Here is a 576,716-nt window from a genome sequence, read left to right as displayed (position 1 = left end):
CCCTGCGGGCATGGCTCGGGTACGCTGGCGGCGGTGGACGATGACGCGGCGCCTACAATGACACCAGTGAGCTCTCTCGGCGTGAACTGCCTCTCCATACCGTGCCGTGTGTCTCACGTGCAATTCCCTGCACGATTTGAAGCAGGTTAAGCAGGTCAACTGATGTTCCTGCGTGTTGTATTCTCTAGATGGATGTGGTCCTCACTTTATTGTAGGTCTTCTCGTGTTCACAAATGTTGGTCGTCCTCACTGGGTGCATTGAGTTATTCCAGCAACCGGTCCGGCCATCTGGTCGCTGGACGCCAGTGGAGTTGGTTTCCCAGTCCACTGACCAGCGGGTTCCTGGACGTCCTCGCCGACTCGTAGAAGTTCCGTGCGAGCGCGCGGAAGCGGCGCTTCAGCATCGGAACTCCCGCGATGTCGTGAAGCATACGGGTGTCGTAGTCCCTTGGCAGGTGGAGCGCCAGCCGAAGGGCTTTGTTCTGCACCCGTTGCAGCGTCTGGACGTGTGTGTCGGCGGCATTTCCCCACACCACGGCCGTGTACTCCAGCACTGGCCTGATTAGTGCTAGGTAGAGCGTGAGGCCGCAGTGGGGGGGCAGTGTCGTCGTGGGGTTGAGGAGGGGGTAGAGCGAGCGCATCCGTCCAAGCGCCCGGCCCCTCAGCTCCCTGATGTGTGGACCCCAGGTCAGGCGTCGGTCCACAGTGACGCCGAGGTACTTTCCAGTGCGCGACCACGGGATGGGGCCTCCCATGATCCGCACTTGCGGCAGCGCGTCGGGTATGCGGCGGCGAGTAAACACCACCGCCTGGCTCTTCCCGGCATTGAACTTGAGCCGCCATTTGGTGGCCCAGGCTCCAATCTCGTTGCAGGCGAGCTGCAGGCGGCGGCGCATCAGCTGCGCGCTCATGCTGCGCGTGTACAGCGCGGTGTCATCGGCGTAGAGCGCCAGATGAACCCTCGGCGTCGTCTTCGGGACGTCGGCGGTGAAGAGAGAGTACAGCAGGGGGCCAAGGACGGACCCCTGCGGCACTCCAGCACGTATGTGGCGCGCCGTGGACACGCCACCGTCTGCACGCACATGGAATGTGCGCCCTCGCAGGTAGGACTGGAGAAGGCGGACGTGCGACACGGGTACCCCCTGTACCAGCAGCTTATACAGGAGGCCGTCGTGCCACACGCTATCAAAGGCCTTGGAGACGTCGAGGAGTACCGCCCCAAGGTACTCGCGACGCTCCAGGGCCCCCATCGCCTGCTCCACCAGTCGCAGTAGTTGGTGCTGTGTCGAATGCCCACTGCGAAAGCCAAACTGCTCGTCAGGAAGCAGGCCTTCTTCTCTGACGTGGCGCTGTAGCCCTTTGGCGAGTATCCTCTCGAAGGTCTTCGAGAGGGAGGGCAGTAGGCTTATTGGGCGATAGTTCTGCGCCAGACTGGGGTCCTTGCCAGCCTTCGGAATGGCGACCACCTCTGCGTGTTTCCATGCATCGGGGTAGGCGCCTGTGTGGAGGATGGCGTTGAAGATCTCTGTGACAATACGCACTGCTTCCGGTGGCAGCTTCTTCAGCAGTGCGTTGTCGATCTTGTCGCAACCCCCGCCTTCCTGGGCTGTAGGAAGTCGAGGTGGTGTTGCACTTCCTCTGCAGTTGTTGGTTCGATGACGTCGTCCGCCTCCTGATGGGTCAGGTACAGCGGAAGACGCTCTTGCACCTCCTGGATGGTCTCTTCGTCGACAACATCGTCCACAGTGGAGAAGTTCTCGGCGAAGGTGTCCGCGAGCACGCTGGCCTTCATGTCCGGCTCTGCGGCGACATCACGGCCAACTTGAAGCGGCAGGATGCGCTGCCCCTTGCGCAGAAAGCTCCTGGTCATGGCCCAGGCGCTTCCGTCATCGATCCTGAGCGTGGCTATTTTGCCAGCCCAGTCCCGATTACGGTGGTGTCCGACGGCCGTCGAAATCTCCCGGCGCAAGCGGTTTAGCAGCCGCTTGGTGGCGGGGTTTCTCGTGATCTGCCACTCACGAAAAACCCGGTTCTTCTGTCTGATCAACGCCAGGATGTCCGGCGGAAGCTGTTTGGAGTTGTCCTTCGGCTTCCGCGGTCCTCGCGGCGCTGCTGCATCTGCCGCCGCAAGTGTGTAGTGGGTGAATGCTGCTAGTGCTGCATCCACCCCCTCCTCGTTAGGATCAGGTGTGGCTGCGACCGTCTCCGCCAGGTGCTGCTGGAAGTGCGCCCAGTCGGTGTTGAGGCGGGCGCTGCGGTGCTCAGGAGGCGCCGTACAGTTTGTGTCCAGATCGAAGATCACTGGCAGGTGATCGGAAGACAGGGCACAGCGAGTGCTCGCGATCGCGTTGTGTGCTGCCCCTTTCACAATCGCGATGTCGAGCACGTCGGGACGGCCGCGCGTCGGGTAGTGCGTCGGGTCGAAGGGACCCAGCACCACGGCGTCATGGTCGTTAACGACCCGGAGAAGCCGTCTGCCGCTGATGGTGGTGACCCTGGAGTTCCACTCCGGGTGTTTTGCATTGAGATCGCCGCCGATGAACAGGTTCCCGCGCATCGGCAGCAGCGTCTCAATGTCCCCGGAGTGGAGGTGTCCTGACGGCTTCCGGTAGGCCGCCACGAATGTTACGTGGCCCACGGAGGTGTTGACCACGACGCCGGTCGTCTCCAGGGTTGGCGTCACCGGGAGCTGCACCTGGTGGTGGCGCTACGACGTCTTCACGTACACCGCCAGGCGCTTAGTCTGGACACAGTACATATGTTTGCAACGGAACAAACATAAGAATTCGGTCCACCCACAAAAATCTAGTCGCAAGACCCATGTCATTAATGTAGAATATACAAAATCTGCAGTTGGCATTAGCAAAACTAGCAAGCGTGTGGTTTCTACAGTGATACGCCAGTCAAACAAACTTTTAGTTCAGTAACATATTTGTGGGAAACGTGTGAAATTTCAGTTGGACACAGATGCCTCTGTCACATTCCTCAGTCATCACACATATGAACTGTAGAGGGCAAGGGGCTATTTTTAGGAAATATGGTGCAAAATTGTGATTTAGTGTGTTTCAGTGCGTGATGTGCCAGCCTCACGGCAGATGGCGGACGAAGGCTGGCTGGCGCGTTATGCAGGTGACACAGTTTTGCAACGAGCGTCGGTATGTGTGTGGGTGCGCGGCAGCCATCAACAGCCAGAACGCAGCATTATCAGAATTACGCAGCCGCGGGCAGCCTGTGGCGCGGTTGCATTAGCCAACTCATCGAGAACGTTCTAATAAATACGGCGCTGCGTAACCGGCGGATTCAGCAGTGGTCTGCACTATTTAAGGGCACCAGAAGTGGGCGTCAGCATCGGTTCGACCGATTGGGCGTTCAGTCGCTGTTACGTCGTCGTCATCAGTGAGGCTGTCCCCGAGGACCGGTCGGCGGAGGGCGTTGCCCGCTGCTGCACCGGCGAATCCTGGCGTCGTCACGAGCCGCCGCATCTGCAGGAGGCGAGCTGGGCCGGGCCTCGTGCTGCTAACCTCCTACCGCCTGCGTAGCCGCCGACCGAGCACGGCGTCGCGTTCCCCGGGCTGCGTGCATCAGCACGTCTCCATCACGACATGAGCGGTGGGGCTGAGCTACCGGAAAATATATTGGAAGAACCAACAATAAAGAGGAAGATTGCTAAAAACAGCCACCTTCTTCTACCCAGCCACACCCTACAACCCCGACCACATCATCCGCTCCAGTCGTCCTATTACAGAATTGTTAGGTCCCCACACCTGCCTAAAACTAGCACGCAACTGGCGGCTTATAATGGACAAGACATTCTCGTTCTCGGAACATGTACTTTGCCTGTCATGCAACGCTCACATACTCTAACAGTGACATTTACAGTGCAACAATCACTCGATTGTGAGAGTATATTTGGTCTTGATTCTTTTGATTTGTTTGGCTTCAACATTCAGGACAATGTGTTGCCAGTGTCTGCATTCCATGCAAAAGACAGTGTAGTGTAAACAATTTACATGAATTCTTTTCTGAAGTTTTAGGCAAAGCTAATAATTATGTTGCATATATTACCCTGATGTGCGCAGCTCGTGGTCGTGCGGTAGCGTTCTCGCTTCCCGCGCCCGGATTACCAGGTTCGATTCCCAGCTGGGTCAGGGATTTTCTCTGCCTCGTGATGACTGGGTGTTGTGTGATGTCCTTAGGTTAGTTAGGTTTAAGTAGTTCTAAGTTCTAGGGGACTGATGACCATAGATGTTAAGTCCCATAGTGCTCAGAGCCATTTGAACCATTACCGTGAAAGACAATGCTCAGCCGAAATTTTGCCGGGCCAGAACTGTTCACACAGCATTACGGGACGAAGTCGCTGCTGAACTTGTAAGATATCTGAGTTATTGCGCCCATATCATCTGGTCAATGGGCAAGTCCACTGGTTTTTCTCTCAAAACCGTCAGGTCGCATTTGCCTCTGTGTGGACTTGCCTAAGTCTACAATCAACCCACATAGTGTCATTGATACTTATCCATTGCCTTGCCTAGAGGACCTCATGGACAAATTAGGCGCGGGACGCTACTTTTCAAAAACTGATTTGCGCGATGCAGGCCACTTTATACTTGTGGCAATATCTTTGCCCTCATCTGCCAAATCATTACATGCTGAAATGAAATCAAAAGGCTTTTTGTCCCCGATTCGTGATGGAGGATGGAGCAATCGTAGTATCTCAGGAATTGGATGCTGTGAGCTTGATAATTTCTTCACTGTTTATTGTTCCCATGAGATTATACCTTTTTATACGGAGAGGCATCTCTTGCACTGTATCTGTTGGTGTGGATTTCATCCTTCCTAAGGAAGTGCATGTCTGGCGGTACTGCGATCTATCCAGCTTGTCCAACAGTTTGCAAGTCGTATGTTTGTCATATATACAACCATAATCCAATCTGGATCCAATGAGGGAGCAATAGAGGAGCAGCAGTACTGAAGGATGCGCTCTTCCTTCATGTTGCAGTTAGTGATTGAATAATACACTCCTGGAAATGGAAAAAAGAACACATTGACACCGGTGTGTCAGACCCACCATACTTGCTCCGGACACTGCGAGAGGGCTGTACAAGCAATGATCACACGCACGGCACAGCGGACACACCAGGAACCGCGGTGTTGGCCGTCGAATGGCGCTAGCTGCGCAGCATTTGTGCACCGCCGCCGTCAGTGTCAGCCAGTTTGCCGTGGCATACGGAGCTCCATCGCAGTCTTTAACACTGGTAGCATGCCGCGACAGCGTGGACGTGAACCGTATGTGCAGTTGACGGACTTTGAGCGAGGGCGTATAGTGGGCATGCGGGAGGCCGGGTGGACGTACCACCGAATTGCTCAACACGTGGGGCGTGAGGTCTCCACAGTACATCGATGTTGTCGCCAGTGGTCGGCGGAAGGTGCACGTGCCCGTCGACCTGGGACCGGACCGCAGCGACGCACGGATGCACGCCAAGACCGTAGGATCCTACGCAGTGCCGTAGGGGACCGCACCGCCACTTCCCAGCAAATTAGGGACACTGTTGCTCCTGGGGTATCGGCGAGGACCATTCGCAACCGTCTCCATGAAGCTGGGCTACGGTCCCGCACACCGTTAGGCCGTCTTCCGCTCACGCCCCAACATCGTGCAGCCCGCCTCCAGTGGTGTCGCGACAGGCGTGAATGGAGGGACGAATGGAGACGTGTCGTCTTCAGCGATGAGAGTCGCTTCTGCCTTGGTGCCAATGATGGTCGTATGCGTGTTTGGCGCCGTGCAGGTGAGCGCCACAATCAGGACTGCATACGACCGAGGCACACAGGGCCAACACCCGGCATCATGGTGTGGGGAGCGATCTCCTACACTGGCCGTACACCACTGGTGATCGTCGAGGGGACACTGAATAGTGCACGGTACATCCAAACCGTCATCGAACCCATCGCTCTACCATTCCTAGACCGGCAAGGGAACTTGCTGTTCCAACAGGACAATGCAAGTCCGCATGTATCCCGTGCCACCCAACGTGCTCTAGAAGGTGTAAGTCAACTACCCTGGCCAGCAAGATCTCCGGATCTGTCCCCCATTGAGCATGTTTGGGACTGGATGAAGCGTCATCTCACGCGGTCTGCACGTCCAGCACGAACGCTGGTCCAACTGAGGCGCCAGGTGGAAATGGCATGGCAAGCCGTTCCACACGACTACATCCAGCATCTCTACGATCGTCTCCATGGGAGAATAGCAGCCTGCATTGCTGCGAAAGGTGGATATACACTGTACTAGTGCCGACATTGTGCATGCTCTGTTGCCTGTGTCTATGTGCCTGTGGTTCTGTCAGTGTGATCATGTGATGTATCTGACCCCAGGAATGTGTCAATAAAGTTTCCCCTTCCTGGGACAATGAATTCACGGTGTTCTTATTTCAATTTCCAGGAGTGTATTAAGCATTTGGTTACTGGTTTCAATTAAGGTATTAATAGGTACTGTCCAAGTTAGCTTGCTGTCCATTGTCATTCCTAAGAACCAAACTGGTTCTTTAACTTGATTATTTTATCTCTCACATGTATTAAAAATTTCTTGTTTCATAACCATTTCTAGTGAATATGACTGCCAAGTATTTCTGTGGTGCCATCATCAGGCCATTTCCACTAATACACCGACTTAGGTTCTTTATCGATGACAAAGTAGTCCATCGCCTCCTGTAACACTATATAGGAAGTAAAGACACATATATTTTGATCAGCAGACTGTATAGTCCGAACTGGTTGAGTTATTGTTCTTTCCATGTCATAAGTATGCACTGCATGAAGTAATGGGCTGAGAACTGGTTCTTGTGGTAGGCCATTGGCCACCATGGGTGGGCACTTGAATCCAGTATTCATTTTAAGATATACAATTCTGCTCCTGATTAATGATGTCATTCCTTCTAAAAACTGAGGTGGAGCTCTTAAAAGTAGTAATTTACCTAGTAATATTTTTGTCTCAATATTATCATATGCTTTTTCAGTATTCGAAAATAGTGCTGCTGTGTGTTTGCTCTCACCAAAGCAAGCTAACATTGAGGAGACTAATACTGAAATGTTGTCAATGCTACTTCTACTCGCACTTATGTTGTTGTTGTTGTTGTGGTCTTCAGTCCTGAGACTGGTTTGATGCAGCTCTCCATGCTACTCTATCCTGTGCAAGCTTCTTCAACTCCCAGTACCTACTGCAACCTACATCCTTCTGAATCTGCTTAGTGTATTCATCTCTTGGGCTCCCTCTACGATTTTTACCCTCCACGCTGCCCTCCAATGCTAAATTTGTGATCCCTTGATGCCTCAAAACATGTCCTACCAACCGATCCCTTCTTCTAGTCAAGTTGTGCCACAAACTTCTCTTCTCCCCAATCCTATTCAATACCTCCTCATTAGTTACGTGATCTACTCACCTTATCTTCAGCATTCTTCTGTAGCACCACATTTCGAAAGCTTCTATTCCCTTCTTGTCCAAACTAGTTATCGTCCATGTTTCACTTCCATACATGGCTACACCCCATACAAATACTTTCAGAAACGACTTCCTGACACTTAAATCTATACTCTATGTTAACAAATTTCTCTTCTTCAGAACCGATTTCCTTGCCATTGCCAGTCTACATTTTATATCCTCTCTACTTCGAACATCATCAGTTATTTTACTCCCTAAATATCAGAACTCCTTTACTACCTTAAGTGTCTCATTTCCTAATCTAATTCCCTCAGCATCACCCGATTTAATTTGACTACATTCCATTATCCTCGTTTTGCTTTTGTTGATGTTCATTTTATATCCTCCTTTCAAGACACTGTCCATTCCGTTCAACTGCTCTTCCAAGTCCTTTGCTGTCTCTGGCAGAATTACAATGTCATCGGCGAACCTCAAAGTTTTTACTTCTTCTCCATGAATTTTAATACCTACTCCGAATTTTTCTTTTGTTTCCTTTACTGCTTGCTCAATATACAGATTGAATAACATCGGGGAGAGGCTACAACCCTGTCTCACTCCTTTCCCAACCACTGCTTCCCTTTCATGCCCCTCGAGTCTTATAACTGCCATCTGGTTTCTGTACAAATTGTAAATAGCCTTTCGCTCCCTGTATTTTACGGCTGCCACCTTCAGAATTTGAAAGAGAGTATTCCAGTTAACATTGTCAAAAGCTTTCTCTAAGTCTACAAATGCTAGAAACGTAGGTTTGCCTTTCCTTAATCTTTCTTCTAAGATACGTCGTAAGGTTAGCATTGCCTCATGTGTTCCAACATTTCTACGGAATCCAAACTGATCTTCCCCGAGGTCCGCTTCTACCAGTATTTCCATTTGTCTGTAAAGAATTCGCGTTAGTATTTTGCAGCTGTGACTTATTAAACTGATAGTTCGATAATTTTCACATCTGTCAACACCTGCTTTCTTTGGGATTGGAATTATTATATTCTTCTTGAAGTCTGAGGGTATTTCGCCTGTCTCATACATCTTGCTCACCAGATGGTAGAGTTTTGTCATGACTGGCTCTCCCAAGGCCATCAGTAGTTCTAATGGAATGTTGTCTACTCCCGGGGCCTTGTTTCGACTCAGGTCTTTCAGTGCTCTGTCAAACTCTTCACACAGTATCTTATCTCCCATTTCGTCTTCATCTACATCCTCTTCCATTTCCAGAATATTCTCCTCAAGTACATCATCCTTGTATAAACCCTCTTTCCAATCGCCTTTTTATTAGTTTTTCCTATGTTTTAGTAATACATGACGATAGTTCAATCAGTCTGTAAGAAACTGTTAATATGTAAGAAACTGTTTATATGTGGGGACAATGAACTGTGTCTTCCAATCTGGGACTAATTATTGATGCATCCAAATTCCTTTATAATTTTGTAGAAGTAATTGTACAGCATTGTCAGACGCATTTTGTGTCATGGAAAACATGATCCGATCCATTCGTCGGGCAATTTTGGGGCTTCCTTTGATGACTAATGTCATCAATTCTGAACTGTGTAGTTAACACATGTTGAGTTGCAGGAGTTTTTTTGTCTCCTGAATGACTTACAGTGAACAATTGGTGGGGCAATAAGATTACAGAATTCTATCCACTGATGCGATTGTATGTTAATGACTGAAGGGGCAATATTCCTAAATCTGTTAACCTTCTGCCATATCACTGATGATTTAGTGTTCTTAGTCAGACTATTACAATATTTTACACAACCACTCTTCTGGATGGGTTTCAGTATTTTCTTGGTTCCAGCTCCTATTTGTGTATAGAGTAAGAAATTGTTCAGATTAAATTGTTTGACATAGTCATATAATGCTGCCCTTCCGTCTTGTATTGCTTTAGTGCACTCTTCATTCCACTGTGGATTACCCAATAATCTTCCTTTTGTTGATAAATATCGTTTTGGGATGGATTCATTTGTGGCGTGATACATGCTGTTCTGTAGCTGTGCATGCGCTCTGTGTGAGTCTTGTTTTTTCTGGTTGATTTTATCTCTAATCCAAGGATTTGATGTATTTATACCAATCTGCATTGTTTGTGTTCCAAGCGAAATTGTTGCTAAAATGTTTGCAGTTATTTTCCTTGCATTGTATATTCATAGTTATAGGGAAAGTATCTGCTCCTATGGCATCCTGCAGAACCGCCTACTCTGTGATTTGGTTCATGCAGGGAGAAGGTAATGTTATATCCACTGCAGTTGGTTTAGCGTTACATTATACACACGTCAAAAAAAAAGTTTTGCATCACCACAGTTCCGGAACCTGTATAGAAAATTGGAATAGAGATAAACATAAACATCATTTCCGCCCATTTTATTGCTCATGAAAACCATACATTGCATGTTGTATCACCATACAGAGAAACCTTCAGAGGTGGTGGTCCAGATTTCTGTACACACTGGTACCTGTAATACCCAGTAGCACGTCCTCTTGCATTGATGCATGCCTGTATTCGTTGTGGCATACTATCCACAAGTTCATCATGGCACCCCCCCCAGGGGCTCAGCATTCATTTGCTGAGTACGGGTTTGGCGACCCCGGGGTCCTGAGCTGGGGACTGGTCAGCGCCGCCAGTCTCCTGTCACCGTAACCCCCGGACATGCTTCAGCGACCACCGTATGGCGCGGCGGTGGAATGTTGTGTGCTGCGGGGAATGGTAATCTTGGCTTGACCGCCTGGATTGCGAGGAAGGTAAACCTCTATAAAAACCCCTCAATCTTACGGTGTGCTGCGCGCCTATAAGATGCATGGCTGTTGGGGTGGAACAGTCGCAAGCGGGCTCCCTCTGGGGCACCTGCCTCACCCCAGTTGTATAAGGCTTACCTAGGCACGCGGGGCTCTGTCTAAGTGGACTTCTAGTTCCCTAGCTGCTCGTGGGACCGAGATGGAACCCTCGAACTTTTATTCTTCTCCTGCCAGCGGAAAGGGTGGACCGCTGGTGGGTTCTAACACCCAATCCAACAAGAGGGCTCGTGTAGCCAGTCCTCCTGATTCAGGTAGCAGTAACAGAACGCATGCTGCTTCGCAGAATGTTTTACATAATTAAAAGAAAAGATGGGAGTTTTGAAAAAGTTTCGCCATTTTATATACAGAAGGGCTTAGAAGGTATTGCTGGCACATTAAAATCTGTAAAGCGCTTGCGAAATGGCACCTTGTTGGTTGAAACATCTAGTTTTCAGCAAGTCCAGAACCTTCAGAAGGCACAATTTCTTGGGGAGTTTGCGATAGAGACTGAATTTCACAACACCTTGAACTACAGCAAGGGTGTTGTGACTTGCAGAGATCTCGTTGACATTCCCCAAGACGAACTGAAGGCTGAATGGTCCCGGGAAGGAATTGTCGACGTGCAACACATTATGAAACGGGTGGATGGTGCTCTCATAAAGACTGACTCATTTATCCTTACATTTAACAGCACCAAATTGCCAAAGCATGTGAAGGCAGGTTTCCTACGTCTCAGTGTACGGCCCTATTACCCCGACCCCATGTGGTGTTTTAAATGCCAACACTTTGGACACACTACTCTCGGCTGTAGAGGGGAAGCCACCTGCGGGAATTGTGGTAAAGCTGCCCATGAGGGAGTTGGTTGCTCCTCTCCTCCCAAGTGTGTCAACTGCTCTGGGGATCACCCTGTGTGGAGTAGGGAATGCAGAGTTTTCCTTGAGGAACGGAAGATCCAGGAACTAAAAACTACAAAACGCATCCCGTATGGTGAGGCGAAGAAAATCTACAAGTCCATGCAGCCGCCCATGTTCGCTGCTTCCTTTTCTTCTGTTCTCAAACAACCAGTCTTGAAAACCGATGCCACTACACAAACGGAGGTTGCTACTGTCAGCACTAGCACTTGCGCTTGTCAATGTACGTGTGCTGCTGCCGTTCCTGTGAAGCCTGCTGCTCCCCCCCCCCCCCCCCGGCCTTCTGACCAGGCCGTGATAGCTGACATCATGGAACTTCCTGCCCCTTCCCGGGTCCAGTCTTGTGCACTGCCCAGCGCTGCTACACCCCCTACTGCTTCTGAGGTTTTGGCTCCAATGCCACCTCAGGCCAGAACATCGAAGCCAAAGACAAAGGTGAAGACTCGCCCACTAAAGGATACTGCAGTTATACAGTCTCCTGATGTGGATGTCATTCTCTCTGACGTCTCTCTCGACTCCTCTTCTGAGGCGATGGAGGTTGATGTCACACTGGGGCAATCATCTCGCCCCAAAACTGAGCCTCCACCTGTTGTGGGCTCTCCTCCCCGACAGAAAGTGAGAATGAAGGTACTCCCACCCTGATAGATGGCTCCCATTATACAGTGGAACATGAATGGATTCCGGGCACATGTGGAGGAACTGAACCTCCTAGCACGGCAACGACCCCTGTGCTTGTGTTTACAGGAAACGCATTTAAAACCATCTGATGCTCCTATACTAAGGGGCTATATGTCATATCGAAAAGATGACCTGACTGGAGAAAGGACCAAAGGCGGAGTCGCTGTGTTTGTCAATAATGACCACCACTCCTCTGCTCTCCCCCTGGATACTGACCTGCAAGCAGTTACAGTTGAAATTCATTCACCTCGGAGGCTTACCGTTTGCTCCCTTTATTTACCCCTTCTGGATGCAATGACCTTAGACGCTCTCACAGATCTTATCGACCAACTCCCCCGCCCATTTCTCCTCCTGGGAGACTTCAATGCCCATCATGTCCTGTGGGGCTCCACTTCTCTTTGCGCTCGATATCGAATTTTGGAGAGCCTCCTAACATCTCAAGTGTTGTGCATCCTCAACACAGGTACTCCGACTCATTTCTCTACTGCTACAGGGTCATTCTCAGCCATTGACCTATCTTTCTGCTCTCCAACCCTCACCGACTCTGTTCACTGGGAGGTCATTGACGACCTTCATTCCAGCGATCACTTCCCTATCCGCATTCATCTCCTGGATGGTGTATTGCTGGAGCAGCGGCCACCATCGTGGATGATTGGCAGGGCTAACTGGCCACTGTTCACTCGGTTGGCTGTCTTTGACCGCCACAATAACGTACAGGAATGGGTGGATCACATCACGCTTGTGGTCCATCATGCTGCTGACCTGTCCATACCACAGTCTTCTGGCACTCTTAAGCGGCGCCTTGTGCCTTGGTGGACAGAAGAGTGCCGTTCAGCCATCCGGGACAGGCGTGCGGCTCTTCGCCGATTTAAATGCCGCCCAACAGCGGTCAATCTTACCGCCTTTCAAATCGCGAGAGCCAGGGCACGCCGTGTCATTAAAGAGAGCAAGAAAAGGTCATGGCAGGAGTTCCTAGACTCCATCAACCGTTCCACTTGTTCCACAAGAGTATGGGAAGCCATCCGGATGATTTCCGGTAAACATAGCCGTTTACCAATAGCTGCTGTCCTGAACCAGGAATGCCTGCCTCCAAACGACACCCAGAGCCATTGCTCAGACGCTGGCAGAGCAATTTGCACAAAGTACTGCCACTGCAAATCAGGATCCAGCGTTTCGTCGCTACCGTGCGACTGTCGAAAGAGCGACCTTGGACTTTCGGTCGAACAGTTCTGAGGCCTACAATTCCCCTTTCTCCATGTGGGAACTTGAATCGGCACTTACTGAGACTTCTGACACTGCAACAGGTTACGACCGCATCCGGTACTCCATGCTTCGACATCTGCCAGCGGCGTCAAAGGAAATCCTCCTCGAATGTTTTAATCTCATATGGCATACAGGAGTGTTCCCCACCTCGTGGAGGGAGGCAATTCTCATCCCTCTCCTCAAACCAGGAAAGGATCGCACATGTCCCGGTAGTTATCGTAGTATCGCCTTGACAAGCTGTGTCGGAAAGACCCTGGAACGCATGGTTAACCGGCGTCTGGTCTGGCTGTTAGAGACCAGACAGCTCCTTAGCCGCTTTCAGTGTGGATTCCGAAAATTTCGGTCCACGGTCGACAACCTGACCCTCCTAGAGGCGGCTATTCAGCAGGCTTTTCTCCGTCAGCATCACTGTATCGGTATCTTCTTTGATATCAGTAAGGCATATGATACTACTTGGAGACACTGTATTCTTGCACAAATGCATCAATGGGGCTTTCGTGGCCGCCTCCCGATTTTCATTCGGTCTTTCCTGTCTCAGCGGTTTTTTCGGACCCGCGTTGGTAACACACTGTCTGATCGCTTTGAGCAAGAGAACGGTGTCCCCCAGGGCAGTGTTTTAAGCGTTACCCTCTTTGCCATAGCCATCAACAGTATAACGTCTACAGTGCTGAGTCCAGTACAGTGCTCCTTATTTGTGGACGACTTTGCTGTTTTCTGTTCCTCCTCCAGTGTTGCAACCGTGAGCCGTCAGTTGCAGCTAACAGTGCGGCGGTTAGAGGAGTGGGCTGCAAAGACGGGTTTTCGGTTTGCTGCCGATAAGTGTGTTTGTGTTCATTTTAATCGTTCTCGTCATCTTTTTACTTTGCCTGCCTTGCATATGGGGGATACTGTCCTACATTTTAGAGACACAGTGCGGTTTCTGGGCCTAATTTTTGACTCCAGGTTGTCATGGTTCCACACCTACGTGACTTGAAAGCCAGAACGCTGAAGGCACTGAACATCCTCAAGTGCCTCAGCCACAGGTCTTGGGGCGCGGACAGGGCGCGTCTCCTACAGTTTTATGAAGCTTTTGTGCGTTCACGGCTGGACTATGGGCGCACAGTATATGGGTCAGCGAGGCCATCTTATTTGCGGATCCTTGACGCTGTTCACGATGCTGGGATCCGACTGGCCACGGACCAGTCCCGTACCGAGCCTCTGTGCTGAGTCTGGCGAACTGCCACTTACCATCCGGCGGCAGCTCCTGCTGGTGCGCCAGGCTTGTAAGTTTCTTACAGCTCCCAGATCGCCTGCTCACCATCTTGTTGCCCATCCACCTCTGGACCGCCTTTTTTCCCGCCGTCCCCGAGCTACGTTGCCGTTTGGGATCCGTGTGCAACGTGTACTAGAGTCCCTCGGTGTGGAGTCTGTACAACCCCAAAATAAGGTTTTAACCGCCTGCCACCCTGGTTACTGAAGAGGCCCGGAGTGATTTTAGATTTATTGCAGTACAAGAGAGATTGCACTCCTGCCACCGTTTTTAATGCAGCATTTTCTGCCATTTTATCTGAGCACCACGACTATGTAGCTGTTTTTACAGATGGGTCGAAACAAGGGGATTCTGTTGGTTGCTCAGTTGTTTTTCCATATCGTGTCCTCAAGGTCCGACTGCCTCAGACTTTTACTGTCTTTGATGCAGAATTGTTTGCAATCTTGCGGGCACTGGGGCACATGAGACATTCTTCCTCTCCTAAATTTCTTGTCTGTTCCGATTCACTCAGTGCCCTTCACTCTTTGCAACGTTTGTATCCGGCAGACAAAATTGTCCAGACCATCCAGGATGCCCTCTTCCGACTACAGCGACTGGGGAAGGTTGTAGCTTTCTGCTGGGTTCCGGGGCATGTTGGCATTGCTGGGAATGAAAGGGCAGATCTCGCAGCCAAGGAGGCGTGTCTCGCCCCACAAGTATCTCAGTGTGCTATCCCCTTGCACGCACTCACCTCGCTGTTGAGCTCACGGGTCATGCGTCGGTGGGAGGATGAGTGGCTGGAAGTGACTGACAATAAGTTCCGTATAGTCAAGCCCACAACGCGTGTGTGGTGTACTTCCTTTCATCCCCATCGACGGGACGAGGTTCTCCTCACTCGGCTTCGAATAGGCCACAGCCCTATGACACACGGCTTCCTGCTCCGGCGAGAGGACCCTCCAATTTGTGGTGCTTGCGGCGTCCAGGTCACTGTGCGCCACGTTTTATTGGATTGCCTTTTATTTTCTGACCAGCGGGTCGCGGCTGACTTGCCAGCGGACCTGCCATCTCTTTTAGGCAACACTCGGACGAATGTGGTTAAAGTTTTAAAGTTCTGTGCCCTGTCAAATGTTTTTACAAAGATTTTAGGGAGAGGATTTTAATTTGCTCACTGTGTGACAAGCTCGCCCATATTTTATGTAAGTGGCCAGCCAATAACAATTTCCTGTGACATTCTTGTTGCTATGTTTCTCCTTTCCTTATGTTTTACTTTCTTATGTAGCATTTTCCTTCTTTTCCTACTTTCTTTGAGTGTGTGCTTTAGTTTTCTTAGGTCTGTCCACATTCGTTCCTTTTAATGTGTGTCAGGTCGCTGATGACCTCGATGTTGAGCGCCCATAAGCCCCAACACACCACACCACATCATCATGGCACTGTTGGTCCAGATTGTCTCACTCCTCAACAGCTATTCGACGTAGATCCCTCATAGTGGTTGGTGGTCACGTCGTCCATAAACAGCCCTTTTCAATCGATTCTAGGCATGTTCGATAGGTTCACGTCTGGGGAACATGCTGGCCACTCTAGTCGAGTGATGTCGCTATCCTGAAGGAAGTCATTCAGAATATGTGCACGATGAGGTCGAAAATTGCCGTCCATGAAGACGAATGCCTCGCCAATATGCTGCCTATATTGTTGCATTGTCGGTTGGAGGATGGCATTCACATTTCGTACAGCCATTATGGCGCTTTTCCATGACCACCAGCAGCATATGTTGGCCCCACATAATGCCACCCCAAAACAGTAGAGAACCTCCACCTTGCTGCACTCGCTGGAGAGTGTGTCTAAGGCTTTCAGCGTGACTGGGTGCCTCCAAACACGTCTCCGACGATTGTCTGCTTGAAGGCACATGTGAACTTATCGCTGAAGAGAACGTGATGCCAATCCTGAGCGATCCATTCGGCATGTTGTTGGGCCCATCTGTACCACATTGCATGGTGTCGTTGTTGCAGAGATGGACCTCATCATGGATGTCGGCTGTGAAGTTGCGCATCATGCAGCCTTTGCACACCGTTTGAGTCATAACACGACGTCATGTGGCTGCACGAAAAGCATTATTCAACATAGTGGCGTTGCTGTCAGGGTTCCTCCGAGCCATAATCCGTAGGTAGCGGTCATCCACTGCCGTAGTAGCCCTTGGGTGGCCTGAGCGAGGCATGTCATGGACAGTTCCTGTCTCTCTGTATCTCCTCCATCTCCGAACAACATCGCTTTGGTTCACTCCGAGACACCTGGACACTTCCCTTGTTGAGAGTCCTTCCTGGCACAAAGTAACAACGCGGACGCGATCGAACTGCGGTATGGACTGTGTAGGCATGATTGAACTACAGACAACACGAGCTGTGTACCTCCTTCCTGGTGGAATGACTGGAACTGAGCGGCTGTCAGACCCCTTCCGTCTAATAGGCGCTGCTCATGAATGGTTGGTTACATCTTTGGGCGGGTTTAGTGACATTTCTGAACAGTCAAAGGGACTGTGTCTGTGATACAATATCCGGTCAATGTCTATCTTCAGGAGTTCTGGGAACCGGGGCGGTGCAAACCTTTTTTTCATGTGTGTATTTGATAATGTTATAATGATTAGTGCAAGATATTATGTACTGCCCTGCCTTATCGTTTATATGACATCCTCATGTTGTCTGGTGGTGACCGAAGTCCACCATAGATTAGGGAGGGTTTTGGTATGTTTGAAACATTGTGTGCATGTGTTATGTAAAATTCCTACAAGAAGGGGAACGATATACAGATGCAATGGAGGATGGGCGTTTGTTAATATTTACTTTTACTGCTATTGTTTGAAATTCAAGGTAGTGGCATGTTAATTGGTTCACAGGTGAGTTTTTTACTAATTAGTACACCTACGGTACCTTGCCTATCCTCTTGATCTGATCTTATTACTCGGTACCCTAATCTAGCAGACATGTTTGGTTTAATCCAGGTTTCAATTATAGCGCCAGTAAAGTAGTATAAAGTTTGTGTGTGAATGACTGTCTATTAGCATATAATGATCTGGCATTCTACTGGAGAACTGTAATATCTGTTATTCTGTTTATGTGAGTAGAGCACAAGTATGACCTTTTTCTGTCCTGATCCATAGTTATTTTTTAATGCTATTGAAGCAACCATAGTCTATATATTGGCTTGATCCAAACATCTTTGCTTAATGAGGTAAGCTGTGTTATTAGGTTTGTTATTCCAGCCACCAACTCTTCTACTGTTGCCATATTCTTGTCCTCTGCTCCTGTCATAATTGCCTGTTGTGGGTCAGGAGCATGTGGTCACGGTGCATATGGATTCTCTTTAACAGGAGATATTGGTAAATTTATATTTTCAAAAAGAGGACTAGGAGTCGGTGTAGGCTTTATTTGTTTTAGTCCACTGTAGTGAACCATTGTTGTAAAGCTGTGCTGAATGGAGGAAACTCCTTCTCCCATTCTGATTTACTCCTACCAAGATTCTGTGCCACAGAAGCATAAGGTATTTGGTTTAGATATTCTTCAGCTTCCTTGATGGATATAGTGTACATAGCTGACGCTTTCCTATTCTCTTGTTGTTTGAGATACATTGGGCGAAACGTATCCCTGAACGTATGGTGCCTTTTACAGTGGACACAGCACGTTATTTTACTTGTGCACTGAGCTGTTTCATGATTCCCGCCACATTGATTGCATTGATTTTCTGGTTGACATTGGTTACTAAGATAACCACACTGAACTCATCTAAAACACTGCCGCACTAAGGATACGTAACACTACACTTCATGCCATATATTGTCACATATTCTGGTAGAAACTGCGGTGCAAGTGTGACCACACACATTCTCCAGGGTGTTTAACTCGTCGTTTCTGAATCACTTATTCTTTTGATCACTCTGTGTACAGGATGACTGTAAATGTAGACTGAACAGTGCCTTTCAACTCTAACTTTTTTACTTCAAGACCTACATTTCTAATAACTCTCTGCCGATGTGTTCTGTGCTTCAGTATGTATGCCATCATCTGTTTATTACGTAGTTGGTCGTCCTCCACAAACTTGTTTGCAGTCTCCCTTGTTGTTTTCCCCATTATCTTGAGATATGTAATTTTCTGCTTTACTCAGAAACTGTGGTAAATAGTATCTCCCTCAAGGCCATGGGATGGTATTTATCTGCGTTACCATTAAGGTGCCCAATAAAAACATAAAACGGGCCCACTGCATCACTATGATATATATTAACTTTGTTTTGATCATATATTAGGTGTACATTCGTTTGTGGAGCATTTTCCCTTGGTATATTTCTCGTTTTTTTTTTTTTTTTGCATAAATTGTGTTTTAAATGAGTTATCTCCCAGTGCCGTCCTCAACGTCCCCCTGAGGGGAGGGGAACTTACTGCTTCATTTAAAGTAAAGGTGTCAGACACATCTGTCTTGAGTGTTGTCCAGTTCGTTACCTCCTTTGTTATTTGTTTCTGGTGTTTTTGAACGGTGAATGCTCGCATCTCCCCTTTCATTCTCCCTTCCCGTTTAGCAGCAGGGCTCGTCTTGTACACGATATCCATATTCGTGTTCGACTCATAGCTCCAGAGACTTTTATCCTTCATCAGTGATGGCAAAGATTGTGTTTACATGAAAAGTGCTATGGTTGTTTGACAGATGCGTAGTAACAAGGTATGTTGTCTTCGATTGTTTAACGGTGTAACTGTTGATTTTCATTGTTGTTACTATTGTTATTTGTTGTCGCTAGGTGAGTTCCTTACACTAGTTTGTTTTTTCACATATCTATGTGTGTGTGTGTGTGGCTATAATATTCATTGCTGTTCAGTAATTTGGGAACTATTTCGACAATCTGTTAAATGTTCATTTTTTTTTTACAGATCAGAAATGGATACACTAGGAATTATATTTGAGCTCCAGTGGAAGAAGAAACAAGGTGTCGCAGGCAGCGGAGAAGATATCGCAAGTATTGGAATATGGGATATGCCAGATGCATCACTCGACTGGATGAGTTTCAAATCTTATTTGGTAATTTTCCGTAATCGCCTTTATTGACTGCGGAATAGCGTCGATTTCATTTTTGCTATTTTATTTTCATTGGTTTTAATTAATAAAATACGTTGAAAGCCGTGTTTAATAATTTTGTAATTTATGTTTGTGATATTACCCTTTTTCGAATGTTCTGCTGTCACATATGAGCGCTTTTACACGAAAACGGTCCGAAGTGAAGTTGAAATACAGAAAGCATTATAAAAATGCGAACAGTTATTTATTGGATAGTAAATTTTGAATGTCTTATTACTGAATTGAAGAATAAAAGTAGTCCACTCAAGAACGGTAATGAGAAGTGGATGACATTGGGAAGGAAAAGTCAAAAAAAGTGGTGTTTAATATGCATCTGTTAATTGATTTATTGATTTGCACATTATGTTTGTATTTACAGTTAGATTGTAGAGCATATGAAATGCATGACTACAGATATGAAATATAAGTAAATGAACTTGTACCATACACAACATGCCATTATTCGCTCATTATACCTTATTGATCATTCTAAGAGGGACATGAAAAAGTAAAGTATTCTTTGATACAGAGGTATAGACTCTATCCATTGCATTTCAAATATTTTTGATTTATGGTAGATTGCTTACATTGTGTATCAAGGGCATTTACTATATGCTGTTTATGCTTTTGAAGGTTTTGAGAGTTATACTGTGAATGAATATGCTTTAATTTTGAAGTGTTTAGGCAAGTCAAATGGTAGTCGTTTTGTAGGAATTGCTTCACCTTCTCCCTGTACCCCAAGCTCCCCACCCAAATTGTATCTGTGGCATGATGGAGGGCTATTATGCACCCCCCCCCCCCAAAAAAAAAAATAGAACTCTTCAGAAAGAGTGGTCATGTATATTTCAAATTTCTCAGCTATCTTTCAAGAATAAAGTAGCATGGAGAACAAGAGTGTCAAAAATGCTAAGGGCATCTAGAAATCACAAGCTGCTTGCATGATGGCCTGCTGAGGTAGATGAGCTGGACCACTAACATTCCAGTCAGGAAGAGATGCCCATTCACAAGCTTACCGGACCTACTGTTAACGAATAAGACATAGTTAATGAGCCCAGGTGTGGAGCTGGGAAACCACAAACTTGATTAAAGTTAAAAGACAGAAATGGGATGACCCTCCGCAAAGGGGTGGAGAGGGAAGGGAAGGCTTCATGAACTTAGTCAGAAATGCTGAAAGCAATTGTACACTGCTACCTTACAAGTCAGATAGCCATAAAGTGCAGATATGTTCACAGTCACAGTGTTCAATGAAATACTAGTAATGGTAGTGCACACTTTAGTTTTATGTTGTGTAAATTATGATGGAGTTTTGAGGGTTTGTTGCCATTATACTTCTTCTTCTTCTTCTTTTTTTTTTTAAAAAAAACAAAAAAAAACACTTGCCAAATAATTTATAGGATGTGGAAGTCTGAAGCACAAGGTTTTTGCTACTAATGTTTGTGGGTAATACAGGCCATCGGATACCATCTATCAGCTTCCACCAGTGCCATCTTACCACGCCCCAAAATGCAGCATACATGTCATTTTAAAATGGTGGTCAATACCCTAAACATTTCCATGACACTCAAATATAAGTATGAAGCATAGAATTGTGCAAATTGTTAATACGAAATATTAAGCTAACATGAAATTGTGGGAAAATAGGGGATATTGAGTGGAGGGGAAACAAATATCTAAAATAACAATGGCAAAATCACAATAATAGCAAAAAAAAAAAAAAAAGTAAGCCTATAAGAGCAAAAACCAAGTAACTGATATTGCAAACATGAGTTGTACTGTATAGCAGAACTGGAAAGACCAATAGCAATAAAGTAATCCTGAAATAAATTGCACCTTGCACACAGAGAAAACTAACAAAATGTGTTATGGACAGTATCAGTAAACCTGTTCATGGTATCACAAAACCAAAACTCATTCATATATCTACCTCACCACTGTGGATAAAACAAACTTCACAATACCTGTCACTCAATTCAAGATGATGACCAACAATTAACAACACAGCCAAGAAAATTTTTAAAATATTGTACTAACATCAATATTTAAATGCAATAAACACACAATCATGCACATAAACATACATACCATGCACACTACTGTGATAAAACAAAACCATAAAAACGAACTTGCCAGCCAATGTCACCTTACAGAAATCTAGTGATAACAATAATGCCATCAGCACTATCTACCGAGTAGAAAAACTGGAAACTTCTCAAACCAGAATCCTTCTGGACAGAACACCATACATTGTCCCACCAACAATGCCACATATACTGGTCGCTGGTCCAAGATGCAGCAACTTTGGTCAATCTCGTGCTTACTCATCAACCGTAATGTCTCACATTCTCGTCAATCATAGCAAATAACTACAGGAATTTAAATGTGCTCAACATGTCATCCCTCATTGCGACATGCAAGGACCTACTCGTGCACTCTGGTGGCTCTTCCATTACCAAAACATAAAATTAGATCTCCAACAATAAGCAAGACACCTCACTAATAATTCCAAATCTGAAAACGTCTGTTGCCTATAGCTGCCAGTATCAAAATAACACACTAACAACCACCACAGTGTCTTCCAATATTACTATCACAAACAGCGCTCAAAGAGTCCAACATGAGTAGCAAGATTCACAAACAATTTATAGACAAACATGCTGCACTAAAGTGTGCCACCAAACACTCCAACATGCCCGCTGCAAACCTGATACATTTCAAATATTCTGCGCCATCGTGATGTTATGCAACACGACACACTTATGTCACAGGTGAATGCTCAAGTTTACCTATTGTGCTAATGAAACTTTATTTAGGAAATGTTTACATGATATTAAGCGCACAGTTACCGTGATTTCATAAAGTTCATTATTGATCTATCATGGGAGCCACTTTAATTTTAGCCACATCTGAGACAGTCAGCCCCTGTTTAAGGGGAGTTAGAATGGAAACTTTTCTTTCTTTCTTTTTTTTCGGGTTTTTATCTCATTACCAAATTTGCGATTTTCCGTGTGTGTGTGACTTATAAACTCACATTGGAAGTATTTTATTTTTTTCTTCCCCGGTTGAAAATGTTAAAATTTTTACATGCATTACTTCAAGATGTAATAAAATTGGTAAATTTTTATATAGAAGGCTGTGGATTGCTGTGTTATAAAGGTCATATCCAGAAGAGGATGGGTGCCAGGTTGAGGAAGTTGAAACAAGGGACAAGAAACTTTCTGATGGTAAAACCATAAGAGGCGGGCTGACAGACAAAATGATTGATGAACTACAGCAGTATTATATGATAGCCATTATAAATAATACTGAGGATTTGTTGAAAGTGGAGCAGGTAGTATGGGCTACCTTCTTCCACAGACTGTCAACTGATGAAAAACCAGTACACCACCTTTGCCCTCCTGGACCTGATTCATAGTGCAATTATCACTATACCCAGTACTCAAACAGTTCATACAGCCATAAACATTCCATCCCAGTCACAGTCATGGATATCATAAAACCTATTTACAGAGACCTGGCAAATCCTGAATTACTGAAGAAATAAAAAAATGGCCAGACTCAAAATCCCATTGATTTGGGTGCAGGGTGCTCCTGAGTGACTAAAAACAAAAAATTAAGCATATATTAAGTGAGTTACAGTCTTTTTGAAACTTTAGAAGCCGTTCCTGAAAATTTACATTTTCTGTTGCATTTTTCCCGAAATCTCAAAAACCACTTCGAGTGGAGTATTCAAATTTTCAGGGAGTAATAACATACATATCCTTATTCTACTGAACTAAAAGAAGACATAATGTTATGTATGATTAAAATTATTTAGTGTAATGTACAAAAAAAAAAATACACAAAATTTCAACTGTGTAATTAAAAAATTGTATTTCCAAAAGCAGTGGCTGAAATGCAATTATTATAGTTCAGTAGACTCAGAACATAAAGTTTAAGTCCTGTAAAAGTTTCATTTCAGAGGCTACAGTGGTTCCTGAAATACACGGAAGCCAAGTCACCAAATTTAACATTGTTGGGATTGGGTGTTCCAGCTCCTGTTAAATAAAGGTTGGCAGTCTCATATTGTAATCTCGAAAGAAGTTTGGGCTTTTTCCGTTGCTTGTCATTTCTGCCCATTATTTATGTAATAACAGATGAGTGGCACTACTGAAAATGCTGGAGTGCTGATACTACACATCTGCTTTTACCCATGACATCATTAAAATAGTTGACATAAACCATTAAAGTATTGTACAATATGTGTAAAATTCAGGCTATGACAAGAATTATAGGATTTCTCATGACACGACATCAATTCATTTTGTCACTTATATCCGGTATCAATAGATTCAACCCACCTCTGCTGCTTTCAGATGGTCATTGACAACACCTATTCCTTTCGCCAATTTAATATTTGGTTCATTGCACAACAGGTAGATCAGTTTGTAATTTTGCCCACGTGGTGAGGAATCTGCAGCGTACATTGCCGCAGATTCGTTTGAGCCTCTGATTTAGTACTCTCCATTCAACTCCATATCAGAGGTCCTGTTGATGAAGCTACAGATGGGAGGTCTGCCTTCATCTCACAAGCAAGACTGGCAGTCTTTACCAATTCAGATAACCCCTGGGAACCAGAGAGAATCTATTCCAGTTCAAAGCAACACACATCTTCAGTACCAGTGTGAGCCGCCACCTGCACTTTGGCGCTTTCTGTGCTCTTCATAGCATCCAGAAGGACCTGTGCCACATCTGGGGTGATCCTCCCTGGTACACACACAGACTGCAAACTGAACTTCTTACCCTCATTGGTACCCAAATTCCTAAGGGCCTTTATTACATGCCTAAGATGAGAGCTCCCAACTACCAGTAATCCCTTCTTCTGTGAGTGCTCATATCTTGCAGGCTGAGAGCCTTCTTCTAAAACAGGACTAGTGACTATGTAAGGCTCAGGATGTTTATTAGCTACAGATGGTGCCTGAAACCTGTTTGTCAGATGAATGAAGTAGTTAGTGTCCATGATAAGATGAAATGTGGGAGGTTACAGACTGTGTGTTGTCAGTGTTTGCAGTCAATCTGAGATTCATGCAGTGGAGTGTACATGGTAAGTGTACAAGCTTCTGAAGGGTAGAGCGTGTAGTTGTTTTGTAAGTAATAATGTCTAGTATTTCAGTGAACTGATAGACATACAAAAAACTGTTCTTGTCCTTTTCCTACATTTAACTCTATACTCTGCAAACCAACCTGAAGTGCATGGCAGAGGGTATGTTCCGTTGTACCAGTTATTAGGGTTTCTCGTTCCATTCACATATGGATCGTGGGGAAAATGATTGTTTGAATACCTCCATGCAATGCTGTAATTATTCATAGAGTTATAATTTGAAGTTGGTTTTTGAAACTTTTTCTGTCGTCCATTGTCAATTTATTGTCTTGAACACAAGTATCGAATGCTAGAACTGAGAAAACTGAATGTAGTCTACACACTTTCAGTTCAAATAACTGCACAGTTTTTGTTTCAGAGAGATAACTGCGCTGTTAAACTGATAGCACATACACTTCTTTAGACAACCCAGGTATCTCAAGAAAGGCAAGAAAAAGCTGACAGCTGTATTGAAATTATGGACATGTGGCTTACTTAAGAGTGACACTTAACATTGTGTCCAAATAATCAGTAACAGGCTTGAATTATAAGCCCCACATCTTCCAGTAGTTTGTTTAAATTCTTTCCAGGATTACATCATGTCATTGTTCCACTCGAGATAGTGCTACATCTCTGCTGTGTCCTCTGCAAACATACTGTATGAAAACCCAGCCTAAGAAAATTTAACCGCCACCATTGTCTTGACAACTCAGCATAACCTAAATGGATCTGAAATGAGGCTGTCTTAGCCTCACTGACCACTTTTCAAGTATTATTTTCACAGTATCCTACCAGGTACTGCTTGCTGGCTTTACAAGTTAAAGCAGATATTGTTTCCCTGGTCCCAATTGACAGTTTAATTGCTAGGTAACAGGTTTTCAGTTCGTTTAAAATTGCACTTTTAACGTTAATTTCCTTTGTGTTTACTGGCTTTGATGGATGAGGTGGCTGGGATGGTCTTAATGAATTGAGTGCTGGAAGCAGTGTTTTGCTTAAATTGAAATCTTAATCACGAAGGGTTGCCAGAAAAATTATGAACCTTCTAAGTACGAGTATTAGTGATGAGCCTTGTAAATTAGATTGAACCATATAGTGCCAGGAGATGATGCAATTTATTTCTGCCAGCTTGGTATGTCATCCTTTACATTAAGAAAGCATTGATATCATGTGATGCTCGCTGATTACAAATCGGATGCAAAATTTGACACAGTCACCCACCATCTCTAAGCATACAGGCCAGAATGCAGTGTATAGAGATCATCATTCGACCAACTGAGCAAAGTTAAGCTGGAACAGCCTGACGTACAGCAAGCAATCTGGGATGGCTGTTCAGGTGTGTAGTGTCAGTCCTATTCTTAAAGCCTGTGCTGTGTTGGTTAGCCTCATCTTTTCAGTAATTCCCTTGGTGTAATAGGCCTATAAATGTAGAGTTCTCCAGAATTAGTTAGTAGTACACCTGACCATCTCTTTCCCTGTTTGGGTGTAAAGATGTGCTTTTGAATTTGTACAAAGAACTCATTTTCCTAGTTATTTAATTTTCATGGGTTAGCATTTATTTATTGTTGTTCTAGATTAAAAAGTCCTGCTTCACTTGCTTTTTTTCTCTTTTTTTTCTTTTTTTAAGATCTTTCCAGATCACTCGAGAACATTGTAAAAATGAACATTCCAAAAATTCATAAGAATATTAGTATTTCACACTCAAAAATACTCTTCAGTGCTCAAAAATACTCTTAAGGACTCTTATATCCACAGTATTCAACAGTACTCTAATTTGAAGGCATAGTCCATATCAATTCAAGTAGGCTAGGAAAAAGTCTGACCTTCATGGTCTCGGATGTTATTGAATTTAGCGTATGTTAAAATGAAGGACTAAGTAAGGAATACGTATGTTTTTGTTTTCTCCAAAAAAATTCCTGCTCCAAGATACAGCCCTCCAAAGATGACACTGCGCATACCATTTTGAAGATGTGAATTTTGGAAAAAATTTTAAAATACTGTATCTCTGGAACAGTTCTAGATATTTTGTTGGTTTTTTTATTTGAAAAATAATTGCTTTATGATTACAAAGAAATCCACCATTTGGATTTATCTGTCAAAGTTCTTTCACTATAACATTCTGAACTCTTTTGTAATTTATGGAAAAAAAGATTTTCAAAAATACCAATCCATAAATTTTGATTTTTTTCTGTTAATTAGTACCATACAGTTCTACAGTCCCTGAAAAGGAGAGCTTTCACTTTTAGGTTGAACAGGTTTTATAAACAACAGAAAGTTTTGCCATACAAAACTTCCGGTTTTATTACCACATTAAAGGCTCATAAAAATCAAAACCTAGCCATATTTAACATAATTTTAGTTGTGAAAGATGAGTAACAGACTCATTTTTCAAGCCATTTTAAATGGTTCCAAAATTATGTAGAAGGTCCAAAGACTTAAATGTTTCAATTTATACAACTTCTGTGCACTCTGTTTTGTACTGAAATTAGCCAGTCAATGAACTAAAAATGTGTTCCACTGCTTCAGTATCTTCCTTTATATAGAGTGATGCCTTCCTGTTCAACCAATAGGAACTGGAGCACTTACAATCTTCAAAATATTGTGAACAGGAAGTGAGCACTGATGGTATTGTTGCATCCTTCAGCTGGAAACCTATATCCAGCAGCTGGTCCGCGTAGTAGCATAAAGTTCACTACAGTTTCGTTTAACTCATAACTGGTGTCTATAATCTCTGCGATCCACCAGTCACAGTCATACACACATGCCACAAACTTCCCCCTTCTCAGGTTGTGAATCTGAATATTATCCTGCTGTTTCTGAGGTGTTGGCCGAACAAACGAAATTTCTTCTTTCTTGCTCTTTAAAGTGGGTGCCGTATGAGTTCGCCCATCACTTTGAGTCCAAAAATGTGTCTTCTGAATTCCTTTCACAGGAGTAGTTTGTTTGGACCATTCTTCTTTTTTCTGCTCACGGAATTCTTTGATTTCCTCTTTCGACAAAAGAATGAGGGCTGTGGATGTGTAACGTTTCATGACTCATAAAATCCTCAGCATTCTGAATCACAGTTGTATTTGGTCTGGAAAGATTATGTTTTGTAAATGGTGCTTCAGCAGGCCTCCTACACCATCACAAGCCCCCTTCCCTTGACCAGTCGCACTGTATACCCAGTCAGTTGGCTCAAGTGACATACTCAATTCAAACAGCTGGTAACAATTTTTAAAATGGCTAGGGGCACCATCAGAAATAATGATGATCTTCTCCGCCCCTGTTTGCAGTTGAAGAATTTTGCTTATTGCTAGCAAAGCATGTGCTGAGTCGCGTCACGTGTCATCACTTATAAGTGCAACTCTTGTGGCCTTGTTTTGAAAATATATCACTCGTGTAAAAATTGAAACCTGGTCATTATTCCAATGATACCCTTGTATTTCTTGTGTGAGAATTACAAACCAGTTCTCAGTTAAATCGCAGTGAAGCACTAAACATAGTTCTTTAGCCTGTACACACCCTTTCACTTCTGCCATGTGTTGTTGTTGTAATTTCTTCATATGCTGGTGTGTTACCGCTTCCACTGACCATTCGCCAAGTTCATCAATGAAATTGTAAAAGGCAACAGTTTTCTTAATTACTTTATTTTCCTCCCATGTCGCATATGTAATTTCTGCTGTCGCATATGTAATTTCTGCACAGTTATCTGTTACGTCTTCCAGGCCAAGTGTCTGTAAAGACAATCTTCCCTTTCCAGGGCAGTCACCACATTCTTCAAACAAACAAGTCCCTTGCTTTACGTCACAGGCTGCTGATGACTCCACACGCCCAACCAAGGGCGTGCTCCAGTAAGTTCTTCAAAGCTACTGCACAGAGTTCAAAATTCACGCAGTACACACATAAACAGGCATCTCTGGATGGGTGTGTAGTGCATAAAATTTTGATCGTCCAATATGTGAAGTTGTATAGTTGCTCTTATAAATCGTAAAAGTTCATTTAATACTGCAAGTCATGTACCTTCTCACTTTCACATTTTTTTGACTTTCCAATTGTTACAGTTATAGTGTCTTTTTTGTTGGCACTTTGGCAAGAACAGTTCCATTTATCTTCCAGATAAAATGACTGCACTGTTTGACTTGATCTGCATCTACAGGATGACCATAATAGGGATTTGGTCTTCCAAATACTCCTTTTACAGACCTCACATTTCTTGATTTGTCTGTTGGAATATAGTTCAAAATTGTTTTCTTTGAAAATGTCTCTGGAATTATAGTTAAAACTTGCACCTTTTCACTGTAGGATGCACAATATTTAACAGCTGAATTGATATTTGTGAAAAATTCGTGGCAAGAGGTGCAAGACTGCTTTGATTCATTTTCTTCTGAAGATGGAATTTTCGCTTTGAAGATTGTGGTCAGTTTTTCTGTAGTGTATTCATCCATAGCTTTAGTAATTCCTCTGTGCTTTCTTGATGCATAGAGCTTATGACTCGACTTCTCTGACCATGGTTTCTTAACAGGACTAACACCTACCTCTGTAATTTACTGATTCCGGGTATTTAATTCTTCCTCTATTGATGCAAAGTCTGCATCATCTGCACCATGGGAGGCTTCACCTGGTTCAGATACTATCATTGTTGTTATTCTGTCAAAACATTCAGAACACTCACTGGAAACATATTCACTTTGAAACAGTCTTCAAATGAGAACACTTATTCTCAACCTGAACAAAGTCTGTTTTTTTTTATTTTTGTTTCTCCTACGTATCAATCTCATATGGATATACAAATAGTCTGCACGTTTCACTCTCCTATGACTCCAGCCAGAAGATATTTCAAACAGTCCTTTTCACAAAGCACACTGCAGCTGTGTCAACTGGCAAATTCCGCACGAAAACAAAGAACTCACTGGATGGTCTCAGATTTCTTAGAAGCCTCTTCAGCAAACAAATTAACACTGAACAATTACAATAGAGAAACCTGCAGTGAACAACCATGACAAAGAAACTACAACAAAGTGTAAGAAATATCTGCAACAATGAAATTGAAAAGAAATAACTGCAACAATGAAAGTAAGAAATAACTGCAACAAAGAGAATAGAAATAAATATTGTAACAAAGAAATTAGTAACTAACAACTTCATTGAAGACATGAAGATTTTTTAAAAATAAAACATGTCTAACTTAAAAGTGGAAGCTCTCCTTTATAGAGAATATAGTACTACATGGTACTAATTAACAGAAAAAAATCTAACTTTTCTGGATTGGCATTTTTGGAAAAAAAAAAAAAAAAAAAAAAAAAAAAAAAAAAAAAAAAAGTTTTTTTCTGTAAATTATAAAAAAAATTCAAAAGTCGACAGCAAAAGATATATCCAAGTGGAGGATACCATTATAATCATAAAGCATTTATCTTTCAAATTAAAAGCTCTAACAAAATATCTAGAACTGTTACAGAGGTACAGCATTTTAAAAAAATTTCTGAAATTCGCATCTTCAAAATTGTGTTCGTGGTGTCATCTTTGGAGGCCTGTAGCTCGGGCAGGAATTTTTTTTGGAGAGAACAAAAAAATATGTGTTTCTTACTTACTCCTGAATTTTAACATATGCTAAATTCAATAACATCTGAGACTATGAAGGTAACCTCCATGCCTGAAGTGATATGGATTATCCCTGAAATAAAGTAGTCTGACACACGCTTATTCATTTCTTTGTAGTACACTGAGACACTCCAAATCATTTGAGAAGACTCTAAAACATTCATAAATTTTCACGAACATTAAAGAAAACTGAAACTTTCTAAAACATTCGTGAGAATTCTGAATTGAACATTCTGGCCAGTCTTGGCCACTTCAGCACTTGAGTTCCAGGTTGTTCACTGACTTCCCATAAGAAGTATGTTACTGTGATGTCGTCTTTTGACACTCACGTCTTCAAACTCAGCCCCTGCAGTTTCAAACCTTCTTCATGGATGAGGAATGGAGGGCTACCATACCATATAACCTCTATGCAGTTGTGGGTGTTGGATGAGGAGTTATAGCGGCGTACACGGACATACTGTGCTTACATTTATTATATATATGTATTACCGGACTTTCACGAACGTTGTTGATCTATGTAATTTTTTGTTTCAGTCTCAAAACTTAGGAACAGCAGAGGACATCAATTTCTCTTATGTAGACAGTGAAGGAGATGAGGTAAGATAATCATTGCAGGAGTGATTTTTTAGAGTTTGGCTTCACATTATTCACTATTAATTGGGTGCATAATTTTTATTTATTTTTGCAGATTCCAATACAAAGTGAATGTGAATTCCAAGAGGCATTAAAGGTAAGACTAATATGAACAAGATCACACATTATTTCATGTATTATGTGAGTGGCTGTTGCTCCTCTTTTGTGTAAGCACTTGTGCATTCTAAATAATTAGAATGGAAATCCTATCCTGCTTGTTCCAGTTCAAGCATCAAACATTTTTGGTATTTGACAAGACCAGAAAATGGGCCATGGCTATAAATTGCTGTAGGTAACAGCTACAGTTTGTGTACTAGATTTGCAAGTTATAAGGAGAAGACCCTATTTTTACTTTCTTTTTTTGAATAGATTCACGATCTCTTGTGATACACTTTTAATTTACAGGATGCTAGTTATACAGATACATTTTTCTTTATGTTCTTTTGTGTAAATGGTCCCTATTTATTTATTTTGCACAACACTGTATTCACCACGGAAGTGAACATCTTTTTTCCACGTTTGGGAAAGAAAGAGAGAGAGCGTACACTATTATGTCATTTGAAATATATAGCCAAGTAAGTTAGTGCTTCTTGTGTTCACAGTTGAATAATCTTTTATTATATGGACTTATTGATTTACTGACTTCACCACTGACTCAACTTAATGTTATCATCTACATGTGCTATCTTTTGGACAAGATTCTTACTCTTATGAGGAACTCCTGCCTGTGTTACAAACAGTATCGGCAGAGTAGGTTGTTTTTGTAATTTATGTTGTGGTTCTGTTTCTATCACAAGAGTGATCATGTGTGCTGTAGCACTGATAACTATCGACAGGATGGAAACATTAGTATTAGTGATGGCAGTGACTTAGACTCTGGATAGTGAGCTGTGGTAATGTTGAAAGATGTAGGTATGCTTGCCATGTGTTTAGAGCTAGTCATAGGAGTCCTAAGTAAACATAATCTGTCAGTTGCTGACATTCACCTTATTTAAATTAGTGAAGTTTGTAATGGATGTGCCATAACTACCTCAGTGGTGCAGGGACTGTGATAATAGTTGAATAAAGGGTAGACTAATGTTCCCAAAGAGGAATACAGTAGATTACTTTCTCCCACGATAGTCAAATAATTCAGGCAGTGAGTAGAAGACGGGAAACTGATGATTCACCATAACACTTTTGTAGGCAATTTCCAGTCAGCAGTTGGTGGGTGAAATTGCTCCCAAGATCCCACATTTCAAAACAGAATGTGACACAAAGTGCAAAATTATGATTGGATTACTGTTTTTGACACAATACTTTGATAAGGGTGATAACATTTTAAATGTCATAAAGATGGGGGGATGTGTATGAGTTTGCTATGAGAGGTTATGACATCCCTTGGAGTCCAGGCACATACCACAGAACACCAAAATTAAACTAGTTCTAATGGGTTAACAGCTTATATGTACAGTGTTTCAGGACAAACGAAGTTTATTGCTGATAGAAACTTTGGAATGCAGTGCAGCTTTGTATGGAAATAGGTGTTTGCCGCATGCCAAAAATTATACTATAAAGTCTATAATAAGCATGATGATCAGTTCGATGCGAATTTGTTCTCATACATAAACATGCTTATCCCTTTATGACGGATGCAACACACAATCCATAATTGATTTCTGCTGGTAAATACACTCCTGGAAATTGAAATAAGAACACCGTGAATTCATTGTCCCAGGAAGGGGAAACTTTATTGACACATTCCTGGGGTCAGATACATCACATGATCACACTGACAGAACCACAGGCACATAGACACAGGCAACAGAGCATGCACAATGTCGGCACTAGTACAGTGTATATCCACTTTTCGAAGCAATGCAGGCTGCTATTCTCCCATGGAGACGATCGTAGAGATGCTGGATGTAGTCCTGTGGAACGGCTTGCCATGCCATTTCCACCTGGCGCCTCAGTTGGACCAGCGTTCGTGCTGGACGTGCAGACCGCGTGAGACGACGCTTCATCCAGTCCCAAACATGCTCAATGGGGGACAGATCCGGAGATCTTGCTGGCCAGGGTAGTTGACTTACACCTTCTAGAGCACGTTGGGTGGCACGGGATACATGCGGACGTGCATTGTCCTGTTGGAACAGCAAGTTCCCTTGCCGGTCTAGGAATGGTAGAACGATGGGTTCGATGACGGTTTGGATGTACCGTGCACTATTCAGTGTCCCCTCGACGATCACCAGTGGTGTACGGCCAGTGTAGGAGATCGCTCCCCACACCATGATGCCGGGTGTTGGCCCTGTGTGCCTCGGTCGTATGCAGTCCTGATTGTGACGCTCACCTGCACGGCGCCAAACACGCATACGACCATCATTGGCACCAAAGCAGAAGCGACTCTCATCGCTGAAGACGACACGTCTCCATTCGTCCCTCCATTCACGCCTGTCGCGACACCACTGGAGGCGGGCTGCACGATGTTGGGGCGTGAGCGGAAGACGGCCTAACGGTGTGCGGGACCGTAGCCCAGCTTCATGGAGACGGTTGCGAATGGTCCTCGCCGATACCCCAGGAGCAACAGTGTCCCTAATTTGCTGGGAAGTGGCGGAGCGGTCCCGTACGGCACTGCGTAGGATCCTACGGTCTTGGCGTGCATCCGTGCGTCACTGCGGTCCGGTCCCAGGTCGACGGGCACGTGCACCTTCCGCCGACCACTGGCGACAACATCGATGTACTGTGGAGACCTCACGCCCCACGTGTTGAGCAATTCGGCGGTACGTCCACCCGGCCTCCCGCATGCCCACTATACGCCCTCGCTCAAAGTCCGTCAACTGCACATACGGTTCACGTCCACGCTGTCGCGGCATGCTACCAGTGTTAAAGACTGCGATGGAGCTCCGTATGCCACGGCAAACTGGCTGACACTGACGGCGGCGGTGCACAAATGCTGCGCAGCTAGCGCCATTCGACGGCCAACACCGCGGTTCCTGGTGTGTCCGCTGTGCCGTGCGTGTGATCATTGCTTGTACAGCCCTCTCGCAGTGTCCGGAGCAAGTATGGTGGGTCTGACACACCGGTGTCAATGTGTTCTTTTTTCCATTTCCAGGAGTGTAATTAGTTGCCGTCTTCACAGCACTGAGATGGCTGTATTTGATTTTTGTCTACTTGTGCACCCATTACCTTTTGTACCTTCTGAAATTCCAGGAAGATGACACTGTCAAACAAGTTTATTCCTCATGGTTAACGTGAGCGGCAGCATCATTCTTTGATGTTGTTGTTCAAATATATCACAGCTGCGGAACAGGCACCATACATTCATATAACAAAATATATTATATTGATATACAGTCAGATGCCCTTACTTCAATTCTGAATAAAGTATTTGTGCTCTTTTAAGTGGTCAGTTAAACACACTTTCTGGGTACACCTTGTACGCATTACATGAAATATACAGGGTACCATTGCTAGTTTGTCATTCTGCTTATAAATGTTATCATTAAATGAATAGTACTTGTGACTGAAGACTAGCTGGCAGAATTCTGTGAATCTGTGGAGTGGTAATCTTGGCGCATATGAGTCGATAGTAGATGTTCAGAACCTCATCACACACACACACACACACACAGGACTAGCAAATGTGATACATGAACTCAACACCGAGGATGCATTTGAAAATATTTGCTATAGTGTAAAATATCACTTTGTTAAAATGATGTTTTGCACAGGGTATGTAGGACAGACGAATGACAATAGTCGAGTACTTAAGCACATTTGTGTAACGTAGTTTGGAAAATGAGACATTCATGTTGAGTTGAGGGGGGTTTTCTGTATGCACTTGTTGGTTGAATTGTAGGGGAGGTGGCATTGCTACTGGACGGGGTGATACTAGTGGTGACTCCTGTTTGGCTGCAGTTGCTGCTCTTAATGTTTTCTCTGTGCAGCAGATCCTTGCCTATCTAGCATGTGTCTTGATGTTTTTTGATTCCCCCTTTGCCTAGCAAATGTCTCGATATATTGTTGATTGGGCTGCAGAAGATATAGAGAGAGGGGATTTGCAGATCTCCTGCCAATTGTGAGTGCCCACTTCTGAAAATAGCTTAAAAGTCTACATCAAGTCATATAGTGATAAAGTTCCGAAAGTGACAGCATGTGAGCACATGAAATGAAGCAATGCAAACAGGAACAGCAGTGTGTTGCCATTCAGTAAATGGCTAACAGTGGCTCTTTGCCAACAGTGACACAAGTCAAGCTTGTATATGGGCAGTGTAGTCACAAATTGAGGCTTGAACATATTCATTTCCCCTCTTTAAATGAGTAGTAATATATAAGCAGTCTCTGATTTCATCGTTTTTATTTTCCAGTTTGCTCGTCAGAGGGCTCGCCGAGGGAGAGGAATTGTCTTGAAGCTAGACAGACCGAATGTAACAGATAATAGCATTCAAAACACCCAGACAGAATCTTCAGTGCAGGGTGTCACAGCAAAATTTTCAAAACTTGGTGTTGTATGTCGACATGAAAAACCAAAATCTGCTAAGTCAGCCAGCACACGACCAGCTGCTAAAATACTTGCACCCGTAGAAAAAGCAAAGCGCATAGTTGCAGCTGTGGGGTCAACACAGCCTCCAAAGAGCAACAAAATTAACTCAGAGGAGATCAGGGATGATATTCCACCCTTGTGGTTCAAAAGGTACATGCACAAGGTAAGTAGCTTACAAAGCAATATATTTTTATTATGTTATCTTTTCAGTTTGTGGTATTCCAGTTCGATAGTTCACCAAATAAAGTAATTTCGTATCTATGACAAGTCATAGTATTTAACACTGTGTGGGGGTTATTTTATGTTTTGTGACAAACTAGTGAGGCTGTGAATACCTCGTGCATGAGGTCTGTGGTGCAAGTCAGTGGATTTGTTAGTATGGTGCAAGACATTCTTGATCCCAAGTGCCCACTGAGAAGACCAAAACGAATGTGATGTGTCCACCACAATCTCCGTGAGCCTGCGTTTCTGTGATTATATTCCATTTTATTCCATCTGCCAATAGCATCTCTCAAGGTACTGTGTGCTCAGTGACAGCACATGTCTTCAGAAAGTTTTTGCAGACTATAATGAGCCTTTTTATCATTTTCATTGGGCGCCAAGATCACCAAATTCATATGCTTATAAGAACTTGCGAAATTTCACCAAATGGTACACACAATTATTCAACAGGTTTGCAGCTCCTCACTAACAGTTAGGGCCACATTTATTGCTTGCAGGGTAGCTATTACTGAACTCCTTTGTAGTTCAGTGTTAGAAACTAATATTTCATCCATGTTCATTTTTAAATTATATCTTTTGTGGTAACTTTTAAATTTGAATCAGTTGAACAATTGAAAGGGTCAGCAGAAGAAAGTACTAACTCACAGTTTACAAGGGGATCACAGATTCACTTCAAACTGTGTTCACCTTTAGTAGGCCATTAAAACAACATAATGTGCAAGCAGTAAGGTGCAATACTCTGGTAATAACAAGAAAATCGCAAGAGAAGTTTTACGCGTTTGTTAAATGAGAGTTTATTGTGGTCAAGTGAATAACATTCAAGCTCCGTAAGACAAATGTGTGTGAGGCAACAGTTTGACTCTCACTCAGACTTAATTATTAATCTATTTTTTCATCACTGGTCATATTATTTAATTTTCAAAATGTCAAAGAGGTGTGTTTTCCCTTAGAAACTCTGAACATTCTCTGAAAATGCAGGGACACTGCATGCATTTGATGTAGTAGATGCCGTTTCAATTTACGTGTTTCATGTCTGTATGACAAATACCATCCTGCAATGTGTGATGTCGAGAGCACATTCGACGAGTAAATGTACATTACTCTTGTCGTGTGGAACACTGTGACTTACTATATTACTGACTGTGAATAATGTCATTCGCATCATTATTTATCGAGGCTTGACTTGGGCTTTCCAAGCCTGTCCCTCGTCCTTGAAAATTTAATTAAAAATAGTAAATAGTCAAATAACTTCAAATTCTCTGCAGCTTCATGAAAATGCATGTGGTTTTTTAAAATTATATTATCTCTCAAATGTCAAGTAAATTAAATAATGTGACAAGTGATGAAAAAATAGATTAATAATTAAGTCTGAGTGAGAGTCAAACTGTTGTTCGTGTCATGTAAGAAGGTGGCCCAATATTCAGCCGTTCTGCGCATCCCCTTCCACTAGCCACTGGTGGCCAATAATATTCATTCTCTTTCCGAGCGGCTAGCAGAGTGTTACAGCTAGAGAGCGAGAATCTATATGCTATGCACTATTGCCACACTTCGTGAAACCGAATTATTCATTCAGCTATCAATTTTTTTGTTTCCTTTTTTTTTCTTGCAGCCGTATAACTGTGAATGTATATCTTGTAAATGTTTAAAGTGTGATTAAAAAAAAGTTCAGGTGATGGAAATAAACGTGACGTGCTTCACAAGCAGGCATGGTAGATTATTTACCACATTTATAACTTTTTCAAATGTGAATTTAAAAGCAGGTCTCGTGCTGTTGACAGTGGATAACACAAGAACGGACTCCAGAACCATGTGGTGTCAGCCAAGAGAACTCTAAAGAGAATTGTAAAGGAAAGTGTCAGAGCTGTAGAAACAGTTGGTTTCGTGTCACCTGGAAAGCATCGAAATCGCAAGGAACCTGTAACGCAAGTCGGTAGTTTTAACAATGATATTTTAAAGTGCTCCATGTGAATGATGAATGCCCGACATAACAAAAATGTGTTACAATTATGCAGGCTTCAATGGTAAGCGCTTCGCCAAGGTAAAGAATTTTAAAAGACGTTGGTTCCAGATATGTTAAGAAGAGAGTTTATAATTCAAAGAAGTGACCTAGGTGCAGCATGAACTACATCCCACATAAAGATTCACGATACAAGAGAAGGAGGTAGCTCAACAGTGTATTACTTTGATGAAACATGGGTCAGTAAGAATCATTCCAAGATGATCTGCTGGAAAATGAGTGATGGTACTGGCAGTTTTAAAGTTTTCATAGGGATAGGTTCTCGGATACTTATTCTGCATGCTGACTCTTCTTCTGGTTTTATTTCTGAGAATAAACTTATATTTACGTGCAAGAAAAACAGCAGTGAATACCATTCAGCAATGAACACTGTCAGTTTCGTGACATGATTCACAATTCTTGTCATACCTTGCTTCGAAGTCGGTCATTGCCAGTTATAATTCACATCTTATAGAGAAAAAAAATCAAGTACAAACACTAGAAAAGTGGATATATTTCCCTGGCTTAAAAATAGAAATATTAAGCATCATATAAATCAGACTCATGCCAATCTTCTGCAGCTCATTAATTTATACTGTACAATTCACGTGACATAAAATACAAACTTGACTTCCTTGCAGGTGAACGGGATCACTAAGTTTTGCGTTTACCCACATGTCACTGTCATTGTAGCACCATGGAATTAATTTGGGCAAAGGGTTTTGAGGCTATGTGGGAGAAAAAAAACAAAACATTCAAGATAACATGAAATGAATCGTTTGTGCATGAGGCAATAGACAATGAGGCAACAGACAACATCCCACCTGTAGCATGGGCACAAGCTGTGTGGAATGCTGAAAAGCTTCAGAAAGAATAATTTGGCAGGGAAGTGATGATGGATATAGGCCTTGAACCTATCATCATACATTTAAAATCAGATTGTTCGGAAACAGACTCAAATAGAAGTGATGATGGTATTATGATGTAGACTTCGGAACAAAGTAATAATATTTCTTAGTTTTAAAGACTCGTGGTTTAAAAAGTGTTTGTCAACATATTGGTTGCGTGCATAATAATGAGAACTTCCTAGCCTTCTGATTAGAGCATTGAATCCTTTTAATTATGCAGACTATTATGTTCAGCATATTGCCCAAGGAGAAGTTAAGCTTCTCCCATTATGTTGTAAACCTCTGTCATTTTCAAGGCACGAACTGGATAAGGCTCTAAAATGACAGTAACTGTTACTTGTCAAGATATCGGTGGTTTTCAATATTATTGGTCAGATTCCCTGAAGTTAGTCGCAGATGATGGTTAATTGTTTGCTTGTTCAGTGGATTATAAATGTGGCCTCTCACTGTGATAGGAACATGTTAGTTTACATGCATAATGCCCATTAACAATGAAAAATGTAACAACTTACTAGCCATTTTTACAATAGTCTTTTGCATCAGTCTTTTCTACCACTAATTCTTTTTTACACTCAGTGATTACACTTAACTATCATCAAACACACACACACACACACACACACACACACACACACACACACACACACCTTATACATTTTTAAATTTTTAAAAATTCTATTGAGCAGAAGCAGTTGTCAAGCAAATATAATGATTTTAGTTTGTGCTTGAAGTTAATTTTGTTGTGTATTAAATTTTTAATTATAATGCAGTTCAAATCACAATAAATGGTAATTATTGCAAGCAATTTCAGTGTCGTTTAGAGAAAAATTGTACTTCACGTCTTCATAAAGCTGTGTCAGCTGTTCTCGCCTCCCGGCGTCATGCAGAGTAAATCTGTGGAGCATTGGACATGAATTAATATTTCTCTCATGACGATTGATCGAAATTGGTTTTAATATTTGTTATCCCCTCATAGATTTGTACGTATAATATAATCTATCACATGCAAATGAGCCTGACTGTTATCCGCAGCAATGCAGTTTAGCAACACGGACTTTGTTTGCCCTCTCTCTGCTGGTGCGCGTGCGCAGTTCTCTTCCCCCCACGCTTCCTTTCCGCTCTGCCTCTATGTGCGGAAGTGCCGTCCTACGTGACGCAGGCTTTGGTAACAGGTAGTTCCATTTGTACTGCAAAAAATTCTGTCTAGTAAATAAATTGTTTTGTGTTATGGTATTTATGTTCTTGTCCTTGAATTTAATCAAGATGTCACATGCAGTAACTCAAAGTGATGTTTTCACCGGTCATTTCTCCAGTCTCTTCAATTATTCCAGTTCGATTTTTTTTTTTTTTTTTTTTTTTTGTGATTTTTGCAGTGGGTACAACATATGACTTGTGCAGATTAAATACCTAAGGCACACTATTGTAGCTGTTTGTAATACATCTGAAGGGAAGTTGTTATTAACAATGAAAAATTTATTGTTCCGTGGCTCCTCTTGGTCTAACTATCTATAAATTAATTGTTTGAAATTCTCTTCCATACACAGTAGAACTTCTGGAAGCCTATATTTGGGTTGTATTGCTTTTGTGACGTAGGTGACCTGTTGCATGCAGGTAATAACCACACAGTCTTCATTAATGAAACTAAAATACATGATAAAAATCATGCATATCACACTAGACACAATATTAACTTTTGTCCCGCAAGTACTTTGCCTTGTATAGTGTCTGGCTACTTAAAACTACATAATGCGTTTAATTCCAAATTAGGCTCTTATGCATCCAACTTCATTGCACAAACTTCCACTGTAAATGTATAATTGCCTCTAGTCTCAGTACCAAGCCACAACATATACGAAAAAGGAAATCTTTAATTTTAATGTCACTCTTTATAACAATTTGCCTAACCGAAGGGCAATCATGTGTAGTTAACAGTAGGGCAATTGTGTACAGAGGTGACCATAGTCATGGGATAGTGATGTGCACGTGTACAGGTGGCAGTAGTATTGTATACAAAAGGTATAAAAGAGCAGTGCATTGGCGGAGCTGCGATTTGTCAGATGTTTCATGTGAAAAGATTTCCGACATGATTGTGGCTGTATGATGTGAATAAACAGACTTTTAACTTGGAATGATAGTTGGAGCTAGATGCATTTAACGTTACACTTCGGACATCATTAGGGAATTCAGTATTCTGAGCAGTGTGTGCCAAGAATACCAAATCTCAGGCATCAGCTTTTACCATGGCAATGCCAATGGCCTTCACTTATGACTGAGAACAGTGGCATTTGTATAGAGTTGTCACTGCTAAAAGAGAAGCAGCACTTCCTGAAGTAACTGCAGGAATCAATGTGGGATGTACAACAAATGTATCTGCTAGAACAGTGCAGCAAAATTCGGCATTAATGGGATACGGCAGCAAACAATTGATGTGAGAGCCACTGCTAACATCATGACATTGCCTGCAGCAACTTTTGTGGACTCGTGACCATATTGGTTGGCCTCTGGAACACTGGAAATCTGTGGCCTGGTCAAATAAGTGCCAATTTCAGTTGGTAAGAATGGATGGTACGATTCCAGCGTGGTGAAGATCCCAAGAAACAATGGACCTAGGTTGTCAGTGAGGCACTGCGGTGGCCCCATAATGGTGTGGGCTATGTTTACATGGAATGGACTGGATCCTCTAGTCCAACTGAACCAATTATTGACTGAAAGTAGTTATGTTTATCTACTTGGAAATCATTTGCAGCCATTCATGGACTCCATGTTCCCAAACGGTTATGGATTTTTTATGGATGTGAATGCACAATGGCACCTGGCCACAATTGTTCGTGATTGGCTTGAAGAATATTCTGAACAATTTGATCGAATGACCCAGATCGCCGGATATGAATCCCATCGATCATTTATGAGACATAAGCGAAAGGTCAGTTCGTGCACAAAATCCTGCACCAGCAACACTTTCGCAGTTATGGCTGGCTATAGAGGCAAAGTGTCTCAATTTCTGCAGGAGACTTCCAATGCATTGTTGAGTCCATACTACATCGAGTTGCTGCACTACACCACAATATTGGTAGGAATCCCATGACTTTTGTCACATCAGTGTAAATATGAGCTGCTTGATACGGCTCTTGAGTCTGCTGCCAGAGCATGTTTTATGCCTACCCCAATATTCCATTGAGGAAACTACTCAAAATCGCCAGGTGGTGGCTGTTTGGTACTACTGGCAATTAGAACTACCTGTGTTGCTATTGTGGCAGTCTGTATGGAGTCCTTATCTGAGCATGTGCATTTGGAGTCCCCTACCTGAAGCCAAGCTGTGGGTTTCTGTGCTGTAGTGTAACAGGTTGGAATTTTTGCTGTGGTGTGCTCCACTCCATGCACAATCTGTCCTCTGATTGATATGTTTGTTAGCTTCTGCCTTTCAAATATCTTGCAGTCACCGTTCTTGAAGTTACTTGCTTTAGTGGCCCTGCTTATGCAGTGCCTCTAGACATTGATGAGTGACATCTTCACCTTTTGCAGTGACAAGTGCTGGAAGAGAGTTCCAGTATATTCAAGCTACTAAAATGAAGTGATCAGTCTTGCGATAACTCTTCTGCATTATAATTGCAACATTTCCACTGAGCAACTTCATTTACAATTGTGAACTGAACAGATTGTTCTTAACTTATAGCTCACAATAGCTCACATTGAGTATTCCAGTAGTGATATAATGTTGCAGAATGGCAGTTTTCATAAATTCTGAAGTTGTTCTGGTGTTGACATCATTGCTTGAGTCTATTCCACTGCGACTTCCAAGGCACCGCCAAGCGACAATGCCAAAGCATAAGCAACATTCCACAGTAGTCAGAAATGCTCACTTGCTGCCGTGCCTTGTAAATGTTCTGAGCTGTTGCCTCTTACACCCCATCTGTACTTGTTCGTGGTTTGCCACAGACATGTTTCGCTGGCCTGAGTGGTGAGAAGCAACATGTCGTTGTTCCGTAGAATTGGCATGTTACATCATAGCGCATGCGCCAGTTTCAAAATGTTGCTGTAAGTGGGTGATAAATTAGAATTGTTGGTAGACAGAACTTTCTCTGTGTTGCTGCATAACTGTCGTAGGATGTTCTTGTTTCCCTCTGTATCTGATGGTGGCAAGTGCAGGGTTCCAGGATGTAATTAATTGGGAACCTGAGTCATATTGTGGAGGGTGGTGACAACTTGTAGCCTCCAAATATAATGTCATGAGCATACTTGCAGTCCTCACTATGACCCAGCTTTCTGTTGGCTTTTGTTTGTACCAAAATGTCTTGGACGGGTAATGTGCCTCCTTCTCCACCTCCATCATAAACTGAGTATTTTGATGATAGAGAAATGAGGCAACACCCCAAACATGTCATCCACATACTGCCAAAAGCAAGATTGTTTTAAAGTGGCTGACTGTTGTGCATTCTCTTCAAAATCTTCTGTAAAATATTTGGCCACATTGAGAGACAGGAGGTTTATATGGTGACTCTATTGGCTTGTTCAAAGCACTTGTTATTGATTAAACTTTCAAATGAGAACAACATACAGATTTTCCCTGTGTGAGCACTGGTAGTTTAGCAGAAACAAAAGCCACCACCTGAGGATGTTTAGCATTTGCTTCAGGGGAATATTGTGGGAAATTCAAAACATGACTGGACCGAGAGCCAAAAAGGCATACACGATCTAATGCTCTTGCAGCAGTGATTCTGATAGGTACTCAATGTAGCAGAATAGATAACACAAATATAATTTGATGTTTTAGGTGTCTGTGAATACGAGGTCCGTTCAAAAAATTCTTGAACATCCGTAATTTCGTGCCAATAGTGTGTTGGAATGAAATGTGTTTGGCATCCCTGCACATGACTGTGTTTAACATGGAACTACCAGAAGTTTCATTGTTGTATGTCTGGCAGTTATTGTTCAGCGCTGTATTGAGTACAAAGTTGTGTCGCACAGTTTGCGACTTTCAAGATGGCAGAGTTAGAGGAGCAATGAGCCTGCATTAAATTTTGTGTGAAACTCACAAAAACCTTTACAAAGACACACCAAATGATGCAGAAAGCCTACGGTGATGAGTGCTTAAACTTTGCTCGGTGTTATAAGTAGTTCAAATGGCTTAAAACTAACCAGATGGAAGTTAAAAATGACCCTTGTTCAGAACACATTTTGACGTCTACCGACAATGCTCATGTCAGGAACGTCAATGAAATTGTGCATGTTAGTCTTTGCATGCCAATTGATGACTGACTGTCCAAGAGATTACATAATAATGTAATATTTCAGTTGGATCATGCCATGAAATCATGACCCAGCATCTTGGAATGCGCTGTGGTGCCACCAAGTTCGTCCCATAGCTCATGAGTCAAAACCGGAAAGACCTTTACCTCGTAGCTTTTGGATCATGCAAATGAGAACGAGATATTCCTTAGGAGAATCGTAGCTGCTAGTGAAACGTGGGTACAGTTATGATATTGAGACCAAGGTTCAATCTTCACAGTGGGTTGGGATTGTTTTTTCAACACCAAAAAAGCCCGTCAGGCGAGGTCAAATGTCAAAACCGTGCTGATAGTTTTCTTTGACTTTGAAGGATTGTTTCATTGTGAATTCGTGCCATAGGGACAACCTGTTAATCGATGATACTATCAGGACATGTCTTGTGCCTGTCTGCAACTTTTGACGTTTCTTCTTTACGGTAAGTAACAATTTGTCTTTTCCTGTTTATATTCCTATCGGGAATTTCCATTGTTTGAAAACTGTAAGTTGATGCATATGAGTAGGAAAAACAGTCCTATAATGTTCAAACACAACATCAGAAGTGTACAGCTTGACAAAATCATGTCGATTAAATATCAAGGCGTAATGTTGCAAAGTAATATGAAATGGAACGAGCACATAAGGATGGTAGTAGTGGAGGCTAATTGTTAACTGTGGTTTATTGGGAGAAGTTCATTAAATTGTAGTTCATATACAAAGGAAACCATGTATAGAACACTGTTCGAGCATTTGGGGTCCCTACAGGTCAGATTAATGGAAGACATCAAAGCAATTCAGATGCGTGCCGCTAAAGTTGTTAGTGGTACATTCAGTCAGTATGTGAGTGCTACAGTGGTACTTTATAAACTGAAATAGGAAGCCATGGAAGAAAGACGATGTCCTTTGCATGAAGCGCTATTGAGAAAATTAAGAGAACAGGTATTTGCTGCTGACTCCAGAACAGTTGTACTACTGCCAACATACATGTGACGTAAGGACCATGAAGGCAAAGTAAGAGAAGTCAGGGCTTGTACAGAAGCATACAGTTGTTTTTCCCTCACTCCTTTTGCAAGTGAAATAGGAAATGAAGTAATTAATAGTGGTATGTGGTACCCTTTGCCACATACCATACAGAGGCTTGTGGAATATGTAAGTAAATGTAGATGCCTGTGGCACATGTTAATTCAAAACTGAATAAATATTATGCCCTAAGGATCCTGAAAAGCAGAACGAACAAGCAATTGACAGTGCACATTAAGCATATATGAGGTCTATTCAAAATACACTCCTGGAAATGGAAAAAAGAACACATTGACACCGGTTGTCAGACCCACCATACTTGCTCCGGACACTGCGAGAGGGCTGTACAAGCAATGATCACACGCACGGCACAGCGGACACACCAGGAACCGCGGTGTTGGCCGTCGAATGGCGCTAGCTGCGCAGCATTTGTGCACCGCCGCCGTCAGTGTCAGCCAGTTTGCCGTGGCATACGGAGCTCCATCGCAGTCTTTAACACTGGTAGCATGCCGCGACAGCGTGGACGTGAACCGTATGTGCAGTTGACGGACTTTGAGCGAGGGCGTATAGTGGGCATGTGGGAGGCCGGGTGGACGTACCACCGAATTGCTCAACACGTGGGGCGTGAGGTCTCCACAGTACATCGATGTTGTCGCCAGTGGTCGGCGGAAGGTGCACGTGCCCGTCGACCTGGGACCGGACCGCAGCGACGCACGGATGCACACCAAGACCGTAGGATCCTACGCAGTGCCGTAGGGGACCGCACCGCCACTTCCCAGCAAATTAGGGACACTGTTGCTCCTGGGGTATCGGCGAGGACCATTCGCAACCGTCTCCATGAAGCTGGGCTACGGTCCCGCACACCGTTAGGCCGTCTTCCGCTCACGCCCCAACATCGTGCAGCCCGCCTCCAGTGGTGTCGCGACAGGCGTGAATGGAGGGACGAATGGAGACATGTCGTCTTCAGCGAGGAGAGTCGCTTCTGCCTTGGTGCCAATGATGGTCGTATGCGTGTTTGGCGCCGTGCAGGTGAGCGCCACAATCAGGACTGCATACGACCGAGGCACACAGGGCCAACACCCGGCATCGTGGTGTGGGGAGCGATCTCCTACACTGGCCGTACACCACTGGTGATCGTCGAGGGGACACTGAATAGTGCACGGTACATCCAAACTGTCATCGAACCCATCGTTCTACCATTCCTAGACCGGCAAGGGAACTTGCTGTTCCAACAGGACAATGCAAGTCCGCATGTATCCCGTGCCACCCAACGTGCTCTAGAAGGTGTAAGTCAACTACCCTGGCCAGCAAGATCTCCGGATCTGTCCCCCATTGAGCATGTTTGGGACTGGATGAAGCGTTGTCTCACGCGGTCTGCACGTCCAGCGCGAACGCTGGTCCAACTGAGGCGCCAGGTGGAAATGGCATGGCAAGCCGTTCCACAGGACTACATCCAGCATCTCTACGATCGTCTCCATGGGAGAATAGCAGCCTGCATTGCTGCGAAAGGTGGATATACACTGTACTAGTGCTGACATTGTGCATGCTCTGTTGCCTGTGTCTATGTGCCTGTGGTTCTGTCAGTGTGATCATGTGATGTATCTGACCCCAGGAATGTGTCAATAAAGTTTCCCCTTCCTGGGACAATGAATTCACGGTGTTCTTATTTCAATTTCCAGGAGTGTATTCCGGAACCTGTGTCCACAGAATTTTTCTGCACTTACCTTTTACTAATTGTGCATGATCTTCTTTGAAATACTCTCCTCCACAATTGATACACCACACCCAATGCAGTTTCCACTTCCAGAAGCAGTCTTGGTACACTTTTTTCTGGATCGCGCGAAGCGCTGTCTTCTTTTATCTTGCCTATCATTGCAAGTCTCCTTTCTCTCAACAGGGTTTTCAACTTTGGGGGGGGGGGGGGGGGGGAAACATTCACAGGGGCCAGTTCTGGAGAGTACAGAGGATGAGGCAGCACAAGGATTTTATTTTTTGTGCTCTAGTCACGAGCTAACAGGGATGAATGTGCAGGTGTGTTATCGTGATGAAAGAGCCATGAATTGTGTCGTCACATTTCGGGGCATTTGCTTCTCACATTCTCTCTCAGGCATCGCAACATGTGCGGATAGTACCATCAGTTAACAGTTTGTCCCTGTAACATGAATTTGTGTTGAACTAATCCTTCAAAATGTCTTTTAATTGTTCCTGTCTGCAACTTGATGTATCTTTTTTTATGGTAAGTAGCAATCTGTATTTTCCTACATTGTTGAACTTAGATTTTTCTACATGTGGAGCAAGCTTCTATTCACCAGACCACAGAAATTCTGTCTGAAGTCATTCTGTATATACTACAGGGTCAGCAGTCTCAGTTTGGTGCTCAGCTTATCTGACACATAATTTTAAGTATGTGGAGAACAAAAGTGGTCATGTCACACCTCTTTTGGGCCCTCCTGATGATACCCTTGTCTGTGATGCACACTCGCCATTGAGGACAACATTTTGGGTTCTATTATTTAAGAAGTCTTCTAGCCACTGGCATATCTGGGAAGCAATTCTGTGTGCTCGGTCCTTCATTAGCAGTCTGCTGTGTGTACCATGTCAAACACTTTCTGAAAATCTAGGAACATGGAATCTGCCTGTTGCTATTCACTTGTGGTTTGCAGGCCAAGCTGAGTTTTGCATGAGCAATGCTTTCTTTCTAAGCCAGTGCTCATTTGTGCTTTTCTGTCTCAAGGATATTTATTATGTTCGAACATCTTTTCAGTCGCCTGGGTTGCACTGCGTGGGAGATTTGTGATAAATGCAGGCTAAGTAAAGAGCCAATGCCATAGAGTATATCAGGTGCACAGCTAGCTGCACTGCACTGTTGATGCATCATGGGTGGGCTAAGTGACATAGTGATGAGCCATTGTGCAGTTGTTGCATAGCATAAAATAGAGTTGGGATACCATCCAGACCTGGTGATTTACTTGGTTGGAACTCTTTCTGTTGCTGTTCTATGTCTGGGATGCCCATTACTATGTCCTCCATATGGTGGTTGTTTGATCCTCCTGCGTGAATGATTTATTGAATGCGAAATTTAAATCTTCATCTTTCCTTTTGCTGTCTTCTATTGCCACCCCAGACTGCTCAATAAATGGACAGAAACCTTTGACCCACTTAGCGATTTTATATAGGACCAGAATTTTCTTGCGTTCTCGGCACTTTTGCTGAGGCATGATGGTGGAAGTTGGTTGGGTGATGTGGAGGAGGAACAGTTGTACTACTGCCAACATACATGTGACGTAAGGATCAAGAAGGCAAAGTAAGAGAAGTTAGGGCTTGTACAGAAGCATACAATTGTTTTTCCCTCACTCCTTTTGCAAGTGGAATAGGAAATGAAGTAATTAATAGTGGTAAATGGTTCCCAAACAGCGAGGTCATTGGACCCATTGGATGAGGGGAGGATGGGGAAGGGAGTTAGCTGTGCTCTTTCAAAGGACGCATCCTGGCATTTGCCTCAAGTGATTGAGGGAAATCACCTAAACCTAAATCAGGGTGCTGGGCATGGATTTGAACCATCGTCCTCCCAGTGTGCTAGCAACTGCACCACCTCACTTTGTAACAGTGGAGTTATTGTATGTTTTGTGCATTGATTTTTTTACAGGTGCATGAATTTCTAGTAACTTTTGCCTGTCATTTGCGCGCCCATTTCTGAATCAAAAGTGCAACGGTCTCTGTTTCCTCAGAATTTTCTGAATTTTGTTAGTGAACCACAATGGGCCTTTTCTGTCCCAAATCCACTTGGCAAATTCTTCTCCGGAGCGTGATTTACAATTGTTGAAACTTTGCCCATAATTCCTCTATATCCATAATATTGGAACTTTTCGTGTTCATTCACTGTCTAAGTAAGATGCTAACAACTGCTTCTCTTCTCTTTCCAGTATAAATACTCTCCTAGTCTTCTCGATGGATTTGTTAACTTTAGTGGCCATCAGTGCTGTGATATCATAAACACTAACTCTGTCTTTGTGCTGACACTGTCAGTAAAGTCAGGTCTGTTTGCATGCCCCACTCCCAATTACTTTTGAAACAGATCGATAATAAACATGTACATGAATGAATCCCTCTCACATATAAAATTATAGAGTCCTCAAACGTCTTAAAAGAAACATTATAGAATAGTCAATCCCGTACTATAAAATTTTAATTGGGCTGTACCTAATACTTCATACCCACATTGATGACTGCACAAGCACCAGAAAATGTATGTTCTGTGTATACTACATCATGTGACAGTAGGTTGAAGTAACATCCTACATCTCCCTTAAACATGCCCTATGATGTTCTATACACTATATTTCCACCTTGCCCTGTCTTGTTTAGAATCTTTTCACACACTATCACTCCAATTCCTATATTGAATTTGCTTTGTTGGAGCCACATGCTTACTATTACTCATTCCTGCAAAGCACTAGCTATCAATTCTGAAAAAAAAGGAAGAAGACCGCATATACTTGATGTACAGCATGTCTCCACTGTACAACTGCAGTGTGATTCCTTTCCACTATAACCACTGTTGTCTGCTCACCAGTTATAGATTGTTGTTAGAGTTTCCATGTCCTCACTTACATTACTTTTTAAAAAACTCCGTTTTAGTTTTTCAATTAGTTGTTGAGTTCCCACCAGATTGCATCTCTAGTTGTTACTAGATAGCCATAACCCAACTTCCACTACCCATGATTTAGAAAAAGAAAATAGTTTAACTGAATTTCAAGTCATTGCATCCCTGCTCTCAAAATACTTATGATCGTGTGCCCACATGCATTCCACGTTGTTGATGAGACATTACATTTGATAACTTTAATAACTATTTTCCATTAAAAAATGTGCAGGCACCCAAGCAGTGCTAATAATCAACTGATTTAGATAGTATTAGAATACCATGTAGGAAGAAACGGGAGCTGTATCATAATATGATCAGTTAAAGCCTGAAAGCAGAATTTTACTACATACAATATTGCTAAGTGCTGAGGGATGTCATCAGACAGGTTAAAACAGTGGATCACGCCAAGAGGATAGAACGCACTCAGAAAAAAATTTAAATTATGTGTTCAAATGTGAAAGTGGTATAGGGCAAAGTATGTGTGTTCAACACATATTACACCTCTCTTGTGTGAGAATGAAACTATTTTTGATCCACCCAAGTTCTGCAAAATATTTAATAATCACTACTTGTCAGTGGCTGGTAAGTTGAATGAAAATTTTATTGGCACAGGTGGATATGTAGAACTCTTGAATGCTGGTATTCTGAGACAACTACATCACATGCTCCTACAGGAAACAAGCAAAGATGAAATTGAATCAATTATTACACCATTGAAGAGTAAAGAATCTTGTGACTGTGATCAATTTTAAGTAGCGTTGCAATGAATCTTCCAGCTTGTGACAAAGCAGGTTTGGCCCCCACCGTCCTACTTTGTCTTTTATACTGGTTACTACAGTAGCTAGGATCTGTACTAGTTCGTCTTATTTTCATGCTGTTTTCCTTCTCAACGTGGGATGATTTCAGTCAGCCCAAACTTTCAGCTCTTATTGTGACCAAACCACTATAAATTTCTGGAACATTTTAACATACTATTGATAGACTAAATTGTCTGAACTCAACAACACTGGTAACAAAGATGTAATTGGCATAATGAAGAATTTCATAATTTTTAATATCCAAATTTTAATAAATCAATATGGATGCCATACCTAAAAGTCAAACAATGGAAACTCCAAGTAATAACATCAACAGTGTAGGAAAAGACTAAAGAAGACACATCAGGTTGCAGACAGGCACAGTTAAAATACTCTCACATATAGCTTTCAGTCACAGCCTTCATCAGCAATATACACACACACACACACACACACACACACACACACACACACATATATATATATATATATATATATATATATATATATATATATATATATATATACCAAACGAAAGTGCTCGCAGGTCGATAGAGACACAAACAAACACAAACATACACACAAAATTCTAGCTTTCGCAACCAACGGTTGCTTCGTCAGGAAAGAGGGAAGGAGAGGGAAAGATGAAAGGATGTGGGTTTTAAGGGAGAGGGTAAGGAGGCATTCCAATCCCGGGAGTGGAAAGACTTACCTTAGGGGGAAAAAAGGACGGGTATACACTCGCGCGCACACACACATATCCATCCACACATATACAGACACAAGCAGACATATATATGTCAGACAAGCGCCTAATGCACACACGACTGCCAGCTCCAGCATCTTGGGCCAGAATGCAGCATCACAAGGGGATGCAAGCAGCGATCTGAAGGGGGTGGGGAGTGGGGAAAGGGGAAGGGATAGTAATGTACGGGTGGGGAGAGAGAAACACAGTCTGTTGGAGTGTGCAGAGACTAGACTGCCTACAGGCACAGCATCAGGAGGTTGTGGGGCAGGGAGGTGGTGAAAAAAGGAGAGGAGCAGGGAAAGATGGGCGGAAGTGTTGGCAGAGGGCTGCAAATAAACATAGTGAGAGATGATAATGGGGAGGAGATGATAGGACAGAGTGGAGGGCATGGGGCCATATGTTACCATAGGTTGAGTTCAGGATAATTATGGGAGCGGAGAAAGTGTTGTAAGAATAACTCCCATTTACACAGTTCAGAAATGATGATGGTGGAGGGAGGGATCCAGATGGAGTGGATATTGAAGCAGCCATTGAAATCAAGTTTGTTATGTTCGGCTACATGCTGTGCCACTTGGTGGTCTGCTTTGCTCTTGACCACTGTTTGGTGGTGTCCTGTTCATCTTGGTGTACGGCTCATTGGTAGTCATACCAGTATAGAAAGCTGTGCAATGATTGTAGTGGAGCTGATAAATGACATGGCTGCTTTCACATGTGGCCCGGCCCCTGATGGGGTAGGATGATGTGACAGGAGTGGAATAGGAAGTGCTGGGTGAGTGGATTGGGCAAGTTTTGCACCTGAGTCTTCCACAGTGATTTGATCCTTGTGGCAAGGGGTTGGGATTGGGAGTGGCATAGGGATTGAGTAGAATGTTGTGGCAGCTGGGTGGGTGACAGAACTTCACTTTAGAATGGGTGGGAAGTGGCTCGGGTAGGATGTCCCTCATTTCGTGGTGCGATGATAGGTAATCAAAGCCCTGGCGAAGGATGTGGTTCAGTTGTTCCAACCCAGGATGGTACTCGGTGATGAAGAGGACACTCCTTTGTGGCTGGTTCTTGGGGGTGGAGGGGGAATTGGGGGTGTTAGGGGATATGGCATGGGAGATCTGTTTGCGGGCTAGGTCTGGGGGATAGTGTCTGCCTGTGATGGCCTTGATGAAACCCTCAGCATACTGAACAAGGGAGTTTTTGTCACTGCAGATACGTTGTCCCCGGGTAGCCAGGCTATATGGCAGAGATTTTTTTGGTGTGAATGGGATGATAGCTGTCAAAATGCAGGTATGTTGGTGGTTGGTGGGTTTAACATGGACTGAAGTGCGGATTGAGCCATCAGAGAGGAGGAGGTCGATACTAGGAAGGTGGCATGCTTCGTTGAGGAGGACCACATGAAGCGGATTGGAGAGAATGTGTTGAGATTGTGAAGAAGTAAAGACCCCCTACCCACACCTCTGTCCACATTAAACCCACCAACCACCAACAGTACCTGCATTTTGACAGCCGTTATCCCTTTCAGACCAAAGAAATCTCTGCCATATAGCCTGGCTACCCGGGGACGACGTATCTGCAGTGACAAAAAGTCCCTTGTTCAGAATGCTGAGGGTCTCACCAGGGCCTTGACAGACTGGCACTATCCCCCATAACTAGTCCGCAAGCAGATCTCCCATGCCATTTCTTCTCACACCCCTAATCCCTCCACCCTCAAGAACCAGACACAAAAGTGTGTCCCCTTCATCACCCAGTACCATCTCAGACTGGAACAACTGAACCACATCCTTCGCAAGGCTTTCATTACTTATCATTGTGCCCTGAAATCAGGGACATCCTCCTCGAGATACTTCAACCCCTCCTAAAGTGGTATTCCATCACCCACCCAACCTCCACAACATCGTAGTCCATTCCTATGCCTCTCTCAATCCCAACCCCTTGCCACAAGGATCATATCCCTGTGGAAGACTCAGGTGCAAAACTGCATAATCCACCCACCCAACACTTCCTATTCTTGTACTGTCACAAGTTTATCCTACCCCATCAGGGTTTGGGCCACTGAAACCAACCATGTCATTCACCAGGTCAGCTGTAGTCATTGCACAGCATTTTATATTGGTATGACTACTACCAACCAACTGTCGTTCAGGATGAACGGTCACCGACAAACTGTTGCCAAGAGCAAAGCAGACCACCCTGTGACACAACACACAGGTGAACATAAAGCACTTGATTTCAATGGCTGCTTCACTACCTGAGTCCTGTGGAGTCTTCCCTTCACCACCAGCTTTTCTAAACTGCGCAGATGGGAGTTATCCTTACAACACTTTATCTGCTCCCGTAATTATCCTGGCCTCAACCCGTGCTAACATATTGTCCCCACACCCTCCACCCAACAGTTTCCACTCTCTCTGTCCATTATCTTCTCCCCATTCTCATCTCCCACCCTTATCATTTGCAGCCCTCTGCTAATGCATCCTTCAGTCTCTCCCCACGTGTCTCCTTTTTTTCCATACCTCCTTGCTCCACAATCTTCTGACACTGCGCCTGTTGGCAGTAGTCCCTGCACAGTCCACCAGACAGTGTTCATCTCTCTCCCCACCGTCCCCTTCCCCATCCCCTCCAGATTGCTGCTTGCATCCCAAGTGATGTTGCAGTCTGGCCCAAGATGTTCGAGTTGGCTTTCGTGTGTGCATGAGGTGTGCTTGCTTGTATGTGTTTGTGAATGGTATCTCTCTCTCTCACTGATGAAGGCTGTAGCCAAAAGCTATATGTGAGTGTCTTTTAATTGTGCCCGTCTGCAACTTGATGTGTCTTCTTTACAGTAAGTAGCAATCTGTATTTGCCTACATTGTTGATAACCTAAAAGTCTGGAATTCCCGTAGTATAAGCATAGCTTGGTTCTTTATATTTTAATAGCTACTGTTCATATTGGTAATTTGATAAAGTCTGACAGTCATTGTCACATCTATTTAAAAAGGAATAATTTGACCAAGGGGAATATCAAATACACTGAAGTGCCAAAGAAACTGCTATAGGCATGTGTATTCAAATACAGATATAGGTAAACAAGCAGAATACGGTGCTGCTGTCGGCAACGCCTATATAAAACAGTAAGAGTCTGATGGTATTGTTATGAGGGTAATCCCAAAAGTAAGGTCTCCTATTTTTTTATAAATATATAGACCGGTTTATTTCTACAATGGTTTACATCATTTACAGCTTGAACATTTAGCTATTTTTTGACATAATCACCATTTCTGTCGATACATTTTTGTAGACACTGTGGCAGTTTTTGTATGCCCATGTCATATCAGCTCGCCACCATGCTGTTTAGAAATTTATGAACCTCTTCTTTCACCTCGTCATCAGAGCTGAATTGCTTGGACCACAATTAACGCTGACAGGTACTGTGAGACTGAAAAAACTCAAACGTGCAATTCCGAACCGGAGAAGAGCAATGTTGAGCAAGGATGTACACATTCTCCATGACAACGCTCACCCACACATCACTCGGCAAACTGTTGCTCTCCTGCATCAGTTTCAGTGGGACATAATCACCCACTCACCCTATAGTCCTGACTTGGTGCCCAGTGACTATCACCTGTTGCCTAGGTTAAAAGAAGCGATATATATTTTCCATCATGGATTATGTTGTTAACAATAGTGCTGATTTCAGAAGTAACTGCAACATTCATTCAGTGAATGCTAGATGGAAAAATGATTTACACTTGGATAACACTTACTTAAGCATTTTACAGAATAAAAACCAAAGGCACTTGGAAAAATACTTTCTGAAACTTTTTATAGAAAAGTGTGTAGGTCTCCAGCAGAAGTAAAATAATTGAGTTCTAAATCCTACATATTCTACTACAGGTTGAAAGTTTCCGTATGGCACATGCCATCTGTTCTGTACAAAAGTTCATCACAATAGTTGAAACTTTTCTCTGTAATGTACTTATTCCTACTCTCTCTTTTTTCGTGTCTTGTTAATTATTTAATTCTTTATTTATGGGATTTTATGAACAGCATTCTGTGAACTATGTACTGATTTGTTCCATGACAAAATAGCTGTGGCTTGCAAGGTTGTGCATGACATCGTAAGTAAAAACTGTGCTTCTTGTAGATCTTATTACAAAAATTGGGATTGTTACACAGTTATTCACTTTCTTGCTAGCTGTTCTGTAAATCTACAGAAACTTGATATGCTGTATGGCACATGAGTAAGCGAGCTTATAACTTTTAATGAAGTTTTGATAAGCACTAAAACTGTATTTCATAATCTGTTCTGTTGTAGTTGTTTCTCATAATTTTTGGTGGTTTATCTGTGATTGATCACCTTAATTATTTCTCTGCTCTTGTTGTAAGATTTATGTGATGGACAACAACTTTACTTTTCTTTATGACATTACATTTTCTTTTGCAGTTTTTCTTCCGGGCCATAGATACAATACCGGGCCATAGATACAATAAGTAATTCTGTTAATTTGGTTTTTATCATGAAGATCTTTTTTTTCAGATGAAAGGTGAAATAGTAGCAGAAGTTACTTCACAGGTAACATATGAACTTCATCAAGCTATAGTTGACCTGAAGAAAACCTGGCACAGTTCAGAAAAAACATCAACTTCTATAGATGCATCGTGCACAAAGAAGAAGAAAAAGAAGATATCTGATGAAGAATCATCAGATGCAAATGTTGTTGAGCAGAGGTATAAGTGTAAAATAATTCTACTTGGCTATATGTCTACATAATTGGAATTATTAAGCGATATACTGTTGTAACACATCTGATGCTGTGCCATATGACACTTACCGTGATTTTTTATTTCTCCTTTGAGCATGGTAGGCTACAGTGTTAATTAAAAAGACCCACTTGTAATGTTTCTGTTACCCTTTTGTAGCCATATTAATTTTAACTGTGAATCGTAACAGTTGTGGTGGTGCCGAAGTCAACAAAATTATGTCAGCCGACTCTGAGAGAATATGGAAAAAAAAACCCTGCTCCGTGCTGTACAGTTGTACAAAACACACTGTTACTGTAGGCGGCAGTTTCCAAGGGTGGGAGACACGATCTTGGTATTGAAGTATCTGCTGGTACTGCATCTTTGAAAGCTATAAGTGGACTCTAGCTTTCCCAACACTTGTGCTAATTCAGCTTTCATTTTGCCATCAACTTGAGAGACATTTTTACTTAATGTCCACTCAAATCACTCATCTATTTTCTGACTCTTATCGTCTATATATCTTCTAAATCTGCTTCTAATATGTGACTTTAGGATAGTGTCATTGCACTTTGCTGTGTATATGCGTTGCTCAGCTGCCACACTTTGCACACTCTATTTCCTACTGTCGTCTCTATCCACTTTGCCACATGCTTGTCACACTTTATATGGTGGACATAATTGGGAAGGGAGTCTATTCTTCACTTTGAAGTGTACCATATGGGATGACAATGGCAGTCAAAACCTGCACATCCAAAAATGTTGTAATATTTTCGTATACATAATTTGTATTATTTGTGCCGAGAACTTCACATATTGTGTTACCACAAACATCATTACTTAAGGTTTGATATGATTGTACTTCTAATCGCACCATTTTATGACTGCAACTCTGGTTATAATCCAGATAAAGCAATGAAACTTGTATTATTGAAAAGCTAATAATTAGAATCTTACATTGATATGTAACATGGCAGATTTTTAAGAATTTTCGCATTCATGGTCATTGACCTCAGCCTTTGACCTTGAATATCTCAAAATTAAAGACATTAATGGTCATTGACCTCAACCTTTGACCTTGAATATCTCAAAATTAAAGAAATATATTATATTGCTCCAAAGTGTTGCTAAAAGCATGTTAAATATCAAGGTGGCATGGTAACGACATCACGGCCAAAAATTTTATCTTGTGAGCAGCAGTACACTACCAAAATGCAGAAGAAAAGTGCAGTTCACAAGTAATGTTGTACAAAAATATGATTTATATTACTATAGGGGTATTATGCCACGAACCTACTATGCTGTCATAGTAGGAGGAGAGGTGATACTCCTACGTGGCGCGTCCCAGGTGGCGGATAGGGAAGTCCTCACCGGTTTACTGGCGGACTTGAGTGAAATAAAATAGCTATCGCGGACCAAACACACCCTCTTCGGTTAACAACCGGAGTTGTAAATCGGAGCTTGCTCCAACTAAGGTTGACAACCTTCGACAGTCAAAAATGGAAAGGTCTTTTAGGAAAAAAATTCCACCGTCCTGCTCAGAAAGGCAGGAAAAGGCTACATCGGATTCGGTGGGTAGTCAACTAGAAGACAGCAACGAATTGGAGCGTTTGCAACCATCCAAATGCACACTAAAACACAAAAAGAAGATTAAACATGAGCAGATAAATTATATAGCAACACACAACATAAACTCACTACTTCAGACCGGAAAACTCAAGGAGCTCACAGACGAACTAAATAAACAAAAAATTTTAATAACAGGGATCCAAGAAATGAAAAACACCACAGAGGACCCATTCGAATCACAAGGATACAGAATTTATTATGGGAAATCAGGACCGAGGGCAATGAAACAATGTCCCCAGTTTGGAACAGGGTTTTTAGTAAACATAAAAATAATAGATTCAGTAACGGATTTCCAAGCAGTATCACCAAGAATTGCGACTCTAAGCTTTAAAACAATGAATAAAACCTATACAATAATAAATGCTCATGCCCCAACAAATGAAGAAAAATTGTCTAACAAAAACAAAGGAAGAGGTAGTTACATTTTGGGACCTTCTAGAACAAACTGTGAACAGAGTAAATAAAAAGAATATAAAATCTTATTGGGAGATTTCAATGCTCAGTTGGGAAAAGAAAGGAAATATAAAGATATAATTGTAAAATGGAGTCCACATAAATTTACAAACAAAAACGGTCAAAGACTTGTAGAACTCTGCAGAGAACACAACCTAATATCTAAATCAACATACTTTAAGAGGAAGCCAAGTAAACTTAAAACATGGAAACATCCAGACTGGAGGAAGGGCGAATGGCAGCTAGACCATGTCTGTATGGACAAAAATTTTCATAAGGAGATCCACAATGTTAAAGTACTGAGAGGAGTAGACACAGGCTCAGACCATTATATGGTTAAAATTAAAATCAAATTCACACCGTTAAAGAAGAGGACCAGAAAAACTAATAAAATAAAAAGGAGGTTTGACCCACATCAGCTAATTAAAAATAATAAGTACCAACAAATAACACAAACCATCAAATTAACAGATGATCTAGAACAACTAGTGCCTAATCTTAAAAAAGAAGCAGAGAATCTAGCTCCCTTGAACCCACGAAGGAAACATGCATGGTGGACATCAGAATGTGACAAATTCCATGCAGATAGACACCAAGCATGGTTAAAGTTTCAAACACATAAAACTGAAGAAAATGCCATCAACCTAAAAAATGAAAGATAAAAATTCACTCAAAATATTAGAAGAATCAAGAGAGGATTTCATAAAGATATTATAAAGTCTATATAAGGTAATTATCATAAAACCAACTCCAGGAACTACTACAAAATCTTTGGGAAACAACTACAACAATATGAGGCCCCTACACTAATACTGAAAGATGAAGATGGAAGAATGACACACAGTAACAAGGAAAATGCAGAAATCATGGCAAAAGCATTTTACAAACTTCTGAATTGCGAGGAACCCAAAGAACCCTTACAAATCAACATAAATACCCCAATAAAAACCAAACCTAACAAACTAGACCCTCCAACTTTCCAAGAAGTGGAAGAAATTCTTAAAGAACAAAAAAATTATAAGGCATGTGGAGAAAATCAGGTTTTTGTTGAAATGTGGAAATATGCAAGTGACACAGTCAAGACCTCCTTACACATGGCTCTAACAAAAATTTGGGTAACAGAACAATTTCCCGAACATTGGACCACAGCTATCATCCACCCACTACACAAAAAGGGAGATAAGAGCAACCCAGACAACTACAGAGGAATCTCTCTCCTAGATTGCACATATAAAATTCTATCCAAGATCCTATATGAAAGAATCAAGGAGCAATTAGAACAGGAGTTAGGGGAATATCAGGGAGGTTTCAGACCAAAATTGATTATGGCATACTACAAGAAACGGAACAAACCTCTGGCAATAACATTTGTAGATTTTAAGAAGGCATATGACTGTCTCCACAGACCTTCAGTATTAAAAATTTTAAGAAATGTAGGACTCCATCCAAAACTAATTAAAATAATACAACTCACTCTAACCAACACCAAATCAAAAGTGAAGTTTAGAGGAGAAATTTCGGAACCATTCCTCATAAAAACAGGCTTAAGACAAGGTGACTGCCTATCACAATTACTTTTCAACTGTGCACTGAAATACATAATGAGAGAATGGTACAAGGGCAATCCAAAGCAGATAAGAATTGGAAGTGCAAAAGATGATATTAGCTTAAACTGCTTGGGATTCGCTGATGATCTTGCTCTCCTAGCCAACACCGTTCAAGAAGCCAGGCAACAAGTGAAATCACTACAAGAAATAGCAGAGAAAGTAGGCCTTAGAATATCATTTGAAAAAACGGAGATTATGCTAACTGATCCACCACTTGCAAACAAAATTACAATAGGAGAACAGGAAATCAAAATTGTTGATAAATTTAAATATTTAGGCGAAATAATAACATACAATCTAAATGAGAAGCCATCATGGCAAAATAGAATAAAAAAAACTGAACTATGCAAATTACATTACCAAAACTACATACAACAAAAAAAGCCTATCTATAGATGCAAAATTAAAACACTATAAAACAGTTACACAACCAGAAATAACGTATGCAGCTGAAACTATCTTCAAAACAACTAATACAGCAGAAATTGACAGAATACTAAAAATAGAAAGAAGAATAATTAGGACATGTATAAATAAACAGTATAAAATAAATGGACACTGGAGAATAGCATCAAATGAAACAGTATATAAGAAAATAGAACCTGTCATGAGCACAATCAGGAAGAAACGCATCTCATTCTTTGGACATCTGATGAGAACTCCAGAAAACAGAATTAGTAAAAAAATAATACAAAAATTGTGGAATAGCAAGAGCGACATTAAATGGATCACAGAAATTAAGGAAGATATAAAAGAACTTCAAATTACAGTAGATGACCTAAAAAACAAGACAGAGAAACCCAGAATACTGCAAGACCCGCAAACCAGACTACAAATGAAAATCAATAAAAGGAGTACAGGAAGAGTTGTCTCAGATGAAGAAAGAAAGAAAATATCTGAGAGAATGAAGAAATATTGGGCAGACAGAAGAGCAAAACACCTTTCATATAAGAATAGCCTCTAATAATTATATTACCTAAATATATTAAGTTATTGTTGAACCAAATTATATCCCTGTGTAACAACTTGTTTACAGCTTTGTATTTTTGACTACAGTGGTCCAATGAAGGCCATAAAATAAATAATAATAATAAATAATAATAGGGATATTATGAACCATTTACAGTGTAACTTGAATGAAAAGGTAATAAAACATGGTAAAATCTTATCTCACAAGTCTCTAGTTAAATTGTTAAATGTTCACCGGATCTGATGCAGGGAGACTATATTTCGTCACAGGATCCAGCCTTGTGAGAACTTCATATCTTACACTTGCAAAGACACTTAAAAGACAATTGCATCTTCTGATAACACAAGTGTCAGGTATGGCAGAAAACACAGATAATGGTGATGGTCCGTGTGGATGTAAGAAGCTGACCTGTACTTCATCTGTTTCTTCTTACGTTTGCAACACATTTTTGTGTTTCAGTGGGTGAATAGTAACCTGTGAATTTTTCCATTGAAATCCCTGTACTTCATCCTGCATGGTAAAAGAATAATTATTTGCAGGATCCCCAGAAAAAGACATTCACTTTGAGTTCTTTTTTAGTGGCTTAAAAGGGCTGTTACTACTGCTGAGTGTTGAAGGAGCTGTTGTAAACTTGATGCAAATACCTCAGTGAAATCATCTGTTGTTTTTGTTACAGTCTCTAGAACTATCCTGCCTTTTGTTAACAAACACTTGTATGGAATTTTGTCAGCACAGTTCATACCAAACAATTCAAACAAATGATCATTCAGTATTGTCATACTTGGACAGTAGGGACTTGAACCTAAGAATAATGCTGCAAGCCCTGCAGGATTGAATGTAACAAATGCTACACAGTGCATGTATACTGGCAATGTGTGTTCTTCACACTTCATTAGTGCTTTCAGTTTACATTCTTCAACCATTAACTTCAATTTCTGATGTGACACACACAGACATGCAGACAAACAGCAAGGGTCCCACTGGCATTGGCAAGAACACAGTGCTTTGGTTGCAACTCTCAAAATTTTGAGAATCCAGTATTTATGTCCAACAAATATCTTTGAAACAAGCATATAATTCCTTAAGATTGTGCAAGACTAGCTGCTTCTGCTTATGTTCTCATAATTCCATTTTCTTTCACTGACATGTAGTCTTTTTCTAAAGTTTCTAACTTAAAGTGTGAGTGTTAATCTGGATTGTTTCGGTTTATTCTCCCAAACCACCTTCCACTTCTTTACGAAGTGACTTACTTGTAATTTGCAGGCACTCTTCTTTACTGTATAGTCGGCTGCTCGAAATCCTCTTGACTTCTTCTCCATCGTATAATGCTAGGTACAGGAATTTTTAGACTCTTTCTACTTATGAAATAAGTAGACATTACAAACTTTGCCTTACGTCAGTTAATGATGTATTTGACTTTCATACACAATAATACTCTCACTTTCAACATAAATAAATAACTTCCAGTAAGTCCCTTGTCCAGTCAAACATCAGAAACAAATTAAATTACAGTTAAAAGAAAGTTGGCTTAGATACCATAACTTTTCTTAACATAAATCATAAAATAAGTCTTGCCTATAGCAACGTTATGTCAAGAGTTCTTTTTCAACTGCCTTTGTTTTAATAACAATAGTCAGTTACCCAATAAGCACAGAGCTGCATATTAACTCCATGGTTCTTCGTTACACACTCACTTAAACGTCTATGGATTACTCTACAGGTACTTGTCGGTGCCATTCGTCCGCCACATCTACTTTCATCCCACGACTGATTTTAAACCTGCACACACAAACATGTGACGTGCAGTAGGTAGGATTCTACCATCCCACACTCGTATCCAGAATATCGTGTGTTTGAGATGGTAGAAGGCTGAGTGGTTCTAGAATTTACACAGATATTCCTGAATCACTACATTTTCTTCATGGCATTGCACTGCTCACATTATGAGCACAGTAAAAATAATGTACACATTGTACTGTTCTTGCACACAGTGTCTTAACCTGGCTTAGGATTCGGTGTCACTAGTATACCATGTTCTTCTACCAGCTGGTTTGCTATTCGAACCATGTAATCTGTAGTGGAAAATTCTTTCATTGTTTTCCTTATACTCCAGCCCTTTGAAAATACTGTCTAAATTTATATTTTGTCGCGTACAATCTGAATTGTGAAACTTACATTTCAACTGGGCTATCATTTCTTTTTCTCCCATTCTTTCACACTGTGCCTCCTAAATGTCCTTCATGCCATTAAATGGATTGCAACGATGCAGGTTTGACTTGAAATGCATTTTTGCAAACCACTCCTAAATGCTACAGCAATTATACACTGTAAGGTGAGTATACCATGAAACAAGCTAATGATGATTGGTTGAAATAAATCTCTCTGATTGGCTGTTTACAACAAGAAATGCTCAGCAACTGGTCAGAATAATAATGACTGCTATTGGCTGCTGTTCTGGGACGTGGGCAGGGGGGGGGGGGGGGTAGAAGGAGAACAGAAAAGAAAAAAAGAAATGGATATTACCTGCTTACTGCATTTTGTTATCGTAATGGTGCATGTGAAATAAATTTCGGGCAAGGTGACTTTGGCGTGCCTTCTTGATATTTACCAAGTCTATATTAAAATGTTGGAGATATATCTAAAATAACTGAAAGTGGGGTGTTTTGAAATGTACCAGGTAAAAGGTTAAGGTCAATGACCTTGAATATGAAGATTAAACAATAGAAAATCCAGGATGGAATGTAACAGTATTATGGAAAGGATAATTGCTACTCACCATATGTAGGCACAACACTAAAGACTCTAAGAAAGTGAGCTTTTGACCAACAAGACCTTCATCAAAAATAGACAACACGCACACCACGCAAACACACACACACACACACACACACACACACACACACACACACACACACACACGCAACACCACAGTCCCTGGTAGCTGAATCTGGAGTGAGCAGCAGCACATGATGGGAGAGGCAGCCGGGTGGTGAGGGTAAGGTGGAGGCTGGGGCAGGGAGGTGGAGGGATAGCAGGATAGGGGTGGGGTCAGTAAAGTGCTGCTTGTGGGAACATAAAGGACGAGGTGGAGAGAGGGTAGGGTAGCAAGGTGCAGATGGGAGGCTAGATGTAGGGGGGTGCGGAGAAGAAAGACTGAGGGTGCATTGGTGGAGTAAAGGGCTGTGCAGTGTTGGAATGGAAATAGGGAATATGGGTAAGGACAATGACTGACGAAGGTTGAGGCCAGGAGAGTTACGGAAACGTAGGATGTATTGCAGGGAAAGCTCCCACCTGCACAATTCAGGAAAGCTGGTGTTGATGGGAAGAATCCCAATGGCAAAGGCTGTGAAGCAGTCATTTCAATAAAGAACGTTGTGTTGAGCAGCGTGCTCAGCAATAGGGTGGTTCAGCTATTTCTCGGCCACAGTTTGTCGGTGGTCATTCTTTCAGAAAGACAGCTTGTTCATTGTCATGCCCACATAGAATGCAGCCAGTGGTAGACCACAGCTTGTAGACCACATGACTGGTTTTTCAAGTAGCGCTGCCTTTGATGGGATTGGTGAGATGCTTGTGACTGGATTGGAGTAGATGGTGGTGGTGAGAGGGTGTATGGGGACAGGTTTTGAGCCTAGGTTTATTACAGGGATATGAGCCAAGAGGCAAGGGGTTGGGAGCAGGATTTGGATAGGAATGGATGAAGATATTGTGTAGGTTCGGTGGGTGGTGGAATACCACTGTGGGAGGGGTGGGAAGAATAGTAGGTAGGATATTCCTCATTTCAGGGCATGCCGAGAGGTAGTCGAAACCCCGCAGGAGAATGTAATTCAGCTCCCCAGTCAAGGGTGGTACTGAGTCAGAAGGGGAATGCTCCTCTGTGGCCAGACGGTGGGACTTTGGAAGGTTGTGTGTGACTGGAGAGAGAAGACAGGGGAGATCTCTTTTTGTATTTCGTTGGGAGGGTAATTATGGTGTGTGAAGGCCTCAGTGGGATCCTTGGTATATTTCAAGAGGGACTGCTTGTCACTACAGATGCGACGGCCACAGGTGGATAGGCTTTATGGAAGGGACTTCTTGGTATGGAATGGGTGGCAGCTGTAGAAGTGGAGGTATTGCTGGTGGTTAGTAGGTTTGATACGGTCAGAGGTACTGATGTAGCCATCTTTGAGGTGGAGGTTGGCATCAAGGGAGGTTGTTTGTTTGGAATCCATTGGGCATGGGGAACGTTAGTGTTCAATAGTTGTAAGGCCATGGGCATTAAGGCGTGTTAGTGTAAAGGGAGGTTGCATCAGTAGTAACGAGCAGGGCACTGTGTGGGAAAGGGACAGGAACTGTGGAGAGTCACTGGCGGAAGTGATTGGTATCTTTTATATAGGAGGGTATAGGCTGAAGGTGTTGGTCTGTGAGAGCAGAAATTCTCTCAATGGGGACATAGTAACCAGCCACAATGGGGTATCCTGGGTGTTTGGACTTTAGGAAGCATATAGAAGGTAGGAGTGCAGGGAGTGGTAGGAGTGAGGGCAGAGATGGACTCCAGGGAGAGGGTCTGAGTTGGGGCTAAGGATTTGAGGTGAGATTGGAGACCCTGCTGGATTTCTGGTATGGCGCCGCTGTGGCAGGATTTGTAGGTGGATGAATCTGACAGCTGGTGGAGTCGTTCTACCAGATAATCCTCGCAGTTCAAAACAACAATGGTGGAGCCTTTGTCAACAGGTAGGATTACAAGAATAGGATCAGATTGTTGGTGTGAAGTGTGGTGTTTTCTGCGGTGTAATGTTAGTTTCAACGTGGATTCAGAGAATGACAGTGAGGCAAGGTTTGAGGCTGGTGATTTGAGGGCAGCGAACTGAGCCAGGCACGGTTCAAAACCCTAGCTGCTCTACCCTCTTTCTACCTCATCCCTATGCTCTCACAAGCAGCAGGGTCCCGGGTTCGATTCCCGGCTAGGTTGGGGATTTTCTCTGCCCGGGGACTGGATGTTTGTGTCATATTAATCATTTCATCATCATCATCATTATCATCATTATTCGTGACAGTGGCTAGATTTGACTGTGTAAAAAATTAGACGGTGAAAAAATTGGGACTTTGTAGGGGCACTGATGAACGCGTAGTTGAACGCCCCACAAACCAAACATCATCATCCCACGAGCAGCACTTTACCATTTCCCACCCCTACCCTGTTATCCCTCCCGTTTCCTGCCCCAGACCCTTCCTTACATCAACCAAGAGATTGCCTCTCCCACCATATGCTACTGCCTGCAGTCTGGCTGCAGAGACTTTGTGTGAGTTGCGTTTGTGTGTGTGTGTGTGTGTATTTTGTCTATTTTCGATGAAGGCCGTGTAGGGCAAAAGCTCACTTTTTGACAGTGTTTTTGTTGTGCATATATGTCTGTATAATACTCTTTATGTATTATCTGTAGCTGGGCTAGAACCAGAGTTATAGTTGTTTATGATGAGACAGACACGAATAAATTTCAAACAATTCCCAAACTTTGCAGACGTATAACTTTCTTCATAATTGTCCTATACCTCGGAAAACTGGTAGTTTTCCATGTCTTTTCTAGATCATTGAATACGCCAAATTTGAAAGAAATGAGAGTGTGTCATGTTAAGTGTTGTATTGAATTGACATGGAATTACCCTTATAGTGTGTACATCGTAACAACGCCTCAAGTCCTACTTCTGCATTTGCACATTTTTCATCTTGTTAAAACACCTTCAACCATTTAATTTTGAACCATATTCCCAGACTTTTTCATATATTCTCTCCTTCATTTATGGTGGGCATATATTGACTTAGTTATATTCATCCTTTGGTACTTCAGCATTTGAAACAACCATACATTCATTACAACTTACTTCTTAAACTTACTTGTCGTATTTGAACATCGTCATTCGGGCCACCAGCTTGACTCAAATCTCCTTTGTCTTACTTTGGCCTCAAGTCAAAATTGATTACAAAGTGAGAAACTGCTTCCATTTCTAAAATCAAAAAATGTAAGACAGATCACAGAAGTGAGAACCAGAAAGGGAGAATGGCTCTAGACAGCTGAGGTATGCACAGTTGCCATACTGTGAAGTCTCTTACAGAGTGTGAGGCTCCCTACGCTTCTCCATCACAATCTTAATTGTATGTATGCCTTTAAATTTAGGACATTCCTTAACCCAAAAACTGTTTTTTACTTTGGGTACACCAAGCGTAAGTATTTGTGTTCGGGGAACTCTCCATGAGAAACGGGCCACAATATACTAGTAAGAACCTCTTAACTCCTTGCAACACTTTCTTAGATCTCTCTTTTGCCTTTACTAAGTCACTTGGTTGAAACACTGTTGGCTTAGCCTTCTCGTTGTGACAGTTTTCTCTCTCTTTGCCCTCTTTAACATTCGTTCCTTAGCCAATTTCTCACTCTCATCTTGCGGTAGAATACTTCTCACCAGAAAGACCACTTCTTCCTCAATTATGTTTCTAGATTTATGACCGGATGTGAGTTCACATGGAGCGAAACCTTAAGCTTAATAAAGTCATAATAAAATTGATCCAGGTAGTGTTGCACCTGTGACAGAATTTCCTGCACAGACGATTCAACTCTTTTATCACTTGCTCACTTACGTTCCCTTGAGGAAATTTTCTCATGTCTAACCCTGTTCCTCTCTGATGTTTCTTCAAAGCCATGAGTAGTTTACTGGGGACCATTGTCTGGCAGCAACACATCTGATTACCTATTTGTACTAAAGTATCTTTCTGCAGCTTCTCTATTGAAATTTTATCCTGTGTCCTTCTGATAGGGGGAGAATGCATCCAATGCTACAAAAATATATGTACACCTCCTCTGGATGTCAGCAGAAATCCAAATATATCCACCGCCATTAATTATCTAGAGGATTGACTTGGAGATTTCTGACACAGGCTCTGAATAGGAACAGCAGCTACCCTCACGTTCTTACGCTGCTAACAAACATTGAGCCTCTCTCTGCACCCACCTCCACATTTTCTTGAAAATTAGTCGCCTGTAATTTCGTTGTACATTTGCGGCTCCATAAGGTCCACAACTGTCATGAATTAAGTCAATCAATTCACTTACATTTTGATTCAGAAAACACAATGTCCACTCCTCCTGGTTTTTCTTCCTCCTTCAGAAAAGTACTCCTTGGTGTGTTTTATAAAACACCCTCACCTTTGGATTACTATTTGAACTCAAAATCTGTTTAACATGCTTTAGATGTTCTGTTCTGTTTGCATTTCCTTACATACTCACCAAATTGCAGCCTCATTCATGGTTGCTTTTATAAATAATACTTTCACACCTTCCAAATTTACCAGTTGCTCCACTATTTCTCCTTCTGCTGGCAAGCTGAACGAGGCATCCGCTATGACATTTTCCCTGCTGTTTTATGTAGCTCACCTCCATATCAAATTGCTGAAGATATATTCCCCAATGTGCTAACTGAGGATGTCTGAGATGACTCCTCTTCATAAAACTCACTCTTTATGATAAGTTAGCACTATTGTGCAGCGGCCTAACAGATAACCCTCAAATTTCTGGAAACCATAAATCACAATATCACAGTGACCCCTGCTTGGCCACACTATAATTACGTTCTACCAGTAGCAGCATCTTGCTCGCGACAATATGTATACTATTGAGACTCAGCCTGCAGTTCCTCTGTTTGGCAGATCTCTACACCAATTCCTTACCCATGTGGATCCACAGACAAATAAACAGGTTTCGTAAAATTGGGGTGATATAAAATTTGATTTCACTGCAATTGTGCCTTCAGTTCCCTAAATGCGGCTTCCACGGTACGTTCTTCTTGAGTATTTGTTTCACTGCTGGACAGTTAAAGGTCTAAGGAAAAAAACAAACGGATGATAAAACCTGAAAAGTCTATATATGAACCTAATTTCCTTTTTGTTTCTTGGATGGGCATGTTCTGTGACCTTGAGCTTTCTATTTTCAGGGCAATGCCCTCTGCATCTTTTATTTGCCCTAAAAATTTGCTTCTGCCCTTCAGCAATTCTGTCTAAATGATTTTTAACTTCATGCTCCCTTGTTGCATAGTGACTAAAACCCTGTCCACTCTTTCCTATGTCATTGATGTAAACACCAAGCTGTTACATCAATTACAAACTCAGCAGTTCATGCGTGGCCTTGCCAAATACACACACTGAAAAATGTTCAGCAAAAATGGCAGAACATAAAAAATGGTAACGCAGAATTGTGTGAAGAAATGCCCTATATATCCACATCTAATTTGCTAATCGAGTATTCAAGTAACTACACAGCACATCCATGGACAATAGAAACTTTGCACTCTGAAATTGGAGTAACTCATCGGTCAACACTGGTTTATTGGTTTCCCTCAGAAGTTTTTTGTTTGAGTTGCACACATCCAAAACCAAGCATACGTTACAGTCCTTAGTCAGAACAACAAATGAAGGGTGTGGTTTCAGTTGCCTGAGACTGCAGTCATGTGTGTGAGTTGCGTTTGCTTGAGTGTGTGTGCATATGTGTCCATTGTTGACAAAGGCCATTGGCCCAAAGGTTTAAGTGTGAAAATCTTTTTGTTGTGCCTATCGGCAACTCAGCATCTCTGCTATATGGTGAGTAGCTACTTTTCTTCTCATAATATTGTTACATTCCATCCTGGATTTTCGTTTGTTTGAAATAAAGGGCATATATATTGAGTCTATCAATCACACCCTAAGATATCAATATAATAGATGGAAACATTCCACGTGGGAAAAATATATCTAAAAACAAAGATGTGTGACTTACCAAACGAAAGCGCTGGCAGGTTGATAGACACACAAAAAAACACACACACAAAATTCAAGCTTTCGCAACAAACTGTTGCCTCATCAGGAAAGAGGGAAGGAGAGGGAAAGACGAAAGGATGTGGGTTTTAAGGGAGAGGGTAAGGAGTCATTCCAATCCCGGGAGCAGAAAGACTTACCTTAGGGGGAAAAAAGGACAGGTATACACACACACACACACACACACACACACACACACACATATCCATCCACACATATACAGACACAAGCAGACATATTTAGAGACCTAAATATGTCTGCTTGTGTCTGTATATGTGTGGATGGATATGTGTGTGTGTGCGCGAGTGTATACCTGTCCTTTTTTCCCCCCTAAGGACAGGTATACACTCGCACACACACACATATCCATCCACACATATACAGACATAAGCAGACATATTTAGAGACCTAAATACACTCCTGGAAATGGAAAAAAGAACACATTGACACCGGTGTGTCAGACCCACCATACTTGCTCCGGACACTGCGAGAGGGCTGTACAAGCAATGATCACACGCACGGCACAGCGGACACACCAGGAACCGCGGTGTTGGCCGTCGAATGGCGCTAGCTGCGCAGCATTTGTGCACCGCCGCCGTCAGTGTCAGCCAGTTTGCCATGGCATACGGAGCACCATCGCAGTCTTTAACACTGGTAGCATGCCGCGACAGCGTGGACGTGAACCGTATGTGCAGTTGACGGACTTTGAGCGAGGGCGTATAGTGGGCATGCGGGAGGCCGGGTGGACGTACCGCCGAATTGCTCAACACGTGGGGTGTGAGGTCTCCACAGTACATCGATGTTGTCGCCAGTGGTCGGCGGAAGGTGCACGTGCCCGTCGACCTGGGACCGGACCGCAGTGACGCACGGATGCACGCCAAGACCGTAGGATCCTACGCAGTGCCGTAGGGGACCGCACCGCCACTTCCCAGCAAATTAGGGACACTGTTGCTCCTGGGGTATCGGCGAGGACCATTCGCAACCGTCTCCATGAAGCTGGGCTACGGTCCCGCACACCGTTAGGCCGTCTTCCGCTCACGCCCCAACATCGTGCAGCCCGCCTCCAGTGGTGTCGCGACAGGCGTGAATGGAGGGACGAATGGAGACGTTTCGTCTTCAGCGATGAGAGTCGCTTCTGCCTTGGTGCCAATGATGGTCGTATGCGTGTTTGGCGCCGTGCAGGTGAGCGCCACAATCAGGACTGCATACGACCGAGGCACACAGGGCCAACACCCGGCATCATGGTGTGGGGAGCGATCTCCTACACTGGCCGTACACCACTGGTGATCGTTGAGGGGACACTGAATAGTGCACGGTACATCCAAACCGTCATCGAACCCATCGTTCTACCATTCCTAGACCGGCAAGGGAACTTGCTGTTCCAACAGGACAATGCACGTCCGCATGTATCCCGTGCCACCCAACGTGCTCTAGAAGGTGTAAGTCAACTACCCTGGCCAGCAAGATCTCCGAATCTGTCCCCCATTGAGCATGTTTGGGACTGGATGAAGCGTCGTCTCACGCGGTCTGCACGTCCAGCACGAACGCTGGTCCAACTGAGGCGCCAGGTGGAAATGGCATGGCAAGCCGTTCCACAGGACTACATCCAGCATCTCTACGATCGTCTCCATGGGAGAATAGCAGCCTGCATTGCTGCGAAAGGTGGATATACACTGTACTAGTGCCGACATTGTGCATGCTCTGTTGCCTGTGTCTGTGTGCCTGTGGTTCTGTGAGTGTGATCATGTGATGTATCTGACCCCAGGAATGTGTCAATAAAGTTTCCCCTTCCTGGGACAATGAATTCACGGTGTTCTTATTTCAATTTCCAGGAGTGTATGTCTGCTTGTGTCTGTATATGTGTGGATGGATATGTATGTGTGTGTGAGTGTATACCTGTCCTTTTTTCCCCCTAAGGTAAGTCTTTCCGCTCCCGGGATTGGAATGACTCCTTACCCTCTCCCTTTTCTTCTGTCCTCTTATGCTTATGTCCTGATGTTTATATTCTTGACTGATTATCTGTATCAGAATTACTATATCCTGTGACTCATTATCTTCAGCATCTGGATTGAGCTACCTATGCCTCCCTCGCCGAGCCTTTTTTATTTGTAAATGGTACCCATACCAACATACCATTGACATGCTACTTTATGACAAAATTTATTTTACAATTGTCAAGGTGCATATGCCATGGGACAACTGGGAAGAACCTAGGATTTTTTTCATCCAGGAGAAAACTGGGGAAAACCCGGGAATTTTTCAGTGTTCTAGTTTTCAGTTAAATTTTAATAATTTTGACTGTTAACACTTTGGGTCCTGAGCCATTGCGTGCGGGTGTCTACCATAAAGCCTGGCTGATTTTAGCGTATTTTAAACTACTACAACTCATGAAAGATTTCAGTTATAGCAATAAAATTACTCTTATTGAAAGACCTAGACTTTCTTATTTGAAAACATATATAATACCTTTCTCTTGAATTAACACATACTTTTGACAAGCGTTATTATTATAACATTGTTTTTGAAAAAAGGAAAAATTGGTCAAAGGTATATTCACTGTATTTTCTAGTAGGAATTTTTTTTTTATTTTACGCAAAAATTGTAATTATGATGGATACAGTATGTCTTATCTACAGTAACTTCCTGTAACTATTTTAGGATGCAATTTTGCTCTTTGTGTGGTAAATTTTGAAGCACGGCATTTTGCACAATGCTACTTTACATTCACTACACTGGTAGCTTGTGTCTTTTCGCCACACTTTTCCATTCAGTTTTTTTCCCCTCAGAGAACACACTACACACTGTTTTGTTTCTGTTTCTTACCTACTTCTGTCTCAATCTTTTCCAGGAAATGATTTCTAGTTGATAGTCTTGAGAGTCCAGACGGACCAGGTTGGGGTTCAAGATCTTTGCTTTGTGTAAGATCTGCACAGATAACTGTCATGAAGTGAGATGTTGTGAGGTGTTTTCCAGTAACCTTATTACATAATATGCAGGAATTTACAATCACCATTAGTATAACATGGAATGCCAACTTTCTCCACCACTTCACAGTTCGATGTTCAAATGCGTCGTATGACAATCGCTGATCTGATAAGTCAACACCAAACTTGTTTTTATTGTAGTCCATTACACAGGCTGGCTTTGGCTTCTCTCTTCCTCTCTGATCGGTGAAAGTGACCATCTCAGCAGTGTGCCTTGTACTTATCATATGCACATTTCTTTTGTCCTTCCAACACAGTGCTAACATATTTCCTTTACGCCTGAAAATAAGTTCCCCTCGCTGAAGGTTCGGATCTTTTATAGCACGAGGCAATCCCTGCCGAGATTTTCTTGTTGTTCCCACAAGAGCAGTTTTTGCAGCTTCCAGTTCTGAAGCAAGTATTGGACTTGTGTAGAATCTGTCCGTAAACAAAGTGTAGCCTTTTCCTGACAAATTTGCAAGCAATGTCTTTACCAGAGTCACTGTGTCAGACCTTTCACCCGTGTAAATAGAGAAATTCCAGATGTAACCTGTGTCAGATTCGGATAACATGTACAGTTTGATACTGTATTTATTTGGTTTTTGTGGCATGTACTGTTTGAAATTCACATGGCCTCGAAATTTACACATGCCTTCATCTATTGTAATTTTTTGAGATGATGTATACGCACGCTGTAAATTAGCAAACACATTATCTAGGAGGGGTCTCACCTTGTGCAGTGGGTCATAGCCAGTTTCTCCTTTCCTCTTAGTTAAGGAATTATCACTAATGTGGAAGTTTCTCAAAATAGAAAGAAATCTGTCACGGCTCAAGATATTTGGACAGAAATTACACGACACAACAGGGTTCTTGGACCAGTGCTCTCGTATACGTGGCCTCACACTTACACACAAATGGACTACAATTGCCAGAAACTTCCTTATTTCCATAAGTGTAACTCCTTTCCACTTTGATAATGAGTAGGTGGGTGAAAGGGAATTTGTGCTTCGTAATTTCCTGATGCATTGTTGAGCATACAGATTAGTTTGTTCCTTTATATGTTTCATCATACTGTCTGTCAGGAAATATGAGAAAAATTCTAGAGGTGCACTGTTCTGGTCTAAACTGACAACATTGCATATTCCGCATTGTCCTGAGAATAGATCGATATCTGGTGCACGATCAGTAGATGTCCAACCTTCCTCAGAATCAGTGCAGCGCGCAGGTCTCGGCTTCCCCATCACCGTCAGTCTCGTTCGTTCTTCAGGCACAATATCGACGGGATTACTTGCTGCTGAAGTGCTTGGACACCTGGTCTCCTCTTCTGAATCTATCAGAAGAGTAGTATTTGCAAATAAAATCATAATTACCTACTGAGAGTTTTTTCAGTGAAAATCTGAACAAAAATTATACATGTTTTACTGTCAGAATTCTTTACCTGAACTGCCAGAAACTTCGTCTTGAACATAGTCCACATCATCATCAGAGTCATCTACAATATCTTCCTCTGACAAATCAACGTCACTTTCTTCTAAAATCACGATGTAACTCGCAAACAATTTCTTCGTCCGTCAACCCACGCTTCGCCATGTCGACACTACTGAGACTGCGCGGGAAAAAATCACCGCTCACAAAACACGACAAATGAAAAGGGAAGCACAACCTTTCACAGCATGCCTGCACAATCTAGTGACCAATACTCGAACTGCAGTCCATGCAACGCCTCCCAGACAAGCGGGAGCCGTAAGAACACACAAAGGAAGGAAGGGGAAGAACGAGAACCCGCACCCATAAAATTACGGGTGCCGGACTTTCGGGCAGGCCGTGCACGCCCATATTTTTACGAGCGTCGGTGCCTATGTGTTTAGAACTGATACTCTAACAAAGAATTTTACTGTTTCCTGCTACTGCAGAATAATATTGCAACAATAATACCAAAGCGAGAGAGAGAGACGTAAGTTGTAAAGGAAATGTGCCATTTACAGCAACAAAACACAGTGCACACACTAGCATCTATCAACGGCAAAATGTGTCAAAGGATTTAGGACAAAGATTATGCAATACTTCATAACAAACTACTTGCGATGTGTGTGACATCACAATTGTTTACCTTGGTTTGTTTGAGCAGTTGCCAGTGGGCTCATGCGCATCTGCAGTTGAGTCGCGTATGAGCGTTCTGGCTACTTAAAGTGTGGCTGTTAGTGATATTGTTGTTTTCTCTTCATTTCAGGCTCTCATGCCAAATCAAAACAAAATTGATTTCTGTGGTTAAGAGCTATCAAGTGAATTAAAGTATATTCTCATAGTTACAGAATTCTAAAATATGTTATTAGTTTCAGTTTTCTGATTTTGTTTTATTTCCACGTTTTGGGTTGGTTGGCCAACTTGTGGGAGGGGACCAAACAGCGATGTCATCAGTCCCATCATATTACGTTAGGATGGGGAAGGAAGTCGGCTGTGTCATTTCAAATGACCATCCCGGGATCTGCATGAAACAATTTAGGGAAATCGCAGAGAACCTGAATCGGGACAACTGCATGCGGATTTGAACTGTCGTCCTCCTGAATGCAAGTACAGTGGGCTAATTACTGTGCCACCTCGCTGCTTGGTTCCCCCTTTGTGGTTGTCAAGCATTAAGCACCGTGCAGGACAATGAAGTTACTTTTGTCAATTTGCTGAAGAAATTTTGCGTTTATTATTCTTCTCCACTGAGGCAGTCAATTTATTTGAAACGAAGTGTTTCATTCCACACAAGTGGCTAGTTTCAACTCTTTGCTGAATTTCAAGTGCATGTTTTCATCTTTTGGCACTTATAACATTGTGCTGTAATAAAGAACGTAGCATGAGATAATACATTACTGGTACTCCAAGAAAATCTACATCCCAAAAACCACAATGAAAGCTTAATGTCAGGTTGGGGCCTACTTCATTGTGAATCTGGACATATGAATGTGCAATTTGAGCCAAATTAAGCATTTTAGTATGCTCTTGGAGTAGCCTCTGATGTCCTATTTCTTTTATTACGTAATGTAAGTTAATGCTTTAATGCTTTTACGTACCAATGTATGGACTTCCTACGTCATTGTAGCTGATGCATAGAAATGCCTGTTTTCTGCAGCTCTATGGCAACTGGTGAAACGAACCTATTTCTAATAGGTCGTGGGAAAATATTGCGAATAGTAATTTGAAAAGCATTACTTTCAAAGTAATTTTCCTTTTACACAATGAATTATGTTATGTGTGAGAATGTTGAATGAATTTTTTACATCACAGATCGTTTGACTCTCATTTAAAACTTTACACTTTGAGGTCCAGCCACTTAGAAAAATTTTGAGCCCAGAAGACCAGCCACTTATGTCATTATTTTAAAATATTACTGGCTCATTTGCGTGATGTATTTTAAAGTGTAACAAATGCAAAAAACCACCAATAATATATGTGAAATCTTAGCTTTTCTTGTGTGTACACTTCGTATATTATTTTCAACCGTATTAACTTTTCCTATTTTTGTGTTTGTGGTACTTAATGGTGATTTTGGTATTGGCTGAATACATCACGTGTCCTGAACTCTAAATATTTGCTGTCATTGGCTGGTGGGATAACATGACATAGGCTATAATTGGCTTACCAAGCTCATTACAATCAGCCTTAGAGTCTAAAAAATTTCCTCATTATCTAATCTTAAGGGTCATTCGTATGTGGAATTTTCCTCGAACACAAACTTAAAAGATAATGTCACTTTCTGCACTTGACACTTCTGCACTTCCTGTTTTTGCTGCTGGTACCAGTCCATTTGTTTCTTCTTTGTAATTTTGTTCCTGGCAGTTTGAATTTCTTGATTTTGAATGCCGTAAATCTCATGCTTGCTGACTCAGTGAATCTTTATCATTTCTGTTTCCAGTGCCATGGGTGTTTGCTCTTCAAACAGTCTCATGGTTCCGAACACAATCCCACCTCCAGAACTTCATATTACTTCCTCATGTCAGCTGTATTGGCCGTGCTGCCTATGTTTTACCTGCTCTCTTCTCTTGTTTCATGACAACTTATGTCTAGGCTGTCTTTCCCCACTTTTGCTCCCAGACTGGTTGCATATCCTGGTAACTGCTGCAGCATGCTGTCAGCTGGGACTACTACCTCACCAATGTCTGCACCTCGCCTCCAAGGTTGCATGCAGCTGCTGCTAGCTAATCTGTGAACACTCACCTTCTGTACTGAGTCCTTGCCAAACTTCCATTACCTTATGGGGCCTAGGAATCTTCTACCTCTGCCTGGTCCCAGACCAAGACATTGCTTAGTTTAACTAGTATTCAGGAACAGGCTGATTACAATATTCTGATATTTTCTCATGTGATACTGTATTCTGTCAAGCGATATTTGTGTTACAGCACCTGCTGTCACGTGTCCTCTTGTGGCTACATTTTTTCTGAGTCACTGTCTCTGACATGCAAGTGTTCCAGGAACATCACATACCTCCCATAATTGTTTCTTGGCACTGCTATCAATTCACAGCAGACATAGAATGCTGATATTCGATCTATGCCTGCTGCGAACAATTCAATAGCCATACCAGAGTCAAGATGTTTTATTTTCTTCCACCAAAATTCACAAAATTCATTCATGGTGTTGTGGTCTACTTGATATTTGCTACCACTCCAGAAATCCACTAGCAACTTCTGTTGCATTTCTGATGGTCATTATTCTTTTAAAAAGTTGTCCTTAAATTCTGATAGGTCATTACAAATACTAGACATCACATTAGCCTATCTAACAGGTTCCCTCTTAAAGGTCCTATACCACAAAGGATATTTGTTTGTGTTCTGACCAGAATACAGGCAACATATCCAGGAATTCATATGTGAACAACTTTGGGTACACATTTCCGTGTGGATGGAAGTAATTAAGTTTACTTCACCAAATGAAAGCTGCATCTGCTGAAGCGACGGACGAAGCGTGCACACCCCTTTTTGACAATTTAGCGATTGACTTTTCATTTTTGATCAGTTGCACATCCAGTGTCTGATGATGCACAATCCGTTTTCTTTGTAACAGTTCATGCTGTTCACTCTGCAACCAGTGCCTGAGTTATATCTGTCACATGACTTACTTCACTTAATTCCTTTGGCCCCTATGGGGGCATAGGGCATCCAGGAGAACTCGCCATCTCTCTCTGTCTTTGGCAATTTGCCTCAATTCTGCTCAGGTCTTGCCAACTCTTTTTTTGCTTTTCTCTGTCACATGCCCTTTAAAATTGTTACATTGTTCCAGACTGTTTCAAACTTACATTATTGCTTATGCTAGTAAACTTATTATCAGTCTTACTTTCATATTCAGTTTGTCTTACTCCATCGCTTAGGTGAAAGTGCGATTACCATTCTCATTCTATTCCAATGTTTTCGAGATATTTGATATTGATTGTTTGTATCATTCGTCACAATTACTGCATGCTGCATCAGTTTCATTATCTACCTTAGTAACAATATTTTTCTATTGTCTCTCCACCTGGAGTTTCAGCTGCGACTTATATTTTGTAAACTGTTCATCAACATCACACTTTACTTCAGTTTTTAATCTCGTCATTTCTGAGGACATATGAGAAGTTACCACTTGCACATCGTCATTTATTTTCTTGATTTAAATTTGCACTGCTTTGCTGAATTAGTCAGTCAGTTCTGTCTTGTGATTCCCTTACATTGCAGTTATTGAAATCAGCAAGACATTTTGCCTATCAGACTTTACTTTTGGGGCTATTTGCTTCGTCACATCATCTGTCATTACTTCAGTGTCATCATTGCCTGCTTGCACTGAATTGCGCAAATTAATTTCCAGTGGATATACTTTCACTTGCGCAAACTCTACAATCACGGGAGATTCTGGTAACTGGGTATCATCTGGATCTCTAATTTTATCTTGAATCTTGCATTCAGGCATATTGTGTTGGTGCCAAACACAACAGAGTTACAGCAGCCAACTCTAAGAGGATATGGAATGACAATACCCTACTTGACAACTTAGTGTTGGACACAAGTCTTTGTTACGAGAGGCAGTAGTTTCCAGTGGTGTGTGGCACTTTCTTGGTACTGACCTACCTGCTTCAACCTGTGAAGCTAACCTGACCTTACATTTGGTGCAATTACGAGGTCTCTGTGCTCCAGCGTGTGAATTCTGTTTAATTAACTACAATAACACTTGATGAAATTGCTTACAACTACCAATAAAGGGAAAGTAATTCTGATAGGAGTGAACTATATTATATAGATCCCATTTCCTCAAATTAAGTGGTTGTACGTTCATCATTACATCGAAACAATTTCAAAGGTTTTACGTTTTATAGATATCACAAGATAGCTAGTTCTGTGTTGGGAAGATGCAGTTAATGCTCTTTGCCACACTGGTCTTCTCACATTCCCTTAGGATCTTTGGGAAGGCTGCAATTTAATAATCCAAGTTAACAAATCTTGCATATTTTAAGTCATGACCAAAGGATCATCAGTGGAAATAATACCACAATTTGTGAGTAACTAAGAGCTTGCCAGGGTGCTACACTCACCTACCTTCACACATTGGGGTGCTGTGTCGCACACGTCATAAGCTTTGTTTGTGAACTATTTCCGTCTAAGCCTCAGCAGTTTTTCACCATCGGAAATATACTTCAAACACATTATTAAAGGCCACCTCCTGTGCAACTGTACTTGGACAGTGTTACATAGCACAGTAAGTGCCCAGTCAAAACTTATTGTGCCATCAAGACGTAGTGACCCTCACTGCATGTCCGTCCTGTTCAACCACTTAACCACGTCTCTCCTAACAGTGTCATGTCCCCCCATTGCTTACGATTCTTAGTGGCAGTGATTTCAGACATTACTGTTCGCCAAATATTACCTCTGCTTGCAATTACATCATTCACTCCGATTGACATACTTGGGGACAAACTCCAAATAATGGTTTTATAAATAGAGCGATTTCTCTGTGGTCCACCACAATAAAATGTATCATCAACTATTTTTCCTTCTGCGCTGGGTCCTCTGGTGGACTCTTCCACAGGGATTGAAGGATGTCTGCCTCTGAGAACTGCACCTTAACTTTTACATTTGGACCCTTTCCTGTATTCCTGCATGTGCTCCTACCCTTCCCAGGCCCTGCTGGTTGCACCCACCATATGACTGAAAATATAGGGGTTGCTGCCTGTGCCTATCTCTGAACATGCCATCCGGCATACTTGCGCTCCAGCCACCTCTGGGTCGATTCTGATAGGTTCTCATAATTAAAACATAAACATCTCCACTCTACTTATTCAGATTGCTTTATTAGTTTTACCCTTCTTATCGCAATAAAATCCTGTATCATTTCTTAGGTTTTCCAATTAGTTACATTTCTGAATTGCTGATCTTAATTGTTTAAATTGTTAATTATCACCTTGGGTTGCAGAGTGTTATGACAGCACACTGCCACATCGCATGCTGCTTCAGACTGTTCCGTACTGGGTTAGTGGGCAGGGCCCTATAATGTTTGCCAGAGGAGCAGCAGCCTGGAGAGCGGGCACTGGGTCAGACGGAACATTCGCTGTGGTTTGTGTGGTGGGCCATGAATGGGTTGTTATCTTTGAGAGTTGCTATGAGTGATCTTTCTGTTTTTTCATTTTTCTTTTTCCAGATGATTAATTGCGTAGATTACCCTTCAGCTGTTGGTGTTTGCAAGTTGTGTGATGTGTTTTTCTTTTGGTGTTAGTGATTGTTTAGGGAATGCGAGCAGGGAATAAGAATTTATCACTCTTGATGTCATGTTGTTGTGCTAGTATACTTTTTCTTGAGAGAAATTCGTTTGACATTTGTTAACTTGTGGTTAGCTTTGCTCTAGTTGTTTATGTAGTTCTGAGTGCTGTGCCGATTAGCCTGGCATCTACTAAATCTGGTGTGCTGATGATCTGTCGTTGTCATTTAGTAATATTCATGAAGAACGGGTTCCATCCCACACAAGCGTATCCATTGGAGGGGCTTGTCTTTTGTTCCAAATATTTCCTTAAATTGAGTTTTAGTGAATAAATAATAGGGTAATGTTGCTCGCGGTTATATTGCAGCCACTCGAGTTTGAATGGGCTTAGGTTACCAAATTTTTCTAATACGTCACAAGGTGTTGGTTCTCATATTTATTGTTTTATCGCTAAGTTTGAGTAATTGTTTGTGCCTCTGTTGGTTCCCAGATTAGCTTTATGTGGGAGCCACTGGTTTTTGGAATTTTTAAATAGGGCAGTCACTGTGGTATCCAGCTGAAGATGAATTCTGTTGTATTATTAATATAGTTGTGGTTGTTTTTCTCTTTTTAACCTGTCAGTTGTTGTTGTTTGCAGTTAATGTTTGAAATTCTGAATTGTAGTGGAGCTAATGCCCAGTATATATGTTAAGTTGCCTAAAGCAGCTCACTTGCTGTATTTAGTTGTTGATCTCCATGTGAGGTTACACTTCAGCCTCTATGAAGCTGATCAGGATCACATTTCTAAATATGTTATGAAACATGTTCAACCTTAAGCCTTGGACAGTGGTAATTGGTGTGTGTCTTAATTGCCCTAGTTGGTTGTTGGTTCTAGTCTTTGACTTGTATGTTGTAATTGGAGACTGTTTCAGTATCATGAAAGGGATAAATCCCAGCTCTCCACTTGGGTATTGCTCTTTGACTGAGCAGGGGTTTCAGTGCTCAGTTTCAGTAAACTTATGGGATAGTGATTACTTATCAGTGGATCACTTGATTAGTCAACAGCAAAAGCTGCATTTGCATTATAAGCATCTTTTTAAAATGTCAGCTCTTCACAATTTAACATATTTAGTACTCCATATTTAGTGCAAATATTTCTTTTTGTACCACCCAATGTTCATTGACCAGTTAAGCATTTACAATACAATTTAAATCATCTAAGCCGGCCGAAGTGGCCGCGCGGTTAAAGGCGCTGCAGTCTGGAACCGCAAGACCGCTACGGTCGCAGGTTCGAATCCTGCCTCGGGCATGGATGTTTGTGATGTCCTTAGGTTAGTTAGGTTTAACTAGTTCTAAGTTCTAGGGGACTAATAACCTCAGCAGTTGAGTCCCATAGTGCTCAGAGCCATTTGAACCATTTTTTTTTAAATCATCTAAATTTAAATTTTTAGTTGTTATTCTATTAATGTGTGCCATTTGTTTTATCACCTGCACATTGCCTTTTCATAAAGTAAGGTTTTTGGAAAATCAGATCTCCCATTTTTATCTTTGATGTCATTGTTTCCTTTAGCTTCTAAAGAGAGTAAATCTGATTTTCGAGTGCAGTTTCATTTTTTTTAAGCAATGGAAAGTTCTGGATAGGCTAACTCCAATCTTGCTATTCACCACTGCTCTTTCTTTAACATCCCCCTTTTTTTTAATGATAGTTGTTACCAAACCCTTACTAATATTGTGTGTTTTGACAGTTAATGCTTTTCATTTAGTTAAGTTGCTAGTAGTAAAATCTTTTCAGTAATTGCGACATAAGATCTTCATGTACCCTGCGTAATGTGATACAAAAGGAATACCTTTGCAGTGATCTAAAAGAAGAATAAAACATTGTTTTCAGAGAGTACAAGCTTCTGAGAAAAATTGAAAAACTCCAAAAAAGAGAGAAAAGGCTTGAGAAGAAATTGGATGCAAAATTAGAAAAGCTGGAAAATAGAACAAAACGAATGCTTGAAAAAAAGTCGCATTCAAAATCACGCAGCGAAACTTTACCTGAGAAGAAATCATTAAATAGGAAACGAGTGGATGTTCCAGTTGGTACATACTTAATGGATGCTGTTCTGTTAAATGTTGGATCAAAACCAGATTTACACATCAAGCTTGGAGAATCTTTTACAAAAGTCTGGGAGATTATGAACACCGGCACACTGCCATGGACAGATAAGGTAAATAATAGTGTGTTGTCATGTTTCAGAACTGTTCTTGTGTGTGAATTTGTAATATGATGCATTACTGCATTGCTGTAATGAAAGAAAATTTAGCCTTTTAGTTTGGAAAGGAGAATGATTTTTGTGGACATTAATTATGTGTGCTTTTATTTAATTTTTTCTTGTTTATTCGGAATTAAGGGAGAAGAGAGAGAGTTAAAGTGACAGAAATGTGGTGATGTTGAGGAACTGATCAAAAAATGCTCACTTATCTTACAATTTTTAATTTGGGTTTAGAATTTTGCAAAACTGAAGAGAAAGAGGTGCCACAGATGAGATAAATAATAAATAGATCAGTTACATAGAGAGAAGTTATTCAACACTGTGCAGACTGCAAATTAAAGTAGAAAAAAAAGTTTTATTTCTGTAATACTTTTTCTTTACATTCCTTTCATTCCTGCCTGTATTAGGTTTCTTTTGATCTTGATTGTGGATAATTGGCATCCTCTTTTCCACATATTGTGGCAGCTCGTGTCCATTTGTTACTGCTGAAGAACAGTGCCAAGTTCTGGTAGCAAAAAATAATGAACCTTATTTTATATCATTCCTATATTTTTATGTCCAGTCTTCTACTAGTGAATTCGTACAGTGTGACTTGGATTTTACATATGCTTTAATGTTGTAGCTACTAAGAATATTTATGTTGTATTATATGAAATGTACATTTATTTATGTAGTCAGTCATTCATTCATCCAGGAATCACCTTACAATGATATAGGATTTGCCATCCAAATTTACTGCAAATTAATAGCTCAGAACATATACATACACACTGCTTTAAGAGGATAGGACAGGTGATCACCTGTGGGCTTGATGAGGGGAACCATCTTGGCATTTGCCTGAAGTGACTTAGAGAAACCAAGGAAAACCTAAATCAAGATGGCCAAATGCAGTAGGCTCCATCCTACTGAAAATAAGGTCAGTATCTGTTGCAACTGCACTGCCTCATTTGGTTGATCCCTATTGTGCAGTGATTCTTGATATATACACACTCTTTATCACTGCATACATCAAGGACCCCCCACTGATGACTCCAGAACCATTAACTTGCTGCTATACTCCTTTGCACTAACTCCAGTCCATTTGGAACACTGATTCCAGTCCATTCTGAAAACTGTCTACATTCCCCCCCCCCATCAGTCCACCTGAAAAATTAAATCAGCATCCCACTTCGCATGATGAGTGAGTCGTTGAACTCAGGAGAATGACAAGATGTTGCTCTCATATGCTTTAGATCTTGGCACATGATTTTCTTATAAAAGTACAGTACTGCTGCTCTGATTCCTCTAAGTAATATTTGATTTTGAAGTATTCAACATTTCAGCTGCCTTTTAAACAGGTGTATTTTAGTAACTTTTTTCACCTCCCTTGGGATTTTATGCAAATTTCTTCTAGGCTAGAAATGCTGTATTGAGTCTTGTGTGTGTGTTCCCTTGGTAAATAATAAGTCCAAACTGACTCTTGTTCCTTGATTATATATAGAACTATTAGTGAAATAATTTTTAATGTCTTCCCTGATATACACAACTGATTGGTAGACATGCTTACTTGCTGGAGTAAAACAACTCAGTTTTTTTTTAAACAGTGTTATGAAAGGGTAGTTGCTGCTCACTATATAGCAGAGATGTGGAGTGTGTGTGGCCTCAGCAGTCAGAGACTGCAGTCATGCGTGTGAGGCGCGTTTGTGTGCATGCGCGCTCGTGTATGCGGGCGCACGAGTGCATGTCCTATCTCTGATGAAGGCCTTGTTGGCCAAAAGCTCATTTTCTGGTAGTCTTTTTGTTGTGCCTGACTGCAGCTCAGCATATCCACTACATGGTGAGCAGTGACTACCCTTTTCATAATATTGTTACATTTCATCCTGGATTTTCCAATTTTCAGTTTTTTAAAACAGTTCTTTACAGTGTGCCTGATAACTGCTTCTAGTTATTATTCTGATGCCCCTTTTCCACATTTTAAAAATTATATCCATATTTTCCACATTCGATTCCCAGAAAAAATGTCATTGATAAGAATTGAGTGTAAGACTAGTATGTCACCACAAGACATTGACTGTTACAATCACATGATAGAATCCTAAGAGCAAAAAATGCAGATACCATTCTTTTTGCCAGAATCTTTTTGTGTTTTTCCATATTAATTAACAATCAATATTCATCCATAAAACCTTGTGCTAGTTGCACAATCTACAAATTTATCAGCTATGCCTAATGCAACAGAATTGTGTTCCTCTTTATGCTGAAGTGCATACTGTTTTCTTTATGTTCTGCATTATAATTACTCATTGCTCAATCATAAACATCCTTCAGAATTTCATTTGATTTCTCTAATAGGAGTTCTGGTGTTTTCTCAGTGACTATGATGTTGTCATCACCAGCAAAGAGAACTTTTTCTCCGTGTCTTATACTGCCTGGAAAGTCATTTGTAAATGTGTCCAGGAAAAAAAAAGAAAAAGGAAAAAAAAAAAAAAGTTTAGTAGCTTGGCCGCCTGAGTAAAATTTTCTATTTACTGGGTGAAGTCCCTGATGTTTAGTGGACTAAAAATATTTTTAAAAATTTTATATTGTTTATCATTTAGAAATGGTGGCTATTTTTGTTTCAGGCTGCAAGCTGTGTTTTGATTTTGCAAGCATCTGCATTTTTTAAATTATTAAGTAATTAATTGCCCTAGGCCTTTCACAAAAAAAAAGTGTTTAGTTAAGTGTGTTCTAGCCTACAAAATATAACTGTTATCGCCTAGCTGAATCTATTCCTTAATATATTTGTAATAGCTAAAAGTTATTGTCCGCAAATTAAAAGATCTCAATTTTTGAACAGTGGTTTCTCACAGGAGAAGTAATTTCTCAGCCTTAATAATTTTTTGTGCTAATACATCATGTAGTATGGTTACTTCTTGTAGAGTATCAATGGTGAGAAGATTACTGATAAAAAATAACTAGTAAATAAAACATATTTTTTGAATTTTTAAATTTTTTATCCTGAAATGTCTTTGTTGGGGGACCAAATAAAAGTCTGAAAATTACAAACTTAACAGACATTTATGATATCAAACTTCAGTATAAATTTCAGCTTTAAGATCCAATTGGAAGTTATGAAAAAAATTGCAAATATGAGCCGAAAATACATTTTTTAACATTTCCAATATCTAGATAAAGCAATAAAATACATCAGTTGCATAATTTAAATTTGCCAACTAATTACATTATCTTGTTTTCATCTTATTTCTTTTTACTACAACATTCATTGAACATCTGAGAAATTTCTTCACTCAGTTTGGGCATTGGGTTAAAGGTTAGCCCAGTCACAGTTGTGAATTCCAGGGGGGAGAGCTTTTTTAGTACATTTTTAACTGGTATCAAAACCTCATCCTTACTTAGCTTTTTTGAATGAGGTCCTTGGTCCTGGCGGATGGTAAAATATAACATGCACATCCTAGTATTGACAATCAAAACTATGAACTTCAACAATCCACCATTATAAATCAGGGGATGTTGATGTAAACTTACGCTTAAGCAAATTGTGTGACTGGGGTATAAAACAATGAAAAGATCAAGTGCCTTTAGCCTTCTGACAGTCACTGAATCTTTCCTCCAACACTTTGGTATAGAGTTCATGTATTTCCTCATATTTCACAAAAACATAGGTAATCCCTATTACCTGTTCATTACATAATTTAAACATTCCTTGAGGTGTAAAGATATGGTTCTCATAGGTCCTCTGCAGTCTAGCTTTCCTGACAACTTGCTTAGTTGTACCTCCAACATCATCATATGCGTTCTCCTCATGGCATGATGGAAAAAAGTGCCATTCTGCATCAAGTGCACAGTCTTCTTTGTCAAAGGAGATGTTAATAATTTGTTTTTTAAATTTTTATATTGGCTTGCATCGTCATCAGGGAAGTAGATCAGTTTGTTTATGGCAGTGTATTGCTGTTGTGTGTGGTTTGTTAATTGCAGTTGAAAAGCGAGCACATTGTGTTCACTTATGACACAAAAACTGTGACTCTTTATTTTGTCTTGAACTTTATAATAGAACACAAATGGATGAACTCTGACGTGTTTGTTTACCTAGTGGTGCCATTGTACTTAATTTTGAACAACAAAGGAATAAAGTTTGTAAGAGTCAGCAAGAACTAAGCATTCCTCTACTACAGAGGTTTGCATTTTGTCTTTCAGAAATTTACCCTGGCAATAAAATGATGCATGTTGGGTTTTCAAGGTTAGCTACAAACACATGAAAAAAGTGATTGTTTGTATTCTATATTGACAGGCATCGAATCATCTTGTTCCAGTTCTTCAAAAATGGCAATTGCAGATTGTTTGCCTGGACAATCTTGACATTTTCACATGATCATACAACTATAACTGTCCATATTGCACGCCACACCTTGCCAAAAGGTCTTTATAGTCAACTCTGAGATTGGTCCCATCTATCATCAACTTTTACGTTCTGCTGATACAAACAAATGCAAACATTATGCTGCCAGATGCCCCTGCAACAATACGCCATTTCAATCTCAACTTGCAAAATTTCGATCTTCCAGTTTCAGTGTCAGGTTTTTCTTTTTTGAATTCAGTGAATAGTTTATTTAAATGACTCAGTATTAACCTTTTTTGTCTTTGAATGTTAGTAGCGTCTACCCCCCCTCCACTTCCTCCACAGTAACACAGTCTTTTTTGCCAGGATCTTGTTGTCATCTTTATAAAAGGTAATAAGCTTTTTGGTAGTGTTTGCATCTATCAAAGTAGGTGAATCTTTGATTTGTAATGCAAGTAAAATTCCCTGTTCTTCCAATAAATGCCTTGTTAATTTAACCAAACATTGTGACACATTAAATTCATCACTAACTTTTACTCAAACAAGAATTTGGCAGTAATCCGATAGTTTAATTTTATCCCCTTTGTTTGAAATATGCATGAAGTTTTTAGCTTTTCCATCAGATCATCATATTCGGTTGGTGAGATTTTAGAACTTCCATCTGGTCTAGTACAAATTTTCTTTTGAAATGAAACTTCCAAATTATTTTTACAGCAAGTTGAATCTATTTTTTAATTTTCTGAACTACAAAAATCCTCAGAATTTTGTGACCCAGAACTTCTAAGCTGTCTCTTTCCCTTTATTTGTTAATTACAAATATCTCAGGATAACATGTTGGACACAATGGTTTTGCTGGTGGTATTGATAAAAGGGCTTTTATTTTTAGTATAATGATCTACCATTATTTCTCTCAGACCTTTTGTTGTTGTTTCTGAAAAGGGCCGAAGCAAGACTGACCATAAAGGTGATAGATTTTTTTTAAAGTATTTCATTTCATGGTATTTCCAAATTAATTTAACCTCTGAGCCAACTCTTAAGAAAAACATGTTTACATCTTTATTGTAATCTTCCATTAAAGTAATGGCTTTGGGAAACACTATATATGCACTTTTGTGATAACCTTCATTAACAAGAACACAGATAGAACACTTAGACTCAATTTTTTTAACTGCACACTTCAAGACTTCGTAGTTAACTGAGTATGAGTGGATGGATGTTGGTGGAAGGAAGCAGACAACACATCAACTTGTCCAGACTTTTCTGGAGCCTGTACATAATTGCAGACGCTGGCTCCTAGCCTGCTGAAACTTTGAGCAGAGGGTTGGCTCAACAAATAATCATTAGTTTCTTTAAACTGATGTATTTAAATTGTATAATTGATTTACTGCATGTTCTTTGTAAAAACATCCAGTTTTTACTTTCAGTGAATCAGTGTAAAACCAGTTGTAGCTAAATACTGTCTACATTTGTGTACATAGCTTAATAATGTACGTTTTGGGAAGAGATCTGATACGGATACCACAAGGCAGTGCACTCACCAGCACTGCATGTAGCAGCATTTGGTCCACAACATAGTGTTCTTGAAACACCACCATCTGATAATGAGTCTGCGGCGACCCGAAAACATGTTCAGTTGATTAAATCATAAATAAGTGACTGGTTGCATATTTATTATCAGATAAATTGCCAATTTAAATTGCAGTCGCAGTTCGTCATCCACGCTGGATATACTGAAATTATTTAATTGAAGATTGCAGATAAGAATATAAAGTGTTGTCTTAACTCATGAGTTGGCTCATAGGTTAACTCAACTAGCATGTACCAAAAAATTAAATACGTACAGAAGCTTCATCATCTTTTTATCCAGTCTTGCTTGGACCTTTTTAAAAAAAATGAGAAGCCTATAACGAAACATCTGAGAGAAGTAACATTTGATCATTATTCTAAAAATAAAAGGCTTTTTATCAATACAATACCAGGAAAGTCATTGTGTTCAACATGTTATTCTAAGATATTTGTCATAAACAATGAAATGGATAGTGATATTTCAGATAAAGAATTTTGTGACTCTTCAGAAACTATAAAAAAGTGGATTTAGCTTGTGAAATCCAAGGTGTATCACCTGCTACTAAAATTAGAAAACAAAGTGAAGAAAAAGTACCTTTTGGATTGTGTGCAAAAATTGAGAAAGTGACAATACTGTCAAAAGAATTTGGAAGTTTCGTTTCAAAAGAAAAGTTGCACTAAACCAGATGAAAGTTCTAAAAATTCTCCAACCAAATATGATGATTTGACATAAAAGCTAAAAACTAAATGTTTTATTTCAAACAGGGAGGATAAAGTCAAGATTATCAGTTTACTACCAATTCTTGGAGTTTAGCGAAGATTGGTGATGAATGTAATGTGCCAGAATGTTTGATTAAATGAACAAGGCATTTAGTAAAAGAGGAGGGAATTTTATATGCATTACAAGAGAAAAATGCACCTAGTTTCATGAACGGAAACACGTACAAAAAGGTTATTAGGTTTCATGAAGATTACAGTAACCACCAGAATATAAATTTGATGATACATGGGGTTAATCTTAGAGTTGACTGTTAAGACCTTTTGAGAGTTCTGATTTGCAATAGTGATAGTTACAATTGTATGACCATGGGAAAATATCAAGACTGTCCCGGCAGACATGCTTTACTTGACATGTTTGAAGAATCAGAACAAGATGGTTTGATGCCTGACAATATAGAATACAAACAAAGGGTTACACAAGACAAAGTGGAAATAGTGACAATTAGAAAACCATGGGAAGAGATGTTTGAAGTGTTGGCAGCTAATCTTGAAAACCTGAAAATGCATCAGTTTATTGCAAAATCTCGGGGTAAATTTCTGAAAGACAATAAGCAAGCCTTGGCAATTGATGAATGCTTGGTTCTTGGTGACTTTTATGAATTCTATTCCGTTGTTGTTCAAGATGAAGTACAAGGGCGCCACTGCGTAAACAAACAGGCCAGAGTTCATCCATTTGTGTTCAATTATAAAAATCAAAATAAACTGAAGAGTCACAGTGTTTGTGTCATAAGTGAATAACTTGAACACAATGCTACAACAGTGCACACTTTTAAACTGCAATAAACAATACACACAAAAAAGCACCACCCTTACTTAAACAAACTGATCTACTTCACTGATAAAAATTAAAAAAAAAATATTAACATTACCTTTCACAAAGAAGACCATGCACTTGATGCAGAATATCACTTTCTTTGTATCAAGCCATGGGAAGAATGTGATGGCATCGAAGGTACAACTAAGCAAGCTGCATAAAACCTAGTCTGCAGCGGACCTATGAGAACCAGATATTTACACCTCAAGAAATGTTTGAATTGTGTAAAGAACAGTAATAGAGATTACCAATGTTTTTCTCAAATATGAGGAAATACAAGAACCCTATACCAAAGTCTTGGAGTAAAGATTCTGTGGTTGTCAGAAGGTTAAGGGCCCTTGATCTTTTCATTGTTTTATACCCTAGTCACATTACTTGCTGAAGTGTAAGTTTACATCAACATCCCCTGTTAGTGAACTTCATCAGTGTGGAAAACTTGTACTGCCGACACTTCAGAATAAGGACATAGTGGCTTGTGTTTATGGCAAACAGTGGTGGACTGCTGACGTTGATAATATTGATTGCCAAAAACCAAGATTTGCATGTTACGTTTTACCACCCACCGGGACCAATGACCTCGTTTAAAAAAGTTCAAAAGGATCAAGGCTGGATGACTGTTAAAAATGTACTGTAGAACCCATCTTCTGGAATTTAAAACTGCAACTGGGCGAACTTTCAACCTAACGCCTGGACTGAGTGAAGAAATTTCTCTGTTGATCAATGAACAACACGGTAAAAACATATAACGTGAGAGCAAGGTAATGTAATTAGTTGGCTCATTAAAAAAAGGATCATAGATTTGTTTAATGTATGCAGCTGATACACTTTATTTATTATTCCAGATATTGCTGAATTAAGAATCATATTTTTGACTCATACTGGTAATTTTTTTCGTAACTTTCCATTGAATCTCAAAGTTGAAATTTATACTGAAGTTTGATATTATAATGGCCTAGTAAGTGCGTAATTTTCAGATTTTTATCTGGTCCCCTAACTTAGATATTGCAGGCCGAAGAATAAAAAAAATTCAAAAAATCTCTTTTTTAACATAATTTTTAAGTGTGAGCTTCTTACTATTGATACTCTACAAAGAGTAACTACACTGTGTAGTGTAATAGCATAAAACATATTAAGGCTGAGAAATTACTCCTTCTTTGGAAAAATACTCGACAGAAATTAAGTTTTTTTTTTTTTTTAAATTTATGAACAATAGTTTCGAACCATTAAAACTATATTAAGGAATATATTCTGCTTGGTGGTCATGATTTTAATTTATAGTCCAGTGTGTGATGAACTAAATGCTTCTTATTTGAAAGGTCTAGGGCAACCTGTTACTGAATAATTGTGAGGGAATTCACTCAGCAAATACCATTTTTTTTCTGAATGCTGGACCACTTGGTACGGATTGACCCAGATGTTCAAAAACATATTTTTTACTAATATTTCTACAGGGTGTATACGACCCGGGAGATCCGGGAAAAACCCAGGAATTTTTTAGAATTCTGGGAATTTTTCATTGTTTTAGTTTTCTGTTAAATTTTTGTAATTTTGACTGGTAAGAAATGATACTCTAACAAAGGATGTTACTGTATCCCGCTTCTGCAGAATAACACGTCAAAAATAAAACATAAACGAGAGGAAAAAAGGAAAATAAAAATTGCAAAGGAAATGCGCCATATACGACGACGACACACAGTGCTCATGCAAGCGTGTGCCAAAGCGAAATGTGTCAAAGGCTTTAGGAAGACTATGCCTTGCTTCATATATAATTAAAAAAAAAAAAACCTCCAATGAGCGTGTAGACACAACTGTTTACATTAGATTCGTTCTAGCAGCTACGAGTGGGCTCATGCGCATGTGCAGTTGAGTCATGTTTAAGTAGTAGATTCTCCCGCTTCTGGCTACAGGAATGTGGCTGTTGGCTGTGCAAGCAGTCGCAGCAAGCAGCTAGATGCTACCGGGAAAAGGGGGTGCCAAATTGACATACTTGAGGGAAAAAAATCTTGTTTCACAAAACGCCTAGCATCCAGCCCACGTTTGTCTATCAATTATTCGTATGATTTTGAAACACTTCCCTGTTGGTTTTTGAACACATTTTAAGTTGATTTCTGAATGAATCGTAAGTTGAGTTTTGAATGCATGCATAGTGTATGTGATGTGTCTGTCAGGAGAATCCTCGTCGCATCCAGAAATAAACTTTCCACAGACAAAAGGGAACGGGACTATACGAGCTGAGCGGAGTAAAGCCGAACAGATGAATGCTAATCACTGTCTGATTATGTGGTTGATTGGGTTTGCGAATGATCAACGTTGTTATAATTACTAGCGAAATCCATAGATTCAGACTTCCAAAATGGAAATAAATGACTAGCAGGAATAACAGGTGAGAAAGATTACGTATTATCTTCTTGATGTATCCGAGAAAATGAAATTTCGACAGAAAATTTTTGGCCAGAGCACTACACTAATGAGGATCAGTTGTCAGCCGCTTAAGATATATTGTGAAAGTAAAGCTGAAAACGTGTTGTACGAACATGTAACAAGGCCTAACCGGAGAATAATCATGGGATAACTAAACCTGTGATTCTGCCAGGTTTAGTGAAGTTAATCAGCGAACAAATTTTTACAATGGCAGGAATAGCTACAGAATTGGTGATGACAAGATTGTGTGTTAGAATGAGGAAGGAGAAGAAATGTGGACATCACACAAATTATGGAAGAATAAGACAATTCCAAATTTATATAAAAATTTAGTAATACTACTTTTCGATCTCATCCTCGAGACACTGGTGCGTGTGAATGAAATGTGATACTATTTCCTAACATAAAGCTTTTTTAAAATGAAGAACCAACGGCCTTCAGTCACAAGTTGCAGTTTATTTACTGCACTATGCATTTCAAGCCCAGGAGGCTCATCTTCAGGCGCTTTTTAGTGATTTACATCAGGTTTTTTAGTTGTTTGCCTGTTGATATTACATTTTTGTGTTAAAACATGGTATATTGTAGATATAAGTTTAACAGTGTTAATAATATGAAAATAACTTACAGTATAACATTATATGATGTCTGCTTCTGTTGTGCAGTTGGTATACACAATATACATCTTTAATTTTGCAGTACATACCAACTACACAACAGAAGGAGACATAATACAATGTTAAACTGTAAGTTATTTTCATATTATTAACACTGTTAAACTTGTATCTACAATATACCATGTTTTAACACAAAAATGTAATATCAACAGGCAAACAACTAAAAAACCTGATGTAAATCACTAAAAAGCACCTGAAGGTGAGCCTCCAGGGCTCGAAATGCATAGTGCAGTAAATAAACACAGCTTGTGACTGAAGACGGTTTGTTCTTCATTTTACGAAAGTAAAACAGTCCTGGATGAAACACTGAAAAACAATGGATAAAATTAAGATAAAGCTTTTTGCTTGTAGTAGGCCTCATAGGCATTTGATATTGGTACTTCGTGAATTACACTCCTGGAAATTGAAATAAGAACACCGTGAATTCATTGTCCCAGGAAGGGGAAACTTTATTGACACATTCCTGGGGTCAGATACATCACATGATCACACTGACAGAACCACAGGCACATAGACACAGGCAACAGAGCATGCACAATGTCGGCACTAGTACAGTGTATATCCATCTTTCGCAGCAATGCAGGCTGCTATTCTCCCATGGAGACGATCGTAGAGATGCTGGATGTAGTCCTGTGGAACGGCTTGCCATGCCATTTCCACCTGGCGCCTCAGTTGGACCAGCGTTCGTGCTGGACGTGCAGACCGCGTGAGACGACGCTTCATCCAGTCCCAAACATGCTCAATGGGGGACAGATCCGGAGATCTTGCTGGCCAGGGTAGTTGACTTACACCTTCTAGAGCACGTTGGGTGGCACGGGATACATGCGGACTTGCATTGTCCTGTTGGAACAGCAAGTTCCCTTGCCGGTCTAGGAATGGTAGAACGATGGGTTAGATGACGGTTTGGATGTACCGTGCACTATTCAGTGTCCCCTCGACGATCACCAGTGGTGTACGGCCAGTGTAGGAGATCGCTCCCCACACCATGATGCCGGGTGTTGGCCCTGTGTGCCTCGGTCGTATGCAGTCCTGATTGTGGCGCTCACCTGCACGGTGCCAAACACGCATACGACCATCATTGGCACCAAGGCAGAAGCGACTCTCCTCGCTGAAGACGACACGTCTCCATTTGTCCCTCCATTCACGCCTGTCGCGACACCACTGGAGGCGGGCTGCACGATGTTGGGGCGTGAGCGGAAGACGGCCTAACGGTGTGCGGGACCGTAGCCCAGCTTCATGGAGACGGTTGCGAATGGTCCTCGCCGATACCCCAGGAGCAACAGTGTCCCTAATTTGCTGGGAAGTGGTGGTGCGGTCCCCTACGGCACTGCGTAGGATCCTACGGTCTTGGCGTGCATCCGTGCGTCGCTGCGGTCCGGTCCCAGGTCGACGGGCACGTGCACCTTCCGCCGACCACTGGCGACAACATCGATGTACTGTGGAGACCTCACGCCCCATGTGTTGAGCAATTCGGCGGTACGTCCACCCGGCCTCCCGCATGCCCACTATACGCCCTCGCTCAAAGTCCGTCAACTGCACATACGGTTCACGTCCACGCTGTCGCGGCATGCTACCAGTGTTAAAGACTGCGATGGAGCTCCGTATGCCACGGCAAACTGGCTGACACTGACGGCGGCGGTGCACAAATGCTGCGCAGCTAGCGCCATTCGACGGCCAACACCGCGGTTCCTGGTGTGTCCGCTGTGCCGTGCGTGTGATCATTGCTTGTACAGCCCTCTCGCAGTGTCCGGAGCAAGTATGGTGGGTCTGACACACCGGTGTCAATGTGTTCTTTTTTCCATTTCCAGGAGTGTATATTCTGTCGTGTTATAAAAATGACCATTTGTTCCAAAACTGTCTCGTTTATTAGATGTGTCTTACAAAATTGCTCCAATATTAGAAAGGCCTATTTTGTTTTATCTAGCCAACAGTGACAAAATAGATGTAATCCGATCGAGAAACCACACCAGACTTGGGTATTATTTGTATTAACAGCATTTTCAGTATTAGATTACGACATTTCGATTTTTCATGTAGCAAAATGTTTGATGAACTTTGATGAGGTAATAGATTCTTTTGCAGAAAGGAAAGCACACCATGTAAAGCCGTAGCAAGATTAGAGAAAAAAAGAAAAATGCTAGGAGCTAATTGAAGAAATGTTTACTTCCTTGCTTGGCTCTTGTCTTTATTGGTTTTATGTATCCTATATTTAATTTTATGTCACACAAAACAGCAAGTTGTTAGCTAATAGGCAATAAAGAGTGCAAATTTTCTGAAGAGTTCTTGTTATCCCGATTACAAATAATCCCATTCACTATTAATTGCTAGATTTTTTTTCTTTTTAAAGGGGCAGGCTGTCAAACTGGCTGACGGGGAGCAGGAGAGGCACCGCAGGACATTTCAATTGCCACTGTCTTGAATGTAGTTTGATGGCATCCATTACAAAATATACACATTTCAATACCACAGAGCGAGAAATACAGTGACGTGCGATAGAAGAATGCTATCTGAAGAGACGTGGCACTGCACTTTGGCACACTTACGACCAAACAACATGTCTTACATTTCCTCGAAACATATGTTTTATGTTTCAGACTTTTCAGAAAGATGTGCACTGCAAGATGAACATATTTTTGAAAATTAGATTTTTTTAGTATTGACCTGGTTAGCAAATATTGTAGATCCGGGGTTGATGCGCAGAGCAGTCTTGAGTTATAGTGGGTAGTCTCCACGTGACCCATGTTTACATTTAGTAATTTTGCTGTTTCTCCTTCGTTTACTCTCACATCAAATGAAAACAAAATGGATATTTGTGGCCGGGAGATATCAAGTGAATTAAAATACATTCACATATTAAGGAAGGCTAAAATACGTTATTAGTTTCAGATTTTATTTTATCCCCACCTTTCTGACAGTGAAGTTATTTTTGTCTGTTTGCTAAAGAAATTTGAGTATTATTAACCTTTTCCGCAGAGGCAGTCAATGTATTTGAAACGAAATGTTTAATTCCACAGTACTGGCTAGTTTCAACTGTTCGCTGCATTTCAAGTGCACGTTTTCATCTTCTAGCACGTATAGTATTATGCCATAAAAAGAACCAAACATGATGTAATACAGTACTGGTGCTCCAAGAAATTTTAAATCCTGAAAACCACACTGAAAAACTTAATATCAGGTCGAGGTCTACTTCATCTGGACATACGAATGTGCACTTTAAATGTGCACATTTCAGCATGGTTAACGAAATACTGATGCTCTTGGTGTATCCTCTGATGTCTTGTTTCTTTTATGACATAATGTATTATCTTTCAATGTTTTACACGTACGTACATATGGGCTTCCTACGTCATGATAGCTGCGCAAGCACGGTGTTGCCTGTTATCTGCGCTCTCTGGCAACTGCTGAAACAAACCTATTTTTAACAGTTCGCGGGAAAATATTGTGAATGGGTGCGAGAATGTACCATGAATTTCTTAAATCACAGAGCATTTGACTCTTTGATAACGAGCCATTTAGAAGAATTTCAAACCCCGAAGATCAGACACTTCTGTCACTATTAAAAATTTTACTGGCACATATGTGTGACATATCTTAAAGTGTAATGCTCGCAAAAACCATTCAACACCTGTGTATAAAATCATAACCATATCAAAGGACTGATAAGTTTCGCAGGGGAAATATAATGTTATTTAACATGGAAAAAGTGTGTTTTTACGCAGGACAAAGTGTATTTTCAACCGGGAATACCGGGAAAAATCCGGGAATTTTTTTTCCTTGTCCACGTATACGCCCTGTTCTAATTTTTTCCCCATAACTTCCAATTGAGTCTCAGATTTGACATTTATGCTGAAGTTTGATCATAAAGGTCTAGTAAGAGCGTAATTTTCAGATCCCCCACCAAAAACATTACAAAAAAAAATTGAAAAAAAAAATTAAAAACCTGTTTTTTAAAATAGTTTATTTTTTATGTGTAACCTTCTCGCCATTGAAACTACACTCCTGGAAATTGAAATAAGAACACCGTGAATTCATTGTCCCAGGAAGGGGAAACTTTATTGACACATTCCTGGGGTCAGATACATCACATGATCACACTGACAGAACCACAGGCACATAGACACAGGCAACAGAGCATGCACAATGTCGGCACTAGTACAGTGTATATCCACCTTTCGCAGCAATGCAGGCTGCTATTCTCCCATGGAGACGATCGTAGAGATGCTGGATGTAGTCCTGTGGAACGGCTTGCCATGCCATTTCCACCTGGCGCCTCAGTTGGACCAGCGTTCGTGCTGGACGTGCAGACCGCGTGAGACGACGCTTCATCCAGTCCCAAACATGCTCAATGGGGGACAGATCCGGAGATCTTGCTGGCCAGGGTAGTTGACTTACACCTTCTAGAGCACGTTGGGTGGCACGGGATACATGCGGACGTGCATTGTCCTGTTGGAACAGCAAGTTCCCTTGCCGGTCTAGGAATGGTAGAACGATGGGTTCGATGACGGTTTGGATGTACCGTGCACTATTCAGTGTCCCCTCGACGATCACCAGTGGTGTACGGCCAGTGTAGGAGATCGCTCCCCACACCATGATGCCGGGTGTGGCCCTGTGTCCCTCGGTCGTATGCAGTCCTGATTGTGGCGCTCACCTGCACGGCGCCAAACACGCATACAACCATAATTGGCACCAAGGCAGAAGCGACTCTCATCGCTGAAGACGACACGTCTCCATTCGTCCCTCCATTCACGCCTGTCGCGACACCACTGGAGGCGGGCTGCACGATGTTGGGGCGTGAGCGGAAGACGGCCTAACGGTGTGCGGGACCGTAGCCCAGCTTCATGGAGACGGTTGCGAATGGTCCTCGCTGATACCCCAGGAGCAACAGTGTCCCTAATTTGCTGGGAAGTGGCGGTGCGGTCCCCTACGGCACTGCGTAGGATCCTACGGTCTTGGCGTGCATCCGTGCGTCGCTGCGGTCCGGTCCCAGGTCGACGGGCACGTGCACCTTCCGCCGACCACTGGCGACAACATCGATGTACTGTGGAGACCTCACGCCCCATGTGTTGAGCAATTCGGCGGTACGTCCACCCGGCCTCCTGCATGGCCACTATACGCCCTCGCTCAAAGTCCGTCAACTGCACATACGGTTCACGTCCACGCTGTCGCGGCATGCTACTGGTGTTAAAGACTGCGATGGAGCTCCGTATGCCACGGCAAACTGGCTGACACTGACGGCGGCGGTGCACAAATGCTGCGCAGCTAGCGCCATTCGACGGCCAACACCGCGGTTCCTGGTGTGTCCGCTGTGCCGTGCGTGTGATCATTGCTTGTACAGCCCTCTCGCAGTGTCCGGAGCAAGTATGGTGGGTCTGACACACTGGTGTCAATGTGTTCTTTTTTCCATTTCCAGGAGTGTATATAAAAAGTAACTGTACTATATAGTGGACTACATAGTGTAATAGTGCAAAAGATATTTATGCCAAGAAATTACTCCTGCAGAAAACTGTTCAGAAATAGAGTTTTTTTTTGTTTTTTTTTTTTTTTTTTTGTTTAAATTAGAGGTTGAAAGACAATAAAGGGCAATACTGTGTAACTTAAATGAGCTATTTACAAATTCATCTGACATTGAAGTTGGAATCAAAATTTTGTGAGTTGAGACCGAAATGATTTATTGTTGCAGGGACACCTGGTACCATAACATTTGCTTTTGTTTGTATGAGCAGAATGTAAAAGTTGATGATAGATGTGGCCAATCTTAGAGTTGACTGTTAAGACCGTTTGGAAGGTCTGGCACACAATATTGACAGTTACAGGTGTATGGTTGTGGGAACAGTCAAGATTATCTAGGCAGCCAAGCTTTACTTGACATGTTTGAAGAAACAGAACAAGACGGTTTTATGCCTGAGAGTATGGAATACAAACAGAGGATGACACAGGACAGGACAGGAATGGTGACAATCATAAAACCACGAGAAGAGTTCTTTAAAGTGTTTGTAGCTAACCTTGAAAATAACTTTGACTTTTAAAAATATATTAATGAATACATTGAGCTAGGTGATAAAAAGCAAATGCAAAAAATTGCTTGCGGCCTCAAACAAAAATGGCCGTCATTTTCAAATGATAAAACAACAAAATTTTTTAAAAATGTTTTTGAGTCCACGGAACGTTAGGGTATTCACCCAGTAAAAATGAGTTCCCCCCCCCCCCCCCCCCCCCTCGAGATGGTCAAGCGACCTGTGCTGGACCATAGGGTATGGATTGACCCATATATTCAGAACAGAATTGGACCCAGTACACTACTCTGAAAACACCTATGTTTACATGTTTCTTGTCTGACAGTTGTTTTACTAAAATTTTATCATTAGCAGGTGAGTGAACAATCTCTACTTTCTGCTCTCTGTTTTTCAGATAAGACTAAACTACTCATTTGCTATTCCTCTTACACCTAGTGTTTCTGGCTTGTTTAGTAATATTTTATAGTCAGCCGTGTCAAAAGCCTTGAACGAGTCTAAGAATATAAAAGTCTTGGACAGTTCTCAGAATATGCCTGTGTCACAATCGTCCTTAACAAGTGCTTCAAGTAACACTTCTATGAACTTCATAGTGGCCGATGTTGTACTTGTCCCACTCTGGAAACCAAAGTGTGCGTCGTTATTAATATTTTATTTATTCATCTAACTCATTAGTCTATCCTGTAAGAGTAATTCGATAATCTTTGAGAACGCAGACAGTAGTGGAAGTTTTCAGTACTTTGCACGTTAGCGTTCTTATTAGTAAGGGCACAATTTGTGCATGCTTTAGGTACTTTGGAAAAATATATGAATGAAAGGACTGCATTATGTTTGTTAATGGGTCTTGTATGCTCTCTACGCATACCTTCAGAACAGGGAATGATAACTCATCTCTACCTGTTGGCTTCTTATTTTTTAATTTCTGTGTAGTCTTTATGATTTCAAGCTCTTTTGTAGGGGGCATTATTATTGTGCTTGCTGTGTAACTCATTGTGAGAGCTAAGTGCTAAATTTGCTTTAGCAAGATTTTGTTGCAACTTCTTCACAGTACCAGAGAAATAGTCACTTACAAAATTTGTGTTCCTGAGAATTTTCTATTATTCTGCTTCTATCTTTGATTTGTGTGTTATTACACTTGTCTGCCTTTTACAGTGTCTTGTTTTACATCATCTCAAACTACTTTGCTTTTATTTCCTGCATTGTATATTATTTTGTCATCAAATGATTTTTTTTCAGCATGTAATACCCTCCTGTATATTTTCTAATACCTGTCATAGTAAACTAGGAACTGTGGATTAGTGTAGCACTTTTGCAAATAACTTAGAAATTTAAGTATTTGGGAGGACTATCTAATACATGATGTTATCCATCTATTTTCCTTAGCTGCTGCTCTAGAAATGGCTATTTTTTAAAATGCCTCCTCAAAAATTAATTTAAACAATGTGAAGAATTTAGAAAACAGCATATACATTGTTTTCCATATGCCAGATGTTGACTAATTTAAGAGATTAATTAATGACGTAAATAACTCACTATTCGTGATTTTTAATGTTTCTTTTCCTTGTACCGAGTGTGCAAATTTTCCCTGTTTGTTTGTCCTTTCATGATTATAAGGGGAAAAGGAGAGAACAGAGCCACAGAAAGGGGAAGTGGCATAGTACCCGCAAATAACTTGTTTACACAGCAGCCTTCTCTCAGGTGAAATTGCACCTTGTTTAAGGCTCTGGTCCAATATTGAAGAAGAACAGAATTGAAACTCCATCTTATCAAATAAATTTAGGTTTTTCCATAAATCAGTTTTATGTATTTCGCCAGTGTCAGTTTATTTACATTCCTTGTGGCTGAACTAGCACTCAGCTGCTAATTAGAAGTTAAATTCTACCCGTGTATTTATCATTTAAATTTGTTCATGCTTATACACTAGTTCCACCACTTTCAAATTGGGATGTATACTTTCTGTAATCCAGTTATCTAGTCCTGGTATGGACAATGGTGCAGTGTTGTCCATTGTGAGAGCCACTATGATTGCTACTAACTACTAAAATTATTGCTCACCACTAAGAAGTCGGATTTAAGAAAGATCTAGTAAGACATTGAAGCTTACCTAAGACAGAAATGTATGACAGATAGAAGGGAAACATGGAACAGAGCAGAAGAAATAACTCAGGAGAAAATTTAACAAAGGAAGTTGCAGCTTACAAATGTGAAGAAGTAAGTAAATCTAAACTTGGATGACTACAGCAGAACGAATGGCAGTGAAAAGGATAAAGACTTCAGATACAGAGGTTAATACAAACTCAGGCAAAGTGTGTGATAAAAACAAAAATTTCCTGTAAAATGGTTGCCCATTTATGAGCCTGTGAGTTGCTGTTAATGGGATGAAGATTTCAAGTAGTCTATGTGATGATACCAATGTTGTGTCCTTCGTATGATAGTGTGTGCTTTGTAGCAGACCTTTGCCATTAGTATAGACACGCTTTGGTCATATTCCCAGTAAAGAATTGAGTGTTGTACCTGTGTGTTGTACATTACTTTAGAAGCTATAGTCATGTTGGAGAAATAATTTGAAACACAAAAGAACAAAGTAATGCTGTGTAATGGAAGATAGACATCTTTGTTTTTTTCTGATGAGTGTCAGTGGTTCTGGGGCTGGCTAAGATGGCTCAGGAAATCTATTTGTGAACCAAATTGATGGAGCAAATAGAAAAGTGGAGGTCAATCTGAACTGTGTAACAAATCATAATCCACATCTATTGCTACTTCGAGATTGAAACGGTCTGGATGTGTCAATATAAAAATGTTGCTGATTGGCTGCAAATGTTGTGATTTGACTGTAGTCTTCAAATATGGGGCATTACCAGTGTTGGCACACGACACACTCTGGCTGTTCTCTCAACTGGTATTACAGGGATACACTTCATATGAGGAAACACTTTTTCCCTTCTGACACTATCTCAAAAGGTTTTTATGCTCTGAAAACTGTAGTCATTTTCTTGTAATAATTGTTTTGTTTTCTGATCACTGTAAAGATGACACATTGACCTGTAGACAGATGCAACAAAAAGATATTACACATTTACCTTTTGGCCAAAGCTTTCTTCAGAAAAAGGGGAAAAAAGATAAAACCTACATTACACAAGCAAACATTCCTCACACTCATATGACTGCAATCTCTGGCAGCTCGAACCAGAATGCAACTGTCACGTTGCACAAAAGGAACTGTCAGGTTGAGTGAAAGCAGCAGTGTGAAGTGGGGCAGGGAAAGGGGAGGGACAGCTGGGCACGACTGGGAGGAGAGAACAGCAATGTGTGATGTGTGACGGAGCATGCAGGGACTACATGGAGGCACGACAAGACTGTCAGCCACAGTCTGGCGGTTGTGGGGAAAGGGGGGTGGGGGGGGGGGACAGGGAACAGAAAAAGAGATGAGGAGGAATGGGGAAAAAATGGGCAGGTGCATTGGCAGAGGGGGGCACACAGTAAGGGTGAGGGAAGGAGGTGATAGGACATTGGGGGGGGGGGGGGGACTGTTGGATGGAGAGAGTGGGGATAGTAGGTTACTGTAGGTTGAGGCTGGGATAATTTCAGGAGTGGAGAGTGTGTTGTATAACTCCCATCTGGGCAGTTCAGAAAATGTGGTTGTGGTGGAGTGGAGGATACAGATAGCCTGGGTTGTGAAGCAGCCATTGAAATCAAGCATGTTATGTTTAGGTGCATGTTATGTTACAGGGTGGTCAACCACACTCTTGGCCACAGTTTGGCTGCTTTCCCATGTGGCCCAGCCTCTGATGTGGTAGGATGAATCTGTGACAGGACTGGAACAAAAAATGCTGGTAGGGTGGATTGAGCAGGTCTTACAACTGGATCTTCCATCGGGATGTGATCGTTGTGGCAGGGGGTTGGGACTGGAAATGGCATAGGGATGGACTAGGATGCTGTGAAGGTTAGGTGGGTAACAGAACACCACTGTAGGAGGAGTGCCAAGTATCTTGGGTAGGATACCCTCACTCCAGGTCATGATGATAGGTAATAAAAGCCCTGATGAATGACATGGTTCAGTTGTCGGGGTAGTATTGGATGACAAAGTGGGGGCACTTCTTTGTAGCTGATTCTCAAGGTTGATGGGAGGATTTGGGGGGTATGAGGAAATGGCACAGGAGATCTGTTTGGGGACTAGTGGGGGCGGGGGGCAGAATTGCCTGTATGTTAAGGCCTTGGTGGTGAGACCTGCAGCTTATTGGGCATGGGAGCTCTTGTCATTGCAGATACGCCATCCCCAGATGACCAGGCTGTATAGGAGCAATTTTTTGGCATGGAAAGGATTACAGCTGTCGAAATGCAGGCACTGTTGGTGGTTGTTAGGTTGAATGTGACCTGAACTGTGGATGGAGCAATAAAGAGGAGGAGGTCAATCTCCAGGAAGGTTGGATGCTGTATTGGGGAGGACCAGGTGAAGCGAATGAGAGAGAAGGTTTTGAGGTTATGAAAGAATGAGAATAGTATGTGTTGGCCTTGAGAAAAGTATCCCTTTCCCTGGTTAAAGTCGTGTCCCACATCCAGTTCTTTAAAAGCTGCCTAAACTGAGGAATCCCTCCCCCCACCACCATCATAACAGTGTTGTTGTCATTGTGATCTTCAGTCCGGAGACTGGTTTGATGCAGCTCTCCATGCTACTCTGTCCTGTCCAAGCTCCTTCATCTCATCTCCAAGTACCTACTGCAACCTACATCCTTCTGAATCTGCTTAGTGTATTCATCTCTTGGTCTCCCTCTACGATTTTTACCCTCCACGCTGGCATATGGAAAACAATGTATATGCTGTTTTCATCTCTTGGTCTCCCTCTACGATTTTTACCCTCCACACTGCCCTCCAATGCTAAATTTGTGATCCCTTGATGCCTCAAAACATGTCTCCTACCAACCGATCCCTTCTTCTAGTCAAGTTGTGCCACAAACTTCTCCCCAATCCTATTCAACACCTCCTCATTAGTTATGTGATCTACCCATCTAATCTTCAGCATTCTTCTGTAGCACCACATTTCGAAAGCTTCTATTTTCTTCTTGTCCAAACTAGTTATCGTCCATGTTTCACTTCCATACATGGCTACACTCCATACAAAATACTTTAAGAAACGACTTCCTGACACTTAAGTCTTTACTCGACGTTAACAAATTTCTCTTCTTCAGAAACGCTTTCCTTGCCATTGCCAGTCTACTTCGACCATCATCAGTTATTCTGCTCCCCAAATAGCAAAACTCATTTACTACTGTAAGCGTCTCATTTCCTAATCTAATTCCTGCAGCATCACCCGACTTAATTCGACCACATTCCATTGTCCTCGTTTTGCTTTTGTTGATGTTCGTCTTATATCCTCCTTTCAAGACACTGTCCATTCCGTTCAACTGCTCTTCCAAGTCCTTTGCTGTCTCTGACAGAATTACAATGTCATCGGCGAACCACAAAGTTTTTACTTCTTCTCCATGAATTTTAATACCTACTCCGAATTTTTCTTTTGCTTCCTTTACTGCTTGCTCAATATACAGATTGAATAACATCGGGGAGAGGCTACAACCCTGTCTCACTCCTTTCCCAACCACTGCTTCCCTTTCATGCCCCTCGACTCTTATAACTGCCATCTGGTTTTTAACCATAAAAATTCCTTTCTCTGGATCCAGTGCCTCATTTCGCAGTGATTTCTACCTTTTCAGATACCACCAATCCGTGGCCTTCACAAACCAGGTACTGTAAAAGCACATGGCTCAGGCACCTCAGAACCACCACTACTCCCTCCACAAGGTACTGCTAACGTGCAATCCCTACTATATTCAACACTCATCTGAAATTGAATCCCTTGCTCTGTAGCACCTGGAAGAGCATTCCAGATGCCATTTCCATAGATTATCCAACCTGCTGACATCTTACTGCCACCGTAGGGCACCAATATCCAATCCCTGTCTTACACACGGTGTTCCTCTCTGTCAATCCCTAATAGTGCCCAGACCCTGCCTAGCTGGCCTTTCCATTTTGCTGCAACCCCCAGACCTGCCTACCAACACTTCACTAAATCCAGAGCTGAAACCTTCCCAGAACACTTTTGTTAACCTTTCCACCAAAATCCTCAGCCACACAGAAGTTTGTTCTATCTAAGGGCCTTACCTTTAGTTGTACACTCAACCCAAATTTAACCATGTTAGATGTACCTAAGACTCTCCTTCTGCTAATCCCAGCAATGAAAACACTTCCTTGCCATCAGTTGTTCCAACCAAAGCCAACCTAATCCCATCATTGGACTCTGCCTCTCCCATTTCATACCACCATCCAGTTGTGACCCCCCCCCCCCCCCCCTCCCCACCTAACCACTCCCCGATCATCTTCCAGGAATTCCATATCACCAACATGGCCTCACCATCCTTCAGCAGATCTCTTCCGAGAACACCAACCTTTCAGCAGAAAAAGGACAGTCATACACAACCTCAAAACAGATCCTAATCTTACCATCCTACTTGCAGACAAAGGTTCCGTCACTGTTGTTATGAATAGCAGTGTCTACTTCTGCTGATTATCTGACTCCATCACCTTAAACTCTGCCAGAGTGATTCCATACCAGAAATTCAACATAACCTCCAATCCCTGCCTAAAGGCTTAGGCTCTTCCCTTGAACCCATTTGCCTCCTCATCCCTATCACATCCCACACACCCACCTTATACATGCTAACCAAAATATACAAACCCTACAATCCCGATTACTCCATTGCAGCTGATTATTGTGCTCCAACTGAAAGAATTTCAGCACTCATTGAAGATCATCTCTAGCCAATTGCCCAAAATCTAGCCTTGCACATGAAAGGTACCAACCACTTTCTTCACCGACTTTCCACCATCTCCACCTCTTTACCTGGAGGATCTCTACTGATAACTGTTGATGCTACTTGCCTATACACCAACACCCTTCATGCCCTTGGTCCTACCGCTATTGAACACTACCTTTTCCGACATCCTTGAGATTACAAACACACTACATTGTTCCTCATGCACCTTACTAAGTTTATCCTAACACACAACTACTCCTTTGAAGGAAGGTACACAAACAGATCCATGGCACATCCATGGGCACTTACGTGGTACACTCCTGTGCTATGTTTATGGGCTTCCTAGAGGAAACTTTCCTCGTATCCCAAAAAACTAAACTCCTAGTCTGGTTTAGGTTCATTGATGAATTTTCATGATCTGGACTCAGGGCCAAGACACCTTATCCTAATTCCTTCACAACCTCAATACCTTCTCTCGCATCCGCTTCACCCAGGAATCCTCTACCCAGCGTGCAACCGTCCTGGAGATTGACTTCTTTCTCTCTGACAGCTCCATTCACATCTGTCCACATTCAACCAACCAATCATCAACACTATCTGCATTTCGACAGCTGTCATCAGTCCCTGCCATACTTCCTGGCATATCTACAGTGACAAGAACTCTCTTGCCCACTATGCTGAAGGTGGTCTCACCAAGGTGTTCCCAGACAGGCACTATCACTCAGACCTGGTCACGTACAGATCTCTTGTGCCATTTCCCCAGCCCCAAGAACCAGCTACAAAGAAGTGACCCGTTCCTCACCCAATACTACCCCGGACTGGAATAACTGAACCGTGTCCTTTGTCAGGGCTTTATTACCTACTATCATGCCCTGAAATGAGGGACATCCTACCCAAGATCCTGCCCGCCCCTCCTGTTACCCACCCAATCTCCACAACATCCTAGTCAATCCCTATGCCACTCTCAGTTCCAACCCCTTGCCACATGGATCATATCCCTGTGGAAGACCCAGGTGCAATTTACTCGTGCAGCACTTCATATTGCATTCCTGTCACAAGCCTATCCTACACCATTGAAGGCCAGGCCACATCGGGAAGTGGCCAAACTGTGGCCAAGATCGTGGTTGACCATCCTGTGGCACAACATGCACCGGAACATAACATGCTTGATTTCAGTGGCTGCTTCACAACCTGGGCCATCTGGGTCCTCCACTCCACCAGCACCGCCAGCTTTTCTGAACTGGGATGGGAGTTATCCTTACAAGACATTTTCCGCTTTCAAAAGTACCCCAGCCTCAAACCAATGGTAACCAAATGTCTCTGCACTTTCCACCCAACATTTCCTGCCCCTCTGTCCTATCACCTCCTCTCATCTTTATTGCATGCTGTCCTCTGCTTATACACTTCCCCATTTTTCCCCTTCCCTGTTCCTCTCTTTTGCCAGCCCACCTTCCCACCCACTCCACATGCGCCCCACAACCTGGCTGTGACCCGTGTTTACGTTTAGTGCTTTTGCTGTTTCCTCTTCATTTATTGCTCTTACATCAAAGGAAAACAAGACGGATTTCTGTGGTCAGGACCTATAAAGTGAATAAAAAACATTCACGTAATTACAGAAGGCTAAAATATGTTATTAGTTTCAGTTTTATGTCCACTTTTCTGACAGTGAAGCATTAATCGCCTTGCTGAACAATCAAGTTATTTTTGACGATTTACTAAAGAAATTTGGCTTATGTTATCTTTCTGCTGAGGCTGTCAATTTATTTGAAACAAAGTGTTTAATCCCACACTATTGGCTAGTTTCAACTGTTCACTGCATTTCAAGTGGACCTGTTCGTCTTCTAGCACATATGGCATTATGCCATAATAAAAAGCCAAACATTAGATAATGCAGTACTAGTACTCCAAGAAAATTTACATCTGAATCTGGACATACAAATGTGCACTTTAAGCCGAATTATGCATTTTAATATGGTTCACGAAATTCCAATGCTCTGGAGTATCCTCTAATGTCTTGTTTCTTTTAAGACATATTGTAAGATCTTTTAATGTTTTACACATACGATCATGCAGGCTTCCTGTGTCACTGTAGCTGCACAACCGTGGTGGTGCCTGCTATTTGGTGCTCTCTGCCAGCTGCTGAAACGAACCTATTTCTAACGGTTCGCGGGAAAATATTGTGAATGTTTGATTGAAAAGCATTACTATCAAAGTAAGTTTTCTTTTTCGCAAGATGAACTATGTATGAGAATGAACGATGAATTTGTTAAATCACAGACCGTTTGACTCTCATTTAAAATCAACTCTTTCAGGACGACCATTTAGAAGAATTTTGAGCCCAGAACATCAGACATTTATGCCATTGTTAAAAATTTTACTGGCACATTTGTGTGATGTATCTTAAACTGTAACAAATGCAAAAAAGATCAACTTTATATGAGAAAGCTTAGCTTCTCTTGCAGCTTATTAATCTTTGAGACCAATATTATATGTGAAAGTTTCTCTTTTCTCGTAACAATACTATGTATATTAATTCAAACCATTAACTTTTCCTATTTGTGTGTTTGTGCTGGCTGACTACATCACGTGTCCTATGCTCAGAATATCTGCGCTCATCAGCTGGTGAGATCACATGACATGAGCTATGACCGACTTACAAAAGTGCTTCGCAATCTTGATTTCAATGCTTCGGAAAGTAACATGCGGTGTTTGGTGGAATTCAAATTTATGCTTTTATAATACGAAAATATGCAGTGTACATGTTGCTGCACATCAGACATCTTTTCAAAATGTGTTTTTTCTCCCCGAGTTTCATTTTCTAAAGTTTTGGAAAATTCTACGCTGATGTATAAAATCATAACCAGTCAAAGGATTGATAAGTTTTACAGTTCTGAGGAAAAGTGTACTGTCACTAAACATGGAAAAAGTGTATTTTCACCTGGGAGAAAGTGTATTTTTAACCAGGAAAAGCAGGGAAAAATTGGGGAATTTTTTTTTCCTTGTCCGTGTATAAACCTTGTTTCAATTCTGCGCCTGGCAGCCCTATCCTGTTGCCACCACATCTCTGTATACTCTCACATGCAGCACACATCTTGCCTCACTCCGACCCTGCTATCCCTGCCCCTCCTCACCTCATGCTCCCCCCCCCCCTCCAGATTGCTGCTCACATTAGACTCAGTCTGTAGTCAGGCTACAGAGGCCAGAGGCAGTGGCCGTGTGTGTGTGTGTGTGTGTTTGTTTTTCATTCATTTTTGAAGGTCTTTTTGTTTGAAAGCTTAAATGTGGAGCAGTCTTTTCATCATGCATGTGTGTGACTCAAACACCACGCCTGTGTAATGAGCAGCAATCTGCCCTTTTTCATAATACAGTCAAACCTTGATATAACAAATTTAATGGCACTATGAAAATTAAATTGTTGAACCAGGGTTATTGTTATAATGAGGTTTTGTCCATGTTTTCGTGGCTGAAAACTACATTACTGTAGTACTTTTCTGATGAAAAATTAACATTAAAAAACAAATAATGAAACACATTTTGTTCACTCATTTATTAATATTTTATTAGTATTTTATTAATACTGTACATGTAGAATATCTTACTTTTGTGTACAGAAAAATTCACTTATTTTCCTTTGTTTCTTTTTTCTTAAAGATTCTCTTGTGAATATTGTCTTTATCTCCCCAAACGCAATCAATTGGTGTGCTGAAACACTGGGAATTGAAGATGCTACTTGCTGAATGGTTTCCAACTGACCTATTAGCTTCATCAGAGGAGGGGAATTCGCACTTGTCACATCACTGTCATTGTCTGAATCTTCAATAGGCAAATTATCCTTTAATCCTTGATGATAGATTCATTGGTATACACTTCAAACACCAACGCATCATCCACTGACAAGTATTCATTACTGAAGCATCTATGGTTTTACCAGTAACCGCTGAATAAATCCCCAGATCACTTTGAATATCATTCTGTGTTATTTCATCCACCACAACATTCTCACAAACATCTTCACTGTCAGAAATTCTTGCATTTTCCAGCAGTTCACAATCACATTCGACTGTACGCTGTTCCAGGAACTAGCAGTCATGTCAAAAGCCTGTTTCACATTGAAACTGTAAGGATTGCTCACCTTTCTTCCAATATTTGCAATCATGTGATGAACTAAACGTTGTTTGCGATCATGTGTTGAACTAAACGTGAACGGAATTTTGTCTTAATTATCCCCATATCTAGTGGCTGAAGAATCAAAGTACAATTCGGGGTGGGGGGAGTTGTATAGTTCAACGTTCCTTATTGCTGCCACGTTGTTATGCACATTACAATTATCCATCAACAATGCAATTTTCTTATTCGTCATTGACATCTGCTTATCAAGCGAAAACAGCCACTCACTAAAAGGAGTAGAAGTCATCCATGCTTTTTGATTTGCCTTGTAATTGACTGCAATAAAAGAAATCACATTTACAATACGACTGTAGCAAAACATTACAGCTGAAGCTGTACTGTACTGAATTAACTGACAAATTAAAGGAAGGTAAAATAAAATATACGTATCCTCTTACCTGGTAAGTTTCTCACATTTTTGAAGCACCATGGGTTTGCAGATCGTGCGATCACCAGTGGTGTCAATTTGTGTGTCCCTGATGTGTTGCTGCAGAGAAGAACTGTTAGGCATACTTTAGACTGCTTCCATCCTTTACATTTTTCTCCTCTGATGGTCATTGTCTTCTCTGGCATCAGTTGATAAAACAATCCTGTCTCATTTGCGTTGTACAAGTTTTCAGGATTGTATTTTTCTAAAAGTTTACACATGGTGTTTTTTCTCCAAAATTCTGCATCACCTAAAGCTGCTGATTTTTCTTCTCCTGAAATCACTTTAAAGTTAATCCCATGCCTGACCTTAAATCTTTGCAACCATCTGTTACTTACCTTAAAATTAGAATCGTCAGGCAACTTAGCGGAATCTAAAGCTTTTTGACGTATCAATGGATCATTAATTGGTACGTTATGAGCACGCATCTCGTTAAACAGCCGCAGTGTAGCACTGTCCACATTGTCAGTGGCAGCTGTCTTCATTCTCTCTCTCTCTCTCTCTCTCTCTCTCTCTCTCTCTCTCTCTCTCTCTCTACGGGTTAAATTTTCCACCTACAAAACTTTCTTCAATTTCTGTTTGTTTTTTAAGGAATGTAGCTAACATTGATTGTGCAAGTCCATCCTTCCTTGCCACATTTACTTGTTTTATTCCATTATCAGTGCCTTTGAAAGCCTCCATTTTTTCTCCAACCTTATTTGTTTCCGAGTTCCACCCATTGTCCAAATCTTAGTGAAGTCCAAAACGTTTCCACCGACTAAAAACATTCACAGGTTGCAAAAATCACGGAGATAAGCCTGCGTATGAGCCCAACAAAACACTTCTGGCTGCTACTGAAGCTCAACAATGGACAAACTAAACACTTGTTCAAACAAAGGAGCTGTTTTGTCTCATTTGCTACTCAGCACAGCTCACCTGCAGCTGTATGCTACTCTCGTTACCTAGAATAAATACAGTACTGTAGTATGTAGCGAAGCTTCTGGAAATAAAGTGCCAAAAGTCTAGTAGGTAAATAAACAATACCTACCCCTATAGTGAGCTTCTTAGAAGTAGGAAATAATAAATTTCTTGAAATTTTGTCTTCGTTATAACAGGGTGTTCCTAAATTTACTTCATTGTTCTAATGAGGGGGTACTTAACATAGTACATGTAGGAAATCAGCTGGGGCCATATAAAATTATCGCTGTACCCAGGTTTATTGTTGTGTTGATAATCATTATTCAGAGGTTTGACTATACTGCATATATTTTTTTATGTATTTAATCAGCCTTAATATGATCCTCCTAATTGACTTCCCTTTTTGTATATTGACGAAGGCCTTCAACACATTATTTGCACCACCCTGTAGCAATTCCAACTACTAACATAATTTTGTTTAGTTTTCACTGAACACCCATTGATTGTTCATTTATGAATTTGTATTTTAAAATATGTGGTATTGACATAATTATGTGTCTCGTTGTTCTCTATTATTTTACTTTTACTGACTTGTAATTGTATCTGTCTTGTGGTAGACGGAGTTGAGATTGGCTTGGGGAACAACTGGCTTGGAACCACAAGTAACTACTGTTAAATGTCCTGCTCTTGAGCCTGGGGAACGTGGACAGATATGTGTTACATTTAAAGCACCAGGTATATTTATAACTCATGTTAATGTTCGTTGGTGTACTGTCACAGTACTCCTTGAACTTAAGTCTAGAAATTTTAATAATATGGTTTTATAACCTTCTTAAGCTGATTTATAAGAATACATTTTTGAGATGATTTCCTAATGCACTTAAAGTTTATATTCAATAACACGCCCTTGTGCAGCTAAGCTCAGTTTTGTATATTTCATTTTGGCATGTTCATATTTTCCTGGATTGTTTAAACTTGTAAAATCATATAGCAGGTTCTAATATTTCCTCATTGTGCTCAACATTAACTTCAGCTTACTTTCAGTGTTGCTACTCAGTATGTTTACCATAGTTTTAGATGAACTAAACTACAGACACTGTAGAAGAATTACTTTCTCAAAAGTTCCCAGTACTTTCACATTTAATCTAAAAATTATGTAGCAGTTTTCTTTTATTCTTTGGAATTTTGTTTCATTGTGACTGGCTCCAGGGAGTTACCTGTTATACACTTTCCTCCAGAGGTATTTGTTTCACAGGACTGTAGAAAAACTCTGCAGAGTTTGGAAGGAAAGGTAAGGAGCCTGTGACAAGCTGAAGCTTCGACTCAGCCTGTAAGGAGTGCTTTGATGGTATTATTGGTAGGGCACTGCCTGTGCAGTCTGGTCCAGAGTACTGTTTCAGTTTGTCACATATAATTAAAGTTAAGATTTATTCTCAATTAATTAGATTTATCTTCAGTGTATTTATTACATTAAATGATAAAATGAGAGATACCAATATTGCAGATACACATTCCAAGTAAGCGTTTGTTTCCATGATTGTGTCACACTAGTACATGCAGTGGATCACATGTACATGTCATTGGACGACTTAGCAGATTCCCTGAAATTTTATCATTACACACCAATTGCTTTATTGTTTTCTGAAACTCCATTGAGGACACTGAAATGATATACTGTACATTTATGCAATATTAGTTGATGTGACCATGATAAATGTCTTGTGGTTTAAAAGTATAAGTCTAAAAAATGTTATTGTACTTCTTAAATACATGCCTGTGTCAGTTTATTTTGCCTTACACACAGTTGCATTGACTGCAGATAAATATGTGTTACGAGCTACACTATGTGATCAAAAGTATCTGGACACCCCGAAAATATACGTTTTTCGTGTTAGGTGCATTGTGCTGCCACCTTCTGCCAGGTACTCCATATAAGCGACCTCAGTAGTCATTAACCATTGTATGAGAGCAAGATGGGGTGCTCTGCAGAACTCACGGACTTCGAATGTGATCAGGTGATTGGGTGTCACCTGTGTCATACAACTGTATGCAAGATTTCCAAACTCCTAAATATCCCAAGGTCCACTGTTTCCAATGTGATAGTGAAGTGGAAATGTGAAGGGACATGTGCAGCACAAAAGTGTACAGGCTGACCTCATCTGTTGACCGACAGAGACCGCCAACAGTTGACGAGAGTCGTAATGTGTAATAGGCAGACATCTATTCCGACCATCACACAGGAATTCCAAACTGCATCAGGATCCACTGCAAGTACTATGACAGTTAGGCAGGAGGTGAGAAAACTTGGATTTCATGGTCGCGTGGCTGCACATCACGCCAGTAAGTGCCAAACGACGCCTCGCTTGGTGTAAGGAGCATAAACATTGGACGATTGAACAGTGGAAAAATATTTTGTGGAGTGACGAATCACGGTACACAATATGGCGATCCAATGACTGGGTGTGTGTATCCGTATGCTGAATGCCCAGAAAACGTCATCTGCCAGTGTGTGTAGTACCAACAGTGAAATTCGGAGGCAACGGTGTTACGGTGTGGCCGTGTTTTTCATGGAGAGGGCTTGCACCCCTTTTTGTTTTGCGTCGCACTATCACAGCACATGCCTACATTGATGTTTTAAGCACCTTCTTGCTTTCCACTTTTGAAGAGCAATTCGGGGATGGCGATTGCTTCTTTCAACACGATCGAGCACTTGGACCTGAATCCTACAGAACACCTTAGGGATGTTTTGGAATGCTGACTTCATGCCAGGCCTCGCCGACTGACATTGATACCTCTCCGAAGAATGGGCTGCCATTCCCCAAGAAACCTTCCAGCACGTGATTGAAAGTATGTTTGCGAGAGTGGAAGCTGTCATCAAGGCTAAGGGTGGGCCAACACCATACTGAATTCCAGCATTACCTATGGAGGGTGCCACGAACTTGTAAGTCAGATTCAGCCAGGTGTCCCGATACTTTTGATCACATAGTGTACATACTTATGGTACTTACATTCATTTTTGCCAGTATTTTATTTCCCAGTGAAATCACTCATTTGCAAAGATAATTTTTGTTGCTCAAAAGAAAGAAATTTGAATTATGATTGGGGTCCAGCCAAACCATATGTGCAGGCTTATTATCCCACATTGTCTGATACTCACACTCATGCCAGGGGACTAAGTTTTCCTTGGCTGTGTACAGGTTACTCACACTCATGCCAGGGGACTAAGCTTTCATTGGCCATGTACAGGTTTGGTGAATCCAGTGTTTCTGAGGTGGGGACTATAGATTGCTGCCAATCGTCTTTAACTAAAAACTCGTAGATGCGCTTCAGAGAGCACTATACAGCTTGCTGGGGGTGATTAAAGAAGAGAAAGAAACGACAAGAGCGCATTCTTATATAGAACAAAATGCAGATGATAATGATAGGCCGCTCTCATTACTCTGGGCGTACATATTCGCTGACTTGCAGTGCAGTTCATTGACTCTGTGGTTAAATTATATCTTTAAACCTTAATATTACAATAGAAAAAGAAAGTAGTATGTTATTATGTCGCGGGCAGGGCACAATATTATACACTTGATCAATGGTGCCCATATACCTGGTGATCAGAAAGTCAGTATAAATTTGAAAACTGAATAAATCACAGAATAATGTAGATAGAGAGGTACAAATTGACACACATGCTTGGAATGACATGGGGTTTTATTAGAACCAAAAAAATACAAAAGTTCAAAAAATGTCCGACAGATGGTGCTTCATCTTATCAGAATAGAAATAATTAGCATAACAAAGTAAGACAAAGCAAAGATGATGTTCTTTACAGGAAAATCTCAAGATGTCAACTATCATTCCTCAACAATAGCTGTAGTAGAGGAATAATGTTGTGAACAGCACTGTAAAGCATCTCCGGAGTAAATGGTGAGGCATTGACATCGGATGTTGTCTGTCAGCATCCCTAGAGATGTTGGTCGATCACGATCACTTGCGACATCAGGTAACCCCAAAGCCAATAATCGTATGGACTGAGGTCTGGAGACCTGGGAGGCCAAGCATGACGAAAGTCACGGCTGAGTACACGATCATCACCAAACGACGCGCGCAAGAGATCTTTCACGCGTCTAGCAATATGAGGTGGAGCGCCATCCTGCATAAACATCATATATTACAGCAGTTGTTTATCAGCCAGGCTGGGGATGATGCGATTCTGTAACATATCGGCGTACCTCTCACCCGTCACAGTAGCAGTTACAAAACCAGAATCGCGCATTTCCTCGAAGAAAAAAGACCCGATAACGGTAGACGTGGTAAATCCAACCCATACCGTGACTTTCTCATCATGCAACGGAGTTTCCATGACAGTTCTAGGATTTTCGGTAGCCCAAATTCTGCAGTTGTGGGCGTTGACAGACCCTTGGAGCGTGAAATGAGCTTCTTCGGTCCACAACACGTTACTCAACCAATCGCCATCTTCCGCCATATTTTGAAACACCCACACCGCAAATGCCCTCTGCTTCACTAAATCATCAGGTAACAGTTGACGATGCCGATGGATTTTGTACGGATAGCATCGGAGGGTACGCCTATGTGCGTGTATGGAATGCCGGTGCGACGTGCGACTGCACGAGCGCTGACTTCCCCGTGCATAGACGAACCCGCTGCAGTCTCCATTTCTTCGTGAATTGTCTCAGCCTGTGCTCGGTCGGCCACTACGTGGTCTATCGTCTAAACAACCTGTGGCTTTGAACTTCGAAATCATTCTCCCCACAGCTGCATTTGTCAATGGGCCTTTACCGTTCGAATCCCCTTCCTGTGGCAATAGGATCGTAACGCTGAACTAGCACATTCCCCATTCTGATAATACAGCTTCACTAAAAGCGCCTTTTCAGGTAACGTCAACATGCTGCGACTGCTGGCTCATCTGATTCTCTCTCTCATTACAGCTCCTTTTATACACGAGTGTCATGCGCAGTCACTGACGTTTTGCTGTCCAGCGCCATCTGTCGGACATTTTGTGAACTTTTTGTTTTAATAAAACCCCATGTCATTCCAAGCATGTGTGTCAATTTTTACCTCTCTATCTACATTATTCCGTGGTTTATTAAGTTTTCAAATTTATACTGACTTTTTGATCACCCGGTACATAGCATCAGACTTTATCCATCTTAAATTTAGGACCTACTTACCTAACCCTATGTGCTGCTTTAAATGCCAATAATTTGTTTATGCCACTATGGTTTGGAAAGGTCAGCTGAAGTGTGGAAGTTGTTCAGCTGACCACCAACCAAGTATACGCATATTATATGCTGCTGCAACTGATGGAAGAAATATGTTACTTACATTGTCAAATATGCTCTCTTCTTGAATGAAAATATAAAATAATTGAACAAGTCAATAATGAATGTACTCCACACGTTGATAGGTCAACACTCATCATTTTTATTATATGAAAACTATTACAAAAACATGAGCTAGTCTCTGCGTTCGCTCAGTTCAGCATCCACCAGGAGAATACAAATTACATATGCTTCTCACCTTTCTTCCATTTACTTGAAGACTACTCAAAATGAGCTGGAGACAAGTAAGTGCCTAATCAATAATAAAGGACGCGTGAGGAAAGAAAAAGCTGAAACTGTTATATAAACCACAAAACTAAACAGAAAAAGTTATGTTGCTGGCAGGGCAGGTGTGATAGAATATAGCACTCAGTGAACTGCTCTACCAAGGTGTGTCAGTCCCAAAACCTTTCAGTTTGGATCCCGCGATGTCAAGTATTTGCAAAAGAGAAAAACATCCAGAGGATAAAAGTTACTTCAAAGTATCTGTTTACTGTGAGACAAAGAAGGCATTTAAGGTTACACACCCCCCTGCTTCAGTGAAGTCATTTGTCTTGGGATTGATGCAACCTGTACCAAAGATACGTGTTGGCACTTAAGAAGACATCACCAACTTTTTTGAGAAGTAAAAAGTACGCTTGCAAGATATCAAGCCCAGCAGTAGATTACGTGTGAAAATCTGGGCCATAATTCCGGCAGTCATGATCTGAAAGTGCAGATTTTAAACTTTCATGTGCACTGGCCTGTTTTCTCTCACTCCACTCCACTACAGCACCTAATGCTGAAGCATGGAGCACTGTACAGTTGCATGACAACCGGATTCATCCTTTTTTTTTTTTGCAGGATGTTGAAAGCAAGGTATGAGAGGTTGGAGGTGGACATATCAGCTCAATGTGTTTTGAAATCTTGTTCTAACAACCCAGTGAGCTAGGGACTTAAAACTTTCAATGTAGCTCACAACTGCAACATTAACTCACTTCCTTTTATGTTGTGTGGCAGAGGGTACTTTTTTTTACCTCTATTCTTTCCCTATTATGGCCCAAATTATCATGCGGGATCGATGCCTGAGGCTGGTACCTTGCAAGTGTGCTTTTCTCTACTTAAAATATGTGGTAAAGTTGGTGCTGTTTCCTTGTTAGTGGTGGTGGAGGAGGAGGAGGAGGAGAATAAGAGTACACTCTTGAGATCAAAATATTAGGAATATGTTTCTGTTAAAATGCCCATGACACTGTCACCAAAATCCAAACTACAGAATAAATCAAGAGGCCAGCATATGGCCATGGTCTTACCTGATGATCAGTGGCCATACTTATGATGTTTCGGATGTCTTATGTCAGTTTGAGAGAAACAGCAAGTCCCTCAAGTAAACTCCCCACCTTCAACTTGTGCTGAAAATTGTTGAACAGGGAAGCAGGACAGAGGGAAAAACAGAGGAAACCTCACTGCTAAGATAGCTCTCACAGTGCAGTGGAACATCCGTTGATTTAGGATGCATATGGAGGATCTGAGGAACTTAATCTTTCAGTTCAGGAATGACCAATGTCTACAGCTCTCTCATTTTGAACTATCGGATACCCATGAGAGATGTGGGTACAGGCTCCACAAATAGCATGACTCTAATGGAGAGCGAGCTAAGTGGTGAATGGTTATTGGTCAGATGTTTGACTAGAGCAGAAACAAGACTCCCTATAAACCAAACAATGGTTTTGTGTCTGAATTGTCATAGCCGAACAAAGAGTGAGAAATTGATATATGAGTTATAAAACGGACAAATGTGGGGTCTAGTTCTACAAAAAATGTTTAATTGATAAAAAGTAATCAGGAGAACCATGGGAATTTTTTCATATGGGAAAAACCCAGGAATTTTTTAGAATTCCAGGAATTCTTCATTGTTTTAGTTTTCAGATAAATTTAAAAAAATGTAAGGACAAGATAGATTGCTACTTATCATAAAGATGACACTTAAGTAGCAGACAGGCATAACTAAAAGACACTTACTCCTAACCTTTTGGCCACTGTCTTTGTCAGAAAAAGTTACACGTACACAAATTCATTTACACAAGAAAGCACACCACGCGCACACTTGCCCACCCTCTCTGGCAGCTCGGACCAGAATGCAACTGTCACGTGGAATGGAAAAAGCAATCTTAGGGGCTGCGGAAGGGGAAGGGCCTAGCACTGTATGGGAGGAGGAGAGATGAGCACTGTGTGGCAGTGTGTATGTAGGGACTAGAATGCGAACATGCGCAACCTCAGAAAGCTGTGGGGCAGGAAGGGCCCTGGGGCAGGAGAGTGGCAGGGAAAGATGGGCTGCTGCGTTGACAGAGGTCGGCACTAGTGATGTAAAATGCCTGAGAATTTATAAATTGGGGCAAATGCCTGGGAAAATGCCCAAAATTTGTAAATACCTAGGCATTTATGCATTTTAAAGATTAATTGACAAGCGGCGCTTGTGGAATAATTTTAAAATTATGTTTTCTATTGGAAAACGTGTTTCGCATGACTGCTTCTGTAGTAGTTGGGTAACAAAGTTGAAAAAGCTGTTTGAGAGCCAGGGAAGAATTATTAAGGAAAATAAATTCTGCTGTAAACATAACTGTACATTTTAATGAGGTCAGTTCTTAGGGTAGCACATAATAAAAAAAAGAAAACAAAACCGAAGTTTAAAAGTAATCCTCAAAAATAATAAAAAAAGAAAACAAAACTCAAGTTTAGAAGTAATCCTTGAAATGAAGTGTAGTTTATAATAAGTAGGTAGCCTGTAGGTAGTATTTTTACTTGTACTATACCACTGAAAAAAATTAGAGTAAAAAAAGTTTATCCATAATGATTTTAATTAGGGATGAGTAACATGCTGATTCCCATTCTGCAAGTCCAGTAATTGCCGATTCTCTAGGCATCCATGGTTCAAGCATCACGGGCATCAATTCTTTGTTATTAAATCTTTTTTATGTTAGTATTCTCATTTTATCTGTACAGCAGTGGATTAAATCTTTTTTATGTTAGTATTCTCATTTTATCTGTACAGCAGTGGAGCCACATGAAAATAGATTAAGTAATGAGCAGAAAACTGTAGTCTGTCTCAAATGTTGCTATATCTGACGATAAAACTTTTTATTGTTTTTTTTCACAGAAAATAGTTTCACATTTAAGAATGCATTTATTTTCAAGGAACACATGCCAGCTGTTTATTACTACATTCAGTAATAATTTTGCTCTCAATAACCATAATTCAGTAATATTCAGAGATTTGACTTGGATTATAAAGCATGTCACATTACATTACAAAGTGATGACCTATGGACTGCAGAGAACCTCGCAGTCTTTCAGGTAATTAGATCGAAATATTGCCATATTATTAGGGAGACTGAGAAGACAGTTTGACAACAGTTCCTGAACACCGTAAGCAATTGCACTAAAAGAATATTTTTATGGGAGTTCATCAGGAAGATTATTGGGAGAGCTGGACATAGTCCAGTGGTTGCTGTAATGTGGAACAGAAGTCTCCAGACCAGTGCATAAAACATTGTTCAGACTATGGTTGAATATTTTGTGTAAGGTACCACCTCTATAAGAGTCCGGCTTTCCTAAAGAGCCACTGAAAGTGGCAGTTGGGACCTCAGTTCCTCGTTTGATAAAGACTACAACTGCCCCTTTCCCATGTGGGTGCTGGATTCTGCATTATCTGTACCTTGTAACACACATCCTAGCTACATTAGAGTCCATTACAGCATGTTCCACTGCCTCACAGTGTGAAGCAAAGATAGCCTCCTTGTCTTTTGTAACTTTATTTGGAAGTCAGATCACTTCTACAATTCACAGAGAGAAACCATTTTAATTCACTCATAAAACACTGGAAGAACTTAATGTGCTCGATTACTTATTGTACATTTGTAAAATGAAGAAACCGCACAACAGCTGCTTAATCCACAATCGTTTATTGTTTGTACTCACCTGGTTTTTGAACGTTTAACAGTCCCATCGTCAGGTGAAAATATTGTGTTATATGAGAATAGGAGGGGATCCTCAAGTCTTAAATATCAGATAAGGAACTATGCGGCTAAAATTTGTAAATTAAAAGAGAGAACAGGATGTTACTAACAGATAAGATCACTTAATCAATGGACGTCATGCCCACCCTAATGTTATTATGGAAACAAAGATTCTGTGTCCAAAGGATAAAAGGAACTTAATGAAAAAATGGATATCATGACCAGACACCAAAGGTTACAAGAATATCGAAATGTAAAATTCAGTAAAAAAGAGTGGGGATGAGAAATCACATATTGCATGGAATTACTTATAAAATATTTAAATATGACTAATGCAGTGTCAGCTGTTCAAGGCAAATGAATCACTTCACTTCTCACCTTTCACTTAGCTAACCCTGATCAGTGTTAGAGAGGTTCATTAATGAACTGTTATTTAAAAAGATTGTTATTACTAATTACAGAGAATCTAAAGATCCATTAATCATGTGAATGCGTCATTATTAACAAAAGACTTGCAGCAGAGACTGTTTTCTGTTTTTGGAACATGGAAACATTGTTGCTGTATCAGGCCAAAGTGGGTGGAGCAATGTGACTAAATCTGATTTGTGTGTGTGTGTGTGTGTGTGTGTGTGTGTGTGTGCGCGCGCGTGTGTGTGCTTATAACATTATAATTCTTGTTGTCCGCCCCTGGTAGCTGAGTGGTCAGCGCGATGGAATGTCATACCTAACGGCCCGGGCTCGATTCTTGGCTGTGTCGGAGATTTTCTCCGCTCATGGACTGGGTGTTATGTTGTCCTTATTATCATCATTTCATCCCCATCCACATGTAAGTCGCCAAAGTGGCGTCAACTCCAAAGACTTGCACCAGGCAAACGGTCTAACTGACGGGAGGTCCTAGCCACATGTCATTTCCATTTTATTATAATTCTTGTTGAAATTTTACTGTTCTGTAAGTTTTATCTGCACTCAGCTGATAAAGATATCAGTACTAGAGCTAAAGATCTTGTTCTCACACACCCAAACCAACCTATCATCATCATCACCATCATCATCCTCATCATCATCATCATCATCTTCTTCTTCTTCTTCTTCTTCTTCATCACCAACACTGATACTCATAATGATTTCAGTGTCTCTAGTCCATTATGTGCCTCACTGATAATAGCCACTTATTTGCAATACATATATTCACTGTCATGATCCCAATATGAAGCCAAAACATATCCTACATAACAGTAGAAGGAGTTGTGTGTGTAGAAGTACATTGCTAAACCGCAAAAGGTTTCAGTGTTTTCCTAGTGACCAAAACCTTGCTGGTAAAACTCTGCAATTTAAGAGTCAACTAAAGGAATATCTTCTTGCAAGATCGTTTTTCTCAGTTGATGAATTTGTTGACATGAATAATGAGATGTAGATTGCCAGTTTTATTCAGGAATGTCTTGTTAGCACAGTGCCACTAGTTTTGGTATTTATTTCTAAGATATAATTTAATTTTAAAAAGCTTCCAAAATAATGGTTTTGTTGCCCAGATCACAGTTGGTACATATCCTGATTACTAGTTTCAGCAAACTTACATTGCCATCTTCAGATAATTGGGTATGCAAATTTAAAGTCCCTATGTGTGGCACATTGCCATCTGGCCATTGACAAAATTGGAGGTAAACTCATAGAAAAGACACTACAGTGCAACACTAAGTACACTAAAATAAAAGCCATAACTGTGAACCAAATATGACTTTATTCATAACCATCTGAAAAATGATGGAAAGAAGTATCTCGTGACTCCACACAGAACAACTGATGTGAGCGGTAAAAACTAGAACAACACAACGAGAATTAATTAGCGCTGCTCCACGCGTTTATAGGTGGCAGGCCAAAGGGAAATGGCACGACAGAACAGCATGCTGTATGCACGCTTCCTGACGGCGGGTTCTAGTGGCTGGCCTGCTCTGATGCAGTTGGCGATTGAGTTGAATACACACAAGCGGCGACACTATACTCGGTGCACTCACACTCACATGCACTAGTAACAGGATACAGCATACCTCGGTGTGCCCAGGTTATGGAGGAGATGCTGGCATCCCAACAAGAGACACATCCACTGGATCCAGAATGGCAGCAGCTGATGCTGATGGTGGAGGCGGGACTATGTACTGGGAGTGCACTAGAGCATAGGGCTGGAATGCACAGGGGCACAGGCTGACCCTAGAGCGGAGGGCCCACGTGGCACCTGATGACAGTGCTGGGTAAGAGGGTGCCTTCGCCTCTCTGCATTGTCATTGGCAGGCAGGTCTCAGTACGGAGAAGACTGGGTTGGACCCACCAGCAATAATGTCTCAGGCGATGGTGACGAGGGATCCAGTGGAGGTGGCCCAATTGGAACAGCAGGGTGCAGCAGTGGACTCGAGGCCGGAGACAGACCGGCGCCTTGTGCAGGAAAGCTGGAACCCCAGGCAACATACATGTAGGAGACAGCCAATGGGATGGTGGTGGTGCACAGCAGGTGATGACAGGCTCCAGGCAGTGGGTGGCAGGGCAGGGCAGGCTGTGGTGACATGGGCTGCACCCATGAAACGGTAGCTTCTGGCGGCAAGTGGGGACGCAACTGATCAAAATGGCACACCGTCGGCCTGTCGGCCTTATGGACATCACAAAGATGGTGCCCTTGGTAGTGGACAACAGTGGCCAGTATCTGCTAGAGCTGTTGACCAAACCCTTATGCCCACACCAGCGATTCCAGCTTGAAGTGGTGGGACGAACCCGACTGCTGGAGGTGTAGTGCTGGTCACAGAAAGTGGAGGAGTGTATGTGACGGTCGGCCATGAAGCAACTCAGTTGGAATCCGCTTCCCCATAGGTGTGAAGCGATAGGTGCTCATAAAACGGAGAAGGGCATTGTCCTTCAAAGAATCCACAACAAAATTTTCATTTGGAGCTTGAACGTACACATTAGTTGCTGTACTTTGCCATTTGATTGAGGGTGGGATGTTACAGCCATAACATGATGAATGCTATGATGGGAACAAAAGAGTTGAAAGGTACGAGAGATAAACTGGGGCTCATTATCAGAAACTAAGGTACAAAGGAACCCTTCAATAGGAAAAATCCCCAAAAGTGTATGAATTGTGACCTCAGCCGATGTCGAAGCTCACCTGAGAATGTAAGGAAACTGGGAAGATGCATCCACAACCAAGAGCCAATAGGAATTCAGGAAGGGACCCGCTAAGTCTGTGTGATTGCAATCCCATGGCTGGTGCGGAGGAGGCTAGGGAGACAGAGATGCCCAGGGAGCTTCCTGTTCTGAAGCACATTGCCCAGAAGCCATGGAAAAACAGACAATTTCTCTATAAATTTGTGGCCAAAAAACATGTCTCCTAGCTAACAGTTTAGTATACAAAACTCCCCAATGGCTGTGGTGGAGAAGGTGTAGAACCTCACGTCATAATGTGTCAGGAATGACCACTCTGGGAGGGAGGTCTTCTTTGGACAACAGCAAAACACCATCTAAAATATAGGCAATACTGTAAGGAAAAATAGTTGTGCAGTGGGTCCAAAGCCTGACCTGGAAATTTATCAGGCAGTCCTGTTAAACAAAATGAATCACCTGGCGAAGAACTGGGTCAGCAGCAATGGCAGCTGTTATGCGCCAGAGTGATTCTTCATGATCAAAGTCAGGAACAGAACACACAGGAAGGCGGGATGAGGTGTCTGCATTGGCATGTTTAGACATAGGTTGAAAATGGATTTCGTAATTGTAACGAGACAAGAACAGCGCCCTTTGTTGTAGACAGTGTGCTGCCTGACAACACAAGGAAGTGTGAGGGTTAAACAAGGAAACCATGGGTTTATGGTCAGTAATAAGGTTAAACTTGGAAACATAAAAAAAAATCAAGAAATCTCTTTTTCCACCTGACAGTAATGCCGTAGAGTGAGAGATTTAATGGTGGGTTGGCAAAACTATTTGCTGTTCTGGAGAGAACATAGTTAAACAGTGGGCCAAGAGTAGTCTGTATTTCAACAGTTGAAAAGCTTTCAACATCTGAAAACCACGTTTGCAATCCAGACTCCAGCAGAATTGTACAGTCTTGCATAACAAGGCATTGCAGTTGCCCCCAGCAGTAATTTATGGTAGTTGGCCATCTTCCCTAGGAAGGCCTGAAGCTCCTTTGTAGACGAGGTGCGACGCATAGACATAACAGTGGAGATGTGGTCTGGCAGAGGATGAACCCCATACTGCGTGACCTTGAACCCCAGATAAACAATATAAGGTTGAAAAAACAGATTTAGTGAGGCTTCACTGTAAGTCTGCAGACTGCAAGACAGAAAACAAAGTGCGCAAATTTCTCAAGTGATGGGCAGCACTGCAGCCGGTGACATCGGTATCATCAAGAGAATTGATGCAACCTGGGGAGGCATAGTCCATTACTCTAAAAATCGTAGGAAAATAGCAGTAGCACTAGTCACACTAAAATGAAGGTGCAAATATTGAAGAGACCAAAAGGAGTATTAAAAACCAGAACTCTCAGAGACCCTTCGTCCACAGGAACCTGCAGGTACACTTCAGACAAATTAATTTTAGAAAATTATTGGCCACCCAGTATTTTTGCCAACAGTTCTTCCTGGCATGGGAGAGGGTACGGATCCACAGTTGACTGCATTTTGATAGTATTGCTGAAGTCACCACAAAAACGAATTTTCCCCAACAGCTTCCGAACTACAACCAGCAGAGATGACCATTCCCTAGCCATAACAGGTTGCATTACCTCTTAGAGACAGAAGTCTGTCTAATTCTGCTTTCACTTGAACTTTCAGGGTTACAGGAATAGGATGTCCATGACAAAAGTGAGGTTGAGCTGTGGATTTCAAAAAAATATGAGAAGAAAAATTCGTAGCACACCCTATACCTTCCGAAAACAAGTCCAAAAACTCCTCACACAATGTGTCCAGTTGATAATGTGGTACCTGATCGGACACAAGCTGAATTGCGTCGGTGATAGAAAATCCAAATCCCGAAATTTGCCCATCCTGAAAAAGTTCTCAGCACTAGAATCAGCACCCAACAAAAATGTAATGGAAGAAACCACTGACATACAAGAGGCAGTTGATGTATTTTGTCCCAGTAACACAGCATTCTTGTTGTTATAACTGACCAGCTTTTGCATGACCGGCATTAATGGCGGCGAGCGTAAACTCACACAGGTTTGAGAATTCAATAACATCACCACAGCACCTGTGTCAACCTGTAGCCAGAGCACGTGGCAAAAAGCACTTAACTCGGTAAATAACTTGGAAGAAGTCACAAGCATTGGAGTCATGTGATTTACGTCCATGTCCATATGTTGAGCAATCTTCAAAGAACGACACACAGAGACGATGTGGCCTTTCATCTGCTAAGCATTACAAGTAGCCCAGCACTTAAGGCATGCTGAACGTTTGTGCTGGACAAAACAGAAAGGACAAGACAGAAACAGAGAACGCTGATGCCGGCACTGTGGCTGTTATAGCTGTTTGGGCCGACCTTGGTCAGCTCAGAAGTGGGCCTGGATGTTTACTGCTGCTACTGCTGCTTCCTCGTGCAAGCTATCTCTTCAAAAGATGGTGCTGTTTGCAAAACTTCTGCCCTGCCAACTTCATAGAGTAAAGAGTTCTGGCAAGCTTCCTTGTCCGTAGCTAAACAGATAGTTGCGTCACACACCGTAGAGTCTGCATAATGGGCATCAGCCACAAATTGACACATACGGCTAAGGCCATGAAGTTTGTCTGCCCAAACCCAGTGTGACTGATGACTGGTTAGGTTTCTTATGGCATCGGTACAGTTCAGTTCATTCCATTGTGACGTGTTTGTTTGCTATGGTAGTTGGACAATAAACTGCACATTTGATCAAAAGTAAGAGGTGCCAGTTCTTGTAAAGGGGCAAGCTGACACAGTAATTGATATACCTAAGGTGGAATCCAAGGGAGGAAGAAGAAGAAGAAGACTTTGCACAAATTCGAATCTGTCACACTTAAAGCCAAAAAATGCTGTGTATGTCTTTTTTCGTAAGCTTCCCAGTCCTCGGCTGAATCATCATATAGAGGAAAAGTGCAATGGACCGGTGCAACAGTACCCAGTCTATTAATGGAAACCAGCAAAGTGGTCACAGCTGAAGTAAGCTGTTCAGTCAGGGCTGGTAGCACAGCAACCATAATGATCAACCTCATGAAACCTCACTGGAAAATTGCACACAAAGAAACCTTTTCAAACTTGTCGCCAGTCATGTAGTAACCAAGCAATACATGAAACCGATCCAAGTAACACAAATATGGCTTTATTCATAAGCCTCTGAAGTCTCTTGTGACTCCACACGGGACAACTGATGTGAGGCTTACAAACTAGAACATACGGAGAGTCAGTCATTGCTTCTCCACTCTTGTATACATACAGTCCGCCAGTAGACGGTGTGGTGGAGACGGTGCAGTGTGCACGCTCCTACCTGTGGCCTTTAGTGGCCGGCCCTCACTTACACAGTTGGTGGTTGATTTTGGTACACACACATGCGGTGACACTGCACTTGGCGCTCTCAGACTCACACACACACACTGGTAGCAGGATACTGAAGTTTCAAATGCATCAGACAGAGCACATCCACTGCAGTCAGTGGATGTGCTGTATCTGTCAGTGGATGACCTCCAACTGATGTTTCTGACACCTCTGCGCCTAGCTGGTACAATTATGTCTTTTATTTAATGTACTTATTGTTACATGGGAGTGTCTTTTCTGTGAGTTTACCAACATGTTTTCATTGGACAGATGGCAATGTGCCACACATAGGGGCTTTATTATTCATGTATCCAATGATCTGAAGATGGCAATCTTAACTTCATTGAAACTAGTAATCAGGATATATACCAACTGCGATCTTGGCAATAAATCTTGTGTTTGGAATCTTTGTTACATAGGTATAGAGACCACTCTTCTTCTGACAGTGACAGGAAATTGCAATAGTGTAATAATTTAATTTGTGGCCTACAATAGAGGAAACACAGTATTCCTTTTTAAATATATTAGTAATATGTGACTATTCAGAAGTTTTTGTTGTATGTCTTTCTGAACTCATCAGTGTAATTTCATCTTTTAATAACCCGTCATTCCACATCTGTGCATTTCAGTTTCATATGAAATACAAAATAAAAATAAAGAAATTAAAGTGATCAAATTAAAGTGATTGTGGCTTGTATTTCACTGTGCTGATTTTACAAAATCTGGTTGATGTGAATTTGATCTCTTGTTACTGTGATAATAGCTGACCTATACTGTTGCCTTATTTTAGCTTTTGTAAAGTTGTGAATGCAACTAAGAGTAAAGAAATTGCTAAATGTATTATACTCAAGGAAAGTAGCAATAAAAATGGATAAGGCTCTCCACTACACACAAGTTATCACTGTAACTTGAATCAAATTCAGGACACTGTATTAAAATTGAACGTAACCAATTTTGCTTGCAGAATTTGCTGGAACTTTTGAATCTTACTGGCACTTCTACCATATGGGTGTTCGATTTGGGCACTGGATAAGCTGTGCTATTATTGTTGACCCAATTGATGAACCTCAGAATATTTACAGTGGATGTGATAGCGGTAAGCTGACTGTTCTGATGATCTGTAGTACTGTATATTACTTTTGTTAATAACTCCTAATATTTTTTGTTATAGGCCCTGCAACAGACAATTTTCTTGAAAACTTTGATAATAAATCCAGGAATGATCATGCAGTTGACCTTACAGTTCGATCAAAATGTGATGAAATATTTGAGTCTGCTTCATTGCCAAAGTGTGAAACTGTATCTTCTAATATCATGAACAGTAATGAGAATAAGAAAAATCCTGAATATGAGAGTGATTCTGAATCCGATAATATGAGTATTGTTTCACACACCATATCAGTTACTTCAGAATCAGGAGATGAAGATAAATTTGTTGTTGTTTCCATGCCAGCTTCATCAACAACTAAAGGCAAGTTCACAACTACTAATTTTAACTTCCGTTATTATGAGAGTCAGGTAGTCTCAAACGTGCATGGCTAAGCATTAAAATAAATTAAATAGTTTGTTTTATAAATAATACTGTGGTCATATTTTTTATTTATGTTTGTGACACCATATTTTTTCAAGAAGTAGTGGCATATTTTTGTATGTTCTTTCAGGATGGGTAGAATATCCAACTGGTACTGATGCATATTTTTGTTTCCATTGTCTAATAATACTGCTTTGAAACTTATTTTATATGAGTCGAACAATCGCCATGCTTCAGTAGTGTGTTCCAACTTGAGGTTGACATGAGAAAATGTTGAACACTCTTGCAGTAGTAAATAGTGCCACTCACTGAATAGAATTTCACAAGTTCTTTGTGTTTGTGGCGAAAATGTGGAGTTATTGTACCTGATGCAAGCAAATTAAATCATTTGCAGCATGAACCGAGCAGTTCAACTTAACCTTTTGTTAATGCCAAGGCCAAAGATCACCATTATTCATTAAATGAATACCTTCTCCAGATTGGTAGTCATGTGATGATATGTTGCTGGAAGATGAGAGAGAACTTTCTTCTTCTGTCTCTTCATCAACTTTATGTCCTATAGATGCTTTTGGTATTAGACAACTGATGGGGTCATGTGGAATTGGTTTAGAAACTGAGATGCACTAGTTTTGTAGGAACTCCAAATGCCGGATGTTTGTTGTTCTTCACATTTGCTTTGAGATATGAAATAGTGAAGGCAGCAGAGGATCAAGTAGGTAAAAAGGTAAGGGCTAGAAGAAATCATTGGGTAACAGAAGAGATATTGAATTGAATTGATGAAAGGAGAAAATATAAAAATGCAGTGAATGAAGCAGGCAAAAAGGAATACAAACTTCTCAAAAATGGTATTGACAGGAAGCATGTAGAGGCATATATCACTAGGGGTTAGGTAGACATAACCTACAGGAAAATTTTAGAGACCTTTGGAGAAAAGAGAACCACCTGTGTGAATATCAAGAGCTCAGATGAAAAACCAGTTCTAAGCAAAGAAGGGAAGGCAGAATGGTGGAAGGAGTATTTAGAGGGTCTATATAAGGGCAATGTACTTGAGGGCAATAATATTGAAATGGAACAGGACATAGATGAAGATGAGATGGGGAGATATGACACTGAGTGAAAAATTTGAACACTGAAAGACCTAAGTCGAAACAAGGCCCCGGGAGTAGACAACATTTCATTAGAACTACTGATAGCCTTGGGATAGTCATCCCCGACAAAACTCTACCATCTGGTGAGCAAGATGTATGAGACAGACAAAAATACCCTCAGACTTCAAGAAGAATATAGTAATTCCAATCCCAAAGAATTCAAGTGCTGACAGGTGTGAAAGTTACAGAACTATCAGTTTAGTAAGTCATGGATGCAAAATACTAACACGAATTCTTTACAGATGAATGGAAAAACTGGTAAAAGCCAACCAAGGGGAACATCAGTTTGGATTCTGTAGAAATGTTGGAAGATGTGAGGCAATACTAACCTTACGACTTATCTTAGAAGAAAGATTAAGAAAAGGCAAACCTACGTTTCTAGCATTTGCAGACTTAGAGAAAGCTTTTGACAACGTTAACTGGAATACTCTCTTTCAAATTCTGAAGGTGGCAGAGGTAAAATACAGGGAGCGAAAGGCTATTTACAATTTGTACAGAAACCAGATGGCAGTTATAAGAGTCAAGGGGCATGAAAGGGAAGCAGTGGTTGGGAAAGGAGTGAGACAGGGTTGTAGCCTCTCCCCGATGTTATTCAATCTGTATATTGAGCAAGCAGTAAAGGAAACAAAAGAAAAATTTGGAGTAGGTATTAAAATTCATGGAGAAGAAGTAAAAACTTTGAGGTTCGCCGATGACATTGTAATTCTGTCAGAGACAGCAAAGGACTTGGAAGAGCAGTTGAACGGAATGGACAGTGTCTTGAAAGGAGGATATAAGATGAACACAAACAAAAGCAAAATGAGGATAATGGAATTTAGTTAAATTCAATCAGGTGATGCTGAGGGAATTAGATTAGGAAATGAGACTCTTAATGTACTAAAGGAGTTTTGCTATTTGGGGAGCAAAATAACTGATGATGGTCGAAGTAGAGAGGGTATGAAATGTAGACTGGCAATGACAAGGAAAGCTTTTCTGAAGACAAGAAATTTGTTAACATTGAGTATAGATTTAAGTATCAGGAAGTCTTTTCTGAAAGTATTTGTACAGAGTGTAGCCATGTATGGAAGTGAAACATGGATGATAAATAGTTTAGAGAAGAAGAGAATAGAAGCTTTGGAAATGTGGTGCTACAGAAGAATGCTGCAGATTAGATGGGTAGATCACATAGCTAATGAGGAGGTACTGAATGGAATTGGGGTGAAGAGGAATTTGTGGCACAACTTGACTAGAAGAAGTGATTGGTTGGTAGAACACATTCTGAAGCATCAAGATATCATCAATTTAGTATTGGAAATTTAGTGTTAGGGGGAAGTGCGGAGGGTAAAAACCATAGAAGGAGACCAAGGCATGAATACACTAAACAGATTCAGAAGGATTTAGGTTGCAGTATTTACTTGGAGATGAAGAAGCTTGCATAAGGTAGAGTAGCATAGAGAGCTTCATCAAACCAGTCTCTTGACTGAAGACCACACCACCACCACCACCACCACCACCACCAACAACAACAACAACAACACATTTTGTATACAGTCACCCAAATTGCATGCACTTGTCAGACAGGTGAACTGTGGTGCCCACAATTTACCACTCTCCGCCTTTGAACTGAAGTCTTGTTCTCATGCATTCTTCAGAAATTGTGTAAAATTTTTCCAGTGGGGTTTTTCTGTTAGACACACACACACACACACACACACACACACACACACACACACACACACCAAAACAGATCTTGTGAATTTGAGCAACCTCTGAAAGCCAAAATACAATGGAAAATCCAGTGTGGAATGCAACAATATTATGAAAAGGAAAATTGCTACTCACCATATAGCGGAGATGCTTACTTGCAGATAGGCACAACAAAAAGACTGTCATAAACAAGCTTTCGGCCAACAAGGCCTTTATCAATAATAGACAAAACACACACAACAGGCAACTGAGGCCATACAGCAGTGTGGCATCAATTGCCAGAGACTGCAGTCATGCTTGTATTCACCAGTCACACAGCATATGGGACCAATAATTATAACTCATGGTTAGTTCAAAGCACATAAGGAATGACATTCTTGCTCAAAGTAACACTATTTATGCAAGCTTCTTCCACCTTTAATATTTCAGTGTGTCCAGTGCCAACTGGATGCAAATTTCTCGACACTAATTCAACAGTGAGTCATCAGCTGCATGAAGGAAACTTATTGTTAATGGAATACCAGACCTTATCCAGAAAACCTTCTCCATGCAATGTGTACTGTTTATCCATCAATTGCAAAGACATAGCTTAGGATAACTGCGAGTTTAGTCTCCAGATACTACATAATTTGAGAAGATGGGATTTGAGGGGGAGGGTGGCACATCATATTCATTCATGAAACTGTATCATTCCAGTAAGTAACCATATTGTGTGTGGTACATTACTTACAGTCTGAGGTTTTTCTTTGTGCTACCCCAATAGTTGGGTTCTGTTGCACAAGAAAATGATTTGTGTGCAATTTGAGCTCAGTAACAAACGGCCTGTACATAAGAAAAATAAGCAACAAAAAATTTTTGTAAAGATCGCATTAATTTTATATCTCAGAAAACATTGTTCAGAAGTAGCTGATTTGCCAGTAACTTAATTGTTTTCAGTTGAAACATTAATACTGCTGTATAAAGGTACTAAGTCCATTGGTTGTGAGACCAATGTGACAAAAAAATCATATTTTCTGTTAAAAATTCTTATTTTTTGAGAAAGTCCCTTCTTATTTGCTGGAAACTTAGATTCTCAGACACAGCTTGAAACATGTTTTGCCCCCCCCCCCCCCCCCTTCCTCTGTTCAGCTTGACATCTCTCACAGCCAGATCATTTATAACTTTCAGTTTCATTACTATTTGTAGAATGTTGATGAAATCTTCATTTCATACCATTGTGAAGGACCTGCCATAAGGGCCTTCTAATGCATAGCAAATTTGGTAGAAAATACTCTTCTTTTTATTAGAAACAATTTACACAGTCACATTATTGATAATTTATGGAATATGATAGACTCCTATTTGAATTTTTCAACTGATGATTCTGCTCATTATTTAATACATTAACTATTTCTGGTTTTGATTAAGTTGATTAATTAGGATCAAAGATGGTTAAAGTGACAGCTATCATAAATGATTTTCAGTTTTCATAAAGACACGTGTGAGATATCAAAAGTGACAGCTTTATATTTGTAAAGGTTTGAAACAATTCTGAAGTCCAAATATGATGCTTTGGCCTCAGAAGGGGCACAAGGGCTTCAGAAGTGATTTGATGTACACAGTGAAAAAGCAAGACAAATGTAGCAAATCACATTCTCTTTGTGGTCATAATGCATATATATCACAAATATAAACATTTTCAATAGTAAACAGTTTTTACCATCTACATTTCATGGTGGGTATCCGCAGAGTAGAAAAGAGATACTGCAGGAGAATGTCCTTGAACGAGAGAGATCACATTTAATTTGAAAATTTCCCTTTCACCACCCACTCCCTCCCCCCCTTTTCCTGAAGACTGTACAGCCAAACCATAGTAAGTTACATAACCAACATATGTTTAAAATTACCAGTGTTGAATGCTAGTAGATTTTTCTTTTATTATATTTTCAAATGCATTTACATACCATAAGTACATGATTTATCAACCTCTTGAATTTAATTTTGTGCTCACTCAGATACTAGTGATTGATTCCAAGCATAAACAATGGAAATCAACTACTTAGTGTCTTCTTTAGTAGTAATGATTTTCAAGGTTCGAGCGTGTAATATGTCCTAAAGATTGTGGAGGGGGATGGGGGGTGTAAAAATCTCCCTTACTTTTTAAGTTCAGACTATCTTTCAGCCTATTTTTGTGGTCATCTCTGTTGTTGATACGAAGCTTCTAATTTTGGTATTCAGTTTCTCAGCTCCTGTATCAGAATCTGTTTTTCCCTGTAAAAAAGAAAATAATTGACATTTGTCAGGTGGCAATTTACTTACAGTTATTTAATGTGAATAATATCCAAGCAAATATATTATCTGACATAAATAAACTGAACACTTTGTACTTGCTATGACTGCTATCTTCCCTGAAAAGTGAAAGACTACTAGGGTGGTTTGTGTTGGGTTGGGCTAAAAACTAGATTTTTATTTTATTTTTTATTTTTATTTATTTATTTATTTATTTATTTTTTTTGGGGAGGGGGGCATTAATTCTGCACCCTTGCTACTTGTCTCTGGATCATTGTAGTATAATTTTCAATGCGATAGGGGCCACAGCTGTGATGAATTTTAGGAAGATTTCTTAAAGCCTTCAGCTGCCTTCCTCTTTATTTCATGGACAATGGTACAATTTTGGCCTCAGGCCATTTCCAAGTGGGCTTTGCAACAACTGCTCGAAAGTAACGAGCTCCTAAAATAGCTTGAACATCTCAGATTAATTTTATGAGCATAACGTGCTGTCATATGAGCAGTGACGTACACAACATAATCTACTACTAAAAAAATCATTCATAAAATACTCGGAAATACAATCATACATGAAAGAAAGAGAACGGTCGCTGAAGATTTGCGAAATAAGAACACATTCAGTTACAGAAATTTAAGTAAATATATACATTAGGTAATGAATTAATTTATCACACGTATCTAATATTTGGCCAAGTTGATGATTATTTTATTTTTTCTGGATTTTCTGATTTTGGAGGTCCAGGGGAATCTTTCACCCCTTCCCTTTGTCCTGGTAAGCCCAAATTTCACAAAGATTAGGTATAATGGAAGTAGATTCGTTGGATTGGTGTGGGTGTGTGGGGCGGGGGGGGGGGGGGTTGACAAAAGAATTATTATGATTATTATTATTATTATTCTTTTTTTAATGCCATCCAAGTGCTATTCTAGTGGTGCAGCCACCAATCTAGTTCAAAGTAGCAAGCATAAAATTACTAGGGGCTCGTTTACAATTTTGTCACCTTAAAGTTCAGTCATGTGAAATGATATGTGACAGAACATTTATTAATGCTCATGCTACAATGTGGGCTTGCCAGACAATGGACAGAAATGGTACAGCATTCTTTCACTAATAGAAGACTAAATTATTGTCTTCCGTTTTGGTAGTTTGAGTTTATCATATAAACTCAGCTGTTAACTGCTCCATCTAGAAAAGAAAATTAGGTCAGGGTAAATTTTATGTCATGCACTCTGTTCAGAATCCATTTACAAAACTGCAACCTTCTTGCAGGGTCACACAATTTAAGTTTGCACTGCTGTTATTTTGTAGGTCTGTGACTTGAGTAACTTTGTAGATGTTTGAACAGAACCATAGGAAGTTCCCAATTGCTGAGAGATGTCGAACTGATTTTTTAAGAGTCCTTTTCAGAGTGTGCCCAGTGTTATCCAGAGTTTCTTCTGCCACTATTGTTCATAGTTGTCTGTGTTTCCTTTCAAGAATACTCTCAGTTTTAAGGAAGTTATTTATCAGTCATTGAATTGTGCTCCAATTAGGAACTTGACTGTCAGGAAATTCATGTTGAAATAATCTCTTTAAGGCACACGCTGATCCCGTACACACATACAAATCATACACGAATACTCCTTGGCGAATAGAATATTTGTATTTCGCTATTTCACTTTAAACACTTCCACTCACTACACTGTATTGTATCGCATAGCAAACATGTCCTATCTGCATGACAATTCTGCACAAGCAAAGGTCTCACAGCGGAGGGGAAATATACTCCTCGCCAGTGCCACTGCCGGCTGGCTGGTGGTGGGGTAAAATAATCCCTGCCAGCTGGTTGCGTTAAAGATTGATCATCCTGTATTATGTCATGAACACCTTGACTGAACACTACCAAACAAGTATTCCAGTATTTTCATTCCTGTGGGATGTGCTGTTTAAAATTTCATCCTCGTATGAGCTTAGTAGAGAAAGACGTAATTCTTATAGATGAAGGATTGTGTGAGTAATTGATGGCTATTGAATGTGTATAATGTTACAGAACTTCTCAGATGGAACAGTAACCAAGTAATCCAAGATGATGTCCATAAACAGTTTCTCGCCATCTTCCAGACTTGGAGAAAGGTTTAATCATTGGCATGAGGGCCATGGGAGCATCACACAAGCAGACCACTAGGACAGAAGGCTGTAGTGCAGTGACTGCAGAGTTAGTGGTAATGGTATGAACACAGAACAGCAGTGTGGCAAGTAGAGTAGCGTGACTCTCTGCAGAAGGACTACTCCAGGGGAAGATAGTGGGCAATGTTCTGTTGGCTCCTACAAATTACAACAGCTGAAATCTGGGCAGACGTGAACAGGCAGTGTGTCACCAAGAAATGCTGGGAGCAGTGTAATGGAAGCCGGACTTAGATATCAAGTTGCCACGTCTCCTTAACTGCTGTACAACACAGTAGACAACAGAGAATTGCACACTGTCATTCCAGAGTTAACTGGGATGTCGAATACGTCGGTGACAAGACTTACTTCTGTTTAAGACTTACTTCTGTTTGTGGCAGCCAGCTTGGCACCGATGTGTCAGTAGATAACCTAGAGAAAGGTTGGTGAAAGCAATAGTTCTGTGGATGTGCACTTCTCCAACTCCCGGAAATGATGTGATGAGCTGTTGGGTATGACAACAGGACTGATTTGTGTTATAACGTCAAGTTTAACAAATATATTTCATAACGACACAACACACATAAGTCACAGAGTAAGTTGACAAGCAAGACATGTGTACACGTTAGCATTCGAATGAGCACTGAGTCCCAGTCTAGCGGCCGCTTAGGTGGCGCAGCTGCTGCATGGCTGGCAGACAGCGCCGCACGTAGAGGACGCTCGTAATTGCGCGGTGGCGCTTTGAATGATCGGCGAGTCACAACACTTTTCCCCCCTTTGAAATTGTTGCACTGGTCTTGATGGAGATGTCCCGGAGATGTCCCGGAGATGGCTAATGTCCATAGGCCGTAAAGTCTCGATGAGGAGGCTTCCCGTACGGACGGAAGTGTCCCCGATGATAACGGGTCGAGATGACAGGAGACGAGGGGGTCGAATCTGCTGGGGACCCCTGCACCAATCTGCCCGTTGCGGCAAGTCCAGTTGATATGACAGGAGACATGGGCGATGTGTCGGCGTCCGTTGGAGGAGGAGGCGAGTAGATTTGCTCTGACAGAGGATGGTCATCCGGTTCCTGCATGGGCACGTCTCTTGGTGGCGTCCGTTCTTGTACTGGCATCGCGATGACGGTGAGAGGGCTGCGTTGTGAGTATTAAGAGATGCCAAGATCCCGAGTGTCAGGTAGGGCCAAAAGTGGTGTAGCGGCATTCCGAACAGGCGTTGCTGGCACACAAGGCCGAAGCTGGTCCGAATGAAGCACTGAAACACCCGTGTCCGTCTGGATTTCATACAGGTGTCGGCCACGGTGTCTTAAGATGCGGCCCGGGCTCCATTTTGGCCGCCTGCCATATCCCCGTACCCAGACGAGGTCGTCGGCGGTGAACCGGCCAAAGGAAGGCACCCGCGGCCGTGAGGTGGGAGGCCGCAGAAGATGAAGTAGCGTGCGGGGCTGTCGGCCATGTAAGAGCTCAGCCGGGCTGTGGTCGCCCATGGGGGTGAAACGGTGAGACGCCAGAAACTGGAGAAGCGCATCATCAGCAACAGAAGAAGTTAGAAGTTTCCGAATCTGAACCTTAAATGTGCGGACCAGTCGTTCAGCCTCACCGTTTGATTGTGGATGGAACGGCGGGGCCGCGACATGCATAACGCCATGAAGAGCACAAAAATCCGATAAATTCGGAAGAGGCAAATTGCGGACCATTATCAGTAACAAGAGTAGAGGGGAGGCCTTCCAAAGATAAAATGCGGGCGAGAGCACTGGTGGTTGCCGCGGTGGTAGGCGACGTGCAACGGACAATGAAAGGAAAGTTAGAGTAGGCGTCAATTACGAGGAGCCAATAAGTACCTAAAAAGGGTCCCGCAAAGTCAGCATGAATGCGCTCCCAGGGCTTCTCAGGTGAAGGCCACGGTGACAAAGATGACTTCGGGGCAGCGGCCTGTGACGCACAAGGGCCACAGGCAGCGACCATGTGTGCTATTTCAGAGTCGATACCAGGCCAGTACACATGACGGCGCGCCAGAGATTTTGTGCGAGACACACCCCAGTGCCCTTGGTGAAGGAGGCGCAAGACCGAAGCACGCAAAGACGCAGGTACCACGACACGCGGCGAAGCATTGTCAGTGGAGAGAAGGATAACACCATCCCTAGCCGTGAGGCGGTAGCACAAAGCGTAGTAGTTCCGCAACGGATCGGAAGTCTTAGCGGACGGGCGATCTGGCGAACCCTTCTGAATACAGCGTAAAACCCGAGAGAGGGTAGGGTCAGAACTCGTAGCAGCCGCCAGCCTGTCCCCAGTGATGGGGAACCCGTCCACAACCTGCTGCTCGGCAGCATCCAAGTGGAAACACAAAAGTTCGTCCCTATCGAATGCCTGATCAGGACCCATGGGAAGGCGAGACAGAGCATCAGCATTTGCATGTTGAGCCGTTGGCCGGAAATGAATCTCATAATTGAAACGAGACAAGTAAAGAGCCCAACACTGGAGGCGGTGTGCAGCCTTGTCGGGAAGTGACGTTGATGGATGAAACAAGGAAACAGGTGGTTTGTGATCTGTAACAAGATGAAATTTTGAGCCATAGAGAAAAAAACCAAACTTATGAAGAGCATAAATAATGGCCAAAGCTTCTTTTTCAATTTAAGAATACTTTTGGTGGGCATCCGTGAGGGTTTTGGAGACATAAGCAATGGGTTGTTCCGAGCCGGTGCGCAAGGACTGCACCGACCCCGTATTGAGAGGCGTCTGTGGCAAGAACAAGATGTTGGCCATGTCGATAAGTAGCCAGGCACGGGGCCTGTTTCAGCATAGTCTTCAATTTCTGGAAAGCCGCATTGCATGACGCGGACCAGTGAAAAGTCACGTTTTTATGCAACAGGAGATGCAACGGCTGAACCACCGAAGCCGCAGACGGGAAAAACTTGTGATAGTATGCTATTTTGCGCAAGAAGGCCTGCAGTTCCTTAACAGATGTAGGGCAAGGAAGGGCATCGATCACAGCGACAGTTTGCTGAAGCGGACGAATACCATCCCGAGAGAGTTGAAACCCCAAGTACGTGATATGTGCCTGAAAAAATTGTGATTTCTGAAGATTACACTTAAGACATGAAAAAGTGTGTGGAGATTTTGAAGATGTTCTTCAGTGGTGGAGCCAGTGACAACAATGTCGTCTATGTAATTGATACACCCAGGGACAGGGAGCAATAATTGTTCCAAGAATCGCTGAAAGAGAGCAGAGGCGCTAGCAACCCCGAATGGCAAGCGTTGGTACTGATAGAGGCCGAAAGGCTTGTTAAGGACCAGAAACTGCCGGGAAGCAGCGTCGAGAGGAAGTTGATGATAAGCTTCTGACAGGTCAATTTTAGAAAAATACTGGCCTCCAGCAAGTTTAGTGAACAGTTCTTCAGGACGGGGCATAGGGTAAGTGTCGATGAGGCATTGAGCATTTACAGTGGCTTTGAAATCGCCACAGAGACGAATATCACCATTTGGCTTAGCAACGATGACAGGAGAGGACCACTCACTGGAAGTGACAGGAAGCAAGACCCCTGAAGTAGTGAGACGATCCAACTTCCGTTTTACCCAATCATGAAGGGCCACAGGAATGGGCCGAGCCCGAAAAAACTTAGGCCGAGCAGTGGGTTTTAGCGTGATATGAGCTTCAAAGTCGTTTGCACGGACTAACCCAGGAGAAAAAAGGGACGAAAATGTCGTCGACAAGGAATCCAGTTGAGCATAAGGAATAGCATCAGAGACAATATTGACAGAGTCATCTATGGAGAACCCAAAAACGTGAAAGGCATCGAAACCAAAAAGATTTTCTGCGTTGCTCTGGTCGACCACAAATATGGGAACAGAGCGAACAACGGATTTGTAAGATACCTCAGCATTAAACTGTCCCAAGAGAGAAATCTTCTGTTTATTGTACGTCCGTAATTGCCGAGTGACAGGTGACAGGAGTGGAGAACCCAACTGAAGATACGTCTGAGAATTAACTATAGTGGCAGCAGAACCGGTATCCACGTGCATGCGAACATCTCGACCAAGGATTTGGACACTGAGGAATAACTTCCCTGAAAGGGAAGAAGTGCAATTGACAGACAACACAGAAGCAGAATCAGCGTCATGTTCATGAACATCATATATGTGGTCGGATTTGCAAACGGAAGACACATGACCTTTCTTTTTGCAATTGTGACACACAGCCCAACGATGGGGACAATGTTTCATAAAACACCGCGGACATGAAGGAAGTTGCCGGGGGTTTTCTGCAGTTTCTTAGCGGGTTGTTTACGGCTAGGCCGAGGCTGCGCGTGGGAGTGCACTGTGGCCACGTCGGCCGGCGGGGACGCGCCGCACGCGTCGTCAACGGCGCACAGAGGTTGAACTTCCGCGACATCACCCCACGCCTCTATTTGCGCCCCAGTGGCGCGAGAAATTTCAAAAGACTGCACAATGGAGAGAACTTCATCTAGAGTTGGATTCGCCAACTGAAGGGCACATTGCCGAACTTCTTTGTCGGGCGCCGACCGGATAATAGCATCCCGTACCATGGAATCGGCATAGGATTCTTTGTGAACGTCATTAACAAATTGACACTTTTGATTGACGCCGTGAAGTTCAGCAGCCCAAGCGCGATAGGATTGATGTGGCTGTTTTTGACAACGATAAAAGGCAACACGAGAGGCTACCACATGCGTTTGCTTTTGAAAATAGACAGACAGAAGTGAGCACACTTCAGCAAAGGACAAAGATGCAGGATCCTTCAAAGGAGCCAATTGCGACAACAACCGATACATTTGAGGTGAAATCCAGGAAAGGAACAGAGACTTACATGGTTGTTCATCCGTGACATGAAATGCCAAAAAGTGCTGTCGAAGACGTTTTTCATAATCAGACCAGTCTTCCGCCATCTCGTCGTAAGGAGGAAAAGGAGATATAGCCAATGACGAGAAACGCCCCGCATTTGACGCCGCGACAAAATCGCGAATCGCCGCTGTTAGAAGCGTTTGCTGTTCAAGGAAATTTTGCAATAGTTGCTCGACAGTAGCCATGGAACCCTGTGGGTCAATGGTGAAAAGGAAAAATCCACTACCTCGTCGCCAATTGTTATAACGTCAAGTTTAACAAATATATTTCAGAGCGACACAACACATATAAGTCACAGAGTAAGTTGACAAGCAAGACATGTGTACACGTTAGCATTCGAATGAGCACTGAGTCCCAGTCTAGCGGCCGCTGCTCGGCTGGCCGCTTAGGTGGCGTAGCTGCTGCATGGCTGGCAGACAGCGCCGCACGTAGAGGAACGCGCGTAATTGCGCGGCGGCACCTTGAATGATTGGTGAGTCACAACAATCTGGTAATTGTTGAAAGGAGGCTGACTTTTTGCCAGTATGTGGTAAGAATGATAAATGCTGTTGTTAAATCTCTTATGACCAGAGTACTGATTGGCATATTCAAGCAGGTAATGCAAGATACCCACACTGCAGTACCCACCACAAACAAAAAATGTACAGAATCTAGACTGGCCCTCTTGGCCCCCTGATTTGTCGCTCACAAAGCATGTAGGGGTGTGGAGTGAAGACACTTGCGGTTTGATAAAATGACACTGTGTGTTTCAGCCACAGTAAAAATTCCTCAAGGTGACATTTGGAGGCTGTTTGCTTCCATGCCACAATGAATACAAGAGGTTTTTTTGAATGAGAAAAATTTTCATCATTATGAAGTTCCAACTTAATGTAGGAACGAGGACTAGCAAAATGCATAACTAAATTTTATTTATGGAGCTTCTGTCACAGTTGCTTTCAAAAATGGAATACATGGTCCATTCTTATACTGTAGTCTTAGTTGCAAATGTTCACATATGTGTATTGGTGGAAATGTATTTAAATATTTACAACAGAGGCTATGGTTTGAGAATGGACAGTATAGTCCAAAACTAGTCATCACAAATAAAAAATTTTAAATGCAACTGTGACAGAAACTGGAAAAAGTAAAGTTTTTATCACTGGCTGCATACAGTTATTTTATACCCCACAGCTGCAATTTCAACTTCATTGTTAATTATCAAAAGGTTTCAATGATTAAACTATCAAGGCTAGCAAAACAAAACAAAATGTATATGAGCATTATGGGGTTTGTTAGTGATTAAGAATGGTATGGAAAGGATAGGTTGCTGAGTCACAGACAGGTGCAATGAAAAACACTGCTAAAATATTAAGTTTTCAGACAAGGCCCTTCACACACACACACACACACACATCTCACACTCTGTCTCCAGGCACTAGAGCCCAACTCGTTAATGTTTGTTATTCACACTGTCAGTATATAACAGATGGAAAGCGTTCTCTAGGAACTCGCTTAGTGGTGTCTGCACATGTTGTTATTGTACACCGTACTATGATATGTTGTATATTGCCTGTTTTGTAATATGACAGTGTGATACATATATGTATATCAGCAAGCAAGGAGAAATGAGTGTTAGGAATTACTAGCAAAGAAAAAGGAAAACAAACAAATGGATCTGGTAGAAGATTGGAAGACATAATTGTGACTATAATGAAAATGAAATGTAGGTGGGTAGGACATGTAACTTGGCAAATGGATGGTAGATGAGGCAAGTAGGGTCATTGATAGATAACAAGAAGCAAGAAAAGAGTGATTTGTCAACCTAATGGAAGATACGTAGATGACATTAGAAAATGTGAAAGAGCAGCATGGATGTGCATACAGCTTCACCTATGAGACAGGTGATAATTTACTAAAATATGTTTTATCTTACAAAGAGTAGGCTGAAATGTCTATGACTCCGTCTGTGTAAATGTACTTCCCCTTAAAATCATTTCCATTGAAAGAACACTTTTTGTTAAAACTTTCCTTTCTTATTTGTTCAGATAGCTGTATCAACCATATCTGACATTCTTTCTAGAATGTTATATTTTTCATTTTTAAGACTGATTCATATCTTGAACTATAGAAACATTGGAACCAGTTTGGAATGTTAGTACAATCTTCTCCTTTTTATAAGCTGCTGAATGACATGCCATTATAAGCTGTACAGTTACTTGTCTTTTCTGGAATAATGCACTTCGCGGTTGTTTGTGAATACTGATACTCATAGTGGTCAGAAACAGTCTGAAAAGCTTGTAAGGGCCTTGCATGGTACGTTATGCTGAGAAGTAATTGTAAAGAAAAAAAATGCAATATGTTGCATTGTTTCTGAATTAGCTAATCAGGCCATTGCGTGAGCAGATTCAAGCAGCCTGCCAGATGCAATTATTGTCAGTGGTTGTCATATTGTATATGATAATGTATGATTCTTACTACTGTCCCATTTCCGATTTTTGTATTGCTGTCTTGTTCGATTTTAGGAAACCAAATGAAGAATATGTTTAGTGACACCATCTCTGGCAGGCCGCTTGAATTTGTGCGCACATCAGCCTGATCGTCTAACTTCAAAGCTAATTAACTAAGACATGGCACAATGTATCAAATTCTATTTTCTTAACCATTATTTCTTAGCACCAACCTACTCTGCAGCACCCTTAGAAGCTGTTTGTGATCACACTAGAAGTAAATACACAGAGTTACCCACTGACAACTGTTCCTTATTTTTTGACCTACTTTTGCAATAAAGCCTCTGGCTGGATGAATTTGGAACTTATACCCAGAATTAACACACAGGCTACATTTAAAAGTGTTTAGTACAATATGTTCATTGATTTTAAGAATGACATGAAATAAGGAACAATAATTACTCTTAGGAAAAGCTATTTACTCTTTGAGTTTTAAACTGTATCATATTTGTGAAAACACTTTTATTGTTTAATATGTCTTACATAATACGATTCAGTGAAATGAAACTCGAAGTGTTTAATCCACACTTCCATACAAGCCTGTTGCATTTTAATCGCTGAGCTTGAGGTAAATGTTATAGCTTCTGAGAGGCTGGAAGACACACAGTGACGGTGTCATTAAAACGCTGTACGGCATAGGTGTAATGCCTGTACATGTAGAATGTTACTGGATTTTGATCATGATATGTGAGCGTATCTGCGGGTAACACACATGCACATGAGTGCAGATGACATTCTTTGTACAAATATTATAAAATTTGCCCCATAGTGAACCAGAAATTGCTTATTTTCTTTCTTAGTTGAGTTAGTATGTTTGCTGCACTTAACTCTCAAGTGGCTCTTCACGCTGAAGTGGCTGGATTGATTTGGATGAAGATAGCGTATATCGTGAATTAATACATAGCTTGCCTTTTATTCCCAAAAAATCACTGTATTATTCTTGAAAATGGAAATGAACGGTTGGCGTCGTTGACTGGGAGGCCCCTTGCAGGGCTGGTCTGGCCGCCTTGGTGCAGGTCTTATTACATTCGATGCCACATTGGGTGACCTGCGCACTGGATGGGGATGAAATGATGATGAAGACAACATAACACCCAGTCCCTGAGCGGAGAAAATCTCCGACCCAGCCGGGAATCGAACTGGGCCCGTAGGACGGCTATCTGTCACCCTGACCACTCAGCTGTCAGGACAGACATTATTCTTGAAGAATCAAGTTTATCAAGATCACTAGCAATTCTTTTTATTTTTATGACTGGTTTCGACAGATTTATGCTGTCATCATCAGATCTGAAAGTTACAAAAATATATATATATATATATATAAGAAAACATACAACATGATGTGCTGATGTCCCAGCACACGCTAATTGCTTGGTACCTCAGTGGCGGCTTGACTAGTATAATATTTTCGCAGTAAGTCCACTGTTGTTTACAAAGTGGTGTCCCATAATTGATAAATTTTGACACGTGTGACACATTACCATTATGTATTCTCTCCAATCTCATTAAAATTATTTTTAAGACAATTTATGTACCGTATTTTACGAACTATAAGATGCTACAGACTGTAAGACTCAGGTTAAATTTTAAGCAATTTAAAAATATAAAAAAATAAAAAATAAATAAAAAAGTTATTATTAGAATGTAAAGCCAGCCAAAAAATTCTTAGTTTATAAAAACTAACTGACATTTAAAATCCCTGAAAACCATCATCTGAACTTCCTCCCCCCCCCCCTCCCTCTTCCTCTTTGTCATCATCATTGTCCTCTTCATATACTGGGTGATTATAATTAAACTTTCCCTATTCAACAAGTTATAACACGGAAACTAACTACCGTACAAGTACTAAACGTGGTATCATCAGTGTCCAGAGTATGGGGTGCATGATTTCCATGCGTCCCTGCACCATTATCCAGTTTCAACTACGGCCGCCAGATGCCGTGATCAGTCATCATGATTCATAGTCTCATACACATGACCTATCGCAGTGCACTTGTTGACGTGTTAACATGAATATGGACCAAAGGAGCAGGGCAGTACTGGTGAAGCTCTATTATGAAAACAACAGTAATGCTGCAGCTGCATTTCGAGAATATCGCTGGTTGAAAGGGTTACAGAAGGGTTCTCACTCTCCACTTGCTGTGCAGAACATAATGAAGAAGTTCGAATCAACTGGAGTACTGGGCGTCGCTTCGGGAAGAGGCCGACGACCAGTTGCACCAAAGGTGGTTGATGAAATCACTGTTGCTATGGCAGACAAGGCTGCACACAATTACTGATGTGCGTGTTCTGTGTCATGACATTTGAACTCCTGTGGTCCACTGTACAGAATGTGCTTCAAACCATTCTCAAATGGTATCCATACAAGATCCATATCATACAGCAGTCTGAACTACAGGATGCATTATCGACATGTTGACTTCTCTCTCCACCTTCTTGCAAGGATTGAAGAGGGCTGCCCCTGGACCATCCTACGGACAGATGAAGCTCATTTTTCTCTGATGAGTAAGGTGAACACACATAATTGCCGAATGTGGGAATCTTCACGTCCAGTCACTGTGCATGAAGTTCCTCTGTATGGTGAGTTTCTTACTGTGTGATGTAGCTTGATGGCTACATTCATCACTGGTCCATTCTTTTTTAAACAGGCTGGTGCACTAGGTCCAAAGACGTGCAGTGTGACTGGCCAGCATTACTGCAATATGCTTCATCAGCATGTCATACTCACCCTACAGGAGAGAGGTGCATTGAACTGAACAGTTTTCATGCAAGATGGAGCTCCAGTACATATCTCTTGTGCAGTTCACTTTCTTCTCCGAAACATGTTTGTAAATGATTGAATTATCAGCCGATTGTTTCCAAATGCTTGGCCGGCACAATCATCTGATCACACTCCCTGTGATTTCTGGTTGTGGGGCTACCTGAAAGACAATGTTTACCAGCGGAACATTCGCACTTGTGCTGACCTGACACACAGCATATCAAGATAGGTACCCAGCATACCTATGGACATGCTTTGTTCCATTGTGCAGAATGCAATCCCGCACTTTCAGTCTCTTCTGGACACTGACGGGCGCTATATTGAGCACTTTTGTAGCAGTTATGGTACTGGTATGTAATGGTATGATATACCATAGCAGCACATTAAAAGTGTTTCAATTGAATTGATTTTGCATTATTTCTCTTCCCTGTGTCCTTGACATTAATGCTACCAAGTTTGCTACTCGTATGGTAATTAGTTTAAGTAGGCATAAGGTACATCTGGAAATCAGATGTGAATAAGCTACCAAATGTAAACATCATTCATGTAATAACTAATTAGTATATGAATGAAATTTCTATGCACAAGTGATGCAGGGCTCAATGTTTATTACATTATTCTAGATTTTGTTCAAATAGATACAGCAATAAATACATCGTGGCAGGCAGAAGTGTGACTGTGAAGAATTAAAGTTCACGTGAAAATGATGTAGTACCAACGACAATATTTCATGCACAATAACATCAAAATCTGTGAATGAAAAATCTAAATGTAACTGATAAAGTGCTTGATGTTTATGTTTATACTGGCTTGTCCACTTGTACTAAATGCCAAGTTCTGTAATAAGCATAAACATCGAGCACTGAATCATTTATATTTAGATTTTTCATTCACGGATTAAGATGTCATCATGTGTGAAATATTGGCATTGGTACTATATCATTTTTATCTGATCCTTAATTCGACACAGTTAAACTTCTGCATACTGTGTATTCATTGTTGTATCTACTTAACAAAATCTGTAATAAACATAAGCATTGAGCACCGCATCAGTTACATAGAAAAATTCTTGTATTAGGACGTTATTATGTAAAAGACGTTGACACCTGGTACCATTTTCACATCTGAACTCCAGATCTACTTTGTGCCTACTTAAACTAAAAACTAGAAGGTATAAACGACGAGCACATCATCATATTTTATAAGGTGCGAAGAGTACTATTATGTGACTGATATTATTTCATGGGAGATTTTGTATGGTTCATGGCTATGGCATATGTTTATCTTGTATATAGTTACCTTGATGATCTTTTCAGTCAGGGCTTGTGATAGGGCTCTGTATAGATGACTAATCTGAACTATGTTTACTGTAAACTTATTTTTTAAAAGTGACATCTTATTATAAGTTTACTTGTAATGGATGACAATGTGTATTTCATTGTGTATTTGCCTTCTTCTTCTTCTTCTTCTTCTTCTTCTCTCTCCCTTTTTTTTAAGGCACTGTATATTTTCAAAACATCAGTTATTTTAAATTCGCAATTTAACTAAAAGTAATTTTAATGAGATTGGGAGAAGACATAAAGGCTGTATGGCACACGTATCAAATTATAGGACCCCACTGTGGAATCAACTGTGTACTTACCTGCAAAAGTATTATACTAGCTAAGTTGCCATTGTGGCATCAAGCAATTAGTGTATCCCGTGACATCAGCGCAACATGTTGTACACTCGTGTTGAGAAAAAGCAGAGCACATTGAACGACTAGAGATAGGCTGTTCTTATTCACAGGACGTGTATATTAGTATGTTGTACAGAAATGATTAGCATTTCGGTCACCTCAGTTCAGCGTGTGTCCTGTTGCCTAGTAGGCACAGGGTCTGCCATGGGCCCTGATAACTTGTTCCATGCGTGATGGAATTGATGCGTGTAAGGCGCGGAGGGTGTCCTATGGTGTAGCCATCCGTGCTGCATTCACCTGGTACCAATGTTCATCTGTGGTGGTTGGCATTGGGTCACAGCGCTGCATCCATTGTTTCACCATATTCCACACCATTTCGATTGGCAATAAGTCTGGTGGCCTGGTGGGACTTGACAAAAGGCCGACATTATGTGACACCAAGGAGACATGTGTTTGTGCAACAACACGTGGTTGTGCATTGTCTTGCTGAAAATTGGCTTCTGGGGTGTTGTGAAGGAAAGTTATGTTCTGGGATGTTGTGCAGAAAAGGTATGGCTGTGGGTTCGCAGGTCACACTGCTCACAGTGCCCTGGACATGCACCAGCCGTGACCCAAAAGCACACACACCATAAGGCCTTGAGTTGGCGCTGTATGTCTTGTGATGCTGCTCTCCGTCTGTGGTGAACCAAGATATGAACATCATTTTGAAACAAAGAGAATCTGGATTCATCCAAAAACGCTCTCTGATGCCATTCTTGTCCCCAGTGACATTGGTCCATACACCATTGCCGACTAACATGTTTCTGCAGATTCATCAAAGATCGACGGAGAAGTGTACGAAGTGCCTGTAACTTCTTCTCAGGGGGTGGTCTGGGTAGTGCGATCTGACCCATCTTGTCGTGTTCTACAGAATTATGTGAATCATTTTGCACACACCCTTTGCACAGCTGAAACACTTCGTCCCACACGAGCAGCAATTTCCTGGATGGATTCATCACACTCGCCTATGCCGATAATGCGTCCTGTTTCAAACTCACTGATTTGACAGTAAGGTTTGCGTGTAAGTCAGCGAGGCATTCTGCGCATCTGCTCAGGTCACAGTGATTCATTAGCTTGCCGGTAGGTAGTGTGCCATGATATCGACGTTGACCTTGAATCTGTGGGTCGACATGGTTGAGATCTTAGTCATTTCTGCAGAACATATTAATGCACATGGCTTGTGAATATGAACATCTATCTCTAGTTGTTCAAGGTGTTCTGTTTTTTCTGAACATAAGTGTACGTTTTATTTTGTGTGTTATTTTATTTGTGACATGCTGATGTTTCCTGCCACTTTTTACAAGTATTACAATTTGATGCAAAATCGCTATGTGGTTTTCAGTGTTGTAAGAAGCGTGTTCATCTAATAATGTTAAATGTACATTCTAAGGTTGAAGTAGTGTACACAGTGGTTGCATGAAGTCGTATACTTTAAAGCCATCTTCACTTGGCACGTTTGTTTTTGTAGCTTTCAGGTCTGATGATGACACCATAGGTCTGTCAAAACTGGTAAAAAAAAGGGAGGGGGGGGCTGGCAAAGTTGCTTGACAAAATTGATTCTTTTAAAGAATATATATAACTTGTAGATCATGCCAACAGCTGACACAACATCTAAAATATGTAAAAATCCGTGTTGTCATAGGATGGTCAGCATAACTACTGTTTCCGTGGGATGGGTAACTTGACTAAGAAGTCATCTATGAAAGTTAACAATCTAATAAATGCAATAAGTGTAGTGTAGAGATTAGTATCTAACTGCTTTGACAAATAAAATAAGTCCGTGCATAAGACTAGGACTGCAGAAATATTCTTGTAGGATAAAATCATCATTAAACACTGTAACAATGTAATGTATGCAGAGTGTTTTAAAAGTGTGTTGGATTGTGATATTATCAGGATCAGTATTATTACGAGTCAAGGACGAACATTAAAAGTGGCAGGTATTCATCTGGACACACCAAGTTTTTTGCATGTACAGCTGTTCATCAGCTGGTCGCATATATCGAGAGCCAAAAATCTCTACGTTTACCCAGAGAACTAGAAGTCTAGAATGTTGTTTACAGAGATAGAGTACAGTAGACTTTTGGCTCTTCTGACACACCAAGACAATTATGATCTCTTCTGTGCTAGGCCTGTCACAAAAAGCTGTGGAATTACTTACTCTCTTGCCAGGCACATTTTGTAATTCACTGCTCATTCCCATAAAAATTGTTTCATAAGTAAATGAGTAAATTGTGAGTGACATGTATTCTGTCAGCTTCTCCCATCATCTTAAAAAATTGTGTGTGTGTGTGTGTGAGAGAGAGAGAGGGGGGGGGGGGTGGAGTATGTGAATGAGTGAGTGTTTTGGCCCTGATGTCACACAGTTTGCTGGTCTGCTAATGGCTTGTGCCTCGACACCTCCAATAGAAAACTTTTGTGATGGCACACACAAATAGATAGTGAGTTTTGCCATTAATATTTCTTCATAAATAATTGTTTAACCATGGATAACACCATAGGGTGCAGTTGATTCGTTTATATTTTTAAAAAATGCTGCCATTCCACCTGATTCTTTTAGTGTTTTTAATATCTGTTTTAATATGCATGTTGACAGTGTAATGTACACCCGGTATGATGGTACTCGGTGTCTTTGTTTACACAACATGATCACCCCTGGTCCACAGTGCCAGTAATTTGGAAAGCAGACATTACATTTCTTTTATGTAATGACTAATTGCTGTGCCCTATCACAAAGATGTCTGTAATGCTATTTTCCACAAGACCACATATCGTCCTGACCTATCTCGATACGGACGTTATTATACTTGTCCTCGCAGCACATTCTTCAGATTTTTCACCTACAGAAAAAAACTTCTGGTCATGGGTCGCTGAGAGACTGCCTTGCCACCTTTTGCCAGCCGCCACAGATGATGATGATGTCTGGTGTAGGGTTGAAGGAGTATGGAATGATACAAATAATGCACCCACATCTGTCACCCTAGCTCAGTTAGAATTGATGTTGGGTCATTCCACGTCAAATCGTGCAGGTCACGTCACCCATCATCTCAGATTCTCATGAAACTTTGCCAAATTGCGTGTACTTATAACATAAGAACTTGTGCAGAATCTCTTTGCTCTCAGACTAAAACTTTATTTTTATATCGAATTTTAATTGTAGCGATATTCTGATAACTGGGCTCTGCAAGAATGTCAGTGCAAAATGGTGCTTATGAAGCTTTTGATTTGGAATTTTTTTCATAACTTGAAAGAAGCACATACTTAACAGACATGTAATTATTTAAGCAGTAAAGTTACAAAGAACAATACAAAAAAAAATTTAATATGTGTCACTTTCCAATTTCCGCAAAGGGTACAGACACATTGAAAAATGCGTATATCACATTTCCCCAACCTGGTGGGAACTTTTAATTGGTCTTAAGTAATTCCCAAGACAGTACACATCGTAATAAAATGCGTTTTCTATGAATGAAGACACAAATAAATCTGAAATCACAATACTTAGTGTTGCGATGAAAACAAAAAAATCTAGGTAAAATCAGCCATAACTGACACCCACTGATTCAGATTTTCACGAAACTTTTTCTACTTGTTACTTTCTGCGTAGAATTAGTTAGTGCAGAATTTCTCCACCTACTTCATGTAGTTTGAGGAGAAAAAGTGAAAATTTTTTACAAATGTGAATGTCACAACAGAATGTTTCTCATTTGGTTTGCATTGCTTCAGACAAAGATGATGATAATAATAATAATAATAATAATAATAATAATAATAATAATCCCCGTGGAGGCCCGGGAAAAGAATAGGCCTACGGTATGTTCTGCCAGTCGTAAAAGGCGACGAAAAGAACAAACCACTAATAGGGCTAACCCCCCTTTTAGTGTGATTAGTTGGTTCAGGACAGAACTAAAGAAGCCTCGGACAAGCGCCGTCATGGTCGGGGACGACGCTTGAACCCTATGCCCGCCCACAATGGTAACGACACTGCTAGCCAACTGGAAAATGATTTAAATCCAAATAGAGGTGTTTTGCAGGATATGCTTCCTGCAACCACCCTAGAAGGAAAACAAAGACAGAGGATGAGATGGTCAGATGAAGTTAATCGACACCTCATGTTCTGTTATTACCAAGCAACAAACCTAGGAACCAACACAACTGGATACAGATCACAAGTATACACAACATTTGTTACCAGATACCCAGAATTAAAATTTTTAACAGAACAACGACTAGCTGATCAGATCCGTGTAATAATCAAAAATAACAGGATACCCCAGTCAGAATTAGAAAACATCAAACAAGAAGTACAACAAATACTGGAACAAAATAATGTGCAATCAGAAGAAGAAGAAAATACAGTAATGGACTCAAACATCCCAGAGCAAACAAACAAAGAACAACACGCACCAATTAAACAATCAGAGGAAAACGAAATCTTAAGACAGCCACCAGAACAAGCACAAATAGAACACGAAGTGACACAGATGCTAGATATAGAAGAAAAATTTCAGCTAACATATATAGAATACAAAGACACAAATACAGACATTAGACCATTCTTGCATAGACCACCAAATAACCCACAAGTCGAAACAACAATAAAAACTATCAACACAATCATACACAACAAAATAAATGAAAACACAACTATGGAAGAGTTACAACTACTGGTTTATATAGGAGCACTCACTACACTAAATATACACACTAGACAGAGATCAGAACCAACCAACATACAGAAGAAAACCACAAAACCAGCATGGCAACACAGGCTACAGATCAGAATAGAAAAACTGAGAAAAGACATCGGACAGCTAACACAATTTATAAGAAATGAAATCTCGGAAAAAAAACGAAAAAGGTTAGGTAAAATCTCACAACAAGAAGCGACAGAGCAATTAGACGAAAAGAAGCAGAAATTACAAGCATTAGCCAAACGACTCAGAAGATACAAAAAAAGTGAAAATAGAAGGAAACAAAACCAAACATTCAACACAAACCAAAAGAAATTTTACCAGACAATAGATAACACACACATTAAAATAAACAATCCACCAAACATAACAGACATGGAACACTTCTGGAGCAACATATGGTCAAACCCGGTACAACATAACAGGCATGCACGGTGGATACAAGCAGAAACAGACACATACAAGATGATACCACAAATGCCTGAAGTGATAATTTTGCAACATGAAGTCACCCAAGCAATTAATTCTACTCACAATTGGAAAGCCCCTGGAAATGATAAAATAGCAAATTTCTGGTTAAAGAAGTTCACCTCAACACATTCACATCTAACTAAATTATTTAACAGTTACATTGCAGACCCATACACATTCCCTGATACACTTACACATGGAATAACTTATCTGAAACCTAAAGATCAAGCAGACACAGCGAACCCAGCTAAATATCGCCCCATAACATGCCTACCAACAATATACAAAATATTAACTTCAATCATTAAACAGAAATTAATTACACATACAACACAGAACAAAATTATAAATGAAGAGCAAAAAGGCTGTTGCAAAGGAGCACGAGGATGTAAAGAGCAACTGATAATAGATGCAGAGGTGACATATCAAGCTAAAACTAAACAAAGGTCGCTACACTACGCATACATTGATTACCAAAAAGCTTTTGATAGTGTACCCCACTCATGGTTACTACAAATATTGGAAATATACAAAGTAGATCCTAAATTGATACAGTTCCTAAACATAGTAATGAAAAATTGGAAAACCACACTTAATATCCAAACAAATTCAAATAATATCACATCACAGCCAATACAGATTAAGCGTGGAATATACCAAGGAGACTCATTAAGTCCTTTCTGGTTCTGCCTTGCTCTGAACCCACTATCCAACATGCTAAATAATACAAATTATGGATACAATATTACTGGAACATACCCACACAAAATCACACATTTGCTATACATGGATGATCTAAAACTACTGGCAGCAACAAATCAACAACTCAACCAATTACTAAAGATAACAGAACTATTCAGCAATGATATAAGTATGGCTTTTGGAACAGACAAATGTAAGAAAAATAGCATAGTCAAGGGAAAACACACTAAACAAGAAGATTACATATTGGATAACCACAGCGACTGCATAGAAGCGATGGAAAAAACGGATGCCTATAAATATCTAGGATACAGACAAAAAATAGGAATAGATAATACAAATATTAAAGAAGAACTAAAAGAAAAATATAGACAAAGACTAACAAAAATACTGAAAACAGAATTGACAGCAAGAAACAAGACAAAAGCTATAAATACTTATGCCATACCAATATTGACCTACTCATTTGGAGTAGTGAAATGGAGTAACACAGACCTAGAAGCACTCAATACACTTACACGATCACAATGCCACAAATATAGAATACATCACATACATTCAGCAACAGAAAGATTCACATTAAGCAGAAAGGAAGGAGGAAGGGGATTTATCGATATAAAAAATCTACATTATGGACAGGTAGACAATTTAAGAAAATTCTTTATAGAACGAGCAGAAACTAGCAAAATACACAAAGCAATCACTCATATAAATACATCGGCTACACCACTACAATTTCATAACCACCTCTACAACCCTTTAGACCACATAACATCAACAGATACGAAGAAAGTAAATTGGAAAAAGAAAACACTTCATGGCAAGCACCCGTATCATCTAACACAGCCACACATCGATCAAGACGCATCCAACACATGGCTAAGAAAAGGCAATATATACAGTGAGACAGAAGGATTCATGATTGCAATACAGGATCAAACAATAAACACCAGGTATTACAGCAAGCATATTATTAAAGATCCCAATACCACAACAGATAAATGCAGACTTTGTAAACAACAAATAGAAACAGTAGATCACATCACAAGCGGATGTACAATACTAGCAAATACAGAATACCCCAGAAGACATGACAATGTCGCAAAAATAATACATCAACAGCTTGCCTTACAACATAAACTTTTAAAACAACAAGTTCCTACATACAAGTATGCACCACAAAATGTACTGGAGAATGATGAATACAAATTATACTGGAACAGAACCATTATAACAGATAAAACAACGCCACATAACAAACCTGACATCATACTCACCAATAAAAAGAAGAAATTAACACAACTAATCGAAATATCCATACCAAATACAACAAATATACAAAAGAAAACAGGAGAAAAAATTGAAAAATACATCCAACTGGCTGAGGAAGTCAAAGACATGTGGCATCAGGATAAAGTTGACATCATACCAATTATACTATCAACTACAGGAGTCATACCACACAATATCCACCAGTACATCAATGCAATACAGCTACATCCAAACATATATATACAACTACAGAAATCCGTAATTATTGATACATGTTCAATTACCCGAAAGTTCCTAAATGCAATATAACACATACCGTACAGTTAATAGGAAGTGACGCTTGATCAAGGTCCGCGTCACTTTCCATTCTCAACCAGACTTAACGTCTGAGAAAGTAAAGAAATAATAATAATAACAATAACAGAAAAATATCTCATTTTCAACACATCACTGTCATATTCTCCCAGACGTTACAGAAGGGATGTATCTTTATTTGGGGGGAGGGGGGAATTAGTAACTATTCTTGACTTATGGGAATAGAGAAAATCAGCTCAAGCTGTTATGGCCCAAACACTGATTTTTAATACTTGCTTTGTAAATAAAACCTTTTCTTGCTGCAAGTTAATTTATTTTTACCAGATGCATTTCACCTTTTTCTTGCTCTAAGGCATTTTCTGATCGATCTGGAACATACAGTTTTGTTATTTTTAGATTATCAAACAGTTCACGTCCCATTTCTTTATGTAAATAAGTAATTACATACAGTTTTCTGTGATCTGCATTTCCTCTCATCTGGTCTGGAGCTCACACTACCACTTTATTTCTGGTCTGGAGCTCGCACTACCACTTTATTTCCAAATAAATACCAGACAAGAGGAAACGTAGATCACAGCAAATTGTAAGTAATTACTTATGTACATAAAGAAACACAACATGAACTGTTTGATAATCTAAAAATAACAAAACTGTAGCGTTATAGATCCCACTGGAGATGCCTTAGAGCAAGAAAAAACACGAAGTGCATCTGGGAAAAATAAATTAAGTTGCAGCAAGAAAAAGCGGTTTTGTTTACAAAACAAATATTTCTGTGCTCGCTGCGGAGGATGGCCTCGCAAGCAAACTTGTTAATGATTTTTAAATATATAAAACACTTTCTGACAGCTGATACAAGACTTATTTTTATCAAAACCCTGATATTATTTTTAAAAAAAGGAAAAAGAAGAAGCACCCTGAGTTTTGATAGATATTGGATGTTCATTTAACTTGTATCACATCATTGTTCAGATCATTCAAATCAGATTATGTAAACTTACAACCTATAGTAAGGCTGCCTCTTGAAACTAGAGTCAAAAGTTATAAATTTAATTGAAACATTTTCTTTACACATGTTAACTTTATTTAGTGTGTCAAATTAGCATCTTTAAACAACAATAATTCTAGCCACGCTAAAGTTAATTTAAAATGTACATTTTCAGCAGAGAAGATCCCTGAAGCTATCAGTGAGATTTCTTAAGAGCATCTCTGTTTTTAATCCGGTGTGACAAATTATATTCCGTTAACTTCATATCGTTTTCATTAAACTAATACATTCTGTGTAGTGATGTTGCTTTGGGTACACCAACAGTGCATAAAATGTTTTCCAAAGGCACAAAACAATAGTCTTCCTTCTCAGGCCAAAAGAATGACACTGCTGGCCCAGGTGGGTGGAAGAAAAGTGGTTGAGTGTTTCCTTCTTCATCATAGACATTTTTGACAAAGGCAAGGTACCATCTGTCATCATATACAGCTGCTACAAAAGAATTTTGTTGAGGATGAGTGCTTGCCCAATGTGGGGCATTTTCATTAAATGAAAAAATCAAGGAAGGCTTTTCAGAAGAACTCTAAAGAATCACAAGAAAGTGGTTCGTAATGGTGAAAATTCCTGGTACCACCGTACTGTGCGGATTGTTGGAAATCTTATCTCGAGGTTCTTGCATAGGAAATCTACATTGACTTTCCCTAAGAAGTGGGAGGGGGGACATTTGTCAGTATTAGCTTTGCAGAAATCATAAACACCAGATGCAGTTGTTATCTTTGTTATTTGTGCATCATCCACTAGTTCAAGATTAGCTCTTCTCAAAATATGTTTTGTAGTTCGTCCCAAACTATCGCACACAGATTTATTGTGGCTAGATGCAAAAAAGGAATGCTCAGCATTAGCAAAAAAGGAATGCTCAGCTTTAATAGAAAAAACGTTTTTGTGATCACTCAAATTTGTAAAGCTTTTTCTATTCTTATATGGAGCAGCACACCCATCAGTGAAATAATGCACTTTCTTCACTTATGGATAATGATCTGTCAGCCACTTAACCATTCCTTTTTCTGGAGAGCATTTAGAAATACTTCATTCTGTTCCATATCATCACTTAATAAAGCAGTGGTTCACTGTTACCAATTTACTTTTTTCATTTACCACATAAACACTCACGGGATGGATTGTATAGCTGCTTCTTGTCCAGTGGTAACTCTGAATTTCATTCTGAATTACAAAACTGTAGTTTTCAGCTAAGTTTTAATAATTCTGATAGTTTGTCATCACTGGGACAATTATCACAGTGATTAAGCATGCCGTCGTCATTTTCATAGTCACATACAAGAAATTTTATAAGTTCTTTGTATTTTTTTTCAGTGTGTTCCGCTTCCAAAAGCAGTTTTACATTTTGGTGGGTACCCCCCCCCCCCCTCCTCCCCCCAGCCACCCACCGACACCCACACCCACACCCACACACACAATGAATGAATGCCGGCAGCACCAGCTAAAATACACCACTTCGGTCTTAAGTGGACAGAATTTAGAAAGACCAGTGTTAATATTTGGATTCTCCCATTTAAAACAAGTGTACAGTTCTATTCGGTTGTAAAGTGTGAGTCTCTTTTGCGTATAAACATTCTTCTGAATGCTAACTTTGTCTTTTCCTCCTGGTAACATTCGCATGTATTCATTATTTTGGTAGAAATCAGTGACAGTCTTTACCACTTCATCAGCAATAACTTCCCCTTTTTGGTTTAGGAATTGATAAAATACCTATTTCTGTTTTCAGTTCCCTTGCTAGCCAAGCCACATACTCACTAACATTGAATTCTGACATGTTTTCCTTCGACCAAGGGAGTGGAGCTAAAGTTAAAATTTGAATTCTTTCAGGTACTCTTACACAAGTCACTCTTTTACTAACAATATCGTGGCATCTAAATCTTGGCTTTCTTAACAATTTCATCATCAAATTTTTCTTCTCTACAGTCAGAATATACAATATTGCAGTCTAATGCCTGGCACACTTTTCTTTCTAAAATGTGCTCCATTTTTCTAGCTTCTTTTTGCCCTATGAGGCTTTGCTGTGATTTGTAATTGAGTGAAGTTTTAAGGGAGAGCACCCCAAATCATGTAAAGTGTTGTTTGCATCCTCAATTTTTTAGTACTGATTCATGAAATGTCACCTATGAGTCATCTGCATCACTTTCGTTTCTATCACTGATGTTAGTTTTCTGTTCACAAATGTTATGACATGTTGCTCACAGTTTTTGGCCTGGTTTTACATAGATTATTTTAGCACTTAATGTTTTAGACAAAGACAAGCAAACTGACCTCAAAGTTTTTTTAGCGGTTTCTGTTTTTTTGAAAGGATCACAAGAAGTTCTGTGATGACTTTCAAAGCCTTTTAAGTAATTGTATGAGGGGCATTTGAAAAGTCCATGCAAATTCCACCGGTCCATATGGAGGTCATATTTAGTTAGTGGCATCTTTGCAAAGAACGGACACCAAGTTTCAGCCATATTAGTCTATTACTTTGTGTTTGACATTTGTGTGAATCAAGGAAGTCGAGTGATTGTCAACAAATGGATGAAAAAGAATTTTTCGTGGTGATTAAACATTACTTTATGAAAGGCAATACACCGCAGAAGACTAAAGAGACGCTTGATAAACATTACGGTGACTCTGCACCTTCGATTAGAACAATTTATAAGTGGTTTCAAAATTTTTTGAGTGGCCATTAGGCACAAGTGAAGCTGAACATTCTGGACGCCCTGTGGAGGTTATGACTTCAGAAATCATTGATAAAATCCATGATATGGTGATGGATGACAGAAGAGTTAAGGTTCGTGAGATTGCCAGTGCTGTGGGATTTTCGAATGAACGGGTACACTATATTTTGCATAAACATTTGGACATGAGAAAGCTATCCACAAGATGGGTTCTGCGATTGCTCACGCTTGACCAAAAACGGAATTGTGTGAAGTGTTGCAAGGATGGTATCTAGCTGTTCAGGAAGAATCCACAGGACTTTAAGTGTCTTTTCTTCACTGTGGATGAAACATGGATTCATTACTATACTCCTGAGACCAAACAACAATCTAAACAATGGGTTACCAAGGGAGAATCTACACAAAAAAAGGCGATGACCATTCTTTCGGCCGGAAAGGTTGTGGCGACTGTCTTTTGGGATTCACAAGGGATAATCTATGTCGACTATCAGGAAAAGGGTAAAACTATTACAAGTGCATATTATTCATTGTTATTGGACTGTTTGAAAAATGAGCTGCAAGAAAAATGCCGGCGATTGGACCACAAAAAAGTCCTTTTCCATCACGACAATGCACCAGCACACACCTCAGGAGTTGTGGTCGCACAATTAATGGAAATAGGGTTCCAACTCGTTTCACATTCCCCTATTCTTCAAACTTGGATCCCTCGGACTACTATTTGTTCCCCAATTTGAAGAAATGGCTGGTGGGACAACGATTTTATTCAAACGAGGAGGTGATTGCAGCAACTAATAGCTATTTTGCAGACTTGGACAATTCCTATTATTCGGAAGGGATCAGCAAATTAGAACAGCATTGAACAAAGTGTATAAGTCTAAAAAATGGAAATGTCGTGTGGCTAGGGCCTCCCGTCGGGTAGACCGTTCGCCTGTGCAGGTCTTTCGATTTGACGCCACTTCGGCGACCTGTGTGTCGATGGGGATGAAATGATGATGATTAGGACAACACAACACCCAGTCCCTGAGCGGAGAAAATTTCCGACCCAGCCGGGAATCGAACCGGGGCCCTTAGGATTGACAGTCTGTCACGCTGACCACTCAGCTACCGGGGCGGACATAAGTCTAAAAGGAGACTATGTTGAAAAATAAGAAAGGTTTACCCCAAACACGTAAGTAATTTCTATTTTTGCATGGACTTTTCAAATGCCCCTCGTATCTGTGATATCCACATGTAGTAGCACTTTCTTGATCTTGTGGGAAGCTTATACTGGATTGCAGCAATATCAAATCTTGTCGGTCTTCCCTCAGCTCTTCTATTTTTTGTAGAATTTTTACTCAGGTTTTGTCAAATGACATGGTGTTTTTAGTAATTTTCCAACAGTACATGAATTCACTTTTCTATTGCAATTACCGGTAACTGAGCACTAATTCACTTAAAATGTACTTTATACAAGTGAAATGTTAGGGCCGCACGAGAAACAGGTATGAACTGTCTCACAGAAAGACAAAGAGCAACTGAGGCCAAAAAGCCAAATTATATATATTATAGGCCTTAAAAGATTACTGAATTAGTCAAATGAAAGGAAATAAATTTTCACCTTAAAGTTAACTCACCTGCCTAGAATGAGTTATACTTAAATAAGCTAATTTGATATGCTTGCATGTGAGACAGTGAGTGGACGAATTTACTTAAAATGACCCTTTTCCATCACAGCAAACAGTATTTTGATTTCATATATATGTGTCAATTAGCTGAAGACCCATTAAAGTTTTTATTTTATCAGAAAGCTTACAATCTAGAGGATTATTTAAGAACAAAATCAGATTACCAGCTGGTTGGAGAAATGTGATATAAGCAGTTTTCCACACCTTGCAATTTTTCTGAAATCAAAAATTGGCATACATTAATATTTTTCAGTAATTGGATATCTGTTAACTGTGTGCCTTACTTAACTTCTGAAAAAAATTCAAAGTCCAGAAGCTTCATAAACACCTGAGTTACGAGCATTTATGTAGATAAGTACCATTTTGCACTGACATTCTTGCAGAGCTCAGTTATCAGGATATCACTACATTTAAAATTCGATGTAAAATAAAGTTGTAGTCTGAGACCAAAAAGATTTTGCAGGAGTTTGTATGTTATATGTATAAGCAAATATGCAAAGATTTGTGAAAATCTGAGATAAAGGGTTACAAATCCTTGAATTATTGCTTGTTTTGACATGGAATTATCCTGCCCAGCCAATTTAAAGGTGTTGTTGTTGTTGCTATAGGTGTAATAATTTTTACACCATGTGTACCCCATGTATACTTCTTACTGTATCGCATACTCACAAGAAGTAAAATTTCTGCATGTGCAAGTAAAATTACTGCATGTGCAAGTAAAATTTCTGCATGTGCTACTCTTCCTGGTCTTGAAGTTTCAATGGCCAGCAGTGTAGATTTGTTAATGTGGTTGGCCTATATTATAGACTTCTGTGGAGCCAAGGCAGTTATACAGACTCCATATTTGTAATCTGCTGAAGGTTTCAAGACTGTAAGACTCATGACTTATCAACTTCAGTAAAAAATGAATTATACTAACAATTTGTTGTTAGATTTTCTTCTTAGGGACTTATTAAAGGTTCCAAAGTAAACTAACAAGGAAAAATCCCCAGCGTTGGGATTGACTTTTTGAAACCATCGCCGCAGTCATGTAGGTTATTATCTCAGTTATCACATCCTCAAGCCATTCATCAAAGTGGACCCTTGTTTGTAAGTAATAAATGAAAAGAAGTTTCACAAGTTTATCTGATGCTCTAGAGACTAAAAATTGATAGAATTACTCAGAGCAGTGGCATAGCGTAGTGGTTAAGATGCGTTCATGACAGGCAGAAGGTTGGTGGTTCTGATCCCGCCAGGAAATATAAAAATTTTTATTTTTAAATCCATATCAAAATGACTTGATCATTATATATATTCAAATGAGTGGTTTAAAATGTAACTATTTTATTTTGAATCTTTGGTCAAGTTTGTAAATGTATTAATTTTTTCATTTGCTCTGTTTTTCCAACTGATTTTAATTATTTTTATGTATTATATTGATTTAAAATCTTGTTTTGTCATCTTACACTGTCCTCCATATTGTTGCATTCATTATTTCTGTTCTTCATTTTCATTGAATTTCATTTAATTTATAATCTCTTCTTTCGTTTAAATCTTCATCTGCCTTATTTTGTCCATTGTGCTACAAGGATTTATGTTTAAGTGTTTGTGTTACGTTTACCATTGAAAAAAATTACATCTTTTAATGATAAATACATTTTTGGCACCATTGCACAACCGTATGAACATATTATTTTGTCTTTTTTTTTAACCAATAGATCAGCATTTTAAATATTTAAATGTAGTTACAGATAAATAAATAAAAAAAAATCTCCAAAGTAGGCCAGTGATGCTCAGAGCTTTTATTTTTGCTTCACTGGAGGCATGCACTTCCTCACATGAAGTTACTGTGATCACTATTCCATCTTGAAGACTTGAGGTCTATATGATTCCCTATGTGCAAATAAAATAACAGATCCATACAGTATTTTGTGCTCTCTTCTACGATAATTTATTTTATGGTTTTCCTTCTTGAGTATCATTCATCAGTAAGAATACATACCACTCCTCTGGGGCAGCAGGGGAGTGATCACAAGGGTTTGGGAAGAAAACTTATAGAAAAAGAGGGCAAAAACAAACTACTGGGAGCCATTGTGCAAAGAACGTTGAGAAAGTTTTGGAAACATGAATTTGGACAAAAATTGGAGGGGGACAAGAGAACAACAACATGGTTTCAAAGTAGGGAGGTCCCCAGTAGATCTGATTTTCAATGTAAGCCAGTTACGGGAATGTGGAACAGATCTGATGGCCTTCCTGGGCATTAAAGGCCTTTATGATAGTGTATGTTATAACAAGGTATTAAAGTCCCAGGGGAACAGAGCAGTAGAAAAGCAGACTATATCTCGCAGAGAAATGTTCTGCGGGAGTGTTAGTTACGAAAGTGGAAGGTGAGAGATCTGATTGATTGGAACTGAATAATGGCTTGAGGCAGGGAAGTACACTTTCACCTTTGCTCTTCATTGTGGCAATGGATGAGAAAGTGATTAGTGGGGCACAAGTAATTGGTGAAGGAAGGATGAAAGCACTGATGTTTGCAGATGGTCTGGGGAAACCAGCATGGGGAAGTGCAGGAGAAGTTGGCCATTTGACAACAAATAGTACAATGATGTGGGATGAAATTAGGTGTAAGTAAGTGTGAAATGATTATCACAACCAGAAAGGAGGAGAGAGTCATAACTGGATTAACAGTTGGTCAGGAATGACTTGGGAAAGTGGAGAGTTTCAGATGTCTAGGAAGTTTACTAAATGAAATTGAAGAAAAGACAGGAAATAAATGAGCAGAAAAGACAGCCAGAAACATTCCCGAAGAGTTTTAGAATCCTGATATGGAGCAAGGATATTTCTCAGGACAAAAAGGCTATATACCAAGTCTGTTCAAAAAATTCTGAACTTCGCCCACAAAATTTTTCTAGACATACCTTGTACTTATTGTGCATGGCCTCCTTTGAAATACTCTCCTCCACAATTGATACTCTGCACCCGCCATTGTTTCCACTTCCGCAGCAGTCTTGGTATGCCTCATGCTGGATCGTGCAATGCGCCATCCACAAATTTTCTTTCGTCTCCTGTATTGTTGCAAATCTGTGTCCTTTCAGTAGGGTTTTAGGTTTTTCAACTTTGGCTGAGTGCTTATCTGAGTACTGCCACACCTGCCATGGGAACACTGAATGACATATTGAACATCAGTGTTCTAAGAATTATGATGGTTACAGTGCCCGTTTACTACATTAGATATACGAAGTACCTAGGCGATGGGGATTCTAAAGCTTTCAATAAGATTAGTAAGTTCAATGTTTATGGTGATACCTTGGTAACAAAACTGGAGTGTTGTGGACTTGTGCAGAAGAAGCTACGTAGAGAAATGAAAGGAAAGTTGCTAGCTGATGGAAAATCTCTGTCTGGCCGAGGCAGATTGACAGAAACTGAAATAGACCTTCTTCAGAGTTGTTATGGACTGGCCATTAGACAAACTGCACCTCTGAATGATGTTACAGCAATGAGAAAAGCTCTGTGGGCCACCTACTTTCATAAGTTATCCACAGATGACCACCCTGTTCACGGACTTTGCCCTAAAGGAGCAGATTCTTGGTGTGGTTCCGAATACGCGAAAGAAAGTGGTCAAATATGCCATCATAAGCATTCTCTACCTGAGCCTTTTATGAACGAAATAAAACCAATTTTTAGAGACCTGAGTGACCCTGTTTTGCTTGGTAAATGTCTTCATTGGGGCACTCAGAATACAAATAAAAGTTTCAACTGTTGCATACGGGAAAGATTACCCAAGAATACTTTTGTAGGACTATATACATTAAAAGTTGGTGTACTAGATGCAGTGATATGTTTCAGTGATGCAGTGATAGGAAGGTTGGAAGTCCTGAGAAATTCAGGCATAAAATGTGGCTCTAATATGGAAGATCATTTGCTTGCGTGTGACAGACAACAGGTGCATGAAGCTGAAAGATTAACTCTTCAAGTTACGAAAGAAGCTAGAAGTGCTAAAAGGAATGCCAAGAGGAAGCTTGAAGATGAAGAAATACTGCAGGATGAAGACTATGCTTCAGGAATGTTTTGAGGCACTGTTTAATTGGACTCATATCTTCATTCGCAATTTCCCGCAAGTTGTATTTTTCAGAATTCAGGAACAAATATTTTCTAAAGTTATAAAGCATTGTTCTGATTTTTTTCTGTAGCTTGCAGTAGCGCATACTTATGTAGTAAATCTAAGCTTTATAGCAGAATCGACTGAATTGTAGAAAAGTAACATTTTTACTAAGAAAAACATTATAAAAATTAAAATGTAAGATGTGATATTTTTTAATCCTTGTAATATACATAATAGGTATAATTAAATAGGTCTAGTACCTCAGCCATCATGTCATGCATATCTGGTAAACCTTTGGTCTCCTTCAAATGTGTAACATTGGATTAAATGGTACCTCAATTTGAGGAAGCATTTTGGAAAAAAATTGCATCAATTTCTTTATAATTTTTTTAATAACCCTAAGCAGGTTCAAAAATACTCAAAATACTTCTAATTTGTTTAGAAAGTGTGCTGCATTACCTGATATCAACAAAAAATTTGTAAAACATATACATTATAAACAGTGCCTGAAAGTAATAGGTGTTGATTTTTAGATGATATTGAACCAGAAAAGTACCCTGTATCCTTAAAATGTCTTAGCTCTCACTCAAAAGGAAAATATTTGAGTGGCACAGTGATTGTTTTTCAGTCATTAAACACCATGCATACTTTGCTCATCTTTGCATCTCATTACAGACAATTGCTGTGCTGCCAGTGACTCAAGTGAGATGGTATTAATAAACCCTGAAAGTTCTACCACGACAACAACAATGACAACAACAACAGCAACAACAACAATTGTCACAACAGCTGCAACAAGTATAATGTCAACTACTAGCACTACCCCTATTGTATCAACAGCCAGTGCTGCTAGTTGTCTTCACCCAAGTAAGTATCTATCATCATCCCCAGAAATGAGGGAAATGCTAACCAAGATACTCCCCACTGCCCTAAATTGGTATTCCATCACCCACCTAACCTACACAAAAACCTGGCCCATCCCTATGCCACTCCCATCTCCTTGTCACGGTGATCATGTCCCGTGCAAGACCCAGATGCAAGACCTGCGGAGTCCATCCACCCAGCACTTCCTGCTCCAGTCCTATCATAGGCCTCATCAGAATGATGGGCTGCCACCAAACTGTGGCCAAGAACGAAGTTGAACATCCAGTGGCACAACATCCAGATGAGCACAACATCCTTGATTTCAATGGTTGTTTCACAACCCGAGCCACATGATTCCTTCCCTCCACCACCAGCTTTTCTGAACTAACACAGATGGGAGCTATCCTTGCAACACATTCCCCTGTCTGCACACTCTCCAGCCAACAGTTCCCCTTCCTCTGTCCTGTACCATCCTCCCAATCCCCGTCACCTTCATCATGCGGTGCATTCCACAGGCTTTGGCATCCATGCATCACATGCCTAGCCCATCCACCTGCCACCCTGCCTGTCACATCCTTAGTCAGCAAATCTGCTACCTCCCTCTGAGCCAACCAGATACCCACTAGCAACCTCTCTTCCTGCCTCCCGTATCTCTCTCTCTCTCTCTCTCTCTCTCTCTCTCTCTCTCTCTCTCTCTCTGCCTCACATTACTCATCTGTTATTAATTGTTGAAATGAAATATTTTGGACAACTTTAAAGCATTGTTTCATGGAGAACCTTTGAAGAATAATCACCAGATATTGAATAGAGGAGCATTGACAGATATTGACCTGTGAGAGTGGGACATATGTCACTGTTGGTCAGCTTAGTTGGGAAGAAACCATAAAAGCCGTGGTTCTTGATTCAAGTCCCAGTATAGCACACAAGTTTAATCTGTTGATGTTGAATTTGCTGTGGAAATTGCTGTGTTATTATTAGAAAAGAATCGTATTCTGAACTTGATGTAAGATAATGTGTATAAATTCACCAAAACTTAAATACTAGCTAGTTGCAAAGTAGCGTGTGTGTGTGTGTGTGTGTGTGTGTGTGTGTGTGTGTGTGTGTGGGGGAGGGGGGGGGTCAAGGGAAAACCCTAAGAAATGGAAAGAATTGAGAGAAACATAGTTTCAATGTCATTCACAGTCTGACAGAAGTTTCTTGCAGGTCTGTGACTTCACTTAGGGCAAATTCTGTTATAATTTCGTAGATTCTTGTAAATTACATGAGAACATTGTTGTAAACAGACTACAAGAAATTGACAACAAAATGTGCAACTCAGAGTTTTCAGCAGGCAAATAGCATGTGTTGTGATTTCTTGAATGCTTAAAGAGGGATTATGTGCTGAGTATGGTAGTTTAGATGGGTAGAGGGAGTTTTAGCAAGTAGTATTTAGGTATTCTTTGAAGCTGACAGGTATCATGTGTTGTCTTAGTTTCATTAAGAAACTCTGTGAAGTTTTTTTATGCAAAACCTAAGAATCTTACCCAGGTTATGCTTCCTAACTTCATTTCATTTTTTGTGTAGGTGTCAGTTCTGGAGTATTTAAGAAAAACTATAGTAATTAAATTCTCGGTGACAGCTGAATAGCCCAACCTTTCAATGGTGATTCTCTCTCTCTCTCTCTCTCTCTCTCTCTCCCCCCCCCCCTCCTCCCTCCCCTCTCCTCTCCCATTATCACTACCTATCTCTAGTTCCACTACCATTACTAACTGGTTGTACACCAAAATGTGGCATCATTATCCTTGCAGATGTTACTGGAATAAGCTTCTGAACTTATATAAGGAAATAGGTGTAGCAGCAGCGCACACTCATGTGCGGTTTTTGGAAGTTTTGCAGTGACACGTCCACACCTGGCTTAACACTGTCAGCCATGTAAACAAAAAACTTGAGGGGTTGCTTTTGACTGCAACAGAGTCTCATATTTCTGCTGTACTTGGTGCTGCAATTGGGAAATAGAGATAACAAGTCGTAGTAAGGCAGGCTAAGATAGGTGAGCTTCTTGTGTGTCCAGAAAATATGGAAAATTCTGAAGTAAGTACTAGGTGTTCTGTGACTCTTTGAACACCAACATCATGTAACTACAGGAATGGAGAATTTGAATATCAAGGATTATAGACTGGTATCATTTTCATGTGAAGCTAGCATGGAAAAAAGAGAACACATGTAAGAGTTGGACACGAAGTCAGAAAAATAGAAACAAACAGTTTTGTGCAGATCAGAACCTAGAGACATTTGCTTGTGTGTTTTTACTGCAGAATACCTCTCTGGTAGTTCTAATGGTCTACAGTTCCCCTCTACAAAACTTTCAGCTATTTATGAGAAATCTAGATGCATATCTGACAGGCAAGGCGAAACAGTTAGCATGAGGGGCGTCCAGTAAGTAATGCAACACAATTTTTTATTCTGAAAGCAAGTTGGTTTTAGTTAGCATTCCAATATAACACATTATTCCCCACTATTTTGGCTATAGAACCCTATTTGCAACATATTTATGTTTAGTGCAATGGTTTATACCACTTTACTGGGAGGGCCTGTATGAAGTTTTGTGAGCTCCTCTCAGGTGAGGCCTTGCATTGTCATTGAGAAGGAGAAGTTCATTTGCATTTTCGTGATGACAAACTTGCTGAAGTTGAGTTTGAAGTGATTAACACATCTTTCATCGCCTCTGATGTTGTTGTTGTTGTTATTGTTGTTGTGGTCTTCAGTCGTGAGACTGGTTTGATGCAGCTCTCCATGCTACTCTATCCTGTGCAAGCTTCTTCATCTCCCAGTACTTACTGCAACCTACATCCTTCTGAATCTGCTTAGTGTATTCATCTCTTGGTCTCCCTCTACGATTTTTACCTTCCACGCTACCCTCCAATACTAAATTGGTGGTCCCTCGATGCCTCAGAACATGTCCTACCAACCGATTGCTTATAGTCAAGTTGTGCCACAAACTTCTCTTCTCCTCAATCCTATTCAATACCTCCTCATTAGTTATGTGATCTACCCATCTAATCTTCAGCATTCTTCTGTGGCACCACATTTCGAAAGCTTCTATTCTCTTCTTGTCCAAACTATTTATCGTCCATGTTTCACTTCCATACATGGCTACACTCCATACAAATACTTTCAGAAACGACTTCCTGACACTTAAATCTACACTTGATGTTAACAAATTTCTCTTCTTTAGAAACGCTTTCCTTGCCATTGCCAGTCTACATTTTATATCCTCTCTACTTCGACCATCATCAGTTCTTTTGCTCCCCAAATAACAAAACTCGTTTACTGCTTTAAGTGTCTCATTTCCTAATCTAATTCCCTCAGCATCACCTGACTTAATTTGACTACATTCCATTATCCTTGTTTTGCTTTTGTTGATGTTCATCTTATATCCTCCTTTCAAGACACTAACCATTCCAGTCAACTGCTCTTCCAAGACTACACCAAATTTTTCTTTTGTTTCCTTCACTGCTTGCTCAATATACAGATTGAATAACATCGGGGAGATGCTACAACCCTGTCTCACTCCCTTCCCAACCACTGCTTCCCTTTCGTGCCCTTCAAAAATTGTCACAATCTGCCTCGTAACATGCAAGTAATTCTGCACATACGGTCCTTCATTGCTCTTCATCTCTCTATCATCTTATGTTAGGCAGCAAGGAACCCAGTGGGCACACACCTTTGAGTACCCCAATTGGTGTGTGTGTGTGTGTGTGTGTGTGTGTGTGTGTGTGTGTGTCAGCACTGCCAACAGAGGCGTCCAGTTGTGCAGCGAAGCATTTGTTCCTCATCTGTCGATCACCTTGAATGAGAGTGTCTGCATGTGCCAATATTGCAAGAGTCACAGCTGCGTTGGGCTGGCCGACACACGGTATATTGCACAGGTTTGCATGACCTGGTTTTGATGACTACAGAGCCTCGTCCAACAACTCAACATGCTTTTGTTTATTGCCAGGTTTCTGTTTAAATTGTGCAAGTGTCTATGAATACCTGTGATGCTATGGTTTTTCACCAAAAGAAACTCAGTGACAGATCTCTTCTTATAATGCACCTCCTTTACAGAAACCAATTTTAAGGCTATGTATAGCACCACTTCACAAAACCACAGGGGATAAAGTAGGAATATTTCACAATGTCCCATAACAAATTCTGCATTTTTTTAGCTGAAACTGGCTGAGAAAAAAAGTGGGTTGCATTACTTATTAACTGTCCCCCCCCCCCCCCCCCAATAGTTTGTGAAAATTTTTAATGTAGATTTTTAAAGAAAGATGCAGACAGGAAAAAGGAACTGGAATTACTGTTGAGTGTTTCAATCTAATTTTGGTAGTTAATTTTCCAACTCCTGTCCAGCAAGATAGCAGGACCTTGATTGATAACATATTTATAGACAGTGCTCAGGCTGAATCATTGTCCACCCAGCTGTTAATGGACTGTCTTAGTATAATGGACAGTTAATGAAAGTAAACAACATAGCAAATTACAGACACGAGGAATCTTCATAAAAAGTGGTGAGGGTCAATAATGAGAGCAGGATGCAGTGTATTAAGACTAGTTAAAAGAAGTGGTACAGGATGAGTGAGATATGTATAGAAAGAGACGCTAATGTCATATTCAGTTTGTTCCCTAGTAAATTTGTGTCAATATTTTGAAGTTGCTTTCCTTATCTCATGTAAGAGGAAGAGGGAAATTTATATAAAGGCCAAAGTAAGTTAAGCTCTAACATTACTTGCACACTACAAAAAATACCGTATTATTTTAAGGAATGTCATGAAAATGTCCCAAAGTCCTGGCTGAAACAAATAATCCAGATAGTATGATTAAAATTGTATGAAATGTTTCTGGTATTTCATTTATGGGCATAAGGCCATGCTCCAAGGCATAATTCTGTGCCTCAGTTTTTGACTTCTCTTACTGGAGATTTCATCGGAAGTGTTAATGACTCAGCAAGCTGTTCCAAACTCAAAATAATCTGAGCAAGCCAAATTGTTTATATGTATCCACACAACAATCAGTTCGTGATGTCATCAGATGGCTGCCTAAGATTGCAGAATCATGCTGACATATACATCCCAATGTAGTAATTGTTAGATCTTGCTAAAACCACAGTGTCAGAGAAATGAATTTGTTGATTTCCTGGCCCTAGTGTGTGATCTGCTATTGCTGATGTAGCCATCTTGCCCAGGTGACAGCTGTTCTTGTGTTCCTTGAGAGGGATGTTAATGTTTCTTTATGTGGTTCAAGTATACAGTTGGTCACAAAAAGTGCATGGGATTTTAAGTACTTCTGCTGTGGCAAACAGTGGGCTTACGTCCTTTTCGGTGTTCAGATATATGCGCACCTTTCTTCTTGGTTTAAACACGATATCAGTGCTGTGTTTTCTGAGTTTTTGCTGGTGCGATCTGTGATAATATTTACAAATGTAAGGGCAACTTTACCTCTAGCTGGTTCCTTTTTATTAGAAACTTCAGATGTTTTAGAATGCAGCACCATATTTATCTCTTCGTTAGTGTCACTCTATCTTCTAGAAGCCAATCTTAAATGATTGAGCTTGTCCTTCAAGTACTGTGGTTCACAGATTATTGTAGCCTGGTCTACTACTGTTTCGATCATTCTTCTTTTCTGCTTGGGATGGTAATGGACATTTTTGTGAAGGTATCTATCCATGTGAGACCTTACGCCCTAAACACTGCAAAACACCTACACCTGCCACTTGCCACAGCAGAAGTATATAAAATCTCATGCACATGTAGCCAAGTGTGCATAGGAAATCAAAAAAGAAGCATTTCCTCTCACCTCAAGAAACACTAGCAATTGCTGTCTGGGCAGTACAGATAAATCGGCAGTAGTAGATCACGCAGTATGACTGGAGAACTAGCAAATTCACGTCTGACACTGTGGTTTTAGCAAGATTTAATAGTTACTATGCTAGGATGTATAGAGAGGCCATAGAAAATTCAAAAGCACAAAAACAGTATAAAAAGAAAAGGAGGAGGACTGAAATTAGAAAAGTTGTGTACCGTATCGCTAAACACAACAAACAGCACCAAACTCTTCCCCTCTACAAGCTCCATAGGGTACATCGCCATGACCCCATGATCTTAGGCAGTGGTCTGACGATGTCCTGAACTGACTATTGTATAGACAGTTTGGCTTGCTGAGATTATTTTGAGTCTGTAACAGCTTTCTGAGACGTTAACGCCTCTGATGAAGTTTACAGCAGTGAAAGACAAAATGATAGGCAGATAATTATGCCTTTGATCACAGCGAAAAGCCCATAAATCAAGTATCAGCAATATCACAAATACCGGCCATGAAAGCCTACAGTAGATTAGATTAGATTAGATTAGATTAGATTAGTTTTCGTTCCATAGATCTGTGCTGAGGAGATCCTTGTGGATGTGGAACATATCAATTTTTAAAATTTTTTTTTAAGCTGAAATAACAATACTAATAGTATGAATATACACACCTGGAAATGGAAAAAAGAACACATTGACACCGGTGTGTCAGACCCACCATACTTGCTCCGGACACTGCGAGAGGGCTGTACAAGCAATGATCACACGCACGGCACAGCGGACACACCAGGAACCGCGGTGTTGGCCGTCGAATGGCGCTAGCTGCGCAGCATTTGTGCACCGCCGCCGTCAGTGTCAGCCAGTTTGCCGTGGCATACGGAGCTCCATCGCAGTCTTTAACACTGGTAGCATGCCGCGACAGCGTGGACGTGAACCGTATGTGCAGTTGACGGACTTTGAGCGAGGGCGTATAGTGGGCATGCGGGAGGCCGGGTGGACGTACCGCCGAATTGCTCAACACGTGGGGCGTGAGGTCTCCACAGTACATCGATGTTGTCGCCAGTGGTCGGCGGAAGGTGCACGTGCCCGTCGACCTGGGACCGGACCGCAGCGACGCACGGATGCACGCCAAGACCGTAGGATCCTACGCAGTGCCGTAGGGGACCGCACCGCCACTTCCCAGCAAATTAGGGACACTGTTGCTCCTGGGGTATCGGCGAGGACCATTCGCAACCGTCTCCATGAAGCTGGGCTATGGTCCCGCACACCGTTAGGCCGTCTTCCGCTCACGCCCCAACATCGTGCAGCCCGCCTCCAGTGGTGTCGCGACAGGCGTGAATGGAGGGACGAATGGAGACGTGTCGTCTTCAGCGATGAGAGTCGCTTCTGCCTTGGTGCCAATGATGCTCGTATGCGTGTTTGGCGCCGTGCAGGTGAGCGCCACAATCAGGACTGCATACGACCGAGGCACACAGGGCCAACACCCGGCATCGTGGTGTGGGGAGCGATCTCCTACACTGGCCGTACACCACTGGTGATCGTCGAGGGGACACTGAATAGTGCACGGTACATCCAAACCGTCATCGAACCCATCGTTCTACCATTCCTAGACCGGCAAGGGAACTTGCTGTTCCAACAGGACAATGCACGTCCGCATGTATCCCGTGCCACCCAACGTGCTCTAGAAGGTGTAAGTCAACTACCCTGGCCAGCAAGATCTCCGGATCTGTCCCCCATTGAGCATGTTTGGGACTGGATGAAGCGTCGTCTCACGCGGTCTGCACGTCCAGCACGAACGCTGGTCCAACTGAGGCGCCAGGTGGAAATGGCATGGCAAGTCGTTCCACAGGACTACATCCAGCATCTCTACGATCGTCTCCATGGGAGAATAGCAGCCTGCATTGCTGCGAAAGGTGGATATACACTGTACTAGTGCCGACATTGTGCATGCTCTGTTGCCTGTGTCTATGTGCCTGTGGTTCTGTCAGTGTGATCATGTGATGTATCTGACCCCAGGAATGTGTCAATAAAGTTTCCCCTTCCTGGGACAATGAATTCACAGTGTTCTTATTTCAATTTCCAGGAGTGTATACATCATTTGTTTCTATTAAAAAATTTGTCAATGGAGTAGAAGGAGTTGGCCGCTAGTAAGTCTTTCAGGCTCCTTTTAAACTGATCTTTATTTGTAACTAAATTTTTTATGTTTATTGGCAAATTATTGAAGATGAGTGTTCCTGAGTAGTGGACCCCTTTTTGAACTAAAGTAAGTGCTTTTAAGTCCTTGTGCAGATCATTTTTGTTCCTGGTATTGTATGTATGAACTGAGCTGTTTGTTGGAAAAAGAGATATATTATTTAGAACAAATTTCATTAATGAGTAAATATACTGAGAGGCAGTAGTTAGTATACCCAGTTCTTTGAAGAGGTTTCTACAGGACGTCCGTGAATTTACTCCACAAATAATCCGTATTACACGCTTTTGGACTCTGAAAACTTTTGTTTGACTTGAAGAGTTACCCCAAAATATTATACCATATGACATTATGGAATGAAAGTAGGCAAAGTATGCAAGCTTTTTCATTTTTATGTCGCCTATGTCTGCTAACACTCGAATTGCAAATACAGATTTGTTAAGGCGTTTCTGTGGTGTGCTCTTCCCAACTGAATTTATCATCAAGTTGTAATCCCAGGAATTTAAGATTGTCAACCTCTTCTATCTGCTCTTCTTTGTATTTTATGCATATGCTGGGCGGAAACCTCTTACAGGTTCTGAATTGCATATAGTGAGTCTTTTCGAAGTTTAATGTCAGTGAGTTGGCTTTAAACCATTTATTAATATCCATGAAAATACCATTAGCAGATCTTTCTAGAACTACACTTGACATACTATTTATTGCAATACTTGTGTCATCTGCAAACAAAACGAACTCTGCTTCTGGCAGTGTAACTGATGAGAGATCATTAATGTACACAAAAAAAGCAATAGCCCTAAGATGGATCCCTGTGGAACAGCACATGTAATTTCTTCCCATTCTGATGATGACTGATGACTTAATTCACTAGTCCCTTGCACTGACACCCTTTGTTTCCTGTTAGTGAGGTATGACTTGAACCATTTTGCAGCACTGCCTGTGACACCATAGAATTCTAATTTATTTAAAAGGATGTTGTGGTTCACACAATCAAATGCCTTTGACAAATCACAGAAAATACTTGCTGCTTGTAATTTGTTATTTAATGAATTAAGTACATTTTCACTGTAGGTGTAAATAGCCTTCTCGATATCAGAACCCTTCAGAAATCCAAACTGTGTTCTTGATAATATGTTATTTGTGGTCAGATGGTTGAGCAGCTGCCTGTACGTTACTTTTTCTAAAATTTTTGAGAATGCTGGCAAAAGTGAAATCGATCTGTAGTTTGATGGTATCTCTTTATCCCCTTTCTTGAATAGAGGCTTAACATCTGCATATTTTAGCCAGTCAGGAAATGTCCCAGTTATAAGTGACTGGTTACACAAGTAACTTAGAATTGTGCTTAACTCACAAGAACATACCTTAATTAACTTTGTTGATATTTCATCGTACCCACTAGAATGCTTTGTTTTTAAAGATTTTATTATGGATGTTATTTCTTTTGGTGAAGTGAGTGACATATTCATGTACTTGAAGCTATTTGTGAAGGCTAGTTTCAGATAATCAAGGGCATTATTTACTGATCCTGAAAGTCCCATTCTATCAGTAACGGATATAAAGTACTTGTTAAATAGATTTGCCACACTATGCCCATCAGTTACTAAAGTGTCGTCTACCCTTAGTGCTATTTGCTCCTGTTCCTTTCTGGTTCTACCAGTCTGCTCTTTCACTATATCCCATATTGTTTTTATTTTGTTCCCTGACATTGCTATCTTCTTCTCGTAGTGTATTTGTTTAGACGTCTGAATTACTTTTTTTAACGTTTTACAGTATTCCTTGTATTTAGCATTGGAGCTATTCTTGGTCGACAGATACATTTTCCTTTTTGTCTTACAGGAAACTTTATTCCTTGTGTAATCCATGGTTTTATTATGGATTTCTGTTTAATTTGAGTAACTTTTAGAGGAAAACAGTTTTCAAACATGGTACTGACATTGTTCATGAATGTGTTATATTTTTTATTCATGTCATGAGCACTATAAACATCTTTGCAGTTCATATCTTTGAGCAGTTTTCTAAAACACTCAATTTTTGGTTGATTGACTACGCTCCTGTACTCAGATTTAGCAGTCTTGATAATCTGCTTAGAATTTACATCTAAAACAAGGAGCTGCATGTCATGATCTGATAGTCCATTTATAACAGGTTTTATGATATGATTTTGTTCCTTTGATTTGTCTATAAAAATGTTATCAATGGCTGTCCTTGAGGATTTAGTGATCCTAGTTGGAAAGTTTACAGTGTGAGTTAGATTGAAAGACAACATTACTAACTGGAGTGATTGTTTACTGGAAGATTGCATTAGAAAATCTGTATTAAAGTCACCAGCAATAAAAATTTCTTTGTTTCTTCCTGTTAAATAACCCAAAAGAGCTTCTAGATGATCTAAGAATAGATTATAATTTCCTGCAGGTGCTCGGTAAATAGTTATTATTATATAGGATCTGTTATGGAACTCTACTTCTGTTGCACATGCTTCTAGAGGCTGCTCTAAACAGAATTTATTAATGTCAATGTTCTTGAATTTATGGCAGTTTTTGATAAATGTGGCAACTCCTCCTCCCTCCATATCCACTCTGCAGAAGTAGGAAGCTAGCTTAAATCCTGAAATGTCTAACATATCTATATCAGTGGTCACTTGATGTTCAGAGAGGCAGATTATGTCAATTTGGTTAGATGAATTCATTTCATCGATACAAATGAGTAGTTCATCAACTTTATTTCTAAGTCCCGGAATGTTCTGGTGTAATAAAGATAACTGATACTGCATACTAATGGGATTGTAACTGCTTTGGCGAAGATGAACTGGCAGTTTCTGATTACTTTCTGTTAAACACTGTTTAAATGGAGGCTGTATGATAAAATTTGACTTCTGTTCATCTGTTTTCTCAAACTGAGTGTGTCTGCCAATCTCTCTTAAAACTCATTTTCTTTCCCCCTTCCCTATCCTAAAAAAGGCATCCCTCTGACACCTGTGACCACTGTTATTTTACCACTTGTGCCAGTGTCCCCCCTTAATTTTTCTGCAATCAACCCAGACAGTTTTCCCTTCCCTTTCCTATTGAGGTGAAGGCCATGCCTAGTGTAGTCCCACCTATCGATAGCATCCACAGGAATCAAACCAATATGGGACCCTATATCCGTCCTAAGCAGCCACTCCAACTCCAAGTTCACCCTCCCTACGGAAGAGTTCAAATGAGGCCGATCATGGCGTCTCAACACAGACACAAATTCCACACTCGTATGCTTCGTTGCTGATGCTATGGAATATTCAGAGTCTCTGCCAATGCTATTTCCCGGAGCACCCACTATAACCACGGCATCCTCCTTTGTGAAATCCTTGCATAAAGCACCTACATCCTCTGTTACCTGACCCAGATCTGCACTAGGCTTGAAAAAGTTTGTGACCTGGTACTCTGGACCTAGATTTTTCTGCAGTAGTTGGCCAACACCTCTACCATGGGAACTACCTAACAACAGAACTTTCTTTCTCTTTACAATTTTCCCTACCTTTTTCAAGTCCTTGAAAGCTTGTTGTGCCCTTTCTACAGCTTCAGCTACATGAGGCTCATCCAATTCTGACTGAGGCAACAGGTCAAATCTATTTTCAAGATTTATGACAAAGCTGTCTGATGCTCTCCTTTGCCTGTTCCCCCTATTACCTGTTGCCACTTCCCACCTCTTGTAATATCCCCACGGAAAATGACCCTCTACCACGCACTAATTAATGGTGATTAATCAAATCATCCACATTTATTTACGTTTGAAAAGTATCTGATCAGATTTTCTAGTAAGATATGCGCCGACAGCTCGTCGACGCCAAGGTAGTTTTCTAGTACGTTTATTCTCTGAAACAACAGAGGTAGAGATATGTATGCTCCATGGTTATTATAGTTGGGATAGAGAGAGAGAGAGAACGGAACTTTTTCCAAAATCGGATTGTTAAAGGAGTTTTAGGTATTCTTCTTCGCACTAAAGCGAACAAGGGAAATTTGTGCCGCTAGTGGGAGAGATAAAGAAATAATAAACATAAAAAAATAAATCTCCTGAGATTTAAAATACCCGAAAACGGAATCTGTACAACAAAGGATTTAATATAAACCGTTCATCTGAAATCAGGTTTGTGAACATTTTATTACAGAGTGAATGAAGAATGAGTTCTCTGTATGAATCATTGATGATTGTCTGGGCCTGTAATTAATTGGGAAGTTTCAGCTGTGACGAAGAGAACCTGCAATCTATGAGTTTTACAAATCGTCCAAAAAGGCTTCGTCCACATCTGAAATATTAGATCTGTCGTAAACTGAACGAATTGTTCAAACGATCGATTTTCCCAACTGAATGCAGCGCTTAATAATAATAACAAATGTAAAGATCTTTTCTAGCAAAACTGCCGCTGAATATTAAGACGAGGGGCTCTACCAGAGATTCGACGAGGCTGATCTCAAGTAATATATATATCTTCATTGTACACAGATAAATTATAGAGAGAGTGAATGTAATTCTAGAAATTACTTACAATCCTCCAGTAGTATAATTGTTTGTCTGTCCTTTTACGGATCAGCCAATCATAATTCACGAAGCCCTGACTTTACTGTACTGATTCAGGCGTGAGAGTGAAGGAGCGATAAAGACGACAGTTACACTTCTGTACAGACAAACACTACACCAAGTTAGCGGCAAGCTGCATTCACACACAAAGACTTTCATCACGATTCAAAACATCACAAAACAAAATAGTCCACCCCTCAACGGTGACCTCTCGCAGTCTGAAGCAGTTTCCAACATCTCTAGCCCCGACTTCCAGGAGGAGGAGACGTTAGACATACTGAGCGCGCGGGACCTAATGGAGGTCAGCGATCCGAGCGACAGCGATTCGACGTTGCTTGCCAGTGAGCGTAACAGCCACGCGATGACGGCTGCGGAAACAGCTGAACATCGCATTGTCATCCAAGTGCAAGGTCCACCTCGCACAAATGCCGTAATGGATGGCACGCCAGCCACTACTCCAGAGTTCTCAGGCTATCAGGAGCTCAGAGAATCGGAAGATGAACTTACAACTCTGAGTGAAGATGCCACAGCATTAACAGCTGTTACAAACAAGGCTGTATCACCACCACTGTCATCGGAAGATGAAAGTGATATTGAAAGCCTCCATAGCTTTCACTACAGCCCAAAGGCAGTCGATATACCGTCTGCAATTCGTCTCGCTAAGAGGTTATACATGTTGTATGGATTCAAAAAATCGGATGTATCTAGACACCTCAGCAAAAACAATGACTTCAGTCGTGTTGTTGCTGAGGAGTACCTGAAATATTTCAATTTTGAGGGTGACACACTAGATATAGCCCTTCGCAAGTTCCTAAAGCAGTTCAGTTTGACAGGAGAGACGCAGGAGCGGGAAAGAGTCCTTGTTCATTTTTCAAAACGCTACCTTGACTGCAACCCAGGCACATTTAATTCGCAAGATGCTGTCCACACTCTGACATGTGCCATAATGCTCCTCAACACGGATCTTCACGGTCAAAATATTGGTCGCAAGATGACATGCACAGAATTCATTGAAAATCTCTCAGAACTGAATGATGGTGACAACTTCCCAAGAGAGGTGCTCAAACAGCTATACCAGGCAATTAAATCTTATCCACTTGAATGGGCATTAGATGATGATGCCGGCAGTGATGAATGCAGCCTCCCAGCAAAGCAAGCTGATGGGCAGCATAGCCTTTCAGCTAGCAATCCTTTCCTTGATGTGCCTAATGCTGCTACAGCAGTTGAGTACAAGAAAGGCTATGTTATGAGAAAGAGCTGTATTGATCCAAATGGGAAGAAGACGCCTTTTGGGAAGCGTGGATGGAAAATGTTCTATTGCACACTACGTGATATGGTACTGTATCTCCATAAAGATGAGCATGGATTTCGTAAAAGTGCTCTGAGTGATAACTTGCACAATGCAATCCGTATACATCATTCCTTGGCTACGAAAGCCACTGACTACACCAAGAAACAGCACGTCTTTCGATTACAGACTGCTGACCAGGCAGAGTATCTGTTTCAGACAAGTGATTCGAAGGAACTGCAGTCGTGGATAGACACCATCAATTTTGTGGCTGCCAGTTTCTCAGCCCAACCTTTGGCCAGTGCTGTGGGATCTCAGCGGAAGTTCCAGAGGCCTCTCCTTCCCTGCAGTCATACAAAACTAAGTCTGCGAGAACAACTACGTGACCACGAAGAGCGTGTGCAACGTCTGGAGTCACAGCTGGAAGAGCACCGGCGAAATCCCCCAGACCGCTCAGCTCGGGGCCTTGTGCTGCACAATTACCGGGAGAAGGATGCATACCTGCATCACGAGTTGAAACGGTACAAGACCTACGCATACCTTTTACGATCTCGTATGGCACAGTTCCCCGAACTGGAAGCGACGCTGGCAGAGGCGACGGCAACTGCTGCTGGCTTCGGTGATGTGGATGCAGAAGAGTGTGTTCCTGTCGTGTCGCCTGCTAGGTCTCCTGCCACCAACAGTGAATGATTTATTGTTTTGCATGCTGACCATTTGAGGATGAGTAAGTGTCACATATTGGATGTCAACATTGAAGATTCCATTAAGGAATGAACCAAAGTGGCACATTGTAGTAGAGGAAAGTGTTTTCATGAATCCATTCCTTTCCCAAACTGGAATCTTAATTTGATTTTTCTGATGTTTTTCCAAGTTCGATAAATGCCAAAGATAGACTGCATTTTGTCATTTGTAAGTGTAATGTGGCATGTACAAGCACTAAGTTTGCATACCAGAAGTAATACTGCAGGTCAGACTGTAAATGAACCTTGGTATATTTCTTACTTCTGTAGACTGTCATATTTGTTAACAGACTGAATATTATTAGATGTTTATATTTTTCTTATGTTTTATATTATTTATAGAAAAAGCAAATCTTGCCTCAAAATATGCGTGTTGTGAAAGTTTTGTATTGTGGAATGTGGGAGAAAGTTGTCAGTTAATGAACAATTACTATGAAGTAATTATCCTGCTCAAAAATTGATGGCAAACAGAATCTTTGAATATGAACCTGAGTAATATTTTTTAAAGGATGTTGCAATTTGTAATTGCATGTTTTTCAAGCAAGTTACAGTTTCATTAAATTTTTATTTAAGAAAAAAAAAAAAAAAAAAAAAAAAAACATTCTAATTAAATTCTCTTCGTCTTACTATTTTGTTTTGTGATGTTTTGAATTGTGATGAAAGTCTTTGTGTGTGAATGCAGCTTGCCGCTAACTTGGTGTAGTGTTTGTCTGTACAGAAGTGTAACTGTCGTCTTTATCGCTCCTTCACTCTCACGCCTGAATCAGTACAGTAAAGTCAGGGCTTCGTGGATTATGATTGGCTGATCCGTAAAAGGACAGACAAACAATTATACTACTGGAGGATTGTAAGTAATTTCTAGAATTACATTCACTCTCTCTATAATTTATCTGTGTACAATGAAGATATATATATTACTTGAGATCAGCCTCGTCGAATCTCTGGTAGAGCCCCTCGTCTTAATATTCAGCGGCAGTTTTGCTAGAAAAGATCTTTACATTTGTTATTATTATTAAGCGCTGCATTCAGTTGGGAAAATCGATCGTTTGAACAATTCGTTCAGTTTACGACAGATCTAATATTTCAGATGTGGACGAAGCCTTTTTGGACGATTTGTAAAACTCATAGATTGCAGGTTCTCTTCGTCACAGCTGAAACTTCCCAATTAATTACAGGCCCAGACAATCATCAATGATTCATACAGAGAACTCATTCTTCATTCACTCTGTAATAAAATGTTCACAAACCTGATTTCAGATGAACGGTTTATATTAAATCCTTTGTTGTACAGATTCCGTTTTCGGGTATTTTAAATCTCAGGAGATTTATTTTTTTATGTTTATTATTTCTTTATCTCTCCCACTAGCGGCACAAATTTCCCTTGTTCGCTTTAGTGCGAAGAAGAATACCTAAAACTCCTTTAACAATCCGATTTTGGAAAAAGTTCCGTTCTCTCTCTCTCTCTATCCCAACTATAATAACCATGGAGCATACATATCTCTACCTCTGTTGTTTCAGAGAATAAACGTACTAGAAAACTACCTTGGCGTCGACGAGCTGTCGGCGCATATCTTACTAGAAAATCTGATCAGATACTTTTCAAACGTAAATAAATGTGGATGATTTGATTAATCACCATTAATTAGTGCGTGGTAGAGGGTCATTTTCCGTGGGGATATTACAATGCCCCTCGCAGCGAGCGAAGTTTATGAGCTCAATTTTGATTCACCGAACACACTTCGCGAGCTATCTATTAATGTGGATAACCCGGAAGTGATGATTGTCAGTCCTCCGACTGAAAAAGAATATTATGTTTGAGACAGACGAAGAAAAGAAATGTGGAAAACAGAAGAAATGAAGAGACAGGTATCGCGGCTGTATTGCTTTTACGTGCATCTCGGTGTTATGTTTGCTGTGCACAACCAAGGAAGATGATCTTTCATAGACTGTTGTCAGGGTCTACCCATTCGGGAACTTTCTTAAGCAGGGAAACCTTGGAAAACCTCTTAAGCTTAGACCCCCAGCCTACGATACATAGGAGATAGGAAAGCCTATAGAAGAACAAAATTAATTTTGACATTTGTCTTTAAAGAAAAGATAGGGATCAATTTGTCTCACAATTTGGAAAAAGGTAGTTTGTGCCTCTAGCAAAAAACTTTTTACAATAAATAACGTGAATTTGCGTTTTACAATCTTGCTCCTAGTACAATATCTTGCGGTGCTAAACTCCCCCGTGTCTTGCATGTCCCCGACGTCCACATTTGTAGTCGGTCTTCTACGCGGCCCCCTTTGTAGTAGATCTTCTACGCGGCCCACAATGGGAAGAGTAGAAGGAACCGGGATACTCGAATTGACATGCAACATTCATTCCCAAAAGAATTAGCAGTGAACAAAAAGGAAACTCTTCCTGTAAGAGAACTGATTAGGTTGCACCGTCCAAGATTCTCCTTTTTGAAAGCAAAATCCTTATGGCTTCATGGATCCTTTTTGTTACGACGTACTTCAATGAATTTAACTCTTAATTAATGATGTTGCCAAAAGCATCATACGATTTACTTTCGTTTGAATACTCCTTTTGACTTTGCCTCCCCACTGGTACTTATAAGTCCAAACGCTTTAACAGATTTTCTATGACTGATTTGTCCTTCGTAATTTAAAGGATTCATGTAACTTACTATAGATTTTGGATTCAAATCATCGAATAATGGAAAGTGTAGTTCATTTTATACCAGACATCATCCATATTCCCTTAATAAGTCATATAATTTAGCTATCCTCAAAACTTTTTATTCTAAACACATATATTTCTTCGCTTTATTGCTGAATTGTAAAATTTATTAGCATTGAGGAATGCGGATTCGCTTCTTTCATTTTCTCTCTGATTCATACTGCGTTCATCCATGCTCATCTATGGAACTGGATTTTTCAAACAGAATTCCCAAACGAACACAAACCATTAACAACTATTAATTCTATGCATATTACTTTATTTAATTATTCATTAATAAATTAAAAACTCTTAACTCCTAATTATGACACTTATTTCTTTTAAAGTTCAACCTGAATGAGTTTATTCTCGCGCTTGGTGCGAGTCTCTTATAAAACATATCTGTGTCGTCTCTATCGATTTTAATTCTCGCGCCGACGTCAACTGTTTTGCGCGGGAAATTGTCTTTGCAGCGTTAACCGTCACTCACGCTTCACTACCACCACACATCCCTTCTCACGTTTATACATCTAAGCGTTCACATGAGATTATATCTGAATATTCACTTTGAACCTTTTTTGATTATTCAGCGTCCTTTTGCGGGAAACATTTCATTCTTCTCGCAGGTCAGTCAGATACTTTATACATCTTGATCACATTAGCAAAGCTAAAGTTCTATGTTCACTCAAACCACAGGTGAAGCCTATCTTCACTATCCTTTTTACAACATTCAATAATAATAATTAGTCACTATTTCTATATTCTATGTCGTTGATTAACTATTTCATTTTAAATGTTTTTAACACTACACACACACAGTTTATGGTTATATTTTTTTACGAGTGTTCATCTCTGGCACTCGGAACATCATTCCTCCCTATCTTCTATTCTTCATTATATCTTTTTAAGTCGTTATGAGGAAATAAACCTTTTATTTTGTTCGATCCCGGGTATGCTAACAGATAAGCTCCAGGATTCGGAATTTGTAGGATAAGGTACGGTCCAGTATATAGTAACTCCCATTTCTTTATACTTTTCTTTATTACGGATGATTTGGTATGTCGTTTTACCAGTACCTTCTCTCCGACATGGTATGTTTGTACCCTCTTGATCAACTTGTCATATCGTTGTTTTCTTTGATCAGCCTTTCTTGTCATATTTATGATAGCTTGTCTTATTTTTTCTTCCCAAGGCATCTCAGTTTCCTGAGTTTTGGGGATATGGTCAGTCCAGAAGTTTTCCTCTTTTGCTTCGAACATCAATTCACGAGGGGTATATCCAGTTGAGGAGTGGGGCATGTTATTGTATATTTGCTCAAACTCTTCCACATAATTTGCCCACGCAGTTTGCTTATTATGGCAATACGTCCTCATAAATCGATTGAATTCTCTAAAAATCCTCTCCACCAAATTGCCTTGTGGGTGGTAAAATGATGTTAGTACGTGTTTCACACCGACTTGAGACAAAGTCTGCTTCCACCGGAGTCCCGTGAATATTTTAGCATTGTCAGTTATGATCGCCTTTGGTGTACCAACATGTGGAATATAATCTCTTATCAATCTTAATACAATTACTTTGGCTGTAGCCGTCTTTATTGGGTATAGCTTTACGTATTTCGTGCACACATTGAGAAATGCTAACACATATTTAACACCACCTCTTGAAGTAGGTAACGGTCCACACAGATCGCACGAAATTAATCCTTTTGGTTCTTGTACTAATATAGAGCATAATGGGTGCTTAGTTCCTTTTGAATCTGGCTTTGTTTTTTGACATATTATGCAGCTCTTTAAGATCTCATGCACTCTGCGCTTCATGTTGGGAAAATAACAGTATCCACTTATCTTGTCTGCACATTTTGTCGCACCAAAATGTCCCCAGGTGAAATGAGTGAACCATACAAGTTTCTCTATTTGTGCCTCCGGTATACAAACACACCAACGGACTTCGTTTGGCCTTCCACAGCGAAAAAATAATACGCCGTTTACCAACTTATAATAATTTGTGATCTGATCCGAAGGTTGCTGTTGTAACCTTTTAATGACACTTCCCCATTTAGCATCCTTTTTCTGTAATTGGGCCATATGAACACACAGATTGACATAGTACGTCTTAAAGGGATTTTCCTGCAGCAGCAATACAGGGAATTCTGAGTAATTATTTACTTCAATCTCTTTGGTTAAACCCTGTGGTGACCTTGATAGAGCGTCAGCAATAATGTTTTGCTGCCCTGAGACATGTACAATCTTAAATTGGTATTGTTGCAGAGCGAGAGTCCATCTAGCAAGTCTGGGGTGTAACAGTTTACACGTTTGTAAAAATGTTAATGATTGGTGATCGCAATATACGATAGTATTCGACCCATATAAATAATAATGAAATTTTTTAAATCCCCAGACGACCGCAAGAGCCTCTAATTCTGTCGTCGTATACGTTCGCTCACAGTTGGACAAAACACGACTAGCAAACGCAATAGGACAAAAGGTAAGCTGTCCATTTATCTTGCGTACTTGGAAAAGGCACGCTCCAAGACCCACATTTGACGAATCTGTTGACAAGTAGAATTCCTCTTGCATGTCCGGATGGTACAAAAGCGGTGCGTTTACTAATTGCTTCTTTATCTCTTCAAATGCTTCTTGACACTCTAATGTCCAGAGCCATGGCACATCCTTCTTCAGCAAACTATTTAGAGCTGCCGCATTCATGGCCTGATTCGTTATAAATCTTCTAAAAAATGAGGCAAGACCCATAAACCCTTTTAATTGCCTCCTATTTCTTGGCGATGGAAACTTACTAATCGCAATTAGCTTCTCCTTGGTCGGTAAAATTCCCTTTGCGTCAATCATATGCCCCAGGAACTTGATTCTATTCAGTGCAAAATGGGATTTCTGTAGGTTAGCAGTTATTCCCATGGTTTTGAACACGTCCAATACCCGACTCAGCAAGGTGATATGCTCCTCCCATGTCTTCGATGCAATAAGCATGTCATCCACAAATACTGTTATCCTGCTTCTTAGTTCTGGGCCTAATGCATAATCTAGCGCTGCTATAAAGATTCCAGCACTAATGTTGAGTCCGAAAGGAACTACAGTAAATTGGTAACTTCTTCCTGCATAAATGAAAGCTGTATATTTCCTTGATACCTCATCCAGCTTGACTTGCCAATAAGAACTCCGCAAATCGATGCTCGTCAAATACTGGACATCCTGGAACCTTTGTATCAGTTCGTCTATGTTTTCTGGATGTGTCCTCACTGGAATTATGATTTTGTTTATTTCCCGGGCGTCGAGTACCAGTCTCACAGTTCCATTTGCTTTTGGCACTACCAACAATGGGGAGCAGTATGGGCTTGTAGAGGGTTCGATCAAACCCCATTTCAACATGCGATCTATTTCTTTTTGAACTTGAGCCTTTAACCTCCAGGGAACAGGATAGAATGTTCGACAATATGTTTCGTGCGGCTTAACGTAGAGATGGCATATGTATCCTTTAATCACTCCTGGCCTCTCATCAAACACGTTTTCATACACTAATAATAATTCTTTGAGCTGCTTCTTCTGATCTTCAGTGATGCAGTCAGATTCATTTAACTTCTCATACACTAATTGACCGAAATCTCCTTTGGCTTGGAACTCATTATTTACGTGCCGTTTAGAATTCTGTGCAGTCCTGATTACTTGCACACTGATCCCACTATTATATTTTCTGGTAAGGCCTTCCTTTTTCAACAAGTCCAACTCAATTTCTTGTTTATTTATATTTAACCAAATTTTTCCTGTTTTAAAATCTATTCTGCATCCGTATTGACGTAGGCTGTCGACTCCGATAATGCAGTCTACCACCAAATTTTTCACAACAAGGAATGTGCTTAATATTGCTACTTTCCTACTTCTACACTAAGTAGTGACTGCACTTTTACATTCGCCGATCGAGCCCCAACGGCGCCTATTATTTTGCAATTTTGAACGGGAAAAATTGGTACTCTCCTTATATTTCTGATCTTGTTGAATAGAGCCTCTGAAATAACATTTGTGGTTGCAGCTGTGTCTAAAACCGCCACTATAGGTACAGTCTCCAAAATCACTTGCACTTCGGCTACTGCCACCTGTTCCTTATCCTCATCTTTGGGTTCTAAGTCTTCGGTCAATTCATCTGCCAGTAATCGTCCATCATTGTACGTTAGCATTGGTACACATATCCTGTTGCCCCTCAACCTATTGTTGACCGCTCCTCCGGGGCACGAGTGGGTCCTTACAAGTTTGTTGGATTTTGATTCGCCTGGTGGTTGACATCATCCGTCACTTCGGTAATCACCGGTTGATTCGTAGATGTCCGTCCCCACTGATGTTGGTTATTTGAGTTTATTCCCCCCGGTTGGTTCCACTTTCTATTACCGTTATTGTTCCATTCTTGGGGTCTGAAATTCCTTTCGTTTCCCCATACGGGATTGTATCGTTTCCCATTCCTGTTATTCCTTGGATAGCCCCTCGCAAGACTATTGCCGGTATTATTGTTGAGATTTTGAGGGGCTTCTCCATTATTTATCGATCTCTGTGCGTTCCCTTGCCTACCGTTAGCCGGAGGTTCTATCTCCCTATATTGGAATCTGCTATTACGTGCTTTCTGGCTGTTCTCTTCTATAATGTCTATATGATCTAACGTAGTGAGGAACGACTCCAGGTCTTTATCGTTGCCGTAAATTAATTGATTCCGGATGCTAGTTGGTAATCTTGCCTTAAGTATGTTTATTATGTCTGGCAAAGGCATAGGTCTGTCCCAATATCTTGTTTTATTTATATATTTTTCAAAATATTTCCTAAGGCTTCCCTTCGAAAAAGAGAAAGGCTCGGGGTAGAGCACCTCCTGCCTTAGGCGTTCCTGTACTCCTTCTGACCAGAATTTCGCTAAAAACGCTTTTTCAAAATCTTCATACGTCGAGCAAACAGAAGTCATGTCCGAGGCCCAGATCGCCCCCGAACCTTGTATATACCCAGTAACGAAACTGATCTTCTGCCACTCCGACCAATTTCTGGGTAGCACTCCTCTAAAACTTCGAATAAAAACAATCGGATGGACCCCCCCTTTGTCAGTGTTAAAAATCTGAAATTGCCGATGCTTTATCATTTTTTCTTCGGCATGACAAAGGCTTTCGTAATCTCCATCCGCTAAAACGTCACGCGAACAACTAGCTCGTGGCAATTTGATAGTCGAGTTACTTACACATGTCGGTATTGTGTGCGAATGTGCAGTAACTGGGTCTATAGTCGCTGACAACTTCTGCTGTCGACCTGTATTCATTTGTTCTGAGCCTTGTTGTGAAACGCGTATCGATTCTTCGATCGTTCGTTTCCAATGCTCGAGATCATCACCTAACTGCTGTCGCACTTCCTCAAGTCCTTTCGCAAACAAATTCTCTTCGTGTTTGCCGCATAGACTCTGGAATGCTGCTTTAACATTTTGCTCAACGTTTTCACACATTAGCCTTTTGTTTTCTAATGTGATTTCGGATAATTTACCCGTTAATACATTAATCTGGTGGTCAATAACGTCTTGACGTTCTGTCAGATGTTCCACACTTTCCTTTAGGTTCGTCTGCGTACGTGCCAATTCAGGAAGTTGCGCAATTGCACATGACATGGCATCTTGCTTTTGTACTAACTGCGGAACCATTTCCACCTGTTCGCATACGGTATCTATCTTAATGGCCACATACTCCTTCATTTCTACACGTACACGTTGAGTAGATTCCTCACATTGAGCTTTAACCAATTCTATTTGTGCAGTTAATTTTCGTTCCGTCTCTTCGGCCTGATCTTTTAGTTCCTTTGTCTTTTCCTCTATCCGCTGCTCTAATTCGGAAAAACTGGCCTGTAAGTGCTGCTTAATCTCAGCTTTCAAATTTTCCTGCCCTTCAGTGACTGAAGCTAATTTTGTATTCAATTGGTTTTGCCCTTCAGTAACTGAGGCTAATTTCTCGTTTATCATTTGCATCTGTCTCATTATAATTACTAATGGATCTAATCCATGTTGCATCCCTGCTATTACATCTCCAGCCGTGTCTACCGGGCGTTCGATTGCGCTATCTGTAGCGATCGGTTCTACAACACTTCTTACTACCTCATTATCGTCGGTGCTCACAGCTGAAGGCTGTTGCGTGTTGCTCTGCTCTGCTTGACTCATCTTAAACATTGCCCTAGTTAAAACCATATAAATGTTCTACAGTAGATCTGGCCTTATTTTTCTGCGCCCTGCATGCTGTTTATTCGTAGACCCCACTAATTCAGCTGCGAGTATTTCTTCTCTTTTTTCCAAGTTAGGTTGTCTCGTCGTCGTTCACATGAAACAAAGAACAAAATTATTTTAACAACGTCCAAAAACGTGTCCTGTCACGGATTGGCCATTCTAATTAAATTCTCTTCGTCTTACTATTTTGTTTTGTGATGTTTTGAATCGTGATGAAAGTCTTTGTGTGTGAATGCAGCTTGCCGCTAACTTGGTGTAGTGTTTGTCTGTACAGAAGTGTAACTGTCGTCTTTATCGCTCCTTCACTCTCACGCCTGAATCAGTACAGTAAAGTCAGGGCTTCGTGGATTATGATTGGCTGATCCGTAAAAGGACAGACAAACAATTATACTACTGGAGGATTGTAAGTAATTTCTAGAATTACATTCACTCTCTCTCTCTATAATTTATCTGTGTACAATGAAGATATATATATTACTTGAGATCAGCCTCGTCGAATCTCTGGTAGAGCCCCTCGTCTTAATATTCAGCGGCAGTTTTGCTAGAAAAGATCTTTACATTTGTTATTATTATTAAGCGCTGCATTCAGTTGGGAAAATCGATCGTTTGAACAATTCGTTCAGTTTACGACAGATCTAATATTTCAGATGTGGACGAAGCCTTTTTGGACGATTTGTAAAACTCATAGATTGCAGGTTCTCTTCGTCACAGCTGAAACTTCCCAATTAATTACAGGCCCAGACAATCATCAATGATTCATACAGAGAACTCATTCTTCATTCACTCTGTAATAAAATGTTCACAAACCTGATTTCAGATGAACGGTTTATATTAAATCCTTTGTTGTACAGATTCCGTTTTCGGGTATTTTAAATCTCAGGAGATTTATTTTTTTATGTTTATTATTTCTTTATCTCTCCCACTAGCGGCACAAATTTCCCTTGTTCGCTTTAGTGCGAAGAAGAATACCTAAAACTCCTTTAACAATCCGATTTTGGAAAAAGTTCCGTTCTCTCTCTCTCTCTATCCCAACTATAATAACCATGGAGCATACATATCTCTACCTCTGTTGTTTCAGAGAATAAACGTACTAGAAAACTACCTTGGCGTCGACGAGCTGTCGGCGCATATCTTACTAGAAAATCTGATCAGATACTTTTCAAACGTAAATAAATGTGGATGATTTGATTAATCACCATTAATTAGTGCGTGGTAGAGGGTCATTTTCCGTGGGGATATTACACTCTGTTCACCCTTCTCCCTCTTTAACCTGTCCAGATCCTCCCTTGCCTTGTCTAGGTCAGCTTGAAGAGCTGCAATTTTCCCTTCCTGTTCCAGTATTTTCCTATCTCTACTACAGATCCTACAATACCACTGGTGAGCCTCATTTATGTCCCCATTTCTCACGCCACTACATTCGCCCCAATGAAAGAAACTACAGCACCCATCACACCATACCCCGGAACTAACGGCATGTCACACACTTCTCACTCATGGTAAAAACAGAAATCGTATAAGCTGATTTAAGTAGTGACTAAAACGTAAACAAAGGACCCTAGAAACTATTCAGGCAGATATAAATAAATTGAAAGAGTACTGAATAAAAAAACTGGTGATTACATATAACTCACTGTTTACTTACGATACGCGCGCGTGAAATTAAGCCTAAAATCCGTGCTATAGGCGCGAGAAGGAAAATAAACTTCTTACCCCGTTTAATCTTCTCTAACACTTCACTAACACTTCAACTAATGTAACAACACTTATATTATATTTATACCAACTGGAAACATTTATCTATAAGTTTAATTCACTGCTTACTTACGATTCGCGCGCGTGAAATTAGGCCTAGGATTTGTGCTACAGGCGCGAGAAGAAAAATACGCTTCTTACCCCGTTTAATCTTATTTTATATATGTGTATGATTATATGTGATGATTATTACTGTATGATTATATGTGATGATTATTACTGTATGATTATATGTGATATTGTCAAACAGGAGATAGGACAGTCAGTCAGTGTAAAAGATACCATAATTAAACTAACTGACAATGTTCTGATGGATAATTCATAACTTGTGATTACTTTTAGCAACCACTATCTGAATGTAGCAGCAATAGTGGGATTAAATGGTTGAAGAAGCAAGAAATATATTAAAAATGGCAGTCCACAAAACGTTAAGCAACTAAGGATTGGACTGATGTCTTTTACTGAAATTAATAGAATTCTAAAAATTCTAAAAGACAAAAGCTCATATGGTGTTGAAGGAATGTCAAACAGATTTCTGAAAAGTTGCTCAAACTTAAGTAATGTCCTGAGATACGTGTGCAATGCATCACTGGCACAGGGAATTTTTCCAGACCTTAAAATAAGCAGTTGTTAAAATTCATTATAAGAAAAGTGATAAGAAAGACTTAAATATTTATCATCCATTTTTCTTACTGACATCTTTTTCCAAAATATTTGAAAAAGTACTGTACTTACGAGTAGTAAGTAGAAAGTAGAAACAGTTTGTGGTTCTTAACATGTCACAGTTCGGATTCTAGAAGGATTGTTCAACTGAGAAAGCTATTTATTCATTGACCCAGTAAAAATTACAGGTCTTAAAGAATAAAATATCACCAGTTGGCATTTTTCGTGATCTTCTGAACACGTTTGATTATGTAGAACATGTTACTCTCTTAGAAAAACTAAAGTTTCATGGAATTGATGGCTTTACCCACAAATGATTTGAATCTTATGTAATAAACAGAAAGGTGCCAAGTAATTGAGAAACTGTTGGAAAGGTAGAAAATTTTTGTGACTGGGGAGAAATCACAAATGGAGTCCATAGGGTTCAGTTTTGGGTCTACTCCTATTACAAATGTATGTGAATGACATTCCACTCAACATTCAAAAAGTAGAATTGGCACTTTTGCAGACAATACTAGTGTCATAACAAATCTGATTAGAGAGAAAGCAATAAAGATAACTGTTAATTGTGTTTTACCAAAGAAATGGAGTGGTTCTGTGAAAATATACTCTCTCTTAATTTTGACAAGACACACTACGTTCAGTTGAATGTAACAAATAGAATCATACCAAAAATGATGTAGCACATGAACATGATTCAGTAAATAGGGTAGAATGCTCAAAATGTTTGGGTGTATAGTTTTATGTGTGTGTCCTCCTGCCACTTGTGTGTTTGTGACCTTTAATAAAGGTGTGATTGGCTCAGAAACGATTTCAATATGCAGTAACAAACATTTTTGAGCATTGGCCCAGTAACATAAAATGTGTGACAGGTAGCAAAGCAAGTTTTTAAATCTAACCTAAAATCATTTTTTCTGGAGTAAGACTAAAAAATAATGTGCTCACTAATGTTAACCTAATCATGTGTACGTATCCTGTATACTGACTCATTCCATATCTTTTCGATAAAAGAATCATTTGATTAATCTTTGGAACATGTAATTAACTAACTAATAAGCTTGTAGAATTGTATCTAGATCCCAATTTCAGTTTACTGTGGTTTTCCAAATAATGAATGCTTGACAACCATGTTCATATGTTCCCTCTTACATCCTGGAACTAGACTAAAGCAGCATTTAGAATGAACTTACTGTTAGTAGGACATAAAACCTCAATAAAAGAAAGTGCTGGGAGTGGAAAACAACAGTTTACCAATATACATACATGAACATCCTGAGAGAGATAATTGATACTGGGTAAATCTGGAACAGTACTTAAAATCTAATAAGATGTCAGTGGATTTCTAGACAGCAGAGCAAAAGACAGTCATAACAAGATGCTGGAGCAGAAAACTGTCACTGCCATGTTGTTTGAGCAAACAGCTGTCACTGTGATGGTATTTATTCTGTGTGTGGTCTTTCCTGGTTCCCTACTCCTTGATATGTCTGGCATTTCTTTTGGTCTATTTACAGGTTTTTCAGTAAATCTATAGTGGGTGTGCTGTTGTCAAATCACTTTCTCGAATAAAACAGAAATGATTATTGTGCTATTTGTTGTTACTAATAAGCCTTAGTTTTGAGCTTTTTATTTCCCTATACTAGTTGTAGGTATCAGCAAGTATCTCTAATATTCTATACGTGCTGCAGTAGCATTCTTGTCAGAGAAACCCTGACTAATAGTCTGTGACAGTTATCTGTAATGCTTCCTCTCAGAAATATGTAATTCCATGTCAAAATGAATAATGTATTGCTTGAGTAACAAGATGCTTGGTCTGATTGCAGAAAAGAGTGGAACTGAAGCTATTCAGGCAAGACAGCAGAAAAAAATGTCTATGGAAGACCAGTCAGCAGATTCCTCCACAAGTGAGAAACAACTCAGTGATATGGCACAAAGCTCTAACGCTACTGTGAATGCAGAATGTGGTGCCTCACAGTTCAACCTTAAAAAGGAATTAATGGAGCCGTCACAGAAGTCAAAGGTTTATTCTACCTTTGATTTGCCTCATACTTTGAAAAATAATGGAAACTTGAAGAACATAATTTTTGCTGTTGATACAAGAGGAAAAACTGTACCTATTAAAGTAACAAATAGACCCAAGAAACTTAACGTAAATAATCATTCATCACTATCTTCAAATGATAGTAAAGCCAGTTCAGATGAACAGGTAGCATCAATGGAGAACTGTGAAGAAGCAAATGCTGAAATGAACACGACTACCACAAATCATGTGCATGAATTCAGATATGAAGCACCACTGCATCATGCATCTCAAAACGACAGTGAGCATTCTCAGCCCACAAGTCCTAAACGTGAAGCACAGAGTTCGTTAACTGAAAACAGTGCAAATATTATTCACATTCTGCCTGAGACTTTAATGACTGGCGCCGTGAATGTTGCAACATCAGCATTCAGTACTGCTAAAGCCGTAATAAGCAATCTTCGCACAATTCCTGCAAGGGTGAGTTATTTTAATAAGTTTCATCATTGTTATTCAATCTTTCTCCATTTTTCCAGTCATATTTCATGCAGTTGCTTTGTACCTAACAACAGGTCTAGCTGAATGTAAGTTTTAGGTTAAATAGCATTTTTTGTACAGGTGTAGGTTATGCTCAAATATTTTCACTGTGGCTTTTATTGTTATTGAACAGGTGCATAAGACAAATAAATTGTTGCAGCAAACAATATACAGATGAATTTGATCCTAGATACTTTCACTTCGACAGCTGTCACCAGTTCTACAGGCAAAAGTCTCTGTTAAAACAGTCTTGCAGTCATGATTCTTGCATTCAGTGACTAGCTGTCCCTCTCACTGAAGGGCATAGCAGCGTTGGAATAACAAAATCTGAATCTCTTGCAGAGCTTCGTCTACCTCCAATATGTTGTAATTATTAATACCCTCTGAACTAATGGAACTAGGTAGTAATCAAATTATAGTTTGCAGTTTGCTACCATACTTGTTCTTTTCAAGACCTTCAAACAAAAGATGTCATACATGAATAACAAATTAACATAGAATAAAAATCCCTATAGCTTGTTTGTTTATATCAAACCACTATCTCTTATGTTAATGACAAAAAACACTTAATGAATGTAAATAGCCTACATTAGACAGTATTATCTCTCTGAGACAGTTTTCTGTTGTGTGGTTCATGACACTTGTAACAAGTTCTTCTTTTAACACTAAATGACCGTACTTTAGTTATCTGCAGTGGAAAATATAAAATGCTTTGAAAAAGGCATATGTATACAATACACATAACTAAATGAACTTTAGGAGAACAAACCGAATATTTGCATTTTACAAGACCTTTGGAACACATTGTATTGTTGTACGTGGAAACAGTATAACTGTTGGGCCAATAAAATTCCATCTTGTAACAATGAGTATAGAAAGTCAGGTCCCTTCCTCTTCCATACTAATGCCCAGTCATTTGATGAATTTTATTTGCTGTTATTTTAAGGAATTGAAAGGGTAGGAGTGAAGACTATTGTAATGGTCTGTTTATGTTTATGATTAATTTTCTCATTAGCTGTAATCGCTGGCTGTTATTTATCTCACCCTCTTTTTTTAATTTGCTTTTGACCTCAGTTGGATAGCTGTACAGACTACTACTACTCTGAATACTCCAGTATTGCTGGAAATTGTTACTGAGAACAGTATGAAATTCTTCGAGAAAAATATGAAGAGCTTCTTAAGAGACATTTTCCTTATATTATTTGAGAACAATACAGTCAAAATACATCTTTCCTTCTCTATCCTACTCTGTTTAGGTAGGATACAGTTCAGGATCATCACACTGGCTGTTAATGCAGAGACTAGTGGAACAAACAGGCATTCGTGGAGTGAGCTGCTAACAAAAAACAAGCCCAGAGCATGGTAAAGTCAAATTAAGTGTATACAAACAGTTCAGGTAGCAATCTGAATCAAAATGTAAAACAGGCAAGGCCAAAACTCCTCTGATCAGTGGCGCATACTTCTGACATCAATGAACTAGCAAGAGACTGCCTCACAAGTATCGAGGCGTAGTATTTACCAGCACACTTGCATCAGTGGATGGGCTCACATGATATGTCTGTGGATGTGGCACTCCCCTTGTAGGAGCAAGCTGCAGCTGGAGTATGACCTGTCCTCCATGTTGGTACTCAAGCTGGGTGAGGATTCAGAATCGCTATCAGATATTAAACTGTCCCCCCTTTTAATGGCCGTGCCTATACCAACTTCATTGAGGAATGGGGCGGAAGAGGGGGGGGGGGTGCCAGAATCCCCACCGAAGACTACCGTGGTAGTTCCTTGATGTGATCAGCTGGGCCAGGTGCTGACACTGTGGTCATCACAGCTTAATCGATGAGTTCTGGGCTACAGCTAGCTCCTGACTGCAGGGAAGCAGATGCCAGCTGTGGAGGAGATGGCTTGCATGGGCAGCACAGTTGAAAAACACTTCTCGTCCATCATTTGTGTGGTGAGTGGGTTGCTGGTGTTGGCGGGAACCAAATTGGCTAGGGGGAAGAAGTAGTTCCACTTCCATTGCCTCCCATCATTGGTCATTGTTGACCCCCTGTTGACGCCAAAAATGAGGATGGAGGTTGTAGTGGTAGTAGACAGGCTGTTGGCTGGGCATGTCTTGGGTGTGGTAGCTTGGATCCACCCAGGAATCTAGCTGAAAGTACGAGCAATGAGTGAATCCATGCGGTTATAAGGCAATGTGGTATGTGTGTGGGCCTGCTGCATCATGCATAACAGGTCGAAGAGAATGCAGGTTCTGTACCTGTGTAAAATTTTGGCTCAGCTACATCCATTTATGAGGGTGGACTGGTAGGCGGTGAGGAAGCTGATGAGTGCATCCCTGGAGTTGGCTCTCATAGGTAATTTGCACACCTGTGTTTTGAAGGTCCTGACCATCTGCTCGATTTCTGAATTGGACGTAGGATAGAAAGGGGTGACAGTTAGGTGCTCAGTGTCATTAAATTGGTAAAAATCCTGAAACACAATGCCGTGAACTGAGTACCTTCTAATTGCAATTATGATGGATGTGGCACAGATGGTAGCTGCTGTTGTGGTAGCAGCCATCCGTGCAACAAGGGTAAGTTAGAGGGAACATTGACAACTAGCAACCACATTGCTTCTCATAAGGGTCTGGTGAAATAAAAGTGCACTCTTTGACAGGGATGGTGAGGGTGTGGCCATGGGTTGAAAAACTGGGATGGGGCCGATTGAGTTTGGGTAGTTCCAGGCGGTGTATTTATCACAGTGTCAGTACTAGACTAGTACACGTGACGCCATGCTATTGCCCTCCTTTTGCATGTTCACCATGCCTCTTTCTCAGGTTTTGAATAATTTCTCAGTGCTGCATTTAATATTTTAAATACAAATGCAAGGGATATGGTGCCATCAATATACAATGGCAAGTCAAAAATTATCTACACTTTTCATTCAACCATTTATAAACATGAAGCTCGGGGTATACAGTGCACAACATTTTTCTACGTATTCTCCCTCCTTCTCCCAGCAGTCAACAAGCTTACATATTCCTTCCAAATAAAAGGTTTTTGGTTGTTCGTGAAGCCACTTTAGTACCGCATTTTGCACGTCCACACCTAAGGCAAATCAGCGACCATTCAAAGCATCCTTGAGTGGCCCAAACAAGTGAAAGTCACTTGGAGCAAGGTAGGCCTGTAGGGAGGGTGTTCCAATACCTCTAATTTCAGCTTGTTCATGGTTTCAATAGTGTGACGGGCTGTGTGCGGCTCTGCATTGTCATGTGCAACAACACCTTCATCAACAGAAAACCTCGGCATTTGGTGCGAATTGCTGGCTTCAGCTTTTCCAACAATTCACTATACCCTACACTGTTGATAGTCGTTCCCTTTTCCATGAACTCTGCCAGCACGGGCCCATGTGAATCCCAAAACGTTGGCCCCGTCTTGAAATTTTTCCTCGTCGGTGATCCAGGGTGTTTTCACTGCAGACACTGGCCCTTTGACTCAGGCTCGTAGTGATGCAACCATGTTTCATCGCCGGTGATAATTCTGCTCAAAAGTGTACCACTTTTGTTGTTGAAGCGAGTGAGTAAGCATTGACAAACCCTGACACAGGTGAGCTTATGGCCGTCGGTAAGCTTTCTTGGTACCCACCGTGCACAGACCTTATGGAAACCGAGCTCGTTGTGGTTGATGTGATGGGTGGAGCCATGGCTGATGTTCAAAGCAGATGCTACCTCATTGATACTGATTCGCCAGAACCATCTCGCAAGCTGGCTGAATGTTGTCATCTGTAGTGTAGGTTGATGGCCGCCCCTCCTCCTCTTTGTGCGTTACAATTGTTCGTCCACTTTTAAACTTCTTGATCCACAAAAACACAGTACTGCCACAGTATGATCAGACAATTGTTCATTCACAGGAGAAGTCACCCATATAACAGGGTATGGGCCCTCATACAAGGGTGAGAATTTCTTAGTTTTTCTTTTCTTGGCCACAGGATTTCAAAGTAGAACTGGGTCTCCTGGTGTGTAGTAGGGAAGCATAGTCCATTTTTTGCTACACACTGTAGTTGCTTCTGAGTAGCTCTGGAATTATTTTGTTTAACCTGTTTCTAAATAGGTTTAAGGCAGTGGGCCAGCCCGTTCACTTCAGCCATATCAACACCAGATGGTAGCTTATCAAGTTTGAATGGAGAGTTCATAGGGTTTCCATAAACTACCTTGTAGGGTATGTACCCAGTTGATTTGTGCATATGAGTGTTGTATGCTGAAGCAACGTGCTGGTCTCAGTCAGAGTGTGGTTTGTTCTAGTAGTAGGACAGCATTCGAACAGTTTTCTTCCAGACACGTTCTAGGTGACCACTGTTAGCTTTTGATTGAAAAGGTATGGTCCACTATTTTTTGATCTGCAACAATTAGCATACATGTAGGAACAAGGCAGCCATAAAATTAGTTCCTTGATCGGTCAAGATAGTGTCAGGACTTTGTATGGCAGAGGTAAACGATTGGCAAATGTATGTGCAACAGTTTATGCAGTCATGTCTGCAAATGGTACTAGAATTGTGTATCTGGAAAAGTGATTAGTGATGGATAAGATGTATTTGTTATTCTGTGTGCTTTGTAGGCCAGCAATATCCAGAGCGACATTTTGAAATGGTCTAGTAGCTTCCGGGAGATCCTTGGTGGGGGTGCTCTTTGAGCACAAGCCAAGCAGTTGTTTATACGAGGGCCATTCAGAAAGTAACCTCCGGTTGATTTAAAAAAATACACCAAGTTAAATAAAAATATTTTAATATATACATCTTACAACTACATCTTTGCACTATTTTTCTACATAGTCTCCATAGCGATTGAGGCACTTATCGTATCTCTTCACAAGCTTTGAAATTCCTTCTGCATAAAAATCACCCGCTTGTGCCTGGAGCCAGCCTGAGACCGCATCTTTGAGCTCTTCGTCGTCATGAAACTGCTGTGACCCGAGCCATTTCTTCAAATGCATGGAGAGGTGATAATCACTTGGCGCCAGGTCTGGGCTGTAAGGTGGATGGTTGATAACGTCCCACTTGAAGGACTCAAGAAGGGCCGTTGTTCTGCGAGCAGAGTGAGGACGGGCGTTATCGTGCAAAAAAACGATACCGGAGGTCAGCATACCACGGCGTTTGTTCTGTATAGCCCGTCGTAACTTTTTTATTGTTTCACAGTACACGTCTTGATTAATGGTCGTACCACGTTCCATGAATTCAACCAACAACACCCCTTTGGCATCCCAAAACACCGTTGCCATCAGTTTTCTGGCAGAAAAATCTTGCGAGGCTTTTCTTGGTTTGGTAGGCGAATTTGAATGTGCCCACATCTTTGATTGTTCTTTTGTCTCAGGGTTCACGTACTTAATCCAGGTTTCGTCACCGGTCACGATTCTGTTTAACAATGGTTCTCCTTCGTCCTCATAACGTGACAGAAAGTCTAATGCAGAGGCCATTCTTTGAGTTTTGTGGTGGTCGGTAAGAATTTTGGGCACCCATCGTGCACAGAACTTACGGTAACCCAATCTTGCTGTCACTATCTCGTACAAGAGAGTCTTAGAAATCAGTGGAAAACCAGTAGACAACTCCGACATTGAGAAACGTCGATTTTCACGAACTTTTGCATCAACTGTCTGAACGAGTTCGTCAGTCACCAATGATGGTCTACCACTCCTCTCTTCATCATGAACGTTTTCTCGTCCACTTTTAAATAAACGTACCCATTCACGGACAACTCCTTCACTCATAACTCTTGGTCCGTACACGGCACAAAGCTCACGATGAATAGCTGCTGCAGAATATCCTTTGGCTGTAAAAAACCTTATGACAGCACGCACTTCACATTTGGTGGGGTTTTCTATTGCAGCACACATTTCAAACTGCCACAAAAACTAAACTAGCGCAGGTTCGACGTTCACTCGACCACGGCTTGATGCCGACGGACCTGTTGAGTGCGTGAACGCACAGATGGCGTCGCTACTCCCCCCACAACCCGCACTGTGACCAATCGGAGGTTACTTTCTGAACCGCCCTCGTATATTTCCAAAAATGGTCTGTCTACCATTCCACCAGAAGTAGGTAGCTACCCTAGCATTTTTGGCACATTGTGGAATGTCTGCAAACTGTCATGACGTTGTGCCCCGATGCTCCGTTGTTCGTTAGGTATCACTACCGTATTATGCTATGGGGTCTTATGGTGTAAGATACCATATTTTGTAACAAAAGAGAAACATACTGGGAACTTTCTACATCTCTTTCCTGTGTTTCTTTTAGTTCTTCTATTAAAAGATCATTTGCCGGAACAACCCTAACTTTACAACTTAATGCATCAGTGTTCTGGTGTAAACAGCCTGGCTTGTAGCATACATCATAGTCATATTCTGATAATTTCAGTGCCCAACACGTTAAGCCACTACTGGGGTTCTTTAAGGTTCTTTAAGTTCAATATTCACACAAGAGCAGTGTGGTCAGTGACCACAGTAATTTTTCACTCACAAAAATTGCATTTGAAATACTTTACTGCAAAGTCAAGGGATAATGACTCATTTTCAGTAGTACTATAATGTATCTGTGCTGAGTTTATCTGCCTGGAAGCATAACCACTAGGTCTATCTTCACCATTATTCTTGACTAACAACAATTCCAATAGCACCATCTGAAGTGTCCATGGAAAGAAGAAAGGTTTCTCAAAATCTGGATAGACCAACAAAGGTAAACCTGTCAAAACACTTAATTTTTCTCATCTCTGCATCACACTTCTGTGTCTACACAAACACTGCACCTCTCTTCAACTGTTTCATTAATGGTTTAGCAACCATGGCATAATCCTTCCCAAAATGACAGTAATAATTAGCAATACCAAGAAAAGATTGCAACTCTGTAACATTAGTAGGAATTGGAAAATTCTCTACTGATTTTGTTAGTCTTGGATCAGGCTTAACTTCACATGCACTGTGTCCCAGGTATTGAACCAGTGATTTTGGAAAAGATCACTTCTCTATTTTCAAGATTAAATGTGCACTTTGCAACCTTGACAACACACTTGTTAATCTCTCCGTGTGTTCCTCAGTTGTTCTTGAAAAAAATTATGGTACTACTTAAATACGATGTATATTTCATAAATAGTGCACAATAATTTTTTTTTCTTACATGTCCACTTTCTTTCTGTATCACTTTACAGACCTTCAGTATAGTCTCCCTGCTTCTCTATACTGAATCTCATCTCAGAAGCTCTATTATTCCATGCGGAACACCGCTTCTGGTCATCTGTCAAAAGACTCGGGCAATGATGGTAGAAAGCTCTTCCATAGAAAGATGATGATCTCTATGAATAAGTTTTTTCATCTTTAAGAACGAGTCGAAGTCGGTTGGACTCATGTCCTGGCTGTAGGGAGGATGCGGCAACACTTCCCATCTGTAATTGTGCAGTTTTTGTGGCTACAACATTGCTGGTATTTGTCATGAAGAACGAGTGACTCCACCTGGATAAACTGAGTTTGGGTTTTGTGCATTTTTCTGCACAGGTTTTGCGTGAAGTTATGATAATACACTGCTGTGAGACTTGTCATGATGATTTCTTGGCGATCATAAAAAGCAAAAATCATGATTTGCATGAGCTTTGATGGAACACATTGGAATTTTTTTGGACGTGGAGAAGCTCTGAAGCTCTCCACTCATTGGACTGTGAATTCAACTCCAGTTCAGTCTCTAGTCCACGTTTCGTCAATAGTGACAATTTGACACAATAATCTGTGACCTTCACAATCAAATAGTTGTGTGAGCAATGTTGCAATGTCCAGGTGTTTCCGCTTCTTTTCTGCAGTCAAACAGTGGGAGAATCATCTCACAGAAACTTTTTATCTTCTTCAAATCATTTGTCAGAATACAAAATACTGATATTGGTGGGAATGACATTTTTGGTCTTCCAGGTCTTCGATTATCGACTATATACTCCTACAACCACCATGAAAATGATTCATACAACATGAAACTGTACTACGGTCCACTGTAAACTTACCACAAAATGCACTTCATGTACTGTGGATTTCTGTTAGCTTTTTGCAGCAGAAAGTTTCGATATTGATGTACAATCTGTGGTCTTCAACAGTCACAGTACATGAGACCCCTGCAGGGTCCATTTCTACCTCTCGCCAATTTTGTGTTAGAGTACAGGGCGATAAAACAAAAACACATGCATCTTCCTCAAGCTCCCAATGACATATGACGTAATTTTCATTGAGTCATTTGATCAGACAGTCCACAGTAATACCAACTTATGCATTATTTATGAAATGTCCATTATATACGAGACACGTAATGACTTTCATACCTCACAACAGCAGGTCAGCAAATCTTTGTAAATGGCATGTTCTTTCCTGAGATAAAAAGACTTGTGTAAAAGCTCATACATTCTGTAAGGAGCCACAAAAGGTGTCTTTGGATGATATTGTGGTGCATTCAGAATTTGATGATGATCAGATCACATGCCAAGCGTGGTCAAATAAGTGCAGTTCTCTAATCCATCCTGTGTTTCGTTGATACGGGGATGGAGCGTAAGCACCAGGTGTCGTGATCTTATTACTGGCATCCGTTCCTTTTTGCTATGTTTAAACTGTCGTTCGCACTAAACTTATGCTTTCATTACTTTCTCACCACTTGCGAGTATAGTTCCACATGGAATCACTATACCTCTTTGGCCAAAATTGTCAACATGTATTGCTACATGAAACTTTTTCCCCATCACTTCTGGCTTGCTTATATTCCTTTTGACATGAATTTGCAACCTGTTGAGAACGTCGTTCTCGCTGAGCAGATCAACCAGAAAGTCCGATCTCATCGGTATCCTGGTTTTTACTTCAATCTAGAGAATTTTTTTCCTTATGTCTGCTTATTTTAACAGGGTGGTACATTTAATGCCCACATATGCTGTTCTGTCGGAGCCTGTGGAGGCGGCCTCACACAACAGGTTCCTTGCAAGCGAAGTGCACACTTACTGTCAAAACAGTGAGTTGCCTCACTGAATTGCACAGTTCACGTCACTGCCTAAAAACTGGATAGGAAATCTTTACCTAAAATGACTTTGAACCCCCATCTGTGTTTTCCTACAGCTTCCACATCAAAACCATACTTTTTCCCTTCAATCTTTAGATTTACGAAATAAGTCCCTGCAGGACACAACACAGTTATTTCCTCTATTAATCCACTTATATTATAGCATGGCAGTTTAGTCTGAGCTTCTGTATCAGGGATGGCCAAGAACGACATTTGATAATATTAAGCTCTGTACAACACATAATGTTGAGCAATACTGAATATTTGTTGGCTGTTGGTACACCTACAGAAAAATAACAATAACGCTGAGTTTGAAACTGCAATACACCAACAATATCGTGCTTCTCACATCGTCATTGTAAAATTCTTACAACATTTAAGCTGAGATATAGAAACGGACGTAAAAGTGGTCTACAGCATGCAGTATGATGTGGAATAAGTGATTCCAACTACATGTGAAACAAGCAAATTTTATTATCTGGAACTACTGTACAGAATTTGCAATAACTACAATTCTCAACAAAACGTATGACAAATACAACAAAATTATCACCATTAATTTAATTATTTTTGGTTCGCTGTAGACATAATAATGTTCATATCCGGCACAAACTGACAGCCCAAGGATAAACATAGACAGTTTCTCGTATTTTTGTCACTCAGATTGCCATGTAATCGTGACTTATTTAGTTTCATAATAATAAAAAAAAAACTTTCACACACGTATGTCGATCCAAACATTGATATAACTTTTGCAGCCTCGTTGTGGAGACGGGGAAACTCTTCCCGAGAGAACATAGGGAAATTGGCGGTATTCTTTGTCACGAGTTGTTCCTTCCGCAATGCGAGTTTCTTATTAAATGCATCCACTTTTTTCATCAGATCAGAAATAAGCTCCTTCTCACCTTGCAAAGTCTTATTGAGAGCGTTCAAGTGTGCAGTCAGATCAACTGAAAAGGCGAGGTCTGCAATCCATTTTGGATCTTCTAATTTTGACTCTGCCTTTCCTTTTTCCTTCAGGAGCACAACAATAGCGAGTCTTAAATTGAAAAATCTCTCGAGGCATGACCCTAGACTTAAACAACATATTTCCCAGTGGTAAATAACATCTCCGTACTCTTCGTTCAGTTTCATGAGAAACTGTTGAAACTGACGGTGTACTAAGCCATGCGACCTCAAAAAATTTACTATGGTGACTACGAACTTCATCACGTGCTCCAAATTTGCATATTTAGCACAAGGAGCTTCTTGGTGTACAAAACAATGATTCCGTACAAATCTTACGTCGATCGTCTTAGTTTTTTACGCAACAATGCTACAAGCCTATTTTGAGCCCTCGAATTGCTGGCACTCCATCCGTGGTGACTGAAACTAACATTTTCCAGTTCAGGTCAACGGCTTCAACTGCCTCTTCAACTGCTTTTAGTAAGTCGGTACCCCTCGTTGTGTCTTTCATTGGTACTAAATCTAACAGTTCTTCCATCACGTGCAAATTTTTGTTGACTCCACGAACATAAATCGCTAGTTGTGCTGTGTCCAAAATGTCAGTCGACTCGTCCAAAGCAATCGAGAATGCAATAAACTTGCAGGCACTATCAATTAACTGCCTGTAGACATCTGCTACTGTCTGCCTGGAAAGACTAATTTCACTAAACTTCTTTACTTCCAGTGGCATCAAGAGTTCAGCCACCTCAACAATACACTCCTTGATGAAATCACCATCACTGAAAGGCTTATTCGCTCTTGCAATTTTGAGTGCTATTTTGTAGCTTGCTCTTAAAGACAAGTTCGGTTGCAGGCTAAAAAAAAGGAAACAAAAATTGAGTGAACTCTAAATTCGAATTCTAATGTACGAATACAAACATCAGAAACACAAAGATTTGTAAGGGGTACTCACGTTTGGTCCGTCTCGCTGCATAACACTATGTCTTCTTAATTCCGCCAACTTGTTTGATCTATCAGCCCCAATTAAATCATTAAGTTCTTTGTGTGTGGTGTTATAATGCCGTTCTATTGCAAATTTGCGGTGCCCGGCGAGTATGCGACTGCATAATAGACATTGAGAATTTTCATTTTCTCTTCGAAAAAATATTGCAATTCCCATTCAGTTCTGAAGACTCGTGGCGTTGTGTCACTACCCCACCTCTTTGTGAGTGTGTGTTCCATTTCAACAACCACTGTACAGTACTTATAAACTTCCTACGAATCACTACCAAATAGCGAGGCATAAACATGGCCACTGAGCGAGGTGGCGCAGTGGTTAGACACTGGACTCGCATTCGGAAGGACGGCGGTTCAATCCCGCGTCCGGCCATCCTGATTTAGGTTTTCCGTGATTTTCCTAAATCGCTCCAGGCAAATGCCGGGATGGTTCCTTTCAAAGGGCACGGCCGACTTCCTTCCCTAATCCGATGAGACCGATGACCTCGCTGTCTGGTCTCCTTCCCCAAACCAACCAACCAACCTAAACATGGCTGCCACTACGAATCAACTAACGCACCCTATGCCGGATGAAAAGATGTCGCATCGCACAGCTAGTGTAATGTCGCGCCGTGCTGACCAGTGCCGTGAAAGACCAAGGAAAGCCGAGTAGTGGCGTGGCGGACGGAGCCCTGAACGACACATGTGCAGCACATCTGTGCACGCGTGCAGTTTGGCATGCTGTGACCGTCCCTGTTCTGTATCTACAAACTTTCTGACAGTCTTTCCCCTGAGCTTGCCTTCGTAAACTACATTTGTCACTTCGTCAGCTACTCCTTTCCTTACAGAATTTATTGTTATTGCAGGGGTCTTGGGTGGGTGGCAGCACCTGCCCTAATCTCATTTTCCCACTGCGACCTTTCTTTTGCCTGTTATCCTGTGGAGTGTTCTGCTATGGATAACTTTGCCTCTGATTTTGTGGGCAGCCATCGCTTGTGTGTCCTGTCGTATGACATTTCGTCCTACACAGTGTGTGCCAGTGCTCAGCCATGTGGTTTGGTTTTTTTGCAGCATTACTTCCTTTCCGTGCTGTAAGCTTATACTTCCACTGTCCCTTTCTCCCTCTGCCTCTCCATCAGATGATTTTCTCGGTGCACACCCTGCTTGAACCTAGTTTATGATTGGGAGACAAGTTTCCATTTCCAGTGATCTCTGCAACATTTCATTAAATAAATACTTAATCCTCTTGTTCGGTTTGACGTGCCACCAATTTTCAAAATTCTCCAGAAATGAGAATTGTGCAGGGAAGGTCGCCCAGTGCGGTGTATTCCCCACCTTTGTGCCTTTCAATCTTTGCACTCTTCCTTTTAATAAGGTAATACACCCAAAACCCAGCTTGGTAGCCATTCAGGTGAGAGGTGGGGGTCTTGTTCTCAAGTACCTGCATGGTTGTAGCCCCCTGACCATGCAGGAATCCCACTGTTGGCACCCGAGCTGAAAACTTCCATGTAAGCCAAGGAATATGTGCCTATCTTGACTGAGGCATGGGTCTCCAAGCAACAGATTACTGGCCAGCTAGCCATTGCTGAGGCTGGGTGGTGCCCATGGGAAGAACCCCCCAATATTTAGTTTGCACAAAGACTGATGGGTATTCCTTCTTGGTCACAAAGCCTTTATTATTTATGTCCCTGGGAAGTGACAGAATACAAGTTTGGAGAAGTGGCAGCTATCTCTAAAATGAAAAGCCGTGGTTGCTGCTTGATTTAACAAATTGGTGACTGCCAATAATAGACTTAATATGATTCAGGGCATCATTTTTCACAGAAATGGAAATGAGCGTACGGCATTGTGGACCGGGAGTCCCCCATTTGGGGGAGTTCGGCCACCGAGGGCAAGCGCTTATTGCATTCGACGCCACATTGGGCGACTTGCACGCCGGAGATGGGGATACATCACTGCATCTCTTTGTAAGCAACACTTTGCAATAGAGTCCCCTCTCAGCAGTACCTGGTGTGGGAACACTATCACATGAACTGAGCGTGGTTAGGTGTGGCATCTAAAGATGTGTTATTACACCAGCCTAGACTCAGCCATAGCATTGTTGGCTAAGCAAGAAATCCAAATAAATAAATAAAATGAAAATAAAAAAATAAATAAATAAATAAAAAATTCCTCTTAATCTTTCCACTTAATCTGACTGCTTACAACACACAGTAGGTTTTCTCTATATGTATTTATTGTGTTATTAGTAACTCATATGTGGATTCCATGTAGTGTTAATGCATTTTGTGGAAAATAAACACTGCCACAGACATGTCTGCACACTGCATCGCCAGTTATTTATAAGGCAAGCTGTGAAGGATTGGCATAAATTTGGGAGACATCCTGTAGTTGCTTCTTGTGATGTACTGGGATAGACAGTGTGGGGAATCGCTTACTGGATATTCAATTTATGGAGCTATGAAGGAGGGAAGTGCACAAACAAAATCCGGAGGAGGAGGAGGAGGGGGGGGGGGGGATGTAGCTCTCACACCCATGGATATGCAACAGGGTGGAGGGGGGGGGGGCGGGGTGGGGGGAGATGACTTACTCTGGAATGTAAATTTGAGTAAAATCATGAGGTGGACTTGTTTAAGAACTGAAGGGAACTCACTCATTGAATTCTTATTATGGCATCAAACTCAGTGTGGCTGTAATCGCGAAATGTTTACATAGAATCTCCCTATGCTGTTTTTAGGTTATCTGTTCTCCTCTCGAAGTGGGTTTTTGCAATGATGATGGTCAGCTGTTATCAGATTTTTAAATTTGTATAATGATAAGACCTTCCTGAAGGATAAGCAGTGTCATGGCCCCCTTTACTTGACACAGAAAGAAAATAGTCAGGAAATTTTTGTTGGCATGTTGAGGGAGTGCAAAAAAATTAAATATCTATGTATACATGCATACTTAACAAGTGACCTTACAGTATGTCACTTCCCTCTTTTCCCACTCCTGTTGACTCCTGTTGCATATGTTTTCTGCGTGGAAAACTGCAGAGTTCAGATCATGTACAGCGTAGTCATCCATATCCCAGTGCCCATAAAACAGTATAAATTGCTGAATTCATAGACAACAGGAAATCAAGACCATAAACTGTTAATTTGAGAACCTTCTGTTGGCAGGTGACAGTGACTGGATATGTTCACAGTATTAAATAATTAATATTTTTGTGTATAATGTATTACGGGAAATTTAATTATTACTTATGCTTTGAATTTTCATATAGACTGCGAACAATGCATCCTGGGAAGCAGGGGCACCACCTCATTCTTCAGATACTGGCCTCACCACTTCACAGTGCATGGCAACACTTACTGAAATGGGCTTCACCAACAAGGAACTAAATCTTTCACTATTGAATCGCTGTGATAATGATATTTCCCGAGTAATAAGCGTGCTTCTCTCATATGGTGAGGAGAACAACAGTATAGATTAAAACATGAGTTTTTTTAATGAGTTTGTAAGTATAGCTTTGACTTCATTTATGTATGGCAGTTAATAGTTATGGCTAAGTATAGTAAAACGTGTGTAAACATGTATGTTTCAAACTTTGAATCTTTCTCAATGTGAAAATAATTGTATATGCCATGTTCCCTTTAAAACAGAATATTTACTTCTAATGTAAATCGTATGTAGTGGTGGTTTCTTTGCCCTATCTGATGATCTTTGATGTGTATTTAAACTTGTATATTGATTGGTAGTGTAGCAACACACAAAATAATATCAGAAATATTTCCTTCTCGTTCTGATATCCCTGTGTTACTGCAGTTCCTTTTTCGTCAGCTGCAGTTCATTTGTTTTTGCCTCTATGTGTAGTCAATATTTACAGGAAAGAAATGTATTAAACAATGTGTGTCAAGTAGTTTGTATGTGAGGATATATCATTTCTCTTCAAGTGGAAGAGCCAAGCAGTGGATAGATTTGTAGAAGGCTCATAAAATGCTCAGCTTTTGGGCAAAGCCCTTCTTCAGAGAGAGCAACTTTATTTTCTTCCAGTATTACAGCCAGACTGATATCCCCTAAGCGTTAATTTCCATTTGAACTTGTGCCTGTGTGCTTCTCACCCATTGCTGGTTTTATTTTCTGCTCTTTGTAAAGAATCAAGTTAGTTACAATTATTACTGCCAGAGTGGACATAATTTCATACGAAAAATTTATCTTCTGTACTGTTGATTATAACAGTTTATATGACTGGAATGAAAGCTGCAACAAATGTTACAGTTAATTTTTAATATTTTGTACTTGCCTACAGGTCAATAAAATGTCTTTTATCATCTCTCTGTAAGACCAGGAGGGAAAGGAAGGTGTAATATATGGAAGATATTTTCAAAGAAAAACGTTATGATCTTATTCATGTATTTGTAGATGGTGCGCAGTACTTCTGATTGTATGTTATGCAAACGTCATCAGCATTTGAAAATGTTATGATTAAGGTTGGTTGTGTAGCTGTTAATAATTTTTTTGTGGATTTTATGGTTATCTATTGAAATTTGTGATGATCTGACTTTTAATAGTTGAGATTCTGTGATAATTCTTGATCACTTTTCTTGTCATAGTGGTAGTTTGTAGTTTATAACAGCTGGACCATAGGTACATTATCATAATGCTTTCTGTAAATTAAATGGTCGTAACTGAAGTAAATATGAAAAATTCACACATCAAATTCTCTGTCTATTATTTTATTAATACAATGAAGTATTCTAAATAGTCCAATTAGAGCTATTAATGCTATGGTAGGACAATTCCAGCTGTAGTAGATATATTTCCAACAGTTAGTAGTTGTTGCAACTAATAATCATATCCATTACTTAGAATGAAACCATTTCATTTGCATATTATAATTTAACAGTATTGCACTTCAAATTGACATACAATTTGCCATCCTTCTGCAATATACATTTGGATTAGTGGCAGCATACATAGTTTTAGCAAATAGTTTAACACTCTGCAGGTATCAGTACCAATTCCGAGAAACACAACGTGTAGAGTAACTTTTACTTACAAATTATCAATGTATGTGAATTGTAGTATGAATTAAATTGTATCATTAGATAGTATAATGTAGATATTTTCTTTTACAGCTACAAGTTTCAAAAATAAAAAAATAAAAATTCTTTTGTGTTTGAGTAACAGCTGCCAGTAAAGATTTGATAAATTATAATCCAGAATTAGGGATTAACTACGTAGGCACTAGATTGGCTTTATGAAGTATTGAAGTATTGTATTCTGAATATAATACTCTTCAGAGTATTATTTTGGAAATAAATCTTCTTGATGATCTATTTTAAATTGATCAATGAACCACTGAAACACAATATGAATTAGCTCTGTGGGTTTATAACACTTATTTTCAACTATAAAGATACACACACACACACACACAGAGAGAGAGAGAGAGAGAGAGAGAGAGAGAGAGAGAGAGATTTCTGGTAAAAAGGAAATGTGTGAAAATTGTAAGGATGAAATTGGGAAACTAAATGAACATGTGTCTAGTCTATAGTTTACCACCCATGTGCTAAAAATTGATATGAAGAAACTTCAAGTTGCAAAATTTGAATGGCTGATAAATCAAAATATGCGGAAATTTCTGCCAGAAATATTGCTGTTTGCTGATAAATGGTCCAAAGTGTGTTGTGAAACATATACGATTAGCTCATGCAGTTTCAAAATAATGACTAGTTCTCGTGATAGGTGAAGTAAAAGTTATTGTCCAGAACACATTTATTAAAACTTATTGGCGTGTCTCCCACTATAGAAACATTTTGCCCACTTGGCCTCCCGCTCCTTGCACTTAGATCCCCCTCCTGCACCCCTTGCCTGACATCACATCTGCCAGCTGCAGAGGGTGCATTCACTACCCCACTGAAATTTGAAATATATCTTAGATAACAAATATAAGTATTTATTATATTTAAGTAGAGTTTTGTGACTTGTGTTGTCATTGTATCCAACAAAATTTGATGTGAACAGTATAACAGAAAATAAAAGGAAACAAGAAAAGGGTGGCTAAATAATGTTGAATCAAAGGACCAAATAAATTTTCAGTTTTGTTTAAAGGAACAAATTGAAACTTAATAATAATAATATGCTGAAGGCACTTGACTACTAAACTATCAAAGTAAAAATAATAATAGTAAAAATTCACTTTATAATTAATTACATAACATTCATGAAAAGTGTCTACCGACATGGTTAGCATTAGTTTCATGCCATTAGTTTTCGTTTGTGGCATTAATTAAGTGAATATAGCTAACATTGAAGACTCTTGTGAATGAAAATGGCACGTCAAATCTGTTTTAATGGAAAGTATGTATTAATTCTATAGCACCACAATTTTTTCTGTAGACTTGCGTGTATGTGTCTGTAACTTACTGTTTGATCTTTAAAACAATTATAACAGGAATCAATATTCAGTCACAAACAAATGAATTATACGAGAAAAGTTCTGGTTGAAACACCCAAAAAAAGTTCTTTAGAAGAGCGCAGATTCGAGTCGCAGAGTATTGATCACAGAAACAGAGACTCTTACAAAACAAATTTCTGTTAAATTTTCAGAGAAATACTGTCACCCGTGTTGATATATTGAATATTATTGGTACATATTTTACTATAATTACATGTTTTTGTATTTAAGCTTATGCTGCTTAAATTTACAGCTTATTTGCTTTTTTACCCTTCTTATCCTCGTTTGCTCCCTAGAAAAACATTCAAATCCAATCTATCATAAAAGTTGAAAACAGATGAATTATCCTTAAAAATCATGTTGTAGAGTTATAAAATGTGGTTGATTGCAGTTTGAATTGAATTATGAAGGACTTGATTTTGTTTAACACTAGAAGATAGAAAATTTCATTTATTGACAGCAAAGTAGGTTGATGACAATATTGTGTGTAGCATTGTCATCACCATTCTAGTTTGTCATAAAGGGCTTTGTGTGGTGTCAAGATGGCAGTGGGGGAAACAAAAGACTAGCAGCCCAAAGTTTTCTAAATAGTACCTCTAAAGAGTTCGTGACTGTTTGCATTTGTGATGCCTCATTGCATCAAAATTACCATCTAAATTAAGATCAATACCAGATCATCTGCTATTACAATTGACAATGCTTCCATTACTGATGGAGAGATTGTTCTATATCGTTTTATGTCTAGTGTGCAGTAAGCAGATCTTGTGCACTATTAAGTCCCAACTTCAGCAACAATGTTACTGCTGCAGCTGAAAAAGACAGTGAACTCCACAAATGAATTTTTCAATGATTGTGCTCTGTTATGGTTACTGCAAATATTCCTTGGTAGAAACATCAAGTGCCGGGATATTGCACATCTGTGTAAAAGTTCTGCGAGCAACAGATTCCTTATGAATCGACTCAGCAACAGATTTCCATCTGAATAGACATTAAAGAAAAACTATTTAGATTTTTGTCACCAGGAGGATCTGAAAAGTGTCTGGGGCTATGTAAGTAACCAACACGTATGGATAGCCATTGATGGAATAATGGATGTGGTGGACATTTCATTAACAATCTCATTGTTGGCAAATTTGATGGAGAAGTTAGTATTGATTTCCCGCAAAGTATTGGAACGTACAAATCATTGAACAGTAGCTCATTTTGTGAATGACAGCCTTAACAGTGATGATGTTAGAAGAGAAAGTTCTGGTTATTATTTAGAATGTTGTGGCCTGTATGCTCAATGTGGTGACAGCCCTTTTCGTATTCTGTCTGCATGTTACCTACTTCACCTGTCTGGCCCAAAGACTGCAATGTATTGCCAAAGAAGTGTGCAGTAGCTATCCAGAAGTAAATAAAATAATTTCATACATCAAGAAAGTGTTTCTTGAAACCTCATGTTGTGTGTTGATTTACAGAGAACTGCTGTCAAACTAACGTTGCCACTGGAGCCTGTCCTAATGCAGTGGGGTGCTTTGAAGCTGTCGGTTTTTATTATGAACATTTTCAAGCCATGAAAACAGTGACTGATTCATTTCTGAGAGAATCTTCCTTTTCAATACAAGATACACAAAATGCTTTTACTGATCCTAAAATTGAAATACTCTGGCATACATCCATAGAAACTGTGACTTTCTTGCCAGTAGCATTAAAGAATTAGAATCTAGCGTGTTGCCTTTGAGGAAATAGCATAAATTATTGAGAATGTCAAATGCAATTTGACAGACATAAGAGAAAATGCTGGCTGAGGATAATGAATAAGTCTGATGGCAAGAAATTCAGGGTACTTTGCTTTTTCTTTTGTCTGCAATATCTTCACTGTGGGAGAAGACAACACTCCAGCCAATATCTCTGTAGGAATATGTCGTCTCCTAAAATTAGCACCCTTGACATCCTATGACATGAAGACATAATTTTCCTCATACAAAAATGTTCTTCCTGATCAGCGACATTCAGTGACTGCAGAAAATTTTGAAAAGTTACCCCATTTAAGATTATCAAAGGCTTTCTTTACATCTATGAAAGCTATTTATGTAGTCAAGTTCTTATCTAGTTGTTTCTCTATTATTAGTTTTAGAGCAAATATTGCTTCTCTGGTTCCTCTATCTTTCCGGAATCCAAACTGGTCTTCGGAGAGTGTAGCTTCGACTTTTTGTTCTATGCGTTTTAGGATAATTGAGGTTACTATTTTAGAGGTGAGTAACTAGGCTGAGCGTCCAGTCAATGGTATTCCAGGCCAAATGTACCCAATATCACTGCAAACAGGGTTGTTGGTGCACACAGGTTAAGGGTAGTCGGCACAAGGGCACCATGAGCTCAGACCCCTGTCTCTGACATACCTATTAATGGTTCTTGTGTTCACTGAAGCATCAGTTGCACATGTGTGTGTGATTTTAGTAAACAAAAGTAACTGAAAATAATTGTCTTTTAGTAGAGTAATAGTATTTCAAAATAAATTAAGTAAAATAAAGTGTACCTTCTTAATGTACTTTTCACGTTTCTAAAACAAATAAGTGTATTTTAAGGTTATGTAGACTACGGTGTAATTCAGAAGTTCGTTTGACCTGAAATTATTGGTTTAAGTTAAAGATTTAATAAAATGTGTCCATGATAGTTGTTCATACAATTATCAATGGAAAATTGTAAACTATGGCAGCCAGTGGATGCATGTGTGGTGCTGCAATGCAGTTTCACCATGCAGCTCGCAAGGAGGTATGTCAATACGAGAACATAAAGTCTGTGTGAATTTCATTCCTTGTACTCAGTTGGACAGTAACTATATGTTACAGATAGGTGGGGGAACACTATAAGCAGATATCCGCGTTTATGCTCAACATTTGCACTATTTGACAATGTTGGCAGGAATGAGTGAACCAAGGCCAAACACGGTTACGCCACGCGGCTTATGATTCATTCAGAAATCAACTTACAGAGTATGTTCAAAAACAAACAGGGATGTGCATCAAAATCATATGAGTAATCAATAGACCAATGTGCGCTGGATGCTAGGCGCTTTGTGAAACAAGGTTTTTTTCACCTCAAGAATATGAATTTGCCCCCCCCCCCTCCCCAGCTCCTCCCTCGTAGATCCAGGCCTACTGCCCATGCGAAAACGGGAATCTGGCAGCCTGGGCGCGGCAGTAAAATTTTTCCCGGTTGCATCTAGCTGCTTGCTGCGACTACTTACACAGCTAACAGTCACATTTCTGTAGCCAGAAATGGGAGAAGGTACTACTCATACGCCACTCAACTGCACATGCGCATGAGCCCGCTTGTAACTGCTAAAACGTGTCTAATGTAAACAGTTGTGATGTCACGTTCATCATAATCAATTTGTTGTTATGAAGCTTTGCATAGTCTTCCTAAAGCCTTTGACACATTTTGCTGTTGGCAAACGCTTGTATGAGCACTGTGTTTTGTTGTTGTATATGGCACATTTCTTTGCAATTTATATTTTCGTTTTTTTTTTTTTTTTTTAATACCCACATTTTATTGTTGCAGTATTATTCTGCAGTATTTGTGATGATCTGACTTTTAATAGTTGAGATTTTGTGATAATTCTTGATCACTTTTCTTGTCATAGTGGTAGTTTGTAGTTTATAACAGCTGGACCATAGGTACATTATCATAATGCTTTCTGTAAATTAAATGGTCGTAACTGAAGTAAATATGAAAAATTCACACATCAAATTCTCTGTCTATTATTTTATTAATACAATGAAGTATTCTAAATAGTCCAATTAGAGCTATTAATGCTATGGTAGGACAATTCCAGCTGTAGTAGATATATTTCCAACAGTTAGTAGTTGTTGCAACTAATAATCATATCCATTACTTAGAATGAAACCATTTCATTTGCATATTATAATTTAACAGTATTGCACTTCAAATTGACATACAATTTGCCATCCTTCTGCAATATTTAAAGACAAAGAGTTTGTCTGCTTGTGTCTGTATATGTGTGGATGGATATGTGTGTGTGTGCGAGTGTATACCCGTCCTTTTTTCCCCCTAAGGTAAGTCTTTCCGCTCGCGGGATTGGAATGACTCCTTACCCTCTCCCTTAAAACCCACATCCTTTCGTCTTTCCCTCTCCTTCCCTCTTTCCTGATGAGGCAACAGTTTGTTGCAAAAGCTTGACTTTTGTGTGTATGTTTGTGTGTCTATCGACGTGCCAGCGCTTTCGTTTGGTAAGTCACATCATCTTTGTTTTTAGATATATTTTTCCCACGTGGAATGTTTCCCTCTATTAATTTATATCACGTATTTTATGATTTATTAGACAGACCATAATTTTTAACTAATTTTTTTAAAAACCATTTTTACCATTTTTATTATTAGATTGCAGAGCCAGACTAAAAATAGATTGCAGAGCCAGACTAAAAAAATTCTTAGTTTATTGAGCAGACATTTAAAATCCCTGGAAATCATCGTGTGAACTTTCTATTCCTCATCATTGTCTTCTTCATATATAAGATGGTCTTCACTGTCATTTAGAGTGTTACTAATGCCATACTATGTGAAAGATTTAATGATAATGTCTTCTCTCATTCTACACCATGACTATTTTATCCACTGACACACTTGTTTGATTGAAGATCATTTTAAAGCTCCCTTTGGCGTGAATTCATGTTGGGTTTCATCCATCATTCGTTTGTTTCATTCCTCTCTCATATACACTTTAAATACCCTATTTATCAAGACATCGAGTGGTTGCAGTTGTGAAGCAAGTGTTTCTGGCATAACAGCAAGCTCTTTTATTTCCCTGTACCAGTCACTGTTTCACAGAATTTTTCAAATGACTACTAAACTGATCTACCATAAGAAGAGAACTCTTCTTTAGTAAAGTACCTTTGCTTCTCTCCCACACTCTGTTAATCCATAATTTCATACCAGTCTTGCCCATTGAACTCTTGCAATGCACGTCAACAGCATCACCTGGCGGTATTTCAGAATGTTTTGGCTTTCAGAACATTTTGGCATTGTTTTGTGCTATAAATGATCATAGGATTAAGTTTATCACTGTCAGCACAACATGAAAGGACAACAATGTAGTGCATTTTTTCATTTCCACTTGTTTTTATAGTTACAGTTATGGCAACAGTTCTGTTACACTGAGCACATCAAATGCCAGAAGAGTTTCGTTCATATTCACCATTTGACTTATTTCCATACTGGTTTTCTTTCCATGTTGAATAATATTCACTGAACAGCCAGCTACATAGCTCATTAACACATCAGCGTCCATTGGTGACACGTCAGGAGGGTGGCAAGTTGCATATCTAGGATTCTGTCTTCTTTTATAGTTTACCTCGTCAGTTAGTCTTGTTAGGATGTTTAGGATGTGTGCATGCTGGGTGTGGATGCAGGAGGATGTGGCTGTAATTCATGAACAACTGGATGCGCTTTTGTCATGGTCACACACCTTCCGGCTGCTGCCTTGTGGTGTAGCAGTGGGAGAGATTGTGGTGCGTCACATGGGATACCACAGGTGTAACTTGTTTTGCCCATGGGCTCTGCTTCCGAGACACCTCCTAGGTACCCAACGTGGTGGATCGCCCTCACAGACGGGTTCCTTGGGCAGATAGCATTCAGCACTGGAGAGAAAGCCAATGTGCATTTGGTATGTCTGCCCAGCAGGGGGGGCTCATCTGAGATGTGGAGGCTGCCTTCCCTGCAGCTATTTAGCATACAAGGTGCAATTGTCTGCAAGTTGTGGCTCACGTTAGAACCAAAGATGCCTACTGCGATAGTTCTAAGGCCATCCGCAGTTCATCAGGGGGCTGGCAGAGACGTTGAAGATTGCTGGGTTCGCGCACGGGGTACAAGCAGAGTTCATAATTTGCACCATTGTTCTCAGAGTTGATCGGGCTCCTTTGGTTTGGAGCCGAGTGGAGGTAACGGTTTTGACTGCAGATTTCTAGACCTGCGTTATTGTGTGGGGATTTGTACAACTCCGCTTCATAAGTCAAAGTTGCACTACACACAGGAAGCAGCTACTCGAATAGTAGAGTACTTGTGGAGTGCACATGAGGGTTTTTTATACTAGACAGTAGTTGAGGTGCTCTGATGAACACTTGCCAGTCAATATGCAGCAAGGGCAGTCGGATGGTGTTGAGAGAAATGACACTTCGACTGTCAAAATTTTATCAGTAAACTGTCGAAGTATTCATAATAAAGTTCCAATTTACTGCACTCCAGGAATGTTCTCATACTCAAATCAGAAATGTTCTCATGCCCAAATTATTCTTGGGGCCAAGAGCTGTCTGAAACCTGAAGTGGAAAACTCTTAAGATATTAAGCGAGTTGTGGAACATATATCAAAAAGACAGATTAGAGGCCATAGGAGGGGGATTTTTCGTTGCAGTTGAGAAAAATGTTCTCTCTATTGAAGTCAAAAGTGGAGTGTGACAGTGAAGTTATCTGGTGGTGTATCACATGTTTAGGTGAAACCAAGTTAATTGTTGGATGTTATTAGCAGCCACCCGATTCCTCTATGGCAGTTCTAGAGTCATTCAAAGAAAGTCTATTGTCAGTAGCATGTAAATACCTGGATCATGAAATACTAGTTGGAGATGACCTTAACCTACCCAATATAGATTGGGGTGTCTGTATTAATTGCACTGAGAAAATTTGGACCTCTGAATGATTCTACTGCCAACACCGTAGATTGTGGGTAAGAACCATGGAGGTAAGATTCTAGAAATTTTTGCCCTCTATTTGCGAGTGGAACAGGAAAGGAAATGACTAGTACCCTCTGCAATACACCATACAGTGGCTTGTGGAGTATATATGTAGATGTAGCTGTACATATTTTCTCTTCATCCTCTTATGGCATTTTCTGAGATATTTTGGTTTTGGTTCTCATGTTAAGTCCATGATGCTTCATAAACATGTTGCACCAACCAACTCCTCCCTTAAAGTGTGTTAAGTTCCACTGTAGTGCTAGCTTATGAGTGTGTATTTGAATCATTTTTGTATTCCAGTGCCATTTTGATGGTGTCATTGAATGCATTTCAATATATCATCTTCTAGTTTTGGCCATTTTGCATTCAATCCTCTATTTGCACATTTAGTCTTCCTTGTTTTTTTTTCTAATCACAATTTTTTTTTTTTTTTTTTTACTGTAGGTGGAGGGCCGAAATGCTGCTCAGTTGTTCTGTTCTCATGTTCTTCTGCATATGCTATTACTTCCGTTTACAGCCCACATTCATATGAATATCTTCTATTTTTTTTCCAGTAGGAAACTAGCTACTACCAAAATTTTGTACTGTTACCGATAACACAAATCACTTCCAGTTCAAGTTCAGTGGCACTGTAGACTGCAGTGATGCATCATAGGCTAGACAGTGTTCTGGAATTGTGATGGCGGGGCAGGAAGGAGACAGTGTTAGCGAGCTTGTAAATCCTGCAACTCATGTTCGTCGCATTGGTGCGCTAACTTGTGTTCGTCGCATTGGTGTGCTGCTGCTGCCAATTGAATTCAGTGTTGCCAGATAGAGATAGGTTTCCTGCATCATCGAATATATGGCCATTTTTAAGTCTGGCAGGAATTTTAAATCAAACACTGGACATTCTTATATTAATTTCAAGACAAGGCTTGCCTTAATTTTGGAGCCAATTTCTCGAAGAAAAAAGTGCATATTTTGCATGGTAAAATATTGTATTTTATATTGCAATATTATGTAAAGTCTGTGCTCTACTCATCACATTCATCCATCACATTTACTCTAACATACAATTGAAAAGAATTTGGCACCTTCAGTTTAACTACTATTTAAAAAATATTGGAAGCTATACAGTGTGGTGTAACATATCAGTTTTGGTAAAGTGATGTGTTCCCAGTGTCTCATTGGTCAATGAATATTGATAATGCCCATGGTGAAAGTAATTTTAATTAGTTAATTTGTTTATAATTTTAACCTGCTTTGAAGTATATTGTTTTTGCATGTACAGTCTTAAAGGTAAACCTGGCAGCACTTAAAGCAGTCCCACAGAATTCTAAGTCCAGCCATATGACTGTTTTATCAACATTATAGGATGCGGACATGACAGGAGGAAGTGCTGTCTTCTTGTCGATCCAATACACTCTTGTATGAGGTAGTGACCTAGTGGTAAATGTCAAAAAACGTAGGCACAAAATTGCAACCTTGAGTCTACATGCTCTCTTTATGTTTAAAACCACATTTCACCTGTCAGCTAGAGTTATCACTATTATGGAACCTCAAAGATAATTCGCTTCACTTTCTAACCCACAGGTAACATCAAAAACTTCTGGACCTGCAAACCAGTTTGTGACTGTGTCCAGAACAAAATAGTATACTCTCAAAAGCTTCCTCACTCTCCCATGATATCTGAGAAATATCCACACGACACTTACCGCCTCACGTTGTACACTGTCCGACAAAGTGACAGTGGGACAGCCCTTTGAGTATATTTATCAACTGTCATTATCTTGCTTGAATTTCTAGTATTTATCATTTATTTACATATTGCATTGTGTAATCATTGTAAAATAGAGACCCCAGTGGAAGATGTCTAACTTTTGTAATACATTGAATATAACAGAGGGAAACATTCCACGTGGAAAAAATATATCTAAAAAGAAAGATGATGAGACTTACCAAACAAAAGCGCTGGCAGGTCGATAGACACACAAACAAACACAAATATACACACAAAATTCAAGCTTTCGCAACAAACTGTTGCCTCATCAGGAAAGAGGGAAGGAGAGGGAAAGACGAAAGGATGTGGGTTTTAAGGGAGAGGGTAAGGAGTCATTCCAATCCCGGGAGCGGAAAGACTTACCTTAGGGGGAAAAAAGGACAGGTATACACTCGCACACACACACACATATCCATCCACACATACAGACCATGTGTGGATGGATATGTGTGTGTGTGCGAGTGTATACCTGTCCTTTTTTCCCCCTAAGGTAAGTCTTTCCGCTCCCGGGATTGGAATGACTCCTTACCCTCTCCCTTAAAACCCACATCCTTTCGTCTTTCCCTCTCCTTCCCTCTTTCCTGATGAGGCAACAGTTTGTTGCGAAAGCTTGAATTTTGTGTGTATATTTGTGTTTGTTTGTGTGTCTATCGACCTGCCAGCGCTTTTGTTTGGTAAGTCTCATCATCTTTCTTTTTAGATATATTTTGTAATACATTGTTTGCTTTGGGTTTAACAGAGAGCTGATGGCAGCAGTAGCAGCTCAAATCTTTTGTATTGTGTGTGTGTGTGTGTGTGTGTGTGTGTGTGTGTGTGTGTGGAGGGGGGATTTTGGGGAAAATACGCTAGAAAAGGATTTTCTTGTGTCAAGAAAGATTGTTCGGGCATGACTGATTGTCAACATTCAGGAAGTCTCAATAACTGACATATGCAATGAACTGTGACCATCTAACAGTCATGCAACACTTGCCTTGAATAAGCAGTGTCAACATAAAAGGCTGCTCTGGCACAAGGTTTCAGTCTCACCAAAGGCTAGATTTTTAGTCTTTCTGTGACAAAGCTACAAGCAGCCAGATCAAAAATCAGTAAGGTATCTTGAAAAAACCTTCTCCATCAAAAGTCACCTCGCTATTTCCAATACCCCGTAGTGTAAGGGCAAAAAAACCTACAGTATGCACAACTGAAAATGTCTCTTTTGATTCTGCCTACATAAGTTCTGTGCATGAGAATACACAATTTTATTTTGTAAATACTACATTTCCTCTCTCTTTTTGTACGACACATGACAGCTAGTAGACACAATTTCGAAATCCAAAGGGAGTAATAAACAACGTGATCAAAAGTATCTGGACATCTGGCTGAAAATGACTTACAAGTTCGTGTGCCCTCCATCTGTAACGCTGGAATTCAGTATAGTGTTAGCCAACACTTAGCCTTGATGACAGCTTCCACTCTCGCAAAGCATACATTCAGTCAGGTGCTGGAAGGTTTCAGCCCATTCTTCACGGAGTGCTGCACTGAGGAGAAGTATCGATGTCGGTCAATGAGACCTGGCAAGAAGTCGGCATTCCAAAACATACCAAAGGTGTTCTACAGGATTCAAGTCGCAGGCCAGTCCATTACAGGGATGTTATTGTCATGTAACCACTCTGCCACAGGCCATGCATTCATTCAGGTGCTCGATCATGTTGAAAGATGCAATCGCTATCCCCGAATTGCTCTTCAACAGTGGGAAGCAAGAAGGTGTTTGAAACATCAATGTAGGCCTGTGTTGTGATAGTGCCATGCAAAATAACAAGAGGCACAAATCCCCTCCGTGAAAAACATGTTCACACCATAACAACACCACCTCCAAATTTTACTGTTGGCTCTACACACGCTGGCAGATGACGTTTACTGGGCATTCGCCATATCCACACCCTGCCATTGGTTTGCCCCATTGTGTACCTTGATTCATCACTCCACATAATGTTTTTGCACTGTTCAGTTGTCCAATGTTTATGCTCCTTACACCAAGCATGGCATCGTTTGGCATGGCATAGTTGATATGACAGATGTTAATATGTTGATGGATTCAGGCATGCTGCGACGCAATTCACGCCCGGAGACGTGCTCTCCTCGTTTTTAACCGTCATCTTATAGTGGCAAACTCCATTTATTATAAACAGATGCATGCACAGTGTTGCCACGTTCTTCGGGATAACAAAAAAGCTAGCTGGATTTCCTTTACTAGTTCTTTTAACAGTTCCACTTCCTCTTCCGTCATGTGGGCTAACTTCTGACAGCTCTCTGGGGCCAAGATCCATTCCCCAGTTTCCAGCGTGACAGTAGCAGATGATGTCTTTGGACCTCCTCCCACTATCACCTTGCCTTCCTCCATTGAAGACGAGTCGAGGAGGCTCGGGCGATATTCTTCTCTTCTCAGAATCGTGAGTGTTAAAATGCCACCTTTACTATGAGAGAGCTAGATCATGCTCTCAGTTCAGCCAGATCCTCTGCCGACTTATGACCACAGCAGTTGAGTCCCATAGTGCTCAGAGCCATTTGCAGATCCTCTGCCCCAGGGCCAGACCCTCTTCACATTCAAATGTTGCAGCACCTTTCTCTTGCAGGCAAGCACTTTCTGCTAAATACGTACAACCCCATCAGGGCGGAGGGCAAGTTTCCCAGACGCTGGTGTGAAGTCACTGTCATACCCACACCCAAGCCCGGTAAAGACAAACGCCTTCCTTCTAGCTACTGCTTCATCTCTCTCACCAGTTGTTTTTGCAAGGTGAGGGAATGTATGATTCATGGTATGGTGGCTCGAGTCTTGCAATTTACTAACCACTGCACAATTTGGATTTTGAGCTCGCTGTTCTGCAGTTGACCGTCTTGTCACTTTGTCCACCCGTGTCATGAATGGTTTCCTGCCGAAGTCCCAGACTTTGGTCGTGTTTTTCGATTTGGAGAACGCCTAAGACCCTTGCTGGAGGACTGGTATCCTCAGTACACTCTACGCATGAGGTTTCTGTCACCTCCCGGTTTCCTTGAAGAATTTTTAAAAGACCGAGGTTTGAAAGTATGTGTGGGTTCTGCCTTGTTGGACACCTTTATCCAGGAAAACGGTGTGCCTCAGGGTTCCGCCCTGAGCATTGTGGCCTGCCTCCTGCTGGGCGGCAAATCTGCCTCCCTTTTTGTTGATGATTTTGCCCTCTATTGCAGTTCTTCATAGACCTGTCTCATTGAGTGGTGTCTTCAGCAATGTCTCAGTTGTCTTTACTCATGGAGCATCGACAATGGCTTTCGTTTTTCCACTGGCAAAACGGTTTGTATGAACTTCTGGTGGCTCAATTGATTTCTCACACCATCTTTACATCTTGGGCCTGTTGCTTTTCCGTTTGTTGAAACTACGAAATTAAAAAAAACAAAACCCTCTCCATCAAAAGTCACCTCGCTATTTCCAATACCTCCTGCTCGATAGGAAACTCTCTTGGTACTCCCACATGTCTTAGCTGGCAGCCTGTTGTGCACAGTCCCTCAATGTCTTAGGTGTCCTCAATGGTACTTACTGGAGTGCAGATTGAACCACCCTTCACCTATTGTACCTGTCCCTTGTCTGTTCGAAACTGGACTATGGGTGCTTTGTTTATGCATCTGCACGTCTGCCCCTCTTATGCCGTCTCAATACTATCCATCATTGTGGCATCTGTTTGGCCTCCGGTGCCTTTTACACTAGCTGAATTGAAAGTCTGTATGCAGAAGCTGCCGAACTACTGCCATGACTTCCTTCTCAGCCGGTATGCATGCCGTTTGTCTGCCATGCATGGCCACCCATCCTATGCCTCCTTCTTCGATGAATCCTTTGATCACCAGTATGGGGTGCATCCCTTTTCTCTGTTACCTCCTGGAGTTCACTTCTGGCAGGTTAACTTCACGCTCCCTGGAACTTTACTGGTGGGTGTGGACCCTTCACCACCTTGGCTTAGTGCAGCGGTCCATCTTCACCTTGGCCGTCATTCGGTTCCTAAAGACAGTACACCAGCCTTGCTCTATCGCCTTCAGTTTCACAACCTTCCACATGGAATTTCATGATAGTACCTTTGTGTACACTGATGGCTCTCAGACTGATCATGGTGTTGGGTGTGCCTTCGTCATTGGCATCGACATTTTTCGGTATTGGCTTTTGGCACACTGCTCAGTATTTACGACAGAGCTCTGTGCCCTGTGTCAAGTCACAGAGTACATCTGGCGCCACAGGCTTGTGTCATCTTCTCAGACCCTCTCAGCACCCTTCAAAGCCTCTGTGCATTGTACACCAGCCATCGCTTAGTGCAGTGGGTCCAGGAAAGCTTGCACTTTCTCATTCTTGATGGAGCCACTGTGATGTTTGTGGGTTCCTGGTCGTGACGGTCTGACAGGAAACGAGGCTGCTCATGCTGCTGCCAAGGCTGCAGTCCTTGTACCTCAGGCCACTAGTTCTTACATCATCTTTGATTATCTCTTTGTTGCCGCCTGTCAGAATGGGGTGCAACTTCGGCATCACCACTGGTCCTCCCTTCATGGGAATAAGCTCCAGGTTATTAAGCCTCTCCCAGCAGCTTGGATTACCACCTCTCACCCCTCCTGCAGTGAGGAGGTCATTTTAACTAGGTTGCATATTGGGAACTGCCTTTTTAGGAATCACCATTTGTTAAGTGGCACTCCCCCACGACTCTGTGCACATTGCGCCCAACTTTTAACTGTCTACCATTTCCTGACGGAATTCCCTTTTTTTCACTGGTTACGTTCTTGTTTCAGTTTTCCATCTAAGTTATCCGCCGTTTTAGCAAACGACACACGGGCTGTCGACCACGTTTTACTTTTTATCCATTGTAGCAATATGGTGAAAGTCATTTAATTTTTAGTTCTGGAGCTCCATTTCTCTATTGTGAATTTTATAGACCTTTCTCCACGTCCCTGTTTTTAGCTGTTTTCTCTTCTGTTGTTGGTGTTTGACATGTAGTCATTTTTAATTCCTCTCTTTGTTTTCATGTTTCCTAGTTTTGACATGGGTTTATATGACCCTAGTTGTTTTGCACCCTAAAACAAAACAAAGCAGAACGGGGGAGAAATATGGAAGTCCTTACATTTTTTGTCAACTTATGTCTTTATTTACCCTTGAGATCTCAAAATGTGCCAGCGAAAAATGCTTAAAGTTGACTGGAAATCAGGGAAATATCAGAGAATTTCACTTGGGGAAACTTGTGGCAACCATGTACTTGTAATGTATGATTATTACATGCAAAATGAATTTTTTTTTTGTTCTCTCTCTTTCTCAATATGTGATTTATCTACTGGTGTACAACCTATAAATTCATTTCCATTTATTACTATTTATGAGGCACACACAATGATTGCATATTTCCATAGAACATTTCTAAAATGAACACATCTACAGCAATTTCATGCTTGAAAGTAATTGGGCATTGGAAACAGCAACAAGTCACACTGCTTCCAAGAATCATTAAGTTAAGGTAGCAAGTATACTACGTGTGGTCTTCATATTGGAGGCTAACTGCGCTGACATGCTCTTATTCGATTCGACCATGAAAGTCGGTAGACATCCCGTACAGTTGAAACTGGACATGCAGACATCGTAGTGATGCCACGATGAGGTGTAACCAAGGTGAATCTAGTGTCTTGCCAATGGCCACATAAGGCCGAGGATAGTTTTGAGGGTATACTGTTCTCAAATCAAATCCTTTTATTTGTCTGAAGACAACATTGCTGTTCCATGATACATGGTCTGCTGCAAGTAATTTCTTTGCAGAATATAATGTTGCAACAAAATATAGTTGTTGTTGTGGTCTTCAATCCTGAGACTGGTTTGATGCAGCTCTCCATGCTACTCTATCCTGTGCAAGCTTCTTCATCTCCCAGTACCTACTGCAGCCTACATCCTTCTGAATCTGCTTAGTGTGATCATCTCTTGGTCTCCCTCTACGATTTTTACCCTCTACACTGCCCTCCAGTACTAAATTGGTGATCCCTTGATGCCTCAGAACATGTCCTACCAACTGATCCCTTCTTCTACTCAAGTTGTGCCACAAACTCCTCTTCTCCCCAATTGTGTTCAATACCTCCTCATTAGTTATGCGATCTAGCCATCTAATCTTCAGCATTCTTCTGTAGCACCACATTTCGAAAGCTTCTATTCTCTTCTTGTCCAAACTATTTATTGTCCATGTTTCACTTCCATACATGGCTACACTCCGTACAAATACTTTCCGAAACGACTTCCTGACACTTAAATCAATACTCGATGTTAACAAATTTCTCTTCATCAGAAACGCTTTCCTTGCCATTGCCAGTCTACATTTTATATCCTCTCTCTACTTCGACCATCATCAGTTATTTTGCTCCCTAAATAGCAAAAATCCTTTACTACTTTAAGTGTCTCATTTCCTAATCTAATGATTAGACTACATTCCATTATCCTCAGTTTGCTTTTTTTGATGTTCAACTTATATCTTCCTTTCAAGACACTGTCCAATTCATTCAACTGCTCTTCCAAGTCCTTTGCTGTCTCTGACAGAATTACAATGTTATCGGCGAACCTCAAAGTTTTTGAAACTTCCTGGCAGATTAAAACTGTGTGCCCGACCGAGACTCAAACTCGGGACCTTTGCCTTTCGCGGGCAAGTGCTGCAGAGTGAAAATCTCATTCTGGAAACATCCCCCAGGCTGTGGCTGAGCCATGTCTCCGCAATATCCTTTCTTTCAGGAGTGCTAGTTCTGCAAGGTTCGCAGGAGAGCTTCTGTAAAGTTTGGAAGGTAGGAGACGAGGTACTGGCGGAAGTAAAGCTGTGAGTACCGGGCGTGAGTCGTGCTTCAGTAGCTCAGTTGGTAGAGCACTTGCCCGCGAAAGGCAAAGGTCCCGAGTTCGAGTCTCGGTCGGGCACACAGTTTTAATCTGCCAGGAAGTTTCATATCAGCGCACACTCCGCTGCAGAGTGAAAATCTCATTCTGGAAACATCCCCCAGGCTGTGGCTGAGCCATGTGTCCACAATATCCTTTCTTTCAGGAGTGCTAGTTCTGCAAGGTTCGTAGGAGAGCTTCTGTAAAGTTTGGAAGGTAGGAGACGAGGTACTGGCGGAAGTAAAGCTGTGAGTACCGGGCGTGAGTCGTGCTTTGGTAGCTCGGTTGGTAGAGCACTTGCCCGCGAAAGGCAAAGGTCCCGAGTTCGAGTCTCGGAGAGAGCTTCTGTAAAGTTTGGAAGGTAGGAGACGAGGTACTGGCGGAAGTAAAGCTGTGAGTACCGGGCGTGAGTCGTGCTTTGGTAGCTCAGTTGGTAGAGCACTTGCCCGCGAAAGGCAAAGGTCCCGAGTTCGAGTCTCGGTCGGGCACACAGTTTTAATCTGCCAGGAAGTTTCATATCAGCGCACACTCCGCTACAGAGTGAAAATCTCATTCTCAAAGTTTTTATTTCTTCTCCATGGATTTTAATACCTACTCCGAACTTTTCTTTTGTTTCCTTTACTGCTTGCTCAATATACAGATTGAATGGCATCGGGGAGATGCTACAACCCTGTCTCACTCCCTTCCCAACCACTGCTTCCCTTTCATGTCCCTCGACTCTTATAACTGCCATCTGGTTTCTGTACAAATTGTAAATAGCCTTTCGCTCCCTTTATTTTACCCCTGCCACCTTCAGAATTTGAAAGAGAGTATTCCAGTCACCATTGTCAAAAGCTTTTGCTAAGTCTACAAATGCTATAGATGTGGGTTTGCCTTTCCTTAATCTTTCTTCTAACATAAGTCGTAGGGTAAGTATTGCCTCACGTGTTCCAACATTTCTATGGAATCCAAACTGATCTTCCCCGAGGTCAGCTTCTACCAGTTTTTCCATTCGTCTGTAAAGAATTCGCATTAGTATTTTGCAGCTGTGACTTATTAAACTGATAGTTTGGTAATTTTCACATCTGTCAACACCTGCTTTCTTTGGGATTGCAATTGTTATATTCTTCTTGAAGTCTGAGCGAATTTCGCCTGTCTCATACATGTTGCTCACCAGATGCTAGAGTTTTGTCATGACTGGCTCTCCCGAGGCTGTCAGTAGCTCTAATGGAATGTTGTCTACTCCTGGGGCCTTGTTTCAACTTAGATCTTTCAGTGCTCTGTCAAACTCTTCACGCAGTATCATGTCTCCCATTTCATCTTCATCTACCTCCTCTTCCATTTCCATAATATTGTCCTCAAGAACATCGCCCCTGTATCGACCCTCTATATACTCCTTCCACCTTTCTGCTTTCCCTTCTTCGCTTAGAACTGGGTTTCCATCTGAGCTCTTGATGTTCATACAAGTGGTTCTCTTTTCTCCAAAGGTCTCTTTAATTTTCCTGTAGGCAGTATCTATCTTACCCCTAGTGAGATAAGCCTCTATATCCTTACATTTGTCCTCTAGCCATCCCTGCTTAGCCATTTTGCACTTCCTGTCGATCTCATTTTTGAGACCTTTGTATTCCTTTTTGCCTGCTTCACTTACTGCATTTTTGTATTTTCTCCTTTCATCAATTAAATTCAGTATCTCTTCTGTTACCCAAGGATTTCTACTAGCCCTCGTCTTTTTACCTACTTGATCCTCTGCTGCCTTCTCTATTTCATTCCTCAAAGCTACCCATTCTTCTTCTACTGTATTTCTTTCCCCCATTCCTGTCAATTGTTCCCTTATGCTCTCCCTGAAACTCTCTACAACCTCTGGTTCTTTCAGTTTATCCAGGTCCCATCTCCTTAAATTCCCACCTTATTACAGTTTCTTCAGTTTTAATCTACAGTTCATAACCAATAGGTTGTGGTCAGAGTCCACATCTGCCCCTGGAAATGTCTTACAATTTAAAATCTGGTTCCTAAATCTTTGTCTTACCATTATATAATCTATCTGATACCTTTTAGTATCTCCAGGGTTCTTCCTTGTATACAACCTTCTTTCATGATTCTTGAACCAAGTGTTAGCTATGATTAAGTTATGCTCTGTGCAAAATTCTACCAGGTGGCTTCCTCTTTCATTTCTTATCCCCAGTGCATATTCACCTACTACGTTTCCTTCTCTTCCTTTTCCTACTGTTGAATTCCAGTCACCCATGACTATTAAATTTTCGTCTCCCTTCACTACCTGAATAATTTCCTTTATCTCATCATACAGTTCATCAATTTCTTCATCATCTGCAGAGCTAGTTGGCATATAAACTTATACTACTGTAGTAGACGTGGGCTTTGTGTCTATCTTGGCCACAATAATGCGTTCACTATGCTGTTTGTAGTAGCTTACCCGCACTCCTATTTTTTTATTCATTATTAAACCTACTCCTGCATTACCCCTATTTGATTTTGTATTTATAACCCTGTATTCACCTGACCAAAAGTCTTGTTCCTCCTGCCACTGAACTTCACTAATTCCCACTATATCTAATAACCTGTCCATTTTATAATGTACCTGCCCAATTTAGGGATCTGACATTCCACGCTCCGATCCGTAGAACGCCAGTTTTTCGTCTCCTGATAACGACATCCTCTTGACTAGTCCCCGCCCGGAAATCCGAATGGGGGACTATTTTACCTCTGGAATATTTTACCCAAGAGGACACCATCATCATTTAATCATTATAGTATTACCTATATAATTTACATAAATAGCAGTTACACTTGTATATTACACACCTTACAATATGTATCATTTTGTTTATATTATAATTAAATCACTAAATCATTATACTGTTACCTACAACTCCCTCCACATTGTAGAAGGCTTTTCTTTTTAGATATGATTCTATAACTATTTTAAATTTATTGTGGCAGTTCCTTAACACTTTGTATTACCTTGTTTAGGAACACTATGCCAATGTGTGCAAAATTATTGTTAAGCTTGTGTTGTAACTGGGAGTAAACTGTTGAAACACATCCAGGCCAAAAATATTCGAAGCCGACAGATGGTCTGCGACAAAGAGGGTAAGGAGCCGGGGAACACGCTTGTATGTCGCCTGGACGATGAACTGCCCACGAAGGGGAATGGAACCATCTTTGCAGGCGACCAATAGGCGAGAGGGAGGTGATAACTCAGGAGACCCCAGCCGGGTATATGTCGCCATATTAATCAGGGAGACGGTGGTCCCAGAGTCGACGTGAAAACTGACATCCTTAGTGAAAAGGCAGAGTGTGAGGAAAAGCTTCCGCACCTATGGGTCGCCCTGTGGGACGACCGATTGCAGAGCGTGGGTGGTATCATGGGGCCCAGGAGGGGCAGGACCGGAGCGAGTCGAGTGAGTATGGCAAACCGATCGGATGTGGCCCTCCTTGTTACACAGTGTGCAGGTTTTCCAGCGGTGGGGACAATCAGCTCGAGAATGTGCAGTAAAGCACTGTGGGAAAGATGGAAGTGGGCCGTGCGACTGGCAGTGAGGGGCGACCGGAGGCGCTGATGCCATAGAGACGTCGACAACGAAGAGTCCCGATGGCCCTGGCCACTGTTGGCTGGGCCACGTCGACGTTGCGAGGGCTGAACTCGCCACCTGCGGCCACGCCATAAGACTCTCGTTAGCCGCTTGAGCGATTTCAAAGCTGAGGGTGATGTGCAGGATCTCTTATAAGGAGGGGTTATCAAGTTTCAGCACCGCTGTACGGACCTAGGATCGGGAGCCAGCTGAACCACCACATCGCGGATCAGGGAGTCCGCATACGAAGCCTTACACTGCTGATTGGTGCACGTAAAATCGCATCGACGGCTGAGACCTTGTCATAGACAACCACGTCCACTCGTACACAGAACACGAAAGTAAATATGCTGTCTAAGGCGAGATGATATGTCCAGAGACGTACGCAAGATTAAACTGGCTGGCTGAGCGAGAGGTAGGCGCTTAAATACATGATCGGGGGCACCGCTGGGACCACGTGTTCCACTGTGGTGCCCTCACACTAAATGTAGGCCAGGAGGCGCACGCCGCCAAGGCTTACAGGGCGATGGTGTAGACACATCTAGGGGTCTTCGACCTCCATGCCGTCTGGCGCGGATTCAAATGCCACGGTGCACAGTACCAGAGCTTGGATAGTCTAGTCCCGGGGACATTTATCAGGTTGATGTTCATAAGTACAGACATTAGCCCTAGTTTTATATGTATGTGCATTCTCTTTGGTACAAACAAGAACTTGGAGTATGTACGAACATGGAATGGTTGGATCAACTCTTAAGACAAAATCATCTGAAATTGATGGTATTCTTGATTGTATCATACAGCAATGTATACAAACGTTTCACTGTCTCTTGCAGATATAGACAGTCATCTTTTCTGACCGGCACATTTCCAGACTGTTTAAAAATTACTAAAGTGGTCCCTATTCATAAGAAAGGAGACAAGTCAAATATAGAAAACTTATTATCAGGCTTTAGTAAAATCATAGAAAAACTGTGTAATAGTCTACTGCTAAATAGATGCTTTGAAGGGAGAAACTAATGATAAACACCAAAACAATTACATTCCTAAATGTCTGTTTAAAAGGTTATGCATACAACAACTGTGTGACATTGAACTCCAAAAAAATTTCATCTTCTCTGGGGACAATGTTTTTAGGCATATGGATTCAAAACAAAATACATGGATAGTCAATGGTTACTCTCTGTTAAAACAAGTTAAGGAATTATATACAGGGGTAATACACCCTTTACTTCACTCATTTTTCTAACCTAGAAAAGAACTGTAAGAGCGATGCAATGTGCTGGGCAGATTCTCGCAAAACCCTCTTTCAAAAGTCAACAGTCCTCCCACTTCTCTGTATGTACATACTAGAAATCTGTAACTATGATAGAAAGAACTTAGGAGATGTAAATGAAAATTTTAATATCCATGAGCATGATACAAGACAAAAGGAAAAGCTTCATTTCCAGCACTGAAGACATCAGCGTGCAAGACTTTCTCAATAAACATTGGTACACAAACTTACAATATTCTTCCACATAAGGAAAAAATCGTATCATCATTCACACTCTTTTGTAAAACCTTAAGGGCATTCTTATTAGACCATTACTTCTATTCAGTAGCAGAATTTTTAGAACATTTGAGATACAAGAGTCTTGAAACAAGACAGTGCAGCTACTGCAAGTAGTGCAAGCTCTTTTGTGGAACAAGCTAAAATTTATGTGACTACTAAAATAATACTGTATTTTTATAGTGTTGCATTACTGTTTTGTTTTGTGTTTGTTCTGTGTCCCACAATCTGGAAAACATTTTTGATGAATGAATAAATATATAAATAAATACATTCTGATCTAATTAAGCAATGTGACTTATTGATGAATGAAGTCAATGAACAGTTTAGAGATGTCAGGATTTAAAGCAGATTAAAGATTTAATATTCAGGAACTTACTGAGGTATGTAGACAAGTGTCAGATTTGAAGGCCAGGCAAAATGTTGCACAACAAAGTAAAGATCCTAACACAGCTGTCATCTCAGCCTCTGCTCTTGCATCTTTGGAGGAGCATTTTAATGACTTATTTGAACAAAAGGTATGGGAAGATATTGAATGATCTGTCACTAAACCTCATTCCACAGCAGACACAGATAGGACTGAGGGTGAATTTCATAAGCTCTGGGATGAACTAGCCAAAATTGAGGAGGATTTTAATAAAATGAGTCTTAATGGAAATGGTGGTCTCTTGTAGAACTGATAGAGGAATTGCTTCTGTGAAATGAAACTAACTTGTCCAAACAGTTTTCAGAATTGAAACTGGAAAGGTGTGTTTGCCCCCACTTACTTTTTAAGAGTATTTTCTAAATCTTTGCGTAAGCATTGGGATGACTCCAAGATAATTGATTTTGTTCTCAATTCTTTGGAAGGTGATAGTGCTGAATGGGGAACTGCTGATTCAGGAGAACTCTCTTCTTTGAATGATTTTCAGGAGAAGTTTTAAAAAGAAGTACTGGTTGTACAGTAATTGAGAATATTTTAGTGTAGGTTCATAGCGGTACCTTTATCATGTGAACAAGGAAACACGGTATCAAGTGTGGATGACTGTGAATGATTTGTTAACGTGTCTCAAAGATTGATACATTAAACAAAGAACAAGGGAAACAAACACAAAAGTGAAAACTGTCAGTCAGGTAACAATACTGAAATCATTATCCACCACAGTTTCAGATAAAATCTGTAAGTAAATATTTTAATGATAGGTAGCAAAGTAACAATAAGAGAAACAATCCAGGGAGTACCCATACACAGACACATAATTCTAATAGAATAAACAATGTCTGTCTTAATATGCTGACTAACTGGTAATTTTCACACTAGTTGTTGAGAAACAATGACTGTTCAGAGGCAGGGGCTACTTTGGGAAGTAACAGTGACAAAGTTCGTCCTCATATAAAGAAGACAGTAGCCTTTACAAGACCGATAACGACTCATGAATGAATGAGATAAATCAGTAATAGTGGATGATATTTTTGGAAAGAAATTTGATAGTCACTTTGATTCTGGGAGTGAAATATCCATAATCTCACAGGAATTGCTAGCAGCAATGAGAAAAAATATCCTTACCCCATACTATCAGTAACAGTAGTGTTTGTTATTTGTGTTACCTATTAGTCATAAAGGGAAACAAATAAAAGAAGAAAAACAACTAACTATAACAATTAATATGTTGACTTTTTACCAAACATATGTTGACCTTTAACCAAACGTCTTTAGTAGAACAAATTTTAAACGTAGACGTCCTGTTAGGCTCAGACTGGTTAATTGATAATAGAATGTTAGGTTTCAACCACAAAAGAATTACATGGGAAGGAGATGATAAGGTATGAAGTGTATGCATCCAAAATAAATTTCTTAGAATTTAAAGAAGATCAACCTCTGGTGAAGCATATTCATTTAGTGGCTTCTACTGATATTATTATGGTTGATGAAACAAAACAGGCAAAGGAGGCGTTATTGAGTAACATTAAATGATGAGTTATTGTGTGACATTAAATGATGAGTGAGCTAATAGGCTACTTTCCTGTGTTAAAAGTATGGTTCAGACTGTTGTTATTCTGAGTGATTATAACATTCAAATCACATTTGCAGTCAATATTCTCTATGAAGATTTGGTCATGTGATTGAAAATGCTCTGTTATTATCTGAAGTTCTGGTGACATCACATACTAGGAGTAAGACAATAATATATGTGTGTTACAGGAGTATTGACAGAAGTCATTAGGTTTTTATATACTTTTCCTGCAAATAGTTCAGCCATTTAATGAAACTTTTGACTGACAATAGAAGGAAAGTTTGTGAATGCTGATGGTGGAAACCTTATGAAAATTGGTGCGTCTTTTCTCCACCCATTTAGAACGGCAATATGTACAAGGACAGACATTCTTTTCCCTGCTCCCTGCAACATCATTAAACTCACTCAAAACTAAGGAAACTTTTGCAACTGGTCCATATCTTATATCTAGATTGTCGACTATCGGCCATGAACTATGATCCAAAGTTCAATGAAATTATTCTTGGCAAATTCAGATACTCAGCAGTAATGTCGTCTGTAGGATGCACTCTTTGCCACAATGGATAGCATATGTGATTGCGAATAAGAACAACACGTTCAAATCCTGGAAGGGTCATATATTTTTACGAGTTCTACACAAAATACGACAGTAGCATTAGCAGGAACTCATTTTAGCAATTGTTTCGATGATAGGCAGTATTATATACAGTTTTCAAATTAATCTTAATCTGAGAAATAGACAACTGAGGATAAATGCATTCACTTTAAATACAAACAATTCACTTTTGTGGAAAGCATTGCTAAATAGTGAAGATATCACCATACCCCCACAGTACAAGAGGTGTATGATGATGACATTTTGTATGCGGAGGGATATGAGTTGGGTTGGATTGTTTGGGGTAGGAGACCAGACAGTGAGGTCATCAGATTAGGGAAGGAAGTCGGCTGTGCCTTTTCAAAGGAACCATTCCATTGCCTGGAGCGATTTAGGGAAATCAGGTAAATTTACAGCAGGATGGCCGTACACATATTCAACATGGTAGGTAACACAATGTAAAGGCTGTGGTGTTAGTGAGTGTAAACTAACATCAGTGTCTCAAGCAGACTTAATTTCATCGTATGTAGTTTAAATAATAAGGATCCTAGCTGGACAGTACAAAGATAAAAAAAATCATTGTTTCTAATAAAGTAAAAAGCTTATGGTCACATTAACTAGAAAATATATTTTTTAATGTTATGTGTGTGAAACAGCTATTTCAAATGTAAGTGTATGTAAATTCCAAGGAAAACACAATAATACTCTGTTTCTAATTGGTGTGGTGGAGCTCTGTAATTGTGATTTGTTTGTATTGTCATAAAAAACAAAAAATTCAATTAGGAGTTGTTTTATTAAAATATGTTCTCATATATACCAGGAATGATTAAGTATTATGTATGTAGGTTTCAAGTGAAAGATGACAGGACTTCTTTTGTGAGTCCTAGCCTGTAATGATGAATCTTTGGACTCTTGTGAGAGGATGACTGACAGTGGACGCAGTTTTCATGTCTACGATAACATGCTGTTAGTAGTTAACAGGAGGTGTTTCTTTAGTTTGGATGTACAAACACGTAATAAGCACATAGAAACTGAGCAGCACAGACCCATGAGTATAGATTAGTTATTATCTAGGTTTGAGGAAGCCTAATTATTTAGTTTAATGGATTTATTAGACTGATTTGACAAGCCCCATTACGTGAAGAATCAAGACTATATTTGGCTTTCTTATTCAAGGGTAAATCATTTCAGTGTAAAGTATTACCATTTAGTTTGAAAATTGGGTGGCAGTTTTCATTCATGCTTTAGATAAATTGCTAGGAAGGGACTTGGTACAACAACTGCTAGTCCTAAGACCTGGAAAGACTGCTGCAAATTGCTGACATACTCCAAGGTGATTATGAGAAAAAGGAATAACAGTGACCCTTTCCAAGTCAGGTTTTGGGGGACAAGAGTTGGGTCATATTGTCGTAATAAAGGGCATGCAACCAGAACAAAACAATATAAAACAATTGCAGTCATTTTTAGGTGTAGTCAGCTGCTATAGGAGATGTATATTAGAGGCCAGGCGACGAATGATCCTTGTTTTTTTAAATTTATTGATACAAAAAGCTATGTTGATATTGGATGATGGTGCAGATGAAGCATTTACTAATATTGAGCGAACTCTTGTAGAAACTAAGATTTTATATTATCCTTAAGTGCTCAAGTGTTTAAATTGGCCACAGATATGTCAGAATGTGTGTTGAGTTGTGAACTATTCAAAGGATGTATGCCGTAAATGTGACTTGGAAAGTGTCATTGTTATTCCTTTTTCTCATAATTATCTTAGAGTAAGTGTCAGCAATTTGCAGTGGTCTTTCCAGGTCTTAGACACAGACTATCAGACTTCGTCTTTTCCAATGGAAAGTAGACTGTTACTCAGTAGACTAATGAGATAAGATGGGTTTTATTTTTACAAGAATTTAAGTTAGAGATTATACATCAAATGCAATGCCTGATGTACTTTCTAGGTTACCATTAGGTAGAGATAACTGAAGTAGAACTTCAGGATCTGGAACCATATTTAGAGTAAATTGCATTTCAATAAATTATTGTAATAATGACATAACACTGTTATCAAGAAAAAAAATACGAGATGGCTTACAATCTGATGAGTACTTTGGTCCTATTGTAATATCCTGTAACTTTGGGTCACCAACTGGAAAACACACACACAAAGTGGCTGTTGTATAATGATACTTAATTTGGAGTATCAAAGCAGTGGCAAATATCCATACTGACTACAGTCATTTATAATCGTATGTGGTATGTACCCAATGGATATGGACACTTTTGAATACATAAGTGGATTAAGCATACAGTTGTTTTACTGTTTTAGAAATTTAAGTAGAATGTTGCACAGTAGAACAGTAAGTACAGGTATAATATTTTGTTAGAAACCAACTAAGACGTTGCTAAGTGGGGCACGTCTGCTGGCTGTGCAATGACGTAGTAACCAAATGTCAACATGGATGGGAGCCTGAAGTACAAACAAGCTGAGAGTTCACTTCATTAGACTATGCAAGAGGGAAGCCAAGAACAGCTGATTCAGCACTTTGACAACAGTGCAGAGGAGACAGCCTCTAACGAGGCTAAATTTAGTAATTTCACTAGAGGGCATCATAAGAATGCATTGAGGATGCAAATTTCTCATGAAGGAATGCCCTGAAGGCCTCAACTTAAAGACCAGAGCAGCTGAGGTCCTGACAGGCTTTGAAAACGAGAGCACATTCAGTGACTAGTGTGGAGGAGGATCACGACATCATCTGCTGTAGAACGTCCACCATCCTCAAGCTCATCCTCAGAATGAGCCTATTCTATCTGTATCATAGATAACAATGGAGTAGCATCTCTAACTTGCAAGATGCTCTGGTGAATTCAACAAGTGTCTACAAACTGCAGCCAACTTGGAGTCCACTGCTGCAAGTCCACAGCCATCCAGCTGTAAGTGGGACTTCTGATCTACAAGCTGCAGTCTTGCCTATCGCAACAGTGGTTGAATGAGGATGGGGCTGGGCCGATCTTTTGTGGATGAAGACCCAGTCTGCTCATCTGCAAGTTATTCAACTTGGGTGCTGTGCACCTGTTTCGCCGCTAGTGGGGCAATACAAGTACTGCCTCACCAGCTGTACGCTGTTACAACCACTCGGGCTGTCATCTGTGCTGCTGCTGATTCTTCCACTTCAAGCCATCTCGACAATGAGCTACTGGGGTATGCAGTATTCTGGGAATGGCCATAAGTGCAGCTTCACTCATTGAGAGTGCTGAGGCTCCAACAGAAGTCCACAGCCACGCTGGGCTTTGGAGATGCACAGCTGCTACACCCTCCTTTGGGCCGCAGCACTGACTATAGGCATTGCCAGACCCTACGCTCAGTGAGTTCCTCACCAGGCACTGACATGCTACCTCATGCTTTCAAGAAGCACCACCATGAGGAATACAGGGGGATTGTAAAAGTATCACTAATAAATGACTGTTGACTGAACGATGTTTCATTCACGGCCCGGCACTCCACAGTATCGCTCACTCCCACTCTTCGCTTGACCTGCTGATATTGATGTGCTCTGGGTATATTCCCAGTGGGAGGGAACTTATAAAACGGAAATATTGCCGAGAATATTTCTTTGACGAGGGAAGATGCCCAAAAATTGGGAATTTATGAAAATTTTTAGATTTTGAATGTTTTAACACTTACCAACAGTTGAAAGAACCTGAAAACTAGGTTAACTAAGTAAATTCATACATTTTAATCCAAAATTTATCATTCCATGCATTAATTTGCGTGCAAATTCCAGGCAAAACATTATTTACCATAAGTCAGGCAGAAAAAATTATTTAAAATGTTCCCTAGGCCTACAATTTTTAGGCAAGTTGAAACCCCACATTCCTCTGAATGAAACCTAAACTTGTTCTGTGTCAATAAAATCACTTGTATTTTCAAGTAAATCATAAATCTTGGCCGGTTTATTCGCATAATTTTTCCCCAAAATGCCATTTTCAGTGACTAATGCTTACAAAATTCGCACGAGTTTATTTTAAACTTTATACTTCAAACATCGACAGAAAACTTAACAAATTGGATAACCAATATTTCTCTGGAGACGTAATTCTGAACCGTCCGTTATCTGAGGTATTTTTTAATTTTTACGAACGAATGACTAGAGGTGTTTCACTTTCAGAATTCAAAGACTCCTCATTTCGTGTGATGAATTATGATTTATAAATTTATTTTCGGAAATATAGCTATCACTTTCACTTTTAGAATTGTTAATTAATATTTTACCATGTTCTGTGTCAATAAAATCACTTGTATTTTCAAGTAAATCATAAATCTTGGCCGGTTTATTCGCATAATTTTTCCCCAAAATGCCATTTTCAGTGACTAATGCTTACAAAATTCGCACGAGTTTATTTTAAACTTTATACTTCAAACATCGACAGAAAACTTAACAAATTGGATAACCAAACTTCCCTGTGTATTTTAGTAACTTTAGTTACTCACTAGATGGCATATCAATATTATAAACTTGATTTTTCTAAAAGTTGATTATTTCGACGTTGGCAGTTCTAGGCAACGTAAGAGTCGTAAATGACGATGCTTGGCAATTCTAGGGCTAATTATTTGATATTTAAAACATTGAAAACTAAAAAGTGTGTTTATTTCTAACAAGGAGGTTAAGTCCAGATCTATATAAATTTGATTTAACCAAATAATTACTGCTTTTACCTATTAGCAGTTTTTTGAACTATCCTGCTAATTAATCATAAATTTCCAGTAATTTATGAATTTTGGAAATATTACTGGCAGTATTCCCCAGGAATTTTACAACACTATCTGCTGATAACAATACTCCTGGGCTCAGGACGTAACAAGAATAATAAAGGAAATGTCACGTATGCCTGACTTCATCAGAGGGTTTAAGACATCAATTTCAAATTGTAACCAACAGTGTCAAAGGCATCACATAAATTAACAACCACAGATATCATCGGACTGTTGCCAAAAGGTTGAGGTGGAGTGACTTAAATCTTCATAGCAATTGAGTTCTGGTCAAAATGCGTAAAATTATATCATATTAAAATAGCAAATACAGTGACAATAGTTAACTGTTTACGGGCGTGTTTTACAGATGTGCTCAAACTGAGAGGGTCACTTATGGATAATGGCACATAATTTATTAGTAATAATTTAACACATTGACTGCCGCATGCACAGTAAAGGATGTTTCAACCCCAGGTCAGGCTATGGCATCAGGCATGAGGCTCTGCTGTGGCTGGCGATGGCCTCATTGTAGTCAATGTGTTAAAGAATTTTTAGCATGAGAAGCAGTACAGCATATTACAATTTCAAAGTACCATCCTCAGTCTCCCCTGTCATAAAGAGCAGTGAAGGAATTAAGTAAACTTTGCCGAACCAATAGTTCAAACAGGCATACGATCTGGGCTGGAATGATTCCAGAGTTCCAAGTTATTTTAAACGAGTTGCCTCATTTGTCTGCTTGACTTTCACACGTGGAAATATTAAATAGAAAATTTATAGAAAAACAATTGTTAAAATTATTTAAATGGCCAGAAGGTACAATCCAAAATATGGAGCATGGACAAGGGTGTGCAGGAAAGAAATAAAACTGCACAGGTTCGAGTGAAGGAACATAATTGTAATGTTACAACACCTGATTTGAAGGTAACAATTTCGATTTCTGTATAATGATCTCTTCTCCTGCTACCTATCTTCCTTCAGTTAAATTTCCTTTCACTATTGTTTTCGACTATAGTCAATTTGACTCAATTGATGAATAACTTACTAACATATGGAATATTGGTAATTGCATGCATATTTAATTTTAACAGATACCATGAGTTTATTACATTATTCCTATGGATGATAATTTTCACTGTAATTGCTCATAAAATACACTTATGTAACTATAAGATGAGGGTAAATAAGGATTCCTATGTTCTCAACATTAACGCTGCATATGTTTAATGTTACTAAGCATCCATGGAGAAGATACATCACCTAAATAAGAATGTGAATTTAACTAGAAAGGTGCAGGAGCATCACGTCAAAAACGGGAACAGTAAGAAGGGGAAAGATAGCCTGATATAGCAGTCAATGACAAGTTAACATCCAGATGAAGTCTACATAGGAACATTCAGCGCCACAGCAGCATAATACATTTGCAGTGAAACTGAATAAGTTTTGGTCACGTTGAATCGAATATAGGAGTGTGCTTGAGGGACAGCAGATGACACAGTGTAGTAATCGGGTAATATTCTGGATAAAATAAGAGGAATTTAACTATAAGTACAGGAGCAGAGAGAAGAGTGGTGTATAATACTAAACAGGGTACTGTATCTGTGTGTATAAATTGTGTAATGAATATACACTCCTGGAAATTGAAATAAGAACACCGTGAATTAATTGTCCCAGGAAGGGGAAACTTTATTGACACATTCCTGGGGTCAGATACATCACATGATCACACTGACAGAACCACAGGCACATAGACACAGGCAACAGAGCATGCACAATGTCGGCTCTAGTACAGTGTATATCCACCTTTCGCAGCAATGCAGGCTGCTATTCTCCCATGGAGACGATCGTAGAGATGCTGGATGTTGTCCTGTGGAACGGCTTGCCACGCCATTTCCACCTGGCACCTCAGTTGGACCAGCGTTCGTGCTGGACGTGCAGACCGCGTGAGACGACGCTTCATCCAGTCCCAAACATGCTCAATGGGGGACAGATCCGGAGATCTTGCTGGCCAGGGTAGTTGACTTACACCTTCTAGAGCACGTTGGGTGGCACGGGATACATGCGGACGTGCATTGTCCTGTTGGAACAGCAAGTTCCCTTGCCGGTCTAGGAATGGTAGAACGATGGGTTCGATGACGGTTTGGATGTACCGTGCACTATTCAGTGTCCCCTCGACGATCACCAGTGGTGTACGGCCAGTGTAGGAGATCGCTCCCCACACCATGATGCCGGGTGTTGGCCCTGTGTGCCTCGGTCGTATGCAGTCCTGATTGTGGCGCTCACCTGCACGGCGCCAAACACGCATACGGCCATCATTGGCACCAAGGCAGAAGCGACTCTCAGCGCTGAAGACGACACGTCTCCATTCGTCCCTCCATTCACGCCTGTCGCGACACCACTGGAGGCGGGCTGCACGATGTTGGGGCGTGAGCGGAAGACGGCCTAACGGTGTGCGGGACCGTAGCCCAGCTTCATGGAGACGGTTGCGAATGGTCCTCGCCGATACCCCAGGAGCAACAATGTCCCTAATTTGCTGGGAAGTGGCGGTGCGGTCCCCTACGGCACTGCGTAGGATCCTACGGTCTTGGCGTGCATCCGTGCGTCGCTGCGGTCCGGTCCCAGGTCGACGGGCACGTGCACCTTCCGCCGACCACTGGCGACAACATCGATGTACTGTGGAGACCTCACGCCCCACGTGTTGAGCAATTCGGCGGTACGTCCACCCGGCCTCCCGCATGCCCACTATACGCCCTCGCTCAAAGTCCGTCAACTGCACATACGGTTCACGTCCACGCTGTCGCGGCATGCTACCAGTGTTAAAGACTGCGATGGAGCTCCGTATGCCACGGCAAACTGGCTGACACTGACGGCGGCGGTGCACAAATGCTGCGCAGCTAGCGCCATTCGACGGCCAACACCGCGGTTCCTGGTGTGTCCGCTGTGCCGTGCGTGTGATCATTGCTTTTACAGCCCTCTCGCAGTGTCCGGAGCAAGTATGGTGGGTCTGACACACCGGTGTCAATGTGTTCTTTTTTCCATTTCCAGGAGTGTAGATGGTCTTGTACAAAAGCAAGAAGGACCTGCACCTCAAAAGAAATAGAACATGAGATATCCTTCTGAGGAAGGAGGTGTATTTGATAATGTCTACGGAAGTAGATTTTCTGTTGGTTTTGAGGCTTATTCCAAAGTTATGAAATAAAGGGACGTAGCTGATCTGTAGTGGTCTAATTACTATATTGATTTTATAAATGAATGTTAGTGCTTTAAGTGTCTCAGATGTTCATAATGTAGGTAATAAGGACTAAAGGTGGCAAGTGTACCTTAGTATATTCTGCACAGGTTTTGTACATCCTTCAAATTGCTTGTAGTAACAAGGGTTACCATTGGCCTACCCTGTCTAACATAAATGAAGAGTAGACAAAGGAGGGGTGTGGCTCATAATACTTATTAGTGCTTTAGTTAGTTAATTAGATGGAGGTTACAATTTGCATTGCTACTCTTCCCATAGGCTGTTCGTAGCAGGGTGTTAGAACTCATTTTGGGGGCATATGGAGGTGAAGCTGTGTTATCCATTCTGTAGGATTGACAAACATCTTCATCCTTCAGCCCACCAGTGAAGCACCTCCCAGGGAAGGATTCCTTGGCGTGGGAGTTTGGATGGGTGTCTATGTCTAAACATTTTTTTTTTCTTTCTTTGGTTGTAATATTCGTAGTCTTTTCTTTCTTCTCCACCAGGAGTACCACACTATCCTCCCTCTTTCCACATGCAATAGTTTCTATTGCAGAAACCCTTCTCTTATCCCGATATTTAAACCTGTTTACACATACAAGTAGCTTCCAGACAAGATTAAGACAATGCTGAAGTGGTAACAAAAATGATAATTACTTTATGTCCAGTGAGCATAGTTCAGCTTACACTGATTTGATTAAAGAATTGAAATATGAATTAGAGGTGCAACTGATTTACCAAGCCTATTTGTGGTTAGTTCAACATTAGAAAAATGGAAACAGTATACAAGTAGTTTATGGCAAGAATTTAAAGTTTAAATTACACTGATGTGACAAAAGTTATGAGATAGTGATATGCACATATACACATGGCAGTAGTATCATGTACACAGGGTGCCTCGCTGCAGTGGAGTCTTGCGAGGCTGTGGCAGGCACAGCGTGGAAGGGCTTAGCTTAGGTCGGAGCAGTTCAGTTGGCAGGGTGGTGCGCAGTGAGTGTTGCACTGTGGTCTCCATGGGCACGACTGGTATGGAGGCTAGCCTGGGCTGGCTGTAGATGCAACCAGTTTTGACGTTGGTGCTAGAACCGATGCAAGTGTTTATCAAGGTGTGATGTTGCACGAGGGCAAGCATCCAGTCAGCAAGGTGTAACCGGACTCCAGTGGTTTGTCCTTGTGCATTAGCCAGAGTGCTGACAGAGTATCTTCGCCCAGCGGTGTCTAGGTGGAGTTGTTGTTCAGGTGAATGTGCCAGGCACTTTAGTACGAGCGTCTTCGTTGTCTTGTTTCTGTCAGTGGTTGCTGCGTACAATAGGAGGTCACTGATAAGATCGGTGTTGGTGTGGAGGTGGTTCAAAAGCACCAAAAACATGTCGTGGTTGTCTGTGATCCCGGCCGACTGCATCATGCACTCTCAGAGTGTGAACCATACTTGTGGAGGATCAACTTGTAGCAGAGGCAGATATAGCTTGGTGTGTGGCCTGTGGTAATCTGCGTGGTGGCAAGGGCCAGGGACCAGCATGAGGTTGTTGTAATCATGTGCAGTATATAGTGCAGGTTTGTGAACATCGTCTGGTGGTGCTGATAGAGGCAGCAACTGTTGTCGGGGCCTGGTATTCACAGTAGATGTGTCAGTAATGCGGGTGTCGTGACCGATTATCACAGGATGGGTGTCACAACTGATGCGTCGGTATTGTGGAGGCCGGCTTTGTAGTGGGGTACTGAGGAACACAGCATGGTGGACAGGTCCTGGTTGGCGGCAATTGTGGCGGACGGTGCATCGGTGTAGGTCACACAATGCAGTGGCTGTTGTAGGTACACCTTGTATTCCCATGGTGCATTTTTTTGTAGTTGTGGTCAGGCTCACCACATTGATATGCTGTGGTCGTGAGATATGAAAACCCTGCACGGTTGAAGGTAGACACAGTGCGCCTGCTTGTTGAATGACGTCACGTGGGAAATGCGGCCCAGAGTGTGACACGGCTGTTGTCGGTGTGACATCATTGTGATGATGTGATGCGGGTTTCAGCATGTCCATAAGAGTGACGTCATCCGGATGATGTATGATATCACTTGGGACATAAAGTTCAGGCGTAGGCCATCGAAAAACGTGGTATGGCGCAGATAGGTCGCTTGTAGGATGGATTTGTCCGCAATAACCTGTAAATATTGGTTCTCTGCAGTGGAAGGAGGTTGTATATGGTGGCGATTGTTTATCAACAATTGCGATACTCTGGAAGGTGTCTGTAATTTGGTACATTGCACATGGAATGTTGATACGCGCTGAGTCATTAGAATGAAGACGAGTGTGGTGTAGTTCATTAACACTCCCACTGGCTGGTATATTAGTAGCACTGGTTAGGTGGAAGGTGGGGATGGCGGCAGGCAGCCATTGCTCACTGTGTTTGGTCACTGTTGATGTAGCACAGTTAATTAAGGGATTTGGCGGTTGTTGAAACAATGGGAACATCATTGACCATTCAAGAACCACAGTTGCACTGGTTATATCGTCTGGGAATCGGTGAGAACACCAAATAGATGCATAAATAAATTGTCTGTAGTGAAGCTAGGTGATGAAGCACCATCATGAGGTGTATTCTTTGCGGTGTGAAGTTTGTATCCCATGGTGATAGCAGCATGCAGTTGCGAGTATAACTCGGCACGTTGTGGCGCGGTTGAAAAAACAATAAAAGGGTCATCACTGTAGGTAGTGGGAGCAGGCTTGGTAATTATGACAATAAATAATCATTCGCACTCCTGTCACCTACTGTGAATACTTTTTACTCTCACAGCGTATACACGATGCATGTAGCATAGATCGCATACTACAGAGAACTGATCTGGCAAAGATAAAGTTGTTCTTGCTATGGTAGGGCAGTGATAATATTGCAGATATAATTTTCATATATGGACAAGCAAATAGAAGCTGCAAGGAAGCAGGAATGTTGTACAGGATCAAATATCCTTGTAGGAGACATCCAGATCGCACCATATTTCCAAGAAAAAAGGGCAGTTAGTACCACAGTACAATGACCAAAGAGGATGATGAATTACATGGATTCCTGACTGGGAAGGTGCGGGGCTAATTCTAGTGGATGAGGAGCCTACAATAAGTGCTCGATTAGTTGCATGTTAAATGAATATTTCACAGAGTATTGTGTGGTGAGTATTACAGGAAATGCAGCTACACCCCTGCCATCCACAGAAAGTGCATGCTTCAACTCCTGCTGACTTCAGACCTAAAGTTCAGCTAATAGTCCTTGCATTGCCTTACAGCTCTCACTTTCCTGCATATGAACTTTTCATGGATGAAGCCTGTTTCACATGAGACGGAATACCAAATAGTCACAATAAATACATCCCAACCATCAACAGAAAGGGCATGCTTTGAATCGTGCTCATCTCAGACCTCATGTCATGTTTAGCTGGTCATTCTTGCAGTGCATTGCAGTCATTCTCACTTTCCTGCATGTGTGCTTTTCGCAGATGAAGGCTTTTTCACCAGAGATGGAAAGGTAGATAGTCGCAATAGCCATGTTTGGACCATTGAGAATTCCATCACTATGATAGCGAAGAGCCATCAATCAGATTATAATTAGTTGTGGACAAGCGTAGTCAGTGATTACCAGTATTTACTAGGCCTGTTCCTTCTTCCTCTTGTTTAAATGCACCAGTGTACACAATCATTATCAGAAACATTCTACCCAGGTTCCTGAAGAACACCCCACTTGTTATTCATCAATGGATGTGGCAGACGAGGTCCTGTTTCATGGCCAGCACGTTCATCTGATCTCACCTGACCTGATTTCTTCTTGTGGGGCCATATGGAAAGTCTTGTATATGAGATGCCTGTCAAGACTGAAGATGATCTCATGGACACTGTTCAAATGACACCTAGGATATTAGATCGGTTATCACAGAACTTTGTTCAACAATGCAATGCCTGCATTAACACTAGGGAACACAATTTTGAACAACTGTTGTAAATGTAGCAGTTTGTGAAGACTGTGCAGGGAAATGGAAATCATTACACAGGATTTTCAGTCTCTTTGACATCGATTTATATGTGCCATACCTAGTCCATCAACATGGGAAATTATGTGAGGGTGTGGGGGAGTACTCATTGGTGATTCTGCAGGTCATGATCGGGGGTCCTTGCATCAAATTGATACATTTACCCTTCTCTATCATCCCTGAAAGTCTGTAATATTATCGTGGAGTGACCCTGCATATATATACTGGTATCTTAAGATGTGCTAATATGGGAGCAGTCAAATTCTGAGTCTTGCTCACATGAAGACTCAGACAAGAAAGATGAATACTGAATGGAAAAACGTCTCACATCGCTGAAAACAAAAACTAGGTGAGGGGCTCACATTATCAATATAATATTTACAGTAGTAGCCTTTGATCATCAATGATTAAGTTACTAAACTGAAATTACAAACATTTACATAAAAAAATACTTGTGGATTCTTCATTCAGCTGAAGTTGGCCGTCAGTGGAATGCCTTGATAGTGGTGCCACTGTTATCACAGGCTAATCAAAGAATATTAATGTACCACTCACAATCTGTTAAAATTGAATATCTGTAGCCCTACATCCTCATAAATCACTTTATCATTAGTAATGTTTAATTTTTTGCAGTTGACTATTGTGTAGTTCTTATCTCTTGGCTATTGAATGCGCACTGAAGCTGTGCTGACAGTGGTCTTACTATCTGGTAACAATGTGAGTACTTTGCCATGTAGTGCTGTCAAAGAGGCCCATGTTTTCCTTATATACCACACACATAGGCCAAAATAACTTCACTGGACTCTGCATCAAGTGCTACTGGAAAAATCACATGCCACAAGTTCAAAGTGATATGTGAGACACTTGTATGAATAAGGCTACTCCTACATTGGATCTGTATTTCTCCTGGTCTGATACAGACTAATTACGTAACACAAAGTCATCCAACATCATCCATTGCGTGTGCCTAGATTGGCCTTGTTTAATGCCCAATCAGGAATTTGTGGCACAACCTGACTAAAAGGAGGGATCGGTTGGTGGGGCATATTCTGAGGCATCAAGGGATCACCAATTTAGTATTGGAGGGCAGCTTGGAGGGTCAAAATCGTAGAGGGAGACCAAGAGATGAATACACTAAGCCAGATTCAGAAGGATGTAGGTTGCAGTAGGTACTGGGAGATGAAGAGGCTTGCACAGGATAGAGTAGCATGGAGAGAGGCATCAAACCAGTCTCAGGACTGAAGACCCCACCAACAACAACACACACACAAATCAGTTGGTTCTATTGAGAAATTCATCAAAGGAGTAGGAGGAGTTGGCCACCAATAAATCCTTTAGGCTTCTTTTAAACTGAATTTCTTTGGTTGTTAAGCTTTCTATGGCTCCTGGCAAGTTACTGAAAATGTGTGTTCCTGAATAATGCACACCTTTCTGTACAAGACTAAGTGACTTTAAATCCTTGTGAAGATTATTCTTATTTCTAGTATTTGTTCCATGAATTGAGCTGTTGGTTTGAAAAAGTGATATATTTGTAATGACAAACTTAATTAAGGAATAAATATATTGGGAAGCAGTAGTTAGTATCCCAAGTTCTCTAAACAAGCTTCTGCAGCATGTTATTGAGTTCACACCACATATAACTCTTATTGCACATTTTTGTGCCCGGAAAACTTTAGCTTAGCTTGATTAATTTCCCCAAAAAATAATCCCATATGACATTATGGAATGAAAATAAGCGTAGTAGTTTTTCATTTTTATATCCCCTATGTCTGACACAATTTGCATTGCAAATAGAGATTTGTTAAGAGGCTTCAGCAGTCCAGCGGTGTGCTTTTCCCAGATGAATTTATTATCAAGCTGTAATCCCAAGAATTTAACACCGTCCACTTCTTCTATCTGCTTGTCGTCGTATGTTAGGCATATACTCGTGGGACATCCCTTACAAGTTCTGAACTGCATGCAGTGTGTTATTTCAAAGTTTAGTGACAAAGAATTGGCTAGGAACCAGTGATTAATGCCCTCAAATATTTTATTAGCTGATCTTTCTAAGACTACACTTGATTTGCTATTTATTGCAATGTTTGTATCATCGGCAAACAAAACGAACTTGGCATCTGGTAATGTTACTGGTGAAAGGTCATTGATATACACAAGAAAAAGTAAGGGCCCTAAAATGGAACCTTGTGGGACCCCACATGTAATTAGTTCCCAGTTGGATGATGCCTGATAGCTTCATACATGTCTCTTTCCAAATAACACCCTTTGTTTCCTGCCAGAGATATAAGATTTGAACCATTTTGCAACATTTCCTGTTACACCATAACATTCTAATTTGCTTAAAAGGATATTGTGATTTACACAGTTAAATGTCTTTGACAGATCACAAAATATACCAGTTACCTGCAATTTTTTATCTTACGATGAAGCACATTTTCACTGTAAGTGTAGATAGCCTTCTCAATATCAGAACCCTGTATAAATCCGAACTGTGACTTGGACAGGATGTTATTTGATATAAGATGGTTATAAAGCCGATTGTACATTACTGTTTCTAAAATTTTTGAGAATGCTGGCAAAAGTGAAATTGGACGGACATTTGATGCTATTTCTTTATCTCCCTTCTTAAACGGCATATTTTAACCATTCAGGAAATATTCCACTGATAAACTACTGGTTACACAGATAGCTTAATATGTTACTTAACTCAGAATCACATTCTTTAATTAGCTTTGTTGATATTTAATCATACCCACTAAGTGTTTTTGATTTTAAAGATTTTATGATGGACATTATTTCTGCTGGGGTAGTGAGGGTCAAATTTTATGGAAGTTACTTGAAATGTCTGGTCTGAGGTATTCCATAGCAGCATCTACAGAACCTGGCAACTCCATCTTTTCAGTAACAGTTATAAAATGTTTGTTAAAAAGTTCTGCAACACTATACACATCTGTCACCAATGTATCATTTGCTCTTAATGCTATTTGTACCTCTTCATGTCTGATTCTACTGGTCTCCTCCTTCACTATATCCCATATTGTCTTTATTTTGTTATCTGATATGACTATCTTTTCCTTGTAATATGTTTGCTTTGATGTCCGCATTACAGCCTTTAATATTTTGCAGTATTTCTTGTAATGTACTACAGCATCAACATCGGAATTGTTTCGGATTGACAGATACAGTTTTCTTTTTGTTTTACAAGATATCCCTATTCCTTGAGTAATCCATGGCTTCTTTGTAGACTTTTCTCTAGCCTTGGTAAGGTTTTGGGGAAAACAGTGTTCGAATAAGGTAAGCACTTTATTAGAAAAGTGTTATATTTTTCATTCATGCCATGAGCACTGTAAACATCAGTCCAGTGAATGCCTCTGAGGAGTGTCCTAAAATAATCAATTTTTGGCTTATTGATTACCCTTTTGAGCTCAAATTTAACAGATTTTATATCCTGTTCAGTATGAACATTTAACAGAAGGAACTGCATGTCATGATCTGAGAGGCCATTGACTATTGGTTTTGTAATATAATTTTGTTCATTGGACTTTTCTATAAAGATATTATCAATGGCTGTTTGTGAGCAATTGGCTACCCTAGTGAGGAACTTTACAGTGGGAATTAAGTTGAATGATAGTGTTACTAACTCAAATAAGTTCTTATTGGGAGAGTCTTTAAGGAAGTCTACAGTGAAATCACCAGCTACCACTGTTTCTTTGTTTTTGGTTGTTAAATGGTCCAGTACAGCTTCAAGGTGATTTACAAGCAGATTAAAGTTACCTGCAGGTGCTCGATATACACTTAATATTATGAAGCATTTTTTGTGAAATTCTACTTCTGTTGCACATGCTTCCATATGCTGTTCTAGGCAAAAATTATGAATGTCGATATTCTTAAATTTATGACAGTTCCTGATGACTGTGGTAACCCCCTCCTTTCTCCATTTCTGATCTACAAAAGTGAGATGCTAACCTAAACCCTGTAACACTTAAAAGTTCTATGCCAGTGGTCGCATGATGTTCAGAGAGGCAGATTATGTCAGCTGGGTTTGAAGACTAATTCATCTATGCAGATAATTAATTGATTAATTTTATTTCTCAGTCCTCGAATATTTTGATGCAACAACGGTAGCTGACATTTCACATTGACTGAGTTCTGACATTTCACATTGACTGAGTTAAAATTGGGTAGAGTTAAAATATCTGCTGACTGTTTAAAATTCTTAACCAATTGCTGTTTATGCTGATGTAATAAGGTACAATTATGTTTTTTTGGTTTCTTTCTCAAACTGAAGGTTTATCTCAGTCCTAACCTCTCTTAAAATTTGGTTACTTTCTGTCCTTGCTACCCTAAAAACGGGTCTTTTCTGAACCCTATAACCACTGGTATTTTATCACTCATGACAATTCCTCCCTCCTTTAACTTTCCTGGTATTTTCCCAGCCAGTTTACCCTTCCCCTTCCTGTTGAGGTGAAGGCCATGCCTAGTATAATCCCATTTATTGAGAGAATCAACAGGAACCACACCAATGTGTGACCCTGCACACGACATAAGCAACCGTTCCAACTCCAAATTAACTCTCTTGACAGGAGAGTTCAAAGGATGTCGGTCATGGCACCCAAGAACAGATACAAACTCCAACACTAGTATGCTTCGATGCTGATGCAATCTTTGCCAGGTCACACTCTATACTGTACCCAGGATCTCTGTCAATACTGTTACCTGCCCCACCCACTATAACCACGGTGTCTTCCTAAGTGTAATATTTGCAAAGTGATCCTAAATCCTCTGTCACCTGCTCCAGACCAGCACTAGGTTTTAAAAAATTGGTGACCTGGTAAGCTGATCCTAGTTCATCCTGCAAAAGTTGGCCAACACCTCTGCCATGGGAACTACCTAACAACAACAACACTTTCTTTTTCTTTACTGATTTCCCTACATCCTTATTTTTCAATTTGCTGCTGAAAGTTTGTTGTGCCCTGTCTACACCTGCAACTGCTTGAGGCTCACCAGCTTCTAACTGAAGCAACAGGTCAAATCTATTTTCCACATTCACCATGAAACTGTCAGACAAAGTTCTAGGCCTGTTCCTCCTGTTGCCTGTTGCCACTTCCCACCTCTCTTTACCCTTCTCCTTCCTTAACTTGTCAAGATCTGTTTCATAATACTATCACAGTAATATTAGATATTATTAATAAAGAAATATTAATGAGCAACTTTGTTTGTGTCATGTAAATACAATTTGTTTGTTCAATACAACATATGCAATTAATTACAACATGTAATCGTAAGACTGTACAGAGCATCTATTTCTACAATTTGTTTGTAGAGGTATGTAGCAAACAATTCATTATCCACATCACCTTCCCCCTTTCCATTCCCCATCTCTCCGAGTGTCAACCATATTTGGGGTTGAAAGGTACATGGCTGCCAACTTTATGTTTTCTTAGAGGCACAGGTTATTTTGGTGGAATACTGTGTGTGTCTGGTATTCTCATGGAGTAACCTGTAAGTAATGTCTCATTGTTAGGGGCTGTCTCTGTATTGATGTAGGGCTCAGCTGGGTTGTAGAACTTACATAATGGCTTTATATCAAACAAGAACTTATTTGCATGAGTGTAAGTCACAGAAAAATAATTGTCACTTTGTAGAATGTTGTTTTGAAATGGCTTGCAGATCTAAGAGTGAAGATGTTGCACAAAGTCTGAGGCTTCAATAATACTGGTTGATGTGATAAAAGACAGTCAAAGTGATTGTCCATACATAAATTCGCCTGTTGTTTTGTTGATATGTTCTTTGAAAGCTCTCCAGAAGCCTAGATGGACAATAGGGAGGCTGTCAGCCCAATGTTATGTAGCATGGCATCTGAGTGAGGCCTTTAATTGTCTATGGAGGTGTTTCATAAGACCATTTGTGGTGGGATGTCAGGTACAGATCTGAATCTGGTTCATACCAAGCAATGCTGAGAGTGCCTCAAAGAGATATGGCTCGATTTTTTTACCCTGATTGGTAGTGATGTGGAGAGGATTGCTGAAGAGTTGGCTTCACTCACACAAAAAAAAAGTCATGGCTACAGTTTCTGCCATTCCATCTTTCGTAGGGTAGATTTCAGACCAGCGAGGGAAATGGTCAGTCACTGTCCAGCTGTTTTGATACCCTTCTGAGCGAGGTAAAGGTCCAGTGATGTCGATGTGGACACGCTTGAAGTGTTGAATCAATGAAATGAAAATACTGAGGGAAGCTGTAATGTGCTGAATTATCTTGTTGTGCATTACAGTGGCAAACAAATGACTTGCAGTCTTTCTTGATGTTTAGCTAAACAAATGCCTTCCTCACAAGTCATACAACAGCCCTTCCCATTGGATGGGAGAGACTGGAGAGAGTTGACTGCTTGTTTGTGAAAATTGAGTTGCGACATACAGGGGGGTGGGCATAAATAATATAATGGAAATTGATTAATAATTGCTGCTTGAATAATTAAAGAAATTAATTGGAAAGAATAACTGAAAGAAACTGGAAGCTACACTTATCCTGGGCGAACTTTAACTGGCAATAATATAAACAAGGTGGAAGGAGTATAAAGAGGGTCTATACAACGGCGATGTACTTGAGGACAATATTATGAAAATGGAAGAGGATGTGGATGAAGATGAAATGGGAGATATGATACTGTGTGAAGAATTTGACATAGCACTGAAAGACCTATGCCAAAAAAAGGCCCCAGGAGTAGACAACATTCCATTAGAACTACTGATAGCTTTGGGAGAGCCAGCCACACCCAAACTCTACATCTGGTGAGCAAGATGTATGAGATAGGTGAAATACCCTCAGATTTCAAGAAGAATGTAATAATTCCAATCTCAAAGAAAGCAGGTGTCAAAAGCGTGAAAATTACTGACCTATTGCAGTAATAAGTCATGGCTGCAAAATACTAACATGAATTCTTTACAGCCAAATGGAAAAACTGGTAGAACTGACCTCGGGGAAGATGAGTTTGGATTCCGTAAAAATGTTGGAACATGCAAGGCAATACTGACCCTTTGGCTTATCTTAGAAGATAGATTAAAGAAAGACAAACCTATGTTTCTAGCATTTGTAGACTTAAGAGAAAGCTTTTGACAATGTTGACTGAAATACGCACTTTCAAATTCTGAAGGTGGCAGGGGTAAACTACAGGGAGCAAAAGGCTATTTACAGTTTGTACAGAAACCAGACGGCAGTTACAAGAGTCGAGGGACACGAAAGGGAAGCAGTGATTGAAGAGGGAGTGAGACAGGGTTTTAGCCAATCCCCGATGTTATTCAATCTGCATATTGAGAAAGCAGTAAAGGAAATAAAAGAAAATTTGGAGTAGGAATTAAAATCCATGGAGAAGAATTAAAAACTTTTAAGTGTGCCAATTACATTGTAATTCTGTCCGAGACAGCAAAGAACCTGGAAGAGCAGTTGAATGGAATTCACAGTGTCTTGAAAGGGGGTTATAAGAAGAACATCAACAAAACCAAATTGGGATAATGGAATGTAGTCACATTAAATTAGGTACTGCTGAGGAAATTAGATTAGGAAGTGAGCACTTAACAGTTGCATACTAATGGAGGGGGTCAGTAACTGACCCCAACAAAGTTTTTAGGCTAAAACTCCTGTCGTGTTCAGTAGTTTATTTAATAAATACATGACATTTATTGTAATTATAATTGCTACAATTGACAATAAGAACAGCTTTTGGTTTACATTCATTGTTGAGTTATAGCGATTGTTATAACTGAAGGTGTAGCAGTTCAACAATCACCACTCGCAGTCAACCTGTAAACAGTGTGGTGAGTGGAAGGTAATATCTTTGTGGCATTTGATAGAATGTACAAGAAGATGAAACTGACAGATGACGAAATTAGAAATTTGCTTGAGAGTTCAGGCAATGAATTTAGTGGTGAACTATCCGAAAGCTCAAGCAGTGAAACTGAAGATGTAGTCATGGAAATTCCAGATCAAGTAGTTTCTGACAGCAGCGAGTTGGATGAAAGTGAACAGGGTAAGTATTGATTTTTATTACTTTTTGCAGATATTTTGGAGTATATTAGGATGTGTGTCTCAGTAGAGTGCTTAGTTCACAAGTGTTCAGTTCTGTTTTCATATTTTTATAGATATTCAACCAACAAGAAGACGACCCAGGCCGCAAGCACAAATTGATTAACTTGAAAAAGACATGGTGGCCCCATCAAGTATGATATGGAAGAGAAGCCCAAAGGAGGAGGTCTGTTGCTAACGTAATGAGAACCCCAAAAGGAACAAAGCCAGGGATAAAACCTGATACACCAGGTAAAGCTTTTCTCATGTACTTCGATGATAACATCCTGGATACCATTTTGATGTGTACCAATCAAAAGGTTGGAAATCTTAGGGAATCATCTGAAGATATATTCATAAAAAATTCGAAAGCGTTTGAAAGGGAAGAAATTGTGTCAGCAATTGGAATTCTATTGAACTGTGGAGTCCATAGACAGAACAAGGACAGTTTACGTAATATATTTAGTAAAGAAAACTTTCTGATGTACCGAGCTTCATTTTCGGGGCATAGTTTGAGGCTCTTACTGAAGTGCTTGCGTTTTGATGATGCTCTAACTCGAGCAGCTAGAAAACAGACCGACAAATTTGCTCCTATCAGGGATATATGGAACATGATAGTTAGTAAATTTCCTGAGTTTTATAATCCTAGTGAGTCAGTCATAGTTGATGAAGAACTTGTAACCCTCCATGGGCGATGCCCATTCAGGCTATATATTCCAACAAAACCAGGAAATTATGGAATAGGGGTGAACCTGTTATGTGATTCAGATACGAAATACTGCTTCGTTGCGGATTCCTACACTTGAAAGCACGCTAGTGAGAAGAACCATAACAGTGGCCCTGAAATAGTTAGAAGATTGATTGAAATGTCTAACTTGAAACAATCTGGAAGAAATGTTACTATGGACAGAAAGTTCACTACCGTTCCACTCGCATCTGATCTTTTGAAAGAGAAAATAACTACAGTTGGTACTATTTGAAGTGACAAACGCGATGTTCCTACAGAACTCCATCCTGTTTCTCTAAAAAAAGCTACACCGGGAACAATCCGATTTGCCTTTAGTGATGATGCCACTTTAGTCAGTTACGTGCCTAAGAAAGGAAAGGTTGTTACAGTATTCTCAACCCAACATCATGATATGACTGTGACGGAAGAGAAGCCAGACATCATCCTATCTACAATTGTACAAAGTCAGGAGTGGATACATTCGATAAGTGTGTAAGAACGTACAGCTGCCGTCGGGCAACGCATAGATGGCCAATGGCGGTGTTTTCAACTTGATTGACATTGCAGCATACAATTCATATGTTGTATTTCAAGATACACACTAGGAATGGACAAAGAATTACCCGACAAAGAGTTCTGAAAGAAATAAGTACCTGAAAGATCTTGCTCGTGAACTTTGTGACCTCAACATGAAAAGACACGCTCAAAATGCTGTAGGCCTACACTCAAAATACACTACAGCATTATCAACTTTTGGGTATGAGTGTAATCAAAATCAAGGCGCTATGAGCAGAGGAAACAACGTTATGGAGCCGCGACGGAAAGTAACACATGGAGCTGTGCATACTCTGCCAAAGAAAGGACACTGTTACTTATGGACCAGAAGCAAAGACCGTAAGTACATGAAGGCTTGCACTTCTTGCAGGAAGTGTATCTGCCCTGCACACACCAAGAAAGAAGAAGTAGTTCGTATTGTAAAGTGTTCTGAATGTGAATCTGAGTAATCCTTGTAATTGTGAAATTAATACAAATAAATGTAAAAACAACTATTTATTTTTTACTAAAATGTCCCAGAAACCCTTTCCCAGTAACAATAATCAACATTCTTCTAATCTGCCAAAATTATGGAAATCCATAAGTAATGTGATTTGGCCTAGACAGAGAATGTGTGATGGTTGTGGGGTCAGTCGCTGACCCCTCCCATTGGTGTTGGCCAGTGCAACATACAGCATTGGTATGCAACTGTTAAGGTAGTAAATGAGTTTTGCTATCTGGGGAGCAAAATAATTAATGATGGTCAAAGTAGAGAGAATATAAAATGTAGACTGGCTCTGGCAAGGAAAGCGTTTTTGAAGAAAAGAAATTTGTTAACATCAAGTATAGATTTAAGTGTCAGGAAGTCTTTTCTGAAAGTATTTGTATGGAGTGTGGCCATGTATGGAAGCAAAACATGGGCATTGAATAGTTTAGACAAGAGGAGAATAGAAGCTTTCGAAATGTGGTGCTATAGAAGAATGCAGAAGATTAGATGGGAAGACCAGGTAACTGATGAGGAGGTGCTGAATTGAATTGGGGAGAAGAGGAATTTGTGGCACCAAGGGAGACCAAGAGACTAAGCAGAGGGAGGGTAAAAATTGTAGAGGGAGACCAAGAGATGAATACACGAAACAGATTCAGAAGGACGGAGGTTGCAGTAGTTACTCGGAGGTGAAGCAGCTTGCAAGGGATAGAGTAGCATGGAGAGCTGCATCATACCAGTCTCTGGACTGGAGACAACAACAACAACAACATCAACATCAACAGACCTTCAATGTCAGTTCATTTAAGATCAATATTCTTATTTAAAGTTATGTACTACTTCTCAATACTTCCATTGTGCATAGGGCTAATTATGACAGTACTGTTACCGGATTACCCCTCTGCTGCTCACACAAAATCCTCCTGTCTGTATTGAACCTCCTGATGCAGGATTCTTGGTGCGGGTGAAATGTTGAAGAGACAGGGTTATTGACATAAATATGTATAAACAAACTTGGTCTTCCTAATAATTTTTATAACACTTTTTAATATATGGTTGGAATACACATTTTCGGACAATAATGGTACGGCGGAGCTCGTCTTACATCTGCCCACTACCACTTATAGAGACAAACAGGTGACTATACAGAAATTAATCAATTGAAGAATGTATCTCTCCTTTTTTTTTTTTTTTGTTTTGTATCACAACATTATTGCTGGCACAAAGTAACTTGTTACTTTACCATTGCTTATATATGGCTTACATGTACAAAAGGAAAAGAATGAAGGAAAAAAGAAAAAAAAATGTATGATCCGTTATAATTGCTGTCCACCATGTGCTGTTGTCATACAGAGGTGCACAGTGTCTGAGCTTATTTCTCTTTTTGAGGGTTGATAACCCTGGCTGATATGGGCATAGCCTTCATTTTCAACCATTAGAGTTATCCGGTATGGTTATTAATTTGTTTTGGCATGTCAGCTTCTTTTAACACACACATACATAAGTTTTCTTTCATAACAAAGTATTTGCTGTAACCGCATAGTCCCATTGTTGTCAGTCATTACCTGCCCCGTGTTTAGCTTGTGAAACATGTGTGTGCAGCTCAACGTCCATCCCAGCTCGCTCTCACATGTTTAGTACAAAGCCAGAGTGTCTGTGTCATGCATTTACAGTAGCTTTCACTGCACAAATTTGTCCTTTGGGAAATCTTTGATACGGTGACAACTGATTTACACATCAGTGGCCTCAGTAATTTATTTCACCTCGTCACTCTCACTTATTCAGTGGGGACACCAGATGTACATCTGACATCTGTCAGCAAGGTAAGTTTCTTGCCACTTTTACGACATTGTAGGACACAGAAAATTCATGTTTTTACAACATTGTTGAGCACAGAAAATTCATCTTACACAAAGTATTGTCATCTTTAGTTTATCACACGCACATCCAAGTATATGACACGCACACTTAACACTTTGCAGCCAGGTTTTGTATGTTTTTGCACTTTGTTTTTGAGTGTTTGTCATGCAGTTGCATTACATAAAGTTTCTGTAGTGTCCTTTCAACATACTATACCCATAACATTAAAAAATACAAATACAATTACAAAATACACTTATCCTATTCATTTGATGAGATGCCATTATCATCGATTATATACATTATAGTCTGCTTGTTATTTGGGTTTTGCATTTTGTTAAATTACATTTTCGCTGCAGTGTTCAGTTCCAATTGTATGAGTACTCTTTTTACATTTGTTTGGTTTTACAGTCTTTACATAACATACATATACCAATAGATTCTGTTTGCCTTTATGGCATAAACTGACATACATATCATTTCAATATATAGTGACTTCTAGTTGGAGCATATTTATCAATTACAAAGAATTAAGGAAGTAAACAATAGCTGCTACAATAGACACTACATGCCAATCAGATAACTACGCATGGCCTTGCCTCTCTAGCTTTGTCCAGGAAGGATCTACACACTACAGAGTTGAGGAAATTCCATGGAAAGGCATTTATGCACTCAGTTATGTCTCATTACTAGACTTAACTGTGATCCCAAGAACAAAATAGTTTGTTGTTTATAAACAAAACTCAAATCTGACAATACCAATCATATCAAACACTTATTCAGTGTTTAAAAAGTACAGCTCAGTATTTACTAGTTATGTTCATTGTATAAAGGATAACTGTTTCATATGCTGAGGTATAAAGAGCTGTATCGTCAATACGGAATGTTATGTACAATGAGCGTAAAACAGTGTTTACATAAGTAACACACATGCAAAAAAAAGGTTCAATGGAAATCAGGTGTTTGATGCTTTCATGGGTAATCAATGCTGACAATAGTTAGGCTTAGACCCCTTGATTATTTGGTAGTGCTCAACCTTAGTTCAGCATTGTGATATATGATGCACTGAAACTGTTTTCTTGTTCACATACTTTCACACTATCACATTCATACGTATCATAAACTTATATCTATATTTATCTTGAGGTGTGGTCCTTTGTACCTACCACACTACAAGCATTTACGTTTCTTCACTTTTAAATGAAGCAGGCAAAAAGGAATACAAACGTCTCAAAAATGAGATCGACAGGAAGTGCAAAATGGCTAAGTAGGGATGGCTAGAGGATAAATATAAGGCTGTATAGGCTTATCTCACTAGGGGTAAGATAGATACTGCCTACAGGAAAATTAAAGAGACCTTTGGAGAAAAGAGAACCACTTGTATCACTATCAAGAGCTCAGATGGAAACCCAGTTCTAAGCATAGAAGGGAAAGCAGGAAGGTGAAAGGAGTATATAGAGGGTCTATAAAAGAGTGATGTACTTGAGGACAATATTATGGAAATGGAAGAGGATGTAGATGAAGATGAAATGGGAGATACGATCCTGCGTGAAGAGTTTGACAGAGCACTGAAAGACCTGAGTCGAAACAAGGCCCCGGGAGTAGACAACATTCCATTGGAACTACTGACGGCCTTGGGAGAGCCAGTCCTGACAAAACTCTACCATCTGGTGAGCAAGATGTATGAGGCAGGTGAAATACCCTCAGACTTCAAGAAGAATATAATAATTCCAATCCCAAAGAAAGCAGGTGTTGACAGATGTGAAAATTACCGAACTATCATTTTAATAAGTCACGGCTGCAAAATACTAACGCGAATTCTTTACAGACGAATGGAAAAACTGGTAGAAGCCGACCTCGGGGATGATCAGTTTGGATTCCGTAGAAATATTGGAACACATGAGGCAGTACTGACCCTACGACTTATCTTAGAAGATAGATTGAGGGAGGGCAAACCTACATTTCTAACATTTGTAGACTTAGTGAAAGCTTTTGATAATGTTGCCTGGAACACTCTCTTTCAAATTCTGAAGGTGGCAGGTGTAAAATACAGGAAGCGAAAGGCTATTTACAATTTGTACAGAAAGCAGATGGCAGTTATAAGAGTCGAGGGACATGAAAGGGAAGCAGTGGTTGGGAAGGGATTGAGACATGGTTGTAGCCTCTCCCCAATGTTATTCAATCTGTATATTGAGCAAGCAGCACAGGAAACAAACGAAAAATTTGGAGTGTGTATTAAAATCCATGGAGAAGAAATAAAAAGTTTGAGGTTCGCCGATGACATTGTAATTCTGTCAGAGACAGCAAAGGACTTGGAAGAGCAGTTGAACGGAATGGACAGTGTCTTGAATGGAGGGTATAAGATGAATATCAACAAAAGCAAAATGAGGATAATGGAATATAGTCTAATTAAGTCAGGTGATGCTGAGGGAATTAGATTAGGAAATGAGACACTTAAAGGAGTTTTGCTATTTGGGGAGCAAAATAACTGATGATGGTTGAAGAGGATATAAAATGTAGACTGGCAATGGCAAGGAAACGTTTCTAAAGAAGAGAAATTTTGTAACATAGAGTATAGATTTAAGAGTCAGGAAGTTGTTTCTGAAAGTATTTGTATGGAGTGTAGCCATGTATGGAAGTGAAACATGGACGATAAATTGTTTGGACGAGAAGAGAATAGAAGCTTTTGAAATGTGGTGCTACAGAACAATGCTGAAGATTAGATGGGTAGAGCACATAACTAATGAGGAGGTATTGAATAGAATTGGGGAGAAGAGGAGTTTGTGGCACAACTTGACTAGAAGAAGGGATTGGTTGGTAGGACATGTTCTGAGGCATCAAGGGTTCACCAATTTAGTATTGGAGGGCAGCATGGAGGGTAAAAATCGTAGAGGGAGACCAAGAGATGAATACACTATGTAGATTCAGAAGGATGTAGGTTGCAGTAGGTACTGGGAGATGAAGAAGCTTGCACAGGATAGAGTAGCATGGAGAGCTGCATCAAACCAGTCTCAGGACTGAAGACCACAACAACAACAACAGCAACAACAACACTTTAGGACATGTCAGTGCATCGTTCCCTGAAAGAAGAACCTAATATTAACTTAAAACTAAATCTTCGTAGATATGTGTATAGTGGCTTGATGGCTACTAATACATCTTTCACTTCAGTGTGCATTCGTGCTATCTCAAAACTTATTTAATGTCATGTGTGCATCTCTACTTACCTTATGAATCTGAAAGATAAACTGTATTATAGGCGTGGTGCGACCTGTTATTCAGTTTGCCACTTATATTGTACTCGCTTGTTTACCTGCAGCTAGAGTTTTCTGGTCCCTCAAATATAATTAATATGTGTACTTTCAATACTTAGATTTGTAAATATTGCACATATATGGATATAACGTATATAGTAGCATAATTTCAGTAAATATCTCGTAGTTTAGGGTCCCTTTTCTGTGTATATAATCGCTTAGCTTTTCTTTGTATATGTGTATCGTATGGATAGTTGTATTTGTAGCATAGACTCTCTCTTAATTTTCTATGCCTCTGTTTATGCAATAAGCTTTACAACTGCTAATGCTGCCTGTAGCTCATATGGTTTGTTTGTTTAGAGGTGCTCCAACTCTCCCAGCTGTGTCTGTCGTTCCAGCACGTGCTTGTGGTTTGTTGACTAGCTTGCCCCCCAATGCACATGTCCTGCATTGCTCTGATACCACTCAATGTCGCAGTGAGTAGCGTATTGCATTGCGTACTGTTGTGCGTTTCACAAGTTCATTTATTTGTTTACAACTGGGCCATGTGCAAAGTGAAGCATTGTATTTAGAGTATCTTCATTTCTTGACACATAAAAGTAAAATTCGTCCTTGTTACATCCACCCATCATATCGTTTACAGATTTGACATACAATAAAAAAAATAAATAAATAAATAAAATAAAAAAAACACAAACAAAATTTTGTTATCAACTAACAAAATAAATTTCTCCATGATCTATTCAGTGCTAACATTTGTGCCTCTTCTGAAGTTAAGCCTATTACTTCAAAATCATTCTTAACCGAATCCAGGTACCTTCTGCTTGGTCTACCTCGACTCCTGCTACCCTCTACTGCTGAACCCATGATCTCTTGGGTAACCTTGCTTCTCCCATGCGTGTAACATGACCCCACCATTTATGCCTGTTCGCCCTGACTGCTACATCTATAGAGTGTATTCCCAGTTTTTCTTTGATTTCCTCATTGTAGACACTCTCCTGCCATTGTTCCCATCTACTAATACCTGCAATAATCCTAGCTACTTTCATATCCATAACCTCAACTTTATTGATAAGGTAACCCGAATCCACCCAGCTTTCGCTCCCATAGAACAAAGATGGTCGAAAGATTGAACGGTGCACAGATAACTTAGTCCTGGTACTGACTTCCTTCTTGCAGAAGAGAGTAGATCGTAGCTGAGCGCTCACTGCGTTAGCTTTGCTACACCTTGCTTCCAGTTCTTTCACTATGTTTCCATCCTGCATGAAAATGCATCCTAAGTACTTGAAACCATCCACCTGTTCTAACTTTGTTCCTCCTATTTGGCACTCAATCCGTTTATATCTCTTTCCCACTGACATTACTTTCGTTTTGGAGATGCTAATCTTCATACCACAGTCCTTACATTTCTGATCTAGCTCTGAAATATTACTTTGCAAACTTTCAATCAAATCTGCCATCACAAGTAAGACATCCGCATATGCGAGACTGCTTATTTTGTGTTCGCATATCTTAATCTCACCCAGCCGTCTATTGTTTTCAACATATGATCCATAAATAATATGAACAACAGTGGAGACAAGGTTGCAGCCTTGTCTTACTCCTGAAACTGCTCTGAACCATGAACTCAATTTACTGTCAACTCTAACTGCTGCCTGACTATCTATGTAAAGACCTTTAATTGCTTGCAAAAGTTTGCCTCCTATTCCATAATCTCGTAGAACCGACAATATCTTCCTTCTAGGAACCCAGTCATATGCCTTTTCTAGATCTATAAAGCATAGATACAATTCCCTGTTCCACTAGTAACACTTCTCCATTATTTGCCGTAAGCTAAAGACAACCTCTAAGAGTCCTAAACCCACACTGATTTTCATCCAATTTGTCCTCAACTAATACTCACACTTTCCTTTCAACAATACCTGAGAAGATTTTACCCACAATGCTGATTAAAGAGATACCTCTGTAGTTGTTACAATCTTTTCTGTTTCCATGTTTAAAGATTGGTGTGATAACTGCTTCCTGATTTCAGCATCCTAAATATAATATTATAATCATATATACAACTTAGAGAATATACCTACCTTGATTTATCTGGTAAAGCATCTGTCAATCAAGCTTGTGCCCCCACTCTCCTCAAAGGTCACAGAACGGTGGCCTACCATGACTGGTTCAAGTTTTCTGCCATCACGGTGGCATCTGTCTCTGGGTTAGGTGTAACTTGTACTATATGGACTGTTGGTGTTTGATTATGCCAATTAGTATCCTGTGAGGCTCCGACTGAAATTCTCTTTGCCTCTGTGCATTATTCGGTATATGTGCATTATTTTGCTGGCCGAATCCTGCTGTCAGTGGGTTATTTGGCTGTCGTATTGTTTTGTGTTTGCCAAGCGATTGGCTGATTATTGCTGGTAGCTTGTGTCTGTACATATTGTACAGGCTGGCCATACGCTACTCACCCATTGTAGTTGTTTTTGCTAAATCTTTGCCCATATCTTTTATATCCACCTTTGAATTTACAGCTTTCTCCATTGCCGTTGTGATTACCGTTACCGTTACCATAGGTCTGTGTGGGATAAGGTTGCCATCCTTGTTGTACTACGAATCTGTTGTTTACTTGTTGGTCCGTAAATCTCTGTGACACTATCTGCATATTAACGGTCTTTGTTTGTACTGGTCTCTCTTCCTATATCAAATCTATTGAGTCCAGTACAAATATAAAGTATTTGGTGTCATGTTCCAGAATGGTGATGAGTTTTTCCCTAATGTGGGCAGGAAGATGGCTCTTTAAAATTTTCAGCACATCTACTTGAGATACCGGGCTCATTCCGTAAAATAGCCCCTTAAGCTCCCATGTTCCCTTAAGCTTCCATGTTTGCTGTGGAATGGAGCTGAGTTGAATACTTCACATCTGAGCCTCTCTTGTACAGCCTCAGACCAATACTTTTCCAGAAAGGCTCTCTCAAACTGTTCGTAGTAGTGGCAACATTCTGCCATGTCCGTAGCCCATAGCAGAACGTCACCTTGTGTGTATCCAGCAACAACTCTAATTTCACGGGCTTCGGTCCAGGTACGAGGTAAAACATTTCAAAATGCTCCGACAAAGACCATGGCGTGTGTTCTTTTCCCTTCAGAGGTAAATATCGGGAATTGTCGATGCCTAAGTAATCCCTCGTCTGCAAGTAATGTTGACAAACACGCCATGCCGTCAGTACAGGCGTGTTAATGTTTGCTTGGTTTGTAGCACATGACAACTGCGCTTGCTCGACAGTTACAGCTGCCAGCAACTGTTTCCGCGTTCTTTGACCTTCGCTATTTTCCTTCGACGGGCAAGCCCCATATTGTGGGTAGCCAGTGAAAGTATCTAACTTCTCTAAAAGCATTGGTTTGTTTTCTGTCAAATGTTCCTTTGAAATGTCTGTAGTTTTAGCAATAGTGCCTCGTAATTTTTTCTCTGCTTCCTTTGAACCTGAATCTGTTTTAACTAGAAGTTGACTTTGTTTCTCTTTTAGAGCTGCTTCTACAGTATCTACATAGATTTTGCTCTCTGACATTACCTTTCCAGCAAGGGTGCCGCCCACTCGGCTTCAGCTTTGTCAGTTATTTTCTTTACATCTGCTCATAAATTATCTCTCTGTGTTTTTGGCAAATTCTGACTCGAAACTTAACTGGTCTACTCTTAGAGTCAAAGTGTTATTTCTGTAGGTAAGTTTTTGTATACCTCTTGCAGCTTGCTGACTGCGTTCGTCACATTTTTTACTGACGCATCCACTTGGGATTGCGTCACCTGAATTTGAGAATATGCTTCACTAAGGTTTTGTAACTCACTTGCAAGTTGTCCCTGTTTATCGTTAATGTATTTATATTGTGGGACATGTTGGTAGTTATTTCTCGTTTTAGTTGTTTACCTAGCTCTGCCAACTTCCCGGATAGTTCGTCCTCTAATTCAGTGTGTATAGTTTTGCTCACCTCACTGAACTGTTGATTCTTGAAATCGTTAAATGCCTGATTTTGGTGTGTAAACTGTTCTCCTATACACTTTTGTTTCTGTGTTACACTATACTGTTGTTTTGTAAAATGTTGTGTTATTCGTTGCATGAGTTGTGTCAAATTGTGGGTGTCGTATTGCTGTACGAACACCAAAAAGAAGTTACAGTGATTTTAATCAAGAGGCACGAATCAGAGTTGTTTGATATCGGGCATGAGGCAGCAGGCGCGGATTGCATGGCTGGGAGTGCCGAATGATTATGGAGTGAGTGAACGCAGAGGAAGATGCGGAAAAAAAAAGAAATTATTCATAGACGGGCATCCCTCCACGTTTGGGGAGGTTAACTGGTCCGACCATCGCCCTCCGATGTTGCGTCAATAAATAATCAAAGCAGCGGCACAAATTACATAAAATCATAATTCTGTATTTCAGGTGCTGGAGTCAGCACGTTTAATTTCACGAAGAAGATGATGGCTTACATCACAGCGGCTCAGCGAGATGGAATGGCGACAGGAATGCCCCTGGTAGAACTTGGTTCTTGGGGAGAATGGGCCAGATGTGTGTCAGTGTCGCTCACCCGAATCTCGGAAATAAGCTTATCGTTTTGCTCGAATAGAACCAGAGTGTGTGAAGTAACTTGTGCGTACGTTGTGCAAATTTATAACTTGAGTTAAAGCTTGATTTGGACTTTGACAATGACAGAGGCCAGACGAACGTAGTTCACTTGGCAAAGTTTACTCTGTGCAACAACACAGATGCCATTGAACTTGGCAAGTCACCTTCTGTGCGTTCTCCCGCTGCTATAATTCTCGTTTGTGATAGTCAGCAGTCGATGATAGCCTGTTGGTCACTGTCGCTGTTACACTGACGGGAAAAAAATCGCAACACAAAGGAGGAGTTGTGAGACGTGAACGGTGTTTCTACATCGGAAAGATGATACCCATTCAAATTTCGCGCCAGTCGCATAAGAGTGGCTCTAGTACTGCCACTATGAAAATGCGAATCAGGTTTGCTTTTAATACATACTGTAACGGTCGTGAACATTATTAACCTTTGAGACTGGACATGGTGAGTTGATGTTACTCAAGAATGCCTTTAAGGTGACAAAGGCGTCATTATCAGCACCTCACTAAGATTGAACTAGGTTGTGTAATAGGGCTACGAGAAGATCGCTGTACCTTCTGTGATATTGCAGAAAGACTTGGCAGGAACGTAGCCACGGTACATGATTGCTGGTCACGACAATATATGATCGCAAGAAGACCGTACTCCGGATGGCCATGTGGCACTACCGAGAGGGAAGACCGTAGTGTTTGGCGGACGGCTCTGGCACATCACACTGCATCTGCAGCAGCAGGTGGCGCGGAAGTATCACAGTGAACTATTACAATGGTTACTTCGAGGACAATTTCGAGCTGCCGGCTAGCGGTGGTCTAGCGGTTCTGGCGCTGCAGTCCGGAACCGCGGGACTGCTACGGTCGCAGGTTCGAATCCTGCCTCGGGCATGGGTGTGTGTGATGTCCTTAGGTTAGTTAGGTTTAAGTAGTTCTAAGTTCTAGGGGACTTATGACCTAAGATGTTGAGTCCCATAGTGCTCAGAGCCATTTGAACCAATTTCGAGCTAGATGCCCTGTAACGTGTATTCCACTGACTCCAAACCACCGCCATTTGCGAGTTCAACCATGTCATGCGAGAGCTCATTGGAGAGCAGGGTGGAGGTCTGTTGTGTTTTCTGATGAAAGCTGGTACTGCATGGAGCCTGTGATGGCCGTGGGTTGGTTAAAAGGAGGCCAGCTGACGGCCTCAGTTGAGGGCCTGCAACCAACCTGTCTGCATGCTGGACCTGCATCTGGAGTTACGGCTGGAGTGCAATTTCGAATGACAGCAGGAGTGCTGTCATGGTTATTCCACACAGACTGACTGTAAATTTGTACTCAATCTGGTGATTCGTCCTGTTGTGCTGCCTTTCATGGAAGGTATTCCAGGTGGTGTTTCTAACTGGATAACGCTAGCCCAAATATTCTATAGAATGTTGACACGTTGCCTTGGCCTGCTCAATCGCCAGATCTGTCTCCAATCAAGCAAATTTGGGACACCATCGGACCCCAACTCCAGCGTCATCCACGAACTGCATTAACCAGCTCTGTATTGACCGACCAAGTGCAACAGCCAGGGAACTCCATCCTAAAAAATGGCATTCGGCATCTGTATAATACAGTACATGCATGCTTGCATTAAACATTCTGGTGCTTACACCTGTTATTAATGTGCCAGCATTTCACATTTGCAGTGGCTTATCTTTTGCTTACATTAACCTGTGGTCTTGCAATGTTAATCACATAAATATGTTACCGAGACAAATGTATTCCCGAAATTTCATTACTCAACAACGATTGCGATTTCTTTTTCGTCATTATATTTTGGATTGCGAGACATTCGTGGGGCAGGACTGCATTAGTTCCGTGTCAGACCTTTGGAAAAGGTCTTGGTATTGTTTACGGAAGACCTGTGTGGCACAAAGATCATTATACTCGCGATATCACAATACTGGGATTAGCCTAATTGTGACAAGATTCATTACAAACTGGTATCGCAGAGGTGCCATAAATGCGACAAAGAGGGGCATAACTGCATGGACACCATCACTGAGGATTCTGAGTTGGACAGTTGTGGAAGGTGTGGTGTTTGTGGAACTTTGTAAAAAGGTTTTATAGAGACCAAGACGCCTTAAGAATATACTTCATTTTTAGCAGATCTTTGTTACTTTCTTTAGAAGTGGCAAACCTGAAGATTTTCATTCAGAGTTTCATTTTCTTCAACTGACTGAGTTGTTTACTAGTTGGCAATTGAAAAAGGAATAATTCTCATCAGTCGTGTTTATTTGTTTTATGGGAAAAGTGGGGGAAGTAAGGCTATAACGACATACTCAGGTAAAATGACATAGCAAGCTATGGACGAAACCAGTTGGGTGGCGCCACCTGCTCAAATTTGTATAGAAAGTTCGGTTTGAAACCCTGTTCCCATGTATCTGGCGATGAGCTGCCAGCTTCTGTCTTGGTACTCCGAACGAAAAACTTATAGGTAAGCATCCAACTTTTTACTTTTATTCACATATATTCATTAATGTTGTAGGTAATTACAGTTTCGAGAAAAGTATAAGTTACCCTTAAAGCATACTTTTAGTTTGTTTTGAGAGTAGAAGGTTCTGCTAGAGCATGTGATAATTGAACACTTCTCGAATGAATCGAAGATGATGTTTCAGGCTACAATGACATATCTTATGTCAGGGTAAAATGATACAGTATGTCATTTTACCCCGATGTGAACTCTAGTTCTGTTCTGTGTGATTTCGATATTAATTAAGCTATTTATTTCACGTATCTGTTTAAGTATAACGGCAACAGCAGTAGGTCACTATAGTAGTTAAACGAAACCTTAAACATGAATTGATAAATGTGCAATGTACACAAATGCAATGAATTTACGTAGACCAAATATGAGTAGTGAATTTCCCCTATCTGATGGCTGGCAATAAAGTAAGTAAATCGTCAAGACGGCCTTGTGTGCGGTGCAGATGCAGCAGGCTATAGCTACTGTTACCAGAGGTGAGATGGGATGGCTGCGTGCGTCGAAAGCATTCGGAGTTCCCCAGGATACGCTTAGAAGACGAATTAGAAATACGAACGAAATCTTCAATGTTCAACACTGCACTGGAGCGTGAACTGGTAGAACACTTGAAACTATTGAAGTAGCGCATGTTTGGTATGACTATGAAGGAGGCTGCATTCCAAAAAGCAAAGAGGAAACTTAGTTTTGGAAAAGAAATATTGTACGAAAAAGATCTTTTTGGTGACAGCGGTGTTGCTTCCGAAGATTGTCACTGTCTGTACTGCTTGGAACTATACTCGCATTCAAAACCTGGAGAACACTGTTTAAGGTGTCAGCAGTGTAATTTGTTAGCATACTCTGAATGTGCTGGAGTACGCCACAGAACAAAAACCATTATTTGTGATGTCTGCAAATAGATAGTATTGGGAGAATTATTTTTTCAAACACGGAACTAATTTTCTTATTTGATGTATTAACATTTGTAACTCTACTTTCAGTCGTCACTCTTTGTACGACTGAACTGAGAAACTTTAATTGATACCACTGAAGAATTGTTTCATGGATAGTCTTTTATTTGTTCTTAAGTACAAATATATTAAATGTATCAATATTTATCTGAATTTCCTACGTTTTCTTACACCTATGTCATTTTACCCATACATCGGTCTAAAATGACATATTATGCTTTTTCCGCAAGAATGTCAAAAACGCATGGTTTATGTTAATTTAAAAACATGGCACCAAGATGGCGAAATCTACACTGATTGGGGCGCTGTCTTGACATAAATTTTATTTAACATCATAGTTTATGAAGCAATAATGACCTTAAAACAAAATGGTATGTCGTGTCTGTGAATCGTATTAAATTTCATTTTTCTTAAGTGAGGTTATGATTCATATGCTTGTGGGTTGACAAAGGAAGTGGACGCCTCTGGTTGTATTGAAGAGCAACTGGTGTCTGGTTCACCATCATTTGCACTTTCCTCACCTGCCATGGTGGGCTTTTGGTCACTTGGAGAAGGTTTTTTCTTTTACTGTGGCATAAAAATTTCCTGCGCTGTATATTGCTGTGTAACTTCCATCAAGAACATCATGTCGTTGAGATAAGGCCATTTATAAGAAGCAACCACTTAATGAGCATTCTTGATTTCATGTTTCCTTGTGAATGCATCTCAAAATTTTTACCACACTCTCATCCTGCGATTAATATTGCGATATGGTTTTTCTGTTTCACGAAAGTCATTTTGGTTATGTGTATAACGTTTCAACCAAATGATTACTACGCTGAAGGCCAATGTATATCTTCAGTTCTGGATGCGATATGGAAAATTTTCCATCAGTGACATGTATTTCTTGCTGACTCGAAAAAAATTTGAAGTATAGCGACAGGCATAGAAGAGCGGTGTAATTTTTGTTCAGGCATTGGATGTATTAATGAAAAGTACATCCGAGTTCAATGTCCAAAACAAAGTGGAGCTACGTATTATCATTACAAAAAGTTTTTTTTTTCGGTCGCACTATAACCTGTTGCAGACTGCCATTGTCGGTTTATTGTTCGGATGTCAGAGGTTATGGAAAACAGAATGATGCAAGAACTTTTTCCACCTTAAGTGTTCATTCTTGGAGAACTGTCATGTCGAGAGGAATTGTTGAAGATGTGTCATTTGTCATGCTCTGAGATGATACAAGCCCTTTGAAAAGTTATCTAATGGATCTTACTCCAAACAACATCCTGCTTGAAGAGTAAGTTTTCAGCTATAGGCTAGGGTGGAATGTGCCTTCGGTATTATGACTGCCAAATGACCTTTACTGGGAAAATCTGTTGAAACTGAAGCTGCAGAGAGAATAGTTCAAATATACACGCTTACTTCATAACTTAATTATTTACTGTGAAGCCAGTGACTTTGTCAGCTCTGCGAAATTACAAGATTTCTGTGTCAAATCACCATTTCAACGAGATGCCTAATTCCTACCAGTAATTCCCATTTCTGTTATATTTCAACGAAGTAGTTCAACTAGAATGCAAATAAATGAACATTCCCATCCTGTTTATACTCCAGATTGTATACAAGCTATTAGCTTTAAAAGGTTTCGAAAACAAGATGCTAAAAGTTGTATCGGTCAAGAAAAAAATTAATTCTAAGTTAAATAAACGAAAAAAAAAGAATTATACTGGATTAAATTTACGGGCGCAAGAAGAAGTTATAGTGGAAAGACCCGTCGTTCACCGAGCACCAACAGACGTCGCTAGAGGGCGGGAACATTGAAAACTCAATTTGACTCCGATATTTCCCAACGTGTCGTAAAATGCGACGTTCGAGACGTGCTGAAACGCAGTGTTACTGGTACTAGATCGACTTGCCTTTCACATTGCATTATCTGCAGCGAAGTATCTCGAATTTCGTGTTCCAATCAAAGAGTAAAATTGGAATTATAAAATAAAAAATATTTGGGGAAGGGAGTATTTTAGTGACCTCCTTGCTTGGTATAGATCATTTGTTAACTTCAACCAAAGGAAGTTATTTGTTGATATTATTATTACTCTGGAATTGGAATTTGTGAGCGCTCTCAATAGAATCTTTACTTTTTTACCGAAATCCTTCTGTCGCATTGAATTCTCTTTGACCAGACTGTGTCGTCTATGGCATCAGGTGAAATTAATGTTCGTAAAACCGCAAAACATTTTTGTATGCGGTGTTGAACTGGAGGTGCTCCTAGTTTTTAGTTATCCACTTATTCTCATGGTAAGCATTGCTTGTTTTTCTCTCTTTTGCTACAATTGCGCCAACAATTACGTAACTACCAACGGATCCTGATTTATTAAGAACTAAGTAAGGAATCAGCTGACTAATGTAGAGGGATGATCAGTCAATAACGCACATCAGAAAAACCACAAGCAGTGGAAAATTTGTTTGGATGGCTTGGGAAAAAATTCAGTCTCCTTGTAAACCCTCCCTAAATACAGCGACCAACTGCTGCAAGCGGTACCGCTAAACAAAGACGTCTCGGTAAAAAAGGGCCAGAGATGATTCCGCAAGAAATGTGGCAGCGGATGTAAGTGCTATGCTCTGTAGTCATGATTGCTCACGGTCTCTCTTTTCATTTATTCATTCGTCGACAGTTTGCCTTTTATGAATGCCACCCAATGCATCGTTATGTAGCCAATATCGAGTTTCACGAGCATACAAAGGCGTAAACGAGACATATTGCTATACGTAGCTATAGTGATTGTAAGTACCGTAGTGAGGGAAAATAACCTGCCTTAATACACTACATCACACACACTTCAAACTTTCCTCGAGTTTTTTTACTACGTAGCTGAAAAAAATCTTGAAAAAATAGTATTAAGAACTTTCACAGCAGTAATAATTCTTCCCACGCCTATGTCATGACACAGCAGCTTTTAACAAACAGATATGCTTTAAACTAACATTTGGAGCAGCACCCCGTACCGTCATTTAGTGTAATGGATTACCTTCTCGTTAGAAATATAGTATAGATCATTTTTTGAGAAAAATTGTCATCATCTGAGGTTCCCATGTGATATATTGGTCTACAGTGACACCTGGGAATTTGTAGCAATGTAATTCCTTTAGATAAATGGGTAATTGTTACACATACTGGACAACTGTTGCATTCTTTAATATGGCTCAGACGTAAACATTGGGCTGCATATATAAAATCCTCTCGGTTTCCAAGCTGTGTCGAATCAAATAAAATTCCCAAGCTTTCGATAGCTACCTCCGCCATTGTTGGAATAAAAACCACTGGCTGCTGGGGCTGGCATGGTTTCTTGCTTATAGAGGCATGATTGCAGCCTCTTCCACCAATCAAAGAGGACCAAAATGACGCGTGTGCAGAAGGTGAGTTCGGCAGCTCATAGCAGTTCCAGCCCACTACGGGACTAAGTGATGCCAAGACGCGAGAGGCTGTTAACACATTTGAAACTGCTGTGCCTGCCCTTCCTACAAATGTTAAACGTCTCAATATTTGCTTCCTGTCGATATCTAAAGCCCATCCCCAAGCCTTGCTTAGTGTGTACCCCTGTTCTCTGTTGAAATCGTTGTTATTTATTCTAATCACAGCCATTTCCTGTATAATGGAATCCCAAGATGTTGATGCATGAGCTAAGACTCTCGTGTTTTCAAATTGTATTTTGTATCCGTTTTCCAGGCAATGCTCATCTATGACCGACTTGTAAAAGATCCTTTTGTTGAATGTGTGGCTTGTGCTGGGATCAATGCTCTGCGAGTGTGTGGATTATCTGACTTATGTAGATGCTGGTGCATTTGCAAGGAATACCATACAAACACTGGGCATATGAATAACTACATCATCCTTAACAGGACACAGCACATCTTGTATCTTGGGGATGGGGACGGAACACTGGTCTCAGTTCATGTTTCTGCAACACACGTCCTGACTTGCTGATTGTTGCACCACAGTACAGCAAGAAAGCAGTCAGCTTGGCCTCTTCTGCTAGTTCACAAGGCGACTGGAGGCAACCATCTTCAGTGGCACCCGAAACTGTTTGCTGCTTCTCTCTTGCTATAAGTATTCTCCCTGAACATGTGTCTCAAGTACTGTGATTCAAACTATTGATAGACATTGTCAAAAATAACTTTTGGTCTGTGTATTAATGTGTCCTGGACTGCTTTTATGTGTACAGCGTATCATTCAGTGTGTGTCAGTTTCCTGTACTCTGAATGACATCGTTGGCCTCCTGCTGTCCTCTTAACTAAAGGATCCAAGAACAGTAGCTTGCCATCCTTCTCCATCTCAGTGATAGACTTAATGTTGGGATGGACATCATTCATGTGATTGATGGACTGCTGCAGTGTATTTTAACCTTGAGGGCATATCAGGAAGGTGCCAGCAGTGTACCTTAGGAAATAATACGGCTGCAATGCAACGCTGCAGAGTTCAGAGCCTGCTCTTCAAAGTGCTCCATGGAGAAATTCATGACTGTCGGATACAGTGGTGATACCATTGCTATGCCATCTGCCATTTCATCATATACACCGTGGTACAAGAAGTGTATTGTTGATAGAACATGACAGAACACTTGATGATTCTAGGTGGAAACTGTTGGGCCAAAAGATTCGTTGTGTCTTATATTGGCACCCTCATAAGAAGTGTGTCCGCAGCTTGTAGTCTCGCGGTCGTGTTCTCACTTCTCGAGCATGGAGTCCTGGGTTTGATTCCTGATGGGGTCAGGGATTTTCACCTTCCTCGAGATGACTGGGTGTTTGCGTTGGCCTCATCATTTCATCAACATTCATGAAAGTGGCGAGTTTGGACTTAGCAAAAATTGGAAATTTGTACGGGCACTGATAACTGCACAGTTGAGTGCTCCGCAAACCAAACATAATCATCATCATCGTCATCATCAGAAGTGACACAACATCCAGACTAATCACTACTCACTATGTTGCTTTGTCTTATTTTTATTTTCTTCAGTGTTTCAACAAAAGTCTATGAGTTTACAACATGGTGTCCACAATGTCCCACCTTCGGCACTAATAATCCTGCCAAAGAAGATATTAATCAGACATGCTGCGACGAAAGTCTCTGAAGACACATTAGGCTGACTGCTGGTCAATTTGTTACCACAGCCTTTAATTGGCTTTCACATTTGTTGGCTTCACCAGCTCACAACCAGACTGCCACCTTTCAACCTAATCTGGACCTTAGTCTATGCTACAGATCAGTCTGTCGCTACTATTTCTTGGGGGGGGGGGGGGGGGGAGTTCAATACCAATCTGTAACCAAAAGATGGATGCTTTGACAACAGCATCTACAGAAAATCTACACACATTAGTCTGTACATACTCACCATAAACCATTATCATCCATCACAAGAAGCACACTGTGATACAGATGTTGGTACATAATTCAATCACTCTTGATTGATATCAGATGCTGATAACTCACCCCATGTAGTGAGCCACCCTTGCAAGATATTCAGGATAAAAGGCTACAATATTCACCAAATAAATGAAGTGATCCCACGTAAGAATCAGAATAAGACCACTGATGTGGAGCAGGAAAAGAATTTTCATTTTTGCTATTCTATGGATCCATGTCAGGTAAGATAAGCACCTGCTGAGAGAGACAAAATCAGATTGATATTCACGCCTCTGTCATAACTGAGCAATTACTGATGTCAGTTAATGGTGAAACAGGTCTTCAGAACAACTAGGGTTGAATAAAAATGGTGCAGGTGCAGCCAATCGCCAATCTTACATTGAATAAAGAGTGCACATTGTGCAACAGTCCAGGAAAGAGTATGAGAGATCTTAATGCTTATGATCCCATGAAATTCTTTTTTATCTGGGCATGCTCTGGAAAATGGTCATTGAATCGAAACTGCCAAAACTTCTGTCATGGCTCACAATAACGGCTGCTGCAACAGTATAGTTAAAGAAGCCACTGAAATAAAAATCACTGGTAACACTTTTAATAGAGAAAGCAGTCTACAGCTTAGTGCAGGGTGGAATCCAGTGATTACAAGTGGAAAGTGCAGGCATTGAATGTGAAGTCAACTTATGCCTATGTACAATGATACTGCGAACAGCAGTGATATTTCATCAGGCAGCTAGAGTGTACAAGAGCATAATATTAGCCTATTAGCAATAATTCTACTTGATGGCCAAGGAGTGCTTGGTCAAAGGCGCATGGTGTTCTTAACCATTCGATTTGACTGGAAGCCTGAGAAGATTTTATTCAAAATATAGTTCTGATAACATTGTAAGAATTACTGACTTAGATTTTCAGTACATTAAATACTGAATAGCTCAGCATTCTGTACAAGGACTCTACTTTCTATTCTGTACCATAAATTATATGCCACTTGTCATAGCCTAGGTGATTGTATATGCTGATGACACATCTGTAATAGCAACTACATCTACCTCTATACTCTGCAAACCACTGTGAGCTGCATGGAAAATGGTATGTCCCATTGTACCAGTTATTAGAGTTTCTTCCTGTTCCATTCATGTGTGGAGCAAGGGAAGAATGATCGTACGAATGCCTCTATGTGTACAGTAATTATTCTGATCTTATCCTCATGATGCCTATTTGAGTGATATGTGGGGGATTGTAGTATATTCCTAAAATCATCATTTAAAGCCGATTCTTGAAACTTGGTTAACAGACTTTCTCAGGATAGTCTACGTCAATCTTGAAGAGTCTTACAGTTAAGTTCCTTTGGTATGTCTGTGAGACTCTCCCACAGATCAGACAAACCTGTGACCATTTGTGCTGCCCTCTGTGTATGTTCAATATCCCCAGTGAGTCCTTTTTGGTATGGATCCCACACACTTAATATTCTAGAACTGGTCACACAAATTATTTGTAAGCAATCTCCTTTGTAGACTGATTGCACTTCCCCAATGTTCAGCCAATAAACTGAAGACTACCACCTGCTTTGTCCAACTGACTCTATGTGATCATTCCATTTCATATCCCTACAAAGTGTTACACTCAGGTATTTATATGAGTTGGCTGATTCCAACAGTGACTTATTGATGTTACAGGGTACTATGTTTACTCATTTTGTGAAGTGAACAGTTTTACATTTTGAACATTTTAAGCAAGTCACCAGTCTTTTCACCACTTTTAAAGTCTTATCAAGATATAAATGAATATTTATCCAGATTCCTTCAGATAGTGCTTCAGTATAGACAACTATGTCATCTGCAAGAAGCCTGATTTTATTGTTAATACTGTCTGCAAGGTCATTAATATACAACCTGAACAGCAAGGGTCCCAACACACTTCCCTGGGGCACACCTGAAACTACTTTTACATCTGACTATGACTCTCCATCCAAGATAACAGGTGTCAATCCAAACTCTCTTAAATAACTTGGAAGGAAAGCATGTGAGAACATGAAAATGGCAAAAGGCTGTCCAGAGAAAACAATATATATTCATAACTGGAGATAAAACAGATAACATTCCAAAAGGTGCAAATACCCATTAAACAGAGATTTTTGTGAATATAACACCAGGTCTAGAGAAAATTATTATAAACACAGTAAAAGACTAAAAATTACAGATAGAGAACCTGCAACTTCAAGGAACATATTTTGCAGCTGACTTCTATCCAACATAGAGCATGTATAATTCTTAATCATTTTTAAAAATAAGCTAAAAAATACCAAATATATGAACATCTGCTTAGCTCAAAAGCAGGAACAACAGTCTCCATAAACTCGGTGGCAATAGTTGGGGATCATCAGCAGGCACTGTTTGATTCAAATGGCTCTGAGCACTATGGGACTTGACATCTGAGGTCATCAGTCCCCTAGAACTTAGAACTACTTAAGCCTAACTAACCTAAGGACATCACACACATCCATGCCTGAGGCAGGATTCGAACATGCGACTGTAGCGGTTGCGCGGTTCCAGACTTAAGCGCCTAGAACCGCTCGACCACAGTGGCTGGCCACTGTTTGAGTATCAGCACTTGGCCGGGTACACTCAACAGCTGAGTACTGTGCTTAAGGGCGCCTACACTTGGGGGGGGGGGGGGCAAGGGGACACATCTCTGCCCCCTCCCACCCCCCCCCCCCCTTCCAGCTCTCAGGAAAAGATAAAAAAACATGGTGAAGTCAGGTGCTCCCCTTTCAAGAAAATGATTTAAAAGCTGCACATTTTAACAGGGTTGTAACTGGAACTTTTTTTATGGCTACTTGCAGGCTGCCATTTGTTTTTTAAAATATTAAAAATCTCCCCCCCCCCCCCCCCATCAGGCTCCTACCCCCTTCCACCTCCCTACCTCCAACAAACTATCATATGGGCACCCTAATCTGTGCACATGTCTGGCTTTATGTTTCACATGCAGAAAAGGTAGAGGTACAACATAATGAAGCCATGTGCATTCTTAGTGCCCAGTCAATACAATATACTCCTACATGATTAAGATCAAGACATCCCACTCATACTGCAATCAGGACTGTTACATGCCATTGATGAATGGAAACACTATTGGCAGCAAAACTGTCCTTTACAATGCCAGAAACTGCCCAGCGTCCAGAAGAAACGCCTCTGAATTTGACCAGCCTCGGGCAATTTGGTCTACTCTGATCCACACCTGAATGGGCCATGTGCGATGTGGAGACATTCTCGGACAAATTTTCATCACCATCTTGTAATTGTGCTGTGGAATGACAGGCAGTTGCTCATGTGATATCAAAATGTTACACATGTAATTACAATGGTCCTTTTGAGGATATCATGTCAGCAATGAGTGGTGTGATAAAATACATGACAGACCTTGATATCCATCTATATCTGTTGTCATTTGTGTTATTTTATTCTCGATAGCTATGTTTAAATTTTATCATGTAGTAACTTAATAACCTTTGTATATGTATTGCCATATGATAAATAATAAGTAAATGTGAAATCTAAAATTCTACATATAGTATTTTAATTTCAAGATGCCCATGTGCCCTCAGGTTGTAAGTAGAATATATGTAGTTACACCATTCATTCACATGAGCAAGCACACCTCATGCATACATGACCACAAACTCCAGCAGTTTGGACCAGAATGAAACTGTCACATGGAATGAAGCAGCAATCTGGCAGGGAGTGGGCAAGGGGAAGGGATAGCAATTTGCAGGTGGGTGGAGAGAAGAACACTGTCTGGCAGAGTGTGGAGGGACCAGACTACCAACAAGTCCAGCGTCTGGAGGCTGCGAGGCAGGGAGATGGGGGAAAACAAAACAGAAAAGGAAGTGAGTGAGGAAAGATTGGATGGAGGGTGTGGGAACATTATGTTACCATAGCTTGAGGCTGCATAATTTCGGGACTGGAGAATGTACTGTTCCCACTCCTGAAATGGTCCCGGCCTCAGCCTAAGGTAACATACTGTTCTCACACCCTCTGTCCATCACTTCATCCCTATTCTTGTCTCCCACCTTCTTTGTGTGTCACCTTCTGCCAGCACACCCTCCCATCTTTCCCTGCTCCTCTCCTTTTTTACTCTGATTTCCTCATCTCCCTGCATCACAGCCTCCTGACACTGCAACTGTTGACAGTCTAATTTCCTGCACGCTCCACCAGACAGCGCTCCTCTCTTCCTCCCCATACACTACTATCCATTCCCTTTCTCCAGCCCCTCCAGACTGCTTCCATTCATGTGACAGTTGTATTCTGGTCTGAGCACGTGGAGTTGGCAGTCATGTGTGTGTGGGTGTGCTTGCTTGTGTGAATGAAGGAATTTTTCTCGAAACCATCAAGAATATCAGTAATTTGAATTTGTACTGCATTTACTGTAGACAAACCCAGCCTAAAATCAAAGAGTGAAGAGGGAATCATATTGAAACCCTGAAAAAAAGCTGCAAAGTTGTAATTTAATGTAACATTCTGTTCCATTATATTTGGGAGGAATATTGGATGGCAACTTCCAAATCTGTTTTTATGTTGTTTTGTATAAATTGGGATAACGAAAGCGCTGGCAGGTCGATAGACACACAAACAAACACAAACACACACACAAAATTCAAGCTTTCACAACAAACTGTTGCCTCATCAGGAAAGAGGGGAAGGAGAGGGGAAGACGAAAGGATGTGGGTTTTAAGGGAGAGGGTAAGGAGTCATTCCAATCCCGGGAGCGGAAAGACTTACCTTAGGGGGAAAAAAGGACAGGTATACACTCGCACACATGCACATATCCATCCACACATATACAGACACAAGCAGACATATTTAAAGACAAAGAGTTCTACTTACTAAAACAGACACACACAAATTTTAGACCAGTAATTATGTTGGTGAAAGATGTGATTGAAATTTGATTATACTTCACTGTGTGCATTATAGCTAATGAATTTAAGACTGAAGAATTTATGTTTTTCAGATTTCACAATAGCCACACATTTCACGAGTACCCCCAGGGAAAGAAAAGGTGTCACCAATTTCTGTTTATGTTCAGAGACTTAAAACAGGCTCGCCAAAATATGAGTGCAAATGACTAATATTCTTTGAGCTTAAGGAAAAATTTTATAAACATAAATGTGGGAGAAAAATTGAACATAAAAAGTAAAAGCGGTTTTAGTTGTAATGGAAAGCATCTTGATAAAGAAGTAAAAGAGAAACAACTAGTCTGTATTATTCTGGAATGGTGCAACCTCAGTATGACTAAGGGAAATGTGTGTGAAGCAGATGGATGATGTAACTACATAATTTTGACAAAATTAAAATAAACATGAATTATTTTCTTAATATTTTAGAATTATGTAATGCACAATTACCCTGGGAAATAGATATGTAAAAGTCACAGGAACACATTTACAATGCAACTATAAATCATACATGTTTACACTGGTTCACAGTAGAATTTTTTGCAGAAACCAAAGTAGACAGCCCTTATTGATTTTGATGCTGTGAACATGAATTTCACAATTAAAATTATCTCCCAGTTCAGGATTACAAGGAAGTTGGGCTTTATATTTCATATATATTGCTGCCATAGTTGATAGGATATTTACATTAATTGAACTTACCTTGTTTATTTGCACCATTTCTTTGCCTTTCTCTTGTGGGTAGTCTCTGGAGCAGCTCTCTGTACCATCTAGCAGAAATCACCCAACATAGCAGTAGACTGTCAATGTCCTGGTGAAACTGTTCACTGTGCTTGTTGCTGAAGGCACTACAGTGCTTAGGAAACACATTGAGGTGGGAGCAAACAAAGTTCATCTTTAGGGTCGTGTTGTAGCCAATGACCTTTTAAGCATGAATGAGTTTGTCCACAAGGTCCCAGTAATTTTCAGCTCTGCACTCAAAGTGTGTGTCCCCCAACAATTGACTTACCTATGGCTTAATATATATCCCATTTGTGATCTTCTCTCTGCTGAGCCATGGAAACTTCTTACACACATAATGAAATGCTGCTTCATTACTGTGCATGCGCTTAACAAATGCTGTCAGGAGTTGCAACTTAATGCACAGTGGTGAAACAGCAATTTTGTTCAGATTGCTGGATGTTCTTCAGCAATATTTTTTGACCCAGGCACTAAAGCTGTTCTTAGAGGCCATTCCATCTGTATGTAGTGTTTTTCTCTTGTGCAACTGTTCCACTCAAGTAACACCAATACCTAATGTAACACCCCTGCAAACCCAACACCATCACAGTGACTTTCAAATCTCCACTTACCATCTATTCATGATTATAGTAATTAACACAGTTTCCAATGGATTTCCTTTAGCTAAGGTAGCATACGCAACAGGAATGAATGGCCTTTCATTACTATTGTGTAACAGTATTGACATCAGGCTTGTTTTTGAGCCATCTATAAGGAGTGTCCACTTGTATGGTTTTGTATATGATGTTTAGGTCTTCCAGCAAACCGTCATTATCACCACAGAATGTAATGTCACCTTCATTACTGAAATGGCACTCAGCTTTTTTCTGACGCTTCAAAAACATAGTCCACTTACTGTGTCAGTGAGGAGATTGCACTGCTGCAGTCGTGAGGCCAAGAGCTTGATTTTACATTTTGGAAGATCTAAATTCCTAATCATATCAGGTGATGATGTTGGTGTAAATGAAGGATCAGTGTCACTGGCGGATGATTCCATCTTTTTGGATGTATGTGTCATTTCAGCATCATCATTATCACTGCTTGATGGTGGTTCATGTGGAGGAACAGGAACTGGCAGTCCTTTGTCTTGAGGCAGAAGGCAAATGACATACGGTACGTCAGGGTATTGAAGATTCCTCTTTATCTTGGTACTGACTCCTTTCCCAAGGGAGGTACCAGCGAACAAACAAAGCAAATAGCATGCAGCCATGACAAATTTATTAAAAACTGCCATAAATTCAAGAACATTGACATTAATAATTTCTGTTTAGACCAGCATCTAGAAGCATGTGCAACAGAAGTAGAGTTCCATAACAGATCCTATATAATAGTAACTATTTACCGAGCACCTGCAGGAAATTATAATCTATTCACAAATCATCTAGAAGCTCTTTTGGATTATTTAACAGGAAGAAACAAAGAAATTTTGATTGCTGGTGACTTTAATACATATTTTCTAATGCAATCTTCCAGTAAACATTTACTGCAGTTAGTAATGTTGTCTTTCAATCTAACTCACACTGTAAACTTTCCAACTAGGATCACTAAATCCTCAAGGACAGCCATTGATAACATTTTTATAGACAAATCAAAGGAACAAAATCATATCATAAAACCTGTAATAAATGGACTATCAGATCATGACATGCAGCTCCTTGTTTGAAATGTAAATTCTGAGCAGATTATCAAGACTGCTAAGTCTGAGTACAGGAGAGTAGTCAGTCAACCAAAAATTGAGTGTTTTAGAAAACTGCTCAAAGATATGAACTGGAAAGATGTTTATAGTGCTCATGACATGAATGAAAAATATAATACATTCATGAACAATGTCAGTACCATGTTTGAAAACTGTTTTCCTCTAAGAGTTACTCAAATTAAACAGAAGTCTATAATAAAACCATGGATTACACAAGGAATAAAGCTATCCTGTAAGACAAAAAGGAAAATGTATCTGTCGACCAAGAATATCTCCAATACTGATGATTTAGCTAAATACAAGGAATACTGTAAAATATTTAAAAAAAGTAATTCAGACATCTAAACAAATGCACTACGAGAAGAAGATAGCAATGCCAGGGAACAAAATAAAAACAATATGGGATATAGTGAAAGAGGAGACTGGTAGAACCAGAAAGGAACAGGAGCAAATAGCATTAAGGGTAGATGACATATTAGTAACCAATGGGCATAGTGTGGTAAATCTATTTAACAAGTACTTTATATCTATTACTGATAGAATGGGATTGTCAGGATCAGTAAATAATGCCCTTGAATATCTGAAACTAGCCTTTACAAATAGCTTCAGCTACATGAATATGTCACTCACTTCACCAAAAGAAATAACTTCCACAATAAAATCTTTGAAAACAAAGCATTCTAGTGGTTACAATGAAATATCAACAAAGTTACTTGTGTAACCAGTCAATTATAACTGGGACATTTCCTGACTGGCTAAAATATGCAGATGTTAAGCCTCTATTCAAGAAAGGGGATAAAGAGATACCATCAAACTACAGACCGATTTCACTTTTGCTAGCATTCTCAAAAATTTTAGAAAAAGTAATGTACAGGCAGCTTCTCAACCATCTGACCACAAATAACATATTATCAAGAACACAGTTTAGATTTCTGAAGGGTTCTGATATCGAGAAGGCTATTTACATCTACAGTGAAAATGTATTTAATTCATTAAATAACAAATTACAAGCAGCAGGTATTTTCTGTGATTTGTCAAAGGCATTTGATTGTGTGAACCACAACATCCTTTTAAATAAATTAGAATTCTATGGTGTCACAGGCAGTGCTGCAAAATGGTTCAAGTCATACCTAGCTAACAGGAAACGAAGGGTGTCAGTACAAGGGACTAGTGAATTAAGTCATCAGTCATCAGTCATCATCAGAATGGGAAGAAATTACATGTGGTGTCCCACAAGGATCCATCTTAGGGCCATTGTTTTTTCTTGTGTACATTAATGATTTCTCATCAGTTACACTGCCAGAAGCATAGTTCGTTTTGTTTGCAGATGACACAAGTATTACAATAAATATTATGTTGAGTGTAGCTCTAGAAATATCTGCTAATGATATTTTCATGGATATTAATAAATGGTTTAAAGCCAACTCATTGACATTAAGCTTTGAAAAGACTTATTACATACAATTCAGAACCTGTAAGATGTTTCCACCCAGCATATGCATAAAGTATGAAGAAGAGCAGATAGAAGAGGTTGACAGTCTTAAATTCCTGGGATTACAACTTGATAATAAATTCAGTTGGGAGGAGCACACCACAGAAACGCCTTAACAAATCTGTATTTGCAATTCGAGTGTTAGCAGACATAGGCGACATAAAAATGAAAAAGCTTGCATACTTTGCCTACTTTCATTCCATAATGTCATATAGTATAATATTTTGGTGTAACTCTTCAAGTCAAACAAAAGTTTTCAGAGTCCAAAAGCATGTAATACGTATTATTTGTGGAATAAATTCATGGACGTCATGTAGAAACCTCTTCAAAGAACTGGGTATACTAACTACTGCCTCTCAGTATATTTACTCCTTAATGAAATTTGTCCTAAATAATATATCTCTTTTTCCAACAAACAGCTCAGTTAATATATACAATACCAAGAACAAAAATGATCTGCACAAAGACTTAAAAGCACTTACTTTAGTTCAAAAAGGGGTCCACTACTCAGGAACACTCATCTTCAATAATTTGCCAGCAAACATAAAAAATTTAGTTACAAATAAAGATCAATTTAAAAGGAGCCTGAAAGACTTACTAGCGGCCAACTCCTTCTACTCCATTGACGAATTTTTTAATAGAAAAAAATGATGTATTGTACACTCCTGGAAATGGAGAAAAGAACACATTGACACCGGTGTGTCAGACCCACCATACTTGCTCCGGACACTGCGAGAGGGCTGTACAAGCAATGATCACACGCACGGCACAGCGGACACACCAGGAACCGCGGTGTTGGCCGTCGAATGGCGCTAGCTGCGCAGCATTTGTGCACCGCCGCCGTCAGTGTCAGCCAGTTTGCCGTGGCATACGGAGCTCCATCGCAGTCTTTAACACTGGTAGCATGCCGCGACAGCGTGGACGTGAACTGTATGTGCAGTTGACGGACTTTGAGCGAGGGCGTATAGTGGGCATGCGGGAGGCCGGGTGGACGTACCGCCGAATTGCTCAACACATGGGGCGTGAGGTCTCCACAGTACATCGATGTTGTCGCCAGTGGTCGGCGGAAGAGTGCACGTGCCCGTTGACCTGGGACCGGACCGCAGCGACGCACGGATGCACGCCAAGACCGTAGGATCCTACGCAGTGCCGTAGGGGACCGCACCGCCACTTCCCAGCAAATTAGGGACACTGTTGCTCCTGGGGTATCAGCGAGGACCATTCGCAACCGTCTCCATGAAGCTGGGCTACGGACCCGCACACCGTTAGGCCGTCTTCCGCTCACGCCCCAACATCGTGCAGCCCGCCTCCAGTGGTGTCGCGACAGGCGTGAATGGAGGGACGAATGGAGACGTGTCGTCTTCAGCGATGAGAGTCGCTTCTGCCTTGGTGCCAATGATGGTCGTATGCGTGTTTGGCGCCGTGCAGGTGAGCGCCACAATCAGGACTGCATACGACCGAGGCACACAGGGCCAACACCCGGCATCATTGTGTGGGGAGCGATCTCCTACACTGGCCGTACACCACTGGTGATCGTCGAGGGGACACTGAATAGTGCACGGTACATCCAAACCATCATCGAACCCATCGTTCTACCATTCCTAGACCGGCAAGGGAACTTGCTGTTCCAACAGGACAATGCACGTCCGCATGTATCCCGTGCCACCCAACGTGCTCTAGAAGGTGTAAGTCAACTACCCTGGCCAGCAAGATCTCCGGATCTGTCCCCCATTGAGCATGTTTGGGACTGGATGAAGCGTCGTCTCACGCGGTCTGCACGTCCAGCACGAACGCTGGTCCAAATGAGGCGCCAGGTGGAAATGGCATGGCAAGCCGTTCCACAGGACTACATCCAGCATCTCTACGATCATCTCCATGGGAGAATAGCAGCCTGCATTGCTGCGAAAGGTGGATATACACTGTACTAGTGCCGACATTGTGCATGCTCTGTTGCCTGTGTCTATGTGCCTGTGGTTCTGTCAGTGTGATCATGTGATGTATCTGACCCCAGGAATGTGTCAATAAAGTTTCCCCTTCCTGGGACAATGAATTCACGGTGTTCTTATTTCAATTTCCAGGAGTGTATATATTCATACTATTAGTATTGTTATTTCAGCTTAAAAAAAAAAAGAAATGTTGACATGTTCCACATCCACGAGGATCTCCTCAGTGTGGATCTATGGATTGAAAAACTAATCTAATCTAATCTAACTAAACTGCGTGTGGTTTCTATATTCGACAATGCTCATGTGAATTATAGTGCACAAATAATTCTCTGTTGCTAAATTGTACTGGAAATGTCCATCTCACTCATGGCAGAGGAACCCTCATCACAATACCTTTGCTCTTATAGAGTCCCGTAAGCGTGGCTGTGAGACATACACTTTATTTACTTGTTACCCTTTGTTGGGAGACAGTTTTAACCTTGATATTCATGTTCAGTGCATCTAAATCTATAAATCTTGGCTACTTTTGTTTTTGTAGAAAATTTCTGCACCGTGTTACAGAAACACAAGCACCCCCCCCCCCCCCCCCATACACACACACAAACGCTTTCTAAAGTATGGTTAGGCGGCATTGTATTGTAGAAATTATTTTGAAAACTAAGAACCATGTATAATTTAGATTCCTGTCTCTTTAGGAACTTCCAAAGGCCGTGTACCTCCTCATTGGTGCAGAATTTTGTGAAAGATTTTCCTTTTGTGGCATAAGAAGTAAGTACTGCAGCCAAATTTATCTGTCATTCCGTCAATATGTGATGCTTCTTAATTTTGGCTGTAGCTATTTTTTCTACCTATTTCTGAAATGTAATTCATGTAATGGAGGATTAACATGAGAAGAAATGTTAAGCAAATAAATAATTATTGACATGCATTATGAAATATTTCTTAAAGAAAAATTAACTATTTATGTGAATCCATAAAAATGAATTATAGATGTTTATTTATCTACCAAAGTATTTAAGACACTGAACTGTTTTTGAAATAAAAAAGAAGGAGCTAACAGCAGGGTGTAAAAATTATTTGTACTGGCTTTAATCCATACATATTATAAAAATGAATATGTGTGTGTGTGTGTGTGTGTGTGTGTGTGAGAGAGAGAGAGAGAGAGAGAGAGAGAGAGAGAGAGAGAGAGAGAGAGAGTGCATGTGTTAAACATTTCCTAAACCTCTGGACTGATTTCAACCAGATGTGGTACACATGTCCTTTACTGCCTTTACTATCAGGCAACAATTGCTATGTGGCTAAGATCCACCTATCCAACATAGTTCAGGAGTATGACATCATAAACACTCAGATGCGTGAAAAACTGCTGCATTGTGCAGGATGTTCAAATTTGCTATTCCTTTGCTGCTAACTCTATTTGTAACATTTTTGCTGACAGTATTCACTTATGCTGCTGAATGTACTTGCATAAATATATCATTGTACGACATATATTCCAAGAGATATGATGTAATAAACTCTGAGGTGTGTGAAAAATTCCCTCAAAATACGTTTAATTTTTACTACTTTGACACTCATACAGTCGAGACTAATTAAGGAAATCCCTGACACCTGGAAGAACTTTTGGCAACGTTTAGCTGTGAAGTGCAAACAACTTCACATGGAAACTACAGTCGTCTGTAGAGCTATGAACAGGCATTGTCATAGAGATGTTTACAAAATCGTGTTGTAGACACGTGAAGCAATTGTGCCCATATAGAAACTGTCTGGGATCATGTTTTTTAATTTGGATACTGTACTTATACATTTGTATGTTATGCATATGTCTTTGTACAGCTGTCTCATAATTTCAAAGATGTGTTCACGAATAAATGGAAATGCATTTTTTCGATACTTCACTACAAATTCAGTTCATTATTTGTTTTTATTTCTAATAGAAAACTGGCAAAATGAATACCTGGGCAATGCTGGGTTTATCAGTTACTATATTTTATATTAGTCAATCAGACAGAGATATAGCAACTAGGTTAGCTGAACATGAAAGCAGCTTGAGATTGAAGAATTCTGACTCCATAATTGCTGGGGATTTACTGAGTGAGAGCCGCAGCTACCAGCCACAGTCCCATGACCTCCTTTTAGCTAACAAAGTTCAAAAACGTAATGTTTGGAAGCCCAGGATATAAGTAAACATCTAACACACAGTGATGATTTAATGTTAAGTGAGTAAACATGGCTCAAAACTTCCCCTCTTCTAAATTTCTCTGAAGCCTCACATTTCTTTAGTTTTTCCTGCACTAGGTGTTCTGTATATCTTGTTTTTTATTGTATGTACATCTTCGCTACTGTACGAGAATGGCTTAGTTTACAAATTTCCTGTTATTACAATTGTCAGTTCTATCTTTTCCTCTGTTTCTGCATCACCTTCCATAGACTCGTCCAGCTTTTCTTCAATACTCATGTCTTTATTAATTCTATTTTAACAACAACAAAATAATTATTGCGACCTACATCCGTTTGGACTCGCTTACTGTATTCATCCTTTGGACTTCTTCTACAATTTTTGCACCTCCCCCCTCCAATTCACACACACACACACACACACACACTTTTTCCTCTATAACCAAACTTGTGATTCCTTCATGTTTCAGGATTTGTCCTATTAATTTATCCCCTGTTTTAGTTAAGTTGTGTCATAAATTTCTTGTTTCTCAAATGTGATTCAGTATCTTATATTAATTACTTGATCTACCCATCTAATCTTCGGCATTACGTAAAATGAGGGAAAAGCAACCATTGGCCTGGATGGACTGATGTGTGGATCATAGAAACACACAACAGAAAACCATATTCGCTCTAGCTTTTGAGCTCTTTTTCTAATAAAAGTACTCATATTCACACAACCACACAGGCACCCAAATGTACACTCCCACAGCTGCAGGAGCTACATTTTGGTGTCTGTGAGGTTGTGTGTATGAATATATGAACATTGACAAGAAAAATAAGAGTGTGAACTTTTACTAGAAAAAGAGCACGAGCTTAAGAGCTAGTACAAATACTATTTTCTGGTAAGTGTCTCTGTGTTTCCACACATCAGTCCACTAAGGTGGGTTCCCCTCATTTTATTTATTGTTCCATCCAGGAATTTCCTAATCTTCAGCATTCTTCTGCAGCACCGTATTTCAGAAGCTTCTATTCTTCTCTTATATGAGCTGCTTAGCATCCACTGTTTCTGTACAAGGCTACACTTTAGACAAATGCATTCAGAAAAAAAAACTTACTAACATTTGAATGTATGTTAGATGCTAGCAAATTCATTTTTCAGGAATGATTTTTGTAATGTTGCCAGCTGGTATTTTATATCTTCTCTGTGTTGGCCATCATCAGTTATCTTGGTGCCCAAATAGATAAACTCATCTGCTACTTATAGCATCGTATTTCCTAGTCTAATTTCTTCAGCATCACCTAATTTAATTTAAGTACATTCCATTGTTATACTCATGGTGGTGATCATCTTACAACCTCTTTTTAGGACACTGTCCATTCCTTCAGTTGATGTGCCAAGTCCTGTGCTGTGTGACAGAATGACAATGTCATTGGCAAACCAAGTTTTAATTTTTTCTCTCTGAACTTAAATTCCCTTTCCTAATTTCTCCTTTGTTTATTTTACTGCTCACTCAGTGTATGGACTTAATACCGTCAGGGATAGACTACAACAACCCTGTCTTACTGCCTTCTCAACTACTGCTTTCCTTTCATGTCCTTCAACCCATATAGGTCGAAACTGGTTTCTCTACAAATTGTAAATAAGTTTTTGCTTCATGCATTTCATCTCCTTTACCTTCAGAATTTCAAAAGAGTAGTTCAGTCAACATTGTCAAAAGCTTCCTCAAAATCTACAATTGCTATAATTATAGATTTTCCGTTCTTGACCTTATCTTCTGAGATAAGTCGTAGGATCTGTATTGATTCCTGATCCCATCCCTTCACTTCTCTGGAAACCCAAACTGATCTTTCTCGAGGTCAGCTTTTAGCAGTTTTTCCATTATTTTGTAAATAATTTGTGTTGGTGTCGTGCAAACATGACTTAATAAATTTATAGTTAGCTTCTGCAACTGCAGGGCCAGTTTAAGACTAAAGGGACTCAAGGCACTGTTGGGATGCCATACAGAGATGGAAAGAGTGTCACCAATGGCACCCATGAGCAGTGCCGTAGCATGGTTGTAAAGGTTGGGGAGGCTCTAAATTTATTATAGGTAGACAAAATAGTACAATAAACAATAATTTAAACAAATGAAACAAAATGCATCAAATAAAACAACAAGAACAACAACATCAACAACTACTACTACTACCACTACCCCCGCCACTAATAATAATAATAATAATAATAATAATAATAATAATAACTAACTAACTTGTTCAAGAAACAATGACAAATTTGTAGAACTCCAGCAGCAAGAAAAGAAGCACTTACATTTTCTTGTATACAAGTGCAATGTGCCTGTCTTTTCTTTCCACGAATGAGTCTATAACTTGGTCTACAAAGATCTGATCACTGGATAACTCTCCAAGTAGTGTCTTTTCTATTGCTAACATGCTCAAACACGACAGCCGGGTGTTAGACATTGAATTCTTTAAATAATTCTTCACTCGTTTAAGAGCACTCATGCTTCGTTCACTGCCTGCTGTAGTTGCAGGTAGGGTGAAAACCAAACGCAGTAACTTCGTTGTTTCTTCATAAACAGAGTCTGAATCATTGTTGACAATGTACTTTAAGAGTATTCTTGGAGATAAGTGTTCTTTCACATCAGCTTATATGTTACACAGTGCATTTTCAAGTTGTTCTTGTTTGAAAAATGGGTAATGTTCTAATAACTGAATCAGTTTCAGCTTTGGAAATTCTTTTTGATAGTTCGGGAAACACTTTTCGTTCAAAAGTTCACAAACTGAATTTGGGGAAACTCTTGAAATCTTCTTTCCATCTGAACAATTTGCAAATCCAGTATCTCGTAAGTTAGTGCCCTGAGAGATGTCTTTTGACTGTCACGGAATGATAAGTTGCTATTCAAACACAAACTGCATTTAATGCATTATCAACGAATGTTTCCGTTCTTAATTGCCGTAAGTTTCTGAAAACAGTTCTTATTTCGTCGTGGCGAGCAGTTATACTGACAGATTTTGACTGAAGAACATAAAAGAATTGAACAACATAAACAAAGCAGCCTTGGTAGAAACATAGCAAGTAGACAAACGTAGGATCATCCATCCGTTGTTTCATTCTCACAGCACAGCTCAAAGATTCTGGGTCCCACTGACAGTCTGTATCATCAATTGTATAATTAAAAACACTATATAGCTCTGAGAAATGACTAGATATTGTTCAAACTGCCCTGGAATGAAAGTTCCAGTGAGTGTTTCTTGCATGTGGCAGTTTAAATCCTTTCTCTTAGCATTACAGTTCGTTTTGATGATTTGCTGAAAAACTAATGGAATGCAGTCGCTTACAAACATGGGTACTTTTCGTATGATTTTGGAGGCATGTAACAGTACCAAAATTAGTTGGTGTGTGTAACAATGAATAAACAGCGCATAGGGACAGAACTGCTCTGCCCGCCATTACGGAAGCGTCATCATATGTTTGACTAACCACTTTTCTTTCCACATTCCATTCTTTCAATACTGCATGAATAATGTTTGATAAACCTTCAGCAGTTTTATCTCCAGAAACATCGTAATATCCAACGAATCTTTCCTCAATTTTGTCTGCAATACAGTATCTGAATATTATACTCATTTGACTCTTGAATGACACGCCTAATATTTCATCAGCATGAATCGAAATGAAATTGCAGTTCTGCATTTCAGATCTTATTTTTTCATTAACTGCCAGAGTTATCATTTCTATTACATCATTCTGTATATCTGGAGAAGTTCCTTTAAAGGTTGAAGATGATAACAGATGGTCTTGGATTAACTGCTCTCCTTGCGCTAGTAAATTCAAAACTCTTCTGTTGTATGCAACTTTTTCATTGTATTTTATTGCTGTCAGACGAGCGGCTTCAGAAAGGGGGTGCTCAATTCTACTTTTGCCCAATAACTGAAATGATTCTTTGTTCTGCAGGTGACGTTTTGATATCTGATGCTTTGGTGCTTTCCGGTCAAAGTTCTTTATTGTACAAATGCCCTCATTGCACCATTCCTTTTCACCACCAAACAGAAGACATATATAACAATATAATCTGTTATTAACTGCATTTGCAGTTGGCCAAGTATATTTTTCGTACCAGGCTGTCTGAAAAGTGAGTTTTTGTTTGGCTTCACTTAAAACTACACTGAGTATAGGAGTAGGTCGTTTGTCCTTCAATTCACACTTTTTTTCGTACGGTATGTTAATGTAGAAAAAGGCATTTTTAATAAAAATTCTATAAGGTGTTCAGTTGCTCGCTCACTCATGTTGGCGACACAACGAAAAAATGCACTAAAATCTCACAAGAATGACTATGAACACAAACCGCGCGACTGTTCACTTCCGTGTTAAAATCGTGCATAGAAGCGGCAGAGACTAGTCTCGATACCTGCTAGCAAGTGCAGCGCACCAGCCTTCGTGGAAGAGGGGAAGTGGAGGGGGTGCAGGCGCACACAGCCAGGTAAGGGAAGGGAGGCAGAGACTGAGAGCAGTCGAGTCTCAAGCAGGAAAATACACCAATACTCGGGGTGCGGCGCGGGCTACAAGACTGATGTCTTCACACGTGTAGAGCTCATAGCAGAAAGTTATTTATATTTTTGTTATGAATTGCTATTGAATCTTTTTTAAGCATGAATACAGGGGAGACTTAAGTCTCAAAGTCTCCCCTCATGCTACGCCACTGCCCATGAGCAAGATTTGTATCAGTGGATAACACAATTAGTAGTGAAAACTGATGTGGTTGAAATAGTACAAGGGAAAAGTTTGAGGGGAGGATGGCAAATGATAAAATGCTTGTGTAGAAAAATGTACTTGAACTGGCTCTGGAAAGAAAGGTGATTCTGACTAGCTTCCTGTTTTCTTTTCTATCCATTGCCCCACATTTTCATGCTACAGTGCTGCTACTTATTTCAAACAAGGGCACTGAAGCCCTCTTTTTGGTCTCGCTTGTGCTCTGTCTGTTTGGTGCCTCTCACAAGTGTTTGCCATACTTTTCCTACTGTATGGACCACATCCTGAGTGGCAGCAAGTGGCAGTTGAGCAAAGTTGTAACGGAAGGGAATAGGTGCAAATGCAGTGTGCAGTTATTGCAAATTACACAAATATCTCCAAATGTGCTGCTTGTGCGTGTTGAAACTTACACCATGGCACTTTTCAGTATCACACAGGAGGGGGGGGGGGGGGGGGGTGTATGTCAAGTCACTTGTGTGGAAAAACATTCTTGAACCAGCCTTGAACATCTGCCTGTTTTGGAATTGGAATTATTACAGTCTGAAGGTATTTTCATATAGCCTATTCTGCATACCAGGAGGAATAATTTTGTCATGGAAGGATCTCAATATTTCTGAGGACCTGTTGTCTATGGCCTTGTTTTTAGCTAAGTCTTTTAGAGCTTTGATGAATTATTCTCACAATATCATCTCCCAACTCACCTTCAGCAAATTTCTCTTCCCTTTATTTAATATTGCCGTAGTCCGCCCCCAGTAGCTGAGTTGTCAGTGCGATAGAATGTCAATCCTAAGGGCCCAGGTTTGATTCCCGGCTGGGTCAGAGATTTTTCCGCTCAGGGACTGGGTATTGTGTTCTCCTAATCATCATCATTTCATCCCCATCGACGCGCAAGTCGCTGAAGGGGCATCAAATCGAAAGACTTGCACCTAGCGAACTGTCTACCTGACGGGAGGCCCTAGTCACATGAGATTTACATTTAATATTGCCCTCAAGTTTGTTAATTGTATTATACAGTAATTGAGCAACACTCATATTATGTGAACATAACTTCCTCTTAAAGCCAAATTAACGTTACTGTCCTGTCACTGGCTTTTCCTCTGTTTCTGACTGCATACGCCTCCCCTTGAATGAGAAATTGCTGCTGACCTCGAATCTAAGGTGCAGTTCCCACTGAAGCAATACAACATGCAACTGTCTCAGTTACAATCATGAGGACTAAAGCAACATGTCCTCTTTGTCCCCTGTTTGACCACAATCACCTCTGGTAAGCTTTTGACCCTGACCACTGAAGCATGCCAATATGGCATTGGCACAGTTCTCTCCCACAGAAATCCCAGTGGCTTGGAGCAGCCTATTACTTTTATGTCAAACACCTTATTGGCAGCTTAGAAAAATTATTCCCAGATTGACAAGGAGGCACTAATGGTCATACACTGACAACTCACATTAATGTGACCACCTTCTGCTGTGCAGACTCCTACGAGATATGCAGGAAGATTATCAAAGATGTTCTGGGAGGTACTAACAGGGATGTGCAGCCATGCTGCCTCCAGTGCCAAGCCAGTTGTGCTAGGTTTCTCGGTTGTGGATCTATGGTGCGAAGAGCCCAATCGAGGTGGTCCCACTAATTCTCAATTGGTTTTAAATCCAGTTAGCCCAGTGGCCAGGGTAGAATGGCAAACTCATCCTGGCACTCTTCAAACCATGCACATGCACTGTGAGCTGCATGACATGTTGCATTGTTCTGCTGGTAGATGCCATTGCGCCGAGGAAAAACAAATCGTAGGTAGGAGTGGATATGGTCCCAAGGATATATGTGTACTTGTGTTGATCCATTGTGGCTTCCAGAATGATGAGATCTCCCATGGAATGCCACAAAAACATTCTCCAGACCATAATGCTCCATCCTCTGCCCCCCTACCCACGTGACAATTGTAACAGCTGGTTCGCTTTCTGATGTTCCACACTGTACATGCCAACAACCATCTGTCAGATGGAGGATAAAATGTGACTCATCTGAAAAGCCCACCTGTCACCACTCAGTGGATGTCCAGTTGTGTTATTGGTGTGCAAATTTCATCCTTCATTGTCAACGAATAGCAATCAGCATGCGCTCATGAACCAGACACCTACTGTGGAGGCCGACTTGCAGGAATATGCTGAATGGTCATTCAGGAGACCCTGTTGGTAGCCCCTCGGTTCATCTGGGCAATCAATTGCTCAACTGTTCCACATCTATTCACCTGTAAACATCTCCACAGCTGTCATTCACCACTGTGATCTATGGTCCATGGTGCACCACAGTACCTTGACACTGGTTTTGGATAGTGCCATTTTGCCATTTATGGTAAACTTTAACCACAGCAGTCATGTGAACAGTTTAGAAACTTAGTTGTTTCAGAAATGCTTCCACCCTTGGTGTGAAATACAGTGATCATGCCCTCTTGGACGTCAGATAAATCACTCTGTTTTTGCATGACTGCAATGACTGCACTGTTTTCTGCATCCCCTTGATATGCTTTATATACACTCCACTGCTAGTGCCGTCTGCGAGTGATTATAGCACACTGACGTCAAACAGAGACACTGGTCACATTAATGTGACTTCACAATGTGTACAGTGTAAACAAGTTTTTATATGTTCTTGTATGGCACTATGTTCCACCTCCTCATTGGCCGTAAGTTGCTCATCGCCCTGTTTGGTGTCCAGTCTGCCCTCCTGGACAGAACTGTACAGTGTTTACAGTGTTGGGCTTTGTTTCTGAGTAATTATTCTTATTATAGTTACTACCAGCTCACCTTATAGAACACAAGTGTGCATGCTTTGTTAAGGTTACTGATGGACCCTGATGTCTACTTTGACAGTTAGGAGGCAATGTGTTTTTTGCTAGAATAGAACTCTCTGGATAACCTAAATAAATTTCCATTGAAAGAGCAGGAAGTAACAGAAGCTGTGAGCAAGGATTCACTCGTGTGCAGAGTAAGTACAGCGGTCCAACAAGGATGGTTGGACTGTTTAGACACAGGGTCAGACTGAGTTCTCCAGAGGTATTTCAAGCTTCGTTACAGGCTCACCATTCTCGGTGGTGTCTTACTGCTTGCTACAGAAGATCAGAATTGCTGTATTTTGATTCCACCATCATAGTGACTATGCATTCTGCAGATGTTATGTGCCTCTTATGGGGGGATGTCACAAATGAGAGTGTTGGCTTGGTGATATATCTACTAGCCAGCAATTCAATCATCCATTGAGTACATGATGTATTCCTGTTCAGTGTGCACCTGTAACTAGGCAGCACCAACACAAAAATTTTCTCCGTGGCCTGTACGAAAGCACCCGTGGGACAAGATGCACTGGATTTTGTGGGTTCTTTCTTGTGGACCATGTGGCTGTCAGTTGTAGACACCTTGTCTTAACTTCCCATATTTTTGCTAAGTTGTCTTCCATTACTTCACACATTACAATTTTGGTGTTAGCTGCCATTTTTGCTATTGAGGCTGTGCCACGCATGCCGGTCTCAGACAGTGGTCGCCAGTTTGTGCCGGAAGAATTTGAAGTGTTCTGTTACGAAAATGGTATTCTGCACCTGACCACCACACTGTTCCATCCTGCATTAAATGCAGAGGATGAGTCATTGGTTGGGATGTTCAAATTACAACTAAATAAAATAATTTCGGTGGGATCTAGAGATGATGCACTGTCCAGATTTTGGGTGTCATACTGAGCAACTCCAATAAGCAGGTGCAGGCCAGCTGAGGTCCTGCACGGCCATCAGTGCTGCAGCCTCTTTGATCTCATATTGCACCCAATGCCTCATATTCCTGACCCAAGGACTGTGCCACAATATCGGTGAGGATCCTCCGTCTGGGCACGTGTCATCGAATGGAAACCTGGGTGGACACAAGGCATCATGGCGGGACATAAGGGCTAACAACTTTATACTGCTGCAATGGGTCAGCAGCGCCTGGCATGCCGTGCTAACCATCTCTGTTCGGATCGAGCTGAGTGATGGATGCCATCACTCAAACATGCAGAAGATGATTGAGTAGGTGGGAGGGATCCACCAGAGCTTGCTTTAAGCCCAAAGTGATGTCCCATGCCTGTTCGCTGTCCACCGTATAATTTTCGTCCTTGTCTGGTGCAAACCACCATCCAGGAGAACTGTTTGCCAAGGAAGATCTGACAGAGGTGGAGTACCTCTCCCCATCATTGCAGCAGTTGGCAGAGGCAACCAGCAGACAGATCTCAAGCAGAACCCCTGGCAGAGTTCCCTGTCACCCCTCATCCAATTTCTTGGCATCTCCAGTGTAGAATGGGGCATTTTTTACCCTACATACCTCATAAAGGGAGAGGAATTCGGTATCCCATCAGACTCCTGTTATGTCGCACAAGGAGTTTTTCAGGTCGAGAATCGAAGTGATCCACAACTCCACCATAAGTGGCATGTATGTCGTGTGCATTGGGCAGAGCATTTGGAGGCAGAGCTTTCCTTGTTCTACTTCATTGACTCCAAACCTGGTTGTATGCTAATCATTTTTACTGAATAGTTTCCTTAGAAATGAATGAGAAAGACTCCATACTGGAGAATGCATGCAAATCTATAAACCTATTACATGAAGCAACCAGCACTCTATGTTGCACTGATAAAACAGACATGTTTTTTGGAGTTGTATCGCTGTTGTCCATGTGTGAGCCAGTTAAATCATTTCAACTACCTTTCTGTGCACTCCACCAGTGTGGGTTGCTTCTTCATCATATCATAAGTTGCCTCATGTATTGTATTGCACATCATAACACCTAAGTGAGAACCATGTCTAATGGTTACTTTCTGATCTGCTCTCCTTTCCATTCAGATCCATATCAGACGTATAGCTTCCCAGACATGATAAGCAGAGCAAATTGGGTGTTGTATAGCATTGCAGCTCACTTTGGTGAAATAGCATTAACTCATATGCCAAGAACTTAACTCTTGATTCTCTTATATTTCTTAGGCAGTTCCTCTGGTATGTGTCTCAAATTGGATTTTAGATTCATGAGAGTAAGTAAATTTGTATATCTAGATGTCAGAATTATTTTATGAAAATCTCCTTTTTTAATTTGTATTACTCACAGATAATCAGTCATTATTCAATAGCTTGTTTAGCAACCATTTGTTGCCTATTCGAACTATACACTTGAACTGTTTTTGTCTGTCGTCTTCAATTCTGGCTATTATTGGGGAGATCTTTAGTTCCTTCTGATGTCTTCATTACAGCTGTGATTGGAACACCATACTAGTTGTTTCTTCCCAGAATTTCATTTTTGTGGTTTAAATTCGACTCCTGCAATTGGCCTTTGAGGTGCATACTTTACTGCAATACAGGAGTGCTGTGGCTGATTTTGTGTAACAAAATTCCATGTGGGTCTCTGTGCAGTAGATGTTCGAAAATATTCTTCTGAGCATGTGGCGTGGCACTAGTTAACCTTCTCCATTCATATGTGCTGTTGCATTCTATGTGATTAAAGTCTGATATTTGTTTTAGACAGATGTGATTTACATATATTTTTTATCTTATAATTTCATTTACCATAGAGACCATAACTTTATTTTAGTCTTTCGATATCAGAGTTGTGTGTCTTGGCTGTGTTATTTAGCAGGAGCATTGATTTCTATACGTTATCTTCAGAGGAGCAAAAGATATTCAGATCAGGAAAGAGTAAGGTGTTAATAGCTCCTGGAGCTGCCACTTTCCATTACTTCACTGTGCCATCTGAGTACAAAAGGAATGTGACTGGCAACAGACAGCAATCTTGTCTAATACCATGATTGGTTATTATAAGCCTTATGGTCCTGTCATTGGAATTTCCTAAGGGAATGGAGATATTTTTGTATAAGCTTTTTCAACTTGTACTGTGTTTTCTGGGAAGCATTTTCATTACAATTTTTCCTGTAGCCTGTTTCAGTGTAATATAATGTAACTGGATAGATAAAAAATCTATTCACCAAGTGGTGGCAGGAGGAAACATATATAAAGGTTAAGTAAATCTGCAGGCTTTTGGAGCCAGTGGACCTTTCTGCCTGAAGAAGGAGCCACTAGATGCAAAAGCTTGCACATTTACTTAATCTGTATGTATAGTCTCCTCTGCCACTGTTTGCTGAGTAGATATTTTATCCATCCAATTACATTTTGTAGCTTATTTCATTTCATCTGTTGAATGCCTTGTTATGCTGATGAATACGGCCCTGATAGAGTTATGTATTACAGTGTAAATTTCAGTCTTTAAATTTATGTCTTTTTCTATCAGTGATTGTATGATAAAGGCTGTACGTTTGCTTGAATGACCTTACTGAATATTTTATATCAAATATTCAACAAGCAAATACTCTTGCAGAGGGCCTGTCTCCTATCTTTAGTAATTATAGCTTCCCAAACCTTTAGAACTTTGTGAAATAATAGGAAACAATCCAGGGGAACTATGTAGAGTGGGAGGGGGTGGGGTTACAAAAGACGTAAATGTGTCTAAAGGGTTACTGAATTCACAAAGACCAATTCATATTCGATTACATATTAACCACATAATAAAGCAGTGTGAAAGCTGGTTCTCCAACAGCAGTTCTCTAGCAGTAACTTGCTTCATTTGAGTCAGAGGAAAGTGATACTCATGGTGGTGTGATAATACACAAACAGAGTAGTACTCATAATCACAGCCTTTTTATAAGCACTTAGATGTAAAGAAATAACACAGAGAATCCGACACTAAAAAACTTGTGCATTGCCGCATAGAAGCATGTAATAAATTAAATAACTAATCATAATTTGCTTTGCATGAAATATTGTGTTAGCACTGCTGATTACTGCCAAGGTGAGAGCTGAAACACAACTGTCCTTGGTAACTGTTGTCTGTTGAAATGAGGTTTCACATGCTAGAAATGTGTATAAGAAATTGAGTACAACATTTCTTAATGACAATATTAGAAAAATGGTGTCACAAATTCTAAATGAAGGCTATCTCACTTGTCTTCAGACTTATTTTTCTAATGCATGGTTTTATTTTCTGGGACATATGTCATCCAGTACAAAGTTATTTGTAATATAAAAATCATGGAAGGATTGAAAAGTGATTTCTTCTGCAGATCTTTTTTCAGTAAAAGAGCAATATCTCCACTCAGGGCATTTTGCAGCTCAGACTCCCAGACTGTTTTACAAAAGTGAAGATATTTACCATTATAATGGAAGACTAACACTGGATTTTCATACTGAAAAAATTGATAAAGAAGCACCTGATATGGTGTGTGGACAATAGATTACAAACATAGTGCTCCATTGGGCTAGTAAGATTGAGATCCATCCATGTTTACTTTTTGGCAAATAATCAAGTCCTCATCAGTAATACAAGCCACATTTCTCACAGATTTACTTATCTTGTTGCTTCTAGTATTGGAAGTCAACAGCTTCATTTGCCATCTGCAGTGATATTGTGGTTTAAATAACAAACAAAACTTTAAGGAATGTTCCTTTATTTTCAGAATGCTTAACAAACAATAACAGGTATATGAGGCACTCCAATATGTCATCAGTGTTGCCACCATACTATTACTCAGACTAAAATGTAGGGTCATGTGAAGTGTCACACTTACTGCCAGGAAATCATTGTCAGTTCATTGTGGAAACTGTAGACACTCTGCCCACCATCATTTAAGGCAGCTTCTTTTGTAATCATAGCTTCTTATTATATTGTTAACCAAACCAGATACAATAATTACAAGAAGTCTTTTAAATCAAATTATATTTTATAAAATTTTGAATAAACTGGAAGCCAATTTTTGGAAAGATTAAGTTCATGAAACTAAGAATCGCAGTCCCTCATAGATAGTCGTTCTGTTCACATTCAAACTGTCTGTATAGTACAGTGATTGAATATGGATAGAGGGGCTAAAAACATACGAAATAAAAATCACTATAAAATGCAAAAATAAAATGTAACAGTATGTTGGTCTTGCATGTGTCCAATGATTTTGTTTGATTAGGAAAGTGCAAATTTGATCTCAGATGTTGTCTAGATTAAATACTTTTAAAGTTATTTCCATTTCAATTAATCAATACTAATTAAAATGTCACTTTGTAGTTGAAACTAGTTACTTGAATGGAGGTTTTTTGAGCTTGTGTTTCAACAGAGGTACTCAGCATCTTATAAAGGCTTTTTAAATAAAGTTTCAAAAGAATAAGTTGGGTGTTGTTCTTGGGATTAGTTCTTGGATTTCACATGAACCGTATGATTTCTGCCTGAATAAGGAAGGATCCTAACTTACAGTAAATGTTGGTAATGTTACACATAATTTCTGAAAAGGAAATAAAAAACCAAAACTTTAATTCCACAATGAGAACTGACAGAGGGAATATAATGAACATGACTGCTATGTTAAGAGATGGACAGTTTCAAGTAATTTTATGTTGTAGTTGAAAGTGTCCATTATGTTACATAAGAACCAACTTCTTTTATGCGATAATTTAGATAACAAAAAGCCTTCCTACTGAAACAATGAATTGAATGTAAGTTGATGTAAGATTGGTAAAGAAGTCAGCAGAATTATGTCACAAATTATCAAAAAATACAATGACTGGTACTGTTAATACTACTGGTATCTCATTGTGTTGTCAAGTGAATTCTGAGTTAGGAGGGATGTGGTGGGCAGGGGAGGTGAGCTGTAAAACAAACTGTCCCAGTAGTGTGACACAGATGAGTGGGTCAAGAAGGCTGTCACCCCACAGATATGCATAAAATTTGTAAAGCCAGCATGTGGTGTTCTGGGCTTATTATCACCACCTGATGGCAATGATGTTCTTGTAAGTAGTTGCATGCTTCTGTACAAAAATGTGTGCTGTCTTAATGATATGCATGATATATGAGAGTACATGCATGGTATATTAATAAAAAACACAATACAGTACATTTTGCATAGCATTGCTACCTTAAAAGAGTGGAACTGTATGTATATATATCTAACTTATCTGCCAATGAGGAACTGTTCTTAAGATTATCGTTCTCCTAGTGTCAGTCTACCAGACACCATGGAGAGCATCAAACAAGCCTTATTTAGACTTAGTGGTAAGAAGTGTGATGACAGTGTTGATATGCACTGTACTGAAGAGCACACATGTGATAATTTAACAGTGAGAACAATCAATTTTTGAAAAAAATAATTTAATTGGATAGATAAAAAAAATCTACTCACCAAGTGATGGCAGAACACACACGTAAAAGGTTATAATTAGGCAAGCTTTCAGAGCCATTGGCTCATTCAGCCAGAAGTGTTGAAGGAGAAGGAAAAGGGGTGAAGGAAAAGGACTGGAGAGGTTTAGGAAAAGAGGAAGACTTCGGGAAAGTCACACAGAACCACGGGTGAGGGGAGACTTACTGACAGTATGAGAAGGAAAGACTGATTGTTGGGGACTACACCAGATGAGATTTGAAAACCTGAGAGCTTAAAATGTGTACGACAAGGTAATATGCAAGAAAGAGATTACTGCTTAAACATTGTGCACAAGTTAATAGAGTGAAAAGCTAAGCACAGTGCACGTAACAGAGGAGGGGGTGGGGGTGGGGGTGGGGGGGTTGAAAAATAAATGAATCAGAAAATGGAAGATGTACAAAACTAAAATGGCGTGAAGAAAGGAGTAGCCACTGGGAATAAATGCTGAGGCAGAAGAAATTAATGTAAATTGAGGCTATGTGGGTGGTGAGAACCAATGACATGTTGTAACGCTAGTTCTCAATTGTGGAGTTCTGAGAAACTGGTGTTTTGGGGGAAGAATCAATGTGTGTGTGTGTGTGTGTGTGTGTGTGTGTGTGTGTGGTGAAACAGGCTCTGGGGTCATGACTGTCATGTTGTAGAGCAACAGGATATTGTGTGAAACTTCCTGACAGATTGGCAAGTGCTCTACCATCTGAGTTACCCAAGCACAACTCACGACCCATCCTCAAATCCACAATTCCACCAGTACCTCATCTCCTACCTTCCAAACTTCACAGAAGCTCTTCTTCAAAACTTGCAGAACTAGCACTCCTGGAAGAAAGGATATTGCGGAGACATGGTTTAGCCACAGCCTGGGTGATATTTCCAGAATGAGATTTGCACTCTGCAGCGGAGTGTGCGCTGATGTGAAACTTCCTGGCAGATTAAAACACTGTGCTGGAACTCGAACTCAGGACCCTTGTATTTCACGAACAAGTGCTATGCCATCTGACCTACCCAAGCTTGACTCATGAACCATCCTCACAGCCCCAATTCCGCCAGTACCTTATCTCCTACCTGCCAAACTTCTAAGAAAGCTAGTTCTGCAAGTTTTACAGAAGAGGTTCTGTGAAGTTTAGAAGGTAGGAGATGAGGTACTGGCAGAATTGGGGCTGTGAGGACGGGTCGTGAGTCATGCTTGGGTAGCTCAGATGGTAGAGCACTTGCCTGTGAAAGGCAAAGGTCCCGAGTTCGAGTCTCGGTCTGGCACACAATTTTAATCTGCCAGGAAGTTTCACATCCGCGCACACTCCACTGCAGACTGAAAATCTCAGTTTGGAGGAGATTGTTTGTTGCAAGTATACACCCTCTGCCTATGCCCTTTCATCCTAACTGATAATTTGGTGGTAGTCATCCGATGTAAAAGGCTGAACAGTGTTTACATAACAGTTGGTATATGACATGTCATTTCGCTGGTGGCTCTCCCTTTGATAGTACAGGGTGCGGCGCGATAACTTCCTTATTTGAAACACACGGCACACAGCTGCTGTTACTCATTGTTGTGTGGGTTTCAGTGCAATCAAAAGTGCAAGCCTTAACTTTTTTTTTTAAGGTTTGTTTAGTAGCGATCATGCAGTGGGCAAGAGAGGACTGTGCATTTTTTGTTGAAACAGTTCAACATCATGCCTGCAGGTCGTGTTCCTGATGAGCAATTAGCTGTTATGTGGGCAGACACCTTTATGGATACTGGAAGTGTGCAGAAAAAGAAACCAGGACCTTCAAGAATCACCAGAATGCCTGAAAATATCAAGAGGGCAAGGATGTCAATTTTGAATTCCCCTAAGCGATCTGTACACAAACATGCAGCCTCCCCTTGCAATTTCTGAATGCACAGTGAGACGAATTCTTCATGAAGAGTTGAAATTTCATTCATATAAACTATCAGTGGTGCACACACACTTCATCCAAATGATTTTGTTTCACAAAAAAATGTGCGTGAAGCCTTGATTGATGAGCTGCCTTGTGATGCCTTAGTGTTCTTCAGCGACGAAGCACATTTTCATTTGTCTGTTTGCGTGAATAAACAAAATATGCAGTATTGGAGTGGTATGAACCTCTGAGAACTTCATGAGCAGCTTTTGCATACAGAACGTGTGACTTTGGTGCGCACTATCTAAAGCTGACATTACTGGCCCATGTGGTTTTTTTTTTGTTTTTTTTGTTTTTTTGTTTTTTTTTTTTTTTTAAAGAGAACAATAAGGCAGTGACTGTCACTTCTGAGTGTTATGTTCAGATGATTGAACAGTTTTTTCTTCCAGAACTTGAATAAATGGGTGTGTGGTGTCTGGTTCCAATAAGATGGCGCCAAAGCTAACACAGCGTGAACATCGATGACCATGTTGTGCGAACACTTCCCCGATCATCTTATTTCTTTGAAGGGCGATCTCCAGTGGCCAGCACACTTGCCAGATTTAGTGCCATGCGACTTTTTATTATGGGGCTATCTCAAATCCTTGGTGTATACCAGTTGAACACAAATTCTGGCTGAACTACAGAACAATATTTTTGTTGCTACTGCCAACATTGACAGAGACATGATGGAAAAAGTGGACCAAAACTTCCGATTTTGATGCTCCAAATGCGTTGAGCAAATCGGAGGCCACCTTCAAGATATCATTTTTAAAACTTAATGGAACAATAGTTTAGAAGTTACTCTTTGTAAAGAAAAAAAGAATTAAATTGATGTCTCTCACACTTTCTGATTTATGAGTTTTTAAAGTAAGGAAGTTTCCATACTGCACCCTGTATATCAGTTACAGGGCTGCTGCAGATGGTGCTAGGAGGGTGCATAGGGCAAGTCTTGCTATGGGGGTGATCACAGGGGTGGGATTCATAGGGTAGGGAGATAGGTTCAGAAGGTGCATAGGGTCTGGCAAGAATTTCACAGAGATTGATAGAGTGACAAAAAGCTATTCTAGTGATTTTGCCAACCACATCTAGAATAGCTTTTTGTCACCTTCCAAATCTCCACAATATTCCTGTCAGTCCCTATGCACCTTCTGCACCCATCTCTATCCTACCCCTGTGACCATCTCTGCTGAAAGACGTGCCATGTGCACCCTCCTACTACCACCTATACCAGCCCTGTAGTTGGCAAAACATATAATATCCAACGGAGACGTGTGAAACAACACATGTCATATACCAACTGTTGTGTGAACACTGTCCAGCCTCTTACATTGACATGACTATCACCACATTATCAGTTAGTATGAAAGAGCATAGGCAGAGACTGTATGCTGGCAACGTGCAATATCCTGTTGCAGAGCATATTCTACAACATGACAGTCGTGACCTCGGTGCCTGTTTCTTCACACGCACCATCTGCATTCTTCCCCCAAACACCAGTTTTTCAGAACTCCGCAAGTGGGAACTAGTGTTACAACATATCATTGGTTGTGGCCACCCACCAAGCCTCAAGTTACACTAATTTCTTCCACATCAGCATTTGCTCACAGAAACTAACTATAGTACTCCTTTCTTCACTCCATTTTAGTTTTCTACATCTTCCATTTTCTGACCTGTCTATTTTTCACTGCCCACCTCCCTCTTCTGTTATGTTCAATGCACTTAATTTTCACTCTTATTAACTTGCGCACGATGTTTAAGCAGTAATCTCTGTCTTGCATATTACCCTGTCTTTCACCTTTAAGCTCTCGAGTTTTCAAATCTCGTCCGGTGCAGTCCCCAACAATCAGTCTTTCCTTCCTATCCTGTCTGATAAGTCTCCCCTCACCCGGGTTTCTGGGTGACTTTCCTGAAATTTATCCCTTTTTCTAGACCTCTCCAGTTCTTTGCTTCACCCCTTTTCATTCCCCTTCAACACTTCTGCTTGAAGAAGCAGACACTGCTTCTGAAAGCTTGCGTAATTACAATCTTTTATGTGTGTGTTCTGCCGCCACTTGGTGAGCAGATTTTTTTAACTATCCAGTTACCTTATTTTGTCATACATAAGATAATTATTGTTTAAGCCAATAAAGAAAATGTATGGCAAGAAGAGATTACTGTCTCCAATGTAGGATTGTACACTTTAAGGCTCTGAGATCTTACTACTTTATGGTGTTTTGAATTAGTTCACTTACTTCCTAAACCCATATCTTTTCTAATTCTTTATCATATCATCATGTCTTAATTATCACACTTTGTTTTATACTGCACACTGTATGTATTAAAATTAATAAGCCAAAGACTACTGCTTATTTATTGACATAAGTTATTGTTTTCAGCAATATTGTCGCTGTATCTGAGGAATAACTTACTATTTGATGAAAATACTTCCACAGTTATATATCATGTATTCATAATGCTATGCTACGTAGTTCCATTGGTTGGAGCCATTTTAGCAGACAGTTTCTTGGGAAGATACAAGTATGTATGGTGTTGTTTCCTAATTATTGCATTATACTGATGAAATATGTAATATAAATGATTGGAAAAACCAATATTATACCAATAAAGGTCTCAGTAGACCTCAGTTGTAGTTAACTGTCAGTGTGTTTGAAACCAATTATTGATTCTTTAAGTATGGATTAATGCTTCTTTAATTGAGGAGCAGGAAGGCAGGAAGGGTATGGAAGGGAGGCTGTTTCATTCTTTAAGATGTGGTACTCTTACTTTCTAGTATTGAGGATAAAACTTAATGGACAAATTGAGAAAGCCTAAAACAGTGAGAAGCAGATATCATATACTTTTTTATCATACTGTGTAGTGTTCTACCACTAATATTGCCTTAAGGTTGCTTTACTCATGGGCAGGAAATGAATATAATTAATATAAAATATTGTGATAGGGACACTGAATTAACAAAAAATTTAATTTTGTTTTTAGTATTACAGGATCAGTGTGCACTTAAATGTGAGTTGGGAAATACCTAAGTCCTTTATGGAGCCGAAGCATGGTATTGGCTTTCTGAAGTCTTCTTTGGAGAAAAGAGAGCCACTTTAATGCATATCAAGAGCTCAGATGGAAACCCAGTTCTAAGCAAAGAAGGGAAAGCAGAAAGGTGGAAGGAGTATATAGAGGGTCTATACAAGGGCGATGTACTCGAGGACAATATTATGGAAATGGAAGAGGATGTAGATGAAGATGAAATGGGAGATACGATACTGTGTGAAGAGTTTGACAGAGCACTGAAAGACCTGAGTCGAAACAAGGCCCCGGGAGTAGACAACATTCCATTGGAACTACTGACAGCCTTGGGAGAGCCAGTCATGACAAAACTCTACCATCCGGTGAGCAAGATGTATGATACAGGTAAAATACCCTCAGACTTCAAGAAGAATATAATAATTCCAATCCCAAAGAAAGCAGGTGTTGACAGATGTGAAAATTACCGAACTATCAGTTTAATAAGTCACAGCTGCAAAATACTAACGCGAATTCTTTACAGACGAATGGAAAAACTGGTAGAAGCGGACCTCGGGGAAGATCAGTTTGGATTCCGCAGAAATGTTGGAACACGTGAGGCAATTCTGACCCTACAACTTATCTTAGAAAATAGATTAAGGAAAGGCAAACCTACGTTTCTAGCATTTGTAGACTTAGAGAAAGCTTTTGACAATCTTGACTGGAATACTCTCTTTCACATTCTAAAGGTGGCAGGGGTAAAATACAGGGAGTGAAAGGCTATTTACAATTTGTACAGAAACCAGATGGCAGTTATAAGAGTCGAGGGGCATGAAAGGGAAGCAGCGGTTGGGAAGGGAGTGAGACAGGGTTGTAGCCTGTCCCTGATGTTATTCAATCTGTATATTGAGCAAGCAGTAAAGGGAACAAAAGAAAAATTTGGAGTAGGTATTAAAGTCCATGGAGAAGAAATAAAAATGTTGAGGTTCGCCGATGACAGGGACAGCAAAGGACTTGGAAGAGCAGTTGAACGGAATGGACAGTGTCTTGAAAGGAGGATATAAGATGAACATCAACAAAAGCAAAACGAGGATAATGGAATGTAGTCGAATTAAGTCGGGTGATGCTCAGGGAATTAGATTAGGAAATGGGACACTTAAAGTAGTAAAGGAGTTTTGCTATTTGGGGAGCAAAATAACTGATGATGGTCAAAGTAGAGAGGATATAAAATGTAGACTGGCAACGTCAAGGAAAGCCTTTCTGAAGAGAAATTTGTTAACATCGAGTATTGATTTAAGTGTCAGGAAGTTGTTTCTGAAAGTATTTGTATGGAGTGTAGCCACAAGTGGAAGTTAAACGTGGACGATACATAGTTTAGACAAGAAGAGAATAGAAGTTTTTGAAATGTGGTGCTACAGAAGAATGCTGAAGATTAGATGGGTAGATCACATAACTAATGAGGAGGTATTGAATAGAATTGGGGAGAAGAGGAGTTTGTGGCACAACTTGACAAGAAGAAGGGACCGGTTGGTAGGACATGTTCTGAGCCATCAAGGGATCACAAATTTAGCGTTGGAGGGCAGTGTGGAGGGTAAAAATCGTAGAGGGAGACCAAGAAATGAATACACTAAGCAGATTCAGAAGGATGTAGGTTGCAGTAAGTACTGGGAGATGAAGAAGCTTGCACAGGATAGAGTAGCATGGAGAGCTGCATCAAACCAGTCTCAGAACTGAAGACAACAACAACAACAGGGACATCAGCCGAGTTGCAGAGTTGTCTTGTAGCAATTTGTTGAGTTTCCTACTGGTCATGTTCAAGGGAAGTGTCTGTGGTGCCTGAACTCATATAGCCATTAGACAATTGACTTCTCTCCTCCTGACATAACAAGCTGATCAAGCAGAGTGACCTGGCTTTGACACACTTGTTGCTTTGGGAACTCATGTTGTTTCATACAGAGGAGATGTTTGGTCTCCATAAATATTGTAACATGCAAGCTGAAAATGTATTTCAAAACTGTAAAATAGATGACTAAAGTCAGATATGTACAAGGTGTGTGAGAAAAGTGTGAGCGATCTCGCAATGCTGTGGTGTTCTACTTGTGTAGATAGCTGTGTTCATTCCTTTCAGATGCTCAGTCTGAGTTTCAGCTCCATACAGTTATCACATGATTTTTGAGAGTGCCATCAGTGAGGTTGTGTTTTTGTTGTGCTTTACAAAAATGTTATACCACCATGTTTTGTGTTTAACTTGGGTAATGTGTGAGTAGGTGACCTTTGAAAAGTTGAAAAAGGCCTTTGGGGAACATTCCTTATCAAGAGCACAAGTTTTTCATTGGCACAAATCATTTTTGGAAGGCCAAAAAGACATTGAAGATGAATCTCATTCAGGCAGACCTTCAACTTCAAAAGCTGACAGTAATGGTGAATGTGTGTGTGCCCTTCTGAGATCAGACCGATGTTTAAAAATAAGAATGATGGGTGACCTGTTAAACTAAAGCATTTTCACCATACATCAAATTTTGACCAAAGTTTTGCACATGTGAAAGATTTATGCTAAAATGGTGTGCTGAAAAATCTCACAACTGAGCAGGACAATCGAAGAAATATGGGCATTGATCTTCTTGAGAGGATTGCCAATGACCATGAATGTTTCCATCATGTGATCACATGATCCTGAGGCAAAGTGAGGAGTGTCACACAGACATATTCTCAAAAAAAAAAAAAAAAAACCACCTTGAATGAGCAAATCAAATAACAAATCAATGCTGATATGCTTTTTTGACAGGAGAGGTATTGTGTGTAAAGAATTTGTTCCTTCAGGACAAACTGTCAACCAAGTGTTTTACAAAGTCTTTGAAATGCTCAGGAAAAGGATGAATCGAGTGATACCAGATATTGCAGACAATTCCCCGTGTCACTCGCCCATTTCCATCATGGAACGTTTGGCCTCCAAAGGCATTCCTGTTGTTCCGCAGCCTCCCTATTCCCCTGATGTGGGTCCTTTTGACTTTCTTCTTTGTCCAGAATTGAAAAATGTATTAAAAGGATGTCATTTTGGGACTCTGGAGAATGTTCAGAAGAATATGACTGACATGTTAAAGACCATATCAGCTGACGCCTTTCAGCATTGCCACCAAGCCAGGGAACAATGCCTCCAACGATGTATAGCTATTGAAGGGAACTACTTTGAAGGGTATAATAGGGGATAATATTGCTGTTTGAAAGAAATCAAAACTTTGGTAGATAAAAAACCAGTCTCATTACTTTTCTCACATACCTCGTAGGCTTGTAGTTCTGTGTGTCTGTTAGCTGACTCTTCTTGAAAACAGGAATGTAAGGCACTTTTTTCCAGTCATGAGGAACACTTTGTTCCTCCAGCAGCCCGTGGTACACTGCTGCTAGAAGATGATCAAGTTCCGTTGCTTATTCTTGCACATACTCTGTTGCAGAATTGTGTTGATATCCCAGGTTGAAACCTGAAATTGATAGCAGTGAGATTTTTGGGGAAAATGTAACTGTTTATCAAAAGGATAGGCAAGTGGGAAATGGAGGTGGTGTATTTGTCACAGTAGATGAGAAACTCAAATCCACCGAGTTAGAAATTTAAGCTACTTGTGAGATTCTAGAATGAATTTTTCACTCTACAGCGGAGTGTGCGCTGGTGTGAAACTTCCTGGCAGATTAAAACTGTATGTCGGACCGAGACTCGAACTCGGGAGTTGTACTTGGGTAGCTCAGTGGTAGAGCACTTGCCTGCGAAAGGCAAAGTTCCCGAGTTTGAGTCTCGGTCTGGCATACAGTTTTAATCTGCCAGAAAGTTTCTTGTGAGATTGTTTGTGCAAGACTCAGTTTCAGGGGTGAGATTAAATAATAATTGGATCCTTCTATTGCCCACCAGACTCATCTCTTGATGTCACCAAAAACTTTAGAGAAAACTTCAGTTCATTTGTGTGGAAGTTCCCCAATCATACTGTAATCATCAGTGGAGACTTTAATCATCCAAAACTTAATTGGCGAAATTGCAGTTTTTTTAGTAGTGGGCATGATAAGACATCCTGTCAAACAATACTAAATGCCTTCTCAGAAAACTACCTAGAACAGATAGTTAGGAACCCTGCTCATGGTGGAAATATATTGGTTCTAAGGGCAGCAAATAGACCTTACCTCTTTGAGGATGTCCACATTGAAACTGGTATCAGTGACTGTGACTTGGTCGTGGCAACAATAAGTATCAAAGTGCAAAGGACAACTAAAACAAGGAGAGAGATATATGTTTTCAGTAAACCAGATAAAAAAGACAGTTATGTCCTATGCCAGTGAGGAACAGGGCAGGAACATGTAGAGGAACTCTGGCTCAAGTTTACAGGAATAGTTGACCATGCACTAGATAGGTATGTACATAGTAGAACAGTTCATACTGGGAGGGAACCTCCATGGTATACAGTCACTGTAAAGAAACTTCCAAAGAAACAGTCACTACTGCATAATAGGTCTAAAACAAAGCGTAAGGCTGTAGATAGAGAGATGATGAATGAAATGCATTTGTCTGTCAACAGTGGCTACTTCAGCAGAATATATTCAAATGATTTTTCATGGAACCGAAAGAAATTCTGGTGGTTTGTAAAGGCTCTTGGTGGCACCAAAGTTAGTGTCCAGTCCATAGTGAATGAGACAGGAACTGAAATTGAGGTTAGCAGACCAAAAGCTGAAATGCTTAACTCTGTTTTCAAATGTTCATTTACAAAGAAAACCCAGGAGAACTGCCTCAATTTAGTCCTTGTACCACAGAAAAGTTGAATGAAAGAAGTATTAGTGTCAGTGGTGTTGAGAAACAGCTGAAATCATTAAAACTGAACAAAGCTCCAGAGCCAATGGAATCCCTGTTAGATTCTATACTGAATTTGCAGCCGAGTTAGCCCTTCTTCTGACTATAATCTATTGTACATCCCTCGAACAAAGAACTGTGCCCAGTTCTTGGAAAAAGGCACAGGTCACGCCTGTCTACAAGAAGGGTAGGAGAAGTGATCCCCAAAATTACCGTCCAATATCCTTGACATCAATTTGCTGTAGAATCTTAAACATATTCTGAGCTCAAACACAATGAGGTATCATCTTGAACAAAATGACCTCCTCAATGCCAGCCAGCATGGATTATGAAAACATAAATCACATGAAACCCAACTTGCACTTTTTCATATTACATACTGAAAGCTTTGGTTCCAGGCAATCAGATAGATGCAGTAATTCTTGATTTCTGAAAAGCATTTGACCCAATACCACACCTACGCTTATTGTTGAAAGTGCAAACATATGGTGTATCAAGAAAAATTTGTGACTGGATTCAGGATGTTTTGTTAGGGAGGACACAGGATGTTATCTTGGATGGAGAGTCATTGTCAAATGTGGAAGTAACTACAGGTGTGCCCCAAGGAAGTGTGTTGGAACCCTTGCTGTTCATGTTGTATATAAGGGTCTTGCAGACAATATTAATAGTAAAATCAGGCTTTTTGCAGATGATGCAGTTATATGTAATGAAGTTCTATCTGAAAGCAGCTGCATAAATATTCAGTCAGATCTTGATAAGATTTATTGGCAACTTGCTTTAAATGTTCAGAATTGTAAAATTTTGCATTTTATCAAATGAAAAACATAATATCCTATGACTATACAATCAATGAGTCACTGTTGGAATCTGCCAACTCATACAAATACCTGAGTATGAATATGAAATGGAATGATAACATTGGTTCAGTTGTGGGTAAAGCAGGTGATAGTCTTTAGTTTCTTGGTAGAATATTGGGTAAGTGCAATCAATCTGGAAAGGAGATTGCTTACAAATCACTCATGTGACTGGTTCTACAATATTGCTGACGTGTGTGGTACATGTGCCAAATAGGAGTAACAGGGGTGTTGAATGCATACAGAGAAGGGTAGCATGAGTTGTCACATGTTTGTTGAATCTGTGGGAGAGTGTCGCAGAGTTACTGAAGGAAATGAAATGGGAGACTCTTGAAAGTAGGCTCAAACTATGCCGAGAAAGTCTATTAACAAATTTTCGAGAACTGGGTGTAAATGGTTACTCTAGGAATATACTACACCCCCCTACATATTGCTCACATAGGGCCCTTGAAGATAAGATTAGAATAATTACTGCATGCACAGAGGTATTCTAACTGTCACTCTTCCCACACTCCATACATGAATGGAACAGGAAAAAACCCTAATAACTGGTACAATGGGACATACCCTCTGCCATGCACCTCAGGGTGGTTTACAGAATATAAATGTAGATGTAGATAAGGGCCCATGATCTTTCCTCTGATGAGTGATTTTAGTTACTTTTCTATCCCTTGATCACTTATTTCTGTATCTCTCTAACATTTGCGAAACAATATCAAGGTGGAAACAGACTATGAGCTATCTCAGCAAAACAGTTTTGGAAAATGGCTTTTAGTATTTTGGCCTTGTGTCGATCATCCTGTGTTTCAATACCATTATAGCCAAAGAGTGTGTGCACAGGCGGCTTGATCCATTTCCTAATTTAACATAAGACCAAAACTTCTTAGGATTTTCTGTCAAGTCAGTAGAAAGAATGTTAGTATCAATGTCATTTAATGCTTCACTCACGGTTCTCCTTATGTTAATTTCAGCTTTGTTCAGTTTGTCTGTCTGTGAGTTTTCGGCTATGTTTACTTTAGCAATAAAGCTCTCCTTGCTTTTTGTAGCAGATTTCTAACACAGCTGTCAAACCACAACTGGTCTTTCCCATAATGCACATCTTTGATTGGCACATACCTATCTAAGATGTATTTTTCAATACTCTTGAACTTTGACCATTGATGCCCAATGTTGTCAGTGCTGGATCTGAAATTTTCATGACCACTCAGGTAATTTGAAATCTCTCTTTCATCACTGTTGCTAAGCAGAAATATATTCCTACCTTTTTGTATATTCTCATTTATAGCCATGATCAGTGGTGCTGCTAAGTCCTTATCATCACTGATACCCATTTGTGTGCTAACAGAGTCAGAAAGTGTGGTTCTGTTGGTGATCTCTAATATGTTGTTTCTATGAATTGGTTCTTTGGTTAGCTGTTCTAGGTAATTTTTGGATAAGGCATTTTGAACAGTTTCACATGATTCTGTGGCCTTACTTCCCACCGTAATAACTGTAGTCTCCCACGCTATAGCTGGTTAGCTGAAATATCCACTTAATACTACAACATGCCTAGGAAACTTGCACAATATTCTACAAATTTCCTCTCAAATGTTCTGCTACTACTACTCAAGAAACAGGAGTGGTCTATAAAAGTATCTGATGACCATGTTTGATGCACCTTTAACACTCATGTTTACCCAAACTGCAGTGGGTCAGTAATTAAAGTTTGTTTCAAAACTCTGTAGAAAGAAAACCACTGCTCAGAATGATGTAAAATTTGAACAGCATATTATTGACACAGGGGGAAACATCACGGAGCAAAAAATTTAACGGAAATTTTAACATTAGGTGGTGCTGTAAGAGTTTTAACGTAAACGGGCTCAGTGAATTGCAATATGTCGGCTATGGTTTGAGTTACACATTTCACCATCTGTACTATTCAATGTGCATAACTGCACAAGTTCAGCAATCAGCAGATGTGGCACTGTTAGTTAGTTAAGCTCATCAACCACGGCAAGGTTGTACTAACAGATGGGAATAATTGGTTTTTAATTGCCCCGGTCCAAAAACCACATAAGGATCTAAATGACATGGCTTCTTATTGTTCTTGGCCAAAAACCACATAAAAAGAAAAATGATAACAGTTTTTAATTACCATGGGGCTAAAAGCAGCATAAAAAACAAAATGCCATTGGATTCTAATTGTCGTGAGACTGGTGCAATACGTGTTCAAGACGCTGTCCACGTTTTTTTTTTCTTTTTCTTTTTTCCCCCCACAAGCTGAAATGAAGAAGCGTCTTCTACAACAGATTGTAGTATCTCATGGGTCACATTCAAAAAGTGTTGTGCAATGGGTGCCTTCAATTCAGGTACATTCATAATTGGAGCACTGGATACAACATCTTTCAGATAACCCAACAGCCAGAAATCACATGGATTTAGATCAGGTGATCTGGATGTCCAGGCTGTAGGGAAATGATGACTCATAATTCTGGCATTTCCAAAATGCCTCTGCAGCTTTCACTTCACTGGCTGTGAAATGTGCTGGGGAGTGTGATCATGCATCTGTGCTGCTGAAGGATTGGAATGACATTGGTGTACAAAAGACTTTCCAGTCATTGGCCAGTAACAGTTTGGTAACAGGACCTGCAGGACCTATCTCCTTGAAAAAATACGGCACTGCAATAAATGATTTCATCAACCCGCACCACAGCCACCTTTGCAGAATGAAGTGGTACCGGATGATGTGTGTGCAGATTTTCCATCCCCCATATCTTGCAGTTCCATGTATTGACATGTCCTTGGACATGGAAATGGGATTTGTCTGTCCACAAAATGTTCTGTGGCCATTCATTGTCCATTTCCATGTGAGAAATAAATCCCAGAGCAAATTTTTGTCTTGCTGGCAGGTCAGCAGAAGGCAACTCCTGAACATGGGTGTTTTTATGTGGATAGCAGTGCAGGATGTTTTATTGGATTTTATGCACCATGCTTGCAGGCATGTCCAGCAGTCAGGCAATTCCCATGCACTGTGTGTTTGCACACACCCCTTGTACTCAGCTGCAATGCTGTGTCCACATTTTTGACAGACTTCTGATCACCTTCTTTCCTCCCTCTTCCACACTGCACTTCAAAAGACCCTTTCTTTTCAAATTTTGTAATTATTTTCTCCAGATTCTTTGCAGACATCAGACCAATGCCTTTTTTCATACTGTTGAGTGTCAGGAATTTCTCCAGGGTTACTGGTGCATAGTCACCATCCTTTCAAAAGAGCTCTACCGGAAGTGTGCGATCCTTTGTGGAGACAGTCATGCTGGGCACTATGCATGCAAACTGAGGAACAGCTGTGTGCCACACATCTGTTGGCATACATATTCCATCACTTACAGTGCCATCTGTTGCTCATTTTTTGTATTTTTTTGTTTTGTTCCATGACATTTGCCCCTGCAACAGTAATATGCTCTTCAAATTTTATGTAATTCTGAGCAGTGGTTCTCTTTGTGCAGTGTTTTGAAACTGGAACTTTAATTATGAACACCCTGTATTTTGCATTAGGAATCTGTACTAACATCACTAGATATTATTGTATTTTTTACAGCTATAAACATGTCTCCACCTCTGACGTGTAATCTATCTTTGCAAAATATATTGGAGTCAGAATTTAATATTTCCTTGCTATTCAATTAATAAGTGAAACTAATTCTGAGACCTTCCCCTGCAGTCAACTAATGTTATATTAGCATTTTCTTTTTCTGTTCTGCTATGATGAACACTACTCTCTTCAATTAATGGTGATAGTATTCTTCCCACGTGAAATCATAATATAACCTTATCGAGCCTGTGGAGGCATTTCTCTATCCTAAAAAAACCACATGTGTATGCCACACATACTCCACTACCCTAGTAGCCACTTCCTGACTGCAAGCCTGGCCTGTTAAGGGAGTCCTAAAATTCTCCACCTGATAATGAAGATTGAGAATCTGCATCCACAATGACCAGAGAATTGTTTGAGGCTCTGGTTTACAGCTTCCACCCAGCTCCAAACCAGTGGACCATAATCAGCTCTGGGAACAATGCCACACAATGGTAGCTCTGTTTCCACTCTCTGAATGAGGCTAACTGTCTTCACTAAAGCAGCCAGACATCTGCAGGAACGAAGGACGATCTCTGAGGCTAGGTAGCAGACAATATTTGTGCTGACATAGCCATTGTTTGCAGCTGGGTGTACACAGTACACTCAGTTCCTGCCAGCAGAGCCTCCTCCATATTTTGGATGTGATGCTGGCAGATAGAGTGGACACTGGTCTTCTGGCTCAATCTGCCCACTATTTTCCTAAGGAGCTCCATCACCAGCTAACATTGGAGCTTCCAAAGACAAAGAATATCACTGTTAGTACTTGTATTGCCTATTCGTTCTGCCCAGTGCTTCCTCTGCTGTTAGGTGGGAGCATTCTAGCTGCATTTTCACTGTTGCCAAATCCCAGACAGAGCTTAATTGAAAACCACTGCTCCAGTCAACAAGATTGCTGTTTACTTGGTTTTCCATTGCCTCTTTGAAGACAGAAACCTGTTACCTGTTGGCATGGGACTGCACTTTTGTCAGTTAAAAACCAAACTTTCATCCTTCATTGATGATGTGTTCTGCTGCAGCAGACTTGCTGAACAAGCATTTTTCTAACCAATGAATCATGATTACCAGTATAAAAAGTTTCTTTATAACATGAATTAGATAATCTACTGTTTGGGTGTATGTTTTACTTATGCACATGTATCATGAAACATGAAATGGTTGGATGCAACCTATCTGAAAGCCAGGATAACAACAATCATACCACATTTACAGTACCTGCTGGCTGGGCAATTTATTCCATCAGTGGTTCTTGCCTTGGAGGTGATGGTGTGCACCATAGAGGAAGATGAGCTGTGACAGTGTCTACAATGTCACAGGAACAAGAGAAATCTTGTTATATAAATACATTCAGTTGACATTTCTTAGGGAGGAGAGAACTTTATTCGACTCAGTCCTTATCAATGTTTTTTTATGTTCTGAATAATGTAACAGCTTTTTACTTCACAGGTATTATAAACAAGAATACAACATTCAAGATGTTGTTAATCATAACCCTCGCATTTATTTTGAGTGTTGGATGTGCTTTTAACTTCCAGCAGTAACTGCAATACTTTGAGGCAAGAAGTCCGATCAGAAGAGGTTGGTGAGTATCCTGAAATGACAAGGTTGGCAAGATTAAATAACAGATAGTCTTGGATCCTGATCAGACTGCACTTTGCCACCCTATATCACTGTAAAGAACAAGTGGAACATCGCATTTGGTGACCGTTGACAACAACCCAGAACAAATATGGTTGGCATTAAAAAAAATTTGCAAAGAGCAAGAAGAGCAACCAGAAATTTTAAATTTTAAATAGAACAATGAATTTTGAGTTTGCATATTAACAGTAGTTGATATTAGTTGTCAGTAGTAATGAAGAGCAACAATCAAGATTACGCTGGAGTGCAAAATCATTTGCTGGCATTGCTAATGAAGAATTTTGAAGAGGTTTGAATAGTCAGTGAACAATTATTAAATTTTTAGACTACTGTTATGATACACAGGAAAATAACTAGTCAATGATGACTATGTCTAAGAAGGGCTTCGATCCGTGGTCCAGTGGCTATTAAAGATCACACACTACAGGAACCCAACACTTCAGCTGAATATGACAAATGGGAAACTTTTTGAAAGAGTGCGACAAGATGTGTCTGCCACTTGGCTGATATGAAATCAATGATATTTTCTGAGAAACCCTGTGTTCCTTTATACTACTTTCTATTGTGTACTTTTTTTTTAAGATAAATGGTTTGAAGAGTTACGTTACACTACTCCATAAGATTGTGTCCTAGCGAACAATAAGTGTGAGTACTCAAGATACAATAATACTTTTATGTGAACATAATAAACTGGAAGCTCTTCCTGTATCCAGTACAAAACAAATCAAACTAACTTTTTTACGAGATTATGAGTGTGATGGTTGCATTTTAGTTAATTCACTGAGATATATGTCTTTTGATTCACCATTAATATCTGCATGTTTTTCAGCCATTGTTAATTATTTAGAACTGATTAATACAGATCTGGTATGGTCAGGATGTAATATGTACAGTGAATTAGTTTTTAATTACTATACATATAATCTCACCTTTTCTGGAATGGGATTTAGATCATTAATTAGCATCTTCATACCATCAGATGATATATATAATTTTATAAAATCTCTCAGCACACATGGCTTGCCTTTTATGTAAGCTAAGAACAGGAGGGACCAAGTGCAAAACTGAGAAATTAGATTGGATTATGTTAATACTTGTTCCATAGATCACACTTTGAAATCATGTGGATTGTGTCAGTTTTACAAAATGTTCCTTTACATTATATAATTAACTTTTTTATGATTGTAGCACCACTAATTTGTGTCTAAAAATTAATCTTGTGAGTAGAAGAAATTGTAATTCAGAACTTCTTTTAGTTTGTTTTTAAATGCTCGTTGGCTATCTGTCAGACTTTTGATGCGATTTGGTAAGTGACTGAAGAGTTTTGTGACAGCAAATTCAGTATTGTAATGTATTTGATGCGGCCTGTTTCTTACAAGGGGAGGGTGTGGGATGGGCCTGCCAATTTGGCTCACTCTGCACAAGTGGAACCAGATAGATTATGCCCCTTTCAAGATCCTAGAATGTCTCATCTGAGTGGTGCAAGGAAAAAGTGAAACACTCTGAAGAGATTTTTGACCTGTACGTGTCAGATTTTTTTCCCCAGTAATTTGCAAGTCAGCATGGCACAGATGTCAAGTGCACTGTCTAATGTTTCACCAGTTTGGGTCTGATTTTCCCTGCTACTGTTTTTTTTTTCTTTTTATTACTTATTTAAATTTATTTTATTCCTAGCAACATAAGACAAGTAATTATAAAATTTAATTGTATACAACAGTTCAATTACTGCAGATAAAATTAATATATTCAATTTAGTTAAGATTACTGTAATCAATAAATATATTTAAACAGTTACTTTACATAACAGGCAGAAGTTCTGAATGAAAGAAAAATTTACAAAAATTTTAACTAAATTCTACATTTTATTTGTTATTAGAAGGTACATTACATTTTTAGGGTGATAATAATCAAAGAATCATTTAAAACATAAGTATTGTTCACACCATTTACATTTTATGAAAGTATTTTTGGACCAAGAACATTTTTTTCAAAATATACTACAGCAGAAAGCATATGTCAGTCAAGGTTTTAAAAGAAATACCAAATCATTGGGATGAAAGCTGAAGCAGTGAAACAATACTGCATGATAAAATGAATTTTAATTGCCTTTTGTCTCAATGATAATTCTCACTATTGTAGCAGTCCAGGAACACTTTGTAGTCTTTTAAATAGTTTTATGAATTGATGGTAGAAATATACATCACAGGCATGAAGCTGTGTGTGTGTGTGTGTGTGTGTGTGAGAGAGAGAGAGAGAGAGAGAGAGAGAGAGAGAGAAAGAGAGAGAGAGAGAGAAAACCATGTTCCTCTCCATAAAGGCTGCTTTTGTCAGGTTTGGTGTATAGTATCAAATCTTCATCTTATCATCCATAGTTTCAGTAACCTGCTCTTCAATTGCTTGACCCATAACCGATATCTGTTGCTACAGGAGCCACAGACACAGGAGGATTGTTGGTAATCATGCCTTCTTGGTTATAGATTGAGAAAGCATAGTGGGGAGAAGTGTTGTTGCTGTTGTGGTCTTCAGTCCTGAGACTGGTTTGATGCAGCTCTCCATGCTACTCTATCCTGTGCAAGCTTCTTCATCTCCCAGTACCTACTGCAACCTACATCCTTCTGAATCTGCTTAGTGTATTCATCTCTTGGTCTCCCTCTACGATTTTTACCCTCCACGGTGCCCTCCAATGCTAAATTTGTGATCCCTTGATGCCTCAAAACATGTCCTACCAACCGATCCCTTCTTCTAGTCAAGTTGTGCCACAAACTTCTCTTCTCCCCAATCCTATTCAATACCTCCTCATTAGTTACGTGATCTACCCACCTTATCTTCAGCATTCTTCTGTAGCACCACATTTCGAAAGCTTCTATTCTCTTCTTGTCCAAACTAGTTATCGTCCATGTTTCACTTCCATACATGGCTACACTCCATACAAATACTTTCAGAAACGACTTCCTGACACTTAAATCTATACTCGATGTTAACAAATTTCTCTTCTTGAGAAACGCTTTCCTTGCCATTGCCAGTCTACATTTTATATCCTCTCTACTTCGACCATCATCAGTTATTTTACTCCCCAAATAGCAAAACTGCTTTACTACTGTAAGTGTCTCATTTCCTAATCTAATTCCCTCAGCATCACCCGACTTAATTTGACTACATTCCATTATCCTCGTTTTGCTTTTGTTGATGTTCATCTTATATCCTCATTTCAAGACACTGTCCATTCCGTTCAACTGCTCTTCCAAGTCCTTTGCTGTCTCTGACAGAATTACAATGTCATCGGCGAACCTCAAAGTTTTTACTTCATCTCCATGAATTTTAATACCTACTCCGAATTTTTCTTTTGTTTCCTTTACTGCTTGCTCAATATACAGATTGAATAACATCGGGAGAGGCTACAATCCTGTCTCACTCCTTTCCCGACCACTGCTTCCCTTTCATGTCCCTCGACTCTTATAACTGCCATCTGGTTTCCGTACAAATTGTAAATAGCCTTTCGCTCCCTGTATTTTACCCCTGCCACCTTCAGAATTTGAAAGAGAGTATTCCAGTTAACATTGTCAAAAGCTTTCTCTAAGTCTACAAATGCTAGAAACGTAGGTTTGCCTTTTCTTAATCTTTCATCTAAGATAAGTCGTAAGGTCAGTATTGCCTCACGTGTTCCAACATTTCTACGGAATCCAAACTGATCTTCCCCAAGGTCGGCTTCTACCAGTTTTTCCATTCGTCTGTAAAGAATTCGAGTTAGTATTTTGCAGCTGTGACTTATTAAACCGACAGTTTGGTAATTTTCACATCTGTCAACACCTGCTTTCTTTGGGATTGGAATTATTATATTCTTCTTGAAGTCTGAGGGTATTTCGCCTGTCTCATACATCGTGCTCACCAGATGGTAGAGTTTTGTCATGACTGGCTCTCCCGAGGCCATCAGTAGTTCTAATGGAATGTTGTCTACTCCCAGGGCCTTGTTTCGACTCAGGTCTTTCAGTGCTCTGTCAAACTCTTCACGCAGTATCTTATCTCCCATTTCGTCTTCATCTACATCCTCTTCCATTTCCATAATATTGTTCTCAAGTACATCGCCCTTGTATAAACCCTCTATATACTCCTTCCACCTTTCTGCCTTCCCTTCTTTGCTTAGAACTGGGTTGCCATCTGAGCTCTTGATATTCATACAAGTGGTTCTCTTCTCTGCAAAGGTCTCTTTAATTTTCCTGTAGGCAGTATCTATCTTACCCCTAGTGAGACAAGCCTCTACATCCTTACATTTGTCCTCTAGCCATCCCTGCTTAGCCATTTTGCACTTCCTGTCGATGTCATTTTTGAGACGTTTGTATTCCTTTTTGCCTGCTTCATTTACTGCATTTTTATATTTTCTCCTTTCATCAATTAAATTCTATATTTCTTCTGTTACCCAAGGATTTCTATTAGCCCTCGTCTTTTTACCTACTTGATCGTCTGCTGCCTTCACTACTTCATCCCTCAGAGCTACCCATTCTTCTTCTACTGTATTTCTTTCCCCCATTCCTGTCAATTGTTCCCTTATGCTCTCCCTGAAACTCTCTACAACCTCTGGTTCTTTCAGTTTATCCAGGTCCCATCTCCTTAAATTCCCACCTTTTTGCAGTTTCTTCAGTTTCAATCTGCAGTTCATAACCAATAGATTGTGGTCAGAATCCACATCTGCCCCAGGAAATGTCTTACAATTTAAAACCTGGTTCCTAAATCTCTGTCTTACCATTATATAATCTATCTGATACCTTTTAGTATCTCCAGGATTCTTCCAGGTATACAACCTTCTTTTATTATTCTTGAACCAAGTGTTAGCTATGATTAAGTTATGCTCTGTGCAAAATTCAACAAGGCGGCTTCCTCTTTCATTCCTTGCCCCCAATCCATATTCACCTACTATGTTTCCTTCTCTCCCTTTTCCTACTGACGAATTCCAGTCACCCATGACTATTAAATTTTCATCTCCCTTCACTACCTGAATAATTTCTTTTATCTCGTCATACATTTCATCAATTTCTTCATCATCTGCAGAGCTAGTTGGCATATAAACTTGTACTACTGTAGTAGGCATGGGCTTTGTGTCTATCTTGGCCACAATAATGCGTTCACTATGCTGTTTGTAGTAGCTAACCTGCACTCCTATTTTTTTATTCATTATTAAACCTACTCCTGCATTACCCCTATTTGATTTTGTATTTATAACCCTGTAATCACCTGACCAAAAGTCTTGTTCCTCCTGCCACCAAACTTCACTAAATTAAAAAAAAAATCGTAAACAAAAATGTAGTTTTGATTTTTTCATCAATCAGTTCACTGGTTCATTGGTACAAATTCGTTTTTGGTTTCCATTTTACAATAAAATAATAAGATTTTGTGGAAAATTGTCACAAGCATGTGGTAGACTCTGTTCACAATTACAGAAACTGTTATAAACTGACGTGAAAACTGTATAGTAAGGGCTGACTGTAGGGGATCCGTGTGCTCAGAATATATGGAAGAGAACCAGGAGAGAGGATAGGGTGGGTATATTATAACAACAGAACACTGCTGCTGGAGGGGCAGCTATATTATAACAACAGAGCATTGCTACTGAAGGACAGCTGAAATCACAAATCATGCTCTACAGTAAATGTAATTGAGAGATGTATCATTTAAAACAATTCCCATTTAAAAATATTAATTAAATTAATCTTAACTAAACTGATTAAAAATCTTAAGTATATAAAAAGTTTTAAGAATATAAACTTAACTGTTTAAATATATTTAAAATTTGTAATTAATAGATTAAAATGGAAGGGAAAATATAAAATGAAAAATTGAAATGAAAAACAGTGGCAGCGAAAACTGAACCCTAGCCATTGAGTTGTTGGACAGTGTGCTTGACAACTGTGCAACGACATTGGCTTGAGAATTATTGAAAAAATCCTTCACACTCAACTTAAAAATCTTTAGTGAGTATTTTGCCTTTTCCTACCACCAACTCAGGTGAGATAATCTAGAAACTTGAAAGGGCATCTATCAGCTTCTACTCACACAGTTTGATCTAAATTGGTGAACCCATCTTGTGCCCTCTCCTTGTCAGTTTATCCTGCAGTAGCAGTACTTACTGTCAGACTGTCTTTATGATTACAGCTGTCATTTCACCCTCATATAAGATTTTCAGAAATACAAGAATTTTATTTTAAGCAGTAGTCCTTTTCAGCCCTCACAGCCATACGATGGAGAAAACATCTCAGTGATTACAAAGATGAGCCTTATTCCTAAGAAAGTACCCATACTGGATCCACCTTTCAACATGCCAGTGCAGATGTGCTCTCTCGGCTTCCCAGGGGTTCTGAGCCATATTTTTATGAATAGGATCCAATGTGGATTTCTACTGCGGGGGGGAGGGGGGGGGCTACAGCCTTCTGAATGGATTTTCCATCACTATACAATGGCCCACTCAAACCACAGCAGAGTATCCAATCCTCAAACAGGTCCTCCGCTTGATCACCAAGGGTTGACTCAAATACCTGCCCACTAATGCTGCCACCAGACTGCACTCACTGCATTATCCATCCATTACCAACTGCAGGCCACCAGAGGCACCTTTCCTGTTCAACAGCTGAAGGCAAGTGCTGGGTCATCATTCCTATGTGACTCTGATTCTGCATCATGCTGCTTCTGCATCTCTCACTGTTTACATTGCCCAGGCATTCAATACTTTGATACCCCACTAGCTTTGGAGGTGGAGATGAACAAAGTGCTTCAAACCTCCTAGCCACAACTGAACTTGGAGATGGAGTCTTCACCAGCAAAACCTTGCAACAAGATATCCACCTTCACTCCCGTCGTCTGGCCCGTCATCTCCATCACTGTCCCACACATTTTGACTGTACTCACTGACTCCGTTGGGAAGAGGGGGGTGGGGGAGAGATATCTTTTATCTTGTCTGTGTTATATCAATTCTGCAAAGGAAGAGATCAGCCTTATCAAGTCAAAGAGTTGGTGGGGCCAAGCAACCTAGGGTAAGCACAACTCCACAGGCACATTGTTCGCAGAATGGAGACTCTACACATCACCCTAATGATACACTGTTGTAACCTGGCTGCCTGTAACTGGAGTGGACTACGGATTTCCTATATAGTCTACTTTATTGTTCTAAAAACAAAGATTCTGTAACTTACCAAACGAAAGTGTTGGTACATTGATAGAGACAATAACAAACACAAACACACAAATTTCAAGCTTTCGCAACCCGCAGTTGCTTCATCAGGAAAGAGGGAAGGAGAGGGAAAGATGAAAGGATGTGGGTTTTAAGGGAGAGGGTAAGGAGTCATTCCAATCCCGGGAGCGAAAAGACTTACCTTGGGGGGAAAAAGGGACAGGTACACACTCGCACACACACACATATCCATCCGCACATATACAGACACAAGCAGTCATATGTCTGACTTGGGTGACCTTGGTACTAATGGTGTGAGGGAAAGAATGTTATGAAACTAATATCCAGCCCTGCATGCTGGGTATCATGTTGTATGTTCATAGTTGCACTATGTCTGGTGATGTAAAAATTCTGTGACCGCAGAAATGGTGCTTATGCAAGTGAAAGTTGGTGTTGCAGCAGTATTTGTGTCCAAAAGTCATCTCTAACATATATCTAAGACAGAATTTGGAGCCAACATGATTACAAGGAAAATGGCAACTGCAAACAGCATGGTAGTAACAGATTAATTCCCTGCTTCACTATGAATCCTATAATCAAGACAAGGTTTTTTTTAATCCAAGTAATCAGAAGTGTAAAGGATATTACAGTCACAAGTGTTACATTTAATTATTGAATATATTAAGCCTCCTAAAGTAACCAACTGAATCCTAAAATTCCTTGTCAACTTGTTTAAACAATTTTGAGTCTGTCTGAAAGGTCAAAAGATTGTGTAACTTGAAATCACAATCACGACATTGAAAGATTGTTGCAAGAATATATACGAGTAAAGCTCAGATTTAAATTAATTTGAGTGGATGTAAAATTATTTCATTACAATACTAATTCACTTAAAGCTTCATAATTCTGAGATTTCTTTCACTTTATTTTCAGTTATCCAAGTCTCATTAATACACAACTGCAAATTTTTAAAGATGGAATCCATTAAGCAACTTAAGAATTTCACAGCTAGCATGCACTTGATTTCAAGTGGACACTGAAATTTTATAGTAATAACATAAAATTATATTAGTAACAGTTAAGTAACTTGTAAAAGAATACAGTTAAATTGTTCCATCAGAGCTGTTGACCACAGATCTTCATAGTATTAGTATATTTTTCATAGGGACTGTAGTACTGTAAGATTATACCAATCTACAATCGGTTCACTACAGTGGTGTGGATAAAACTGTCATGTGGGTAGTGCAGGGTAAGATAAAGTGGAGTTGCCTATGCCAACTTAACAGCTGTCTATGCCACAAGCAACCAAAGAAAGTTCCTAAGAAAGATTTACTATCTCATCAGTGACTACAATCTTAAGTGCCTTTTAGGTACCTTCTTGCAGAATTGAAGATTCCAAATATTTCTCCAGGACAAGAAGAGCAAATGCTGCATACAAAAGGAAGGCCTACCCAAAGGTAAAACACTCACTCCTGTGCGGTACTTGCTCCTGTGCTCTTTAATAATTATACTAATGATCAGCCCATTGCAGAACACTCCAGGTATTTCATCTGTGCTGATCATTACAATGGCTGATCAAGGGAAGGCGTTTGAAGAGATGGAAGACAAGTTGACTTCATCTAGGATATGCTTGGCCTTTATGATGAGGTCTATCATCTATGGCCAGATCCCAACAAGATTCAAGTGTAATCATTTTGCTTACAATACAGAGAAGTTTGGCATGAATTGGTTATCACATTGCACAGCAAATAACGTCAACATTGTCCAACACCTATATATATGAGTGTTACTCGTAGCCATGCACTGTCCTTCAAGAAACATGTGGTGTTACATATTGTTCAAGAAGAGTTATGTGTAAACCTATGTCTTCCTTGCCAATGAATGATGCTCACGAACTATAAAACAATGTAGTTGTTATGATGCAAGTTTGGTAACCATTATGTCCTCACTGCTAGTGATAAATGGGTGGAAGGTTGCTGGAAGAACCTGGACAGGCAGCTTGTGGGTGAAGAAAGGCTACACTGTTGATAACTTGTGGCAGCCATGGCTAGTTATAGCAGAGGCCTGACAAAGGTGTGTGTCTAAGTACATAGAGTGATTGCTGGTAGACGTAACTATCAACAGCTGCATCTGCTTCTATACTCTGCAAACCCTCATGAAGTGCATGGGAGAGGTTAAGTCCCATTATACCATTTATTAGGGTTTCTTTCTGTTCCATTCACATATGGAGTGAGGTAAGAGTGATTGTTTGAATGCCTCTGTGGGTACAGTAATTATATTAATCTTATTCTCACTATCTCTATGTGAGCAATACATGGGGGGCCGTAGTATATTCCTAGAGTAATCATTTAAAGCTAGTTCTGGAAGTCTATTAACATACTTTCTTGGAATCACTTCTACTACCCTTCTTGTGAATTGGTGTAACCTGTGCCTTTTTCCAAGTACTGGTCTTAGTTATTGTCTGAGGGATCTTTGATAGACAGTAGTTAGAAGAGGGGCTAACTCAGGTGCAGATTCAGTATAGAAGCTGATAGGGACTGCATTGGGGCCTGGAACTTCTTTCAGTTTCAACGATTTCAGCTGTGTCACAACACGGCGTATTGCATTGATCTTTTCAGTGGCACGAGGATTAAACTGGGGCAGTTTTCCGGGTTTTCCTTTGTAAGGAGACATTTGAAAACTGAGTTAAGCATTTCAGCTTTTGCTTTGCTACCCTCAGTTTCAATACCTGCCTCATTTTGTAGGGACTGGACACTAACTTTGGTATCATTAATAGCCAGAATTTATTTGGGTTCTATGAAAGATCATGTGACAACATTCTGCTATGGTACTCAGTGAAGGCATCACACATTGCTCTCTTGAAATCCAAAAACTTTTCATTCAGAATCTCTCTATCTGTAGCGCTACGCTTTGTTTTACACCTATCAAGAACACATTTGTAAAATGTATAACAATACATTGAATTATAACAGAGGGAAACATTCCACGTGGAAAAAATATATCTAAAAAGAAAGATGATGGGACTTACCAAACAAAAGCGCTGGCAGGTCGATAGACACACAAAAAAACACAAATATACACACAAAATTCTAGCTTTCGCAACCAACGGTTGCTTCGTCAGGAAAGAGGGAAGGAGAGGGAAAGATGAAAGGATGTGGGTTTTAAGGGAGAGAGTAAGGAGTCATTCCAATCCCGGGAGCGGAAAGACTTACCTTAGGGGGAAAAAAGGACAGGTATACACTCGCACACACACACATATCCATCCACACATACAGACACAAGCAGACATATTTAAAGACAAAGAGTTTGGGCAGAGATGTCAGTCGAGGTGGAAGAGTAGAGGCAAAGAAGTTGTTGAGAGACAGGTGAGGTATGAGTGGCGGCAACTTGAAATTAGCGGAGATTGAGGCCTGGCGGATAACGAGAAGAGAGGATATACTGAAGGGCAAGTTCCCATCTCCGGAGTTCGGATAGGTTGGTGTTGGTGGGAAGTATCCAGATAACCCGGACGGTGTAACACTGTGCCAAGATGTGCTGGCTGTGCACCAAGGCATGTTTAGCCACAGGGTGATCCTCATTACCAACAAACACACTGTCTGCCTGTGTCCATTCATGCGAATGGACAGTTTGTTGCTGGTCATTCCCACATAGAATGCATCACAGTGTAGGCAGGTCAGTTGGTAAATCACGTGGGTGCTTTCACACGTGGCTCTGCCTTTGATCGTGTACACCTTCCGGGTTACAGGACTGGAGTAGGTGGTGGTGGGAGGGTGCATGGGACAGGTTTTGCACCGGGGGCGGTTACAAGGATAGGAGCCAGAGGGTAGGGAAGGTGGTTTGGGGATTTCATAGGGATGAACTAACAGGTTACGAAGGTTAGGTGGACGGCGGAAAGACACTCTTGGCGGAGTGGGGAGGATTTCATGAAGGATGGATCTCATTTCAGGGCAGGATTTGAGGAAGTCGTATCCCTGCTGGAGAGCCACATTCAGAGTCTGGTCCAGTCCCGGAAAGTATCCTGTCACAAGTGGGGCACTTTTGTGGTGGTTCTGTGGGGGATTCTGGGTTTGAGGGGATGAGGAAGTGGCTCTGGTTATTTGCTTCTGTACCAGGCCGGGAGGGTAGTTGCGGGATGCGAAAGCTGTTGTCAGGTTGTTGGTGTAATGTTTCAGGGATTCCGGACTGGAGCAGATTCGTTTGCCACGAAGACCTAGGCTGTAGGGAAGGGACCGTTTGATGTGGAATGGGTGGCAGCTGTCATAATGGAGGTACTGTTGCTTGTTAGTGGGTTTGATGTGGACGGACGTGTGAAGTTGGCCATTGGACAGGTGGAGGTCAACGTCAAGGAAAGTGGCATGGGATTTGGAGTAGGACCGGGTGAATCTGATGGAACCAAAGGAGTTGAGGTTGGAGAGGAAATTCTGGAGTTCTTCTTCACTGTGAGTCCAGATCATGAAGATGTCATCAATAAATCTGTACCAAACTTTGGGTTGGCAGACCTGGGTAACCAAGAAGGCTTCCTCTAAGCGACCCATGAATAGGTTGGCGTACGAGGGGGCCATCCTGGTACCCATGGCTGTTCCCTTTAATTGTTGGTATGTCTGGCCTTCAAAAGTGAAGAAGTTGTGGGTCAGGATGAAGCTGGCTAAGGTAATGAGGAAAGAGGTTTTAGGTAGGGTGGCAGGTGATCGGCGTGAAAGGAAATGCTCCATCGCAGCGAGGCCCTGGACGTGCGGAATATTTGTGTATAGGGAAGTGGCATCAATGGTTACAAGGATGGTTTCCGGGGGTAACAGATTGGGTAAGGATTCCAGGCGTTCAAGGAAGTGGTTGGTGTCTTTGATGAAGGATGGGAGACTGCATGTAATGGGTTGAAGGTGTTGATCTACGTAGGCAGAGATACGTTCTGTGGGGGCTTGGTAACCAGCTACAATGGGGCGGCCGGGATGATTGGGTTTGTGGATTTTAGGAAGAAGGTAGAAGGTTGGGGTGCGGGGTGTCGGTGGGGTCAGGAGGTTGATGGAGTCAGGTGAAAGGTTTTGCAGGGGGCCTAAGGTTCTGAGGATTCCTTGAAGCTCCGCCTGGACATCGGGAATGGGGTTACCTTGGCAAACTTTGTATGTGGTGTTGTCTGAAAGCTGATGCAGTCCCTCAGCCACATACTCCCGACGATCAAGTACCACGGTCGTGGAACCCTTGTCCGCCGGAAGAATGACGATGGATCGGTCAGCCTTCAGATCACGGATAGCCTGGGCTTCAGCAGTGGTGATGTTGGGTGTAGGATTAAGGTTTTTTAAGAAGGATTGAGATGCAAGGCTGGAAGTCAGAAATTCCTGGAAGGTTTGGAGAGGGTGATTTTGAGGAAGAGGAGGTGGGTCCCGCTGTGACGGAGGACGGAACTGTTCCAGGCAGGGTTCAATTTGGATGGTGTCTTGGGGAGTTGGATCATTAGGAGTGGGATTAGGATCATTTTTCTTCGTGGCAAAGTGATATTTCCAGCAGAGAGTACGGGTGTAGGACAGTAAATCTTTGACGAGGGCTGTTTGGTTGAATCTGGGATCAACATAACCCAGCTCCAACCAACAATTTTATCCCGCCGATAGATACTCAACAATACGTAATAATACGTAACCCACTTCCAAACCATAACCAAAAACTTTTTTCTTCCGCTACTGCTATAAAATCCACCGTTTCCAGTTCACAAACAGTTCCTTTCAGCTATTAAACAACCTTTTCGGCTAGTTTTAATAACTTTTGCTTTATTTCAATTTCCGTTTTTTCACATCACCGACCATTTTTAGCCGCTTCCCACAGGTTTTAACGTTATTATTTCTGCACCAGACAATTGCTAGCCTCATTTCCATAATCTGCCACCACCATACCACTACTTTTAATACATCCTCACGTAGTTTTTTCGAAATTTTCCCGAATTTCTCCACCCTTTAACGTGTTTTGGCGGCAACACAACCACCTAACCTTTATGCACATCGTTTTCTACCTACACTATTTCACCACAGGATCAACATAACCCAGCTCCAACCAACCCCTTTTCGCCTCTTTTCACACCAGATCTCCATTTGCTTTCTACTTCACCTTTATCTCTCCCCACATATTTTTATATTCATTTTCATTTCAGCCTCACGTTACACTTTCGACCTTCTAGTACCATGTCACCCGCACAACACCCCCACAACGACCCCATTAAGTTTTATTTACATTCCCTCCGCAGACATGCCTTCGCCCTAGCCAGATTACGCTCCCATATTCTATTTTCTCAGGCTTGTCTGACATTTGGCATTACCCCCAAAGGCCTCACACTTAAAGTTCCCATCTCTGGCTGCAACCCTTCCTTCCATCAGTCCCTATACCAGTTCCAAACTGAACAATCCATTGCCCTCACCCACCTAATCCTTCACCTACACATCAACTCAGCCAATGAACACACCCGTCAACTCCTATCCTTAATAAAAGTCCTTAATCTTTCCTCTCCCACATCCACACCGGCTGTTCAGAGCATCCTCCTACAGGCCAACCGTAAATTAGAACAGCATGCCACCCTCCACCTCAAAAAACTATCCAATCTCCTGGTTTCCCACCTCCGGAAAGGCAACTCACTCACCCTTCACAACCTTTCCAGCAAACCTCAACCACCTCTCATTGCACACAAACCCAGTCTCTCCCATCTACTCAATCTCCCACTTCCAGCTCCACTCCCTCCAAAACCTCAAAATTCCTTTCAACACAATCTGGAACCACAACACCCTAATTCAGTAGTTAACCTTTCCTCCAAACCTCTCTCCCAATCCGAAACCTCTGTCCTATCCAAAGGCCTCACCTTCAGCCCCACTCCCAGATTCAACCAAACAGCCCTCGTCAAAGATTTACTGTCCTACACCCGTACTCTCTGCTGGAAATATCACTTTGCCACGAAGAAAAATGATCCTAATCCCACTCCTAATGATCCAACTCCCCAAGACACCATCCAAATTGAACCCTGCCTGGAACAGTTCCGTCCTCCGTCACAGCGGGACCCACCTCCTCTTCCTCAAAATCACCCTCTCCAAACCTTCCAGGAATTTCTGACTTCCAGCCTTGCATCTCAATCCTTCTTAAAAAACCTTAATCCTACACCCAACATCACCACTGCTGAAGCCCAGGCTATCCGTGATCTGAAGGCTGACCGATCCATCGTCATTCTTCCGGCGGACAAGGGTTCCACGACCGTGGTACTTGATCGTCGGGAGTATGTGGCTGAGGGACTGCATCAGCTTTCAGACAACACCACATACAAAGTTTGCCAAGGTAACCCCATTCCCGATGTCCAGGCGGAGCTTCAAGGAATCCTCAGAACCTTAGGCCCCCTGCAAAACCTTTCACCTGACTCCATCAACCTCCTGACCCCACCGGCACCCCGCACCCCAACCTTCTACCTTCTTCCTAAAATCCACAAACCCAATCATCCCGGCCGCCCCATTGTAGCTGGTTACCAAGCCCCCACAGAACGTATCTCTGCCTACGTAGATCAACACCTTCAACCCATTACATGCAGTCTCCCATCCTTCATCAAAGACACCAACCACTTCCTTGAACGCCTGGAATCCTTACCCAATCTGTTACCCCCGGAAACCATCCTTGTAACCATTGATGCCACTTCCCTATACACAAATATTCCGCACGTCCAGGGCCTCGCTGCGATGGAGCATTTCCTTTCACGCCGATCACCTGCCACCCTACCTAAAACCTCTTTCCTCATTACCTTAGCCAGCTTCATCCTGACCCACAACTTCTTCACTTTTGAAGGCCAGACATACCAACAATTAAAGGGAACAGCCATGGGTACCAGGATGGCCCCCTCGTACGCCAACCTATTCATGGGTCGCTTAGAGGAAGCCTTCTTGGTTACCCAGGTCTGCCAACCCAAAGTTTGGTACAGATTTATTGATGACATCTTCATGATCTGGACTCACAGTGAAGAAGAACTCCAGAATTTCCTCTCCAACCTCAACTCCTTTGGTTCCATCAGATTCACCTGGTCCTACTCCAAATCCCATGCCACTTTCCTTGACGTTGACCTCCACCTGTCCAATGGCCAACTTCACACGTCCGTCCACATCAAACCCACTAACAAGCAACAGTACCTCCATTATGACAGCTGCCACCCATTCCACATCAAACGGTCCCTTCCCTACAGCCTAGGTCTTCGTGGCAAACGAATCTGCTCCAGTCCGGAATCCCTGAAACATTACACCAACAACCTGACAACAGCTTTCGCATCCCGCAACTACCCTCCCGGCCTGGTACAGAAGCAAATAACCAGAGCCACTTCCTCATCCCCTCAAACCCAGAATCCCCCACAGAACCACCACAAAAGTGCCCCACTTGTGACAGGATACTTTCCGGGACTGGACCAGACTCTGAATGTGGCTCTCCAGCAGGGATACGACTTCCTCAAATCCTGCCCTGAAATGAGATCCATCCTTCATGAAATCCTCCCCACTCCGCCAATAGTGTCTTTCCGCCGTCCACCTAACCTTCGTAACCTGTTAGTTCATCCCTATGAAATCCCCAAACCACCTTCCCTACCCTCTGGCTCCTATCCTTGTAACTGCCCCCGGTGCAAAACCTGTCCCATGCACCCTCCCACCACCACCTACTCCAGTCCTGTAACCCGGAAGGTGTACACGATCAAAGGCAGAGCCACGTGTGAAAGCACCCACGTGATTTACCAACTGACCTGCCTACACTGTGATGCATTCTATGTGGGAATGACCAGCAACAAACTGTCCATTCGCATGAATGGACACAGGCAGACAGTGTTTGTTGGTAATGAGGATCACCCTGTGGCTAAACATGCCTTGGTGCACAGCCAGCACATCTTGGCACAGTGTTACACCGTCCGGGTTATCTGGATACTTCCCACCAACACCAACCTATCCGAACTCCGGAGATGGGAACTTGCCCTTCAGTATATCCTCTCTTCTCGTTATCCGCCAGGCCTCAATCTCCGCTAATTTCAAGTTGCCGCCACTCATACCTCACCTGTCTCTCAACAACTTCTTTGCCTCTACTCTTCCACCTCGACTGACATCTCTGCCCAAACTCTTTGTCTTTAAATATGTCTGCTTGTGTCTGTATGTGTGGATGGATATGTGTGTGTGTGCGAGTGTATACCTGTCCTTTTTTCCCCCTAAGGTAAGTCTTTCCGCTCCCGGGATTGGAATGACTCCTTACCCTCTCCCTTAAAACCCACATCCTTTCATCTTTCCCTCTCCTTCCCTCTTTCCTGACGAAGCAACCGTTGGTTGCGAAAGCTAGAATTTTGTGTGTATATTTGTGTTTTTTTGTGTGTCTATCGACCTGCCAGCGCTTTTGTTTGGTAAGTCCCATCATCTTTCTTTTTAGATATAAATACATTGAATTATATGTAGAATAAGTAAATGTTACTGATGCAGAAAAATACAGATAAGTATCTGGATTCATGACAGCTCCTCCTGATTATAGAGTACGGAACAGAAATCTTTTCTTTTGTGTTATTGATAGTAGTTGGTAGTAGTTATATGTATTGTATTGTATGGAACTGGGGACCCAGAAACGACGGAGAGGCGTCATCCCCGCTGTAGCCCTCAGTGGTTCACAACCCCACAACAGGCTACAGCAGTCCACTCACCCCACCGCTGCCGCACACCGATTCTAGGGTTATTGTGCAGTTCGGCCCCCAGTGGATCCCCCTGAGAACGTCTCACACCAGATGAGCGTATCCCCAATTTTTGCGTGGTAGAGTAATTATGGTGTACGCGTATGTGGAGAAAGTGTTTGTGCAGCAATCGCCAATGTAGTGTAACTGAGGCGGAGTAAGGGTAACCAACCCGCATTCACCGAGGCAGATGGAAAACCACCTTAAAAACCATTCACAACCTGGCTGGCACACCGGGCCTCAACACTAATCCAATGGGCAGATTCATGCCAGAGACCTCCCGGAAAGCAGTGTGTTAGACCAATTATATGTACTTTAGCATACAGAAAGATTTTTCATACGAGCAGTGTGAAGAAAAGGATCCTTGTTTTCTGCTGTGCTAATAGAGTTTCTTTACAAACATATGTCTGCAATATTTACAATAAAATGTGTTGCCTACAGTTATGTTCAAGGATTATTATTAGTTATATATCTTACTTAGGTGTAATCATTTACAGTTGTCTGAAGATGTTACCTAATGTTATAAGATACATTTTACAATTGCAAGAGCATTGCTGTGCATAATTTATATAGCATCAACATTGTACTTAATGTTGTTCTTAATTGATTTTTACAGAACAATCTTGTATTTTTCTCTCATATACACTGCTGGAAACATCTTACTGTGTCTTGCTGCCATTCCTCCAATTTATCTTCCTCCAGTGTAAGTAAACAAAATATTTATCTTCATTGTAATAAACAAATAATGTTAACTCCCACATTCCATTCTTGGTCATGGTTTTATTTGCACTGTAGTATATTATTTGAAGTAACTTACCATAACTGATCATTATTGTAATATTAACTTACATTTTATTTTTGGTAGACTGTAGTATCACCCTGAATAATGAACTAAGAAGGTTAACTAAGCTGGAGAGGGTTGGATGAGGCAACAATGTGAGGAATTAGGGGAATCTGAAAAGAAGGGAAAACTGGAAGGAATGTACAGAACAGTGAAATTGTTAACAAAAAGAGAAGTAAGAAAAATAAGCAAACAATGAATATTAAATAGACATGGAAAAAAGAGAGTATGTATAGAAGAGGTGAACAGAGTATTAATGGATTATATGGAAGAGTTATACAGGATATGGGCAGTTAACAGACTGCTTTTGAAGAAAGGAAGGGGAACAGAATGGAGAAGACTGAGGTCTAAAGATATTGAAGTGAGAATGGGAGAAAGCAGTTCAGCATTGGGCTGTGACAAAATTCCATCTGAGGTACAGGAAGTCTTTAGGTCCAAATACAATAACCAGATTGACTAAAGCAGTAAGAAAAATTATGGCATAGGAATTTGGCCCCAAATCTCTACTTACAGACATTCTAGAACCTTTATCTAAAATGTGCAATATAAAAAAACTCAAAAACTATAGGACAGTTAGTTTTATCAGTCATCTTACAAGACAAGAATCATTCAAAGGATAATTGAAAAGAAAACTGAGGGAATGTTGGGGAAGACTAGTTTGGGTTCAGGAAAGGCAAGGAATAAGAGTTGCTATGTAGAATGTCTGAGGATGATTGGAGGAAAAAAGATAGAAGACATTTGATAGGGTCAACCGCAGTATAATGCTAAGAATTTTGAAAGACGTCAGTAATGACTGAAAATGTAGGTTAATAAAGAAGATGTGCAGAAAGCACAAGCAGAAAATGCAGATCAGTCACTGAGGAGATGGAAGAGATGAACACTATAAGGGATATAAGGCAATGATGCTCACTGTCACCAAAGCTTTTCAACATACAGGCATAACAGCCAGGGGTAAGGCCGTAGAGGACATAAGAAGTATTGTAATTGGAGGAGAAAGGATAAAGCCTATAAAATATGTGGATGATCAAGCAGTGTTCGCGAAATCAGAAGAGAAGCTACAGCAGATATTGGCCAATATTGCAAGAAGGAGCAAGGAATATGGAGTTATGGTAACAGGATACGAATAGTGATGTATGGAATAAACTGTCCCCACTAATATCTGCACATACATATGTTTCGACAATTATCATACACGTGCACACAGTACAAGGTATAAGAACAGGCTGAATTAACATGGCGGCTAGGACGAGCGACCTGAGTCCCAAAGATTAATGTTGTCTATGGTCGATATGACCTATTGACGTCACAGAGTGAAGATGAATATAGGAAAGACTAAAATTATGGGAATAAGCAAGAAGGTGAAGCAGTATTAACAGCTAGAAGAATTCCAGTAGAGCTGAGAAAATGATTTGCCAGTGTACTGCTATATGGCAGTGAATCATAGACAGTTAAAAAGAAAGAAGGAAGGTATTTAGAAATTTTTGAAATATGGCTATTGCTTAAGGTGAAGTAGACAGACAGACTTACGAATGATGAAGTAATGAAGAAAACAGAGGAAGAAAGAAGATTATTGGAACTGATGAGAAACAGGAGAAAATCTTGGCTGCAACATATACTGTATAGGAAATGTCTGCAACAAAGAATTTTAGAGGGAAAAGTGGAAGGAATGAGAGGAAGAGGTAGGAAGAGAGTTAGAATAGTGGACAACATTAGAAATGGATGAAAATACAAACATATGAAGGAATATGTTATATGTTCAGAATAGGACAGCATGGAGAGCCCCAGTTGAAACTTATCATGACACTACACTAGAGAGAGAAAGAGAGAGAGAGAATCACTATGACAGAATGCCTAATTGGAGTTAAACAAAACATTTTGTAGGATATTGTCACATCACAAACAGATAAAAAGTAATGACAACCATCATATACGAATAGGTATTCTAGATTCTTAAATCTACTTCACCACAACGTTCATTTCCCTGGCGAACAAGTTGACACAGTTTGAGTTAGTGAGCCCTGAAGCTGATGTTGATATTCTATTCAGAGCTAAGCACTTGTTAGATAAACAACTGATTGTCTTAACAGTGACTCCTAGATATAGTCTTGAAACAGAAGTACTTGTGGTGAAACAGCTGTTATGTGTCATGTTGTGTGTGATTTACAACTGTAAAAAGTTTTAAAACTTAATTAGAGACAATAATTTTGAATTGTATGTAGCTTATTTGTTAAGTTTTAATATTTCAGTTATCATACAATACAGATCTCCATGCAGACTATAGAAAACAGTCGTTGCAAATTTTCAGGGCTGCTTAATAAACTTAAATGTCATAGAAATATCCAATTAATAATATGGAAATATGACAGGTACCTTAAAGTTTGTTGATCACATAGTTTTGACAGTGACAAATCTATTTCAAGTTGCACAAATAATCAGATGATATATTGCAATCTTCAGAGACATCACAGAGTGAATAATCAGACATCTGATTTACTTGTGGATACTCAATTTCATTCATATTGTCTTTTGTGGAACTCTTACCTTACTCATCTTCAACTCTTTCTTAGAAAGTGACCACATCAGGTGCAACAATGTCTCTTTCATTAGGCACATAGATTCAGTAGCAGGGAGAATCAAAGTCTTATCTGATAAAGATTCCTTTCTTTACTTATTTTTCAGTCTTTCTACGTTTGTGATCTTCAATCTGAAGATAGCAGGCACAACTAAAACTTCTCAAATTAGTAAGATCCACTTTAGATCCATACGAAAATTCAGTATGATATTTTCTTTTTATTGAACTAATTCCAGTTTCATTTAGTATAAAGAATATGTAATTTATTGCTTCAGCACACAGCTTCTCATTCATGTTTTGATAACTGTATTGACTAGACAACTGTGCACACTTCTCTTCCAGTTCTTCCATTTTGTTGAGATCCACACATGTTCATCTGGAATTGGCTTACTCAGAATTTATCTAGGAGCCATTTAGTGTGATCATTCTTGATTTTGGTCCTGTTGTCTGGCACCACATTTCCATCAACAAATGATTCTCACATGAATATTTCTAATTTGTAAACAATTTCTTCTTTTGTAAACAGTTCTAAAACGGGATGAATCACCTTTAAACAATAAAGGATATTGTGTTTGTGATAATAAAATAAGATTTATTTCAAACACGTTAATGAATTATGGTTCATTCAGAATATTCTCAGCTATACTCATATTTGTAGGATGATATTTGCAATTTGCAGTATTGTTTGTCATGGATGAAGCCAACACTTAGGTAGACATTCCAGTCAGTGATATTATCAGTGCCATTTCTTTTTCCTGTTTCTTTCACATATGTGACGTTTTGCTCTCCTAACTTTTCAAGCAGCATTTTAATCGATGTTGCTGTCATACATTTTTCAAATTGAGAAATCTGCATTTGTGTCATGAACACAGCCTTCATTTAAGATTTGAATTACAAAAAATAAATTAAAGATTATGTTTAGTACATATAAAACATGTTTCAGAATTTTGCCGTACCACTGTTCTCCAAGGAAAGCTTATAAATCAACATCTCTTACTCCCACACCTTCTAATTCAGTAGCAGTGCTAATCAACATTAATTAACTTTTTTTATATGCCGAATGGGGTGGCATAGTGGTTAGCACAATGGACTATCATTCAGGAAAAATTGTTCAGATCCATGTCTGGCTATCCAGTTTCAAGTTTTCCATGATTTCCCTAAATTGCTCCAGGAAAATGCCATGATGGTTTCTTTAAAAGGACACAGGCAATTTTCTTCCCCATCCTTGATACATTTCAAGTTTGTGCTCTGTCTCTAATAATCTCGAAGTCAGTAGGACATTAAACCCTAGTCTTCCTTCCTTCTTCCTAGGGTTTATTGTCCTATCACCTTTGAGATTATGAGAGACAGAGCGCAAACTCAGTATTACTGTTGCATTTTTTAAAAATGCACATTAATGTGTCCATAATATATGTGCATGTGTATGTCACATTTTTTTGTCATAATACTACTATTACTGTTGCATTTTTTAAAAATGCACATTAATGTGTCCATAATATAAGTGCATGGTACTAATAGCACTTGCAATGTTTTAAACAATGGTTACACAACTGTCTAGCTCTGCTCCTTGAAACAACCCTAAAGGCTGTCTTTTGGATTGTATTACCTACCCCTGATGTTATTAAGTCTCTATGTTGAGTCAGCAGTAAAGGAAAACAAGCAGAAAATGCAGTGGAAATTAAAGCTGTGGGAGAAGAAAAACGAATCTGTAGTTTGTTGACGGCATTGTAATTCTGTCAGGGACTGCAAAGGATTTGGAAGAACAGCTGAATAGAATGGATAGTGTCTTGAAAGGAGGATATAAGATGAACATCAATAAAAGTAAAACAAGGGTAATGGAAGGTTATGAAATTAAATCAGGCGATGCTTGGGGAATTAGAGTAGGAAATGAGAAACTGGACGAAGTAGATGAGTTCTGTTATTTGGGCAGTAAAATAACTGATGATGGCTGAAGTGGTGCAGATATAAAATGCAGATGCAGTAGCAAGGACATCAGTTCTGAAAAAGAGAAATTTGTTGACATTGAATTTCAGTTAAAGTGTTAGAAAGTCTTTTCTGGAGGTATTTATCTGAAGTATAGCCTTACACAGAAGTGAAACCTAGAAAATAAGCACTTCACACAAGAAGAGAATAGAACCCTTTTGAAATTTGGTACTGTAGAATAATTCTGAATATTAGATGGGTAGATTGAGTAACATAATGAAGAGGGGCTAAATAGATTTGGGGGGGAAAAGAAATTTATGGCACAACTTGACTACATGAATGGATTGGTTGATAGGACACGTCCTGCAGTATCAAGGAATAGTCAGTTTGGTACTGGAAGAAAGTGTGGAGGTAAAAATTGTAAAGGGATACCAAGGCTTGAATACAGTAAACATGTCCAAATAGCTGTAAGGTTGCAGGATTTACCCAGAGAAGAGGCAGCTTGCACAGGTTAAACTAGCTTGGAGAACTGCATCAAACCAGTTTTTGGACTGAAGATGAAAACAGCAGCAGCAGCAACAACAGTGAATACCTGGTGCAAGTTAACAGCAGTAAGGGATACGACAATGATAATAAGTAAATAAACCATGAATTTATTTTCAACATTTACAAAAAAAATTCTTGAGCAATATTGTTGCATTTTTTGTAGAGGCACATGCATAAGTTATTCTTGCCAACATTAAAAGAAGGAATTGTGTCATAAAAGGATGTTAACACAGACATGTAAAAAAGGAAATAAAACCTTAAAAATGACTTCATCCATGAAAAATTAAGTAAAAAAAACAGTATCTATATGCCACAAAATAAAAATTACATTTCTGTAGACAGAATATTTGAGATTTTAGTACTTTTGAACAGAGTGTGTTTCATAAAGAAAGAAAGAAGACATATCAACAAATTCCAGGCATTACAATGAAGCTGTTATAAAACAAAATGAAGCTTCCAATCAACTGGTGCGAGTAACTAAACTACTACATGTGTACGCAGTACCATCAAGAATGACATCCATGCTGTAAGTTCTGTCTAGGAAATGTTGCCTTCCAAAGGAACAAAAAAGGCACCCTCCTAGTTTCCAAGCCATAAGATGCACACATCTTCATAAACCTCAAATGTTTATTTCTGGTTGGCAGTTACTTCAATATTCCATGCTAGGGTACGGCTTTAACTGTCTAGGCATTGATCAGTATGGCATGGCAGTAATTGGTTAATGGCTCATGATTAGTGATATAATGATGGGTTGGGTGTAATATGTTGAAAGGATGACTTGTAAAAGAGGGTCTACCTCTTAGAAGCCACAAGGGCTATATGCGCTTCCACAGTTCATTCCTGTCATACATCCTGAGGTTCCAGAAGTACCAGTTTTGAGAAGTATGTTAGGAAAGATAAAACTTGGTTGTCAGCATCTTGTATCATTGGAGGAAGATTGGAGTGCCCACTTCATGCTCAACTCAGCAAATGTAATGCTCGCCACAAGGCTACGTTCTTTAGCACTTCAAGTTTCTGTCTTGTCTGAAGCAGCATAGACCCTCTTGGGACTCGTGGCATCCAAATTGGGGTGATGTCACTTAAAATATGATTTCCAGTTACTATGCAATGTATTGGAGAACACTGTTGTTAGGCATGTTCCACTAAGTTTTTACTGCAATGAAAGTAAATGTAAATATGAATTAGAATTTGTAAATCACATGCATGGGGAAAAGGGTATGCTCCTACTACATGGAAACTGCAAGTGCTCCTGGAGTGGTGTGTAGCAAAAAGAGCTATTCCATGTTGTTATCTTGTAAGCCTTATCCAAGAAGAAATAAAGCTGGCCAGAGAATTTATTCTTTTAATGAAAAATTCGGTGTCAGTAGATTAGCATTAATCATATATAATTTAAAGATGTAGTCTGTAGTGGTTGCTCCTACCTGTTAATGTATAATTTATTTGTTCTACACCCTTCAAGAATCTGTCTCAGTATGGGATCCACTCAACATGGTATGTAATTGAACAACCTATTCCGACAGATACCCAAATAATTCACTTTTAAAGTGTGCCATGTAGCACTGTTTCACTTTTTGTGTAAGTTGTCATAACCACTGATATGTAACAGCCTACATTGTATGATATGTAACACAGTTGTGAATTTTCTAAAATTAATATTACATGCTAGTATTTTTGCATCTGTTATAAAAGCTGACTTTTTGTTTATCAACCTTTCTTTCAGATCATGTTCATTGATTGGACTGTTACTTGTAGCTGTTGGATCAGGTGGAATAAAGCCTTGTGTTGCAGCGTTTGGAGGAGACCAGTTCCACTTGCCAGAGGAAGAAGAACTGCTTGACAAATTTTTTTCCTATTTCTACTTCAGCATTAATTTTGGTGGATTCATTGGAATGATATTTACACCCATTTTACGCAAATCATTTATGTGCTTTGGAGATGATCAGTGCTATGCAGTTGGATTTGGGTTCCCAGCTCTACTTGTCATATTGTCATTGTGTAAGAAACATACCAAGTATAATTACTGAAACTATTTTTAAAATAATTAATAAAAAGGCAGTTGATTTCAGATGAATTTAACATTAAGTAAGTTCTCATCAGGGACATTATATTCACTGTATCTACTATTTTGTAGGAGACAATGGAGAATATAACAGAATGCCTAACAAACCGACTACATTGAGGACAATACTCCAGTGTCGATTTATACCAAGAAGTTTAGAATGCAAAGAATGATAATGAGCCTTCATTATGCAAATAGTTTTCTATATTTTCCTGCATATGGGTTGCCAACATTACTATTGTATTAAAGAGAGCTGTTACATTTGAATGGAGAGATATTACGCTGTCAGAAAATGTATGTAGAGGAGTTGTTTAAAGCTAGATGTTTCCTAAAGAATTTCAAAAATATACATTTGAGAATTAGAGTTTGTTGACATTTGGTAGTTCATTAGACATATTTCAGTAAAAACAAAAGACCTCACCTGGCATTTAGAGATCAAAAACACTGTTAGAAGGCAACACAGACTTAAATTATTTTTCTTAAGTCTCCCTCACTGACATACCATGGTCTACAGATCTTAGCAGGAAGGAATACCTTCATTGGTGTGCAATAAGCCAGTAAGTATGACAAAATGTATGTTGGGGACTTTACAGTATACTATAATAACAAATACCGTGATTATATGCAGGCCAGATCAGCAAAATAGAAGTAAAACAGTAATGAAAAATTCTGAGTGAAATGTAATTAGTAGTATAAGGATAAACAACTATTCACTGTCTAGAAATATTAGGAATGAGAGGCATATAACATATATTGATGACTGAAGCTCACGTAACTTGCAGAGCCACTCCACTCTCTCTCTACTGATGTGTCTCAGTCAGACTACACCACCAGACATGAGGCACATGGAAGTCCTTCTAGAGTAGGAAACAAATCAAGACACGAATTAATAGAGAGAAGTATCAGTAGGAAATCATTCCTATAGCCTGTATTACTTATAAAAGCTGTATACAAACCTCTACATCTACATACACACTCTGCAAACCATTGTTACAGTGCATGGCAGAGGGAACTTAGATTAGGACCACAAGTTTCTTCCCATTCCACTTGTGTATGGGTCTTGGGAAGAATGACTACTTAAATGCTCCTGTGCTTACTGTGATTAGACTAATCTTGTCTTTGTAGTGTCTTCAGGAATGATACGTAGGGTCTGAAGCATATTCCTAGATTCTTCTTTAATATTGGTTCTTGAACTTATGTAAGAAATCGTTCATGTGATAAATGACATCCATTCTTAAGTGTTTGTCAATTCATGTTTTTCAGAATTTTGATGATGCCCTCCTATGATGAAGAAGAACGTATAATTGTTCATGCTGTCGTTTTTTGAATGCGTTCAATATGAAGTGTAAATCCTCTTTGCTACGGCTTCTGCACAGTGGAGCTATATTCTAGAATGGGTTGCAGAAATGTTTTGTAATTAGTCTCCTCTGCACTCTGACTGCATTTTCACAGGAACCTACTAGGGAACCAAAGTCTTCACAACTGCTTTGCCTACAACTGAGGAGCCTACTTGATCGTTCCACTTCATATACTTACAAACTGTTACACCCAGGTATTTGTATGAGTTGGTTGTTTTCCAGTTCTTATTTGTTAATGCTGTAATCACCGGGTACAACTTTTTTGTACTTTGTGATTTGTACAAATTTCTGAACATACAAAACAAGTTCTCTGTCTTTACACCACTTTGGAATCTCATCAAGATCTAGCTGAAAGTTTGTGCAGTTTTTCTTCCTATAGTACTTCATTGCAGGGAATCAAAGTAATGCAAAAACAGGTACTTTCAAGAAAATGCTTTATTGAAGGTGTTGATACTGGACTACTATCATTAAAATTATTTTTCTTATGTGTATTTGCTGTTAATTCTACTGAGTAAATGTCTTTCATCACCAATGTTGAAAGTAAAGATTAATCAAATGTACACAAATATGGAGGAAATAAGTTCACTATTTCCATCTGTAAATTTACAACAATGATTGGGAGGTGGAACGAAGGTTGCAGTGTTAACTGTTGCATCATCTGTAGTCAACAATACAAAAATGCATCAGTTAATGAGACTGTGTTCTCTTATTTGTGTAACATTAAATAACATTAAACCAAAAGCTTTATTTTTAATTCACAGTTGAAGAATAGTTTCAACCACTCTTCAGATTTTACATTTTTAATCAGTTTTGTAAAATCTTAAGGGTGGTTGAAATTATTCTTCAACTGCAGGTGCAACCACAGCAGAGGTGTATCTGCTGAGAGGCCAGGCAAACGTCTGGTTTCTGAAGAGAATCAGCCTTTGAAGTAGTTGCAGGGGCAACAGTCTGGATGATTGACTGATCTGGCCTTGTAACGTTAACCAAAACGGCCTTGCTGTGCTGATACTGCAAACGGCTGAAAGCAAGGGGAAACTGCAGCCGTAATTTATCCCGAGGCATGCAGCTTTACTATATGGATAAATGATGATGGCGTCCTCTTGGGTAAAATATTCCGGAGGTAAAATAGTCCCCCATTTGGATCTCCGGGTGGGGACTACTCAGGAGGACATCGTTATCAGGAGAAAGAAAACTGGCATTCTATGAATCGGAGCATGGAATGTAAGATCACCTAATCAGGCAGGCAGGTTAGAAAATTTAAAAAGGGAAATGGATAGGTTAAAGGTAGATATTGTGGAAATTAGCGAAGTTTGGTGGAAGGAGGAACAAGACTTCTGGTCAGGTGGATACAGGCTTATAAGTACAAAATCAAATAGGGGTAAAGCAGGAGTAGGTTTAATAATGAATAAAAAAATATGAGTGTGGAGGAGCTACTACAAACAGCATAGTGAACGCATTATTGTGGCCAAGATAGACATGAAGCCCATGCCTACTACAGTAGTACAAGTTTATATGCCAACTAGCTCTGCAGATGATGAAGAAATTGATGAAATGTATGATGAGATAAAAGAAATTATTCAGATAGTGAAGGGAGATGAAAATTTAATAGTCATGGGTGAATGGAATTCGTCAGTAGGAAAAGGGAGAGAAGGAAACATAGTAGGTGAATATGGATTGGGGGGAAGGAATGAAAGAGGAAGCCGCCTTGTTGAATTTTGCACAGAGCATAACTTAATCATAGCTAACACTTGGTTCAAGAATCATAAAAGAAGGTTGTATACCTGGAAGAATCCTGGAGATACTAAAAGGTATCAGATACACTGCTGGCCACCGTAAATGCAACACCAAGAAAGACAAGAGGTAGCACAACAAAATTTATTTTGTAGATAACATGTTGACCAAGTACCAAATGATTACGTTTACAGACGTCTGTGACATGTGGTTCCTGCCAGAATCAGTAGCCAGAGTAGCCGCCATTGTTGGAGATCACCGCTGCCACACGTCTCGGCATTGAGTCAAAGAGACGTTGGATGTGTTCCTGGGGTACAGCAGCCCAAGCAGCTTCAACACGTTGCCAAAGATCATCTGGTGTGGCAGCTGGGGAAGTAATTTGGGTCACTCGTTGAGCAACCATGGACCACATGTATTCTATCGGCGAAAGATCCGGAGAGCGAGCCGGCTAGGGAAGCAATTCAATCTGGTTATTGACGAAGAACCTTTGGACAATGCGTGCCACGTGTGGTCGCGCATTATCCTGTTGAAATATGGCTGTGGCCGAGCCCTGAAGGTAAGGAAGGCCAACTGGCTCCAGCACCTCGGATATGTAGCGCCGGCTATTTAAAGTACCGGCAATGCGTACTAGAGGCGTGCCAGAGTAATATCCAATACCGCCCCATACCATAATACCCGGTGCAAGACCAGTGTGGCGGTGCATAATGCAGCTGTCCAGCATCCTCTCTCCACGGTGTCTCCACACTCGAATCCGACCATCGTGGTGCTGCAGACAGAAGCGTGCCTCGTCAGTAAAGACAACGTCATTCCATTCTGCCGTCCACATCCGTCTGTCATCACACCATTGGCGACGGAGACGTCTGTGGTTCTGCGTCAATGGTAGACGAAGCAATGGACGTCTTGCGGACAGACCACTCTGCTGTAAACGGCGTCGAATGGTACGCGCAGACACTGGATGATGCGCTACAGACGCAATGTGCTGTGCTATGGTTCGGGATGTCACTGAGCGATCCGTCACTGCCATGCGCACAATTTGCCTATCAGCACGTGCAGTGGTGCACCGAGGTGAATGCGATCGACCACGTCGGTCCGTCGTACCCTCCTGCATCCAACGGTCACATATCCGCATTACAGTTGTTTGGTTTCGTCCAACACGACTAGCAATTTCTCTGTATGATAATCCACAATCTCGGTAAGCCACTATCCTTCCTCTGTCGAACTCGGATACTTGATCAAACGATGTTCGCTGTTGTCTACGAGGCATAACTGATCGTCTTGTGAAACAACCACAAGGTAAACACACGTGCCGAACGTACACTCGTCGAAATCGCCAAGCCTTAAATGGCGCTATGAGGTGGCGCCACAGGCGCGCCTGATGTGCGTCTGCGCTGAAATTCTAATCAGTTGCATATCTCATCGCTGCAAACCCATGGTGTAAATTTCACTTGATTCGGATGCTTCCTTCAGGGTGTTGCATTTACGGTGGCCAGCAGTGTAGATTATATAATGGTAAGACAGAGATTTAGGAACCAGGTTTTAAATTGTAAGACATTTCCTGGGGCAGATGTGGATTCTGACCACAATCTGTTGGTTATGAACTGCAGATTGAAACTGAAGAAACTGCAAAAAGGTGGGAATTTAAGGAGATGGGACCTGGATAAACTGAAAGAACCAGAGGTTGTAGAGAGTTTCAGGGGGGATAAGGGAACAATTGACAAGAACGAGGGAAAGAAATACAGTAGAAGATGAATGGGTAGCTCTGAGAGATGAAATAGTGAAGGTAGTAGAGGATCAAGCAGGTAAAAAGACGAGGGCTAGTAGAAATCCTTTGGTGACAGAAGAGACATTGAATTTAATTGATGAAAGGAGAAAATATAAGAATGCAGTAAATTAAGCAGGCAAAACGGAATACAAATGACACAAAAATAAGATCAACAGGCTAGGGGTAAGATAGACACTGCCTACAGGAAAATTAAGGAGACCTTTGGAGAAGAGAGAACCATTAGTATGAATATCAAGAGCTCAGATGGAAAACCAGTTCTAAGCAAAGAAGGGAAAGCAGAAAGGTGGAAGGAGTATGTAGATAGTCTATACAAGGGAAATGTACTTGAGGGCAATATTATGGAAATGGGAGATACGATACTGCGTGAATAATTTGACAGAGCGCTGAAAGATCTAAGTTGAAACGAGGCCCCGGGAGTAGACAACATTCCATTATAACTACTGATAGCCTTGGGCGAGCCAGCCATGACAAAACTACCATCTGTTGAGCAAGACGTTTGAGACAGGCGAAATACTCTCAGACTTCAAAAAGAATATAATAATTCTGATCCCAAAGAAATCAGGTGTTGAAAGGTGTGAAAATTAATGAGCTATCATTTTAATAGGTCATGGCTGCAAAATAATAACACAAATTCTTTACAGATGAATGGAAAAACTGGTAGAAGCCAACTTAGGGGAAGATCAGTTTGGATTCTGTAGAAATGTTCGAACATGTGAGGCAATACGGATCCTACAACTTATCTTAGAAAATAAATTAAAGGAAGTCAAACCTAAATTTCTACCATTTGTAGACTTAGAGAAAGCTTTTGACAATGTTGACTGGAATACTCAAATTCTGAAGGTGGCAGGGGTAAAATACAGGGAGCAAAAGGCTATTTACAATTTGTACAGAAAGCAGATGGCAGTTATAAGAGTCGAGGGACATGGAAGGGAAGCAGTGGTTGGGAAGGGAGTGAGACAGGGTTGTAGCCTATCTCAGATGTTATTCAATCTGTACACTGAGCTAGCAGTAAAGGAAACAAAAGAAAAAATTGGAATAGGAATTGAAATCAATGGAAAAGAAATAAAAAGTTTGAGGTTACTGACGAGATTGTAATTCTGTCAGAGACAGAAAAGGACCTGGAAGAGCAGATGAATGAAATGGACAGTGTCTTGAAAGGAAGATATAAGATGAACATCAGCAAAAGCAAAATGAGGAAATGGAACTAAGCCAAATTAAATCAGGTGATGCTGAGGGAATTAGATTAGGAAATGAGGCACTTAAAGTAGTAGATGAGTTTTGTTATTTGGGGAGCAAAATAACTGATGATGGTTGAAGCAGAGAGGATATAAAATGTAGACTGGCAATGGCAAGGAAAGCATTTCTGAAGAAGAGAAATTTGTTAACATTGTGTATAGATTTTAAGTGTCAGGAAGTCTTTCCTGAAAGTATCTGTATGAAGTTTAGCGATGTGTGGAAGTGAAACAGGGACGATAAATAGTTTAGGTAAGAAGAGAATAGAAGTTTTCAAAATGTGGTGCTACAGAAGAACGCTGAAGATTAGATGGGTAGATAACATAACTAATGAGGAGGTACTGAATGGAACTGGGGAGAAGAGGAATTTCTGGCACAACTTGACTAGAAGAAGGGATCATTTGGTAGGACACATTCTGAGGCATCAAAGTATCATCAATTTTGTGTTGGAGGGAATTGCGCAGGGTAAAAATCGTAGAGGGAGACCAAGAGATGAATACACTAAGCAGATTCAGAAGGATGTCGGTTGCAATAGGTACTTGGAGATGAGATGAAGGAGCTTGGACAGGACAGAGTAGCATGGAGAGCTGCATCAAACCAGTCTCTGGATTGAAGATCACAACAACAACAGTCTGTTTTGCAGCCTTGCCCATGGGGTTTCTATGAATCTCTCAATCTGCAGTGTTATCTCCAGAACTGACAGTGGTCCCTTAGTTCGGAGTTTACTTTGAAGGTTCTGTGACAAACTAGGCTGCAGCAAAGAGTCGAGAATCATAAGGTTTGTCTGAATGGATCAGGTGTACTACACATCAGAGTCTTCTACCCAGGTAGATGAGTTTGTGTAGGGTACACTGAAGGTTTTTGTTAATATTAGATGACTCTCCACCCAGCCAAGATAATGACAGCAGTAGAAGACCCAGAAGCACTAGTGAAAGATCCAAAGGAATGCCCGCCACAGTTAACTGCTGAAGCATTCAAAACGAAGTCCCATAGTTTGTAGGGTTGTCAAAAAGCAGTGAAGCTCACATAATACTAAATGCAGAAAGCTGGTTGAAGCCTGAAGTGATAACAGTGAGACTTCAGGGGAAAATTTAAGCATAGACAAGAAACTCAAATCTAGCAGGGTAGAATTTGAAGCTGCATGCAAGATGGTTTGGGCAGGACTCAGTGTCAGGGATGGGCATAAAATCATAACTGAATCCTCCCATCAACCACCAGACTTACCTCCTCATGTAACTGAAATCTTTAGAGAAAACTCACATCGCTAATGCATAAAACTATCAACTGGAATGATTACAGTTTTGTTAGTGTTGTGTATGGCAAGACATTTTTTGAAACATTATTAAATTAAATGCCTCCTCTGGAAACTACAGGAGAAGGTCAGAAAAGAACGCATGATAATTTTATTACAAAAAAGTTTAGTATAGTAGAAGTCGGTTTGGTTCAAGTATAGCCATCTTCAGACTGCTGATTTCAATTCCACATTTGTCCCAAAGTGTGGGCTGGCAGGAAATTTTTTTGTGGGACCAGACAGATGAAAGTCCAATGGTGCAAGATCTGGAATGTGTGGTGGACACAGGAGCACCTCCCACCCGGGAGCAGCAACATGTCATGAAGAAGTCTGACACTGTTAGCATTAATGCTGTGGCAATTCTCATGAAGGGCATGACGCAGCTTAGCCAAGTTTTAACGTAGGCTGCAGCATTCACTGTTATCCTGTTCTCAGGAAAGTCCACCTATAACACCCCTAACATGTCCCAGAACACTGTCAGAAGCACTTTCCTAGCAGATTGAGTCACTTGTGGAGGAACCAACATGTCTCCACTCCATAGAGGTTTTCTTGGATTCAGGCATGTAGTGATATGCCCACGATTCTTCACCAGTGATGATTCTTTTCAGAAAGTCATGACCTTCTGTGGCATAATGAATTAAGTGATCCAAGCTTGTCATCATTCACTGACCTATCAGATGAGATGAGAAGGAAAGAAGTGTAGGAAGTCTCCCCTGACCAGGAAATTGGGCGACTTTGCTGGACTCTTGCCATTTCCTAAACCTTACCAGCCCTTTTCTTCACCCCTCTTCCTCTTCCTTCAACATTTCTGCCAAAAGGAGCCACTGGCTCCATAAGCTTGCAAATATAAGGTGAACATAAAGTCCGGGAACACTTTCAATTATTTATTGCACAAGAACCAAACATTGTAAAGATATCAAACATGTGTCATTTTGAAGAGAATCCCTGAAAACTTTTTCATGTATACCGCCACAGCATGGTTTGGTAATTTGCCGATAGTCAGGGCTAGTTGCAGATATGGTGAGTTCAGGTGCGAAGGGAGCTTTCTGTGTGTTGGAGTTCAAGAACAACAAGTGTGCTACAGCTGTTCAACAGTTGTTTAGAACCAAGTACAGTAAGAAGCCACCCCCAGAAAGGTCATTTACCACTGGCACAACAAATTCGTTATGACGGGTTGCTTGTTCCCAGCAGAGAGAAGCAGATGTCCCAGTCCGAGTGAAGTGAATGGGGAACGTGTTAGAGAGACATTCATAAGCAGTCCAAAGAAATCAGTGCATCGTGCATTCCGTGACTCAAAATGGCTCCAATGACAGTGTGGAAAGTCCTGCGACAGAAGCTGTCTATGAAACCATTCAAATTGGAGCTAGTGCAGAAGCTCAATAATGGTGACAAAGACAAGCGTTTTGAGTTTTTTTTTGCAGCTGCAACAATTGAATGAGGGTGGAAATGGCATTTTTGGTCACTTAATTTTTAGCGATGAAGCCACTTTTCACACTAATGGGAAACTGAACAGGTATAATTATAAAATCTGGGGTACAAAGCATTCACATGAATGCATTGAATTTGAGCGTGATTCCCCAAAGGTAAATGTTTTTTGTGCCTTGTCACATCGAAGACTGTGCGGGCCATTCTTCTTCACTGAGACACTGTCACTGGATATTCCTACTTGGACATGTTGCAGCAATGGCAGATGCCTCAAATGCAATCTGACTCTCCCATCATCTTTCAGCAGGATAGGGCTCCACCCCATTTTCATCGTGAAGTTCGTGGGTACCTGAACACAGAGCGGCCTCACCGGTGGATCAGCTGGGCTACAGAAGGTGGCAGCTGTTTCATGAAATGGCCTCCCCGATCACCAGATCTCACTCCATGTGACTTTTTTCTGTGGGGACACATTAAATATCTGATTATGTACCACCTCTACCACGTGATGTAGCAGAGATCCGAGAGAGAATACGGGAAGTGACTGCCACAGTTGACGATGCCATGCTGGGACGGGTAGGGCAAGAATTCGATTACCGTACTGATGTCTGCTGGGTCACTCATGATTCGCATATCGAATGTTTGTAAAAAAAACTTTCAGAGTTTCTCTTCAAAATGCAGTATGTATGACATGTGTACAATGTCTAATTCTTGTGCAATAAATAATTGAAAGTGTTCCCAGACTTTGTGTACACTCTGTACATTCTTGGTGATACTGGTTATATGGGAATTAGGCTGTGGTATAAGGCATTATTCTCTACCTAACATTTCGTCTTCCAATGCTGAAGGAACCATCAGAGGCTTTGATGACTCAGAAAGCAGTCACAGTCTCAAAACAAGCTCAATAAGCTGCACTATTTGTATGTATTCACACAATGGTTGGTTATGATGTCATCTGACTGATGCCTAAGGTGTGGAGTTGCACCGATGTGGGTCGTGGAGCTTGCAGTAGGGAAGAGTTGTTGCCATTTGTTATATTTAGCACTGAGGACCACAAATTGTCCTGTTCGAGTCCTTCTTTTCTGTTACTGTTGTTTTTATGCTTTTGAATTTCTGTGGCTTCTCTGTACATCCTAGTGTCATAAAGAAAACGAGCAGTCTATGATCAAATACACTCTGGTCATATGTGAAATATACCAGTGGCGACACAATAAGTGGCTTTGTTGTATAATAGCAGTAGTAATGTTACCAACAACACCTCTAAAGCAGAGTAACGAAACACTGTTTTCCAAAATCCTGTCAAAAATAAGATGTTGCAAATATTTCAGAATTTGAAGTGAGAACACCTGCCGAAGTGGGAAATTTTGAAGTGGATACTCTGGATTTATTGAAGAAACTTAGACCACTTAATAAAAGCAACTCTTCTGGTGCAGACTGTATACTAGTGAGATTTATTTTGGAGTATATTGAAGAAATATCTCCATTTTTAGCACCAACACAACCATACCTTCAACAAAGATCTGTACCTGAAGACTGGACAGTTGCACAGGTCACACCAGTATACAAGAAAGGAAATAGAAGTAATCTTCTGAATTATAGACCCATATCATTGACATCAATTTGTAGGTTTTTGGGACATATAATGTGTTCCAACACTAAAATGTACCTTGAAGAAAATGACCTATTGACACACAAACAATGTGGATTTAGAAAAATGGCCTTCTTGCAATAAACTGTCTCTTTATTCACTCAAAGTAAAAGGCACTATTGACAGGCGATCTCAAGTTGATTCCATATTTCTAGATTTCCAGAAGGCTTTTGACACTGGTCCTCACAAGCAACTTCTTATCAAATTGTGAGCCTATGGTGTATTGTCTTTGCTGTGCGACTGAAAGGTCATAGTTTGCAGTAATGGATGAGAAGTCATCTAGTGAAACTGAAGTTACATTTGGGGTCTCTAAAAAGTGTTGCAGCACTCTGTTATTCTTAATCTATCGATTTACGTTACAATGTGAGCAGCGCTCTTAGATTGTTTGCAGATGATGGTGTTGCTTACCATGTAGTAAATCATCAGGCAATTAGAAAAAGTTACAAAATTGTTTTGACAACATATCTACATGGTACAAAAAGTGGCAGTTGGCCCTGAACAATAAAAAGTGTTGGATTCTCCACATGAGTATTATAAAAATCCTGTCACATTTTGGTTACATGTTAAATTACACAAACATGAAGACTGGTGGTTCAACTAAATACCCAGGAATTGCACAGACAACTTAAACTGGATCCATCACATACAAAATATTGTGGAGAAGGTGAACCAAAGATTGTGTTTTATTGGCAGAATGAATTAGAAGATATAACAAATATACTAAAAAGGCTGCTTAGATTACGTTTGTCCATTCTCTTCTGGAGTATTGTAGTGCAGTATGAGATCCTTACTAGATAGAATTGACAAAGGACTTCAAAAAAGTTCAAAGAAGAATAGTTCATTCTGTAGTATCACAAAGTATGGGAGAGAGCTTCAAAGATACGATTAGTGAGCAGAGGTGGCAGTCTTTATAACAAGTATGTTTTACATTATGTCTAGACCTTTCCAGAAGATGACAATCACGAGATTTCTCCTCTGATTGTCAGAACATTTTGTTGGCTCCCACATACATACATGGGATGAAATGATCATCATTATAAAATATGAGGAGTTAAGAGATTGCAAGAAAAGCTTTAGGTGATTTTTTCCACATGCTATTTGAGAGTGGAGTGGCAGAGAAATAGTCTGAGTCTTACTGTGAAACCTCTGCAAAACACATAAGTGTGAATTGTATATTAATCATATAGATGTTTATGTGTGTTACATTAACTAGAATTACATAAGAATTTTCTGTGACCCATAAAAATCTCCTGGCATCACCTAAAATAAACAATAATGTTCAGTGTTGTAATAAAATCAATTTGGTAAATATTAAAACTTCCTGGCAGATTAAAACTGTGTGCCGGACCAAGACTCGAACTCAGGACCTTTGCCTTTTGCGGGCAAGTGCTCTACCAACTGAGCTATCCAAGCACGACTCACGCCCCGTCCTCACAGCTTTACTTCTGCCAGTACCTCGTCTCCTACCTTCCAAACTTTACAGAAGCTCTCCTGCGGACCTCTCTCTCATTGTTCCAATGAGTCTTAGTCTCCCATCTGCCTTACTCATATTTAATTTTATGTGGTCATTCCACTTCAAATCATTCTGTGTGCATACTTGTAGATTTCATTGAAGTAACTGCTTCCAGTGATTGTTCTGCGGTCTCGTAACCATACAATAATGGCTCTTTCTATCTATGTACAAGCAGTATATTACATTGGTTGCTGCATCAACTCTGTATACAATAACATCATCTGTGAAAAGCCTGATGGAGTTTCCATTGGTGTCCACTAGCTCGTTATACACATTGTGAAAGGTAAAGATCCTATAGAACCCCCTTGCGATACGTCTGAAGTACTTGTAAGTCTGAAGACTTCTCTCCATTGAGAGTGATGTACAATGTTCTGTATGCTAAAAGATCTTCTATCCAATCACACAGTTGGTCTGATATTCTGTCCACTTGTATTTTGTTCATTATGTGGCAGTGCAGAACTGTATTGAACACCTTCCATAAGTCGAGGAACATGGCATCTACCTAGATGCTTGTGTCTAGTGCTCCCTTTCATCGAACATTTTTTTCAGAACCAATTTAATACAGGTGCTGCTGTTTATTGTTTTTGTGCTGTGTGCTGTTGCGATACAGTATCTAATTATGGATAAGGATCCATTCATCGAACATTTTTTTCAGAACCAATTTAATACAGGTGCTGCTGTTTATTGTTTTTGTGCTGTGTGCTGTTGCGATACAGTATCTAATTATGGATAAGGATCCATCCACTAGCATTATGGTAAGTTAAAATTATGTACACGCTACTATAATTACCTAATTACTTATCTAGACCAGTTTAATGTTGGCACTTGAGTCATTATTTGGAGACCAGCAGAAATTTGCAGTTGCAGTACTTAAGTATTTCACAAGGAGGATAGCGGTAAATATCATTACAAATACCATTAAATTAAAATCAGTCCATAAAAATACATGTGAATTTGCCATTGTCACCCAAAAATCACATTGATCAACAAAAATATCACCCAGATGTTGACGTTGCATTTCTTTAAAAAAAATTGTTAAATACTCTATCATTAGTAGCACAAATGGCAAAATATCGCCAATATAGTTACCCGGGAAGTACTCAGTTATGAAGAACAGTTCCATTACAGATCACTGGGGAGGTGTTTGTGGAGAGCAGAAGGGGTATGTGATGACAGCACATTCTATAGTTTGTTTTTAGACAATTTTTTTCAACAGTCTGCTTGCATTCGTCTGAGTCGACTGCGTCTTGCATCACCAACCTCCCCTTCCCCACCATTGTCCAGATCTACTTACACTCTTGTAATACTATAACAACTGGAAACAGCAATTCTGTGCACAATTAAATCTTTAAATATATGTGCAGTCATGCACCAGACCTGCAGAATTAAAGGAAAAACATACATTACCGGAATGCCATTTTTGTTGTAATGCGTATCATTTTATTTTCAAACAATGTACAACAACCATATGTTCTTAATTCTGCTGCGACCAAGGTAGCTCTGCATGTTGAGCTGCTGAGATAGCAATCCTTGGATTAAGGAGGAGGGGCAGTTTGAATCCACCTAACGGCAACATTGAAAATGGTTTTCTGTGATCTCCCATTTTCAGTTTACGCAAATGCTGGGGTTGATTGCTCAGTATACTGCATAGCCAATTCTTTCTGAATACCTTTCTTTCCTGACACATTCCAATAACCTTAAAGATGCAGCCCCTCTGCTTAACTGAAAAGAACTGCATTGAAGGTGAGCTGAGCATCTCCTTGGAGACTCCCAGCACTAAAAGCCACATGATAAGTAAATAATAATCCAAATACTCTGTGATTAAAATCATTCATAAAAATACAATTGGATTTGTCTGTGTTGCCCAGAAATCGCATTGATCAACAAAAATATCGCCCAAATGGTGATGGTTGCATTTCTTTAAGAAATTTGCTTAACATTCTATCATTATTAGCCCATATGGCAAAATATCACCCCATTTGATCAACATGGAGGTGCTCAATTTTGAAAATCAGTTCTGATACAGAACGATGGGGAAGGGTTTGTGGAGAGCGGAAGGAGAACTGAAGTCTTTGCCTAAATCTTTAACATGACCGAGAGATATACATGAACTATTCGCCAATGTTTACCACTACTGCTTCTGAGGCAGGGATCAATAAAACCACCTGATGAACATGTTTGATCCGCTAGATATTATCATATTTTTTGTGGCTATAAACATGCTGTCACCATCACTTATGATGTACTATTCTATCAGAGTTTCGAATTTCATTGCTATTAACATCTGGTTTCAGCCAATTTGCTATACCGATTATAAGTGAGATTGGTTCTGGGACATTTCCATAAATACTCCTGCAATTAGCTAGTTCTATATTAACATTTTATTTCTCAGATGTGCTATGGTGAATGCTACCCTGCGTGGAATTGGAAGGCATCTTATCAGGCCTGAGATGGGATTATAAGTGAGATTGGTTCTGGGACATTTCCATAAATACTCCTGCAGTTAGCTAGTTCTATATTAACATTTTATTTCTCAGATGTGCTATGGTGAATGCTACCCTGCGTGGAATTGGAAGGCATCTTATCAGGCCTGAGATGGGATTTATCTGTCCAAAAAAACAACATGTGCACACTATTCAGAATCTGCAGCCAAGATTGTCACGGAATTGTCTGAGACTTCCACTTGGCTCCAAGCCAGAGGACCACGATCAGTTTGGGGAATGGTGCTCTGCTTCCACACTGTGAGTCAGGCTAGCTGTCTTTGTCAAATCAGCCAGCCTCCTGCAGGAACCAAGTATACCCTTTGATCCTATGCAGCAGGTGTCATTTGTGCCGACATGAATCGCAATTTTCCACTGTGTGCACCCAGTGCAATCAGTTGATGATGGCAGAACATCCTCTACATCTCGGATGAGAACCTCTGGCAATCAAATGGAGCATTCTTTTCTGACCTGCCCACTATTTCTCATGCTTGTGCAAAACTCTCAGCAAGATCGACCACAGTCCCAGTACCGAGGCATCCCTTGCTGGATCATATGTACTTTTCAGCAATGGGCAATACCTCAAACTGGTTTTTAAGGCATAAGTGGACAGCTATGCAACCGAGACCTGCTTTTACCCACCGCTCAGAGATTCACGAGCATGCCACTGTTTGCCAATCACCATCAAATATCCCAGAAATGTTAAAATACAAATGACAGTGGCAGTGGTGTCTTCTTAATTCAAATTAATATTTAGAAATTATTAACATTTCAAAATACACTCATCTCATTCAGTCATCCCTGCTTACAGAAATTTTACAAAATTTGTTTTTACATAACATGAATTATGTAAGAGAAGCTATTATATTTTAACATTTTAAAGTAGTATACCCATTTAGTCAGATTATACAATCTTTGTAACATTTAGTACTAATTGAAAGAAAAATCACACAGCAAAGCATTTACCAAAGATTCATGAAATGTGAAATTAACAAACTTTATGAACCATTCACATTAGTTACACAGTGTTGCAGAGAACTGTATGTCTTTATGGCATGACAAGACATTATTCTGTTGATTCAGAGGCAACCTTACTTAGTGTAACACTTCTAAATCTGATTAAACATGTGTGAAGTAACAACAGTATAAAAGCCATTAACTGAGTCTGCTGAAAAAGGAACAAACACACACAATAATTTTGTGCATGCTATGAGTGTATTCTCTATACTGAGCAGACTAATTCACAGGTAAATAGCACTGTTTAGCATAATGGACCACTCACACATGACACTTAAGAGCTGTCACTTGCTGCCAGCTCACCCTTCCTGCATGATGCTGTAGTACAGCATTGCATTACTCTTAAACACAACTACTGTGCACATCATTGTTAGCTGGCTCACCATCTTCTGCTTCCGGCTGATCATGACAGAAGTTGTCAGCCAACATCAGGCCTGAAAACGTCGGGCCTTCTTCTGAAGTCCCCATTTCATCGGCTGCCTTCAGTCACCGCATGAAGACCTGGCTCCTGGCCACAGCTTGCTCCACTGTGCACTGCTCTGCCATTATGCTGCACCATTTCAATGCAGCCCTCTCATCTCATTGACTCTAAACATGAAACAGAAGCAACATGTCATTAGTTTTCGCTAGCTGTTTCATTGTGGCTGCTGATGGGTCTTTTTAGCCCACAGTTCATGTACACATTGCTGCATATTGTGATGTCTTTATGTGACTCCCTTCTTCAACATAAACCTGTACAAATTTAGAGTATTGTAACAGTGTTAATTTCTGGTAGTTGCCCATAATACATGACGTATAAAATTTTTATACATAATTATTCCTTTTGTATTTATCCCTTGGTTGTGTCTCCTTCACTGTTCTTTTATGATATTTTCCGTCTTCTTCCACTCCTGCAGCTTTCATGCATCATCATTTCTTCTTGCTTATATCTTTCAATGTTTGTGGTATTGGATATGTAGGTACAAGATAAGTTCATGAGGTTTTATTTTGCTTCATTCATGGCAATCATGTCATCATTCCTGATTGGCAAAACTTGTTTGTACCATATTTCATCAAATATTTTTGTTAATCTTCCTGTTCCTTCTATTGCAAGCTTGTTATATCATTCAATTTATTACAAATCTCACCTCAGAATAGTTCAGCTTCTTATCATATGTATTTCAGAATTCCATTGTTTCAGTTACTGCTCATTATTTGCAGATACAGATACTGGTTATCTACAAGAAAAACCCAGAAAACTCAGCTTACTTTGCCATACAGATGTCTTCCAGAACTGGTTATTTATTCTAACATTTTGCCAATATAGTTGAATGTGAATGAATGGATTAATTATCACCTTCTCTTTTAATATATGTTTTCCTCTCTAAACTAGCTTGTTCTTCATTTAAAGTTTTCTTCATATGATTCACATTGTTTACCACCATTAGCTGCTTGTGGCCTACAGATTTCACATCTCTGAACTAGAGGGAGATTCCATTGTTCTCACTGATTAGATGCTTCATGCCCATTCTCTGCCTCTCCACTTCGTATTCTTCTTCAGTTGGACCATGGCCTTTCTTCTCTTCCATGTCTGCTGCATCCAAACTGATATCCACTGCATTTACTTTTCCTTTTGTACTTCATTGAGGATTCTTTTCTTCAGTCTGCCCTTACTGAAGACCTTACTTAACAGGTCTGACAAGTCTCTTTATGCACTTTTGCTATATGAACTTTGTCTTTTGTCACATCACTATTTCTACACCCTTGCCTATTAAGCAGCTACATATTACATGTTTGATCAGCACACATGTTTTACATTCCTGTTCTGCTGCAATCTCCAGTGTCACTATTATTATTCTTGTTTGATAGCTGCCTTCTTTGCATGGGTGTCCTTGCACTGTCCAGCATACTACGCTTAGTTCATCATCTGTGTGCCTAGAAACTGATTTCTTTCATATTTTCTTTCTAATAATGTTTCCTCTTTTGATTTTAATTTTTTATTTCTGCATCTATGTACAAATTCTGTTGGAGGTTGTTTCTTACAATCATAGTAATTTCTCTTTCAAAATCTTCCATATGTAGTTTATGCTTTTTTGAGTGTGCTATGCGTTTTACACTGACTGCTGCACTTCCAGAACACTTAGCTTATGCAGGTTACTTCTTGTTCCACCTGACCAGTACAATTTTGGACTCAGTAATTTCAAGAATTTTCAATTCTTATTTCCAGAACTATGACTCTATTTCAGGTTTTTGTTTGTCAGTCTTTTTCTTTACTTCTTTTAGTTCTGATTTCACTTCTAGTTTGAATCCTTTGTTTTTTTTTCTCTTGCTTTTTGTTTGCAATCTCATTTCTGTTTAACCATTCCATTTCTTTGAACAACTTTTCTGTGTACCTAATTTTTCATCTGTTAAAGATTTAAGTTTTTTTTAAACATTATTCAGTACCTAGTGAATGTCAAGGTACTACCAGGTTTGTTACAAACTGCAGCAATTCTAACTCTGTGCCTACATCAATGATTTAATTATTCACCTACAGAACTTGTGACACTTTGTTTATTTTCTGTTACTGATATGTATATGTGCTGTGATGTGGTGTCTGCAGGATCCATATTTTTGTCGCACAGTCCACACTCTTTCTCTCCTCTTATTTCTTGTTTCTTCTAGCATTTGGCTCTGGCAGTTTGGAACAGTTTATCCACTTGTTTCATTTGAGGGTCATCATATCTGAAAGTGGAACTGTGCTAGAGTATAGATGTAGGTTGTTTCTTTTTTCTCATAATTTAATTGTGACATATATTCAACAATTCATTTGGACCTGGAATGTACAGTTTATGCTTTTGAAAGATTCAGTTTCAGAGCATTATTATTTATCCTAGTTCAAAATTCTTGAAGAGTTTGTTTAGTATTTTGTGTCAGTTCTGTGTTCTTTATATTGGAAAATACTGCTATTGAGCTGTTTCTGAGGTTCCCTTACATGGCCTGTTGTTTATAAACAATTTCATTCAGTCACTCATTAACATTTGTAGGTCATCATATCTGTAGATGAAATAGTTTGGTCATAGCAAAGGGATTTACATGTGAGCCTCCTCCTATTTTGATTACAAAAAGTTTGGGTTATTTTTGTGTCAAAATCGACAGACATCGGACTGAATATATATGACACAATTCATAACCGTGCACTTGCTGACACTTATCCTATCAGAACTTCTACTATTTCTGTCTGATATTACCCGTCAAAATAATAAAATAATTATAGATTTCTGTGATTTGAACTTGGTTTAAATAAACATTGAACTTTATTATTCTAACTAGATCCACATTAAAGTCAAAGTCACTCAGGTAGCACAGTTCTTTTGAGTTTACCATTGAATTTCAGTACTTTACAATCAGTTTGATTATATATGCTTTCCTCAATGATTAAATTACCCCAGTCATCAATTTGTACATTTTTACATTTGATTGCATGCACCACTCACACCCACAGCCCACTTGGTATGCTGTCTATAGCCAGACTTCAGCTGTTTCATTTTGTCTCAGTTTGCCTGGAAACAATATTAAATTACATATATTAGTATTTCAACAAACTATTTCACTTTTGCATTGGAAAATCCAGGATAAAGTGTAACAATATTATGAAAAGGATGGTTACTACTCACCATTTAGCAGAGATGCTGAGCAGCTGATAGGCACAACAAAAAGACTGTCAGAAAATGAGCTTTTGGCCAACAAGGTCTTTGTTGGAGGTAGAACATACACACACACACACACACACACACACACACACACACACACACACACACATATGTGCGCGCTCTGACGCAGACACAACTCACACACACGACTGCAGTCTCTGGTTACTGAGACCACAGCAGCCATAGACTGCAGTCATGTATTTAATTTGCTTTTGTGTGTGTGTGTGTGTGTGTGTGTGTGTGTGTGTGTGTGTGTGTGTGTGTGTGTGTTGGGCGTGTGCTCATTTTCTAACAATCTTTCTATTTCACTTTTACATTTGATTGTATGCACTTGCGACCTGCTTGGTACGTTAACCAAGTCTTGAGCTCTTGACTCCCTAGTTCTTGTGAAAAGTACTGGCTGGTGCCAAACCTCATTCCACTTGCGGTAGGGGGCAGTGACACAAGGATGAGTAATGGCAGATTCAGTTTGTTATGATATCTGTAGCATTACAGCATACACAACCCCCCTCCCTCCCCCCCCTCCCCCCATTTTCACACACACACACACACACACACACACACACACACACACACACACACACACACCTTCTGCTTGCTCATGTATAAAATATTCCACACTGCTATAAATTCCATTTTTAAGTGCTTTTTAGTGTTCATTATTATGTTTTTTAGCTCGTAAACCTTGAATTTGGACTGTATTTCATTGCTAAGCTTTAAAACCATGTATACAGGGTATTTTCAAACAAGTTAAATCTGTGATAAGACATCACCCAGTCTGATCTATGACTTGTTTCAGAAGTATATGTAAAATCAAGGTTTTTGAATCATGGTCTGCGTGACTACATGTTGTTGGTTCCTAGCATAGCTCTAGTGATTTTTTTCTGTAGCTTTAATACACTAAGGAGGTTTGGTATTTCAACACTCCAAAAAATATGCCATATCTATTAACTGATAAGAATGTACATGATGAACAATTTTCTTGCCAGCTAAGTCAATTTCATTATTTAGAACTCTCACTGCATAAACAAAACTGTTAAATCACTTCACTAAGCAATCCATGTCCATGACAAGTTTTTGTTTATAGTAACTCTAACTCTTTGTAGGGATATGAAATGGAATGACCAAATAGGCTTAGTTGTGGGTAAAGCAGGTGGCAGACTTCAGTTTATTGTTAGAATACTGGGGAAGTGCAGGCAGTCTACTAAGGAAATTGCTTACAAATCACTTGTGCATCCAGTTCTAGAATATAGTTCAAGTGTGTGGGACTCATACTGCATAAAACTAACAGGGGATATTGCATATATATAGAGAAGGGCAGCATGAATGGTCACTGGTATGTTTGATCTGTGGGAGAGTGTCACAGGGATACTGAAGGGATTGAGCTGGCAGACTCACAAACTTAGGCGTAAACTATCCTGAGGAAGTCTGTTAACAAAGTTTCAAGAACTGGCTATAAATGATAACTCTAGGAATATTCTACGACACCCTACATATCACTCACATAGGGACAATGAGGATAAGATTGACACTGAAATATACAATGGCATGTAACCTTTACCATGCAGTTCATGGTTGTTTGCAGAGTATAGATGTAGGTTGGTTCTTTGTTCTCATAATTTAACTGTGATATGTATTCAGCAATTCATTTGGTTCTGGAATGTACAGTTCGTGGTTTTGAAAGATTCAGTTTCAAAGGCATTATTATTTATCCTAGTTCCAAATTCTTGAAGAATATGTTTAGTATTTTGTGCCACTTCTGTGAGCTGTTTGCATACAGAGTTGTTTCTGAGGTTCCCTTACATGAGCTGTTGTTTATGTAGTACAGGAACATTAACAGGCCTGATATGGATCACTGGATTATACCTGCTTGTATCTCCTTCTAACCTTTTAGTTCTCTAATTACCCTCTGTTGTCTATTTTTGAGATTTTCCATGAAAACCATAAGCAGCCAATTCAAGAATAAATGAAATACACATTTTGCATAATGGGAATACAGTAATTCATATTTGAACATTGTATAGCTGTTTTAGTGAGGATAACTTTGTAATTGTCATTAATCAACATACATATTTATTAAATTAATTTGAAGAACTGTAAATAATTGTGAAGCAGTTGAATGTTATCCATCATCAGTTGATTTACTTTTCAGTCTTGTAAAAATTCATCAGTACTGTGTGGTCATTGCAGTAGGAGAGGTATATTTATTTGAAATTCAAATTTTAAACCATTTTACATCATCTATTTGAGTGATTGTAGGATGCTGAATCTAAAACTTTCAGTTATGGTCTTAATTAAAAAACATATAGTCATGTAATTTTCTGAAACCACCACAATCTAAGATGTATATGAAAGTATGAATGTGAAATAGATTGACATTCTTTAATTCACACATTGTGTTTTCATTGATGTCAGAAATGTGAAACTACAACTACAGAGACAGCAGTGACAACTAACACTAGTGAAAGTAATTTTACATCATGCTATTGGTCATTTATTCAATATTCTTTGTTAATGTTTTTTAACTTTATACTACATTGCCATCAGCTGTGAAACTTCATGTGTATAAGAACACATGAGTATCACCAGAATGCTTTTCAGAAGGATTAATGTAGAAAAATTTTTGAATAACAATGCTAATTGTTATTGATGATACTAGTAAACTATTTTATTACAATTGTTTCAGATCTGTATGTTTTTGGTAAGGATCTATTCAGAATCAGATTTCCAAAGGAAAACATTATACTGAAGTTTATATGCTGTACGTATGTGAGTACGTGTTACATAATTGTTTTTATCACTTTTATATAAGACCAATTTTTAATAGCAAAACTACAATACTTCTATTTACAGTTTACTGTTTACTGTTAGATAAAGAACACCAAAGCGAATCTTTCAATCTGCAGTGAAACTTTCTGGTATTAGAACCTCATTTCAGACTGCAACTGCAACTTGAACTCAAAACCTTACTTGATTTATTATTTGGTAAAAGCATTCCCTGCCAAAGCACAATTCTAGTCTTGTTTCCCAGTCTGTGCACAACTCTAATGTGATTGGGAGTTTTGAAATGGCATACAGTCCACTACAAAATGAAAGATTTATTCAGGAAACAATTCTGTGCTGTAAATTTTCTTAAAGCAAATGCTGGGATTGGCCTTGGAAGAGGGCAAAGATGATTTCCTTTCCCATCCCTGTCGAATTTGAGATTGTATTTCATCTATAATGCCCTTTTTATTGACAGAATATTAAACCCTGAACTTCCACCCATCCTTCCAATGAAAATATAAGACAGGTAGAAACAGGACATGGTCAAATGCAGAGGGTGGACAAAATTATGGGAACACTGAAAGCACAACACACAGCCAAGCCTAATGGTATTGGCATTCAAAATGGCTTGCAGTTGTCTCAGAATGGAAAAAATACAGGTCCTGTATGGTTTTCAAGGAAATTTTATACCATTCTTCCTGCAAAATAATGACAAGTTCAGGTAATGATGGTGGAGATTGATAGTGATGCCTCACCCTTCTCTGCAAAGTAGACAAAAAACGCTCAGTAATATTGAGATCTGGTGACTTTGGTGGGCAGGGCAGATGCGACAATTCATCTTTGTGTTCACAAAACCTGTCATGGATGATGATAGTTATTTAAGCTGGGTCCTGTCATCTTGAAACACAGAATCATCATTGGAGTACAAACATTGTACCATGGGATGGATATGATCAACAAAAGTGGTCACATAATCAATCATTGACACTAATGCAAGCTTGCAGAATAATCTGGAGACCCATGGAATACCATGATATGCCTACTCAAATCATCACCGCACTCCCACGTGTGTCACTCTTAGGATGTAAACTTGGCCAGAAGTTGGAAATGATGTGAAACAAGATTCATTCAACCAAATGACTTATCTTCCATTACTCTATATTTGAGTTTTTATGGTTTCAGTGCCATGTTTTCCTGTTATGGTTATTTGCATCTCTGGTTAGTGGTTTTGGAATTCTAGGATGCCCTGCAATTCCCTGCTTGTGGAGATCCCTTCATGTTGCTTTTTTAGTGGATAGATTAACGAAGTTCTAACCTCGGAATCTCCTCAGGAATCATGGGCCCTGTCACAGGCTTGCATGCCTCAAAAGCATGGGGGGATCTTGTCTTGACTGCTTGGAGCATGAGGATGGTGAAAACCTCTATTAAAAAAACCCTCAATCTTAAGGTGTGCTGCGAGCTGATGAGATGCATGGCTGTTGAGGTGGAACATTCATTAGCGGGACAACCTCTGGGGACCCTGCTGCACCTCACTTACCTAAGGTTTACTCAGCCAGGTGGGGCTTTGTTTGAGTGGACCCTTGTTTCCTTAGCTGCTTGTGGGACCGAGATGGAACCTCGAAATCATCATCTTCTCCTCCAAGTGAAAGGGTGTACTGCCTGAGAATAGTCACACTCAGTCCTCCAAACGAATGAGAGAGGGTAGCCCTCCTGGTAACCTGCATCAGTTGAATTATAGTAACAGGGTTCAAGGAGTCATAAATCAAAATGTGTTTTTTGTCATTAGGATTAAGGAGGAGACATTTGAGAAAATAAGGCTCGGGAGGACTGCTGGAAGCCTGAAGTCTTTTAAGCAGCTGAGGAATGGTTCGCTATTGGTCAAGACTAACAGGGCAAAGCAAGGGGGACTACTTATGAAGACCAAAAAAATTTGGTGAATATGATGCAACTGTTGAACTGCATAACTCCCTTACTCTAGAAAGGGTGTGGTTGCATGCGGAAACACTATGGATATCGACATAGACTAACTTAAACATGAATGGGCATTACAGGGGTTAGTGGATATAGAGCAAAGGATGTGTAGGAATAATGGAGAAATGGAGAAGACCGCCACCTTCACTGTGACCTTTAATTCTCCAATGTTGCCAGACCACATCATGGAAGGTTTCCTCAGACTTAGGGTTAGGCCTTTATATCTAACTCTATATTGTGCTACAAATGCCAGCTTTTTGGTCACATAACGGTGAGTTGCGGGGGTGAAGCAACCTGTAGGAAATGTGGAAAGGCAGCCCATGAAGCTGGGATTGACTATCCATCTCCAGCAGTCTGCATTAACTGCTCTGGGAGCCACCCGGTCTGGAGCCTAGACTGCCCTGTTTTTGGAGAGGAATGAAAAATTCAGGAACTAGAAGTCATCAAGCGGATCCCTATGCTGAAGCCAAAAAGGAATATAAGGTGATGAAACCTCTCTCCTTTACCACTTCTTATGCTTCCATGGCGAAGAAACCTATTCCTAAGGTCGATGCCTCAACTCAGGCATCGTCCAGTGTACAAAAATCCACCACCAGCACCTGTACTTGCATGTGTACATGCCAAGGCAAAAAGAGTAAGGATAAAGCAATCCAAGCAGCTGCCACAGAAAAGACCGCCATCCTCAAACAGACAGGGAACAGGGAAAGGTGCACGACGTTTGGGTCAAAAGCTGTCCTGAGTGGTGTCTGATGCCATTCTTTCACATCTGAGTGATGAGGAGGACATCATGGAGTTAGATACCTTGGATCCAGGCAGTCCCTCTACTCCCCCTCGCTCTACAGGTGCTTTACCTCCATGATGCAAAGATAGTGCTAAATTAAAAAGAAATTGATGAAATTATTCCCATCCTACAGTGGAACTAGCAAGGGTTCAGGATGCATGTGGAGGAACTCCGTCTCTTATCTCAGGGTAGACCACTGTGTTTGTGTCTACAAGAGACTCATTTCCATCAATCGTACACCCCTGAGCTACGAGGCTATGTTCTCCACAAAAAGGATGACCTGAGTGGAGAGAGAGCTAGAGGAGGTGTAGTCAGTACTGACTACCAATCCTCGCCTCTCTCACTTACAACAACTTTACAAGCATTTGTTGTATCAGTGCATGTGTGTCATCCATTGACAAGATGTTCCATTTATTTGCCCCCACATGATGCACTTGATGAAGAAGCTCTAACCGACCTTATTACCCTGCCCCTTCATCCTCTGTAGTGATTTTAATGCACACAGTGTGCTTTTGGGCTCTGCAACTACCTGCCCCAGGGGTAGAGCAATTGAGAGGCTTCTCGTGTCATCATGCGCATACTTGCTAAATGCAGGACAGAGCACACTCACTTCCGCACAGCAACTGGGTTGTTCTCTGTCATTGATCTCTCGCTTTGCTGTCCAGCTCTTGCTCACACTGCTCAATGGGAAGTGGTCGATGACTTGCACGGAAGTGATCACTTCCCGATATGCATTCACCTGCCAGATGGGGTGGAACCTGAAAGGAAACTACTGCGATGTGTGCTTGGTTGAGCTGACTGGATACTTTATTCACATTGTGTGAATGTTGAGGCATTGGTGGATTATATTACCAAAATGATCCACCATGCCACTTCAGCATTCATTCCACAGAACATGGAACAACAGAAGAGGCGACTTGTCCTTTGTGGAGTGCTAAATGCCGCTCCGCAATCAGGACCAGGCATGCAGCTCTGCAGTAGGTCCACATGTTGGCCAACTGCAAAGAGTCTTGCAGCCTTTCAGGTGGTGAGGGCAAAGTGTTGACTAATTATCTGAGAGAGCAAAAAGAGGTCTTGGCAACAGATCCTGAACACCATTAATCGTTCCACCATAAGTTCCGTTGTGTGGGAGACCATCAGGAGAATTTCTGAGAGAGGAGGCAGGTGCCCCATGACTGCTATAATGGAGAATGGCACTCTCCAAACCAATCAACGAGACATTGCCCAGACTATAGTGGCGTATTTTGCCACAGTTAATGCAACAGCCAGTCAGGGTCCAGGTTTCCAGCACCACAGAGTGGTTACTGAGAGGTGTAGTTTGGACTTCTGGTTCACCTCTGATGAAAATTACAACTGCCCATTTTCCATGTGGGAGCTGGATTCTGCATTGTCTGCGGCTCATGACACATCCCTTGGTCATGACAGGATCCATTATGGTGTGCTGCGGCACCTCACAAGGCGAAACAAAGATATCCCCCTCTCACTTTATAATGCCATTTGGGCATTAGGTCACTTTCCCAACTCGTAGCGTGAGGCAATTTTAATTCCTCTTTTAAAACCTGGGAAAGACCATACATGCCCAAGTAGTTACCATAGTGTTTCCCTCACTAGCTGCGTGGAGAAGACCTTGGAGCAGATGGTCAACTGCCGCATTGTCTGGATATTAGAATCCAAGCAACTCCTTAGTCGCTTTCAATATGTGTTCAGATGGTATCGCTCTACCTCTGATAACCTTGCCCTCCTGGAGGTGGCTATACAACAGGCTTCTATGCTGGCATCATCTTCTAGGTATATTTTTTGACATTGAGAAGGCCTATAATACTACTTGGAGGCATTTTATCCTGGAGCAGCTGCATGAATGGAGTTTTCGTGTTTGTCTTCCCATTTTTATTCAGTCATTCCTATCGCCATGATATTTTGGATTCTGAGTCAGTGACATCCTGTCTAATCACTTTGAGCAAGAGGACGGTGTCCGTCAAGATAGGATTTTAAGTGTGACTGTCTTTGTCATAGCTGTTAACAGCATTACATGAATAGTGAAAAGTCCTGTCCGTTGTTGTTTGTTTTTGGATGACTTCTCTGGGTTTTGCTCTTCTTCAAGCCTTGCAACGACAGCATGTCAGTTGCGACTAACTCTGCGACATTCGGATGAAGAGGCGCAGAAGTGTGGTTTTATGTTTTCTACTGAGAAGTCTGTGTGTGTTCTTTTTAACAATTCTCATTCCATTTTAAACTTTCCTGTCCTTACTTTTAAAGACACAGTGAGGTTTCTGGGCCTCATGTTTGGCTCTAAGCTTACGTGGTTACCACATCTTAAGGACCTGAAAAAATGGCCAGTTAAGGCTTTAAGTATTTTAAAATGTCTTAGCCACAGTACATGGTGAGCAGACAGGACTTGTCTGCTCCAGTTTTACAGGGTATTTGTGTGTTCTCAACTCGATTATGGGTGCATGGTGTGTGGGTCTGTCAGACCCCCTTATTTAAAGATGTTGGATGTGATGCACCATGAAGGGATTCAATTGGTGACTGGGGCACTCAGAACAAGCCCCATACCAAGCTTCTGTGCAGAGGCCGGTGAACTGCCACTTCACATCAGGCAACAGCTACTTACAGTGCATCAGCCATATAAAACACTGTCCCCACCATACACACTCACCCACCTACCATACCATTGCTCAGCCTTCACTGGAAAGGCTTTTTCATAATTAACAACAGGCAACTAGGCTCTGTGAGATTCATGCACAGGATTGCCTTCTAGAGATGGATGTGGTGAGTCTTCATGTTTTACATTGTGGTGGGAGCAGATTTCCACCTTGTCTTTTCCAGAGGCCCAGACTTATTTTAGACTTCATGAATTTTAAGAAAGACCACAAGTCAGATTTTACATTTCACTCTCTATTGTTTAACATTTTAGATATACATCACTGTTTCACAATAGTGTACTCTGATGGCTCCAAGCAAGGGAATTCCTTTGGCTGCTCTGTCATGTTCTCTGTCCATGTCATCAGGATTCACCTTCCTGAATTGTATACTGTTTTCTCAGTGGAGCTCCACACGATCCTGAAGGCACTGGAGCAGATGCATCGTACACAGGGCAAATGGTTTCTCATTTCCTCTGATTCCCTTAGTGCCTTACAATCACTACAGAACCTGTACCCATCTGAGGAGTTGGTCCGGCTGATATATGACCAACTGTACTTGCTCCAAAGGCAGGGTAAGCAGGTGTCATTTTCCTGGGTGCCCTATTAAGCAGAACTCAGTATTTGTTCAAAAATCCTACTGCAATGTTAGAGATATGGGTCTGTAATTCAGTGGATTACTCCTGTTTCCTTTCTGGAGTATTGGCATGATCTGTGCAACTTTGTAGTCTTTAAGTACAGATCTTTCGTCAAGCGAATGCTTGTATTTGAATGCTAACAGCTGTAAGTGGCACTATGTATTGGCATACTCTGAATGAAATTTAAATGGAATGCTATGTGGACCAGAGTCCTTGCCTTTATTAACTGATTTAAGTTTCTTTGCTGCAGTGAGGATATCTACTTCTCAGTTGGTCGCATTGGCAGTTGTTCTTGATTTCAGTTTTGTAATATTTACTTCATCTGCTTTAGTGGCATTTTCATCGGTAACATGACCATTGCTGTCACAAAGTGAAGGTATTGATTGTGTCTTGTCACTGGCATACTTTGGATTTTATTCCAGATTTTTTAATTGTGTAAACTATAAAAGCTTGTCACATTGAAATCTGCTCTAAGTTTTGAGATTCATTACAACATTGCCAGTCTTGGAGAAAGAATCCAACTATCAACAATGTATCGTTAGATAGACAGCTACTTGCCTTAAAGATAACACCTTAAGTTGCAGACAGGCATAACTAAAAGACATTTATGCATTAGCTTTTGGCCACAGCCTTCATCAGAAAAGGAAGGAAAACACACACACACACACACACACACACACACACACACACACACACACACACACACACATTCGTTCACTCAAGCACACATGACTGTCCCCCTGGCAGCTGAGTAAGCATCTTTTAGTTGTGCCTGTCTGCAACTTACTATGTCATCTTTACAGTAAGTAGTGATTTATCTTTACCTCACATTGTTGATGTTCCAGCAATTATTAATTTATTCTGGTTGTGAAGTATAATCTCTATCGAAACTAACTTGCAGAAACTGCCTACTTCAGTTTCACTACAAGGTAAAAGCATTCTGACAGCAGTAAACTCTTGATCACCTACTGTATTTACTCTACGCTTTCTGAATGCTGTTAGGTCATTTGTAAAAATTTCAGCTGATCTTATCTCTGGCTTTATCGAGCTTTCAGTACGGATAATGATTTGACATTTAGTTCTTTTTATCAGCACTTGAACCTCTGTTTTTTTCTCACTAGGACAGTTTATAAAACTGTGATACTAATTGTTGCTAGATCTACCCTCATCCTATGCCCTTTTAGACTGATGCCCTTTCTGTAGTTTCCCAGGACCTTCTACACTATAAAACCACCCAGTCCCTTCCATGTGTTCCCTCTAACCACTTAGCTCCTTCCTGTATGTAGTGGACTACTGCCCTATTAAGCAGAACCCTAAAACCCATCACCCTAAGGCCCAAGTCGAGAGATCTACAGCCTACACAGTCACAGCACTGTCTGATGCTCAGATTCACACCATCTACTTGGCTCTGTACCAATGGTCTGCTGTTGATCCTGTTGATGATGCTACAGATAGAGAGCTCCACCTTCTTCCCACAAGCAAGACTGGCTGTCTTTAGCACTTCAGCTAGCTGCCCGAAACCAGAGAAAATCACATCCAATCCAAAATGACACACATCATTGGTACAAACAGAATCATCACCTGCTGTTGGCTACCCCCTGTGCTCTTCTTGGCATCCAGAAGCACCTGTTCCACATCTGAGATGTCTCCTCCCAGTATGCACACAGAGTGCCCTCTGGATTTCTTCCCCTTCTAGGCAACTGTATTCCTAAGGGTCCCATTATGTGCCTAATGGTGGAGCTCCCCACTACCAATAATCCTAGCCTCAGTGACTGCCCAGCTCTTGCTGGCTAAGAGGCTTCTCCTGAAACAGGGCAAGCAAATACATCTGCCTCAGGGTGTTTATCAGACACAGACAGCACCTGAAACCTGTTCATCACATGAACTGGGAAGGCCCTTCTATTGGTTCCTGTGAAAGTCTTTCACTGCCTGCCTCACTGCTGTGTGACCTCACACTCAACCATGTGTGAGAGGTCGACCTCAGTGTGGGCAGGACCTGGAGTGGTTACAGTAGTGGACCAATCAGAGGATGCCTGATATATGCTGGACATCCCTTGGATCCCCACAATGATGCCCATTGGTAGCAGCCTGTGTGACTGAAGCGAGCACTTCCTAGAGCTATGAGTGAAGGGTCACCAACTCAGCTTGCATCTGAACACAGAAATTCACAGTCCATATCCATACTAAAGACAGTGGGAATATACTCTAGATGGTTATTAGAATGTGATACTGTGCCTGACAAATATATAAGCATGCAATAAATTCAAGATTTTAAACTAAAGGGCACCCAGGAAATTCTGGCCAAGTAATTTCTTATTAGAACCTGTGTCAACGCACAAATGAAATGGTGTGCTTCAATGAACTACTGCAGGAATGGAAGCTTCGAGTCAGCTGAAGAGAGTAACAACAGTGACTAGCTCTTCAAACAAAAACAAATGCATTACTGTGTTGCAAACAGCAGTACTAAGCACTATACAGTTATTAAAATGTTGAGTGTGGCTGATAAATACACAGACATCCAAGAAATTCAAGAGTTTAAACTAATATGCACAAAGGAAATCCCAATGATTAGTCTATCACCCATACATTAATTGAAAATTGGTCCTGGTCCCTTACTTCTTCATCTGCATGCGGATCTGCATCAGTGCACACATTTTGGTTATGAAAATTGACAATCCCACCTCAAGTGAATCCAGCCTCATCCGTGAACAGTGAAAAATGAACCTTCTCCACATCTTTGCATCAGCCATTTACAGAACAGCTTTCTGGCAAGCTGATCTTGTGACTGAAGGGCTTGGACATGCTGTATACATAATACAGTTATAGCAACTGTTCATCCAGGATTGCTCTGACTAGAGGATGACTAACTCCAATAGATGCTGAAGTTCTGCATGCACTCGTTCCAGTATCTTCTTCCTCTCATTACCACAATTGTTCCTACATAATAGTGCAAGGGCCGCCATGATCCACCACTGTTTGAGCTATAGAGCCAGTGTCTGCTAGTCACTGGAAAAGATGGCTGAATAATTGTGTTGATACCCTGCATTGTGGATATTTTGCACCATGTAGGATGTGGGCTTGACAGTTGTTTCCATTTTACAAACCACTACAGAAGCTGATATCTGCCATTTCGTTCACTGAACAGTAGGCTTCCATTATGATGGTAAGTGCAAAGACACAAACTTAGCACAAACTGGTTCCATTAGAACTACTGTATGTCATGCACTTACCCAGAACTGTGAATACAGTTTACAGTAGCAACCCTAACAGATGTTTACTTCATGCTGTAGCCTTGAACAGTATCAGAGGAATGTGTCCTGACTTGCTTACTGCCATCTGTAGGTAATTTGTAATAGCTATGTGCTTGCAGTAGAAGACATCTGTTTCATATTATGAAGATGAACAAGTGTTGCTCGCTCTTAAGGTATGCATTTTGGAGCCCATGTTCACTGGACATTTTTGTCTTGTTTTGGTCCATAATGCCACCTCTAAAAATATGGAATACTTTTTTCTTTAATACACTGTATATTTCAATCTGAATTTAGGATTTTGTTGCCATTCTCGTCCAGTTTCAACCAACTTTCTGTTCCTAATAATGTATGAGAATTATTGCCTTCAATGAGTGATACTGATTCTGGTACCTTCCCATGGCTGCTCCTGCAGTTTACTAATATCATGTTAACCTTTTCTACTTCCAATCTGCAAGGACAATAATTCTCTTAGAATAATGTGACTAATATGCCTTTGATTTCAGCTGGCATCACCGATACCAAGAAGGAATTGTTGTAGGTGGTCTGTGGTTGAAGACCTACACTCTCACGTAACTACAAAATGTTTAAGGTTTATTTGCATGTTTCAGTGATACTGAGTTATCACCACTTTTGTAAAGGTGATCTACACTCAAAACTAATAGAGCCTAGCCCCAGTTTATTCAAGAAATTGAGATATTTTGTAGAATGCTTCCCTGAGCAATGTAAGATATCTTTAAGTAAGCAATCCATTCAAAGTCAGGTTTGCACAGTGTCAAAGTCCGACCAGTTACTAACAGAGTCCGAAAAGTAAACATCCATATGCAAAGACCATGGTGATGATCAAAGCGACAGACATACCATTGTGCTGTGTCAACGCTGTGGTAGAATTACAATGGATCAGACCAGCCCTGTGCCAAATTATATGCAGGATTGTAGGAGACCTGGCCTCATTAAATTGTGCTGACAAGCATCATGTTGGTAGTGGTGTGAGAGTGGCTGACAGTAATGTAGCAATGTTGTGCCAGCTACTCAATTTCCATGGTGACATCAAGTGGCATCACTACATTGTCCATCGCGTATAGCGGTTTTAGTGTATGGAGGCTAGAGGAAACAGGTTGGGAGGATTGTGGGAGGGAAGGAAATGTTGCAGTGATGACTCTGATGACTCCCATCTACGTAACTCAGCGAAGTTGGTTCTGGTGGAGAGGTTGGGAGTGGTGGGGGGAGTAGGATCTGGATGATTTTGGCTGTGAAACAGGCATTGGACTTGAGCATGTTGTGCTCAGCAGTATTTTCTGCCCCTATGTGGCTCACTCTGCTGTTGGTCACTCAGTTTGGCAGTTTCCAACCATTCAAGTGGAGAGCTGTTTGGTGGTGATGTTCATGTAAAATGCTATACATAAATTGCTACAGATCAGGTATATGATATGACTGCTGTTGCAAGTGGTCTTGCCTTTGATTAGAAAGTATAGGTGAAGTTGGTGAGTTCATTGGACAGGTCTTGGATGTTGGTCTTAAAATGGGGTATGACCCATGTGACAAGTGGCTGGGAATAGATGTGGTTTGGGGATGAACTAGGATGTTTTATAGAGTGGGTGGGCAGCAAGTGGCAGAACACCACTTCTTTCACAATCTTTTAATCCTCAACAAAGTATCCGCTGCAGGCAGTCAAGAAAAGAAGTCCCAGATGTACAGTGATTTCAAGTTTATTGCAACATAATTAACAAAATAATTAGTTTGTAACCAGTAATCACACAGAAAAAATTTTCTGAAGTTAACACTGAACAGGTACTGTGGCAGGAGGCTGGTGGCATGTCAAGGAACTAAACAAATTTAACAACTAAAATTATCACATTCAAAGTATCAGAATTAGAGTACAGTAGCAACTAGCAAAGCCTCAGTCCAAAACTAAGTTTTGCACAACTCTTGACAAGTAAGAATTAACAGAAATATAAGCTCTAGGTGTAAGGTCTCTGGAAGGAAAACAAAACCAGTTGGGAAATGCTATTAACTAGTAAGTACACAAAGCACTCAACTGGAAAATTCTCAAGTACCGACAGGACAGTCTCATATTTAAATGATAAGAATTCTGATTCAGTTCAAGTTAAAATCCCTGAAGGACAGTCCAATATTAAAGTTCTAGTGTGATGAAAACATAGTTAAGACTCGTGACTACTAATGAAAACTAAGTCCAAAATTCTTACATGCCCCTCACAGAAGCCCTAATGCAAAACTTGGCATCATCATTGTGCCAGCTCCAAAGTCAGTTCCCAATTGAATGAATGTGACTGTGTTTGGTGCCTGGCCCAGGAAGCCTACTTGGAGTGAATTAATGGCTCAGGGCCCGAGTGCCTCCCGAAATACAGCCCCAGCACCCGGTTACTCTCAGTCCTATTTACAGTCTCTGGGGGCCAGCAACAACCTCTGGTGCCACTTGGGTTGCCATCTGCTGGCTGTTGGAACATAGCTGCCATTGTGTGCTGTCTACTAGAAAGCCGGCTGCTTGTGTAACTCTTCTATAATGTGGGCTGCTGGCATATTAGGAGTAGGCTGCTGATATAGCACTTATCCCAATGCCACCTGGATAGCTTCACCTTGCTGGTGGCTCCATAAAAACCTCTGTCTTTATCAAGTGCACCTCAACAGTACCTGCATTTTGGTAGCTGCTGTCGCTTCCATTTTGAAAAGTCTCTCCATATCCTTGGCTAACCTATGGATGACCGTCACAACTAATTCTCTGATCACTCCCATGCACCAGCTGCAAAGGAGCACTGCCCCCCCCCCCCCCCAATATTTCTCTTTCCAAATCATCCAAGATCGCCCTGAACTGGAACAATTTAACTGTATCCTTGGCCAGGGTTTAACTACTTCTTACTGTGACTGTAATGAGCAACATCCTACCCACAATTGTTCTCACAACTCTCGTTGTGGTATTATGTGACCCACCCACTCTAGGAAATATCCTCACCCATCAGTATGCCATGCTTTTTCCCACCATCTTGTCACATAAATTATAAACCTGTGGAAGGCCGAAGTGTAAGATATATCAAATGCACCAACACAACTCATCCGACTCTAGTACTATCACAAGTAAATTTTATCCTGTCATTAGAAGGGTCACTTGCAAAGCAGCCACATTGTATAATAGCTCTGCTGTAATTTCTGAACAGCATTTTATGTGACTGTGACCAGCAACCAGCAGTTCACCCAAATAAATGGCCATTGACAAATTGTGACTGAGAGCAGAACTGACTAACCAGTGGTGAAACATGCTGCTGAGCTCAACATGCTCAGCTTCAATGACTGCTTCACAACCTGTACCATTCCCTCCAACACCTACATTTTTTTAGTTATGCAGATGGTAATTGTTCTTGCAGTACATCCTTTGATCTTGTAATCTACCTGGCCTCAATCTCCTCCAGCTTCTGGCCTACCACATCTCCAAGCCAAGCCGGAAAAGCAACAGCCTCCTCCGGATCCTCTTGTGCAGAAGGGGTCCCTTGGGGCCCTCTCTCCCAAGTTCTTCACTAATGCCACAGTGGACACTCACCAGTGGCTCAAGGAGCCAAAAGCTGATGGACGAAGAGCTTCATGGTCTTCCTCCATGCCCGAAGCTGCTTTGTAGAAATCTTCCAAGCAAGCCCCTAAAGAGATGTGAGAGAGCAAGCTAAGTAAGAAGAAGTCTGCTAAGAAACAGTACCCTCTGATGGCCCCAACACCACCATTCCCTATAAATTCCGCATCTGAGGATGCGGTGGAGATCTTAGCGTCCACTGCGGACCTGGATCTCACTGGTGCCTCATCCACCATAGAAATGGCTACAAAGGTACTCAATTGGTAGCAGCATGTGACCCTGAGGCATAACCTGCCTCCTTGCGAACTACATGCCTTCCCAGCCTCACGGTAACGTCATTGTGGTGGTCTTTTCCACCACATGGCTGAGCTATGGCAACTCTTAAACTTTACACCTGCTTTCCGCATTGCCCTTCAGGAAACTTGGTTCCTGGAAATGCGGGCCCCTGCCCTCTGCAGCTATAGGGGATATTACAACAACCATAGTGACTATAATAGAGTGTCAGGTGGCGTTTGTGTCTGTGTCCTGAACTCAGTATGCAGTGAACCTGTGCCCCTTCAAAGCCCCTCTTGAAGCTGTGGCTGTCAGGATAAGGACGACACAGGAAATAACTGCAAAGTATATCTTCCTGCAGATGGTGCAGTACCCCTGAATACATTGGCTACACTGATTGATCAACTCCATAAACCTTTCCTACTTTTGGGAGATTTTAACGCTCATAACCCCTTGTGGGATGGCACCGTGCTTACTGGCCGAGGCAGAGATATCAAAAATTTACTGTCACAACTCGAACTCTGTCTCTTAAATACAGGTGCCCACACACATTTCAGTGTGACACACAGCACATATTCTGCCACTGATCTCTCAGTTTGCAGTCCTGGCCTTCTCCTATCTATCCACTGGAGATCACATGATGACCTGTGTGGTAATGGCTACGTCCCCATCTTCCTGTCACTGCCCCGGCATCAGACCCACGGACGCCTGCCCAGATGGGCTTTAAACAAGACAGACTGAAATGCTTTCACCTCTGCTGTTACTGATGAATATCCCCCACATTGTAACATTGATGTGGTAGTTATGCAGGTAACTACAACTATCGTTTCTGTGGCAGAAAACATGATCCCTCGTTCTTTAGGGTGCCTCCAGCGAAAGACATTCCCTTGGTGGTCGAAGGAAGTTGCTGAGGCAATTAAGGAGCATTGGTGAGCTCTACAGTGGCATAAGCAGCACCCTTCTCTGGAGCACCTCATAGCCTTTAAATGGCTTCATGCCTGCGTTCGCCAGCTTTTCAAAAGACAGAAATAGGAGTGTTGGGAGAGGTATGTCTCAACCATTGGATGCCATATGTCACCTTCCCTAGTTTGGGAAAAGATCAGATGAGTTTTTGGGTACCAGCCCTCAACAGGTATACCTGGTGTTAACATAAATAGCATGTTATCTACTGACACAAATGTGATTGCCGAGCACTTTGCTGAGCACTATGCTCGCGCCTCTGTGTTGGAGAATTACACCCCAGCCTCTCAAATGGCAGATGGAAGGGAAAGTCCTCTTGTTCACATACACAACACAGTGAACCCTATAATGCTCCACTTACAGAGTGGGAGCTCCTCAGTGCCCTTGCACATTTCCCCGACACAGCTCCTGGGCCAGATCGGATCCACAGTCAGATGATTAAACATCTCTCGTCTGACTACAAGTGACATCTCCTTGTGATCTTCAATCGGATCTGGTGCGATGGCATATTTCCATTGCACTGGCGGGAGGGCACCATCATTCCAGTGCTCAAACCCGGTGAAAACCCGCTTGATGTGGATAGCTATCGGCCCATCAGCTTCACCAACATTCTTTGTAAGCTGCTGGAACATATGGTGTGTTGGCAGTTGGGTTGGGTCCCAGAGTCACGTGGTCTACTGGCTCCATGCCAGGGCAATTTCCGCCTGGCTCGCTCTACCATTGATAATCTTGTTTCCCTCGAGTCTGCCATCCAAACAGCCTTTTCCAGATGCCAAGACCTTGCTGCCATCTTTTTTGATTTACGAAAATTGTATGACACCACCTGGCAACATCATATCCTTGACACATTATACAAGTGGGGTCTCTGAGGCCCGCTCCTGATTTGCATCCAGAATTTCTTGTCGCTTCGTACTTTCCATGTCCAAGTTGGTGCCTCCCATGGTTCCCATATCCAGGAGAATGGGGTCCCACAGGGCTCTGTATTGAGTGTATCTCTATTTCTAGTGGCCATTAACGGTCTAGCAGCAGCTGCAGGGCTGTCTGTCTTACCCTTTCTGTATGCAGACGACTTCTGCATTTCGTACTGCTTCACCAGTACTGGTATTGCTGAGCAGCACCTACAGGGAGCCATCCACAAGGCGTAGTCATGGGCTCTAGCCCATGGCTTCCAGTTTTCAGCTGCAAAGTCGTGTGTCATGCACTTCGGTCGGCATCGGACCATTCATCCAGAACCAGAACTTTACCTCACTGATTGATCCTCTCACTGTTGTGGAGACATATCAATTTTTAGGACTGGTTTTCGATGCCTGATTGACTTGGCTTCCTCACCTTTGTCAGCTTAAGCGGAAGTGCTGGCAGCACCTCAATGCCCTCCACTGCGTGAGCAACACTAACTGGGGTTCAGATTGCTCTACGCTGCTGCAGCTCTACAGAGCCCTTGTTCAATCCTTCCTTGACTATGGGAGTCTGGTTTACAGTTTGGCGGTGCCCTAAGCATTGCGTTTACTCAACCCAGTGCACCACTGTGGCATTTGACCAGCGACGGGAGCTTTTAGGACGAGTCCAGTAAGCAGCGTCGTGGTGGAGGCTGGAGTACCTCCATTGCAGGTCAGGAGTGCGCAACTGCTTGACAGTTATGTCGCACATGTTTGCAGTTCTCCTGTGCATCCGAATTACCGTCTCCTTTTCCCACCCACGGCAGTTCATCTCCCGCATCAGGTCATGGCCTCCAATTGCAGTTCATGTCCAATCCCTTCTATCTGAACTGGAGTTCTTGCCTTTACCAGCTATACTTGAGATCCATTCACGTACACATCCATTGTGTACACCTAGGCCGCGGCTTCGCCTGGTCCTTTCACATGGCGCAAAGGACTCAGTTCACCCCCTGGCTCTCCGTTGTCACTTTCTCTCAAATCTTGACATGTACCGAGGCCATGAAGTACTTTACACCAATGACTCAATGGCTGACAGTCACATTGGCTCTCCACTGTCACTTCCTCTCAATTCTTGACATGTACCAATACCATGAAGTACTTTACCACTTCCTCTCAATTCTTGACATGTACCAATACCATGAAGTACTTTACACCAATGACTCAATGGCAGACGGTCTCGTTGGCTTCACGTGTGCCCATGGAGGACATAGTGAACAGCATTCCTTGCCTGATGGCTGCATTGTTTTTGCTGAAGAGCTGGTGGCTATATCTCGTGCTCTTGAACACATCTTTCATGCCCTGGAGAGTCATTTCTTCTGTGTACTGACTCCTTGAGGAGCCTACAAGCTATCATCCAGTGCTACACTCATCATCCTTTGATAGCGACCATCCAGGAGTCCATCTATGCCCTGGAACAGTCTGGACATTCAGCGGTGTTTGTGTGGACCCCAGGACATGTCGGAATCCCAGGCAATGAACTTGCTGACAGGCTGGCCAAACAAGCTACACGGAAACCTCTTATGGAGAATGGCATTCCAATAACTGATCTGCGTTTGTTTTTATGCCACCAGGTTTTTTGGGTTTGGGAGACAGAATGGCATAGTCTCAGTACGCACAACAAACTGCATGCCATTAAGGAGACTACAAATGTGTGGCAGTTCTCCATGCAGGTCTCCCACAGGGACTCTGTGGTTCTCTGCCGGCTCCACATTGGCCACACTTAGGTGACCCACGGCTACCTCCTCTGCTGTGAAGACCCACCTCAGTGTCGTGCTGTGAAGACCCGCCTCAGTGTCGATGCAGTGCCCAGTTGACAGTGGCCCATATTCTGGTACACTGTCCCACTTTGACTGCCCTGCAACAAAATCTTCAGTTACCGGACTCGTTGCCGCTAATTTTATCTGACAATGCCTCATCAGCTGATTTAGTCTTACGTTTTATTCTTGAGACTGGGTTTTATCATTTGATCTAAGTTTTAGCACATGTCCTTTGTCCCTCTGTTTCCTCCACTCTACTGCTTTTAGGGTGGAGGTTTTAATTTGTTGCAGAGTGGCTGGCTTCTCCTTTTTATTCTCATGGTTAACCAGCCATTTTTTGTCATTTTAATCTCTTCCATCTGTTTCTTGCATTCCTGTGGTTTTCTTCTCCCCTTTTGTCCATTTAAGTGTTTGTTTCCCTTCTGTCGTTCTTGTGGTTTTTACTTTCTGTCGATTTTGTGTTGTCAGTCTCACTTGTTTTATTCTCGCCCTTCTTGCATTGTTTTATTTGGAACAAGGGACTGATGAACTAGCAGTTTGGTCCCTTCCCCCCTCTTTTAAACTAACCTTTACATAAAGTCTTCAATAATGTGTCCTGCAATTAGGTCATGGGGGTTTCCTTCGTACAACTCTTTTGTTGCAATCCCTATTTAAATTGCTGTAGTCAGTAGCCCTTATCCTGTTGTCAACATTCCAAAAGTAGAAATGGAGAATCTTAAAATTTTCTGTTCCTTATAGTACTTAACTCTTCACATAAGAGGTAAATTTGCATTGAAGCATCAGGAGACAAAGAGAGACTTGCTGACAAAGGAAGAGAAGCCATAATTACCAACTTCATAAAATTATTATGATTATTTAGATTAGATTAGATTAGATTAGATTAATACTAGTTCCATGGATCATGAATATGATATTTCGTGATGATGTGGAACGAGTCGAATTTTCCAATACATGACATAATTAGGTTAATTTAACAACATACTTAAGTTAATATAACAACTTTATTTTATTGTGTTTTTTGTTTTTCTTTATTTTTTATTTTTTTATATTATTATTATTATTTTATTTTATTTTATTTTATTTTTTATTTTTTTTTTTCAAAGAGAGTTAACCAAAATGTAAAATATTTCTTCTTCTTTTTCTTCTACTTTCTTGTGAAAATATTTAATCTCATGGAGCTGTAAAAGTTCAGTAAACATATCTTAAAAATTAATTAATCTATCTCTTTACATTAATACAAATAAAGTAGCAAAACTAATACTTCATTTTGAATGTTGTATTCTTGTCTTCCAGTATGCTGTTAAAAGAAGACTGGAATCTAAAGTCCTTTACACTGATCACTGGCTGGATGCAGCTATTGAAAAATACAGTGAGAAGTTAATAGATGATATGAAAATTGTGTTCGGAATTTTTTTTCTGTTTATTCCAGTTCCATTATTTTGGAGCTTATTTGATCAACAGGTAACAAACTGAATATATTATTCTTATGTATGCTCTTAGAAACAAAACATATTTATTGAAATTTGTTGCATTTTAAGCTGTGATTGATGCAAATGCTAAATAGTGCCCAAATCTCTGGTTGGTGTCCAGCCAGAGAGTATACATAACAACACAGCTTGCAACACCTGAACGAGACAACATGGTTGGTTTCTGAAACATTGTGCATAAAAATAGAATCAACAACTCAATTGAACACCTAAAAGCACCACAAAACAGAACCAGTTTCATGAATTGGAGCATGTAATGTCCAGACGTTCTTAGTTGATGCAGTCTAAGACAAACATTACACCAGATGCAACTGTGTGGACTCTTGAGACCATAATCAGAAAATATCAGTAATAGAGAAATAGGAGTTTAGACAACATCCTTAAAATTGTTGACAGGTAAATAATAAATAGTTTATACCTGCTCACCTGTCACTTTATCATAAAAGCATAACTTACACCAGTACTGTCTGTTACTCTCAGTATCAATCCCACATAATGTGGCCTGATGTCATAAGGTCTCTTTAAGTAACTTTTTGCTGGCATCTAATCGAAGTGTTGCTGAGCTAAGGTACTGCTAGTTGCAACTTACACACTTGGCAGTTATTTTCTTGAAGTCATTCTCCCACCATGGGAAAAACTGTCTGGATTTATGCCAACTCCCATGAAAATCGGGGGAAGGATTCTGTTATGTAAAGTGTCTGGCACTATCAAATCAAAATGGACTGTAGATGGTATCTTGAGACTGAGGGGACATATAAGTGAGAGTTGCAGCTGTATTTGCTTATATACATGTATTTTTAAAAAAAACAGTTGTCATTCAGGATTTTGTGTACCAAATGAAAGTATATCCTCATGAAACTTTTTGTTCTACTTCATACCGTATCCCATGGACAAAGAGGGAAGCAGTAAGAAAAGAGATTAACAGGCTGCCTGAGTGGGGCATAATACAAACATCATTTTCTCCTTATTGTAATCCTATTGTGGGCGCTAATAAGCCAGATGGCAAGGTGTGCTGGTGCTCAATGCACGTAACATTAATATGATTATTGTATCAGTACAAACACACCCAGACAATTTAGAGGACCAGCTTATGAAATTCCGTGATGCTAAATTTCCTTCTATAATTGATCTCTGGTTCTCTTATTGGCAAATAAAACTACATGAAGGAAGTCGGAAGTATACCACCTTTGTATGTGGGGCAGGAGCTTCGAATTTCAACTATTACTGTTTAGATTGAATGTAAATGCACCTGTATTTATCTCTGCTCTGGACAAAGTGCTAGGACCCATACTTTTGAATAAGGTAAAATTTTTAGGACACATAACCCCTTTGGAAGGCATACTGCCAGATCCTCAAAAACTTGGTGCCATTATGAACTGCCCTGCTCCTCAGAACAAGAGGCAATTAAAGGCATACTTAGGCCAAGTCTTCTCAAGGTCTGGGTGCATGCCTCTTTCAAATGGCAGAAGAAGAGGGAAAACTCATTCCTAAAATAATTGGCTTCACCATCTGCACCTTATCTGAAGCTGAACATTCATATTCAGCTATGAAGCTGGAGGTTGTGGCTGTAATTTGGTCTCTTAAAAAGTTTGAATGTTTCCTTTGTGGTAAACACACAAAAGTATAGCGTGACCATCAGTCCCTATTGTTTCTGTTAACTTGTCAATTCCTACACCGACATATAGCCAGGTGGTGTTTGTATCTTCAAGAATTGGATTTTGAAATAGTGTACATAAAAGGAAACCAAAACATAATAGCTGATGCTCTTTCTCAAGTACCACAAGGCTTAGAGGAATTTAATGATCTCTTAGAGCAAGAAGGTGAAATAAGAGCTATGTTGATCAAAACACTCCGACCATACTATGACCACATGTGTAAACAGTTGGAGCAATTATAGCAGGAAGACACACGCTGAAGTAAAGAACGAGTGAAACTTAATGCCAAACAGTGATGAAAAGTTAGAAAGGTTTTTCACTATTCACAAAGGTGTTCTGTTTCATAGGATCCATCCAAAACAAGAACAATGGCACATGTGTTTGCCAGAGAAATGTGTGGATTATTTTATCTCGTACACACGCAATACTTAGGGTCATTATGGCATTGCAAAGTACACTTACAAAATAGGTAAATATTATTTCCCCAACCTTGCTCAAAGAGTACTACAGGTGTTAAGCAAGTGTGTTGTCTGCTAGAAAACAAAACATTCCAACATCTCCAAACAGATTGAATTACATCCCATTTGCAGCTAAAAAAATCCTCTAGAAAAGGTATCTTTGGATGTGGCTGGACCCTATCCCAGAGGTAAGGATGGCATAATGTGTGTAGTATGTCTGTATGATATTTTCACCAAATACTTAAAATTATGTGCTGTACAAAACACTACACCCAGTTCAATTACAAGACAAATCAAAGAGGATTATTTTTCAAAAGTAGGAAAATCAGAAGTCATGTTAACAGATAATGCCTCATATTTTGTTGGATGTAAATGGAAAGAGTTTGCAGAGTCCAACCAAATCAAACACATTTTACTACCCAAATTCCATCCCAAAGCATTCCCCATAGAAAGGGTGTTTAAGGAATTCAACAGGTTTGTGAGGGCCTATATACCTCATAAAATATCAAGTGGATTGAATATGTCACCCCCTTCATACAAGTTGTTAACCTTCCTCATACATCAACTGGATTTACACCAAATGAGCTGATCTTGAATTGCAAACAATTAGACGACTGGGAAAAATCTTTGCCCAAGATACTGATACAGGAATTATCATTGGTGGATAAAAATATGACAAGCATTAATCAACCTTGAAATCTGGGCTAAATACAGGAAAGGAATTTATGACAGAAAGTTGAAATGTACAACACAATCTTATATAGGACAAAAGGTGTCACTTGGAACACATCCCAAATTCTCTATAATTGGAAAACTGAACTGTAAGTGACACCTATTATACACCAGACCATACTTAATTACTAAAATCCCCTACCCGGGAGTGTACAGATTGGTACACACACACAGCTAGAGACATAGGCCTATACCCACACAAAGACTTGAGACCATCTATATATTGAAGAAAGGCTGCTTACCCTTGTAAGTTGTATATATGTATAATAATATTAGTTTTAGGCTGCTGGAAAGTCACATTCCAGAATTTATGTTATTAGTTGTTAAGGAAAATTTTTGTTTGTATTTTTTCTTATAAGTCAAATATGTAAACAGTAAACAATATGATGAGTGGTTGTAACAAGGAAGAATTTTACTTTTATGTGTTTAGAGAAGATAATACTCTAAATACAACGCTTTGCCTTACCCGTAGCCTTGTTGTAAACAAATAAATGGACTTGTGAAACATATGGTAGCATGCAGTGCCATAAACAACTTGCCATGGCACATGTGGTATCAGAGTTCACAGTGCATGCACATTGGGAAGCAAGCTGGTCAACATACCACAAACATGTGCATGCCAGACAGGCACAGCTGGAAGTGTTGGAGCATCCAAAACAAACAAACAAACCTGATGAGCTACAGTCCGCACTAGCATTTGTAAAGGTTATCGAATAAACAGAGACATAGAAAATTAAGGGAGAGACTATACTACAACTACAACTATCTGCACAATACACACATACAAAGATAATCTAAGGGATTATGTGCACAGGAAAGGGACGCTAAACTAAGAGATATTTACTTAAGCTGCACTACTATGTACATTATACTTGTATATGTACAATATTTACAAATTTAAGTACTGAAAGTGCATGCACTATTTATACTTGATGGATGAGAAAAGTCTTGCTGAAGGTAAATAAGAAGTCGCACCACGCCACTAATGCTCTTTATCTTTCAGATCTATAAGATAAGTAGAGATGCACACATGACATGAAAACATGAAATAAGTTTTGTGATAACACGATGCTATCAAGCCACTATACACTTATCTATGAAGATCTAGATTTAAGTTAGTATCAAGTTTTTTCTTCCAAGGAAGAATGCATCGACAGGTCCTAAAGCAAAGAAAGATAAATGCTTGTAGAGTGTTGGGTATCATATAAACACAAGAAAGGCCTGCACCGCAAGTAAATATAGTTGTAAGTTTATGATACATATGAATGTGATAGCGTGAAAGCATGTGAAGAAGAAAACAGTTGCGGTATGTTACATATTATGGTGCTGAACTGAGGTTGAGTACTATGAAATAATCAAAGGGCCGAAACATAACTACTGTGATTGTCAACTACCCATGAAAGTGTCAAACACCTGAATTACATTGAAATTTTTAAGCACGTTTGTTACCTATGTAAACATTGTTCTATCCTCATTATATGTAACATATTGTCTTGATGATACTATTCTGTAAACCTCAGCACATGAAATGGTTATCCTTTATATAACGAAAATAATAATGTAAATATTGAGCTCGCTTTTAAACACTGAATAAGTATTTATACAATTGGTATCATCAGATTTGAATTGTGCATAAAAACAACGAACTATTTTGTCCTTGGGATCACAGTTAAGTCTATTAATGAGACGTAACTGAGCACATAATTGCTTTTCCATGGAATTTCTAAAACCCTGTAGTGTGTAGATCCTTTCTGGAAAATGCTAGAGAGGTGAGGCCATGCTAAGTTATCTGAATGGCGCATAGTATCTAAATGTAGTGACTGTTGTTTGCTGCTTCTTTGATTCTTTTTGAATCAATAAATATGCACTGACGAAAAGTCACTGTAAATTGAAATGAAATGCATGCCAATTTGTGCTGTAAATGAAAACAGAATCTATTATTGTATGAAGATTATATGAAGCATGTATAACTAAATGAGAGTAAAATGTTTACTCATATAATAGGAATCAAATAATGTAATGAAAATGAAATCAGATGTTGTTGTTGTGGTCTTCAGTCCTGAGACTGGTTTGATGCAGCTCTCCATGCTACTCTATCCTGTGCAAGCTTCTTCATCTCCCAGTACCTACTGCAACCTACATCCTTCTGAATTCTGCTTAGTGTATTCATCTCTTGGTCTCCCTTTACGATTTTTACCCTCCACGCTGCCCTCCAATGCTAAATTTGTGATCCCTTGATGCCTCAAAACATGTCCTACCAACCGATCCCTTCTTCTAGTCAAGTTGTGCCACAAAATTCTCTTCTCCCCAATCCTATTCAATACCTCCTCATTAGTTACGTGATCTACTCACCTTATCTTCAGCATTCTTCTGTAGCACCACATTTCGAAAGCTTCTATTCTCTTCTTGTCCAAACTGGTTATCGTCCATGTTTCACTTCCATACATGGCTACACTCCATACAAATACTTTCAGAAACGACTTCCTGACACTTAAGTCTATACTCGATGTTAACAAATTTCTCTTCTTCAGATATGATTTCCTTGCCATTGCCAGTCTACATTTTATATCCTCTCTACTTCGACCATCATCAGTTATTTTACTCCCTAAATAGCAAAACTCCTTTACTACTTTAAGTGTCTCATTTCCTAATCTAATTCCCTCAGCATCACCCGATTTAATTTGACTACATTCCATTATCCTCGTTTTGCTTTTGTTGATGTTCAACTTATATCCTCCTTTCAAGACACTGTCCATTCTGTTCAACTGCTCTTCCAAATCCTTTGCTGTCTCTGACAGAATTACAATGTCATTGGCGAACCTCAAAGTTTTTACTTCTTCTCCATGAATGTAACTACTCCGAATTTTTCTTTTGTTTCCTTTACTGCTTGCTCAATATACAGATTGAATAACATCGGGGAGAGGCTACAATCCTGTCTCACTCCTTTCCCGACCACTGCTTCCCTTTCATGCCCCTCGGCTCTTATAACTGCCATCTGGTTTCTGTACAAATTGTAAATAGCCTTTCGCTCCCTGTATTTTACCTCTGCCACCTTCAGAATTTGAAAGAGAGTATTCCAGTTAACGTTGTCAAAAGCTTTCTCTAAGTCTACAAATGCTAGAAACGTAGGTTTGCCTTTTCTTAATCTTTCTTCTAAGATAAGTCGTAAGGTTAGTATTGCCTCACGTGTTCCAACATTTCTACGGAATCCAAACTGATCTTCCCCGAGGTCCGCTTCTACCAGTTTTTCCATTCGTCTGTAAAGAATTCACGTTAGTATTTTGCAGCTGTGACTTATTAAACTGATAGTTCGGTAATTTTCACATCTGTCAACACCTGCTTTCTTTGGGATTGGAATTTTTATATTCTTCTTGAAGTCTGTGGGTATTTCGCCTGTCTCATACATCTTGCTCACCAGATGGTAGAGTTTTGTCATGACTGGTTCTCCCAAGGCCATCAGTAGTTCTAATGGAATGTTGTCTACTCCCGGGGCCTTGTTTCGACTCAGGTCTTTGAGTGCTCTGTCAAACTCTTCACGCAGTATCTTATCTCCCATTTCATCTTCATCTACATCCTCTTCCATTTCCATAATATTGTCCTCAAGTACATCATCCTTGTATAAACCCTCTATATACTCCTTCCACCTTTCTGCCTTCCCTTCTTTACTTAGAACTGGGTTGCCATCTGAGCTCTTGATATTCATACAAGTGGTTCTCTTCTCTCCAAAGGTCTCTTTAATTTTCCTGTAGGCAGTATCTATCTTACCCCTCGTGAGACAAGCCTCTACATCCTTACATTTGTCCTCTAGCCATCCCTGCTTAGCCATTTTGCACTTCCTGTCAATCTCATTTTTGAGACGTTTGTATTCCTTTTTGCCTGCATCATTTACTGCATTTTTATATTTTCTCCTTTCATCAATTAAATTCAGTATTTCTTCTGTTACCCAAGGATTTCTATTAGCCCTCGTCTTTTTACCTACTTGATCGTCTGCTGCCTTCACTACTTCATCCCTCAGAGCTACCCATTCTTCTTCTACTGTATTTCTTTCCCCCATTCCTGTCAATTGTTCCCTTATGCTCTCCCTGAAACTCTCTACAACCTCTGGTTTTTTCAGTTTATCCAGGTCCCATCTCCATAAATTCCCACCTTTTTGCAGTTTCTTCAGTTTCAATCTGCAGTTCATAACCAATAGATTGTGGTCCGAATCCACATCTGCCCCTGGAAATGTCTTACAATTTAAAACCTGGTTCCTAAATCTCTGTCTTACCATTATATAATCTATCTGATACCTTTTAGTATCTCCAGGATTCTTCCAGGTATACAACCTTCTTTTATGATTCTTGAACCAAGTGTTAGCTATGATTAAGTTATGCTCTGTGCAAAATTCTACAAGGCGGCTTCCTCTTTCATTTCTTCCCCCAATCCATATTCACCTACTATGTTTCCTTCTCTCCCTTTTTCTACTGACGAATTCCAGTCACCCATGACTATTAAATTTTCGTCTCCCTTCACTACCTGAATAGTTTCTTTTATCTCGTCATACATTTCATCAATTTCTTCATCATCTGCAGAGCTAGTTGGCATATAAACTTGTACTACTGTAGTAGGCATGGACTTTGTGTCTATCTTGGCCACAATAATGCGTTCACTATGCAGTTTGTAGTAGCTAACCCGCACTCCTATTTTTTTATTCATTATTAAACCTACTCCTGCATTACCCCTATTTGATTTTGTATTTATAACCCTGTAATCACCTGACCAAAAGTCTTGTTCCTCCTGCCACCGAACTTCACTAATTCCCACTATATCTAACTTCAACCTATCCATTTCCCTTTTTAAATTTTCTAACCTACCTGTCCGATTAAGGGATCTGACATTCCACGCTCCGATCCGTAGAACGCCAGTTTTCTGTCTCCTGATAACGACGTGCTCTTGAGTAGTCCCCGCCCGGAGATCCGAATGGGGGACTATTTTACCTCCGGAATATTTTACCCAAGAGGACGCCATCATCATTTAATCATACAGTAAAGCTGCATGTCCTCAGGAAAATTTACGGATGTAGTTTCCCCTTGCTTTCAGCCGTTCGCAGTACCAGCACAGCAAGGCCGTTTTGGTTAATGTTACAAGGCCAGATCAGTCAATAATCCAGACTGTTGCCCCTGCAACTACTGAAAAGGCTGCTGCCCCTCTTCAGGAACCACATGTTTGTCTGGCCTCTCAACAGATACCCCTCCGTTGTGGTTGCACCTACAGTGCGGCCATCTGTATCGCTGAGGCACGCAAGCCTACCCAAAAACGGCAAGGTCCATGGTTCATGGGGGGAGATAAAATGTACGAAAACCAAATGACAAGTAGTGACCCTATATATAAAAGGGGAGAGAATATGTTACAGGCTATAATGTATATAAGTATGGTAATGGCATGTCAGCAAATGAATAGGTTAAGTGTATTTTGTAATTGTATTTGTATTTTATTATGTTATGTGTACAGTATGTGGAATGGATACTACAGAAACTTTATGTAATGCAACTGTATGAAAGATGCTCAAAAATGAAGCACAAAAACATACAAAATCTGACTGCAAAGTATTAAGTGTACTGTTGTGACTCGCCGATCATTCAAAGCGCCGCCGCACAATTACGCGCGTCCTCTACATGCGGCGCTGTCTGCCAGCCATGCAGCAGCTGCGCCACCTAAGCGGCCAGCCGAGCAGCGGCCGCTAGACTGGGACTGAGTGCTCATTCGAATGTTAACGTGTGCACATGTCTTGCTTGTCAACTTATTCTGTGACTTACATGTGTTGTGTCATTCTGAAATATATGTGTTCAACTTGACGTTATAACAATTGGCGATGAGGTAGTGGATTTTTCCTTTTCACCGTTGACCCACAGTTTTCCATGGCTACTGTCGAGCAACTATTGCAAAGTCTCCTTGAACAGCAAACGCTTCTAACAGCGGCGATTAGCGATTTTGTCGCGGCGTCAGATGCGGGGCGTTTCTCGTCATGGCTATACCTCCTTTTCCTCCTAACGATGAGACGGCGGAAGACTGGTCTGATTATGAAAAATGTCTTCGACAGCACTTCTTGGCATTTCATGTCACGGATGAACAACCATGTAAGTCTCTGTTCCTTTCCTGGATTTCACCTCAAATTTATCGGTTGTTGTCGCAATTGGCTCCTTTGAAGGATCCTGCGTCTTTGTCCTTTGCTGAAGTGTGCTCACTTCTGTCTGTCTATTTTCAAAAACAAACGCATGTGGTAGCCTCTCGTGTTGCCTTTTATCATTGTCAAAAACAGCCGCATCAATCCTATCGCGCTTGGGCTGCTGAACTTCACGGCCTCAGTCGAAAGTGTCAATTTGTTACTGACGTTCACAAAGAATCCTATGCCGATTCCATGGTACGGAATGCTATTATCCGGTCGGCGCTGGACAAAGAAGTTCGGCAACGTGCCCTTCAGTAGGCAAATCCGACTCTAGATGAAGTTCTCTCCATTGCGCAGTCTTTTGAAATTTCTCGCACAGCTGGGGCGCAAATAGAGGCGTGGGGTGATGTCGGGGAAATACAACCTCTGTGAGCTGTTGACGACGCGTGCAGCGCGTCCCCGCCAGCCGACGTGGCCGCAGTGCGCTCCCACGTGCAGCCTCGGCCTAACTGTAAACAACCCGCTAAGAAATTGCAGCAAAACCCCCAGCAACTTCCTTCATGTCCACAGTGTTTTACGAAACATTCATGCGAGGATTGTCCCCAACGTTGGGCTGTGTGTCACAATTGCAAAAACAAAGGTCATGTGTCTCCCGTTTGCAAATCCGACCGCATACATGATGTTCATGAAAATGACGCTGATTCTGATTCTGTGTCGTCTGTCAATTGCACTTCTTCCCTCCCTCAGTGTCCAAATCCTTGGTCGGGATGTTCGCATGCAGGTGGATACCGGTTCTGCTGCCACTATAATTAATTCTCAGATGTATCTTCAATTGGGTTCTCCGCTCCTGTCACCTGTCACTCGGCAATTACGGACGTACAATAAGCAGAAGATATCTCTCTTGGGACAATTTAATACTGAGGTATCTTATAAATCCATCGTTCGCACTGTTCCCATATTTGTGGTCGACCAGAGTAACGCAGAGAATCTTTTTGGTTTTGATGCCTTTCGTGTTTTTGGGTTCTCCATAGATGACTCCTTCAATATCGTCTCTGATGAAATTCCTTATGCTCAATTGGATTCCTTGTCGACGACATTTTCGTCCCTTTCTTTCTCCTGGGTTAGGCCGTGCAAACGACTTTGAAGCTGATATCACACTCAAACCCACTGCTCTGCCTAAGTTTTTTCGGGCTCGGCCCATTCCTGTGGCCCTTCATGATCGGGTAAAATGGGAGCTGGATCGTCTCACTACTTCAGGGGTCTTGCTTCCTGTCACTTCCAGTGAGTGGTCCTCTCCTGTCGTCGTTGCTAAGCCAAATGGTGATATTCATCTCTGTGGCGATTTCAAAGACACTGTAAATGCTCAATGCCTCATCGACACTTACCCTATGCCCCGACCTGAAAAACTGTTCACTAAACTTGCTGGAGGCCAGTATTTTTCTAAAATTGACCTGTCAGAAGCTTACCATCAACTTCCTCGCGACGCTGCTTCCCGGCAGTTTCTGGTCCTTAACACGCGTTTCGGCCTCTATCAATACCAACGCTTGCCTTTCGGGGTTGCTAGCGCCCCTGCTCTCTTTCAGCGATTCTTGGAACAATTATTGCTCCCTGTCCCTGGGTGTATCAATTACATGGACGACATTGTTGTCACTGGCTCCACCACTGAAGAACATCTTCAAAATCTCTGCACACTTTTTCATGTCTTGCAGACTGCCGGTCTTAAGTGTAATCTTCAGAAATCACAATTTTTTCAGGCACCTATCACGTACTTGGGGTTTTAACTCTCTCGGAATGGTATTCGTACGCTCCAGCAAACTGTCGCTGCGATCGATGCCCTTTCTCGCCCTACATCTGGTAAGGAACTGCAGGCCTTCTTGAGGAAAATAGCATACTATCACAAGTTTTTACCATCTGCGGCTTCGGTGGCTCAGCCGTTGCATCTCCTGTTGCATAAAAACGTGCCTTTTCACTGGTCCGCGTCATGCGATGTGGCTTTCCAGAAATGGAAGACTATGCTGAAACAGGCCCGTGCCTGGCTACTTATCGACATGGCCAACATCTTGTTCTTGTCACAGACGCCTCTCAATACGGGGTCGGTGCAGTCCTTGCGCACCGGCTCGGAACAACCCATTGCTTATGCCTCCAAAACGTTCACGGATGCCCAACAAAAGTATTCTCAAATTGCAAAAAGAAGCTTTGGCCATTATTTATGCTCTTCGTAAGTTCAGTGTTTTTCTCTATGGCTCAAAATTTCATCTTGTTACGGATCACAAACCACTTGTTTCCTTGTTTCATCCATCAACGTCACTTCCCGACAAGGCTGCACACCGCCTCCAGCGTTGGTTCTCTTTACTTGTCTCGTTTCAATTATGAGATTCATTTCCGGCCAACGGTTCAACATGCAAATGCTGATGCTCTGTCTCGCCTTCCCATGGGTCCTGATCAGGCATTCGATAGGGACGAACTTTTGTGTTTCCACCTGGATGTTGCCGAGCAGCGGGTTGTGGACGGGTTCCCCATCACTGGGGACAGGCTGGCGGCTGCTACGGGTTCTGACCCTACCCTCTCCCGCATTTTACACTGTATTCAGAAGGGTTGGTGAGATCGCCCATCCGCTAAGACTTCTGATCCGTTGTGGAACTACTACGCTTTGCGCTACCGCCTCACAGCTAGGGATGGTGTTATCCTCCTTTCCACTGACAATGCTTCGCCGCGTTTTGTGGTACCTGCGTCTTCGCGTGCTTCGGTCTTGCGCCTCCTTCACCAAGGGCACTGGGGTGTGTCTCACACAAAATCTCTGTCACGCCGTCATGTGTACTGGCCTGGCATTGACTCTGAAATAGCACACATGGTTGCTGCCTGCGGCCCTTGTGCGTCACTGGCTGCTGCCCCGAAGTCATCTTTGTCACCGTGGCCTCCACCTGAGAAGCCCTGGGAGTGCATTCATGCTGACTTTGCGGGACCCTTTATTAGGTACTTATTGGCTCATCGTAATTGACGCCTCGCCTACCACTGCGGCAACCACAAGTGCTCTCGCCCGCATTTTTTCTTTGGAAGGCCTCCCCTCTACTCTTGTTACTGATAATGGTCCGCAATTTGCCTCTTCCGAATTTGCGGATTTTTGTGCTCGTCACGGCGTTATGCATGTCACGGCCCCGCCATTCCATCCGCAATCAAACGGTGAGGCTGAACGACTGGTCCGCAAATTTAAGGCTCAGATGCGGAAACTTCTGACTACTTCTGCTGCTGATGAGGCGCTTCTCCAGTTCCTGGCGTCTTACTGTTTCACCCCCATGGGCGACCACAGCCCGGCTGAGCTCTTACATGGCCGACAGCCCCGCATGCTACTTCATCTTCTGCGGCCTTCCACCTCACGGCCACGGGTGCCTTCACTTGGCCGGTTCACTGCCGACGACCTCGTCTGGGTACGGGGATATGGCAGGCGGCCAAAATGGAGCCCGGGCCGCATCTTACGACACCGTGGCCGACGCCTGTATGAAATCCAGACAGACACAGGTGTTGCAATGTGTCATTCGGACCAGCTTCGGCCCCGTGTGCTGGCAACGCCTGTTCCGAATGCCGCTACACCACCTTCGGCTCTACCTGACGCTCGGGATCTTGGCATCTCTCAATACTCACAACGCAGCCCTCTCACCGTCATCGCGATGCCAGCACAAGAACGGACGCCACCAGGCGACGTGCCCATGCAGGAACTGAATGACCATCCTCTGTCAGAGCCAATCTACTCGCCTCCTCCTCCAATGGACGCAGACACATCGCCCATGTCTCCTGTTATATCAACTGGACTTGCCGCAACGGGCAGATTGGTGCATGGGGCCCCAGCAGATTCGACACCTACGTCTCCTGTCAACTCGACCCATTATCATTGGAGACACTTCTGTCTGTACGGGAAGCCTCCTCCTCAAGACTTTACGGTGAGTCAAACAACGCCTATGGACGTTAGCCATCTCCAGGACAGCTCCATCAGGACCAGTGCAACAATTTCAGAGGGGGGAAAAGTGTTGTGACTCACCGATCATTCAAAGCGCCGCCGCGCAATTATGCGCGTCCTCTACATGCGGCGCTGCCTGCCAGCCATGCAGCAGCTGCACCACCTAAGCGGCCACCCGAGCAGCGGCCGCTAGACTGGGACTCAGTGCTCATTCGAATGTTAATGTGTGCACATGTCTTGCTTGTCAACTTCTGTGACTTACATGTGTTGTGTCGTTCTGAAATATATGTGTTCAACTTGACGTTATAACATGTACATGTGTCAAAACAACACATGGGTGTGCATGTGGTAAACTAAAAATGGCAATACTTCATGTGAAATGAATTTTCTGTGCTCGACAACATCGTAAAAGCAGTGAGGAGCTTACCTTGTTGATGGGTGTCGGTTGTACGGCTGGTCTCCTCACTGAATAAGTGAGAGCAATGAGGTGAAACAAATTCCTTGGTTTCCTCATATGGAAACCAATTGTCACCGCATCGAAAATTTCACAAAGGATCAAGTTGCTGAACATGAGCTTCAGGAATTTGTGCACTGAAAGCTGCTGTGAATGCACGACATGGACATTTGGGCCTCGTACTGGACATGTAAGCATGAACTGTGATGATAATGGACATTGAGCTGCGCATGCGTACTTTTCATGCTAGATACTGTGTGGATACTGACTAACAATAATGGGACTATGCAGTTACAGTATGCACTTTGTTAGGAGAGAAAACGTATTGTAAATCTGTTGATTGCTTCAAACCTTGCAATGTAAATACAATAAGGTGTCTCTCTCTCTCTCTCTCTCTCTCTCTCTCTCTCTCTCTCTCTCTCTGTGTGTGTGTGTGTGTGTGTGTGTGTGTGTGTATGTGTGTGTGTGTGTATGTGTGTTTTAAAAGAAACTGACATGCCCATATCAACTGATAACCATTCATGATAACACCAATGACTGAATATAAAGGCTATTCCCATACCAGCCAGGATTAACAAACCTCAAAAAGGGAAATAAGCTCAGCCACTGTGCACTTCCATATGATGTCAGTGCACAGTGGAGGGAAGTTGTATTGAATCATATTATTTTTCTTTCTTTTCTTTTCTTACATATAAGCTATATGTAAACTGAATGAGCTATAAACCAGGGACACTGCCAGAGGTAAATTAACGAACTGTTTTGTGGCAAGGATAATGTTTTGATACATAGTTAAATATCTGTGTGAAACAAAGTAAGAAATATGCTCTTCAGTTTATTAATTCATGCATCCTCACCCTTTTCTTTGTTTCACGAAGTGGTAGCATATGGACATATGCTTGGATCCGTTGTACCAGCATTGTTAAAAATGTGTATTTTAACAATTAATTAAAAGTATTATAAAAAGTTATTAGAAAAGGAATATTTATTCGAACAGCTATAAGTTGAAATCATATCTGTTCATCATTTCACTTGCCGCCGAGATCCTCCATCAAGAGGTTCAGTGCAGACAAGAATAATTCACGTGGTATCTGGAGAAGTGTTCCTGCATTGACATTGTCACACTCAAGACTAAACACAATGGAACTAACGTGAACTTAATGACTCAGACTTGATAGGGACCTATTGAACTTGGTGTACTTATACTAAAAATATTGTGCTTCATTGACAGATCGACAGTTTCAATTGTTGCAGTGATTATTTGGTATCACACATGACTGAAAGCAGCAGTGCATAATGCAAATTATGTTTATTGACCTTGAATGTAATGATATTAAAGTTCTGTTGAGATTGGTATCAGTTAAAGTTCACCCAAGATTGTGCACATATTCATAAATTACCTTCAGATTTTTTCAACTATTCTTTCCAGTCAATTTTTCCAATTATTCAGGCAGTTATTAATCCATTTCTATTTCCACATCTGTATTCATGATGCTCTTATTTGAGTGTTTCCATAACCAAGGTAGCTGAAGTGTTTGGTGTTTCAAGAGGCACACATATACAGAAAGTAGAAAAACATAATCTGCTAAGTCGCAATGCAGATGAAAGTGCGTATTGAGTGACAGTGAGGCATGGTCATTGAAAAGGACTGTGATGAAAAACAAGATGAAGACAGCTGTAAAAGCCATGGCAGAACTGTATGTTGTACTTTCAAATCCTGTCAGCATTAAATCAAAGTGAAAGGAGCTCCATTAGCAGGGAATTACAGGGTGATCTGGAGTTACAAAACTGCTCATCATTGATGCAAATGCTTTTAATAGAAAAATGTGGTGCTGAAACCAGAAAACCTGGAGTAAGGAGCAGTGGGAGAATGACATTTGGTTGGATGGGTCTTATTTCACTGTTTGCAACTTCTGAATGAGTTTACATCGCAAGAGTGAAACGTGACAGGAGTGTGATGACAATTTGGGCAGCCATATCATGGTGTTCCATGGGCCCCCTGGTGACTCTGCAAGACTGCATTGTTGCCAAAGGTTATGCGATTGATTTGCCTGATCAGGCCATCCCATGGTAAAATGTTCATTCTGCAGTAGTGATGCTTTGTTCAAAGATGACAGGGTATCTGTTGACACACATCACATTATTGAGGACTTGTTTTGTGAGGACAAGGATGAATTGTAATATCTCACATGGCCACTACAGTGACTGAATCTCAATATTATTGAGCTTTGACGGTTGACTTTTGAGAGAAGGGTGCATGATCACCATCTGCCTCCATCATAGTTACCTGAAGTTGCCACTATTTTGAGGGAATAATGGTATAAGATTTCCTTGAAAACCAAATAGGACCTGTATTTATCCATTCAGAGGTGACTGGAAGCTGTTTTGAATGTGAACCATTTTCATACACTGTATCAGACATGGTAATGAGTTTTGCTTTCAGTGTTTCCAAATTTTTTTCCACTGTCAGTATGTACAGGTCCAACAGCAGCATAGAAAAACTGCTACACCCCTGTCTTACACCCTTTTTAAACTGAGCATTTCTCTCTTGGTTTCCCATTGCTATTGTTCTCTCTTGATTCTTGTACATACTGTTTATTATCCATCATTCCCTATAGCTTATACCTATTTTCTGATAATTTTGTACATCTTGGATCATTTTGCAATGTCAGATAGTTCTTCTCAGTAGACAACTCTTGATTTTTCTCAAGTTTTGCCTCTATTACCAAACACAATATTAGATCTGAGTTGATAATGCCATTACATGCTTATCATTCAGTAAATCATCAATTTTCTTTTCCTTTCTTCTGTATATTATTCTTGTCAGCAACTTGCGTGGATCGGCTGTTAATTTGATTGTGCAACAGTTCTCAGGTTCATCTGCGTTAACTTTCTGTTGGATTGTGTGACTGATATTGTTCCAAAAGTTCTGTGGCATGACTTCTGCCCCTTGGATTCTACCCCAAACTTAAATAATCATTTTAGAATTTTGGGGAGGACTGCATCCACAGCCTTCATAAAATTTTTGAATGAAATCATTCTGCTTTAACCTGTTAAAAGTATTATTTATTGTGATTTCGGTTTCGACACATGGTCATTGTCAAGTGTTCTGAAAGCTATCAGTCAGTAAGTAAAATACACATAATTACAAACAATGGAAAATCCAAGAGGGAATGTAACAATATTATGGAAACAGTAGTTACTACTCACCATATGGCAGAGATGCTGAGTTACACATAGGCATGAGAAAAAGATTGTCGGAAAGTGAGCTTTCAGCCAGCAATGCCTTCATCGAAACTAAACGACGTGTACACACACACTTATGCAAACGCAATTCACACACACATGGCCACAGCCTTTGGCATCGGAGTCTGATTTCAGCCAAAAACTGATTATTTTCATTATTGTCTTGTAAAGAATATGATGAGTTTTAGGAGATCATGGTACTCCAGTGTTCTAAACACAGACTGGATTTTTAAAAATCTAAAAGACAGTGCACGGAAAGTACTAAAATCCAACCTGCCATTGAAAATGAAGAACCAGAATGTCATCTTGTACATGAAAGTAAAGAAATTTGTTAATGTGTCAGTAAGTAATAAATACTTTGTGATTCTGTAGAAGTTGAATCCCTGCGAAGAAAGAAACAATGCCATCCAGCAATACTTACATATACCTTTCTGCCAAAACAAAATATGGTTATCAAAGAAAAGAAGAAAGATGTGACTGCCTTGGGGAAGTACTTTGAAATTTCAGCTGCAAAGGAGTTTTACAAAGATCTCCTAGACAAATAATGTATAAATGTAAGACAGAAAACTTGACATTAACAATGTGACTGTAACATATAATACTTTTTGTTATACACTTATTCATTTATTAATTTATGTAGCATTGAGGATAAACAATTGTGTTAAAATAGTTATAATTGTTGTTATTGTATTGTGCCATTTAATTTCTATTATTATTGTTTGTGTATTCTCAATAAAGTTAGAACCTATAGATTAAAAAAATGCAATGTATAGTAATGTGTCCAAAAATATGAATTGTAAAACAGTGAATGCATATAATAAACACTAAAATGCATTAAAAAATTGATTGTAAAAAAAATTAAAAAGTTATTCAGAACTAAAAAAGGCAAAATAACTGAAGCCAGGAATTTGGCTCTAGCTGCGAGAGACTGAGGTCATGTGTGTGTGACTTGATTTTGCATGAGTGAATGCATGTGTGTATGTTGTCTAGTTTTGACAAAGGCCTTGTTGACCGATAGCTGACTTTTCGACAGTCTTTTTGTTGTGCCTTTACACGACCCAGTTTCTCCACTATATGGTGAGTAGCAATTATGATTTTCATTATACTGGTACCAGCAATAATTGTATGCAGTTATCAACTTTCGGGGGAGGGGGGGGGGGGGGAACTGGAAAAATCAGACCCTAATATAGTATTACAAAAATTAAATTTGAATGTCAATGGCATCTAGTAATCACAACTGCAAATTGCCACAGAACAACCCAATTGCTACAGAACACCCGACCAATGATAGAAAAAGGAAATATAGAGGGTGGAACACGTTAACTGCAATGAAACCAGTGCATGAATGCTCTGTATGCATTCAATAGTTAATGCAGTACAGTGTTTTAGGAAGGTGGTTGTGGGATTGATTAGTGTGCCATTTCATGTGGTACAGCAATGTGTGGAAGGTATCATTTGAGTGCTTACGATCTTGGACGAGCAGAGGATTGCTTGAAGCTGGTCAGAGTGTCACTGTTGTGGACACAGTAATGGGTGTATCCAAAAGTGCTGTCTTGCAGTACAAAAAGGTCGCTGGGGGTGGAAATGGTGTGCAAAAGCATGGCTGTGGTTATAGACGGGCCACCACACCACAACAGAATTGAAATGGACCAGACATCTCACTCCTAGGCAGATAAATTCAGACCTTGCAGTTGCTACTGGCACATATGTCTCTGCCAGAACCATTTTGCAGCAATTTAATCAGTCTGATTTGTTTGCTCAGAAACCTATTAAATTCATCCTGCTTCACGATACCATCATCAAGAAAGTGTTTGTTAGTGTAGGTGCATGTTGGTTGGGTTCAGCAACAGTGGTCCAGAGTGATATTCCCTGACAAATCCCATTTCACTGTGGCAAGTGATTCTGGCCTTCAGTTAGTGCGGAGAGAGAGGCGAACACATTACAGTACAGAATGTTCATGAACTTCATTGCAATGGCCTAGGTGTTGTGATGTAGACAGGCATTATGCACAGTGGCTGAACACGGCTGCATATATTTTGCATGAGGTATAATTACAGCACAGTGATGTTGCAGGGAGATTATTCTGGATCATTTCCATCTGTGTAGAGGACCCAAATTTCTGTTTATGGATGACAGTGCCTGCCCGCACAGGACTGCTGAGGAAAGTGAAGATATTGAACATATCAAATGGCCTACGTACTCCCCGGACATAAATCCTATAGATCACACCTGGGATGTTCTGGATGGATGTTTTCTCAATGAATCCCCTCCTCAAAGGGAGCAAGAATTCAAAACCACCTTGAGAGGGGAACAAGGCAATAATCCTCAAGCACTACTCAATAGTTTGGTTCCAGCATGAAGTACAGGTGTGAAATGAGCATTAGTGCCAAAGGAGGGCATGTTCCTAGCTGAGAATCTGATAGCGACCTTTATGTTTAGGGTCTGACTTGTGTCAAATATGAACGTTAGTTATGTCTATTGAACTGCTTTACTGTGTAGTGAAATCTTCACCATTTTTCATTATAAATACATCACTCCTCTTCTGTTAGGTATGTACTGTGTTTCAAGTCATCCATCACTGACCTTGATTACTCCTGTCCAACAATGTTTTTGTTCCTTAGCAATTGTCAAGCAGTGTGTGTGTGTGTGTGTGTGTGTGTGTGTGTGTGTGTGTGTGTGTGTGTGTGTGTGTGTGTGTGTAATTTCACACACATCAGTTTTACACAAACAGTACTGTACATGACTCGCCAGTCAAAACTTCAGTTGAGTATCTTGTTGGCGGAGCGGTGTGATGAGTTACCCCAGAAAATAATTGCATATGACATTATGAAATGATGTCATGAATGAAAAGTATACCAGCCTTTTAATTTTTAAATCTTCTATGTCTGACAACATTTGCATTGAAAATAGAGATTTGTTTAGATGCTTCAGCAGTTCTGTGGTACGTTCTTTATAGTTGAGCTTAGTATCAAGCTGTAGTCCCAAGAATTTAACACTGTCAATTTCTTTATCTGCATGTCACCGTACCTAAGGCTTATACTGACAAAGAATTGGCTAGGAACCATTTATTGATATCCATGAAAATTTCATTCACTGATCTTTCTAAGACTATACTTGATTTGCTATTTATTGCAATTTTTATATCATATGTGAGCAAAACAAACTTGACATCTGTTAGTATTACAGATGAAAGATCATTGATATACACAGAAAAAAGTAAACACTCTATGATGGAACCTTGTGGGATGCCATGTATAATTAGTTCCAAGCCGGCCGCGGTGGTCTAGCAGTTCTAGGCGCGCAGTCCGGAACCGCGCGACTGCTACGGTCGCAGGTTCGAATCCTGCCTCGGGCATGGATGTGTGTGATGTACTTAGGTTAGTTAGGTTTAAGTAGTTCTAAGTTCTAGGGGACTGATGACCACAGATGTTAAGTCCCATAGTGCTCAGAACCATTTGAACCATTTTTTGAATTAGTTCCAAGTTACATGTTGCCTAACAGCTTAATACAATCTCTTCCTTACACCCTTTGTTTCCTGGCAGAGATAAGGGGTTTGAATCATTTTGCACCATTTTCTGTTACACAGTTCTAATTTACTTGAAAGGATATTGTGATCTACCCAGTCAAATGACTTTTTTGGACAGATCACAGAATATACCAGTAGCCTGTGATTTATTGTCTGATGAAGTAAGTACATTCTCAGTGTATGTCTAACTAGCTTTCTGAATATAGGAATCCTATAGAAGTCCAAACTGTGGCTTTGACAATATATTGTTTTCGGGTGGTTAAGAAGATGATTGCATATTACATTTTCTAAAATTTTTGAGATTGCATGAAAAAATTTGCTAGCTGCCTTGACATTTTATCATAACCACCCAATTTTTTCTTTAATTTTCAAGATTTTTTGGTGGACATTACTTTTACTGAGTGTCATATATTACTGAAGTTATTTGTAATGACTGGCTTGAGATTTTCCAGGGCAGCATCTTCTGAACCAGACAACTCCATCTTTCTAGTAGCTGTAATGAAATACTTGTTAAAAAGTTGTGCAACACTGCACACATTTGTTACTTACATACCATTTACTCCTAATCCTATCTGCTCCTCTTCATCTCTGGTTTTACCAGTCTCCTCCGTCACTATATCCTATGTTGTCTTCATTTTGTTACCTGATGTCATTATCTTCTTCTCATGTTGGTATTACTATCTACAATATTTTGCCTTTTAGTGAGCTACAGCATCAACATCATAGCTGATCAACAGATACAATTACCTTTTTGTTTTACTAGATACCTTTATTCCTTGAATAATCCATGTCGTCTTTGTAGATTTTATCTAATATGGGTTAGTTTTGGGGGAAACAGGATACAAATAAGTAAGAGTGTTGTATTTTTCAGTGTCAGGAATACTTTGTACGTAATCAATTTTTGGCTTTCTGACCTCATAAACTCAGTACATTTTATATCCTGTTCAGGAATAACATTTAACAAAAAAACTGCATCTCATGCTCTGAGGGGCCATTGGCTGTTGGTTTCATAACATAAATTTGTTCATTAGACCTTTCTACAACTATGTTATCTATGGCTGTGTGTGAGTTGAGAAGTGTACAGTAGGGTTTAAGTTTAATGACATTGTTACTGATTTGTAATAAATTCTTACTGTGAGAGTATTTAAGAGAATACAGATTAAAATCATCAGTGACCATTATTTCTATGTTTTTTGCTGCTAAATAGGCCATACAATTTCAAGATTATTAATGAAAATATTAAAATTACCTGCAGGTGCTCAGTTTTCTTTTGTGAAGGATTTACTGTGAAATTCTGCTATTGTCACACATGATTCCATATGCTGTCCTAGGCAAAATTTATGGATGTCTATGTTCTTAAATGTTTAACAATTCCTGATGTATGTGGCAGCTCCTCCTTTCTCAGTTATTTCTCCACAAAAGTGAGATGCTAACCTAAAGTTTAAGACATCTATACCAGTAGTCACGTGATGTTCAGAGAGGCAGCTCATGTCAAATATTTTCCTGCAATAAAGATAATTGTAGTTTTATATCGACTGAGATAAAACTGGTTGGAAGTAAAATTTCTGTTGATTACTGAAAATCCTTAACCAACAGCTGTCTGTGCTGATGCGATATACCATATTATGTTGTTTAGTTTCTTTTTTTCAAACTGAACTGTTTCAATCTTAATCTCTCTTAAAAAGTTACTTCTTCCTGTCCTAAAAAAGACAACTTTAAGCACTAGTATTTTACAGTTCTAATAGTGTCCCCCTGTTCCCCTTACCTCAAAATTTTCTGATATTAGCCCAACCAGTTTACCTTTCCCTGTCATGTTGAGGTAAAGGCCATGTGTCTAGTATAATACCATCTACTGACATAATCAACCGGAACTGTGCCAATACGTGACACTGCATGGCTGTGCCATTTCCAAATTAACTCTCCTCTCAGATGAGTTCAAATGAGCTCAGTCATGGTCTCTCAGACCAGATACCAATTGAACATTGATGTATCTTGATACTGATGCGGTATTTACCAGGTCACACTCTATATTGTACCCAGGATTTCTGTCAATACTGTTGCCCAGCCCAGCCATTATAATCTCGGTCTCTTCCATGGTGAAGACTTTACAGAGTGATCCTAAATCCTCTGTCATCTGCCCCAGACTAACATGAGGATTTAAAAAGAATGATGACCTGGTATTTTGATGCTAGTTCAACCTGCAGAAGTTGGCCTACACCTCTAGCATGAGGACTGCCTGACAACAAAACTTATTTCTTTTTCCTGCTTCCTTGTATTCATATTTTTAATGTATTATTGAAAGTTTGTTGTGCCCTGTCTCCATTACATCTGCATGATGCTCATCAGTTTCTTAATGAAGCAACAAGTCAATCTTTTCACATTCACCAAAAACTGTCACATCAGGTTCAAAGCCTGTTTCTTCTATTACCTGTTGCCACTTCCCACTTCTCTTTACCCCTCTCCCTCCTTAACCTGTCCAGGTCTTTCTTATCCTTGTCTAATTTGGCCTGAAGAGCAGAGAATTTCCCCTCCTGTTCCACTATCTTCTTGTTTGTACTACATATATGATAAAGCCAATGAAGAACCTCATTTTCTTCCTCAATTCGCATGGCACTACAGTCAGTGCAATGAAAAATCTACAGTACCCATCACATCAAACCCTGGAACTAACAGTTCTGCCACAAGCCAGGCAATCTTCAACTGATGAAAGTAATACCTTAGTAAGAATAAGCCTAGTATGTTACCTATAAACAAGAAAACACAGTTACAAAAAAGTGACCTACACCTATGTAAAGAAATTACTAGTGATAAGTTTCTGAATCAAACAACTTAAAATTGATAATATGTTCCAGAAATTTAAACTAAATAATGAAGGGAAATGTGCTACTTAAATTGCTGGAAAGAAAAAGAACAGATAAAAAAGTTTACTGCACCAAAACGTAAACAAAAATATGACGACAATCTGACTTTACAATCATTCTGTGTGGAGTAAGACGTAAAAAAATACTCAAACCTTTCACAGCAAGCCTTAAAAACACACCCACCCACACACAGACACACACAAAAACACACACACACACACACACACACACACACACACACACATACACACACAAACGTTTCTACTGAAAAAAATGAGTGTACAGCATTGTGGGCCGAGAGACCTCCATTTGGGGAAGTTCGGCCACTGAAGGCAAGTACTAATTGCATTCGATGCAACATTGGGTGATTTGCACATTGGAGATGGGGTTGAAATGATAATGAGGACAACACAACACCCAGTCCCTGAGCAGAGAAAATCTCCTGCCCCAACTGGGAAGCGAACCCAGGCCCCTTGGCATGGCATTCCACCACGCCAACCACTCAGCAAATGGGGGTGGACATGTTTCTTCTGAGTAATTTGTTCAAAACTAGCTGTCACTACAGTCTCGATTACTTATCTCTTTGTTTTCAAACTGATAATAACTCTCACATAAATGGCTCTGAGCACTATGGGACTCAACTGCTGTGGTCATCAGTGACCTAGAACTTAGAACTACTTAAACCTAACTAACCTAAGGACATCACACACATCCATGCCCGAGGCAGGATTCGAACCTGCGACCGTAGCAGTCGCACGGTTCCGGACTGCGCGCCTAGAACCGCGAGACCACCGCGGCCGGCAACTCTCACATAAATCAAAGTTACACTACCGGCCATTAAAATTGCTGCACCAAGAAGAAATGCAGATGATAAACGGGTATACATTGGACAAATATATTATATTAGAACTAACATGTGATTACATTTTCACGTGATTTTGGTGCATAGATCCTGAGAAATCAGTACCCAGAACAACCACCTCTGGCCGTAATAACGGCCTCGATGCGCCTGGGCATTGAGTCAAACAGAGCTTGGGTGGTGTGTACAGGTACAGCTGCCCATACAGCTTCAACATAATACCACAGTTCATCAAGAGTAGTGACTGGTGTATTGTGATGAGCCAGTTGCTCGGCCACCATTGACCAGACATTTTCAGTTGGTGAGAGATCTGGAGAATGTGCTGGCCAGGGCAGCACTCGAACATTTTCTGTATCCAGAAAGGCCCGTACTGGACCTGCAACATGTGGTCATGCATTATCCTGCTGAAATGTAGGGTTTCACATGGATCGAATGAAGGGTAGAGCAACGGGTCGTAACACATCTGAAATGTAACGTCCACTGTTCAAAGTTCCGTCAATGCGAACAAGAGGTGACCAAGATGTGTAACCAATGGCACCCCATACCATTATGCCGGGTGATATGCGAGTATGGCAATGACGAATACACACTTCCAATGTGTGTTCACCATGATGTCGCCAAACACGGATGCGACCATCATGATGCTGTAAACAGAGCCTGGATTCATCCGAAAAAATGACGTTTTGCCATTCATGCACCCAGGTTCATCGTTGAGTACACCATCGCAGGCGCCCCTATCTGTGATGCAGAGTCAAGGGTAACCACAGCCATGGTCTCCGAGCTGATAGTCCATGCTTTTGCAAGCTTCACTGAACTGTTCGTGCACATGGTTGTTGTCTTGCCAACGTCCGCATCTGTTGACTCAGGGATCGAGACGTGGCTGCACGATCTGTTACCGCCATGCTGATAAGATGCCTGTCATCTCAACTGCTGATGATTTGAGGCCATTGGGATCGAGCACAGTGTTCCGTATTACCCTCCTGAACCCACCGATTCCATATTCTGCCAACAGTCATTGGATCTCAACCAATGCGAGCAGCAATGTCGCGATATGATAAACCGCAATCGTGATAGGCTACAATCCGACCTTTATCAAAGTTGGAAACGTGATGGTACACATTTCTCCTCCTTACATGTGGCATCACAACAACGTTTCACCAGGCAATGCCGGTCAACTGCTGTTTGTGTATGAGAAATCGGATGGAAACTTTCCTCATGACAGCACGTTGTAGGTGCTCTGAAAAGCTAATCATTTGCATATCACAGCATCTTCTTTCTGCTGGTTAAATTTCATGTCTGTAGCATGTCATCTTCGTGGTGCAGCAATTTTAATGGCCAGTAGTGTATAATTATAGACACTGTGTTCACTATGGGCACTTTCAATATTAATAGATATTGTACTTTTCAAGATTAGGTTACTTATAGTGTCTTTCTTTTCATAAAATATTAATCAATTCTGTTGTAAATTTACCTTGTCAAAGAATAGAAAGACCAGAGATCTTATTATCTGTAGCTTTCTTATCGAAGTCAGTATTTCAGTCATTTTTCATTTTACAATAAACACATTTGATTCAAATATTCACGGTATTATAACTGAAAAAAAAGGTTCAGAATGCTATTACTTTCAGAAAATTCAAACACTGTTAATACTTTTTGTTACATAACAACTTCATATTCATTTTTTTGTCACAGAATACATCACAGTCTACAATATTTGCCAGCATGGCCATGCAAAAAGCAAACAGAATGATTCTTTTTCCTCGGTGAATTTTATTATTAAAATAATAATAATAATAATTATTATTATTATTAAAATTATTATTATGATTATTATTACTATTATTATTGTTAATTGGTGCAGAAAATCTGAACAGTTCATTATTTCATAAAATCACAACATGAGAATTATTAATGACAGAAAGTGTGGAACAGGACAAAGTTGCTTTTTTGGATATTTAGTTACAGCATCAATTTTTTCTCCCTTACCAGAAAAGGTGCAGGTTATACAGCAAATATTTATATGAAATAGAGAATGGCGAAAGAAAGGGAAGGGATGGGTGGGAATTTGTGACTTCAAGATACACAGGGCATTAGGGTAATGCAATGGTAAAAGTTGAAAATTTGTCATGGACCAGGATTCAAACCCAGATATACCACATCTCATGAGCAGTTGGCTTAACTGCTTTGGCTTTTCAGACATGGTCCCTGACTGACTCAAATTTCCAACTTATCAATTGCTGCAATGCAGTGTCCTCCATCCATTAACCCCCTCCTCACAAATTATAGGTTCTGTAGGAGTTCTGATGATTTTAGTGCAACCACACTGCAACAAAAGTCAAAGGGCCACCATGCTCTTATAGGAATGTATATACTTATATAGTAAATGGCACTTTTTACTATGCACCAGTGATTCTTGGGAATAGTCAATTTTTACCATCAACATCTACCAGGGACAGTAGAATTACAAAAACCTCTCACAGCAAGACTTGCAGGCACCAGAGCTAAGCTTAGCACCTTTTGGTGGCCAAAACACAACAGGCTTTCAAGACAGTGAAAGAAAGTGTAGTCAATGCAACACTAAAGCACATCCCTTCCCCTCAGCACCTTTGGCTGTTGTGGTAGATTGCATTCAAATGACAATAGGTGCAATTTTGCAAGAACATATTTCATTGATAGCCCCTTGAACTTTTTTCCCAGGAATATGAGTGAAAAAAAAAATACTGTGCATCTGATAGAGCATTGCTAGCAGTTTTTGAAACCTTCAGGCACTTCCTAGCATCACTGAAGAGTAAGGATTTCACAATATTAACTGACCATAAACCCCTAACAATTGTTTTCAAGCAGTGTGATGAAGGTACTTCTCCAATAGAGTACTGGCAAATAGAACTTATAGCACAATTCACATCTGACATATGTCACTTGCCAGGGATAGAGAACAATGCTGCAGATAACCTTTCACATATAAACAACGTAGCACAAAGCATTAATTTTAATGAGTTGAAGATTGCCCAAAGCAATAACACAGTTGCAAGATTTCCTCTCACACAAAATGATTGACCTCCAGCTAGTGCAAGTGTCATTGCCTAATTCAAGCCTCAAAATTTGGTGCAACGTCTCTACAGGAAAACATTGCCTTTTTGCATTGATGACTTACCACATACAAGCATTGCATAGTGTTCATCACCTGGCACGTCTTGGCATAAAAAACATGCCATATCTAATGGAAAAGGGTTTTGTGTAGCCTTTGGACAGAGGATATTCCTACCACTGATATTTTGGACAAGACAGCAGCAAAGAAATTTTGAGGACATGGATAGCATGTCTTGGTTTCCCTATACAGGTAACAACTAATAGAAATAGTTTGAGTCAATTCAGTTCCAACAAATAGATGAGCTGTGCAGTGTGAACCATTGTAAAACAATTAGTATCATCCACAAAGTGGTGGAATGTTGTAAAGATAGAACAGGGCCTTGAAGGCAAAAATAATATCTCACAGAGACAAATGGATACATCTGCTTCCATTGGTTGTACTTTTTCACACTTAAGTCTGACATGAACCATGGAAAACACCCCTCTCCCTCCCCCCATGAAATGTGGACCTTGCCGCTGGTGGGGAGGCTTGCGTGCCTCAGCAATACAGATAGCTGTACCGTAGGTGCAACCACTGCATCTGTTGAGAGGCCAGACAAACGTGTGGTTCCTGAAGAGGGGCAGCAGCCTATTCAGTAGTTGCAGGGGCAACAGTCTGAATGATTGACTGATCTTGCCTTGTAACTCTAACCAAAACGGCCTTACTGTGCTGGTACTGCGAACCCCATAATCAGGTAGGTATGTTAGAAAATTTAAAAATGGAAATGGATAGGTTAAAGTTTGATATAGTGGGAATTACTGAAGTTCATTGGCAGGAGGAACAAGACTTCTGGCCAGGTGACTACAGGGTTATAAATACATAATCAAATAGGGGTAATGCAGGAGTAGGATTAATAATGAATAGAAAAATAGGAATGCGGGTAAGCTACTACAAACAGCATAGTGAACGCATTATTGTGGCCAAGATAGATATGAAGCCCACGCCTACCACAGTAGTACAAGTTTATATGCCAACTAGCTCCGCAGATGATAAAGAGATTGATGAAATGTATGATGAGATAAAAGAAATTATTCAGATAGTGATGGGAGACTAAAATTTAATAGTCATGGGTGACTGGAACTCGATAGTAGGAAAAGGAAGAGAAGGAAACGTAGTAGGTGAATATGGACTGGGAGTAAGGAATGAAAGAGGAAGCCGCCTGGTAGAATTTTGTACAGAACATAACTTAATCATAGATAACACTTGGTTCAATAGTCATAAAAGAAGGTTGTATACATGGAAGAATCCTGGAGATACTGGAAGGTCTCAGATAGATTATATAATGATAAGACCGATATTTAGGAACCATTTTTTAAATTGTAAGACATTTCCAGGGGCAGAAGTGGTCTCTGAACCACAATCTATTGGTTATGAACTGTAGATTAAAACTGAAGAAACTGCGAAAAGGTGGGAGTTTGAGGAGCTGGGACCTGCATAAACCGAAAGAAGCATAGGTTGTAGAGAGCTTCAGAGAGAGCATTAGGGAACAATTGACAAGAATGGGGGATAGCAATACAGTAGACAAAGAATGGGTAGCTTTGAGAGATTAAATAGTGAAGGTAGCAGAGGATCAAGTAGGTAAAAAGACGAGGGCTAGTAGAAATCCTTGGGTAACAGAAGAGATACTGAATTTAATTGATGAAAGGAGATAATATAAAAATGCAGTAAATGAAGAAGGCAAAAAGGAATACAAACGTCTCAAAAATGAGGTTGGTAGGAAATGCTAGAGACAAATATAAGGATGTAGAAGCATATATTACTAGGGGTAAGATAGATACTGCCTACTGGAAAATTAAAGAGACCTTTGGGGAAAAGAGAACACTTGTATGAATATCAAGAGCTCAGATGGAAACCCAGTTCTAAGCAAAGGGAAAACAGAAAGGTGGAGGGAGTATATAGAGGGTCTATACAAGGGCGATGTTCTTGAGGACAATATTATAGAAATGGAAGAGGAGGTAGATGAAGATGAAATTGGAGATATGATACTGTGTGAAGAGTTTGACACAGCACTGAAAGACCTGAGTTGTAACAAGGCCCCGGGAGTGGACAACATTCCATTAGAACTACTGACAGCCTTGGGAGAGCCAGGCCTAACAAAACCCTACCACCTAATGAGCAAGATGTATGAGACAGGTGAAATAGCCTCAGACTTCAAGAAGAGTATAATAATTCCAATTGCAAAGAAAGCAGGTGTTGACAGACGTGAAAATTACTGAACTATCAGTTTAATAAGCCACAGCTGTAAAATAGTAACACGAATTCATTACAGGCGAATGGAAAAACTTGTAGAAGCCGACCTCGGGGAAGATCAGTTTGGATTCCGAAGAAATGTTGGAACACGTGAGGCAATACTGGCCCTACGACTTATCTTAGAAAATAGATTAAGGAAAGGCCAACCTATGTTTCTAGCATTTTTAGACTTAGAGAAAGCTTTTGACAATGTTGAAAATTCTGAAGGTGGCAGGGGTAAAATACAGGGAGCGAAAGGCTATTTACAATTTGTACAGAAACCAGATGGCAGTAGAGGGGCATGAAATGGAAGCAATGGTTGGGAAGGGAGTGAGACAGGTTTGTAGCCTATCCCCGATGTTACTCAGTCTGTATATTAAGCAAGCAGTAAAGGAAGCAAAAGAAAAATTTGGAGTAGGAATTAAAATCCATGGAGAAGAAGAACTTTGAGGTCCGCTGATGACATTGTAATTCTGTCAGAGACAGCAAAGGACTTGGAAGAGCAGTTGAACAGAATAGACAGTGTCTAGAAAAGAGGATATAAGAGGAGCATCAACAAAAGCACAATGAGGATAATGGAATGTAGTCAAATTAAATCAGGTGATGCTGAAGGAATTAGATTAGGAAATGAGACAGTTACAGTAGTAGATGAGTTTTGCTATTTGGGGAGCAAAATAACTGATCATTGGTTGAAGTAGAAAGGATATAAAATCTAGACTGGCGATGGCAAGGAAAGCATTTCTGAAGAAGAGAAGTTTGTTAACATCGAGTATAGATTTAAGTGTCAAGAAGTCATTACTGAAAGTATTTGTATGGAGTGTAGCCATGTATGGAAGTTAAACGTGGACAATAAATAGTTTAGACAAGAAGTGAATAGAATCTTTCGTAATGTGGTGCTACAGAAGAATGCTGAAGATTATCTGCGTAGATCACATAACTAATGAAGAGGTATTGAATAGAATTGGAGAGAAGAGAAATTTGTGCCAGAGCTTGACTAGAAGAAGGGATCGGTTGGTAGGGCATGTTCTGAGGCATCAAGGGATCACCAATTTAGTGTTGGAGGGCAGCATGGAGGGTAAAAATCATAGAGGGAGACCAAGAGATGAATACACTAAGCAGATTCAGAAGGATGTAGGTTGCAGTAGGTACTGGGAGATGAGGAAGCTCGCACAGGATAGAGTTGCATGGAGAGCTGCATCAAACCAGTCTCTGGACTGAAGACCACAACAACAACAACAACAAGTCTCACGTTGGTATACTTGTTGCAGAACTGATATATGGCAAGAATATCCACATCTCAACTCATTTTATCAAAGAAATGATGTTTATGACAATAGTGACTGATACACTGACAATGTTTACTGCTGAGTTGTCTCAACAGATGTCTCAGCTGGGCGCACTTCCAGGAACAAGGCATAGAACGCAGCTAGTTTCATCTTCAATGATTTAAAATGATGAATCCACATTACACTCTGATCACACATTATCAAGTCACTGTTGCAGGCTCCGTATTTGGGACCTTACAATTTATTATACAGAGCCAAACATAAAATGGAAATATGTTATAATGTGGAACCCATAGTGGTTTCAATAGAGATAGAGAGATAGATAGATAGATAGAGAGAGAGAGAGAGAGAAAGAAAAGTCAGCACATATGCCGTCTTACGATTCCCAAGCCTCGAGCCCAAGTGGTACCACTAACGCCAACTACTCTGGAAGAACCAGAGGCAAGCTTGCTTCATTGACACCTCAACAACCAAATATGCAAGAGCAAACAACATAAAGGTAGACTTGAGCAAGATATCAGGCATACTTTAAATATCCATGCACCCCGGGCACTCCACAATTGAGGCGGGGAGGCTGTGTAGCAGTCCACGGTGAATCTTCTGATGGCACTGAGAGCAGTGAGGTTCCAACACAACAAAGCACAGAATTGTGTTTCTGATATCCCTGATTTTTACTGTTATTTTTCGGTTTTTCTGAATGTAAACTCCATGATTCATTATTCTTTTTATCTCAGCAAAGTTGTGAATGGTAATAACTTTACAGTAATTTAGTATTCTGCAAGGGTTTTAAGAATGCTTTAACTGCAGAAAATAAACAGTAACTTCACACTATTTAATTAAATTTTCATTAATAATCGTTGGTTTGACAATGAGTCAAATGCTTCTCAAAAGTCATGAAATACTCAACTATATGACTGCCTTGAGCCTTGGCTTCCAGGATGTCATGTGAGTAAAGTATAAGAATTTTGGTTGACCGATGTTTTTGAATCCATGTTGCCTGGCATGGGGAAGGCTGTTCTCTTTGAGATACCTCATTATATTTGAGTTCACTGTATCATCTAATATTCTACAATAGGTGGATGTAAAATACAATGGGTAGTAGTTTTGTGGATCCCTTCTGTTATCTTTCTTGTAGTTAGGTGTGTCCTGGGCTTTCTTTTAGCTACTGAAAACACAGTTTTTTGTTCAAGGCTAGTACTGTATATTATGGTTGAAAGTGGGGCTCACTCAGACTCAAATTCGGTAAAGAATCTGGTAGAAATTCCATCAGACCCTGGAGCTTTGTTAAATTTTAGTGATTTTGGTTGTTATCAATGCTACTGACACTATAATCTATATCTATTCCTGTCTGCAGTGATGTGAGAATCAAACTGTGGTAGTATGAGTGGATTTTCCTTTGTAAAAAAACATCTGAAAACAGAGTTCAGCATTTCTACTTTTGCTTTGCTTCTGTCAGTTTTGGCCCCTGTGTCATTCACGAGTGTCTGGATATTAACTTTGCTTTGGGTTTTGTGAGCGGTCTTTTATAAGATTCTGCTGTGGTAAACATTGTAAGCTTCACATATTGCCTTTTTGACAGATGATTCATGTCTCCTCTAATGATGACATTATAGTTGGGGAATGTGCAGACTAGTGAGCTGTTTTCTCTTATGTCTTTGGTTAGCTCTTAGAGTGAGTCTGGTGGTTGTGGACAGAATGTTCCAGTAAGTTTATGCCCACCCTTGATACTGACTACTGCCCAAACAATCTGGTATGCAGCTTCATGTTCTATCTCAGAGGATTTGAGTTTCTTGTCCATAGTGACAAATACACCACCTCCATTTCCCATCAGCCTACCCTTTTAGTATACATAGATTTACCCCAAAAATGACACTGCATTCAATTTCAAGTTTTAGCCAGCTTTCTTTACTAGTGTTATATGAGCTCCACTGATTTTAGGAGTGCTTCAAACTGGGGAACTCTGTTGCAAATGCTTCAGCAGCTGATCTATAGATTTTCTAGTCTCTTCCACAAGGGGCGTTTCTTTCAATCTAGCACTAACAGTTTGGCATCTCCTACAGGTATCACTATCTGGCCTGGATGGGCCGTATCTAATTAAAAAGATTCTTGTATGCACTCCACACACAATCAGCTACCTGGTTACCAGTATTTTAAGTGCAGTACTTAACCTGACACCTTTAAGACAACCTTCTCAATCCTATGGAACAAGTGGATGATCCATATCCTCTACTTCCGTAGAGGATATGGAACCCATGGGAGGGGATAGTAGTAGTTGAAAGACATTTGGTATCTCTGGGTAGCAGCCTCTGATATGTACTTAACCTGACACCCTTAAGAGGACCTTCTCAATCCTGTGGAACAAGTGGATGGGCAGCGGTATTCCTGCACTTCCTGTAAGGGATAGAGGATCCACAGGAGGGGATAGTAGTACTTGATGGACATTTGATATCTCTATTTCTAGTATGTCTGTGATCCCTTCTAAGGGTGGCAGAGTCTGTCAATGCCTAAATGAGATATGCCTCCATGTATCACTGATGCAAGTGCCACAAACTATCCACATGCCGACAACATCATCACTACTCTACATCTCTAAGCTTCAATTAGTACCAGCCACAGCAACCCATCCCTGGACCAAAGAACAAAGCCCCACATGACTGACGTTTTCATGAGCCTTGACATACTACCTATACTAGTTAGTTATTTTCACATTCCGTGAAATATAACTGCAGTCTCCACAATGATGTGAAACAATTCAGTTTACAATTGTAACTCATTTTCTCAATGAAAAACATGTCATCATGTGCCAACTACTCAAAAGATTATCTTTTACATTAATCTGAAGCCACATAACATTGACCCCCCCCCCCCCCCCCCCCACACACACACACATTTAAGGCTTAAGGTGAATAGCACTCTGGTACAGTCTCTGTCTGTTAATCAAAAGGTCCTGGTTTTGGTTCCACCCACTGCTTAAATAGGGAATAAAACAACTAACAATGTCTGAAAACTTCTGACATAAGAAGTCGCCCTCATTCTGCCAACAGACTTTCAAAGGGGTTACAAAAGCAGATGCAGATTCAGAGCAGTCTCTAACATTGGGAAGGAAAACTGCCCCCAAAAGTGGAGAATTCAGCAACTATCAATGGCATGAGAATTGGAGGGTAATGGATATCACTGCATAATGTGTATCAACAGGAAATGACTGTCAATATGCCTCCCAATGAGTCCTAATTTCTCAAACCTTATCTTCCCAGTCCTTACTCAAAAGTATGTTGACAGTAGTAAAATTGTTCAACAGTCAGCTTCAATTGCTGGTTCTCTAAATTTTCTCAATAGTGTTCTATGGAAAGAATGTTGTCTTCCCCCCACAGTTTCCCACTTGAGTTCATGAAACATCTCTGTAATACTCGTGTGCTGATCAAACCTACTGGTAACAAATTTAGCAGCCTGCCTATGAATTGCTTCAATGTCTTCCTTTAATCTGGCCTAATGAGAATCCCAAAAATCAAGCAGTACTCAATAACTGGGTCACATATGCAGTCTACTTTACAGGTGAACCACACTTTTCTAAAATTCTCCCAATAAACTGATGTCGACCATTCACCTTCCCTACTATTGTCCTTATGTGCTCATTCCATTTCACATCACTTTGGAAGGTTATGCCTGGATATTTAATTGACCCAATTGTGTAAAGCAGCATGCTACTACTGCTGTATTCGAACATTACAGGACTTTTTTGCTACTCATCTACATTAACTCACATTTTTTTACATTCAGAGCAATCTGCCACTCATCACACCATCTATGAATTTTGTCTAAGTTCTCTTGTACCCTACCACAGTCACGCAACAACAACACTTCCCCATTTGCCACAGCATCATCTGCAAACAGCAGTTTGCTGCTCACTCTGCCCTTCAGATAATTTATGTCTACAGAGTGTAAGAGTGATTCTATCACGCTTCCTTGGGGCACTCCTGATGATACCCTTGTCATTGATCAATGACAGTGTAGTGGGTTCTACTACTTAAAAAGCCTTTGAGCCACTCACTTAGCTGGGAACCAATTCCTTATTATCATACTTTCATTAACGGTCTGCAGTGGAACACCTTGCCAAATGTTTTCTGGAAATTTAGGAATATGGATTCTCCCTGTTGCCCTTCATCCATGGTCCGCAGGATATTGTGAGAGAAAAGGGTGAACTGAGATTAGTATGAGTGATGCTAGAAATCAGTTCTGACCTGTGGATAGAAGGTCTTCCATCTGATGTAAATTTATTATATTCAAATTAAGAATATGTTCTATAACTCTGCAGTGAACGAGTGTTAAGGACATTGGTCTGTAATTTTGCAAGTCTGTTCTTTGATACAGGAGTCACCTGTATTTTTTTTCTCACTTGGTTGGGACTTTGCACTGGGCAACAGATTCAAATAAATGCAAGGTAAGTAAGGGGGCAATGTCATATAATAGTCTCTGTAAAATCCATAAGGGTCCCACCCAGACCTGGTAACTTACGATGGCATGCTGAAAAGTAATGCCCCCAAATGTTTTATGTGAAAACTTTATTAACATTCTACATCTTTATTCTTCATGTCTACAATTTATTTCTAAACATAGTTATCCTGGTAATGACATGTTTCTCCCAAAGAGAGACCAGTTTGTTGATAAAGTCACTGTAGAGTTGACGGAGCCACAACCTCACCTCTCCTTGCACTGCTTCATCACTATCAAAGTGAAGTCCTCAAAGTTTTGGAAACAGATTAAAATTGGTTGGGGCCACGTTGGGACTGTATGGAGGATGATGATCAATGACAGTGAACCCAAGGCATTGGACTGTTACAGATGTTGCAGCACTCATTCATGGTCTGACATTGTTATGCTGAAACAGTGGGTGCTCAATGTATGAGTGAGCTCTTCAAATTCATGCTTTCAGTATTCTGAGGGATTACACAATGTTATTTCTTAAGCATCAACCTACTGCAATGTTACACACTACAATTCAGAGTCCTCTAGAGGCAGATGGTTGCAACTTGTGTCAGTAGAGTGGGAAAATTGATGGAGTAATATGCATGATTTGTAATATCTCAACTGATGTCAAGGACAAAATAAAAAATTTGGAGGAATTACTTTCCTGCACACTTTGTGATGGGACACCCTCCTCTAACACTACCTATTTTTTATAGAAATAAGCGATACCATGTATATTGCCACTTCTTGTATAGGTGAACATTCTCGGCTATTTTACTGAAAGAATTTCATTTGATTTTGTATATGATTTATTATATTTCAGGTTAAAATGTATAAAAAGAAATTAATTTGTCACAATCAATATGTACTAATGTTTAAAATTATGCTTGTTTTCGAAATATTTGAAATTGGAAATTCTGTCTTTGAACTTGTTGCATCTTGTATGAGGACAAGAAAGAATGTGAGCTTGTGTCTAATCAGGAATTTGGAACTTGAAAATATGCCTGATACAAAAAAACTGTGGGAGAATGTGTATGTGCTATCTTGTCTGCCTATTGCCACATTCAAGATCTGTTGCTCTTCTGTACCTGAATGTGCAACTAAATGGCTGGTCACTAAAGGTGCTGGAAACTATGACAGATACGTGAAATAAGTCAAAAATCTTAAAAATATTTTCATTTAGAAAGTAACCAATAACTTGTAACAAAACGTGTAAATGTTCAATACTCTGATATGCATATGACATGAAGTATGCTCCATGTCTTGTGACCTCTCATTGTCTGCTGAAGTGTCTTATTTGGCACAACAATACTGTATTTTGTCTTTCATTTGTTGTAACTCTTTCTGGATATCTGTGAAGCTCTTGTTTTGTAGTGCCAGAACTACTTGTGTTATCGTTGTTACCTGTTGCTGTGGGAACACTGTGACTGATGATAGTGGAAGTTAAAATTAAAATGTTCCCTGCATGCAATCACCAATATCTGCCAACATATTTAATCTCAATTTATTACAGTTTGCACAGGTAGTGGCAACCAGCTTGTCCACAACACCTGAAGCAATGAGTCCAGCATTAATGTGTCAGCCGGCCGCTGTGGCCGAGCGGTTCTAGGCGCTTCAGTCCAGAACCGCTCGACTGCTAGAGTCACAGGTTCGAATCCTGCCTCGAGCATGAGTGTGTGTGATGTCCTTAGGTTAGTTAGGTTTAAGTAGTTCTAAGTTCTAGGGGACTGATGACCTCAGATGTTAAGACCCATAGTGCTCAGAGCCATATTTGAACCATTAATGTGTCAGATACATAGTTAAGATGCTGTAGATATTGTGAAGAGGTTTTGTCTCCCATCTTTTTGCTATATAATAACTTGTGAATCTATTGTTCTGCTGATCTGGAAACCCACTGTATCAATGCTAACTTCACCGAGTGAGGTGATGTAGTGGTTAGCACAGTGGACTCACATTCGAGAGGACGATGATTCAATCCTGCATCCTGATTTAGGTTTTCTGTGATTTCCTAAATAGTTTCAGGGAAAAGCCAGGATGGTTTCTTTGAAAGGGCATGGCTGACTTCCTTCCCCAGCTTTTCATAATTCATTGGGACCAATGATCTCACTGTCTGGTTCCTTACCTTCCCCCCTCCCTGATTCGACCAACCAATGCTAACTTCAAGTGTTCTTAACAATTGGACATTGATGGAAGAATAATGATATCTTCTATCACAGATTGAAGGTTTGATCAAGCTGGCTAACCACATAGATGAACATTGCCTTATCATTTGATCTTTTGTTATTCCACTATAGAAAAATTTGTTTCCACATTTTTGAACCAAACCTTTTGTTTTCTGTTGCCAAAATGATGGTAAATGCTGGGCCACTCATAAGATAAACCTGTGTCTGTTGTGAGTGGACTGACGTTGAATTCTGACTGGGGCAGCTTGTATCTCACCATATCCTCCTTCCTGCTGTCATAAGTCTGTATAAATTCTCATCTTCCAATGTCAGCTTGACTTATTCTACTGCACGTTAAATAGAGGTATCAGAAACACAAATATATGCTCTTGTGTTGAAACCTGTCTGCTTTTAGTGCTGCCACTTCAATTCACTATTGTCCATGACAGAGATATCAAATTTATGATTGGATTGAGGATTTCTTGGTAGGGAGAATTCAGTATGTAATTTATTTGGAGAGTTATTGGCATACATAGAAGTAACTTTAGGCATGCTCCAATGAAGTGTATTAGGACCCTTGTTCTTGTTGTATATAATGACCTGGCAGTCGATATTAATAGTAACCTCAGAATGTTTTGATGCTGCAGTTATCTGCAAGCAAGTACTGTGGGGAAACAGTCAAGACGAATATTCAGTTAGATCTCGGTAAAGTTTCAAAGTGGTACAGTGATTGGCTTGGCAACATGCTTCAAATGTTCATGATTGTAAAATTGTTCATTTCACAAAACAAAACAAAAACATATTATCCTTCAGTTTCAGTCTCTATTAGTTACAGTCGGAAAACAAATAGTTGGGTGTAACAGTTTGTTGGGATATGAAATGGAATGGTCATTAAGCTGTTGTTAGTAAAGCATGCAGCTGACTTTTGTTTATTGATGGGATGCAAGGGAAGTGCATTCAGTTAACAAAACTCTCATATGTCCCTTCATAAAATATTACTCAGGTGTGTGGAAGCTGTAGCAGATAAGACAAACACAGGATGTTAAATATATACAAAGAAAGATGTTATGAATGGTCACAGGTTTGGTTGACCAATTGGAAAGTGTCAAGTAGATGCTGAAAAACTTGAACTGGCAGAGCTTGAAGGAAATGCTATATTCTGTGAAATCCTTACAACGTTTCAAGAACCAGGGAAGAATTTGTGACTCACTACCACCCCCTATGTAATGCTCCCATAGTGATTGCAAATACAAGACCAGATATTTACTTTATATACAGAGGCAGTAAAGCATTCATTCTTCCCATTCTCCATAAACAAAAGAAATAAGAAGAAGAACAGTGAGAAGTAGCCCCTGCCTGCACTTCACAGTGGTTTGTGGAGTGTTGATGTTTATGTAATTTAGATGGAATCGATAGGTCTGCTTACTATATATGTCCAACATCTGTGGATATCAACATAACAGAATGGATACAAAGTGTTGTTCAAATTAGAGCAGTTAAAAAGGCTGCCACTGTGTTATAAATACTCTCTAAGAAAAAAAGAGGAAAGGATGCACAATGAAGGAATTATTTGAATGGGATGGAAATCATTGGATGTGACATGCATGTACAGACAAACATATGATTACAGTCTTAGAAAAATTTGACGATTTGTTCAAGAGAAAGAGCTTCACAAATTGAGCAAGTAAATATGTAGGTCCACCTCTGGCCCTTATGCAAGCAGTTATTCATCTTGACATTGACTGATAGAGTTGTTGGATGTCCTCTTGAGAGACATCATACCAAATTCTGTCCATTTTATGTATTAGATCTCAAAACCTTGAGCTGGTTGGAGGATCCTGTCAATAATGCTCCTAACATTCTCAATTTATGGAGAGATCCAGTGACCTTGCTGACCAAGGCATGGTTTGGCAAACTCCAAAGGCAAGTAGTAGAAACTCTCACCCTGTGTGGGCAGGCATTATCTTACCTGAATGTAACTGCAGGTTGACTTGCCATGAAGGGCAACAAAGTTTGATAAAGAATAGCCCGTACTTAGTGCTATGCTGTAAGGGTGCTGCAGGTGACAACCAAAGGTGTCCTACTGTGAAAAGGAATGGCACGTCAGACCATCACTCATGGTTGTCAGGCTGTATGGTGGACAACAGTCAGGTTGGTAGCCCACTGCTATCCAGGGCAGTGGTGTATAATTCTTATAGAGTCCCAAACAATCTAATCAATTAATTACTGTATAAATCAGGAAATGCATAGGGTGGTTTCTCTGTTGGCTGATGACTCTGCTTGCATTAATGACAAGGAGCAAATATCTCTTAGAATAAGATGTACTTATGAAGCTGCTGGTTTTAAATGTGTAACAAAAAGAGAGTTTTTTTTTTTAAGCTTCATGGATTTTCACAGATATCTTGTAGATGTTATATGTTATTATATAAGTCATGAAAAGGTTAGAATTAGTCACAACTGTGCTTGTAAGTTTTAGTGTTTCACAGATCTTGCTCAATTAAGGATAAAAATGATGATGTTCAACAAAAGATCAGAGATAAAATTCCAAAATATATATGTTTTCATTCCATTTCTCTTTGGTTAAACACAGTGGTCAATGACCTCAATAATATGACAGGACCCAGGAACAAATTATAAAGAATAAATCAAGTAATTCTATTTTTAGAGCACTCACCCTGAGAAGGAACAAAATTCCAAACATTTTACATCTGCATCTTCAATACGTTTTATAGAATGTATGTGACTGCTTTCTAAATATTTTTGTAACATCAAATAAGCTCTAAGAAGTCTTCTGTTGACTATAAGGTGAAACATGGTTGTCCATAAGCATTCCTATTGGACACTGTGGCATCGTCTTTACCATTAGGCAAGTACCTCAAATTTATTTCATGGTGTTCTTCATGGCAAGAGCTTCTTGGAAATAAGCTAAACTCAATGGCTTTTGACTTATGTTCTGTACACCAAAATTTAAAGATGGAACTTTGGGAGTTTTATCTTAAAGACAGTGTGGAAATAGAAGATAATTCACTGGCTGTTTATGTTAAGTATTATGACTTTCTGGAAATTAACATCCAAGTGCCTAGAATCTCTGCAGGACAAACTTAACAATGAGACAGCTCTATTGCAGAGGTGCTCTTTTTATTCCTTATTTGGACTCTGGTTACGTCACTTGAATCAATTTTCACAAATATCAATAAGAGATCATTCAATCCAATTTTCATTTATTCCAGACTTATGAAAAATATTTTCATCAAGGTTATGGAGAAAATGTCTTTAGTTTCATGGCATTGAAAACATTTTCAATGAATGCCAACACACTGAAAACTTTGAAGAAGAAATCAAAAGCCGGTCTGCTTTATAGAGAAACAAAGATTGTGAAAAAGGCGAGTGATAAACTTTAAGGATCTGCAGTTTCCCTTTATGTTCAGAGGTCTTCTGTATTATGTGGCAGTTCTGCACACTATGTGTACTTTTGAATCATTTAGCACTCTCATGGAAAAGGAAGACGTGTGTGAGGAGGACTCCTAATGAGGCATGACTGTCAAATTTGTACTTATTAAGTATTCACATATAGAGAAACAGACAACTGGCAAAAATGCATAAAATTTTAGTTCATTTCAGTTTTTACATAACATCTAACATTTGACACTAAAGTTCAACACCAGTTCTTCTTATTAGCAATGGCCCTTGTTGTTTTTTCTGTTGTTCTGGATAAATGAAATGAAGACAGCAGAAGACTGTAATAAAACTTATAATGAAGATAAGTGTGTCTGTCTAAACCCCCCATGAGCCATGGACCTTGCCATTGGTGGGGAGGCTTGCATGACTCAGTGATACAGATAGCCGTACTGTAGGTGCAACCACAATGGAGGGGTATCTGTTGAGAGGAGAGACAAACACATCATTCCTGAAGATGGGCAGCAGCCTTTGCAGTAGTTGCAGGGGCAACAGTCTGGATGATTGCTTGATCTGGCCTTGTAACATTAACCAAAACGACCTTGCCGTGCTGGTACTCCAAACAGCTGAAAGCAAGAGGAAACTGTTGCTGTAATTTTTCATGAGGGCATGCAGCTTTACTGTATGGTTAAATGATGATGGCATCCTCTTGGGTAAAATATTCAGGAGGTAAAATAGACCCCCATTCGGATCTCTGGGTGGGGACTACACAGGAGGATGTCGTTATCAGGAGAAAGAAAACTGGTGTTCTACGAATCGGACCTTGGAATGTCAGATCACTTAATTTGGCAGGTAGGTTAGAAAATTTAAAAATGGATATGGATAGGTTGAAGTTAGATATGGTGGAAATTAGTGAAGTTTGGTGGCAGGAGGAACAAGACTTCTGGTCAGGTGAATACAGGCTTATAAGTACAAAATCAGATAGGAGTAACGCAGTAGTAGGTTTAATTATCAATAAAAAAAATTGGAGCACGGATAAGCTACTATGAACAGCATAGTGAACACATTTTTGTAGCCAAGATAAATATGAAGCCCATGCCTACCACAGTACTACAGATTTATATGCCAACTACCTCTGCAGATGATGAAGAGTATGAAGCACTGTATGAAGTGATAATAGAAGGTGTATATGACCTGGGAGATCCGGGAATTTTTCTACCTGAGAGAAAAGTGGGAAAAACCTGGGAATTTTTTAGAATTTTTTGTTGTTTTAGTATTCAGTTATTTTTGTAATTTTGACTGGTAAGAACTGATACATTAACGAAGGATATTACTGTATCTCACAACTGCAGAATAATGCTGCAGCATTAAAACATGAACGAGAGAAAAAAAGGAAAATAAAACTTAAATTGCAAAGGAAATGTGCCATATAAAATAACACAGTGATCATACAAGCGTCTGCCAACAGCAAAATGTGTCAAAGGCTTTCGGAAGACTATGCAATGCTTCATAACAACAAATTGCCTCCGATGAGCGTGACGTCACAACTGTTTACGTTAGACTCATTTAATCAGTTACGAGCGGGAACATGCAAACGCATGGTTGAGTTGCATATGAGTAGTACCTTCTCCCACTTCTGGCTACAGAAATGTGGCTGTGGGCTGTGTAAGCAGCAGTAGCAGCAACCAGGCACATGGTACCCATCAAAATTTTACTGGCACGTCCAAGATGCCACATTCATTGTGTGGAGCAGGCCCAGATCTGGTGGAGGTGTGGGGGCAAACCAGGGTATCTGAACCAGGCGCAATTTCAGGAGGAGGGGGCAAATTCATATTCTTGAGGAAGAAAACCTTGTTTGACAAAGCACCTAGCATCCAGCGACGTCGGTCTATCGATTATTCATATAATTTTGTAACGCACCGCTGCTGGTTTTTGAACACATTCTAAGTTGATTTCTGAATGAATTATAAGTTGATTTTTGAATGCGTGCATAGTGTACATGATGTCTGCACCACGGGAATCCTCATCACATCTAGAAAGAAACTTTCCTGCAGACAAAACGGGATGGGGCTATACGAGCTGAGCGGAATAAAGTCAAACATGTGAATGCTAACTGCTGCTTGTTTATGTGGTTGATTTGGTTTGCAAATGTTCAGCTTTGATATAATTACTAGCGAAATCCATAGATTCGGACTACCAGAGTGGAAATAAACGACTAACAGGAATAACAAGTAAGAAAGATTAAGTATCATCTTCTCGGTGTATCCAAGAAAGTGAAATTTTGACAGAGAGGGTTTTGGCCAGATTGCTACACTAAACAGGGCACGGCTGGTGGCTGCTTAAGTTCTATTCTGCGAGTAGCGTGGAAAACGCGTTGTACGAACACATAATAACACCTAACCAGAGAATAGTCGCTGGATAACTAAACCAGTGATTGTGGCAGGATTAGTAAAGTTAACCAGAGAATGAGTTTTGACAGTGGTAGGAATAGTTTCAGAATTAGTGATGACAAGACTGTTTGTTAGAACTATTTGTATTAACAGCTTTTTCAGTATTAGACAATGACATTTCTATTTTTTATGTAACAAAGCGTTTGACATACTGTGATAAGGTAATAGTTCTTTGCAGAAAGGAAAGCACACCATGTCCATCTGTCGCAAGATTAGAGAGAAAAATCGCTAAGACCTAAGGATTGAAGAAATGTAAAATGTCTTGCCTGTCTCTTGTCTTAACTGGTTTTAGGTATCCTATATATAATTTTATGTCACACAAAACGGCAAGCAGGAGAGGCGCTACAGGACATTATAATTTACACTGTCCTGAAATAGTTTGATGGCGTCCATTACAAAATATACATGTTTGAGTTCCACAGAGCAAAATACAGTGAGGTGCGGTATAAGAATGTTGTTTGAAGAGGCGTGACACTGCAGTGCACACTTACAACCAAATAGCGTGTCTTACATTTCCTCGAAGATATATGTTTTATGTATCAGACTCTTCATAAAGATGTGTGCTACAAAATGAACTTATTTTTGAAAAGTCCTTTTTTAAAAAAAAAAATTTGATGTTCTGATGCGCAGAGCAGTCTGAATGGCTAGGGAGCTATCAAGTGAATTGAAATACATTCACATAATTACGGAAGGCTAAAGTATGTTACTAGTTTCAGATTTTATTTTATTTCCACCTTTCTGACAGTCAAGCATTAATTCCCTTGCAGAACAGTTAAGTTAGTTTTGTCAGTTTGCTAAAGAAATTTGGCTTTTATTAAGCTTTCCTTCTGAGGCAGTCAAATTTGAAACGAAGTGTTTAATTCCACACTGTTGGCTAGTTTCAACTGTTCGCTTCATTTCAAGTGCATGTTTTCATCTTCTAGCACGTATGGCATTATGCCATAATAAAGAACCAAACATGAGAAGCTGGTAATACAAATAGTAACCAAGACTGGTGTGGTTCTGGTCCTCCAAGAAAATTTACGTCCCGAAACCCACAATGAAAAGCTTCATATCATGTTGAGGCCTATGTCATAGGGAATCTGGACATACGAATGCACACTGTAAGGCGAACTATGCACTTTAGTATGGTTAATAATAAATGAAAAGCACCAGTTTGCTTTTGTTCTACAAAAGCAAACTGCTGCTTTACATTTATTATTATAATGTTGTTCTACCAAGAACCGACGGAAGATTCTGTTAATTTAGTATGATTCATGAAATTCCGACGCTCTTGCAGTATCCTCTGATGTCTTGCTTCTTTTATGATACACTACTGGCGATTAAAATTGCTACACCAAGAAGTAATGCAGATGATAAACGGGTATTCATTGGACAAATATATTATACTAGAACTGACATGTGATTACATTTTCATGCAATTTGGGTGCATAGGTCCTGAGAAATCAGTACCCAGAACAACCACCTCTGGCCATAATAATGGCCTTGATACGCCTGGTCATTGAGTGAAACAGAGCTTGGATGGTGTGTACAGGTACAGCTGCCCATGCAGCTTCAACACGATACCACAGTTCATCAAGAGTAGTGACTGGCGTATTGTGACGAGCCAGTTGCTCGGCCACCATTGACCAGACATTTTCAATTGATGAGAGATCTGGAGAATGTGCTAGCCAGGGCAGCACTCGAACATTTTCTGTATCCAGAAAGGCCCGTACAGGACCTGCAACATGCGGTTGTGCGTTATCCTGCTGAAATGTAGCGTTTCGCAGGGATCGAATGAAGGGTAGAGCCATGGGTCATAACACATCTGAAATGTAACGTCCACTATTCAAAGTGCCATCAATGCGAACAAGAGGTGACCGAGATGTGTAACCAATGGCACCCCATACCATCACGCAGGATGATAAGCTAGTATGGCGATGACGAATACATGCTTCCAATGTGCGTTCACCACGATGTCGCCAAACACAGATGTGACCATCATGATGCTGTTAACAGAACCTGGATTCATCCAAAAAAATGACGTTTTGCCATTTGTGCACCCAGGTTCGTTGTTGAATACACCATCGCAGGTGCTCCTGTCTGTGATGCAGCATCAAGGGTAACCGCAGCCATGGTCTCCGAGCTGATAGTCCATGCTTCTGCAAGTGTCGTCGAACTGTTCGTGCAGATAGTTGTTGTCTTGCAAACTTCCCCATCTGTTGATTCATGGATCGAGACGTGGCTGCACGATCCGTTACAGCCATGCGGATAAGATGCCTGTCATCTCGACTGCTAATGATATGAGGCCATTGGGATCCAGCAGGGTGTTCTGTATTTCCCTCCTGAACCCACCAATTCCATATTCTGCCAACAGTCATTGGATCTCGAACAATGCGAGCAGCAATGTCGCGATATGATAAACCGCAATCGTGGTAGGCTACAATCCGACCTTTATCAAAGTCGGAAACGTGATGGTACGCATTTCTCCTCCTTACATGTGGCATCACAACAACGTTTCACCAGGCAACGCCGGTCAACTGCTGTTTTTGTATGAGAAATCAGTTGGAAACTTTCCTCATGTCAGCACGTTGTAGGTGTCGCCACTGGCGCCAACCTTGTGTGAATGCTCTGAAAAGGTAATCATTTGCGTATCACAGCATCTTCTTCCTCCCGGTTAAATTTCGCATCTGTAGCACATCATCTTTGTGGTGTAGCAATTTTAATGGTGAGTAGTGTATAATGTAAGATCTTGTAATGTTTTACAGATACGAACATATGGGATTCCTACTTCACCGTAGCTGCCCAAGAGCGGTGATGCCTCTTATCTGGTGTCCTGTGGCAACTGCTGAAATGAATCTATTTCTAACAGTTTGTGGGAAAATATTGTGAATTGTTGTTCAAAAAGTGTTATTTTCAAAGTAAATTTTCCTCTTATGCAAGATGAACTATATGCGAAAATGTACGATGAATTTCTAAAATCACAGAGCATTTGCTCTCTTTTAAAAGTCAACTCTTTGATGATGAGCCATTTAGAAGAATTTTGAGCCCAGGGCATCAGAGATTTATGCCAGTATTAAAAATTTTACTGGCATATTTGTGTAATGTATCTTAAAGTGTAACATGCGCTAAACAGATCAACATTAATGTGAAAGCTTAGCTTCTCTTGTAGTTTATTAATCTTCAAGACAAATATTATATGTGAAAGCTTTGCTTTTCATGTAGCAACACCACTTGCATTAATTTAAACCATTAACATCTCCTGTTGGTGGAATTCGAATTTATACTTTCATAATACGAAAATATGCAGCATACATGTTGCTGCACATCAAAGATCTTTCCAAAACGTGTTTTTTCCCCGAGTTTTGTTTTCTTAAGTTCCGGGAAATGCTGCGCTGCTGTATGAAACCATATCCATTCAAAGGATAAGTTTTACAGTTCTGAGGGAAAGTATACTGTCACTTAACATGGAAAAAGTGTATTTTCACCCGGGAGAAAATGTATTTTTAACCGGGAGATCTGGTAAAAATCCGGGAATTTTTTTTCTTGTCTGCATATACACCCTGTAATAGAAATTGTTCAGATAGTTAAGGGAACCAGGTTTTGAACTGTAAGACATTTCCAGGGGCATAAGTGGACACTGACCACAATTTATTGGTTATGAACTGCAGATTAAAACTGAAGAAACTGTAAAAAGGTGGGAAGTTAAGGAGATGGGACCTGAATAAACCTAAGGACCAAAGGTTGTATAGAGTTTCAGAGAGAGCACAAGGGAACAATTGACAAGAATGGGGGAAAGAAATACAGTAGAAGAAGAATTGGTAGCTTTGAGAGATGAAATAGTGAAGGTAGCAGAGGCTCAAGTAGGTAAAAAAATGAGGGCTATTAGAGATCCTTGTGTAACAGAAGAGATATTGAATATAATAGAGGGAAACATTCCACATGGGAAAAATATATTAAAAAACAAAGATGATGCAACTTACCAAACAAAAGCGTTGGTACATTGATAGAAACAATAACAAACACACACACAAAATTCAAGCTTTCGCAACCCATGGTTGCTTCATCAGGAAAGAGGGAAGGAGGGGGAAAGACAGAAGGATGTGGGTTTTAAGGGAGAGGGTAAGGAGTCATTCCAATGCCGGGAGCGGAAAGACTTACCTTAGGGGGAGAAAAGGACAGGTGTACACTCGCACACACACACATATCCATCCACACATATACAGACACAGGCAGACATACGTAAAGACAAAGAGGTTGGGCAGAGATGTCAGTCGAGGCGGAAGTACAGAGGCAAAGATGTTGTTGCATGACAAGTGATGTACGAGGGGCGGCAACTTGAAAGTATCAGAGGTTGAGGCCTGGTGGGTAATGGAAACAGAGGATATATTGAAGGGCAAGTTCCCATCTCCGCAGTTATGATAGGTTGGTGTCGGTGGGAAGTATCCAGATAACCCGGATGGTGTAACACTGTGCCAAGATGTGCTGGGTGTGCACCAAGGCTTGTTTAGCCACAGGGTGATCCTCATTACCAACAAACACTGTCTGCCTGTGTCCGTTCATGCGAATGGACAATTTGTTGCTGGTCATTCCCACATAAAAGGCTTCACAGTGTAGGCAGTTCAGTTGGTAAATCATGTGGGTGCTCTCACACGTGGCTCTGCCTTTGATCGTGTACACCTTCCGGGTTACAGGACTGGAGTAGGTTGTGGTGGGAGGGTGCATGGGACAGGTTTTACACCGGGGGCGGTTACAAGGGTAGGAGCCAGAGGGTAGGGAAGGTGGTTTGGGGATTTCCAAAATTTCCCCAAACCACCTTTCCTACCCTCTGGCTCCTACCCTTGTAACCGCCCCCGGTGTAAAACCTGTCCCATGCACCCTCCCACCACTACCACCTACTCCAGCCTGTAACCTGGAAGGTGTACACGATCAAAGGCAGAGCCACGTGTGAAAGCACCCACGTGATTTACCAACTGACCTGCCTACACTGTGACGCATTCTATGTGGGAATGACGAGCAAAAAACTGTCCATTCGCATGAACGGACACAGGCAGACAATGTTTGTTGGTAATGAGGATCACCCTGTGGCTAAACATGCCTTGGTGCACGGCCAGCACATCTTGGCACAGTGTTACACCGTCCGGGTTATCTGGATACTTCCCACCGACACCAACCTATTATAACTGCGGAGATGGGAACTTGCCCTTCAATATATCTGCTCTTCCTGTTACCCATCAGGCCTCAACCTCCGCTAATTTCAAGTTGCCGCACTTCGTACATCACTTGTCATGCAACAACATCTTTGCCTCTGTACTTCCGCCTCGACTGACATCTCTGCCCAACCTCTTTGTCTTTATATATGTCTGCCTGTGTCTGTATATGTGTGGATGGATATGTGTGTGTGTGCGAGTGTACACCTGTCCTTTTCTCCCCCTAAGGTAAGTCTTTCTGCTCCCGGCATTGGAATGACTCCTTACCCTCTCCCTTAAAACCCACATCCTTCCATCTTTCCCTCTCCTTCCCTCTTTCCTGATGAAGCAACCGTGGGTTGCAAAAGCTTGAATTTTGTGTGTGTGTTTGTGTTTGTTATTGCTTCTATCAATGTACCAACGCTTTCGTTTGGTAAGAAGAGATATTGAATTTAACTGATGAAAGGAAAAAATACAGAAATGCTGTAAATGAAGCAGGTGAAAAGGAATGCAAACGTCTCAAAAATGAGGTTGGCAGGAAATGCAAAATGGCTAAGAAGGGATGGCTAGAGACAAATGTAAGGATGTAGAAGCATGTATCACTAGGGGTAAGATAGATACTGCCTACTGGAAAATTAAAGAGACATTTGGGGAAAAGAGAACACTTGTATGAATATCAAGAGCTCAGATGGAAACCCAGTTGTAAGCAAAGGGAAAACAGAAAGGTGGAAGGAGTATATAGAAGGTCTATACAAGGGTGATGTACTTGAGGGTAAAATTATGGAAATGGAAGAGGATGCAGATGGAGATGAAATGGGAGATACGGTACTGTGTGAAGAATTCGACAGAGCACTGAAAGACCTAAGTCAAAACAAGGCCCCCGGAGTAGACAACATTCCATTAGAACTACTGATACCTTGGCAGAGCCAGCCCCGAATAAAACTCTACCATCTGGTGAGCAAGATGTATGAGACAGGTGAAATACCCTCAGACTTCAAGAAGAATATAATAATTCAAATCCCGAAGAAAGCAGGTGTCAACAGGTGAGAAATTTACTGAATTATTAGTTTAATAAATCACAGCTGCAAAATACTAACACGAATTCTTTACAGACGAATGAAAAAACTGGTAAAAGCTGACTTCAGGGAAGATCAGTTTGGATTCCATAAAAATGTTGGAACAAGCAAGGCAATACTGACCCTACAACTTATCTTAGAAGATACATTAAGGAAAGGCAAACCCACATTTCTGGCATTTGTGTACTTAGAGAAAGCTTTGGACAATGTTGATTAGAATACTCCCTTTCAAATTCTGAAGGTGGCAGGGGTAAAATACAGGGAGCAAAAGGCTATTTACAGTTTGTACAGAAACCAGATGGCAGTTATAAGAGTCAAGGGGTATCTAAGGTAAGCAGTGGTTGAGAAGGGAGTAAGACAGGGTTGTAGCCTATCCCCGATGTTATTCAATCTGTACATTAAGCAAGCAGTAAAGAAAAATATGGAGTAGGAATTAAAATCCATGGAGAAGAAATAAAAACTTTGAGGTGTGTCGACAATATTGTAATTCTGCCAGAGGCAGCAAAGAACCTGGAAGACAGTTGAACAGAATGGACAGTGCCTGAAAAAAGGATATAAGAGGAACATCAACAAAAGCAAAATGAGGATAATGGAATGTAGTCGAATTAAATCAGATGTTGCTGAAGGAATTAGATTAGGCCATAGGCAGTCAAAATAGTAGATGAGTTTTGCTGTTTGCAAAATAACTGATTATTGGTTGAAGTAGAGTGGATTTAAAATGTGGACTATCTAAGGCAAGAAAGCTTTTCTGAAGAAGAGAAATATGTTAACATCGAGTATAGATTTAAGTCTCAAGATGTCTTTTCTGAGAGTATTTGTAGGAGTGTAGCCATCTATGGAAGTGAACCATGGATGATAAATAGTTTAGACAAGAAGAGTATAGAAGCTTTCAAAATGTGGTGCTACAGAAGAATGTTGAAGATGAGATAGATCACATACCTAATGAGAAGGTATTGAATAGAGTTGGGGAGAAGAGGAATTTGTGGCACAACCTGAGTAAAAGGAGAGATCGCTTGGCTGGAGACATTCTGAGGTATCAAGGGATCAGCACTATAGTATTGGAAGGAAGCGTGAAAGGTAAAAACCGTAGATGGAGACCAATGCATGAATACACTGAACAGATTCAGAACGATGTAGGTTGCAGTAGTTACTCAGAGAGGAAGAAGCTTGCACAAGATTGAGTAGCATGGAGACCTGCATCAAACCAGTCTCTGGACTGAAGACCACAACAAACAAGTGTGTCTATTTCTCGCAGGTAATTTGCATTCATACAGCCCTAAAAAGTTAAATGAAAGCACAGAAATCCCCTATATGAGAAATTATCTGTATTTTCTGAACTTTCATCATTAATGACTAATGGCCATTATGTCTTATTTGGCATATTCACATTAAATGCAATCCTCTTGATACAGGTGATATGAGAATTGCTACCAGTGTTGAACTAAATTCCTCTTTTCATGGAATTTAGCACTGTTTGCATTTATGCCTGATTCATGTAAGTGTGTCAGATTTTCAGCCTTACAACATGATTTTTGTATTGGGGGAGAAAAATAAATTGTACAGAACCAGGTTTACCCATACAAACAGTCATGTGCATTAAGGTACCCATATCTGGGACACAGGAAGGTGCACTGGCTCTGGATCGAATCTGCCTTGCTCACTGGGTTCAGTATGTTGGATAGCCTGGATGTGGTTTTTAGCCTGTTTTCCACATTCACCATGGAAAACTAAGCTGATTCCCATGTCCCACCTCCAGTATGTTATGTACAAACACTTTGGGAAACTGTCGCATTAATTTGTGAGTGGTGACCCCATTGTCATGATAGCCTATATACTGTTATGGTTACTTCTCCATGAAACTGGAGAAGTACTATATTAGTCCCAAGCTGGCATTGACTGGATAAAGGAGGAGGAATGTGATAAAGGTTCTGGAGGAATGTGAATAAGGTGTCCTCACCTATAGGTACCCACATGGCACCATCCTATGCTAACCTATTCATGGGCCATCTAGAGGAATCCTTCCTAAAAACCCAGAATCCTAAACCCCTCACCTGTTTCAGATTCACTGATGACATCTTTGCTATCTGGTTTGAAGGTGAGGACACATTACTCACATTCCTCCACAACCTCAACAACTTCTCCCCCATTTGCTTCGCCTGGTCCTTCTCAACCCAACAAGCCACCTTCCTAGATGTTGACCTCCGCCTCAGAGATGGCTACATCAGTACTTCCATCCATATCAAACCTACTAACCACCAGCAATACCTCCACTTCAACAGCTGCCACCCGTTTCATACCAAGAAGTCCCTTCCGTACAGCCTAGCCACCTGTGGTTGTCGCATCTGCAGTGACGAGCAGTCCCTCTCTAAATATACCGAGAGTCTCACTGAAGCCTTCAGTGACTGTAATTATCCTTGTACAAAAACAAATCTCCCATGCCTTATCTTTCCAGTCTCCCACCACCTCACAAAAAGTCCCACAGTCCGGCCACAGAGGAACATTCCCCTCGTAACTCAGTACCATTCGGGACTGGGGCAACTGAATTACATTCTCTGCCAGGGTTTCGATTACCCCTCGTCTTGCCCTGAAATGATAATTGCTCTACCCACTATCCTTCCCACCCCTCCTACCGTGGTAGTCCGCCGTCCACCAAACCTACACAATATACTCATCCATCCTTACACAACCCCTGCTCCCAATCCCTTACCTCATGGCTCATACCCCTGTAATAGACCTAGATGCAAGACCTGTCCTATACATCCTCCTACCACCACCTACTCCAGTCCGGTCACTAACATTACCTATCACACCAAAGGCAGGGCTACCTTTGAAACCAGTCATGTGATCTACAAGCTAAGCTGCAACCACTGTGCTGCATTCTATGTAGGCATGACAACCAACAAGCTGTCTGTCCACATGAACGGCCACCAACAAACTGTGGCCAAAAAGCAAGTGGACCATCCTCTAGCTGAACACACTGCCAAACATGATACCCCTCATCTCAGTGACTGCTTCACAGCCTCTTCCATATGGATCCTTCCCACCAACACCAGCTTTCCTGAATTGCACAGGTGGGAACTTTCCCTGCAATACATATGTTCCCATAACCCTTCTGGCCTCAACCTTCGTTAGTCACTGTCCTCACCCATACAGCCCCCTCCCTGTTCCCATTCCAGCACTACACAGCCGTCATTTTACCGCCACACCCAGTCTTTTAATTTCTTTAATTTTTATTTTTATTTCTCTCCTTTCCGCTACTTACCCCCTCCCTCCTCCACACCTTCTCTCCTACCCTTCATCTAAAGTGCAACACTTCACTGTCCACCACTCCCACCATACTATCCCTTCTTCTCCCTGCCCCAGCCTCCTCCTTACCCCCACTCAGTTGCCACTCCCATCATGCACTGGTGCTGCTGCTCACAGTGTAGTTTCAGCTCTCTGAGACTGCAGATGTGTGTGCAAGTTGCACTTGCATGAGCGTGTGTGAGTGTGTGTGTATGTGGGTCTACTGCTGACAAAGGCCTTAATGGCCAAAAGCTATAATTGTGTGAATCTTTTTATTGTGCCTATCGCGGCTCAGCATCTCCGCTATATGGTGAGTAGCAACTTCCCTTCTCTCATAAAGTTTTATGTATGTTGAAAGCAGTCATGATCTGTTACGGAATTGTTCATGAATTGCTTATTGTGACCTTTCTTGTGTGCTCCATTAAAAGCTTTAGGATATTGTGATATAATGTATTATTGACTGTATGATCTTGAGGAATGAACGTCCTCCAGACAATGCTGTTCCTGTTGAAGAAGCAGCGTGACAGGGACTTAACTTAATGATTTACATTTTAATTCCCCCACCTAACCATTCCACCCCATCCCATCCCCACCACCTCTAGGGTAAGGGAGAACCCTTGCAATATGACAACTGCTGTTCAGTTTCAAATGAGATGCCCATATGCCCATAAACACAACTTTCACTGCCACTGACAAACTTTAAAAAAATCTGTGGTTCCTCTTGAAGCTATTTTGACTTCCTGCAGACTTTCTATCAATGCTTTATCTGTTCATTACCTAGATGTTGAAGTATATTTGCCAAAGATAAACCCAACCACTCAAACTGGCTCTCATAACCATTTATACCCAAATTCTAATTTTGGGAGCTTCTAGACAGAACTTCATATTTAATGCCTGCAGCCTACATTTTTAGTGATAGTATTTGTGAGAGTGAGTTAAGTAGTAACAAGTGTATGTTTTTATTTCAGGGTTCACGGTGGACATTTCAAGCTTCACGTATGCGTGGGGATTTTCTGGGAATGCAGCTGATACCCGATCAGATGCAGGTCCTAAATCCTGCGATTGTTCTAGTACTAATTCCCTTGTTTGACAGATCAATTTATCCTGTAATTGGATATAACAACACAGTGTCATCACTTTTGACGAAAATGTTTGCTGGTGGCATCATTGCAAGTTTTGCTTTCATCACTTCTGGAGCGATAGAGATTAAACTAGAGGTATACTATTTCTGTAGAGGTAACACAATGTTTTACATCAGTGTTGACTGAATTGTAACATATATTGAAAATGTGCATTTCACAGTAAGATGTGTATGTCTACTTAAAAGTTCTTGAATACAGCCTGGAGCAAATATTTACTTTTATCAGTACTATATTTGTAAGTGATCAAAATCTACTATAAGTCACTACAATCTGCTCTATATCTAATTTTATAGCAGCAGATTTTCAGTTCCATAAAACTACTAACAAGAACACATGCTGTCAGAGGATCAGTTTCTTCAAGTTACAAAGGAAAAAGAAGCATTAATTTAATTCACCATTGTAGTTTGATATACCATGATAGCAATGTTTATAAAAAAACCTTTATTGATGTGCAACAATTTTTGTTTATTCAGTAATGAATTTTTCTAGCCTTGCAAGCACTTTGTGATGGCTCTTTGGCGTAACTGGAGGTAAAATACAGAATGTGTGTGGTGACTGTCTAGTTTCCTCTTCCTCAGATATGCATAAATGAAACTTAATGCAACAGAGGAGAAAAAGAAAATTGTAGCTACTCATTTAAAACAAAGCTAGCATTCTGTGTCATATGCTTGTTGATTTCTACTCTCTCTAGTAGTGGCATGTTTTTATCATTCTTAGATGTACAGGGGATAGGCAAAATAATGTGAACACCTGTACTTACTTGGGAATGGTTTATTAATAAGGGTTTGGATCCCCATTGACCCATAATATAGCTATGATTTTTCTTGGAATACTGGCATATAATGAGTGTTAGTTCCAGTGCACTGTAATGCTGCTCTTCAATCAGAACCTCTGCTAACACCTGTAGCAATGAGGGAGGCAGAAATCTGCTCTGGAGTCTGCGCTCCAATACTGCCCTCAAAGGTTCAATAATGTTAAAGTCAGGCATCTGCGCTGGCCAGGGAAAGCACTTCAGTTGAGTTGCATGCTCCTGATATCACGATTGTACTGTCCTGGCTGGGTGAAGGGGTACATTATCGTCCTGAAATACGGCAGCATTGTTGGGGAACAACATTGAATCATGGGGTGCACCTGAAACCTAAAATGTTCTCATAATCATTGGGTGTAACACGGCCATCGAGAGTAATGATGGGACCAGCAGAATACCATGCTATGGCTGCCCACACCATCACAGTTCGCGTTAGCATATGACAATCTCTGTCACTTAGTCTTGATATGTGTTTACACTATACAGTGATATCCTTCCATGTTTGGTGTAGGCCGTCATGACTGCTGAAACAGTTGCTCTTGAGACATTCAATAAGTTGGCTGTCTTGGTTACTGATGCCCCAGCTGATCGGGACCCCACAATCTGCCCTCTTTGGAACTCTGTTAGCTCCTTCACTGCACATCAACCTCGGTCTCTGAATGCAAATACAAAGTGTGCACTACTTGTAAACAACCTTCAGTGATGCCTAGTCTGTACTAAACATGCAGAGTCCAGCACAACACATGCCTTACCTGCATTGTTGAGTGTCAAACACAACTATTCCATTACTACCACTGTTCACATTATTTTGCCTATCCCCTGTATGTCACATTGTATGTGAAATGTGTTTAATACCATCTTCACAGTTTCTAGTGTTGTAACTTTTGTATTACCTAATACTTGTCTCACCTATTTTATTTTATCTCCGGTTGTGACAGTCAATAATCACATGATAATGGTGTAATAAGCCTAAAACTGAGTAGTGAATAAATAAAAATTGTTGTAGGCCAGCACCAAGCAGTCATTTCATTCAAGTCCTCTGGACCAGGCACTGATCACAGTAATGTTCCACCAATCAGAGCTGTCGCTAAGGAAACCATCAGAATCTTCGACACAATGCGACTGCCAGTAACTGCTGCACGTGCAGTAGTGGTCCACCAATCAGAGTTCTCGCTAAGGAAACCATCAGAATCTTCAACACTATGCAACTGTGAGTAATTGCTCCACATGCAGCTGCCCGTGCATACCTCAGGCATTGCCAGGAAGTGTTTATCTACACCAGTGTTCAATCACTCTGGTGTGATAAATGACACTGGAAATTGCAGAGGGCTTTGATATGGATCATTGCCACTACTTTACGTTCTAACTGTTCAACTCCAGAGTGAACTCTGACCTCAATTTGTCCATTACTGGCGCTCACTTACAAATTTGTGTAAAATCCGTGATTACCATGAGCCACCATAAACAGTCTTTGTAAATAACACTCCAAGAAGGGGCTTCTGTGTAAATGTTTTTAATAAATTTGTTCTGTACTGTTTACTTGGGCTGCATTCTCATTGTGCCTGCACTGGAAGGAAACATCTCAAATGGTGATTAGGTATTTGTCCATGAACCTAGCTTTTCATGCTTGTACTATGCCCCAGGTAAACAGTGGCCTGTACACTGTAGGTTTGCCGATATTGACTTCCATACCAGCATGTCTAACTCCTCAGATGTTACTGCCCAGGTACTGCTGCTGCTGCTGCTCCAGAACGCCCAACATGCCATGGAAGCAATCGTAGAGAAGATGGCGGTCATCAGCATAATGCCCCTGGAATTCTTTGACCACATGTCACACATGAATTCCCTGGTGAAATGATCCTGGATGGCACTTCCACCATTGCAAACATTTGACAGAAAATTTGAGCCATGGCCAAACTACATGGCCAGAATGGGGAAATGCTTTTGGCTTTGGTATCTCAGGTGATGCTCAGCAGTGCCTATTCTTTTTGGTGTATGGAGGGCCTGAAATTTACCACTTACTGCAGCAGCTCAACCTGGAAGTAGAGCACCACACTCTCCCACTCTCCATGATTAATGTCCATCCATCATCAATGTCTACCACATCCCAAAAATTGAAGACATGACATGCTTTGCAGGAGGCAAGTTTTCACTGCAGGGTGTTTACTTTCAGTTCCGTTTGGATGAAGTGTTGTGAAATATTTTAGTGATCAACATTCCTGTTGGTCTTTCTGCTATAACAGGCTTCCTGTTGGCATCACCAGTGCCTCAGCTAATTTTCAGTGATATTTAGAAAATCTGACTTTTGATGTGCCCAGAACAGCCAATTATCTGGGCAACATGATTGTTATTGGTAGAAAGCTCAAGATTTAATGACTGACATAGACACCCTATTTGTTGTATTCCAGCAGGCCAACTTCAAGTGCAACAAGGAAAAATGCTGATTTCTTTTACCACAGGTCAAATGTCTAGGCCATGTCTTAAGTGACTGAGGAATGAAGCCCATGGCACACTACATTCAAGCTATCCAGAAACTTCCCACCCTTAAGGACACTAAATAACTCTCCAATCTATGTTATGTCAACTCAATTACTGTAGAAAATTCATTCCCCCTGCACCAGCCATCGGTTACTATGGAAAATGTGAAATGGAATTGGACTTACAAATGTGACAAAGCCATCAGGGATCTAAAACAAGTTGTTCATTATCCAGCGTGGCTTGCAGTTGAGATTGACACCAACATTGCCAGTGTGGCAGCATTTTAATCCTGTCAGAGTAAAAAAGCAGCACCCGCTCAGTGATGTATGCCTTTGCCAGATACCTCAGACATGCCACAATTTAGATTTTGCAGGCCCCTTTTTGGGTTATTTCTGGTTCATTGTTATCAATGCAGGTGGTGGATTCTGTAATAACTTCAAGTTGAACAAACATATTTCAAGGAAGACACAATACATGAAAGTCACAGATCAAGTAAATAGAGTAAGACGTGTGTACACTTTAACAGTCAAATCATAACTGAGTCCAAGTCTAGCTGACTCTGGCTGGCTGGCCGCTTAGGTGGCGCTGCTGCTGCATGGCTGGCAGACAGTGCCGCATGTAGAGGATGTGCGTAACTGTGTGGCAGCACTTTGAAAGATCAGCGAGTCACAACACTTCCCCCCCCCCCACCCCTTTGAATTTTTTGCACAGGTCTTCATGGAGGTGGCCTGTAGATTGCTAAAGTCCATAGGTGTTGTTTGATTGGCCATAAAGTCTTGAGGAGGAGGCTTCCCGTACTGCGGAAGTGTCCCCGATGATAATGGGTCGAGATGACAGGAGACGTGGGGGTTGAATCTGCTGGGGCTCCATGCACCAATCTGCCCGTTGCGGCAAGTCCAGTTGTTATAACAGGAGACATGGGCGATGTGTCCATGTCCGTAGGAGAAGGAGGCGAGTAGAGTTGCTCCGACAGATGATGGTCATTTGGTTCCTGCATGGGCATGTCTCCTGGTGGCGTCAGTTCTTGTGCTGGCACCGATATGATGGTGAGAGGACTGTGTTGTGGGTAATGAGAGATTCCAGTATCCCGAGCATCAGGTAGAGCCGAAGGTAGTGTAGGGGCATCCAGAACAGGCGTTGCCAGCACACGAGGTTGAAGCTGGTCCAAATGACGCACTGCAACACCCGTGTCTGTCTGGATTTCATACAGGCGTCAGCCACAGTGTCGTAAGATGCGGCCAGGACTCCATTTTGGCTGCCTGCCATATCCCCGTACCCAAAAAGGTCGTTGCTGGTGAACCGGCCAAGTGAAGGGACCCGCAGCCGTGAGGTGGAAGGCCGCAGAAGATGAAGTAGCGTGCGGGGCTGTCGGCCATGTAAGAGCTCAGCCAGGCCTTGGTCGCCCATGGGGGTGAAATGGTAAGAAGCCAGAAATTGAAGTGCATCATCAGCAGCAGAAGAAGTCAGGAGTTTCCTCATCTGATCCTTAAATCTGTGGACCAGTCGTTCAGCCTCACCATTTGACTGTGGATGGAACGGAGGGGCCGTGACGTGCATGACAGTGAGACGGGTACAAAAATCCGCAAAATCGGAAGAGGCAAATTGCGGACCATTATCAGTAACAAGAGTAATGGGAAAGCCTTCCAAAGAGAAAATGCGAGCTAGAGCATTGGTGGTTGCTGCGGTGGTAGGCGACGTGCAACAGACAATGAAAGGAAAGTTATAGTAGGCGTCAATAACGAGAAGCCAATAAGTACCTAAAAAAGGTCCCGCAAAATCAGCATGAATATGCTCCCAGGGCTTCTCAGGTGGAGGCCACGGTGACAAAGATGACTTAATGGCAGCGGCCTGTGACGCACAAGGGCCACAGGCAGCGATCATGTGTGCGATTTCAGAGTCGATGCCGGGCCAGTACATATGACAGCACGCCAGAGATTTTGTGCGAGACACACGCCAGTGCCCTTGGTGAAGGAGGTGCAAGACCGAAGCATGCAAAGACGCAGGTACCGCAACACGTGGCGAGGCATTTTCGGTGGAAAAGAGGTTAACACCATCACTAGCCGTGAGGCAGTAACGCAAAGCGTAGTAGTTCCGCAACGGATCAGAAGTCTTAGCAGACAGACAATCTGGCCAACCATTCTGAATACATCGTAAAACCCAGGAGAGGGTAGGGTCAGAACCTGTAGCAGCCGCCAGCTGGTCCCCGGTGATGGGGAACCCGTCCACAACCCACTGCTCGGCCACATCCAGGTGGAAACACAAAAGTTCGTACCTATCGAATGCCAGATCAGGACCCATGGGAAGGCGAGACAGAGCATCAGCATTTGCATGTTGAGCCGTCGGCTGGAAATGAATCTCATAATTGAAACGAGACAAGTAAAGAGCCCAACGCTGGAGGCAGTGTGCAGCCTTGTCGGGAAGTGATGTTAATGGATGAAACAAGGAAACATGTGGTTTGTGATCCATAACAAGATGAAATTTGGATGCATGGAGAAAAACAGCAAACCTATGAAGAGCATAAATAATGGCCAAAGCTTCTTTTTCAATTTGAGAATACTTTTGTTGGTCATCCGTGAGCGTTTTGGAGGCATAAGCAAAGGGTTGTTTAGAACTGTCAGAAAAACGGTGTGCAAGGACTGCACTGACCCCGTATTCAAAGGCATCCGTGGCAAGAACAAGATGTTGGCCAGGTCGATAAGTAGCCAGGCACCGGGCCTGTTTCAGCATAGTCTTCAATTTTTGGAAAGCCGCATCGCATGACGTGGACCAGTGAAAAGGCACATTTTTATGCAACAGGCGATGCAACGGCTGAACCACTGAAGCAGCAGATGGTAAAAAATTGTGATAGTATGCTATTTTCCCCAAGAAGGCCTGCAGTTCCTTAACAGGTGTAGGGTGAGGAAGGGCATCGATCACAGCGACAGTTTGCCAAAGCTGACGAGTACCATCCCGAGAGAGTTGAAACCCCAAGTACGTGATAGACGCCTGAAAAAATTTTGATTTCTGAAGATTACACGTAAGACATGAAAAAATGTGCAGAGATTTTGAAGATGTTTGTCAGTGGTGGAGCCAGTGACAACAATGTTGTTCTGGTAATTTGTGCACCCAGGGACAGTGAGTAATAATTGTTCCAAGAATTGCTGAAAGAGAGCATGGGCACTGGCAACATGGCAAACGTTGGTATTGATAGAGGTCGAAAGGCGTGTTAAGGACCAGAAATTGCCAGGAAGCAGCATCGAGAGGAAGTTGTTGATAAGCTTCTGACAGGTCAAGTTTAGAAAAATACTGACCTCCAGCAAGTTTAGTGAACAATTCTTCAGGTCGAAGCATAGTGTAAGTGTCGATAAGGCATTGAACATTTACAGTGGCTTTGAAATCGCCACAGAGACAAATATCACCATTTGGCTTAGCAATGACAACAACAGGAGAGGACCACTCACTGGAAGTGACAGGAAGCAAGCCCCTGAAGCAGTGAGACGAACCAGCTCCCGTTTGACCTGATCACAAAGGGCCACAGGAATGGGCCGAGCCCAAAAAAACTTAGGCCGGCAGTGGATTTGAGCGTGATATGAGCTTCAAAGTTGTTTGCATGGCCTAACCCAGGAGAAAAAAAGGACGAAAATGTCATCGACAAGGAATCCAATTGAGCATAAGGAATAACATCAAAGATGATATTGACTGAGTCATCTAAGGAGAACCCAAAAACGCGAAAGGCATCAAAACAAAAAAGATTCTCCATGTTACTATGGTCCACTACAAATATGGGAACAGTGCGAACGGCAGATTTTTAAGATAGCTCAGCATCAATTTGTTCCAAGAGAGAAATTTTCTGTTTATTGTACGTCCGTAATTGCCTAGTGACTGGTGACAGGATTGGAGAACCCCACTCAAGATACATCTGAGAATTGATGATAGTGGCAGCAGAACCAGTATCCACCTGCATTCGAACATCTTGACCAAGTATTTGGACAGTGAGGAATAACTTCCCTGAAAGGGAAGAAGTACAATTGACAGACAACGCAGAATCAGAATCAGCGTCATGTTCATGAACATCATGTATGCGGTCGGATTTGCAAACAGATGACACATGACCTTTTTTTTTTTTTTGCATTTGTGACACACGGCCCAACATTGTGGACAATCTTCTCGTGAATGTTTTGTAAAACACCACGGACATGAAGGAAGTTGCCGTGGGTTTTGCTGCAGTTTCTTAGAGGTTTGTTTACAGTTAGGCTGAGGCTGCACTTGTGAGCATACTGTGGCCCACGTCGGCTGGCAGGGACATGCTACACACTTTGTCAACATCGCACAGAGGTTGTATTTCCCCGTCACCCCATGCCTCTATTTGTGCTCCAGCGGTGAGAGAAATTTCAAAAGACTGAGCGATGGATAGGACTTCATCTAGAGTCAGATTTGCCAACTGAAGGGCACGTTGCCTAACTTCTTTGTTCTTTGTCGGTCGCCGATCGGATAATAGCATCCCATACCATGGAATCAGCGTAGGATTCTTTGTGAACTTCAGTAACATATTGACCCTTTCTACTGAGACCATGAAGTTCAGCAGCCGAAGTGCGATAGAATTGATTCAGTTGTTTTTGACAGGAATAAAAGACCACATGTGTTTGCTTTTGAAAATAGACGGACAGAAGTGAACACATTTCAGCAAAGGACAAAGACACAGGATCTTTCAAAGGAGCCAATTGCGACAACAACTGATACATTTGAGGTGAAATCCATGAAAGGAACAGAGACTTACATGTTTGTTCGTCTGCGACATGAAATGCCAAGAAGTGCTGTCGAAGATGTTTTTCGTAATCAGACCAGTCTTCTGCCGTCTCATCGTAAGGAAGAAAAGTAGGTAGAGACAACGACGAGAGACGCCCCGCATTTGATGCCGCGACAAAATCACGAATTGCATCTGTGAGAAGCGTTTGCTGTTCTATGAGACCTTGCAATAGTTGCTCTAAAGTAGCCGTGGAAATATGTGGGTCAACGATGGAAAAGAAAAATCCCATCCTCGGCACCAATTGTAATAGCTTTAAGTTGAACAAATATATTTCAAGGAAGACGCAATACATGAAGGTCACAGATCAAGTAAACAGAGTAAGACGTGTGTACACTTTAACAGTCAAATCATAACTGAGTCCAAGTCTAGCGACCACTGGCTGGCTGGCTGCTCATGTGGCGCTGCTGCTGCATGGCTGGCAGACAGCGCCGCATGTAGAGGACGCGTGTAACTGCGCGGCGGCACTTTGAACGATCGGTGAGTCACAACAGATTCTCTTATGCATCACACATGTTGTCCCCATCATCATTTTAAACAATTAAAGCTCTGACACATATTTTTTTTCCATCAAGGGGCTCCCAGAAACTATAGTCACTGTTCATGTCTACTGAATTTTCCACTTTTTTTTCCATCAGTGCATCGCCTTGGTGCGCATGGTATCCTTCCAGCCAGCATCCAGTGAACTGGCAGTATGGTTTGCCCACACTTTTGAATCACACTTAGCCAGACTGCACCTACACCATGCTCTGGGCGAAATGCTGACCCTTTTTCAAGTCTCATACCTCCACCCCACAAGAAGGAGCTAGCCTAGATGAGAAACTACATGGTAGGCCACACCATCCACAACTCCCCATCCTGCATTCTACCAGATCAACCCCCCCCCCCTCCCAACCCTGAACCCCCCACCCCCACCATCACCTCCTCAGCAGACATCCCACCACCATTACTATATCAAGGATGAGGTCTGGGCACTGGTCCAGTCTAAGAACTGCCGATGGTGGGTGCTGGCAGTTATCACCCCTCCTTTGGATCAGACAACTTCACACGACTCCACATGCCACAAATATATTTACTATCTGCATGCCCCCTACCTCCCACACCCCCAGGCTTGCTGATCCCTCCAGCAACCAGTAGTCTTTCAAAGTCTTTTTTATAGTGCTGGACTAACCCCTCCCCCTCCCAGGACCATTTGCTATGCCATCCAGTTAGCGCCTCAGTAGGTCACACAGCCTCCAGCTTACAGGGAGATTGGCCCTCCAACAACCCAGGTGACCTGGGGGAGGGAAGGATACTGTGTGTGGGCTGTTGACCCTCTCTTTGTCTGCAACCCCACCATCATGGGACTGGGCTACCCATTGAAGCCAGAAGGGCCACACCTACAGACAACAGATAGATATGCTCACCAGGCTGACAGACAACAGGATGAATAACACCAGAGGTCACTGGCCCAGCAGACCTGCTGGCTGGCTCAGGTCTTGTGGTTGCAAATAGGTCCTGCTCAGCTGTATCCTGGCACTGCCGCAACATTTAGGTTGCTACCAAGATGTGCCAGGCAGTTATTACTTTCAAGTCCTCTGGGCCAGGTGCTGACCAAAATAGTGGTCCATCAGTCAGAACTTCCACTAAGGAACCCATTGGAATTTGCAACACTATGCCACTGCCAGTGACCAAGGTCTGTGCAGGTGCCAGTACCTATCTCAGGCATCACATACCAGAGACTGTGGAGCACTTTGGTATTGGCCATCACCAGTGCCTTACAATGTAACTGTTCAACTTCAGAGTGAACTCAGACTTTGACTTTGTCCATTATTGTGGCTATCTACCCACTTATGAGCTCATTGATTACTATGAGCTACAGTTCTTGTAAATAATTTACTACAAGAAGAAGCTTTTGTTTATGTGTTTCTTAATAAACTTCTTCTGCATTGTTTACCTAGGCTGTGCTCTCATTGCGCCTCAACTGGTGTAGGACGTATCGCTAATGATACTGTGGTATTGAGATATCAGATGTGCCCCTCCCCCAACCTATCCATATTTGTCATGAGAATTGATCTTGGGTAGGTCGAGGTTGAAACATATGTATTGCTAATCTGTTATTATGAAACTGGGACAATGAGTTCAAATTGTATTGTGTAGGTTATTAACTACTGAAAGGATGACAGAAAAGCTCCTCACTGATCTGACTTACCACTGAACAACAAATAGTTGTTGTTCTAACGTCTGTATCTCTCAAGATTATGATGTTTCTTTCTTTGTATCCTAAGATAGAAAGGATCACAAGGGTCTATCAACTTGGGGAATGTAATGTTCCCAATATGCTAAATGATGAAACAGTTCAGCATAATAACATGAAACTGGGCTGTTCCCAGCCATTGACCTCCCTTTCTACTCACTGGTCCCTATGGACACTGCTGACAGGAAGTTAGTAATGACTAATGTCCTAGTCAGGTCTTCCTGAGACAGAAGCCAACAGGCACTGTGTCAAGAACTGGCCACAAAAGCCTCAACAATTTTGTTCCCTATTTAAATCCACCTGACATAGTGAGCAATGGCCAAAGGAAGCCATGCAGATGGACTCTCAGCAACGCTTATCCATTTTGTACAGTCAGTTTGTAATTGTGTAATGCTTTAATGCTCTAACCATACCTAGGACATGGCAATTCAAATTATCAGTGTTATCTATGAGCCACTGAAGCATCTATCGCAAAGTCTGACGATTAATGTGGAAGTTGCCATGCAGTGAGGAAATTTGCACCACGGAGTTGTAAAATCACATCACTGGCACAAAAGCCATATGTCAGCAGTCATATAGCTTGGCATCAGAAACTGTATGAAATAGCATGAAGGTCAAAGTGATTGTTGTTTCACTTCTCAATAAAACTTTTTTGCTTAGCTAATCACTTGAAGTGAAGATATTTCAGTCTCACACAAAAATTAGGAAAAGTATCTGATTTTTCTAACAGCTGTCATAATGTTAAACTGATATACTGCATTTAGAAGAGCCTTGGATGTACACTCCTGGAAATTGAAATAAGAACACCGTGAATTCATTGTCCCAGGAAGGGGAAACTTTATTGACACATTCCTGGGGTCAGATACATCACATGATCACACTGACAGAACCACAGGCACATAGACACAGGCAACAGAGCATGCACAATGTCGGCACTAGTACAGTGTATATCCACCTTTCGCAGCAATGCAGGCTGCTATTCTCCCATGGAGACGATCGTAGAGATGCTGGATGTAGTCCTGTGGAACGGCTTGCCATGCCATTTCCACCTGGCGCCTCAGTTGGACCAGCGTTCGTGCTGGACATGCAGACCGCGTGAGACGACGCTTCATCCAGTCCCAAACATGCTCAATGGGGGACAGATCCGGAGATCTTGCTGGCCAGGGTAGTTGACTTACACCTTCTAGAGCACGTTGGGTGGCACGGGATACATACGGACGTGCATTGTCCTGTTGGAACAGCAAGTTCCCTTGCCGGTCTACGAATGGTAGAACGATGGGTTCGATGACGGTTTGGATGTACCGTGCACTATTCAGTGTCCCCTCGACGATCACCAGTGGTGTACGGCCAGTGTAGGAGATCGCTCCCCACACCATGATGCCGGGTGTTGGCCCTGTGTGCCTCGGTCGTATGCAGTCCTGATTGTGGCGCTCACCTGCACGGCGCCAAACACGCATACGACCATCATTGGCACCAAGGCAGAAGCGACTCTCATCGCTGAAGACGACACGTCTCCATTCGTCCCTCCATTCACGCCTGTCGCGACACCACTGGAGGCGGGCTGCACGATGTTGGGGCGTGAGCGGAAGACGGCCTAACGGTGTGCGGGACCGTAGCCCAGCTTCATGGAGACGGTTGCGAATGGTCCTCGCCGATACCCCAAGAGCAACAGTGTCCCTAATTTGCTGGGAAGTGGCGGTGCGGTCCCCTACGGCACTGCGTAGGATCCTACGGTCTTGGCATGCATCCGTGCGTCGCTGCGGTCCGGCCCCAGGTCGATGGGCACGTGCACCTTCCGCCGACCACTGGCGACAACATCGATGTACTGTGGAGACCTCACGCCCCACGTGTTGAGCAATTCGGCGGTACGTCCACCCGGCCTCCCGCATGCCCACTATACGCCCTCGCTCAAAGTCCGTCAGCTGCACATACGGTTCACGTCCACGCTGTCGCGGCATGCTACCAGTGTTAAAGACTGCGATGGAGCTCCGTATGCCACGGCAAACTGGCTGACACTGACGGTGGCGGTGCACAAATGCTGCGCAGCTAGCGCCATTCGACGGCCAATACCGCGGTTCCTGGTGTGTCCGCTGTGCCGTGCGTGTGATCATTGCTTGTACAGCCTTCTCGCAGTGTCCGGAGCAAGTATGGTGGGTCTGACACACCGGTGTCAATGTGTTCTTTTTTCCATTTCCAGGAGTGTATTTAGTTTTTCCTGACACAATGTGTTTTCATTAGAGAATTGGTGCTTCCCTCTGAGAAATAAACATGCCTCAGAAAAATAATGTTATGTATTGTCTCATTTGAAATGCAACTGCATTTACTATTTCTACGTATAACTAAACAAAGTTCAAGTTTCAGAACAGCGTAAAAAAAAGAAATTCTGCTCAAAATGACATCAAGTTTGAATGGAATATCGTCGTAGAAGGGGGAAACATTATGGGGTGGAGGGGGTGGGGGAAAAAAAAACATTCTGAAAATTTTTCCACTAAATGGCACTGTAAGCATCATAATGTTAATGGGTTCAGCTACAAATGACAGATGAATTGCAATATGATGGCTATTGCATGAGTTGCACATCAAACAATTTGTGCTGTGCAGCATGCATGACTGCACAAGTTCAGTATTCAACAGTTGTGGCACTGTTAGATAAGTAAGACCATCCACCACAGCACGGCCATACTACATCGGATGGGAAAAATCCATTTTTGATTGTCCTGAGGCCAAAAGCCTCATAAAAAGCAACAATGAAATCAGTTTTTAATTGTCGTGAGACTGGTGCAAGATGTGTTCAGTATGCTGACCACTATTTTTAGCCAAAAGTTGAAATCAGGAAACAGCATCTTCCACAACAGATTGATGTATGTCAGGGGTCATAAGTGTGTTGCACAATGCATGCCTTCAATTCAGATACAATTGTAACTGGAACACTGAACACAGCCAGAAGTCACATGGATTAAGATCAAGTGATATGCTTGGCCAAGCTGTAGGGAAATGATTGCTGATCATTCTGGAATTTCCAAAATGCCTCTGGAGCAGCTGCTTCACTGCCTGTGCAATGTTTGAAGGAGAGCCATCTTTCATAAAAATGATCCTACCCACATATCCCTGCTGTTGAAGGGTCAGAATGACATTGATACGCAGTTGACTCTCACAGCATTTACCAGTGACAGTACGGGTAACAGGACTCATCATCTCAAAAAGAAATATCCTTGAAAAAAATATGACCCTGCAACAAACAACACTGTCTCTCTGTACCACAAAGCCACCTTTGCAGAATGAAGTGGTACCAGTTGATGTAAATGCATATTTTCCGTTGCTCATATTCTGCAATTCTGTGTGGTGACATGTCCTTTGAGATAGCAATGGGCTTCATCTGTCCACAGAAAGGCCTATGGCCATTCATTGTCCACTTCCACGAGAGCAAGAAATTCCAGAGAAAACATTTGTCTTGCTGGCCAGTCAACACAAAGCAACTCCTGAACATGGGTTGTTTTTATGGATACCAATGCAGAATGTTTTGTAGAGTTTTATGCACCATGCTTAGAGGCATGTCTAGAGTTTTGGCAATTCATTGTGTCTACATGTTTGAACACAACCGCTGGATCTCTCCTGCAGTGCTATAGCCACATGTTCTACTGATGCTGTACCAATTGTTTTTCTTCCTCTGCTGCACTGCACTTTAAAAGAGCCTCTCTTTTCAAATTTCATAATCATTTTTCTAGGCCCTTGGCAGACATCTGACCAACACATTTTTTCATACCTTTCAGTGTCTGGAACTTCTGCAGATCTACTGACAGTAGAACTTTAACAATAGTAGGTGATCATGCACTGAGACAGTCATACTGACTGCAAACTGAGGAAGAGCTGTGGATGCTGTGTCTTTTATTTTGTATATTCTACAACTTACAATGCCAGCTAGTGGTAAAACTTTCATTAAATTTCTTTTGTTTCCGTAACAGTTACCCCTTCTTTGATAAAACTCCATTCAAATTTTATGTTATTTGACATAATTCTGAGCAGTGCATGGCATTTTGAAACTGGTACTTTAATTAAAATCACCCTGCATATTTCTTAACTACTCCCACTGCATGATAAATTGTGTAAATGAGATGTGTGCCATGGTTAATGGCTGTACATAAACGTCACAATGAACAATCTATCTTACAGAGATCTTACATGATAATATGTGAGAGAATACACAGTGGTCCATAAGATGACTTTCATGGGATTATCCAATTGCCACCATAAAGGGTTTCTTTTGAAATATTTTTTCTCTCATTAGTTCACGCATGAATTACTGTGATGCGTGTCCAGGTTTGAATGTGTTCCTAATTTATGCTCCTATTATTAATTATTTTAATTTTGCAAAATCATTTTCTTGTGACTGTTGAGTTAAAATAAGTCTTCGCTTGCCCTCTGTTTCAGGAATCATACCCAGTCCTTCCTGAAAAAGACAGTACTCATTTGAATTTCATCAATACCGTGCCATGTAGAATTGAAATTGTTAATCCTTTCAATGGTTTACAAATAGTTAATGGATCTTCAAACTTTGTGTTTAAGAATGTGAACATAAAAAATATAACTGCTTATGACTTCATGGTTTTTGCTCCATCTGACTGTAGTCACTTGTTGATTACTGAACAACAGCTATACATTAATGTGTTAACCTCTGAACAACAGGTAAGTTTAAATATTTGCATATGTATTGACATACGGTAAAAATCTGTCTCAACATTTCTGTGTTACAGGTAGAGGAGATAATTATATGTGCAGTAAATTCTCAGCTAATGGCCTACGTTACACAGTTTGAAGATCTGAACAAAACTCTGAGTGGAAAATCTAAAATTAGGTACAGTTCAGAATATATGGATCTTCAGTATCGTATGATAAAAGTAAGTTCTAATCTAACAGTCTGGTATTACTTTTAGTTTATTACTGCTAGAAAACAAATAATATTTACTACTAACCAAATGAAACATCTGTGTCTAGTAGACTTAAATTGAATTTGTGGATATTAAAGTCCGTTGCTTTAGGAACTTTCCCTCACTTTTCCTCTAGGGTTTGAAGAATACTTAGAATGCAAAAATTAACAGTCAGTATTCAATCTTGCATTGTAATGAACTGAACACAGTAGGTGTAGATTGGTCAGTAAGAACATTCAGGCATGTTTTTTATTGATGGTATCTTCCAGGGAGCTACCTTTCAACTGAGATTACTTGGTGGATTTTAGAAGGTTATTTTAAATTAAGAAATATATATATGGGACAGACTATCGATAGAATGCCAAACTGCTGTTATTCCATAACAATTGCACTAAAACTATTGAATCCTGCTTGATTTCAATGTTAGATAGAAGTGTGTGTAAAAAACTTGAGGCAAAAATATAAAGCATGCAAATATCAAGAAATATTACTCTGTATTGATGTTCAACTATATCTACATCTACATCTGTATTCTGCATTCAAACATATTGTTAAGTGACCACATATTTCACTTCTTCGTATTAAGCTGATGAAAGATGGTCTTGGAGAAAAGTTATTTAGATAAGCAGCATACAAAAAGAACTTCTCACTGTGTGCATATTTTTTTGATCTATATACAGATGTGAGGAGAGAAATGTGAGCACAGAGCATCACCAATACGTAAAGGCGATGGAGTATCTCCACCTGCAATGGAGGAGTTGCTTATAGTTTGGCATCACAGCGTGGAGTTGTCATGGGAATTCTCAGAACAAGAGAGGTTGGTGATAATGACCACATTCTGAAACAAATGAAGAATGTCCTGTAATCTGTCACTTACGTCTGTGGTAACACAGTAAGTGCTTCTGTCATAAGCTTGGGTATGAAAAGTAGTTGAATAGCGATCTGTATACCTGACATTGTAATTGTTTTATGGGAGAAGAAAAATACAGAAGAGTTTATTAAGACTGGTTACATGATTTCATAGCCATCAGGCATATATGTAAGCTCTCTTACAGTCCTCGACTCTTTGCAGGTGGGAAAGGAGTTACAGGATAGAATTAGTGGCACTGCATAGCAGGTCCAGAGCATCAAGAAACTACAAGAAGGTGACCATAAGACAACAATCAAAGTAAAAGTGATCAGAAAAGCATCAGGGTGACAGATCGCTAGTGAAGTTGTTGACTCGGTTACAACATGTAAGTTGTGTAAACACTTCATTTTGGTACCCAAGGTGGTGGACATGGATAAGGGGCACTGAAATAAGAGAGCTTTTGGGATAATAAAAAGATTTTTTAAAAAAATAATGGAAGAATATATCACAATGTCTAGAGCAGCCAAATTAAACAATGAAGAAGATAGACGTGAGCACACATTGTAGTGTTGTGCAATGTAATTAAAATATTTAAGAGAAAATTATTTAGTTTTATGCAGTGTAAAACATGTAAGTGAATTATCACAGAAAAGGGATAAATGAGATTAATTGACCATAGCAACCAAGTACAACTAGAAGAAATATTTACATGTTGAAATTACCGTTGGCACGAGTCAACAAATATTACCTTGAAGAAATATTTACAAGTTGAAATTAGCATCGGGATGAGTCAACAAATATTACCTTGAGGAAATGGAAGATTTTGATGTGCTGATTCCAAACTTATGAGTGTATTCACAATTTATGATAGCACTGATGTTAGTCAATACAATGACAGGACAGATTTGCTTTGCAGCACAGTGATTGGTGAGCTGACTGTGGCAACAGCTACCCAGCAGCTCAGTGAGACATCACTGCGCCCATGCAACACATCAGCAGTTTGGTGCAGCTAGCAGTGATACTGATTAGGTAAACTGTAATCAGCAGAAAACTGAAATACTATTGGTAGTAGTTTCTTGTGTGGAAGGTGATAGAAACATATGTTGCAAATTGTAAGCAGCTGTGTTAGAACGTAATCTTATTAGTGAAGGTGTCTATATTCCACTTGAAAATTGCTAACAGAGACATTGATGGACAGGAATTATCACAGGCAATGATAGATGACATGAAACACAGTACATACATAATAGAGGTGGAGCGGTACATTTATAATGAAAAATGCTACATTTTTCACCACATGGGGCACCAGGATAACGAACATAAATAACATTCATGGATACACAGGTCAGGCTCCCAACATAAAGGTCAATATTGGACTCTCATTAAGGAATTTACCCTCCTCATGTACTAAGTACATTTTGCACCCATTGTTCATGCTGGCTACCAAACTGATGAGGAGTCCTTGGGGGGATACGTTCAACACATCTCACAAGGCGATTTTCATTTCCTGCGCAGTTAGGGGATGGGGTGTTCATTGAGAATTATGTCCGCCATGAGCATCCCAGGTGTGCTTTATGGGGTTTAGGTCTGTGGAATACGCAGGCCACTCCATAAGTTCAATAGTTCCACTTCCCATTGTGCCGACACCTCAACAGTCCTTTGTGGATGGCATTGTTGTCCATAAACAGAAAATTGGGTCCCACCTCACCCCTAAACTGATGGACACGATCCAGAATAATCTCACTGCCATACTGCTGTGCCGTAATGCTACCTCATGCAAAGATATGTAACAGTGTTCAGCCATTGTGTGTAATGCCTACACACACCATAATGCCTTGGCCATATCAATGGCATTCATGAACATTCTGTGGTGTGTAACATCCCCCCCACCCCCCCACCCTCCCCCTGCTATATCCGTGAGTACTCGGATACTGGTGCACACATCATAAAAATGGGAGATAATGATGAAAACACAAAAACACAAACTGGGAAGACTTCCTGTGTATAGGACATCAAAACCCATGCCAGAGTTGAGCAACAGGGCCAACTGGATGTGTCAATGGGTCAAGTACAAGTCACAATCCAAATTGAGACCAAAGAGGAAACCCAGTACCAAAGCAAAGTTATCGATGAGTAGTCAGTACTACGGTAGAGATAGTAACAAATGCAATCAGATGGGGGTGTGGCAGTATATATGCTGGCTGCAAGAGACACTATTGGCTGGTGTAACCACATGGTAAAATGGTGGCTCACTCACTAGCAAGTGCAGTGCTACGACAACACTGCTCTCTATAATCCATTGAGGTTCATTTGCTGCAGCGGGCATTCAACTTCCGTGCAGCCCAATACCAGACTCTTGATGCTAACCAGTAGATAGAATCACTTGCCACAGTGAAGTGTGATTCTTTGGAGAACATAACTCTGGACCAGTATTGCTGACCCTAACCAACAGGTTCTCTGCACCAGCGAAATCATTCTCAAGGATGGCATGGTTGAAGTTGCTTGCATTTAATAGGCTTCCATTCATACACACATGTCCAATTTAATTGCTGAAAAATGGTTCTTGCAGCCACATGTGTACTGGTAGTGATTGCAAGGTCTGCAGCGATCTGCATAGGGGTGAAGTGTCTGTTGCTTTTCACCACTAGGGCTGTATATCAATCCTCTTGTGTGTAGTGTCAGTCTGCGGTCATCAGCCTGCTTCTGCATGGCATTTCCTCCATCAGTAGCCTTTTTTAAATGTGAGATGACACTTTTGGATACACTCATTACTGTAGACACAGTAGTGACATTTTGACTGACTTTGAGCCATCCAACCACTCATCCATGATATTAAGCACTAAAATGATGTCTTGCAGTCATGTTGTCATACACATGGAATGTTGCACTAATTGGTTCCTAACAATTTTTGTCAAATATTATATTACATGAACTGTTGAATGTATATGGATCATTCATGCACAGGCTTTGCTTCAGTTGACACGTTCTGTCCCCTACATTTTCTTTTACTATCATTTGTTGGGTGTTTCATAGCACTTGTATGTTGTACCATAGCAACTGAGAGTTGTTCATTAGCAAGTGTCAGCTGTTCCTTGGCAGTTACTGAATGCTAATCTCCACATACAGTATGGACAGCAGTCTGTCAGAAGTAATAAAGAAATTGAAAGGACTGTCAAATAGTGTGGCTTTAGCCACTAAAAAAGAGCCATGTCATACTGTGAAAGCCAATAAAGATATATTGTCAACAAGTACCACAATTTTAAAAACATGAAGGGAAGAGTTAGTTACAAAATTAGAGTATTCAAATGAGAAAATTTCCAATAGAAAAACAACCTTAGAAAAATTACCCAAGGAATTGCAGCTTTAAATAGAAAATCGATCAATTTAGTCAGGAAGGAGGTTGTAATACAGCAAGATGTAGAACAGTTTAAGGAGGTAGATGGTAAAACAAAACATACAGGCACTACCCACGTGGGAGTTTGAAAGCATTACTAGTCAAATCTCAGACTTGTGAAATTGAGTGGATGCATTAGAATGAAGTAGACAAAATGTTGAAATAACTAGTGCTCTGAATACTTTAAATAATTGGAGAAGCATCTGCAAGCATTAGTAGAATGAAAGGTGCAAGAAAAAGTAGATTCCACTAGAGCTACACCTAATTCAGTGGACAATACTGTTGAACATGATAATGAATTTCAGATTTCAGAAGTTATGGGAACTGCAACAAAATACACAGCTGGTACTTAGAAATAAGATCACTGTATCTAACTGTGGGTTATCAAATGATTTGATAGAAGAATTGTAGATAGGAAATGGCATGAATTGGTCAAAACAATTTTCAAAATTTAGACGAGATGGTGAGATACATCTGACCTATTTCTTAAGAGTATTTCCTTGTTTTCTACCCAAGAGATGAGAAGATTCCAAGAAAATAGATTTTACTCTGAGTCATTTAGTAGTTGATGTAGCAGAATTGAGAACTGGTCATTCTGAAGAATTTGAATCTAAAGAAAGGAGAGATTTGACTCAAGGAGAGAATCAGAATAATGAAGGCAATCAATCTTATGTATAAAAGATACAGTACTGAAGGGATCAAAACAAGAAATAATCAAATGAATAATAATTCATAGGTATTTGCACCCAGTAACGCAAATACCATTGGCACTATAGTAAAAAATAATATATCTTTCCCTAAAGAAAGGAATGGAAGAGGTAATTACTCTGTAAAAGTAATGGAAAACGGGCAACATCACTGAGTATTGGTCAGAATCCGGGATGTAACGCCATAATCATAGGACCATATACTGAGAGGTTAATAGTTTTCACACTTACTATTCTCTCAAGGGAGTGGTTATTGGAAGAAAATAAGGTGGTAGCAAAAGAACACAGAACCAATAGTAATAGCAAATGTGTGAGGAAAATGTATAGACATTTAGATAGACTCAACTATCCCAGGAATTTTTGGAAACACTTAGAAATAAGAATGTTGTTGTTGTGGTCTTCAGTTCAGAGACTGGTTTGATGTAGCTCTCCAAGCTTCTTCCTTTCTGAGTAACTGCTGCAACATTCATCCTTCTGAATCTGTTTAGTTTATTCATGCCTTGGTCTCCCTCTATGATTTTAACCCTCCAAGCTTCCATCCAATACTAAATTGGTGATCCCTTGATGCCTCAGAATGTGTCCTACCAACTGATCCCTTCTTTTAGTCAGGTTGTGCCACATCCTCTTCTCCCCAGTTCTATTCAGTACCTCCTCATTAGTTATGTGATCTATCTAATCTTCAGCATTCTTCTGTAGCACCACATTTTGAAAGCTTCTATTCTCTTCTTGTCTAAACTATGCTTCACTTCCATACATGGCTACGCTGCATACAAATACTTTCAGAAAAGACTTCTTGAGACTTAAATCTATACTCGATGTTAACATATTTCTCTTCTTCAAAATTTTTTTCCTTGTTATAGCCAGTCTACATTTTATATCCCCTCTACTTCAACCAATCATCAGTTATTTTGCTCCCCAAATAGCAAACTCATCTACTACTTTAAATGTCTCATTTCCTAATCTAATCCCTTCAGCATCACCTGATTTAATTCGACTACATTCCATTATCCTCATTGTGCTTTTGTTGATGCTCCTCTTATATCCTCTTTTCAATACACCATCTATTCCGTTTAACTGCTCTTCCAGTACCTTTGCTGTCTCTGACAGAATTACAATGTCATCAGCAAACCTCAAAGTTCCTACTTCTTGTCCATGGATTTTAATTCCTACTCCAAATTTTTCTTTTGTACCCTTTACTGCTTGCTTAATATACAAATTGAGTAACATCCCAGATAGGCTATAATCCTGTCTCACTCGCTTCCCAACCACAGCTTCCCTTTCATGCCCCTCTACTGCCATCTGGTTTCTGTATAAATTGTAAATAGCCTTTCACTCCCTGTATTTGACCCCTGTCACCTTCAGAATTTGAAAGAGAGTGTTCCAGTCAACATTGTCAAAAGTTTTCTCTAAGTCTACAAATGCTAGAAATGATTCCTTAATCTGTCTTCTAAGATAAGTTGTAGGGTCAGTATTGCCTCACATATTCCGACATTTCTATGGAATCGAAACTGATCTTCCCCAAGGTCAGCTTCTAACAGTTTTTTCATTTGTCTTTAAAGAATTCATGTCAGTATTTTGCAGCTGTGACTTATTAAACTGATAGTTCAGTAATTTTCATACCTGTTGACACCTTTCTTTAGGATTGGGATTATTATATTCTTCTTGAAGTCTGAGGGTATTTCACCTGTCTCATACATCTTGCTCACCAGATGGTAGAGTTTTTATTGGGGCTGGCTCTGCCAAGGTATCAGTAGTTCTAATGGAATGTTGTCTACTCCGGGGGCCTTGTTTTGACTTAGGTCTTTCAGTGCTCTGTCGAATTCTTCACACAGTACCGTATCTCCCATTTCATCTCCATCTATGTCCTCTTCCATAATATTGCCCTCAAGTACATCGCCCTTGTATAGATCTTCTACATACTCCTTCTACCTTTCTGCTTCCCCTTCTTTGCTTAGAACTTGTTTTCTATCTCAGCTCTTGATATTTGTACAAGTGGTTCTCTTTCCACCAAAGGTCTCTTTACTTTTCCTGTAGGCAGTATCTATCTTACCCCTAGTGATATATGCTTCTACATTCTTACATTTGTCTCTAGCCATCCCTGCTTAGCCTTTTGCATTTCCTGCAAACCTCAATTTTGAGACGTTTGTATTTCTTTTCACCTGCTTCATTTACAGCATTTCTGTATTTTCTCCTTTCATCAGTGAAATTCAATATCTCTTCTGTTATCCAAGGATTTCTACTAGCCCTCATCTTTTTACCTATTTGATCCTCTGCTACCATCACTATTTCATCTCTCAAAGCTACCCATTCTTCTTCTACTGTATTTCTTTCCCCCATTCTAGTCAATCGTTCCCTAATGCTCTTACTGAAACTCTCTACAACCTTCGGTTCTTTCATTTTATTCAGGTCCCATCTCCTTAACTGCCCACCTTTTTGCAGTTTCTTCAGTTTTAGTCTGCAGTTCATAAGCAATAAATTGTGGTCAGAGTCCACTTCTGCCCCTGGAAATGTCTTACAATTTAAAACCTGGTTCCTAAATCTCTGTCTTTCCATTATATAATCTATCTGAAATCTTCCAGTGTCTCCAGGCCTTTTCCACATATACAACCTTCTTTCATGATTCTTAAACCAAGTGTTAGCTATGATTAAGTTATGCTCTGTGCAAAATTCTACCAGATGGCTTCCCATTTCATTCCTTACCCCAATTTCATATTGACCAACTACTTTTCCTTCTTTTCCTTTTTCTACTATCGAATTCCATTCCCCCATGACTATTAAATTTCCGTCTCCCTTCAGTATCTGAATAATCTCTTTTATCTCATCATACATTTCTTCAATCTCTTCATCATCTGTGGAGGTAGTGGGCATATAAACTTGTATTACTGTGGTACCATAAAAATACTTACCCCTATTACCCATGACTGGAGTCTATATTGTAGGAATAACTGGAAGTAAAAGGAAGTTGATAAGAAAAGAAATGTAGCTACCCATTGATATAAATAATTCTAAGTTCATTCAAATTCTGTTATTTGTTCCAAATGTGAATTTACAAATACTATTAGGCATTGATTGTTTATTGAAATATAAAGTAAAAATAGACTCCAAAGTTAAAGTATGCTACTGGAACAGTGCAGATTCTAAATATGTAGTACCATTTAAGATAAATCATCTAGTAAATAGCTCTAATGCATAACTAAATAAAATCCATTTAGTTGTTGCTGATGAGGTTATGAGCAAAGAGGAATAAAAAATGGGTTATGATGATGAATTATGTGAACAGATAAGGATTAAAGTCTACAAATCTAACCTGCTAATTAAATATCAAAGGCATGATTTGAATAACATCTTGTGGAAGTACAGTAGTGTGTTTTGATAAATCAGGAGTGAATGGTGTGTACATCTGTGAATTTAAAATAAAAGGCAGTGAACCATTCTTTGCAACCTATATCCTATTCCAGTAAGTTTAAACTTGCATTAAATGAAGAAATGAACAAAATGGTAGAAAATAACTTAACAGAAAAAAAGTTTAAGTATGTATAACAACCCCTTACTAGCAGTAAAGGAAGCTACAGGAGGTGTGCTCTTGGTGTTAGATGCACGAACACTTAATAGGGATTTAGAACCAGAAAGAGATAGACTTATGTACATGATGAATTACTAACTAAGTTTGAGCAAGGGAAGTATTTTAGCTCAATGGATTTGACTATCAGGTGGTAGAAGGTAAAATTACAGGAGAATTTACAAAAATATATAGCATTTTTGTTTGATTGCAAGTCATATTGGTTTAGGGCATTGCCCTTCGGATTAAGTCTGCCAGTCTCAGTATTCATGGGAATCCACAAAAATGTACAGCATTTTTGTTTGATGGCAAAACATGTCAGTTTAGGATATTGCCCTGCAGACTGGATAGAGTATTGGCCATTGTACTCAATGACAGTCTCAGTAGTCATGCAAGCATTACATGAAGCTTTAGATAAAGAGTTATTACAAGAGTTAATTATCTATGTAGATGATGTTTTATTAGTGCACAAGATATGGGAGGAACATTTTATTTTGTTAACTGAAACTTTACACAAGTGCATGATAAAGGAATTACAAATAATTTATCACTCTTTTCCAGGGTTGGCTTGATTTTACCATCACTACATATGGGGTCAGCCCATGGGTGATTATTGTCATTATTAAAACAAAAAGGCAAATGTGTTTGGAGGCTTTTCAGAACATTAAGGAGACTTTAGTGGACGCACCCATATTAAAATACTCTCTGATGAACAAAGTATTTAAAATACCAACAGATGCTTCTGAATATGGTGCAGCTTGTGAACTGTGAATAGTATCTCAAGATAGGTGAAAGTAACATCATAGCCTCCAGTAGTAGATGTCTAAGTAAACATGAACTCAACTATACTGAGTAAATAAACATGCAAGAGTTTCAAAGGCTAATTTGGGGTTCTAAGATCATCATATATACAGATTATTGAGCTTTAGCTTTTCCTGTGGAGAGAAGGTTGTTACATAGCTGATTAATGCAATGGGGCTTATTCCTTCAGGAACTTCAGATAGAAACTGAATACATAAAAAGTTCAGAAAATAAAGTACCAGATACATTTTCACAACTTCCATTAGCAATGAGAGTTAATTCTTAGCACTAAGTTATACTAAGGAACTACAGAGGCTTTTTTGAGTCATCAGTTTTCTGACTGGTTTGATGCAGCCTGCCATGAATTCATCTCCTGTGCCAACCTTTTCATCTCAGAGTAGCCCTTGCAACCTACGTTCTCAATTATGTGCTGGATGTATTCCAATCTCTACAGTTTTTGCCCTCTACATCTCACTCTAGTACCACGGAAGTCATTCCCTGATGTCTTAACAGATGTCCTGTCATCCTGTCCCTTCTATTTGTCAGTATTTTCCATATATTCTTTACCCTATCAGTCCAGGTAATTTTCAGTATTCTTACTATGATGGAACAGATGGATTTGCTGTGGTTTGCTTCAGCTACCATCTGTGATTGATAAGTTTTCACTGTTTCAGATCTGTAAATTACTGTTATAAATCTTGTGAACGAACTTCCTTTTCTTCTGGACTTTGATTCTTGCTTGGTGATGCTGAAATGTTATATCACAATGGTTACTTCAAGCTACTAAATATACATTGAACTCTCATTCACAATTCTGTGTATTTAAAGACATCAAGTCTTACAATGACAGTTCCCAATGATTGTAAGTCAAAGTAGTTGAACCAAACACTAACACATTCTAATACATAACATCTGACCCTTCGGACAAATTAAAGTTCCCTTTAACACACAAAAAAATTCATTTGTTTTGGGTCCCCGGTGACAATGTTGGTTGCCCACATACTGCGAGCCATCTGTGACACTGCCAACTTGAAGTGCCAAAGTATACACATCACCTTGTACAACAAGTGATAATCAATAATCACTGCTAACTGCACCATGCTGGTACTGCTTTATGTGGACAGAGCGATATCTCACTGAGCTGCAGTGTGGCCATTACTGTAGTCAGCTGACTAGCTGCTGTCCTGCAAAGTGAATCTGTGCTGCCAACACATTGGTTGACTGCTGTCAATGCCGTTAGTAGTTGCAGCAGCATTCTTAGGTTCAAAATCAGTGCCTAAAATCTTCCATTTGATTGATGTAATAGTTCTTGACTCACATGTTGAAGGTTATTTCAACATGTAAATATTTAATGTAGTTGACCTGGTTGTTATGGTCAACTATTCTGGTTTTTCCTTTCTGTTGTGATAATAAATAAGTATTCTAATTACATTGAGTGGCACTACAGCATGTGCCCACCTCCTATCTACCTTTTTGTTTACTTGGACTGGTCTAGGCAGCTTTATATTCTTCCATTATTACTTAAAAATTCTCTTTATTATTACAAAAGCTCTTGTATCTGTGTCCTTGACCTTGGGACCCAAAATGAAATATTTATGCCTCAAGTTATGGCTTGTAATTCAGCCAACAACTTCACTAAATGTATGTCATCCGGATGCTTTTTGTGATCACTTTAACCTTGACTGTTGTCTTATGGTCACCTTCTTGTAGTTACTTGATATCTTGGAACTGCAAGGGAGTACCACTAATTATACCATGTGACTTCTTTTCCATCTGCAGAGGGTTGAAGACTGTAGCAGAATTCACATCTAGGTCAACTATCTATGAAATCATGTAATCTCTCATAATAAACTCTTCTGTATTTTGCGTCTCTCATGAAACAGTTAAAATGCTATTTGACTACTTTTATGTAGCCAACCTTGTAACAGAAGCTCTCAGAATGTTATCACAGAAGTAGGTGAAAAACTACAGAACATTCCTTGTTTGTTACTGTTTGTGGCCATTGTAACCAGCCCCTCATATTCTGTGAATTTCCACACCCTCCAGGTTGTGATGCCAAACCATAAGTGACCCCTCCCTCACTGGTGGAGGCACACCATTGCTAATGTGCCTTGTTGATGCTCTGTGCTCTTGTTTCTCCCCTCACATCTCTACACAGATAAAAAAAAATGTGTGCACAGTCGGAAGTTCTTTCTATACACTATTTATCTTAATAATTTTTCTTTATGACCATCTTTCATCAGTTTAATAGGAAGAAGAGAAGTGTCTGGTTACATAACATGTTCCACTACAGCTTCGGGGCATGGAATAGAAAAGATTGTAATAGTGACGATGAGGTGATGATTAAGAAATGTAGCATGCATTTTGACAGATCCCTGCTGTGGTAGACTGAGTGTGCAGACAAGTGTTGTCTGCTTACAATTCCTGTAAATGTACTGTATATGAATTAGTTCTGTGTTGAGATAAAAAAAGGTTCAGATTGCATATAATGTATGAATATGTAGTTGATGGCTTTCAGCTGAGATGTCCTTTTTAGAATGACATTCCAGCTAGTATGGGGGACAATGTAGTGGTGAAGAAGTCAACAGCTATGAGATATGTATGGTTATTCTGACATTGGTTTACACTGCAGAGAGTCAGAAGTAATAAGCAACAGTGACCAAACTCTTTACATAATCAACCAACATAGAACAGAACATTTCATTCTGGCTCAGTTTTGTGACACAACAGAGTAACTCAACATTCTGGTGAACTTCATGACAGAATGCAGAATACTTCTGTACTACTTTGCTCTAGAGAAATAAAGCTGAATTAAGAAGAAAGTCACAAATTTGAAGGAAGGTTTCATTTAAAGATATCATTGTTATCCTTAGCAACCAGTTCCACAACTGCAATTGCTGCAGTGTACAACCAAATTCTGGTACTACAGTGGAAGAATTTTTTAAGAAGAATTAATTTGTTGATGAGACTGTATTAAATTCATCCATTTCTGCAGCTCATCAACTGACAACATCTACAGCTTTCACTGGGTCACATAATCTAGCATCAATCAGTATCATGACACTGTGAGCTATATAAGAAATTGTTTGAGCTGTACTCACTCCAAACTGATTTCTGTCTTGTTGATTGTCATAGTGGTGTGTGTCAAGGTGTAATTATGAGTGGTTTGACAAAGAAAATACTGTTTTTTCCCCTTTGATGAAGGTGTCTGCATAGGCATACATTTATTGGTCGACAGTATAAAATTATAAGTATATATAAGCATAAATGTATTCTTGTGGTCAATATATGCCAGTAGTGATGAGAGCAATTTTTTTAAGATCGAGAGCCATTTGTTTAAGATTTTGGGAGTTCAATTAAAGGCTGATTTAAAAGCTGACCGGATGTCTCAAACTGATAAACTGAGTACTAAGCTAAATATCAATCTCATTGCTAAACATACATCTCAATTGAAGGATAAATTCTAAAATAAATACAAATGTTGCTGCTTTAAGTACTAAAATAGATATAAATGTTAACTTCTACCATCAAAGTCCAGGAGATGAACTAATTATTAGAATAGACACTCAGGGTGGTGATGTTGAACAGGCTATTCCAGAGATAAATACGAAGTTAGATGTTACTAACATGAGAGTGCAGAAACAAATTATGGAATCTCGTCAGAAAACAATAAAGATAAATAATAAGATCTCTAAATTTCAAAGGACATTATCTACCTTAACATAGGAGTTACTTTCTGAGGTAATTAAACAATGTGGTATGATAAAAAATTAAGTTAGTGAGCAGTTTAGAGAAGTAAATAATGATTTAAAACAGTGAAAGATTCTGCTAAACATAAATCTGTGAAATGCGTAGCCAAATCACAGACACAGCTGCCTGATTAAATGAGGCAGAGCAGTCACTTTGGTGCAGCTGGATATTGTGATACCCTCACTGAGTGCCACATATTCTTCTTATGCGGCCTTCTCTTGAGGAGGTTGGTGGTTCACAAACGCAGCTCTGGATGTGATGTTATGGCATGGAAGTATCTTCTGATGTGCAATTGTACCATCCCTGAACGTCCTTCATCCATGAATACCTTTGTCCTCCATATTTATACATATGCACGTATTATTGATCTGAATATGAAATCAGAGCAGATCTCAGACATTAATGTCAGTTGTAATGTTCCAAAACAAGACACAGCTACAAGCCAAGTGGAAGTTTTTTGGTCCCCCTTGGTAACATTGGAGAAGAGTAATAGTGTTCCCATTGAACTGAAGGTTCACCCCATGTGGAACTAGATATTAACATGCCTCTTTCCCCATAAATTGTATCTAATAAGTTAATTTGGGATAAATTATCTGATTTTGATGCAAAATTTCAATTGAACTAGTGGGACACACATGTGACAGAATTTTGCCAATGGTTTCAAAAGGGTTGTGTGTATTTGAGTTGTCTACTAACTTTTGGCATTAATTTATATGACCTAATTAATTCACATGATCTGTTTGGTATTTTTGTAAGAGTAAGTATAAATGACACATTGTGTTAACACTTAGCACAAGAATCACTTACAAAAAGAGTAGAGGTAAATTAAACTGTACATTCATTTTTGAACTCTATGCTATGTGAGATAGTGAAATTAAATATTTAAGTAAATAAAACAGAAACTGAAAAGGCATGTTTGAAGTTGAAATAAGGCAGCCTCATGCCAATGTTAAGCATACAGAAGTTTCTGGGTCAACTAGGCAGGGTAATGACCATTGGGTTCTCAGTTAGCTGCTATATTATTTCTCGATTTGATTTCCATACAGCAACTATCCTTTTCATAATGTTGTCATTATTCCATACTGGATATTCCAGTGTTTGATGATTTGATATACTGAGCACATTAGCATTCATGCCACACTTATTTTGTGATTGTGAGAGCTGCATAATTGTAAAGTGGTAAACATGATGATAATCATATGCAATACCTTATTAGTAATACTTTATCCCAGCACATGTCTATGTTATTTTGGAAGCTATGAAGGTTACTTGAGAGAATATAAATAGTAATATCTGTGATTACTATTTCTAATTATGGTAACTTAATAAGGAGTGCGAAAAGTAGCATATTTATAACAGAAATGCTCAAATGATGACCACTAAGTAAGTCTGCTTACCCCCTCCACCCCCCCCCCCTTTTTCACCCACCCCTCCTAGCCATTAGCATTTTTCTTTGGCAGGCTAATTAAACAGCTAAAAATTACAAGTAAAACTGCAAATGACAGCAATTCAAGCAAAGCAATTCACAAATCTCGCTGCATTTTGCTTCCGACAGATTAAGAATTTTAGAAAGATAGGGGGATATATATATTAAGAATGCAAAGACAAGAAGTAACGAGAGTCTGTCTAGACACAATGAACCCATGTTGAGAGTACAGAAGGTTAGAAATCTTACAAAACAAGATATTTATGAAAGCATATCAAAATAACAAAGTAGTTATGATTTATTTTTATTAACAAAAATTCTATATCATTGGTAAGAGCACAAAAGTATACTAATACAAGCAAATGATATGAAGGCTTAATGTAAAGGTGTGTTCGAAAATAACAAGTCTCTTGTCTTATTGTTGCATTGTTGGTTGGTTGGTGTGTGTGTGGGGGGGGGGGGAGGGGGAGGGAGGGGGGGGGAAAGGGGGGGTGAGGGCGGACCAAACAGTGAGGTAATCAATCCCATAGGATTAGGGACGGATGGGAAGGATAGTGGCTTCTGCCCTTTCAAAGGAACCATCCTGGCATTTGCCTGATGAGATTTAGGGAAAACATGGGAAACCGAAATCAAGATGGCCAGACACAGATTTGGACCGTTGTCCCCCAGAATGTGAGTCTAGTGTGCTAAAAACTGCACCACCTCACTCAGTTTGTTGCATGGTCCTGAAAGTCCTCTGTGATATGGAAATGATATCCTTTCAACATAGTTTTAAGTTTGTAAAACACAAAAAAAGTCTGCTGGGGAATGGAAGAGATGTGGCACAATGGGAATATTATGTTTTGCTAGATAACTGCAGACAAGGAGTGACATATGAACCAGCATTGTCATGAGGCAACATCCAAGTCTGGTTTTTCCACAGTTCAGGCTCTTTCGGCACACAGCATTGCAATCGTGCTAAATTTTGTTGCTAGACTTCCTTGTTTATTCTAACCCAATGGTACAAACACCTGATGGACAGCACATTTGCAGTCATAAAACACAAACACAACCAAACAACGAATATCACTTTGATCTTTGACCAACTCATGCATGCTTTTTCTGAATAAGGAGACCCTTTGCCCACCCGCTATGACAGTTGTGTCTCTGAAAATGTTCTGCCAAGTTTACAGCAAAATTTCCCACAAACACATTTTTTAAGCTCTTTCATTCTCAAATTGTCACTAATTTGACAAACAAATTTTACACCTACTCACTTCAGTGGCTCTAGCTCAGTGATTAGTGGTCACAGTGAAACAAGGCTAACAGCAGTTTGTTGTCTAAACTTCCTGCTACGTATATTCATCATGCGCTTTCTCTGCTGGTTGATGTGCTATTTCAAAAGCTTGGTTTCTTTTTGAAAATGTCATATATAGTAACTGATATGCTAAACTCCAGCTTATATCCTGGTGACATCAAGATAGTTAAAACTGCTTAATACAGTAGTGGCCGCACGGGCTATCCGAGCGGTCTGAGGCATCTTGTCACAGTCCGCGTGGCTTCCCCCATACGAGGTTCGAATCATTAGCGTGAGTTAGTTTAAGTTAGATTAAGTAATGTGTAAGCTTACATCTACATCTACATCTACATTCATACTCCGCAAGCCACCCAACAGTGTGTGGCGGAGGGCACCTTACGTGCCACTGTCATTACCTCCCTTTCCTGTTCCAGTCGCGTATGGTTCACGGGAAGAACGACTGTCTGAAAGCCTCCGTGCGCACTCTAATCTCTCTAATTTTACATTCGTGATCTCCTCGGGAGGTATAAGTAGGGGGAAGCAATATACTCGATACCTCATCCAGAAACGCACCCTCTCGAAACCTGGCGAGCAAGCTACACCGCGATGCAGAGCGCCTCTCTTGCAGAGTCTGCCACAAGAGTTTATTAAACATCTCCGTAATGCTATCACGGTTACCAAATAACCCTGTGACGAAACGCGCCGCTCTTCTTTGGATCTTCTCTATCTCCTCCATCAACCCGATCTGGTACGGATCCCACACTGATGAGCAATACTCAAGTATAGGTCGAACGAGTGTTTTGTAAGCCACCTCCTTTGTTGCTGGACTACATTTTCTAAGCACTCTCCCAATGAATCTCAACCTGGTACCCGCATTACCAACAATTAATTTTATATGATCATTCCACTTCAAATCGTTCCGCACGCTTACTCCCAGATATTTTACAGAAGTAACTGCTACCAGTGTTTGTTCCGCTATCATATAATCATACAATAAAGGATTCTTCTTTCTATGTATTCGCAATACATTACATTTGTCTATGTTAAGGGACAGTTGCCACTCCCTGCACCAAGTGCCTATCCGCTGCAGATCTTCCTGCATTTCGCTACAATTTTCTAATGCTGCAACTTCTCTGTATACTACAGCATCATCCGCGAAAAGCCGCATGGAACTTCCGACACTATCTACTAGGTCATTTATATATATTGTGAAAAGCAGTGGTCCCATAACACTCCCCTGTGGCACGCCAGAGGTTACCTTAACGTCTGTAGACGTCTCTCCATTGATAACAACATGCTGTGTTCTGTTTGCTAAAAACTCTTCAATCCAGCCACACAGCTGGTCTGATATTCCGTCAAGAAAAATAGCATCTACCTGGGAGCCTGTATCTAATATTTTCTGGGTCTCATGAACAAATAACGCGAGTTGGGTCTCACACGATCGCTGTTTCCGGAATCCATGTTGATTCCTACATAGTAGATTCTGGGTTTCCAAAAACGACATGATACTCGAGCAAAAAACATGTTCTAAAATTCTACAACAGATCGACGTCAGAGATATAGGTCTATAGTTTTGCGCATCTGCTCGACGACCCTTCTTGAAGACTGGGACTACCTGTGCTCTTTTCCAATCATTTGGAACCCTCCGTTCCTCTAGAGACTTGCGGTACATGGCTGTTAGAAGGGGGGCAAGTTCTTTCGCGTACTCTGTGTAGAATCGAATTGGTATCCCGTCAGGTCCAGTGGACTTTCCTCTGTTGAGTGATTCCAGTTGCTTTTCTATTCCTTGGACACTTATTTCGATGTCAGCCATTTTTTCGTTTGTGTGAGGATTTAGAGAAGGAACTGCAGTGCGGTCTTCCTCTGTGAAACAGCTTTGGAAAAAGGTGTTTAGTATTTCAGCTTTACGCGTGTCATCCTCTGTTTCAATGCCATCATCATCCCGGAGTGTCTGGATATGCTGTTTCGAGCCACTTACTGATTTAACGTAAGACCAGAACTTCCTAGGATTTTCTGTCAAGTCTGTACATAGAATTTTACTTTCGAATTCACTGAACGCTTCTCGCATAGCCCTCCTTACGCTAACTTTGACATCGCTTAGCTTCTGTTTATCTGAGAGGTTTTGGCTGCGTTTAAACTTGGAGTGAAGCTCTCTTTGCTTTCGCAGTAGTTTCCTAACTTTGTTGTTGTACCACGGTGGGTTTTTCCCGTCCCTCACAGTTTTACTCGGCACGTACCTGTCTAAAACGCATTTTACGATTGCCTTGAACTTTTTCCATAAACACTCAACATTGTCAGTGTCGGAACAGAAATTTTCGTTTTGATCTGTTAGGTAGTCTGAAATCTGCCTTCTATTACTCTTGCTAAACAGATAAACCTTCCTCCCTTTTTTTATATTCCTATTAACTTCCATATTCAGGGATGCTACAACGGCCTTATGATCACTGATTCCCTGTTCTGCACTTACAGAGTCGAAAAGTTCGGGTCTGTTTGTTATCAGTAGGTCCAAGATGTTATCTCCACGAGTCGGTTCTCTGTTTAATTGCTCGAGGTAATTTTCGGATAGTGCACTCAGTATAATGTCACTCGATGCTCTGTCCCTACCACCCGTCCTAAACATCTGAGTGTCCCAGTCTATATCTGGTAAATTGAAATCTCCACCTAAGACTATAACATGCTGAGGAAATTTATGTGAAATGTATTCCAAATTTTCTCTCAGTTGTTCTGCCACTAACGCTGCTGAGTCGGGAGGTCGGTAAAAGGAGCCAATTATTAACCCAGCTCGGTTGTTGAGTGTAACCTCCACCCACAATAATTCACAGGAACTATCCACTTCTACTTCACTACAGGATAAACTACTACTAACAGAGACGAACACTCCACCACCGGTTGCATGCAATCTATCCTTCCTAAACACCGTCTGTACCTTTGTAAAAATTTCGGCAGAATTTATCTCTGGCTTAAGCCAGCTCTCTGTACCTATAACGATTTCAGCTTCGGTGCTTTCTATCAGCGCTTGAAGTTCCGGTACTTTACCAACGCAGCTTCGACAGTTTACAATTACAATACCGATTGCTGCTTGGTCCCCGCATGTCCTGACTTTGCTCCGCACCCTTTGAGGCTGTTGCCCTTTCTGTACTTGCCCGAGGCCATCTAACCTAAAAAACCGCCCAGTCCACGCCACACAACCCCTGCTACCCGTGTAGCCGCTTGCTGCGTGTAGTGGACTCCTGACCTATCCAGCGGAACCCGAAACCCCACCACCCTATGGTGCAAGTCGAGGAATCTGCAGCCCACATGGTCGCAGAACCGTCTCAGCCTCTGATTCAGACCCTCCACTCGGCTCTGTACCAAAGGTCCGCAGTCAGTCCTGTCGACGATGCTGCAGATGGTGAGCTCTGCTTTCATCCCGCTAGCGAGACTGGCAGTCTTCACCAAACAGATAGCCGCCGGAAGCCAGAGAGGATTTCCTCCGATCCATAGCGACACACATCATTGGTGCCGACATGAGCGACCACCTGCAGATGGGTGCACCCTGTACCCTTCATGGCATCCGGAAGGACCCTTTCCACATCTGGAATGACTCCCCCCGGTATGCACACGGAGTGCACATTGGTTTTCTTCCCCTCTCTTGCTGCCATTTCCCTAAGGGGCCCCATTAAGCGCCTGACGTTGGAGCTCCCAACTACCAGTAAGCCCACCCTCTGCGACCGCCCGGATCTTGCAGACTGAGGGGCAACCTCTGGAACAGGACAAGCAGCCATGTCAGGCCGAAGATCAGTATCAGCCTGAGACAGAACCTGAAACCGGTTCGTCAGACAAACTGGAGAGGCCTTCCGTTCAGCCCTCCAGAATGTCTTTCGCCCCCTGCCACACCTTGAGATGACCTCCCACTCTACCACAGGTGAGGGATCACCCTCAATGCGGGCAGTATCCCGGGCAACCACAGTCTTAGTCCGATCAGGGGATGCGTGGGACGAGCTGGCCGTCCCCGACAAACCCCCATCCGGACCCCCACAGTGATGCCCATTGGCAACAGCCTCAAGCTGTGTGACCGAAGCCAACACTGCCTGAAGCTGGGAGCGAAGGGATGCCAACTCAGCCTGCATCCAAACACAGCAGTTGCAGTCCCTATCCATGCTAAAAACTGTTTTGCAAAGAACGTCTGAACTAATCTACAGAGAGCGCAAACAAATCGACAAAATTTAAACGGTTATTAAAATACAAGATTGCCTAGTATATGCAGTAATGCTGCTACTTGCGCACTGCTGACACACTGCTCGGCGGCGGAAGGAGACTACGCGATTTTACACTATTCAGGTACGAAAACGCAATGCTACAACTCTCAAATACTATAATACGCCCAAAATTTATGTATCAAACAATGCAAGTACCAAAAACACTCAAAGAAATTAAGAATTAAACTATGTAACAAATGAGTGAGCTAGGAGTATACGACTTGCTGCTGCAGCTGCTTATCCAACGGCGGCAGGGAGCACACTGACTGTGACCAACCGACACTGGCCGTTCAAAACAAAAACAAAAGACAAACGACTACGCGAATTTACCTCAGCAGTTTGGTCCCATAAGACCTTACCACAAATTTCCAAAAACTTTTAATACAATAGTGATGAATATAAGTGGTTAGTGGAGATCACTTACAGAGAAGTACATTTGAGACATAGTGAATGAATAAGTTCAGAAATTGGATACAGGTTCTAGATACAACAGGGGTCAGTTACCTCACAATATATGAGGAGAGACAAAGATAGAGCAAGGTATAATAGTGAAGAGCATGCTGTACCCTTATACGTAAATGGTAAAATGGAAAGAGTGGGTGTACTGGAAGAGAAGGGATGGCCCACACCAAAATGGGAATGAAAGAATATATATTGGGATGCTGTGACTGCAAAAACTGGAGAATATTTACAGAGTGTACACTACAGATAGAAGTGTGTTTGATGGTTGCTACAAGGCAGGATACTGTTGATTTGAGGCTTGCTCCATGGTGGCAAAGTAGATGAACCTACCTGGGTTTGGTAGTCAATTTTGATATACAGGTTTGAGAAATAAAATGGAATCACTTGGTGGTTTTGATTTATGAAGATGAAAGTGAGTACCACAAGAGAAGATGATGATGTCCCAAGTCACAGTTATAAGCAGAAGAAAATTGTTAATAGTTATGATATTCTTTATTTACTTAGATAAAAAGAATTTGCTGACATCATTCATCTGTGTGGGAGGATATGTAGTGTAACACATCATTTTGGGGAAACTGATGCATTACCCCAAGTGTCAGTGACTGATGAGTGACTGTTGCTACTTTAACAAATGTTCTTGTTATTAGTTAAGTGATAAGTTTTGACTCACATACTGTGTGCAGATTTTTTGTATTGTGTGTGTTTCACAGGCATGAATTGATACAGTATGTCTGTACATCGACATCTACATCTACATCCACTCTCTGCAAGCCACCCGACAGTGTGTGGCAGAGGGTGGCAGAGGGCACGATGATGAGAGCAATCTTTCTGTGCATTGTGGCACCTGCTCATTTGGCAGTTTACTCTATGCCCTTGCTTGTCCTCACTAGTAAGAGTGCTGCAGGTCATGGAATAGAGAAGATTGTGCCAATCATGATGATGTCATGATAAATGAATGTAGCTTTTATTTGACAGACCTGTAATGATATACAGGGGTGTGAACAAAAATATGGGAACACCAAAAACACAACACATTACCATGCCTAATATGGTGTAGGAAACCCATTGGTATTCAAAATAACTCCCACTTGCTCCAGAATGGATAAATACAGGTGTTGTATAATTTTTGAAGGTGTCTTATACCATTCTTCCTGCAAAATAGTTCAAATAACAGTGATGGAGGTGGATATCAATCATGCACCTTTCTTTCTAAAGTAGACTGCAAAAGCCCAATAACACTTTAATTTGATGATTGTGGTGGCAAGGGGAGAAGTGGCCATTCATCCTTGTGGCCAAAAAACATCCTGGATTATGTGAGTGTGAGAACAGCAATCCTGTCATCTTGGAACAAAGCATCATTTTGGGGGAACAAACATTTTACCATGGGATGGACCTGATCAGCCAAAATGGCCATGTAATCATTGGCAATAATATGTCATAGCAGAATTGCCACAGAGCCCATGGCATACCATGATAAGGCTGCCCAATCATCACCTAACCCCCACCATATTTCAGTTTTGGGATGTAAACTCAGCCAGAGGTTGAAAACAGCATGAAACAAGACTTTGTTCCATTGCTCCATAGTACAGGTTTCATGGCTTAGGCACAATGTTTTCCTGTTATGGGCATTTAAATCACTGATATGTAGTTTTGTAATTCCAGCTCACCCTGCAATTCCCAGATTAAGGAGCTCCCTTCACCCTGATTTGGTGCCGACAGGGTTCTCGTGTACGACATTCCGTTCTGCTGTAACTTTTGCAGCTGTCATTCTCTTAATTATCGTCACAGTCCTTTTCTTTTCAAATAGCATCTGTCACAATTACTCCACATAAACTTTTGTCCATTTTTTGACTTGGTGGACAATGCTGTTCCACTTTCCCTGTGTGTGGTATAAATCTTTGATAAAGCACCTCTTAAAACACCAAATGCTTCAGCTTTCCTTGTTACAAAAGAGGCCCAGTAACAATTCCTGGGGAACCCTACATGTTGTGTTTGCCCATTATAAAGCTATACTCCATTCTGGATTACTTTAGGACTGACATTTCAGTAGGACGTTCTGGAGGGATGGGGTGGAGTTGCCACATCTCAGCATGGAACACGTGTGTAGTATTGTATTTCATTCAACTCACTCAAACTAGCAACCTGTACAAACATTCATCTGACATCATTGTATTCTGAAGGAGCTGTCCTATGTTTTAATTTCATTCATGGAAAGTTTCTAAGTTGATGTATGGGTAGTTTACAAAAATTTACTTTAGAATTACTGAATTTTTGACATGTGGGAAACTTCTTTGTTATTGAATGTAGCTGAATGTATTATACAAATTATATAGTAAGACTACATCATACTTCCACCTGTTCCAAGCCAGAACTCATAAGAAATGTGTAAAAGGTGTAACCTGACTTACTTGTCATGCATAATGCTCTGACCTCACATCAAGAGCTCAGTGGTTGTCAGTTTGGTTTCATTATAGTATCAGTTCATGCGGTTTATAATTAATCTGTTATTACATTTTTTGATGGTTATTTGTACATTCATAACCTTACAGTGACTTTTAGGATGGTTTAAAGCTATAGTGTTTGCTAATGACACAAGTAAACTGATAAATGCTGCACTCAGTCTTGCTAGACACATGCCTAAAACTGCTTCGCAGCAAAGAGTTTAAGTCTTAAACTCACAAAGCCTTAAATTTTGTGATTTGAAACATGCCAAAATGATGTGCTAACAGCAGAAGTGAAAATTAATAATACTACACTAAATGAAAGACAACACAAATTCCTGAAGGCCCAGCCAGATACAAATTAAATGGGGTTGATACATAGGTAAATTCATCAAGAAGCTTGGTTCAGCATGTTTTGCCCTTAGAAATAGCTCTCAGTGTGTTGCCAAGAATGTTGTCATATTTTACAGATATACATTCCCTGTTGCCCCATAGAATTATTCATTGAAAAAAATAAACCATTCAGCAGAAGTGAGCAATAAGAATATTGATTAAAGGAGGTTAACTATACATCTTGCAGAGGACTCTTTAAGTATCTTACAATTCTTAGACTCACTTCCCAGTACCTTTATTCGTAAGTGGCTTTTATTACCAATAATGAAAATGTATTTCAGCTGAACTATGATCTACACTCTCACAATAAAAGACAAAAAGTTATTTTCATGTAGATTTTGCCTCTTTATCTGGCATTAAGAGTGCAGTCATGTGCTCTGTCTGGTTCAACAAATTCCCATATAACAAAAAGCAAGAAATTGGTAGACACGATGTGTGGTGACGTATGAAGAGCAGGATGCCTTAGCAAAGTTGGCATCTCGCAATGAAGCCACAGAAGAGTATGGTTACTGCATCTGTAGCAACGAATGAGAAAATGCTGGCATAGCAACACCTCCTAGAGCTTTGCTATACTACCTCAATCAATTTGGTCTACTTATGGCTGAGGACCACTCATCCCAGTCTGCAGTCAACGAACAAGGAATAAGATAATAGTATCTTCATAGATAGGCCACCGTCTGTTATTCTTCAAGGGAAGAGTTTTGTAAATTTGTTTGTAAAAAGTCAATATTATGAAAAGGATAGATTGCTACTCGCCATATGGTGTAGATTTTGAGTCACAGACAGAAACAACAAAAAGACTGCTAAACAAGTAAGGTTTCGGCCAGTAAGCCTTCCTTTGAACTACACACACACACACACACACACACACACACACACACACACACACACACACATATCTATATATATTCATGTAAATGCAACTCACACACACATGACTTTTCCTTGGCAGCCAGAGACAGTGAGTTGCGTTTATATGAATGTGTGTGTGTGTTGTCCAGTTCAGAAGAAGGCCTTTTGGCTGAAAGCTTACTTGTGTAGCAGTCTTTTCGTTGTGCCTACCTGTGACTCAACATTTCCACTGTATGCTGAGTAGCAATCTACCCATTTCATAATAAGGTCGTTATTCCATCCTGAATTCTCCATTGTTTGTCCATAAAAGTGATACTTTAATATTCAGAGCAGCTGTAAATACTCAGAACATTCCCAAGGGACTGTATCATATAAATTTAAGTAAATCTTCATACCTGTGTTGTAATAAAATGAACTCTGAAACAATGGAAAATCCAGGATGGAATGCAACAATATTATGAAAAGGAAAGTTAGTACTCACCATATAGCAGAGATGCTGTGATGCTGCAGACTGAGCATCTCCACTATATGATGAGTAGCAACTTTTCTTTTCATAATAAAGTGAACTAATATTTTATATATTAATGTTCCACTCAATCTTCTCCCTTAGCTAACCAAAGAACCCACCATTGTGTATTTTTGCACAGCATAACACAAGCAATTGAAAATAAAATTGAAAATATCCTTTATTAGCCAATCCTATAAATTATGAGAAGATTCAAAGTTTGAAAAATTCCATTATCTTCATGGAATGTTGCAGTGTTCATTGTATATATGCATTACAAGAAATAGTAATTATTTGGGCCTCTAGTGTTACAGATATAAGCATTTATTTTTTAAAAAAAATTACCATTAGAATTGGCTAATTGTTTACTATTTATGTATTCCAGTAAGGAGTTAAGCTGCCAACAGGAGATAAAGAATAGCTGTTCAATACAACCAAAGAAACATCTGCTCCTTTTTTTTTTTCTTTCAGAGTAGTGGCTTTCCCTCTAATTTGCTTTTTACATATATTTCACGTAAGAGCAAATAATATTAAACTTTCAAGTGATAGTTTATTGTTAATATGGTGAACAGATTAAGATTCTACGATTTGCTGGCCCTTTGTTGGGGTTTACTTTGATGCACCTGATGTCCTTGAAGATTCTCTGTAAAGACTGGACCTACAGTACATGATGAATGAATAAACAAGTATGGTTTCACTTGTTTCTGTGACTAATTTGTTAAGATTTACCAGTTGTGGGGAGGGGTGTTCCAGTACATTGTATTGGGTGGTTGTTTGGGATAGGGTGTGCAAAAGACATTATTACAGGTATAAGAACTGTGGGATTGGGGCAGTTGTCTGTTTTACAAGGCTGTTAACAAGATCATGGATCTCGTGACTGGGGAGGTTATCAAGCAGTGACATTTCATTTCTTTGACAGACTTGAGAAAGTTGTAAGATTTGGACTTTGAACACTGGAACTCTCAACCTGGACGGTACTGGGTGACAAGGCTGGTTCTTCTGAGCTTTTTGCCAATGGGAGTTATAGTCATCAGAGGAGTCATGAGAGGAGGTGACTGCCTGGGAGTCTATTTGTAGACAAGGACTGTTGAGTAGTTACAGTAAAGTCTGGGAGCAGTTTTTGGTATGTGTGTTGAACCATTTGGTGGTGGAGCAGAAACATTTGTTATGGATGACTACTCTGTAAGGAAGAGACTGTTTGATATGGAAAGATGAGAAATGCCAAAATGGAGAGTTTCAGCTGTACTATGATCTACCTTTTTATAACTGTTCTTTTTTTCCGTGTCGGGAAAATTTCATTTTGCCAGATGCTCACAGTCTGACGTTAGACCTGATTGGTCTGTTCCTTTGAAACTTTACATTTTATTAGGATTATTTATTTAAAACAGATTAGAAAGAACATAAGAGTTACAAAAACATGGTTCCTCACAAATACTCCATTACACACACACACACACACACACACACTCAGAGAGTAAGTTCAGTTTTTTGACAAAGACAAGCACCCTCGGCTCTACTGTCCAAAGATTCAATTGTGCACGTATGACAAAGATATGAAAAACTCGAATTACACAAATATTATAATAAATTTCATTTTTCTTTTAATATTGAGACTTCCTCCAAAAAAAAGTAAAAGGTGAGTACTGAATTTCATATGGATTTAATCTTCTGCACTCCAATTCTTTCATGCAACATCTCAAGTCGAACCCTTTCCTATGGCTTGGTTAGTAGGTCAGCTTACTGTTTGGTCTCGTCAGTGTGTTCTAATTCAAGATCCCCATTCAAGAATCATTCCCTGACATAGAAGTGATGGACTTCTATGTGCTTTGATTTTCGATGATGTGTTGGGTTTTTGGACAGTTTTACTTTACATCCATTGTCAACATACACTGCAGGAGGTTTCACTTGTTGGAAGTTCCAATCACTTCATACAAAACTTTTTTGACCGGTTCAGCTTCTTTGCTCCTTCACTGGCTGGTATTATTTCTGCTTCCATAGCAGAAATTGCCACTGTCTTTTGTAACTGACTGGTCCATGATATAGCCCCATGACTGACAGTTGCGACAACACCTGTCGTTAAATGTCTCGAGTCCTTGTCACCAGCATAATCAGCATCACTCTCTTTGTTGTTTCATTCCATAGTCCACTGTATTCTTCAAGTATCTAAAAATCATTTTACTTAAGTACAGTCTTGAACTGTATGATCTTCCATCACTCTAGCTGTTTTGTTCACTGCAAAAGCAATGTCCAGATGTGAGAGAGTAGTCAAATACATCAGACAACCCACTGCCTCTTGGTATGGAACTTTGGCTGTGATCTTCTCTTTTACATTATTTTCTTCACATCCAATTGGAGTAGAAACTCCATTAGACTCAGCCATTCCAAATCTTTTCAGAATTTCCTTTGTGTAGTCTTCTTGGTTCACTGGTATTTACCCGTCTTCATTTTTCTAGATCTTGATACCCAAAAAGTTGTTGAGAGACCCTCTAGTTGTATGAAACTCCTGCTTCGACATTATATGAACTCTTCAATGTCTGTTCTGTTACTGCCCACAGCTAAACCATCATCAACATAGAATGCAATACACAAACAGTTCTTGTCGCTCTGACAATGGAAGAGACACAGATCAGCATCACTGTTTTTAAACCCAGCCTTCATCATTAAGTCTAGGAAACGTTGGTTCCAACAAATGTAGTGCCTCTATGAGACCATACAGACTTTTCTTCAGCAAACAAACACGCCCAATAACATCTTCAAAACCTTCATGTTGTTCCATGTATACATCTTCTTCAAGTACCCCATTTAGAAAAGCTGTTGTGATGTCAAACTGGTCAAGCTTCAATTTCTCTGCAGCAGCCACTGCCAACAGTGTTTGAATTGTATCATAATGCATGACAGGGCTGAACATTTCTTCATAGTCAGTTCCTTGTCTTTGTATGTGTCCTTTGGCCACAAGTTGACCCTTTAATTGAACTTTCCCATTTTCTGCAGTTTTCTTCTGTAAGACCCATTGATTTTGCAAAATCCATACACCACTTGGACACTCAGCAATATCCAAAAGTATTATTTTCTTTCAGGGACTTTAAAATTTTTCATGAATGGCCTCCAGCCACTGATTTTTATTGCCAAACTGCAAAGCTTCTGCATATGAGCTTGGATCCTTGTCCCTGAGGATAGGAGTTCCAGCCATGTACACATAATCTCCACTGGCCATCCATTTTGGTTTCTTCTTCTCTCATTTGCTTCTTCGTTTCTCACTCAAAACTTTGCTTCCTGCAGAAGTTGATACCATATCCAAATCTTCTTCATCCATATTACTTTCTCCAGAACTGGACGTTGTCTCCAAGTCATCTTCCATTTCACTTACTGTCATGACTGACAGCTTCTGATTCCTTTTTCTCATCAGAAGTCCAATTAGGCTGACTCTGTTGAAGATCAACTTCAAATTCAGCAGCACTGGTGCGCAGATTGCATACAAATTCAGGCTTAAATTTTACATCATGATATAGTAAACTTTTCTTTGAGATGGAATCCAGACCCTAAAGCCATCTCTCTCATTTATGTTCCCCACCAGATGTCCAAGCACAGCTCTTTCGTAAATTTTGAAAAAAAATTTTATTCACATGCACATAACATTTGTTCCAAAGATTCTCGTATTATTCAGGTTGCCTACTGGTCATCCATACCACACTTCATATGGAGATTTGTTTTCAGTAGAGGACTTCGAAGTGCAAATTAAAAGATATGCAGTAGTATTGCATGCTTCTGCCCACAGTTCCTTTGGCAATTTACTGGGGTTCAACATAGAATGTGCACACTCCACAATAGGGTAGTTTTCTATTTCTGCATCACCATTTTGCTGTGGTGTGTAGGGAGGAGTGATGCAATGCTCTGTGCCTCTGCTTGCCAGCAATTCCAAGACTTTCTTTTTATCAAACACTCTTCCTCCATCACACCTGAACTGTTTGACAACATGACCATTTGTCTTGGCTTCATTCAAGAACTGTTCCAGGACTGTGCTGACTTCACTTTTTTGCTTAAGAAAGAAAATTTTACAGAACTTGCTAAAATCACCTTTGAAACATACATAATAGCATGCTTTTCTGAGAGACTCTGTAGACATAGGCCCACTTACGTGAGCATGGATTTGTTCACCTGTAACCATTGGTCGATTCATACTATTTCTGAATGGCAATCTATGCATTTTTCTGGGTGCACATCCAACACAGAATTCTTCTTTGCACCCATCCACATTGATGTTCATCTGCTTCAAGATGCATTTCACGTGTTGTTTGTGTTGATGTCCAAATCTCTCATGGTAAACTTGCAGCATATCTGACAATATCATCAAATTAACTTGAGCTGGTTGTACTGGTTTAACGACACATGTCAAGAACATAGAGACCATGGCTAACATGAGCAGTCTTCATTGTTTGCTCAGTGACTGTGGCTTCAATTTTGACACTTTTGTCATAAAGTCTTGTGCAAAGGCCTCTTTGCTCAACTGCTTTGACAGAGAAAAAATGAGCAGTCACTTTTGGAACATAAAGTACATCTTTCAGTTCACCAATTTTCCTGGCATTATTCAACTGCATTTGTATTTTCACAGTTCCCTGTCCATGAGCCACCATGCTCACACCTCTTTTCCCAATAGAAACCTTGTCAGTGATGGCAAATTTTGTATATGATATGAAATATTCTTTATTTGCACTTATGTGATTTATGGCACCACTGTCACAGTAACAACTGTCGATTCCAACACAGTTTTCGACTGAAGCACTAAAAACATGCAACAAAAATGCAAAATTCTTTTACATGTTCTATTCAGAATGATTGATGTGAATCTTATCTGTCTGTTTTTGCTGGACACTTTGCAAACCAGTGGCCTACCTGCCCATGTTTATGATGAGGAAATCTTTATTTCATGCATTCAGTATTCTTTTTAAATTTTTCGCTGCTGATATCATCACTTTTGCTTCGCTGAATTTTCTTGTTAGAGCAACTGCATGTAACAAATCCAGCTGGTTCAACCATACTTTGATCAGGTTTTTCCACTTGTATTTTGTAATCACCAACACTGGCTGCCATTTTTGTCAAACACACAAACAACGGGCAAATTCAAGTTATTTTAGTCACAAGCAAAAACATTTACTTTGCGGCTGTTCACACGTGGTCTGGGCCCATAACCTGTTAAGATTATTTATTTAAAACAGACTACAAAGTGCATAAGATTTACAAAAATGTGGTTCCTCACACACACACACACACACACACACACACACACACACAGTAGGTTCAGTTTTGTGACAAAGATGAACACCATCGCTTCTACTGTCCAAAGATTCAAGTGTCCACATATAACAAAGAAATGAAAAGCTCATATTACACAGATATTACAATACATTTCATTTTTCTTTTAATACTGACACATTTATTTTTACTATAAGTTTACAATTTTTGATGTAATAGCAAAACATCAGTGATTATGTTAAACAGTGTGACAGGAACAGTCAATCCAGATTAATTCTGGTAACAGGTTTCTATCTAAGTAACCACCTTCAGACCAGAAGCTCTGAAATATATAATAAAGTGGGCCAAGGATGATTCACGTTAAAAACTAACATGCAAGCAAAGTAGTTACAAAATAAAATGATGTTTATGTCCTTGATGACACATGGAGCAAGGTCCCTTTTGACAATTGCTGAGTAGCTGGTGAATAAAGGGAATGTTCTGCCCACCATTCCACACATTTGATAGAATGAATCAATAAACTATAAAATTCACAAGTTGCATGTATAAAAATAAAAATAACATCATAATGTATCTGCAAACATAACACAAAGTTGACTAAAATCCACAAATACATTAAAAAGACTTAAATGACTAGTAGTAGCATCCAGAATATAAAAAACACTCGCCTCCATAGTTCATTATATGGAACCAGTTCATCATGTACATATTGCTAAGTTGTCTAGCATAGATGATACATTCAGCCAAGCAAAGATTGCTCTGTGCTAGTTGCCAGCAGTTACCATGTGGCTACACCCTCCCCAGTACTGCCATATCAGTGATAACTTGCCCTGGAGTTGGGCCAGTAAAATGATACGTGTCCTGCCTCATGATCAGAGTTACATGAGGTTCAGTCACAAAACTTCTACATGCACAGACAGTCAGTATACAGGGCATACATAAAGCCTGGGAACACTTTCAATCATTTGTTGCACAAGAATTAAACATTGTACAGAAGTCGTACATATTGCATTTTGAAGAGAAACTCTGAAAGTTTTTTTACAAACATTCGATATGCAAACCACGAGTGACCCGGCAGACATCAATATGGTAATCGAATTCTTGCGATACCCATCCCAGCATGGCATCATGACTGTGGTAGTCACTTCTCGTATTCTCTCCCAGAGCTCTGCTGCATCACGTGGTAGAGGCAGTACGTACACCAGATCTTTAATGTGTCCCCACAGAAAAAAGGCACATGGAGTGAGATCTGGTGATGGAGGAGGCCATTTCATGAAACAGCTGTCCCCTTCTGTAGCATGGCCGATCCATCGATGGGGCAGCTCCATGTTCAGGTATCGACGAACTTCACAATGAAAATGGGGTGGAGCCCCATCCTGCTGAAAGATAAACGGAGAGTCAGATTGCATTTGAGGCATCAGCCATTGCTGCCACATGTCCAAGTAGGAATATCCAAATTACCAAACTATGCTGTAGTGGTATACATGGGGTGGGAGGGGGGGGGGGGGGAAGCTTTCAGAGTTTCTCTTCAAAGTGACATATGAATGATATCTGTACAACGTTTGGTCCTTGTGCAATAAATAATTGAAAGTGTTCCCGGACTTTGTGTACACCCTGTGTTAAAAATCACGAACAGTTTAAAACAGTTTTAAAGGTATAGAGAAGGCACTGTTGAAAACTGCTGCCAGTCATGTAGCTACATGAACTATACATTGTTTCCAGAACAGGACATGAGGCACTGACAGAAGTAAAGTTGTGAGCATGGGTCACGTGTCATGCTCAGGTAGTAAAGTTCATAGAGCACCTGCTTGTGAAAGGCGTCAAGTCCCAGGTTCAAGTCCTAACCCAACATACAGTTTTATTTGGTCAGGAAGTTTCATATTTACATTGTGCTTAGGTTGCAATGGCAACTGGCACATGAAGTTAGCCTGAGAAGCAGGTAGTATATTTTGTAGGATACAATGATCAACAACAAAGATGCAGAAAGGTCGTGTAAGCATCATAGTAATAGTTACGTACAGTGTTCAATATTAAGCAGTTGCCAACTGAGGGGCCATTGCAATGCTCAAAATACAGCATTACTCTGTTCTTTCATAGGTGCTATTTTTATTTAGTAGCCTCTTTTCCTGTAAAAAAAAAAAAAAAAAAAAAAAAAAAGCATAGAAGTAAAACAAAAATATCAAAATTTATCTCACTGTAAAAATACACCATAATACACTCCTGGAAATTGAAATAAGAACACCGTGAATTCATTGTCCCAGGAAGGGGAAACTTTATTGACACATTCCTGGGGTCAGATACATCACATGATCACACTGACAGAACCACAGGCACATAGACACAGGCAACAGAGCATGCACAATGTCGGCACTAGTACAGTGTATATCCACCTTTCGCAGCAATGCAGGCTGCTATTCTCCCATGGAGACGATCGTAGAGATGCTGGATGTAGTCCTGTGGAACGGCTTGCCATGCCATTTCCACCTGGCGCCTCAGTTGGACCAGCGTTCGTGCTGGACGTGCAGACCGCGTGAGACGACGCTTCATCCAGTCCCAAACATGCTCAATGGGGGACAGATCCGGAGATCTTGCTGGCCAGGGTAGTTGACTTACACCTTCTAGAGCACGTTGGGTGTCACGGGATACATGCGGACGTGCATTGTCCTGTTGGAACAGCAAGTTCCCTTGCCGGTCTAGGAATGGTAGAACGATGGGTTCGATGACGGTTTGGATGTACCGAGCACTATTCAGTGTCCCCTCGACGATCACCAGTGGTGTACGGCCAGTGTAGGAGATCGCTCCCCACACCATGATGCCAGGTGTTGGCCCTGTGTGCCTCGGTCATATGCAGTCCTGATTGTGGCGCTCACCTGCACGGCGCCAAACACGCATACGACCATCATTGGCACCAAGGCAGAAGCGACTCTCATCGCTGAAGACGACACGTCTCCATTCGTCCCTCCATTCACGCCTGTCGCGACACCACTGGAGGCGGGCTGCACGATGTTGGGGAGTGAGCGGAAGACGGCCTAACGGTGTGCGGGACCGTAGCCCAGCTTCATGGAGACGGTTGCGAATGGTCCTCGCCGATACCCCAGGAGCAACAGTGTCCCTAATTTGCTGGGAAGTGGCGGTGCGGTCCCCTACGGCACTGCGTAGGATCCTATGGTCTTGGCGTGCATCCGTGCGTCGCTGCGGTCCGGTCCCAGGTCGACGGGCACGTGCACCTTCCGCCGACCACTGGCGACAACATTGATGTACTGTGGAGACCTCACGCCCCACGTGTTGAGCAATTCGGCGGTACATCCACCCGGCCTCCCGCATGCCCACTATACGCCCTCGCTCAAAGTCCGTCAACTGCACATACGGTTCACGTCCACGCTGTCGCGACATGCTACCAGTGTTAAAGACTGCGATGGAGCTCCGTATGCCACGGCAAACTGGCTGACACTGACGGCGGCGGTGCACAAATGCTGCGCAGCTAGCGCCATTCGACGGCCAACACCGCGGTTCCTGGTGTGTCCGCTGTGCCGTGTGTGTGATCACTGCTTGTACAGCCCTCTCGCAGTGTCCGGAGCAAGTATGGTGTGTCTGACACACCGGTGTCAATGTGTTCTTTTTTCCATTTCCAGGAGTGTATATATGCAAGAATTTAGTTAAATCCTTGTTGCTTTAAGCCTATCATACTATTTATGTTCCACAAATGCACAGAAAATAAAAAGCTAAAAGAAGTAAAAAATTAAAACAGAAGAGCAGTAAGTCCACACTGCACCAATTCATCGAATAAGTCATAAAAATGATTTTCTTTTATGTCAGTCTGTTCATGTAACAAGTCTTGAGGCATTTTTATGGTAACTATAAATTTCAATTTTTTTCTAAAGCATCCAGTAATAAGATGTTTAGGAACGTTATGCAGAACTTTTATTCTGTCATTTATGGTGCCTACTGAGAGCTCATTCTCTAACACATGCTTTCCAAATACAGATTTGTTACATGCTACTGCAGGGTTATGTTCTTTTAAACAGATACTGAAATTGTGGTCTATTTGTCCTATGTATTTTTTTATCCCAGTTGTCACATTTAATTTTGTAAACAGTGGGCTGGTAAAACTTGTGCCAGTGATTACCTATGGTGTGTTTCAATTCCATTTGCAGGGAATCTCTAGTGACACAAATTCTATTAATATTTTTGTTTCTAAATAACCAGCATATTTTGTCCATAACATGACCCATATATATCATATTGACAAACCTGGATGTCCTACAGGTGGCATATTTGTAGGTCCTTGTTTAACCTTATTCAGAATATCATCCACATCTCCAGTACTGTAATCATTTGCTATCACAATTTATTTAAAAATTAAAATTTATTTTTCCATTTCAATGTGGTCTAAAGGTATCTTCACATGCTGTGACAGTGGAATAAAAATTCCTTTTTATGTTTACAAGTACAGCATGATTCAGCATCAATAACCACATCAGTAGTTGTAGGTTTTGTAAAACTGCCAAACTGATACCCACCTTCACTATTTATAATAGTCAAATCCAGTGAATTAATTAAGTTATCTTCTTCATGTTCTACTGTAAACTACAACTTAGGATGCATGCTGCTTAGGATTTGTGCAATGTTATCTATTTCATCTTTTTAAACCCTGCAGAGTAAAAATGTATCATCGACATATCTTTTGCAGTAAATAGTTTTGGCTTTAATTTCATCATTGCCTTCAAAAAAAATTATATTCAGTATAATTCACAAATATATACATTCTCTTCCAGCAGGGGAATTATCTGTAGCCAGAAAATGTTAAGCAGTGTGTACATGATGAAATGGTTCTGTCTAATGCATGATAGAGGGCATTGTTTTTGTATTCTGGCCACTACTATTGGCCTTGAAATCTTTTAAATGTCTTTTTAATGTTTTAAATGTATTTGTGGATTTTGATCAACTTTCTATTATGTCTGCATGTACACTATAATACTTTCCTGTTTGTATACATGCTATGTGTAAAATTTATTGTTTATTTATTTCTCCAACCACATGTGGAAAGAAGGGCAGAGCTCTCCCTTTATTCACTAGCTATGTAGGAATTGTCGACTGTGATGTTTTAGTATGCACAGCAGTTACATCAGCTGACTCCATATGTCATCAAGCATATACACATCATTTTATTTTGTAATGGCATTGCTTGTATGTTAAACAGTGAAAAGCCAGTATGAAATAACGACAATATTATGAAATGAGTAGATTGCTACTCACTGTATAAAGGAGATGTTGAGTCACAGGCAGATACAATGAAAAGACTGCTATTCATATTAGCTATCAGCCAAAAGGCCTTCTAAAGTAGGTAACACACATACATTCACTCAAGCACAACTCACTCACACATGAACATGTCTCTGGCCACTGCAGCCATTGTTTGGATGTTAGTGTTTAAGGTGAATGCTTGGCCCATTTTGCTATAAATTTCAGAACTTCTGGCCTGAAGATGTTCACTTTAACTGAAACCATTTACCGTAATTAATAAATAAATTATTGTTGTTTCTGTTACAAGTTTATTATTTGATTGGAATTTTTAATGGTCCAGTTTTATCATATAGCACAAAGTGTACAATTGATATTGGACAGGTCAAAGATAAGTTACAATAATACAGAATATTAGCAAAATAGTAGGGAAATTGAAATTAGGTACCTATTACTATTAATTTTGTTACTTGTTCAGAAATTCTCTGACAGAATAGAAACAGTGCTTTGTTAGAAATGCCTTTATTTTAGCTTTAAATATTGGATGAGTAGTATTTTTTATTTCCTCTGGTATCTTATTGTGTAGTATTACACCAATATTAATTATGCTCCTCTGATAGGTGGTTATTCTGTGATATTTTTTTATGTATATTTGATTCCCTTCTGGTATCATAGTTGTGTACATTTTTGTTCTGTAGCAGTTTGCCTGTTTTCAGGAGATAGTCCCTAGTGAACAAGATAGTTTCATAAATGAATAAACTTGGAACATTTAGAACACCAAGCTCAGTAAAATGGGATTTACAGGACTCCATCTTTTTAAGGCCACAAATTATTCTTAAAGCTCTTTTTTTGCATTCTAAAAACTGTGAGTTGAGTATCCCCAGAAAATGATCCCATATCGGGTTAGTGAGTGGAACTGTGCATAGTATGCCTGCAGTACTGTTGTTTTGCTTGTTGTAGCCTTTAAAACTCTTAGGCCGTAGCACACAGATGATAGTTTTCTGCACAAGTTATTTATATGTGTGTCCCACTTTAAGTCTTGCTGAACCCAAAGACCCAAGAATTTTGTGACACTTACATTTTCTAGGGGATCATTTTTTAATTGGGATTGAAGAGACATTTGATTTGTTGGAGTAATTACATGAAAATCGACACACACAGTTTTTTCAGCATTTATAATGAGTTTGTTTTTTGTGAACCCCTCAGAAAGTCTTTTCATAGAACTTTCTGCTGTGGACTGCAAGGTTTCTGGACTGGATCCAGTGAGCAATATGCTGGTGTCATCGGCAAACAGGATAGTTTTTGTGGGACTCATATATTCAACTAAGTCGTCCACATAAATCAAGAAGAGTAGTGGACCTAAGATTGAGCCCTGTGGTACATATTTTATTGGTAATTCCATAGAAAGAAAGGAGTTGTTTTTGTTTTATTAATTTTGTTGAATTCATACTGAAGTGATACTTTCTGCCTGCAGTTTTTTAGGATATGAACACCACCAACTATGTGCTACAACTCTTACTCCCCGTCTTTCTAATTTTTCGAGCAGAATGTTATGGTCCAGGACGTCAAAGTCTTTTGATAGGTCTAGAAAAATACCTGCAGCTAATTTATGTTGATCAAGGAATTTTAAAATGCAGTCTAATGATTCGAAAATTGCTGTCTGTGTAGATTTAGGCTTTCTAAAACCATGTTGTTGTACTGAAGAGGTGCATATTTATTTAAGAAACTTAAAAGCCTGTCATAGAAGAGTTTTTCTAGAATTTTTGAGAAGGAACTTAACTGTAACATGGGTCGATAGTTTGATATTTTTTCAGATGAACCTTTTTTTAGCAGTGGTGAATCTTTTGCTATTTTAAAAATATCTGGAAATACACCAGTTTTTAAAGAGAGGTGAAAATTTTTGCCAAGGGGTTTGCTATGTTGTGAGCACATGCTTTTAATATGAAATCAGGTACTTCATCAAGACCACTTGACATTTATTACTTAATGATTTAATTTTACTTCTAATTTCATTGGGGTTTGTTTCATACACATACATTGAAGTAGTCGAGATCACTGACTTGCTGGAGAAACTTGGGACTGGTCCATGACAGTGTACTTGAATGAGGTCTTCAGCTAATGAGGTGAAGTATTCATTGAATTTTTCCACTGCTGAATTTGGATCTGTGACTTTTGAGCCTTCTAGTGTTAATGATACATTCTTTTTCTTTTGCACTGAACTAGAAGTTTCTTTCTTTACAACTCTCCACATGGATCTCATTTTGTTAGATGAGTTTCTTATCAGATTGTCATTCCACATAATTTTTGCCTCTTTGACTACTCTACCATAGATTTTTTTGTAGGCTTTTGAATAATCTGTGAATTCTTGGGTTACTCTATATTTCTTACAAGAGTACTGCAGAAATCTGTTTCTCTCACTGGAAATTTTTATGCCTTTAGTTACCCATTGCTTATTATTGTTAGGTTTTACTGTTTTTACTACTTTTGGAAATGCTACATTAAAATAGTGAAGAAAGATGCTGTGGAAACTCATGTACATGCTATCAACATTGTTCTGAGTGGCGATGCTAACCCAGTTTTCCTTCGCCAGTAAGAGATTAAATATTCTAATGCTATGACCTTACGACTTATCTTAGAAGAAAGATTAAGGAAAGGCAAACCTACATTTCTAACATTTGTAGACGTAGAGAAAGCTTTTGACAATGTTGACTGGAATACTCTCTTTCAAATTCTAAACATGGCAGGGGTAAAATACAGGGAGCAAAAGGCTATTTACAATTTGTACAGAAACCAGATGGCAGTTATAAGAGTAGAGGGGCATGAAAGGGAATCAGTGTTTGGGAAGGGAGTGAGACAGGGTTGTAGCCTCTCCCCGATGTTATTCAATCTGTATATTGAGCAAGCAGTAAAGGAAAAAAAAAGAAAAGTATGGAGTAGGTATTAAAATCCAGGGAGAAGAAATAAAAACTTTGAGGTTCTCCGATGACATTGTAATTCTGTCAGAGACAGCAAAGGACTTGGAAGAGCAGTTGAATGGAATGGACAGTGTCTTGAAAGGAGGATATAAGATGAACATCAACAAAAGCAAAATGAGGATAATGGAATGTAGTCGAATTAAGTCGGGTGATGCTGAGGGTATTACATTAGGAAATGAGACACTTAAAGTAGTAAAGGAGTTTTGCTATTTGGGGAGCAAAATAACTGATGATGGTTGAAGTAGAGAGGATATAAAATGTAGACTGGCAGTGGCAAGGAAAGCGTTTCTGAAGAAGAGAAATTTCTTAACATCGAGTATAGATATAAGTGTCAGGAAGTCGTTTCTGAAAGTATTTGTCTGGAGTGTAGCCATGTATGGAAGTGAAACGTGGACAATAAATAGTTTAGACAAGAAGAGAATAGAAGCTTTTGAAATGTGGTGCTACAGAAGAATGTTGAAGATTAGGTGGATAGATCACGTAACTAATGAGGAGGTATTGAGTAGGATTGGGGAGAAGAGAAGTTTGTGGCACAACTTGACTAGAAGAAGGGATCGGTTGGTAGGACATGTCCTGAGGCATCAAGGCATCCCAAATTGGCATTGCAGGGCAGTGTGGAGGGTAAAAATCATAGAGGGAGACCAAGAGATGAATACACTAAGCAGATTTAGAAGAATGTAGGTTGCAGTAGGCACTGGAAGATGAAGGAGCTTGCACAGGATAGATTAGCTTGGAGAGCTGCAGCAAACCAGTCTCAGGACTGAAGACCACAACAACATTAACAACAACAATGTTATCTTCAGAAAAGGTTCTTTTTTCATCAACTTTTCCGGAACAGCTACTATTTGTTGGCATTTCAATACACAGAAGCTGTGCCTCATGATCACTATAACCCATGCTCAGTACTCTGCTTGTGAATCTGTAAGTTGTTTCTGAGATGAATATTTGGTCAATAATGGAATTTTTGCATACTTTTAATCTTGTTGGACAGTGTATTGCGGGTATCATATTGAATGTGTTGGTTATATTTATCAAAGCATCTCTAGTGCTGCTGTCTTTTGAAAAATCAATATTAAAAACCCCACAAAGCACTATCTTCATATTTAGTGTACTGATCCTGTTCAGCAGAACCTCTAGTTTATTCATGAAGACTGACATGTTTCCACTTGGTGATCTATATATATTAATAACTATGAAATTAAGCTCTGGCAGTTTGGTAATGGAAAGTTCAAAGTCTTTTTCAATTGAGTCAATATAACTTTTACTGACATCACAGAACTTTATTTGTTCTTTCGCAAAGATAGCAGAGCCACCATGTTTGGAAAACTCTCGGCTAAAATGACTTGCTAATTATATCCTGAGATTGAGGTTAACTTTTACTTCGTCATTTCGTAGCCAATGTTCAGTAATGCAAATTATGTCTATGTTTAGTGCATACTGGAGTAGTGCTTCCAACCTGGAAATTTTATTAGTGAGTGACTGAACGTTATGGTGTAGTATAGCAAAATCTGGGTATTTAGTAACTTTAGTTGAAACAGTTTCTGATTCTTTATCTAATGGTATTTCTAATACAACACTTACCCTAAAAAATTTTCTGTATCTTTCTTGTGTGTGGCTTCTGTTCACTGGTGGCAATCAGCTGGTGAGTTAACTTCTGGAGCTTGTATAAGTTTTGCTTCATCCACATCTGTCCTCTTCGGTTTAAACCATTTCCTAATTTTCGTTTGGCTGATGACTTAATTTATTGTTTCTTGCCTAATCGGTTTAAACCACTTGGTAATTTGCATTTGGTCGATGGCACAGCTTGTAACTCGTCTAAAGCACTTCTTAATCTCCATTTGTTTGTCACTTATACTTTTTTCTTCCCTCTTCTTGGAAATGCGAGTACATATTTTTTCGGCTAATAATTTCTTTCCTGGCATATTTAAATGAAGTCCATGGACTGTATGCAACCTTCGCTCCAATCTGTTTATATCTACAGTATCGACATTCTTAAAGTTAGTGCATATTTCAGTGATACACTCGTTTACAACATTAATTTCACGGTTCACACACGACCAGGGTGGTAAATGATGACAATGCGGGATGTTCACAATGAGTACATTTGTGTGGGTTAAATTATTTAAACATTTCCTCATTTCTGTAATCACCTTGTGTGTCTCGTTTCTATAGACGTTGTTTGATCCTCCTACTAACACGGCGAAATCGTCTTTATTCAAACTAGCAACGTCAGTTGATGTTGTTAGGTCTGTTATTTCACCCAACTTATTCAAAAGTGTTTTAGTACCACTGCCACATCATGCACCATTTCTTCAGTGCTACATAAAATGCAGTCAATTTCATTTATCTTTGCATTGGATCATTGCTAAATACTTTTTCTGTTATTTTTTTTCCTGGAAGAACGTATTAAAACAAACATGTCATCCTTCTTAACAAGTTCTACTATTGTATGTCCCCTGTTATTTCTGGTATTATAAATGGGGTTATCAGGGTTAACACCAAAAAAAGTAAATGAAAGATAATGGAGAGTGGTCCAATCAGGTGACTCCTCCTCAGGAAATGAGAAGCTGAAAACAGTAGACAGTTTTTTTTTATTTGGATAGTAAAATCCTTCTTGATGACCCAAGCATATAAAAAAACATTGGCAATAACAAGAAAAAACTTCTCCAAAAAAGAGAAACTTGTTAACATGTAATATACATTTGAGAGATAGAAAGTCGTTTTCTGCAGTGTATTGTATACAGAAGTGAAACATGTTTGTACATAGAGCTATAATGCACTAGAGATATGTTCACAGCAGTCTCATCTCAATCCTGAACGCTTTTAAATTTCTTAGCCTGGGATCAACATAATACATTTTATCAAAATGTCTGATCTGTTATGATACTTATATCTTATGCTTATTTAAAGTGGTGCAACACTGAGTTGGGGAGAAAACAACTAAACTTAAAGCTGGAACAGGTTGATAGAACACATCCTTAGACATCAAGGATGTGATCATGTTGTTATGCTGTTGTTTTATGATTTTCATTGAACCTTTCTTTATATACATGTACTGATATTTTTCCTGACTTTTCTTTCAGTCTCTGTAATACTGATTTGATTTTCTTGTTTACAATAAAGTGTAAACTCAAATTATTATATTGTCCTTGTTTTCTTTCTGAACTTGAGATTACTATAGCATATTTGGTGTATTTAACTCATTTTCAGCTGCATTAATCATCTTGCTAATCCTAAAATTCTGCTATTTATTATCCAAAGTAAAAGACAGTAGAAACACTTTGGTTCCTATGGTTCATATTATTCTCTGCTGTTCATGTAACAATGTGCACACATTAGTTTTCAGGCATTGTCATGTGTCTGAAGCAATTGCTTGAGCTGCCTCGGTCCATTGTTCCCTTTGTTCTTTTACATCTAAAAACATGGATGATGTGACTTACCAAACGAAAGCACTGGCACGTCGATAGACACACAAACAAACACAAACATACACACAAAATTCTAGCTTTCGCAACCAACGGTTGCCTCGTCAGGAAAGAGGGAAGGAGAGGGGAAGACGAAAGGATTTGGGTTTTAAGGGAGAGGGTAAGGAGTCATTCCAACCCCGGGAGCGGAAGGACTTACCTTACGGGGAAAAAGGACGGGTATACACTCGCACACACACACACACACACACACACACACACATGTATCCATCCACACATATACAGACACAAGTCACATCATCCATGTTTTTAGATATATTTTTTCCCACGTGGAAGAGGGAAACATTCCACGTGGAAAAATATATCTAAAAAGAAAGATGATGAGACTTACCAAACAAAAGCGCTGGCAGGTCGATAGACACACAAACAAACACAAATATACACACAAAATTCAAGCTTTCGCAACAAACTGTTGCCTCATCAGGAAAGAGGGGAAGGAGAGGGAAAGACGAAAGGATGTGGGTTTTAAGGGAGAGGATAAGGAGTCATTCCAATCCCGGGAGTGGAAAGACTTACCTTAGGGGGAAAAAAGGACAGGTATACACTCGCACACACACACATATCCATCCACACATACAGACACAAGCAGACATATTTAAAGACCTCTCCTTTTTTCCCCCTAAGGTAAGTCTTTCCACTCCCGGGATTGGAATGACTCCTTATCCTCTCCCTTAAAACCCACATCCTTTCGTCTTTCCCTCTCCTTCCCCTCTTTCCTGATGAGGCAACAGTTTGTTGCGAAAGCTTGAATTTTGTGTGTATATTTGTGTTTGTTTGTGTGTCTATCGACCTGCCAGCGCTTTTGTTTGGTAAGTCTCATCATCTTTCTTTTTATATATATATATATATATATATATATATATATATATATATATATATATATATATATATGTGTGTGTGTGTGTGTGTGTGTGTGTGTGTGTGTGTGTGTGTGTGTGTGTGTGTGTGTGTCTGCTTGTGTCTGTATATGTGTGGATGGATATGTGTGTGTGTGCGAGTGTATACCCGTCCCTTTGTCCCCCTAAGGTAAGTCTTTCCGCTCCCGGGATTGGAATGACTCCTTACCCTCTCCCTTAAAACCCACATCCTTTCGTCTTTCCCTCTCCTTCCCCTCTTTCCTGATGAGGCAACAGTTTGTTGCGAAAGCTTGAATTTTGTGTGTATGTTTGTGTTTGTTTGTGTGTCTGTTGACCTGCCAGCACTTTCATTTGGTAAGTCACATCATCTTTGTTTTTGGATATATATATATATATATATATATATATATATATATATATATATATATATATATATATATATATATCATGAAAGTAGAACCTTTAACAACTCTACTTTTAGTATTCTTCACAGAGACAGCATTATCAGCCACATGATATAGTTTGAAAGGGGTCTCATTGTGGGTCTCCATTTGACTTGCTGGTTGAGTCATGCGTTATCCAGATTTATGAGGCATTTGGATGTGAGTGCTTCATATCGTACTGTGTGGGAACATAAGGGCAGGCATATTCATTAAGGTTTTGGCTGACTATATTTGGCCACCACTAGGGAGGATCACTGTGTTATACGCCAAGCATACTGTAGCCCCTTCTCATCTGGGCTGCTATCGATGAAAAAGTAATCGACTCTTTGCAATATTCTGTGTCATTCTGCAGTATTGGATAGAGACTACCAATAGGTGGACTTGGAAATTACCATCTCATGCACAGGGTGCCATAAACACCACAACACAAATGGCTGTATTTGGAGTGTTACCATTATCAAGAAGCATGGACTGCTCACAAACAGTGTTGCATTGTGCTGATTGATGAATCATCATTTCTGCACAACTCTGGATGACCATCATTAGTGAATATGACAGTGACCTAGGGAGAGGTCCCATTCTTATGATGTTTTGGAGAGGCACAGCTTTGCTGTGCTTGACATTATGATGTAGCGAGCCATTGGCTGGTAGTGACTGCATCCTCATGTGCTACATGGCAACAGTATCAGGGTGCCATTTTTCATTAGGACGGTGTTTGTCTGCATCTCACATGTGTTTCTGCGTACTATGTGTGTGATGTTGAGGTCCTCCTGTGACCAACAAAATGTTGAGTGAACGTGCATGGAACTAGCTCAGACCTCAACTCTGTTGCAGTGTCAGCATATGGGATATCAAGGACCAGTTACAAGAGTTGTGCGCTAACTTGCCTGAGGAGAGGATACAATGGCCTTATGACACCCCTCCAAACTGAATTTGTGCATGCATCCACACAAGAGTGGTTGCAACATCATAGTAATAATTGGCCAACTTCTTCCCAAATCTAATTCAATTTTGTAATCACTGTAATAAGATGACATACCCTTTCGACCTATCATGATGCAATTCGTTTCCTCCTCCCCTTCTATGAGCTTCACTTTTTTTGCCAGGCAGTATGTTTAGTCAATAACATTGCAAACTTAGGCTTATCATACTGTCTGCATTGTGAGGAACTTGTCCATATTTGTTTCCCATAAAGTGATTCATCAAGATTCTTTTGTCATGAATACTAATAGCTGCACTGGTTAAATGACTGAATTGGACATTTGGATTTTCCCTTGTTGGTTCCTTTACTCCCCTCTGAGATGTAATCACGGGCTCTTCTCCCAGATCTTAGTAGAGTCACCTGTGGCAAAGCTACTAAGAGAAGAAAAGCAAGTTCTTAGTTCATATATAAGTAAAAACATGATTATGATCAGTCATTTCATGTTTATGTGCCTATCTGCCATTTAATGCATTCTGTGCATGTTGACTGTTTTTCCTTACTCTGTTGGTTGTATCTGCTACATCTAGCCACAACTATTAGAATCTCTCAGCTATTTAAATCACTCAGAACATAATTCTACTTTTACGAAACAGATGACATCCATTCTATTGCAATGTCTAACTTACTGTAAATCATGTTTATTGTTTTTCCTTTATTAGTTGTAGTACAATGCTGTTTTATTTTTGATTAAAATGAATAAATCCAGAAGAAATTTTTAGTACATTTTTAACCAGTTGTAACAGTGAATCTGAAAAATAACGGACAAGTTGGCATACCTAATTTTGGTGAGAATAAGCTCACCTAATGTTAATAAACAAATGTATTTCAAAATGTGCGTAATATACATATTACTCGTATGACAAATATTGCTGACTGAGAACTTCATGTCCTTATTTGCCATGTTTCTGACAGCTCAGAAGTGAAGACTAACTATGCTTGGAGCTTTAACTATCATCTCTTACTTGTTTTTACAGCCATAATGGCTAAACTGTGACAATAGAGGTAGAGGTAGAGCCAGAGTTCAGTTGCTGATGTTGAAGGGAACCACATTACTGTAATTAAACTGGAAACAGGAGAAGAAGAGAGATCAGATGAATTCTCAGTTAACAGATCTTTGTCTGTATTTTTGTTTACACCCTAATGACTCATTAGAAAATATTGATTTTGATCTCTCCATTGGATGGACTGTTAAGCCTGGCTGGTGAAGTCCTTCTGTCTCCTAATAGAAATAGGTCATATGATGATACCAACTTCCACACTGTTCTTTGTCCAACTTTCAACAACAACAGAAGCATGACACTAAACCACATACATAAATCACATTCAATTAATTTGAACAGTTACAAGCAGGATGCACTAATCAAAACTTGTAGATGTAAAATAATAGTAACAGGAAGTGATGGAATAATTTTAATTCAGTATCTTAAGTACACTATGCAATATGGCTTAATGATAATCATCACTTGAATCTGTAGATATTATCTGCAAGCACTAAATTATAAAAGTATTAAAACTCTACTCATAAAATATATTCTAATATTAAACAGTGCAAATTGTAAGTGAAATGTAGTGCATTTGAACAACTTATAGCCTTACTTTTGTAAATGTTGTGGTATTTACATGTATATGGTATGTGCTTCACATAAGGGACTCTCCACGGTGGGGCCACAATAGTAATACTGGTTGAAATGTACAAAATACTTATATATATTATAGGATTGTAGGGGAAAGGAGGTACAATCATAAAAAAAACTGTTTTAAATCTACCACTTAAGCACTAAAACATAATAAAACATTGTGGCCTACTTTCATTTATGTGTCTCCCAGAATCTCTTGACATTATCTGGCTCTTACCTTGCATTTGCACCATCAAATATTTAGGTATTTGTAGCTTATCTTTGTTTGCATATGCCATTTAGGGTAACTTCACCAACAGTGATTTGGTGCTATCAAATCCAAGTAGTAAGTAACTCACATGTTTTTAAATGACTTTATTTGGAAAACATTAATATTTGGCATTTTCATGATAGATTTATGGATCAGTCTCAAATTCATCAAGGAATACATAGGTATGTGCCTCTGATATTTCAGAGATAGAGGAAAATGTTTGTGTAAAAAAAGAGAAGCTAGCTATATTTTAATGTCCATCAGAACTGAAATAATTAGAGATGGAAAAGTATTTGTGGATGTTACCCATCTTCTTCAGTCTCTTGCTAATGAGTCCTATACTGTTTCGGCTTTTCATTTTGTACACTGTCCTTTGAAAGTTAAGTCATGAATCATTTAAGCATTGAGATAGTATGCATGTTTACCCATGTAGGTCTTTAATTTCATAGGTTAACTTGACACATAACAAAACTGAAATAGAATAGATTGCTACTCACAACATAGAGGAGGTGTTGAGCAGGAGAAAGGCACATTTAAAGTACATTTAAAAGTAGGCTAAACTGTGGAACAAGTCATTCCTCATATGCAGCAACACACACACACACACACACACACACACACACACACACAAACATGTGCCACATTCGGCATCTATCCTATTTCACTGTTGTTATTCCACTCTGGATTTTTCATTGTTTGATTATTTGCACAGCCAGCTTTAATTTTTCATTTTTTTAATGCGTGGTCCTGTATTTTCTCTGTAAGTTTTGGTAATGATCTCTGTTAGAATTTGATTCTTGAGTGCAGATTGATCTGTTGTTTTGTCATGTACCACAGACAACTATCTCAATGAAGATATATAGAGGACACACGCTCATACACCTCAAAACAGATAATTGTCCCCATTTTTGAACATTTAAGCATACCCATCATTGTTGTTTCCTCTTACCATACTGAAGCTATAACGCCACTGCATTTTTTCTCTACTACATTGCACAGCATTACATAAGATGCTATACAATTGCTTTCATTGGAAGTAGACAACAAATTTCCAGACTAGCTTCAAGTGGAGTGCAATTTAGTAATTATGTAGTTTTGACATAATTTACTTGAAACTTAAAACCTGATTTTTGTTTTCAGAATCACCTACATAAGAGGCAGCAATGTGCCTCCAAATTCAGCAGTTGTATTCAAAGGAGGCACTGGCATTCAGGATCTTAATTTCACTCAAGGAGAGACGTTTAGTACTACAGAATTTACAGAGCTTGAAGCAGGAAAGTAAGTTTCTCTTGGCTTATGAAACCAGGCTCACTCTATGTCAAAAATAAATATAACTATCACAAACTAAACTTTAGGCGAACATAGTGACAATCTTGTAGTGAAATTCGGCTTACACAAATAACATCATACTATTTGTCCATCCTGAGGCAGAAAAATACAATGAAAAATTATGACTGTATTAAGCTAAACTCTGCATAAGCTGCACAAATATTCAGTTGGATCATGATAAGATTTCAAAGTGCTGCAAAATTTTGTAACTTGTTACAACTGCAAATATCAGTCACAGAATCAGTCGACCACTACAAATACCAGGCTGTAACAATTTGTAGGGATATAAATTAATGATCACATAGGCTCAGTCATGGTAAAGTAGGTGGCAGCCTTTGGTTTATTGGTAGAATTCTGGGGAAATATAATCAGTCTACATAGGAGATTACATGCAAATCACTTGTGCAAACCATCCTAGAATTTTGCTCAAGTGTTTAGGACCCGTACAAAATAGGACTAACAGGGAATATTGAATGTGTATATAGAAGGGCAGCACAGATTGTCACAGCTGCTGAAATAAGTGAACTAGCAGACACTTGAAGACAAAGCAAACTATCCTGAGAAAGTCAACTTATAAAGTTTCAAAAACCAACTTTAAATGATGTATTTATGAACCTTCAACATATCACTAGCATAGGTACCATGAGGACAAGATGAGATTAATTGCAGCACACACAGTGTCATTTAAACAGTCATTTTTCTCACAGTCTATATGGAAATGGAGTGGGAAGAAGTCATAATACCTGGTACAATAGGAAGTACCCTCTGCCAAGCACTCCACAGTGGTTTGCAAAGTCTGGATGTATGGGTAGAGTTCAACTGCTCATTTCTGATGGCAAGCATGGAGATCTGTAGTATGTCATGTGGTCTGCTATGTGTTTGCATTTTTCTGTTTACTACCATTGTTTTAACAGTAATTAACACATTATTTTTGTTTCAATTTATTTCTGATTAAGTATATGAAGTTGATTCTGTTATGAACTGAGCATTAATCTGTCAGACATGCTGCAGTGATCTGGAGTTACAGTAATATTATTATTATTATTTTGAGATATGGAACAAATAAGTTTCTTTCATGACACAATATGCCTAAGTCTGCAATTTCTACAAACTTTTGACTACAGCCATGAAAGTTTGCACAAAAATTGCTCTATTTGTTCTTTATTTATAACCCATTCATTAGTTCAAAAAAGCTACAGTCTTCCCTGAGTACATGTTAAACACACAACTAATCAGAGATAATTTTTATAACTTCTCTCCTTCTCTTAGTCCCCTCAGTGAAAACATATTTTCATCATTAACCCTATCAATCACACTTGACCCAAAACAAATACTGAAAATACTGCTTCAGTTGTAAAGTTCTTTTATTATGACATGACCGGTTTTGGACTCTTATAAGCCCATCCTTGGGTGTTGTACCAGAAACAGCAAAAGACATGAGATAATTTTCATATGCAGCAACACACATAAAAAACAAAAAAAAAATTCATAAAAAAGTTTTAAAAAACATTTCAAAACCACCTGTTGGGCTAAGTGCTGAGAAACCTCTGTCAATGTAAAAGTGACACCAGACAGTCCTACGAACGACTGCCAGGGTAGGGACATATAAAAATAATACCAGGACACTTACACTTGGTGCTGTGGCCTCTGACCACTGTGGTGGGTGTACTAGGCGCAGTGTGCTACCTGTGAGCACAGAGCAGAGCAACAGATGTGAACGAGGAAGCAAACTGGTAAACCAGAGTGGCGTAAGTGTTGCCATCTACTGACTGATAGAAGAACACAGGGCCACTAGCCCAGCGGTACACAATTTGAATTAGTGGTTTACATTTAAAATGAAGAAAAAACAAACAAAAAAATCATAAAAAGTACATGAAATATGTTAAAACTGCATTATGCACAGTAAAGGAGCATATTGAACAGGTCAGTACAGAACTGTGGTAAAACTTAGTGGAAGCTGCAATATAAAATTATTATATAAACTGTAAAGCACAATGAAACTTTCCTTTTACATGAGTGGTAAACAAGTTTTTAATTTAGTGGGGATATATGAGTGGCAACAGGGAACAACACACTACAGTATCAGTTAAAAGAACATACACACGTGCCACTCCTATTTACAAGCTCTTGTTACTGATCAACAGTGAAAGTAGCGAGACCTTACAGTCTATACTGTCAGAAAGTAATATGCCAATTAATAGCTAGCAGCAATGGCACTAAAAGGACACATTAAAAGTTGGGTCAATTTAAAAGCTGCTAACCAACAATCGACAACTAATCGAGGCTTACGTGAGTAAGGAGGAAGTCATCTAACATTTGGACATATCAGTCACTAGTAACCATTACTAAACAGCCATGAAGAAACTCAAGAAAATATAGACTGATGATGCCAAACAAAGTCGTGCTGCCCAATACAGCTACAGATTCACAGTCCAGGAATTTCTTATGCATCCTATCAGGATTATATTGCTTACATGGTGTCCAGTACCTGTAGTTCTGTTTATTTAAATCCATTATCAGTAAGTTTTTTCACTTCTACTGGTCAGCTGTTAAAAGTTCCAGACAGCACAAGTCAGAGGTTCATCAAGCCACTATATTTCATTTATTTAATTTCTGTATGATGTGCAGTGTGTATGGGTGGAAGTGCAGGGAACAATCTGACATAGCACCAAGGAACATCTGGCAGCAGAATGGTGAGGACGTCAGATGAGTGTTTGACGCGCCTCCTCCACTCACTCCATGGACTGCTGTGTCCTTTATCGCCCTGGATTTTTCTTCTTTGGACAAGCTGTAATAGTCCTGAATTGTTGAACCCCATTTACAAGTGACTTATGATCCAGAACACTATGATATCATTGAAATGGTGGCAAAAGAGTCACAGAACTGTGGTGGGAAACTCATTATTTTTTAAATACTGTTAAACGGGATCATTTTGGATAGTTTTGTGGTTGTTTTCACTGTAACTTGAATAACTTTTGTTAGATTGCATTGTTTGTTATAGAAATGGTATGATATATGTGTAACAAATTAAATATTTTAAAATCAGAAAGTCTGTATGTACCTATACATGCCTGAAGCAGAAGTGCCCAAAATCTCCTCATGTAGTGGTGTCATTTTGGATATGTGTTTTTTAAATCTCTGTCTGAAGTTTCAAATTATACATACAGGGGTGGGGAGTCCAACAAAAATAGACTTTTTTATTTAATTCTACATTCTTCCTATTTCATTTTTGTAACTTTTGAGACAATTTAAGGTTGTCCATCACTATGAATAAGTGGTAATGATTGAGATAATGAATTTTATTTATTAAAGATTAATTTTTATTATGATACCTTGCTTCAGTACTTCTTCTTCCTCCTTATTTAGTATTGGTTGTCCTCCCATTCTTCTCCTGATAAATTGTTCTACATCTGCATCTCCATCTATACTCTGCAAGCCACCATGAGGTGTATGGCAGAGGGCATATGTATGGGACTGTATGAGGCTGGTTTGAAAAACCCTTGGCACAGAATAGAAAAAAAAGTACTTACATCAGTGAAACTTTTTTTTTTTTATTTTTCAATGTAGTCTCCTTGTAGATTAATGCACTTGGTCCAATGATGTTCCAGTACCTTGATCCTGTGACATTCATGTGCTTTATTTCTTCGTTGATAGTCCTCGGTGTCGACGTACTGTGTTGTTGTTACACTGGCTGAAAATTTGGGGGGGGGGGGGGGGGGGGGGTAGTTCAACACCGACTACTAAAATGTAGCCAACAGTTGCACAGTTGAGTTTCACAGTTCTTTACTTTCACTGTTCACAAACCCCCAATATTACACAGTTAATATGGCCAGTTCACTATTGGTTAACTTTTGATAAGCCTCATTAATAGTTTGCAGGCAAATGTAAGCATACTGCTTCAATAGTTTACCTTGAATATCTATGAGCAGTAAAAACATAACCACACAGTTCTTGCACAATAATGCAGTATGTATGGCACTACTGAACAGACCCTGTCATTATTTTAACACATGGCCTATATGTGTTACACTTATTTCACGATTAAGTTGATGCATTGTTGTTGACGTAACCAATACAGGTTTCTCGTCTGAAAATCGGCCATGGAATGACTGTCTTGGGACCAAAAAGCGGGCCTTTATATATCCTCACAATAATAGGCACTGAAACTATACATTGTTCAAAGTTTAATTTACAGAAATTGCAATTAAAACATAGCTCATGCAATTAACTGAATATGTAGAAAAATTATGAGAAGGAAAGTTGCTACTCATCATGTAGCAGAGATTCTGAGTCGCAGATAGGCACAACAAAAAGATTTTCATACTTTCTTTTTGTTGTGCCTATCTGCGACTCAGCATTTCTGCTATATGGTGAGTAGCAACTTTCCTTCTCATAATATTGTTACATTCCAGCCTGTATTTTCCATTGTTTGATATATAGAAAAATTCCTTCTTTTTAACAGTTTCTTCTACTACAAGGGTTAGTTTGAATTATTTGTTTAAATAATGAAATTAACAGATATAGTTATGAAAACAATGCTTTTGACAAATCTGGTAATTATTTTGGAATTAAAGAAGGGCTGACTTTGCTACATGTTTTCAAATAGAGCCAAATAAATACTTAAAGAATGCCAGTGGCTCATCTTCCAAATGTTTATAATTAGTACAGAATTTATATTTGTTTATAAGTCAACAATAGAATCTAAGTCATGGAACAATTACTGATTTCATCCTATAACAAAAGTATTAACTAGGAATAGTCAAAATAAATTAGGAAATTGAGTACATACACAAAACTGAAGATTAGATGGGTATATCACATAACTAATGAGGAGGTATTGAATAGAATTGGGGAGAAGAGGAGTTTGTGGCACAACTTGACTAGAAGAAGGGATCGGTTGGTAGGACATGTTCTGAGGCATCGAGGGATTGCCAGTTTAGTACTGGAGGGCAGCGTGGAGGGTAAAAATCGTAGAGGGAGACCAAGAGATGAATACAATAAGCAGATTCAGAAGGATTTAGGCTGCAGAAGGTACTGGGAGATGAAGGAGCTTGCACAGGATAGAGTAGTATGGAGAGCTGCATCAAACCAGTCTCAGGACTGAAGACCATAACCACAACAACACAAAACTAAGTACAAAATTAGATCTGGTGCTATATTTCTTAAGACTGAGGGCCAACCTTTCTCTTTTATGAAAATGCAGATTATACTCATGTATGTTAATGGTAATTAGTCAAAAATGAAAAAAAAAAATGAATTTAAGGAGGCATATGGCTAAACAAGAGAGGAATTAAAAAGATCCCAACTTGCTTTGTCACAATCCCATCTCGAAAATGAGTTTCCTCCAGGCCAGCAAAATAGTTGTCAACTCTGGCTATCAGTTCTTTGTTTGAAGTGAGTCTTTGTCCACCAAGAAAAATTTTCAGTTTTGGGAAGAGATGGAAGTCTGATGGAGTCATATCAGGTGAATAAAGTGTGTGTGGCAACAATTGATACCTCAGTTCGTGTAATTTTGCCATGGTGATGGCACATGTGTGCGGGCACGCATTGTCTTGATATAAGATGACTTTCTTCCTTGCTAAACCTGGCCTTTTTTCTCATATCTTTTGTTGCAATTTGTCCAGGAGGCTAGCATAGTATTCTCCAGTCATTGTTTGCCCAGTTGGGAGATAATCTACAAACAGAATCCCTTTCACATTGCAGAACACTGATTCCATGACCTTTCCCGCTGAAGGAATTGTCTTTGCTTTCTTTGGTGGCAGAGAATGTGCATGTTTCCACTGCTTTGACTGTTGTTTTGTCTCTGGGGTATAGTAGTGCACTTAAGTTTCGTCTGTGGTCCCAAACTGGTGCAAAAAATCTTGTTCATTTCTCCTAAAACAGGCCAAACATGATTCTGATATGTCCATTTTCATACGTTTTTGATCCAGCATGAAGAGTCACAGCACCCATCTTGCAGATATTTTTTTCATTTCTAATTCTTCAGTTAAAATGTGATATATCCTTTCAGATGACATCTGGCAAGCATGAGCAATTTCACGCACTTTCAGTTGGCAATCCTCCATGACCATTTTGTGCACTTTTGCAATGATTTCTGGAGTAGTGACACACATTAGTTGACCACTGCGCAGATCATCATCTAAGCTCTCCCCACCAAATTTAAATTCATATGTCCACATGGAAACAGTTGAATATGAAGGAGCAGAGTCCCCCAGTGTATTCTGGAAATCAGCAGGAATGTCCTTTGCTTTCATACTTTTGTTTATGAAGTACTTAATCACTGCTCGAATCTTGGTTTTTTCCATCTTTGCAGATCACTACGTGGGAACAACAACAGAGCCACATCACTGCCACAGCTCTCTTCCGAGAACACTGACATGGCACATGTTTACAGGCAACAGTCCAATGAATATCACGTGAACAACTCATTGCGGTAGCGTTGGCCTCTCGTGGTGATTCTGAGAACTTTTCAAACCACCCTCGTAGTATATTTCTAGAGTAATCATTTAAAGCTGGTTATTGAAACTTTGTTAATAGACTTTCTTAGTATAGTTTACACCTACCTTCAGGAGTCTTCCACGTCTGTTCCTTTAGTATCTCTGTGACACTCTACCACAGATTAAACATACCTGTGACCATTCATGCTGCCCATCTCTGTTTACATTCAATACCCTAGTAGCCCTATCTTATACGAGTCCCACGCACTTAAACAACATTCTAAAACTGGTTGCACAAATGATTTGTAAGCTATCTCCTGTGTATACTGACTGCACTTCCCCAGTATTCACCAATAAACCAAAGTCTATCACCTGCGTTACGCACAACTGGACCCATGTGATCATTTGATTTCATATCCCTATGAAGTGATACACTCAGGTATTTGCATGAGTTAGCCAATTCCAACAGTGACTCATTGATATTACAGTCATAGGATAGTATGTTTTTTGTTTTTTGAAGTGCAAAATTGTACATTTCTGAATATTTAGAGCAAGTTGCCAATATCTGCACCACGTTGAAATCTTATCAGTATCTGACTGAATATTTATGCAGCTTCTTTCAGACAGTACTTCATTACAGATAACTGCATCATCTGCAAAAAGCCTGATTTTACTGTTAATACTGTCTGTGAGGACATTAATATACAATGTGAGCAGCAAGGGTCCCAGCACCCTTCTCTGGGCCACACCCAAAGTTACTGCTACATCTGACAATGACTCTCTGTCCAAGATAACATGCTCTGTCACAAATTTCACTTGATGCCTCATATGATCGGACTTTTGACAATGAGCATAGGTGCAGTAATGAGTCAAATGCTTTTTGGAAATCAAGAAATACTGCATCTACCTGGTTTCCTTGATCCAAAGCTTTCAGTATGTCATGTGAGAAAAGTGCGAGCTAGGTTTCACATGATTGATGTTTTCAAAATCCATGTTGGTTAACATTGTGGAGGTCATTCCGTTCAAGATACCTCATTATCTATGAGTTTGGAATATGTTATAAGATTCTACTGGAAAACGATGTCAAGGATACTGGACAGTAGTTTTGTGGATCACTTCTACTACCCTTCTTGTAGACGAGTGTGACTTGCGCATTTTTCCATGAACTGGACACAGTTTTTTGTTTGAGTGATGTATGATAAATTATAGTTAGAAGAGGAGCTAACTCAGGCGCAAATTCAGTATAGAATCTGACAGGGATTCCATTAGGGCCTGGAGCTTTGTTCAATTTTAATTCATTCATTTTTTTTCAGTGGTACAAGGATTAAATCGTGGCAATTCTCCTGGGTTTTCCTTTGTAAAAGAACATTTTAAAACAGAGTTAAGCATTTTAGCTTTTGCTTTGGTACCATCAATTTTAGTTCTTGCCTCATTTCCCAAGGACTGCACACTAACTATGGTGCCACTAACAGTCTTTGCATATGACCAGAATTTCTTTCAGTTCTGTCAAAGATAACTTGATAATATTTGGCTGCGGTAGTCATTAAAGGCCTCACACATTGCTCTCTCGACAGCAAAATGTATTTATTCAGTGTCTCTCTATCTATAGCCCAACACTTTGCTTTGCACCTATCATGCAGTAATCTCTATGTAGGAGAGATGCTGAGTTGTGATAGGCACAACAAAAAGATTCACGCAATTATAGCTTTTGGCCATTAAGGCCTTTGTCAACAAAAGACACACATACACACACGCACACACACACTCACACAAACCCAACTTGCACACACATCTGCAGTCTCAGGCAAATGAAACCACACTGCAAGTAGCAGCACCAGTGCATGATGGGAGTGGCAACTGGGTGGGGGTAAGAAAGAGGCTGGGGCGGGGTGGTTGAGGGATAGTATGGTGGGGGTAGCAGGCAGTGAAGTGAAGTGCTGCAGTTTAAACAGAAGGCAGGAGAGGGGGTGGGGGGGGGGGGGGGGAGTAGCGGTAAGGAGAGAATTAAAAAGAAATTAAAAGACTGGGTGTGGCGATGAAATGATGGCTGTGTAGTGCTAGAATGGGAACAGGGAGGGAGCTGGATGGGTTAGGACAGTGACTAATGAAGGTTGAGGCCAGGAAGCTTACAGGCACGTAGGATGTATTGCAGGGAAAGTTTCCACTTGTGCACTTCAGGAAAACTGGTGTTGATGGGAAGGATCCATATGCCACAGGCTGTGAATTAGTCATTGAAATGGGGGATATCATGTTCGGCAGTGTGTTAAGCAACAGGGTGGTCCACTTGTTTCTTGGCCACAGTTTGTCCCTAGATGGTGACCTCCACCTCAGAGATGGCTACATCAGTACTCTCGTCCATATCAGACCTACTAACTACCAGCAATACTTCCACTTTGACAGCTGCCACCCATTCCATATCAAGAAGTCCCTTCCGTACAGCCTAGCCACCCATGATTGTCACATCTGCAGTGACAAGCAGCCTCTCTTGGAATATACCAAGGGTATCACTGAAGCCTTCTCTGACCGTAATTATCCTCCCATCCTTGTACAAAAACACATCTCCTGTGCCTTATTTTTCTAGTCTCCCATCACCTCCCAAAGTCCCACTGTCCGCCCAGAGAGGAGCATTCCCCTCGTAACTCAGTATCATCCAGGAGGGTTTCAATTACCTCTCGTCATGTCCTGAAATGAGAAATGTCCTGCCCACTATCCTTCCCCCCCTCCTACAGTGATATTCCACCGTCCACCAAACCTACACAATATATTCATCCATCCTTACACAACCCCTCCCAATCCCTTACCTCATGGCTCATACCCCTGTAATAGACCTAGATGCAAGACCTGTCCCATACATCCTCTTATCACCACCTACTCCATGCCGGTCACTAACATCACCTATCCCATCAAAGGCAGGGCTACCTGTGAAACCAGTCATGTGATTTACAAGCTAAGCAACAACCACTGTGCTGCATTCTATGTAGGCATGACAACCAACAAGCTGTCTGCATGAATGGCACCCAGCAAACTGTGGCCAAGAAACAAGTGGATCACCCTGTTGCAGACCATGCTGCCAAACATGATATCTCTCATATCAATGACTGCTTCACAGCATGTGCCATATGGAATCTTCCCACCAACACCAGCTTTTCTGAATTGCACAGGTGGGAACTTTCCTTGCAGAACATCCTATGTTCCTGTAACCCTCCTGGCCTGAACCTTTGTTAGTCACTGTCCTCACCCATCCAGCAGCCTCCCTGTTCCCATTCCAGCACTACACAGCCATAATTTCACCGCCACATCCAGTCTTTTAATTTCTTTTTATTTCTCTCGTTGCCACTATTCCCCACCCCCTCTCCACCTCCTCTCCTGCCCTTTATCTAAACTGCAGCACTTCACTGTCTGCCACCACTACCATACTATCCCTCACCCTCCCTGCCCCAGCCTCCTCCTTACCCCCACCCAGTCGACACTCCCATCATGCATTGGTGCTGCTGCTTGCAGTGTGGTTTCAGTTGCCTGAGGCTGCAGATGTGTACGAGTTGCATTTGTGTGTGTGTGTCTAGTTGACAAAGGCCTTACTGGCCAAAAGCTATAAATGTGTGAATCTTTTTGTTGTGCCTATCGTGACTCAGCATCTCTGCTTTGTGGTGAGTAGCAACTTTCCTTCTCTAATACTGTTATATTCCATGCTGGATTTTCCATTGTCTGATGCAATAATCTCTGTTTCTTTAGAAGTTTCCTTATAGTGACCGTATACCATGGAGGTTCCTTCCCATTATGAACTGTTCTACTGGGTACATATCTTCCAGTGTATGCTCAACTATTCTTTTAAACTTTATCTAGAGTTCCTCTTGATGCTCCTACCCTGTGCTGAAAGTTTGAAGTTCCTCATTGAGATATTACACTACTGATTTTTTGTCTAATCTACTGAACATATACAGTGAAATCTCTGTTTCACATTTTTGTGCAGTCCAGACTTAAAAAATGCAGAATTGAAGAAAATGCAGAATTATGGAAAAATTACCCCCATCCCCACCCCAAAATATTAGCAAAACACATGTAATTGTCATAAATGATTAAAAGTTACAATTGTCTACAATACTTTGTACAAACCTGTCTAAGTGAAGGAAATAAAATACACAGTACAATATTTTATACAATAATATGTGGTAATGGATTTCATCAGTTCTTAAAAAATCACAGAAGTGTAACAGCAAGGAAAAACTCATCAAAAAATTGAAATTGGCATTTGGTTACAAGGTAATCAAGCTATTTTCTGACAAGCAGTGAACACAAATTATGCCTTCAAAGCAAGCATTTGTGAGACATGATCCTTTGTGCTCACCCAGAAGAAAGCAAAAATTGATTAACTTGAAGTAAACCAAAAGCATCACAGCAACTAAGTGGTTAAACAATAAGCATAAATGTGGACATCTGCTTAATGATAAACTTGGTCACCATTGCTGTTATAGTTTAATGCTTTTCTTATGAGCCACACTTCATATGTTTTAAACACTGATGCTTCAAACAATAAAATCTCCAAAATAGGCTAATTGGAAATCATTCTGTCAGAATGTGCAAATATTAGAGTTGTTTGTTATATGAGCACTGGTTTACTGAGGATACAAGTAAAATTCTAAACAGAATAGGGAACTTCAGATTAGCAAGTAGCTTTTGCAGAAGAAATAAGCCACGTGGAGGCTCATGTATACTTCTACACTTCCAGCCATCCTGATTTAGGTTTTCCGTGATTTCCCTAATTCACTCCAGGAAAATGTTGGGATGGTTCCTTTGAAAGGGCACAGCCGACTTCCTTCTGCATCCTTCCCTAATCCAATGAGACCGGTGACCTCGCTGTTTGGTCTCTTCTCCCAAACAACCCAACCCAACCCAGAAACTGTTTTAATTATTTAAATGAAGAATGTATGTGTGAGAGCCGTTGTGTAGAAATAGTGGACTCACTAGCAAATGTTATAATAATCTCAATATACAGAATTCCAGGGACATCAACAACAGAACTATTCTCATCTAAGCTTCAAATTATGCTAGAGGACCTTTGTAGAGCAAAAATTGTACTAGCTGCTGATTTTAATATTCATATCACATGTGATAGTAGCTACTCTTCAAGATCATTAACTTAGTAAAGAAATATGGTTTTAAATTGAATTTCTTTGAATCTACCAGAGAGAATGGGCAATCAGCAACATGTATTGACAATGTTCTAACTAATTATGTATATGAAGATGTGTATAAATTTTGTCTAGATCTGGGTATTTCAGATCATTGTGCAATGTTCACTGAGCTGCCACAGACAGACAGGAACATTTCATGTATGAGAACCCATATGAGCAGGAAGAAAACATGGCCTTTTGATCATTGTAGCTCAAGTGATGAAAACTTTGAGAAATTCCTAGATAGTTTTCTTGGTGTCTTTAATGAAATGTTTCCACCTAGACTCTGCAACAATAAAATAACAAATAAATTAAAGTGGATTACCCAGAGCATAAAAATTTCCAGTGTAAGGAAAAGGCAACTGCACAAAGAACTAAAATATAATAAAGATATTAATTTCATTACATGTGTTAGACTCTTTAAAACCATATTTTAAAAAGTTGTCAGGCCAGCAAAACAACTGGCAAATAACAGGCTAATTTTGAATCACAATAATAAGACAAAGGCTGTGTGGCCAATCATTAAATCTGAGTTAGGTGTTAAAGCCTGTAACCAAGAAATTTCAAAAATTGACATTAAGTCCAGCTCAAATATCAGAGTACTTTAATGAATTCTTTATAAATGTAGCAAAGTCTGATGTATGTGTAACAGATTATCACAACAAAATAAATCCATTTGGCTTAGGTGAACACTCTGAACACTTTACAAAATTCTTAAAAGTTTCTATGGTGGATGTAGAAAATGCTATACTACCATTAAGAAACAAAAAATCTGCAGGTTTGGATAGAATATCCACCAAAGTTATTAATGTGGTACACAAAAGAATTGCAAACCCACTAGCTCAAATAATAAATCATTGATTTGAAGATGCCTGTTTCCCAGAGGTACTGAAGTCTAAAATATCTGAAAACCTTGCTGTTGCACAAATTCAAAACTTCATTGCAAAATATTCTGTTATTCTAAACAATCAATTTGGTTTTCAGCAGGGGAAAAACACCGTAGATGCAGTAAACACTTCCATTGAGAAAATAAGTACATCATTAGACAAGAGAAATAAGGTGGCAGGAATTTTCTGCAACCTCACAAAGGCGTTTGATTCTGTAAACCATGCATTGCTTATTTGCAAACCTGAAAAGTATGGCATTAGTGAAAGTGCCTTACAATGGCTTCAGTCCTACTTACCAAAGAGAAAGCAAAGAGTCAGCATCTCTTCAAATGACACATTATTTTTCTAACTGGAAAAAAATATCTCAAGATGTTCCACAAGGCTCCATATTATGCCCAGTCCTATTTCTCTTCTATCTTAATGACTTACCATTAAATATCAGCTCCCCATCAGTTCTGTTCGCAGATGCTACTTCTATCTTAGTTGAAGATCAGAGTTCGGAAAAAATTCCCAAGTCTATGATCAGAACCCTCAGTACCTTAGAAACTTGGTTTTAGCTAAATGGGTTGAATCTAAACATATGTAAAGCTGGGTTTACACTTGCAAGTCGTTTGCAGAAGTTATTGCTACAAGTTATTGCTAGCCGCTTGCAGCTGTGTTTACACAGCAGTGCGAGAATTAAGCAAGGTTCTTCCGCAAGTTCTTTGGCAAGAAACTTGCGTCAACAACTTGCTGATACTTTTTACACATGCTTTCAGTACCACTACGAGGGTCAGCCGAAGTGTAAATGACAAGTAGGCAGGTGAGATATGCTGCAGCTCTTGTAATTGTAATGCAAAACATGAAAAAGAAAAAGAGAAGTATTTGGGTTAGAGAGTAGATAATGAGAAGATCGCAAAATGGTGCTTGTAATAACCCTTTGCAAGAACTTAGTATCAAGAGCATGGATACTTTTGAAAACTTTTGCAGAATGTCCTCAAATGTTAATAGCAGCTGTCATATCAAAACGAGACACAAACTTCGGTACTGCTATTTCAGCAAAGGAACGTTTGCTAGTCACTCTATGATTCATAGCTACTGGTGAGCTATGAATAAAATAGGCATTTCATTTATTTATGTGAAACATACAACCAAAAAAAGTTTGAATTTTGAAATCTTTTCTTTGTAGAAGACTCATACAAGTCCCTAATGTACTTGTTTCATATTCCCGTCAGCACGATTTCTCCGATCGTACCCGATGTATGTAGAGCCATTTTTAACGTCTTGAAAAGGGAAAATTATTTGAAGGTATGTGAAAACACAACAATGAAATTAAATTTTTATTGAAATAAACTGCATTTTACAGAATGATACGCTTATAATTTTTTTTTTTTTTTTCCCCTCATAAACTGGAAAGTGACAAGCTAAGTAAATAGAACATGTAATATTTACACATCATCTTTTTCTAGACTCCTAAAACAACAAGTGCGTGGATGCAGGTGACAAAGGGGTTGTGTCTTCAGGTTATGCTACTTTCTATGTACTTCTTTTATAGATGTGTCGGATATTGACGAGATTTCATTTAATGCACTCATCTTCTTCACTCTATCCTTAAAGTCTTGGTTGTGCACGCTCTGTATTTCAGAGTAGCTCTCCACGGCTTCAAAAAAATGGTTCAAATGGCTCTGAGCACTATGGGACTTAACATCTGAGGTCATCAGTCCCGTAGAACTTAGAACTACTTAAACCTAACCAACCTAAGGGCATCAAACACATCCATGCCCAAGGCAGGTTTCAAACCTGCGACTGTAGCGGTCGCGCGGTTCCAGACTGAAGCGCCTAGAACCGCTCGGCCACACCGGCCGGCCCACGGCTTCAATAAAATGTTCTGTATCCTGCTTCATCCATTCCCGTTTCTCCTCCATTTCTGAAATTTGTTTGCATATAATACGTAAGATGGTTGCACAAAATCAAGTCACCATATTAAGTAAAATGTTAAATATGAGTGTTATGCAGACAACATACTTACTATAACTTGCGCTTCCTACTTGCAGGAAATAGAAATAAATCCTAAAAGCTGCAAGTTACTTGCAGATACTTCTTGCGTGGTGTTCACACTGGAAGTGGAAAACGTGCAGCAAGTCACTTCCGCAATGAATTGCTACAGTCGCAAGTCGACTTGGCAATATGTTTACACTCGCAAATCGTGTGGCAAGTTCCTCCACACAAGTAAATTGCTGCAATGACTTGCTAGTGTAAATCGAGCATAAGACTCACATGATGCAGTTCAACACCAAACAGTCAAAATGTGAGCAGATTAAGCTTGTGCACAACAACCAAGATATAGAAGAAGTTGACTCAGGCAAATTCTTTGGTTTAAATGTAGATACAAATTCGAGTTGGCAGGCACACATTGAATACCTAGCAAACAAACTGAGCAACTTCGCATTTGCAATGCAAATATTATCAACTGCAACTGACATGGATACACAAAAAGTAGCATATACAAGCTGCTTCGAATCCATTATTATTTATGGTATTGTTTTTTGGGGTAACTCAACAAACATAGTACAGATACTAAAAATACAGAAAAAATCATTCGAAATATGTGCACTGCAAATCACAAAGAACCATGTCAACCATTATTTAGAAAACTTAAAATATTAACTCTGCCATCCTTATACATATATGAGATTATTATATTTTTGTACACCAGACATGAATTATTTGAGGGAAACCATTTTGTCCATTCACATGATACTAGAAACAAAGAAAATTTTATGCTCTACACCCACTGCCTCAGACTGTTTGCCCAGGGGCCTCAATACATGGGAAGGATAATTTGTAATAAATTAAAAGGCAACAAGTTGATACAGATGAATTTAGGTTCACTTAAAAGAAAGCTATATGAGTTACTGACACTGAAGTGTTATTACTCAGTGGATAAATTCATGCAAGACAGACTGGACATTTGAGCTGGATACAATGTGTTACATATTCCAAGAAATATCCTTATAGTGTTATTATTTATTGAAGTGTTATTATTTATTAATGTAAAAATCATTGTAGCTGTATTATAAATTTTTGACATGTCTCCTGTGTTCAAACCAAATGGATTGCAAATGTACATCATGAGATGAATAAAACACAATTCACACAATTCATAATTCACAATTCACCTCTGTTTAAGTGTCCTTTTAGGCTTAATGAGAGAAAGAGAGACATGAAAAAAATAGTTTACTTTCAAATTCATGTTACAAGCTTATTAGAAGTCAACTCAGTGAATTTCTGTACACTTTGTAAAATGTGAATTTGAAAGAAAGCTCAGGTGCTACAGTTTCACTTCATACCCTCTGTCACTGCTGCCAATCTTTATGATCTACAGTGTGTGGTGTGTGCAGTGCAAAGTACATATATGAGTGGTGCATGTAGTTTTTGCAAATGTATCATGTCAAATATGAACATAAAACTCTTTAAAATGTGCTATCACAAACCCCTGCTCTATTTCTGTATGACATCTCTGTCATAGCACATTATCTGCTTGAAAAATCTATTTTCAGCACCCCACAAAATGCTTTCACCCCTACCTGCACTCCCATCATTGAAGGGCCACTGCCCCTCTCCAGACATCCAGTAGCTGAGCTTATTTTATGTGTGCTAGTGTGCTGCGGTGGCTGCAATGGCTATTGGGTGACTTACCAAGTTGCCAGCCAATAAGAGTTCACTAGCTATAAATGGGTGATGTTTCCTCGATTATGACTGAGCATATTCTTCAAGAATCAGTTTTTGAATTTAAAAGGTTGACAATTGTTATTGTTGTTGAGTACAGCACATCAGAAATACATGCAAAAAGAAGAGACTGAATTATAAGTGGCACAAGAAAAGGTTGTGGTTGAGCCCCTGTTAACTGTCAACAACCTAGCAGTAGTTATATCGTAATTGTGCAGTGAAGTTAAATATTGCAAGTTGTGTTGGCAACATCAATCGTGGTTTATGTCAGCATTTCCTCTCTCATATCTCCCCTCTCCAAAATAGCCTAAAATGTTTCCTTAACTCCGTCACAACCTGTGGTGAGAGCCATCTGTCTTTTGTACCATCAAATTTCAATAGGAGGAAAATGGGATGAAGCCAGACGAGATGTCGAGTAAGAACTTAGAATCGAGGTAAATCTTACCACGGAATTTTTAGCATTGATCTTATGGGTTTTCCACAGTAGCTACGCATTTGTGATGTAGAACCATGAAAAATGTAAAATCGGAGAATGTACAATCGAAGTTCCACTTTATATCTGTCTGCTTGTTTTAGTTGCCTTTTGTATGTTAATAATCATTGCTGCCACAACTGTGTCATGATCACTCATACCAGTTTTGATGCAGACATCCTCAAATAGGTCAGGTCTGTTTGTTCCCATTATATCCTATATTTTCTGTCATTACTGAGTTTCCTGCATATCTGTTCTTTGTAGTTTTTCGAGAAGGCATTTAGTAAATTTTCACATGTTGTCTTATCTGTCATTTCCCCAATTACTTGTTGGATAATTGAAGTGTCCCTTGATGATTACAGTACAATTGTGGAACTTAAGTACAAGTGAACTGAGGTTTTCTATAAAGTTTTCGGTTACATCAGGAGATGAGTCTGGTGGGTGATAGAAGGATCCAATCATCATTTTATGCTCACCCCTGATACTGACTCTTGCACAAACAGATTCACATGCAGCTTCAATTTCTATTTCAGTGGATTTGAGTTTCTTGTCTAGTGTGACAAATGCACCATCTCCATTTCCCATTTGCCTATCCTTTCAGTATACACTTAAATTTTACCCAAAATTTCACTGCTATCATTGCAGGTTTCAACCATCTTTCTGTGTCTAGCATTATGTGAGCTTCACTACTTTGCATGGGTGCTTAAAACCCCGGCACTTTGTTGCAAATCCTTTGGCAGTTTACCATTAGGATTTTAATACCCTCACCTGTGGGAGTCATTCCTTTTGATCTTACACGGATACTTCCGAGTTTCCTGTAGCTATTGTTATCTGGATTGGATGGAGAGTCTCCTAATCTAAAAGATCCTTGTGTGCACCCCACAAACATTCAGCTACTGAGTAATAGCCTCTGATGTGTAGTGCACACCTGACCTGTTTAGGGGCACTCTACTGTTCTCAACCTTATGGCGCAAGTCCAGGAAGTCACAGCCTAGCTTATCACAGAACCTCCGAAGTCTCTGGTTCAGTGCTTCCACTAGACTCAGAACCAAAGGGCCATGATCAGTTCTGGGGACAGTGCTGCAAGTTGTGAGCTTTGTAGAAACTACATGTGCAAGGCTGGTCTTCTCAACCTCCTCTACGAGTCACTGGAATGACCCAAGAATGACCCAAGAGCCGAGACAACAGGCTTCATTTGTTCCAACACGCAGCAAAATCTGTAGTCGGTTACACCCTGTTTCCTCAATGGCTGTCGGACTAGCCTCTTCTGCATGTTGAATGAGGCCCACAGGCATATACACTAGTCAGTGTACTGCCGATGATTAATAGACCCTACCTTTTGCATTTGCCTCCTCCACCCCCAGGACAAAACATGTTTCCCAAAACAGGTGAAATGTTAGAAAATTTCTTCTTTTTTCAGCCTGGTTTATAGAGGTAGCCTTTCACTTAATATGTAATATCGTGGTTCTCCTCCCGATTTTTGGGATCTGTTTCCCTCATTTTATTTTGTATGATCTCTCTAGGAATACCATACAAATCACATGCTCTTCTGTATGAAACTTTGCCACACTGAATATCATGAACAGCTTTATTTACAAGTTCTGGGGCATAATTACACTGTACTTTAACACCTTTCCTGCTTTTATACATTCTTGGCATTGTCTGAAATCACCCACACATTACACAATTTTGTAACAACTGTCTTTTTTTTATAACTTTACATGAAAAACTCAACAAAGTTGTAGATCAACTGTCTCAATGCTGCAGGATACTGAGCTCATTGACCATTGAAATTATAATACTTTTCCACCAGTTGCAACAATAGAAAGTTTCCTCTTGGTACTGTGAGAACTATCAACAATGAGACTGATCATCAGATATGCCTAGGTAAATAATCAACCCAAAAATAAAAGTGGTGGAACGTGATAAATACAATCTTGAGCTTAAAATAGTTGGTGCACAGAAGTGAAAATGAGTGGCAATTTGTTGCTGTGCATTGAGAAAATCTTCTTGGTGTCCAAAATCACTTTGTTTGATGGTGCACCTCAATGGTGCTCTGAACTCCACAAGGCTATAATTACAAATATCCATATCATACTGCTGAATGAAAATTCCTTTTCAAACAGTCATTAATTGAATTTTAATACTGCATAGCACTTTCATTTGTTAATACATGATATAGATTTGGGATTATCCAAATAATTTGGTTCTCCATGGAACTTATTATCCTATTATGGTCTTTAATTACAAATCCTCAATTCATGGTAGCAAAATGTGAGATGATATATTAAACTGGTTTCACCATTCAAAATATGGGTTTCTTACAAGAAGCCTAAAATACAATTTCCAAATGATTGTATGGTATCTATGGAAGCAGCAAGCAATCAGCAATGTTATACTGTTGTCCTAATTATGTCTTATACACAAGGAAAAAGGAATTCACTTAAAATAAATTTTGGTTGTGGTCAAAGAGTTTGTTGTTGGGTGTCATGATCAACTTTGCTTTGTCTTCAAATATGTCTGCTTGTGTCTGTATATGTGTGGATGGATATGTGTGTGTGTGCGAGTGTATACCCGTCCTTTTTTCCCCCTAAGGTAAGTCTTTCCGCTCCCGGGATTGGAATGACTCCTTACCCTCTCCCTTAAAACCCACATCCTTTCGTCTTTCCCTCTCCTTCCCTCTTTCCTGATGAGGCAACAGTTTGTTGCGAAAGCTTGAATTTTGTGTGTATGTTTGTGTTTGTGTGTCTATCGACATGCCAGTGCTTTCGTTTGGTAAGTCACATCATTATATATATATATATATATATATATATATATATATATATATATAAGGAGAGCATAAGCCAGAGAGAAAGGGTTTAATTGTTAAGGAAGGTCAATCTGACAAATATTCTGATGACTTGTAGGATAGTAGGACTCTTATAACCCAAGTAAACACATTTTGTATGAATAGTGTATAGAGGTAGAGTGTATACCACGAATGTAAAAGTGAAAAGTAGAGGAAGACTCTAGGGTACTAAATGAAGTATTAAAAAGTGAGTGTGAAGTGTGCAATAGATTTTGTAATTTTACCAGAGGATATTTAATTATAGTGTACATAAGTGTGTGTGTTTGTGTTTATTTGTGTGTCTATCAACATACCAACGCTTTCGTTTGGTAAGTTACATCATCTTTGTTTTTATATAAAAATATATACTCGCGTAATGAACACAGAGGCCTACTCATAAAGGATAAGGAGTGTGCACCCAGCATTTATTGGATATAAAGGGCAGGCAGGCAGACCTAAGTAAGGCTGACCTGTACTGTGCGGACAGGGGCACCAAGAAGGGGATTGACCTGTACCATAGGAGAATAGGAATTTAAAAGGGCGTACCTACCAAAATGGAAGTAGGAAGGGCACCCAAGTGTAATGAACAGATGCTGATCCGAGAGGAAAAGGACAGTATTGTGACAGACGTCACACATTTTGCAGGAATTATTCTGGTATTCTATATTTCCCTAGCATTATTATGTTTTCTGAGTGTCAATAGGAACACTTCTATTTTGCCCAGAGTTCCTCCAGACTACATACTACTATAAGTAATGAGGCCATTATGTACTAAAGAGGTAGTTCAGAGAATTTGAATAAAGGATGAAATATTCAAAGGTCCATGACACCTGGAATTTATGATTGAAAGCAACAAAATAGAGTAACAAGTCAATGGAAAGACAAAAATCAGAAGCCTGCTCTATGAAGTACAAGGATTTATGAGAAAAAAAAATAAACTTCGTAGTAAATGATTACTTTTAAAATATGGATTGTTACTAGGTACGATGTTAATGTACATAATGATTATGTATAAAATATCATGTGTTCAATCTAAGGAGGATTATATGTAGTGATTTGAGAAGTCCATGTAAATTCTGGAACCACCCGACCATCTGCTGCCTCGAACATGCAATGTTTTAAAGATAAGTGTGAGTGAGGGAGCCTATTTACTGCACAACACATGTCTGTGTGTGTAGGATGGACCTTGGTCCTGGGAGGACAGGAGCTGCATCAGACGAGTGACGCTGACAAGTGTTTGCCCCTTGCACCATAGAACCTGTATGGAGGGTGCAGGGAGTAACTATGTATTATTCCTTGGTGGTTGAATAATTGTAATTGTTATAGACAATTGAAGCATGATTTGTCTACAGACTTACTTAATTCTTGGTGTTAGACTTGCTAGAAGCAAGACCTGTTTTTCAATTTCTGGGGTTATTAAACCCACCACATTGTAATTATATTTAATCGTATCTAATGGTTAACGACACAGTGGACTTACAAGAGATTGTATGCTTATGTGAAACTTGTGGAAATGAAAATATACCTGAACTGAACTGAAAATATGAGGACACTGTGTTATTTCGAGAGAAAGAGAAAGAGAGAGAGAGAGAGAGAGAATTTTTTAGTTCCTCTAACCAGCATTATTTCTTCGGAGAAGAAGTTGTGGAGATTGACGCAGCTGCATATCCAGAGAAGAGGATCGGCTAAACATTTCAAGTAAGTCAACTGTAGTAAGAGAAGTGTGAAGTTCGCAATCCAGTTTTACACCATTTCTCTTGTCACCAAAACCGTTAGAGTATGCAATTGAATTTCTAATTTATTTCAACTGTACGTAGTTAGAATCTTTTGTTATAGGGTGAAATCAGTAACTGCTTTGTAACTTAAATTCTATTGTTGATGTAAACAAATATAGATTCTGTACTAATTACAAACGTTTGGAGGAACAACTAATAGCATTCTTTAAGAATTTATTTGGCTCTATTCAAAACCATGTTTCCAAAGCCAGCCCTTAATTAATTACAAAGTAATTAACAGTTCTGTCAAAAGTATCATTTGCATAACAATATTCATTAGTTTCATGATTTAAACAAATAATTCAGCTAAACCCTTGTAGTAGAGGAAACTGTTAAGAAGAGCCAATTTTTTGATATATTCAGTTAATTTAATGAGTTAAGTTTTAATTGTAATTTAAACTTCAAACAGTGTGTAGTTTCAGCACCTGTTATTATGAGGATATATAAGGGCCTGGTTTCTGGTCCCAAGACAGTCAGTCTACGGCTGAGTTTCAGACAAGAACCTGTGTTGGGTAGAACAACAACAATGCATCAAATTAACAGTGAAATAAGTGTAACACAATTAGACTGTGTGTTAAATGAATGACAGTGTCTGTTCAATACATACCGCAATGTTCTGCAAGACTTGTTAACTGTGTGGTTAGGTTTTTACTGTTCGTAAATGGTACAACAGTAACTATTGAAGCAGTATGAGGATGTTCGATTGCGACCTATTAATGAGACTTATCGAAAGTTAAACAATAGTGTACTGGTCATATAACTTTATATTATTGGAGGGTTGTGAACAGTGAAAGTATACATTTGTGAAACACTAATGTGGGCCTGTCGGCTACAACAGTTAAAGTAGTCCGTGTTTGACTTCCACCCCCCAAGTAGTAAAGGAGTTTTGCTGTTTGGGGAGCAAAATAACTGATGATGGTCGAAGTAGGGAGGATATAAAATGTGGATTGGCAATGGCAAGGAAAGCGTTTCTGAAGAAGAGAAATTTGTTAACATCGAGTATTGATTTAAGTGTCAGGAAGTCGTTTCTGAAAGTATTTGTATGGAGTGTAACCATGTATGGAAGTGAAACATGGACGATAAATAGTTTAGACAAGAAGAGAATAGAAGCTTTTGAAATGTGGTGCTACAGAAAAATTCTGAAGATTAGATGGGTAGATCACATAACTAATGAGGAGATATTGAATAGAATTGGGGAGAAGAGGAGTTTGTGGCACAACCTGACTAAAAGAAGAGATTTGTTGGTAGGACAAGTTCTGAGGCATCAAGGGATCACCAATTTAGTACTGGAGGGCAGCGTGGAGGGTAAAAATCGTAGAGGGAGACCAAGAGATGAATACACTAAGCAGGTTCAGAAGGATGTAGGCTGCAGTACGTAGTGGGAGATGAAGAAGCTTGCACAGGATAGAGTAGCATGGAGAGTTGCATCAAACCAGTCTCAGGACTGAAGAGCACAACAACAACAGTTGAAGAAATTCAGAGGCATGCTGCTAGATTTGTTACTTTTAAATTCAGTCAGCACACAAGTATAAGGAGTGTTCAAATGAAAAGGTGTGAAACATTGTAACAACAAAACCAGTTGAATCTAGGGATGTGAATGGGTTCTGTCAGAGCCTCCCAGAAAATTCAGCACTATGCCCTGAGCAGACAAATGATGCTCATTGTCTTTTGCAATGTCTAAGGTCCTATACTCACTAGCTTCTTCGAGCATTGGAAAACCATTAACAGTGATGTGTACAGCGAGACACTCCATAGCCTACACAAGGAAATCAAGAGCAAATGGCCTGAACTGCTCTCAGAATGAGTGACTCTGCTCCTCGATAATGCAAGTCTCCATGTCTCCAAGCTCACACAAAGCAAAATGGTCAAGTTCAAGTGGGCAGTTTGAGCATCAGCCCTACAGCTCAGCCATGTTGCCCCGCAACTTCCATGTGTTTGGTCCTCTAAAGCCATCACAAATGTAAGGACTTCAATTCCAATGATAAACTGAAGGACACAGCGGAGGACTGACTCCTGTTACAGCCACAGGAATTCGGGGAACAAGGAATCTTTGCTCGTGGAACAGTGGGATGTATGTGTTCAGTTCGCTGGTGATTATATTTGAATAAAGACTTCAGTCATATCCCTAGTGTTGTTTCATATGCTTTTTTACACACCCCTCATATTGCGGAGATACTTTGTGAACACAAATGGGAATCCCTGGAGGAAAGACGACACTCTTCTTGCAAGGAACTTTTGAAGAAAATTTAAGGAATCACCATTTGAGCCTGACTGTAGAACAATTCTGCCACTGCCAACCTACTTTTTGCAAAAGTACCATGAAGATAAGATGAGAAAAATTAGGGCTCGTGCGAAGCTTATAGACAGTTGTCTTTCCCTCACTCTGTTTGCGATTGAAACCGGGAAGCAAATGACTATTAGTGGTATGTAGTACACTCCATCATCCATTTTACAGTGTCTTGTGGAGTATGTGTGTAGATCAGTCATTGTATTGATAAATATTACTAATCGTACCCAATAGCTGTGTATGAAGCAGCAGTGTCACAAGTACTCGGCTATACTTAACAAACTCATGTACCCACTCATGTTTCCATACAAATGTAGTTCATTTGTGCCCAATGGCTGGCTCAAGTGACAAGTTTGAAGTTAAATGGGCATTTGAAAAGACAGGCAAGTTGAGTCTTCAGGCGTACGGAGATGGTAGTTCAGAGTTGATGTCAGAGGACCCACTGGCGATTTTCAAGCAAGTATACAGACCTCATTTCTGATTTCCCCTGCCCCCCCCCCTCCAGGTTACCTACAAAGTCATTTGCTTGCCTTTGCTTCTTTCCTCTTCCTTCCCCCCCCCCCCCCCCCCTCCACACACACACCTTCCTCTCAACAACACAGCTCTTCCAATGCTGCACCTAGCAGCCTACCATCCTACCTGCCTCTTCTGTACCCTAAATACCGACTCCAGCTGAGGCCACTACTCACAGCTGTGGGGCCACAGTACCCAGAGACAACAGTGGTGTGTGTGTGTGTGTGTGTGTGTGTGTGTGTGTATGTGTGTGTGTGTGTGTGTGTGTGTGTGTGTTTCTTTCTTCATGACCTCTTGCTTGGCAGTGACTTCTTGAATACACATTTTATTTTCTTACATTATCACACATAAATAATATATAAAACAGAAAACCCACTATTTGAAGAAATCTCTCTCAACCAAGGAGTTTGTCAGGGCCATAGCTTAACCCTGCACTTTCTAATATTTACATAGATGACAGATTTAGAGGGTGGAAGCTTAGAGCAAATGAAATGAAATCATATAATAAACTCAATACAATGCCTGTTTGCTGATGAGCAAGTTACTTTTCAAGAAACTAAAGATGATGACAGAGATCTGTGTCTTATCTTGGATGTAACATGAAAATCTTTGCACAAGTCAAAACTATGGGTTTTAGAGGCAAATATATAGGCAAATAAAAATAACCATTGATAACAGATCTGTTTGTTTCAGGAATCTGGTACACTGTGATTGGCTTGTTGGTTTGGGCACTTTGTTGGCCCAGTTCCGTCACAGTTAGCAATGGAGTGTGTACATTGTAGACTACACCCTGATGTAGTTCTATTCAGTAAATTTTTCATCATGCATAGAAGTTAAGAAAGATTTACAAGAGTTGGGAATAGCATACAAAGACATATAAAACAGACTGAATTTAGGGAAAAGGTACAAAAAGTAATGGCGTCCACAGTAGAAGAGAGGAGGACATGGGCAGAAGAAAGAAGAGAACAACAGAGAGCAGGAATGGATGAGTAATGTAATAGTGATATTCCAAATAATGCTCAAACTTTGTTATACATGCTCATTATAAAAGAGAGTCAATATACAAAATGTTGCTTCTGAGAAGCATCATATTTATTTTGAGAATCCGGATATGGACTGTACTCTTAACTTCCAGTAAGAATTCCAGCACTTTGAGAAACAAGTCCTGACTAAAAAGATATTTCCAGGTGTGAACATATAACAAGGTGAGCAAATGAGTGATAGGAAATCAAACTCCTAAACAAACTTTACATCGGCACTCAGTATCACAGTACCCAGCAAATCAAACATCGTATGTGATGACTGTTGACCAACCAGAACAAAAAGGGCTTGGAATCTGACAGTGCAATCTGACTATCACATCTGTCCAGTTTCCTGATGGCTTCTCAACATGGTACATTATGCAAGAAAATTTTGTGAGCTGTATAAAATCCGATTTGGTTAGTTTTGTGGTGGTGTTTATGTTGTGGAGTAAATTGCTAGTGGAAATACAACTTGCATATATGGGTGTACTACATCAGCATATCCAGTATCATTACAGTATTAAACTAAATGTAATTAAACATGCATTATTGTAGATGCTGTATGACAGTGGGAGCAAGAAGTATGGATGCAGAAGTGCTAAAGTTGTTTAAAAGTTACTATGTGCAGTTAAATACTGATGTAAATAATAGTAAAGTATAATTATGAAATAAAAACATTAAATACCACACTTGAGCAAACAAAATTAGAGTTGAAAAACGAAATAAAACAGTAAATGTATTAACACTGCAACTGTGGATGACACTTCCTCCCATCTTAACAGAGGACTAAGTTCTCAGGTAATTAAACTATGTGATTTAGCTCATAATGAAGTGAATGAGCAGTTTAGAAATGTGGACAAGGAATTAAAACAATTAAAAGAATTAACTGAACAAGAGTTTAAAGTAGTCCATGAACAAATTTTGGTCACACAAGTAAGGTTAAGACCATTAGAACAAAGATTTGGATGTTTCTGCTATTCTGGGCTCTACTTTTGCTAGCCTGAAGGAACATGTAGTTTCCAGAATGAGATTTTCACTCTCATGAACATGTAGTTGTTTAATTGATCATAAATTATGAGATAGTATTGAAGCATCTGTCAGTATGTCTCAGTATAATGCAGAAACAGAGAGAACTGAGAATGAATTACTGAACCTGAGTATAAAAAAATAAAAAAGGAGTTAATGACTTAAAACTATACATATACATGGTGGAGAAAAATCATGTCATGAAATTTTAACCCAGGATAGCTCATGCCAGTAGGAACCAAAATTACTTATGTTGTTTAGGTCAACAATGCACAGTTTTTAAATTACAGAAACTTGGTGCCATGCACCCTGATTGGCCGCGGGATTGCCGTGTTGCAGGATGCTCTGAACTATGCATGACCTCAAATGTTTTGCCTGCCAGATATCGCAATGTATCCAGTGTGACCTGCTTGCTCGGTGGTAACATGCCAGGCTTCCTCTCTGGGGTCCTGCGGGCGAATCCACCAGGCTGACAGACATCCATTGTAGTTTCATGATAAGAAGTACTGGGAACAAACCCATCAACAGCTGTTAGTTCACATACAGAAAGTCTTTTACAAGTTCTTTCAGCCCTGAAATGGGCATTTTTTGTAGCTTGGATATTGTTTACTTAAAGCAGGTGCTGAAACTGGTGACCCTCTGACACGACACAAGCTTGGTAATGTCGAACAGTGTTTTTCCAAACTCTTTCAAAGATTCCTGTCATTGCCCTGATGTAATTGGCGGCATGTTGAATGCTGTCAATTAATTCCTCTTTGTTTATAGGTGTTTGTGTCTGGGTGGGTGCACTAGAACCTTGGAAAATCCCCACAGGAAGAAGTCTGGTGGTGTGAGGTCTGGTGATTCATAGGGGCCATGTCCTACAAGCACCTCTGTCAATTACCTGGTTTTCAAAGAGTTCATTTAAATATCTGTACAAAGCATGACTCTTATGTGTGGGTGCCCCATCATTCTGTAACCACATGCATAGCCATAGGTCCAGGGGAACATCTTCCAGGTGGCTGGTAGAGTTTCTTGCAAAAAATGAAGGTAATTTTCCGTAGTAAGTTGAAGAGGTAGATGGACCAGCCCAGTCAGGTGATCACCCACAATGCCTGCCCAAATTTTGTGTGAAAATTGTTCCTGGTGTCCGTGGACATACGTGACATGAGGCCTTCCCCTTGCTCAGTAATGAACATTTTGAGTATTGTAAAGGCCGTCCCAATCAAAGGTGCCCTTGATTGGAAAGATTGCATTATCTTGAAGACTGGAAAGACTGCCTTATCTTTCCAGTCTCCCACCACCTCACAAAGTCCCACTGTCTGACCACAGAGGAGCATTCCCCTCGTAACTCAGTACCACTCAGGACTGGAGAAACTGGATTAAATTCTCCGCCAGGGTTTCGACTACCTCTCATCATGCCCTGAAATGAGAAATGTCCTGCCCACTATCCTTTCACCCCTCCCAAAGGGATATTCTGCCTTCCACTGAACCTACACAATATACTCGTCCATCCCTACACAACACCTGCTCCCAACCTCTTAATCTCAGTGGTCATACCCTTGTAATAGACCTAGATGCAAGACCTGTCCTATACATCCTCCCTCTACCATCTACTCCACTTCAGTCACAAACATTATCTATCCTATCAAACACAGGGCTACCTGTGAAACCAGTCATGTGATCTACAAGCCAAGCTGCAACTACTGTGCTGCATTATATGTGGGAATGACAACCAACTAGCTGTCTGTCCACATGAATGGCTACCAACCAACTGCAACAGAATATTGCGAGTTGATGATCAATTAGGATGAATGGGCATAGGTAGAGGGTGTATACTGGCAACTCACAATATCCTGTTGCATAGTGTACAACATGTCATGTTGTCTGACACAATATACATCTTTCAGTGCCACCCATGTGCCACGTGTATTCTTCCCCCAGACACCAGTTTCTCAGAACTCTGCAGGTGGGAACTAGTACTACAACATGTCCTTGGTTCTTGCTACCCACCTGTCCTTAATTTACGTTAATTTCTTGTGTTTCGTCATTTCTTCACTGTAATTACTCTTTGCTTCACTCCGTTTCAGTTTTCTATATCTTCCATTGTCTTTCCTGTCTATTTTTCACCGACCCCCCTCCCACCACTGTTACATACAATGCACTTAGCTTTTCACTCTTCTTAACTCATGCATGATGTTTAAGCAGTAGTCTCTTGTCTTCATGTTTCCCTGTCTTCCACCTTTTAAGCTCTCAGGTTTTCAAATCTCATCCGTTGCAGCCCCCAACAATCAGTCTTTCCTTCTCATGTCATACAGTCACCGCAGTTCTGGGTGACTTTCCCGAAATCCACCCCTTTTCCTAGACCTCTCCAGTCCTTTTCCTTCGCCCCTCTTCCTTCCCATTCAACCCTTCTGCCTGAAGAAGGAGCCACTGGCTCTGAAAGCTTGCCAATTACAACCATCTTTTATATGTGTGTTCGGCCACCACTTGCTATGGGCAGTTTGAGGCAGCAAAATTATTTGTAGAGAGCTGCTAAAGAACGCTAAAATTATTCTATATGTTGTGATGTTAGTCTAGTGTGCAAAAATCTCCTATTCAGTTCATAGTTAATGGTACAACTAGATCCAAAATTCCCAATCATGTTTTGGTGATTTTTTAATGAAGAAGACTGCATTACCATTTGCAGGCAAATTATCATATAAAAACAAAAAGAGGAATCAATGAAACAGCTTTCTTTGGAAACAAAAAGCCACAAAATAAATTGTACTATATGCTGTATTGAGTATACTACAGGAGTGACTTCACTTGTAGGTGTTATTTACCACACATAGTCTGGGTATGAGTCTATTTTACTTGATTGCAAGAGAGTGTGGATCATTCCTATTTACATGTGTCATTCCTGTTTTCAAAAGAACTCAAAAGACTCATAGACACAACTGCAGTCCTCATTGACATCTGTTTGTTGAATAGTTTTGACAAACATTTTGACTCTCATTGAGGCAATACACATCCTCTGTTGACATCAGGTCACTCTTTTTATTTCTGCGTTGTCAATAACTGAATAATATCCATACACAGATTCCCAACTTACAGATTTTCAGACAGCTTTTGAAACTATTTTTTCAGTAAAAAGTGCACAGATTTATATAATGTCTTATTAGATATAATTTTATTGACAGTGTTGTGATTTAGAATGACTATAACATTGGCTGTAGATCTATGAAGTGTTACAGGACCAGTGCTTTTAACAAAATGCACAGATTACTACGCAGATATTGTCAGCACATTTCATATTTTATTGTGGACATTGCTGTCATCAATAGCAAGGAATTTTCCTAAGAGTACTATTGTGAAATTTCTAAAACATTGTTGAAAATTCGAGCTAGGTTAACTGTTGAACAACTGATTTTAAGTATAAAGCAACCAAATTTCATGCTTGTTAATGTACAAAAAGCACCTGTATTATTTTAATATAACATCAGTTGTAAACCATATTTACAAATTGCATATTTACAAATGTCTTTTCAAACTAATGTTTGATGGAATAAACACAGGAATAGCGTAATGAGAAAAGCAAATGCCATGTAGCAGATTAGTAGTATCAAGTGAAGCAAAGTCTATTTAACAACAAGTAGCACACAAGATATACGTAGATGGAACTAATTCTTAAGTTTTGGTCATTTGTATGAATTTGTATTCAGTTAATTGCATTGTAATACATGAATGTTCAAGAAACAAAATGTTTTGTATTGCTGATGAGTGCATACAAAACTACATGAAAATATCCTAGCTTTTGGAACTACAAGGGGCACTGAAAAAGAAACAAGCCGGAGGTATAATTACAGAAACCAGTACCTGTATGTTAGGAGTATTGACCCTAGCTGTTGAGACACTTGTCCCAGTGTGACACAAGACAGTGAATGGCTGTCTCATAAAATTCCCGGGGCTGTGATGTTAACCAGTTTCGTACGTACAGCTGGACGTCATCGTCTGAGGTGAATTGTTTGCCCCTCAGAGCCTTTATGCTGACGTTCTTCTTTGATCAAAATGGCCCCCTTCTGATTCACTTCCTGCAGCATGGGACAACAGTGAATGCCCAGCGTTATTCAAATACCTTGACCACCCTTCGCTAAGTGATCAAATCAAAATGACCATATCACCCAGGGGGTCATTCTACTCAATGACAATGCAAAGCCTCATACAGCCAACACAGTTGTGGCACTCCTGCAAACATTCTAATGGGAGGTTCTCATCCAACCTTCATACAGTCCGGACCTTTCGCCCTCTGATTACACCAGTTTTGGTCCCCTTAAGAAGGTTCTGAGGGGCAAACGATTCACCTCGGACGACGACGTCCAGCTGTACGTGTAGAACTGGTTAACATTGCAGCCCCAGGAATTTTATGAGACAGCCATTCACTGCCTTGTGTCACAGTGGAACAAGTTTCTCAGTAACCAGGGTCAATCCTTCTAATAACCAGGTACTGGTTTCTGTAATTGTGCCTCCGGCTCATTTCTTTTTCAACACCTCTTATATTAGCTCCATCTTTGGATTGAAGTGCAAGGCAAATGAAATGTTTGATGGACTATGCTCCAAATGAAGTGGCAGTCAGTCACTCTTCTGAGATACTGAAAATCTGGGAACAGTAGAAAAACAAACACCCTCTTTGCAGTTTCTAGGAATGTTTTCCCCTGTTGTTTCATCATTCAGATTTTTTTCCTTTAATGTTTAGACCACCAAGCATGCACATCAATGATGTCAATTCCTTCCACCATTTTTGTTGTAACATCTTTTTTGCTATAACAATTATTGTAGAATAATCTTTTGGAATCAAGATTCTATTGTAGCACTTAATTTATTTTGTGAAAACACCAAAATCCCTATCAGAAGACTAGAAGGCAGTGCCTCTAACTGGGAAATGATGAATAGTTTCCTCTAATCAGTTATCTTTAATCAGACCCAGTCATAGACAATTAAATGAATTGGTCTTATTTTGGTATACACATCCATCTGGGTGCAAAGGTATTTTCTTCATGCCCAGTTTAATCTTATTGGTGAGGTAGTCCAGCATGAATGTGCACACTTCATTGGTCTCCTTCTTGACCTACCCCACATGATACATGTTCACATTGTAGCTACTGTCTTTCAGGTTGTATATACAGGTACTAAATGCATGTAATCATAGCAAGATAGAATATTTCCTGAACACGTATATGAGGTTGAGATAAATTCTGTATGTAGTCAAAGGCAATACAGAGTATACCATGAGTTTAGCATGATTCTGAGCATAATTTCATGTAAGCGTAAAATTTATCATGTCCCTGTTTGCGAATGCTTATTCCACTTGCTGCCAATAGAGTAACAATTTGTAATAAGTGCAGAGATTTTATTTTGACTTGAAGTTCTTTTAGATATTGCACACATTTATTTAGGTTCTACTGAATTTATAGCCAAAGTTCTTATTTACTTTTATCCATATTTTGCAGCTGTGAATATGAATGTATTCAGTATACAGGAAATTTGAATAAAAATGCCTTCAGTTGCAATTTTTTCAAGTTTTATTAAATTACACAACGCATTTTGTATCCTGTTGGTCCATTTTCAAGTGCAGATGAGCTAATACATTGCTTATTCATTCATTCCAATGTATGATGACCTCAAAAGGTTTAAAACGTTCTGCCTTGTTTGTTCAGTAAGTTTTCCACTGTTCATATCACTGTTTCTCACAGATTTTCTGCACTTGATTCATGAAATACAAAACCTGAAATCTAACTTTCTCATAATAGGAACATGCAATTCACTTCACTCATGAGTGAATTTAAATTATGTATTAGACAATGTGCACCTGAAGATGGACTCACAGGGTCTGAAGTGCATTGTGTAATTTAACAAAACATGAAAAAATTGTGACTGAAGGTGTTTTTATTCAAACAGTCTGTATAAAGTTCTTACTGAAATAAGCAATATGAATTTGGGATCTGCTAAATATCTAGATAAATTTCTTATTTCTTATTGAAATAATCAACATAAAATGTGTATTTTATTTCAAGATTAGGACATTCTTCACAAAAATAACCCTTCCAGCTCAGCACTGCATCCAAGTGACTCACTTTAACAGGCAGTATGAGACTGTGTTTGCAAATTTCTGTGCAGATTTCATGTGAGAAAGCATGCATCTTCTTATCCTCTTTTATCCACTACTGGAATCATGAAACAAGAATCAAAACTGTGTGTTGTCCTAGGAGGCATCACCTGAAATTAAATAATGTTGCAAGGAACTGAGCCGGCCTCTGTGACTGAGCAGTTCTAGGCACTTCAGTCCGGAACCGCGCTGCTGCTACGGTTGCAGGTTCGAATCCTGCATCGGGCATGGATGTGTGTGATGTCCTTAGGTTAGTTAGGTTTAAGTAGTTCTAAGTCTGGGCTGATGACCTCAGATGTCAAGTCCCATAGTGCTTGGAGCCATTTAAATTTTTGCAAGGAACTGACCATGTTGTGGGTTCAAGTGGTTTGAATGATGTGGCTTGTAATGAAGCAGATACTTGTATTAAAGGTATAATGAGGTTATTAATTATAGCCAGTCAAAAAATTCAGTTGTTATTACAATACCCAATAGACACATTTTAATTTTAAATTCATGTGTTAACAGAGAAATACACAAAACAGACATCTGGAAGATACAACTTTGTTTACATCTAAAAACACAGATGATGTGACTTACCAAACGAAAGTGCTGGCAGGTCGATAGACACACAAACAAACACAAACATACACACGAAATTCAAGCTTTCGCAACAAACTGTTGCCTCATCAGGAAAGAGGGAAGGAGAGGGAAAGACGAAAGGATGTGGGTTTTAAGGGAGAGGGTAAGGAGTCATTCCAATCCCGGGAGCGGAAAGACTTACCTTAGGGGGAAAAAAGGACAGGTATACACTCGCACACACATACAAATCCATCCGCACATACACAGACACATGTGCGGATGGATATGTGTGTGTGTGCGAGTGTATACCTGTCCTTTTTTCCCCATAAGGTAAGTCTTTCCGCTCCCGGGATTGGAATGACTCCTTACCCTCTCCCTTAAAACCCACATCCTTTTGTCTTTCCCTCTCCTTCCCTCTTTCCTGATGAGGCAACAGTTTGTTGCGAAAGCTTGAATTTCGTGTGTATGTTTGTGTTTGTTTGTGTGTCTATCGACCTGCCAGCACTTTCGTTCGGTAAGTCACATCATCTGTGTTTTTAGATATATTTTTCCCACGTGGAATGTTTCCCTCTATTATATTCAACTTTGTTTACAGTATGATATATGTGACATTATAGATACAGATGATATTGATTGATCTTTTCATACCAAACATGGGATATATTTAAATAAAGGGAAACTTTTTCTGTGTGGCCAGGTTAATAGAATACTTGAGAAAAGACTCAAAACAAATAAAAGAATAGATTTAACAAATTGTACAGTGAATGAGCGTGTAGTTTCATTTTTTTATAGAAAACCATAAGGTTTTGGTTCCAGAGTCATCACAGATTACAAGTACTTCTCACAAAAAACATGTTCCTAGTGGCTTAGAGAGAAATAAAAACAAAGGCAAATTACTTCCTCTCATGCAACTCAACATTCACAGCATTATGAATAAATTATTAGAGTTGGAAGACTTTTGAAAGATAAAAAATTGGCCCATATCATCTGTCTCAGAACACTGGCTTACAGAAGATCAACTAAATTTTTTCATACCTAACAAATACATCCTGACAGCTATAATGTTTAGAAATGGGAAAAAATAGGGGTTGGGGGTTACAGTATTTATCAGACAATATATAAAATTTTCTAAAATAGATGTAAGTTCATACTTTTCTGAATTAAATGGAGAATTTCAATGTAAAAGACTGATGAAGCAGAATATCACAATTGTTAGTTTCTGTGGATCTCCAAATGGTGATATTAATTTATTGAACAAATGATGTGAAAAATTTTAAAACCCTCGTCAAATGTATCCATATGTGGTGACTTCAAGACAGAGTTGTCAGGCTCAGATGAGCCCAACTCAAAATTCTTTTTAATACTACTCAGATCATTAAATTTATATTGTATTAACAATAGCCCTACACTTTGGACATTTATAGTTAATTTCTGATAGGTGAATGTTTCCCAGATCATTATCTACTACTACTCACATACCATTATGCACAGTCAGATAATGATTATGTGACTGCAAATAAGAATCCAAACATGACATGAGTTGGAGATCAGAAAGAGGAATATATTAAGTTATTCATGGACTACCTACAAAACGCAAACTGGCACTTTGATTATGAATACTATGTAGATCTTGTCTACCCATTGTGATACTCACTTCAGAAACTCACTTCAGAAAAATATTCATGGAAACCAGATTTATTTGATGGCTCCTGTTGTATTGCACCAAGCTTTGTTGTATGCCCATTCACAGTGGCTGATGGGGCCTGATGATGGCACCAGCAAAGTACCAAAACTGTTAGCTTGTGTTTTGAGTTTGCAGGCACTGAACAATGAGGTTATCAGCACTCTTACAGATATTAAAAGAAATGAATGTGGAGAAAATGGCTAAAATGTTGTAACACAGTGAAGACTAAACCTACAAATTGACAGTCAATCACTCACCCCCACCTCACTTACATTGAACACACAATCAGATACCATAAGAAAATGGAGAAAGGGTAAAAGTTGCATACCTGCTTTGATGAAAGAGGTGATGAGTGATGTATATCAGCATGTGGATCCTCTTCCACTAATCGCCACTCGTTCACAATCTCTTCATCTTCACTAGCTTCAGATACATAATCATCGTTTTCACCAGTAAAGTCAATTTCCGATTCAACTTCGGAATTCTCTGAGAGATGTAACACTTCTTCATCAGAAAGTCCATGCAGAGGATACATATTCAAAAACATGTTTCACAGACAAAGACTGCCTGAGTGACACAACATAAGCTGTGGCGGATTGGGATGTGCATGTGCCAAATTGCAACAATGAGGAGCAACTGCTCTGTGTTACTGCTCACTGTTGCCACCGTGTATTCAGAAGAGAAATTACAGTGGGGTCAAATTGACCCCTTCCACCATTCTAGGTATACTGAATGAAATGGTGAAGAAAATTAAAATATTTTGTAAATACTAAAACATCTTCAGAAAGAGGAGAAAAAAATTTAAAAAAGTCATAATTTCATTAATGAGTAAATAAGTTGGTTATGACAATGAATGAAAAACGTATGGCAGGGGTCATTTTGACCCCCTTCCACTGTTCTAGTGATAACAGCGATGTAATGTGTATCATCAGTGATAATCACCCCACATCAACATAAGCAGAGAAAGAAATGTGACAGTCTTCACTTATGAAACACTGTGGGACTATCAGTGTAGGTTGCTTGACAAACAAGAGTGCTTATAGACATTAAGTGAGTGTTGAACAACATTAACTGCAGAGCTGAAATGACCAAAGCTGTGGTAGTAGCATAGGGGATGCTTGGAAATGGTTCCATTTATCAAGGAACCACGCACCTTGGTTCTTTAAATGCAGAATCTAATAAAAATGATTTTATCAAAAATATGGAGTTCATACTTTTCAGTAACAAATTGTTTATTTATATTCCTAAACAAAATTTTTGAACTGAGGGTGAAAAAGCTGGCTCTCATTGAACAAAATTCTGAATCTCTCAAACACAAAATATCTGTTAGTTTCTGATTGCTCAAATTAATTTACAAAAACAAATACTTACCAAAAATTGTTGGAATTTCCAATTTTTTGTACAAATTCCTTGCATCCTTTCTATTAACCCCACTGTCTGGAACTATTTAAATTGTTTACCTTTTGTTTCAGGTACACATACTGCTTGAGTGTTGATAACAGCATGAGTTCAGCCACCTGTTCAGAAGTGCTTCTGCATCCAGGAGGAGTTTACATTTTAATTCTTCAGCAAGAAGGCTATAGTTTTGTGGTATGTTTGTCTGCATTTTTCAAAGTTAATTGTGAATAAGTGTTGAGGACATTATGCTAATCCGCCATTGTTGTCACTGGAGTTAATCTCGTAGTTGAAGTGGTTTTCCATTGCCTTCTTTCCCACTGTTATGAAGTAACAATTGTGTTTCAATTTTGTGTTGTGTTGAATGGTTGATGATTAAGGATTGCGTAGCATTAAGTTGCATCTGCAGTGATAAGGAAGGATATGGAATAAATTGTGTACAGAGAAAAAAATACAATATTGGCAGATAGCCTACCATTATCAAATAATACCAATGGCTGTGGAGTTCAGTTAGAACACATACAATCAGCTACTATGTTGTTGTTGTTGTGGTCTTCAGTCCTGAGACTGGTTTGATGCAGCTCTCCATGCTACTCCATCCTGTGCAAGCTTCTTCATCTCCCAGTACCTACTGCAGCCTACATCCTTCTGAATCTGCTTAGTGTATTCATCTCTTGGTCACCCTCTACGATTTTTACCCTCCACGCTGCCCTCCAGTACTAAATTGGTGATCCCTTAATGCCTCAGAACATGTCCTACCAACCGATCCCTTCTTCTAGTCAAGTTGTGCCACAAACTACTCTTCTCCCCAATCGTATTCAATACCTCCTCATTAGTTATGTGATCTACCCACCTAATCTTCAGCATTCTTCTGTAGCACCACATTTCAAAAGCTTCTATTCTCTTCTTGTCTAAACTATTTATCGTCCATGTTTCACTTCCATGCATGGCTACAGTGCATACAAATACTTTCAGAAGCGACTTCCTGACACTTACATCAATACTCAATGTTAACAGATTTCTCTTCTTCAGAAACGCTTTCCTTGCCATTGCCAGTCTACATTTTATATCTCTCTACTTTGACCATCATCTGTTATTTTGCTCCCCAAATAGCGAAACTCCTTTACTACTTTAAGTGTCTCATTTCCTAATCTAATTCCCTCAGCATCACCCAACTTAATTCAACTAGATTCCATTATCCTCGTTTTGCTTTTGTTGATGTTCATCTTATATCCTCCTTTCAAGACATGGTCCATTCCGTTCAAGCGCTCCTCCAAGTCCTTTGCTGTCTCTGACAGAATTACAATGTCATCTGCGAACCTCAAAGTTTTTATTTCTTCTCCATAGATTAATACCTACTCCGAACGTTTCTTTTGTTTCCTTTACTGCTTGCTCAGTATACAGATTGAATAACATCAGGGAGAGTCTATAACCCTGTCTCGCTCCCTTCCCAACCACTGCTTCCCTTTGATGTCCCTCGACTCTTATAACTGCCATCTGGTTTCTGTACAATTTGTAAATAGCCGTTCGCTCCCTGTATTTTACCCCTGCCACCTTCAGAATTTGAAACAGAGTATTCCAGTCAACATTGTCAAAAGCTTTCTCTAAGTTTACAAATGCTAGAAACGTAGGTTTGCCTTTCCTTAATCTTTCTTCTGAGATAAGTTGTAGGGTCAGTATTGCTTCACGTGTTCCAACATTTCTACAGAATCCAAACTGATCTTCCCCAAAGTCGGCTTCTACCAGTTTTTCCATTCGTTTGTAAAGAATTCGAGTAATTTTCACATCTGTCAACACCTGCTTTCTTTGGGATTGGAATTATTATATTCTTCTTGAAGTCTGAGGGAATTTCGCCTGTTTCATACATCTTGGTCACCAGATGGTAGAGTTTTATCAGGACTGGCTCTCCCAAGGCTTTCAGTAGTTCTAATGGAATGTTGTCTACTCCCGGGGCCTTGTTTTTTGCTACTATGTTAGATGCCCTCATTCCATGAATCACTACTGAGAAGTTTTGAATTTAACCCTGGATGGTGGCATACTTTCAAAAGGAAGTGAAAGAAAGAAATTTCATTATGAACTTCGTACCTCTCTGATATTAAAAAATTATTAATTGACTGCCACATTAGCTATTTTTATCAGAAGTAAAATTTACTTGAGAATACTTGCATTTAGGCAGCTAAATTTTTAGTATTGCAGATAGACACATACAGAAGTACACAGAACTACCCTAACTTTGAGAACTGTTAATTCCTTGCTTGTGGAGGAGAGAGGGATAGATTGGAGAAGGTTAAAAACGAAGGTCACTCCTTCTGGGATGAGAGTGACCCACCTGTTGTGAGAATGAGGGGAGACAACATTGAAGTGGGAGGCATCAGAGTCACTGTTTGATTTGTGAATAAGAACCTCCATCCATTTGAAAGAAATGGAGATATGCACAATCACTAAACTTGTACCACACTCTTTTGTCACAGTAATGTGACCACCTGTCAAAAGCCAGAATAGCCACTTTTACAGTGGAGACCACTGCAAGACATATAGGAAGATAGTCAGTGAGATTCTGGATGGCACCAACAGGGATGTGGAGCCTTTCTGACTCCAGTGCTGTGGCCAGCTGCAGTAGGTTTCACAGTTGAGGATCCGTGAGATGAACAGCCCAGTCGAGGTCATCCCACAGATTCACAATTGGATTACAATCTGAGAAGTATCGTGGCCATGGGAGTACGGTAAACTCATCCTGGTGGTCTTCCGGTGACACACGTATACTGTGAGCTGTGTGACATGTTGCATTGTCTGGATGGTAATATGCCATAATGCCGAGGAAATGGAAACTGCATGTAGGGGTGGACATGGTCTCCAAGAATAGATGCTTGCTTATGTTGGTCCATTCTGCCTTCCAGAATGACAAGAGCATCCTGGGAATGACACAAAAACATTTCACAGCCCCTAATGCCCCTCAGTTGTTGCCGGGTGCTTGCTTTCAGATGCTGTACACGCCAACAGCCATCCATTTGATGGAGCATAAAATATAATTCATGTGAAAAGGCCACCTGTCACCACTCGGTTGGCGTACAAATTCCAGCCTTTGGTGCTGATGAACAGAAATTGTCATAGGTGCATGAACCAAGCACCTACTGCAAGGGCCCATATGCAGCAGCATTCACTGAACGGCCATTGAGGAGACACTGTTAGTAGCCCCTTGTTTCATGTAGGTGGGTAGTTGCTTAGCAGTTGCATTTTTGTTCACCCACACACAACTACACATGCGGTGTTCACCCCTGTCACCTAGGGCCCACAGTGCACAGCAGCTGCCTCAGTGCCGGCTTTTGATAGCACCATTTTGCCATGCTTTAACGATGGTGGCATGCAAAAGTTAACAAACTTGCCCATTTCAGAAATGCTTTCACCCTTGGCCCAAAAGCAATGTTCATGCCCTTTTGGATGTCTGTTTCCACGTTATGACAATGACTGCACAGTTTTCCATCTCCCCCTGACATGCTATGTATATTCTCCACTTCCAGTGCTGCCACCTGTCATCTCTGCATCGTTATTACATGTTGACAGTGAACATAGGCGGTGGTTGCATTAATTTAACTGGACTGTGTTGTTTCCATTAATACGTCAGAGACTGAGCAAATACCATGGCATTGTAAGGCCCATAGGAACATAGACAGTGTACTTCATAATAAATTGTTTTTCAATAGACAATAATAAGCATTGATTCAATATACTTGTTTTTATTCAGTTGCTGAACATACGCATACCAGTTAATGACAAATGTTGCTTAAATTTTGGTTGCAGTTATAGTTACAGTAAAATTAATTCTAATGTTGTTTTCATTTAGCAGCTTTATATACAGGCCTATTTACAAAAGATATGTAATACTATAGTACAAAACATAATAGTAATCAGACAATGAAAAATCCAGGATGGAATGTAACAATACCAGAGAGGGAGGGTTGCTATTCACCATATAGCGGAGATGCTGAGTCGCGATAGGCACAACAAAAAGATTCACACAATTGTAGCTTTCAGCCATAAAGGCCTTTGTCAGCAGTAGACGCACATACACACATGCACACACACACTCACGCAAATGCAACTTGCAAGCATGTCTGCAGTCTCAGAGAACTGAAACCACACTGCGAGCAGCAGCACTAGTGCATGATGGGGGTGGTGACTGGGTGGGGGGTAAGGAGGAGGCTGGGGTGGGGAGGGGGAGGGATAGTATGGTGGGAGTGACAGACAGTGAAGTGTTGTAGTTTAGATGGAGGGCAGGAGAGAAGGTGTGGAGGAGGGAGGGGGTAAGTAGCGGAAAGGAGAGAAATAAAAAGAAATTAAAAGACTGGGTGTGGTGGTGAAATGACGGCTGTGTAATGCCGGAATGGGAACAATGAGGGAGCTGGATGGGTTAGGACAGTGACTAATGAAGGTTGAGGCCAGGAGGGCTACAGGAACATAGGATGTATTGCAGGGAAAGTTCCCACCTGCGCAGTTCAGAAAAGCTGGTGCTGGCAGGAATGATCCATATGGCACAGGCTGTGAAGCAGTCATTGAGATGAGGGATATCACATTTAGCAGCATGTTCAGCAGCAGGGTGGTCCACTTGTTGTTTGGCCACAGTTTGTCGGTGGCCATTCATATGGACAGACAGCTTGTTGGTTGTCATGACTGTCATGCAGCACAGTGGTTGCAGCTTAGCTTGTAAATCACATGACTGGTTTCACAGGTAGCCCTGCCTTTGATGGGATAGGTGATGTTAGTGAGCAGACTGGAGTAGATGGTGGTAGGAGGATGTATGGGACAGGTCTTGCATCTAGGTCTATTACAGGGGTATGAGCCATGAGGTAAGGGATTGGGAGCAGGGGTTGTGTAAGGATGAACGAGTATATTGAGCAGGTTTGGTGGACGGCGGAATACCATGGTAGGAGGGGTGGGAAGGATAGTGGGCAGGACATTTCTCATTTCAGGGAATGCCCCACAAATCTGGATGTTACATGGTTCAACCATCTGTCCACATGAAGACCCAGAATGAGGCCACTTTCAATTGCTGTCAGGTGTTGATAATGCTGCCTCACACAAGTACGTGGTATCTTCATATAATTTATGGTCACCACTCAGTATCTGACACAGTTAATGCCCCTTATACAAACCACAAGGTCTAGTAACAACACTAAACACAAAACATGCTAATGCATTCTGGTGGCCATTCTGCCTGTCACAGAGAACTGCAACTCTAACCATCTACATACATGCTGGTGATGTGTACATGTACATAATTACACTGACATCTTACTATGTCTTCAGGGTGCTTCATTTTGTTTGTCTGGCAGTTTATGTTTTCTGCTGCTTACTTGATCGTAACCAGGGTGTAGAGCCATGAAACAGGTTGATTGTTGTGTTCCATTATATGATGATCCATGGAAGTCTGATGTGGACATCCTAACCAGTGATAGATTTCAGGATATGTCAACATTACTGAGGTCCCTCTGTCAATATGTAATTGAATTTTATAGTTTTTAATGTTGAACATATAGTGAAGGAATTGGAAATGAAAGTTTGAACAATGGTCATGAAATCTTAAAGCTGTTGATTATGCAACACAGAAGGCTGATGAACCAGTGGTGTTATCTGAACTACTTCAGTTTAAGACCAGTTTCATTTTTCTCATTTTTTTAGTATTTCTCTTCCACTGTGGGGCCAGTAAGCCTTATTTCTTTCTTATAACACTCTTTGTTAACTTCCTTACCACTACTCTGGGATATAAGAAACTGAAGATGACTGCTTGTATTCAGGACTACTGCACTTAAAATTACTCCTTTGGCTAAGTTGGGAATGGTGTTGTTTTTTGTGGGTTCAGAGTTACTGCAACCACACTGAGAAAATTTGCAGCCCTGCACAGGGATCAGATAGAAATCAATTTAAACTTGATTTTGTTGTTTTGTTACACGTTCCACATTTATATAACTCAGCATGCTTTATGATTGAATATTATACAAGTTTTTTAGCTAGAGCTGCTGTGTGTTTTTCATTCAGATGGATACGGTTATCATAAAATACATTATTATGTGTTAAGTTACATGTCACCAATAGAAATTCATTCATAGTTGGTCAGAACTGAATTACTGAATGTATGGGTCAATTCAAACATGGCTGTATGATTACCAATTAAAGATGTCAAATAGTCAAACTAGAAAAGAATTTTGCACATTTTACATGAAGTACTAAACATGAGATAGTAGAGTGGAGTAGAGTAGAGTAGAGTTTTATTGGTCCTGGTAATCATATAGTACTCAAATAGTACATTCTCATGTAGGACAAGTCAATGTATAACAAAATATAATATTAAATTTTCATTGATGTCATTATTTCTACATTGAATGATCACGGAGTTACAATATACAGAGGAAATATTGTTCAAAAATAAAGAGTAGATATTTTAAAGCAGAAAGAGCATGTACTGTACTGGCAGATTAATATTTGTATTACAGCAACATTTACATGGTAAATCATTAAAGATCTAGTAACATTTACATGATACATCACTAAGGCAAAGACACAAATCATTAGTGAACTTTCTGAAGAAACTCGTGGAGGCTATAGAAGCTGTGATGAGTCAAATATGCCTTAGCAGTTGACTTGAAATTTGCCAGGTCATTTATTGATTTAATTTGTGGCGGAAGTTTATTATAAATAACTTTCCCATAATACAGGGTCCCAGGGTTCCTTCTTTATTCAGGTTGATGTTGGCGGGCTCTAGATGAAAGTCTCCTTTTTGCCTGGTGTTATAGGAGTGGATATTTTCATTTTTCTGGAAGAGAGTGGGATTTTCCATTGAATATTTTTTCACAAACATGGTTATCTCATACATACATATACTTGGAAGTGGGAGGATTTCTAGCTTTTTAAAGAGAGGTCTACAGGTTTTGTTCCATTTTATACCTTCCATTATTCTTATAATTCTTTTTGTAGCCTAAAGAGCTTTTGGCTAAGAGAAGAGTTACCCCAGAAATAATTCCATATTTCAGTTTTGAGTATATATAGGCATAATACACAGTTTTCAGAGAATCTTTGTTGCAGAATCCCTCTAATATTCTCATTAAGTAGCATGTAGTGCTTAATTTCTTACAAACTTTTTCAATATTCATCCCTCATTTAAGATTATCTTGGAGCCATACTCCTAAGAACTTAATGTTGTCTACATTCTGAAGGTCTTTGTCAGATATCTGAATCTGAACAGTTTGCGCACCTTTTTTCACATTATAGAAACTTAGTGCCTTTGTCTTACTTGTGTTTATTACCAATTTGTTGTGACTGAACCAGTTTTCAATATTGTTCAGTGTCTCTGTTCTAGACTTCTGAAGCATTTCCATTTCTTTCCCACTCACTAGCACACTTGTATCATCAGCAAACTGGATGACTTTCCCGCAGAATTTGTTAAGGTCATCCACATATAACAGAAATAGAAGAGGTCCCATAACTGAACCTTGTGGCACTCCATATTTAATACTTTCATAGTTTGAATCCAGTTGGTAGATGTTTGTCTAATCCTCATGTTGTCAAGCTTAGACAATAGTTTTGTGTGATCTGTTATATCAAAAGCCTTAGAGAGATCTAGACATATTCCAATGACATTTTTGCCATTATCTAGTCTCTGAAGTACTTCACTTAATAGTTCAAAAATTGCTATATCAGTTGATTGGCCTTTCCTGAAACCATGTTGTGCTGTGGGTAGTATCTTGTGCTCTTCCAGAAAATCTACTACTCTTCTTTGAAAAAGTTTTTCTATAATTTTTGAGAATACAGATAGTAGAGCAATGGGCCTGTAGTAAGCCAGTAAGCCACTTCATCCTTTTTACCTTTTTTGAATAGTGGTTTTGATCTTAGCTGTTTTTAGGCATGATGGGAAAATTCTGGTTTGAAAGGAACTATTACACAGGTGAGCTAATGGTTGCTTCATGTAATGTGAGTACCATATTTGTTAAACAAAGCAATCTCTAGAAATTGGTGACCCTACAATTAAAAAAATGATAGAATCAATATTTTGAGCTTATTAATTACCTTGCAAAAAAAGTAGCTGCCAAATACTATGCAAGTCTCCTGGACGAAAAAATGAAATTAGGAGGTCTGGATTGCTTAACTAAAGGACTGTCTTTCTTCATGACAGTGCACCTGACACAAAAGTGATTTGCTAATGGGTGTTCTAAGGATTTTGAAGTGAAAATTGTGGAAATATCATCAGGTTTGGCACACTCTGACTTCCACATATTATCGCAAATAAATAAATTCATGGCTGGAAAGAAATTAAAGTATTGAAGTGGTTGTTATGGGACCATGGTTTATCATTGTTAAAATCTCCTAGAATTGTAATTCAAAGGTGGAAGCTGCTCATTTCAGATACAAGACAACAAAGTATGTTGGAAGAAAATGATATTATTTTAAAAAGTAAGAGACTCGTTTTTACCTAAAACACGACCATGAAATTTTCTTCTTACTCTCATAACACTTCACCAATATCAAATAAATTTAACTGTCACCATGACATTTCCATCCTATGGAAATAATATGAAGCAGTACCAGTCATTCATGAGTTCTAAATATATTTCTACATTCTGCTCTTTCAGAAACTGTACTTGTAGTTTCACATAAACTGTAATTGTTTGATGTAAATATATGGGCTTGTTTATACTTGTAGACAGGATAGGCTGTTATTTGAGAAAAACTTATTTCCACAAATACTCTTTGTGTCTGTGAAACTTGTTCTAATCAATAACACTGCTGCTTAAATGTGATCTAATTTTGGATTTATCTGGATCCATATTTATGTCAACAGTTGGTTGATTTAGTTCTTACTGAAATTAGTTCTTACTGCATAAACAAACAAATAAGTAAATATCAAAATAAACTGTAACTTCTTTTTCAGTTTTCGAAACTGTTTGTTATAACACTACCAAACACTCTTTCAATGTTGTGGTTGATTCCACAGTACATCTTAATTTCTATTGCAGAAGTATTGTTTGCAATTCCAGGCTTAGAGTTCTCCTTCTTACAGGTAAGTGTTTGTTACTTAAATTCAAATTATTTGTCAGAAGTTAACATCGCTTTACTTTGAGTAAATACTTAACAGCCAGTGTAGTCCATTAACTTATTTACAGGCTCCTAAAAGCTTGAGAACAATAACGATAGCTGCATGGTACTTGTGTGTTGCAATTGGAAATTTGATTGTAATTCTTATTACTCAAGCAAGATTCTTCAGAAGCCAGGTATATTTAAATTTTTTGCACAGATATTTAGCTATATATTTTTGTCAGCAGGTACAAAATGAAAGTAACTACTTTTTCTCGATATTCTTGAATGAAATATTTCTTTCTTAATATCTAGTGTATCAATGAAAATAATCAATGTTGGAAAATATAATATGGATAGATAAAAAATATACTCTACTAAGCAGCAGCAGGAGGAAGCACTTAAAAGATGTGGAAACATGTGAGATTTCAGAGCCATTGGCTCCTTCTTCTAGCAGAAGGGTTGAAGAAACAGGAAGAGGGATGAGGGAAAAAGGACTGGTTAAGAAATGGGAAGAGTTGTGCAAAAGCTACCCAGAACTTGGGGCCACGGGAGACTTACTGGATGAGTGATAAGATAAGACTGATTGTTAGTGCCTGCACAGGACAAGTTTTGAAAACCTGAGAACTTAAAGGTGGAAGACAGACTAATAAGCATCAAGGAGATTACTGAAAAAACATAGCAAAAGAGTCAATAAGAGTGGAAATCTAAGTGCTTTATTCATGGCTGACAGATTTTATCTAGTGTGATGGACGTGGTGAAAAGATAGTACAAGTTCAGAGAACACTTGTAAAATAAATGTTGTGATAGATATTTTGACACTAACTACAGAATTTTGTTGCTGCATGAGCAAGTAACACATTTTTAGTATGTGATATATGTTTCCCATAGCATCATGCTATAAATGCTGCAGGTAAAGCTAGAAAGACAAACAAAAGAAATCAGGTACAGTCTTGTGACAAAAGATTACAAATATGAGATACAACTAGAGTTAAATAAGCAGCACCATTGAGATGTTGTTGTTGTTGTGGTCTTCAGTCCTGAGACTGGTTTGATGGTTCTCCATGCTGCTCTATCCTGTGCAAGCTTCATCATCTCCCAGTACCTACTGCAACCTACATCCTTCTGTATCTGTTTAGCGTATTCATCTCTTGGTCTCCCTCTATGATTTTTACCCTCCACACTGCCCTCCAATACTAAATTGGTGATCCCTTGATGCCTCAGAACATGTCCTGCCAACCGATCCCTTCTTCTAGTCAAGTTGTGCACAGACTTCTCTTCTCCCCAATCGTATTCAATACCTCCTCATTAGTTATATGATCTACCCATCTAATCTTCAGCATTCTTCTGTAGCACCACATTTCAAAAGCTTCTATTCTCTTCTTGTCCAAACTATTTATCGTCCATGTTTCACTTCCATACATGGCTACAGTCCATACAAATACTTTCAGAGGCGACTTCCTAACCCTTACATCAATACTCAGTTAACAGATTTCTCCTCTTCAGAAACGCTTTCCTTGCCATTGCCAGTCTACATTTTATATCTCTCTACTTTGAGCATCATCAGTTATTTTGCTTCCCAAATAGCAAAACTCCTTTACTACTTTAAGTGTCTCATTTCCTAATCTAATTCCCTCAGCATCACCCAACTTAATTCGACTACATTCTATTATCCTCATTTTTCTTTTGTTGATGTTCACCTTATATCCTCCTTTCAATACACTATCCAATTCCGTTCAACTGCTCTTCTAAGTCCTTTACTGTCTCTGACAGAATTAAAATGTCAACCAATGAGATATTCAAACTGTTTTATGAGAGTCTTTGGTCACACTTTTTTTAAAGTCCAGATAATTAGTTTCATTTGGTGATGAACATCTTCAGATGTATGTAGTAGTATGTAGATGTGACAATTGAGTAGATTACTGCACCATCAATGTACAACCACTGTACTGACAAAACCCACATTTTAATTTTGGATGAGTGCTACAAGGATTAGATCAGTGCCACCGTGACTTTGCTAGTTTTCAGGCAAATCTTTTTTCAGAGCTGTAAAGTGTGCATACATACACATGTATGTATGAATGCTATAAACCTGGAAGAGAATTTGTTTGAAAGCTAGCGAATTTCTCAGTCTTGTTTAGATGCCTTTTGATTGTTTACAGCATCTACTATTCACTGATGTGTTACCTTAACTCCTTAAATTATTCACAACAAAATAGATTGAATGTTCTCAGAATTATTGTTAACCATCAGCACAAAGTTGCAATTGGTATGACCATTGAGGTATTTCCCTGGGAAGCAGTTATTTGAGGGAAATATCTAAATGTGTAGAAATATCCCAGAATCTAATAGTACTAGGAAACTACAGGCGGGTTATAAGTAAACTCTCACTACTTGACCTGTTAGATGAAAATATGTTTACTGTATGGGTACCAAACTGTATAGGAGTGATGTTCAGACTGTGCACTGTGTTTGCATTGTTAGTGGTGTTAGTGTTAAGACTTGCTGTTATACACCATTACTGGTACGGCAATGTAGGGTTGAAACACAAGCATCAATGTGCAGTACAGTTGCAGACAATCTATGTGGTTGAGGACAAGATGAGCAGCCTTTTACTTGTGAAACCAAAACAACAGAGATAATGATGCTGCTCTATGTGATTTTTGATACTTTGCTCATGAGGTCATTCAGTTACTCTGTAATACATTTCACGAAAACCAAATGATTGGCCAATTATTACAAACAGTATGGCCACCAAGATCACCATATTTGAACCTGTCTGTGGGGTTACCTGAAGAACAGGGTTGATCAATGTGATACTAACACATGTTGGAAGCTGAAGATGAGCACAAGGGAGGTAGCCAGTGTCACACCTGAGATGTTTCAGTCAGCAGTAGAGCAATCTCTAGTGGTGTTCTAGGCTGTCATGTATGCCGACAGATGTCACATTGACCAACATTTGTATCCTGGAATGTACAATATGGTACGCAATTATCCTATGTAACCCTCTCATGTGGAAATTAAAATGTGTTTGTTTCAGTGGTTTACCCATGATTTCTCATTTCTCTGTCCTTACAAACGTTTCCACAAAGCTTCATTGTCCTACAATCACTCATTTTTCTCAAGTAGTGAAAGTTTAACTATGACCACCAAGTATATCATTAGGCCATTTTAGAAATCTGTTATGTTTCCCATGATTTAAATTCTCTTTGTAATGTGTTTCATGACAGAAGATCAAGTATAAGTTTGGAGAGTGAAGCAACAGTTTTGACCACAAATTAAATTATGAAATAGTGTATGGTACATGTAACATTGCTAGAAATGCAGAGTTTGAATTAGCCAGAAAGTTTCGAAATATTTCACTGCAGATAGAAAGTTTCATTGTCATTCAGTACTCTTGTATACCTTTCTTGTTCTGTATGTCATCATCTTTTTACGTCTTTTTACTCACTGCAAATCTGCTGGCTTTGATAACCTGGCATCAGTAGTCTGTTTATATGTGCCTAAGATCCTTTAGTGTGCCTATAAGCCACTCACCATTCATTTGCACCTCATTTTCAGTTTTGTAGACTGCATCTGAAGACATCATCTCAGTGATAGATCAGTTGGCACAAAAAATTAAAACTGTATTAGTAGACCGAAAGGATAATTTTACTTTGTCGCAAGTATCATCACAAAGCTAGAAGTACTTTATATTATAAAAACCAGAGAAGCAATAAAATATATTTATACCTACGTTTGTACCTCACATATCATTTTAAGTGGTATGTCAGAGAGTAGTGTTGTACAAAGTATTAAGTTTTTTTCTTGTTTCATTCCTGACTGAAGTGTGTGAAAAATAATTGTTTGAATGAGTCTATGTGCATTGTGCTTGGACTAATTTTATGTTTACTATGTCTAAGGGATAATCATTGTGAAGTTTATGAAATTCATAGTTTCCTCTCTGAAAGAATGTTCTTTAAATTTTCAAATCAGATTTTTGTGACACATAGTGTTTTTCTGTGAGTGGCTACCAGACAAAGTTACTGTTATGCTCTCCCATCATCCGAACAAGATTGATCATTTTTGCTACATTTCTCTGCATATACTAACTGTTCTACAGTCCAGTCTTACATAGTTCCCAGATTGTTTCTATATGAGTGGTAGAATGTTTTGTACATGATCTCTTTCAGTGATAAAATACAGTGTTCTGGTACCACATCAATAAATCAAGGCTTACAATCTACTTTAATCACAGTTGAGCTTATATGATTATTCCATGTCATATCTCTACACATGTATTCCCACGAATTCATACTACATAGTTGACTTTTAGTTATGACTCATTCATGTGTAGTGTGAGACAACTACATTTTTATGTTTTGTGATGAGCATGGCTTTTTATTTCTCTACATTATGAATTACTAACTGGTATATGAATCAGGCAGATCTAACAGGATATTATACAATTTTATCACATTAAACCTCATCATAGAAAACCGCATCATCTGGAAAAAAAAAAAAAAAAAAAAAAAAAACCATGTGCTAACAGAACTGTATGACAAAGTTTTATTGTGGAAATATCTACTTCATTTAATGAATGTGATAGAAGATAAAATAACTTTCTTGTACTGAGTGATACTAAAGAAACAACATCAACTGCATAGTTAACTGTTCAGTAATATCACCAAATTGTGAGGAATATGATAAGTTTGATATAAGCAATCCTTTCTTTCTAATTTTGCATAAAAACTGTTTTGGATAATTTAGTTTTTCCATTGAATTTTCAGGCAGTTGAGTTCTTTTTATTTGCTGGGCTTCTTCTGGGAGACATGGTAGTATTTTTCTTTATTGCACGGAGCTACAAATCTGTATTGCTTGAAGGAGATGGTTCCAGTACTATGATTGATGATCCCCTTTTCGTTAGAGCGTCTGAAGAATTAGTGAAGTGAAATATCTTGTTTTTAGACTGTGTGCACATATTCAACAAATATAATGCAAAATAAAGTTTTTTTCAAAAAAGTAACAATTAGTCTCTGATTTTCAACCTTATTTATTAATGCTTGTGAATGCACAAGTGTGCTTCTACATATACACTTACAAATTCCTCTGAACAAATTCTGTAATAGTTGTTTTTCGAATGAAAATGACGTATCTGGCTGAAGAAATATGTCTAAGTAGTATATAGTAGCCTTATGATTAGACCTGATAAGCAGATATGTTCTTGTTATCAGCTATAATCATGATTATGGTGTGTGTATTAACTCCCATAATTATCAGTTAGAGTCGACTTAGTACTATTCATAACTTAGGTTGCCTGTTCTGCATGTTAATATGTAACTTGGCTTATTCCACATCCTTGTGTGATTAATGGCATTATAGTACAAGAGCAAACAAAAAATGTTGTCCCTGCGTCATACGTAAATTAGAGAACAGTTGCCCCTAAAATGAGAAACTGATTTGAAAAAGCCATTGCTCTTCCTCTCACACTATTCAGCTACTGCTTCTTGTTCTGTTAAGGCCAATCCAATGTTTATAGTTTTCAACAATAATATGAGTAAAATGGAAACTAGAATGTGTATGGCTGTGTAGGAAGAGAACAATACAACTTGGTTGCTGCCATCATTTGTTGCGATAAGCAGTCTCGGCATCATACAGCAGCATGCTGTAGTAGGACGCATTCACTGTCTACCCAAGCAGACAGTCAATCAGCAATCCAATTTTTGAGTCCCAAAAAAAGAGTTTCCAAAAATTTCCTGCCCAAAATTTAAATCCTGACCCTGACTGGTGCCCCCTCTCCATTCTTCCACCACTTCAAACTCCTCCCCTTGTTCTCTGGGGTATATTGATGATCTGATGTTTCATCGCAGGTCACAATATGATCCAGAAAAGCCTCTCCCCCTTCTTCAGTGTGATTCAAAAGTCATTGACAGATTTCTTTTCATACATTCTTTTGTGCCTCAATAAGAAGATGTGGAAGCCACCTTGCTGATATTTTTTTTTGTATCCAAGTGTGTTTGATAATATGTTTCGGACAATTCCATCAACTATCCCCATCTACGATGTAGTCTTGGTGACAATAATCCAGCAATCATCTTCCACAAACTCAAACATTTTTGGATATTGTCTTCATTGACATTGCTTGCCATTTATGGCCTTGATTTTCGACATTATCATGACCATTTAGAAAGTTCTGGGTCCAACTGAACATTTGGCTTTTACTCAGACCAGAGTGTGGAGGTCATGTGCATGGATATCACCTCTCCATTGTCCTCAATGTTATGCTGTCCATATCTTAACCACTAATCAAAATAATTACTGTATGTTATGATCATCTTTCACTGGTTAGAAGGATTGAGAGTGCAACCCATAATTTTCCCAAAAATGCTGTATTACACCTCAATTGCGAACTTCAGTTTTATAATTAGAAACATTCCAGCCAAATATTTAATGTTACAGCATGAATTAGTTATTCACTTTATCAGTTTTTAAATAAAATATAGAAAAATTAGAAGATAATTGAAATTCATTTTGTTACAAAACTGATTTGGACTAATATAACTACATAATTCATTGAAGAAAATATGATACGTTTCCTCTCAGAAATTATCAGTGAACTAACTGATATTCCACATAATCAAAGTAATAACTGAACTGACCAGTACACACCGCCCCCCCCCACCCTCCCCCCCCTCCACCCCCTGTCATGAAATGCTATACTGAATCGATAATGTAAGGGTACTGGTTTATCAGTATTTCTTTGTATGATAACTGCAGCCAGACCATACCATAAAAAAAAACAGCTGTCATGACAAGAGGACAACCTAGTGTAAAAGTCAACAGACACGGAGCCATACGTAACTTGGGTTTTAGCAGGTGAAATGCATGATCGCAATCACCTGCCCACACACCTTTGCAGCAAGGATTATCGAGTGAGTGGGTAATGTTGACAGCACTTGGAATAGAATAGTAATTTATTTTACCTAAAAATGCTTGCAGTTCTGTGAGCTTAGACCAAGGCCAACAGTCTTGCTACACTGGATACACTGTTTCTTGTCTGGTCACCTAAGTTTATCAATAGCAGACCCAGTTACCACTTGGAGGGGTAACCATCTGGGAACACCAGGTGCTGTTGGGTCAGGAACACACAATTTGCAGATTTGCAGAAGTGGTGTCCAATTGAAAGACTTGCACCAGGCTGTTACACCTCATGCCTCAGTGAGAAGATGTGGAACCCACCTTGCTGATATTTTTTGTGTCCATATGTGTTTGATAATATGCTACGGACAGTTCCATCACTTATCCCCATCTGTGATGCAGTCCTGGAAACAATAATCCAGCAATCCAGTTATAACACTCCTGTTTGCTACTGCTATACCATAACCTAAAAGTTGGGTGCAGGTCGTGAAATAAAACTATTTTATTAAAGCAATTATGGTACAATGCAACAGAGCAGTGTTACCCTCTGAGAGGAATTTTGTTATATTGACCGTGTTGTACCTAATGGAGGTGGCTTATCGGAAAATGAAAGTCAGAATTACGTAAATATTTGAACAGTAACAAACAATAGTTTTGCCTATCTACACTGTTCAAAGAAAAAGGAAAATGGTCACCAGTATAATTAGGCAAGAGAAAGATTAACATTCTCGTTTAAGAAAGTAGGTATGAGAAACTTTAACGGACAAACACAACCTAGACTTGGCCACACGCGAGTGCAATGAACTCTGACACATACATATGTTTACGGTAAAATTGAAGCTAACAGCTAGAGCAGCACAGACTATTTGCATAAATATAACGAATAACGAAACACACTATTATTTTCAGTGCTTACTCAAACTGAATGGTCTTTATAACGTTATTATTACTATTCACTGCAGAATCATTAATTGGATATAGGTTCAGTATTATTGTTCAAATATTTTTCTAGCTGACATGAAATTATAAATACAGTTCACTGCATTTTTCTGAAATGGTCACAGGTTAAATATCTCTCAACTGAATACTATTCTATTTAGGATGAAAGTTAATTGGAATCCACTAACAGTCTGCTTCTCACTATCTTTTGAATAAAGAAATTATGGTTTTCATAAATAGTGGTCTTCCCGTTACTTGTTACCTAGCATTAGCACACTAGACAAACTGTGGATCCTGTTATACTATTAATATGCACTTCTAATACACAAGAGAGACAAACACTTAGCAAACATGAGTATATAACGTTTCACAACTGCAGTTTTCCACTTTTACTACAGTGAGAGACAAAATTAACATATATGTAAGATACTGACTCACCTTCTGCGATTTACAACAGGCAGTAATGTGATCATTTACTAAGCAAAACTTTATAAGCCTCAGTCTTAAGAACTTTTAATTTGAAGTTGGCAACAACACATTAATAAGCAGTTTTACTAGGAAAATTATTTTCAGCAAGCATCATTAACTTTAACTCACTCTCTTGCCACATTAACTTTAACTTTCTTCTTACTATGTTCAAAAGGCACCAATTAGCAAAACACTGGGCTTTAATGTTCTTTCAGTAAGGACACTCGGAAATCACTTTAGTTCAAACGGAGAGGAACCTGAGAGGTGTTATGATAAGGAAAAAAATCAACTTAGGTACATAAATTCAGTTATAAATTACCTTATATTTGAGCACACTAACACATCCATTAAGCTGATCCTTCACTGTACATTACTATAGTGCTCCATTGCAGTGATTGCGCAATGAGGTGGCGATTGCATGTTGGTAGGTGGAATTGCAGGTAGAATTGCTGGACTCTGTCATTTCTTGGTGGTGATGATAGATACAAATTCCAGAATAATTCCAGCTATTTATCTATCCATCCAAGGCATTGGAAAGCGGCAGGAAAAGCCCCTCTCGGAACCAGCACAATATGCAACATTTACATGACAGTGCACAGTTTGGAAGCTCGTCCCCGACTGACTCTTGGTTCCACCTTTTCTACCTAGGCCAGCCATAGTTTGCACTCGCTACACAGTTCCGTTCCCGAGGGGAACCACTACACCTTTTACATACAAACTAACTAAGAATCCTAAGTGAGCATCAGCAATTTACATAACAGCAAACAAATACATTAAATAAAACAGAACATTTGCACATATTGACATTTCTACAAAAAATAATTCACACAGAAATTACAATTATATACAGTAAGTTTTGTTCCCTCCAAACAGGACAAAGAATTTAAATGACAGATATACTACATTGCATAGAATCAAAACATGACATCAAAGTTTGTACAAAGAAAGGAATATGCAATTTTGTGTTATCTATTCAATCAAACACATTTACAGAAGCTTAACGATGTAATATTAAATTAAACAAAAGCAAAATAAATCAGTAAAGCACTAGAGTTATGGTGTTACACAGTGAGAAGATACTCTGTAGGTCTACTGAAAGACACACTCAAAATGTCCTTCAGGTAGGGCACTCTACTTTTTATGTTTGCAGTTATTGTTGTTGCACATTACTTGGGCTTCTTTACAATGTGAAAATACAGTTGATAAATTATGTACTTATCAGTGGCAACTTTGGTAAGATAATTTACATGGAAGAAAATGTCAGCCAATAGCTGTTTCAAATATCGTTTGTGCAGACCGAGGAAGTGTGGTCTTTACATGTGCAGGATGCAAAGTTCAGTTTGTGGGAGCTTAGTTTGGTGGCATACCAGTGGGCATCAGTAATGTGTTGGCTATGAATGTGTCATCAGGGATCACACCTGGGCTCTCCTGTCTCCTGGGGAACCACCGGTAATTGATTACGGCACCCAGGGAATCTCTAGCCCTTCCTCTCCTCTGGGCCAATGAGGATCAAGCACTCTCAACCTATCTTCAGCTTTTGTAACTGGGACACTTGAGTGGAGGGGTTATTCTGGAGTGAGGTTGTAGGATGTGTGTGTTTGTTTATAACAAATTATACCAAGTCACATCACCTGTGTTCTATTTATTGATACCAGTTTAATACTATGTTACTCAGGCACCAGCAATGTCCACACCCCAGGCAGATATGTAAGTTCTCACACTCTTCCACAGTTTTATGTGTTTCTTCCATATTTTTTGTATGTTCCCCAGTTTTATGTATTTTTCACCCATTTTCGAATCTTTACCAGGTTTTTCTACAATTTTACATATTTTGTTCAATTGCACAAAATTCCCCCCTTTGTTCTCGATGTCACATCTACATCATTGTGCTCTCAGGAAATTAAATATCATTGATATTCAAGAACATATCACCAACTCCAAATTTTTTAGCTGAAACACCTGAGTGGGCAGCATAAGGATAGGTTTTAGACCGTGTCTATTTGTTAATAACAAATTACATCACTTGAGGCCTCTTTGTTATTAACAAATTAATATTTTGTCATAAGAGGCACTAGCAGGCATAACATCTCATTTTTCCATATTTTCCACAATTTTGTGCATTTTACCCAATTATACAGCTTATGTGTCAATGTCAACAACATATCGCATTGTGTCATAATGTTGTGTCAACTTTCTATCAAGTCATGTCAATGTCATGATGCACTGATCCAATCACAATGAAGTATCGTCCTGATTAATGTATCATTGCTAAGCCACCACACCATTACTAGTGTACATTTGATGTCATAGTATTAGAAACGAATACACTGATAGAAATTACAATTCCATAACCACTACCAAATTCTAACAAAAGATAATGTCTAAGATACCACATTGCAAAAGACAAACCCCTGCACTACCATTACATTAATAGATTGTGTAACATCATAGTAAAATTCTAATGTCTTCACACAAGGACACTGTATGTGTGTAGCACAGCACTACAAAATACACACCTAGAGGCAGAGACAACCGTATCTTGTAGGGTACACTGCCCCACTGAGTCTGACATGTGGGTTTATAGCTATGAATGCGAATGCTTGGAGTGTGATTGTGGATATATTACACTGTAGTGATAGAGAAAGTTGCATAATAAAAGATGTGGTCATCTTCAGCCTGTTGGATGACACAAAAGACACTGCTGCTGTATCAGTTTCAGTTGAGGGTCTCCCAACCATGGTAATAGCATCAGAAGGTCCCAAAAAGTTGGAGAAAAAATTAAAGACTGATGCAAATACACACCTAGATTATGAGCGACTTGTGTCCTGTATTTGCTGGCCATTGGCAGTAGGGTATATTAGTTAGTCACATGTTCCATAGATCGTTTGAACAATTCTTTTATCAAAGTGAGTTTACAGGATCTGTATACATGATTAGTGTTAACTTTAATGAACATTTTTTTCCATACTCATGCAGCTACACTTAAAAACAATCATTTTTTACTGACTACCAGTTTTTAAGTAGAAATTCATCATTGGAACAGAAGGAGTTGTTTATGAGAAATGATTTTAAATTACATTTGAAACATGCTTCACTACTTGCCAGACATTATATGTTCTTGAGCAAATCATCAAAAATTTTTATTGCTTCCTATTGAACTCTTCTCTGAGACACTGGCAGCTTTAACAATTTGTAATAAAGATAATTTTTCTCTCTAGTGTTGTAGGTATGTACATCACTGTTCTAAAATTATTATGGATTATTTATGATGAATTTCATTAGCGAAAATTTTTATTGTGATGGCACAGTTAAAATGCCTAGCTCCTTGAAGAGGTACCTACATGATGTCCATGGGTGAACAATGCATGTTATTTCCAGAATGAATTTTCACTCTGCAGTGGAGTGTGTCCTGATAAGAAACTTCCTGGCAGCTTAAAACTGTGTGAGACTCGAACTCAGGATCTTTGCCTTTCACAGGCAAATGCTCTACCATACTAATCTAATCTAATCAACTGAGCTACCCAAGCATGACTCATGACCCAGGCTGCAGCAAATGTAGAAGAGCTTCTGTGAAGTCTGGAAGATAGGAAGTGAGGTACTGCCAGAAGTAAAGCTGTGAGGATGGGTCATGAGTCATTCCTGGATGGTTCACGTGGTACAGCACTCGCCTGTGAAAGGCAGAGGTCCCGATTTCGAGTCTCAGTCAGGCACACAATTTTAATCTGCCAAGAAGCTTCACCAAATGTTATTTTTACTGCTTGTTTTTGGCAATCAATATTTTATTTCTAAGTGATGAGCTACCCCAGAAAAGTATTCTGTATGACATTATTGACTGGAAATACGCAGACTATGTCAGGAGGTTGCTTCATTTGTTTCGAGGTTAGCAATTGTACGAAGAGCAAAAGTAGCTGAACTTAATTGTTTGAGGTTTCCAGTTCAAGTTTTCATCTATATACACATCCAAAAATTTGAAGCATTCAACCATACTTACAAACTCCTGCTCAAATGTGACATCAGTTGTTGGTATGATACTATCTGTTGTACAGAATTGAACATAGTGTGTTTTTTCAAAATTTAAGGAGAGTCCATTTTCAAAGCACTACTTAATAATTCTTTCAAAATTGTTATTTACTAACTCTTCTGCTGCTTTCCTCTAACAGGATTTATTATAATATCAGTATAATCAGCAGAAAGTACCAGTCTTGTTTGCTGAATGTTACGTGGAAGGTTCTTCACATATATAATGAGTAGGAGTGGACCCAATATTGAACCCTGTCATTTTAATCTTTGTCATTTTACCCCAATTACAAAATTTTTCTACCTTTCTGAGATTGAATTATTCAGCACAATCTTTTGCGTTCTATTTGTCATGTATGAATCAAACCAGCTTTATGTAAAGCCGTCAATTCCATAAAAGCTATGTTTTTCTAACAGAGTATCATGATCTACACAGTTGGAGGCACTGGAGAGATCACAAAAAATACCATTATTTTTTATTTATTCAGTAAACTATATAAAACATCAATATTGTCATATCTCAATGAGGAACTTGAAACTTTCAGCACAGGGCAGGAGCACGTAAAGGATCTATGGCTCAAGTTTAAAAAAATAATTGACCATGCACTGGATAGGTGTGTACCCAACAGAACAGTTCATAATGGGAGGGACACTCTGTGTTACACAGCCACTGTAAAGATACTTATAAAGAAACAAAGATTAGGGCATAATAGGTGTAAAACACAGCGTAGGGCTATAGATAGAGACATGCTGAATGAATCGCATTTGGCTGTCGAGAGTAATGCCTGAAGCATTCAGTGATTATCGTAGCAGAAAATTGTCAAACAATCTTCCACAAAACCCAAAAAATTCTGGTCATATTTAAAGGTTGTCAGTGACATCGAAGTTAGTGTGCAGTCCCTAGCAAACGAGACTGGAACTGTAATTGAGAGTAGCAAAGCAGATCCAAAATATTCAACTCCATTTTCAAATGTTCCTTTGGAGAGGAAAACCCAGGAGAATTTCCCCAACCCTCATACCACTGAAAAGATGAGTATTAGCGTTAGTTGTGTTGTGAAATGGCTGAAATCATTACAACTGAACAAAGTTCAAGGGCCCGAAGGTATCCCTAGCAGATTCTATACTGAATTTGTGGCTGAGTTAGCCCCTCTTCTAAATATAACCTACCATAGATCCCTTGAACAAAAAGCATGCCCAGTTCTTGGAAAAAAGCAGAGGTCACACCTGTCTACAAGAAGAGTAGTAGAAGTGATCCACAAAACTATGGTCCAGTATCCTTTATATCAATTTGCTGTAGTATCTTAGGACATATTCTGAGCTCAAACATAATGAGTTATCTCAAACAGAATTACTCCCTCAAACAATGATCATGTGAAACCCAACTCACACTTACCTCACATGACACACTGAAAGCTTTCGATCAAGGCTGTTGGAGTTTTTATTAAATAGCTGATGACTGCTGTATTCAGCTAGTGTGGCAAAGTTTTGACTGAGCAATGTCTGTTCTAAACCTATTACTCCATGCAGTTACACCTAACACTGCCACCTAAACACTCCCTTATTATATTGGTATAGGTATTCAGTCTTGCAGTTCTTGTAATTTACCTCAGGGGCCAGCTATGCTGTGCCCTGTTTTTCCTTGGCATTGAACTTCTTTCTTCCATGTGGATTTCTGTAGGTGAGGTGGCTATGAAACAAAACACTGCTTCTCAATTAAATAAGGTGTAGATTGATGCCAATTAACTCTGTATATTATCACAAACTTTCACAAAATGTTACACATTACGTGGGAATCAAACAATATTACTGTCTCAAAGACCTCTCGTTAACATTCTGTGTATAGTATGTAACAACAACTGCTTTATATGTCAGGAAACGTCTGGCAGGAAACAAAGGGTGTTATTAGGAAAGAGACATGTATTAAGCTATCAGGCATCATCCAGCTGGGAACTAATTACATGTGGGGTCCCACAAGGTTCCATCTTATGGCCCTCACTTTTTCTTCTGTATATCAATGACCTTCCATCAGTAACATTACCAGATGCCAAGTTTGTTTTGTTTGCTGATGATACAAACATTGCAATAAATAGTAAATCAAATGTAGTCTTAGAAAGATTGGCTGATACAATATTTGTGGGCAATTCTTTGTCACTAAGCTTTGAAAAAAAAAAAAAAAAAAAAAAAAAAACACACTACATGCAGTTCAGAATTTGTAAGGTGTGTCCCACGAGTATATGCCCAGCATATGATGACAAGCAGATGGAAGAAGTGGACAGTGTTAAATTCTTGGGATTACAGCTTGATAATAAATTCAACTGGGAGGAGCACACTACAGAACTGCTGAAGTGTCTAAAAAAATCTCTATTTGCAATGTGAATTCTGTCAGACATAGGGGATATAAAAATGAAGAAGCTGGCATAGTATGCTTACTTTCACTCAATAATGTCATATGGGATTATTTTTTGGGGTAATTCATCAAGCCAAGCTAAAGTTTTCTGGGCACAAAAGCATGCGATAAGAGTTATATGAAGTGTGAACTCAAAAACATCCTGCAGAGGTCTGTTTAGGGAACTAGGTATACTAACTACTGCTTCCCAACATATATTTATTCCTTAATGAAATTTTGCATTAAAAATATATCACTTTTTCAAACCAACAGACCAGTTCATGGAATCAATACTAGAAGTAAGAATAATCTTCTTATGGATTTAGAGTCTCTTACTCTTCTACTAAAAGGTGTGCATTACTCAAGAACACACATTTTCAATAACTTGCAAGCAGCCATAAAAAGCTTAGCTTCTGCACCATTTCAGATCAGTAATGCATTCATTGTAAATAAGTATTGTAGTAGTTCTATTATATGTTTATTACCTTATAAATAATAAAAAAAATTAAATTTTAAATTCAGTGCATTAATGCGATCTTAGTAAATGAATGTTGTAAAATGATCCTTTCATATGATGGTCATTCCTCTTTCCACTTGGGGCCTGTGCAAGATATATTAGTTTATTTGTTTTAGTTGTAAATATTTGTCATGTGTTATTGTTTTTCTGACATATTCTACATCCTGGAGGATGTTCTCACTACAGATCAATTGGAATGAAGGTAAATCTAATCTAATCTAATATTCATCTTCCTTGTGCCAGAAATCTTCCATGATACCAGAGCTCCTTCATTCTCCTTGCTCCACAGAGATTACAAATGCTCTCTAGCAAGTAGACTCCATACCTGTGGAGTAATACTTTCACACAATATGTGGCCTGATGTTTACAACTAATTGCGATTACACACATCTTTACTCTGAACTCTGTATTTGACATATGTGATGCATGCCCTTCCACGAATGGCACGGATCACTACATATCCCTCCAGTAAGAGAAAAGATGTTGTGATTATACACTTAACAATAAATTACAACAAACATACATATACTCTATTAGAATTTTCATTAATTCAGCTGTTTTATATTTACTAGCTCCTCTTCTTTGGATAGCATGGTGACAAGAGTGAACCTTAATTTACACTGCTTCTTTGAGAGCACTTTCAGCTCTTTAACCATTAATTCTATTAATTTGTATTCTGGCCTTTGGAGGAAGCAATTGTTACACAATTTAAAGATCAAATTATGCAGAGATTCAAATATTCATGGTAAGCTACAGAGTTAGCTAATTTTTATTTGATCAATTTATTATCCAGTTTGGGGGAGATGCTCCCTTAAGCAGGGTCCTTATTCCTATTCTTTGCAAATATTATCGTTAGGCATTTCTCCCTCATTGAAGGCTATCTTTGTGGGAAGTCAGTACTCTTTTCCTCTTATTTCATAGGCCCAGTCAGTGTAATGTAGCTCTCCTTTTTTCTAAAGTGATTTGGGTTCTCCCTTCCACAGGTCCACCTGGACCTGGCATAAGCTCTGTTCTTTGGGGATTACTTACCCGTAACTCCAAATATGTAGTAACATACCCTCCTTTTCTTCTACTTTATTGAATACTTCAGTACTTCTCCCCTTTCACTTCACCTCATCTTAAGGCTCCATCCTCCATGAAACTCCAGCTATCTCCCGCTTTTCCACCATGAATTCTCCTGTCTACTTTTCCCACACCAAAACTCCTTTTACCTTCTCTACTTTATTGAATACTTCAGTACTTCTCCCCTTTCACTTCACCTCATCTTAAGGCTCCATCCTCCATGAAACTCCAGCTATCTCCCGCTTTTCCACCATGAATTCTCCTGTCTACTTTTCTCACACCAAAACTCCTTTTACCTTCTTCTATATCAAGCTTGTTAGTGGGACACCCTGTCCTATTCCTCCCTCCCCTTGAAACTATGACAAGCCTGGCAAAAGAATACCTCTAAATCATCTTCCTTTGTGCAGTCTGCAGGTGCATATATGCATGTGTGTGTGTGTGTGTGTGTGTGTGTGTGTGTGAGTGAGTGAGAGAGAGAGAGAGAGAGAGAGAGAGAGAGAGAGAGACATGTGGTATGCACAAATCCAGCCCTCCCCTATATAAGCTAAACACAAACCCATCCTCACACAAAAGTTAAAAAAAATCATCAGTAACATCCTCAATAATCATGATGTTGTGTCATGAGAGTAGTCCATTGTCGTTTTCATACTTGAAATACCCCCCAGTGCAATCTTACTGTTGTAGGTTGTAAATTCTGCTATATAGACTGTAAAAGAACTGTGATAAGAACTTTCACATGGACAGAGGGAAAATAGATTTGTTACTCCTAATGAAAGGGTAAAAAAGGAAATAGAAAGACAGGTGTGCTAGGATCAAGGAAGAAAAGAAGACAGTACCCCATACATGGATTCCCTTACCAACACCACTCCAGGGAACCCATCTACTAAGGCACTTCACCAGAGGGAGAAGTTGTTTGGCATTCCCTACAGAATTGACTTGCCATGGCTTCACCATCACAGAAAGCTGAAAAATTGATCCTAAGAAACCCCTATGAAATGCAGTGGAATAGGCAAGCATAGTCTTGTAACTCATTAACAGTCAGTATAATTTCAGTATTGGTCTGTTCATTGGCCAATACTTGATTGTGGTGATACCACTACTCATGATTAATCACTCTTTAAAAAAAAATTCACATACAAACCCAGTCTTGTAAGTAATCTGCCTTTTTGGTCAGCTGATATACAAAAATATAGAAATAGCATTGCCCCAAAAGGCAGTAATGGCAGAAATACATATCTTAGGAAATCCAAGTTAGTTGTATACTCAGACAGTCAGGGTTGTGATCTCGCAAAGCTCTAGCAAAACGAACACAATCTTAGAGCTACCAGCTATGTAAAACCTGGGGCCCCTATGAACAAAGTTATAAGGAACATACAGCGTGATAACACTACACTATAAAATCGAGTTTTAGCTATAATTGGTGGTGCAAACAATGTTTATTGCAATGAATTAAAAAGTGCCATCCGTGACCTCCGGAAAACCCTAGATACAGTGAAAAATGAAAGTGTAATAGTGACTGGAATACCACACAGATATGACCTAATAGAAACGTCATGTGTCAACCAGGAAATTATTACGGCCAACAGGCAATTTCACAAAATATGCAAAGCATACAGAAACACAAACTTCCCAGATGTGAAATTCTTGGAAAGGAAACACTTCACCAGGCATGGTATGCATTTAAATATTCATGGGAAAAAGTTCATAGGATCTAGAATAAATGAGATGACTGAGATGATGTACACAAAAAACAACATCATGCCTATTATTGTATCAACTCAAAATGGAGAAGCCATCTCATCACAGATGATACCAGCAACAAAAAAAGCAGCAGAACAAACACAACCAATAGCAGTTACACAAAACGCAGCAGTACAAACAATAATCAAAGCAGAAATGCCAACAACAGCAGCACCATCAACAGCAGCATCACAGACAGCAGCAACAACAGAAATCCCAGCAATAGCAGGAGCAGCAGTACAAACAATAATCGGAACAGAAATGCCAACAACAGCATCACCATCAACAGCAGCATCACAGACAGCAGTAACAGCAGATATCCCAGCAATAGCAGGAGCAGCAGCAGACATGGAAACAACCATCTGTGGGGCAACAAGTAGATGGGAAAGGACACCTCCTTCCCATCTAAAGAATTTTTTAATTGCAGATATGATGAAAAAGAAGCCACCGAGATAAGTAACATTAAATGTCTAACAGTACTCCACCAAAATATTCAGTGTGTAAAAAACAAAGTGCAACAGCTGGAAGATGAGTTACAAATCTTAGACAGCACTGTTATCTCTATTACAGAGCACTAGTGTAAAGAAAGTGAAATCTTATATATTAGTTTACCCTCATATGTCCAAGCATGTTCTTATTGCAGAAACACAATGAAAGGTGGAGGATCATGTATTTATGTTAAGAACGGTATTGAATTTAAAGTCAGAAATGATATTATCATGCTAAGTGTAGACAAAGACTTTGAAGTGTCAGCAATAGAGATAGTTGCTATAAATATGCCCAAGAAACTAACTATATTATGTGTATATCGTTCTCCCAGTGGTAATTTAGAGATATTCTTTTCAAAACTTATACAAAGCCTAGAACTAGTGTTCACTCTGAAACATAATATCCTTTTGTATGAGGACTTCAACATAAATATGACTAAAACAGATGACACCAGTAACACATTTATGAATATCCTACATAGTTTTGGTATATCATCAGTAGTCAACTGTGCAACAAGAATAACCACACATTCATCATCTACCATTGACCATGTAGCTACAGATGTAGGCAGAGAAAACTGTGATGTAATTGTCAAAAATCTGGGACTATCTGACCATCTATGTCAGATTATAAAAGTAAAAGTTTGTGTAAAAAAAAAGAATCAAAACTGAATGTATATAAAAGAGTCTACTATCCATCAACTTTGCAAGAGTTTTCCTTAAGTTAGCACATGAAAGTTGGGAAGGAGTATACATAGAAACTAAAGTGAGTAGCAAGTTCTCCAATTTTATGTCTGAGTTTAAATTAAAATTTGAAGAAACATTCCCCAAGGCATTAATTCCTATTGGAACACCCACCAACAATAAATGGATTACTATAGGAATTAGAAAAAGTGCTCAAACTTGTAAATACCTGCACTCCATTAAAAAGGACAATAGTGATCCAGTTTTTTTGCACTACAACAAAAACTACAAAAGGGTCTACAGGAAGGTACTCAACACTGCAAAAAAATCAGCCAATGATAGGTTCATAAATTTAGCCAATAATAAAAGTAAAGCTACATGGGCTGTAGTGAAACAAGAAACACGAACTGTGAAGCAGAGAGCTACAAACACACAAATCAGGTACAAAGAAAACTTAGAAAGTAACCCGAAGTAATTAGCAAATGATGTGAAAACCTACTTTAGCAGCATTGCAACGAACTTACAGAAAAAATTTCCAAAAGGTGCTAATCAACCAATACAGAAGCATATAGCAAACTCAATGGTATTGCTTCCAGCTGCTGAGGAGGAAGTATGCAATGTTGTAAGGCAATTAAAAAACAAAAACCTGGCAGGTTTAGATGAAATCCCAATGTGTGTGCTGAAAAAATGCATAAACGGTATCAAAGCTCCACTAACAGAAATCATAAATGAATCCTTCAAAACTGGTTGCTTCCCTGACTATCTGAAGCATGCCAGTTCACAAGAAAGGTGACGTAGAAAACGTTGAGGACTACAGACCAATAGCCCTATTGTCATGCTTTTCCAAAGTAATAGAAACAATAATGAAAAACAGGCTTTTGAGCTATCTAAGTAAATTCAACCTCCTCTGCAATAACCAGCATGGTTTCAGGCCTGGTAGAGGTACAGAATCTGCAATAGCACAATTTACAAAAACAGTTTTAGAAGCACTAGGTGAGAACAGCTATGTAACTGGCATTTTCCTAGACCTGTCAAAGGCATTGGATACAGTTTACCACTAGAAGCTGTTCCATAAATTAGAGGCCCTAGGAGTAAGGGGAGTGGTTCTCAAATGATTTCGTTCATGTCTAGAAATCAGAGTACAGTCAGTAGAGATCACACATGTCTCCAGTGGATCAAAGTACATTGAGAAACATATATCTGATCCACAATATATCAATATTGGGGTCCCTCAAGGAAGTGTACTAGGCCCTGTATTATTTCTGGTGTACATAAATGATTTCCCGCAACACATCAGCCATGAAGAGAAGATATTGTTTGTGGATGACAGCAACATAGTAATCACCAGTAAGACACCAGCACAAATGTTGGAAAATTCTACTGAAGTGCTGAGGGATGTTCACAAATGGTCTCAGGAAAACAAAGTAACTCTCAATGTAAAGAAAACAAGTACAGTATGCTTTAGAATGAGCAGAAAACAGAGTCCCATATATGTAAAACTAGATAACATCTCCATGGATGATGTACCTACAACAAAATTCTGAGGGTTGCACATTGACAGCCAAATGAAGTGGAATGAACATGCAATGAAACTCTCGAAAAAGATATCCACAACATGTTATGTACTTAGAGTCCTTGTATCCACATGTAGTAGTGAATGTTTGAGAACTGTATACTTTAGATAAGTTCATCCAGTAATCAGTTATGGTATTATTTTCTGGGGAAAAAGTGCTCATAATTTACAAACAGTATTTAAAATGCAAAAGAGAGCAGTAAGAATTATAACAAAAAGCAGTAAGCGGGCCCACTGTAGATAACTTTTCAAAATGTTAGAAATTCTAACTGTTCCTTGTGAATTTATATTCCAAACCATAGTGTACATCAAGAAAACTATAGAAAATTATAGCACAAATAGTAGTTTTCATAACCATAGTACAAGAACAAGTTACGGTCTTCACCTAGACAGGAAGAATAAACATAAGACTCAAAATAGCTTCTTGTATGAAGGTGTAAAACTGTATAATAAAATGCAGCAGAAAATAAAAAAAGCAGATAACATTTACCGCTTTAGGAAAAATCTTAAATTGTTTTTGCAGGAGCACTGCTTTTACACTATAAGTGAATTCCTTAGTACAAAATGATTGTAAATAGCTTTGATTTCACAATATTTTGATGAGGAGCAAAAATCATTGTAAATAACTTATATGTCACAATGTTTAATTACATGTAACAACAAACTGTATCAATATATGAATGTATGCAGCTGACAACATCCATACATTTTAAAACGTCCACGGATGGCTAAAAAAATAAATAAAGCAATCTTACACTAAAGGAATACTTAACAAACAGCTCTTAAATAACAGTTGATGAGATTTTTTTGCACCCTTTCACCATTGTTGTTAAACAATGAAAAATCCAGGATGGAATGTAACAATAATGAAAAGGATAGTTGCTAGTCACCATAAGGCAGAGATGCTGAGTCACAGAAAGGCACAATGAAAATACTGTCGGCATGTTAGCTTTTGGCCAAGAAGGCCTCTCTATGTTGCCCTTGGCAACACATCTTTTTTTTGTTGATTTACTACAGAATTTCTTCCTTTCAATCTGTCTTTTTTTCTGCCACTTTCCACTTACAACCATACAGTTACCATGTGGAGTGTTTATTAGTGACTGATGACTGCTGTATTTAGGTTGTGTGGTGATGTTCTGCCTGTTTGAGTAAAGTCTGTTCTAGACCTATTACTCCATGCAGCTACATCTAACACCACTGCCTTAACACTCCCTTATTTGCTTTGTGTGGATATTCAGCCTTGCAATTCTTGTAATTTACCTCAGGGGCCAGCTATCCTGTGCCCTGTTCTTCCTCAGCTTGCAGATTTCTGTAAGTGAAGTGGCTATAAAACAAAACACTGCTTCTCTACTTAAATAAAGCTTAGATTGGTTCCAATTAAATCTGTATATTATCACAAAAATTCACAAAAGATTACACATTACATGGGAACCAACTAATATTACTATCTCAAAGACCTCTCATTTACATTCTATGTATAGTATGTAACAACAATCACTTTGTCTTCCTTGGTGCTGGAAATCTTCCATGGTACTAGAGCTCATTCATTTCTCCTTGTTCCATGGAGATTACAAATGCTCTCCAGCAGGTAGACTTGGCACGTGTTGAGTAATACCTTTCCCGCAGTATATGGCTCGATGTTTACAAGCTAATTGTGATCACAGACATTTTATTCTGAGCTCTATATTTGACATATGTGATACATGCCCTGCCATGAATGGCATGGATCACTACACAGTCAGGTAGATGCAGTTGTGGCAGTAATCGACTGCAAGAGTCGACCGCCTCATCTTTGAGAATGAACTTCTTTGAAAACTGTTGATCTCAGTGTGTTCAGAACTCTGTATTCGAGTGGATGTGTTTGTACTGACATGATCAAAATAAAGTTAATTCATTATAACATCGACAATGCAATCGGGGTGCACACATCGTCTGTCAAAACCCGCTCAACGCGTCAGTAATTTCACCTCTGGACAGTGCAGTGCTCCTTCGCCAATTAATTTGGACAATTTTGACTTGCTTTTCTGTGATAATTATTACAGTGACATTCGTCAGTGCAGTGCTTCGACATTGGACAATCATGCCAAACAGTGGACTGCAACAAACGGGGACTATGTTGCAAATCCCAGTTCACACGAACTCCGAACTACGGCTGAATTGCATGCCTGGTCGAATTCACAAACGTCCGTCATGGCTACCGCGTCTTCTGCGCCGCGTGCAAATTCGTTCGACCCTGGTTTCCGCACAGCCCGTCTTCCAGAGTTCGAATGATCGTGCCAACTTTTCCGCCGCTTCTCCGTGCTTGTCCCTCATTTGCAGCATTCAACTATCAACATTTCTCTCAGAGCAACTTCCAATGTGGTTCATGGCTGTGGAGTATATATTCTCCTCTTACGGCATCACCGACAAAAGTGAAAAATACCTCATACTCTTCAGGCACCTAAAGGACTATCATTATATAATTACGGACATTATCTGTGACAATTTGAGTGACAAGTACACCAGAGCGAAAGCCGCTTTAATTCAGTGCCTGTCACCAACATCACAGGAACAATTTATTCAAGGACATCCTACCGATCATGACAATGCTTCATACAGCAGTGAACGTGTTCTCACTCCAGCACCGCCGAGTACTGAGTTTCACATTTGCGATCGCACACACGATCTCTTCTACTCGAACTGTTGCGTCAATAGTGTGCCGCCGACCTTGTCTTGTATGCCAGGTTACCCTTTGATAGAGACAGATTCTGATTTTGATCCCATCTTACTCAGTGATACACAGCAGACTGCTTCACGACATACATTTTTGCCTGAACAACTCCTACAGCTACATGAGCAAATTGTGACATACAACTTGTTGGTACAAGATCAGTTACACATGCTGCAGACGACACCAACTGAGCATGACATGCAACGAGATGCATTGTCGCCTGAACAACTGCAACAACTACGTGAGCAAATTGCGACATACAACTTGTTGGTACAAGATCAGTTACACATGCTGCAGCCGACACCGACCAAGCATGACATGCAACGAGATGCTTCTGTCATTGTTCCACCTCCGACTGCTGACGATCCTTCACCATTACTACCAGCTAAAACTAATACCCTTACGATCATGCTACATGGATCTATGTCCCAGATGTCACAACTGTCATCATCACACCGCCTCTTGATGTGAAACAAGCAGCTTATTTACGCTGCTGCCACCTTTCCTTGGTAGTTCCAGACACTCTGTTTCTGTACCACGGCATAACCAGCCGTATTCCAGTGGCGCTTGCTTTGCCGCCCTCTTCACTACCTTGGCAATGTACGACCAACACATTTGCCATTTCTGCTTTGACGAGTGAGCATCTTTCCGCTCTGACATAAGACCATGCAGCAGTTTTGTGCGAGCAGCTTGCAGCCTTATGACTTGACCGCAGCTCCGACAGCGACAGCACACACGCAGCTCCAGTTCCGTCAAACTGTGTCGCTCTCCACCACGGACCAGTAGTTCATCCGCCGATTCAACTTCTCCTTCCTGCTCCGACCATGGTTTCGCCTCCCACGTCCACCTTCCACCACCTCTCGCCGTCACCATGCCTCATGCACAGGGCTCACGGCCACGCCCCCCCCAACCTTCAATCATGGCTGTTTCACACATCAAAACACCGACACTATCAACTCCGCTTGGAACATCCTGCCATCTACTGCTGTAACACACTCACCGTCCATGGACTCTGAGGTGACGCTTCCATCTGCACCGAAGTCATCCGCCGCCAAGGTCAGTCATGTGCAGCTTGCTGTTTTCTCCCCTGCTGCGACACCTAGCGCCTCTATAACTCCGTCATTAACGCGAGTGTTGCTCATCCGGCATCTCTTAAGCAACCTGTTTATCCACAGCATGCTTGCTCCTTTATGTCATACGGTCAATAAAAAACTGTTACCGGACATGTTGCACTGACTGTGGCGCTTGCCGGCAAATACTTTGGCAATACATTTCATCGCATCTTCGACGCACTTCCCACCTTTGATCGAATCAAAACCCCACTACGCCGCACGGCCTCGGCACGACGATGTTCTTCCCACCGACACACCGCCGCCTTTTGCTTCCACCGTGCCATCAGCAGCATAGCACGGTCAACCTGTGGACACCTTCCGCGACTCCTTCCCTTCACTGGTCGTGCCTACAAAGACATCGAGAAACGGTCTGATCGCGCCTCGCACTAGCGCCTGCCACAACACGATCGGTCACGCGCACCTGTGCCATCAGCCAGCTGGGTGCACACACGCCTCTCATCATCCTTACTGTTCTCCACACTACTGGCGGGGGCTCTGTGGCGGTTATCGACTGCAAGAATCAACCGCATCATCTTTGACAATGTACTTCTTTGTAAACCGTTGATCTCAGTGTGTTCCGAACTCTGTATTCAAGCGGATGTGTTTGTACCGACATGATCAAAATAAAGTTCATTCATTATAAACGAGCGAATAATTAATGTTGGGTTCAATATTACCGTACGTAACATCGCAACCCCCACACAGTATTTCTTGATTTCTCAAAACTATTTGACTCATTATCACACCTACATTTATTGACAATGTTACGATTATATGGGGTAATCAAGTGAAATTTTTGACTGGATTGAGGATTATTTGGTAGGGAGGATGCAGAATGTTATCTTGGTTGGAGAGTCATCACCAGATGTGGAAGCAACTTCAGGCGTGCCACAGGAAAGTGTACTGGACCCCTTGCTGTTCATTTGTATATTATGACCTTGCAGACAATATGATAGTAACCTCAGACTTTCTGCAGATGATGCAGTTATCTATAATGAAGTACTGTCTGAAAGAAGCTACATCAATATTCAGCCAGATCTTGATAAGATTTCAAAATGGTGCAGAGGTTGGCAACTTGCTTTAAATGTTCAGAAATGTAAAACTGTGCACTTCACAAAATGAAGAAAACATAATATCCTATGACTATAATGTCAATGAGTCACTGATGGAATTGACCAACTCATACAAATATGTGGGTGTAACCATTTGTAGAGGTATGAAATGGAATGATCACATAGGCTCACACATGAATAAAGCAGGTGGTAGACTTCAGTTTGTTGATAGAATACTGGGGAAGTGCAGTCAGTCTACAAAGGAGATAGCTTACAAATCATTCATGTGACTGGTTCTTGAATATTGCTCAAGTGTGTAGGACCTATACCAGGTAGGATATCCTTGATTAACAGAAGAAATATTGAATTTAATTGTTGAAAGGAGAAAATATAAAAATGCAGTAAATGAAGCAGGCAAAATGGAATACAAAAGTCTCAAAAATGAGATCGACAGGAAGTGCAAAATGGCTAAGCAGGGATGGCTAGAGGACAAATGTAAGGATGTAGAGGCTTGTCTCATGAGGGGTAAGATAGATACTGCCTGCAGGAAAATTAAAGAGACCTTTGGAGAAAAGAGAGCCACTTGTATGAATATCAAGAGCTCAGGTGGAAACCCAGTTCTAAGCAAAGAAAGGAAAGCAGAAAGGTGGAAGGAGTATATAGAGGGTCTATACAAGGGCGATGTTCTTGAGCACAATATTATGGAAATGGAAGAGGATGTAGATGAAGATGAAATGGGAGATATGATACTGCATGAAGAGTTTGACAGAGCACTGAAAGACCTGAGTCGAAACAAGACCCCGGGAGTAGACAACATTCCATTAGAACTACTGACAGCCTTGGGAGAGCCAGTCCTAACAAAACTCTACCATCTGGTGAGCAAGATGTATGAGACAGGCGAAATACCCTCGGACTTCAAGAAGAATATAATAATTTCAATCCCAAAGAAAGCAGATGTTGACAGATGTGAAAATTACCGAACTATCAGTTTAATAAGTCACAGCTGCAAAATAATAACACGAATTCTTTACAGATGAATGGAAAAACTAGTAGAAGCCAACCTCGGAGAAGATCAGTTTGGATTCCGTAGAAATATTGGAACACGTGAGGCAATACTGACCCTACGACTTATCTTAGAAGCTAGATTAAGGAAAGACAAACCTACGTACCTAGCATTTGTAGACTTTGAGGAAGCTTTTGACAATGTTGACTGGAATACTCTCTTTCAAATTTTGAAGGTGGCAGGGGTAAAATACAGGGAGCGAAAAGCTATTTACAATTTGTACAGAAACCAGATGGCAGTTATAAGAGTTGAGGGGTATGAAAGGGAAGCAGTGGTTGGGAAGGGAGTGAGACAGGGTTGTAGCCTCTCCCCGATGTTGTTCAATCTGTATATTGAGCAAGCAGTAAAGGAAACAAAAGAAAAATTCGGAGTAGGTATTAAAATCCATGGAGAAGAAATAAAAACTTTGAGGTTCGCCGATGACATTGTAATTCTGTGAGAGACAGCAAAGGACTTGGAAGAGCAGTTGAACGGAATGGATAGTGTCTTGAAAGGAGGATGTAAGATGAACATCAACAAAAGCAAAACGAGGATAATGGAATGTAGTCACATTAAATCAGGTGGTGCTGAGGGTATTAGATTAGGAAATGAGACGCTTAAAGTAGTAAAGGAGTTTTGTTACTTGGGGAGCAAAATAACTGATGATGGTCGAAGTAGAGAGGATATAAAATGTAGACTGGCAATGCCAAGGAAAGCGTTTCTGAAGAAGAGAATTTTATTAACATCGAGCATAGATTTAAGTGTCAGGAAGTCGTTTCTGAAAGTATTTGTATGGAGTGTAGCCATGTATGGAATTGAAACATGGATGATAAACAGTTTGGACAAGAAGAGAATAGAAGCTTTCGAAATGTGGTGCTACAGAAGAATGCTGAAGATTAGATGGGTAGATCACATAACTAATGAGGAGGTATTGAATAGGATTGGGGAGAAGAGAAGTTTGTGGCACAACTTGACTAGAAGAAGGGATCGATTGGTAGGACATGTTCTAAGGCATCAAGGGATCACCAGTTTAGTATTGGAGGGCAGAGTGGAGGGTAAAAATCGTAGAGGGAGACCAAGATATGAATACACTAAACAGATACAGAAGGATGTAGGTTGCAGTAGGTACTGGGAGATGGAGAAGCCTGCACAGGATAGAGTAGCATGGAGAGCTGCATCAAACCAGTCTCAGGACTGAAGACCACGACAACAACAACATTCTGGTAAAAACTGGTTAACTTTGGGCATCAAATCCTCCTGCAGAAGGAAAAGGAATCTGTATGCCTCACTCAAATCCAGTTATAGTCTAAAAAAGGAAAAAACTTTACAAACTATACTGCCCTGTCCTTAAAAAAGTTCTAAGAAGGGCAAAGAGTATTTCTATAAATCAGAAATTGACATTTCTAATAATAAAATTAAAACCATATGGGACATAATAAAAAGGGAAACAGTTAAAATCCCTGCTACAGAAAACACCATAGAAATTCAAACAAATGAGACCATTCATGAAAATGTTAAAATTATTACCGACATTTTTAATTTTCACTTTTAGGCATCAGTAGCCCAAACTGGAAAAACATGTTCTGTTAACGAAGCCATGTTATCCCTTCAAAAAGCTATTAATAAAAAACCAAACCTTTTTAAGGCCTTTGATAGTGTTAACCATGAAATCCTCTTAGCAAGGCTGAATAGTATGGTATAAGTGCATCCGCTGGCTCATGCATGTTTAACGACTCTGAGGGGCACTCTGGGAGAATATAATTGGAGAGTGAAAAGCAAGAATTCTGTTGGCATTGATGGTGTCTCTTCAAGATTACTGAAGGAATGCTATAAGCCAATAAGCAAAATACTGTGCCATGTATTCAATGAAGCCATCCAGCACAGGATTGTTCCTGTGAGACTAAAGTATGCTATTGTCAAACCTCTCCTTAAATAAGGTGATAAAACTGATATTTCCAACTACTGGCCTATCTTCCTTTTAACAACCTTATCTAAAATACTTGATAAATTGGTCCACAAAAGACTTATTGACCATTTCATTAATTGTGAGATATTAAACATTAGCCAGTTTGGATTTCAACAGGATGTATCAACAGGACAGGCCATTTTCTCCTTCACCCTTAAGATCATAGAGTCTTTTAATAATAAATTATCTCCTATTGGTAACTTCTGTGACCTTTTTAAAGCCTTTGATAGTGTTAACCACGAAATCCTCTTAGCGAGGCTGAATATTATGGTATAAGTGTATCAGTGGGCTCATGCATGTTGAATGACTCTCAGGGGCACTCTGCACTCTGTGCTAGCTGGGGCTCTATTGTCTGTAGTGGTCCTCAAGGCTCTGCACTTGGCCCCTTCTCTTCCTCATCTTTTCAATGACTTTCCCTTGTGTACTAGCTTTAAGGTGACATGCTCGTGAAAATGACCAAAGATTTGAAAAAAAAATCTTGATAAAAGAGCATGTCATGGTGATTTCAAAAATGTGTAGTTTATGGCCATTAATGTTTCTGTTCATTCTAAAATTGAGGTTGAATGTAATGTTGCACAGGGGCCACACCCATCTGTCAGTTTGAAGTACATCAGAATATGTGATGGATTATTTTGTTCTTCCATTCTTTCCCTTGTTAGTTATGGCTCGTTAACACAGGTGTATTCTAGAAGGCACTGACTCCCAGAACCAAAGTACAGGCATGTCTAAAAGGCTATGGTTGGAATGTAAACAAAGATCTGAGACTGTATGATTTCGGAATTTCATATGTGTGTGGTTTTGTAGTTATTGTGTGTTGTTTTGTTTCTGTGTGTGTGTGTGTGTGTGTTTCCTGTGCTACAAATGCTGAGAGTAAAGAAATTTAGCCCCAAATGAAAGTTTCGCAACAACCAGTTCCAAACACAACCAAATAATACACATCAGTTGCTTTAAAAGTTGCCCGCAGAAACTGTGTCTACACACAGTGCTTCTAGATGTAAACTTTCACTTTTTGAGTGTAATAAGAACAAGCCTAGTAGTATTGTGAGCAGCAATAAAGACAGAAATGTTATTGTGAACCTAAATATGCTGCCAAGACTTTTGAAGAGTGCTGTGAAATGTAAGTACTGCAATTGTGAAGATAGTATTGACGTTTCTGAGGGCATTTCAGCAAGGACGTGCCTTTCAAGTCAATTAGTGATTGCCTGTAACTCATGTAAGATGCACAGTGATACTATGACATCACCAGTAACTGATAGTTGACAATACAGTGCAAATATTCAGTTTGCTTATGCAATGTGATGTTTTGAAGGGGGAGGAGAGCTGCCCGGACTTTTTCTGCAGTGATGGATTTGCCTCCACCTCCACTGAGATTTGACAGATACAATCAATTAATACATAATGCTTTATGTGATGTAAGTGAACATTCAATGAAAAGAGCAGCAGAAGAAGAAGTAGCCTTGTCTGGGAATACAGACATTGTAGCAGCATTTGATGGATCTTGGCAGAAGAGAGGTCATAATTCCCTGAATGGGGTTGTGAATGCCACATTTGTTGAAAGTGGTAAGATACTAAATTATGAATGTCTAACAAAGTACTGCCAGGGTTGTTCAAGTAAATTTATTGACACCCATGTTTGTGTAAAGAACTTTGATGGCCCAAGTGGAAACATGGAAACGAAAGGAGTGCTAAACATGTTTAAGAGATCAGATGTCAGTTGTGGTGTGAGCTATGTAGGCTACCTTGGGGATGGGGACTGTAAAGGACACGCTACTGTTGTTAATGACAGAACATATGGGGACACTCTGATTTATTTATTTATTTATTTATTTATCGTATCCAAGACTTCACCATTTTACAAAAAAAAAAAAAAAAAAAAAAATTATATTACAATGCAAGAGAAGCAGTTATAATACAATAATACATGGTTATAAGATAGATTAACTACAATAATATAGAAAAGTATGTAACATGTATTGATAAGCGCTAAGGATACGAAACAGAGCGATTTTCATATCCCACATGAAGCCCAATACACTGCAGCTTGAATAGCTTTGTCATTTGCTTCAAATAGGTCTTGGGTCGAACACGGGTTGTTTAGTTTCCTGCAGACCAGTAGGTGTTGTGGGTCTTGTTGTTCTCCACACTCGCAGGGCTCGTCTGCACTGATGTAGCCCCATTTTTCCAAGTTTGCTCTGCATCTTGATACGCCTGTTCGTGGTCTATTCAGGGCTTTCCAGGTCGTATATGGGAGTTCAGAGCCAGCTGTGGGCTCTTCCCTGGGGCTATTCCCTGGTCTTCCTGGGTCCACATTGTACCACAGCTCTTCTCGTCGTGCTCTAGGCGATAAAAGAGTTGCTTCAGTTGTTCGAAGGAAACTCTTCCTTGATTTAAGTCGGCGAGGTTGAAGATTGTATCCGAACATTGGATGCCTGGGATCTGTCTCCTGTTTATGTTTCTCGATTTCTGCGGCTTTTGGACACAAACCATGCTGTGGGGTTTCATCTGTTGACACTTTGTGAAACCATGTTGCCCAAACAGGTCATCACATGTTCTCCAAATCTCCTACATTTCTCCTTACCGACTGTCTTCGACAGTATCTTCATTGCTATCGTGCGGAGAAGGCATTGATTGTTTCTTGCCGCTAACATACTTCACGTACATTTTCTGCCAGGATTCGAGACAAAGCTTCGTTGTGGAAACTGTTATAAGCATCTCGCATTGAAGTCCGCGCTAAATTTCGAGCTTCTGTAAAAGGTTGCCAATATTAAGGATTTTGCGTCTGTTTAAATTTAGCATGTTTGTTTCGTTGTTTCTGCAACAGTGTTGTAACCCGTTTTGTGTACCGAGGAGGATCAGCTCCGTCGTTTGTTAATTTATTTGGTATAAATCTCTCAATTGCTGCCGATACTATTTCTTTGAATTCAAGCCACATCTGGTCTACATTTATATTATTAATTTGGAGTGAGCGGAGATTGTCTCTCAGGAAGGCAAAGTGAATTTTTATCTGCTTTTTTGAGTAGATATATTTTTCGCTATTTTTCGAGGATTTGGGAATTACAATATTCAATCTTGCTACGACAGCCCTATGTTCACTAATCCCTGAATCGGTTTTGATGCTCGTTATTAACTCAGGATTATTTGTTGCTAAGAGGTCAAGTGTGTTTTCACAGCCGTTTACTATTCACGTGGGCTCATGAACTAACTGCTCGAAATAATTTTCAGAGAATGCGTTTAGCACCATTTCAGATGATGTTTTATGCGTACCTCCGGAATTAAACATGTATTTTCGCCAACATATCGAGGGTAAATTAAAAGTCACCACCAACTATTATAGTATGAGTCGGGTACGTGTTTGATATCAAACTCAAGTTTCCTTTGAACCTTTCAGCAACTGTATCATCTGAATTGGGAGGTCGGTAAAAGGATCCAATTATTATTTTATTCCAGTTGCCAACAATGACCTCTGCCCATACTAACTCACAGGAAGTATCTACTTAAATTTTGCGATAAGTTAAGCTACTTCTGACAGCAATAAACACGCCACTGCCAACCGTGTTTAGCCTATCCTTTCGGAACACCATAAGGTTCTTCTCAAAAATTTCGGATTAACTTATCTCCGGCCTTAACCAGCTTTCAGTACCTATAACGATTTGAAAACATCAGTGCTTTCTATTAGTGCTTGGAGCTGTGGTACTTCCCCAACACAGCTACGGCAATTTACAACTGTTGTATCAATGGTTCCTGTATCTACGTTTTTCCTGCGTTCAGCCTGCACCCTTTGTGACTGAAGCCCTTCTTGTGTTTTCCCGAGACCCTCTAACCTAAAACACCGTCCAGTCCACGCCACAAATCCCCTGCTACCCGTGTAGCCGCCTCCTGCGTATAGTGGACACCTGACCTATTCAGCGGAGCCCGAAACCCAACCACCCTTTGGCGCATGTCGAGGAATCTGTAGCTTACACGGTCGCAGAACCGTCTGAGCCTGTTTCAGACCCTCCACTCGGCTCTGTACCAGAGGTCCGCAATTGGTCCTGTCGACTATGCTGCAAATGGTCAGCTCTGCTTTCATCTTGCAAGCAAGACTGGCAGCCTTTACCACTTATGTTGCTATATGGTGTGGCAGGTGGCAGTTGACGCTAAATAACGAAAAGTGTGAGGTGATCCACATGAGTTCCAAAAGAAATCCCTTGGAATTCGATTACTCGATAAGTAGTACAATTCTCAAGGCTGTCAATTCAACTAAGTACCTGGGTGTTAAAATCACGAACAACTTCAGTTGGAAAGACCACATAGATAATATTGTGGGGAAGGCGAGCCAAAGGTTGCGTTTCATTGGCAGGACACTTAGAAGATGCAACAAGTCCACTAAAGAGACAGCTTACACTACACTCGTTCGGCCTCTGTTAGAATATTGCTGCGCGGTGTGGGATCCTTACCAGTTGGGATTGACGGAGGACATCGAAAGGGTGCAAAAAAGGGCAGCTCGTTTCGTATTATCACGTAATAGGGGAGAGAGTGTGGCAGATATGATACGTGAGTTGGGATGGAAGTCATTAAAGCAAAGACGTTTTTCGTCGCGGCGAGATCTATTTACGAAATTTCAGTCACCAACTTTCTCTTCCGAATGCGAAAATATTTTGCTGAGCCCAACCTACATAGGTAGGAATGATCATCAAAATAAAATAAGAGAAATCAGAGCTCGAACAGAAAGGTTTAGGTGTTCGTTTTTCCCGCGCGCTGTTCGGGAGTGGAATGGTAGAGAGATAGTATGATTGTGGTTCGATGAACCCTCTGCCAAGCACTTAAATGTGAATTGCAGAGTAGTCATGTAGATGTAGATGTTAGCCGCTCGAAACCAGAGAGAATCTCTTCTGATCCAAAGTGACACACATCATTGGTACCGATGTGAGCCATCACCTGCAGTTGGCTGCACCCTCCAATTTAGGCGTAG

The 576,716-nt window shown here is 40.2% G+C and overlaps 2 protein-coding genes across 5 annotated transcripts; both read left to right on the top strand.

Annotated features, from left to right (window-relative positions):
- The first annotated feature begins 18,908 nt into the window (after positions 1–18,908).
- On the top strand, positions 18,909–209,717 carry LOC126260954 (uncharacterized). Of its 4 annotated transcripts, none has more exons than XM_049958470.1 (14): positions 18,909–19,003; positions 19,210–19,357; positions 30,621–30,683; positions 30,775–30,816; positions 35,063–35,401; positions 55,338–55,528; positions 81,549–81,873; positions 111,417–111,534; positions 127,608–127,739; positions 127,815–128,114; positions 164,822–165,013; positions 192,788–193,464; positions 207,743–207,926; positions 208,769–209,717. In XM_049958470.1, exons 2-14 carry the CDS (start codon positions 19,217–19,219, stop codon positions 208,774–208,776), a joined length of 2,712 nt encoding a protein of 903 aa, XP_049814427.1. In that variant the 5' UTR covers positions 18,909–19,003; positions 19,210–19,216; the 3' UTR covers positions 208,777–209,717. The 4 variants fall into 4 exon arrangements, with proteins under 4 accessions (XP_049814427.1, XP_049814426.1, XP_049814424.1 ...); XM_049958469.1 differs by having other exon boundaries at positions 207,743–207,976; XM_049958467.1 differs by having other exon boundaries at positions 207,743–209,717.
- A 61,393-nt stretch (positions 209,718–271,110) lies between these two features.
- LOC126260366 (solute carrier family 15 member 2-like) lies at positions 271,111–548,043 on the top strand. The gene is made up of 16 exons (XM_049957694.1): positions 271,111–271,229; positions 285,914–285,986; positions 305,636–305,777; positions 334,648–334,734; positions 341,634–341,908; positions 363,806–363,888; positions 381,958–382,125; positions 435,651–435,899; positions 450,558–450,812; positions 450,881–451,024; positions 460,126–460,331; positions 497,969–498,106; positions 534,127–534,244; positions 542,970–543,098; positions 543,202–543,309; positions 547,882–548,043. Exons 1-16 carry the CDS (start codon positions 271,146–271,148, stop codon positions 548,041–548,043), a joined length of 2,421 nt encoding a protein of 806 aa, XP_049813651.1. The 5' UTR covers positions 271,111–271,145.
- The last annotated feature ends 28,673 nt before the right edge of the window (positions 548,044–576,716 follow it).

The sequence above is a fragment of the Schistocerca nitens genome, chromosome 5 (assembly GCF_023898315.1).
Source record: "Schistocerca nitens isolate TAMUIC-IGC-003100 chromosome 5, iqSchNite1.1, whole genome shotgun sequence".
Classification (NCBI taxonomy): domain Eukaryota; kingdom Metazoa; phylum Arthropoda; class Insecta; order Orthoptera; family Acrididae; genus Schistocerca; species Schistocerca nitens.
This window is presented reverse-complemented; position numbering and strand designations above follow the sequence as displayed.

What these genes read in the sequence shown, in the direction of transcription:
- LOC126260366 (XM_049957694.1), top strand. Translation starts at nt 271,146, where the DNA reads ATGTTCGTAAAACCGCAAAACATTTTTGTATGCGGTGTTGAACTGGAG. An exon ending in AAGAAGGCTATAGTTTTGTG is followed by an intron (nt 534,245 to 542,969) that starts GTATGTTTGTCT and finishes CTTCTTTTTCAG; the next exon opens with TTTTCGAAACTGTTTGTTAT. An exon ending in CAAGATTCTTCAGAAGCCAG is followed by an intron (nt 543,310 to 547,881) that starts GTATATTTAAAT and finishes TTGAATTTTCAG; the next exon opens with GCAGTTGAGTTCTTTTTATT.
- LOC126260954 (XM_049958469.1), top strand. Translation starts at nt 19,217, where the DNA reads ATGGATACACTAGGAATTATATTTGAGCTCCAGTGGAAGAAGAAACAA. An exon ending in TGTTACATTTAAAGCACCAG is followed by an intron (nt 111,535 to 127,607) that starts GTATATTTATAA and finishes TTTTGCTTGCAG; the next exon opens with AATTTGCTGGAACTTTTGAA. An exon ending in TGCTAGTTGTCTTCACCCAA is followed by an intron (nt 165,014 to 192,787) that starts GTAAGTATCTAT and finishes GTCTGATTGCAG; the next exon opens with AAAAGAGTGGAACTGAAGCT.